The 559,179-nt window shown below is 45.9% G+C and overlaps 44 protein-coding genes, 1 long non-coding RNA gene and 2 pseudogenes across 89 annotated transcripts; 23 read left to right on the forward strand and 24 right to left on the reverse strand.

Moving 5' to 3' along the window:
* Positions 1-24,735: 24,735 nt before the first annotated feature.
* LOC118512751 (protein naked cuticle-like) lies at positions 24,736-79,679 on the forward strand. Of its 3 annotated transcripts, none has more exons than XM_036057638.1 (6): positions 24,736-24,881; positions 26,814-27,049; positions 71,558-71,984; positions 74,679-74,816; positions 75,106-75,291; positions 77,318-79,679. In XM_036057638.1, exons 3-6 carry the CDS (start codon positions 71,558-71,560, stop codon positions 77,338-77,340), a joined length of 774 nt encoding a protein of 257 aa, XP_035913531.1. In that variant the 5' UTR covers positions 24,736-24,881; positions 26,814-27,049; the 3' UTR covers positions 77,341-79,679. The 3 variants fall into 3 exon arrangements, with proteins under 3 accessions (XP_035913531.1, XP_035913532.1, XP_035913533.1); XM_036057639.1 differs by having other exon boundaries at positions 24,812-25,111; XM_036057640.1 differs by lacking the exon at positions 24,736-24,881 and adding an exon at positions 25,399-25,415.
* On the reverse strand, positions 78,766-82,257 carry LOC118512750. Its single transcript, XM_036057637.1, has 2 exons — positions 82,012-82,257; positions 78,766-81,924 (listed from the first exon to the last, which is right to left on the reverse strand). The coding sequence occupies exons 1-2, from the start codon at positions 82,130-82,132 to the stop codon at positions 81,092-81,094; spliced, it is 954 nt and encodes a 317-aa protein (XP_035913530.1). The 5' UTR covers positions 82,133-82,257; the 3' UTR covers positions 78,766-81,091.
* Positions 82,258-82,271: 14 nt separating this feature from the next.
* On the forward strand, positions 82,272-83,256 carry LOC118512752 (EEF1A lysine methyltransferase 2-like). Its single transcript, XM_036057641.1, has 2 exons — positions 82,272-82,603; positions 82,672-83,256. Exons 1-2 carry the CDS (start codon positions 82,396-82,398, stop codon positions 83,130-83,132), a joined length of 669 nt encoding a protein of 222 aa, XP_035913534.1. The 5' UTR covers positions 82,272-82,395; the 3' UTR covers positions 83,133-83,256.
* A 1,059-nt stretch (positions 83,257-84,315) lies between these two features.
* Positions 84,316-91,659, forward strand: LOC118512749 (staphylococcal nuclease domain-containing protein 1-like). 2 transcript variants are annotated; one of them, XM_036057636.1, is made up of 8 exons: positions 84,316-84,607; positions 84,895-85,050; positions 86,136-86,260; positions 86,356-87,483; positions 87,774-88,782; positions 89,278-89,459; positions 90,082-90,208; positions 90,288-91,659. In XM_036057636.1, exons 2-8 carry the CDS (start codon positions 84,973-84,975, stop codon positions 90,396-90,398), a joined length of 2,760 nt encoding a protein of 919 aa, XP_035913529.1. In that variant the 5' UTR covers positions 84,316-84,607; positions 84,895-84,972; the 3' UTR covers positions 90,399-91,659. The 2 variants fall into 2 exon arrangements, with proteins under 2 accessions (XP_035913529.1, XP_035913528.1); XM_036057635.1 differs by having other exon boundaries at positions 84,317-84,613.
* Positions 91,660-93,344: 1,685 nt separating this feature from the next.
* LOC118512755 (brachyurin-like) lies at positions 93,345-97,043 on the forward strand. Its single transcript, XM_036057645.1, has 2 exons — positions 93,345-94,232; positions 96,948-97,043. The coding sequence occupies exons 1-2, from the start codon at positions 93,375-93,377 to the stop codon at positions 96,990-96,992; spliced, it is 903 nt and encodes a 300-aa protein (XP_035913538.1). The 5' UTR covers positions 93,345-93,374; the 3' UTR covers positions 96,993-97,043.
* LOC118512753 (brachyurin-like) lies at positions 96,063-111,982 on the forward strand. The gene is made up of 2 exons (XM_036057643.1): positions 96,063-96,149; positions 111,106-111,982. Exons 1-2 carry the CDS (start codon positions 96,090-96,092, stop codon positions 111,943-111,945), a joined length of 900 nt encoding a protein of 299 aa, XP_035913536.1. The 5' UTR covers positions 96,063-96,089; the 3' UTR covers positions 111,946-111,982.
* On the reverse strand, positions 98,063-99,052 carry LOC118512756 (brachyurin-like). The gene has a single exon (XM_036057646.1). It carries the CDS (start codon positions 99,029-99,031, stop codon positions 98,132-98,134), a length of 900 nt encoding a protein of 299 aa, XP_035913539.1. The 5' UTR covers positions 99,032-99,052; the 3' UTR covers positions 98,063-98,131.
* Positions 104,367-105,290, reverse strand: LOC118512754 (brachyurin-like). Its single transcript, XM_036057644.1, has one exon. The coding sequence runs from the start codon at positions 105,288-105,290 to the stop codon at positions 104,367-104,369; it is 924 nt and encodes a 307-aa protein (XP_035913537.1).
* On the reverse strand, positions 106,497-107,463 carry LOC118512757 (brachyurin-like). The gene has a single exon (XM_036057647.1). It carries the CDS (start codon positions 107,435-107,437, stop codon positions 106,538-106,540), a length of 900 nt encoding a protein of 299 aa, XP_035913540.1. The 5' UTR covers positions 107,438-107,463; the 3' UTR covers positions 106,497-106,537.
* On the reverse strand, positions 108,852-109,823 carry LOC118512758 (brachyurin-like). Its single transcript, XM_036057648.1, has one exon. The coding sequence runs from the start codon at positions 109,790-109,792 to the stop codon at positions 108,896-108,898; it is 897 nt and encodes a 298-aa protein (XP_035913541.1). The 5' UTR covers positions 109,793-109,823; the 3' UTR covers positions 108,852-108,895.
* A 1,071-nt stretch (positions 111,983-113,053) lies between the features above and the next one.
* LOC118512759 (probable medium-chain specific acyl-CoA dehydrogenase, mitochondrial) lies at positions 113,054-115,684 on the forward strand. Its single transcript, XM_036057649.1, has 4 exons — positions 113,054-113,248; positions 114,076-114,334; positions 114,403-114,503; positions 114,569-115,684. Exons 1-4 carry the CDS (start codon positions 113,228-113,230, stop codon positions 115,451-115,453), a joined length of 1,266 nt encoding a protein of 421 aa, XP_035913542.1. The 5' UTR covers positions 113,054-113,227; the 3' UTR covers positions 115,454-115,684.
* Positions 115,685-118,799: 3,115 nt separating this feature from the next.
* LOC118512761 lies at positions 118,800-119,369 on the reverse strand. Its single transcript, XR_004906350.1, has 2 exons — positions 119,243-119,369; positions 118,800-119,171 (listed from the first exon to the last, which is right to left on the reverse strand). It is a non-coding gene; the product is annotated as an uncharacterized LOC118512761 (long non-coding RNA).
* LOC118512760 (nuclear hormone receptor FTZ-F1-like) lies at positions 119,195-243,764 on the forward strand. 8 transcript variants are annotated; one of them, XM_036057652.1, is made up of 10 exons: positions 119,195-119,495; positions 123,950-125,554; positions 193,982-194,179; positions 194,318-194,530; positions 225,665-225,912; positions 225,998-226,371; positions 227,094-227,292; positions 236,143-236,401; positions 236,481-236,581; positions 236,673-243,764. In XM_036057652.1, exons 2-10 carry the CDS (start codon positions 124,150-124,152, stop codon positions 236,817-236,819), a joined length of 3,144 nt encoding a protein of 1,047 aa, XP_035913545.1. In that variant the 5' UTR covers positions 119,195-119,495; positions 123,950-124,149; the 3' UTR covers positions 236,820-243,764. The 8 variants fall into 8 exon arrangements, with proteins under 8 accessions (XP_035913545.1, XP_035913546.1, XP_035913547.1 ...); XM_036057653.1 differs by having other exon boundaries at positions 119,195-119,358; XM_036057654.1 differs by having other exon boundaries at positions 119,215-119,299.
* Positions 243,765-247,828: 4,064 nt separating this feature from the next.
* Positions 247,829-250,346, reverse strand: LOC118512763 (probable cytochrome P450 305a1). Its single transcript, XM_036057660.1, has 3 exons — positions 249,536-250,346; positions 249,223-249,475; positions 247,829-249,154 (listed from the first exon to the last, which is right to left on the reverse strand). Exons 1-3 carry the CDS (start codon positions 249,624-249,626, stop codon positions 247,957-247,959), a joined length of 1,542 nt encoding a protein of 513 aa, XP_035913553.1. The 5' UTR covers positions 249,627-250,346; the 3' UTR covers positions 247,829-247,956.
* Positions 250,347-250,585: 239 nt separating this feature from the next.
* LOC118512765 (zinc finger protein 691-like) lies at positions 250,586-252,984 on the reverse strand. Of its 2 annotated transcripts, none has more exons than XM_036057663.1 (5): positions 252,854-252,984; positions 252,654-252,785; positions 252,398-252,581; positions 251,350-252,327; positions 250,586-251,277 (listed from the first exon to the last, which is right to left on the reverse strand). In XM_036057663.1, the coding sequence occupies exons 2-5, from the start codon at positions 252,672-252,674 to the stop codon at positions 251,168-251,170; spliced, it is 1,293 nt and encodes a 430-aa protein (XP_035913556.1). In that variant the 5' UTR covers positions 252,675-252,785; positions 252,854-252,984; the 3' UTR covers positions 250,586-251,167. The 2 variants fall into 2 exon arrangements, with proteins under 2 accessions (XP_035913556.1, XP_035913555.1); XM_036057662.1 differs by having other exon boundaries at positions 252,659-252,785; positions 252,854-252,978.
* A 424-nt stretch (positions 252,985-253,408) lies between these two features.
* Positions 253,409-255,453, reverse strand: LOC118512764 (methyl farnesoate epoxidase-like). The gene is made up of 3 exons (XM_036057661.1): positions 255,271-255,453; positions 254,524-255,188; positions 253,409-254,444 (listed from the first exon to the last, which is right to left on the reverse strand). The coding sequence occupies exons 1-3, from the start codon at positions 255,356-255,358 to the stop codon at positions 253,704-253,706; spliced, it is 1,494 nt and encodes a 497-aa protein (XP_035913554.1). The 5' UTR covers positions 255,359-255,453; the 3' UTR covers positions 253,409-253,703.
* Positions 255,454-257,845: 2,392 nt separating this feature from the next.
* LOC118512772 (probable cytochrome P450 305a1) lies at positions 257,846-259,711 on the forward strand. The gene is made up of 3 exons (XM_036057676.1): positions 257,846-257,946; positions 258,008-258,260; positions 258,334-259,711. Exons 1-3 carry the CDS (start codon positions 257,856-257,858, stop codon positions 259,502-259,504), a joined length of 1,515 nt encoding a protein of 504 aa, XP_035913569.1. The 5' UTR covers positions 257,846-257,855; the 3' UTR covers positions 259,505-259,711.
* Positions 259,712-259,848: 137 nt separating this feature from the next.
* LOC118512771 (probable cytochrome P450 305a1) lies at positions 259,849-264,123 on the forward strand. The gene is made up of 3 exons (XM_036057675.1): positions 259,849-260,288; positions 262,394-262,643; positions 262,703-264,123. The coding sequence occupies exons 1-3, from the start codon at positions 260,201-260,203 to the stop codon at positions 263,892-263,894; spliced, it is 1,530 nt and encodes a 509-aa protein (XP_035913568.1). The 5' UTR covers positions 259,849-260,200; the 3' UTR covers positions 263,895-264,123.
* A 1,075-nt stretch (positions 264,124-265,198) lies between these two features.
* On the reverse strand, positions 265,199-284,496 carry LOC118512767 (protein cycle-like). 7 transcript variants are annotated; one of them, XM_036057668.1, is made up of 11 exons: positions 284,340-284,496; positions 283,223-283,564; positions 271,113-271,331; positions 268,878-268,949; positions 268,466-268,796; positions 268,286-268,403; positions 267,950-268,135; positions 266,970-267,773; positions 266,766-266,882; positions 265,822-266,055; positions 265,199-265,741 (listed from the first exon to the last, which is right to left on the reverse strand). In XM_036057668.1, exons 3-11 carry the CDS (start codon positions 271,304-271,306, stop codon positions 265,605-265,607), a joined length of 2,193 nt encoding a protein of 730 aa, XP_035913561.1. In that variant the 5' UTR covers positions 271,307-271,331; positions 283,223-283,564; positions 284,340-284,496; the 3' UTR covers positions 265,199-265,604. The 7 variants fall into 7 exon arrangements, with proteins under 7 accessions (XP_035913561.1, XP_035913562.1, XP_035913560.1 ...); XM_036057669.1 differs by having other exon boundaries at positions 283,223-283,649; positions 284,340-284,494; XM_036057667.1 differs by having other exon boundaries at positions 283,223-283,689; positions 284,340-284,494.
* Positions 284,497-286,468: 1,972 nt separating this feature from the next.
* On the reverse strand, positions 286,469-290,812 carry LOC118512776 (nitric oxide synthase-interacting protein homolog). The gene is made up of 5 exons (XM_036057684.1): positions 287,477-290,812; positions 287,190-287,404; positions 286,807-287,116; positions 286,635-286,743; positions 286,469-286,562 (listed from the first exon to the last, which is right to left on the reverse strand). Exons 1-5 carry the CDS (start codon positions 287,650-287,652, stop codon positions 286,491-286,493), a joined length of 882 nt encoding a protein of 293 aa, XP_035913577.1. The 5' UTR covers positions 287,653-290,812; the 3' UTR covers positions 286,469-286,490.
* LOC118512773 (b(0,+)-type amino acid transporter 1-like) lies at positions 288,994-293,373 on the forward strand. Of its 5 annotated transcripts, none has more exons than XM_036057679.1 (5): positions 288,994-289,231; positions 291,435-292,133; positions 292,194-292,464; positions 292,542-293,185; positions 293,253-293,373. In XM_036057679.1, exons 2-5 carry the CDS (start codon positions 291,653-291,655, stop codon positions 293,315-293,317), a joined length of 1,461 nt encoding a protein of 486 aa, XP_035913572.1. In that variant the 5' UTR covers positions 288,994-289,231; positions 291,435-291,652; the 3' UTR covers positions 293,318-293,373. The 5 variants fall into 5 exon arrangements, with proteins under 5 accessions (XP_035913572.1, XP_035913571.1, XP_035913575.1 ...); XM_036057678.1 differs by having other exon boundaries at positions 289,028-289,231; positions 291,432-292,133; XM_036057682.1 differs by having other exon boundaries at positions 289,036-289,283.
* A 585-nt stretch (positions 293,374-293,958) lies between these two features.
* LOC118512768 (ATP-dependent RNA helicase dbp2-like) lies at positions 293,959-302,870 on the reverse strand. The gene is made up of 4 exons (XM_036057673.1): positions 302,721-302,870; positions 300,944-302,208; positions 296,636-296,814; positions 293,959-296,549 (listed from the first exon to the last, which is right to left on the reverse strand). Coding segments are annotated over exons 1-4 (2,214 nt in total). The 5' UTR covers positions 302,723-302,870; the 3' UTR covers positions 293,959-295,781.
* Positions 302,871-303,284: 414 nt separating this feature from the next.
* LOC118512774 lies at positions 303,285-304,794 on the reverse strand (annotated as a pseudogene).
* Positions 304,795-304,920: 126 nt separating this feature from the next.
* Positions 304,921-306,142, forward strand: LOC118512775 (probable malonyl-CoA-acyl carrier protein transacylase, mitochondrial). Its single transcript, XM_036057683.1, is given in 2 exon segments — positions 304,921-305,815; positions 305,817-306,142. Coding segments are annotated over 2 exon segments (1,188 nt in total). The 5' UTR covers positions 304,921-304,930; the 3' UTR covers positions 306,120-306,142.
* Positions 306,143-306,395: 253 nt separating this feature from the next.
* LOC118512780 lies at positions 306,396-309,475 on the reverse strand (annotated as a pseudogene).
* LOC118508800 (secreted protein C-like) lies at positions 308,767-312,636 on the reverse strand. The gene is made up of 4 exons (XM_036048519.1): positions 312,574-312,636; positions 310,005-310,116; positions 308,833-309,562; positions 308,767-308,788 (listed from the first exon to the last, which is right to left on the reverse strand). The coding sequence occupies exons 1-4, from the start codon at positions 312,634-312,636 to the stop codon at positions 308,767-308,769; spliced, it is 927 nt and encodes a 308-aa protein (XP_035904412.1).
* A 14,696-nt stretch (positions 312,637-327,332) lies between these two features.
* On the reverse strand, positions 327,333-345,116 carry LOC118512779 (ankyrin repeat domain-containing protein 12-like). 4 transcript variants are annotated; one of them, XM_036057689.1, is made up of 5 exons: positions 344,990-345,116; positions 344,291-344,441; positions 344,031-344,198; positions 343,073-343,330; positions 327,333-327,382 (listed from the first exon to the last, which is right to left on the reverse strand). In XM_036057689.1, the coding sequence occupies exons 1-5, from the start codon at positions 345,008-345,010 to the stop codon at positions 327,351-327,353; spliced, it is 630 nt and encodes a 209-aa protein (XP_035913582.1). In that variant the 5' UTR covers positions 345,011-345,116; the 3' UTR covers positions 327,333-327,350. The 4 variants fall into 4 exon arrangements, with proteins under 4 accessions (XP_035913582.1, XP_035913584.1, XP_035913581.1 ...); XM_036057691.1 differs by lacking the exon at positions 327,333-327,382 and adding an exon at positions 336,042-336,312; XM_036057688.1 differs by lacking the exon at positions 327,333-327,382 and adding an exon at positions 341,605-342,147.
* Positions 345,117-345,367: 251 nt separating this feature from the next.
* LOC118512770 (small RNA 2'-O-methyltransferase-like) lies at positions 345,368-355,299 on the forward strand. Its single transcript, XM_036057674.1, has 4 exons — positions 345,368-345,752; positions 345,830-345,907; positions 353,777-353,946; positions 354,017-355,299. The coding sequence occupies exons 1-4, from the start codon at positions 345,600-345,602 to the stop codon at positions 355,227-355,229; spliced, it is 1,614 nt and encodes a 537-aa protein (XP_035913567.1). The 5' UTR covers positions 345,368-345,599; the 3' UTR covers positions 355,230-355,299.
* LOC118512766 lies at positions 345,929-352,540 on the forward strand. The gene is made up of 2 exons (XM_036057665.1): positions 345,929-348,991; positions 349,330-352,540. Exons 1-2 carry the CDS (start codon positions 347,314-347,316, stop codon positions 352,065-352,067), a joined length of 4,416 nt encoding a protein of 1,471 aa, XP_035913558.1. The 5' UTR covers positions 345,929-347,313; the 3' UTR covers positions 352,068-352,540.
* A 537-nt stretch (positions 355,300-355,836) lies between the features above and the next one.
* LOC118512777 (farnesol dehydrogenase-like) lies at positions 355,837-357,397 on the forward strand. Its single transcript, XM_036057686.1, has 2 exons — positions 355,837-357,020; positions 357,093-357,397. The coding sequence occupies exons 1-2, from the start codon at positions 356,457-356,459 to the stop codon at positions 357,264-357,266; spliced, it is 738 nt and encodes a 245-aa protein (XP_035913579.1). The 5' UTR covers positions 355,837-356,456; the 3' UTR covers positions 357,267-357,397.
* Positions 357,398-358,628: 1,231 nt separating this feature from the next.
* On the forward strand, positions 358,629-359,881 carry LOC118512778 (farnesol dehydrogenase-like). The gene is made up of 3 exons (XM_036057687.1): positions 358,629-358,838; positions 358,893-359,571; positions 359,641-359,881. The coding sequence occupies exons 2-3, from the start codon at positions 359,008-359,010 to the stop codon at positions 359,812-359,814; spliced, it is 738 nt and encodes a 245-aa protein (XP_035913580.1). The 5' UTR covers positions 358,629-358,838; positions 358,893-359,007; the 3' UTR covers positions 359,815-359,881.
* Positions 359,882-366,360: 6,479 nt separating this feature from the next.
* On the forward strand, positions 366,361-402,172 carry LOC118512781 (neurotactin-like). 4 transcript variants are annotated; one of them, XM_036057692.1, is made up of 5 exons: positions 366,361-366,461; positions 367,637-367,832; positions 385,009-385,209; positions 397,053-398,240; positions 398,318-402,172. In XM_036057692.1, the coding sequence occupies exons 4-5, from the start codon at positions 397,127-397,129 to the stop codon at positions 399,880-399,882; spliced, it is 2,679 nt and encodes an 892-aa protein (XP_035913585.1). In that variant the 5' UTR covers positions 366,361-366,461; positions 367,637-367,832; positions 385,009-385,209; positions 397,053-397,126; the 3' UTR covers positions 399,883-402,172. The 4 variants fall into 4 exon arrangements, with proteins under 4 accessions (XP_035913585.1, XP_035913588.1, XP_035913586.1 ...); XM_036057693.1 differs by having other exon boundaries at positions 366,388-366,439; XM_036057694.1 differs by lacking the exon at positions 366,361-366,461 and adding an exon at positions 367,026-367,332.
* A 447-nt stretch (positions 402,173-402,619) lies between these two features.
* On the reverse strand, positions 402,620-405,561 carry LOC118512783 (E3 ubiquitin-protein ligase RFWD3-like). Its single transcript, XM_036057696.1, has 3 exons — positions 405,419-405,561; positions 404,444-405,334; positions 402,620-404,384 (listed from the first exon to the last, which is right to left on the reverse strand). The coding sequence occupies exons 2-3, from the start codon at positions 405,084-405,086 to the stop codon at positions 402,862-402,864; spliced, it is 2,166 nt and encodes a 721-aa protein (XP_035913589.1). The 5' UTR covers positions 405,087-405,334; positions 405,419-405,561; the 3' UTR covers positions 402,620-402,861.
* A 3,368-nt stretch (positions 405,562-408,929) lies between these two features.
* LOC118512785 (cold shock domain-containing protein CG9705-like) lies at positions 408,930-444,444 on the forward strand. 3 transcript variants are annotated; one of them, XM_036057700.1, is made up of 4 exons: positions 408,930-409,103; positions 409,222-409,686; positions 441,583-441,705; positions 441,792-444,444. In XM_036057700.1, exons 2-4 carry the CDS (start codon positions 409,526-409,528, stop codon positions 441,967-441,969), a joined length of 462 nt encoding a protein of 153 aa, XP_035913593.1. In that variant the 5' UTR covers positions 408,930-409,103; positions 409,222-409,525; the 3' UTR covers positions 441,970-444,444. The 3 variants fall into 3 exon arrangements, with proteins under 3 accessions (XP_035913593.1, XP_035913594.1, XP_035913592.1); XM_036057701.1 differs by having other exon boundaries at positions 409,225-409,686; XM_036057699.1 differs by having other exon boundaries at positions 408,930-409,686.
* Positions 431,570-432,922, reverse strand: LOC118512784 (brachyurin-like). The gene is made up of 2 exons (XM_036057698.1): positions 432,589-432,922; positions 431,570-432,520 (listed from the first exon to the last, which is right to left on the reverse strand). Exons 1-2 carry the CDS (start codon positions 432,847-432,849, stop codon positions 431,846-431,848), a joined length of 936 nt encoding a protein of 311 aa, XP_035913591.1. The 5' UTR covers positions 432,850-432,922; the 3' UTR covers positions 431,570-431,845.
* A 7,745-nt stretch (positions 444,445-452,189) lies between the features above and the next one.
* Positions 452,190-455,478, reverse strand: LOC118512786 (pre-mRNA-processing factor 6-like). Its single transcript, XM_036057702.1, has 5 exons — positions 455,275-455,478; positions 455,127-455,186; positions 452,754-455,055; positions 452,545-452,655; positions 452,190-452,478 (listed from the first exon to the last, which is right to left on the reverse strand). Exons 1-5 carry the CDS (start codon positions 455,370-455,372, stop codon positions 452,254-452,256), a joined length of 2,796 nt encoding a protein of 931 aa, XP_035913595.1. The 5' UTR covers positions 455,373-455,478; the 3' UTR covers positions 452,190-452,253.
* Positions 455,479-457,373: 1,895 nt separating this feature from the next.
* LOC118512787 (multidrug resistance protein homolog 49) lies at positions 457,374-476,214 on the forward strand. Of its 2 annotated transcripts, none has more exons than XM_036057704.1 (12): positions 457,374-457,508; positions 469,608-469,798; positions 469,874-469,934; positions 470,011-470,204; positions 470,522-470,767; positions 470,856-471,027; positions 471,479-472,138; positions 472,218-473,054; positions 473,120-473,832; positions 473,904-474,066; positions 474,135-474,329; positions 474,395-476,214. In XM_036057704.1, the coding sequence occupies exons 2-12, from the start codon at positions 469,677-469,679 to the stop codon at positions 474,944-474,946; spliced, it is 3,915 nt and encodes a 1,304-aa protein (XP_035913597.1). In that variant the 5' UTR covers positions 457,374-457,508; positions 469,608-469,676; the 3' UTR covers positions 474,947-476,214. The 2 variants fall into 2 exon arrangements, with proteins under 2 accessions (XP_035913597.1, XP_035913596.1); XM_036057703.1 differs by lacking the exon at positions 457,374-457,508 and adding an exon at positions 466,678-466,937.
* Positions 476,215-476,769: 555 nt separating this feature from the next.
* On the reverse strand, positions 476,770-481,810 carry LOC118512788 (xanthine dehydrogenase 1-like). Its single transcript, XM_036057706.1, has 6 exons — positions 481,688-481,810; positions 481,427-481,599; positions 480,482-481,358; positions 480,167-480,417; positions 477,141-479,592; positions 476,770-477,071 (listed from the first exon to the last, which is right to left on the reverse strand). The coding sequence occupies exons 1-6, from the start codon at positions 481,725-481,727 to the stop codon at positions 477,001-477,003; spliced, it is 3,864 nt and encodes a 1,287-aa protein (XP_035913599.1). The 5' UTR covers positions 481,728-481,810; the 3' UTR covers positions 476,770-477,000.
* LOC118512789 (xanthine dehydrogenase-like) lies at positions 481,765-487,151 on the forward strand. The gene is made up of 6 exons (XM_036057707.1): positions 481,765-482,219; positions 482,879-483,051; positions 483,117-483,957; positions 484,017-486,082; positions 486,148-486,736; positions 486,805-487,151. The coding sequence occupies exons 1-6, from the start codon at positions 482,156-482,158 to the stop codon at positions 486,873-486,875; spliced, it is 3,804 nt and encodes a 1,267-aa protein (XP_035913600.1). The 5' UTR covers positions 481,765-482,155; the 3' UTR covers positions 486,876-487,151.
* Positions 487,152-487,259: 108 nt separating this feature from the next.
* Positions 487,260-499,366, forward strand: LOC118512790. Of its 7 annotated transcripts, none has more exons than XR_004906352.1 (6): positions 487,260-487,782; positions 488,236-488,451; positions 493,206-494,913; positions 496,121-496,233; positions 496,390-496,829; positions 497,765-499,366. XR_004906352.1 is itself a non-coding variant. In XM_036057708.1 (5 exons), the coding sequence occupies exons 2-5, from the start codon at positions 488,238-488,240 to the stop codon at positions 497,965-497,967; spliced, it is 2,238 nt and encodes a 745-aa protein (XP_035913601.1). In that variant the 5' UTR covers positions 487,261-487,782; positions 488,236-488,237; the 3' UTR covers positions 497,968-499,366. The 7 variants fall into 7 exon arrangements, 3 of the variants coding, with proteins under 3 accessions (XP_035913601.1, XP_035913603.1, XP_035913602.1); XR_004906351.1 differs by having other exon boundaries at positions 496,390-496,804; positions 497,765-498,284; XM_036057708.1 differs by lacking the exon at positions 496,390-496,829 and having other exon boundaries at positions 487,261-487,782.
* A 2,239-nt stretch (positions 499,367-501,605) lies between these two features.
* On the forward strand, positions 501,606-506,951 carry LOC118512791 (probable chitinase 2). Its single transcript, XM_036057711.1, has 4 exons — positions 501,606-502,609; positions 505,325-505,489; positions 505,556-505,751; positions 505,836-506,951. The coding sequence occupies exons 1-4, from the start codon at positions 502,519-502,521 to the stop codon at positions 506,842-506,844; spliced, it is 1,461 nt and encodes a 486-aa protein (XP_035913604.1). The 5' UTR covers positions 501,606-502,518; the 3' UTR covers positions 506,845-506,951.
* Positions 506,952-514,210: 7,259 nt separating this feature from the next.
* Positions 514,211-531,192, reverse strand: LOC118512792 (AT-rich interactive domain-containing protein 1B). Of its 4 annotated transcripts, XM_036057713.1 has the most exons (7): positions 531,000-531,192; positions 522,838-523,295; positions 522,459-522,754; positions 519,156-519,322; positions 519,015-519,077; positions 516,510-518,921; positions 514,211-516,410 (listed from the first exon to the last, which is right to left on the reverse strand). In XM_036057713.1, exons 1-7 carry the CDS (start codon positions 531,159-531,161, stop codon positions 515,985-515,987), a joined length of 3,984 nt encoding a protein of 1,327 aa, XP_035913606.1. In that variant the 5' UTR covers positions 531,162-531,192; the 3' UTR covers positions 514,211-515,984. The 4 variants fall into 4 exon arrangements, with proteins under 4 accessions (XP_035913606.1, XP_035913605.1, XP_035913607.1 ...); XM_036057712.1 differs by having other exon boundaries at positions 514,211-518,921; XM_036057714.1 differs by lacking the exon at positions 531,000-531,192 and adding an exon at positions 529,825-529,955 and having other exon boundaries at positions 514,211-518,921; positions 522,838-523,293.
* Positions 531,193-535,493: 4,301 nt separating this feature from the next.
* On the reverse strand, positions 535,494-541,646 carry LOC118512796 (gamma-soluble NSF attachment protein). 2 transcript variants are annotated; one of them, XR_004906355.1, is made up of 7 exons: positions 541,018-541,496; positions 540,862-540,929; positions 540,463-540,773; positions 540,115-540,390; positions 539,683-539,877; positions 539,455-539,583; positions 535,494-539,379 (listed from the first exon to the last, which is right to left on the reverse strand). XR_004906355.1 is itself a non-coding variant. In XM_036057719.1 (6 exons), the coding sequence occupies exons 1-6, from the start codon at positions 541,068-541,070 to the stop codon at positions 539,521-539,523; spliced, it is 966 nt and encodes a 321-aa protein (XP_035913612.1). In that variant the 5' UTR covers positions 541,071-541,646; the 3' UTR covers positions 535,509-539,520. The 2 variants fall into 2 exon arrangements, 1 of the variants encoding a protein (XP_035913612.1); XM_036057719.1 differs by having other exon boundaries at positions 535,509-539,583; positions 541,018-541,646.
* A 165-nt stretch (positions 541,647-541,811) lies between these two features.
* On the forward strand, positions 541,812-543,593 carry LOC118512795 (pleiotropic regulator 1). The gene is made up of 3 exons (XM_036057718.1): positions 541,812-542,058; positions 542,136-542,272; positions 542,344-543,593. The coding sequence occupies exons 1-3, from the start codon at positions 541,946-541,948 to the stop codon at positions 543,474-543,476; spliced, it is 1,383 nt and encodes a 460-aa protein (XP_035913611.1). The 5' UTR covers positions 541,812-541,945; the 3' UTR covers positions 543,477-543,593.
* Positions 543,594-543,951: 358 nt separating this feature from the next.
* Positions 543,952-549,408, forward strand: LOC118512794 (transitional endoplasmic reticulum ATPase TER94). Its single transcript, XM_036057716.1, has 5 exons — positions 543,952-544,401; positions 545,454-545,556; positions 546,242-548,278; positions 548,388-548,542; positions 548,632-549,408. The coding sequence occupies exons 1-5, from the start codon at positions 544,385-544,387 to the stop codon at positions 548,732-548,734; spliced, it is 2,415 nt and encodes an 804-aa protein (XP_035913609.1). The 5' UTR covers positions 543,952-544,384; the 3' UTR covers positions 548,735-549,408.
* Positions 549,409-552,518: 3,110 nt separating this feature from the next.
* LOC118512797 (mucin-17-like) lies at positions 552,519-556,156 on the reverse strand. 3 transcript variants are annotated; one of them, XM_036057721.1, is made up of 3 exons: positions 555,831-556,156; positions 554,660-555,692; positions 552,519-554,541 (listed from the first exon to the last, which is right to left on the reverse strand). In XM_036057721.1, exons 2-3 carry the CDS (start codon positions 555,570-555,572, stop codon positions 553,184-553,186), a joined length of 2,271 nt encoding a protein of 756 aa, XP_035913614.1. In that variant the 5' UTR covers positions 555,573-555,692; positions 555,831-556,156; the 3' UTR covers positions 552,519-553,183. The 3 variants fall into 3 exon arrangements, with proteins under 3 accessions (XP_035913614.1, XP_035913615.1, XP_035913613.1); XM_036057722.1 differs by having other exon boundaries at positions 555,816-556,156; XM_036057720.1 differs by having other exon boundaries at positions 554,660-556,156.
* A 411-nt stretch (positions 556,157-556,567) lies between these two features.
* On the reverse strand, positions 556,568-558,238 carry LOC118512799 (alpha/beta-gliadin MM1-like). Of its 3 annotated transcripts, XM_036057737.1 has the most exons (6): positions 557,906-558,235; positions 557,777-557,827; positions 557,446-557,716; positions 557,309-557,364; positions 556,948-557,050; positions 556,568-556,867 (listed from the first exon to the last, which is right to left on the reverse strand). In XM_036057737.1, exons 1-6 carry the CDS (start codon positions 558,018-558,020, stop codon positions 556,858-556,860), a joined length of 606 nt encoding a protein of 201 aa, XP_035913630.1. In that variant the 5' UTR covers positions 558,021-558,235; the 3' UTR covers positions 556,568-556,857. The 3 variants fall into 3 exon arrangements, with proteins under 3 accessions (XP_035913630.1, XP_035913628.1, XP_035913627.1); XM_036057735.1 differs by having other exon boundaries at positions 557,309-557,704; positions 557,906-558,238; XM_036057734.1 differs by having other exon boundaries at positions 557,309-557,716; positions 557,906-558,227.
* Between the last annotated feature and the right edge of the window lie 941 nt (positions 558,239-559,179).

A 559,179-nucleotide genomic window follows, 5' to 3' on the forward strand; every position in this document is an offset into this window, starting at 1 on the left:
TAGTTACGAAAAGAGTGATCGATCCCGTGCACCGAACCTGCTGCTATTAATCCCAACTTTTACCGATTATTCCGAACGTTTCAATCCTTCCGCTCTTCAAATCTCGCTTTTATTGTTATACGGCTTACGACTCAGTGCAAGCAATAGTGCAGTGCCGGGTTTTATCGCTTCATAAATCCATCAATACGGAAAGGCCGGTTCCGTTGCTGGCGTCAAGAACATTAAGCGAAACAAGCAGACGAATGCCGACCGAATGGCACCCTGATGGCTGTCGATGCCATGCGATGGCCCACGGTTTATTGCACCGTGCTTATTGTATTGCTTATTGAGAGTAAGAAAAGTGCGCCCCGCGAGTTTCACTCCCTGCATTTGCAAAGGAACAATCATAGGACAGTTCCTATTTCTGTCAGAAGGGGAAAAAATGTCAGACAGTCCCCTCCGCCACCTTTTCTCCCTTAAGCCCGGGAAAAAAACCGTCCTATTGTTGTAATCGTGAGCTCTAAATAATCCATTCATAAGTGCAGTGAATATTATATTTTCTCACTCCACGGGCTGCCCAGTTTCTCCGTTCTGTGTGTGTGTGTGTGTGTGTGTGTGTGTGTGTGTGTGTGTGTGTGTGTGTGTGTGGGAGAGCAGGCGCGAGAAGCACGATGGAAACTAATGATCTCCCGGCGAGATGAATTATGCCGAGTCGAGTGCATGATGCAGTCGCCCATAGCATGGCGGGTCAAAGGTGCATAAATAGAATGCAGAAAGCATCGAGACGTGCCATAACGTGGGGAGGCAACAAACAACTCGACGGAGGGAAGGAAAAAAAGAAGCCCAACCTTAGCCTTAGTCACAGAGCGACTCCGGGTCATAAACCTTGCATGATCTCCCTCTCTCTCTCTTTCGCCGGCTCGCCTCCCGAGTAAGGTTTGCACGGAAATGCACTTACATTGTAGCATATTGTGTACAGCTTTTTCTTTCAATTCTACTTGCACTGGAGGTTGGGGGTTTTCTCTCTCTCTCTCTATTTCCCTCGGGACCCTCTGGTGGTGGCCTCTAGCTCAGAGCTAGCAGCGAAATAGCGCAGCAAGACACCGGGAACGATAATAATGCACTTAATGCCCTGTCTGTGTGTGTGTATGTGTGCTTCCCACGTTGCGGAGAGAGTTCCGGAGAAGTCTGGATGATACATGCATCCCAAAAATGCATCACCCACCAACCCACCAACGGTTGGGTCGGATGGGATTTGAACGTACCACAGTTTGGCGACAAATCGCACCAAGCACTTGGTTTTTCGGAATTGTTATTATTTTTTTCTGACGAGGAACTTTACCCCTAGACAACCACAAACGGGGATTTTACTTCTTCCCAACGCCCTCTCCCCCTCCTTCCCCTCCCCGTCCCCGTCCCCGTCTCCATCCCTTCCATCCTAATTTTCCCGTTCACCGAACAGAGGAATTTTGAGACGACTGTAACGGAGAGCACTTAAAAAGTTTACCAAACACAAACAAATCATTTTTCCCAGCTCCCACAGTTTCCTCGTGGCTCCTCTCACACTGCGCGAGGTGCAGTTATGTTGTGCTTTCTTTCTTCCGGGCCAGGCTATTGTGTGTGCTACTACAGTGCTTCTACAGTGTGCTGACTTTCATAATCTATGCATGTTTTCAATTTTTCCTCTTTTTTTGTGCTCAAATGTTGTTGCTGTACAGCAGATGCAAAACGGCGATGCAGCCTTCCATTTTTCCAAGCCCGTAGCATCCATTCGGTTGCATGCGTCTTCATTTTCTGGGGCACACACGTACCGTCGCTGCATCTGAATGCGATCCGATCACATTGAATGCATTTGATGTTATGCTTGTCCGACCGTGTGCTGCTGGTAGTTTATTTCTGCCTTGCTTTTTTTTTCTTGTTTCATTGCTGCTCTCCTTTCTGATGATCTTGCTAGGCTGCTGGGAATGCATCAAATGGGTTTGGAATGGTCAGGGTTTTTCCGCGCCAGTTGATTATGGGAAAGGGTTTATTTTAATTAGTTTTTGGCTATAAAGCTGAAAATTTAAATTGCATAGCAATTTTTGACAATTTAAAGAGGAAATGCAACAGAAATAATAATTTACAGGAATGAATTCGTAATAATAAATACTCTAATCGCATTAAAAGAAAAATATTTTTAAAAAATTGTTATATTAAAAATTATAAAATAATTATTTAGGAGCTATTCTTTTAAGCTTTTCAATATGTTTTCTTATAACAGCAATTATCAATCGCCTTGCAATCATTTAAAATTTTTTAATTACAAAATAAGCACATAAAAATATACAAATAATCAGCACCCGAGTATTGTTGGTTGCATACTTCACGGCGTCGCATCACAATCACCGTTTGCACCGTTGTATTCACACAGGACAGGACGCACCATATTCAAATGTAGCGTTCAACCGCTGAATAAAATACCCAACGCTTTCATTTTTCTCCACCCTACCCGTTGCTTTTCCTGCAGACAAAAGCAAAACGACGTCTGAGCGGTTTAGTTTTCTTTTGTTGCAAAAATGCTAGCTTTTATATCGCGCCGGTGCACAAACAGCGTCGAAGGGCTGCCCCCGATTTTCCCGCAGCCTAGTTGCATACCGGGGATCCAACCCGTATGGATGATGTTTGACGGTACGGTTAAACGGTTCCATTGTTTCGCTAATTGCGGGCGCCAAAACAGACAACAAAGGCGCATCAAAGATGAAACGATCGAGATAGGAAGATTGACGGTTTGCAGCGCGAAGTGGCATTGTGGAGAAAGCTCTTTTAATTCGGAATTGATAGGAGCAGCGCAAGAAAAGGGTACACGAGTTGATCTTGAAAACAGGTTAAAATATTTAGATAACGCAATAAATGGCTGGTAGCATCAAACATTTTACGAGTATATTCTTTCTCGCCCTCATGACGATGACGAGCACTGACTGAATTTACCCCGGGAAAGGACAAAGAAAATTGGAAAGCAATCGTTGATGGGCGAGTTAAACTCGTTGAAAAGCGATACAACCATCCCGAAGGGTCAATAGTCAACTGGTGCGAACTTTGCCACGGTTCGTTCTATGCCCGCTGGACTCAACACCCGCAGCAGCGGTCGTAACGCTGGTCTGACCAGCAATGTAGCTTTTTACGATTTGTAATAAAATTTTAATGTACTTGGCCGGTGCACTGGACACCAACCACACAAAGTATCGGTGTAGCAGTTTATGCACAAGCGCACCGAATGCATCTCCCCAAATGTAAACCGATTTAAAGTTAAACGGTTTCGGGGTAGCATGAGGATAAGCTTGATTGAGGTTTTTGATAGTTTTTGTTGTAAGGTTTGTGAGGGTTTATCGGACAAAGTTTTGTGAGCGTGTCATTAGATGGGTGTGGTTTTATCGGTGGACAACTGTGTGTTTGACACGTTTTGTTCTTTGAGTAAAGTTTTATGCTTCTGAGGGGACGATATGTTTGATTATATTCATTTCAGTAGGTCATAAAGTTAGATAAACATTTTTCTTGTTTTGGTAACAGATCGATATTGCTTTCTGTCGGGCTCTTTTACAGTGAGTAACATAATTATTGTTGCGAACGCGACAAAATAAAATTGAGCTAAACTGACAGGCATGCAAGAGTTAGATGAGAAACTTTAAATAACTAAATATCTTTGTTTAGGATAAATTCTCACCGGAAAATATTATCTCAGGAAAACAACCTTAAGTCACAGAGAGGCCTCATACCGTGAGGAAAACGAAAGTATGGTGCGTTATTGGAAATATCAGAAAGGGGACAATATCCAGACATATGGAAATTATAAATAAACTCAAGCCATGTAATAAAAACGAAAGTGAAGAACAAGGGCCGAAAAGGGTTAACACTAGAACACAATGCATACATTGTCATTGCGCGATTAAAAACGATCAACGCGAAGATCAAGGCACGGTCGTAGGGCAGTGAAGGAAAGACCAATTTGACGAATAGAATAAACGACGCGCAGGCAATAGGCAATACGAAAATAGGCATACGCATTTGAACCACAGATGCACGATGCATTACCCGTGGTCATAAAACGATAGGGTAACAATTGCCAGATATTGTTACATTACAGACCTCCTACACTAGCCGACGCCTGGCAGGGGTCAACGCATCAGCATACCGAATTAGGAAAAAGGAGATCGATGTAATGCTGTTTCATGTTCTTTTTCCCACGGAATTTTAGTATATAAGACAGGTTTTTTGAGAATAAAAATTGACTTGTAATCCAAACCTCAACGAAGAAACTTGTGTTTCATTGTTTGGGTATCCATACAGAATCGGGAAAGTTTCACCTTTGCCTTCCCTCCGGAAATTGGTTACGCACTTTGGTGTCTCCCCACTCCGTCGGAAGAATTAGGCGAAATTAAGCCAAGCAAGAACCACGGTTAGAAACTTCTCCTGATTATCCAGGAAAAAAGGCTAATCGTCTGATCGAGCTACGGCATTCCCGTTGTCCACGCCGAGTTAGTGTAGTGCGAGTCCGCCGCTAAAAACTTCTCCTGGTTTTCCAGGAAAAAAGGTTAGCCGCCTGATTCAAGCAACTCTGACAAGGCCAGGAATCTGCGCGGAGATCTCCGAATCGACCATTCCTTCGCGTGGTCGGTTCAGAAACGGTTCGTTATCGAACTAACAATTATGAAAACAGTATTTGCTATATAATAAAAAAGGAACGAGTAAAAAAGGTGCTGAGTAAAAAAAAATAAGTTGTTCTAGTATATATTCATATTTTTAAGAAAATTAAGAAAACATGTATTAGAATACTTCCACTGCATTGTGACTTATCTCAAATCCAATTAAACAATGTGTCGGAAGTCGATACTGAAAGGTGTTATTCCAACGAACATAACATCTGAAAACAATTCCCTCAATCAGCGGATCGTTTAAACCGTAAATTTCAATCCTAAATTTAATAACAAAAATAAGTGTTTGTACAGTTATGTCAGGCACTATGCATCGCCTTTCGGCAGCACCAGCAGCAGCACAAAATTCCATATCCCTGAACGTTTAACAAAGACGCACCTGCACCGAACCTACATTCCATTGCCAATATGCATTTCGTATGTGAATCCATTTGAAAACGATAAACCACAAACAGAGACACCTTACCAGCTCTCCGTACTCCCTAGGGCTGAATGTCTTTGAATAAATCTTAAGACAAACCTCATCCAATACCAGCTTAAAGACACGTCCGGACACATCTCAAATCCGCCACCCCTCCCCCGTGCTCCTTTAGCTTCTAGCCAGCTGACGTACTGACTTGATCGGCTCCCGTTAGTGTCTGAACATACCTTAAGTATAATAGCAGGAGCATCTCTATTTTTCCGACCGACCGACCGACCGACCGACCGACTCCATGTACAGGAAGCTTGAGCACGGAGATAATGCAACCCCGATTGCTTTCGCTTTATGCATCGAATCCTACCCCAGTCCCGCTTTTATTTCTCCCGGCGGTTTATGGGTTTTCAATAACGGTGCAGCATATACATTTCGGTGTACAGATGAGACTCGTAATGGGAACCATTCCCAAGCGAAAGCCACAAACCGAGTTAATGAAAATTCATACGCTAGTAAGCTTTTGCTGCTGCTGCTGCTGCTGCTGCTTTTAGTACAGGAGAGGACAAGGACCAAAGGATTCCATTGGCTGGTATCGGTGTGCGTTTACCGGTTGGATGGAAGCGTTTGAAGTCGTAAAATTAAATTTTAGACTCCAGTGTGTAGTTTTGAATTGAGTTCCATGTTTGCTTAAAGCGTATGGGATGGATTGTTGAGGATGGAGGAGGACGCTTGTAGACATCTGGCATTATTTAACTCACAGCTGTTAAAGCCGTATGATACATTGTCTGGTTGAGGCCTAAACGTAAAGGGAGGAATCGAAATATAAGGCGACGTGAGGCTCTTCGAGTTAGATCGAGGATTGATGAGAGAAGCACCAGGTCAGTTGACGGCAACGATAGCGAGGTTTCAGATTGCAATGTTAGCAGCAAAATGTAGAGAGGGAATCATTCTTACAAAGGTCTCCCCAAACGTATGTGATCCAGTAGACTCTAATAACACATGAGTCCTTGACTCCGAAGCCACCCGAAGAAAAAAAAAAACCAGCAAATATTCCAGAAAGTGATTCTTGAAGAATCTGTTTTGTGGTTTAAGGGTTTTCTGCTAAATTTGATATCTCGTTAGATGTCCTCAACTAGTCGAATTGCATTCTAGACAATACAGAGAATAGAAATTCCAGTATACAAATGGTTATCAGATCTTCCAAGAAGTCCCAATCCAGTCCAGAGGCACATTCTAGTTGGATTTAGGCCTAGTGAAAACAGGCGGAACATGATTGTTCCATGAAGTCACACCAGCAACAAACAATGTTCAACAGAATTGGTGATAGTTAAAATCATGCCAAGGAAGAGAATTTTGGGAGATCTAATTCTCAGAAGGTTCTTTATTTTTTATCAAAACTTTCTCAGGATCTAGTCTATTTAGGTTTAGGATTTTTGTTAAATAAATTAATAGATAAATTAAAGTAAATCTATGCCATGCTCTTAGCTCTAAAATTTAACAGATATCATCGCTATAAGTGCAAAACAATCAACAACAAAGAAGGTCACGAGGAAGTCCTCTCCTTTCGCCATAAGATAAGTTAAAAAAAGTTATCTCCACCAGGCAAGCATTCGCCCCTTTTAAAACTGTCCAGCCGTAGTTTGCGTTGTCGCTCACCAACTTGCGTAAAACATAATCATTAGCGGCACACTGCAGAACTTCTCATTTTCCATAAGAATTCATGTCCATTGCATGTTCGTGTGCCATTGTTTGAAATTTCTTAGGAATAAAATAAAGGAAGCGCAAAGAAAAGCACAGCAACAGACAAGAAGTGATAAAACTTAATTTTATGAAACTTTTGCGCTCAAGTGGAGCTCAAGGAAAAAAGCTTTTAGTTTTTAGCTGATAAGGTCGTAGGAAAACTTTCAACTCGGCCAGATTGTCCGGAAACGCATCCGCATTAGGAAAGGAAGACGAAATGGCATTCTGGTAGGATTTTGTAGTCCCGGATGACGCACCATTTGAAGTATGATAAGCAGGACAGTGAGAAGGGAGTCAGTGGGTGTTCCATTTTTTTCCGCGCACACAGCCCTCCATACCTGACAAAGGCCGGGTGCGGACATTGACAATGATCCTGTTAAGCACCGGATCGGATTAATTCCCATCGCTGTGGGTAGGCCCTGGTGGGGATTTTTTTTTTTTCTTTACCGTATTTCGTCACCCTGGTCACTCTCTGGCCAGCTGTTGCGGTTCTCTTCAGCTAGGTGCTAGGCTCGGTGAGCTGGTGAATAATCGAAACTGAAACCGGAAGCGACACCGGTGAATCTGCCTTGCAGTGTTCGGGCGAAATCCGGGCGAAATAGCGCACAGTTGAAAGGAAACGGAGCGTAAAGTAAATTTCAAGGATGAACAATTTTCTCATTTTTACCTTCGGTTTTGCTTAACTTTTTTTTTCTCGTATCGCATCGTGTCGCGACGCACGCCGGGGGCCGTCCGACAATCGTTATTATCTGTCTGGCGGTAAAGCTTTACGGCGAGAGTGGACATTTTATCCGTTGAATCCGAATGCGTTAATGCGCTATATTTTCTAACGTGAAAAATGACAATCGTTTAAGGGTGGTGCGTGAGTACAATAAAGCATCTGCGTAAATTTAAGAGGATGAAATTTAAAGAAATAAAGGGGTTTAAAGTTGAGCTTTTCAGAATCTTTTGATTTTTTTGGCATAAAGTTAACAATTTCTAGTACATACTGTAACACAATTATTAAAATTGAATTTGTTAAGAATTTTTCGACTTATCCTTTTTGTTATTAATCAAAACAAACAAAATAAATTTGATTACAACCAGCTCAACCCGCATAAAACATCATTCCCCCCGAAAAATGCCTTTTGCATACATTTAGGCGTATTATTCGCTAAATCTAGCAATCGCTCCTGAAAGTATGCAAACAATTTAAACAACCCGTTTCAATTATCAAATGCATTTCAATTACACCCAGCTACACAAGATACACAATCACAGTGTGTTAAAGTGAAAACAATTACTTTCACCGTGCCGACATCAGCAAAGACTAATTTTTAATTTATTTTAACATTAATTTCAGTGTATTTAATTTAATTTCAGCGGGATGGTGACGGTTGGTATGGAACAAATAAAGCCATTGCGGTACCACGACCCGTAACACACTGGGAAAGGGAAAGCATTGCATCGTTCGATTGGCTCGCGCTCGGGTCGGCTTGACACGGTGGAAAATGGTCAGTAGAAAGGAGAGCATTGACCGATGCAATCGTACCGCGCCCCGCCAGGTAACAGACTGGGTTTGGTTTACTTTTATCCACTTCGATTGCACAATACAATCGCGGGTTTTCGGTTTTCGTTGTTTGCCATTTTCCGTGCAAAATGCTTCAGAAAAATCGTCATACGCAATTGCAAAAGTTGACCACCTTTCGTATGTGTGTTAATTTCACCATTGCAGCATCACACACACACAAACTCGGGTTTTCTTTATCCTTTTTCTGATTCGTTCTTTGTTTCGTTTTCATTTGCACCACATTCGGGTACACTTGGTTTCCTTTTTTCCTTTTAGAGGCGTGAAATGGGGGTCCCATTTGCCTGTTCATCATTCGCAATCACTTTTCCTCGTTTTTTGTGCGAGTTTTTCCTCTGCACGACCACACGTGGCTCGTAGGAGTAGGATTTATGCGCTGTGGCAAGGCTTTCCGGCTGTGTACTGTACGCTGTGATGTACGGTGGCCATGGGTAGAAAAGCGCAAGCTTCACTTACCGTAAGATGGTAAATTTCAAATTTATTTACCGAGCACACGAAAGCTGAAAGCTTAGGTGGAGGCGTGTGTTTTTTTTTTTTGCTAGCCACATGGCTTTTGTCCTAGCTTCCCACACACGGTGAAGCGTTGGTTTGGCGAAATTGTTAAGTTATCACGCAAATTTGGCGCAAGCTTGCTCAACTGTGCACCGTACCCAACCGGACGCATCCGCCAGAAAAGTCATAATGTGTGTGTGTGTGTGTGTGTGTGTGTGTGTGTGTGTGTGTGTGTGTGTGTGTGTGTGTGTGAACCTTGACGTACGATTGTCTGAAGCGTGTCCGTCAGCACTGGCAGTATATCTCAATTTTCTGCGCCTGGATTTAATGTGTACGGTTCCGATTCCGGCCTGTATGCGAGCGTTGTTTCGGCTAGATTGAAAAACCCCGTACCGATAAAAACAAAAACTCCCCCCGAGCAAACAGTTAAAGTTATGGAAATGATCTTTCGCAGAACGCGGTCTATCTGTCTAGGTGAGGATGGAGAGGAAAAGGGATGGTGTGTGAAAAGCGTGCCTTTAATGCGAAGTTTTCAGCTGAATGCCCCGTTACTAGCCGCTTGTTTATGTGTGAAGAGAGAAAGAGCCGAAACCTGTTACGGTTTGTGGGGTTTTGTTTTGACAAAATTTAGGTTCCTTTGGAAAAGTGTTTTTTTTTCTATGAAAATTACATGTGAAGTTAGGCCGAATACTAAGAACTGGCGTAAAGTATGTTCGCAGCAGAATATGTGTGTGTGTACGTATGAATTCGCGCTTTAAATTTCTCGGTTACAGTTCCATTGGTTCCTGGAACTATTATTGAGCGTTTGAGCAGCTTCTATGTATCAAGCTCGCAAGGCTTTTTTTATGTAACTTTAAAAGCTCATCCTAATCGATTATGCTATAGAATTGAATTATTTATTTTCAAAGAATAAATATAATGTATTACAGGTTAATAAAAGCATCAACAAATTTGAATATGACAGGCCTCATGAATTGAACTCTAGAGAGCGCACCTTTATCCGGAGTTAAGTGTACGTGATTAATGGAATATGGAAGATGAAAGAATAGGAAGATGATTTTTTTGCTGTTGTGAATTTTACCATTGAACGCCGAATGTGTGTTAAAAACACTCAAACTTCTACGAAGAAGTGTTTTTTTTTCTTGAAGAGCTACCAAGTAAACAAAAATTTAATTATTTACTTAAACAGCTCTTAAACAGCGATAAAGTTCTCTTTATTTATTTGAGGCTTTTTGAGTATAGACTTGCACTAGAATTTTATTATCACGACACTATGTTTTCAATAAAAGCAGTTTCGCAAAGCAAACACACACACACACAAAACACATCTAATGGGCTTCCACAAATGTTATCTTCTACTAATGCTTGAGTTTTTTTTTATATTTTTTTCGCCAGCAACGGATCATGAATGTGCAGTGCAATTGTTTTCCTTTCATGTTTGCGGTCGCTTAGCTTAATTAGACGCGGTAAACTTCATGTGCTCAAATCACCCCGGCATACCGATCGCATTCAACAAACATTTCTGCCGTAAGGCAAACAAACGGTGAAGCACAGAGCAGCTTTAGCACTTATAGAGCAATGAATTGATTTCAATTTGTTGTCGAAATTTGTTTAACCCGAAATTTGTCCATGCACAAACACACACAAAGCGCAATAAGTGTTTGGCGAGTGATACACCTTCGAAGCAGGAGTAAAAAAAACCGAACAGAAGCCCAAAATAATAAAACAAACAACGAAACTGGCGCCCAGAAACAAAATGTAAATGTGATACGCAAATGAGTGCTTAATAGATGCAAATATTTGCACACGGTACATATTAGATTGATCCACACACACACACACGGATCGATGATGCACGCGCAAATCTCGGTTGACATTTTATCAGTTTCTGCAAATGCAAGCAAAGCCCAACACGCACACATTGCACAAAATTGAAAGCAACGGGCAGATGTTTGATTTTGTTTAGTTATTATGGCCGTGTGTGCGCGTGTGTGTGCGTGGTGGGTGGTGTGTTTGCATTTTATTTCCACCCATCACTCACCGTTCAATTGCAACAGAGTGTTTGCATTGCAATTTGTGTATTGCCGTCGGATAATCGTGTCGCAATCGTGTATATCTGCCTGTTTGCTGCTTCCACTAGCACGCAACATAATCCCTTTTCCTGTGCCGTGCGATAAGTGCGTGAATAATGAATCCAATTCGCAATTATGCTCGATTGGTGCTTGAGCTTGAGCGAGTGGATGAGGATTTTTTGTCTAGCGGTTTTTGCATACACTAGTTGATGGGTGATTTTGTTTTTTTACTTGCTTGCTGTATTCTCTTTCTCCGATTGCTGTATAATTTTCACCGTTTTGTTTGATGCTTGATGACAGCAAAGCGAGAAAAAGTGGGTGAAAAAAGCGAAATTGAAAGCAAGAAAATGAACCGAAAAAAAGGGGTCACTGCTCCCCGGTTGAATTTCCCCGCAGAGCCCGATAACTGGCAGTTTCAGCTGATTGATCTTTATTGATGGTTATGAAATTAAAATTAAATTTTATTAAAATACGCAACATACGCCCAACCACTCGCCAAAAGTGTACGAGAGAACCCAGCTCAACTTCAACGAGAGCATTAACGAGAGATAATCACCCGTGTGCGAACATTTTGGGGGAAGTGTTGGAAGATTGGTGTTATAGCAACACCCCTGCTCGGGTAGACGTCATCCGACCAGCAAATTATTGCTTAAAAGAAAAAATACGCTGAACTATAAATGCGTTGATTCCTTTTTTTTTTTTTTGGTGTTTGGTGTCCCATCTCATGCTCAGCTTAAAAGCTCCCCACAAAATGATAAGCGGGCGACAAATGAAAATAAAGCAATCAGCAGCAGCCAATGGCAGAACCAGGACGGAAACAATTCATTTGGAGGCGAGCCAAACTTTTCCAGCCCCGGGTGGGAAGGATTAATAATTTTCCGGTGTTTCTGTTGGCGGGAAATTAATGTGCTCTTAAATTTTTGCAGATGGTGATCTGTTATTTTTTTGTTTTGTCCCCATTTATTAGAGGAAAAATAGCTAGAAAGAGTGGGGTTTAATGTTTGTGGCAAATGTGTATTTTTTTGATGAATGTGACAGCAACCTTAAAATGGTTAAGTACTATATATTGATTTTGCTCAATACGTATGGAATCGAAATCGAACCTCGTGAAGGCTGTCTCCCCGTAAGTTAGACTGGCCAGTTAGCTGGCATTAAATTACCCACAGAAGGACATAAATTGCAGACCAAGGACTCTTGAGGTTGTAGTTCCAATGAAGCTTCTTTCAAGCTAAATCTGCATATCAATATTTAATGCCCTTTACTTGCCTCCACAGTCAAACAGTGCTGAAGTTGCACCGAAAGCCATTTTCTCAAGAAGTCTTAATCTTCACACAAAGCTGCTTGAACGTAGTATCCACAGCATCCAATTTACATGTCCGGTTCCGGGTCTCTATCATCACGATAAGCATGCATAAATCGAACCCTCACATCTATTTCCATCCCGAAGCGCATTGGACGTGTGCAGAATTCCTCTTGAGGGCTGTTGTTTTCATAATAAGCTGTCTGGTAACTACGAATGAAATCCGATCCGGTTTGATAGTGGTTGTAGGGAAGTACCTGTCACAGGCAAACCATTCTCACGATAGCCTATGCCACGCGTGAGAAAACATTGTAAGCTTCCATCAATTTGCATTGCTAATGCAGCGTTTAATTCGATTCACAAGAAATTCATTAAGAATTCTTACCTGAGAGCCAGTATCTACCCAAAGACCCACATGCTGTGAAGAATAATGTCATTAAGTAGCGTGAACATGAATAGAACGAATTATTAAGTTCGTATTAAGATCGTATTCCAGGAAAACATTTCCTTGAACACAAGCTTTTGGTTTTTGTTCATGAGAACCTGAAGCAGCTCTCATGAGAAGAAGCTTTCGAATTCATCTGCCAATGCAATATCTCGGCCTGGTGATGATGAATTCTGGTGGACCATGTAGATGACTTTAAAATAGTTTAGGAACTGGGTCGTCCGGTGTTATTTTCATAACTTGACCAACCTTTTGCAATATATCTTTCGGTTATGCGCTTATGAGAACCAGGAGAGCCCAAATATTGGCTACCTATTTCAAGTGCCACAACCACATCACCATCTTTACTTTCTGATTAAGCTCTCGATTTGCGGCCCACTATCTAGCAACATCATACGCTAATCGAATATGCCAGTCATTGAGATGAACTCCATCTCAACTACGACCTTCCACGTATCGTGCAACCATCTGGATGGCTTTTAAAAAATACTTTGAGAACTGGATCGTCCGGTGTCATTCTCGTGACGTGATCAACCTCATCTGCAATATCTGTTCTTTCCCGAGCATCGATTTGTTTTTCTAGGACTCTGCTTTACAAATCATTCCATAACTTGAAATTTTAAGTCAATAAATGTTTGGGATGAACATGAAGTAATAATTGAATTGTTCTCTGAAGTTCCTGGATATCGGACATCTTCGTCATCATAGACCGAGGTAGATGAATGTAGTTCTAAGTAGTCTCCAGTTTAAGTACTTATCCAGAGAACAAGAACTAGGTCGAGGTTGATTGCCACAAGCCGTCCCAAATGCTCCAGCATCAACAGTCTGGTTTGCTTAATCTGTGATCCGCCTCTCCGTTTCATCTTGAAATTGCAAGCATAATTTGAATCTAATTTTAACAATTCTTCTTCAGTTCCTAAATAAATACTCCAGCTATCCAGCCAAGCCCAGTGCAAGAAGTTCAAACTAAACGGTCATTAACTACATTTACTATGTTTATGCTCTTCTTCACCGCTTTGAATGAGAATTTAATTGTTCGTTGTTTCGCACAGCTTTACTACAACCATCCGGCAGCATACGGACTCCAGTGCAGAAACCCGCACCAACTTTGACTTCAAGTTAAAGTCTGCTAACTCTTCACCGCTTTTCTCCACTTTTCCGAAGAAGCCCCTCTATTTTTCCCGGTCACCAACCGATCCACGGTCACGGTACATTTGACCGAGAGAATCGTAAATTCGCTCGGGCTTTCGTCGAGTATCTTGCTTTGCATAAATTACCTGCTGCTGGTGCTGCTTTTGCGAATTTGCCCGAAGCCATTGCAGATCTGTCTGTCTGTCTGTCTCTCCTTTCCGTTACATACACACCCATACCATTGCACCACCATTTTCCCGCTAGCGTCCGAAGACGTTGGACAGATTGTGTGGACAGACGACGGTGTGCAGGACAGCAAAATCCCAGACAACTATCCAACGTTCCGATGGACCTGGGAAGAAACTGCCTGTTTGGTGCATAAGCACCCGGCGGCAACGAAAATGTTTAAGAAAGCATGCCCGAAACACGAGGTCCAAAGTCAACCTCCGCACTAGCTCCGTCCGATAAACGGTGTCATCCCCTCCCTAGGTTTTAAGGGACGGTTGTGTGGACGCTCGCAGATGCAACCCATCCTGGAGGGCATAAAACTGCCATCGTTAATAAAACAGATAGATAAGTTTATGCATAGTTTTGCCAATTTTACATCCAGTGCCGCCATTTAGACGGCAAACGAGCAGACACACACACGTAGCAAACGGTTTTTGGCACCGGACTCGGGTGCCTTCCTTGGTGTCCGTGGTGCCGATCGTCCCGGAAGCGCCCGGACCGTTTTGGGGCAAAAGGTAACCGTGGGGCCGTGTGGTCCATTGCCAAGAAAGTTTTTAATTAAGGCCAAAGTAGTTTCCTTTTTTATGGGGGGAAAATGCTTTCCTTTTCTTTCCCTTTTTTTGTTGGCTTGCTATTTTGGCGATCGATTTCGTATCACCAATGGTTACTTACGAGAAAACGGGCGCCCAACAGTCCTACCTTTACTGTCCATGTCCTCATGTCCTTTTGTGCCGGGGACACTTTTTTTGCAAACCAGAAAGCAATCGAGAAAATGAACTGCAGGATCTCGTTTACCGGGGCAAAGTTATTAATTTACGAGAGATGTGAGTCACATTATCGACCATAAAAAGGATTACTATATCCAGTTTGCTTTGGAGGGGGGTGTCGATCAATTCGATTGGATGAAGATTGTGTCTGCTCAGTTGAAATTTTTGAGGATAATGTTGGCATCAGTTCGGTGTTCAGGATAGATTGACATTGGAAACTCTTTCTGTCTTCTCATTGCACCCGATAAGTAAGAAGCTTATTGGTACAAAAGTGTTTTAAATACAGTTTGACTTATTAAATTTGATTCTTGTACAGATTATTCGGTTCTTTTTATATTGCATTGCTTAAGACTTTATAAACAAATAGTTCAACTTTCACTTTAGTTGGGAGACCTTCCTTCCTCCGAGCCATGAAAGGGTATATGCTTGGTGTTTCGTCATTCAAAGTGCTATTCCTAACGAGGTTCAATGTCGTGAGGAGATACGTTGTCCTCGAGAGTAGTACTATCCATGTTGAGGGTCTTATTCGTGGTTCATGTTCGTTGTGTCGGCGGATGGATCTCTAGGTATTCTTGCTGACTTGTCTGGCTCAAACTTCAAGTGGCACAACTTTCTCTATCTCTTTAACTTCTGCATTATAATAATTTATCAGTTTTATTGTAAACTCTGCATAATCTTAGCTCCTTGGACTTAGTGTATATGCGGCATGCAGCGAAGTCTGCTTCCAGAATATGTTCAACAAAGCGGAGCAGGAAACTTCCTCAGGATACACTAAGGCTAACTATAGGTAATATTGACAACATTGAAAGCCTTATGAGATATCGGTAATGTTGGTGTAGGGACATTGGTTAAATATTTTCTTCAGTTCTTTAAACTCTTCGAGCTTCATTAATGTTTATTGAAGATCAAATGAGGTCCAGTCAAACGATAATGCATCCTTTATTGTTATCCTATTGTTCTAGGCGTTAGGAAGATTTTTTAAATATCTATTGGATTACTCTAGGCTTAGCAACAGGCATCACGGCTTGAAAGGTGGGAGCATCAAATGAATTCTCCAAGGTTTCTCTTAACTCTCAATTCTGTCAAATCCTTTTATTTGTTACTAGCTTGGAGATTAAGATTCTGAAACATATTCAATGGATATTAAGATTCTGAATACTTGAACGAGCAAGACATTAAAAAAAAAATATAATAATAATGAAACATTTAGCTGGATTTTCTTCTTCGTCTTCTTTTTTGACCTAACGAGGTCATGTCTGTTATTTTTGACTTACTAGACTTATTGTTACCGCTTAATGGGATAGTCAGTCCACACTATGGAGGAACGGCCCAAATCAGACTTGAACGCCGGGACTACTGTGTGAAGAGAAGCACTGCTGTCTCATCTTCCACCGGGCCGCCTCTTGCTGGATCTGAACATCTTATCAATGCCTTGACAACTTGGGTAACTATAGCAACCACCAGTCGATCTAAACTAACAAGCATAATGCCTTGATTCCATGCTACTCATAGACCATGGACTATCGGAATTACAATCATATACAATTTCGTGCCTGACATAAGCAGATGTAAGTACTAAATTTAAAAAATACTGGTCCTTCGTTGTTGGCTCCAAAAAAAGGATGATTTCATTTCAGTAATTCAGTCACTCAACAAACTCCTACTAACACCTCCTAGTCATCCCTTAAACCCTTAACTGCATTGATTTATTTACCATGTAACTCTGTGAACGTACCAACGAAAACCGCAACAATTGTCCTCAACAGCATGTCCTCACTATCGACAGTATCACGTTCAGTTTGATCGGCTTTTTTGAGCTTAAATACAATGATCGGAATGGTTTTTGTGGTTGACGCTTTTTTAGAGCCTTTGCTTTCTTTTATTAAGTAACTAATGATTTGGAAACAATCATGGTCGAATCGATTAAACGCTTATTGGACGGTTGGTACTGTGTCGATAGATTGTAAAAAATTGTACCAAATCTATTAAATGTAACGATTTTTAATCAAAACTAAAAAAAATCTTATTTTTGTCACAACACAATACCAAAAACATCACTCTAAAGCTCACAATCGAACAAAGGGCATAGTCGCAGAATAGAGTAATCTTTCCCGAATTGCACTGCAAATCCTAAAGACTACTCACTCTTTTCCAATGCGCTTTTACTCTTTTCTGTGTGGTATTTCCTGTGAACGAATATCCTTCACCTTCTTCAGGACCCCGCTCGTACCCATTCCGCGTTGGCATTCGGTTCATTTGCTTTAGCCACAGCCCCACCATTCAGGCCAAGCTTCACACCATTTATCACCCGTTTTGCTGCCTCACCGTTTGCCGAAGAGTTTTCGGTGATTATATTCGAGAATTTATTGGCAGGCCTTCCGGAGTTTGGCAGTGCACCGGCAGCTGCCCAAAAACTTTCATCGCACAGACAATGCTCCGCACAATGTAATTGAATGTCGAATCGGAGGCCGGTCGGCCGCTGCACTCGATCGGAATTGCAATCGGGGTAGCGATTTGTATGGCGAGTTCGAATGCGCGGCTCGAGGTGGATGAGTAGGATGCTGAAGCATTAATCTTCGGCCCGGGTTCCCGGTTTTGTGCTGACGGTGGCCGGAATACAGCGCCGCGAACAATTCACCAAATGAAGATCTAATGGTTTGGATGGCGTTCGGCAGGAATGGAAGCTTTTCCAGGTTGGAGTACTTTTTTTGTAAAGCTTTCGGCTGACTGACTTCACTGACACAGGTGGGTAGTCGATGTGCTCGGGCAACAGTTTTGTGTGTGTTGTAGGGTGTAAAAGTTGGGAAAATTATTAGAAAAAAATCCCAACCGAATTATAACATTACAAGTACAATACAAAATTCTGAGAACAGCACAACAAAGCAGATATTTTCACTGAATTTAATTTTCACTGAGCTTTTCCCCAATTAGTTCAAACTATGTACAACTTTCAAGAAGAAAATATAATAAACTAATCATCATAACCTCATTTCATTGGCACAAAAAGATGGTAAAATGGCATTAATTTTTTTTTACTTAAACACGCTCATCCTCATCGATCTAAATAATTACAATGCGTTGGTTACATACCCGTAAATAGGCCAGACTGTAAAAAATCTGGGTTAGTACGAGGAAATGTTTTGCACCGAGCATATACGTGTAAACTGTATCGTAAGCCTTCGTTGCTTGGGGCGCTTTTCAAGGGAACTAATTTTTGCATCATTTTAATTAAATTGTGGCAAGCGTTCGCATTCTCATTACCGGGTTTGGGGGATCACCAGGCGCAGTGATCGAACGGTACGCCTTTTGATGTCCTGTTGTAAATTGAGGTCAAACGAGTTACAACCTATTTTTATCGGTAACTCTGTTTTGAAGTTTCATTGTTTTCACTTTGTAAAACTAGATGGTAATCTGCTGGATAGACATTTTTTAAATTTTATTTATAAGAAATAAATTACAATACGATGCTTGTTGTTTAAAGCGAATGTTTGTTCATACAGTGCGTAGAATAATTATGTGAAGGTTTCGCTTTTTAAAATTTTAATTTAAAAAATGTATTTGCTTAACTCCTATAAAAGCACCCGGAAAAGTTCGTTTTGGGTAAACTTACTCAAACATAAGTTGTATCCATCTTTTACATTTTTATTTTTAAACAAAAATTGTTTTTATAATTATGCCACGCACTGTATTGCTATCAACGATAATTTTGAGCAGCCATTTTTTTATTTTTCTACTAATTACTATAAATTTATTTACACAAACTTCATCATTTCATAAGACAAACGAAACATTGGGAAGAAAATTGCTCTAATGCAAAATGATCGTATGCATTTCACACGAAAAAAAATAGAAGAAGCCCGGTTTGAACCCTAATTAAGCGTCACTAAGCAAACACATCGTGACCGTGTGCTAGCAGTGTTAATCTTCTACCATTTAATCCTCTTTACCGAACGCACTCGATCGTTTGCGTTCGGTGTCATTCAAAACATCGTAATCGTATCAGCGGCTTGGTTGGTTTTCACCAACCATAAGTGGGCACCATTGGTGGGTTTAAGCTACGATGGGAAAGATTCGTGTCTCAATTTTGTGTCTTGCCAACGGTACAAGGTACGATGGAAAAAAGTGTCACAATCCCTGAATTCCTTGATAGGGTCCTGGTGTGAGTGTGGGAATGGTGATTTGAGTTGAAAGCTTTAAGGGATAAAGGTCGTGAATAAAAAAGTCTTCATTTTGACAGTTAGCATTGGATTGCGATTGAAGTAAGATTTTAGAATAGATATTGAAGAATTATTTTTTTAATTAATAAAATAAAAAAGCAATTGATTTACTCTTCTTTTAGTAAGACAATTCATTTTAGTAAGATGATTAATCGTTCTTGCTCAGTCAATCAATAAATTCCAAAAACTTTCAATTACCATTGCCGTTTTATTTACTATTAAATAATTAATTACAACATTTGGATTCATAAGTCATCCTTTAATTTCTTAATTAGACCAAGTTGTACTGAAAATACTAAGCTCCTAAGTATCCATCTGTCATATTCATCCAGCTTTACGTACGAACTGGTTTTTGATATACGCTCTGTTAAAAGTTGCAAAAGTTCAAGATCTTAATGACATCCCTTGATACTCAAGAAACCATAAGAGGTTGTACTAAAATGGAACGATAATCATATTTTATATTTCGATATGCCTATCAACTACGATACCCTTGTTGGGTGTACGAACATAACATTCACCCTAAACTGTACTTCTTTATCGAACTACTGACACAAATTTAAATACCTTGCCTGGGAAAAACCCTCCTACCACCTAGAAGCCCTTACCCCACGGCATACCATAGCGTTACTCATAACAAGGTGAAACTTTATGGTAACTGTGAGGACGCTTTTAATTGCTAAATAATCATCTCAAATTTATCCCGTACATGTGCGCCAGCCAGAGTAGCTCCAAGGGCAATGGAGGACCTGGTTGTGACAGAGTAGCAAGACCAACCAGGGGGTAGGGGTAACACGCTCGTACCGAATGTGTGACCGCACATTCGCTCTGCACATTCTTTAGGTATTAATGTTACAGTAATTTGTTTCCACTTCGCCGGCAACATTGGCGTCACGCTCGAAAGCGATCTAGCGAGCGTGGAGTCGCTGGAAAAGCCTCAGCAAAGCATCACTTTCGCCAAGTGCAAATAAGTGCGTTCCCCGGGATGGGTTTCACCGTGAAGCGACGCCAGCCAGCCACACTGGGCCACCGTACCGTGAAAGGATAATGTAAAGAGCTTGCATAAGGCTCAAGCTGGCAGCGGGTAAGTATGCAAGCATAATTTTCCTTTGCCTAGACAAGGCGACGGCAACGGAAACGCAACGACAGGAAAGCGTCGAGCGCACTTGGCTCCGTACAAGCTGATGGTGGTCCCACCAGCCCCAGTTTTTGGGCTTTGAATTTCGAATGCGAAGAATCCATTCAAGACGGCTCGCATTTTCGCAACAATGTGCAAAACTTTTTGTGTGCAAAAAGCTTTCCTCAGATCGTTTATCGTTCCAAGTCCGGTGGACGGGTGGACGACACTCGACCGACGGTTCCTTTCGGTTCATTTTCAGCAGCTGCTCGTTTCCGGCCAGTCAACCAGCGTTACAACAATGATTGTTCGAGTCGAGAAGATCTTTCTAGCGCTTGGCTACAATTTGCTTCGACCGTCCGGGAGCTTATGGGGCCCATGGGTGCACGACCAATTCGGATGGTTCCAGTGTCGATTATGTGATTCCAAGTACCGGGTGCTCTGCTTAATGCACTCTCGACCATGGGTGTCGAGCATCAAACGGTGCTCTCCCGTTTCTTTCGACTTTCTGTGAAACGGCCGCGAAGGCCTTTTGCGACTGATGTAGCCTGATGTTGAAGATGAAGTGTAAATTCAGGTTCAAAAAGTCAACCAAGGGCTTTCCGCTTTTCTGGGAAGATGTAAAGATGTGGAAGTTATTCTGGGGTAGTTTTGGTTGGTTGGCTAGTTTGGTAGTGTTTCGAACGCATGTAATGAACGGCATTTCTGTTTCAAATATTTCTTTTAATTGACGTGGAGTATAGTGAACTGAAATTCTTGTAAATGGCGAGAAGCTTTTTGCCTCGTGGACATATATTCTAGGAGCAACCAATGTGTTACTGGTACATCTTCAGGTTATGGTACAACCATCAGTAAGAGATATTTTTCTCGAGAGAAAAAAATATTTAGGGTTTAACTCAATAATCGTATAAATATATGTTTCTTTTTCTTATTAAGAAGCAAGGGCTTAAGTTTAAAGAAAAAATAGATTTTAAAAGTGGATTTTTTTTATTCTTAAAGAACGGCCTGGACGTATTGCTTAAAAGTGGATATTTGTCATAAATATAATGTCATTGGAAAGGAATTTATAGAAAAAGTAGAATAAAGGTTTATTTTTTGGTTTAACGGTCATCGTACAGAGCGCAGAACAGTCAGACACTAGTTATAGAAGGATTGCATTAAAAAGAGATTATATCAAAATTTCACTTAGCATCAGATAAAATTTATTGATGGCAAACTCTTCATGGCTTAAGTCGCATTAACTCTAAAGGACACAGTAGGTTCAGCAAGTTACATGGCTTAGATAATGAAATGAAATTTGGTGGTGTTCATCGACAAAATTCAATGTAAAGCCGACTAAACCCAGTAGTCTGCTTTTCTCGTATACGAGAGTCACTGAAAACTCTATTTCTTCTTAGATGAAGTCTTAAAGTTATGTTCGAGCTATTGCTTCAATTCCAGTCACAAGAGATGTTATGGCCATTTTATTGATAATTTTTTCGTGAAGTTAATCTCTCTCTCTATCTGTTTTCTTGGCCTAACGACCTCTAAGGCTATGTGCGATCCGGATGGGATATGAACCCCGGTTCGGTCGTATGAAGACCAGCGCCGCTCTCGCCTAGTGAAGTTAGTGGAATTGATGAATAAGCCAACACGATGTTCCAATTAAATACTATCATGAATATTTCAGTAAAAATCCTGTCAATTCTTAGCAGAAATTCAAACTAAAAAAATATGGAGGATTTATTACTATAATATTTAGTACGGAGCATTTAATGTATCTTCATTAGACGTATTGGTGATGTTTCGAGACGCTTCGAATTCGAATTTCTTGGTATCGTATTAAATATCCTATTAAAATCTTGACACCTTAAATTTACCCAAACATCTCCAATCTCCAAACAATCGGAACCTTAACTACCATCTACCATAAACCAAAGTCTGCAAACACTTAAATCGGCCCGTTAATTCTTACATTGTCTTTGCACTTGCGTACCAGCAAGACCCACTGGCGACGGTACATTCAATTGCAAATAAACCACCGAGCTACAGCATCGCCCTTCTTTTTTTGCAAATCTTTTCCCAGTCGCACCCACTTGCCATCAATCGGACGCACTTTTTGCTGATTTATTTACCGTTTACCACGGTACCCATACGATCGGTACGCGGGAGTTTCGATTTCGAGGTCCCATTCCCGAACTCTCGCAGTGCGAGTGCCAGATAGGGTAATACGGTTTTGTGTTTTTCTTTTCTTTAGTCTTCAAACCAATCTTCGGGCCCGGCTCACTGTACCCACCACGCATCTGCCACAAGATAAGAAAATCGGATTTATTTCTATTTTGGGACTGATCGCCTTCCTACACGCTGCTGCTGCTGCAGCTCTTAAAGACAAACGGTCCCACATGGCCCCCAATCGTATCGGATGTAGAACGGTTGACTTTTTTCCACTGTTGTTTTGTGCTAGTTGTTCTTTAGGTTCGTACGCTTCGGGTGGATCGTTCGTGAGCTGGTGAAAGGGAACGATTCAGTTCAGGAGGCTTGGTTGGTTTTAGTTGATGGGACGTATCCGAGTGATTTAAGGAATGTTTATCTTACTTGCTTCGTTTTTGTCTCAAGAATATTTAATTAAAATGTAAATTTTGTCAATAAACTCAACTTCAGGATTTATTCCCTACCAACTAAAAACAAAAGAAGGACAACATTTAAAGCCTTGAAAGGAAGCACTACCCAACCGTTGGCTCGTAAAAACATGTGGCACAAACATGTGTTAAGCAGCTTGTAACTTCAAACCGAACTTAAATAGTGGTGTGAAACGTAAACCAAACCAGAAAATAAAACCGAACAATCAGACGACACACACAGGCACACAAGAAACACCCTCCGGTGGGCGTACAATTTCTTCCGATTTGTCCACGGCAGAAACCAAACGCGAACGCGGACATAACCTTCGCACGCTCGAACCACGCCGGGAACAAGCGCTACAAAAATCAGACAACAACCACTCACCCTCAGAACCACCCACTTGACATCCCACCTCCCCCCGCTACTGCAGGTCTTAGCGGAGCGACCAAATCGCTAAATATTTAATGCTGCCAGCAACAAACGGCAACATAAGCGCTGTATATGTGCGGCCACCACACAAAGCCTCCGAGCGCTGCAGACACACTTACGTGTGAGCGAATTTTTCCTACGGGGGCGATACGACAAAAACCGCCTACACCTTGGCAAGTTTTGTGTCGTGTGTTGGTGACCCACCGGGGCGCAGCATAAGGTAACGATGGTGGTGGTGGACGCGGGTACGTCGAGGCGAACCGGTCGGGGTGTCAATTATGCTTTCGACGCTGTGCACCTTTCCAGGCCTGGCCTGGCCCGGCCCGGCCAGCCAGAGCACGCAACATGGGAGAGCATTTCTTTTTTGCTGGTGGGCTGGAGCCAGCAGCATAGATGATGCGCCTGTGAGGAATCTCACCGAGGGATGCTGCCGAGAGATAAAGCAGCATATCTCTCTCTCTCTCTCTCTCTCGCGGGCTCTCTTGCTCACCGGGTGTTTGGATCAGCTTTCTTCGTTCTCTTGCTCTCTTGTGTTTGCAAATGCACTATGGGTACTGCTGCAACATTAGAAGCATGTTTTTTATGAGTGAACTCAATTTAGTATCATAATTTTGTTTTAATTAAATAGTTCACCATTAATTATTTTTATTATTATTTTTATTATTAATTTTGTTATTATTATTTCTTATTGTTTTTTGCTTGTTTTCAATCCCATTTATCAGCTATTTCTCATTGTTGTCTGTAGGTTTTGCTGTGTGTTCAATTGACTCCTATCATTTTTTTTATTTTATCATTTTTATAATAAATAACCATATTTTATGCTACACATAGATGATCTAGTTGAATTCTTTTAAAGCTTGTTTGTTTTCAGAGTATGAGTTTAATAAATTTCTGAATAAATTTCTTTACAAAAAAAGGAATATCTTTCTTTTATGATTTTACTCTACACATCGGGCCATTGCATAAATATTTTTAACATTTTTTTGATTTTTTTCTATGTTCGTTCTACTTTTACAACGATGGAAAAAATCAATCAAAAGACAATTTTATTTCACTAATTGACATTCTGATAAAAACTTAACCAAAACACAAACAATGACACAATCAAAACTGTTTTTCTTAATTATTGTTTTGAGTATTTTATCTTTGAAACTAAAACACAAGCCCGGATGTTACAAAAGTTGATTTCAATATTTCACAAGTTTTTTTCATTTTTTTCAACTTTATATTTGTACACTATTATGTAGAGATTTCTGTTTAAAAATAGAATTGCTAAATAAAGTAAAATTGCTTCTGATAATGATGTAAAAATAGCTTAAGATTTGTTTTATCTTGTTTCAAAAAGGTACATTAGGTTGGACTTATTGTTTTGTTTATTGTTGTATTATTGTTTAAAATTTTAAAACTACAATTTTAATATATCATTTCATTTAACCATTTCTACACTACCGTTTCATAGTCACCCTGGCAGAGCTCACGAGAGAGCCGAGATTTCTCCCACAACCCAGCGCAAAACCCACCCGCAAGAGATGACGAAACAGAGAGCGAGAGAGAGAGAGAGAGCAACGCCAGCCAGCCAAAGGTGACGGTGGCGTGGCTCACCGCTTCGATCCGACTCAGTGAGTGAGTTTTCGTCCTGTCCGTTGGTTCGATTTGTGTATCGCTGCGTTGGAGGATTTGCCTTCTGGCTGCTGTAAGAATATTAAACCATCCCCTTTGGTTTCCTTTCCCATCTCCACCCTCTGTGTGTTCGGGTGGATACACCCTTTTCCTGCCATCGTGCACCGTGACACGCCATACAAACAATTCGTTCCACGTTCCATACGCCATTTAAGTGAATTTCGCTGTACAACGCACTGTGACAGATTTATGTTCCAGCATCCCTTCCAAAGTGTTTGTGTGTGTGTGCCTGCGTTTGAGTGTGTGTGTTTGTGTGTTGTGAAACAAAAGAAGAAGCGTTCGAAATGGGTTCGGTTTGTTTAAAGACGCATAAAAATTCAAACACACAGAACAACATTCGCCAAAGGGTGTTCCGACGGGGTCGGAAGAAACGGCAGGCGGGTGTGTGGAACACACAAAAGAAAGGGCCCGTTTAAATGCCGTTCGTGAAGGACCCGACGAAGGGTGTGTGGTTGGTTGAGGGTTGCAGAAACCAATCTTACGGTGATCGGCGTAGTTTCTTCTGCCGAGAGCCATCTTGCCAACCGTGGTTGTGTGTGAAGATGCTGTATGTGTGCTATCCAGATCTCTGTGCTTGTGTGGTTGTGTGCGTCTGTTTATGTGTCGCAGTTGTGTGTAAATAAAACGGAATGTGCCACAAAGCAGAATAGCCATCGAAGACGGGACGGGGACACAAAACAAAGAAGACTAGCCAAATAGCATAACAACCGATTGCTGGATAAAGCAAAGCAAAAGCAAAACATGATAAAACATGGCCATTCCATGTTCTTTGCATGTTCAGCTTAATCGATTACGATATTTCTTACGATTACGATTATTCTTCACCTTAAGAAAAAAAAGGCCAAAGTTGTTCCTCTTCAAAAAAAAATCGTCCCGGGTTTTGTTCGACGAATCACAAACAAGTTTCTAACCACCGAGAAGCAATCAGCGGTTGGATAATATCCAGCGGTCTGCGTATATGCATCCCCGTGCCTTTCCAGTGCCATTGACCGATGGACCGCGCTGATCAGCGCTGAGTTGCGTGCCCGTTGCGTCTTCCGCACGGGGTAAATAAACTCAATTGAGCGCCTGGCACTGCCCAAGACCGTTGAAGTTCGTCCATCGTGTCGCTCAAGATCGCTGAACCGTTCCCGCAACAGCGCAAGGTTGAAGATGAAGAAAATCGGAAAACTCTGCCCAGGCTCCCCTGTACATGGTGGGGTGACTCCCTATTTAATTGGATGTATTAATGTCAATAGAGAAAATTGAGTAGATTGCGGATCTCTAGGCAAACGAGCCGTGGCCAGTGTGCATGTGTATGTTAATGTGTGTGTGTGTGTGTGTATATCCGTATCAACTGTTAGTGTCCCCATCCCCATTCCGGGCTAACGGTTTCCCTCCCCCAGATGCATCCCGATAAGTGCCTCCGGGGTGGGCAATCGGTGTCGGTAGCAGTTGGACTGGTTCTGTCAGTTCGCTCGCCAAACATGTCCATAAACATAAGCAGAAGAAAGCAGGCCGAGAACGAACTAGGAAATAACTGTGAAGCCGGAATGCTGCAACGCTCCTAAAGACGAAGTACGATTAGGCGAAGAAAGTCTGCTGCTTAATCAGCATCCCTTCACGGTTGTTGGCAGTGACGCAGCGCATAGCCACACAGCGCGCTGTTCGCGACAGGCGCACAAGCGATAACGTGGTGACGATGATGAAGGGAATGCATTTCTCTATCCACGGGCAACTTAAAAGGGGGAACAAAACGGACACATTGAACAACGTAATAACTGTGGACGAAGCTTGAAAATACGCAGTTAAGTAGGCTGGATCCTGGATGCGCGTTCTGGAGATTCTAAGGGTGGATTAGTTGCGCCCATGTGTCCGAGACCAAGATTCTCGGAAGGACTTTCGAAGCCGATCATGAAGTGCTTAAAATATTAAATATTTCATTTATTTTTCATTAAATTCACAGCTTAAGAAAATAGAACTTCAAAGTGAGTGTGCGAGTGTGTTATAGTGCGTGTGAGTCCCGAACAAAAAGGGCAGAATAAATAACCGGGTGAACGGTAATAAAACTTCAAACGTGTTTTTCCAAGCAGCTCTCTGTGGTGGAGATTTTTTGACCTCCAAAGTCCGATATCTTATCGGTAGCATCTTTCGAATAAGGCAGCAGCAGAAGAATCATCCGTATCCAACCACCGTACGAAGGTAAGTTGAAAGGATAAGCGCTAAAAGGCGTCTCTCTTCTTCCTGCGCTTTTCAGGTTGAGATTTCTGCTACAAGAGTCCCCGTGTTTCGATGGTGGCTGATTTAGTGGCCGATTGTCACCGTGAACAGACATTTTAACCCGAAGGAACTTCGAGCCAGCCTCCGGCAAGAAGCCTACCGTTCCCTTTCGAATCTGTGCTCTGTGTTGGAGGTTGTTAATAAATATAAAACAGGACCGTAAAATGTTTTTACGCTCGCGGGCCCACATCTCCATCCTACGCCCAGGCACACGATGCCGTTGGTGGTTGGAGAAATGTCGATGCATGAAAAGGCCCCGTTTTATATCTTAACACCTACTTGCCAGGAAAGATTCTCCACTCAAAACACCCGAATTAATCGGTGGCTAATTTTATGGGCCCTGTTGCGGTGTGCCCATAAATCCCGATCACCGTTGACGCGCGACGGAGCAGGGTTATGAAGCCGAAGAACTGCAGCTCATGTCCCCATTTAAACCTCCAGGAACGAACTTTAAGGTCTCGCTGTTTTCAAATGTCACGGTGCTGTTGGCGTTGGCCGTCGGATTGGCTACATTGCGAGCCGCGGAACAGAAACCAGTCCACCAACTGGTCCATATTTGGGCAACCGACCTTCCAACCGGCCTGAACCAGTCCTCTGATCCTGATCTTGTCACCAAACAGGTCACAAATCCAAACACGACCGTCCTCCGTTCGCCCGTTCTAGTTAACAGTCAATATTTGTGGTGCCACCGGTAAACATGATGAATAGTTAATCGGATGCAGAATCTTTAATCAAAAAGTCGTTTCCGACCGAGAAACGCAGAACTTGCCCACGGGCAAAACTCTCGTCCAAACAACACTCGTCCAAGAATCGAACTCCCGAGAAGAATCCCCTCAATCTCCAGTCCGGTTGTTTCCGGAGTTTCCGATCAAGATTAGAATCTTTTGCGCTGACTTCCATGCTCAAGTGGACGCTCTCTCCAATCCGGCCAAAGTGTTGCATCGATTTCGGAACACCAAAGGACCAGGGGATCAATATTTCGTTTTTCAATTTCGTCCGTCTTGTCGGAAAGTTTGAGGGGCCCAAAGTGTGCGTTCAGCTCGCCTCTGCTTGACAGGAAAAGATTGTCCTGCACGTCTCGAGGGAAGCGAAAGGAAGCAATAAATCTGATTAGCTTTTGGAATCGAGTCACTTGAAGGAAAAAAAATCCTAAGGGGACTTTCACGGCAAAACCCTTTTCCGGTCCGGGATGGTGCTTATGAGCCTTCCGAGCGAAGAAGTGGCAAGAGTGTGGGGCAGATCCTTTTCGCTCTTCCGGGTTGCCCCGTTTCTGGAATAGCTTCTGAATAGCTGTGAAGCTACTTCGGAAAGACATCGGGGAAAAAGGGAGCTGCAATACGGGTGGGAAAATGCTATCGATTGTACACTTCTGATAAGACGCACTGAATGTATCGAAGTAGTACCGTAGCCATACTCGCACGCCAGTATGGTGGCCATTGTCCATAAAATCGATTCGAACGTGAGTGTACACGCTGCACTGAAGAGGTCCGCTTGTCGTTGATAGGAAAACTATCTCCGGAGACTTGTGTTTCGGACACGAGAAAATCCCGGGCACGAGAGCACTTCCAATCGGGACATTAAGTGTAGTTTATCTTTTCGCACACACGTCCTCCTTTCGGAAGCAATCCTTTTTGCTGTGTTCAGCTGTGAACCAAACCATCGTCTTGTGGAGAAACATTGTGGCAGATGGTGAGAAATCTGATCTGACACTCTATATTCTAGAACACGAACACCAGCCAGCCTCTCGGCACTCAGAATGACAAATAGACAGCAGGCACATCCTTGCCTCGAATCGCCTGTAGAAAGATTGCCAATGTGACCTTGCGCGGTAAGTGGCAACGGGGTCGACAGAGCAGAGTGACGGGAGAAATTAATCTTCGGCAAGCTATCGAAGCCGGCTTTGACTGACAGGCTCCGGACGGTTTAGGGGACGGTTCCGAGAAACACCAAAATACGGATAAGATTAAAAATCAAACAAACTGTGTTCAAACGGAGAGAACACAAACATTCTGAATGCCACACACACTTCAAGGATCGCCTAGTTTCTTTAGAAACCCTCTAGCTGTACGAAAAAAAAATTATCTCAGCTCGATTCGCTCGATGCGTTTTTAATATTTCACCAGACACACTCACACACCGAAAAGCGCTAACTTCAACTCCAAAGTTCAGCAGCTATTCTGAAAGTTTGCCCTTTGCGCTATCTTTCCCTATCGCGTTTGTGATATTTGCTTTAGCCTAGGAGGAATTTTCCGTTTTCCTTCTTGTTTGTTTGTGTAGCAGCCGTATCGGGCAAAAAAAAAACGGTTCAACCGGAAAAAAGAAACCCCCGTCTAGCTAAATTCGTTCAATTTTTTATCTGAGGCTTTCTGGCGCCCACTGGGATTTTTCGAGCTGGGCATGTTATTGCTTGTTTAAATTCTATAGGCTAAAAACTTTGGGCCCTTTAAAAAAACACACTCACACACACACAAACCTCCGGAGAATGGTTGTAAAAGGTTAGCGTTGGTAGGTACGGAGCTTTCGTTGAAGCCGGCTGAAACTTTCCAGCTTGGAACAGTGAGCGTGTGTTATCTTCATTTAATCTCAGTTAAAGAATGGGGCCGCTCATAGTACGTACCGAGGCCGTTAGAATTACTGTGCCAAAGTTAATTTAAAATCCATTTGGAAGATTATAAAATAAAGCTTAAGCTTCGCATGCCCGATTGATCCTGGCCATCCATTTTTCGCAGGAAAACCCGGCTAAGCTTCGCCTGCCGGCAACTTCCATCATTTTCCGTCACGCTCTCGCCAGTCGCCGGGAGGATTAGCAACAATTTTAAAACTGCCCCCCGCCAAAATTATTCTCATCCTCGCCGGGAAAACTCTCCCACCACGCAGAAGAGGAAAAATTACCATGATATTAATGCGTGTGGCAAGATGCCACATAAAACCGCACAGCTTATCATGTCGCCCGGCTGGGTCTCGCTCCACCATTAGCATATGTTCTGCGCATCAATGAAGCACAATAAGTCATCCTTTACTGTGTGTGCTCGTCTTTCGGCGGATGAAAGTTGGGACGAAGATTTTTCACGAGTCTTTTCTTTTTTGTCAGGGTTTTTTACTCGGGTCCTTCGTGGATAGTAATGACGCTTAAGACGACGACCCGGTTGGTGTGCTGGGAAAGTTAAGTTAAGCTATGGCCGTCTTCCCAGTCACTGGTGATGGTGGTGTAAGATCTGACAAATCTTTTTATCGTCCTTGAAGCCGGCCGTTGGTGGCCGGTACGCCATTTTGGTCTTCAGCACCGAGCAGTTTCACTCCGGCAGTCAGTCTTTAAGCTTGCGATGCGGAGAGTTTTTTTTCTTACGCCGTTGAGCCTGAGGCAAACTTTGTCCTGTCCTACCTTCCGATTTCATTTATACTCCACCATCACCGGAAGCTCACTCTCGCTCGCTTAGTCTCACTCGGTTGTTGAAGTATCTGAACGCCAGAATCTTCGCTCTTCGCCCTCCATTTTTATCCCACATCCCAGACGTTGGTTTTTGATTCACTGTCGGCTTTCTCGTTCGTGCCCGTGGCCATCACTGCTGCCACTGTGGCAGAAGCTTGGTTTGGCTCTTTGCGATTACTTTGATCTGACCGGTCTTAAACTTCTGCTCGTTCCATCCCTTCAGGCACACTGGCTGGGCGATTGACGCTCTCAACGAAGTTTGCCTCTGCAGAAGATATTGTCATGGTGGGCTGGAACATTTTTTCTTTGTTTGGATGGCTTTTCTCTTACTTCAAGTGCTCCGAAATTTGCTCCAGCTATGTTGGCTGTTAATTCAGCCATTTTTTGCTGGCCAGAACTCTCGCGCGGCTTTTGTTGGTTTGGGCGGGAACTCTAAAATTTTCGCCCCCGGAACACGTACGAGTGCACACTAAAAAGTTTAAGCCTTTTTTTCCTTTGACATGGTTTGATGTTGACAAAAGTGGGCCAAAAAACCATCCCACTGGCTTGGCGAAACAAGCGCATCGAAAGCTTGAGCTGCGGTGAAACTGTGAAGTGATACTTTAATTCCTCAAATTTCTCTCGAGCAGCAAACCCTGTCGGTTTATTGCATACTCTTAGGCGTTTGAAATTTTACTCGCCTTACCGTGAGAGGCCTAGAGTAGGCGTTGAGAGATTCGACCTAATCGAAATCGATAAATCGCTCGTGATGTTGTTCATCATCCCTAGGCATCGGGTGTTATCTTGGAAAATATTTTCAATCGTCTTCAGCACCACTCGCCCCATCACGCATAAATATTGTGATAACTGGCCAAGAATTGGGGGGGGGGGGGAGGGCTATTGTTTACACTCCTCTCCCCGGGTTATCGAAGCCAGATATCGAATGTCGCCAGAGTGAACTCTCTACCTTCGAGTCCATTCGGCCGGGGGTGCATACTAAATGAGTTGCTCAAGAGTGCTCCATCAAAAGGAAAAACGATCCCATCCTAGCCGGGCGTTAGGATGAAGTTTTCTCCCCACCGCTGTGTTGCCCCGCTTTACACCCATCCCAAACCTCACTCTCAGCCAAAGAAATGGAAGTGACAGATCATTTATTAAAATTCTACCATTAATTTCTTCCCCAGGTAAGGACGACTGCTTTCTTTTCGGACTGTGTGCCATCTCTGGTTGGGTGGCCGTACCTTTACTTCATTAGTGGAGTTTCCACCAACCGTGGCAAGATAAGAAACCCATCATCATCATCATCAACAGCATCCTTTTACTGCCTGTGTCCTAGACACTCGCGAAGAAGTAAAAGGTAGGAACAGGACGCCTTTGAAGTGAACAATAAATTTATTCACCTCTTCTATTAATCACCATTCGGTGTGGTGAACTTTACGCTGCTGCTGCTGATGCTGCTGGTCATGGTGGATGCGATTCGCAATCGCTTGCCAACAGGGGAAAATTTTATCAGATGAACTGCAGACGTCCCTGCTAGCCTGTGAAAGCGTGGCACCATTATTGGCAAGACCTTGTGGTGGTCTATATATATACTATCATTAAAAGCACTATCCTCCATGCTGTCGATGGGCGGAATTCATTACTTACGTAATGTGCCGGAACCGGCTCGAAAGTTTGGTGCTCCATTAAACGGGTCAATAGAAGAATTTTTACCAAGCACTGAACATCCTTTTCCGGAACGATGCCAGTTTGCCATTTCGTTTTGCTTTTTTGTGTGTGGGTGTGTGTGTGGGTTGGAACCCCAAATAGTATGGCTTCCCATATGACTTGGGACAATCATGTATGTGCCATCCGGTACGATCGTACTTGCAAATGGGTTACGCTCTAAATCACTTTAACCGACTTTCTCGTCCGGTCGGAGGCTTACGACGGTAGCTGCGTGGGTCTTTGTGTCTTTATCGCAGCCATCTTTACCAAGGCGATATCGTACGTGACCATGATTGTGCATCGTTCAAGATGCACAGTCACGCTGCGCATGGCGTCAAGGATGCTAACTGACACTTCTTAACGGCTCTTGTTAGCATGCATACGTGGGGGTGAAACTGGTCGGAAGCCGCCAGGATAATGGTCAATGGATGAGGTGGATGTGTGTTACATTAGCGCTCGGTGGAAGCATTGAGGCGGTAGGAATCTGGAAGGACAAAGACACCCTAAAAGCTTCAATGGAGCGTACACACTTAGGGGCGGAACTTGATGCTAACGAAATGGTATCTCCACTTCCTGGGCACCAAGAGCTTCGGTCGGTATGTGATGCAAGACTTGTTCTTGGAGAAAAACCTCCACCCCCTTACCAAGTATGCATTCCCTTGTCGAAGGCGAGATGTTTCCCGGTAAGTACGTCGGTATTTTTGTCGGGGAGAAAAACGATCTAAAATGCCAAAACAGACAACACTGGATGGTTGTTGCAAAAACTAACAAGCTTTTTGGGAGCCGAGTCTCCAAACTCGTTGGCTGTTGGTTCTGCGAGTTCTGAGGTCGCCACAAAAAAAAACAGAGCTCAGTAAAGAACCAATACTCATCTGCAAGCATCCGGTAACACCGGTTGGTGTTACCTTGTTTTTTTTTCGATCTTCAACTTCGTCACGGGACCAGACCGACGGACATGTTCTCTCCATTTGGTACGGGCAACGCTTCGATACGCACGAAAAGTCCTTTCTTCTTGACGACTACGACTACGACGTCGTCGGCGTCGACAACAACACCGGTGACCGAGATGGTGAAAAACTAAGAACACATACACACACTCACATATGAGTTTCCATTTCATTCTCAGCCGCAATGGGAGCGTTTTTCCTCTAGCGGATGTTGTTCATTTCGATCCATTTCATCACGTGGTCATTCCAACCCGGTGTGGCGCTTTATCAGGGAAAGCTCCTTGGAGCCAGACGAACAGCACCAGAATGTTTATCGGGTTCTTTGGCACTATACCGAGCAGAGCAGAGCAGCAAAAAGCATCCCGGCCAACTAAAATTGATGCTCGCTAAAGTTGCACATGCATGGAAGAAATTGATTTTTTGCTTCGTCTTTCTCGACAAAAAAAACAGGGCTCCTTCATTGTGGCTCTGGTCTGGCTCTGTGGTCCGCTCGTTCAAAGCCCAACTTTTGTGGTTGATGCCGGCTTGCACGTACCGCTGCCGGTGACAAGCGAACCGATAAGCAATGCCCCGGAACACTTAACTTGGGGAGCTCAGCGAAGGAACCGATGAAAATGGGATGAAAATAGGTTGTGCTGTGTGCCGGAACCGGAGCACACACACACGCACGCACGTACATTAGTATAATAACGATTACGTTATTAATGATGATAAATTATCTAATTTTCCACTGGGACATAATTTATGCTCGCCTCGGTCAGGTTGCCAATGAGCGAACCGTTCGGTCCGTTTTTCTTTTGCCTGTTGTGCCCTATGTGTATGTGCTGTGCTAGGTATTAGGGAGCTTCTCGCTTTAAATTTGAAGCGTCTTTAAGCGACTGCTTGCCTTGCCTTTTTGTGCTGATGTGCCGTTTGAAGTTATGGGCTGGTCGGTCGGTGTGGTCAACACGGTACGCAGGTCAACCATCTTTAGAAGATTGATTTTGATTATAGTTTTTTTTCTTTTTCGTTCGAAAGAGTATCTACGACCCTTTTTCCGAGAATAAATTCCAAACGCATGGGAGAGAAATTGTTTTTTGATAAGAGATTTAAGGTTTTGGTTACCTTCTTTGACTGGTTTTTCTAGTAGCTTATACAATACTTTCAGGGTTTTAATGTTATACAAACTTTTTTTTGTATTAAAGGTACTTCTATCGTCTACTTATTACGATCAAATGGCGCAGTCAGTTAGAGTGTAGATCATAAATATATAAAAGTCTAAAATTTGTGTCTAAAAAATCGAAAAATAACCCAGAAAAAGATTTAAAAAAGGACTTTCATTCGATGAAGGATGAATTGAAAATAAAATTCTCACAACTTTATTCAAAACATTTCAATATACTGATGCAAAAAGAAATAAAGAAAACCCGATAGATTTATAATAAATCACAAGCGATTACGATAAATTTTAAAAAGGCATCTCACCACTTATCAAATGTAGTACAATAAATTCACCCACGGTCCGTTATGCTTTCACTTTGCTCGCCGATCTTTCCTTCTGCACCACCCCCCCCCCCCCCCCTACTCTCATGGCGGGTAGGAGGAAAAATCAGTCAACTTTGTTGACTCCAACACATCATCATAAATTAAATTGCTTTCCGCAAGCACATCCTCATAAATTAAAACATTAAAACATGATTGCGCCTATATTTACGACGAACCGCCCCAGGCAACCGGCGGGCACAGTTCCAACTGCCATCGACCGGGAATGGTATTTCGATCGTGATAAATTGATCATTGACTACCCACACACACACACACACACACAACCCTTGGTAGGAAAAAAGAGAGTGTGGATCAAAATTCGCCACTCAGTCGGGTCCGATCCTTACCACTTCCGGCCAAGGAGCAAACAGCAAGTGGCGCATGAAAAATGGTTCATCTGTGAGCAATAATCCAGCTCGATAGGGAACGGATAATTCGATTGAGCCTGCCCGGGCTCGCAACCGGCACTGGCAATTGACGTCAGCAAGAACCAAGCGCTTACAGAAAAAAAAGCACCGCGAAAAATGGGTAACGGTCACAATTTGTTTCAGATAGTACCCGGAGAGAGAAAATTAAATTACATAAAAATATATTTTTTTCGGTTCGCTCCCGAGACCGCATCAGAAGATGTGAGTGATTGATTTTGGGAATAAATTGTAGCCCACCGGTGCCGAGCACCGTGCGGTCTAAATCCGTCAAAATCCTTTCCGTTGAGCAACTGCACCTACATCGAAATTTATTCCCATGGGGCCTGCTGCTGGTTGCTGCTGCTTTGCGGTTGCGAGCGGATGGTATATAAATAATAAAAATCTAATAATTATTCAAAAATTAAAATCACCCCTAGTGCTGGCCACGTTTACGTACCGCCATCTCACGTCCTCACTGCTAAACGGCAAAGAAAAGGGTATCGCATTACGTGACACCCGGTTAGGGCACGTTGCCAAATTGAAAAAGCGGCTCATTGTCGTGTCGCATCCCGATTATTATTACGACGACAGACGCCCCGAAATTCAATTTTCCAATCACCAGGGAGTCGCGGTTTTTATTTAAATGAGGGAGAAGAATAAGCAGTAGCTTCCACCAACTAGGACTAGGAATTCATCGGATGAATCATCATCGGTATTTGGGCGTGTGGACACGTGTATCGTGCGCCCCATTTTTAATAGCTGGACGTCAAACAACGGAAGCGAACGTTTTGCTCCAAAGTGTTCAAAAAATCAAAATTTCATTCCCAGGGCCTGTCAGTCTGCCGACCGAAAGGAAACGTATCCATTACACGCCGTCTGAAGGGAAAGGAAGTACGAGAGAGGGAGAGAGTGCGCGGTTTGCCAAACCCCTTTAATAACGCTCGTGTCATTCTGGCTAGCGGCCTAACTTGTACCCTTGTTTGGTGAAACTACCCAACGGCAGCTGTCTTGTGTGGCGATGAAGCGCGAAACTATTTTCCCGATTTTTTGAACCGGGTCCCAATCGGGTGGAAAAAGAGGAAAAGGTTTGAACGGCATCTGTCGCCCCCGGGGGAAAGAAACGGTGCATAGAGGCGGTGGACCAGTAATGCAGGAAAGTCAATATTAATATTAAAATAAATTTACTGCACGCGAATCCAACCTCTCACTCTCCTGGGGAGTCGAGGTAGAGTAGTTGCCGCTATAGCACACGATCGGTGGTGTCTGGTTACATGGGTTGTTGGCGGCCCACACGTTGGCGATTCGATTTAGCACCGACGTAAGAAAAGTATGCATTTTCTTCGCTGGCTGAAAATGAATCTGACTAACGTTTCAATTCTGTAGTGTCTTATGAAATCTTGTCTTGAAATATTTTAATCCATCATCATCACTATATTACTATATAATACTTCGAAAACCTTTTTCTTTTCTGGAGCTAGGCTAGTCTCCACTCCAGCTGGGATTTGATCCTATTAGCACTAGCGTAAGAGATCAATTACTCGTGCATGACGCTATTGGCCATTCCAAAGAAGAAGCGATTTAAGTCCAACGTAAATGATCGAGGATGATAATTTACTCTCTTCATCATTTATTTAGTACTTATTCAGAATAGAATTAGATTGAGCCACGAATTAGATTTAGAATATTTATTTCAATCAAGAGATATCCTGCCCCTTGAACACACGATACTCACTTTTAAATACGTCATGCACGTTCGGTTCTGCGTGTAACTGCCAACAGCGTACCACTGCTCGACCACGTCATCAGGCTGACAGATCGAATGACAATCGTAAACGGAGTGACTCTATCATCTCCTCTACATTTACTGCTCGCTCACTCACGCGTAAGTGTTTGATGTCTTCAAGTGAAACCACTTAAAGGAACGGGACAGAAAAAATACTAGCTTGACTGCGTTTTCTACCCTTGCCAACGCAGTGGAATTGCTTGTGAAAAGTTTGTAATTTTCTCGCTCCCCGATTCCGATTCCGGGACACGCTTCGAAGTAATGTGCTCACACGTGTACTTGCTTCAGTCTGCTTCAGCAATTTAACTTCTTTCTTTTTCTTTTAGCCCTCTATCTGTCTCGCTCGAAGTAAGATTGTAAGTGAAATGAAATGAAAAGTCAATTTCGGCACCGAAGTCCTCCGGTGCGGTGGAATTGGAAATGGTAACCGCCGCCCTTTCCGGGAAGGACAAGTTTGTTGAGGAAGCAATTAGTAACGGATACACGCGAATGTACGGCGTTGAGTGGTTGGTAGAAGCTCCCGGGGACAACATCCCCTGTAGAAGGAAAGTTGGAAGAATGCAGAGAGAGAGAGAGAGAGAGAGATAGAGGAAGAAAATTCTAGCAAGCAAAGGAATCGGAGGTACGGGAATGGGATAATTTGATTTGGAGAACTAAGAGCTTTCCGGTTTGTGTCTGTGTGAGTGTGTTTGTTTGTTTTGGCACGCTTTACTTTCCCGATAATATGCTAGTAATGGAATGGTATCGATCGGCGTCGTAAGTAAAGCGAGAGCAAAGTTAACCCAGTGTCTCCCGCATGTTACTTGATACCACTTTTATCTCGACGCGACAGTTACATTTAATTCTGCGTACGAATATGTGGGGCTCGTTTTCGGTAGGGAATTGTCGTCCCGATTGATTCAAATAAATTTCAATTGCTGCATGGGGGATTCTGTACGATCAGTTTAACAGGATAATTAACAGGGATATATAAAGTACAATCAGTTCCTAAGTTACGGGTTGTCGTTTTGTCCAGAAGATATCAGAGTGTGTATATCGGATTTAAACAGAAGACTGTCACCAGTCAGCTCTGTCAAACTTCAAAATCCAATATCTTCTACTCCATAGCTGTCATATACCGCATAACTCGGAAATTCACTAAACTCTTTCTTGATTAAGTCAAAAAAGACCTAGAATTCTCACACATTCATTTACGATTATCCGAGCAGCTATAAATTCTCCATCAGCTCAGGAAATCTGGCCCATCTTAAAGTATTCCCTTTGACACATCCAGCATCTCAGGCCTTCGCTCAATAAAACCAAACGAACACAAAAATAGGTTTGCAAGTAATGGTGAATGTATGCACCATTTTTATAGCTACTTTCACACTAGCCGAAGATCTGCCGGTGGGGGGACGACCGGGGAGAGGATCCCCCCGGATGATAAATCCCGACCGTTACTTTATGACTTAAAATCGCGCGACTGTTCGGCAACAAATTTTATTAGCCTCCTGCACGCCCATCACACCAACCCCCGGGGGAGTCATACGTGAAGCATCGTCAAATCAGAGTGTATTATCTTGGCGTCCAATTTATCACGCCATCCCAGCCAACTCCAGTCCCGGGGAAAAATATAGCCGTACGACAAATCAGTCAAACTGCTGCAGGCCAGTTCGTCGGAAACGCCCTGGAAACCAAATGCCCGTAAGGCGTTGCTGGAAGATGCTGCCAGAGCTAGCACGGGGCACATCCTTGTTAGTGAGACCATTTTTGGCTTCGGGAGTTCGGGAGCCCCCACCGGAAACGCACTCATTTTGCCGGAAACTGTGGTGGATCGTTGTTCCCTGGCAGAACCCTCCTTGCAAACTGGGTGGGGCCACTCGTGGTGATGTTTGTTGCTTTCTTTCCTGTGGCTCTTTTATGTTGTTTTGGGGCAAGTTTTTGTTCTGCCAACTTGGTGCTAGGGTTTTCATGCTGCTGCTGCTGCTGATGATGATGATGATAGAATGAGTTCAGCAGCTTCATAAAGCTTCTCCTTGAACCTTGGTGGTGGTGGTTGTTTCTAGGGTTCGCCTTCCAAAACCGGACCCCTTTTTTTCGGAGCCCGAATTGAGGCTTCATTCCCATCCGCGGGTGAAGCGGTTTGCTTTCGGACAGTGGGAACGGCGGCCCAGGAGGCGAGCTGATGATGTAATTTTCGGACCATTTTCACTCGCGTGAAAGTTTCGCTTTCTCACATTGCGCCGCCACGAGTGGTTCCGTGTTTCTTTCACCCAACCAACCCCCTGCTCCCTCGCCCTCCGTTTGCTTTTCCAATTCATTTCCAGAACGATACTTGGTGAACCGAGAAAAGTGCGAAAGAACTTCTCGAAAAGATTTCGGTTTTTATTTGCTCGTGCCCTGCGAAAGAGGTATAGACACGCACCCGCTACAACCAACCTACATGCAAAATTCCGATGCCACCAACGGATGAATGCCAGATGGGCAAAACCTCCAGCCATTCGCCGACGCCCACAGCCCAAGCCAAAATTGAACGAGGGTTGGGGGCAACAAAACTTAACGATCTGGGAAAATTCAGTTAATTACCAGCCTGTCAGGATCCGTGCACGAATCCTCTTCTTGGGCAACGTTGCCCGGTGTTTGTTATAATTTTTTTCCCCAAGCATTTCTTTCGCTAGTTCGCCCCCTCACTCGAGTGCTGTTTATCCTGTTTATTTACTCTAGCACGCTTTTCCCTGTCCGTCCGCCCTGCCGAGTTTTTCCGCACCTCGCGAACAGTGAAACCGATCAGTGAACGTTGATGAGACTGGAGCCCGGAAAGAATAATATTTAGCCAAAAAAAAAGGAAGACAGGGCGCAGTAAATTACTGTGAGTGCGCACTCGGCTCGCCCAGGCTTGGCTCGGCGTTGGTTGGGCAGATTCATTATCTACATCTCGAGCGTTAAGGATGATCTTCCCGTCGACCAATGCCGGAGGGTAAATTGGGTCAAACAGTTTGAAGTTCGCGTGGCCGAGATTTGTGTCGATGGTGGTGCTGCCCGATGTTTGATAGAAAATTGCTAAACCCCTCCATAGTTTATTCGAGGCCCGAGCCTGCGGAGAAAATTAACTAAAAAGTCCCCACCATTAGTCCATAGCCTGCGGTCGGTAGCCGAAACGGTTCCGTCTATCAACGCCTTACGGTTATGTTTTGCATCATAAATAGCTAATCAATCGATCCGAAAGTCATGGCGCTTCGGGTTAGATGACTGATAAACCTTAACCAGACCAGACCTTCTTCATCGACGTGTGCGGACCCCAGCTTTTTCCATCGGCACGGCCGTTTATCGATGGCTTGACAATAAAAATAAATGGTGAATATATGTTTCCTTAATCCCAGATCCCTCGAATCCTCGTCCGAACCGGGGTTTTTTTTGTTGCTCCATGTGCCCCGATGGATGACCGGGAAAGGTGCAGAACCTTTGTCGATTTTTTCGGGTGCGCTAGCATCCACAAGGCATCAATCAATAAGCAGAAATTGCTATCGACAGCGATCGGACCCTTTCAGCAGGTGGTCAATGCAATCAACGATAGACTACCGGCCTACCACTACCGGCTGTCCGTCGGTGGTGATTTAATAGCAAAAACCAGGGGCGGGGGGGAGTGCCAAAAGGGGATCACAACCTTAACCACTTCAATGATAGATGTGCACGGTAGGCCTCAAGGGAGCTACAGTAGCAGAGTTGAATAAATTTCACCATATTTGACTTCTTTTTCACCCGAGAAAAAATGTTGAGTGCTTTTCGTGGAAAAAAGGATCCCTTTAAGCATGCACGTTCGATACACAATGGCAACCTTGGAGGGTGGCAAAAATACGTATGATAACATCAACAGTTGGTCGGTAACAGCAGGTTAATACATGTACGCTGATGATGGTTTTTGGGAGTTTTCAGGTAATATTTTACACTCTAAAACGATGGCTTTTATGCGCTACCTACGATAAGAGGCTTCAGTGTTCTAGGAACAGTTTTGTAGCATCCTTTTAACATCTCCCAGGAAACCGATACAGCGAGCAAGACAACAATCAAATAAAACGAAACCGAGCACACAATCCAATTGTTCGTAGCGCCTAAATGTAGGCAACCAGCAATACGCACCACGCGCCCGAGAAGCTTTCGTGTGATCGAGCGCAATCAGTTGACAAAACGATTGAAACCATTCCAGTTTCACAGGCACTAGCACTTTCACAGACAGAAAATAGTCTTTAGTTTCTGAGACATCCTGAGACAGCGTGGCCACCCATCCATTCCACTGAGAAGTTAATTGTATCGGCAAATTGTGTCGATCCGGTTCGCTCAACCGAATGCTCTAACGCCCCGATCACACAACACGGAAAGCATCCCCGTGCCATTGTTGCCAGGTGAAGCCAAACGTTGGCGTACGCAGCTTCTCTTTTGTTGATGGGCGTCAGCCCGAAGAAAACAATGGAATTGCTTTAACGCTACAATCCAACGATGACAGCATCACCTTCTGTCCCGTGTGCCGAGCGGCCCGGGGCCCAGTTTATTTCCCCGTTTTTTCCCTTTTCCACAATCCCGACTCTAGTGCTCGATTTGTGCACTGATCCTTTTTCGCTGCATGATTCTGCGCTCATAAAACCCTCGTCAGTTACCGTAAATCTGCTGTCGACAGAATGTCTTAAAATTCCTCACAAAAACTGATGGGACCCATCACACGGGAAACCGGGCGGGCGATATACCGGGACGACCTTCCTCGAAGCATCCGAGCGGGTGCTCCACTGAGATGGGAGGGTGGGGTGCGTCCAAAAGCGGGGGAAGGAGGTTGGTTATTTGCCAATATTTCTATCCTGGTGACAATTTCCAAACCCCGGTTCGCTTTCCGCTCATCCGACGGTTCGGTTTCGGTTCGGAGATCTGCACGCGTCAAACTAGAGCTTCGGCCAAAAGTATTTGCAAATGGCAGAACCGTACCAGCACCGGGATATCTCTGTGTGTATGTGCTTGTGTGAGGCGGGATGAACCAATCTACAGCGGAAAGGAGCTGCCAGGAACACCGGCAAACATGTTTCATTTCCGCTCGAAACCCCCAACGGGGAATGTGGAAACAAAGAAGAAAATTAAGGGGAAAGGGGTGGGAGAGAAAGTAGAAGAAAGTGGAAGACAGACGAGATTAATAAACATCGTCTGCATTCAAAGGAACGGATGCTAAACTTGTGCCATTCGATGATGGAGAAAGGACAATGTGTCAGTGTCATCAATTTCACTATAATGGAAAATGGGTTTTCTCTATTCATTTAAGAGCAAAAATTGTTTTTTGATCGATTTTTCTTACGTCATTTTCCATCTCTGTTATCACTACTTTTTTTGACTGATTTTAGTCTTCTTTGTTGCTGATTTTATTAAGTATTTTATCAGTATTTTTATAATATATATATAAATTTCTTTTTTATGTATTTTTTCACTTTCAAGGATTTTTTAAATGTTTGCATTTGTTTGATGAGTCGTTTTGTTAATTTTTCTTTTACTTTTCTGTTTATTATTTTAATTGTTTTATCATTTTTCCCGTTCTCTCTGACTTTGTTTTGTTATTTTCAATACGGTTCTCATTTTCACGGTTCTTCTACTGTTTAATAAATATTTTTTAATTATTATTTATTTCCATGCATTTTATAGCTCATATTTTTATGATATTTTTTTCCATCAATATTTATGTTTGTATATCTTAATTTAGTAAGTTATTAAGTCTTCTTATTTTTTACACATTTTTAATCGAAGCATAGTTTTTAGACATTTGAAAATGAGTTTAATTAGTTTAATATGCTTTACACCCTTTCCTTCAACTTTTTCTGTTATTTTCTTGTCTGTATAAACAAACATTTTGATTTACTCCCCCATTTCTTCAAAAGTCCTAAAGAAAGTGCGAAAACAATTTCATCAACTTACCAGCAGAAAAGACACTTCTTATCCTCGACGGATGGATGATCCCTAACAACTCAACGCACAATAAACATGTTTTTGTAAAAACCAAAGACAATTGGCAACATATTTTTATCACACCAACATTCTGTCCCCTCCCTCCAAAGGTGGCACACCCGGGACGCAAACGTTCACAATTCAACTAGACAATTGACACTGTCGCTCACCTTTTACGATGCCAGAATTGCTTCCCGTGCAGACACGGCTAGCTCAACCTGCCGTCGCCGTCGTTGAGAGTTATTAAGCGGCACTTCTCCTACAGGCGGATTATTATTTTGTACCGTGTGCATCACCAACCCGGGACTGAGTGGTTGGAATCGCACAACATAAAACTCTTTTCACTTCCGTTCGCAAAAACAAAGAATGGGCCCAAAGACTCTGAAGTTAAGGCAGACGGAAGTTGACACATACAGGGAGAGAGAGAGAGAGACGGAGAGTGGTATAAAGCACCATTCTGTATTGTTGCGTGCTTACAAACAGCACCCCAGTCGGTACATCATTCATCATTTCCGCCATGGTCCACGTCCAAAAAGCTTTACCTGGCCCCAACTTTACCAAAAGCAGATGGCGTGTGTTTGTTTGTTGTCGAAATGTTGGGTGTGAAACAAAAAGTGGGATTCGAAATTCTGGTAAAGCCTTCATCTTTTCTCGCTTAGGGTGGTAAGGAACAGGAGGGGGAATCGAAGGGGGGTTAAACTTTTCCACCCTTCTGAACCAACAACAACAACAACTGAAGCAAAGCCCCGATTTTAATGCTTCACCGCACAACAAGACACTCGAAACAGCTCGGAGTTCGTGGGCCAGGAAAAACAATGCTCCAAATCCTTCCACGGGGCCTGTTGCCCGCACGGAACGCACCTGCCACCACCGATCATCAGCTTACCACTCACACTTGAAGGATGCGTATTGTTAGCATCGGTGTTTTGCCGTTGCGATTCACTGCATCGCTCGTTCCGTAGAGTTCCAGAGCAATGTTACAGATGAATTGATGGCGTAAGTGGGAACCTCTGTGTGAAAAGCACCGAGCAGGAGGACGCACCGACTTAATGCGAATAGACGCGCGCGCCCGGGTTCATCGTTCGCTCAAGTGGTAATAAATTGAAATGCTTGTGCCGTCCCTGTAGGAAGAATTTCCGGAAAAAAACATACCATGACGCAAGGATGTCTCCACTAAAAAGGAATTGATTCTAGCTGGTATCCTCGAGGGAACTCTCGAACTATCTGCGAAATGTCACTTCATCCCGGCAGAAATTGCAGAAAAATAAGGCAACATGCAAATTGAGCCTTTGACAGACTATCCGGGATTCATTAAAAGTTTCCGGCTCGTTTGCTGCGTTCAAAGCCTGCCGGGGACCTACGACGACTACGGCGACGAGATGGCTTTTAATAAGATGTTTCTAAGTGCGCTGGAATATTTGCCATTTGCTGAGTGCAAATAGCATTGCAGTGAGACTAGTTCCATCGTTCAACTCTCCTTGATCCGATTCATCGCGTGCGGTTGGAGTCATGATAGAATGATGTTGATGGTATTGCATTCCAGTTGGATGAAATTTAGCCAACAGGCAAGGCATGTAATTATTCCCTTCATCTGTAGACACATTTAAATTAAATCAATCCACAATTTATGCTGTCCAGTGTTGTTGTTTGCTGGCTCGTAAAACACTTCCTAACGATGTCTGGAGAAGCTTTTATACAGTTTGCGCCCTTGTATAACACATTTAAAGCAGCGCCAATTAATTGCTGTTTGGCTGCTCAATCCATGTGTCTTTCATTGCATAAGTTCGTTACCTCGTGTGAAATCATCTCGCTAATCGAACACACATTTCGATGGGGATTACACAACACGCTACAACAAAGCTGATTGGAAAACGATGGGCACAACAATTGCCTTAACGATGATGATGATGCTGCTTTGTTATTCTTCCCTCTATGCCTTATCGACCTGTGAGACTCCCAATCAAACTCGAAGTCCCTGTGGTCCTGTCCGAATCGAACCATAAAATCGTTGACCATTTGTCTTGCGTTGACTTTTCGGACAGCCCAAAAACCGGTGGAAGAATGATTTCGTCGATAGCACTCGATATCTGGCCGCTCGATGCTGATGTAAGAAACAAGGCTCCACTTGTCGGTGGTCTTGTTGCTGTGGCTTGCACGGTACACGGCAGCAGAATATCTCCAAACAAGCTACTATCTTAAGATACAAGCAACACGAAAACCTCCGCCAGTGTACCATAAATCATTTCTGCTACTAAATAAATCTCTGCCAGGGACACGCTACACACGCTCGGGAGGGCTGTAAGTTCTACCGGAGGCAGATACCTCAACTACTATGGCCAGGGAATGGGATGAAATGAAACTGAACACCCAAAAAAAAAACAAAACTAAGCTGGCAACATAAACTCGTGTGCCAGTTTGACAATTCTCGCCCATTGCTGCTCACATATACCGAGGGTAAGCAGTGGTAGTCGTAGTTTTGAGCCGGCGGAAGAAAAAAGAATAATACCCCGCGCCTTCTTATATAAGATCATACGACTCGACATTTACGCTTTACGCTGAACTGTGATTTCTCGGTACTGGAGGCCTCACCAATTCCCAGAAAACAAGTAACTTGATTGCCCACGTATGTGTCTGATTCTGAGCAATACAATCCCAAGTCTGAAATTTTTCCCTTTTTTTTTTTTTTGGCATGTCAGTTTAAAAAAAACTGGATGCTTCATCAAGCGTGATGCGCTTCCTTGTATTGTTTGACAGAAATATGGCCGACAGTTCGTTCGTTTGTAGTCCCGCAGTGTGTTTGCTGCGAAGCTACGCTGTCGAATAGAAAAACTGAAAAGGGCCGTGTCCTTAATCTTGCCTTTTTTTTGCTCTCCAAGAAAACACACTCAAGGCGCAGAGCAGAAGAAAGCGTGCGAGCGATCAAGATGGCGGAAACAAACACAAACTCTGGAAACTGGAGCAAACCCCGTTAGACGACCGTGCGACGATGTCAAGATCTGTGCGAGGAGAGTTGTTGGAAAACTAATGAACCGTTACGCCGGTATTTGCGCCACTTTTCACTGCTAGGCTCGCTGGATGATGGGACTGTTTATTGGGACTTGTTCGTATCTAGCGCACCGTAATCTGGAAAATGGCACCACGCTTTAGGGCCACTTTTCACCATGAAAATATGGCGCCCGGCCGACACTTCCCTAAGGTCTTACGCACCCCGAATTTGCGTTCCACGATGGGTACACACAATCTGCGTGTATCCATTAGCCCCGGATGGGATCGAAAATGACGATTTTTATGACCGACGACAATAATAAAACCGTCTGGCACCGGTCTCAGGGCCGGGTGTGTGTGCTGGACGCCTTGGAAACCGCGTCCCCGAAATGCCAATGGATCATGAACGTGCAAAACATGATGTGTATTTATGATCGGCATGCTGGAGCGATGCTTCTTTTTCCCTTCCAGGGTAACATTAACACGCAAGGGAAATGTGTTGACAAAAGGTTTTATGTGTTAACACCTTTTATGTATGTGAGTAAACGCATCGAGGGGGGGGGGGAAATGATCGGAAACGGAAGATTGTGTGGTGATGTCGCGTCGCGAAGGAAAGGCATCGGATGATTCGTGTAAATTAGGTATGCAAAACACACACACCAAGCAGCGTGAGCGATGTATGCGAAATTGTACAAATCGGTGGATGGCTGGGATTGAATTTTAATGCTTGATTTAATGCTCGAGGTGACTGTTTCTCCTGGAGACCTTGGCCTTCGTAAGTCTATGAACGCTTGACTAAGATAGTTTTTGCACATGCAGAGCTGGTGCCTGAGTTACAGGATTTGTCACTTCCTAGACCGATTCCAACAAACGCGTCTCTACGTTCACAATAATCCTAGCTGTCCACTCAGAACGGTTATAAGTATAGCATGAATAAGAGAAATAGCTTACCAATTTACATTAAACTCAGCGCGTTGTTTATTTTTATTTATTTTTAATTATGACGGCTTGAAGCTGTAAAACTCGGCGCGTTGTATAGTTTTCGGAATCGGGTAAAACCGCTTAGCACATACAATCTGTTCTGGAACAAAATAATACTAATCGGAAATGGATTACGGCTAGGTGTTATCTACAAAGTTCTCATTTGAAACTCTGCGTTCTATCAGGGTAGAATAAATACAAAATAAATAAATTTACATATTGTAAACCTTCAGCCGCGGACGAATGCTTCATATAGCATATTGCATACATTCAGGCGTTTATATTTTTATTTAAAAAAATACAGTAAAAATGGATGATTATAGCGCTATTAATTTCTAAGCCTTGTTAGAACATATAAGACTAGTAGAAAACCCCGGTGCGTCCATTTTACCGTAGTGGCAAAATTCAATCAGGTCTTTCGTCAAAACCCGCAGCTCCAAACCCTGATCTCTTTCAACGCGTCCACTCGTAAAAATCTCTAGGAAATCTTTTTAAAGAAAAAGCAACAAACAATCCCTCTCCAAAAACCTGCATTATGCTTTTGCAGAGGGAAAAGATTACTGTCCTACGTAAATGTCGTTTCGATGTGATGACGTTTTGGTAAGCTCCCACATTCCCATATAAGTAGTATCCCCATCCGTAGGCCGAACCGATTGTCAAGCTAATGGAGGTAAACAATTTAAAGAATAATCTATCATCGTCCACTTGACAGCTGCGACATCATGCACCATCACACCCTTATCAGCGTTGGTGATCGACTATCGTTCGTACCTTTCGGTTCGTTCGATCGGCATTTTATTCCACTCGCATAGGTGGGCGATTTTAAGTGTATTTTATTCCTCCCAGGCTGAAAAAGACTCCATCTCTAAAAAAAACAGCACACATGCGTAAATTCGTTCGGGTTTTTTTTTTTTTTGTACCAAACAGCCTCTCAAACCTCCTCAACCAACCGTCAGCCTTAATCGTCTCTCGGGACGAAAGGTTCTTTTTCGACGTCATTTCGTGGCCCAGGGTTTTCAGCTCCACCCGTACCACATCCGGCCAGACCCGGAAGTGCGCATTGAATGTGCGATTTGTGGATGCTCTCTAACTCGCCCTGGTATAAAGCGGCGCAAAAAAACAAGAACTTTACAACTGCTAACCAAAGTTCCAGCTTTGGCATCCGGTTTTGTTTCGGATCCGCCGTTTGGACATCCGCTACACCACTGAGCTCGCTTCGTTACCTAATATTTTTTTTTTGTTGTGCGTTTGTGCTTTTGGCGTAATTAAACGGCTCGTCACCGTTCAGTTGGCATGCAAAACACGTACGCGCCGCAAGCCAATCATAAAAATGATGCACAACCGAATGATAAACAATTTTGCGTTTTATCGACCTTCATCCGCCGGCGTCGGAAACGGTGCAAGACCGGACACCAGAATTAGTGGCAAATTGGCGTCCATCAAGCGAGAATATTTGGCCAACGCTTCGTCCCTTCTTGCGCTATTCCTTGTCCTGCGGTGCATTGTGAGAAGAAACGGTTCGTTACCGTGTTGGCTTTGGGAGTTTGGGTTGCCGCCTACCGACCGAGCACATGCCATGAAAGCATAATGAGCAGGAGACCGATCGAACCGTTGCCGAACCGCAGCACTCGATTATTGATTATGTGTCTCCAGCCATTGGCATCCAGACACCACCAACGGAAGCACTCTGATCGATCAATGTGTGGCCAATTGACGGCCGATCGTTTCTCGGCGGGCTCCATTCCGATGGTTGGTGCTCCAAAGCAACAGGAGAACGTCTCTCGCCCATTTTTTCTCCCATTCAAAAAAAACCCTCTTCGGCACGTTTGTTGTGGTTTTTCCGCAGGGTGGGCGAGAAATTGCTTCGCCAACCGGGCCCAAACCTTTTAGGACGCGGGCGTAATAAAATAAATACAATTAAGGCGGGTCCCTCCACAAAAGATTCCACAAGATTTCACCGGGCTCGAAGGTTGATTTGATGCAGTGTTTTCCCATTATGTTGCCGCTATGCTTTTGTGTGTGTATGGGTTGCCTTCGTAGACACACACACAAAAAGGACCCCAAAATAGGGTTCGTTAGGGCGTGCGTGCGGGCTTTTACTAAGAAGCAGCCGAGTTGTGGAAAATTGCCGACCAAACCTGAAAATAGACCCTTCTGTCCGCTATCGCTAGCCCACCATCTCGGTTGGAGTATGTGTTAATTGGATTTAAGACTCACTTCAGCCACACATACACATCTTAAGAATGGTGGTTAGGACCAACCTCACCAAAAAGTGGTCCCCAGTGTCAGTTGTTCACAGGAAGCGTCCGCGGTAGCGAAAGATGCTAAGGATGTTCTCAAACTTACGCCTCGGGGATGCGTCCTAGCGAGCTTGATTTATGTCGGGCTGGCTGAAAGATGATTTGAGATTACCGCAAAAAAGGGGCGACAACAGCAACACCGCCTGCCCGGTCACCTCAGCCTACGTAATCCGCCCCATCGGTGGCAGTGATTCCCGGAAACTGGATACGGGATACCTTTTGAAGTGTGATTTATGCGATTCATTAGAACCTCGAACGGCGACGATTATTGTTTATTGCTGGAAATTAATTAAAAATCCCCTTTCGAAATGAGCGCGTGGAATTTCCGTGAAAATCCGGCGATATTCAGGACCTCTTTAGATGTCGGACCGGCCGAACCACCGAAACCACCGGCCGTTTGATAAATCAACATGGATTGATTAAACAAACGTAAACCAATATTAAATAGTGCAATAAATATTGCCAATTATTGGACAGTTTTCCTTTAGAGGGTGGGGTTGGTGCGAGCAGGACGCAAACCACCAATGGGGATCGGGAACGGGTACGATCAAAATTTAAATTTCATCCGATAAAACACGGCGGCGGGTGATTTATTGGAAGACAATATAAATTATTGCTCCGGTGGCAAAGTTTCAATTTAATTATTGCCAACCATTTCCCACACGCTGCCACAGCTGTGCTGAGCTGGGTGCGTGGGGTTGCTCTTTGGAGTGTAGATGGTTGGTTTATCATTTTTAGTGTACGTGTGTGTTTTTTTTTTCTCTATTGAATAATACAGTTTCACTACACTTTACTTTACAATTTGCTCGTGTTGCTATCTACCTGGGTGCAAATGTTTGAATTTTCACAGTGTGTAGCGCAGGAACCAACTTTTCTCCGGCGCATAATCCTGACCGACCTACGGGTAAAAAGTTTGTCGTACGAGCCAAACCGAGCGTGTGGAGTCCTTGGTGAAACTGATGACATTGCACACTGGGAATGTGATGGTGTGATGGAGAACTCTAATAATGTATGGAATACTTGTAACTAAAAAATTGAATATTATTTCTGAGAATAAATAAATTGGATGAGTGCTTTTTCTTATCCTGCACGCCGGACTGACTATCGAGCTAGAAGCAGGTATTGATAAGCCAAATCCTCTTTAAGTTGTAGAGCTAAAAGAAGACTAACTTTCCTTAGAATATTCTTTATGTTCTGGTATCGACTTCTAATGTCCACAACACCTTCAGTTTCTCACTAATTTCGATTCTCTGCTCAAAATGTAATGTAAGTTCTTGGTGTTTTTGTTGATATAAATTGATTGATATAAATATTTGTTCAATTTTAACTAAATTTTAAAGATGTACAAAATCATTAATTTGCTTGCAAGCAGCAGGAAGCGTCATCTCTTGCTTCATTTGAACATGTATTTAACATGGATCGCCAGTTGATAACACGAAGAAACCGGTATCAAATCTCATCTAGGCTCTGGTTTTATAGAAGTCTACTCAACTATTATAAAATATTAAGTCTAGGAAGCTCGATAATGTAACCAAGATTACTGGAGACTGCAGTGCCGAAGGAAATTGATGAAGGAGTGGAAGGAAGGCATTCGTTTTTATTATCGCTCTTTGTATGAAAAAAAAAACCATCAAATAGATTTCTCATTTTTTCTGGAACGAATTTTCAAGAATCTTCAAAGAATTTATTTGTTTATTTATTTAGAATCATACGCAAGCGTTACGTTTATCCCGAACTGTTGCCCTCAAATGCCCACTGTGCATTGGGTTGTGCGAAGTTACGGATTCCCGGGTGGTAGAACTTTGCTTTTCCTGTCATCCTAGGAATTAAGACGATGGCAACTGTACAGGTTGTTCCTGAAGCTGCTGCTTTCACACAAACATGCACATCATCGGCTTCCCGTTTTCCACAGTTTCTCTCTCTCTCTCTCACACACACACATACACAAGTGTGCATATGTAATTTGCTTATTCGAAGAAGTTATTAAGGCGTAGCGCGTGGTACAACATTTTCATGAATAATTCCCCCACCACCACCACCACCACCATCATTCATTTTCCACCCCTGTGACGCAATTCCAACCCACCGTCGCCGTGTTCCAACCTGCACGGCGACGCAAAAGTTTAATAGTTATTAAAATGAGCTCTTTCATCTTTCTCTCCATTCTCCATCCAGGTAAGGCACAAAATCTGGCCAACTTCCCTAGCCGAAGACGACACGTCCCAGCGGGTGACGGTAATTTCAATGTAAGACACCCGGAAAATTCATCCCCTGCGGTTGAGCTACTCACTTACCCGCCAAGCGGGAAGGAAGAAGCCATCTCTTCCAACAAGGAAGAAGCATCTCTCACCACCCCCCCCCCCCCTCCCAACCCCATCGTCACCCATCGTGGTTGACATTTGCCGGGTGAAAGTGCACCATTGCGCAATTTACAAGTCTAATATATGTACTACCTTGATTAAAGCGTACCAGCGCAAATATTTAATCACTCTTAACCGTCTCGCGTGCACAAACAGTGCCCAACCATTTGCTCATCTCATGGGGGGGAAGGGAAACGGCAAGCTGTTTTCTTTGTCGACGTCGTCGTCTTCGCTCCCGGCTGCTTAGCTTCGCCCTGCCACCGAACCGGGTGATTTCAATTTGCGGCCCAGTGTCTCGGGACTGTACGCGGCCTCTAAAAATGCCCGCCGGCCACAAAAAAGCCCCAACCTCTGCACGTGTATTGAGATAATGACGCATTAGCTACGCAACGTCACCATTGCAAACGCGCGTAGCATTAGATGGTGTTTCGGTTTTATTAGTTGCGTTGGGTGTTGTCTTCTGGAGCTTCCTCGCGAGGTTAGTGAAAACGAACGAGAAGGCTCAACACTGAACAGTAGTTGCGCGTTGTCTGCAGAAACGCGACAAGTGGAAGAAAATTCGTTATTATTCTAGTCTGTGTTGCCGGTGGCTGCCGAGCGGAAGGAGCGTTTGGGGGACGATACGAAGGATTGGGATGGGTACTTGGTACCTGGTGCACTTGCTGTCGACGACAGCGGCCCCATCTTGGTGAATGTGAAAATGGGGAAGGCTTGAATGGTGAGAGCTGTTGAAGCGCGTGCCAATGCTCCCCGTTGGATAGTGGGCGATTCTAATCAAATATTCGGACAAAACTATCGCCTGTGGTAATGTTTTCCTATTGGACTTCAATTAATTTTTTCTATGGCGAGGTCTATATTTTTAAGCTCTTACTGAAATGCGCTTTTAGGAGCGACTTTAGGATTAAATAAGCTTGGATAACTGTTACAACATTTTATTATGCAAATAACGACCAGTAGCTCGGACTGTCTAAGACTTGAACCCTTATCTGACGCCTAATGTGCACAGGCGTAACCTTCAGACAAAATGGAGATCCCCTGTTTCCATCCCATTCAACTCGCGATTTTTGTCTCCCTTTCTATATGTCTCGTCTCTAATGGCTACCACCACGGGAAGCAAAACTCAAACTCTCCAAAACAAATGAAAACTCCCCGAGTTTTTTTTTTTTTTTGTTTTGTTCGCTTGTACAGCCGTCCTCAAGTGTGGTACGAGATGGTACACTCATGTTCCACTCTCGCTTCACCATTATCGCCAGCGGTTACACCTGACAATATCGCCCCTCGGCTTCCGTTTGAAGTGGTGTCACTAACCTCACACTAGACCTTAACAGGGTAAAACAAAACAAAAATCATCAGCACAAACTCTAGGCTGGCCGGCGTGTGTGTGAGTGTGAGGATGTCCTGTCGAGAATCCTGAGAGCACATAAATAGCGTCACCGAGTGGGCCGAACCACTCGAGAGAACATTTTTATGCTTCGACGTGCACGGAGAGCATCCTCGGGAATCCTTCAGAGCTCGATGTGAATATCCTAGCACACACACACGAAATAGGGAAAAACAACCATACATGAGATCGCTTTGTTCTGTATTTGGAAGCATTTTTTGTTTTGCTTTTTGGACGGTGCTGTTTCCCCAATCTACATAACAGAGCTTAAAAATCTGGTCGTTTTATGGTTGCAACACGGGACGCAATTATGCTGCGCACGTTCAACGTAGGGCTCGAATTTTTCGATCACCATACGCGCGAGGGTTTTGGGTGTTGTGTGCCTCATTTACATAGAGCTGTATCATTTGGTCCCGAAAAAACCCGCTCTTTGCAGCTTCGGTGAAGATGAAACGAGATCCAAGGAAGGTTAATGTTCACCATGCATGTACCGTGCGGAAGTCGCTAAATTGGCTTGGCGAAGGCGAAGAAAACCCCATCATCACCTTGTTTTTGAATAAAAATACCCTATGAGTTAGAAATCCTGCAGGAACGGAGATGCTAAAATTCTATCCCATTTCACGCAAGAGAGCACGCGCTGTGTACGGATTTTCGTCATGCAAAGGGAAAACAGCTTCCCATTTAGCCCGGAGGCAGTTGTGTATTGATAATGAACCACGCACTCAATTATGTGCTTGTTAAGGTGTGGTGGGGGGGGGGGGGTCGTGCGCGATACTAATTAGTACCAAGTAACGAGTTATCTGGTACAAATTACGGATAAAGAAAGCTGTCCTCGGATGAAGAAATTAAAACTGAAAAAAGGAGCAAAACAAGCGACTAGAACGATACGTGATACGTGTTTTCGCTAAATGATTCCCAGTCACGGCACCAGGCTCACACTTCATTCAAATAAATCATCCCTCTCTTATTTACTGATTTGATTAAGAATTGTTTTGGATTACAAAGTTCGGCATTAATTACTTCTGCGGAAAGCTCTTTTGACACAAAAAAAATCCATCCTTATGTCACTAGCAACACTCCTTCTACATCTGACTCGTTATTGAGCACTTCACCTAGACCTTTGGGACACTTCACTCGATTGCCAAGGACGCATTAACGGAGCACGAAGCTCCAACACCGAATCCATCGGAGCAAATCTGTCTCATTAAAAGGAGAAAAGTATCGACCGAAACTCCACCGGTGCTTTCCACTACTTTTCCGCCCCTTCCACAGCTAGTAGTTTTACCCATTCGAGATCGAATCTATCTCAGTTTAATATTCATCGCTCCATCGTTTCCCCGATGGGCCGGGTGTCAAAGATAAACAAAGCCGTGATTATGGTAAACAGCGTGGCCAGCATGGTATTTCCGGTCCCGAATGCGCTCGCTTCATCCTTCGCTCGCGGCCACCACACATCGCCAGGGGCAAGACTTTTTTTCCCGGACAGGACGGCAAGCGCAAAGGAAGCGAAAGATAAACGCTATAGTTTTAATGCGCGCCTGGGTACCGTGCCGGGGCTAGCTCATAAATATTTACGTTCTCCCGGAGGTGCTATTTTCTTTTGCCGGATGGTGTGTTGTGCTCGGGCGAAAGTGGTACAAAAGCTCACCGCTCGAGTGGCGCGTTAGCTTCGGGCGAATAGTGAAAGGTTTTAAGATGTTGCAATTCCAAGTTTGCCGATTCGAAGTTATAACCATAACTATTTGGTAGATGGTGGTAGCTGATGGGTTCGCTGTTACATCGCTGTCTAAAGCTATGAAGAATCTTCAGAAACTTAAATACGATTGATAAAATTGATTAGAGAATGACTGTAGTAAGAAAAAGTATCTAAACGAGTTAAGATTAAGGAGGACCTGAATATCGTTCAAGGCCGAGCATCGTCCCCCGTCATTCTTTTACTTCCCCTATTCATCTGTCCAAAGAAAGCAGCCACCAGAACTCCTTCGTAGCTCGGTTCTAAACTCCTTGTTTATCCATGTGAAAGTTTCAAACATACGCTTCCAACTGAGATGCTTGGTGTCTTTCTAATGACATGACCTTAGCCAACTAATAGTGAGGATAATGTACACAACTCCCATCTGCATCGTTGTACTGAGCCAAAACGTAATTCTGAAGATTATAGTGAGTATCATTCGACCGCAACTCAGAGGCTTTCTTCAGTTCTAAACAGAATCTATGTCCAACTAGTGAATATGAGTACTGAGACCATGCATGTATTGTACAGTCCTACAGAAGAAGTTTTCTTGGCGAAATTTCCACACAAAATAGGTGAAGTTTTAGAAGACTTCAAAGGTGCTATCGCCTCTCTTTTTCAAACGCGAGGCTTAGGACTATCTCCTTGATGACTGTGTTATCAGCTTATACAAAAATCTCGACTGATTAAGTGAATACGATCCGTGAAGTTACTATTCCGAAGTCTTGGAAGACTCTCATGAGCAGACAACGCTGGATCTTCTATAGACATCCCCATGCAGCAAATATTCATAAATACAAAACTGTAGGCAGTTCAGAATACGGGGAACAAATATTTCTAATTACTCCTACTCTTGCTCTTACTGTAAAAGACGCCTTCAGTATTTGTTTTCTTCTTCCAACAATAAATCTACTCATCTACACCTCTTAATGCGTAGCGTTTCCACTAATGCGTTTCACCATTCATCGCATCCCAAGGACTTTGGCCATTCGGGTGGATAGCTTCACAGCAACAGGCCACCGCTACCCACCATTAGTCAATGTCTCGAAAGCTTCTCGCGCACACTTGAGAACGATCTCCGGATGCCCCAGCAGGCACTCCCGGTACTCCCGGTCCCGGTATTAACACCTATTTCTAACGCCACCAACCACCATTAAGCGGGGCCTGTGTATCGAAACAAAAAAGCCATCATCATCATCATCGTCGTCGTCCTCATCCTGCACTCCGGGCAAATGACGCACGAGTGGATGAGAACAAAAACCGTCCCTTCTAAATGCTTCCCTCCCTTTTAGTCGAGATGAATGGTTGTTGCACAGTTGGGAAGCGGCGTGTAAAACTGGCAAAACAAAATATAAATTTACTACCACGTTAAGCAGTACGGGTAACTGTTGAGCGGGTAACCAGGCCGAGAGAAAGCTTGCTCCCCGGGTGCCGTCGTATTAGGGATAAGTCGAGGCAATAAAAGCGTTAGCGTACAAGTGAGGTGTATCGATTCTGAACAAGTACATGGTTTTTCTTGAGCGCAGATATGGGACACTTTTTTGGTGGTTTTCCCAAGTATCACTTGAGCTAGAAAATCTCCATGGAGGCTGAAAAAATTATCATACATTGATTTTTTTACCAGTAGGCAAGAGCAGCAAAATTACATTGAGCTTACTCACACACGAGCATGATATCTGCTATGTATCCTATGTACACAGTCAACTCAAGTCAAAATTATCAACCTTCCAGGTACTTCAAGGAACGTTCGATTTACCGATAAAAAAGATCCCCCTTCATAAAAGAAAAGCTGCAAAAATCCAAACCAAATCGAACCATTGCTTCAAACGATTAGACATTCAGCTCTGATTTGGTGTGCTTTTACCTCATGTTCGCGCGTTGCAAAATTTGGGCCTTTGTTGGTCCGAACGAAACGTTTATCGCCGAACCGTTTCATGCCCAATTTGCGTTCAATGCTTGCCACTTCCGGGGATAGAGGGGAGCGTGGAAATCATTTCTTCCATCACGAATTGTCAAACAAAAGTAAGAAGTCAAATAATGGGGGAAGAAAAACAAACGAAAAAACCTGCAACCCAAGGGAAAAGAAATGTTAATAAATGCTACTTTTCAAATTTCGGCTCAAACCGAAACCGACGGTGCCAGAGCGGAGGGATGATGCGAGTATGATGATTGAGTTAATCGAGCAGCATTTGCCAGTTTTGCCACCGACACACACACACACACACACACATATAATATGCTTGGAAAGCATTTTTCAATTCGCTCACGCTCGCTTCGTTTCTTAATAATAATGATGATGATGCTGGCGATGCGAGAGCGGTACGGCAGAAAAGCAAGATTCATACGATTCCATTTGTTTTCCCACATTTTCCTTCTGCGCTCTTCCCCTTTTTTTTGGCAATTCTTGTAGCAATTTTGGTTTCGGCAAACAAATGTGCTGGCAAATGTATGTTGGCTCGAGGAATGCCACATCTGAGGGCATTGGAGGGTTTTATGAACGTTGGAAGAGACAAACAAAGCAGATAACTCTATGCCACAGATTCGGCAAGGAATGGATATGATATACTTACTCGCACTCAACCCGCGCTCGAGCATCACCCGCGCTCTTGTTCATAAATATTTATAGATATGTGAAACGTGCATAAAATTTTCTTCCCAGCTTCACTTTTGAATATCAGATACCACAAGCGAAGCTTCCCTTTTGTTTTTACCCTTGCAGGTACTCACACACACACAACAAAGCGATATGTCTGTGTTAGTTAAATTATATTTGGTTGGGCGACGGAGCGAAACTTTCCCGTTCGGCTTCAAGACGTCTTATAAATTGGATTAAAGCATCTCAACTCAGTAAAATGGGACAGTTTTGTAAGGTTCTGCATTGGTACAACTTGGAGTTTCCCACACGAACAATAAGCATTCGGCCAATGAGGCTCTCTCAACAGAGAAAGGACCCGCCTGTCTAACGACCTTGAAGAAAGCTTCCGATTAATCCAACACTAACAGTTGACAATTACAGCTAGTTTTCGGAAGTTTATTTTACGTCCTCAACCCAAACATCCTCAAGAATAGCCCAATTTCTCAACCAACCTTTTCGGCTGGATTGTCGCTGATTTCATCCCCATTTTGGTAGTTGGCACCACCATTCCGGCTCCATTTTATGCCAACAATCCGCAAAACGATGTTGTGACACCACAATTACCCCTAGATAGGCACCACACCACCCATTGTTCTCCCCGTTCGGTTGAATCTCGATCGATGGCGTCACGTTTCCAGGTGACGAACAAAATGGCGTGCCAGGCGCAGAAATAGCACGCACCAATTTCTCGAACTTCGAAATTGCTTTCCCGATTCCGGGTTCTCGCGCCATCATCGTCACCGTGTTTTTTTTTTCTTGTGCTTCCTCACAACTCGATTGTTCTTGCCGCGAATTCATCTTCCAATTTGTCTATTGGCTGCCATTGTTGTGGTGGTGTGCGTCGCCGAGCTAGATATTGAATATTTATGAGCCTCAAGTTAACTCCTATTGGAGGCCAACCAAATTCACGCACACACACGCGCATGTTCAATCGGGATAAGCCCCCGGCAAGCCCGGGACCTGGCGAACCGAACTCGGGGTGAACACGATGCCGATAAGCATAAATGGTACACGCGTTTTTGCGCCCTGCCTAGATCGGCAAGCGGCAAACCGAGATCTACTCAGCGTGTAAAATACCCGTTTAACGTTTGCCAATCGACACATCGCTTTGCGGAGATGTGCGCAGTTTTCCTTCCCGAGGACGAATGATGATGACGAGATCGAGCCATGTGACGCCACAAACCTCCGATACGGCTCGATTGAGCCAATTCGGAACGGGATAGGAAATTATCAAACGCTTCAATCGTAGTCACGTACGCAGCGGAAGTCTATATGCCTTTTGCTGTTGGCAGAAGTTGTTGGTGTCCTGGGATATTCGAACTATTTCATAGAAAGACGCTAGCTGTAGCGATTGCTTTTGCTTTTTGATCTCAAAACCGTGTCGGATGGATGAGCTATAACAGTTCTAGTCGATTCTGATGTAGTATTCTTGTGCTGGACCATGAAAAGAATGGACTAGTCCGCAAATCCCACAGTTTGAGGTTTCATATGAGATCTGAGCTAATCCTCCCCGAACAATGACATCAGTAACGTGACATGGCATATGAGAGATGAGATTATACAGCAATCCATAATTCTAAGGAAAAAAGGATTTAAAGGCAACTATTTATATTCTTAACCTTTATCGAAATCATGTCTCGCTAGGTCAAATTCATATATAAATATATGAAAAGCATTCGGAAAACTTTCCACCATAAATCACCTAGTCGCAGCCTCTAAATTATCCGTCCAACCTACCACCTCCCATCCTCATCCGCATCAAACGCATCTATTTGAAATATGCAATATTAATCCTATCCAAAATCTCCCTTCGCATCTCACTCTCGATTGCACCAGAACGAACACTCGCAACTCGGCTGACGCGCATCAAACGGGCTGGCCGAAATCATTCAGGCTCATCCCAAAACGAAGCCGAGCCGCATCGCTTCACATGTCAATTTATTTCCGCCTCATAAAAGAGATAAACGAACCCAATTACACAACAAAAAGCCATCCATAAAATGTTCCTCCCCCTCCCCAGATGGTGCGCCATCGTGCCCATGCTCCTCCATTCCGGTGCCAAAAATATGTTCCGAAATCGAATGGAGGCGCCCAGTCGCTCACAGTAATTTTTATTGCTTCAAACAAATAAAAGAGTACGCACGCACAAATCAAAACAAATGATAGTTGAATTTTGCATTCCACACGCAAACCGACGACGCACAAACAGAGACACACACTTCACATTCATTTTGTTTGGTCCCCCATCCCGCCATTCAGATTCGATGTTTGCAGATTCGTATGGATGTCACTGGTGTGATTTTTTGCTTCTTCCTTACCTACCCCAGCGCCATTTGATTGAATGATGGGAATTATGTCCATCCTTAACAGGGTGACTTTTCCTTCCCCTGAAGCAGAAAGGCGGAGGGGACATGTGTGCACGTGAGATGGATTTGTATGAGTGTGTGCATGTATTCAAAATGTGTGACTGCAGATGTACATATATGTATATATATGGCCGGTCCGACTTCGAAATGGCTGTAATAATCCGTGCCTATAACTGACATACGGTTCATTTTTCATCCCACCACTGATTGCACCCAGCCCAGGCAGATAGTTCACAGCACATCTCATACGCCCGTCGGATATGTCCCTGTTTTTTCCCCGGACTTTGGATCGTGCTGGCTAGTTCCATCAACCATACGGGGTCTTCCCGACCATTGCTCGAGGCTCTTTGTGCCGGTCGGGTCTGGGCTCTCCGTTGGACGATGGACAACGTGCGATATGACAACTGTGAAACCCGTACCGTATTTGCCGAGACCATTTGTCCCACACTGAATGAAATCATAACCGTCAAGAACATTATCTCACACCAATGAAGCGGTCCGTGTGCGGGTCTGTCTGTATGCGCATCTTGTTTGTGAACGGTAAACGAAGAGGGGTGGTTTTTTGTGTGCAGCCTTTTCCGCAGTTTCTGAACAGGAGCGATTCCGGGGTTCTGTTTGACGTTTTCGTTTGGTTGTAATTTTTGTGATGTAATTGTAGCGTCCTGTTTGATTTTCTTCGGGGCAAGGAGGTGGTGCTTGGACCTCTATTTCTTTTTCATAATATTTTGTTTAAATATATTAGGGGCAGGGAAAATAAAATAGAGCTAGAAATAATTTGAAGAAAAATCAGTGCATTTGCTGTGATATGTTAGGTTTGTTTTCGATCGTTCCGGGTACGATTAAGAAAGATCGGTTTTATGGATCGAAACCCTGTTGAAACTATCCCCTAAGTGGTTCAACGATCCCATTTATATGGTTGGAAACCCTGCAATAAATTCAATAAGTCTCATTCAAATCAATTCAATCAATTTAAAAGAAGAAAACTCTTCTAAATAACATGTCTTTGTTTCAGATCCCATTTCCGTAGCACTATCCTGGAAAACATTTTAAAACTTTCCCGACCCATTTATTTGCCCATAAAGCGCGAGTGCCGAATCGTGCACTGACCCACAACTTTCAAACTATGATGGTTGGATTCGTCAATTCGCTTTCTACGGGTGGAAACTCTTTTTTACCAGTACAAACCGAAACCGTGCCATCACAAAAACCTTCCACCAACACTGCAAACGAAGCTCAACATATCTATCGGCACCATTGTGTCGTTGCGATGCGAAACCAATCGGCAACAGCCACCGCAGCAACAGTGCGCACCCGATCGACGAGCTAGACGTGTATTGCCACATATCTAAATCGGTTCAAAATAAATTGAATTTCAAATGAAGCTTCTTCGCACTGTGCTGGAGCTGGAGCTGTGATGAGCCGTGTAACGAAAGCGAACGAATTGAAACTTTTCACTGTTCCGAAACATCTATCCCTCCTCGTTTGAAGGGGAGAGGTAGGAGACGGGAAGGAGAGAGGTGGAAAGCATTTTATTTAAATGGAAAACTCTTCCCAAAAAATCCTCCCCCACCAACACCTGGCACCGCAAAATACCACCCTGCGGCTACAGGCCGAGCGAGCGGAAAAACCCGGGGAAAACCGTCACATAATAAAAGAAACATCATTTTTCATCCCACTTGAAGTGTTAGAAAAGAAAAGCAAAAACCTTACAATCGAGATAACGAATGAAAGGTGAGGGGGGTGTGGGGCATCGTTTCCACCCCTCTCACCCTACCTACCTCCCATCAGAAAATTGACACCATGGCAGGGCGAAATAGCAATCAATTGGACCTCGGAACCCTTTTCTTTAAATCTTCTTCGTCATTTCGATCGGTTTTTGGAGGGGAGGCAGGATGTTTTCCCAGCAGTGGGCCACTTTGGTTGCTTGGAAGGAAGGATCATTCCTTCTACACCAGGGCAATGTGCTCCCGCTTTGCAGGACTACACACGATAAAAAAGCTTTTCTTCCCTTCGCACGGGCAATGCTCAATCGCCCGAGGCGATTGGTGCTTCGGTATGGGGATTTATGAAAAATTCAAATCCAATAATATCAAATTTTGAATCCGAACCCCGTCTTACCCCTCCCCATCACTCCTCTTCCTCCTGACAACACCAAATCGTGGTCTGTGTTGGGTGTTGTTGTCCTCCCTGCCCTAAAAAGCTCCCTTTCTCTCTTTGTCTCTCCCTCTATCTCTCTGTGGATTACTGATGTGCCCTGTGTGTGCGTGTGTGTCCTGTTGGGGCGATGAGCGAAATGAAGCCGTCCTTCATTCGAAACACCCGACCAGCAAGATGCAATTTCAACAAGGTGCATCCCTTGCGGGTGGGATTTGCACATTGCAACCAGGTAGCTTCAGTTTTCCCCCGCTGTCTGTGAAGGTCTGTGTTTTCCCTCGAGGGAAAATGTGCTATCTGTTTCTATCCGGTGCAGTAGCAGTGGTTGCTGGTTGCTTGTGTTCCTGCAAATTCCGTCTGTCAACGGGATCCCCGGTATCAGAAATTGCTTTTCGGTGCCCAGGGTGCGATTGGCTGCATCGACTGCCTCCACGGACACCGGTTCGATTACCCGCTGCATGGCTGGATGGTTCCCGCTGTGACACATGGTTTAATGGTAACCGTGGCGTGTGTGGAAAATTTCCACAAGGTGACCACAGTCACACCGTGTTACACACACACACAAACCCACACACAGCTCGGTTGAATTGTGTAATACATTTCCTATTAGCAAACATGTCACCAGCAATACGGAGCGATGCATCGCACACGGTGAAATATTACAACAAACTGCTGCTGCTTTTAAGCGATTTTTATTGTTCCTTTCTTTTCCTTCCCACCCAACGATATGTTTGCGCGCATATTGGAACGGGGCATACGGGGCAGTGTGGGCCAATCGGCTTGTAACATTCAATAGGGGGAGTGGTGTTGGAGATGGTGCATTTTTCATTTTAACGTGATATTTTCTTTGCAACATCGTTGGGGCACAGTCACATGGATGATGGCAAGACATGACAGCTATGAAATGGATATTGCTACTACGAAATTTACTTATTGGAATTTCTCGTAATGCAGCACAAACATTATGGCTCATCGCACTGGAATGAAGCAATATTACGGCAAAAGTCGCATGTCACTTGCAAAATCGTGAAAACGGCAAACATACTCGTATTCACTCATCCACAAAAGTATATTTCTATAATATAAATAACACCTTAATCGGTTTTCAATATCATTTAAGCCTTGAAAAATCATAAAGTGTCAAGTGAATTAATATTAAAGAAATAGCAAATTATCAGTTCTAATTATATTCGCCTCTCTCTGCAGTAGTCATTTGATAAAAAAGTCAGTGGAAGAAAGTATTCACAAGATACAACTGTTTTGATCGCTTAGGCATCACTGCAATCTATGGAAATTAATAATTCACACTAATGTTGACAATGTAGTGACAAGCCGTTATACTTTATTAATAATAAACTCTCCATCATGTGTCATATGTTGCAACATCAACTACAACTACAGCTCCGTGACAATCAAATAGAACACAATTAAACTCCACTGCTTGCTGCTTTATGCTTTAATTAAGGCGGATGAATAATTTACTTTGCTGCGAACTAACGTTGGGTTTAGTAAATATTTTATATTAATTTTAGAGAACATAGTGCACACGGCCGATCTCTGTATTACTCTTGTAATACGACTTGTGCTCAGTTCAGTGGTTTTAGGCACCATTTATTCCCTGTTCAAAGTAAAATTTTATTTTAGTAAATTATTTAGTAGCTTATATAATATAAGGTTCTACAAGATCATCTGTTTACTCCAGCGTACATCGTCTTTTAATCATTTTAGTTTTCTTCCGAATAAAATCTAAATTTTTCGTATCATACTACGCATTTTTCGAACTATCAAAAGTTATCCTAATACTATTGAGTTTTTCTTTTCATAAAATATCATAAAATATGATTTACCTTCTAAGTTAATCCATAGTCAAACAGCAATATTTTTCTGATATTAAAATTTATTATTTATTGCTATTTTATTTTGAAAAAAACTCAACTTCTCGCATCTCCCTCTCCCTCTCTCTCTCTCTCTCTCTCTCTCTCTCTCTCTCTCTACAAAGTTACAATCTCTTTGTTTCCCTTGTTTTAAGTACAGCTGCAAACAATTGCTATTTACCTTTCCATCAGCCAATTGCGTAGCTCGGCCCCACCTCGTACAACACATTCAATAAACAAACAACACTTTAAATGCTTCGCAATTTAGATCCCCACCACGCTAATGAATAGAGCGCCACTTTCCCAAACTGGTGGGCGAATGAGTAATAGGCTAGGCAGACGTCCGACAGGAACTAACGTCACATTTTTCACTCCCGCTTTTCCATTCCTTGCTCTTTGTTGCTCCATCCTGTTACCGAGACAACCCGGCAAAGGGTTTAGTGTTCTTTTACTTTCTCTCGCCTGTGCATCACAAGATAAATGATATCCGAGAACCACACTGTATATCCGGCAAAGAAAACTGTGAAACAAACCACCACCAGTAGTGCAGCAGTGGAGGATGGCCCTGGCAGGCGCGTGTGAGTGAGAGTGCAGGAAATAGCAAATACCTATTTATGTTCTCTCCCGTTAAAACGGATTAGTTTGTTGTTCCGGTTGCGATAACTGCCCGGTGCCGGTGCACAAGGCACACTTTGTGTGGATTCTGCAGCTGCCCGTTGCACTGCTCTCCATCCGTTTTCCGCAGTCATTTATTTGCTTTCCCCTACTGCACTCAGTGGATTGTTGTTGTTTCCCCTTTTTCTGAACACTTTCATATTTTATTCCGTTCTGTGTCAGCTCATGCTGAAAAAGATGCAGTGAGCCATCATAATAAACACGGGCGAAACACGTACACGGTGGTATGGTGCAGTACAGAGCGTGTCGCACGCCAAGGATAATAATGACAAAATGCTTCCCAGCCAGAAGCGGCCACGTGCGGCAGCGTGTTTAGCAGGATGCCTGTGATGTTTCCTGTGATTCTTTGTTCCAGTAGTCTAAGCAAAGAGAACTGGGATGGTTTTTAATCGGCTCATCGCATAATGCATCCACACCGGTGTGGTGTGTTGCATGGCCACGTATACACCCTCTTTAGCCAGAGCGACCCGTCTGGGTGGGATTGGAAAAGATTTCAATTCACCATATGCTTCCGCTGCGATGGAACTTTAGCAACACGAACCGTGAGCCAGAGAGGCATCGTTACATTAGCCAATCGATGTACAGAAGGCTCCGGTGTGTTTACATTTTCCGGATTTCGATAGATTTTCCAGCTTGTGGAACGAAGTGCAAGTGAACTAGACTAGATTAAAAATAACAAAACGTCCAATCATCATCATCGGCACCACCAGCTCGAGGATCGTCAGGAATGGGGGAAAAATAGAAAACATCCCATCCCCGTGCTTGGTGGATTAGCGGCCAAACTGGACCGGAGTTTACCCGAAACGCATTTCCATTCGTTCTCGGTGGTCTCGGTGGCCGGTTCGTTTGGAACGATTTTGCCCTGCCCGTTGTGTTTGCGTTAAAATTCAATCAAGCAAAAGTAAACAAATCCGACCAAGTTTCCACGAAAGGAGCGTTCCAGACCGAAATGGGATAGTATTTTTTTTCTTTTTCAGGAAGAATAAAATGTTCTCTCCACCACCCAGTGTCTGTTATGGAATGTGTGCCAGTAGGATGGGGAAGAATTTAACAACCAAAACTCAATTAGGCAGTGCATTTGTGGTACGGTTTTGGGGGCGCTAGTTTTTTAAATAAGATCTTTTTCACACAAAAAAATAAAGTTACACTAAGCGATTCAGTTAAAACTGTAAAAGTAACATTCTTGGAACAATTTAGAACAATTTAAACAATTTAGAACAAGAGGCAATTTAAATTGACTATTTTATACTAACCTTCCTAGAACTAGCTTCGTTTACCGTCCTAACAAATACCGTCTAATCGAACCACAACCAGTCGATTTAATTCTAGTTAATGGGGTTCAGCTTTCATGAAAAAAAGTAATAAAACTTTCTGTAATGAAAAATTATGAAATGTTTGTCCAGTGCATCATATTTCATTTTGCTCCCACCGATGGCATCATAACCAAGCTTCCCCACAAACCAACAAAGTAGTGCAACGTGGTTTTATCTGGGCAAAGTGCACCTAAGTCACGTGACTGCAACCTTTCCTATTCGAACTGCAATAGCAAAAAAAAAATCCGGAGATATCTAACGTTCAGTCACGTCCCACATCGGATGGGACCATCCGGTCAAGGTAAAACGTGCCGGAACGGACGGACGGTGCGTCCGTTTCTGTTCTGGTAAACCGGTAAACTTTCTAATATGAAAACGATTACTCTTGCTGCTTGCCACTGCGCAAAGAAATGCGCTATCAAAACTGCATTCCACTCACAAGGTGTGCGGACCTAAATTCGGGGAAATACATATATATTTCCTCCCCTAGTCACGTGGAGCACCAGGCGTCTCCATTAGGGATGACATTCCGTTCGATCTTCTGTAAGGAGCATTACAAAATGGAAGAAAAAAAGCAGCTGCCCAGCTGGCAGATTTTTTTTTTACTTTTTTTTCAGCCCACAAGCCACATGTGCTTTAATCGTTGAGAATCCATTCCCAGTGCGCGTCTATTTTCGGGTGCATTCACGCCCGTAAGAATCATCGGTGGGAACCGTTTATGCTGCATAAATCTGTTCCGATTTCTTCCTACCGCCTTTTAAGCTTCCTGCCACTGTAGGGAGCAAAGCTATCTTCTACGAGCTTCCCGAAGCTATCCCCATTGAAGGAATCCCAATTTATATGAGTCTGTGTGTGTCACCACACGTTTTTCCTCTGGTCCGATAACCTTCGTTCGGACCTTCTTCCCTTTTTTTATTTCCCACATTCATTTTATTGAAGCTGGAAAGCAGAGCAGAGCTTTCAATTCACTCCAACGACTGGAAGCTAGAAATGGGCCGGAAATACGCGAGCACCTTCGTACCATCCGTTCATTCGACCGGAAACGGATAAGAACCCCGGCTAGCCCTTTTTTTTTGTCGATGTTCCTTCCAAAAGGTTATCGTCTTGCCGAAATAGCTCTTTCATTCGGCCCACAACCCGCGCCGAATAGCCGTACCGGATGTCGGGACTCTGTAACCGACAAAAAAAAGAACCTGGAAAAGTGGTCACGGGAACACCAAACGGATGCATGCTCCCTGACTCGTTCTTCCATTTTGCTGGAAAAGCTCCGGCACCGAAATTCATTCAAGCTAAAAATCTGTACCAACAGAAAGCGAGCGGCCAAAATGTAAGGGTTCAGATTTTGTGACCGGGTTTTAGAATTCTTTTTTTTTTCTACGGCAGCCCCAACCGGGCCCCGGTAGGTTAAACCGGTGGTCCTGCAGACCGTAACCGGCTGCAGCATGTTCTTTTCTACCATTGGAACAATATCGACCATAGAAAGGAAGCCGGGTTGTGAAGTGCAAAAAGTGCTATGATTTATAAGGGATTTATTAATTAAACGCTTCCGGTACCCAGCACGGTGTGCCATGGCTGGGCGAGAACCTTTTCTTATCGTTTGACCAGCGCCACCGGACCGGGAATCGGTGATTTCTGATGCTTTTTATGTTATCTGCCAAAATGCACAATGGTGGTAAAGGCGCTTTCCCATTCGTTTCAGAATTATTTTCGGAAACGTGTTTTTAGGTAACGTGTGGTACGGGAAGAGTTTCGTGATAAAAATAATCCCAACGATCATGAGTGTATCAAGTTAGATATGAAGTTTATTGCTAATAAAAAAGGAGTTTAAGGATAATAAAATTCAATTTAATGTTTTACTACCATCAACCTTGAACTTATTAATATCAAAATCAAAATCCGCTCTAAAACTACTAAAAATAACAAATAAACTTATATTGTCCTACATCGATGGAGACGCCCAGTCGCTCACACCAAGCAACTGGCTGCGTACGGACATTGCATTTAAATTTTACACAAATCAATTAGGCAAATGATACGACCGTCAAAACAAAAATCACATCGCACGTAATAAATGGACATTCGTTTCCCCCGTCTCGCCGAACAGCACAGAGTGCATTCATCGTACAACTGTCCGTCCGCCCGTCCTATGATAGCAATTTAGAGCCAGGCGAACGACAGCCTGCACACAAATAATCACGCCAGTGCAAGTGGTGATTATCATGATAGCTAACGAGTCGGAACAAATCGGACGCCATCGGGCGCGGGTGCGATTCGCCCGTACCAAAATCTTCCGGCGAGTCGATTACCGTACGCTGTCCGAGTGGCGCCTGTTGAAATTTAATTAAGGACGTGACCAAGTGATATCTCCGCGACCGGCCTAACTCCTCCTTTATGTAGAGGCGATTGTGCGTGTGTGTGTGTGTATTTCCGACTACTCCGAGGCGACCAATCGACCGACCAATGACCGAATTGAAGATAGACAGACAGACGCTCGCACAAAACCCTGCAAACCATGGTCATGGTTGATCGTGCCGTAATGCGCACTGTTACCGATAGATGGCAGCAGTCAGGATGAGGATGATAAATCCAGCGAGTTACGTGGTCGTAAAATTGGTTTCTACGATTTGGTGCGCTTGATTAGATGAAGCAACTTTATTTGCTGCTTGATTTGCTGGTCTGCGTTGTACTGGACCCGTGGCTCTAAATTAAGTTTGCCAAGAGTTTAATCTGACGATGCACAAACATTTTTCGTTGTGGTGATATAAAAACCTCGAAGGCGTGAAAAGCCTTTACCTAATCAAGACATCAAAGATACTAATTTAGGCAGACGCAATCAAGATGCTGTTTGCGAAGTGTAATACGACCGGAGTACTTACAAGGATGATTATCGCGGATTGGTAACAGGGGTTACAAGGAAAATTTTGAATTTGCTCCTGGTTCACATTCAATCGACCAAAACCAACAATAAAGGCCTGGAAAATCGTTCCCTAAATATAGACACTTTAAAAGCTTCCCACAGCATCATAAATCCTCCAGACAAACCACCATCATCTTTACCGGTACCGGTATGGTATGCCAAACCAAATGCCAATGAAAAATACACTCGCACAACCGTTTGCATAAGAAAAGCAATTATTCTTTGCCCGTTTCCAGTACCAGTACCTAACTACCGGTCTGCCATTTATTATAAAACACATCTCCTTCTTGGGATTGGTATCTGTGCTGACCCACGGCCCATTGCCACGCGCCGGTGGTAGCAAATACTTTAATGCTGCTGCTCTGGTTTTTCTCAGCGCTCCGGTGAACTACTTCCAGCGGCATTATTTACCATTTGCGTCGTGGCCGTAGTCGTCGTCAATCGGATGGGCAAAACGTAAGCCGGGCCCCCGAGTAAGCGTGACCAAGGCCAGCACGTACCGGATTGGTTTTGCTGTTTGCTCCATTATAAATCACAATAAATTGCTGCAGAACAATGTTTGCTTTTAACTTCGGCGCTTTTTTGCGCTTCTACTGCATTTCAGTGAAAGGAAATAATATTTTTGGATACTTCGCTAAAACTTTACTGAAATATATAATAATTAAAGAAGATATAATTAAAATAACTAAAGTAAAACATCAGAATAAAAATGAAATAGGGCAATTAGTAAAAGAAATGAAAAGAACATTAAGAAAAATAATAAATTAATTTAAAAACTTATAAAACAAAGTAAAACAAAAAAATATAAAAATATAATAAATTTTTGAATAGCTACACTTCACCAAACCGCCATTGCTGTGATGCTTTTGTGCTTTTTAACGTTTGTTATGATTTTGTTTTTTTTTTGTTAGCCCCTGAAATTGCTGCTGGCTCCGGCCTCAGCAATCAAAATACCGAATCAAATAAATCCATCAGCACGAACTTGAATTACTCGCCCACCGGCCGTAGGTAAACAACCGAACGGCAAACGAACTACGGACCAGGTTTTCCACTACGCCACCATCCACGGCAATGGCAGCTGAACGAAAAAAAAACTGACCGAAATAAAAGCATCTCCCGAGAGCGCACCGGTCCAGGAGTTTCGTAAATTGCGTCTGCTTTTTTTCTGTTGTTGCTTGCCCTCATTCAGATGGTAATAAAATTCGACCACTTGATCGTACGGCACAGCGAAATGGTTATTTGGTGAAGCGTGAAGTACGTACCACACCCGGACACCATATGCGAATTGTTGTTCCGATCGATACCATTCGGAGCGCAAGGCTAAAAGTTTTCAGTTCCATTGCAAATTATTTCTTTTATCTCGAGCTGCTAGCAGTTCCACAACAGCAACCAAAAAGGGCACGCTCTATATATAGCAAGCTTTACATGCACTGTAATGAGATGCAGATGCAGAGAATTCCTGGCAAAGCTTTGGTTTCTCGGGGTGGCCACGGTTCGCTGGAGTGCAGAGCGCAGTGAAGAATTAAAATTTAATTGACATTTCCTGCCCGAGGCTTTCACCGCTAACGAAACGTGTGATGTAAAGTATTTTATAGTGCACGGTTGGGTTTGTCCTTACATTTACATCCGTTTTTTTTGTGCTCAGCTTGGCTGCGGATCCGGTAACTGACAGGTTAGCACTACTTTCATAAAAATTTCCCCACTCAAGAACCGATCGAAAAACCGTGCTATGTTACATATCCCCAAGCAACTTGAGTCGTCTTTTGTGCCAAGCGAAAGAGAGAGAGCGATAGAGAAGCTTATCTCCCCACTGGCTCCGGCTCGAGTGGACGATGTAGGCAATCAGTTTTAATTATTCACCAGCCCCAGCTTCAAGAACTTATCATGACCCTCACGGTCACGGAGACACGGAAATTACACCCATCCCCTGGCTCGGTCTCGGACCGCATCGGCACAAGAAGAGCGAAAATGCTAATAAAGTATAACCGGTGGGCCCGTCCGGCGCACGGATATGTGCCGGACCATATCGCTTTTTGTTCCACACGGGGAAGCGTCAGGCACAAAGGTGACTGGAAAAATAATTAGAATTTATTATTACATCGTCCGCCGAACCGTCGATGAGCGTTGTGTGCGTATTCTTTGCCCAGGACTTGCGGCCCCGTACCGGTCGCGACCATTGGCCATTTTCATTCGTACCGTACCATCCATCACCGTTTGCGCCCAGGCAAACCATCATCGCTCATAAGCTAAACGCGGGCTTTCATCCTTCCCGCTGGGAGATTGTGGCGCAGGACACGTTTTGCGAACTCACCGAAGGGTCAACAACGGTGTTGAAGATGAATTGGATGTGGTTGTGCGTTATGGTGCGTTACAGCCCGGCCCGGATCGGATCATCTGTGGGCTGCTGTAGGCCGCTGTGCCGTACGAGGCCATTGTGAGTTCGAGTGCGGAAAGTTGCACCGTGTGTAGGGGGGGGGGAGGCTTCACGTGGAATTAGATCGAACGGCAGTTCCCTTTTGCATAGCCGCGTCTTGCGAACCGTCCATCATGCTTACGATGATTAGTGGTGTGGTCTATTGCTTTCTGCCTCCGGGGCGTCGTTTTCGACTCGTGGCGTGGATGTAAAGCAACTGCCAATATTGACCGATCTATCTAGCTAAACTATCAGGGAAATGGTCCCATTTAAAGACAGGTTCAAGTGAAGGTTTTGCCGCACGATCGATTTTATAGTTGCATCAGTCAAAATTATTCTGATAAGGGTTAGATCGGTATTGTGAAAACTGAACGATAATCTCTCGAACAAATGTAATCATGTCAGAGCCACAGATTTAATTACTACACTATGACAATTGAAATTTTAAATTGCTGGTATTTAAATTGCTGAACAACCGATTTGATATTTTCGAGGAATTTTCTCTCTAACAATTAAGCTCGACAATAGACCACAATATATGACACATGAGTATATTTTAAGCAACAATTTTTCTAATCAAACCCATTCTCTTCCCTCCACTTCTTTCCCACACAGATGAACATTCTCGTAATATCGTTTCTGGCCGTGGTGTCACTGACAACCTTCCCGACCCAAACCTACTGTACGCCGGCCGCATCCAGCAGTGGTGCGCACGATCCGAAGAAGTCGGTCGCCGCCGCCGAAGCCACCCAGCCGGTCAACGACAATGGGCTGAAGGAGATCTGGCAGGAGGACGACCGGGAGGTGCTGATCCGTAACGAGCGGGGCACCAAGAACGGAGGCAGCGCGGCCGCCGGTAAGAAGAACCACAAGAAAGAGAAACTTTCCCCTTACAGCACGCACCAGCGCCATCAAGATCAGCAACAGCAACAGCAACAGCAACAATTCCAGCAACCGAAACAGGAACAGCAACAGCTCGGTCGCAAGGGCCAGAAAAAGGTGAAACCGACTGACACGACCCGTTCCGAACCGGCGGCAGCGAGTAAGTGCATTTTGGAGTTTCTGTACTACGGCGTGGCTCGCTTGACTACTAACTTACGGGAGTGGAATTGACCGAACGTTGCCCCGTGCAGCTAACCTGGAGTGATATACTAAGCTACTAACAACCTGCTTACGGAGTGATTCGTGTAGTATAGTGCATCAGAGTTTGTATGACTTTGGGTTTCCTTTCATTCGCTCGTATTACAATATTATTTAAGAAAAAATCACTCAAATGCTTTTGATATGTCGAATGTATTTAAAAGGTTAAGAAATGTTTTAGAACTAAAAAAAATCAAAACTTGTACTAAAGGTGTTCGATTCAAAAGAACTAATTTTGTTTTTAGTACAACTGTCATTTTTGTACTAAAACTTTTGATTCGAACTTTATTATTTTTACTATTGCAACAGCTTTCGAGAGGATTTTCTTCCAAAGCCCTAGAACATTTGTGCTCTATTTATACTTCTTCCCGATAATTTATCAGCCTGTTTGTTGGACCGCGCAGAAATTCAATGTTTGAAGTGAACCCATGTTTCGGTGTTAATTTATTACCTACTAATTCGACAGTACACAGGAGCAAGGGGTTTGGCCGAAAGGGGTTTGTCCTACAACATTCGGCCACGGCCAGTGACCTAATGCGGTAGATCAGCGTTTGCTACTACAAACAGCTGAACAAGCGAACTCGGACCGCACCAAACCACAATGCTATGCTTGATCCGCACAGGGTTGCCCTCGACCCATCAGCAAACGACTGTGGCTGCGCTGTGGAAGGATTGAATTGCCTACACACACACGCACACCGACACGCGCCACAAGGATCAGACACTAATTAGAGAGACGGACGCCAATTCCGCCGCACAGCATTACTAAGAATCAGTTAGTGGACGTCGATGCCCTAACCTCAAACAATTGCCCGGAGCGTGTGATGTGTGCCCGGCCGGTTCTTCTTCTTCGTTGCCCGTGTTTGTGATGCGTCCGTGTACGTTTGTGTTTTGCGGTACCAGGACACACAGTCCCTTTCCCCTCGCTCTCCCCCCCCCCCCCTCCTTGCCTTAGCTCCCTGGGACGTTCCCGAAGGCTTATCGCCCAACAGAAAGGGCATCCTAGTGGAATGAATTTAATCAAAATTAAGTTTACCTCACAAACATTACCGAACGCTTTGTCCTTCCCTGGCATGTGCGTGCGTGTGTGTGTGTGTGTGTGTGAATGTGTGGTCATGGTCATTTATGTGTGTGTGTGGGGGGAGATATTCAGCATGCCACAACAGTATCCTTCATCCCCTGATCTCCCTTTCCCATGGTCTCATGTGTCTGTGTGTAGTAAACTGTAGTCCCAAAGCTAGAAATTGAGGACGAAACACTAAACCAGCTCACTGCAGCACTGCAGCACGCTGCATCCAAAGCGGGGATAGAAATGGCTTTCGCAAATCGTCCCCAAGCTGAGCACCGTTCACTGAGCACCATGATTACCATTTTCATTTTTCATGTCCCACACAGCACCGGGAGCGCCAGCAGCAACTCTGGTGACACATTCACTAGTACCAGTAGCCGAGGTGGCCGAGTTTCTTCTTTGATTCGCACAAAATGGCCGTCCATTTGGCGGCAGCAGTAGCATGGGGCCATTCCTGTGACGGTGGTGTGTTTTTGCCTTACAATGTGCAAATAATTCATAAAATGTGCTACAAATGGCATATTGCTTCAGGTGCCGCTGCTGCTGCCAGCAATCCGTTGCCAGCTTTGTTGTTTGGCCAGAGTGCCGCTAAATTCATTACCCGGTGGAGAAACTTTTACATCCCCCAACTCCCCCCTATTTTTTGCAGTACATTGCACAAGTGACGGTAAATTGTACTGCATGTTAGGGGTTGTGGCAGCACCGTATTAAGGTGCAAACTCCACTGGATTGGATTAGATTACGATATGAATAAACATGTCAGTGCAATTTGCATATGAAGTTTTAATTATTTTACCACCACCATGATAACGGTATGAGATATTAAATTTTAAGCTTAAAGGGTTTAGTTTTTTATACTACTGGCAGATGGCAGAAATGGGAGTTGGTCTTAAATCCCGTGGTGGGTATAATCAAGTAAAGGAAGCCTGAAAATGACATGTCAAGATCTCCTAAGAGTTGCAGTGTCAAAGGAGTACTAGAGGTATCATTGGATTAAGAGAATATTCTTCTTTATTGGCCTAACGACATCTTAACGTCATGCCTGCCATTTCTGGCTAACTAGACGTCTTGATACCGCATATTTGGATACTCAGTCCTCACTATGGGGGAACTGCCCAGATGAGACTTGAACCCCGATCCTGGCGTGTAAAGAGCAGGACCCGTTTATCACCATGGGTTTAGTTCTTTATCGCCCATACTAAATCTTCATAGCCATGATGGATACGTTCGACATAAAATAATGCATCTAAGCTCATTACTTTGCTTTTTAATTTGTGTGAGTGTGGTTTTAAATTTTTTTTATCAATTGCCATTTTATAATTCACTTTTTATTAGCTCCATTATTATAATTTTCATCGTTTAGCATGTAGATTTTTTTCACATTTTACCCAACTAACTTTACTAACAAACATTTCTAGTGACGACGGTAATGTCCATCTAGAGCACTATTAACATTATTAGCTAACGATTTTCTTCTCTTCCCCTTCTCTCCATTTTTGTTTGTTCTCATTTATCCACACTGCGTAGACTCCCAGTGCCGCTACACCAAGGGACCGTGGACCGAATGTGACGCTACCACCAACAAACGTTCCCGAACCCTTTCGCTGAAAAAGGGCGAATCGTCCTGCGTCCAGACCCGTACCATTGAGAAGAAATGCAAAAAAGGTTAGTGTGTGTGTGGATGGATTGGGGGGAGTGTTTCCCTGTAAAAAGGGTCGCATGTTTAAATCACCACCCCTTCGCTACTTAATGTTACCTGAATATGATCCCTCTCCATGCTGTTTTCGGCAGGTAGAACCATATGCTTTTTTTGGGTCCTCGCTAACATATTTCAGAACTTTGGAGTGCTGACGAGAACGATCTTATCGGTCAGCGTTTAGCTTTAAATGCAACCGGAGATAATGTACGATTGTTATTTTTAATATCTGTTTTCTCACCCCTTTTTTTCCCGTAGCCTGCCGTTACGACAAGGGTGCCTGGTCGGACTGTGACAGCAATGGACAGATGTCCCGCACGGATAGCCTGAAGCAGTCGAGCGATACCACCTGCCAGACGACGAGAGTGGTCAACAAAAACTGCAACCAGGGCAAGTCCAAAGACAAACAGAACAAACCACCGAAGGCTGAGAAGAAGGAGAAAGGTAAATGTCCGTGCATTGGCACACACGGTTTAGCCCTTTCATTAACAGGTTTTTAACAGTCCTATAAAGGATGGAAATAAGAGGGGGGGGGGGGGGAGCTAACAGATGAAAAATGGATCCCGGTCAAAAAAAGCTTCGTACGCAAGGAAATGTTGGTAAAAGAACAAACAAACAAAACAACAGCCAGCCAGCCAAACCCTTTTGCTTGCTTATTTTTAAAACAAACGGCCATTACGTACCCCGGACTTTGCTCCTCAATCTTATCATTTTGTTTTTTATTTTCGATCTCTTTCTCTCTCCTCTCAAACATCAAACGCCATGTTGTACCCGTGCGATCAGTGCGAAAGCTTAAACGATTCCTAAAGCTCCACAACAAGCAGAAGCAACCGAATCCAGCATCCTAGTGCTAGTGCGCTACTTGCCATCCCCAGCTCACGGGTTCGGTGACCCATCTCGTAACTTAGTGTCTTCGAGCTCAGTGGTTCGTTTAGTTTTCCGTTTTGTGGTACGATTCCACACACTGATGTGCGAGTGTTTTGCTTGTGTGGTTTTGTTTCGCACTAGGCTTCCCTTCCCACGGCACTTTTGTTACCCACTCCACAGTACTATAATTAAATTGAGAAGAACTGCCTTTATAAGTACTACGGAAGATACATAGTACTGGAAAGAGTTTGCTCTGCACTTAGGTAATTTGTTGTTTGACACTAGTATAACATGATTTTAATAGGGCACTGTATTTACAAAATCATTTGAAGGCATTTGGAGCATCGGAAGTTCATTACATATTCTTAAAGAGTACTTATCATTTACCTAGAACAGACTATCTAACTACGAATATAATCATGTCCAGGAAGTCAGAAATAGTCGCTCAAAAACTCTTCAGGGTTTAGAGAGCTAGGAAAGAGGAGCAAAGAATTATTTATTCCTGCAATACCAAGTATACTTCCGCTTGAGAAGTGAATTTACTACTTAAAGCTCTTTTATCAGTAGATTTGCTATAATTTTTTACCATAAAATTTATGAATTTGGTGAATTTGGTGGCCAAGTGCTCGCTGTCTCCCAGTACACAGGACTGACTCTCTAACCGCATTCCTGGATGGTGGTCACATGGATGTTAGACCTACGAAATAAAAATTTCTAATATGAACGAGGTCTTAAAGTATACTTGTAAAAAAAAAGTTATGTATTTGAGCGTTAACGAATTCCACTAAGTATGTTGGATTACTAAAGTAAAGTGTGTTTCCTACTCGAACTCAGAGCTAACGGTGAGCTAGTTCCCGGATTTGAAAGGATCTGGAGCGATTTGTGTAGACTCCAGACTTAGCGACTTCAGGTACAAGAAGTAAATTTATTAAACTTGCCGAAGCTGCCAGTACAATTTTAACTTGATGCAGTTGGAAATCCGAAAAATGATACTGACACTCACACAATCTATAACTTAGAAACACATTGAGAATGGAATTCGGTTGAATTGATGATTGATGCAGTTATGAACAAATAGCAGAAAAAAATGTAGATGGATTCTAAGTATCTCAATTTCATAAGTATCTCAATTTTGATAAGAAGCTTTATAAATTCCCGTTTTTATTCGCGTAAGAAAATTCTAAAACCTAATTACATTCAGTAATTAGAAGCACAGTAATTGTCTCGTTATAAGTAACCAAGCAAGAGGTGAGATGAGCAACAGTTCGCAGGGTTTATCGAAGACTTCAGATAAATAAGTAGTGTGATATGTTAACACCTAAGTACACACTTCTGCACAGGGCGGTTGTCTCCTCGCTTCTTATAAGACACTCTCTCAGACCTTCTTTAACATCATTTTACCTGAATACTAAGTTACACACATTGGATGATAAATTAAGCAAATTAGTATTCAAAACATCCACTAAGCCTTCGAATCGTAATGATATCACGCAACATTGAACTTGGGTGCAGCACTGTTTTCAATTAATAAACCAACGCAATATTTACTTGTTTTCCATTTACTCAAACACTCTTTCACTTTCCTTCTTCCTCGTCGGTCCAGGTGTCCGTAAAAACCGTCAGTAAATGCATCACCCCTCAGGCATGCCATCGACGCATTCTACTTCCTAGTTTCTGATCGACGCAACAGCAGCTGGTACATACAATGCTGACTCCCGACTATCCCGCGGCTTTCAGCATCACTACATCACATCGGCTGCCTATTTCTTGAATTAATTTTATAAAAATACGAGCGAATGGAGCGTAAGGAAAAAAAACAACAACAGCCATCTTCTTAACAGAAGATTCGTTCACTTACTTCTGCGTACGATGCAAAAGAAAAATGTTTTCGTTTTCTTCTTAAGATGCAACAACTAGACTTGCTCCCACCCCTTCCTAAGGCGGGAGGTCGCATCATGTTTTTCCACGCCACCGTACCACGGCGGCCCCTCTCCCCACTTTCTTCATGTGGACGGTGCTGGATATCGGGGGAGCGTTATTTATTAAGCAGAGATAAGAGCAGCAGCATTATCATTCATACAAAACGTGAAAGAAAATCACACACCAGACATGATGCATACACACACACACACACCTAGCATTAGTATGGCCACCAGTAATGAAGTAATTGCAAACTATACCTTTACCGGGGTACGATTCTCAGTGCCAACAGGCAGCACTTTTCTCGACGGCTCTCTACTTGCGCACTCGATCGCATGTTTGAAGCGTGCGCGAAACGGAACTGGCGTACCGAATGGTGGTCAAGTGCGAGAAAATTTTAAAAACTATACATATAAAAAAAGAGAGAGAAATAAATAAATCCTCAAAGTGGTACACGTTCGACACCGTTGGAAAGACTCTAGCCCTAAAAGCATCCGATTGAACGAGCTACCCGAGATAGGTAGGGTTGGGAACTCGGTTTCGGAAACAGTTCACACGTGATCGGTATCGGTTTGTATGTGTGTGTGTGTTAACTAACAAACATGAAAGTTACAGAAAAAGAAGCAGTATTCAACAGGAAAGCTAAACAACACTATAGAACCGCTAAAAAAAAATCAAATAAAAGTGTAACATAGAACAAGCAAATGGAGGAAAAAAAGAGGAGAAAAGGTGAAAAATCACAGCCATACCATGCATACAAACAGACTAGCGATAAATGCGACACTTTCCCCGGGCTCCTTCACGTAGTTCCTTGTAGTGAAGTTTCTAACAAACATTTAATGGAACATTCGTTCTTATTTAGTTTACCCACCCTGCGAAAGGAAAGCGTTCCAACCGTTGCGTTCAGACAAAATTCAGTCGACTACAATAAAAAAAGTAAAATAAATTAAAAAATACTGCATTTCAAATGAATTGCAAACTAACATCAGCGAAACAGTTCATGCAGTTTTAACTAACCGAATTCTTACCCCATTTTTCTACGTAGAACGCTATCCACTCTCCATTGGACGCGGGTGCGTGCGGGCGTTCAGTTCCGTTCTTCCGTTTGTTCTGCTGTTTGTTGAAGCTAGATTTGCATAAATTTTAACAACACATAAACACACACACAAACGCACATAAAACGTCGGTGCGCCAGATAATGATAGCAATGGGCGCCACATGAGTCCGTAAGGCCGCCGTATGCTGCTGGTTGGTCTTGTGTACACACTATCTTGTATGTTTGATGTTCTCATCTCGAAGGTAAACCGATTATTAGATTAGCAAGTTAAGGAAACTATTGAACGTGTATGCGAAAGCTCGAAAGCCCAGAAAAACAACAGAGTTTTGTGTGTCTGACGACGGCCCATCACAGTCATTGGCATATGAAACCGAAGAAGAGAAAAAAGCATACAAAAATGCGTAGTTGCTGGCTGTTACTGTTTTGAACGAGGATAATAAAAGGGAAACATTTCAAAACATAAGTAAAATAGTAAAAACGGAACACAGAAACAGTAGTAAATGTTTAAACAAAAAGCAAAAACAGTTGTAGAAGAAGAACAACAACAAAGCAAATGGCTCCTCAATTAAAATCAATAACAAAAGAAGGAAAAAGAAAAGAAAAAGGAACAAGTATAAAAAAATACACAGTTTCAACTAGTAATGAAAATAGAAAAAGAGAAAGAGACAAAAATTAAAACAAACAAAACAGAACAACAAAAAAAACAGAAGATGCAACAACATTGGAAAACCAAAACTCCGCAGAATGTAAAGGCCAATATAAATTAGATAATTATATATATACACACAGAAACACACACACGAAGAAGTGATGAGAGAGAGGGAAAGAGAGAGAAAAGAGTTGGCAAAAAATAAGGCGAACGGTAACAAACACACACACTTAACTTGGAAGAGAGAAAGAAAAGAAAGGAAAATGGGAAGGAGAAAACTTATACAGATATTCTTAGTATTTAACAATTAAACAGTAAAACAAAAACGAAAAATAAGCAGAAGAAGAGGAAGAAGAAAAACAGTTCAAAAGTAAGTGAAAGGAACTCTACCTTTTATCACTAATTGATTGGCTTTTCTCTTTTCTCCCCTTTTTTTTTACTTTTGGGTGAGTGTTTCTCTTTTAATTTAATACAGTTTAAAGTTTATAAATGTTTCTTTTTGCGATACGGACTACGGAATAAGTTTATTTCGGATACGTTTTTTTTTCCTCCATTAAGTCAGATATAAATTGTGTGTTTGATCCGTTCGGCGGGTTATTGCATTTTCGGTTATTAATATTCGAATCAATTGAGTATAAATTACATATAGAAGCAAACAAACAAAAAACGCAAAAATACAATAACTGTAGCATAAACAATAGTACCATAATGCGGACAACGTACACATAACACACAAACACACACACACACAGATCGAGCGAGTCGGCCATGCAGCATCAGCAGCAGCAACAGCAGCAGCAGAAACATGAAAATTCAAATATCAAATTTCTTAATAAAACATATTCTTTTGTGATATGTTGTACAATTGTGTGTGGGTATATGTTTACTTAGTTTAAATCGTATACGCTCCGAAAGATGAAGGTCTTGGACTGTTACAGAAGCTCTCGATAATGTAGTATCGAATCGAGATCCTATCAACTTCTTTTCACGATAAATTCATCTCAAATTGAACCTAGCTTGTCTCTGCTCTCCTAGTGGTTGTGTATACCACGTACGAAAGGGCTGGTTCGGATCTTGAAGTAACTAATGAACTTGATAACGTGTACTCCGGTCGCTTGTTCGATTTCAACTCTAACTATCCCTTTGAGTGTTGAGTGCACTCAACTACTCTCACACCCCAAGCAACAGACACTCACGTTGCCAACCACATAGCCTACTTATAGGCGCAACAGTGGTTTTAAGCGATTTTAGGGTTTGGGTTGTCCGGTATCATTCTCCTGACATGATCAGCCCACCGGAGCCTGGGAAGTATTATCGCTGCACAACAATCAGGACATTTCGACGATTTCGTCAGTTTTGTGCAGAGTCCTTGTCTCTATGTCCTATGTCCCAGATTCGTCTCAGATTTCTTTAGGCTCGACCTTTTATTCGACCGTTTGGCAGCCGTCGCTCTTGCATGTATCTCAACACGTATGTAGCTGGTAATATTGACTTACGACCCGAGATAGAGAGCGAGATAGGGGAAGATTTGATCGACTTCAAGGGCACTTTCTCACCACTCTTCTTCTTTGGCGCTTTAACCACGAGAGGTCTCAGTCCGTCGTTTCTGGCTTCGTTTGTTTTGATTTTACACGTAGAGTCCTGGCGGACCAGAAGCTGAAGAGTTCTGGCACGTTGGATGGGAGCTGTTTGACCTACACCTGCCGGAATGTCAGTCAATCGAGCAATCAACCTGTCCTACTATTACTCATCTACACTTGCTCACCAGAGCTTACGCCTAGCAGGTAGCGCCTTCGTTTTTTGCTTGTACTTTTTCGCAGGTCTTTCAAAAACACCCTGGACTTAGCATTCCGCAACTTCAGTATCAGGAACTCTTTGACGGTCTTTTCAGTCAGCGTCACAAACGCATTGCTACCGATATCTTTAAACAGTCTATGCACGTATTTCCGATCGGAAAAGCATACCTTCAGCGTGCCTCTACCGCCCCAGGTGCATTCGGCGAAAAACTTTCGATCGAACAGCAAATCGATCGTATCGTGCATTCGGCTGTGCGGATCATTTTTTTTCAACTGCGATGTGATCCACGTTTTAACAATGGAGTAAAATTCTTCATCCTCCCCGAGCTGCTGTTCAAACTTCGTGAGCTCGTCTGCGTTGCTGATTCGAATGAAATCCAAACCAAGCGGATTATCGATTACCACCTGGTCCGTGTTCAGGACCACCGTATCCTTCACCTGATCCAGCGTCACCAACGCAACGCCTACCTTTTTCTCGACTCGTCCCAATCGGTCCATTACGTTCGCTACCTGCTGATGGAGACGGTCCGATTTTTTGTCAATCGTGGCTATTTGTTTCGATAACTGCCGGAACATGTTCAAAATCGGTGCCATCGTCAGTTCGCTCGGTGCGCTATCGTTCCCCAATCCAAACACCGTTGACATTACGGGATCCTCGAAGTGGTCCGGCTGCTGGGAAGTGGAACCAACGGGCGCTGAATCTTCGCTGTCGGAGCAGGTCATCTTGAGGCTGGGCAGTAGGAATGGGTCGGCGTTGGTGACACTATCCAGCTCATCGTCGGAATCGGCTAAAAAAATAAAAACCAATCATCATTGCTTGCCTCACCAACCATCTCGCTTTTGTGTAGTGGAGAAAGAACACTACCGACGCTTACATTCGATTTTGATCGGCATTTGAGCTTTTTCAGCTTCGTATTCTCGGTCCAGTTGGCTTTCAATTCTTTGGCGAATTCTGTAAATATTGCCCGATTGCCTATCTCGCTTTGAAGGTAACATTTCGGCACGGTAAGTTGGAAAAGCGCCGTGCAGGAAAATCGCATTTGCCGATCACAAGCAAAAAACACCGAAGCGGAATCTGCGCCTGATAGGCTTGTCATGTGTGACGTTTGAATGTTTGTAAACAAACCAAGACCTGTAAAACGCGCGTTGTTCCGATTCCGATCGGCAAAGGCTTGTGGGGCGACCATTCGTTTGTGGAATCGTTGTTTTCTGTTCCAAAATTTCCGTTCTTTCGGTCGGAAAAGGCTTCTCGGAGGAGGATGGAGGGAGAGATTGAGGAACTGGGCGGTTCGGAGCTGGGAACGAAAGATTTCTGGGAGAAAAGCTACGACCTGGAGTTGAAAAACTTTCACGACCATGGTGATTGCGGTGATATTTGGTTCGACGAGGATTGCCAGCATCGCATCGTAACCTGGATCGGCAGGCAGGAGGATAAGATCAAAGTGGACGATTCGATTATTGATTTGGGTAGCTATAAAACTAACTCGTTATTCCATTGCGCATTTATTATTCGGCCTTTTTGTCCGTCTGTTTAGGCTGCGGCAATGGTATGATGTTGATCGAACTTGCCCAGGAAGGGTTCAAAAATCTGACCGGCATCGACTACTCTCCGAAAGCTATTGAACTGGCCAAAGCGATTTGTGCCGATCAGAAGTACCCAGACATCAAATACCAGGTGGCGGACCTGATGTCGGAACCGGAGGTGACGGCATTAGGCAAATTTAAGGTGGTGCATGATAAAGGTACGTACGACGCGATCAGCATACATCCGGAGGATTCGAAAACGATGCGCACGAGTTACATCGCAAACGTGCATCGGATGCTGGAGGACGATGGTCTGTTCATCCTTACCTCATGCAACTGGACCGAGTGTGAGCTGGTGAAGAGCTTCGGCGAACTGTTTGAGCTACGAACGGTCATACCGTCGCCCAAGTTTAAGTTTGGCAACAAAGAGGGTAGCGTGGTGACGTCGATTGTGTTCGGGAAAAAGCTATGATAATTATGTGTAATACAGCGTAATTTGAAGCCTTACGGTCTCCTGAAAATTGTGTTTGAATGGAGCAACCGATTAACCGGTTTAAGTTGTGGAAATAAAATGAATCCTCTGAATTAGAGAGCATGCAAATTTCCAACGTATTGACTGCAATAATTTTTTAACAGAAGAAGTGTTGCCAACTAATAACACCGCTTCCATGCGGTGTTACCACCTAATAACCACAATTGTTTACATGCAGTTCGGTCCCAGAGTTTTGTTCAAATCTGACGAATTAGATCAATCATGAGTTGAAAATAGTAAAAACAAGCTTTTTTCTAAAATAAGCGATAAGTTCATAAAAGAATTAATTCATCAAATTCAAACTCAAAACAAAATAATTGACAAAAATTTGCACCAACGGGCATTCCACCGTGCCACGTTGTGATCGGTCCTGTCAATTTTCGGCGGAATGTCAAACTTCGGCAAACGCCGACTTTTTTTTTGCTTCGAATCCATGTGTTTTTATTCTTCCCAAGTAGCAGGATAGAAAAGCAACGTTCAAAAAATTAAATTATGATCCTTTGGTCCTGTTCGTTCCATGTTCTTTCTTAGCTCAGCAAATTAAAAAAGGTCTTGGACTGCCATTTCTGGATGTGATTTGGTTCGTTTATCTGCAGTAAAATTAATATTGTAATGGTAACAATTATTCTATCGACTAATCTGCACCATTGCTGACGCTCTTGACTTCCCCGGTTTCAAAATCATCATCCTTTCTCGCTTTGGTAGGCCTACTTGTTGCTTAGATAGAGCGAGAAAGCATTACGATTTTATTACCAGGGTTGGTTTTACATACAGGTCGTCCGATAGTAGAGACGATCTTGTTAAAGGTCAATATCGATCTTATAAATGGAAAGTTGTTTTGAAATGCTACACGAACCTTCCTCTAGCGAATTTGCATTGTCGTGCATTGCAAACGCACCGTAAGTTAGTTCAATTTGTCCTTTTCTTCCTATTCTTATCAATTCTACCTCAATTCATTCTGACCCTTCATCGAAAATTTCATCGCTTGCTGCAATGCTCCGAATTCTAAGCATATTTAAACACACGCAGCCCTTTTTTGTTGCTTGGGCGATCGGTTCGCCAACGTGCATACTTGGGCTATGCCACCGCTTCACGAACCCGCTATTAATTGTTGCTTGGGTCTAGACGGGGCAGATATTTTCTCTCATGCTGTAGTGGCGTTTGGTCACAGAAAGTTTCTAAGTTTTCGGCCGTTTTCTGAATCGTGGTGCCGTCCGGTGCAAATGTGGTGACCTGGTTACCCCCCCGCTGCACCCTGATTCCCGGTGGTTTCGTTTGCCGCTGTGCTGAGCTGTCGCGTAGACCGTCGCTGGTAGACCTCGCGGTGTCATCGTAGCCGTCGTCGTGGTTCTTGGCGTGTGATCAGTAGTTCCGAAAGGCTGCATCTCACGTACGCACACCGTACCGCCTGATCGGTAAAGGTATTTTGGGCCAATTTCATCACTCTCTCCCTCATTCCCTCTCGCTCTTACACTCCCCTGGATCCATCTGGCCCTTCGGGATCACCGTCCTCCCTCCCTAGGGACTGGGTGAAAATGTGTTGTGTGATTGTGTGGCCGACGTTGTCGACCGTCGTTCCAGATTTCGGTCGGTGGGACACGTTCACCTTCCGCGACACCACAGTGCTTCTGGAGAAGAGTTGTGAATCTGGTTTTCACGAGGAGTTTTCTTCTGCTTTTCTTCTCATCCTTCGACGAAATAGTGTTTTCAGTGTAGAATCCCCCAGTAGTGACAAAGAAAGTTTCGCTGAGCAACAACGGTACAGTAGCAGGAGCGCAAAATGAGTGCCGCCAATGTCCCCGCCGCCGCCGCCAATCCTGCCCCACCGCCCGTGCTGAAGAAAGGCATCGTGAAGCAGGTATCGTACCACTTTCAACCATCACTGCACGGTTCCACGTTGGCCGTACGGTTTCGTGTGCCTATTGGTGATAAAGGGGGGAAATGGAGCCGAAAGACAAAGTGGGTAGCGACGTTAACTATCTTGTCGCAAGAAGAAACCTAAGAAGAAATGCAGGGAAAGCCATTTCGACCCAGCGGTTTGTGGTGTGTCTTTGTTGGGCAATCTTAATCCATCGTGGTGGGCAGCTACGGTGATGATGATACCACGCTTGACACCGCTGCGATGTGGCATGCCAAGTTGGCATTATTTTATGTAGCGCTCCTTCTCCTCCACCTGCCTCAACCACCCACCATCCCTTCTCCGGTTTCGTGCGATTGCGGTGGTGGTGGTGGTCACCTGTGGTGCCACGATGGAACATTATGCTGCACTGCACCGGATCGAGCTTTTGGGGGCGAATTTCGGACCCTTTTTTTGCCGAGTGAAAGGTGTTTTTTGTTTCGCGCGAAGATCAGTCAAAAGAAAAGTAATACAAACAGGGAAATATCGATGCTCGTTGAATGGTGAAGGTATTTTCTTTTGCATGTTTTTTTTTTTAGTAGCCCTCGGCTCATTCCATTTTCCCAATGCTTCCTTTGATGTGCAAAGTGTACCGGTGCTGCATTTGCTCCGTTCCATATGTTTTGCAAACAAGTTGACATTTGTCGTTTTATTTGTGTATTTATCGGATGCGCAGAGGAAGCCATCGTAATGGACACCATACCGATCAGAAAATCTTTTAATACAGCTAATTGATCATAATAATCAGCAATAGTGGGACAGCATTTTAGCCCAATTATGCTTAGGATATACCTGCCCGTGTGTATTTATATTGTGGGATTTAAAACTTTCAACGTGGCCGCTCGTTGCTGCGCTGCGTGTGCGTGTGTGTGTATTGGTGCTGTCAGTTGGATTTACACAGGCGCAGGAATGTCAAAGCGTGTGTCTCTTTCTTTTGCGGCTTCACGCCGAGTCGGAAGTGCGTGCGAACCGTGCCTGTCCACGAGGTTTTCGGGCTACCGAACATATTCTTACCCCGTTTCCCTTGTGTGCCCTGTTCCATCTAGATTCTCTCCGGTGATTCGTTGATCCTGCGCGATAAACCCGTAAATGGACCGCCGCGAGAGAAGCAGCTTAACTTTGCTGGCGTTGTCGCACCGAAGCTCGCCCGCCGACCAACCACCGGATCGAAGTAAGTCCATCGGCCATTTTATCCAATCCGGAAACAATCGCTTTATAGCGAAAGTGAGGTTATATGCTTATGCACTATGTTTTCCCTTACCACAGTGACGGTTCGAAGGATCAACCCTACGCGTGGGAAGCGCGCGAGTACCTGCGCCAACGGTTGATCGGCCAGGAGGTGTGGTTCTACTCGGAGAAGCCCCCGAACGCGAACCGCGAGTACGGGTACGTGAAGCTTGGCAAGGACCTCAACTCGGAGAACATCGTCGAGTCGATCGTGTCCGAAGGGTTGGTAACGGTGCGACGGGACAGTGTCCGCCAAACGCCCGAACATGCCCGCCTAATCGAGCTGGAAGATGCAGCGCGCCGGGCCCGCAAGGGCCTCTGGAGCGACGCGCCCGAGGGCGAACACGTGCGCAACATTGTGTGGAACATCGACAACCCGAAGCAGTTCGTCGATCAGCACGGTGGCCAGCTGATCAAGGCGATCATCGAGCACGTGCGCGACGGATCGACGGTGCGTGCCTTCCTCATGCCGAACCCGCGCGTCTTCCAGCACATCACGCTCATGATGTCCGGTATCCGCTGTCCCGGGTTTAAGCTAGACGCGGAAGGTAAGCCGGACAACACGACGGACGTGCCGTACGCGGAGGAGGCTCGCTTCCACGTGGAAAGCCGGTTGCTGCAGCGCGAGGTGAAGATTCGGCTCGAGTCGAACAGCAACACGAACTTCCTCGGTACGATTCTCTGCCCGGAGGGTAACATTGCCGAATCCCTGCTGCGGAACGGGTTTGCCAAGTGTGTCGAGTGGAGCATACCGTACGTGAAGGAGGGTATCGACCGGTTGCGCGCCTCCGAGCGGGAAGCCAAGATGGGTCGGTTGCGCCTGTGGAAGGATTATAAGCCGCCGGCAGCGTTGGCCAACACCAAGGACAAGGAGCTGATCGGTACGGTGATGGAGGTGTACAATGGGGACGCGATCTCGGTGAAGGTGGGCAACGTCACGAAGAAGGTGTTCTTCTCGTCGATTCGTCCGCCGCGCCCGAAGGAGGAGGATGGTCCGCGGGCGAAGAACTCGCGCCCCCTGTACGACATTCCCTACATGTTCGAGGCACGCGAATTCCTGCGCAAGAAGCTGATCGGCAAGCGTGTCACGTGTACGCTGGACTACGTTGCACCGGCGCGCGATAACTACCCGGAGAAGTACTGCTACACCGTGCGGCTGGATGACCAGTAAGTAGAGCAAGAGGAATATACATATATTAAGTACTCAAAATACCACCATATATAGGTTGAAAAGTTGCCTTTCTAAACCTGTGGCAAGATTTTCGATTAAGTGGTGGCAGATGATCGTACGCAATCATATAGTGGTATGTGTTTAAGCCTTCGGGTTTTACTGCAACATGCCTCTAAGCAATTTGCGATACAAGTTTTTTGCGGATCGTTTCGAATGTTCGATCGTGTGAGATGATCAGAATTAACAGTAACGCCAACCAACTAAATTAAATCTCCGCTCTTTACAGGAACGTCGCGGAAGCAATGCTAGAGAAGGGTCTCGCCACGGTGATCAACTACCGCCAGGACGATGAGCAGCGTTCGCCCGAGTACGACAAACTGCGCGCCGCCCAGGAGCAAGCGATCAAGGGCCAGAAGGGTATGCACGCGAAAAAGCAAACCCCGTCCCATCGCATCAACGATCTGACCACGGATCACTCCCGCATCAAGCATCACTATCTGCCATCGTGGCAGCGAGCCCTCCGCACCGAAGCGCTCGTCGAGTTTGTTGCGAGCGGCTCGCGCCTTCGTATCTACTGCCCGAAGGAAAGCTGCCTCGTTACGTTCCTGCTCGCCGGCATTAGCTGTCGCCGCTCGTCCCGCCCGGCGATCGGTGGTGCCCCGGCCCAGGAAGCGGAACCGTACGGCGACGAAGCGTTGCAGTTCACCCGCGAACGGGTGCTGCAGCGGGACGTGAGCGTCAAGATCGAAACGACCGACAAGCAAGCGACCAGCGTGATCGGTTGGCTGTTCACCGAGCATAACGTCAATCTGTCGGTGGCGCTCGTCGAAGAAGGTCTGGCGGAGGTTCACTTTACCGCGGAAAAGTCCGACTACTACCGTGTGCTGCGTGATGCGGAAACGCGCGCCAAGGCGCAGCGTAAGAACATCTGGAAGGATTACGTCGAGAAGGTGGCGGCGGAGGAGGAGAAGGATGAGATTGAGGATACGCCGGACGTGAACACACCGGCCGAGCGGAAGGTGAAGTACGAAAGCGTGGTCGTGACGGAGGTAACGCCCGAGCTGCAGTTCTACGCCCAGCACACGGACCAGGGCGCCAAGCTCGAGGAGCTGATGACGAAGCTGCGCCAGGACTTTAAGGCGATGCCACCGGTAACGGGCTCGTACGCACCGCGACGCGGCGACATGTGTGCGGCCAAGTTCTCCGAGGACGACGAGTGGTACCGTGCGAAGGTGGAGAAGGTCGAGAAGGGTGGAAACGTGTCGATTCTCTACATCGATTACGGCAACCGTGAGGTAAGTTTGTGTTTGCTGTCCCGCATCTGACTGATGCTGACCTTCCCGCAAGCTCCTTAGATCCATTTCTACCGTTACGAAAGAAATGCTTGAGTCATAAGCTTGCAATAGCAACCCGGGAGCGGAACTCTGGATTGAAGATCGTTTGTCGCACGCCAAATCTCCTCCTAGGTGGTTGCTGAAGTCGGTGACGCGTAGCGCGGATCGTATCCTCTGGAGCGTTGGAGTAGGACCGCGGCGGTAACATTCTGTTACCAGGTCCGCCATTACTGCCCCCTCGTTTCAACCACGATTCGCGCATGGTGTCGCAATGACGGAAGGAACCTCAAGCTTAGGATGCGAGAGTGCATTACAAATGCATCGCACGATCACAGCACTTAGTGACGTTCTGCTCGGACAGTATTAACAATTCCATCCGACTTTTCCAGATGGAAATGTGGTGTGCGTGTGTGTGTTTTATGATTTTGCTCTATCTTCCCTGTTCTCTTCCGCCAGACTGTCCCTTCGACCCGCCTTGCAATGATCCCGCCTACCTTCATCTCGGAGAAACCGTTCGCGCATCTGTATGTGCCGGCCTTGCTGCTGCTACCGACCGATCCCGATGATCGTACCGAAGCCGTGAAAGCGTTCTCGCAGGACGTGCTGAACCGAACGCTCAACATGAACGTCGAGTATCGGTAAGTTGTTGGGGGCGCAGCTGGAACAAAACATCCCCGGGGGGCAATGGTATGCCAAAGATGTGGTGTGTAACAGCTAACGCTGTGTTCTAGCCAGATCTTCTAGACCATTGCCAATAGAAACGACAGGATCGGGCACTGCTTGTATCCGTACCGACTTTCGGAAGCGCGCGCAGCGAATTTGGCGTACTGCGTGCAGCCTTAAATAGGTTTTACATTTACTACCTTTAAGTTGCTGAGGGTCTCTAAAATTATCAGCATATCGCCTATCTTCTTTGGCGCTGCAAGCCTAACAGATCTTGTACTTCTCTTGACTTGACTTGAGCCGGGTAGAGTAGGTCCTGCGTGTACGTGTAGGTGATCTGGATGGGATTTGAACCCCGATCCTGCCATGTGGAAGACGGGCGCCTCTATCGCCTCTGCCACCGTACCGTCTTATTGTTACTATTGCCGGTTTACAAAGCAATGAAAAGGTCCTGATTTTTGTAGAGGATCCCTATTCGAGCTTGAATGCAAATTTGGCTGCTACGCCATACACCATCAACAACAAAAAGTCTTGAGGCCCAAAGATGCTGAACACCAGAAAGCTTACTCTCTCTTCTCCATTTCGTCTTACCTTCAGCATCTCCGGAACCGAGTACGTAACGCTGGTTGATCCCAGCACGAAGGCCGACATCGCCGAAGACCTAATCGCTGACGGTTACTTGATCGCGGACAAGAACAAGAAGGATCGCAGATTGACCAAGCTGGTAAGTATAGAACAGCAGAAACGAATCGGCTGAGGGTGTTAGTTGACGAACCTGTAACACCATGCGCATCTCGCCACAGATTGCGGACTACAAGGATGCAGAGCAGAAGGCCCGCAAGCAGCACAAGGGCATCTGGCAGTACGGTGACAGCACCGAAGACCAGGCCGGAGAGTTTGGCCTCAGCCGTTAATGGGCCGGCCATCGCTCTCCCATGCCGTTCACCCCAGACAGTTTCGTCACGTCACGACACGCGCCCTCTGCTCTAAGCCACACGTACACGCGTTTACATCCGACTGGTATACGCCCACACGTCTTACTATCTGTAGCTGTGATTGATCCTCACCGTATCTGTGTGTGTGGGTCGCTGCGCTACAAGGACTGGTTAAACTGTTTTTCACCTCAACTCGTACGACTATAATTGGTGCAAGGATCACGAGAGCGATCATCGATTCGTTGTTGTGTAGCACGTGTGTGAGTGTGTGGTGTGAGCAGCGAGCATCCGGACGGTTGAACCGTTTTGATTTCGGAACTTAACACGCACACACACACACTTGCACTTGCACTCAGAATCGACAAGAAGCGGACGGAAACAAAACGGGTTGAACGCATGCAAATGAATCATTACACACCTGCCTATCAATATATAACAGTAAAACAAAAAAACAAAAGTACACTATATAATGTGAGACAAAAAAAAAGAAGTGAAAAAGTAAAAAAAAAGGGAGCGAACATATGAAGCGAAACCTACATTTGCTGTGCTTGCTCTGGCGCCTAAAGGAGGACACACCAACACCACTACTACTGCCCGGTATATCTTCCTCCGTATGCTGCTCGAACACACGTGTATCATCGTCGACAACCACTATCCACTCCAGTGTTCGAGTACGTACAACGAAATCGGAATGCTGCGCCACTAATACTCCGCCACTGGACGCTTGCCGAGTCCTTTGACTTGACGCTGCGAGTTGGCAACCAGTACGTAATACAGCCGCTATGATGGGTGTGGGTGTGTGTGTGTGTGTAGCGTTAAAAGCTACACCACTTACGCGGTGTCTGAAGAAGCAGCAGTAAGGGCCGAGACAACGGAGCTATAGCTACAAAGCACATATATGAGACTGGAGCGCGAGCGCCAGAGCAATGGTTTGCGCATTTTTTGTTGTCAAACGTTCACATTTAGCCATTAGTTTTTGTATGTTTTTTTTTTGTTTGTTTTCCTTCTTTAACGCTCTCCTGTTCCAAGTATGTGTTTTTATTTCTACAATTTACGCCCGCGTATCGCATTATATACATCTTCCATCTGCCGTCTGTCTGATTTAATCGTAAAGAATCTTTTTATTTGTTTGTTTGCTTCACGCTACCTACCATTTGCTACTTCTTTTGTCTTGGTTCCAATACATGGTGAAAATAAAGAGAGAAAAAAAAAAACTATCCTGACATTATAAAACTGTAAAGCAGCGGTGTCAAGTGAGAGTTAGTATCATCCGATGTGAACGAGAGATGTTAAGTGTTAAGATGAATGTTGTTGGATGGTATTTAGCGTCTGCTGCAGAAATACAGCTTTGCTGGTCCATGTGACATGGACATGGACATCTTGGAGAATTTTAAATCTGGGTCGTCTGGTACCGTTCTCGTGACATGACCCTCCTGGTACAACCTAGAGATCATTCCACGAAACTCCGGTCCATCAAGTATACCACCGCACTATGGGACGATCTCAACCAACGAATCCTTTCCCGCCATCGAATCCACCACAATGCAGCTTCCCTGGCGTCGATATCACGGTCTGTGACATCTGCCAACCATCGCATCACCTGACAAACGGTGCCAGAAGAACCTCATCCATTTACTACCTATCATCAGTAAACTGTCGGGAGACAGTTACGATTATCGCATACCAAATATTGCAATCCATAGTTAAGCCATGTCCGTAATGGTGGTTGAAAGACCGAAAACCTCTAGAATATAGATTTAGATGAAAAAATGGCTTGGGAGAGAGCCCTTCAACAACTTCGCTTCGAACGAGAAGCTAAGAAGTGTCATCAGTTCCAGCCTTAATATCCAGGGGTTGTAACGTCTGAAAGCAAGCTGTTGTATTGCGCTCAACGCACGATCTCGTCTACTTCAATCCATCGGCGACTTTGAATTGCATAAATTTAGGCGCAGCTTTAAAATTCAACGCGCTACGAGTTAGCTTCCCTGAGTAATTCATAGTACTTTGATGGTACTGAGTACTACTATCTTCCTCCAGAACTGCCTGAATAAGAAGCTGGAAGATTTCGAGAGGAAGGATTTAGTTAAACCCACGGAAAAAACGACCTACACGACGTCTACGACGAACCCACTAACGTCCATCTAAGGAAGTCTGATGCGACGTTATCGTTAGCAGTTCCGAACGACCTAGTCCGTAAATTCCTCACACACCGTTAATGAGAATACAATGAACCGAACGGTAGGACGGTAGACGTCGATCGAACGCGTGCGCTTCACAGGACGTCGGCCACTAGTCGATAAGGCCGGGAAGCAATTACACACTGCGGGCTGATAATTTCGTAACCGACTGAAATTACGCTTCAACAGCCCCAGCACAAACACGGGGTACAATTAAAACTGAAGTATCCCCTAAAATAGGTAGATTTAGCGGCTAATCCCCCCATTTCTATGATTTTTTTGATGATATGGAATCAAAACAAAAAGGGCTACGATAAGGCAGGCGTTCTCTCACGATATTAGTCTTATCAATGTGGCAGCAAGCGTGGGATTGTTTAATGGCTGCAGTTTATTGTAGTACAAGCGTTGCGAATTGTTATCGACCGGCCGGCCTAAATCTACGCTAATGAGTAATTTTGGCAAGGTATCTGCGGGTAAAGCAGATTAGACCAGACGTTGATAGAAAGTGTAAGCTTTTTGGCAAGGCGGCTTATCGCCGGAGCCCTTACCGCTTGGTATGCATTTTGCAAATTGGTAGCGCATGCAGCCGTGCTGGGGATTTCCTTCTTTACACCGACCTGTTTTCTTGCGCTATTCCCCGCTTATCGTGACGCGTTTTGTAAGCGCAAACTTTGTGTCCTTTCCTGATTATCGGATGATTTTTGCACGTTCCCAGTGCCCAGGTTTTTGGTATAAAAAGTAGCGACGCGTGCCTTGTGGTACATCATTGTGCGTCAAGATGAAAACCTTCGTGCTACTAGTAGGTCTGTTGGCCGTTGCCAGCGCCGAATGGATCGATATCGATTGGTCCACGGTGCGCCCGATCGAGGAGTTCGATCACTACTGGGCCCGTCTGCCGGCGGATATGCAGAAGTACCGTCAGATGCTGCCGTCCCACCGCATCGTCAACGGCCAGGAGGCGACGCCCGGTCAGTTCCCGTACCAGATCGCTCTGCTGAGCGAGTTCTTGACCGGAACCGGTCTGTGCGGAGGTACCGTCTTGACCAACAACTTTATCCTGACTGCTGCTCACTGCGTCGTGTCCGGTACCACGACTCTGGCCCGCGGTGGTACTGCCATCATGGGTGCCCACAACCGTGCCGTCCAGGAGACTACCCAGCAGCGCATCCGCTTCTCGACCGGAGGCATCGTCCGCCATCCGCAGTACAGTCCGACCAACATCCGTAACGATATTGCCGTCGTGCGTCTGGATGGTACGATCACCTTCAACACCCGCGTGCAGCCGGCTCGTCTGCCAGCTCGCTCGGACTCGCGCCAGTTCGGTGGATTCACCGGCACTGTGTCCGGATTCGGACGTACGTCCGACGGCAGCCAGGCTACCTCCAATGTGGTCAGGTTCGCCAGAAATCCGGTCATGACCAACGCTGACTGTATCGCTCGCTGGAACACTGCCCTGATTCAGCCCCAGAACGTGTGCCTGAGCGGTGAGGGAGGTCGCTCGTCGTGCAACGGTGACTCGGGTGGCCCACTCACCGTCCAGGACGGTGGAAGCCTTCAGATCGGTGTTGTGTCGTTCGGATCTGCTGCCGGTTGCTCGATCGGTATGCCGTCGGTGTACGCCCGCGTATCGTTCTTCCTGGGATGGATCGAGGCCAACTCGGACTTCACTGCTCGCCCTTAATTTCGTAGAAAGTATTATGTGTTACAATAAAACGGACTAAATCAAATGCATTATTTGCTCCAAAAGAGTTGTGTCAAGTGCTTGGTAACAACTGTGGTACAAGGTAAACGTGTCAAACAAGCGTCAGAGCTTTAAAACCGCTCTGGACAACTTAACAGCCGGCTGTAGCCGTACTTACAGTGCGATGGCACTGTGGTACAGATGAGAGCGGTGTCGGTCGTCACATGACATGACCCGGTGTTCAAATCCCGTAGAGATGACTGACTATCTAACTTCTTGGTACCAATAGGTCTAGAAATCCAGAAATAGCAGACATAACCTAAGTGGCGTCAGGTTAAGTCACGAAGAAGAAGTCGATGCTGCACTCACATGTGCTCTGTCTTCTGCAGACAGATGAGAGTCAGATTTTACGACCGGGGTTCAAATCCCATCCAGACCGCCTCCCCGTACGTAAGGCTGACTAATTTGCTACGGGTGTAATCAAGTCACAGAGAGCCAAAAAATGGCAGGCCGAGACCTCTCCGGGTTTTAGGGCCAAGGAAGAAGAAGAATGATTTTTAGAAGCTTTGAGACCTCATTCGTTTCTTCGAGAGTCTCAGTAGAGACTGCCCATGTCGAAGCAAGTTGTACATAAACCTTTTCTCCAAGCGAAGATTTTCAAGAGGGTCCTTTACTGATGTGATTTTTTGACATAAAAAGCAGCAGGAAGTTGCGGTTTCTTCAAGTAATATCATGCAAAGAAGGATGTGGTTTATGGTATTCTGTGTCAAGAGATCAGCTCCGAAAAACCAATTTTCGAAACATACATTATTAGCGCCAACCGATAAGTTCTTTTCAAATGGTATTCACAGTCGCTAAGATATGCTAAACTAGCTTCGTTTTGTTAAGAAAAAAGTTCAATAACCTACCTCAATTATCACGTTCCACACAATGCTTGACCGAGTCGACTCGATCTGCACCTCAGCGCCATCTCTCGGTGTTCGTGCGTGTACTAATAACTTCGGAGAAGCGCAAACTGAGCCTGAAACATAGCCATCCCCGACTGTGTTATCTACAGTGTGGAATATTTCTATCCCACTACATGCTTAACGCTTAGCTTAAGCCAATTAATCCAGGCCGCCGTTAAAAAGCTACGATAACAGCAAATGTCTGTCCCCGCTTTTGCTTTGCTTTTTGGCGGAAAAAGTTTATTGCCATCGTAAACCAAAAAATAAAATAACAAACGATCCGCTAAAAAGTGGTAGCGTGATAAGGAAACTACTTGAAAACCTTACCTTCCTGGTGGCCACCGGTTTCTCACCGGCCCGGTGGGAAGAATTCCAATCTACACGCAATAAATCCTCCAATATCTCGAAGGTCCCTCAGGATCGTGAGACTGTGCGTAGGACGTGCGTGCACCAATACAACACTAGCTATGTAAAGCGATAACGTTATATTCTAGCACCATTATGTACTTCCAATTTGTGTAGGAAAATAGTCTAATCCAGGTGACGAAATTCGGACACCCGTTCGGGAGAAGGTAATCCAAGGCTCTGTCCAATAATGGACGGCAATAAAATGGTGATTTGGTCGGCGCGCTTGCCAATTCCCACACAACAACTTTTCTTCTCTTCGCCTAAGATAAGTCCATATCTTATCGATGCTGTGGGAAGTAATCGATCCGCCACGCACTTTTTCCCGTAACTCGATGGCTTAGGTCGCGATTGCAGGAAGTAACTATCGGTGTTAATTGGATAAGAATTGTATAGCAATTGAAGGTATATAAGCACCATGCCGTGCCCAATAGTTCACTTAACGTTGTGGTGTGTCAAGATGAAAACCTTCGCGCTTCTTGTGGGACTTCTGGCCGTTGCCAGCGCCGAATGGATCGATATCGATTGGTCGAAGGTTCGACCGATCGAGGAGTTCGATCACTACTGGGAGCGTCTGCCGGCGGAGATGCAGATCTACCGTAAGATGCTGCCGTCCCACCGTATCGTCAACGGCCAGGAGGCAACGCCCGGTCAGTTCCCGTACCAGATCGCTCTGCTGAGCGAGTTCTTGACCGGAACCGGTCTGTGCGGAGGATCCGTCTTGACCAACAACTACATCCTGACTGCTGCTCACTGCGTCGTGTCCGGTACGACGACTCTGGCCCGCGGTGGTACTGCCATCATGGGTGCCCACAACCGTAACGTCCAGGAGACTACCCAGCAGCGCATCCGTTTCTCGACTGGAGGCATCGTCCGCCATCCGCAGTACACGACCACCAACATCCGCAACGATATTGCTGTGGTGCGTCTGGATGCTCCGATCGTCTTCAACGCCCGCGTGCAGCCGGCTCGTCTGCCAGCTCGTTCGGACTCGCGCCAGTTCGGTGGATTCACCGGCACTGTGTCCGGATTTGGACGTACGTCGGACGGCAGCCAGGCTACCTCTGCTGTGGTCAGGTTCACCAGCAACCCGGTCATGACCAACGCTGACTGTATTGCTCGCTGGAACACTGCCCTGATCCAGCCACAGAACGTGTGCCTGAGCGGAGAGGGCGGTCGCTCGGCCTGCAACGGTGACTCCGGTGGTCCGCTGGCCGTCCAGGACGGTGGAAGCCTCCAGATCGGTGTTGTGTCGTTCGGATCTGCTGGCGGTTGCTCGATCGGTATGCCGTCAGTGTACGCCCGTGTGTCGTTCTTCCTGGGATGGATCGAGGCCAACTCGGACTTCGTTGCTCGTGCATAAATCGCTTCGCAAAAGGATAATGAATAAAAGTGACTAAAATTTACAATGTAATATTTTCTGGGTTCTTTGTTTGGTTTGTAGCTAGTTTAGACATACTTTAATAACAGTCTTCAAACTTTATTGGTTCCTTTAGCCTCGAAACAGTCAGGCGGAACAATCGATAGGGAGCTTAAAAGTTCTGACGGAATAAGTTTGCATTTAAAAATGTATTGCATACTTTTAGGCGTGCTTTAGTAAGATTTCGACAAGGTGGGACCTTCTCTAGGTCACTTGCCTATTCCGAGGGACCTAGTCCGAGGGGTCTAGCCCTTGGGTCCTAGTGCAAAGAGGCTAATCGAAGGGTTCTATTCAAAGGGGCCTAGTCCAAGGGCCCTATTCCAAAGGTCTATACCAAGGGATGTATCTCAAGAGGCCTAATCGAAGGGACCTAGTCCAAGGATCCTAGTCCAAGGGGCCTCCTCGAAAGGGCCTATTCCAAGGAGCCTCGTTCAAGGGACATATTCCAACGGACTATATCAAGTGGTCTTACCAAGGTCGCAAGCTACCTAGTCCAAGCAGCTGCTCGCTTACATTTAAGAGACGAGGCCTTCCGATAGCTCCGCGCTCGCTGCTAGCGAAGAGCTTCAAGAGGTCAAAGAGCTACCTCGTGAGGATGAAGAGCTCGAAGAGTGCGAAGAGCTACTTTGTGAGGTCAGTGCTTCATGGTGGGGGCAGAGTGATAAAATCTTCCTTCTCTCTTTCTCGCTCTCTCTCATTGACATGAGCCTTTGCTTCTCCGCCTCACTCATTTTGAAAAAGCCGTTAAAGATGGCGAATCCGTTCTGCTAGTGAAAAACTACTCTTTGCAATAGAAGAGCACATATCTTTCAATTCATCAAAGTAAGGCCACCTGGTAGCTCTCAAGCTCCCAACAACCCAACACGAAATACAACCAAATTCCCATCGGTTTAACTGACCTGCTCATAGCTTTAGATTGTAACAGCTATTGCATACTTTTCGGTATTTTGAATCCAGGAGGAAAATTGTTCCATTCAACATCACAATAGAATGAGCAGCACAATTTTAGACAATTCCATTTAGAGGCTAAGCTTTTATTTACATGTTACCCTTAAGCAACTCATATCGCAGATCATTCAGATTTAAGCAGTCGCGACAAAGTCCGAGTTGGCCTCAATCCATCCCAGGAAGAACGACACACGGGCGTACACCGACGGCATACCGACGGCACAACCAGCAGCAGATCCGAACGACACAACACCGATCTGGAGGCTTCCACCTTCCTGAACGGCCAGCGGACCACCGGAGTCACCGTTGCAGGCCGAGCGACCACCCTCTCCGCTCAGGCACACGTTCTGAGGTTCGATCAGCACAGCGTTCCAGCTGGCAATACAGTCTGCGTTGGTCATGATCGGGTTGGTCGTGAACATCACGACATTCGAGGTGGCCTGGCTAGCATCGGACGTACGTCCGAATCCGGACACGGTTCCAAGGAATCCTCCGAACTGGCGAGAGTCCGAACGGGCGGGCAGACGCACTGGCTGCACGCGGGCGTTGAAGACGATTGGAGCATCCAGACGCACCAAGGCAATATCGTTACGGATGTTGGCTGAGGTGTAGAAGGGGTGGGGAATGACTCCCGGGCCCGAGAACCGGATGCGCTGCTGGGTTGGTTCTACGGTGCTGCGATCATGGGCACCGATGATGGCAGTACCACCGGACGCCAGAATACCGGCCGTTCCGACAACGCAGTGAGCAGCAGTCAGGATGAAGTTGTTGGTGAGGACCGAACCTCCGCACAGGCCGCTCGTGATCACGAACTCACTCAGCAGAGCGATCTGGTACGGGAACTGACCGGGTGTCGCCTCCTGGCCGTTGACGATACGGTGCGACGGAAGCATCTTACGGTAGATCTGCATCTCCGCCGGCAGACGCTCCCAGTAGTGATCGAACTCCTCGATCGGTCGAACCTTCGACCAGTCGATGTCGATGTTGGCGCTGGCCGCGGCAAACAGAGCTACTAGAAGCACGAACGATTTCATCTTGACACTGGATACGGTACGTTCTGGCCTGACCTTCTTATATACTAAACGTCGCAGCCCAACGGATGTTGGCTGGTTGTGTGATAGCTCCTTATCACACAAGCGTAATCTCGGATCGGTCTTTCCAATGACAATTATCGGCGGTAAATCCAATCGGGTGTGCAGCATTTCGTTACCTGCAGTCGCATCCAACGTGCTAACTCAATGACGTTACCTTATTATACTTAACTCACCTCTCGGTCCAGGGTCAGGACTTGAATCCCATCGGGACCGACGGACTATCCAACTACGTGGTATAAATGAGTTTGGGAAACCATAAGATGGCCGTCATGACGTAGCCGGGCGTGAAGCCAGGAATAAGCAACTAATCGATTCTTCTTCTCAGCAATATCCTACCATTCAAGGGTACCCGCTAGGTCATCGCCTGCTCATGACCTACAGCCCAAAATCAACAACACTTAGCATAATACGTATTGATGAAGCAATCCTGCAGTTTGCATCATCATGATTTACTGGCCCTCATAATCTAATTATCAATGCTTCCGATTAGATACAAAGCCTGTAGAGCCGCCGACCCACTCTTTCGCAGAACGCGCCGTTAGGGCTGCGAACGAACAAACCTATCTCAAAAATAACCCGACACACGTAAAAATAAGCTTAGCCATAGACGGGAAACCCCTGATTGCGTTCTGGCTGATCGGGTGCGGTAGCAAAGCGACACACAACAAGGAACGATGATAAAAATATGCTTACCGAATCCAGCTGATTAGCCGTCCGCCACCATATCGGCGGTCTTGAATGGATACTGGTGGTTCATTGACGCACCATCGTGATGGTTTTATTGGAGGTAGTAACATGATGCAGCACTGATTTGGGAACACCGATAATTGCTACTAATACGTCGATAGGTGTACTTGGTGTTTTTTTTCTCTTTTGGGGAAGGTCTCGCCTTAATCTGGTGAGCAGCTGTTGATAGTATGCCGCTGCTGACAGTCCCCATGCGTATGGCGAAAATATATGGGTTTTTCTTGTTTGTTTACGTTGACTTCTGGAGAGTGTTTAAAGTTGTTACAACCTCCTAGAATACAGAAGGTCATCCAAATTCTTTAAAAAAATATCTCACAATGCACCCTCGGCCAATCAATCGTACGCAGAACTCTGCTTTAACCTTTCTTTTAGATTTCACGACCTAGCTTCAGGCCTTGCCTGATAATAGTAATGAAATAGCCTACTAGACTTAGGTTTATCGCGTAGCCTGTTTATCAGACCTTGCTACCGGGGGCTGGTCCCCGGTGATGAGATTCGATCTACGACCTTCACAATATTGGATATAACGACGCTGTTCAGCTCATGATCAAGGACATTAGGAGCTCTTGAGAGTTGGAGTTGTTGAGCAATAGTTACTTACTTATCGGGCGCTACAACTGCTTCGTGGTCTTGGCCTGCTGCCTTGAATCTTCGATACCGTTCACGGTCCAGCGCCTTCGTCTGCCATTCGATTATCCCGGCCGTTCTGGCGAACGCAGCAACGTCATCACTCCATCTCAATTTGGGTCCCTTAGTCCGAGTGGCCGGTCTAAAACGGACCTTACCGGCTGAGTTGTCCGGTATCATTCTGCTGACATGATCAGACCACCGGAACTGCACGATGGTGAGATCACCGTTCAGCTCGAAAGACTCGTCATAATAGCGGCTCCACACTCAACCACACAATATTTAGAACTACACTCGATAGTTGATGGATGCCTCCAGCTTCTTCTTGTCAAAAACCCGAACACACTGGGGTGAATCAAGCCCCTTGGGGGATGAAAGCACCTAAGCAGACGAGGCCCTTCAAGGAATTTGGGTACTTCTAAATTGTCCAAGCTCCCAGGATTGACCCTCCCGAGCAGTTCACAGGAAGATATCCCTTAGGGCCACATGAAACCTCGAACTCCCCAGCATATGTTTAGAATGCTTATACTATAATATTATTAAAACACAGTATTTTAATACGAAAGTTAAAACGTAAATGTCAACCAACTTATCTAATCAGTACACTTAGGACACTTAGCACGTGACGTCGTGCTCAAAACGATAGTGCCAAGATCCTTATTAATAAACTTTGTGTGATAATTACTTGGTTCGATTTACGTGACAGATTACTAATCGAACCCCTTTTGCTACCTACAAGACATGGTATGCGGCAGAAGTCTTCTACTAAACCACTCACGATCGACTGTCGTCATCACAAAATCGTTAATGTTTCTGCCGGACACCGTAACGCTATCACTCCATATCATTTTGGGCCTGATCTTTCCAACTAGACCTTAGACTCTCTCTCTTTCTTCTCGGCCTAACGACCTTTTACTCGTAGGTCATGGCAGCCATTTCTGGCTTACTAGACTTAAAGATACCACTTAGTTGGATAGGCAGTCATCAATATAGGGGAACGGTTCGGATGGGATTTGAACCACGGTCCTACCTTATGAAGCCCGGCGCCGTTGTCGCCTGTATAAACAAGTAGACCCGAAACTTAGTATCTTTAAAAAAAAATTACTCAAGGTTGTCCGGCACCATTCTTATGACATACCTGTACTGCTGGAGCTCAAGTCAGCACAATGGCAAAGTCATACAGCTCGTCATCGTATCAGCTTCTTCAATGTCCTTCCACACACACACACACGCAGGAAAAAATCCTGCCGAGTATATCCTCGAAGGCGTTCACGCTCCATCGCCGTCTTCTGCCAATCCATTATCCCGGCCATTCTAGCGGACGCATCAACGCCATCGCTCCATCTCAATTTGAGCCTACCACGCCCCCTCAGTCCATGTTGACAACCTAAAAGGACTTTACGAGCTGAGTTGTCCGGTCATGAGAATGAGACATGATCAGCCCACCGGAGCTTGGCAGGTCTAATTCGCAGCATTGCCCTGCATGTTACTGTGGTACCAACTGGTCAACTATAGCTCTCATAGTGACTTGCGATCGTGAGTAAAGCACCAGGATAACTGCTGTCATCACATTACTTTAAACCGTATCAACAAAAAAAAAGCTAGATTACGCTTATCAAGCGATCGATGACCCCGTACTTCTTAATTACCTTATATTTCACTCCGTATTCCGCACACACTGGACGTGCGCTCGTTCGTGCGGTGTATACCACGAACAGTCAATCGGATTGCCCTGCATTACCAGACGCGATACATTAGCTGACGTACCGTTCACATCGAATTCGGCAATGCGGTTAGCTGTGGCATCGATCTGGACCGACTGTACCGGTATGGACGGCAAGTTTAACGCTGTTAGATTGTTATGGTCTAGATCAATGATTTGTAGATTTGCTGGAAAGCGTTCGGTGGTCATCGTTACCGATGTAAGGCTATTGTATGAGAGCGTTAAACTAATAAGGCTGTCCATGCCCGCTAGGGCTTCGATGGTAAAGTTGTTCAACTCATTTTTAACTGCCGTTATGACCGTTAGGTTCGTAAAGTGATTCATACAGTTTGGAAACATTGCCAGGCGGTTACTGCTGATCCAAAGTATGGATAGAAGCGGCAGATGCCAATCGCAGAAGCTTAGATGACTTAGCCGGTTGCTGTTTAGGTCAAGCTTGTACAGCGCTTGCTGAACCATTGGACCGGTAACCGATGTTAGCCTATTGCTGGCAAGATACAGATGTTCCAGCCTGACGAAGCTGCGAAACAGTGTCAGGTCGATCGTAACTATCCGATTCCGTGACAGCAACAGCGAGGTAAGGGAATCGTACACGCTGCATTGCCTGGTGGCACTATTGACAACGTACCGTATTTCGTTCTCCTTCAAAATGAGCAAATCCAAGCGCCCGTTATCGCACACAGCGGCCAAATCTAGTTCGCGCAATTTGCACTTCCATATTTTTAACAGCGCTAATGATCGGGCCTGCTTCACGGTGCGCGGAACATGCACTAGATCGCATTGTGTAATTACCAGCTGTCTAATGGTGCTGCTCGGCTCGATATCCATCCGGCTCAGGCTGGATGAATCGACCGACAGGCACCGAAGCGACCGTGGTACACTGATCCAGCTGATGCTGGCCGATTCTTTGATGTGTAAGCAACTGATCTGGTTGGGGACTTTCTGCAGCACCGAACGGTCCATGTGCTCCATCGGGATGTGTTTGAGCACCAGTTTACCGGGAAAGTTCGCAATGTACTGAAACGCGAAACTATCTTCGGGCGCCAGGTGTTCAATTTCACACAATACCTCCGTACAATACATTTTCATCGTGTCGATTCGATGTCCGGCATTCAACAGCATCAGCCACCTGCACGTAGAACGTTTGGTAATAATTTCACTTTAATTAATGATCCCTTTTTTAAGCGAGCACAGCAACACAATTCTCCTGGGAAGGGGGAATTCATATAACCCTACCATATCATCCAACGGCCCATGCCAGACGTCCGTTACAGTAGCGTTCCAATGTGTTACTGCCTACGTTCCTACTGATTACTACACTGTCACATTTTTGTGTCGATTTTTTTGTGCCTCGCTTTCTTTTTGCGATAATCAAGCCTTAATTTTCTCGATTTCGAAAATAAAGTTAGAATCAAAGCCCCAAACGAGCGGGTAAAGCATAAAGCGATAATAATAAGCGCGAGCTGCTTTCTTTCGGTGCGTTAGCTGGTGCTGCGGTGGTTGGTTTAGAATGCCATTAGCTGAAAATATGCGAAGCAACATTAAGTGCGGTTTTGTTTAGTTGATTTGTGCAGAATTTTTCCAGCACAATAGATGGTTTCACAGGTCGAACATCGAGCACGCGAAAAAATGCATTGCAACAGTCATACGCCTAAAGGTATGCAATCATTTGTACTAACTCACTTTTGTTTAAAGACAGTTCAGATTGGGTTTGAAAGGGGAACCAGCGTCAGTATGCTTAGAAGGTACTGCGTCTTCCTCTGGCAAGAAGATGCAGATGCCATCTATCGAACCCAGGAAAAGCCTCCTATTACTTAGCAACCTGAGGTCTGACTTTAATCAGAAAACAGAACCTTGTTGTAATGTTTTCATGAATTATTTTCTCACATTTATTTCCAACTATTTAAGGCGCAGCAGTAAAGTCCGAGTTGGCCTCTATGAAGTCCAGGAAGAACGACACACGGGCGTACACCGACGGCATACCGATGGCGCAACCGGCAGCAGATCCGAACGACACAATACCGATCTGGAGGCTTCCACCGTCCTGAACGGATGCCATCTATCGAACCCAGGAAAAGCCTCCTATTACTTAGCAACCTGAGGTCTGACTTTAATCAGAAAACAGAACCTTGTTGTAATGTTTTCATGAATTATTTTCTCACATTTATTTCCAACTATTTAAGGCGCAGCAGTAAAGTCCGAGTTGGCCTCTATGAAGTCCAGGAAGAACGACACACGGGCGTACACCGACGGCATACCGATGGCGCAACCGGCAGCAGATCCGAACGACACAATACCGATCTGGAGGCTTCCACCGTCCTGAACGGCCAGCGGACCACCGGAGTCACCGTTGCAGGCCGAGCGACCACCCTCACCATTCATGCACACGTTCTGGGGCTCGATCAGCACAGCGTTCCAGCTGGCAATACAGTCAGCGTTGGTCATGACCGGATTGCTGGTGAACATCACGACATTCGAGGTGGCCTGGCTAGCATCCGACGTACGTCCGAATCCGGACACGGTTCCGGTGAATCCTCCGAACTGGCGCGAGTCCGAGCGAGCTGGCAGACGAACCGGCTGAACACGGTCGTTGAAGACGATCGGGGAGTTCAGACGAACAACAGCGACGTCATTGCGGATGTTGGTCGGAGTGTATCCCGGGTGGGCAATGATTCCGGCGGTCGAGAAAGCAATGCGCTGCTGGGATGGCTCCACAACGCTGCGATCATGGGCACCGATGATGGCAGTACCTCCAAGGGCCGGAGTCGAAACACCGGTGATGACACAATGGGCAGCAGTCAGGATGTAGTTGTTGGTGAGGACCGATCCTCCGCACAGACCAGTACCGCCGGCAAAGTTACTCAACAGAGCGATCTGGTACGGGAACTGACCGGGCGTCGCCTCCTGGCCGTTGACGATACGGTGCGACGGTCTGGCATAGCGGTAGATCTGCAGCTCCGCCGGCAGACGGGCCCAGTAGTGATCGAACTCCTCGATCGGTCGAACCTTCGACCAGTCGATGTCGATGTTGGCGCTGACCGCCGCAAACAGGGCAACTAGAAGCACGAACGATTTCATCCTGACAACTGTGAGTGAAGCCATCGATGCAGAGGTTCGTTCTTTTATAGGCACTCGAGGAAGTAGCGTGATAGATTAGAAATATTTTGCCTGTTCATCAGTATTTGCAATGTTTGGCATATATCTATCTGCTGGGTAATTCCCGACGGGCTTCATCGCTCATCGCACCGGTACGCATTACGAGCCAAAATTCACCTTCCGATAGCGTCACGAAAAAGGTGAGCTGGAAATACCGACGGCAGGTAAGTGCCGGGTGTTTAAGGATAAGCTTAAATTAGATTTAAACTATTATACACGCGCTGTGGAGATGGTGGAATGATTGGGAGTGTACAAAGTCATCGGATTAAGTCATAAACACACATAATGGAAGCGCAATCGTAAGCTGTTGTGTCCTTCTTGGAGAGACATCGTCGCCATCAATGTATGCCAGTTAAGATGAGCTATTTTTCCGACCCGTTTCTGCATTATAACACAGTTCGTATTACTTTCCGTCCAAGCATTCCCCTGCGCATGCATGTCTCAGCTATTTAGAAGTATTCTCAGGGACAATCAAGCAGTCCATTAAGAATTCACCGACATAGGCTGTGAGGCATGCGCATCACAGGTCTGGGTTCTGACGTACAGATGGCGCTGTTGTATTATGATGACAAATTTCACCAAAACTTCAGACATCGTAGTCACAGGAGTCTAACTCGATGAAATGCATTTCCTGAAACTGCCAACTCCATCACAGTTCAGCTAGACAAAAGAGGGATAAGACAGTAGGGCTGAACGACGAACAATTTACGAGTCCGAGTTGAGGACAAATTTCAACACACCATGTCCATTTTTGTCGATCATAGACCACGACCAACTGGAGGTAGATCGCGCTAAAGAATATTTCATTTAGACGCATGTCTATTTAATACAACCAAAAGAGAGTTTAGGCGATAGAACTTAAAGTACTTCAGGATGCAGTCAGCAGCATTAGTGGGGCATCTATAATCATCATCAGTATAATAGAAGTGTCAGAAAAAAGTACAACTGTTGTTAGGTTCTCTCTCTCTCTCTCTCTCTCTTTCTCTCTCTCTCATTTATGACTTCCTTAACATACATTATGCTTAGCTGCATAATCCCGTACCTCGCATTAACTAATCCTTCGGAGGAGATTTGTTGAGACTGGTTCTTTCATGTGGACCCGAATGGTTCGTACTATAAGAGCTCAAGGCAAATAATTCCCAATACACAATGTTTTTGCATACATTAAATCCAGTGCTTATATTTGCAACATCTTAAGGGGCGGCAGTGAAGTCCGAGTTGGCCTCGATCCAGTCCAGGAAGAACGACACACGGGCGTACACCGACGGCATACCGACGGCACAACCAGCAGCAGATCCGAACGACACAACACCGATCTGGAGGCTTCCACCTTCCTGAACAGCCAGCGGGCCACCGGAGTCACCGTTGCACGACGAGCGACCACCGGCCGCGCTCAGGCACACATTCTGGGGCTCGATCAGCACAGCGTTCCAGCTAGCAATACAGTCAGCGTTGGTCATGACCGGGTTGCTGGTGTACATCACGACATTCGAGGTAGCCTGGCTAGCATCCGACGTACGTCCGAATCCGGACACGGTTCCGGTGAAGCCTCCGAACTGACGAGAGTCCGAGCGAGCTGGCAGACGGATAGGCTGAACACGGTCGTTGAAGACGATCGGGGAGTTCAGGCGAACCACGGCAATATCGTTACGGATGTTGGTCGGAGTGTATCCCGGGTGGGCAATGATACCGGCGGTCGAGAAAGCAATGCGCTGCTGGGATGGCTCCACAACGGCACGGTTGTGAGCACCGATGATGGCAGTACCTCCAAGAGCCGGAGTCGAAACACCGGTGATGACACAATGTGCAGCAGTCAGGATGTAGTTGTTGGTGAGGACCGAACCTCCGCACAGACCAGTACCGCCGGCAAAGTTACTCAGCAGAGCGATCTGGTACGGGAACTGACCGGGCGTCGCTTCCTGGCCGTTGACGATGCGGTGGGAAGGAAGCAACTGGCGGTACTTCTGCATCGCCGCCGGCAGACGGGCCCAGTAGTGATCGAACTCCTCGATCGGTCGAACCTTCGACCAGTCGATGTCGATGTTGGCGCTGACCGCCGCAAACAGGGCTACTAGACGCACGAACGATTTCATCCTGGCAAACACTGACTGAACGCATCGGTAAAGAAACGACGCTTTTATAGGACCACGGAAAAGAGTCGCTCCAGATTAGAAACCCTTTCTGTCCATAACACGCAATGTATCGAAAAGAGTTTTCTTCTGGGAAATTCCGTTTACCTGTGGGTAACGCTACTCATCGTTACGCACAGCTATCATTTCCTGATAAGGGAAGGAAAAAATTGACCTGGAAATACCGCCAGTTGTTGATACTGGCGCTGTGAGTAATCGCGATCATTTTAGAGAAGATAAAAATAGATTAAAACTGTTATACACTCGCACGATGATTGTTGCAAGCAAGAGGTACGTGTCCTACGGAAGCAACTTACCGACGCGTAAACATTTGATATAAATAGCAGCAGCAGTTACATCAGCTAGCGATGGTAGCCCTGTCGCACCTATCAAGCTTGTAGGGCCAATCGAGCCACGTTTTGTTGCAGGCTTATCACTCACCAACTTTAACATCGCTCAGCGCTCTATCAGGTGAAGAATAAGCCTTATGGATGCTATTTTTAACATTTTAGCACACATCAAGACTAACACACCAACAAGGACTACAGTCCCCGGCAAGTTAGGAATTTTCTACTCAGAGATCAAACGATTAAGTGTACTGTCATTGTTCAACAAGTCGTCGCCATCATCGTCCTTACTACAATCCACTTATCCACTCAAGTTATAACGGCTGTAACGCTTTGTAACGCCTTTCAACACTGTTATCTGCTCATTTTTGTTCGTGTACCTTTCAGTGTGAACATGTGTTTGTAAACGCGTAAGCTTAAGCGTAGGTATGTCTTGTTTCAATGCATGATAGAACTCTGGGTCTGTCTGTTACTACCACGCCCACTACATTCAGATGGAAAACTTAATCATACCACCTCCTCCACCACGATTAGCCATCTTTTTAACCGAGCGATTGTGCTACTGAGATCGTTAGACGTGCGGTATAGCTGTTCATGTTTTTCCAGCTCAATTAATAGAACATCGGACCGCATGGTTTTCTGCACAGTTCTGTCATTTATTTTTTCAACAATACTTAAAGTATAATGATAATAAGTCGATAATTTGTCAATACGGCGTCAAGCCGTCCAACTAGAAATATAAATAAATAATAAGTCGATAATAGTTTTTGCCAAAAAATAGTTCCATAATTTATGCACCACATTCAATGCCATTTAAAAACTCCCAACACCCTGAAGATAATGTAACAAGGAGTCAGATGACAAAGAAATTGATATCAAAAAGATTGACCACTCAGTGAGATCAGCTCTCATCACCGGTAGTAATGCTATTACATTAGGTGTCTGAAAAGTTTCCAAACCATTGTGACACGTTTTTGTGAGATCACTACTGTCTTTCTTCCTTGATAAATCAACTATAATACACAGTGAAATTTTTGTTTCAAAAAAAAAATTTTTTGTCTATATTGTTCACATCTTAAGGGGCAGCAGTGAAGTCCGAGTTGGCCTCGATCCAGTCCAGGAAGAACGACACACGGGCGTACACCGACGGCATACCGATCGAGCAACCGGCAGCAGATCCGAACGACACAACACCGATCTGGAGGCTTCCACCGTCCTGGACGGCCAGCGGACCACCGGAGTCACCGTTGCACGACGAGCGACCACCATCTCCGCTCAGGCACACGTTCTGGGGCTGGATCAGGGCAGTGTTCCAGCGAGCGATACAGTCAGCGTTGGTCATGACCGGGTTGCTGGTGAACATCACGACGTTCGAAGTAGAACCGGTATCGGTGGTACGACCGAATCCGGACACGGTTCCGGTGAATCCTCCGAACTGACGAGAGTCCGAGCGAGCTGGCAGACGGATAGGCTGAACACGATCGTTGAAGACGATAGGGGAGTTCAGACGCACCACGGCAATATCGTTACGGATGTTGGTCGGATTGTATCCCGGGTGGGCAATGATTCCGGCGGTCGAGAAAGAAATGCGCTGCTGGGATGGCTCCACAACGACACGGTTGTGAGCACCGATGATGGCAGTACCTCCAAGAGCCGGAGTCGAAACACCGGTGATGACACAATGGGCAGCAGTCAGGATGTAGTTGTTGGTGAGGACCGAACCTCCGCACAGACCAGTACCGCCGGCAAAGTTACTCAGCAGAGCGATCTGGTACGGGAACTGACCGGGCGTCGCTTCCTGGCCGTTGACGATACGGTGCGACGGAAGCATCTTACGGTAGATCTGCAGCTCCGCCGGCAGACGGGCCCAGTAGTGATCGAACTCCTCGATCGGTCGAACCTTCGACCAGTCGATGTCGATGTTGGCGCTGACCGCCGCAAACAGGGCAACAAGAAGCACGACCGATTTCATCCTGACAGCTTTACTTTCGACTAACGCACTCTTGCGCACCCTTTTATACCAGCCTACGGAATCGTCTTATCGATCGCCAGATAATCCTGCCTGTGCATATCTGTCGATGGAACTGGCGGGCTGGATTAGGCAGGCGATATTCATCATGTTAAACCACTTTCCAGCACATGATAAGTTATTATCATGAAATAGGATGGGAAAAAACATACTGACGCAACGATGACTTGAACTTGGTCGGAGAATAATAACGCACACGCAATGATGCTTACTAAGCTGCGTATTGAGTGAATCCAGTATCGATATAGTGCTCGAATTTTCAAGACAAACGAAACTTATTTTCTTTTTTTTACTGCTACTACTACTACTACTGGAAATGGTCTGTGCTGCTGTAAAAGTAATCTCCATCAGCATTGTACTCAACAATGATCATATGAAGCTACAAGTTCCAAAAGCTCCCTAACGTCGCTCTTTTGCCAATTTCGGCGTTTATCGATCGCTGCTGGATGCTGGTAAGATGCCTTTGCCTGTAGCTTATATGGAGAGTGTCATGGAAAAGGAATTGTAAACTCTCTTAAAAAGATGATTGCGACAAGAATTTTCCATTCTCTTCTATGCAGCAGATAAGCAGCATCAAAGTGCTTGGAACTTTTAAAGAGCTTCTAAGCAGCTTCTTTAATGTGTTACAGAAATTGATAAAATTCATTAGAAAAAAAAACAGGAGCGATAGATGAACGAAGCAAAATAGTACAATTTCAAGGTGTTTCACGTGTGTTTTAGATGTTGTTTAGCCATCCATCTTCCGCTAGACCCTTTCCATGGTAAGGATATTCACGGCATTAGCTAAAGCACTTTTCGGGAATTTCACACGCTCGATCATCTGTTTCCCACCACACAGACGAGAAATCCAATGCTCCACTTAATTTATCACCCCATCCATTCGACCATTTATTATCGGGCCCGTTTATTTGGGCTTTAATCTAGGTTTAATCTTCCCCACCAAATATCATGCTTACTCATCAGCCCCGGTATTGATAGCCGGTATTTTCCGTATCAGTTTTCCCAAGCATTTTCAGAAAATTTTAAGTTCGAACGTAGCACAGTCCTACCGACTAAATCAGTTTGGAAATACCCAGCGGGGAGATGTTTTGAAGCAGCTCTTATCTAACCTGAAAGGTTTGTTATCTATCGCTGCACTTCTTGGGGTGCCTATAAAAGCGAAGCCTCTGCATCGTTGCCTTCACTCAGTGTTTGCCAGGATGAAATCGTTCGTGCTTCTAGTTGCCCTGTTTGCGGCGGTCAGCGCCAACATCGACATCGATTGGTCGAAGGTTCGACCGATCGAGGAGTTCGATCACTACTGGGCCCGTCTGCCGGCGGAGCTGCAGATCTACCGTAAGATGCTTCCGTCGCACCGTATCGTCAACGGCCAGGAAGCGACGCCCGGTCAGTTCCCGTACCAGATCGCTCTGCTGAGTAACTTTGCCGGCGGTACTGGTCTGTGCGGAGGTTCGGTCCTCACCAACAACTACATCCTGACTGCTGCCCATTGTGTCATCACCGGTGTTTCGACTCCGGCTCTTGGAGGTACTGCCATCATCGGTGCTCACAACCGTGTCGTTGTGGAGCCATCCCAGCAGCGCATTTCTTTCTCGACCGCCGGAATCATTGCCCACCCGGGATACAATCCGACCAACATCCGTAACGATATTGCCGTGGTGCGTCTGAACTCCCCTATCGTCTTCAACGATCGTGTTCAGCCTATCCGTCTGCCAGCTCGCTCGGACTCTCGTCAGTTCGGAGGATTCACCGGAACCGTGTCCGGATTCGGTCGTACCACCGATACCGGTTCTACTTCGAACGTCGTGATGTTCACCAGCAACCCGGTCATGACCAACGCTGACTGTATCGCTCGCTGGAACACTGCCCTGATTCAGCCCCAGAACGTGTGCCTGAGCGGAGATGGTGGTCGCTCGTCGTGCAACGGTGACTCCGGTGGCCCGCTCGCCGTCCAGGACGGTGGAAGCCTCCAGATTGGTGTTGTGTCGTTCGGATCTGCTGCCGGTTGCTCGATCGGTATGCCGTCGGTGTACGCCCGTGTGTCGTTCTTCCTGGACTGGATCGAGGCCAACTCGGACTTCACTGCTGCCCCTTAAGATATTTCAAATATAAGCAAAAATCTCTCTAAAAACAGTGCAATTTCTTATATTTATTTAGAGCATAAGGGGAAGGTTTAATTATAACGAGCTTATGATTCAAAAGTTGTATCGTTACTTCAATCAACTGCTCCATTACAACTTTGAAACCCCTGCATATAAGAATTGATTTGTAACTTTGCATAACGTTGGGCGTAAGCGGTTGATTTGCTGTTCAGACTGTTATAAACCATTACCAATTATGTTTCGATAAGCTTGTGATACTGATAAGGGTATGTGCTAAGGAAACTCATCTGATTTATACCTAGCACGTCATCCTAGATGTACATACGTCTGATGTCGTTCATCATACCTGCAATGCCAAGAAATTGGGAAGGTTAGGTGGATATCGGATTCCAGCTGCTATAAAACGTTCAACAACGCGAAGAGTTCGTTTCTCGCCTCCGTCCACTGTTTCAACAAAGGTTCGTATGAGCATTTTATCGTAAATTCGATTTAAGAATTTCAATTTCAAGATAAAAAGTAGAAGGTGGAACTTTTAGATAGTTACTTTATTATTCAATGCATGTGCATGGTACTTGGAGGATCTTTAATGCTGAGTTCCGCAATTTCATAATATTTTAGCACATTTGCTATATGTTTTCTATATGAAATATTTCAAACTCGACAATTTTGCATGACGTAGAAACAGTTCGAGAGAAATGCCACTTGATACTGTCTGACAGGAGGTACACGCAAAAGAGAAAGGAATAATAATTTTATCATAAAACCATAAACCGCTGTTAGATTTTTTTTGTTTATTTATAAGATTTGAACGGCCTGGCCTTATTGCTACCAACCAATTGATGTCACATTTATTCTATTGATTAATTTTTTCTTAAATAACAATCCTACAAGCAATAGATGACATAAAATACTTAACAAAAAGGAATTAGAAAAAACTCCTGTTTGCGATGTCAAAATTTTCCATTTCAAATTGAAACCGCTGAAAAGTTTCACATTCGCGCGTGTGTTCATGCCACGAATGAACCGTACCGCGTGCCCGGATAAACCGAACCCCAGCATAACGTTGCTAGGGTACACCACCACCACCACACCACACCGATTACGCATCTATCTGTCATACGTTTCAGCACAACCGCTGCGACGACTGGTGCTGTTGTTCTGTCGCGCTGTTTAAGTTATTAAATAAAAGTGAACAGGAACGGTTTAGTGGCCGGAGCCGTGCTGCACAGTTGACACAACTTTTACAGATTGTAACGCTATACATAGTACCCACAAGATGGCAATGGCACTGTCCCAGGTAAGTGCGCACGAAACGAGTTAATAGCGGTGCTGCTGCTGCTGCTGCTCCACGTACTAGTTTTCGCATACGTACGGCCTTCCTTCACAAACCCGCTTTCGCGACCTTTGATCACTGCGAGCGATATAGTGGCGAAATTCAGACGTGCGGCTCGCGGTGGACTTTGGAATGGCAGGCCGCGCACCACGCGCCCTGCTGGCGCGTCCCATCCATCTCTTTCATCTCATAATCGCGAGTCATCATTGTTGGTGCAGCGCGAACCTCTTATCGGAAATACGGTTCCGGGCCAAAGGTTTCTCTGGATGGAATGGGATTGGATGGGTTGGGAAGCAAACCCCTTTCTTCGGCAACCTTGGCGAAAGGTGTAAGTGGGTTAAAGGGAGGCTTTGGAAATTAAAATTTAAGCCCGTTTATAGGATGAACGAGCTGGTTAAGGGATTTTACGCTAAGCCAGCATTGATGTGCTTGAACATTTTGATAAAAACCGGTTAAATGGCTAGTCTTATCTATCAGCAGGGGTCTGTGTTCTGTAGTCTTGTGACCAACAAGGTACGCTTCCTTCCCGTCGTACTGTAGATAGGGAGCCGCCAATGTATAAGAAACGTACGAAAACGTTGATAAGGAAAAATAAGCCGCACTGTACCGAAGTAGGTGGACCTGCTCCTGTCCACGGCATCAAGTGTGCCAATTCTTTCGAGTTTGCAAAATCAAAACAAATGCGCTTCATGTTTTTGTTTACCCTTTTGCCGAAGCGAAACCCCAACCACCGTTGATTCTCCTATCAAGATGTGTCTAACGAAACGGGCATCATTTCCATTTTGTTGCAGTTTATGAAGTTGGCCGTCCGTCCGGCATGCCGCGCGCTGTCCTCGAAGGCTGCCCCCGAGCTAGACATCTCCCCGACCGGACCGTCCTTTGCGCTGAGCGACGAACAGCGCGAAATTGTCGATCTGACGAAGAAGTTTGTCCGGGAGGAGATCATTCCGGTGGCGGCGCATCATGACAAGACCGGCGAATACCCGTGGGCCATTATCAAGAAGGCGTGGGAGCTTGGGCTAACCAACAGCCACATCCCGGCCGAAATTGGTAAGGGTTTTGTTCGTCGTGATCTACTTCGAACACTCAAAAACCTGTTGCTTTTCTCATCCTTTCAGGCGGAACGGAAATGTCTATCGTGACGAGCTGCCTGGTTGCGGAACAGTTTGCGTACGGTTGTACCGGCATCATGACCGCAATCGAGGCTAGCGGTTTGGGAGTAGGTTTTCTTTATGTCTTTTTCCATGTTAGAGTTGCTTCTCATTATCTTTTTTTAAATTTTAGCAAACACCCGTCATCATTGCCGGCAACAAGGAGCAGCAGAAAAAATACCTCGGACGTCTGCTGGAGGAACCGCTGGTCGCCGCCTACTGCGTAACGGAACCGGGTGCCGGATCGGACGTGAATGGCGTTAAAACGCGTGCCGAAAAGAAGGGCGACGAGTACATCCTGAACGGACAGAAGATGTGGATCACGAACGGTGGCGTCGCGAACTGGTATTTCGTGCTGGCCCGTACCAATCCCGACCCCAAATGCCCGGCCTCGAAAGCTTTCACCGGATTCATTGTCGAACGGGACACACCTGGACTGACGCCGGGCCGCAAAGAGCAGAACATGGGCCAGCGTGCATCGGATACGCGTGGCATCACGTTCGAGGATGTGCGCGTACCGAAGGAGAACGTGCTCGTAGGGGAAGGAGCCGGTTTTAAGATTGCGATGGGAACGTTCGACAAGACGCGCCCACCAGTAGCGGCCGGTGCCGTCGGTTTGGCCCAGCGTTGTCTGGACGAGGCGCTCAAGTATGCGCTCGAGCGCAAAACGTTCGGTGTGCCGATTGCTGCCCATCAGGCCGTCTCCTTCATGCTGGCCGATATGGCGATCGGCGTCGAGACGGCACGACTCATCACGATGAAGTCCGCCTGGGAGGTCGATCAGGGACGCCGGAATAGTTATTACGCGTCGATTGCGAAGTGCTATGCGTCGGATATTGCGAACAAGATCGCAACCGACGCGGTACAGGTGTTCGGTGGCAATGGGTTCAACAGCGAGTACCCGGTCGAGAAGCTGATGCGCGATGCGAAGATTTACCAGATCTACGAAGGTACGTCGCAGATCCAGCGGTTGATCATTTCGCGCAACATGATTGAAGCTGCCAAGCAGCAGGCGTAAAGCTAGGGTAAAGGACGGTTCGTATAACTTACCTTTGTTAACCCGTGTGCTACTCCCGTGGGGCTCGACCGATAATCCGTTCTGTCGTAACAAGTACGTGCATTATTTGTTTTATTTTTATCGTTTTGTTTCCGTTTTCCGCCGTAAAACATTATACAATACATCACTGCAAAAGTTTTGCCAACATATAGACTGGGTGTAATAAAATTTATATTTTCTTAAGAAAAAAGTGAAGCAAATGGGTAGAATTTTCACACCAAGTGAGAAAAGAAATGGATTATTTTAAAGGAAACTTTATACTAAAACTCAGCTTGGATCATGAACCGTGAAGGAAAAATATAAAAATATACATCGTGTCCGATGGACTTCCCACCGTGCAGACTTTGTTCGGTGCACAGTGGTCGAGCACAATGGACATTTTTTTTACATGTAAGATCTTCCAGTTAAAGGCCGGTTCTTCTCAAGGTTGTGGAACCACAGGTAAGCTAAGAAGAAGTAGATGAATTGATGTTCAAGTAATATATTTTTCTAATTTTCTTACAGGCCACACAGATGGGGGAACTGTTGCAGAAGTGTTCATTGAGCACAACAGAGTCTCCGCTTCCAGGAGACAGATAGTCTGGTGTCATTCTTATTACATTCCCTTATTGGGCTTACTACACCAACTGTAAGTAACTTATTCTTCTTGCTCTTGGTTTAGTGTCGTGATGTTCTGGCGAATAAAGCTAGCATCCACAGCTCGATTGTTGTAAACAAGTAGACACTTGTTATAATGATGGTGTTATGCACTGTAACTGGGTGAACAATGGCGCCAAAGGAATGCCAGAATTGATAGCGCCTATTTGATCTTTCCCGATTGTACACGCGCTAGTGGAGCACACAGACACATTCACATCTCAAGCGAACGAGGAATAATAAATACACATTTCGGTGAGTGTTTTTCGCAAATTTTTGAATGCCCCATTAATTCCAGCAGCCACAAAAAATATGGCGATCTCGATTCGCTTCACATTCTAGACACTTTTCTAGCAGTGAATAAATAAACAGGCACAGCCAGCCGTAGCAGAGATCGCCTGTAGGAGCGGGAAACGTTCTAAGCACCCCACTCCCCTCGTTCTCTCTCTTTCTCCCTCTCAACCTCACTCTTCTCCCTTTTGTTCCAGACGCAGCGTACCACCCCATTGACAGTGACAGTGAACACAGTGAACCATTCGCGGGGCCCAAGATCAAGATTATGTGTGTCAGTATGTTTCGGTGGAGCAACAGCAGGCAGGGCTCGCGTGTGCTCTTTCTCGCACGCGATTGCTTCTCACTCTCACTCTCTTTCGCTTTTTTTTCTCACTCAACCATTCTCCTTCTCGCTATTACTTTTATCCCCTCACTCTCGCCACTCCACGTGAGTATGGCTTTTTTATCACTACAAACAAAGAAAATTATTCAACACAATAAAAAAGCGCACAAGAACGCACCGATTTGACCACACCACCACATCGTAAAAATCAGAGCAAATGAAAGTGAGAGAGGGTATAGTGTTTGCCCTTTTTTTGGGGTGCGAACGTGTAAAGTACAATAAAAACATCCCTCCTCTGCTCTTCTCTTACCTCACCTTCTCATCTTTCCCAAGGGAACATGCTGATAGCCAGGCGCCAGCAACGCGGGTCGCGAAATGATTCTTCCTTCTCCTTCTGCCCTTCGCTTCCCTGCCCCACATTTTGCTACAGTAATTTGGTGCTCTCGTTCACTCGCCGCTTGCTTTGATATTAGGCTGCTTTAACCGACGCACGCACTTATACACAAAGAGCCAAAAGTGTGTATGTGCCTTCTTTTTGCAATATGATTTCTGCCCGACAATGTGTGCGATTCTTTCGCGATTCTGCCCCCACTCAGGAGGTTCCTTAGTTTTCACCCGGTTGGCAGTGAGGTTTACTTCTAAAACATGTACCTCTCCAATACCAAAGTGCGTGCCCGTGTGTGTATGAGTGCGTGAGTCTGTTTGCCCGATTTACGTTATCGCGCTCAACTTGCCCAAACTCGCTGGGGTAGGCTTTGTGGGGCGTGCATTTCAAATGTTGGTCAAATGCAGTTTCACCCCTTACGTTTTTTTTTATCGCAATATGTGTCGGCTTCGTTTTTTTTCTATGGGGGATGTCTCCGGTATACTCTGATTAGAAACGACTACGTTTGCGCAGAGTGATAAGCAGCTCAATCCAGCGTTAGTCATCAGATCGGTGTCTCCAAAGTCACAAAATCGCAACTTGTAAAAACACTCATGATCATGTAATAACAATTGATCATAGCAACCGAGGAGAGTAATAGAGCAAACGCCGGAGAAAGGAAAGGGGGAAGGGAAATGGGAGGGGGGGGGGGGGGAGATTCGCCTTTACCTAATTTTCAAAAAACTTGCGTTTGTGCCGCTCATTCATTCAACTAGCCAACCCCCCTCTCCCCTTATATACCCTTCCTTCCCGTGCTACCAACACATCGACAAGATTAGTTCCTTGTATTGAAAAGGAAAAACGTTCTTAGGCGTTTTGCGTTTCGCACTAGGCGCGCACCTTATTTTCCAGCCGTCCGGCCCACCCCTCTGGGGTGGTTGTGGATGAGTCTGTGTGTGTGTGTGTCAGTAACAAATGGAGCAGGGGAATGGAGAAAAGGGAAAAACGCTTCGCGCACCAACACTGTGGTAACACGTGCGTCTAGTAGCCTCCGCATAGCCGACAGCAAATAGAACGAGATAGCAGCACAGTACGGAACGGGTGAGCGAGATATATCTTTTGTGCAACGACGATGATGATACGCAAGTGTGTGAGCGCGTGTTTTGTTGCGTTTTAGCTTTTTTTTATTCTGTTGGTATTGCCTTGGAAGATTTGTTGTTATTTTTTGTGTTTTGCGTATTCGTATGCGACACATCGCTTCCCGTTTCGCATTTTGCGTGTAGCTGTATGTGCGCTTGTGTGTGGAGCTACAGTGATGAACACGTGGTCGGTATCGTGATGGGGAATAAGGTGGTGGGATGAATTTATTTTGGTATTTTTATTTTCAATTTTTGATACTCGATTGTGCTAATAATAAAAGTAGAACAAACTTTTAAACAATTGTAAAGAGCAATTATATGTCCTTAATTTCAGTAGGAAGAGTTCTCCTTTCCTCTCATTACGAGTTCAAGTGGAGTCCTTCGTTGTAAATTTACAAGTAACATAATCTTAAAATAATATTCATAAAATGTTTAAATAATTTATATATGCCTAGAAAAGTAATAAGCAAAATAAAGAATTAAATAAAAAAATCTATTAAATCTACGTTTTATTGCTTTTCGTCTCAAACAGAAAACACGCATAGCAAAATATCAAAAAGGAACATTAAAAATATAAGCTTCACACTTTGTTAATAAATTTTAATCACTCTCGATCGTCCCGGCTGCTGCCTTTTTCTGTCCGTCACTGTAAACCGCCACCAGTCTCAATGCGAATATCTCCCCCTTGCGAAAACAGTAGTATGAGAAACGAACCGGCACGGTTCTGTGTGCGCCAGTATGGGTTGGCCGGCAAAATGTGTGGCGATCTTTCTGTGCGTCGCTGCCCGCGCTCCCTTGCCCCTTTCCTTTGTTCCCCTTCTTAGACTGCTGGACCCGGTACGACCCCTATACGTATACAGGCAACGGGCTGACAGTGTGTGTGTGTGCGGGGGGAGAGCGGTGGTAACCGGTAGTTCGCGCGTTCTAAAAAATATCTAAATATTTTAGAATCCATCGTCAGTATGTGTCAGTGCGCGACCGTGAAACATACGTACCATCCGTACCTTTGCCTGCCGCTTCGGGGCACTCCGTGTGGAGTGCGGACTGTGTGTGTGTGTGCTAGTTTTTTTTATTCACTTCTTCCTTACCTCGGTCGGGTCGTGGCATAGCGGTGGGATAAATCATTAGCTTTATGGAGGCTTAGAATGCGTTCGCGAAGAAAGTGAGAATATTGGTCGTGTGGGGCGTGCGTGCCCCAGTGTACGTGTGTACATCATCATGTGCAAGGCAAGAAAGGAAAGCACAAAGGTATCGCGAAAAAAGCAACAACAACAACAGCACACACGCAAACACAAAGTAGCCACAGCAGCGGCAGCAGCAACACGTATACCCGTCGGCGAACACAAAAGAGAGCGAAAGTTCGGCGCTCGAAACTCGATTCGATGAAAGAAAAAGTTATGCATCATCGGCCGCCCGCATCATATTTGGCAGATTCTTTTGTCTTCTCGCTTCAGTGTGTGGGAGGATGCAAAATTTGGTGCAGTAAAAAGGCGGAATTCAACTTCCGTATCTTGACCGTAGTACCATTCTACTACCACTACTGGTGGCAGTGTTTACTTATCCTTTCGGTGACATTTGTTTTTGATCGATTTGACATTTTCTCATCGAAGAAGCATAAAAAAGCGCGGTAAACAAAGCGACAGACAGTACCAAACCGGCGTGGCCTGATCAGCACACCGTGCAGAAAATCTATGTTTAGATGTTGTTTTATTGCAAATTTTAATTTACCGCTGGCATTAGCGGACGACAGCAGTGTGGATGTTCCCGAACTCGAATCATCGATGGGGTGTCCATTGGGGGATCGCGACAAGTGAGTAGTGAGAAGCTGTGTGAAGAAAAAAAAAACGGCTCGTCTCGGTTTAGTCTCGTTAGCTCGCTCTCACTCTCGCTCGCTAGCCTCGCTCTGTCAACAAAACTGTGTGGAACGATGGCGCAGCAACAGGCGACACCGGGAAGAAGATTTGGCACAAAAACGTGGGACCTTTTCGCAATCATCATCGAAACCAACAGCACAGTCAAGATGGGAAAAGAGGAAAGAACGCACACACACCCTAAACTAGAGCGCGGTTTAGTGATGCTGTAAGAAACATACAACGATTGCTACGATTCAACCACCGATATTCCTTCTGCTGTGTTGTTCTGGCGCGCGACTTTTTGTGTTTAGCGCCGCCGTACGCATACAATTGCACGGCGGTTGTGTGTGTATACGGGGTTTCTACAGATGCGGAAATCACGGCACCACCGCACACGGCAAACCCCAACGTTGTTTATATTATGGGAGGTCCCCCCACCACCCCTTACCCGCTCACACCCTCCCCCCCCCCCTCTGTGTCCGTCTTGCGTTACACGGTTCAAGTGTGAAGTTCAATAACGAATGCGTAATAATGTAGGATGATGGTGATGACGGGGTTGCCTGTCGCTTTGGTGGTTGTGTGTGTGTGTGTGTGTTGCGCTCTGCTACACCAGAAAATACTTCCTCGTGTTGCACAGCAGCAAATGATGCTGGCTGGTATAGGCAGCCCCAATGATGAATGAGTAGTCTATTGAGAAGAATTTTATTCACATTCACGAAAAATTGTGATTAGATTGTGTGTGTGTGTGTATGTGTGTTTGTGAATGATATTTCCTTTCTAATTCGCAACCACTCTGTGTGCAGTAATTAGCGCTCGCACACACAAATAGAACGGTGCAGCTCCAAGTGCAGTGTGGTGTTGTCACCTTCTATTACAATTAACACACACATCTCAGTAGCAGCAGCAGCCGAAGAAGAAAGTGAAACATAACGGGTGAGAATGAAAACCCAGTCGAGAGTGGTTCCCAGGTTCTTCTCACTACGGGTTCGGTGGGGTCCAGAATCCGGTTTTCGGTGTATTTTTATTTTCCATCTAGTATTGCCCCGTAATACCCACCACGGCGAAGCGCGTGAAAATGCAAGTGTTTGTGTGCGTGCCTGGTGATTACGACACATACAGCTGCGCGAGAATGCGAAATATGCTGGCCTGGCCTAAAGACCTACATATTCCCGATGCTGAGATCCCGAAACGCCCGAAACGCACGGACAACCGCGTGCGTGAGTGTGTGTGTGGGTATGTGCGCCTGTATGTAAATCGCAGTATACAATGGGCTGTAGTGTGTACTGAGTGTGTTTGCCCCCGCTGGCAATGATCCACTGCTATGAAATGAGTGTTTTATAGTGCACAAGTGTGAGAAAGGGACGGTGATGAGCCAGATAAGTGTGTGAGTGGGGCGCACGCGCTAAACGTTGTACTGTACCCAATTTTTTGGTGGAGAAGATGTTGTTGCTGTTGGTGTACGACACACTTTTTTTGTTCGTTGTTACACCGTCTGGCTACATAACATTCTGCAGATTCGATCCAATTCCTGGAACGTTTTGAAGCTAACTTGAGTGGATTACGTATCGGTGTATGTGTGTGTGTGTCGAGCAAAGCATGTGCTTTTTCGGTGTTGATGTTGTTGCGGATGGCCCCAACCTTGCACGGGTGGGAAAATGGGCAGGACAACCTTCGCCTTCGCGCGCGCGACCCTTCTTCGTGTTTTCCTTTCGGGTTTTTTTCCCCCGAGGTGATCCTGTCGCTGTGTTCCAGGCTGTGCTGGGGAACACCGAATCAAAACAGCGCCAGACGAATTTGTGCCGACGTTCCTGCTGGGTGGTGTTGCTACGTTTGCGTGCGTCCATGGTGTCACGGTGTGCGGTAACACAGAAACAAGCCTTTTAAATGTTCAACTCACCGAAAAAAGGTGTCTGTGAAGAGCAAGATTCGATCTAGTAAGTGTTTATAGTGCGAATGGTCAAATGCTATCGTAGTAGGCACGTCCGGGTAACGCATGTAACGCGTGCGTGTTTGCGCGTGTGTGCGAATGTGTGTAAATAGTAAGGTGACAGATTTTGACCAGTGAGATACAAGCGGAGCTATTTGTTGGCCGTTTTGTTACCGTTTATCAGTCGGTTTTTATCACAAAAATACACACGCAGGCGTGCATAAGTGTGTGCGTGTGCAGTGAAGCGCGTGTGCGTTTACATGTATCGCAGCCAGTGTTTAGATTTCCCACGCGCCTGCACGGTGTAGTAGTAGCATTAGCCGGGATGCTTCGTGTTGTAGGTCACTGTTTCAATGTGTCACTTTTCGGGAGCTATGCAGAAGCAAGTGAGCCGCACTGAAGTGAGCCATCAGTGAGAAAAGAGTTTTATCGTCCGGTGTGTTTTTGTTATCAGTGACCAACAAAAGTTTCGATGGAGTATCTTTCAGTTATGCTGCGGGAGGTTTAGAAGTGGCAGAATATAACGTAAATTGTGTTACCCTTGAGTTGTTGTTTTGTAAAAAAAAAAATAGGAAAACTGGTTTACTGTTTTGTGGGTGTTAACTAATCTTCTTCTGATTAAAATATTTGTGTGTAATTTTTCTTTAATTTTCTTTTTATTTTATCCAGTATAGAAGTGTAAAAACGTGTACAATTTTGCTTATTTTGTGTGGAAAAGAAAATGCAACAATGTGTGAAAACCTACCTGTATGTTGCGGTCGCTCTCTTCCCAGTGTGAAAGCTTTTTCCGAGTGAAAATACGTAAAAATGGTATGAAAAAGATAGTTCTAGTGTGTATACATAGTGTGTGTGTGTGTTGGGTGGTTACACTGGCTTTTTATGCGTTATCTGTAACGGCACGTGTTACGCATTCGTTTTCCTGTTACATTTACAGAGCGAGATAGAGAGCGAGAGCGAGTGAGCGTGAGAAAGCGTTACTATGCGTGTAACGCGTGCGATCGTTACACCTGTCACGGTGTGTTCTATTTTTCGGTGCATTCGGTTTCTCTCCCCAAGTAACAGTCGTGGTGGTGGTGGTGGTGGATGGTGGATGCAACAATGCATCCAGGAGGAGGCGTTGATCGCTTACGACCTTGAACTATATACTTGCGCAGTATGGTGTGCCACGCGTCCTTTCCATCGCCCATTGCCATCGTGCGTGTGTTTGTGTGATCTGGTGCAGTAAAGTGCACATCACTACACACCGGGTGTGCAACTGCTGCACGCTGACCGTGGCCCAATTGGAGCCCCCCCAGATCCCAAAAAAGGATCCCTGCTCCAACGTACAGCATCCAGCGGGAGAGCGAGAGTTGTGGATGAGTGTGTGTGCTTGTAACGAGTCTATCGACGATCTAGTTCTGGCTGTTCCCCATTTTCTAGGTCCCCGGGTTGTTGTAAACGAGGCTTGTTGCGTGTGTGTATGTGTGTGGTTGCACTGGAAGTGGCCAATGGAGATGGCTTTGTAAATCAGGTCCCAACGCGATGTAGAAGTGCAGTGAGCAAAAGGAAGTACTAGCGACAGGGTTGGCATATTGGTTGGCCTTTGTCCTGATGTCCGTGAAAGGATTCAGTTACAGAGAGTGTGAGTTAGCAATGTAAACGTGTCCCGGGGGTGGCCTGGGGAAGCAACGAATGCAAAACCGTTCGGAATCTGTTTGGTACAACACACGAGTGTCCTAATTATTGGCCCTCCAATTCGCCAATTTCCCAGGTGTGCTCCGCCATTCGAACGCCAAGTGCAGTCAAGGGCGGTTGATACGAAACGTACGGCTTTCGAAGGAAGAATTAGTGATGCGCTAGTGATGAAGTTCTGCGATTTTGTTACTAAATGTGATTTTGCATGCAACATCCTAATGTTCTATTTCATTATTCTATCCCAAAAGTCCTAGTCCAAGTGCTCGTGAGTTGTTCCTGCGGGAAGAAGAAGAAGAAGTGTACAAAAATCGTCTCACTTATATCGCAAAAGTTGGTGTAAAGTGTGTGTGCTTGTGTTAGATGTGCATGTAAACGAAAACAGAGAAGAAAATCAAACAAATCAATAGTTGAAACGTCAACTAATCCCCGGGTAAAGCCGCCTCGAGAGATGCACGAGGAAGCGACCTCAACGGCTAGTTCGTCCTCGCCCAAAACGGCCTCGAACATTGTGTACGCAAACGGTGTTGGTATGTTGCTTTCCACCTCACCGACACCCGGTCCGGGCGTGACCTCTTCCTCCACCACGACCTCGTCCACATCCTCGTCGGCTACGTCATCGACATCCGCGGTCAATCTGTACGATGTGGTTGTGCAGCAGCAAGACCTGCTGCTCCCGAGCAGTCATCACAGTGCGACCTTCCACAGTCATCAGCACCATCTGCAGCAGCAGCAGCAGCAGCAGCTACACCATCAGCAACATTCCCAGCAAGCGTTACAGCACGTAACGTCCAACTTGACGTCAGTGGCTACCAAAATAATAACTGTCACCGGGACCGGAATGGGCGGCACTGGGTTGCATCAGGCGATGCAGCAACACCACCATCTGCAGCATGACCATAGCCATGCTCACCAGTCACAGCACCATCACAACCATCTGCATCATCATCAGCAGCAACAGCAGCAGCAGCAGCACCATCAACATCATCAGGTGCATCACGTACAGACGCAACACCATCAGCCAAGTTCCTCCACGAACGTGATCGTGCCTGGCGCGAGTCACGGTTCCACCCTGCTGGTGCAGGCTAGCTCTAGCGGTGTTTCCGACCTTCTGCTCGGTCAAGATCCTATAACTACCACCACGTCGACAGTGGCCACGACGGCCACACTGATCGCACTCACGCCCGACGATGTGGTAGAGTCCGTGATCGATGGTCGCGTTGTAACGGCAACGGAAAAGGACACACTGCTCAGCAGTCTGGCCGGCGCCTCGACCACCTCCTGCACTGCCGACGGTGGCGGTGTGGTGGACGAGGTGGACGAGCATGTCGTCACGATGGTTAATGCCGATGGGACGCTACTCGGCTGCGTTGAGCCGTTACACCCGTCGACACATCAGCATCAACATCATCAGCAGCCAAGCTCCTCGTCGTCTAGTATTACGATCGTTTCGGAGGAATCCATACTACCGCTAGGCGTTGTTGCTCCGGCGTCCTGCGTGCTAGCGGTAACGACACGATCACCCGCCTCGTCCACATCTTGCTCCTCCAATTCGACACCCTCGTCATCGTCGACATCTGCAGCAGCAGCAGCAGCATCGTCTTCGTCGTCCTCGTCCGGCGTATCTACGGTTCCTCTGTCCTCGTGCTCGATCGGTAGTACCTCCACTACGGCGACGACGGCCGTTGCGGTTGCGACCGTCGGCAGTAGCGGAGGCCATACCGGCGCCGGGTCCGGTGCGGCCGGCGTCGTTATGTCCGCCCTGTCGGTAAATAACGACGCGGCACACCTCACCGAGGAGATCGAGATCAAGATCCCGGAGGAGGACGGTGCCAGCTTTGAGGAGGATTCGGACGGTAAGTGGAAAGCATTTTCTTATCTTATTATTCTTCAATGCGTTATATGAACCTTCCTAATAGCCGTTTCTCAGTATCGATTGCGAATGCGACTGTCTGCCGTGTCAAACAAAAATTGATATAATTATTTCAGAATATAGTTTAAGCTAGTTTTAAGAGTGGAACTATTTTACGAAATAAAGCCATTACTTCAAGCTGTCATATTACTGGATCTTTGTCCAAACGGTTCTGTCAAAGTCTTTCAAGATGTCTTTCTTTCTGGACGAAACGAAGAAGAATTGTTCAGTTGCACAGCAAATTGCTATTACAATATTTGAGTTTTTGTCCAAGCAGTTATGAAGATCGAAGTCTCTGAGGATGAATCTCTATTCCATCATAAGATTTCTGTAATGGTCTTGTCTCACCCATTACTGTAATGGTGGGGATAACAAGGGAAGCGAAGATTCAGACATCTCCGTCTCGATTATAACGCTTGGTAACGCTTGTTTCCGTATGGTTTCGTTCTTAATAATAATGCTGAGTGCTTTTCCATAGTAAGTGTTTTTGTTCTTATACTCAGTTCACGGGCATCATTGATTGTTACCAGAATCCTTGTTTTTCGATTCTACACAAAATATCGATTCGAAACGATATTACATTCGTCCTCAAGCATTGTCAGCAAGCTAGTTTGGCTGGGTCAAATGAAAATAAAACAATTTACAACCAACTCGCAAGACACAAATTGCGTCAAACACGAAATCTACATAAACGGGACCCACTGAAAATCAATTCACGGCAGTAGCAACTGGGAGCACCATTGGCTGTTGTGAGCACCAATTCCTCGCATGAAACCTTTCAAACCCGCCCCGTAGGCAACGCGAATTTTACCCATATTTATTGTGATAAAACTTCCGGTCACTGGCGATGGGTTCAGTTTTCCATAAATAGAACTTGCTCCAGCAACATTTTGGGCCAACAGCTGCTGCCCCCAGCGTGAGTTGGGCCAGAATCGCGTCCAGTATGCGTACGCATACAGGCACACACTATGTAACGTGTGCTCACACCTACACCCGGCCAGTACGGTGGACACAGATCGATACCGAGCCGCGGAAAAAGCAATTCCTTCGGAAAAAGCTGGTGGCCTGCTGTCCGGTTTTTCCCGAGAACGGGGCGAACCGTTGGTGAGGAAGTTGTGCCATGCCCTAGCAAACAAACCTTGCCCTAGTGGCAGTGTACCCAAAACCCTAACCTCAATACACCAACGTTGAACTTGACACCGTACGATCCTTGAGCGACTCCCCCTCCACTGGTGGGAAGGGTGGGATTTCGGTACACGCACGGCACACTCTTGCTCCTGACCTCCGGAATGGTTCTATGTTGTGCCTACCGGCCCAAAAAGAGTGTGTACGTGTGTGTGAGAGACATCCTCCACTATAACAAACACATCCACAATTCCGGCCATTACTAAATACTCCGATGGTCCGACGGTTGTATGGCTTGAGCTCCCCGTTTGGCTACCATGGAAATGGTCCTGCGTGGAAGCCACACACTGTGCCGAGTGTATATAGCATTCCTTCCCTGTCACACCCATTGCCATTGTTGGAAAAGCGTGGAAAAGAGAGTTTTCTCTCTCCCCCACACTCCCACTTCTCCGAAAGTACGGTACCGAACAGACCAGATTGTGTCTCTTTGTTGCTAACCGAAACTGCTGTCGAAAGTAGGTCAGCGACGCTTCCTCTGGGCGGGCCGGTCTTCCCACGTGCGTTCTTCGTCTGGTCGGGGGGGTGTTCATGCTCCTTTGTGGTTCGATCACACCGAGCGTCCACGTGTAGTAGGGATGGATTTGGTGCCTTTGCTGAGGTTGTGTGGCACAGCTATCCATCCTTTCGCTGTTCCGAATTTTTACGTTGACCTAGTAGAAGGTTTTGTGCGTCATCAGAGCTTGAGAGTTGTGCCTCGCTGTTGTTGGTGGCTACATCAACTACCCTTATAGTGAAAGTATCGATTCTGAGGTGTTCTGTGGGACTATGGAAATTAGTACAGAATATTTATTTTAGATATTAGGAATTTTTATCTAGTTTAATTTGGACCTTAAATACGTTCTATATTAAACCCGAAGAATGCAGATATCCATCTTAGCATACTAAGACTAGCGTTACTGGTGTAACGCTTTGCTTGACAGCTCGCACACTGTACGCGCTAGTGAGCGTTAGCAGCTGTGAGCGGTCACCAACTCACCAACAACAGCTCACAACAGCGTTCACGTTGAGGAAGTAAATAACCCACTACTAAGCCCGGTGCCCTAGACCCGAGCGCATAAAGGGCACTTACTTGACCTTAACCAATATCCTTGCCACGGGTGCGGCGTTACCTTTTTTGCTTTCCATCCAACATCCTTCACAGTGACCCGAAAAATTGGATGCCTCCTGTGCATCGGTGTGAGTGTGTTGAATCTGTTCGTTGTGCCAGTGTGCCAGGATCATCCCGGTGGTGCGCATGTCCACAGTGTCATGTAGTGAAAACCCCCGCCGTGTCGGTGGAACTTAAAGCGTGTATAAATAACGTTCCGGGTTGCTGCTGCTACTGGGAAAGCGATAAACAGCGATCTAACACAAGGACCTTTTGCATGCGGGAGGGCTCGCTGTGGGCCCCATCCAACCCTCTTATCAGACACCGGTGGGGTTGAAGTTCTTTCTCGGTCTCACTCTCTCTCTCTCGCACTCTCTCTATCTGTACAGCGGCGGTTTTTTTCTCCGCCAAACACACAGAACAGACTCCGCCCTATTTGATGCGCGCGTGGCACTAATCAGTGTGTGTGTGCGGGCGGATGATGCAATCAAGGGGGAGGAGGGGAGTCTGGTGTGTATGTGCGTCCTCCACCTGCTCGTGACCTACTTTTCGCGTATCACAAAATGCAATCGTGTGTCTCGATTTCCGGCCAGAACCAGAAGCGGGTTGTTGGATGGTGGGGCAGCCAGCAGCTTGGCGTTCGGTTCACCGTTTTGGGGCAAATTTCTCGTTTATCTCGCGTGCATTTTGTTTTTTTTTTCGTTGTTTCCTGGCAAAGGATTCACAAAACGTGAATGTGTAATCATTCAGCGTTCCGGGTGCATGATGACGCAAAATTCGTTTGCGCCTCAGCTCACCCCCATTTTGACCCAGTTTGCTTTTACTCTCGGTGTGTGGGCTGTAGTAGTAGGTGATTGAATTTTAATTTAAATTTCCGATCGTGATGGATGTTAAAAATCAGATTGCAAAACTACCGAGAGACCGATTTGATAGTGCAGGAGGAAAGCCGAACGGAATGCGGGTTCTCGCAGGCGCAGAGTACAGCATGAAGGGCTTCAAGCTCAATATTGTAGCCCACCTGTTGATTGTGCAATGATGATTGATAGCGGACATATTTAAAGCTTCCTTTGCTGAACTTGCGATCATCTTGATTATGTACCTTGATAAGAGAGGATGCTCAGACGAACTTAAAGCTATCAATTTTATCTCCATTTTTATGGATTCATTTAATAGAAACTGTTATCTTTGTAATGAGTGCGTAAGACTTAATTGTTTGCAGTAACGATTTTAATTAAATTTGTGACATCTAGGAATAAGACTGGACTTGACGCCTGCCAATAATTCTTCATTCTTACTTTAGAATATTATTACTTACTCTCTAGAATTTATAATGAGTAGTTTACTATTTAATTACATTTCATTGGAAGATAATGAATAGAAATAATTATTTTTTACACGACTCTGATAGCTTGGTGAATTCAAATTTATGAAATAATTCAAGCTAAGAATGTGTGTTGAAATTGTTTGCTTCATTTTTCAAACTCTTCAATTTTGACGAAAAGCAAAAGCCGCCTTTCGAAATACAGCTTCAAATAATCTTCCAATAAAATGTTACATGAGAATCGTCAGTAGTAGCTGTAGTGTAGTGTAGCTAAGTGAATCTTATGAAATTGATCCAAATTTGTCTAGCTGTTTTAGAAGGAATTAAGTTGGAGCACCAGAGACACTTCTTCTTCTTTGGCACTACAACTCCCAGAGGTCTTGGACAGCCATGTCTGGCTTTCTTGACTTGACTTTGCCGGAGAGTAGGGATGTTTCTCAGCTGATGTTTGCTAACCATCATCACCTAAAATCTATCCCATGTTGAGTGTGTGCTTGTTGGAAGAAATACTGATTCTGTGTTATTAATAGTTCTTAACTTGCTGGTAGATACCGTTAAAGAGAAGTACGAAAATTTTAGTTTAATAGAAGGATGGCAAACAAAAATCTTCACGAAGAATCTGGGTTCAGAAGAAATCGGGAATGGACTTACTGTTATTTGCCAATCGAACAATCTTTGCCTGAACTTGGGTCTTTGGGTCTAATAAGGCCCTTTGGGAGGTACATTAATATTTTTGATGCCTATATTTTGTGTTAAAAGACTACCAAGTTAGGGCTCTTCAGTTATACATTCCGCCCTCACCATGATTAAGACGAGCTGGACTCTTTTTAATCTGGACCTCCTCCATTAGGAAGGAAATCAATCTAAACCATTCTCCATGGTATGTCAGACGAATTCTGTCATCTACTTCTGAGAGTAGCTAATGGAGCATAGCAACCCACCCAATAGAAGCTCAAACGAGGAACAAATGAATAATAAAAAAAATGTTTTTGCAACCCAAATTTATATTCCCTTCTTTTTCACCTTTTATATATTTTCAAAACATCTCCAAAACGAACATTCTAGATCCGAATCGATACGTAGTTTGTAAATAGCATCGTTCCACTTCCTGCCATAATGTTCGAACTAATTGCTAGGAAGACTCGCGCTCCGTTTCCTTTTCCGGACCCTCTCAAGCAGCCTCACTACCGCGGGGTGGTTATAAACCGGGAATCACGTGCTTGGATTCCTTTATGTGTGCGCGCGCGCGGTCGGTCCTGCTTCGGGGTTCTGCTTTCCCGGCTTAGACCCGGCCGTCTTTGTTCGTGCGAGCACCACCACTTCCTTGTTTTCGGCTTGCCGTGGCATGGCAGGAATTCACTTTCGTCCAGCCGGTTCTCAAGAACCGGAACCGGTTTTTACCCCTTTTTTTGAATGGCGTGAAGTGGTGATAGCGGTTGGGCGGGAGGGTGGTAGCGTCCGGGGTGGGTTTGGATGGTTTCGCGATCCGCTATATTCTGCGGATGATTTCGGTGCGAGGTGTGGAGATAGGAATGGAGACACCCGGGGTGGGCTTTGAATCTTCTTCCTTTTGTTTCACCCATACCTTTGGATGGTTTTCCTACCGTGGAAGGAAGATCTAGCATCACTATTCTTCTTGCACACTGGTGTGTGTGTGTGTGAGTGGTGAACGAATAAGAAGGCTGTAAACACACATACACAAACAGAGAAACGGTGGCAGAAACATGGTGTAAGCAACCACCAGAGCAGCAATAAAACGAACTTAGAGGGTGAATTGTGCGAACTTCCGGCTGGTTTTGGGGGTAGGCGCGAAGCAAAAAAAAAGGGAGGGGAGGATGGGGAGGTGGGGTGAGAAAAACGCGAAGCATAAAATTAACGGCGCTCTGAAGGAATGGGAATCAAAACATAGGGCAAAAATGTACTCGCGCCTGTTTGCTGGCTGTGTTTGTGTTTATTCATCTGTTTTATCTGAGTTTCGTGTTCACAGATCGTTTACTTTCGTTACTTGACCATTTGCTTAAATTATTCTCCTTTTTGTATTGCATATGATCAAAGCGAAATTTATATTTATTATTATAAAAGTTTACATGTTTTAGCAGAGAAAAATCACTACTTTAATAATTTTTTTATTTAAATATTAAGTACAAAAGAAAAGGATAAAAAAGTCACAGCAGCTAAAACGAATGAATTTTCTTGTTTTTCGAAGGTGATAAATCGATATATACACAGTTTGACAAAAATAAATCACGGCCACGGCGGGGAACAGCTTTCCGATAATGCTATTCAAAGCTCACCCGATCCAGCACGGGATCCAGCACGAAGGAGAAAATGTCGTGCCAAGGGGACATAAACGAATGCAACGTTATGTAAAGCTTGGGTGTACCTTTCGAAGCTCCAGAATTCGATTGCTGTTTCTGCAAAATATTTGGCTTTTGAAGTGTCTAGATTCCAATTTTACAAGAATGGGTGCCTAGACGAGATTCAGCGTATCAGAATTCGACTGATTTTTCTACAAAAGATAAAATTTTTGAAATATTTAACCTCAATTTTACTGGTATTTCTCTCCTAATCCTTAGTTGTAACAGTAAGATTGTGACCATAATATTTTTCACAGGTCTTTAATTTGATCCCTTTTATTATATCTTTTTGCATCTCGCCTCACTGTTGAGATCTTTATTGTCTTAAGTCGCTACCACCTACCGTTACGACTCGTTTTGCATACGTTACACCGAACGTTTCCCCCCCCCCCCCCCTAGCGCCCGTTAAGGCTCGAAACCACTGCACCAAGCACGTCTGCTGATCCTGCTGCAGGCTCCCGCATCCCGCATTTCGTATGCATACACAACGCCCCAGACACGGACCGACGACGGTGGCCCCTGCATTGACAATAAGGGCGTCCGAAGATGCATTTTCCAATTCCAATGTATATGCAAGTGTAGCGAATGTCCGGGACGCTCGCTCGCTTTCTGAGCGTTCTCCCTTGGAAAACGCCTTCAGACAGCTTTGGAAAAGAAAAGATCTGGCTTTAGAGATAAACCAGATTAAACGCTTATATAATGCCATAAATGTGAATCATGGTTTATAGTGCCATTTATTGGGTATTTTCTGTTTGCGGAAGCAGCAGCGCAAGCGAGTTTCTCCACAAATGGGAAACACCGTTCTGTTAGAGCACGGCTCCTTACGGTGCCTGCGTGCTTCCAATCACCCTTTTACCCCCTTTGCGTTGGCCGTTCAAAATCCGGACGCACACTCGAAACGCGCTTTCAAGGTGAACCGGTAGCTGTTTGCCGGTTCGGTCCATTGCTTCTTTGCCGCGGCCGAGTCTAGCTCTCTTCCTTGTTTCGATGGGTTGAAGGAGGAAAACAAAAAAAAAAAAAACTACAGACACATGTACCACTCTCACATCTGTGCGGCACGACGCGTTTACTCGATGTGTATGGCCAAAAATGGCTTTTGATGTTTGTATGCTAAATGGCCGAGCAGCGTTAAATGGGTGTTCGAGAAACAAAAACAACAAAGGGTGTAACATTTTACACAATGTCGCGATCAGCGAGCACTGGATGTAAACAGTGTCGAGCGCCATCAGTCCGTTACTTGGGCCGATAGGGAAATGTGGTGTCTGGGAAGAGTTGCTGTCCAGGTTTTCCTGAACAATTCGTTAGGTTAACTTATAACAATTTTGGTCTAGATATTCTAGTGCCATGAAGAGGAATCTGTGTCAGAGTTCTTCAATGTGTCAACCAAAGCTGGAAGTACACTCGACCTCGGAAATTTACCTCAGAACAATCTTGCCATGTTTATGACTCATAAGCGTGACGTTGTACTACCTGAGTACCTGAAGTTTCGTGGGCTAAAAGGGGATGTAACTTGATAAACAACTCTGTGAGAAATAGTTTCTCATTAGTTTCCTACTGATGCTCTCCACTACCTATAAATCGTATCCGAATCGCCTCCAACGAAAATGATATAAAGAACGATTTGATTTCTAGCGTTCTGTTCACCCTCACTGCAGCTTATAGCTAATGGATAATGCATGTACAGAAATAAACGTGTAAGGTAGCGAGGAGCTCTACGAACAGAGCCAAACACCCCTCCGGAACAACCGGCATTAGTTGCTACTACCCAACTTTTGAGAGCCAGCTTTTCGATCGATGCTGAGTAGACGACGACCACCATCAACAAGAGTCACAGTTACTACGCACCCATACAAGCGTGTACCCTTGCATCTGTTGGACACTATTCGCTCGGCTCTCGGTTAAGAGATCCGGCCAGAAACCGACTCGCCTATAGTTCCGGGAGGTATTCGGGGGTGAATTTTTATCCCCCCCCTTCTCAACTCGAGGTTTACTGTCGCTGTCGTTGTAACACCAGACTGACCATAGTGTGATAGTGTAGTGCGTCCCAGGTCGGAGAGCGGGAGAGAATATGAGAGCTCTGGCGTTCATCGGGGGGTTCTTAGAGATCCACCCTGTGTACGCGTGACATCCCAACCGAATGATGCAAACTCTTGGGAGGTAGAGCTTGTTGTAGAATTTGTTGATGGGGCGGCTGTGAGTTTGATTTTATTTATTTGCTATGAGCCGTGGCGTGAATGGGCAAGGAATTTTCGTGACCAGACGCAGGTGAATCGGATATTACGTTCTAGGAAACAACAGAGAAGAATGTTGCTTTTTTGGGGAGTAACGGTCTTATTTTTTTAATTAAATTTTATAGTCTTTTTATGATGCTTTTACAGTCCATATTTTGAATCTCAATAAATTAATTAATTGCTCAGATTTCACTGGAGATTCTTATTTTAAATGAGCAACCGAATAGAACATCCGTTAGAATTTTGCACCATGTTTCTCGGTAATTTTTTATCTGAAATTAGTTTAATTTAAATTAAATTTAAATGAAAATATGACTGAAAGTGGAGTAAATAAATTGAAAGGCCAAAAATAACCAAGAAACGAGAGTCAACTATTGTTTGAAGCATCAACTGTAACATGCAGTTCTGCCGTTGTGCATGACGCTTACCGCGTGGTTCGTGCATCCGATAAGCAAGTTCCAGCTGTTTCGGATAGATGGCGCTGAAACGAAGCGTTACGTGTGGTTGGTTTAAGCGTTCCATGGTTGACTGATGGTTGTTTGCTTTCAACTTGCTCGTGTTCGATTGGTTCAATTTGAATTGATACTTAGAATTGTTTTCATTATTTCAATATAAAATAATTATTTTTATATTATCGTGAAATATCACATGTCTATTTTTGATTGGGTCAAACCCACAGACTGGCACATTTTTAGAGCAAATATTTTTAAAGTTAATTTCTACTATGGATTAATTTGAATCAACACAACTTTCTGTAGGAAAAACATCGAGAGCTTTGATTTATTTTATTGGAATTGTTTCATTAAATTATCTTCTTTTGGCAGTGCACAAGTGCCTTTAGAATCTTAAAGGAAGGCTAATCCTATTCCTACTTCCTTGACGATAGCGAAATTTTTGACGATTCCAAAAATTCTTAAATATTTTCCAGAGTCATTGCTTTTATTGCTGTAAAGAAAGCTCAATACTTCATAGAACAAAAGAAATAATGTATACCCCTTCTGCATTGTGCTTCAGAACGATTTCTGTTATACTTTTTCCATCGCATAAATATTCACTTAATCCGGTCCCACGCCGGTAATGAATTCTATCAGGTGTGAAACAAATCAGCACGTTTTATGCAAATGTAATCATCTGCGATCATTTAGCGACCGTACCGGTTCACGAATTATGCTGCTTTCGGTCGAGCCCAAACGAATGAGGCTCGAAAGCCCGTTCTTCTAAAGTTAAGGTAAAATCTACGCACAGGGTCACCCGGCATTAAAGCATCACGCTCTCCATGTGTGTGTGTGTGTGTTTCGGTAACGGACAATCGGTGTTAGTGGGTCACCTCGTAACCGTGAACTAGTAACAAATCTGCCAGATGTAAACCGTCATGCCGGCATGCCACCGCAGGCCAGGACATTTCGTCCAGTCTTTTCGGACGGATATCCGAGAGTGAGTGCCGGGCCGATATGTGTGTGTGTGTGTGTGTTTTACAAGATACAAGATGTCTCTATTTATCACCCTCTCTTTGCTCTACAGGGCAAAGTTCGTCAGGATTTGGAGGTTGGTTCCTGGCCACCATTCTGGCAGGAATGGAGGCACGGCAGGTAGCAATACATCATGTTAAATTTTAATGATAATGGACGGTTTCGAACCGTATGTGGTGCCGTGAGAGCAAACGTGGGGATTTGTGTGGTTTTTCCACACACACACACATATATCGTGCTCAAGGGACGAATTCTATTCCGGTGACCTAAATTGGACTGCGTGATGTATGGTATTATGCTGCTCCAACTATTGATACAGCGATGGTACGGCATCAATTACTGTAAGCTATCCAGTGTTATTGGTACATTGTTAAAGAAGAAAGGTTTTTTTTTCAAATAATAACCTTTCTTTCTGTTTGGGTTTTTTTTCGGGCCAAGTACAAATTATTACGAATCGATGGAGACGCATGGTGGATCATAATGGGAATTTATTGAATCCTCTCGATTTTTTTAGTAGCAGTGCAAAATAATGGAATAAAGTGAATGGATTTAATTCCTTTTTCTCTTCTGAAGTTAAAAAAGGATTAAAGGTAGGTTAAGCCAAATTTTAGTCCATAGCTCACATCCAACTCGATACCCTTTAAAATTTTTTGTTTTTGGAGCTTAACTTCTCCACCGTCAGGACTCTCCACGACAAATTCCCCAATCCACCAAACGAATGTTTACTCTCGGAAAATGAGCACCATCTCGAGTGGAAGAAAATTTCCCCTTTTAGGAACTCAGTCCCTCTTGTGAATATTGTTGTGCTTTGCGTGGGGAAAAACACAACCGGACGAGAACTCTCTTGGCTGCACGTCAAACCACGCCAACGAGAGGTACAGTCGTACGACGCTGTAGCCTCGTTTTTTTCCTCCTTTCGGGTGTGTATTGGTGAGTTGCATCGGCAAGTATGCATCGCGATACTTACAACTGCCGCGCATCACACCGTTTTTCTAGAACTAGGTCATGGTTGCAGTAGTGGCAGCAGAAGCAGCAACCGCACCAACTCGTCGTTCTATTTTGAACTAAGTTTATCAACTAGCACGGTACGGTACACGCACACGCACACTTACCAGCTTAGGAGTGCGCGCACACTCAAGTGCACGGGCGCCATATATACCGTGGGTACCGGTGTGAAGATTTGGAGCAAACTGTTTTTGCCTGCCCATATGTCAATAGGCGAGAAGCGCCAATGTGGTGCATTTGTGCATCCAAATTGGAGTGTCTCTCTGCATGTATTTATGTGTGTGTGTGTGTGTGTGTGTTTGAAAAAGGACAGGTAAGCGAGAAGTCGAGCCCTGAAACGAAGGGGGGCTATATGGTTTGCAGAGACGCCAAAACCGTCGTTCGTAATGCACTTTTATTGATCGTGCTCTACATTTGCTGCTGTACGCTATTTGCTTTGGGTGTATTGGTGTGCGGTAGGTTTGATGCAGCAATTCGTGTTGTTGTTGTGTGCTGTTACAAACGGCCAGGTAGAACCATTTGATGGTGGATATGTTGGTAGGCTGCAACACGGTTGAAGGAAAAAAGGAGAACACCAACCAACGCGCATGTTAATTGATTGATAGTTAGCACTGTTAATGTTAATTGAATTATGGGGTAAAGAATAAAAGATTTGGAAGAAACATCTCCCGATTGGAAGAAGATGTAACAAACAATAATAAAAATGGTGGAAAGAAACACCAGGCTTCTCCATTTTTATGCCACAGGTCGAAAAAAGTATTTAAATGCTCTTAATAATTTTTTTTTTCAGCATAAAATTCATGTCATATTGCCTTTCGTTTGACCTTATTTTGTTGAAAAAAAAAACTTAGAATTATTGGCAGGATGTATTGAGGCTCCTTATTTATTATTATCCTAGAACACTTGTGTTCCGCTTTCGGAGTTTCCCAGACATTTTTTTTTCATTTGGCTATCGTTCACTTTTCAATTGTGCTGTGATATTATTATTGTTGTGATATTATTTTACTGATATCCAATAAGTCAACAAATTGTTAAAATGTAGCCAAGCTATACTGAAGTTTATTTAAATACATTCGTGTCCCAAGGGAGTTTCATATTTGTTTTAAAGCAAACTTGACTAAAAAATAGATTTAGGTGTTGTATGTAGACTTTATTAAAGAATTAAACAGTTCAACAATTTTTAACAAAACTAAAATACAAGAATATTATACTTGCTAGGCATGATGGGCTTGATTGATCCAATGCTATCGCTTTTCCAAAAAAGAAGCAAATCAATTCGTTAAAAATCGACATCACATTACGGCACATGTCACTGTTTATGGTCCATTCTTTATGTGCCTTGGCAGTATTATCTCATGTAGATGATACCAGCTGAGAAGGCATATAAGCAAGGTTATCAGGAAAACAAATTTTCAACCCAGGCTCAAACTGATAACTGAGTTACACAATATTCACTATTTTTAAATGACATTGAAAACAATGTTGGAAATTTATTTGGTTTCTAATAATGACTATAACATTTTTTCTACAATTTATTTTTATCGAGTGATCATAAACTAACCAATGTTTTATATATAAGATATTTTTAGTGATAAATTTAGCTCTTAAATTTTTATAAATATTAATTTATTAGTCTTGTGTTCTTAAATATGTGTAAATAATTTTTTAATAAATAAATATTTATTCTTTAGGTTAGAAAAATCTAACAACCAAAACATCAAACCACTTGAGAATGTGCGTAAGCAATTGCGAGCGCTCTCCCCAGCATAAGAGCGAAAAAGATGGAGCTAGAATCTCACATTTGAGTGCTAAGTTGACCACCCTCAGCACTCCTTCACCCCAAACCCAACCCACCCACCACGAACGAGCTGACCAACGGTAAATCGATTTCGTGGTGTGGTGTCTGGTTTTGGTTGCGACTGTTTCCGAACGGTGGCGCGTCGTCCTTGGCCTACTAACACGCATTCCAACCCGAGCACGGGTGCGTAAGCGAGAGGATGCCCCCAGCGTGAAGGGAGCGAACGAGCGAGAGAGAGAGAAATCTGTAAAAGCGCGTATGCAAAAGGGGAGAGTGACATACGCACGAGACAAGGAAGGCGAGAACGCACGCACAACCGGCCACATCCACAGCCGCCTGATGGAGGAGAGTCCGTTTGTGTAGAACAACATGTGTTACGGACATGATTTTGGTGTGTGCGTAGCGAGTGAGAGAAACCGAATTTGTTGAAAGCGAAGGCGAAAAAAAACATTTACATTTTGGGGAACAGTGCGTGGCCAGAAGGGATGACGACGCGAAAGAACGAATGAGTGGGAGAGAGCGACAGAAGACGAGTGAGATGGGTGATTCGAGACTTCTCTCATCTACTCAGCCACCCACCCCTTTCTTCAACCCCATCTGCTCACCCTTAAATGCTACGGTGCCATTTACGCATTTTTCTTTCGTCTACCACACAGACACCGATCGCTTGGACCGGTTTTTTTTATTGTAGGCTGTTGGTGTGTATAGTGTGCGTCTTTCACTCTCGATTTTTCTTCTTTCGAGGATCGAGCCGAAAAGTGGTGATCGCGTTTCGAAACGTGGTCGGGTAGCTAGAATGTCTGTGCTGTGCTTCGAACGAAGCAGAAGAAGTGGATGGATGCGAGACGGGGATGATCGCGGATTACAAAGAAGATCGCAAGAAGATCGCTTTGTGTACGACTCTCGCACTCCTGCGTACAATCTTGCCAGCAAAATTCTCAAGAACCTACTTCGTTCCAACGGAACTAGAATAATCTTTGCGCCCTGTATTCCTCCGAAGATGATGTCGCAGCATCGTTAGCACTGTGACGCTTCCAGCGTGGTCGGTCACAAAGAAAGTTATTCTTTGTGACAATTTTGCACTGGGATCCCATCTGGATGGATGGATGCGTGCCTGCCTGTGTGTATTTTGCACTCGATCGCGCCATTTGTTTTGCGACTTCATACGGTGACTGTTGAAGTGATTGTAGACAATTAAAAATAAATGGGCCATTTATGGGCGGAGGGAAGGATTTTATTCTTCGTTCTTCCCTCGACCCCTATAGCTCACGATGATCGACGACACTCCTTCTCCCTGGAGACTAGCAGGGTTTGGCAGACAGTTCGGGGTTTGACCGTTTTGATTGACGAAGTGCAGTGTCAATCACGGGTGGAGGACACTCATGGGAAACGATTTCGGGGCGTTTAAAAGTTAAATGTTGGTCAGCGATTAACGTAACGGTTGAGAATTTTAATCACTGATTGGTAATCCTTACGACTTGGTTAAAATACACCAATATATGGGTTTAATATGGCGCACTAAAGATAGTGGATAGAATTCTATTTGGACCCTCACCCCAGTAGCAGAGTTCGCTTTTTGCACTATGTCTAATGCATCGAAGTCTCTAAGGATCGATATTGGGTAATATGTTAATTAATCTGTATTTTGTTATAAAGATAAGTAACTATATTTAGAGTAAGATAGTTAATAAGTTAAAGTCTAGAATTAAACTAGTATTATGGTTTCCTACCTTAACTTCAAAGATATCACTGTTCAATGTTCCATTTTGATCAGGATTTCAAGTAAATTGTGATCCTGATGTAAAAGCTTCGTACCGTAGCACGATCTAGCTGTCAAATTCTAAACAGCTCTAAAAAGTTCATATTCCGAATATTTGAAACGTCCTACAGTCATACAGTGTTCCAGTCAACCTAGTTCTCTTGTATCTTAAATCCCAGCTCTTTCAACTAACAGGAAAAGAGCTTTACATTAAAGGGCCTTCTTTTTTTATTTGTGATAAGGCTTTTGTGATCTTCCTATAGATCTTGTAATATTTCAGGACGTTGCTACATACTCCAAAATCGAAAAAGAACGTCGGTTATCAAATATTTGTCAAATATTTACCAGTCCTCTCAATACTTTCTTCTTCTACTTCTTCCTTGGTAGTACAACCATGAAAGGTCTCTGCCTACCATTTCTGATTTTACCCGCAGCAACGTAGTCAGCCGCATTGGGAGGCGGCGCATGGGGTGGCGGTCCAAATGGGATTTGAACCCCGGTCCTGGCGCGTCTAAGATCGGCGCCGCTGTTGCCTCGGCCACTGGACTCAGTACTTTATTTGAGTTAAATGTTGTTTAACTGTATAATTTGCGTAATACGAGATGTATAATGCTTCTTCTCCATCTTTCCCGAATGTTGGCCTATATTCACTACGCCTGGAAACAGAAGCGTTACTAAGCGTTACAATAAAGACTGTCAAAGGCCTTTCGTTTGACCTGATTTTTTAAACATGGGATTGTAATATCTAGAGTTTGTATAAGACTTTTAGGGAAGTTATCACAACTATTTTAAATCAACAACACCATCTGTTATTCCCACCTCTCGCTTCGTTTCGGGGAGTATCCCACCTCTCGCTTCGTTTCACTTATCAGCGCTGATATTTTATCATTTTTTTTTGGGGCAATTGAATTGTTGTTTCAACCGAAGAACCACCCCGTACCAGATGTGACCGGTTGGCTTGTTTAATTACCTGCCGTAAAAATACCTCACTTTATTATGGTACATTACTCCCTTCTCTTTCTTTCTCTTCATTCATGCGTCGAAATGAATGATTGAAATCGTACGCTAAGGCCCTTGATCTGGTTTTCTTGCTGTTGAATGGGTAGAAACAATCAGTTTACCAACCAAAAAAAAAACACCCTCCAAATAGCTCCGTTAATTGAGGGCACACAGGATGTGTAAAGAATAATCCTTTAACCGACTTAATTCCTGCCAAAAATGGAGTAGTGTGCTTGCCATGTTGTACTGGCGTAGCTAATCGGCACTGGGGTATAGAGAGTGAGAGAGTCCTTGCTCGTACGAACGAAGTAATCTGATTCACTGTTGGAACTGGCAATACATAATTCCACGCACCACCGACAAAAAAAAGTAATACCCGCTCCGTTCGGATTTACGTTCACGAAATCGTGTTTTTTCATCACTTAACTTCTTCGCCTCCACTTCGCTGCCCTTCCTTCTCGACTGTGCGTCGTGTGGTCCATGGTAAACATTGACACCAAAACCGACTAACCTTGACAGACTTTTCGAGCAGCCGACTGTTACGGCACCCAGTAGTGTGCATGGCAGCGCTACGTCACTTTGACGTCGATGACGTTTACCGTCAGCATGACGTGTTACCGGTGGGAGGGTCTCTTGAGCGAGGGAGTTTCAAGAGGTGGGCATAATGAGTTAAAAAAATAGTTTAAATAAAGTAAACGTTTACAAATCAGCTCTATTGCGCATAGTTTGAAATTTTCTAAAAATACTACACAAAAGAAGGTACTGGACTCGTTTGACTGCCATCAAAACCATTATGCTGTTGAGAGACCTGATTAGATTAGATAATTGCTAAACGAAGAGATAACACCGTTCCACTATAATTATCTTTTTATAGTTCGCGTTTACGTTTTCTAGAGTAGATGCTTTAGGTCTCGGAGGGTTTTTTTTTACAAAATCTACTATAATATCTACCATTCGCCACTACTATTAAGGCAACGGTATGGATTCTCAAACCCAAAACGCACTGACGCAAATGATGCATTGTAAAAGGCAAGGCTTATAAGAAGAGCACAAAAAAAGCATGAACGGTAACGCAACAAAAACAAACAGAAACCAACGCCGAGTGAGTAAAATGTACTAGACAACGAAAACACACAACGAGAGAAAAAAAAAACAACTACACACAGGACAACAAAAAAAAAAGCCGAGCCATCGGAAAGAACATGGCAGACAGCAGCAGTGGGTAGAGCCCCGGCGTGCCATTAAATGCATTTTATTTACCGTCTGACCATGACATAAATTACATTGTTTTTTCTTGCTGCTGCTGTTGTTGTTTCTGTGCGCCTCACTCTCACTCACCTACTGCATCTTCGCTTCGCTTGACACATACGGTAACTGACGGTGGACACCCTTGCTGTAGTAGCACCACTACCAGAGCCCGCGCCACGCTAGTGACTCGACTCCACTTGTTACTAATACTGACGCAGAAAAATCGGTTCGGATGCAGTTTTAGAGACTTTAGCGGTGAAAGAAATCGATGCAAATGTAAGTCGGATGCGTTGGGCCATTTTTGCCCGCGTCCGTCTGGTTGGGTGCAACGATGACACCGGAGCTGACATTTACGGCTAAGATGCGCTCTCACGCAGGGCAAAAGCTGGCAGAAAGAAAGTGAACATCTGCATGAGATGGGATGTTTTTGGTCGGTAAAAACACATATTGGTCACCACCGAGGAAAGACCAGTTTAAAGAAGGCTGTGGATTCTAAGATATTGACTCGATTCTTGTGTGAAAGCAGCGCTGGATCGCGAAAGAATCCTTGTACCAGCAATGGTTGCATTCTTTTTGACTGCAACATCCGCGACGGATGCAGTAGAGATGCGTACGGTGTCAGTGACTAACGCCTGGTGGTGTTGCATACACAGTCATACGGTTGTGTGGGATTTTCCCAACGGCGGTCGCGAAGGTTTGAAGTCGAATATGAGAAGAGTGTAAAAAAGGTGAAGTTATGTTTCCAGACATCCGGTTTTGAAAGATACGCATGGGTGGGAACTCGGAGTTGATCATGCTTCGGTTGTGATGCTTCTTTTGCTTCGGTTGGTGTTTTTTGCAATTTCTGCGATAGTTTTTTTAAAGATGTGATATTCGAACTCTAATAATGATAAATACAAACGAAAAATAATGATAAATAATTAAAACAAAAGCAAAGCTCTCTATACCTATTTTAATAGGCAAAACTGGAAGATTTTTTTTGTAAAAAGAATGAGTTTTCAATGCTTAAGACCGATTTCGAAATTGACTTCTTTACCAATTCGTTTATTATTCTGCTTTAATTTTATGCTTTCTTTTCTTTTTCTATTTGTTCTTTTTAACTTTCAATTGTGTTTTAATTTATATTTACTTTGTGTTTCACTTTTCTTATTTATGTTCTATTATTTTATTTTATCCTTCATTTGTTAAAGATTAGAGGATACGTTTTAGTAACTTAAAATTAATAAACATGTGCTCATATACTTATTTTAGTATTTTCTAAAAGTCCCTCAGCCTCACATCCCCGTAAAAATACATCAGAAAAGGGCTAATAAGATTAGCAAAGAATAATTAGCATCGGATTAGGTATATTGACTCAACACCATTCGCCCGGTTCTCTTCATTTAGTGCTAAATCATTGCCGCGTGTGCTTCAAATAAAACGTGTTTCCCCATTCGGTTGCTCCACCCGCCTAAATCACCCCCCCTCCCTCCTCCCTAATAACATACTTTCCTCTAAACCACCCCCCCCCCCCACCCCGAAGAGACGCCCCGTATCGACACCACCACGCAAGGTTTGAAAAGAAAGTGAAAACGGTGTCACTGCCAACAGGTTAGTAGGCCAGTCCTCAATAGTGTTGGGGTGATGAGGCTTACGCTTCACGGCAGGCGGTGTGTAGGTAACGAACGCGGGGGATCCGTGTTTCTTTTTCGGGGGGGCGGGGGAGTGGATCGATGGCGTGATGACGGTTAGGCGGAAGTGGGTAGCAAAGAAAGGGTGCTTCCCCAATGCCACGCGGTGTTGGAAGGAAAGTGAAACTATTATTCATCACTCTCGAGTGGTTACAAACCCTTGCGGTGGTGATAATCGATCGATGTGGTGGTGGATTTTTTTATAGTAAAAAATAGATTAAACTTAAAATAAAAAAATGTTTTCTAATCTTAATAACATAATAAAAAAATTTGTATCTAATTTTCTTAGTGACCATGCCTGAAAGAGTTCATCATAGTTTCCAAACTGTTTAATTGATAAAGAAAACCACTCCAAACGCCTATAATTTTTGCCTCTCACCTGACTGTTCGAGAGGGGCATGGTGTGGAAAAACGGGGTAGGTAATCAAGCTTTTATGATGCTCTTCCACCCACTGTTCCAACTACGTAATAGAAGCATAGAAAGAGCGAGGGAGAGACTGTGCGATAGGAAACTCTTACTCTCGATTGCACCGAACGGAGCGTATCGGTGTTTCGGAAAAATGACTCAAAACGGAAGTGGAAATGATTAGTGTACGCGGCCCGAAGGAAGGAAGGCATAATCGGCGGGAGGCGGGTTGAGTGCGTAACAATACACGTGGCCACCGCAGGTTTGATGTTGCGGTAGGGTTGACTCTCAGTATTAGCTACCCTCGCGTCTCGCCTTTACTGTATTGCCCCGTTCCATGTCGATATGATGGTTCTTCGGTGTTTGCATTGCGCAATATGCGTGTTGTGCGTTTGTTCTTACTACCATTGTTTTCCTCCGGCATCCGGCATACTTTGTCTGCTGCCCGTCGATGTTGAACTACTTTTCCCCTTTGCTGGCGCCAAAACAGTCTGTGTTGTACAACTATGTTGGCCCTAGCTGGGAAATTCCAGCCAAGAGCCTAGTTGTTTCGGTGCGTGAGAATTTAGTGTTGTTCTGTAGTTGCCTCTCGTTGCTAACGATTTTAAAGGTCGCCCCGCTTAATGCTGGTTCCGTTCTGATTTCTGATTTGAACGAATTTAGATTCATTGGGTCCGGTCGAGCTTTTAGCGGTGTCGGCGGGTTGAAGGCACAGAACAAAACAATCTGTGCGGCGTAGCGTGATGCAATTTTTGCCGGTACACAATAATGCGCGTGTTCCATTGTTTCTGTGATGTGCAGCGAAATATATCGTTTGGCCCGGTGCAAGGTGTGCAGCATTGCAGGGGAAGGAACAATGGTTATTTAAAAGTATCGGAAAGAAGAACAGGTTTTACGATAAGTTTAAGATGTTTTATACATTTAGTATTGTTTGTTGGAGATTGGAGCTCAATGGGAAATGCAATTAGGAGCGAGGTAATTTAAATTAGTATTTTGATATGAGAAGAATCTTCTCATTGTCGTTTAATAAGTTTTAATTAAGTTAAAATTAAATCGATACTAATTACCGATGAAGGTAAATCTGTTCAGTTATTTTAATCGCCTATGTATCACTTTAGACAGATCGGAAGAGCGAGAGCACGATAGTAACGTTTGTAGAAACGGGGATGTTTCACACGTCAACGCTCGGATTCAAATCCCATACCGGACTTTTCTTCAGTATGCAGTTTGCAGAATAGTTTAAGATCAGGGAGCCATAAATGGATGGATATTGGAGAATTAGCATACGTTTTTTGAGGTTATCCCAATAGAAATAGGAAGAAGAATTTTGTCGAATACTATGTAAATAGTATAGAATAAATATTACATAATATAAATAGAATAAAAATACTATGTAAAATCATCAAATATTTCGGGCAAGTATGTTTCATACATCCTTTGGAAATTAGTCGAACTGTTGTAAGTAGTAAATTTTATAATAATGTCTTATATAGTTTTAATATAATTGCTATGCTTTTGGGGAAGTATTCTTGTCTTATTTGAATGGTTAAAATTCCCTTGAGTCGTCCTGATGTTCCTGACGAAAAAAACTATCTCTTATATTTCAACTTTCCGTCGTCTCAGTCTCTTCATGATACGATTCGGTCCCAGTGAACTGAAAATAGCCATACAAGACAATCTAAGGTTAAACATATAAAGAAACACTTAACAACCCGACGAAATGGTTGATGCTTATTACATAAACTGGCCCTTTCTGTGAACTGATACGCCGAACAACAACAACAACAACACGCTCTGTATCCAGCTGCCGAAAAAACGGAGAACCGATCCACCGAAAATTGGATCACTGTGGGTGAAAAGAAAACCACAAGATTTGATTAATGTAGTACTAATTTGACTATCGGGCGGCGGTGATCGGTTTCAGACAGTAGTCAGTCTGAGTGGAGAAGGGTGCGTTTTGTTCGGGAGGCTGGCGACACTTTACACGATCCCGTATCGTATCGATGCATAACCGTGATCGCGCAACTCGCAACGTTTTTGGGAGTCGCCCCAGTTGGGAAACAGCGAGTTAAAACAATACGAAGATCGGCTCAAGCGGTCCTCGTAGATGGTGCGAGTTAAGATAAGCTGACGGGGATCGTTTTCTTGCCTAGTGTGCGGGGCTGCGTTGTTTTTTTCTTTTGCTGTCCATTTTTATCTTCTAAAGGTCTAAACGTTACGCAAAACGGGCTGACCCTTTATTGGATGCACATATGAGTGTTACAGAATTGGGGAAGAAGAAACCGGCCACATTTGTCAAATGTGGATGGCCGTGCGTGCAGCTTAGACAGGCAGCCAGGGAGCATTCGGCAGCCAAGCGAAAAGACACCCGAACTTGGTGCGATGCGCGCAGTTGATCGTAATGGGCACCTGCGAACGATACGCTCTGTTTGCTGTGCGGATGCTATTTAGCATGATTATGGACACGCAGTAAATCAACGCCTAGTGTGTGTGTGTGTGTGTGCTGGTTAGGTTGAGGACTCCTAAATTGTCTTGTCTGTTGGTGAGAAAAATGAATTGATTTATAACGATGAGCGATTGAAGAGCAGATAATTATTTTATTGGATGCTTGCGTAATGCGATGCTCGTTGAGTTGAAGTGGACAAGCTAAACACTCTCTTCATTTGGTTAAATATTATATAAATGGTGATACTAATATTAAAAATAATATTTATAAGAATGGTAAGTGTGTAGTTAATATTGTTTTATAAATCAAACTTTAACAGGAATAACTACACCGTATTCGAGATCATCATACAAATCACATAAATTTCGAGACGTAGAAATAAAAAAGATAAAGAAATTTAGAAGATAGAATATAGGCTTGAAGCAGAAAATCCAATGAGAGAGGTGTAAAACAATGTGGCAAACAAACGGAAAAATATAAATAGAAAAATTGAAATGAAAAAAATAGAACATTTAAAACATGTAATATCAAACAAAAAAATTAATAATTAAACCTCGAACAGAAACTGACGATAACGAAGAAGAGTTGAAAAATAAATCATCATGAAATCAAATAAATACGTGAAACAACTCAGACAACATGAAAGATAACAGAACTTCACATAATAGCTTCACAAATCAAATTTGAATTCAAAGAAGAGTCCACAACAAGAGAAAGTAAGTGTAATCCATAGAAGAACAAAACTAAACAATGAAGATGATAGGTGTGAAGAACTGTCCTAGTGTAGGAATGTGTTGTGAAATTGTTTATCCTTTTTTATCCTTTTTTGTGTCCTTCCAATTACTCTTTCATATTTATTTGTTTAACTTTATTGTCTTTGCTTGTTTTTTTTTACTTTGAGGTTTTGTTTAATTTATTGTTGATTTGTTATATTTCTTTATAAATTTTCATTGTTTTTTTCTGCCAATTTTTTTGTTGATCTTTTTTATTTTAGTTTTTTTTTCAAAAAGTAATGAATTTATTTACTTTGAGCTTATTTAACAGACTTTTTAATGCCTTTGTAAACTTTATTTAAAATTTACCAGCTCCACCAAACCAAAACCCCCTATCAGAACGAAGAATAGAAAACAAACTTCACAACAGAAACCTTGCAGCTGCTTAGAACAGCGGCTTAGCAACATCAGCAAAGCAATCAGAAGAAAATAAAAATGATTGCTGCACGAAAGCACAATGCTTATTCTGCCATATAGCAAAAACACCATAACGAAACACAAACTGCTACACTAGTTTCGGAACCGGTGCAAAAAGGCATGGCTGGCGAAAGGCGGCAAACCTTTTCTTCTGGGGTAGTCTGTGCGAAGTGCACCGCCCTTTGATGGTCAACTTGCTTTCCAAGTGCTGCAACACACAACAAAAACAAAACCCCCAGTAAAACAATCAACGCTGCACAGCGCAGTGTAATTTTGCCCTGAAGAACGGCGAAAGTAGCGGCACTTCACTTAAGATGACCAAGCCCCATCACTCTGCGGCCACAATGGCACTTTTTCCAGCGAAGTTCTTAAGACAGCTGAAGCATCGAGTTCCCGGAAACTCCCAGCGCGCGGGGTTCTTGTTTTCGGTTCAGTGGGCTTTCGTTTTCTGTAAGATATATACAACCCCAGTCTAGCGTTTTTGGGTGAAATGGCAATGTTTTCCCAAACACTTGCCACTACCGGGCTTTTCGGACCCTCTCGGAGTGAGCATTTGTTTGGACACGCTTCCGGGTAGCATCAAGAACAGCTAACTCGCTCGAACGCTCGTTTGCAGCAAAAGAAAGCGTCAGTAACTTTCGTTTCGTTGCTTTCTTCCCTGCTGTTGGCCGATGTTTTGAAAGCTTTTGTCCGGTGCTCCGGTTGGCTGTGTTGTGAAAAAAACACTGCACCCAACAAAATACGGTCCGGGGAAGAAGCAGTTCTTGAGCTCTGAGTCACACCTTTTTCGAGCTCCACTAGGTGGAGGTATGATGATTAAGCGCGGCTGCAACTTTGCCTCCTGTACACGTGTTTGTGTTATGATTTTGGATCCCCGTTTTGTTTTGTGTGTTGCTGTTTTTTTTTATTGTTAGCTAAATAAGTGGAGCTTTCTTTCTTGGTGAGCCAGTGTCAGGAAGTTCTTTGATATTGCTTGCATCCATTCCTACTGTGCAGGCAGTTAGAAAAGAAAGTGATACTTTCGCGCAGAAGCGAAACAAGAACCCGTTTTTAATTATGCTTTTGATGCGAAATGCATCGCGGAGGAAGGGCTTTTGTGTTGTTTTAATAAGCAAAAAAGTGCCCCGAACATGCTTCCTTGTTTGGGGAACGCTTTCTCTGTTCTGGAGAAAGCTTTCAAACAAGAATTTCTTCTATTTCCTGTATGAAGCTAACTGTCCCTTCTAGTGTACTAGTAGAACAAAATGAGTCAGGTTTAGAAAGCTTAACAGAATTTTAAATTTCTCATTACCAAGTGACTGATCGCATCGCTGATCGCCCAACAGTACAAGACCCCACATCGTGCATCGAAAACTGTTTTACTTGATCGTTAAAGCTCTAGCGTCTAGACCTTTGTCCGTGTGTCTGTCTGTTTTTTTTTCGGCATACTCTCAGCTACAACCGCCTAAGGTACCTAAGGGTGGGGGACGCTGGACTTTGAACTTCACGTGCTGCGAAACACTGGCTGCCACCGTGAACTGAGGTTTCAGTTTTTCGGCGTCGATTTCGGCAGGACTTTGCGAAATTCGACCCCGTCGCTAGTGCGCTACAAGGGCACCTACCTGAGTGTACCGTGGTTGGATAGTTTGTTTGAAAATTGAGAAAAAGCTGAGGATTAATAAAGCAGCACGGCAACCTCTCTTTCTCAACCTCGGTGAGATGCTAAACGGTTTTTGCTGCAATAATGTATGTTTGCTTGTGACGAGAAAATCGGTTTTCGATTATTAATTATTAACCGTGAAGCAATCACATTACAATTGTGGAGATATCTTCTGCATATTGCAAACATGATGACGTTTACGTAGATATGCAGTGACGGACAAAAGAGTAAGACTATACCAATGTTCAGTATTGCTACTATTACTATCGATGCTTCGATGCTTCAGCAACATCTCAACTCAATGTCGCAATTTTGTGTGTTCCTTTCGTAATTACCGAATTACTCTGAGAAAGTCGAAAAATGTTCGCTAAAAATGCAAGCTCTACAGGAGCTGTACGGTGATTTCACCATCATACAGCGAATTAGACTCACCAGGTTGGTCATGTCATGAGAATGACACCGGACGACTCAGCCCGTTAAGTCCACATGGAGAGAAGAGGCATGGTAGATCCATATTAGGATAGATTGATGACATGGTAATGCGTCCGCCAGTTTAAATGTTGTTTAAAAAAATAAATCGTTATAAATTTTAAATCTCATCAAAATCAATCAATCTAAGAAATATCGCCAAATATTGGAGGTTTTTAGGTACGGTTATCGAGAAAAATTTTTTTTTCTGAAAGGTACAAAGTGGTTCAGATTCGATTTCTTGATTGAACCAATCATATTCTCGTGTTTCAAATATCTCCAACTAAATTATACTAAAAAAAAACTGTTTGTTTATTTTATCTATTTCAATAGCATTTCAATTTCAATACCATCTTATCCATACTCTTTCGCTTAAAAAATCTTGTTCGTCTTTTCCTTCTTGTTTCTGGCTTTTTGCTCTACAATCTCGAAAGGTCTTGCCCTGGCCATAGCTGGTTCTCCATGGCTTGGTTTTATCCGAAAGTTAGTTTTCCTCACGGGAAGGCGCGGTCTGGATGGGATTTGAACTCCGGTACTGCCGTTTCATGAACTGCGCTTTTATCCGCTTGGCCACTTAAAATTGGATGCTCTTATATTATTGTCCGGCACTGTAAACTATAAGGTTTGGTAATTCAGTCTCCTGTTTAATTATTTATCATAAAAAGTTTTCTTTTTTTTTGTTTAAGATTATTTTTTTTTATTGTTTCCATATGCTCTGGCTCGGTTGAAGAATGATTAGGAAAAAAAACCAACAGGAAAGTATTACTTATACTTCATCATATTATTTCACCTATCGCTGGACAACGTTATCCAAGCGGATATCATTTTTCACCAGCTCTCAAACGTTTGCGGACATTGCCGTTTTCTTCTTCTCGATTGAGAAATATGAAAAAGCTCCCACCGAATGGACAAAGAGAAAAAAAAATGAATCGCACACAGACAGCCACCACTGCATCCATTTCTCATCTATAGCCACCCCATCGTCGCAAAAATGAAGAAAAAAAAAACGACGGAGGGTGGAAATGAAGCTTTTACGCACCGGTGTGTGTAGCAAAACATAAAACAAACAGAAAAAAAGGAAAAAGAAAAAACATTTGCAAATAGCAATAAAAAACAAGCACACTCAACCATGCCATTAAACAATAGGCCCCAACCGACCCAGACGGATCGACCGACCGACCGACCGACCGAACCCTCCACCCCTGGGAGGGTAGTTCACCCCTCCCGCCCGGCCCCATCGCTGCTTCTGCTGCTCAATTGTGCTCGCCCATTTCGGATGTATTGCGTGCGTGCGTGTGTGTATTTGTTTGGAGTTGGCGCTCAGTCAGACAGACACCGTTGCATAAGGTGTCGGTGGCGAATTCAGCCATCATCGCCGAGCTTTAATGTTTTAATTGAGCTTGACCTCATTCGCTTTTCACCCTGCTCCTCTCCCAATCATATCTTTCTGTCTCTCTCCCCTTTTCCTCTGCAGATTTCCCCGTTGTCTGTTGGATTTCCCTTCTTCTTCGCGATTCGTGATTATTCTTTTGCGTGCGTACGTTTAAAATGCATCACCGGCATCATACGGGTCGGTCGGTGGGGAGGGTGATGTTTTAATATTTCTCGTGCGACGTTCACGTGTGCGACGCAGAATTGCAGAATCTAATCGACACCACTGGCTACCACCACCACCGCTGCTTTAAACGATTCGCGCCAGCTATACCCAGTCACAGCTGACAGGCCGTGTTCGGTTTTCTTCGGGCGGACCTTTGGAAAGTTGAAAGGATTTTCTAATGATCCGTAACCGAAACCGAAGGGTGGAGTGGATCTGATGGTTTGGTTTTATGCTAGCTACCTTATTTCAACGCTATTTAGCCGTTTTGTTTTGCACCAGTCAATCTCGTCCAGTGCTTGGCAACGATAGCTAGGGCTCGATGAGGGATTGACGCAGGATGTCAATAACACGTGTACGATGGCTCGATGGTGATCGAAGATTAATAGCTCAATCACAATTCACCTGCCAATGGTTTTGTGCGCTGTGTCTCGTGAAAGCGAGTATTGGTACGTGCAGGAGGATCTATCAAGGGATTTTTTTGGTTCCTTTGTGTGTGGATTGCATTAGACCTACCTCTATATTGATTGGATTGGATTCAAAGCGATAAGCAAAATACGAAATTGTTAATGTTTCCCTTTAAAACAAAGAGATTCGGTTTAAAATTATTAATTCAATCTTTTAACTAGTTGTCCCTGAAGCTGTTTATTCCTCGTTATTCTATAAAATTAATACATATATTGTACTTTTTCTATGACTTAAGCCAAGGAAAAAGTGAGGTCTATCAGTGGCGCAGTCTTATAGAATTTTCGACCCAAATCGGACTTATTATTTAATCGTGAGTTGAGAACTATTTTATGTGACGGATTTTATCCCTAGAATGATTTATCATTCGTCCTCTTACATGGTACTACAACCTCTTAAGATCTCGGCCTACGATTAGTGGTTTTCAGTGATTGATTGTACCCGTAGTTGGATAGACTCTGGTCTGCGTACGGGGTGGCGGTCTAGATGGGATTTGAACCCCGGTGCTGCTGTGTGAAGATCGGCGTCGCTATCGCCTCGACCACCATTCTGTGATTCTTTTTCGTTTAATTGAAGATGACGGGTCTTTCATGTGTCTGGACGTGATATCAAATTGTATCAATCCCAATCAGACCGATGCTCTTAATCTAATCCTGTCTATCCTGCTGCTGCCTTTTTGGAACACCTAAGGAGGCGTTAGTCTTAAATATTTAAATTCCTTTACTTTACTTTAGCTGTTGCAGAATAGCCAGCCCATTGTAATGGGGGACGGCCCGGATGGAATAGGGAAGCCGTCGTCGAATACTGACGTTGCTACCACCGTAGCTTCCCGATCACCTCAATAGTTTACTTAATTCCGAATACAGAATTGCAATAAAAAAAAATTTGGCCATACGAGTTTGGTCATTCCCAACAAATAACTTAGTTTAAGCCTGCCCTAATAGGTGTCCATGTGTAAGTCACATAAATCAGTATTTTTCAGTGACTAAGAGGAGCCTATCTTCATGGAGTGAGAGATTGGTTCCCTTCATGGAGGCTCAAACCTTGAATTAGAGACTATTGTATGTGTCAGATATAATCGCTAGCATTATAGATCTAAACCTACCTTGAACATAAATTAGAAGAACAACAGAAGCATTCTTTAGTTACGAATGCGAAAGATATTTCGTGTGAGAATTCGAGTTCATATTTTCGTAGCTCATGGATCTACTGCATCAGGATAGCATCGCAGGTCTTTCACATTATCCGTATCAAGGGATGTCTATCTAGCTATGAATAACTATAGGAAGCGATTGAACAGAAGCCTTTATGAATGAAATGTTAATGGTTAGTTCAAGAAATAATAGCACTGGAATGTGTGGAAAATAACTGATTCTATTCACTCTATCGAATCACAGATTCCAAAAAAGAATTTCTTTTTCTGTTGAAGACTGACCTAAAACGTCTAGTATCACGAGTAGTATACGAGAGAAACTCAAAGTTATTACTTCTTCCACCTTACGTTAACTTACTTATTGGTACACAGTCCGCGTAGTACATGAGTTATGTAGTTGTTTAACCCATTGTGAAAATTTTGTAATTGCAGTTCAAATAATGTTCTTCACACATATCGTATACCCCCAGCGCATCACTAACGTCGACCAAATCCAACAGCGACCGGCAGCAACCCCAGAAGTATTGCAAAACACAACAGATTCGAACAAGTCGTCTTCAGCTAGATGGTCTGTTTATTTTGCCTGCGTTTCAAGATTCGCCATTCCTACTCCCTACGTTGGGGACAAGTGCGTCCCGTCGGTGCGCTATCAGCCTGTTTGCTTGTTTTTGCAGCACCAAGATGCATGTAATGTTTGGTTAAGTGCGTTTCGCCAATGCAAAACAACGACCACGAGTGTGTACAAGCGACAGTCCGCGCACACACACAAAACAAGACAACAACAAAAAAGCTAACAGGGAAAACATACCGAAAAACAAACAAATAGCCTCTTTTCTTGTCCTGTAGCACAACACAATCGCCCGCTCGCTCGCAGATGTGCGTTATGACACAATAGAGGTTGACAGAGTAAAACATAACTTCACACCCGCCGCCCGCCCGGAGCAGCAAGAGCATCAAGCATCTCAAGTCGCGTAGTTGAAGAGTTGCTGCTCTTCTAAGTGCTGTCTGTGTGGCGGTGGGTTTTTTCCTCCAATTTTCACTTCAACCGTCCACCAAAGAAGTTGTAGCTTTGTTGTTGCCTGATTTTACGCTTCGGCATGTCGCTCTGGCGCTGCGAGTCCACAAGGTGTCCTTGTATGGACTACTTCTTCACTCAAAAGCCGTAGCTTTCGTCTACGGCTGCGAGTGTGATCTGCGCTCCCCGCCGATCTGGCTGCTGTCGATGCCTTTCGCTTGATCCACTCACGTTTAAGTCGCCTGCCGTTTCGACGCGCACATCTCAGTAGAGACGCACGGCCCAGACAGGTGGTTGCTTTAGGGGGAGAGGAGCAGCAGCAGCGGGGGGCGAAGGGAAAGGTTCGAGCTCGAGAACCTGTCCGACGGGTGTTTGGGGGCTTTGGGTAATAAAAATAGTGTCGTATTTAAAGAGAAGAAATGTGTTGCAACCCCCTTCTCGCCAAGCCAAGATATCGGTATCAACTTGCTCGGTGTGTTGGAATCGTTGATTAAGACAAACCGAACCGAGGTGGGTTGATTAACAAGCGAGCGCGGGTCGTAAGATTGTCTTCTATAACATCTCCAAAAATTAGTTTTAAGAGTAATAACATTATTTTCCTAATTTAGTTTGACATTTGCGAACGATTTTTGGGATAATATATTCAACGACGTTTTCATAAACAAAAGAAGATAATGAAGACGGTTAAACAGAAACCAACGACAAACCATCTACAAAATGAAACGAAGAAGAATAGTAGATGAAATCGCTTGGGAAAGAATGGAAACCTAAATGTGGTTCGAAACAACAAAACTGAAAAAGCTACTCATAAAAAAGCCAAACTCGAGCTAATAGCGCATCGCGCACAGTACACCCAGCAGTAGTGCGTCCACTGGTTCCGACCGGACAGCGGCTGCGATGCGAAGCGAAGCGAACCGAGATTGAGAAAATGTCCTTGGCACACTTAGCACCTGAGTGCACCACTGCCAGCGTCACCCCAACCATCCACTTCCCCCGTCCCCGTCTCTCTCTCGTCTCCTGGTCCAATCCAAGCACACCACCAACCGTTGAGTGTGTGTGTACTGGAGCTGGTGCAGTTTAGTGGAGCCTGCAAACGGGGCACGATCGGTGTAGGCTTGCTAGCCAGCAAAACACGACCGCTGTCCGATTCGCGGTTCGGGGCTGTTCGACAGGGGGTAAAGATCACCGTCAAGGGGGAGAGGTTTACTTCCACCGAGCCACATTTCCATCGCCACTAGCAGTGGTGGTTGTTGAGGTGTAAAATTGATTGCCTTATGGATAAAAACCCGTAAACCGGGTGGGCTATCGAAAAATTTACAACGATGAACCACAAAACTACAGAAAATGAGGTTTTGGAATGGAAAATTTGAGGTACGAGGGTGAAGCGTTTTGCGGTGCGAAATTGTGGAGGTTTCCCGCCGATGCTCTCTTGAAGTCACTGATGGAAATATTGCAAATGGGGTGGCATTTGAGGCGAATATCAATAGATGGCGTACTTGGTAATGAATTACGAGCTGATCTCACTTTGCATTACCGATAAATTTCCATGTTGTTACTAAAACGCTTCATTTAAACGCTTAAACTGTTACCAACTTATCGAATTTCCAAAGCAGAAAATTAAACTATTTTGAAAAAATAAAACGCTTCACTTAAACGTTTCACTCAAACGCTTATACCGCCATCAAAGGAATCCACGTGCAATGTTCATAGTGAAAAAAATAATTTGTAAAGCCAAAACGCTTCAATTAAACATTTTTAATCTTTAAGCATCTGTCATTCGTACGTTTTGTTGTGCTGTCAAATAAACATTTTCTATTTTCTTCAATCTACATTTTCGAGCCTTCGCTTAAATGAAATACTTTAATGGTAAGCCGAATGACGTTTCACTTATCAGAATACTGTGTGCGGTCACTATGCTGAAAATGTGAAACTAATCAAAAAACCATAATTTTTGGTGCTATAACCCCAGAATTTTTCGTCTTGTGATTTTAGGCTATTTTGACTGGACATAGCTGGATATTTTGACTAACATACTGAAGTGTTAATATACTACACGACAATGAACTTCATAATAACTTAAAAGTTTGTTTATACTGATTCTTTCAATATATTTACTTCTCTTTTAACGCTTCGTAAAAAAACTTCTCATTTAAAAGAAAACGCTTCAACTGTCACCCGTTTGACAGTTCTGTCTGTCAAAATGCTACACCTACTATTATTAAAATGTGAAACGAGGTTTAATCCCTAAATGTACTACCAAAATTAAACCTGCTTCATAGTAACTTAAAAATATACTTGTGTATACTGATTTCGTTGTTAATCCTGAAACACAGTGCAGCATGTATCCGTACCGTAGCCCTCCACGTAGTCTGCGACCTATTCCATCGTTCCGATATATAGTGCGGCACCCCGCTTCCTTCCCTACTCACCGACCGTTCGAGAGACTTGATCCGTTCGATCCGAAACGGCGCGGGCTGTCATATTCTGAGCGTCCTTGACACAAATAGCCCAGCTTGGGGGCCCAGCATGATGTTGCTTTATATTCATATTAACGAACGTTTTTTTTTTCTTCTCTCTGTTGCTTTTTCACTCTCTCGAGCCAGAGTCTCAGTGGACTGACTCAGGCAGTCCATCGGCAGAAACCTGCGCTTTTCCCTTCTTCGTTCGATCGATGCGTGCGGTTTTACTAAAATGAATGTATTTCTTTTGTTGGTGCTCAGTGGTCCCTTAATCCTTTTGTTTTTTTTATTGTAGCTGCTGTTGAGCGGCCACTTCAATCAAACCACCACCAATTTAGCGTAGAACCATCGTCTGATGAAGGGTTTGCGTCTGATTGTGTTCATATTTTTGGACGCCAGCAGCAGCTTGAAGGGATTTTCTCGCTTTCGTTGTGCGCTTCTTCGTACTCTACTCCGCGTTTTGCTACTTGATTTCAAGCCAGCTGACCGCTGGCTTGAAATAAACATACCGTTTTAAAGGCGGCGAGGTGGGGTTTTCGGTTTCTCCAAAACAGGAGAAACCACACTGCTGGGGATGAAATATTTATAGACTTCTTCTCGATCCGGTGTACCGGTTTATCGGTTACTGCTAATTATGCGTGGTCAAAGCGGACTAGCCGCCGTGAAACTCCTTTAGTGTCAACTGTAGTGGCCTTGTCTGCAGTCTGGGTTTTGGTTTTGTTGTTTCCCGTTCGAAAACGAAATTAATAGTGTGATGCACAGTAAATTAATTTAAGTTCCCCTGTTTGAAGCCTTTCTCCTGTAAGTGCTTACGATATGCTAGCTCAACAGAGGGCAAGCTTTCCTTCATAAAGCATTTTTTTTGTCTAAATCGCCATAAATCGGCTTCAACCTCAAGCGTAACGTCCGGAACGTAGCTACCAGCACTAGCTACGGTTAGACACCGTGAATGATGATGGTAGTTAGAACGGTGAAAAATGTAACAAACAAACAAAACACACAGGGCCACCGGTCGCGGCACGACCAGCCGGCGCGACCTAGGTGGAAAACAGGCGGTATCAATGCATCACACACTGCACCAGTAGCAAATAGTTGACAACATTGACCTGAAAACACACTGCACTTGAGCTCGATTTGTTTTCCTGCGCTGCGTGTTGTGCGTTAGTGTGGTGTTTGTGCGCAACTACGACTACTACTGCTGCTGCTGCTGCTGCTGCTACTGCCCTATTGCTCCCGGTGTGCCGGTTTGTTTTTTTGCGATGCCTCTACGGTCTGTACGCCGTTGCAGTTGCACTCGACCCCGCTTGCGTTTACACTACGTTTTTCGTATATTTTATTCGTAGATGTGTGTGTGTGTGTGTCTAATACATACATCGTGACCTGGACGGCATTGGTTGGTGTGTTGGCAAATGGAAATAAATCCTCCCGGTCGGGCATAACAAACGATGCACTTGGACTAGATTTATTGACCATAGAGGAGTTTTTCACCGGAGGTGGAGGGGTCAGTATTTGCACAGAGGTAAACTAACCTCCATCGGGTGGAAATTTGGGAGAAAAGTAACTTAATAGAGTAGACGGGGCTGCAGAGCAACATCGAGAGGCAAACGGAAAGCAAAATTTTCTTCTTATGTAATGCCTTAAGTGCAATTAAATGGGTTTTAAAATGGTTTTTATAAAAGTTATGTATGAACAAAGTATATTGTAATGAGACTATTAAGATAAACAAAAATTTTAAAGAAAAGTTAATTGAAGGAATTGGGAGTTGAAGCTACAGTGTGTCTCAAATTATTTCAAAATTGCGAATTACTTTAAACATGAAGATATTTCGCTTGATTTTAGTAATTTAGTATTTTATTAGTACGACGGCTTAATATCAGATTGTCATAATATGAAATTGTGTTTTCAAGTTGTCAAGTATTGTTCCTAGCCGACTTGGGCATTGTGATTAATTTAACTATGTTTTTTTTACATTCTGGTACATTTTACCTTTCTGAAAAACAGACTGCCTTACTTTTACACTACGTTTAGGATTTTTTGTACCCCGGTATAGCTATACATGTCCGATATTTATCATTTTTTCGTTTCGTTTTTAAATTGCTAGCACTGCTTATGCGTATCATTTCTTCAATACAAATACGTTGTTTGAAAGGATAACAAAAAAGACTCATTTCATAAAAATTTTGAATAAATATATGCGATATCAAAGTACAAAAACTCAAAATATGAAGTAAAAAAATCGTCTCTTTCCCCTTAAAACTGTATGACCGAGAGCGAAAACCGTTTGATTCATTACTTCAAAAATGTATTTACGTCAAAAAAGATTGTCTCAAGCTACTTGAGATTTTGAACGATTTTTAAAACCATTACAATAGCGGTGAAAACGGTTTTTCGTAGGTGTGTTCGTATAGTTATTGTGATTCTCTACAACTTGCTAGAACATCACCTCAAGTTCTTCTTTCATTCTTAAAAAAACAGGTGTTTGTATTGTTGTGTTAAGGACTGTACACCAACTCTGCACTCTGTATTTAGCTGAAGCATTCAAATCCTTGTTTTTAGTGAATTCTTTTATAATTGATTCTTAATCCCTTTTTTTGTACATAAATTTGCTTATTTTATTTTACATTTACTTTCTTATAAGTCTAATAGTATTTTAACTAATAAAGTTTCGATTTTTTAAAATAAGTTTTCTTAACAAATATGTGAAGGCGCTATGGAAGATATTTTCACTCTCACTTTCATATTCCATTTCCCGCCGGAAATGCAGATTAATACCCCAATCTGAACGAGCAATTTTCTACTTGTTACGCAAGAATAGCAAGAAAATGAAAGGAGAAAACAACACTACTCGCGAATCGAGCTCACCCGCGATAGTTCCACGGGCTGCAATGCCATTCCTTGTCGGGGCTATTTTAACGCCACACCACCACCATGGCTGCATTATTATGCAGTTCGAGCCCCGGCGTTAGCGTGCTGGAAGAGCAATCGAAACGCGGTCAATGTCAGGCTCTCGTCATATGGCGCCACCGTTCCGTGGCTTAGAAAAGATGGCTTCGGCAGGCATGGAGTCGTGTGGAGTGGTGCATGCGTGCGTACGAATATGTTCACGGCGTGGTGAGTGCGCTGAGTTGGTACGGATACTAGAACTACTACGGCGTGCTTTGTGCCCTTTTCTCTGTGTGTTTTGGCTGGTGCTCTCTTCTGCTGTGTGTGTGGAAAGTAGTTTGTGTTTGCCCTGCACACAAAACCAACCGATCGTATTTTCCTTCAATGCCACTTGAAACATGCGTAATAGTCGTCGTTTGTTGTAATTGAATTTTAGGTCAAGTTCTGTATGATCATTTATTTCCCTTTCTCGCTGCTGCTTTGATCGCGTCTCTTCGCTCGTGTTTGACTAGCTGATGCTGCTGCTGCTGCTGCATTCTCCGAAGTTCATCTGATTGCAGCCAGATCGGTGTGTCTGCCGGATGCGGTCGGTCGGTTGTTTTCGTCTAGTAGCTCCAACTATTCCGAATGGTAATGCATAACCTTGCGGCTGGTGAAACAATGCCATCAATGGACGATCTGTTTGAGAAGAGCAACAACACGTGCACGAACAACGCACATCGTGTGATATTCTCGTTTCACATTCATCTATTGCCGTGTTCGTAGGGGTTGGATGCCATTACTAGTTTTTTTTTGCTGTTGTGAAGGTCATCACAAGAGAGGTGCTCTGCTAACACAATTTACATTGGTTTGGTTGGTGTGCCACCGAAAGGCAGCGGATTAATTTGAAGATAGATAGGGAGCATCTTTTCGTGCGTCACTGTGGGAGCTAACGTTCTCATCGTTTAAGTCGCGCTGGGAACTAATTTAAAGTTGGTTTGATGGTGGTATAGTAAATTGATGCGTTACAATTAGAACGGTTAGAGCGAGGTGTGGATGTTTCGCTGGACGAAAACTTTCAGTTTCTTCTCGCATAAATTTCTTTACCTTTTATTTGTGTTTTTTCCCACATTACTTTCAGAATTTTGGATTATGTTGTTTGACTTATGAATTACTGATTATGATGAATCTGACCTATGATTTAGCTGGTTTTCTTCATTCTTTGAAATGCTATTTTCTTGATTGCTTTATTTGTCTAAAATTTCATTTTGTATATTGTATTTGATGTTTTCAATTCATTTTTAATATTGTGGGATGGTTTAAAGGCTTTTGGTTGTCAATATTTACTTTCAATTTTCTTAACGATAAAGTGATTTTCAACTGCTTTTTTACTACTTTAATAGAGTATTTTTTTGATTTACTACACATTTTCCGATGTTCTGTTTAAGTATATTTTCTTCTCTTTTTTTGTGATGCTTTCAACCATTCTTAACTTTTCTTTTTGCGTTTGTATTGCTTATTTGTTATTGTAGTTATTATAGTTTGTTTTATGCTTTGTGGCTTAAGTATACTTATATCATGTTTCTATTTTATCTTTGTTAACAGTTTGTATTATCGTGTTTGTTCGATGGGGTTTTTTTATAATTTTTACTATTTATCAATTTGTTTTTTGCATTTTAGCATTTTTTGTTTTTTTTTCCGGTGTTTTGTTATACAACTTCTATTTTTTATTCAATTTATCAGCTTTCTCATGTATTATCAAATTTTATAAATATTGTATTGTATTTCTCTAATTCACTTTTATATTATAGTATTTTTGTTCATCTCTTCGTCATTATTCTACGATGATCGTCTGTTATTCAATAAACAAAAAGGAAGGCTTTTTAAAGGGAAATAAATCAAACTCTACTGGCAGTAGGGGTTTTAACTGCTGCCAATTAGCATTCGCAATGTAAAACGCTTGTTAAGCCACGAAAGCGCAGTAAAGCTAGAATAGGTTAATAAATTAAATTAAGGCCAAGAAAGCGTTCTACCCGACGGTGCCCCACGCATCAAATCCCGGATGCAGCAGCAGCAGCAGCAGGCGTATTTGTTTATTTCTCACACGCAAATCACTTCGTGTCATTGACGAACCACCCAGTCGCGGTGCATTCCCTAGTGACACTCACTATCCGCGTTTTTGGTGTGCATCGGTTCGGTTCGTCCGGTGCACCACCAAACGCCAGACTCTCGGCGATCGGGCCGGGATTAGATCAGAGGGCAAAACGGGGGGAGACGGGAGGGGAGAGAAAAGTGGCTGCCCTCGTACACTAGACCTAGTTTTAGAAAATGGGCCCGAGGTTAAGTCGTCCCTCCGCCGTCGTTAAGAATGTATCACCGCACCGCCCCCCACATGCGGGCCTGTGTGCCTGTGAGTCCATGTCTGTGGAGATTGATTTTCTTGCACTCGATGCTCGTTAAAGCGCGCGTGAGTGTTGGTGTGTGCTGAGTAGTTCTGCTAGTTAGTTAGTCGAATCACGCTTTATTAGAGTGTGATTCGTGCTTTTTTTTGTCTATTTTATGTCAGTTAAAAGGGGCAGGGGAAATGTAAAGTGGTGCGGCGTAAACTATTTTTGGGCCTCGCACAGTCATGCGTACCGGGTACAACCTGTGTGAGTGATTAAGAGGACGACGACGACGACGACGACGGGCCCTTGAGATGGAACACACGCACTTCAGTTTGGTCGCAGTCGCTAATGGGGCGAATGAGTGTTTTGTATCGTTGACAGATACTGTAGCGTGTGTATTGCTTTAATTATTATTAATAATGCGATAATTGGACGGTTTGTTCAATGACGGGAGGTTAGGTAGAAAATAAATGTTTCCTCTAATTTGAGGATCTTGAGCCCTTCGGCTACTACTATTGATGTACACAATAAACCATAACTCTATCTTCAGGTGCCTTAAGCTATCTAAGGGGTTCTAGCGATAGTATAAAGCTTCGCGGGGTGGTCCGGTGGTCAAGGCGATAGCGGCACCGGCCTTCACTCGGAAGGACCGTTGTTCAAAGCCCATCCAGACCCCGCCACCCCTTACGTAGGGCTGACTACTTTACTACGGGTGTAAAATTAAGTCACAGAAAGCCAGAAACGGCAAGTCGAGACCTCTCGAGGTTTTTGTGCCATCAAAGAAGAAGAAAAAGATTATCTTCTTCGCATGCAAAGTTTCCATCCAAATAATGGGATTTTTCGAATCACTCAGGCACCTATCATGCAGTTAAGGAAGATTTGCGCCGCAACTATGAAACTTTGCAATAAGTTGAACAAAATTTGCTGCCTTGTTTGTTAGTTCAAACTTTTTAACAGACAAGCTGTGAAACGTCATGTTGCAGGGTTTGCTTCCATTTGTTTTTCCGAATCTTTCAACTTTTTGATCACTCAGGGGAATGTTTCTACTGGATAGTGGAATTTTGGCAATCCCGTAGCGAACAGTTGCAACCATATAATGGAATGTAGCATTCAGTTAGGGAAAATTTGCAACTCAGCTTTGGAACATTGCAATCCCCTTTTGGTTTTTTTTGCCTAGTGTTTGGTCCAACTCTGTTACCAAAAAATTCTAAGTTCGATTAGATTTTTTCAAAACCCTGAATCGACTGATCCCATGACCACGGATTTAACGAAAAATGAAGTCGAAAATATTGTTTTAATTATCACATCCTTAATCACACAGCCCAATTACAAAATTCCACAGTGCGCATTGAAAATTTACCCCTAGCTGCTTACAATATTCCATTATATGATTGCAAAGGTTCCATCGCATGGATGAAAACCCTGTAACTTGAACAAACTTTTATTTTTAAGCTTTAAAACAATCTCTCATTTGTAAATAACCCTCCCGAGCGCGCAGACGATACGTACAACCGCGTTGGAGTAAAACATTTTATGATCCCCAAAAAAGCGTGTCCAAATCATAATTGCAAAACCGACCGGGGGACAAACCGTTCGCGAGCGACATGCCACACCGGCCCGTTTCAATGCAAAAGTCGTTCGATTATGAACACCGCATCGCACTACACACGGGACCGAGCAATAAATGTCAACAGGTATAGTTTTGGAGGCATCGAGCAATGGTGAACTAAAAAAGCACGCCTGGACCGGCCAGAAACGCATAAATAAGTACTGCATAAATCGGTTTCTGTGGTGGGTGCGCGCGTGTGTGTATGGGGGGGGGGGGGGGGGGGGACACATATTACTTCGCATCATTTGGAAATGATGAGTTTACAGTCCCGGGATGCATCGGAGGAGGACACAAGCCCACCGGCGCGACATGATGCGACTACAGCCGAATGTCAAACTTGAACCCCCCCAAAAAAAAAAAGTGATAAAACCAAGCAAAAAGGAACAAAACAAAACTAGCAAAAACAAATGCAACAAAATATGAAACTCCAGCACACCAGAACACAGGAGGAAAACGCAGATTCGTAACACACACACAATGGCTATAAAATTTATACCACTGACCTACTTTAATTTTAGGGTTTCTGCCAGCCCCGAAACGAACGAGTCGGGGGTGCTTGGGGTGGCATTTTTCCTTCCCATCCACCCTCGCAACAACCAACTGACGCGACCAACTGATTATGGTTTCATGTTATTTTTTCCACCCCAGGTTTTTGGTTTGTTGCAGTCCGCCAAGCCTCTGCGGGAAAAAAAAGGTGGCATGAATATTCAAGCATCCGAAAATGCAACTTATTATTATTCCATTGCTGCAATCGTGCATGAGGGGGGTGTGTGGGGGTGGGGGGACTTCTTAAAGGGATCCCATCCGCAAAAGGGTCCCATCCTCCCACTTCCCACCCCCCTGAGTGGTGACTTATGGAATGGTTCGGTTGGTGGTGTATTGTGTCGGTTCGGTTCGTTTCATATATTAATGTTTGTGTGTGTGCTCTTTTTGGGGTCTGTATTATTTCTTTAAACATGCACGAAATTTGGTTGCAACCGGGGTCTGGCAGTTATTACTTATTACTGGCACGGCGGACGTGGCCCGGTACGGCACGGCACAAAAAACGGCTCGATGAGCGAATCGATCAGCATAATTCGTTATGATGATGATGATGATGCCTCGGGGGGTTCGTACGGTGTGTGTTTCGCGTAGCTTATGCGGCGATTTTTTTTTTTTGAGTCCATTCATTCCAGTTCCAGTTGTTTGATGTGACTTTGTATCAACGGTGGAGAATGTGATTGCATTTCTTTTGCAATCGACAGTGGAACAAACGGTGGTAATGAGTTTTCCTATGAGCTGTGCAAATTGTGAACGAAACAGCAAACGGCATGCAATGTTTTTGATTCATTTTTATCTTAGCATGTTGCAACAGTTAGTTCACTGTTCAATTTTAACGTATTATCGTTTTTAACTAATTTTGGCTTTTATGTTTAAAGTTTTGTCCTTCTTTTGACATTTATTTTGCAGTAATTACTTTCATATTTAATTTTAGACATTATAAAGTTTTTTTTCGATTGTTTAATAACCAAAACAATAATTAGTCGAATCATTTCAGTCTGCTTTGTTGCCCTGTTGTTTTCTAATCGTTCAAAGACACTTTTCGACTGATAGGTGTTTATTAATATATTTTTTACTTTTATATTATTCTGTTTTCCTATTTTCTTATATTTTTTCATATTTTCCAGTTATTTTACTTGTTTTCATTTATTATTGTTTTGTTGTCGTCTTTTTGCTTCATGCCTTTTATATTATTATTTTACTTTCTACATTTTATTATTCAATTTTACTTACTTCATTTTTTATCATTGTTTTACCTTTATGTTCTGTAGAATTCTGTTTTTAATTCATTTTTTTTTCGCCATTTGCTTTACTTTTTAATTATTTACCTATTTTAAAATCACCTGAAGACTGAACTTTAAAACTTTACACCATTTCCCTCTAGGCTACAATTATCTTCTGAACAATCTTTCTTCCCCAAAGCCTTATTGTCTTGCTTGTTTTTCTCGTTGCCCACAAGCAATGGGAGAACCTTTTCGAAACTCGCAACAGCAAAACGACGAATACACTTTCATTTTTATGATTCCTTTCCACCCGCAATTCAGTCGGCTCGTTGCCGGTAGACAGAAGACGCACGGTGGTTGAAGCTCGAAGGATTCGGTCTTGTGACCACCGGCATGGATGGATTCCAAAAAAAAACCTTAAACTCCACCCCCTCTGGGCGATGGGACAACGAGATGTGTTGGCAAAAACATTAAACACTACATTCCGCCATCCGGTCCTCTGGGATGTTACGGTTACGGTCTGGTACACTTTCCTGGTCCCGGTCCCGCTCGAAGCACGTTCACACGTTGCACAGGTTAGCTCTGCACTCCGGGCTGGGTGAAAGTTTTATTCTTCATCCGTACGGTCGTCTCCGTTTCGGTTCTTTCGGTTGGATGAAAATCAATTCCAGACGGACTACAGAAAAAAACTGTTGGGAGAATCAGTTCCGGACCGAGTAATTTCGCAACTGGTTGGATGGCGAACTGTAGATAAAAACGGATGGGAAGTAGATAGCAGTGTCGCCGGCACTATTATGCTATGGAGAGCTCCAGCAAGAGCTGGTGACTAATTGTGGGAGAACTCTTTTCTTTGGTGGATAAATTAACGCCGGCCACAAAATGGTGAAGAAAAGTCAGTTTTTTCTCTCATGCACAAAGCGGTTGTAAATCACATCGTATTATAAGTGAGATTCTTGAAGATGGGAAATAGATAACCATTCTAGAACGAAAGTTACGTAAAGTTAAAGAAAAAGAGATCTTATGCTAAGAGATCTTGGGCCTTCCATTTATGATTTCTCTGAGATAGTAAGTAGAGCATTGAAGGAGGCAATCCTGATAGAATTTGATTTCAATTCAGGCTCTTAAAATAGTATACTTCCTACTTTTAATGAAGTTAGTGAGTGCTTTTAGTCAAAACAAATAGGAGAGCCTTAAACTGTTAGCGTAAGCTGATGCAAGCTTGAAAGCGTATCAGCTGCAATGCACGAACCATTTAACATATCCTCAATGTTTTGACTTTGTTGTTGTCAGGGTGTTGAGTAATCATGTACGCATTTTGACAGAAATGAATGTCAAATTGCTTATAAAGTTTTATAATCTGATTTGACAGTTAGCTGAGCTGATTCGTAACTCAGGACTTATCCAAGCTTGCACAAGTAATTCGGCAATACTTCGTGAGCAATCGATTGTCAGTATTGGTTAAGCCATGTGAGATCTCTTGCCATGTGAGATCTCTTTCTGGTGGAGAAAAGCTATATGGAAAATAAAACGCGAGAAGAGGTCGTATACTTTCTTGACTATACTTCTTCAAGAGGTCTTGTCATTATTGCCTAATATTAATTTATACAGCTTAATCATTCATTTGTGTCATTCAATATTTATCAAAGTTAAATTTACTTCTTACTTGGTTGACACACTCAACAGATCTCAACAGCTATCTATGACTTGGAAAAGTCCTTAGTCGATCCTGGATATAGCTCGTATAACATAACCCGAGGCTTGAACTCTGATCAGACAGGGTGTTGGGCTGTACAATGCCGATCCGGTGATTGTAAAATGAGGATTGATCGAAATTGCCTTAATAGCTACTAAAGGTTTATGTACAATATAGAAAATTTATATTATAAAATATTATTATTATGTGTTTTATTTAACAACGGATGCCCAAAACTTTATTCACAAAGAGTTTTTAGTTTTTCTAGAACCAGAACGTAGCTATTCCCATCTGATTACTTCTCACGTCACTTAACTTAACTGCCACCGATGTTGAAAAAGCCCGTTAACAACATGTTTTAAGATAACAATTTTTACGGCGATAATTTTACGGCCACGCATCGACAGCGCTATACTCTCCGCACATGATAACCTAAACAACCCCTGACCCAACCCCACAGGAACACATCCACCCGGGATGGTTCTTTTTTAAAGAGATGTATTACCTTCCTACAGCGACAATGTGTTGGTCGATATCGGGTTTGGGACAGACACGCTATACACTACCACTCTATGCCGCCGCATGTATATGTGAGCTTCTCCTCCCGTATGTTTGCTTGCCTGGCCCGTTTTTTTCTTACGGGTGTTTTCTTTTCCCGGCTTTCCCCACGTATTGCGCTGATGCGCGGCTTGTTCCTGTCCCGACGACGACAACGACGAAGCCCGCTTTACGCAATCAAATCCCCGACCTCGGACAATCACGGGATGATGCAGATGATGATGATGATGATGAAGCGCCGTCGAGTTGTGCGAACAAAAAGAGAGATCGAAGATATAGAGGGGGCTTTTTAATCGGATTCGATGTACACAAAGGGGTTTAAGTCGTAGTATTAATTTAGTTTGGTGGATATCACTTACGAGTTTCATGACTATACTTTTGAAAAATTCCGTTAAGCCACTCGTACTCTAACACACCCTTCCGTACATATGGGGCGGTGTGGTGTATAATTTGAATGGTGAGAAAATCAACAAATGTGACCAAACCATACTAACGATTTACGTAAAGTAAACTACTCAACCCAAAAAAAAAAGAAATCCCCAAAAACTCGGACATCCGTTTGCAACTGGTTGGAAACAACGGGAAGTTACAGTTTTCGTTACCACAGTCTAAACGCGTGCCACCCCCTTCTTCACCACCTCCCCTTGCCCTCAAGTACTTTAATCTCGTGTGGCTACGCAGTCCGATTCGGGGCGGTTTTGACTGTTCGGTGGTGAATTGCTTCGAAACTAATGCTCTCTCTAGCGCATATAGTGCTCGTCGTGGTGGTGCGGTGGTCCAGCAGAGGCCGGGCCGGGAGGGAAGTACACCACCACCTCCGTGTACAGGCAGCAGGCGCGCGTCACTGTGTGCGACCCACTTTCCGTCGATGGCCTACTGCACTTGGCCAATTTTCACTCTCGATGGAGATTGCGCAATCGGGGCCCGGTCCGACGCGTAGTCAAGCGTTTCTATTCATAGACAAAGTAGGCGAAGGCAAACTGAGCAGCAGCAGTCAGACTGAGTAGCACGCGGGTTACGGTACGGGCGTACTGCGCGAGAGGTTGCGCAGGGGTTGCCAGCGTGAGACACACACACACACACACACTCCCATTTGCGTGCCTGAGTGCTGATGGAGAAACGAGCGCACGACGGGTGGGGGTGATGCTGAAAAGGCCGTGAGTTTGTGCACGATGTTGGGGATGTTGGTGTGTGTGTGTGTGTGTGCGTTTGAGGCGTTTGGGGGATGGTTTCTGTACTACACTCTCCCTCTCGATTCACTAGCGCTTGCGTTGGTTTTTTGTTAGTCTCCATCACGAGTCGTGAGTTGAGAGCCACTCATCTCTGGCCACTCATCTCACGGCTCACTTCGACCGCACGCACGCACTCCTAATGGGTGATTTCAAAAGCGAGAGAGAGAGAGAGATTTAAGGGTAGCTATGGTGTTTTTTACTTTGGGAGGCTTTTTTTGGTACATTTTTAAGTTTCTTCTTTTTTCTGTGTTTCGGGAGAGCCAACGTTTAACAGCTGTGGATTGGTAGTGGGCTGAAAAACTGAGAGTGAAATCGACACTTGTGGAATCGGAACTCTTCTTTCTTTCGCTGGGCTCCGTGTACTACCCTGACTACTACAATCTACTACCATCCCGTACTAGTACTAGAAGCCCGTCTCTCCCCCATCACCGGACGATGTTTGGAAATTGGGCACTTTCGGAAAACGGTAACGAAGTGAGAAGCCGCAGGAAGTAGAGAAAGGCAGAGGGAGAGGGATGGAGGGCGGCAGAATGGACCTTCAAACTGTTTGGTAGTTTGTTTTTTTTTTTTCGGCGGTTTGTTCCGAAATAGAAAACTAAGCTTATAGTAGTTTTCAGTCAGGCCGCTACGGGGGCCTTCTTAACCTTATGCGCGGTACGGTATGGTAGGGATTGTAGTAGTTGAGCGAGGTTTGGAGGAACGAACCGAAGGGACGGAGAGAGAGAGATTAGCGGATTATTTACTGCCGAAATAAAGCTGTCCGTGAGCTGCGGAGGGAGTGTTGCAAGAGATAGAGAGACCGTAGTAATAGTAAGTCTTTACCAGAGCAGCTGACAGAAATGTTTTTTTTTTTGCGGAGCAAGGTGAGTTACGGCTTGAGATTAGTTGTCGATCATTGGGAAGGGCGAATAAATAGAGGTCGAGTGCTCTTATGGGTTAATTAGCTAGATTTTGGATAAGGAACAAGGAACCTCATAATGTCGGAAGTCGCTTCCAACAAGCGTATAGAGATCTGAGACTTACAATAGATTTCCTTTTTGAAGGGATCCTCCTGGAATAGGACAATCTGGTAGGAGGGTATTTCGTTCCGAGTTGTCGCTATCTACTGATCTATCGGAGATCATAGTTAACTTATCAGAAGAAATTGGAACTTTTTGAACAGGTGGTCTATGGAATGTGGTACCATTGAAAGGTTTAAAGAGCGAGAATGCTGAGCTATACTAGAACGCCTAACCGAAAACTATAACGCACGGGTGATCGTCTGTCATCCTCTTAGAGTTATTTTCCTGAGATATACTTAGCTGGATACTTGGGAAGACGCATCTGGGAATTCTATTATTATAACTGTCCGTACCCTTACCTGTTCTCCAAAGGGTCAGCTAAATTTTTAGACTGTGTCACTACGTCTTCAATATTATCATGTCACTGACAGGACCCCAAAATGATTGTGAAAGTTACATTTCTCCCATGGCTTTTCTCGGTAATGGATCTGCTTTCGAGAGCAAATGATTATCCAATCCAGTTTGCTTCTCCAAAAAGAATGAAATAATGCGTAACTTCAGTACTCTACTACACCTCGATTGTTTGCTCAACCGTCACACCGTGTTTGCCTATTCTCTGGCTCAGAGTCTCCGAGATGTTCGTTGTAATCGCTGCTTTAGCAGATGGCTTCATATGCCCGTCATCCGTTCAGCTGTTGTATTTCCGCCCCATTAAAAAAACCCACTTTTTCCTCCATTTACTACCCTCCAAAAAAACAAAAAGAAACTTCACAATTTTCAAGTTCACGCCAAATCCTCGTGGTTGACGCGCTAAACGAACATTGCGCAAAAATGTGTGCTATCAGTGAAAATTAACCAAACTCGTTTCGTTTTTCTGGATATTTTCGCTTTGTTTTTTTTTTCGAAGCGTGATTGCGTTACGGTTTTTTCTAAAATCCAGGCGTCAACCTTCGTGACGTGGGGGGGTGGTGAGTTTGGAACTGGAGCGGTGGCAGACGCAGCCGGGCAAATATTACGCAACGCAAATCACCTATATCGGTGTGCGGGCTGTGTGTGTGTGACACATGACAGCAAAACGGATGGAGGATGGAGCAAAGTCTCCAAAAAATTTACACCTTTTCGGACGGATTAGTGGTTTAGAGAGCTCGATGGGCTGTAGTGACTTAGTTTTGATCGTGTCGATTTTTGCTGTGGGTTGGGGGGTTTTGCTGCTCCACTGATGATCGGATCGATTGAGACAATTTTATGCTCGACCAGTTTTTGTCGAGTTGAAGCGTGTGTGTGTGTGAGCGAGAGTGTAAGCCGCTTAGTCTAGTACTCTCGGCAGACTTGTCCACCTGCCTGGTGGAGTTCGAGTTTCGAATTTCGAACCAAACAAAATGCGAGTGGTCGTGTGACCGTGAATCAAGCAGCAAGTGATTAGAATGAGCTCCGAATCCGTGTCGTGCCGTGTGGAACAGGTTCACATTTGGAAAAAGGGTTGGTTGAGTTAAGGTGGATTTAAGGTACTAGAAGTCAACTGAAAGTTTTCAATCTTGAAGCCTTATTAGACGGCGAGAGAGGAGCTTGAGCAGCGTTACAAATGGATATGAAACTATTTAATAAAATCTGAACTCCTGTGAAGTAACTTAGGAATACTTACAAATTTGACTCACTTCAAAGATGAAGCATCGCAATATATTAAAAAAAGGGAACAATCGCGTTCGCGTGCCGCACTGTGGTTTCGAAACAAGGCACACGACTCCGAAATTGATTCAGTTAGCCAAATTTGGAACACACATTTGTCATTTGGCTGGTCTGGGCAACATGGCGCACTTGACATTAACGCCATGTGGTGTGTTATGGATTAAAAAAAAGAGCGAAGTAATAATACAACAGTCACACTAACATCATAACAAAAAGTACCGTCCGCAGGAAAGAAAACCCTCATCAACTTCGACGATCACGTCCGATGTTGAAATTGCGTGCGTAGTACTTCACATGCGCGCCCGGGCTATGTGTCAGATGCGTATTACGCGTGTTAGGAAAACAAAAAATGAAACGAGCTCGTTGTTGTTCGCGAGGACTCCACTGCAACGAAAAGCGAGAAACACTTACGTTGATGCACAACAAAAGACTCCACCCCTTCGCGACTTCCTCCGTTCCGTCCACAAAACAGGCCTCCCAGTCAGCCAGTCTTGTGCCATCCAAATTGATGTGTTATTGTCATTGCAATTGGGTTTTTAGCGGTGGAAATTACTTTACATCTCACCAGGTGTAGCAAAAGATCAAGCCCCAGCCAGCCAACCAAACAGCTCTTCTTCTGCTCGTCTATTACCTTCGCCATTGCTCTGTGGGGCTGCTGAGGCTGTTTTTCTTAGGCAACCAATTTCCACCACGTTTTGGGCGTGTGTGTGTGTTATGTTTCGGCACATCCAGCAAAATTTCTCGCTGCATTACCAACAACGAGCGGGCTGGGCTGCGTTGGTGCATCGTTTTGTCGTCACCTTCGCACGGTGACACATATGTACGGTAATATCGCCACCGACCGGTGAACACCGGTAACCTTTTCACTTTTGCCGAGTATCGGATCGTCGTCTTGCACCGTCTGGCGGGGGGGTCATTTGGGTTGTTGTCTCGCCTCGGCTTCTCAATCCGCGCGAGCGCTACCAACACACAATTGTAGCAAACGTGTTGAATGGTGCCGTGTTGTTACTGTGCTCCGGTTGATGTTGGATCAGGAGGTCTGGAAGGAAGGGAGGGAGGGTGTGCGAAGGGATGAAGGGGATCGCGAGCATAATGCAGAATGATGGTAGCTCATTAAGTGTTGCTGCAATCGGCCAATGTGCGTCCACGAATGTGCGTTTGTGCGAGAGATGAGTTTCTAAACGAGGTTGAGCTCGGCAGCGTGTCGTCGAGTCTCTGAAAGACAAAGAAGACGGGTGTTTTTTCTGCTTTTTTTTGGTTGGAGATGATCACGAACCGAAAAGGGTTCGATTGGTTAATGGGTTTGTAATGTGTAGTACTTGGTGGCTTAAATGACTGTTTTCGTTCGAAGGGAACGTTTGAGCGTTATTAGCGAACTTTGGTAATTTGGAATAGAATTCTAAGATTCAAATTATAACAACAGTATAGTTTGTTCAATATTTAAATCCAAAACTTCACTTCCGAATATATCAACCCTGGGAGGCAATGGCCTTTACGTACTCCGAACGAAACCACTGGAACTATCTACTGTAACGATCGATCATGAAAGACTTTTTGCGATCGTAGAGTAGGCTGTTGTCTTACAAGATATTAGCTTACGGTTCTCCGTAAGGCTTAAAAAAAGGATCGGTTAGATAGAAGAAATCAAACGAAGCATTAACTAAAATTATTGCGGCTCTATCAGCTAACCTGCAAATACATCCTGAGTGACGCAGGAGATATGAATAGAAAGGTACTCGTTTGGAATCGTCCAAGACACGCTCGATCTCGGACTGAAAGTCAACACTGGCAACAATTTGGATGTAAAATCAGGGGAGGATCTCAGTATAAAAAAAAACTAAGCAGATGTTCAAGACCCCGAGGTTCCAAGAGGTCCAGTTCATATCGACAGAAGCGTATCTTCCTTTAAGATGACTGTGGGGTAGTAGGAGCCTGGATCATTCAGTGTGATTCTTTAAGGAGCTTCGTATAATATAGCTGATTGGTCTCACACTGAGCCCCAGTCAGTAGATTCATTTTGTTAGATGCCTCCAACTTTAATTCTTCTTGGGGCCACCAAGAGGCCTCTGTGTAAGATACATGCAAGGATTAAGCCAGCTGATTTCTCTAATCAAATATCTGCCGAGAAGGGTACGTTTTGAATTATTTAGAAATTTTATAATTATAGGGCTCATAAACGCATTTTAAACAAGGACGCTCACTGGATTTTTAGCAGCTTATTTACATTAATAATTTGTCCGAAACCGAGAAAATTAGATGTTCATAAAAAAATGAACAACTCTATGAACTGAATACTGCACATCAAATTTGACTTGTTACTTGTCGGTAGGCTGGTCAGGTTGGGATAATGACACCGGAAAACCTAGCCCGTAAAGTTTTTTGAGGGCATGCTGATGGACAGTTGATTGCTTCTAAAAATTGCGAAATCTAAGATGCGTTCACCAGAAAGCCCAGGATAATCGATTGATGTCACTCAATCGAGAACAATTTAAGGGCTCTAAACAGCAGGCCAGGACAAAGTGTCTATTATGGCAGAGAAGTATGCAAGTCAATAGCGCAGTATAATAGCATTTTCTTGTTACAGAATAACCCCACTTTTAGTGACTGTATTAGCGGCAAAGCAGAGGCGGATGGTGCCCATTGGAAGCCCTGAGCATAATTAAATATAGGAGCCCCTGTCACATCAATTCTGCTCGGATCGGAGGGTGACGCCTTTGTGCATTTGGGGTGCTTAAAGAGATTCAAGCCCTCGCGTTCATTTAGTCCAGGGGTAGACATGTCATGAAAAAGACACCATAAAAGCTATTTCTCATTCTGATTCTTGAATCTTCGATGCATCAGACATACGAAAGTGTTTACTCTTACCTGTAGGCCTCCTTGTACTCTTCCAAATAGGCTTAATATTAGATTTAAAGGGCTCCGCAACCGATCAATGCATCCAAATGGATTGTCGCTTGAAATAGAAATCGCATACACCACACCCTGCGGCCACATTGCATTCGGTGTGTAGACTTTTAGTGGAACATTATTTTTAGCCTGATCCACAATGCCTTACGGCACGGCAGACTCGCTGTCTGGTGTGGTCGCAAAATTGGTTCCCGATCGGGTTTTAAAATAAACCACCGGAAATTCTTCAAATACCCCGCTACGTTCCGTCACAGAAAAGATCTTCCTGGCATCCTTCCGGTTTCAACTGTTTGAAGCAGATCTTACTGTCCATTAAGCTTATATCCAACACTCGTTCATCAGTTGCAGTGTTTTAAAATATATTCCTGTACATATATCTTCGTGATCTTCGCGATGCATCGATACTCGGTACTCGATCGTCTGGGACAACCTTGTTATATATTTTTCAAAACAAAGTTTCACGTTCGCACAAGAATCGTGACCAGGATTCAGTCTGGACGAGTAACAAAAAACTGTGTTTATAGTATTACCATACGGTACTCGTTTTATTGCCATACGATCGTCTGAAACTAGTGTTTGTTATTTTCTCTCGATTGTTCACAGTTTTGTGTTATTTTGGGATTACTTTTCCCTTTTTTCCCTTTCTACGCAACGGAAAGGTTACAGGCAAAGGTGATCGACGGAGCTGGCGATCGAACGGTGCAATAATAATTTTATGAGGAACGAAACTGTTTATTGCTGTGTGGTGCACTGTCGGAAGATGGTGGAATATGAGGAATTGCATCGGGACACAGTGCTGCACCTTTGCGCGTTGCATGCTATTTCGATGCAGTTCGCTGCCTAGCAGCTGTAGCTCTCCTGCTCGTCCGTCCTGCGACATTTCCTTTCCATGTTCCATTATTCTTTCCTTCGGGCACTACTGGCTCCTTTCCCTGCACTTGGCACTTCTTTTTTCCTTCATTCTCTGCTGCCTGTGCCACTTGGTTTCCGAATGCAAAAAGGAATGCTCACGTTTGCTGATGAGCTGTACCGTCGTGCTTACTTCTTTCTTAATTCTACTCTTCGGGCTGCGTTCGATCGCCGCCCCACATCGCTTTTCACTCTCGATTTTTGGCGGCTGCTGCTGCTGTGGCAGGTTTGCAATTTAAGAGTGTGTGTGTGTTTTTTGTTTTCCTTTCCATCTTTTTGAGGTTTTTCTTGTTCTTCGTTCACGTGCGTCGCGTCTGCCTTTCTGGGTCATACCATAATTGAATGTAAGTTGCAATTCGTGCGTGCACCCACGGGAGGGGGGGGGGACAAAAAGGGTAGTGGTAAAATTTTACAAAAGGCAATACCACGCGGCGAGCTGCTCGTTGCTGCACAATATGATTCGAATTATGCACTTTTTGTCCTGTTGTAACAAAGGAGGACCGCGAACGCAGGCAAGCAATGGGAAAGGAAGGAATGAATGAGGTATCGAAAAGAAAACAGCTCCGATCGATCGAGACGAGTCCTTGGGTTGGGTGGATCGCTGCATTGGGGAGATATGGGTTGATAAGTGTTTAGAAAGGCTGCACGGAGAATTGAAATGATGGGAGGATGTACAACTGGCTAAGCTATCTGCTAGGAATAAGTAACGAAATAGTAAATTAAGCATCTGTAATTTTTAGTTATCAATTAAAAAAAAATTAATTTGCTGCGCGTACTTTCGCTTACATTTTAAATTAGTTTCGTTTCTTTTTGTCTAATATTTCATTTAGTTTTTAATATTTCATATTTTTATCAACTTTTTTAATGATTTTTTTCGTTTGCTTTCTTCTATTAACTTTGTAAAAATTTCTTTTCTTTTATTTGTTTGATTGTTTGTTCATATTTCAATATCTTCTTATTTTTGTTAGCTGTTCTAATTATTTTCTTTCATCTAATTACTTATTTTATATTTAATTTTGACGTCACAACACCTTATTTAGTGATTATCTTTTCCTTTTTTAATTTTATATTTATTTAAAATTTCTAAGCTTTGAATTGATTGTTTGCTTTCTAATATTTAAAGTTATATTCTTATCTTTTTATCGTCTGTTTTGATGAATATCATGTTTTGTCTGTTTATCTGCTTTTCTTTATTTTATTCATGAAATTTATTTGAATTTCTCAGTTTTGGCTGCCTTGTTGGTTGGCGAATATCGAATGTTATCGTCCTTTATTTTTGTCAGCGTTGTAGGAACATCTTATGTTTTTATATATTTTTCCTTATATATCGTCAAACAATCATCATCTTTTTTGTATCTTATTTTTTCTACAAAATTTATTTAAAATTCTCAATTTTGAATAGAGTTTCTATGCCATCAAACCTTGTACTGAAACATATGGACAACCTATCAGAATTATTTTTTTTGCTTCTCTTTCTTGTTCCTATTCGAAGTAGTTAGTTAAGAACTTGATCAAGAATATACATTGAACAAAGTCAATATAATTTTTTTCTTAGTATTATCGATTCTTTTTAGCAAGAGGGATAATCCTATCTCAAAGAAGTACAAATTTCCTAAAATGTATAGAAAATTCATGAAAGAAACTTATCAAGTTCCACATTTTCCAGGACCCAAGCACGCCTGACGTAAACTGTGTAGCCCTAAAAGACACAACTAGTTTTGTAAAATCAACCACCGAAAACCGTTCGCCCCATCCCGGCTGAGTTACAGAAAGTGCAAGTGCAATTCGTGTCGGGCAGCAGCACAGGATACTGCCACCAAACGTGCGCGAATGTCCGTGGGAAGGGGTTTTTCCTTTTAATGGACATTCGTTTTTCGGGGTCCTGCCCGCTTTCGAGATGGTTGCTTCCATCCTGTTTCTTTACCGGTTCTTTTCTTCCTTCTTTCACCGTCTGGTGTCTTGCGGCACGGTACGGTCTGCCGGGATGATTGCGCAATTCTCGATCATGTTCAGCCGATCCTCGTCTCCGTCGGCCCGGTCTGCTCGGATCGCAACATGGGAGCTTTTGGAAAGTTTTCTGAACGTCTCAGATCTTTCTTTGCGAGTGTGTCCTTCAGCCGTAGCAGATATCTTGCGCTCGGTTCTCGTAGTGGCTATGTATAATTTTCTGAACATGAACCGAGCCTTCCTCTTTTTCCACGAATCAGCCATTCTGTTGCGGTGCGATCACCTAGCATCACCGCGGTCTGTCTGTCGCTTTATCAGATTGTTTGGTGCTGCCCGTGTCCTTACCGTTCGATTACCATTCTCGCGTGGTCAGGAAAAGTGAAACCGTGAACCTATAGACGACTGCACACTGCCGAAAAAGCTATCCCAGATCCGACGATCTAGTGGATCAGACGGTCCATGGTGACGAACGAATGGCCGGAGCAAAGGATACACGATCCATAGATCGGTCACGTTTCTTTATTATTAGTCTTGTAGTGGAGGCGAAAGGTCCTGCATGCATCCATTGTGCCACAGTGCCGGTCGAGCAGTAATTTCTAGACGTGATTACGCGCGATCGAAGCAGCGGGATGAAAGTAGTTTCCGCCTACGATTTACTTTTTTGATTCGCTCTCACTTTGGTGGACTCCTGTTTACCGTCCGAAAAATTGGAAACAAAGAAACAGATTCGTGAGAAGCATAAATCAAACAGAAAAGTGGGTTGACTTTCTCCTGCGGTGTAGATTTTGGTAATTGAATTACAGCTTCCTTTATGGCGTTTAAGTATGACATTTACTAGTAAAGCTATGGGGAAGATACGATTTCTAAAACAAATTTAAGGAGGGTTGCATGCGAGGATTATTTTGGCGGTTCGATGGCCGAAGCGACAGCGTGGCCAGTCTTTACACGGCTGGACCCGGGGTTCAAATCCCATCCAGGTCGCCTCCTCGTCCGCAGGAATGACTATTCAGCTGTGGGTAAAATCAAGTCACAGAATGGGTTCAAATCCATTTCCATTAAACACGATCCATGGTTGCACTCCTCCATCCCCGGCTGCATCCGATCTCTCTCAGTTCTGACTCCACTTGATCCAGCCAATGAGCTCGCTGTGGTCCTCTAGCCCTCGTGCCGAACGGGTCGCTGTCGAGCACCTTCCTGGTAGGGCTTGAGTCCAAAATTCCTCATCACGTCAGGATCGTCAGGATGTCTACATCATCAAACAGCTCAGCTAGCTCGTGGTTCATTCTCCTTCTCCACACGCAGTGCTCGCGCACACCGCCAAAGATAGTCCGTAACACACAGTTTAAGACTCGTGCCCGTAGAGGACTACCGGCCGCATCAGTGTAAGAATCTTCTGGATCTCAGGTGTTTGTGGAGCTCGTATTGGGTGATTATTTCGCTGCTTACGCCGTTGTCCGAAGTTGCGATAGTGCCAAGGTAGCTAAACTCCTCTACTACCTCAAGATCGTCGCCGTCAACTAATACTCTGCTTCGGAGTCGTGCTCTATCACGGTCAGAGCCTCCGAAAGTAGATATTTTGACTAAAATACATTATCTGAGGATTTAAATGTTGGATGATCGCTAAGCTCAGTTGAAGGGATTCCTAACGAACTGATGTCATGGAACATAAATTCTCCGAAGGGCATCAGTAAAATACTGGATTCAACTTTTATAGGATTACATTCCAGATTTGTAAGATATCTTGTGTATAGTCAAGCCTAAGCCCAATCATTATTCAAAAAATACTATATCGGGTGGGACCTCCTCAAAATCCTATACTATGAGCTGTATCCTTTGCTCAGAAAAATAAATACTAAGTGCTGCGTTGTCCTAGCAACTTTAAGAGTAGAGCAGATAAATAATACCTATTGCTTTCACTTGAAGATCATTTACCTTCCAACTCTTATCTTTAATTCTAGCACCTTCAGAATCTGCCATATGACTTTGACCTTTCGCTTTTGCCGCTACACCCTACATACCTGCACTCACCCCCGAGCATCCCGAGCATTCTCAGCCTGCAATAGGCCGGCTTGTTTATTTGTTTGTTTTGATCGCAAGGCTTAGCCGCGCCTGCCATTTCCCGATCCTTTTGTTGGGGGAAAATATTTGCTCTTACACCTCTATCGGTACGGTCCTGTTTGATGTGAGGACAGTTTCCAAAAGAATTAATGCTCACAACCATGTCAAACGGTACACCACGACATGGGTAGTCAAATTTTTCGCTCTTTGGAAAAACAGTTTATTGTTGCTAAAATTATGCTACCCCGGGCGGATCATTCGAGAAGGTATATGGGAAAGGATCGCTATGAGCCGGCCCCTAACAGTCGGGGTAGAATATTTACATAATATTTACGCTAATTGGTAGTCAATTGCTTAACCCCCGGGTCGGTAAAGCTGGCCGTATATACCGAGGATGAAGTGTGTGCGTGTTATTTCCCAGCATGAAAATACCGACACACACCACCACCGGATAAAACACGGCACAACGGACAGAAGGAAGAATAATTACCACCTTTTTATGGTTGCGCCCGTAAGTTCCTCTCAGGCGGCTGTGCTGGGTTTGGGTTGGGTTTTTATGTTTCCCATCATTCCATCAGCAGTGTTCTATCACTGCCAGGATATGAATTTCGATAGAGTCATCGGGGGATCTAGGTTTGGGAGCTGTGTATCGCTTACTGTACTGGAGGTTTGAGATCTGTATCTCTCTGTCTCGTTCGGCTGATAATTAGAGGGAAAGCAAGCGCCCCGAACGAGCCTTCCTTTCAGGATGATTGCCCAATTGCAGTCAGGAAAGCATTTCTCCACGAAGATTGGAGGAAGATGAAGAGAAGGAATGGAAGGTTTTGAGGGCAGTAAAAACAAAACCTACTCACATATGATGGACAGGATTTGAATCGTTCGATGAATAGAAGCTCAGTAATGGGGGCCTGGTGATCGGAACGATCATAAAGCAATAAAATTTGAAAATTTTTGGAAGGAAGAGAAGGATAGTGCCCGATTCCAATTGTACGTTGTACAGTGGAAGTAATTCGTGTGCAAGTTAACTTATTAAAGAATTGAGAGATGTAAAAGTCCTACGGAAAATATTCTCAAGTTGACTATCGAACCATTTTTAGAGATTCTTTTGCATGTGAGTAATGCAACAAGACTCACTGTTCAACATTGAATCGTTCCTTCTTCTACACGTTGACATTCATTTCCTATCCCCGGCCCGGTACAGCTGCAAACTGACTTGTTGAATATTTCACCTTCACGTAGGGATTCACGAGGGACAGGCGCGATTTTACAGCTCATCTCCCAATTTTACGACCCGATTCCTGATTCAGATCCAATATGCATATACCCTTGTGAAAGGGCCGATGTGCCGATTTATAGCACCAAAGTAAATCACAAGCTAAAGATACACCAAGTTACGGTCGTCTGAAACCGCTCCATTGTATTCGGTGTGTGTGTGTGTGCCAAAAGGTGAATGTTTGCATTTTTAAGCATAATGATCCTCCTCGGAACTTCCTTTCTGCTGCGGCCATTTGCATTTTTATGCACATGAACTAACTCCATCTTGCTACGTGAATTTTGGACACAGCCATGGCATTGTGGGTTTTACATATCTTTTGTGCTGGTTTCTGTTTTAGTTTATGAAAAGTTTGTTAGTATTTTTATAATACTGTTGACTTACATGTTTTATTTGGTAAATTTTCTGACTTATGATTTTTTAAGAAATTTTTTAATAATCTTTTTACTTTTCTTTAACTTTTGAAATATATTTTTTTAATATTAATCAAACATTTTTTTATAATTTTTACTCTTCTTGGAGACAAGCACTCTCTCTAGTCTCTAACTAAAGTGTTAAAAAGAAGCTCCAATGGTAGCGTTCGAAGATCGGATCACTCGTTGGAAGCCTATAGTTTCAAACTTTGTCTGGGCCCAACCGGATTAAACGTGTCGCAATTTTCCCGCCACCTTCGAAAAATCGTAAATGAATTAGAAGGGAGGCGAAGGGATGTAAGATAGAGGTAACCACTGGCGGTGGTGGAGTGTGCCAAACAATCCGGGTGTCCTCGACGCTCGTAGTTGAGTTTTTCTCCCCCAGAGGTTTTTGTTTAGCTACTGTTTAACGGTCCGCTGGGTTTTTGATCCGATCGTCGTACCGGGTTAGCTTCACCCGTTTGTTAGGTGTTGATTATTTGTGCTTACGCATTTTTTTTGGGGCTTGTGTCGAAAAGTGGTGGCCATCCTGCTCTCGCTCTCGCTGTCGTCGTGGCCGGGGAATAATTATTTTGGGGTGTCAAAACAAACAATGTTTCAGAGTCGGTCACACGGAGGGGTATGTCACTAGGCTTGAACGGTTCTTCTTTGTTGTGTGAACTTTTTGTGTTTTGTTGGGTGATGTTTGCATTTGAAAGGGTAGCAGTCGTATCTATAACAGTCAAAGAGCTGCTATTATGTCAGGTTCTTTGTTTTGGGAGGAGGAAACTCTGTCATCAATGTCAACGCTGGGGGGTTTTTGTGTGATGTAAAGTACGCACTTATGAATGTGATCTCAATTTCATCGCTGTTAAATAGGTTATTGTTCAATAAATGCTGTTAAACGTTGCAATGTGGAGCAAAGATGCAAAGGCATGTTCAACGGTTTCGGAGCCTCTCACACCTCAGTCATCAGTCAAACCTTTAGCCTTCAATTATTTATGACAAATTTTGGATCTTCTATCGGTAGGATAGTGTTGCTAGTCAGCTGTCAAATTAATGCTCTTTCCTGAATATTCTGATCGATCAGGACTCTGGTTCTTGAATCGAAAGAGATATATACTGTCGATAGATTTCTTCTTGGAAAGGGTTTCCATGTTCCTGATATGTTTGGAATGAAAATTCACCAGCTCGAACTACCTTTTGCTGTCTAATACGCATTAATCGCTAGAGAAACGCTAGAGCCTTCTTAGCAAAATAAACGCCTCAAGCTAGTCTCACAACTTTGTTAATCGCCTAGGAACTTCGACGACCTCCAAGTTTTCTTGGATGCCTAAAATCCAGCGATCGCTATTTAACTCTCTCGATTGTCTCTTAAAACTCCAACAAGTTATATTTTTATTGCGTGCAAATTGACATTAAATGGCCACATCAAGCGCATCCCAACGCCGTATGAGATAACCCCAACCAGAGCACGATTTAGAGGCTTTAGATTACTCTCAAAAAGGTTGTGTGATGCGCCATCCCGAACCCAAACCGATGACACTAAACCGATAAATCCCTCCTAAGAAAAGCCAATTCCCCACGCACGCCATCGACGCAATGCATTGCAACGACGGCGAGAGAGAGAGAGAGAGAGAGAGAGAGAGAGAAAGAGAGACACCGAGCGCATATCGCTACAGCTATCTCGACGGCTCACCACATCCAGGTGCCCTCACCCACGGGATCCATTTTGTCTGGGTGGTTTACATCACTGCCCTGGCACAATATCTTTTGTGATAAACCTAAACTATACTCCCCGCAGCGAACCCACGCATCATCGTCCGGTCGTTTTTTTCTTGGGAGGGCTAGTTGGTGGAGGACGGTGTGACAGAGGGAACCAGAAGTGTCCGAAACACTCCCGAAAAAAAAGCCCCGGTCTGACCGTGTGTTGCGGCACCCAGGTGCAGGGTGTGTGTGTTGCGAGACGAACACACGACACGCACCGTAAGTTGATTGGGAAATTGTGCTGTGCGTGTGTCGCTTTTTTTTTTGGGTCTGTTGTTTGTCGTGCGTGAAACGTGTTGTGACAAGAAGGAGGTGGAAGAGGAGGGTGGAAGGTATAATTTAAACGCACCCACCCACATTTCCAGATTCGGTGTGGGTGACATATTCCCTCACCGCAATCCGAAAGGATCGTAACAATGGTCGTCCCCATGGACAGAAACCCATCTGTCAGCAGGATGAAATTAAATCGATTCCTGGCTTCTTTACTGGTACGATTGGTTGGGTTATTTCTTATTTATCAATTAAATGTCAAGCAGCAGCGCTTGTCCAGCTCCTCGGCTGCGGCGGCGGCACTCACTATCGCGAGCCTTTGCTCATCGCGCGCGCGATAAATCGATGGATTTCACAAGCGAGGGAGTTGGATGACGGGTTGGAGATGGGTGCGACAACATCATCACCGCCACCACCATCATCATCATCTCACCGCGCTTGGGCCACATGCCCATCGGACTTCGTGTTTCTACTGCTACCACGATGACGGCGAACTCGTCGTCGTCGTCGTCGTACCCCCCGTTTACGGAAAGTAGGTCAGTAGGACACCCGTGTCGAGTAGTGGAGTAGAGCGTATGTACACGATGCTGCCCGCGGTTCGCTCTCACTCTCAACGCACGGTCGCGAAGCGAAGCTCACGCTGGGCGACTGCTGCCGCGCAACGATTGCGTTCGCGTCAGTTCGCTTCACCTTCTCCCTTTCCCTGATGCTGCTGCTGCTGCTGCTGCGCGTACTTCCACATCCGAATGGCTGGTCATCTGTTGTGGCATACTGAGCGACCCGGCACGAAGGCACGATTAGGCGATGCTCCATTCGAGATGTTAGGAGATGTCTACGATATCTACGCCTTTATCTAGATCTCTTAGATGCTGAGATTGCATATTTCAGGATAAGTTTGAAGTTTGAAGGTTGAGGTAAAGCCTACACAACATGCAGCACTATCAATCTTGATAACCGATCGATTCCTCTGTCAAAAGGGCTAGTTAGCTCAATAGTTGTGGCTCAAAGAATTTAACTTATTTTAAGAATTTTAATCATTTTTTGCGTTAAAATTAATCCCTTTTCCAGGTTTTGATATCAAAAACATGAATATTGTTTGTTTTTTTTGTCTTAATACCTCAAGAGGCCTTGGGGGTCCTGCCATTACTGTGTTCCTTGACTTGATTATCGTCGCGGGATAGTCTGTGCTGTGTTCCGGGAGACGGTCCGAACAGGAATCGATATTTCTGGTTCTGATGTATTGAGACCCATGGTATTTACTTTTTTTACTTTGCAATTCATAATGAGGTATCATAATCCTGAACCAATATGCTATTATCCAAATTGTTATTAACTTAAGCAATAATGTTCTCAATTATTCTCAATATTTTTAAAGAAATGCTTAGCATTCTATTGAATTATAATAGTATTAAAATATATAGTAATTATGATTTCGAGTTGAACACCAAAAATGAGAAAATAGCTCTACTAGACCACCGCCTCATCCGTTTAGAGTCTAATTCATCTCTCGTAGTGGTCATGCCTAGTATGTTTAGGTGGGTTTATTTTTTCTTTGCTTCCATCACCACCGACCGGATCTATTCAGTGATCACCACCTCACCCGCCTACTCCCTCCTCTTCCCATCCTCAACCACCCCACCCTTCTCTCACTAAACTTCCCACCTCCCCTGCTGGGCCGCGTGATGTGGTGCGGCTTCTGTTTCGGAGTGTGTTGTAATCGGCCGCCGTTCGCGATTCAAACTCGCACTTGCCCTCTTTCCCTTCCCTTCCCTTCCCTTTCCTTCCAGCATTGATCATTCGCAACATGACATGGTGGAGGTTTCCGTTCTGCTCACAGCAGGGTGAAAACGGGCTCGCTCTCACCATAGTGAGTGGACGGATCGCAAATGGATGGAAGTCAGTCAGTCAGTCAGTCAGTAGTGCAGCATCTGTTGGAGGGTTGGAGTTGGAGGGGGGAGTTGCTTGGGGATGTATTAGCTTGTTATCGTTGTTTTTGCTTTCATTTCGCGCGTTCCCGTGACGCGCGAGATGTGCCCGGCAGTGAAATGAAACCGAAAGTGAAGTCGCGCTCAGTGCGATCGGCTGCAAGTGAATGAGCAAACACATGAATTGCTCCGTTTGCGCGACTTCTTTCCGTCCCCCCGTCCCCTCTTTTGGTGTTGCGATTTCGGGGGGATGAAAACGAAAGCGAAAGCGAAATCGCGGGATTATGTGTGGGTTGTGGCCGTGGAGTACGGATAAAGATTGTTGGAACGAGTGGGGAGTTGAGGAATGAGATCGGAAATGAAATTTTGACGCTTTAGGATTTGCAACAGCGAGCAGTAATAGTATTTGCGGGTAGTTCTATTCTGTTTTTAGGGACATGGGATACCTTCTTTGAAAATTGGAGCTGGAATAATAAGAATTTTCGTAAAGAAATGGAACGCTATAATGACGACCAAACTGTCTATGTAAGCCACTTAGCAACATGTGCCAAATCTTGTACTGTTACTTCTTCAGAATTTCTTCGTCTAATTTTAGAAACTCCCTCAAATATTGGGTCATGGTTGCACTTTTTACGTGATTGTGTGCGATTTCTCCCCAGAAATTAAATGCTAAAACAATGCATCCATCCATTTCTCCAATCCTTCCCAGAAATCTGGTCCCCGTATATTCTGGCCCTAACAACCACCAACGCCCCAAGCATTGCCGGGTGATATCATCTTCAAAAGCATTCCGTCCCTTTGGTTTCGCGAGTTTGCAGCCGACGGGTTTCAATTTCGGAGCAGCACTTTTGATTGGTGGTGATTTATGTGTCATAGCGTTGGAAATCTTTACCGAACTATGATGTTCAGTGAGTTTTATTAGTGTTAGCAAAAAAAAAATGAGGTTAGGTTTAAAAACATTAAGCGCTCAAGACGCCAGGGGACGACACTGCAGTTGGGGATTCCTACCTGGCGGTTCTGTCTCGTCGTTTGCCACCCTTTTCCAGTGAAGTCCAAATTTACAGTTACGTTAAACGTTTCATCAACCAAAAAAAAGCAAGCAAGACGTGTCCTTCCGCGAGGGAAAGGGTTTGCGTATTTTTTTGTTTGGCTGAAGGAAGCAGTGTAAAGCAAAATACAGGATAAAACTGTTTCTCGATCACTTTCGGGAAACGGTTCCTTTCGCCCGAACGACATTTCGGGCGATACAACCCCGTGAACGCGCGCCTAATTGGCAACGGAAGAGCCCTTTGCCGTGCGGAGAATCGCGATCATCCCCCGAGCAACAAAAAAACCGTCTCGATGACGAGTCTGTGAGAAAACCGCCCAATGTGTTTGAGAGTTCCCGAGCTTTTTTTTTGTTTGCTCGGCGATCTTCAAACTTCGCAAGATCTCCATCGTGTCTCCTTCCAGCCATTGTTTTGAGCGTTTCTATCCTATCCTCCTACCCAGCGCAATCGCTCAAGCGCGAATAAAAGGGTGCAACAAAAAATTGCGTCGATCAAAATATAAATCAAGCTGTGGGACCCAGGAGCCGGTCGTCCCTTTAGATTTCTGACGAAAATCCGAGCCCGTTATATCTCGGCGAAACCGAATACGAGGATTTCGAATTTTTCTGCGCGTGAATTTCTTCGAGCTCGGTTGCATAAAGCGTCGCTGGGATAACAAGAACCATCCGACGACAAGAAAACCAGGAAAACGGTGCTTTTCTCTGCCCTGCTACTACTACGGGCGTGAAAGTGATTTTGTTCCTACAATATCCACAAAAGGAGAACTTGGAGAAAGGGCCGGGGGTGGGCGAAGAGCATCAGATTTGGATGAAAAAAAAAAATTCGACTCCCCTAGAAAGGACGAGCGTAGCAACGTCGAGCAAAAGGTCCCACGAAGGGTGCCACGCCAAAGGGACTCTTTAGCTCTTTCACCGAAGGAAGTGTCTGGCGATTCACTGAAAACCGATCAGCCAGCGTTACGTCACATACCGAGAGCCTGGTGGAATTATTGGACGCCGGTCTGGTCCGGTCCCCTGTCTGCCTGCTGCTGCTACTACCTACCAGTGGGAAGTTTTTGGCGAGTGGCTCGAATGGAAGAAGAAATTGTCTGTGATTTTCGGTTTTTTTGTTTCGTTGTGCAACATTTGCTTCTCGATCGATTATCGTGTGCAGTTTTGTGTTGGGTTGATCATGAAGCTTAATGTTTTGTCTGTGTTTTTTTGTGTATATCTACTGCTTGTTTTCGTATTTCTTTAACTTTTTTGTGTTTATTAACATTATCTATTATTGTTTTAGATTTACCTTTTTGTTAATGTGTTTTGCATTTTTGTTAAATATTATTTCGCTATTCAACTTATGTTTTTTCTTCTTTGTCTTTTATTTATTATTTTTCTTAAGCATTGTTTTACGTTTTATGTGTGTTTTTTATGTGTTTTGCGTTAGAGTTTTTAATTTTTTCATTGAATGTTCTCAATCGTACTTTTTTATTTATGCTTTGATGTTTAGTTGTTTGATTATGTTTCTTACATTTGCGTAAACCACTTTTCTAAATTTCTTGTTCAATTTTCAATCCATTTTTGGTGTTAATTGTTTAATTTGTTTTGCATTTTCTTTTGTTTTTTGCATTTTTTAAATGAGTGTTAACTGCGTTTTTTAATGTATTATTTGATTTATGTTCTATAGACTTTAGTTAATTTTTATTTCAAATCGTAACACTTTGTGCTTATAATTGGTTTCGTAAGTTTTTTTTTAATTTGTCAAGTGATTTAACAATGCTGTAAAAGTAAAGCTAAAATTAAAACAAACATTAAATAAAGTCTTTGCTGAAGGTGTCAAAAATGAATTTAAAATTAAAATAAGCGTAACACTTAGCTTCTTGGCGAATACAAATCCCTTTGGTACGCTTGAAAAACCACCACCACTACCAGGCTTGAAATTGATTTCTCATCGATCGCCGAATTGCTTCCATAAATAAACTCCCTGCCATCCTCCTAATCGTCAAACATTAGCTTCCTCGTTACCTATTAGCACTTTGCGCCATCACAGCGCATCACCATTACACATCGACGGGTAGGAAACGAAATGTCCCCGTAACGCGAACGTGTATTGGGTGCGCGGAACACAATTATGCAACGGCCCGGCACCTGGAACTCCATCGTCGAGCCAGGGAGGGCCCGCCGCAGAGTGTGTGCGTGTGTGCGTATGTATGCGCTATCTATCTGCACCAATTCATTTCGCTTTTTCGGGAGTTTTTCTCTCAACCCGATTTTGCATCACGCAAACAGACCACGCGTAAGCCGGGCGAATACGACCGTTTGTTTGTTTCTTTGCCCTGCTCGTCACACTTTCTCGCAAAACCCTGGTCCTCGGGTTGGTTTCGGTGTGCGTAGGTATCGGGTTGGTTCCGTAGCGTTACTTTCTCTCGATTCGCGCGAGATTTTGGTTTTTGCCCAATTTTCGATCTTTGATGTCATGCTTCACTTAAGATAGAAGATTTCGCAATTTATTGTAGAGAGAATATGATGTAAAAATTGAGCTATATTCTTTTCAACGATGATTATTGGGATTCATGGGTATTACATTCTATCGGGACCTAACTATCCAGAATATGATGTCCAGACATCGGCAGATATCCACAGATATTATGTCCAGATATCTACAGATCCATTCAAATCTCTTCCGGATCGTCCTCTCGTAGTGGGGACTGACTACCTCACTGCGTGTCAACAAGCCTAAAATATTTAAGCTTATCTTGAAATAGAAGCGCATCACAACTTACCACTCGCCACCAAAAATCGAACCCAACGATTCCTAACGTACGTTAGGTCAGTTCCTCAGTTCCGGTTAGAAGCCCACCTTCCCGACATCCATTCCCTCAGTCGAGATGAGGGCTTTTCCTGCCACTCACTTACAGCGCGCTATTAATGTTAATTTTCTCCCAACCATCTGTGAGGCTGGGAGGGAACATAAAGAAAGAGACAGAGAAGCAAATGCAGGCCCTTTTGCTTCGGGGAGCATGACTTGCCCAAACCGATAAGCCCTCGTACGGAGGTGCGAGGCACAAAGTGCTCGGTGTTTTAATAGCTGGTCCGGAAAAAAGGGCTACAAAGATGGATAATATTCATCTCGCTGAGTAAGAACCTGCTCGAACCTTTGAGTGATTGTTCCTCGAGAAAGAAAAAGACGAAAGAACGAGTAGAATGGAACAATCATACACCCTCACTTTCGTCTAATTGTCAAACGTTTTGGGGCGCTGGTGGCGTTCGATACTAATAGACCATACTTCCAAAAAGCGCGATTCGATGCGGTTTTCGGTGGTTGGCAGTTGGTGTGTTCGTTCACAGTGCCACGGTTTAACATAGACCTGAATCGGGGGGAGGTCCCATGGCTCGGGGTGAGAAAGCCAGCGGTAAAGCGAACGAAGCGGTGTAGAGGAGACAGGCCCGAAAAGTAGGTCGCCGTCATCGCTATCACCAAAGGCAGCAGCAGCAGCAGTACCGCGCGGTGACAACGTCGACGATGACGATGACGACCACCGGCAGCAATACCAACACAACCACCACCAGGTCTACCCATTTGTCATTTCGCGTTACCTTTTCCGATGATTATTACCACCGAACGGTCTCGCTAAACGAGACGAGCGCGCCACTTTCACTTATTACATGAGCGTACGCCGCAGAGTGGCGTACGCGCGGTGTACGTCACCTTCGTCCGTCGGTCCCGATTTCTTCACGCGGTCAGGTTCAATTCTTTCGTCTTTTCCACCCTGATCCGGTTGCATTCCGGACGCGCGCTCGCAGGGAAGGAAGTTTGAATAGGGAAGTGGTGGTGTGAGTGGTGGTGTTTGAATGCAATTTTTTTGACCGCTCAAAAAAACGGAAGCTGAACATTGGATCGAGCCAGATGATCGTATGGATGCAGATCAAGCTATTGTTATAATTATTTTAGAGCTTATTTGCTATCGAAAATTTAAAATTAAATACGAAATTGCATTTTTACTCCATATTTAAAAATTAAAAATTTATTCTCGAATGTTCGATATCATAAACTCGATCGTTCAATTTCTTTCTTTCAAGAACTCAAGTTTTAATAGTTTTATCTAATTATTTCCATTACCTGAGGATTCCAGAAATTAAAGTGAATTTATTTACTGTAAATACGGAATCTATTCTACCTTTAATATAATTTACAATTACTATTTTCTATACTCAAAGCATTATAAAAATATTAAACAGCAAAAAAAAAACCCGCGCACCGGGTCAGGTATTACTTCATAATTTCCATCTCTTTCAACCTTCCTCACAGTCGGGTGGCCACATCGTGTTCCGAGCGTGAAACCGAAAGTGAACCCCCTGAAACCGGTACGATCTCACATACCCTCACTCTCTTTCTCTCTCTTTCTCACTCTTGCTCACACACTCACAAACCATGTGCGTTTTCGTTGTCGATGAGTGCCGTGTGAGGTTCGCGTGCGTGAGTGAACGGTGAGTGAAACCGAAAAGTGGGCCAAGCGAGAGTGAGAGTTTTTAAAAATAGGGGATGATGAGAACTCAATTCTCCACCACCACGTTCGGTGTGTGTGTGTGTATCGAACAAGCTGTGACACGTTTTTTCACGTTTTTTTTGTTTCTCCACCATACCCCATTCTCACTCACTTTCCCCCTTTTTTCCTAAGGGGGGGTCTTTACAAACCCTTTTATTTGCTCCTCACTCACAACTCACGGAACTGTGAGTCACTCACGACGGTACGCACTCATTCGTGCCGATTACAAACAGAGCGAGCGAGAACGTGAGATAGGGCGGCCAGTAGAGTGCGTTTCTTTACCGAACTTCGGGAAATTTCGGAACTGAACTCTCTGAGCTGAGTTTGGTTTTCCAAAACACAACACTCCCTGCCCCCCCCCCCCCCTCCCCTCTTTTGAAGGGGTGGCTTTTTTGTGTGAGAAATAAAATGGGGGGTTTCTTTTCGCTCGTTACTCGGCATCTCCGGTGAGTGAGTGGTGTGCGGCGCCCCCAAAACACTCGTGAGCAAAAAAATGTGCGCCTGTATCCAACCGAGTGTGTGTGTGCATAGTACATAGTACATAATTAGGGGATGCTTTCAATACACACACATACAGAAACAATTCACTCGAACCTACCGTGTCCTAAACGCGCCCGCTCCAAAAACACGGCAGAGCGCGTCGTCATCGTCGACATTCGGAAAGAGTGGCCCAGTGACCGAGCCCCGCGGAGGGTTACGAAGCGAACAGACAACAACGCGGCACTCTTTTGTGATCGGACGCTCGAGCCGGGCACTTGGCGTTATCCGAAATAAAGACTTGAACTTGTAATTATATACACACACACATCAAGCGTTATAGTAGGGCGTGTAGTATATAGTGCTACCACCCATCCGTCCGTCCGCCGTAAGTCGTAGTTCTCGCTCGATCGTGTGCGCGCCTCACGAGCCTCCTGAGCACTCGGGAGTGTTCCGAAACTCAGCAACCGAAAAAAAAAACGCTCGTCATATCGTCATCGTCGTGTCTCTCGGGTCACCCACCACCACCACCAAACGCCAGGCAACAGCATCGTCTCGGTTGCAACGGCAGCAGCGGTCTTGCCGCGATCTGACTGCAGTCATTTTGACAGCAACCGGAGCAGTTTGCGCACGACGAACATCGTCCTCCCGGTGTTTTGTACCCCGTGCGGAGTTTTTGTTTGTACTTTGTCGGTTTCGGTCCCGGTGCGTTCTCGGTGTGTTTAGTATAGCCGGGTGCTGCTGCCCCGTTTTTGGTTTTTCTCCTGCGGACGTGAGGACACCACGGTTGCGGTTTTTTTTTGTGTTTGGTGTTTTGTTCGGTCTGGTGCGTGAATATTTCGACCGTTGAATTTTCCCTTCATCCAACGACGGCGCGCGGATACCAAACTCAATCGATCGGTGGTGGTGTGCGAGTTTGTGACAAGTGGAATACGCGAATCGATACCATCGTAATATGCACCACCCGCACACACACACACACATGCGCGAAGGTGAAGAAAAACGGTGTCAGTGAAGGCGAAAATCCGTGACCTACTGTCCTGGAAACGGTCCCCGAAACCGTCTCGCTTGTACACACACACAGCTGTTCCGATGGTCGCAGCGGAATGAAGGATTACGCCAGTCTCGCTAGTTAGTGTGACAGTGTACAGTTTAAAAGTTGGAAGTTGATATACTATTAAAACGTTTTTCGGAAGTGATCGTGATAAGTCACCCTGTTAAGTGTTTTACACTTGTGAGAAAAAGTTTGATTACGAGTGTGAAGGCACGCAATGTGTTCGGCAGCACGGTGGCATCCTTTCTCAAGAAGGACGAACCACAGTCACCCGAAGGTTCGTGATCATTCGTGGGCACTGATAAGAGCGATCGGATAGTAAGATCGGATCCGGAGTGTCTCGGAATAAGAATTCCGAAGTTGTACTGCAAAGGTGACAATCAGTTGACAAATTCTTGATCCTGGTCCTTAACATGTGTTAACAGAGCTCAGTTTGATGAAGTTTCTTCGTGAAGTGAGTACACCAATATCGACCACGTAAAGTTTAAAAATGCGGATATAGGTTGGTGTTCTATATAATTGTTTTTTTTCGGTGCTCTGTGCTCGACCGATCGCTTCTTTCCGGTAGTTGTGGTGGTGGTGGTGGTATAACTTTGCATCCACTTAGTGAATCCAGCGGTGGAATGTATCAAGTGACCTGCTACAGTGGCAAGTACACTTCTTCACAAGTGTTCGGCGAGGATTATGGTGTGTATCGGAATGAGGTTAAAAGCTAGCAGCGGATCTTCTCTCTACCGTGTGATACCGATCAGGTGTGTAGTGTGATCTTGGTGATGCGTTTAAATACGTCAAGGAATAAGTGTTTGAAAGCCACATCCAGCCCTCTGACTAGAGCGACCGTCGTGTGAGAGTTGTATTGTTTGAATGTCCAATTGAGCAAACCGTGTGGAAAGAGTGTGATCGAAACCATCTTGCAACTGAGCCTCATCCAAGTGTGTTCAAGGATAACAATCCGCCGAGCTAGTGTGATCTGTGCTCAAAAAATCCGTCCGTGTTTAAAAATATTTATTTATGTTTTCCTTCCTCCAATTGTTACAGAGAATTATACTTGCGCGTTCAAAACGTGCTCGAGCCGTTTCGAAGAGTCTGTGTGTGTGTGTACCGAGTGTGAGAGCCTTCCGAAAGTCTCGTTTAATCAATGGTGAACCCCAAGGGTACAAAAGTGATCGTTAGTGCGTAGTAAAGGAGTAAACATCCTTGTATATAAGGAGCTAATCACAGTCAGATGTGTCCGGCGTGAAGTTAAAAACAAAAGCGTGGCCACGCTTTATTTTTTGTAAAATAATTATATCTCGATTTAACGCCCAACAAAAGGGGTAATACAACGAACCTGTCCCCCTCCGCGGGATATAAAGCGTAATACCGAGAACCGAGACCTGCTAAAACTGTGTTCGTAGTGAGATATTTGTTTGAGTTTTAAATCGTCCCCGGAACTGCCGTACCGAAGCGGCAGCAACAAATAGCGTGGTACAAAATGTTACTGGACATGGATCAGCAGCATTCGACCGTGTTTATGTCGCTGAATATGTCGCAGTACTCGATGCTCAGCGAGTCCGGCAGTCCACCGCCGGGCGGTGGTGGAGCAGGCGGCAATACGCAGCTCCTCTCGCTAGCGGCAGCCGCCTCGGCGGCTAACTCTGGCGGTGCCGGCCAAAACACCGGCATGCCACCACCTCAGTACGGTAGTGGTGGCGGCGGCGGCGGCGGCGGAGGAGGTACTCCCGGAGGTGGTTATCCTGGAGCCACCGGATTGCTGTTGGGCTCAAGCAATAACAACAACAACAACAATAGTACCAGCAACAACAATCTTCCGTCCCATCACAACAACAACAACAATGGCGGCGGCGGCAACAACGCCACCGGTCAGAGCAACAACGGTGGAAACAATCATCACCACCATCATCATCACAGCCATCACGGCACTGCCCAGCACACTATGGGTGGCAACGGGCAGTCGCATTCGCAATCGAACGGAACCGGCGGCTACGGTTCACTTTACGGCGGCTTCCACGAAAGTTCAGCCGCACCCCCGTCCGCCTACTCAATGTTTTCCCACGTTCCCACAGGCGGCGGCGGCGGCAGTGTCGGTGGAGCCGGCGGTCCCTACCATCATGGGGATGGGAGCGGCGGCGGTGGCGGCGGCGGCGGCAGCAACAGCAACGGCAGCAACGGTGGCCCGGCGGCCGGCGGCCAAACGGCGGCGGGCGGCACATCCTCGGCAGCGGCGGCAGCGGCGGCAGCCTATCTGGCGATACCGGCCTCAGGTACTAGCGGTGGTAGTTGTAGTAGTGGCGGGGGCGCGTCCGGCGGCAGCCTCATTGAGCACCAAACCGCACTCAATAGTCTGAGCGTCGTGTCCGCCATCCAATGCGATCAAACTGATTTGAAATATTTCATTGAAGAGCTGTGCCCGGTGTGCGGCGACAAGGTGTCCGGCTACCACTACGGGCTGCTAACGTGCGAATCGTGCAAGGGCTTCTTCAAGCGCACCGTCCAGAACAAGAAGGTCTACACGTGCGTCGCCGAGCGCCAGTGCCACATCGACAAGACGCAGCGGAAGCGCTGCCCGTACTGCCGCTTCCAGAAGTGTCTCGAGGTCGGCATGAAGCTAGAAGGTAAGTGACGCAAGAGCGGGGGGCTGTTTCTTTTTATTTCATTGCAGGATCCATCTTCCTTTTCAACAGCGAACCCATCTCATCTCATCTTATACGTACTATCATTTTTAATCTTAATGATTTGACCTTAATCTAGATCTTAAGCATCTAGAGCTCTCGATTATCTGAAGATCACGAAGGTCTAGAAATCTTAAGGATCTGATGATCTCGAGGCTCTGAAGATCTCGAGGATCTGAAGATCTCAAATATATAAAAATGTCAAGGATATGACGATCTGAAGGGTATAGAGATCTCAAGGTTGATCTGAAGATCGCGAGAATCTAAAGATCGGGACGATCTGCAGTTCAGAATAGAGAATTAGAATATTTTGAAGATCCTTAGATATCGAAGATCTATACGATCACTAGAGAATACCGAGTAGTCTTTGACACTTAAGCTTCTGGAGATCTTATCTTGCCCTTTGAGGTTATAATAGACCTTCGTTTCATACTGCTAGAGAATCAAGTCCTTGCTGTTGATCGATAGTCCTGATCAGATTTTTGATTGAAGACTTGTCCACACTAGAGCAAGCAGCTTTAAACCGTAAAAGAAGTGAAAGCCGCCAAAAATTGACAAATGTTTTTGTTATGTTCTTTGTCCCAACTTTCCCATATTGTACCTTGAAACCTTTTTCCCCACGCCGTTTTATTGAACCCAGCAAAAAGTTTATTGATGATCGGCAAACGATCTTCAACAAACACAAATATGGCTTCTATAATTGGAGACACGGTTTTGGGAAAGTTTTACCCCTGAATCCTTTTTCCTACGGAGGGCGTACAGTGTTTACAGTCCGTTCGGCGGGCACCTCTCTGCTTGTTACCTTCCCAGGTAACTAAATCTGTTTATCATTAAAGGGTGTATCCCAAAGGGGGTAGAGCGTACACAGCTATTGAGGTTATAAACCATGCTCTAACGGGACCCAGCAGCACTAAGGATAGGGAGAAAGAGTTATGTGTCAACCTTATGACAGCATGTGCCAACCTTATGACAGCATCTCGAATCGACGAACCGAACACCTGATCGCCGTTCGTCGTGATCGTCGTTCGAGCGACAGTTTCCAAATCGCACCCCAAATTTCGGTCCGCGTGTGTGTGTGTGTGTGTGGCTTCAGGTAAGCGCACAGAAGCGAAGGCAAAACCTTACCACACGCGTAAAGGCGCAAAACGAGTGCCGAAAAGTGGTTCCTTCTGCTTGAAGAAAGGTAACGGGTCTCTACCTGTGTTGCCTGTGTGTCCACACACCACCACCGCGCTAGCCTCGGCAAAAGAGGGGTGTGTAAAGCGTGATTGCCGAAATCGAAAGTGAAATTTCGGCAACTCCACCAACTCCAGCGGTGGTGGTAGCTTGCAGCCAAAAATCCCCTCTCGTCGTCGGACATAAGGTTGTCGGTTATAAGATGTGCGTAAGACCCAAACGCGCCAAACGAGTCTGGGTGAGAGTGCGTGAGTGGTGAGCGATCGTTTGCTCTCCTGGCTCACGCTCACGCAGGTGCCGCAGGTTGGCTTAACAAGATGTGATTTGTGATAGTTTACGTAGGACCCTCCCTCGGAGGTCGGAGATGGGCAGAAGATCGAAGGGGGCCGAATTTTTTGATGAACAGGTTTGGTGGCGTAATAATATGTATCGGCGGGCGGTATGAGAGTGAGAGTGAGCGAAGCTGTTTTTTTTTGTTGTTGTTGGGGGGAGGCTTTCTCATCACCAACCCCGTTATTAGGGCCCCAAACTGGTTGGAGGTCCCGTAAGCAGGCAGAGCGACCTGTCGGAGTGGACGCCCGGGGAAGGGAAGCGGGCCAGAGAATTCAACTTTTGGGGCTGATTTTTGTCATCCGTTGTCACTGGGGACGGTCTTCTTTTTTTTTTTTGGTTGGCAGTTCTCCTCTCTTGTGTTTCACGGTTTTTCTTGTGTTTTCTTCACTGTTGTTTCTTTTCTTCTCGCTCCCTTCCCAAGTGTTATGTTTTTCGGCTTTGTTTTCTCCACCATTTAACTCCTTGAACGATGTATTATCTTCGTTCGGTTGGCTTTGTTCTTCATGCGTGCGGGCTTTCGTTTTCTGTTTCACTTTTTTTCGACAGTTTGTCTGTTTTTCGGTACCGGGTTGCTTCATTTCAGGTCGCGACTAGCCTCCTCTTCCACTACCACCACCTTTCGACGGTTGCAGCTAGTGAGCGCTGTACGATTGCACCATACCCGAGACTCGAGACTTTGGAGGCCATTATGACAGCATTCGGCAGTGTGTCAGAGCGGGTTTGGTGGTAGCCAAGATTTTGCACCACCATTTGTAACTTTGAACGCAAAGCACTGTGGCTACCAAATCTATAACAACTGTTGAGGTTTAATTTCGCACCAGACCACCTGTGTCTGTTCTTGCGATTCCCCACCTTTACCGTCAGGAACAGGTTATTGTGGATGTGTGTTACATGTTACATAAGTACCAGAAATAATCTGACCACACTCTGACCATTTTGGGGATATGAAGGTGTTACGATGACAGTAGTTCGAACGATCGGTTGGAGTTTTTCGGATGTCTTGGGCGAAATTGAAATGTCAGAATGAACTTCCCTTTTTTCCGTTTACACCAAAGCCACACACTCGGATTCTCCACGCATCCAGAAGGGTACGCCAGTCGAACGACGAGCCGATTGGATGCAATTATTGTAATTGTGTGAGAGGCCTCCTATTGGGGTCATAAGCGTGGCGGAGAGTGCGTAGCAGCAGCAGCAAGGGCAGCAGAACGGAGCAAGTTGCTGTCTGGACGAAAGAGAACCAGAGCAGAAGAACTGGAAGTAGGAAAGGATACACAGATATTGAGTTAAGTTGGTTCGTGGAAAGTAAAGCAAAGCGGGCCAATGTTTTTCTTTTTTTTTTTTGGTGCCGTTCTTCAATTTTAAAAGGGATTTAATTTCATTGGCTGAGGCTGCTTCTACAGTTCTGGAGATGGAGTTCCATGGGAACATGGGGTCTGACCTCGTTTCCGAGGGTTCTTGGCAATTCGTAGGACTTGTATCGAAGAAAAATACTAGAGTCCTTATAAGGAGTACTAATGTCTGGAGAAACTTCGAAGGACTTATATCCGGTTCTTCCAACGTTAAGGAGGTTCTAATTGTTTGATAAAAATTTCAATCAAAATTTCATCTCACTATAGCGTTTTAAAAATTGCACACCATTTAAAAGGCTGCTCTGGTTCTTCACTCTCTTGAAAAACCTCCTCCAAAACCAGCCTCACTGATAAGTATACAGCATATGCAAATTTTTGCAACTCCAAGAAAAGAACGCTTTCGCTCAACGGCAGGCGAGGATTGTGCTTGGTGCATTCTTTCGGCATCATCGTCTCGTCCTCGGCTTTATGAGATGCACCGGAATGCATCATCGGTCCCGTTTCCCTCCGTTTTTTTTCTTTCTATCTCTCTCTCTCTCTCTCTCTCTCCCACCATATTTACCGTTTACATACGCAGAGAAAAATTTCAATATGCACACACAAGAACGCTCACTCGGCGTTGCTTCCTTTACTCCATCCACTTCACTCTTCCTGCACCGAGGATGCAACGGATGCGACGGACCCACTTGAAGCTGGGTGCATCCGCCACGACACGACCTACCCCAAACCGGACCAGATTGTGTGCGGTTGTGTCCTGCGGCACCGCCGGCTACGAATGCGGAGACGCCGGTAACGAGGAGGTGGCAGCATTTTTTATTCATGCTTGCCGTTCTGGGCCTGCCGGAGGAGCACTGCTGTGGTGGTGGTGGTGGTCGCGCTAATGACCTAGTTTTACGTTGTTCTCGCGAATGATATCATTCTGCTGCTGCTGCTGTTGATGATCACGCTGATGCGCGGTACTCGTTGGTGGGGGATTGTTTTTTTTTATTGCCTCTGCTTTTTGGGGGGTTTTGTTTTGTACTGAGAGAGTGTGTGTGTGTGTGTGTGCATGTGATGGAAGCATTGCAGCTCTCGCCACCGTTTTATTCTTTCGTTCGTATCCTATTCGTGTGCGGTTGCTGGCAGCGCGTGTGCGCGTCTGTGTGTTTCTGTTGACCAATGGATTCAACCCTTCATTTTGTGGCATTGGGAAGCTTGATGTTCTGGTTTAGGGATCTTTTAAAAAAAAATTAAAAGATGGTAGCTCAAAGATGTAAAAAATTTAGCATCAAATGCTCTATGAGATGGTCAGAAATTGTTATGATTTTCATTTTGCATTCCTTGGAAAAGATGTGAATCAAGGAATACCGAGCATTTTGATAAAGCTCGTTGGTATGCTAGCAATTTCAAACGGAGTTTGCATCTTCTTTCATATAAGAAATGCTTGATAATATTTATTTATCTATTAAAAACGGTCTAGCCTTTTTTGTTGGTCACTCATAACATTTATGGTGGAAAATTACATCCTCCTTAAGTCCTTTCATTTTCAGAAGTTTAAGTTTGCAGAATTTTCTTATAAAAAAGAGGTTAAAACTAATGTTAAAAAATTGACAAATCGCGATTTTATTAAAATCCACTGGCTTTTTATTTTTTTACTCTAATAATCCGGAAGGCCCTGGGCCTTCAACAAAGTTGGTCCTAGCTTCATTGACTCAATTGATCCATAGCTCTTTTTTTTAGTCAGCCAAACGGTCCCATTTCTCTGAAGGAATGCTTCGGGATGTGATTTGATACCTGGACCTGTTGTGTACAAGTCAGACGCTCTTAGCACTCTGCTATCGGGCCGTCCTTAAGCTGAGGCTTTTATATTGGGTTTTAAATCTGGTGGATAGACGGGACTTGAAGACTACGGCAGGCAAATTAATCATTATCAGCCTGACTTGGTTTAAGAAATTTGTTGAAAAGCTTAGACTAAGAATTCCAACGATGAGCTAAAATCAATGCTGTACTTCAGTTTTGTAAATATCTTTAATCCTGATTCTTCTATCACACCACCATAATCTAATTAAGCTTGAATCTCTTTTTTAAAACCGTACCACAGAGAAATTTCCACTGCACAAAAGCTTCTTCACGACAAACAAACACGTCTGCAGAACTTCCTAATTGTTACCACCGAACGCTTACGAGCTCACAAAAACTTCCACCTCGACCTTGAAACTGCGTTAATAAATCCCAACAGGTCCGGTGTTGCCTTTGTAGCAAATTCATCATTAGCTTGCGCCCGTGCTTTTGTACGCCTTTGTGCCGGAAAGTTTTCTTCATGCTTACAACAGTACGTACTGGCGAGGCGGGAGGGAGTACGGTGGTTCTGACATGTTTTATTGGACCCACAAGCTGGAAAATGATGATCACGATCCCGACAAACAAATGCCACAGGAAAACTAGACCAAGGTCGTCGTGCACAAGGAACCGGGAGCACATCACTTGCATTCCGGAATTGCTCAGTTGCCTTTGTGTACAATCGTGTGGTACTGCGATGTCGTCCGGGAGTCTGGCCGGGAGGATAAACCGGGTTTTCTGCCCCTCCCCTCCCCCTCCCCACCACCCTTTCCGGACAGGAAGCTGGAACCAAAATTTATCGATCTGTTTGCTCCAACGTGCTGTAATTTTTCACCACTTCCTGTGTGCTGCTGATGCACAGCTTCGCTTTAAGCGGAAACTGTTCCACACCAGACCAGGAAAGGAAACACAAAAAAACGGGCAGGAAACACCGACAATCGTCTTCGTTATATCCTCTTCTTGACCTTGAATGTGTAGCCGGCCCCCCCACCTCGGCATGACAAATTTTTGCACCGAACGTTGTCTGGTCGCGGTCCTCCGATTTTCCTCCACTGGGTGATTCGGGTTTTGTGCGATTTTTCTTCAGTGCTTTTTTTTGCTGTTGTTGAATGCGGCGTCGCGTTCCGTTTTCTTGTGCGAAAATGTTTTTCGAGGGCAATCGTTTGTTGCATCGTTTATCGATTTTTCCCACCAAATGGTTGGCTACCGGTGCTCTGCTGCTGCTCAGGACGTGGCACGCGCGCGCGGCACCAAGTATCTGTGTCGGCGAATTCGCTCGGTGCTGGGTTGGTTCGTTCTTATTTCATCCATGCCAAACAATGGCGGAATGGTGTGGTTCTTGCTACCAGCAGACCGTGTGTACTGCGCTTTGCGGCGTGGAGCACACTCGGAAGTGCAATCCTTCACTCTGCTGGCTCTGTGGTTGTCCTAGTTTTTGCAAATGCTTATCCGTCGCTGTGTTGCTGTGCACGGCTCCGGCTTTGTGCAAAATTATAATCGTTAGAAGAGAAGAGCACCGACAATGGAGAAGCAGCATGGCGTTGAATGATGGCGGGGAAGATTTGTGTTTTTCCTGTTGTTGTCGCTAGGATGGTTTTCCATGGTTTTTCCTACCGGAAGTTAGGGGGGTCTTTTTTTTGTTCTTGTTTCACTACCATGAATCCTTTTGAACAATTAAATGAATATCCTTCCATTTTTACAAGTTAAATGTAATAACTCCACCATCTTAACCATGTTAAGGTGTAACGATTTTATTACTGTCTGGTTTACATGCCCTTTTGCATGGAAAACTAATCCCTAGTCTTCGTAATCGATTCCGGAAAATCTTGCCGGTCGGGGGAAAAAGACACCCTCCCGGAAAGCGCAGAGAAGCGAAGGCGCCTCCGACATCCGGTGGCGCCTTCCGACAGCGACCGACCGTTCCCTCGAGTTTTCCGTTCCCCTGTACCGAATCTAGCCCAAGGTCACAGCGATGAGAGGAAAACCAGCTTTTCCAACGCTGTTGTACCGCTGTTGCCGTTACGCTCGTGCGGAGTTTTCCCTGCTGTGTGTTTTTGTGTGCTCTCTCTCTCTCGCTCAATTTCGAGGGGACGGTTTACCCGATGGGTGATGGTGATGGTGGTAGACTAGGTTAATAGAAAATTATGCTTCGAGTGGTGTGGACGGTGGAAGGAGACAGTTGAAACGACGTAGAAAATTTCATCGAGACATCTCATAGGAAGCAAACCTTCAAGCAAATCGTTTCAGACGAACGCTGTGGGTATGTTGGCGACGTACCGCGGGGTACGTTTTTTTTCTGCTGTTGCTGCTGCTGCTGCTGAGTCTCTGAGCTCACAATGACACATAAAGAAGGAGAATAATATTTACTTCCGAGTTTGTGGTTTCGGTTGTTTTGTGTATCCTTGAGCTAAAGGTTTTTTTCCGGAAAATTTTCTCGTCATGTTGTCTCTGTTGCTTGAGAAGATCAGTAGTTTTGGGAGGGGATTTTCGGCGACAAAGCAGTATCGGCTGGATTGAAAAAACAAAGGAGATACACATCAGGCGAAAGAATGGTTAAAATTGTTATTTAAGTTTAAATTTTGAAGTCGCATTTAAATTGAGCCTTGTCATGATGTGAAGCCTTTTAACGATTTAAAATTAAATTTTTCTCAAGCTTATTATTCAATAATATCTTATTTTTAAAAGCCATCTGGCAGAAGATAGCATCTGCAAGTCCAATTCTACTGTCTACGCCGTTCTCCTGGGTACGCCATTGGAGACCGTAATTTCGTAAAACTGTCTACACCGTCCCACTGCAACCACGGTTCTAGAATGTTGGAAGGATGGGAGATAATTTCTTCATGCCTTGGTTGTTTGCTCCACGGCCCATTCTTTTTCAGTGCTAGAATGTAGAATGGAGTTTTGCACTGCATTCTGTGCCTTATGGTGAGCTCACCAACACACATTGGCGAAGCGTCAATTCGAGACGGGCAATCCGTTGTAGCGTTAAGAGCGTTGAATTAATCCGCTCTCGGTACAGATAAATTCAAATGGAGTACACAAACAAGGTATTTATTTCGTCTAATTCTTCAGAGCCTTTAGGAATTAGACCATTTACTTTAATCCATGTTTTATGATGAAAAAAAGAATTGCTCTACCCTCAAAACCATGCTCATTTTTTTGGACCAACACCCCCATTCCAAACACAAAAATAGACTGTAGATCCCTTCGGTCGCCAAAAACCGACACGCACTGTACTGAGTCTCGGTCGGCTTGTCCCGAAAAAACTGCCCCCCCCCCCCCCCCCCCCCTAAATTCACGACTATCCCATTCTCGATCAACCCTTAAGAATGCGCTCTTTCTCACCGTGTTACAGAGCGGAGTTGTGTTTGTGCATGTCGTTTGTTTTGAGCGGAGAGTTCCTCGACTGCATCAGAATGCACCGGTTTGTATGGAACCATTTGGAAAGAGAGACAGCGGATGAGAGAGAGAGAGAGAGAGAGAATGGTGTAAAGAGTACTTTTGCGAAAAAGGATATCTCGTTTTTTGAGCGAGCCGTAAGCGGGCAAGCATCAATAGTGTGAGTGACCTAGATTCGCTTCTGACCTCATCCACTCAACCCCCTCATCATCGCAAATGGTCACCATGTTGGCCACAACCATCCACAACATTCCGGCAATTGTGGCGTGAAGGAATGGGGGGGTGGTGGCGTTGTATAGATTTTATGAACTCGTTTTCCCTGGTGGACTCGTTTTTTTTTCGACTCAGAACCTCAGAAAACTGGGGATTGATTATTGAAATTAGGTCTGCCAGCCAGATCGAGAGATCCACAGAAGAGAGGGAAATGAGAGAGAGATACTTGAGGATAGCTTCAAATTTTTGACTTCAATTGGTCCTCGGTAAGCTGCACTAAATATGCATGATTTGGCACTGCATATAATAAAACGCAACAGGTTCTCCAACTCCAACTCATACTGGCGCACCACTTTTTCGTAAGGTGCTCCACTATGTTTTTGGTGAGTATGCGCCTTTTTTTGTTGTGTGTTCCACTGCGGGAAAGAATTTTAATTGCCTTTTCATCAAATCCATCACGTGTCGCGCGGCATGTCCAAGGTAGCAGTGTCCATCTACCAGCTGACAGTTGCGTTGTTTTGGAAGACAGACCAACGACAGCGCACGGGAGCGCTTGGATGGAACGCGCCAACGGTGGCAGTAGAGCCGGTTGTTGTATATCCCACAACTCCAAATGAAGGGTTCATATTGTCATGCCAGTCACGGGGCACCGTTGACGCTGCTGATTGCCGTTATGCGGTGACATAACACCACACCTTTCGGCTTCGCAACGCACCAACACCAGCCAAAAACATGTAAAAAAAAAGATTTTAAAAAATTGAAGAAGTTGATCAAAGGGAATTCAAAAAACCCGATCGCAAAAATCAACCAGTCATCTGAAACTGTGTCTGTAGGATATCCGGGACGTTTAAATAAGGCAAGCAGTTATTTAAAATAAATGCCCCGAAAGGGTAAAACAGGGGGTAAAAAGAATTAAAAAGCAAAACAAACCGAAAAATTCAGCAAAAAGTGAATCATAACAATAAATAAAATCAATGAAACCGCTACATACACAAAGGGAAATGAGAGCAAAAAAAGCAAAAACTCGCCGTAGTGACACGTAAAGGGCACCTACCAAAGTGGCGCGCACAGTGAGCGCGCGTCCCCGTTCGCGGACGACAATGCGCATGACGTCGACGCAAACACATACGGCGCGGCTGCTGCTGCTGCTGATGTTGTGGGGCGCATCGCGTAGGAGCTGCGCGAGCTGCTGTTGTGCGGTCGCGACTTACTTACGCTTACCAACACACACACACACACACACACAAAGCAACACACTTTCGATTTCGTTTCATTACAATCGGGCCACCATCGATGGGCGGAGGAGAAGAATGGGGGTGGGTACAGGGAAAGGGTGGAAGGGTGAGTCAATGAAGAAAAAAAAAAAACGGTTGCAATTACCACCGCGTGGGATTGATAGGAGCGTGTGTTTTGTTTTCCGTTTACTTTTTTTTATTGTTGCTTTCCCCGTTTGTTTTGTGTTGTTGTCTCGATTGGGAATGATTTGTTTATTTATTTTGTTTACAACAAATCGTTTGCTTACATACAACCAAGGCTTATTCTAAAGCGAACGGTTTTCATTCATTATCTAATGGAGAAGGTGAATGGAATATGCAGTTGGGCATGCAGTTTTTTGTAGTAAATGTAGGCTTTTTTGTTTTATTTTTTATTTTTGAACCGAGTAATTTTAATTCCAAAAATCCCTTTTTTTTAACCGATAAATAAAAAAAAATTATGAAACATAGTCAAAATAAATAGAATTAAAAATTTAAACAATTTTTTTTAACAATTTTAGCCATATTCTGTACACATTGTTTAATATTGAGATGGGTTCATTCGTTCACAAAAATAAATTAAATATTTTATTATGTTACAAAGTTTTATGGATTTTTTTTATTCTTTGTTTGCTCGATAAAATTGGCAAATTGCTGATACACAGCAAGGTAATGTTCCTGACGATTTTTTATCCTTATTTTTGTATAATTATACCAAATTTTATTTAAAAATAATAACACTTGTTTTATGTCCCGATAAACACAGAACGTATCGACAGCAGTAGTGTAAAAAAATTATATAAAAGGTGATATTATACTTTTGGCCGTCACTGTTTGTCAATATTTAAAGTATGCAAAATTTGTCTGAATGTAGTTCAGAATCAAAACGCTTCAATCACATCCAATGCCCAGCGTGAGCTAATAAAAGAAGCCAATTTTTACTGTGCGCGTTCATGGCTGCGAGAAGGATGGCATTAAGTAGGTCATGTATTTTAATCCTTTTTTAATTAAGCAAACTATGACGCCATTTAACAGCAGCGTGAGATGAGCCAACGCTCCTGATCGAACGCGGTTGCTCACTGCTTGCTCACCGACGGGCTTTATCACGAATCCTGACAGAAGGAGTGAGAGATACTACCCAAGGGAAAAGCATCCTTCCTTGGGTGATGCGCGCGTTTGTGTGTGTGTTTTTGAAGATGCATTTCATCATTATCCGGCCATCATCGTCATCATCATCGATCGGGTTGCAATTACTCACCCTCGCTCGGGCGCATGATGATGAAATCTCACTTCTCACTGCGCACCGAACCGGCCGCGATGAGGTAATGCTCATTTCGCTCTCACTCTCGTTCGGTACACACGACGGGCCAAGGGTGGTTGTGTTGTTTTCTCGGTCGATCGAGTGCGGTGGAGGAGTGGGGGTGTAGTACAGGGGGGGAGGGTCGGTACGGTGTTTCCTCACTTTCCTCATGGAAGTGCAACAGAACCGGTTGCTGTTTTTAACGACGACGAACGCAGCCAAAACGATGGTGGTGAATGGAACCGTGCGCGCGTCGTCTGAGGCACACCGTCGCACGTGATGAGCGAAAGCGAGAGAGTGAGACACGAAAGGGTAGGAGGGAGGGTGGGGTGTTTTTTCGGGGTGGGGTGGACCTCCTAAAAAACGCTCACACTCTCGCAAACGACGTGTACAACTTCCAAAGCGATTGTGTTTCGCTGTATGCGTGTCCGTTTTTTTTTTTTTTGTTCGTTGTGTGTTCACTTCGCGCCGTATTTCGCTTTCAAAGTTATGCATTGATTAATCGTGACGGCGCGCAAGTAGGTCATGCGAGAGCGAGACACCCTTCGTTCTTCTCTCTTTGCTCACCATCACCCCTCCCTCTCTTTCCAGCAGCCCGTAAAACTGGCTCGCGATTGTGAACGGAAGGAACAAGCCGAGCGAGATGGCGCTAGTGTAGCAGCGACGACCCCTCCCCCCCCCCCTTTTTCTCGATCGTTCTCCTTTCAACCCTTTCGGCACGGGGGCCGGCCGTTGTTGTGTGTGGAGGAATATTCTCGCCCTCCCCCATGACAACATCTCCTCCAACAAATGGGCTGGGGGGGTGGTAGCTCACAACCAAGCGAGAAAAAAAGCGAAAAGAATAATAAATGCACTAAAACAGAAAACTGCACGCCAAAGTGCAGGAAAACGGAACCCCCGGGGTGGTAGAGATTCAGAGGGTGTGAAGTTCACTATCTTGGGTTTGCTTTCGGAGTTTGATTATTTTGGCTTCACTGCCAAACAGTCCCTCACTACATTGGGGTCGTTTCGGGCCTGAGAATGGCTGTAACGACTTGCAACGGTGCAGTGTGTACCGTGAGTGTGTTTATGTTTTTACTTCTTGTTTGTTTGTTGTTTGTACTGTTAAACATAAACATTACGTCAGTTGTAGAGACATTCTTTTCATTTCTATGTTCTTCTTTTATTTCTCTTTTATGTTGAGTCTCTTCTTTAATTCTTATGGTGAATTATTATTCTTTTTGCATCTTATTATACTTTCCTGCATATCTTTTGCATTTCTGAATCGAACATTATAAGGTACAAATGCAACAACCATTTAAGATGATTGTTGAAATGGATAGTGGACTTCAACAATCGCGTATAATTTCATTATATGATTGCAAAGTTCGCTAATCCATTTGAAACATTCCCGTAAATGATTCATGGATCGAATCCCTGTATTTTTTATCAAAAATAAATTATTTTAATTTTTCTATAGTTTACAAACTTTTTATCCAAATACTGGTGCCCCTTACACGGTATTAAAATGGGCGTGTCAAAATAGAGAACCTTTTGTTGCGAACTTTTTTGCACCTTCAAAAGCACACCGATAAACTTGAAACCATTGCCGCCGACAGTAGTTTGGCACACAAATTGAGCCGTCCATCGGTGCGGGGTCCTTTCTTTTGCACGTCACGCACGCCCAACGCGTCAATCAAACCGTCACCTGCGAGTGTTACCTGCACCGGCGGCAAAGGCTTACCGATTTTAATGGTGTTAAATCGAATACACTAAATCTATGCACTGGGGTGCAACATATTAGAAAATTGACATCCTTTCATAGGTTAGCACTCTATCGAATAGCAAGAATCGATGGCAGAAAGAAAACTGAAAGTAACATGTAGACTGGTGCCGTGACCAGGATCATATGATGGCTTTGGGGTTGCTAGGCAATTTTGAGTAGCCTGCTTTTGACTTTAAAATTTAGAGTAGAGGACCAAGGATTCTCAAACCTTCTAGCAGTTTTCCCCCTTCAGAACCTTCTCGGTTCTCCTTCCTTCGCAACCTACAACGCGCTTTTCCTTACTGTTGCGCGTACTATTATCGAAACACAACCAAGATGACGCACACTAGACAACACAAGAAAAGGGGCGCGTGAATGAGTGTGTGATGCGGTGAAGATTTTTGTTTGTTACCGCAGCAATAACTCAACCACACACACACAGGGGTCCACATTGTTGGCGCTTGCTACTTCAAACTGCTACGCCCGCTAACCACAACGGGGTAAGCCCTTGCATACGCGGCTTCTACCCTCTGCTCTGCACCCACAAGGAAGGAAATGAAACTAATGCCGAGTTCTTGCATCCTTCGGCGATTGTTTTGCGGTTGTTGTTTTTTTTTTCCTCTCCATGTGTGTGTGTGTGTGTGCTTGCACCAGCGGATGTCAGACTGCAAGACTTGCTTTGCCCATGCTGCTGTGCAATCTCGTGCACCTTCCACTTCCTTCCTTCGGGTGGTTCCGATTGGAAAAAACTTGGCCGAGTGGTTTGGTGTGCATGCGTACGGTTCTTGTGCTTTTGACGAAATCGGAGCAAAATTGTCTATGCGTGTGTTTGTGTGTGTTTCGGGTAGCAAAATTTGCCCAATCCTATATTGAGTCGATGGAAACCGCATCGCCGTGCCAATTGCAATCGTGATCGGTGTCTAGTATGTGTAGGGTTTTGTTGGACCCCTGTCAAGCAGAAACGCACGCCGAGAGGTTTTTTGTTTGTTTGTGCGTTTTGTTTCGGATCGAAAACACGTGGTGCAATGGCATGGAAAACAAGGGTGGAAATGCGTTATGAATGATGAAAGCAGCGGAAACTGTGTATGATTGGGTTTGTGTTTTTTTTTTTTTATTTCGTAGGGAAAACGATTTCACGTGAAGATTGTTGAAGCTTTCTGAATCAAAATGGAAATTTTTGAAATATATTGACCTGGAAAAAGCACATTTGCGTCACTATTTAACGTACAATTTCCCTGTCAGCTAAAATTATGCCAGAATCTTTTAAATTCAACTTTTACAATTAATTCGTAGAAAAAAAATGTACCACGACAGCGTGAGAGAGTGGGGAGTTTTGCTGGTCTTCGATCGATCTTACTGTCTGATCGCTTCGAAAATTCGTGGCCAAATGAACTGCATAATTTGCCTAAAATGGTGATATAATATAAAAATCTTATTTTCTAGTATAACGCGCCGGCAAAACCACTAAAGAATGAGGCTTTTTTGTTTAATTTTATTTATTTTTTAGAATGTTTGTCATCATTATGTATGTGGAGTTGTTTGTATGTAATTATTTTGGGCAAACTCAGCAGATGATAACATAATTTTGCACTCACAGAATTGATTGTCATATCAACTGCATGCGATGCTTCAAATTTAAAAGAATATACATATAAATCGCCCCATCAAACAGCAATAACAGACTATGCTTGTGTGTGTCATAATATTTCGTAAACGAAGCAGATGATAGTAGAATTTTTGAATTTGATATTATTGCCTGTTGAGCTGTTTTTTTTTTTGACACACAATTTCCCAATTGTCTGTGTGTGTTCCACATATTGAACGATTGTCATATCAGAAGGTTACATTTGTTAAAAATACTGATTCACTGATATTTCTATCAAAAACACTCCTCAATCCGTTTCAAATTCTATTGTACCCGGGGTAATTATAAACATCAACTATTTGTGTTCAATTATCATAACAGTCTGCAATTACAAACGCTCCCCGATGTATCGATCTGTTCTCTCCATCTATCTCTCTCGCTCTCTCTCTCTCTCTCGCTCTATGTTGTGTTGTCCAATGTTTCTTGTTCACTTTATCGCTATCCAATCTGAGACAAATCGGGCCCGATCGTGTCGATCGCAGCAGAACAAGTGGCAAAAACAAATGCACCCTGTCATGGGTTGGCAGAAATCGGTGACACGATCACACGACGCACTCACACAGACACACACCCCGTGTTTGCCAAACCCTCTGTGGCTGCTGCTGCGGCGCTGTGACTCCGTTGGTTTAAGCCGGGCATCGATTTAAGGAGGGAAAACAGAACCCACCGTGGCTGTGCGGCTGGAATGTCAATCCGGTCTTTTAAAGGGAAAATGCCTTCTATTCGTGCTTGTAACCGCGCACCACCCATTCCCATTAGTGGTTGGTTTCGGTGGCTTTCGATGTGATCAATTCCGAGGGTTCGTGCTGCGATCGTTCGTTCTGTTCGAACCGTTCTCTCGATCGATCGACTACGACTCAGTAGTCTGTGTGTTTCTGAGTTTTCTTTAACGCTTTCTATCCTTTTTTCTGTATGCTTTAGAAGACGGTTCCAATGCTGCGATTACACAAAAACAAAAAACAAAACACCGTCCGGGTTTTTTTTTCGTGTGTGTTGCGTTCTGCATCGAATTTACTACCCGAGCACCTCGGTTCCTTCCCCACTTCCCCTGTTCTCCGTACACCGGTTTGCATCCGGATTGGATCTGTGCAGCTTGAAATTGCAAACTCGGTGGTGGTGTTGGCGGCAGTGTGTGTGTGTGTGCGCGCGCCTATACACCGCTACGGTGCAACACGTTGCAATTGTGCAATTGATGGCAGCAGCAGCAACACACTTGCCGCGCACCAAACTCACGCTACTCTGGGGGTGCAGTTCTAGTGTGCAATTGTGTGGCTCTCGTGTTTGTACGCATTCACGATTGAAAGGCAGGGAGGGAGGGCGGGATGGGGTGTGCTTTTTATGGCCGTTTTCAATTTTCCTAGCACCGGTTCAATCTCTCTCGCTCTCTGTCTCTCCGAAGCCGAAGTGAAGTTGTTTTTTTTTTGAGGTCACAGAATTTTATGACCATTTTGGGGCCACGGGTGAAGCAAACGGGGTGCTCTCGGGCGGTGTGGTTTTGGTGACCCGAGAGAGAGAGAGAGGGGGCCGTTCCGACTGCATTCCGCACTCTCCGTGATGTGCATCGTGATTCGAGCTATCGAAAACGGGCGCTTAAGATAACGATGTTTTGCAAAAAAAAGAGGAAAAACTGGAAACACCGACCCAGCCGAAGAAAAGGTGAACCCTCCCCAGTGCAAGGGTGGTTGGTGGGTGAGTGGGAGTTGATGCCGTGGCCAATTGAATTCTTAACGGCTAAGCGGCGGCGTTGGTGAGAATTCTGCCGAGAAGGGTTGCAAGTTGCGAAAGTGACTTGTTGTGGTTTTTTTGCCCCTTCTCGGGTGTGTGTGTGTGCCTGCTAATGCAATGTAATGGGGTCACTGTGCGCTCTCTCGACGACGACTTCTCGGCTAGGGTGAATTCGTTCGATTTTTTTCATAGTAATAGTAATAGTACATAGTAGCAATAATAATGTAAAGGAATATTTTCATTCCCTCCTAGCGGGCAGAACATTCTAACAACGCATTCCACCGGGTTGCATCATCGCACTGCTCTTGTACTGCACTTCTGGTTCCTCGGTGGTTGAAAACTTTCGATCAGAACTCATTAGTGGTTTATTGATTTAACATGAAACATGGCTTCTCGGTTACTACCGTCCTGCTTGGAGTCGTGCTCTCCCGCTTTTCCTGACCTGCTTTTACGTGGACCACGTTTTAATGAGCACCCCGGAACAATAGCAACACCATTATGATGCATCCCTCCATCCACCGCCAGCAAGTGATCCTGGGTGATTTTTTGTGTGGTTCACCTTTAAGAGGAAGAAAAGTAGTTCTCGCGCGGGAACCATTTTTTTTCTCTTTCATAGCATCCAACATGGATGTCGGAAATGACGCCATGTTGTTTTTGTGTATCGCCGCTATACGATTAACGGGTACCTGGTATCGGTTTGTGGTGTGATGAGAGGAGGTGAGAATTTTAATTATCGCTTTATGGATGAACGGATCAAAAGATGACCTGAATATTTGTCAAGTCTTGCCTGTCAAGTATCTCTGGTTTAATGGTGGTGATCGTTAAAGGGTGGAATATTTTTTCCCCCGGAAAAGTAATATTCTTTATGCTTTGTGTTTTGATTTTACATTTGTTAAGGAAGATGCTTGATTTTAAATGCATCTGAGATTTTTTGAAATTATTTTTAATCCAATTAAAGATCGCTTCTGCAAGGTGGAAGCGGTTGATGTGAAAAACACCAGGCGACTCCATTCGAATTGTACGGTGTTTCGAAACATTATTATTAAAGCAATCTTTTCATACTATGATATTTATTTTTATTCAATGTTTAAAAGAAATACGTTTTTCATAAAATAAATTAATTGTTTTAATACATTCTGTATTCAATAGCACACTCTAAAGAAATGGTGCTTCATCAACGAATTATACTAGATATTATACTAGAAGACTGCATTTATGTATTAAAAAATCGATCTGGTATATTATACTAGAAGACTGCATTTATGTATTAAAAAATCGATCTGAATTTTTTTTAACCTTTTTAAACCTTTTTAAGAATTGAAGGTATTTCTAAGCAGCTGTATATCACTGCATTCCCTTCGAAAACTCCTTTCGATTCCCAATAATTGCTTCACTCGTTTTGTCGATTCATGTCACTCGCTCCTCATCACCATCACCCATCCAATGGCTTCAGGGGACGACACAACGCTATCATTACGTCCCAAAGTTTCAAATCGAAGCATACTAATGATGGTTTATTATCTTCCCGTTTCTCTCTCTCTTTGTTTCCAGGTATGTACGATCGCATATCCTGTTGTACGGTTTGCTGGTAGTGGTGGTAGTGATTACTCATTTTCTACCTCGAAAATCCCCCCGCCCCCAACTTCCGGTATGAAATGCACATATCCCTTTGTTTGTTCTTGTTGCCGCTGTGTGCATCGAATTCGATCGATCGGTGGTGGAATTTAACCATTGACTCATATCGCGTCGAAGATGAGTCCAGCCGACGGGGACAGCGCAGACAGAAAAGAATGCCCCCCGACCCATTCCAGACAAGTTAAATCTCCCCCTGGTTTCGGTTTTCTTCGTCTGATGGCAATGAGGTCGCAGTCGTCTGCAGGGTTGATTCGGTTGCAGCTGTAGCACGATGACGCTTCGGCGTCCCAGATTTGTGTGGTCTACTTGTTGCTCGCGTTCTTGTACGCGTGCGACGTTGGTCGCGCGTCAACAACAGGGGAGAGGGAACGAGCATGTGACGTGATCTTTCTTCCCTCGGGAGAATTCATGTGTATGGTGTGTCCCATTTCTACCGGGCAGACACACACACACACGCACACTCACATATTCTACAAACCTATACCGCACAATGCGACCTTGACCTACTGTTTGTTTGGTGTCTGTGTGGATGGTTTGTGCTCTTTTTAAATATTAGATTAACGAAGCGAGCGAACCAAAATCTTTCCAACTCACCCCTCCCGAAATGTGACTGTGTCTGTGTTATCTGTTGTGTTGTGATAGCGCATACACGCTCACCGCGATTGACAAGCTGGACGGACAAGCTGGTGAAGGAAAGACGTTAGACGGTGACGGCGAGACATTATTGCGACGAAGGGATGAAGAATTCTTTTTATAGCCCACGAAGGTGAGGTGAACTTTTCGGGGAAGGCATTATTAGGCGCAGCTGAGTCAAGACTAATTAGCGAACTCGAAGTCTGATTTTAGGTCACGACTGGTTGCAGTTTTGCGCTGCATTCTGGTCCGACTCGGTTGATTAGAACTGTCTAGAACCGAACTACTGGCATGCTGTTTGTGTGTGGGCTCTTAGAATGGTGTATGCTCCCCCGTCATCCCCACCCATCGTTCCCACCACCTCCACCCGCATCAGAGAGGGCGTGAGAACTACACAGATCCAGCAGCAAAATCTAGAGCACCCGGCACATGTACACAAATCTGCACGCCGCCGTCCCATTCATTTTGCCCGACCCGAACACCCCCCCTAGCCTAGGCTGTTTTGGCCCCGTTCTTCTGTACACTTCTGCCACCGCGGACTTGATTTTGTTTACATTGCGTAGCGTTATTAGGTGATAAGATTAGCGTTTGTGCCAGTTTTGCGCGTTTACGTTCCCTTTTCGGTGACTTGTCTCTGCGTGTGTGTTTGTGTATTGTTAGAGGGACTTTTTTGTTGTTGTTGTTGCTGCTGGTTTTCAATTTTGGTCTACACGCCATCGGTGGGAGCCAGCTTGGGTTGGCTTGTTTATTCGTGTGTTTTGTGTTGTTATTTCGATTTGTGAACAAATGCTACCGTTGGTACGCGGAGAGGGAGGTTTCTCGTTTTTTGGCAGAGGCGTTGTTGTTGTTGTGCTCGGCGGAGCCTCTTAAGGTTCCACGTAATTTTCCATGCATCAGTTTTGCGCGACGATACGCGTGACAAGTAAACACCAGCGCCCGGTGAAGCGTGTTTCAATGAATCGGTTTGTTATCGTTTGCGACCGGTGTGAAATATTAGTGCGTATTAATTATTTACTTTATGCACGGGATTCGATGCTTTTTTTTCGATGCTAAAATGCTAAATTCTACAAACCACTGGGCTGCTCCATTGACTTTTACATCCTTTAGTTTGGAATATGCTTTCTCCTTTTAATTTTCATTTTTAAATATTTTCTTCGTCTCCATCTTCATCCATTTCGTTGGTTAAAATATTTCGAGAAGCCTTCCTACCACGTATGGCTTAAAAAATAAAAGAATAAAGCATTTATTAGTGATGAGAAAGTACCGCTTTTGACCTGATCCGGTTCCTAAATGACATAAGTGTAAAAGTGAGGTAACGAATTTGCTTAGTTTACTTTATAAATTTAATTAAAGTTCTTAGGGAATCTAGTATATCATTGAACCAATCAAGGAGCGATTCTGAATTTCCTTTCACCGTTCTGATGAATGGCCATCAGATAATAAACAACACCTTTTTATCCAATTTAGAGATCAAAACATTTTTTTTATTATTTTAGAGATCAATTTCTTACATTTTAAAAGGGAATATCTCGTGTAATATATAGGATTGAATATTTTATACTACAAACAGAGAACAGATGCAATCAAAGAAAATCAAATAATGGATATACCAGTAGTCCTATGGTTTCATCCCTCACTGTAAGTGATATTCCATTGAAAAATATTGGTAATGTGCATGATTCATCCCCGAAGCTTCGATCAAAAAGGTAAAGAAGAACTTAATTTCACCCTTCGAAACCCAAACATCTTCATTTGCGACTTTCCGCTTCATCTCGCCGAGAATGAGCAATCCGGTGAGGTGTGAACTGTGCTTGCATCGGTGCTGCTGCCGTCGGTGTGTGCTAACCGTCGCATCATATCTTGAGCAATAATAATTGACAGCTCGGCACCCGCTTCAGCAACGTCGTGTTCGATCGCTGGCACACATTATACAATACGGTGTGTTTTAACATAAAGCTGATGGGCTGCAGTTGCGTCGAACGGAACTGCCGAGCATCCCTTCATCAATGTGCCCTTTTTGTGTGCTGCTGCTTTCCATGTCGATGCCTTTTTAATGAGCATTGAAAACAAGCAAAAAGTCGCAAACGGGTGCGAAGAAGCAAAAATTCACACACCACACGTTGCACAATGCGGTACTGATGGGTCGTAAGCGGCAGGCTCTTTGCTGCGGCGAGGAAGAAGATCCGTCGTGCGTGCGCTTGTGTGTGCGAGAGTGTGTCACCTTCACCGGTGAGTTTGGTCGGGCTGATGGATTACCGTTTTGCAACTGGCATGGGTTGTTGCATATGTTTGCTTTTCTCGCGATCGCGACTTAGCATGTGGCGGCCTATGTCCACTGAGCTCTACTTTCGATGATGGATGTCATCGAGACTCTCCAGTATGCAGTCAAGTCAAGTGGAGATCAAAGGAGATTTTTTTTTTTTTGGAAAGCTCTCTAATCTTCTAATAAAAGGGATAATATAATGTCCTATTGCACAACCGGTGCTCTATTTGTTACCGGTTCAATTGTATTAATCAGTTCAAAAGTCCCCAAAAAAGAATCAAGCATCTCTCAGCATATATCCCACAGGTCGTCGTCGTTTCGACTGTTTGTTGATTCAGTAAACGGGGCTGACCATCGTAATCGGTAAACGGTCACGTTCGGACCGTCCGACCGGTGTGTGTCATTTGCTAATGACATTAGCGAACCGCACGGCGAGAGCTGTCATTTTGGAAGGGCGCGAAACAAGTGAGTGAATGCGTATGTGTGTGAGTGGGCCATCATGACTAATGGTGGTAGTGGTAGTCCCCACACACACACACACACGGTGTGAGCCTACAGTGCGGTTCATCCGATTACATAAGCGAACCGAACCGTTTTGTTTGACTTTGAGGCCAACTTCGCCAGCCAAACACAGTTTTCCACAGTGGCACAGTTCTTCTTAATTTTGGTCTACGATCGTGCTTGCTCAACGGATGGAGGTTTCTTTTTTCGGGGCGGTTATTGCTGCAAGCTCTGACTCGAGCTTCCCTCGGCCGGTAAGGCCAAATTAATTTAGACGCTTCTCATCACCTCACCAAGCTCATCATCATCATCATCATCATTGGCGGACAGCGTCGATCGATCGATCAATAACTGCGGGGCTTGTTGTATGATCGACAAATTGGGAAATTGCGAGAGTGGTGGGCTTGCAAGTTTTCCTCCCAGCTTTTCTTCCAACCCGATTGGCATTGAGCAGCACTCGATTAACCTGATGATCGCGATCGGTGGTGAAGAAATTATTCACGCACGACTCCGCCGCACGGGGGTCGAATTAGGCGAATCAAACGTCGTGCAGATTGAGCGACGACACACAGACACTGTGTTTGCTTGGTGGAGAAGCGATCATTATTGGCGCAATCCTAGGAAAGCGATTTGAAATGGCCGTTGGGCAACGGTTTTTTTGCTGGTGGAAAGAAGTATTCTCCTCAATAGTTCGCCGTTTCCCCACGCAGAAGAAAAGAACGGAAAATTAGATTCCGATTCGAGGTTGATTTCGTTACTTGCCTGCTGGGGGGATGCGTTTGTGAAGTTGGTGCCCAAGAATTATGGCATTTGGAAATCATTGTTTCAATGATCGTACGTCTTCAAGATGTTCTTTCAACATTCTTTTCTAGCTCTTGGGAGCGATTTCTTTACGATCGAGAGAATATTTTTTATTTAACTTTCAAACAACAAAAGCCATCAGTTTTCTATCTTCCCGCAAACGTTCCAAAGCTTTGCGTGACCACCACCATCCGAGACGAAACCACTTGGGCCAGGTTGAAAATGTCATGCCGATAATAATGATTGTGCCGTGAAATGGAAGCGTGATGAGTAAAACGGCTACAGCCATGGGGTGTTGTCTACCACTTGGGTGTTAGACAGCAATAGGGGTTGGGTGAGAAACAACACAAACAAATGTAAAACAAAAAAACCCTCAAACAGCAAGAAGTAAAACCAAAACCAGAGAGAGAGAGAGAGAGAGAGAGAGGAGAGAGAGAAAGAAAAATATATTTACACAGACACGGTATTGATTTCAGCCACCTTGACCCAAATTTGGCCGCATGATGGCTCGCGTGTGGCTTTCATTAGGAGCGGCGTTCAGTGCTGGCGTGAATTTCTTGCTTTCGGTTGTGTTTTGGAGTTTTCGTAACATGGTTCGATTAGACCGAGCATGTTATAAGAGATGATTTAAGTGTTCTCTTCAAGGTTTTGAATGAATGAAGAAAATAGCCAAATTCTAGTCTTTTCGAGCTGAAAAAAGGTATACTATGTCACGTGTATTTCTAGCTCAACCTGTTGCATCGTTGGTCCTTCTCTCTTGACACCGTTTTTTGTTATTACGTCAGCAGCAATGCAAGTGCAGCACAAGTGCATCTGATGGCATTGAAAATGCCAAAGGCTTTCCTCCAGGAACTAGTCACTCCGGAATAAGGCCCAAGAAATGGGGAAGAAAAAAACATTAAAGGCTACCTCTATTTTATTTTCTATCGCACATATGCTGTCCCTATGCATAAGCCCCTTCTCTCTGTAGTGAAAAGAGCGCAAAAAAAAAACGCGTTCCACGATCTTGTCGAGCTTTCCACCCCTTAACCCACCGACGCGGGGAGGGAGTGTGTGCAGCCAGTGTGACTATGTCGCCAATGAGAATTGCGAAACATAATCTGTCATGTGGACGGGCGAGGAGAGCCGGACAGCGAGCGAGGGTGAGATGGTGGACAAGCGAAAAGGGGCAACTGGTCTGGGTACCACGATCCAAGCAAGATGCTGCAGAGACATGCGATTGCATGTGGTAGCAAAACTGGCAACTAAATAAATAACATGTGTTCAGCAGGCAAGCATTACGGGAGGGTCGAAAGAAGCGCAGACTCAGAAGGTGAAGATTGCTTATATGTCTCGCTTATCGAAAGTGATAAAGTTTTGTTTGGGAATGATATAAAAAAAAACTCTTAGGAATAAAGAAAAGAAGATTTTAGGAATTTATCTAACGATTTCGATCTAAACATTTAAAGAGATAAAAACTTTTCACGTTGGACTGTTGACAGTTATTTTTTATCTTTTGATTTTATTTTTTCTTTTAACTCTTTTATTGTATTGTATCACTTTTCGCTTATTTTTGCTTAGTTTTATTTTAGTTGTTGTTTGAATAACTTAGGAAATTAGACAAAGAATGTTTTAAAACTTTACTAATTATTCTTACGTATTTAATTCCTCTATTTTCCCTTTTTGTCTACTCTATTTTATTGTCTTGAATTTTGGTTGTTGCATTCTTCCTTCCTTCATTTATATTTTTTTGAAAGTAAAGTTTTACATATAACATTTCTTCTAACTTTTATACTGCACAAAGCAAATCATATTGTTTGAAGGAATCGAATTTTTTCAAATTAATTTTTATAACAATAACATATCATAAACGATTCTTGCGGTTTACAAGCTCTAGTGGTCTTAGAAAAATTAGGTAAAGATTTCATTAAAATTGCAGATAAAATTGTTCTAATTATTTACTGTCAAGCTGGCGTGTTGATAGTTAATATATGTTTATCTTATATTTTAATACAAAAATTATTCTTATATTAATTTTAAAAAAATTGAGTTAATTTTATTATTTTATTTTTGTACTGTTTTTGAAATCTTCTTCTTTTTTTTGTCTTATACTTCTTTATATACGATTCAATTTATTCTTTAATAATCAATCGTTTCCATATGCTCTCGATTCCCAATATTTTCTCTATCCCCACTAAAGTGGGTCGATAATCCTTAATATCGTTTGTTATGCAGCTACTCCTTTTTACACACACACAGAAGCCTCGCTTAAGCAGGCTGCTGTAATAAACGGGCTGCCAACATCGTTCGAAATAAATAACACCTAATTATATTTCCCATCCCTGGAGTCGAGTGTCGTGCGCGTCGTCTACAATACAGCATCCAACCGGCAGACGCGAACGAGGCGCGAGAAAATTCCCTCAAGACATCTCTTTGCTCCATTGCAACAACAACAACAACAAAAAAGCCACCCCTAACCAAGCCTAGACCGCCTTGACATTGGCCCAGATCCGCAACACGGTACACAGCAAGCCACGCAATTTCTCTTCTATTACTCCCGCGTTACTGGCACCGTAATAGTCCCAGTGCGCGCGACCGTCCCAGACTTTCCCGTTCCTCCGGCGGGTACGACGGTCCGCGTGCGGCGAAGGGAAAATCGTGACGCTAGGGAAGTACCCACTCCTACCTCCCTCCGGTTTGACATTGGACTCTTTTTTCTGTTTGCTCGTTGCTTCGCTACATGTGCTCGGAGCGAAATGCTGGAGCGGCGTGCTCGGGAGTGTATGGAGTAATAGAGTTAACTATTAATCATCGTTAGTTTTCCTTTTCGCCGGTTTCGCTTTTCGCTGCCCGCTGACGGTGGTGGGCCACGGAGAAGTTGGGCGAGGAACGGTCTTTCTCTCTCGATTGGCGTCTCTAACGCGCAACCTCCCCACGGGATGTGACTTGCTCTAGGCCACCACCAACCGCCCGCGAGAGGCGAGGATGGTAATGAAAGTGAAAATTCCTCCACTATTATGCAGTTGGTGTGGTCTGGGCCGGATTGCAAGTTATGCAGCTCTGTACCGTACGTACGGGTTGTGAGCGGGTCCAGCTGTTGCAGTATATGGCCGCGTGTGTAACCTTGTGATCTATTTTAGCGGTCGGATTATATCATCCGTTCGCTACTCTTTCTCATTGATATTATTTAGATTTTAAAAGAAAACCCTTCACAAACATTGTTTTATCTCCAGTAATTTATTCCATCAAGCTCGTTTCGAATGCATTATGCACGATTTATGCATTTCCATTAGCAGCAGCAGCAACAGCGACGTTGGATTAATTTTCTTGCGTGTGCAACATTTTATGTCTCTCAATTCCATAGCAAATGTTTATGCTTGTGTCCCCACTTTTTAACTGCGGGCGCCTTTTAATGAACTCGGACCCCCGTTCGTCCATTAGTGTTCGTCGTCTAAAACGTCTAAATGCAAAGCGGCGCATTTGAGATCCGGATGGGGGTTAACACGTCTCGCACACTAGCTGCAGTATTGCTTCCATTGCTGGGCACTGCAATTCCTTCGCTAGCTTCAATCAATTTGCTATCCACCCCGTTAGGACCATTGTTGGCAAGAAACCGTGGACACTTGCAGGGTTTCTCAGGTTCCGAGAGACTAAGCGATATAGGACCTAAGCGACTAATATAGGACAGTGGATATAGGACCTAGGACTAAGCGAGGTATAGGACAGTGTAAGATTTGTCACACCATTCTTACAACACTGTCCCCTTAATTTAAACAGTTTTTTAGTTTTTTTAAACAATTTTTATATTCGCCAGTTTGACAGCTATATCTGCACTATGCATCTGATCGATACACATTTCTGATGTATATCGGAGATATTCATCTCCAGTTTAGTGCGATTATTAAGACAGTTTTATCATCATCATGCCCATCAAATATAACAAAAATTTAAAAAGAGGCCGAACCACTTGAGGTTCGCTTCTTCTTCTTTCTTGGCCTAGCGACCTCTTTGATCTTATGGCTTACTAGACGTATTGAAAGCGCGTAGTTGAATAGTCAGTCCTCACTATGGGGGAACAGCCTAGATGGAATTTGAACCCAGGTCCTGCCGTTTGAAGATCAATGCAGCTGTCGCATCTGCCGCCGGGACGCCCTTTCCAGAGGTTGTGTAAGCCAAATCAGAATTAATAAGAAGAAGCAGTACAAGAAACAGGAAGAGAAAGAATTAGAAAAAACAGGAAGAAGAAGAAGAAGAAAAAACAGGAAGAAGAAGAAAAGGAAAAAACAGGAAGAAGAAGAAAAGGAAAAAACAGGAAGAAGAAGAAAAGGAAAAAACAGGAAAAAGAAGAAGAAAAAAAAGAAGATGATGATGATGATGATGATGATGATGATGATGATGATGATGATGATGATGATGATGATGATGATGATGATGATGATGATGATGATGATGATGATGATGATGATGACTAGCTCGATGATGATGATGATGATGATGATGATGATGATGATGATGATGATGATGATGATGACGATGATGATGATGATGATGATGATGATGATGATGATGATGATGATGATGATGATGATGATGATGATGATGATGATGATGATGATGATGATGATGATGACTAGCTCGATGATGATGATGATGATGATGATGATGATGAATAGGGTGATGATGATGAGGAATAGGATGATGATGATGAAGAATAGGATGATAATGATGAAGAAGAATAGGAAGTAGACAATACGATCAAATGCTCCGTAAAGATAGAACAGTCGAACTGCTCCACAATCTGACAAAAGTTCAATCAAAAGTCATAATTGTGTTACTCATGTGGACAGTGTTGCTAGAATGTTGTGATTTGTGATCTCGCACTCCACATTGGTTAAAACCCGTTGACGCTTTTTCAAGACCTGCTAACCACTGTACTTTTTGTCCCGTCTCGCCAACACCAGACGAGTGGCTCACTGGTTCTTTAACAAACGGTCACGTATGTTTGTGTGCAATTTATTTTAGTGTCGTTGCAACAAGAGATCTCACCCCCGCTCTCGCTTTCTTGTGGACGGGCGAACACTCCAACGCTGGACGGACACTTTTGCTCCGCGAACCATTTTCGCTTTCCTTGTGGTTGAGATGGCAATTTTTAAGGACCATACGCTATGGGCTAATTCAATTACGCGGTTACACCACCATACACACGGGCTGAGGTTTTAATACTCGAGCCCCAAGGGGAACCGTGGGGGCTTACGGTTGTTAAGATTTAAAGAAGGCATAAGGGAGGGACCCGTTGGGAACCGACCCAACCCGGCCCGAAAACAATTGCCAAGAGTGTTGTTGTGCGGTTCGCCCTCACGATTGGTCATTGTTTACTGGGCCGACTGGGTCATATTTAATTCAAGCGTTGTGGCTGCTGCTTTTTTTTTGCGCTGGCTCTTACTCTCCGAGGGGTGTGGGTCATTTTGTGCTCGCTGGGCTCATAAACAATAACTGTCCACCGGGGAGCTAAAGCAGGCGCGGACTCGAACATGCGTCGTGTGACGAAAAATTGCATTCTCCCCTCCGAATGGATAGCGAATGAATTACCGCGGCTTGCAAAATCTAGCAAATCGTAAGCAAAAAAAAGTTAGCTATTCTTTCGTGCTCGGTTAGCTACACTTTTGATGTCTCTTTTTTTTCGTAAATTTATTTCCCATTGCGAGCTTCATTTTTTTCCCAATTGCATAAGAACTGCATGCAGGCAAAGATAATGGTTGCAATTTGGTGGTGCACTTTTTGAAGGCCTCAACCGGAAACCTGCCCTCTTCGATTGCGTGTATCTGTCTGCCGGGAATGATGACGGCTTTCTCATTTTACCATCATTTCCTGTTGTGCACTCGGGAGAATGTGTATGTCTGGATGCAGCAGCAGCACAAAAAAAAACAACAAAAATTGGGGAAGCAAAATTAGCACGCGCTGAACCGAAACATAAAACAAACCGGTGGAGAGAAGAAAAAAAACACACACAGAACCCCAAAGCGTAAAAGATCTCTTTAGCATTATTCGAGGGGGGGCATATTATGCTTGAAGCACGCCATCACCGGGGCGACATTCGCACATAATGGTGTGTGTCTTCTTTTTCCCGGTGCATTTTTTTTTTTTTTTTTGGGGAGAATGAGTTAAAGCCGCTTCGCATTAATTTTTGTTTTTCGATGTGTTGCATGTGCAACAAGTACGGCACTGCGACACGGCAGTGCATCCGCCGTTCCAGGCTGGTTAACACCCACCACGCGATTGGTTCTTGCTGGGAGGGATGTACGCGGCACACACACACGCCTAAGCTCATCCATCCCTGACACATCCCGGATGGAAGTGTGGCTGTTTTCGGGTGAAATATTTTTGCAGCATAAAATTTAATGATTTCAAGACCCGTTACATGCTGCACCGATGCGGTTGGCGGCACAACTGGGCCACAGTGCGAAGAAGTGCAGACACGTGCAGGATACTTTTTGCAACAAAAACAACCAGAACACGAAGGGGATGTAGGCGAATTTTGAAAATCGAGCAATCTTTCAGTGTGAACAATGTGGTTTGGACTGTGGCAAATAATTATAAGGTTGGTTCGGAAAACTATGGAAACTGTGTCACATGTCACAAGAGAACTGTCTATCACATGCTCAAAGTGCTTGTGTTATTTTCGGGAGAGATATCAGAAGAGGTAATTCAGATTAATATTTAAAAAAAGTTTGAAAAAATCTTAAAATAATTCTAAACATCGTTCTAGATGAGGGTACGAATAGCATTCATTTTACTAATGGCCTTAATGTTCACCTGAGTTTTTGGTAAATTTTTAAGCTTTGTTTCTACTACTCATAGCGTTTCTTTGCCAGAAGTCATTGTTTTTTACAGTAAACGTTCGACACCTTTTTTTAAATTAAAATGTTTTTGATGCGGAAATTTTAACAATTGAAGTACAAATGTTGACAGCTCGTTTAAATAGGCCCTTTTTGATTAGTTTTATTTTTGTTTTGCATTACTTAGTTTAAGTTCTACTTATTTTCTACTCTTTCTCTGCTTCTTCTTGTTTCTTCTTCTTCTTCTTCTTTTCTTCCTTTTCTTGGTTTATTTGATCTATGTGTAACAACCCAAGAGAGTTTAGCTTTAGCACTCATTTTCCGATTAGATTCCGATTTGCTTTCAAGTTGTGTTATTTATAAACAATTTGTCAATTAATTGTCGAAATTGAAAGCTAAAATTACTCTCCTAATCCCTAATTGCCGCTTATATGGGGGAAAATATGGGTCACACTGGAGGATTATTTAAGAAAGAAAAGAAACCGATCAAACCTGTTCCTATCAGCCGGCCCCGAACGGTAACCAAACTCCTTACTTTCGCTCTCGTTTGACCCGAAACCCGCTTCGCACAGCCCGGTGTACCGGTGCCCCCCCCCCCCCCCCCCCCCCCTCCCGGTTAAGAATTTAGGCAACACCGTCTGCTTTCTTTCGGTCGATTAAATGAATAACAAAGTGGTATACCGTACATGCCGGGAAAAAACAGGTACCAAACCAAACGAAGAAAATAAATACGCTGACATAGTCACCTTTTTCTCCACCGCGGCACCGTCTTCCGTGTTTCCGACTCTAACTGTCTTTTAACCTTTCCTGATAAAACTAAAATAAATAGCAATTCAGGTGACGCACATGTAACGATTCAGCAAGAAAAAAAAACAGCCCTATAACGGTTTCAATTTTGGAATTTGGAAAAAAAACCTACATTGTACCGGAGGCACGGCAGCGGCACTGATGTTATTAAAACACACGTCAAACATGTTGGCGAAAAGGCTTCGGCGGGGTAACGGTTAAAACGTGAAACGTAAATACGTTACTGTTTACGCTAAACGACAAACAGAACGGCTGCGCCCGGAAGCAAACTTTTGCGGAAAGAGCAAAAGCAAACGCTGCTGGAAGAGCAGCATACACCGGTGGAAAGTGTTACCATAAGTAGCAGCGCGTTTAAATGATGTCTAATTGGCAGTTGGCAGTCGAAATTAATTTCACCAGGATGATGCGTCCGAACAAGAAAAAGTGCAAAAACACACGCACGGCAAACAGATCACCAGAATGCGATCGGAAACGATGGAAGGAAGTTGATTAATGGATCAGGAAAGCGCCGATCTCGCACAGCCTGGCACTGCCCTGCTGCGTGTGTAAATTGTTTTTTTTATTCGTTCACTTGTCTTTTCGATTTTGAGGAGTGTCCTACTTTTTTCCCGTCTTCCCAGGTTTTTTTTTCTTCTTCACAACACAAAAAGCGTTCCAGGGTGTCATTAAATAGGCACCTCGCGATCGCGTTAATCGCGAACGATAGTGGCGTGTTGCGAAACGGCTGCTCCCGGACTATTATTAAGGTGCGCGCGTATGTCACCTGCCAGTCGCAGGTCTCGTTGCGTAATCGAACGATCGAGCAGGACAACGAATTTTTCATAAAATAGTTACCGGAGTTTTGAAGTTGCTTTATCGATTATAATACCCCAAGTCTGAAGCGAGTTCAGAGGATTCTCAACTCATAGATAAGATCTTGCTCTAACGCCTAACGGTCACTGGCGTCCGATTGGCGGCTGTCCCGTTTTTGATGGCCAAAACTGCATCGCGCTCGATCGTGAGAACGGTAAAATCCTGATAGTCCATGATCACGAAGAAAAAGGAGCCCTAAGAAGGGATGCGAATTTAATAATAAGCCCTTTCGCGGGAGGATGGCCGTTATAAAATGGAAGCGAAGTTTATAGCACAAAATCCGTCACTGTGAAGGGACTATGTGACCCTAAGGTGTCCAGGCGTCTGAACCTCGCTGCAACAGCAGAGTACATTCCGGGAAGGTAACGGGTTTTGCGCTGGGTGATGCATCCTTAAAGTTTACGATTTCTGGAACAGCATATCCGCGTATGGGATCCATTTGTTTCGAAATCAAACAGACCAACCATCACACACAGTTAGAATGACGGTAGCAAAAGGAATCGCCCCAAAAAAAGGGGACACTTCCAAGAATAAAAGCCAAAAAAATAAAAAGGGCAAAAAGATCATCTTTCAGGCGTGTTCAAAGGGGATGCCGTTAGGAATATTCGGGGGCTCTCTCTCTCTCTCTCTCTCTCTCTCTCTCTCTCTCTCTCGCTCTCGCTCTCTCTCCTATTCATCCTTTGGATGACCTACTTTAACTTTAACTCAACCCGCATTTCATACATTCTCGACACTCGAACCACGTACAGTCCAAATAGCTCCAAACCTTCTTTGTGTAACGCATCTAATAACGCTTCTCACCTCGCCCATTGCAGCGGTACGAGCCGACAGGATGCGCGGTGGACGAAACAAATTCGGACCCATGTACAAACGGGATCGGGCGCGAAAGCTGCAGATCATGCGCCAGCGGCAGCTCGCCCTCCAAGCGCTGCGGGGCTCGATCGGTGGCGGTGTCGGCATCGGGACGCTCGGTTCGGACGGCGTGTCGCCACAGCTGCAGGGCCTAGACTATCACCAACCGTACTCGAGCATGCACATCAAACAGGAAATTCAGATACCACAGGTATGGCGTACGCTTGAAATCGCACATTAAGGACAATTCTTACTAATTCTATCTCTCTCTCTCTCTCTCTTCCATCTGCTAACAGGTCTCATCCCTAACGTCATCGCCGGATAGTTCACCGAGCCCGATCGCGATCGCCCTCGGACAGGTTAACCCACAGACGACGATATCGCTCAGTAGCAGCGGTGTCGGTGGCAACGGTGGTGGTGGTGGCGGCGGCGGCGGAGGTGGCGGCGGCGGTGGCGGTGGTGGTGGCGGCGGTAGTAATGGGTCCGGTGCCGGCACCGGCAGCTCCAACTCTAGCGCGACCAGCATCCAGAATCCGCTGTCCGACTCGAAGCTGTGGATGAGCGCCAACTCGACGACCGCCTCGCCCCACTCGCTCAGCCCGAAGGCGTTCAGCTTCGACTCGAATCCCACCAGCACGGCCGACTCCGGCAATCCGGCCGACACCCTAAGGCTAGTGTCATTTTGCTTCCCCTCACTTAAGGTTAAGGCTGAGCGCGACCTTTCGGCCAGACACAACTGTCCACTGTTTTAGTACCTACTTCGGGAGAAAGTGGAACAGGAGAAGACAAAATTGCACTAATTTGTCATCCTGACATTTGACATAATTGTTCAACTCTGCTTTATTGAACAGTCAGTTGTTCTTATTAATTCTTATTGGTTCAATTTTTTCAAGAGTTTTCTTTTGTCTTATTTTAGTTATGAGGTTTTTCTTAAATTTATTATTATTTTTCAATATCTATTATCAACTTCCTTATTTGTAATTAATTGCTTAAATTTACACATTTGTCTAAATTTTATATGAAATATTTGAATTTGAATATTTTTTCTTTATGATTTTTTTATTATAGTATTTATTATTATTACATGACATTTAGTGTCAAACAGCCTTAATTAATAGTTTTTTCTCTCTCTCCTTCTCTCTCTTTTCATGTTTCTTTCCCCCCTCGTTTTTCTTCATCCTTTCATCCCGCTCCTTTGCTTCCCTCTACAATCTGGCATTAACCAACCGACACTCACATTCACCATTTCTTAACGCCAATTCACCATTTCTTTCGCCAAAACATTTCCCGTACTTCTTCTTCTGTCTGGCTGGCTGGCTGTTCCAAACAACAAACCACACAAACACCAAAATTACGCGTTCCGGTCCCCCTCTGAAATTTCGCCATCTCCAGGGTATCGCCGATGATCCGCGAGTTCGTCCAGTCGATCGACGATCGCGAATGGCAGACGTCACTGTTTTCGCTGCTCCAGAGCCAGTCCTACAATCAGTGCGAGGTCGACCTGTTCGAGCTTATGTGTAAGGTGTTGGACCAAAATCTGTTCTCCCAGGTCGATTGGGCGCGGAATACGATATTCTTCAAGGATTTGAAGGTAAGTGGTGAATAACAAGATTTTAAAATTTTGAAAGGAAATCAACTGTGATCTTTTTAGATCCGATTTGCACACACATATAACTATAATTTCACAAATCTTACTTTGTTGAGGGCGACCCTAGAGCATGAGGGCTGCAAAAAGTATTAAAAAAAACACACACAAATTCAAGCCCCACCCTCCCCAAGCGACAAGCTCACTCTCAATTTCAACCGCGCCTGACCTACTTGTGAAGCTGAGCCGAACATGTGTGCATTAAAAATGAATGAATAAAAACAAGGGGCACCACCAGAAAACAGTGGCACCCTCCCGCGATCCAATGTTTGTTCTTTAGCTGTTTGCCTGCCCGTCCATCCAAACCGAACCAACCCTCTCGCGGTCATGTTTTATGCTCTTTCTATATGTGTGCGAAACACACACACACACACGCACTCTTGTACAAGATCCGGGAGGGAGGTGCACCGCTAATGCACCACAAACCATTACAAGGGACGGACGGATCGTAGTGTCTATGTTCGCCCCGATGGTGGACACAATGTTGTTCGCCACTTATGAGCTTTTGCGTTGTAAATTTTGCCGCGGTTCGGGTTGGGTTTTCCTAAGAGCAACCGCTGCGGTGTGTGAAAAGTGCGAAGCACTGGGTGGGTTGCAGAAACCACAGCCAATAGGCTACAAGTTTACCAGCCAGGAAAGTCGATTCGTGGGAGCGTCGATTAAGAGACATCAGCAAGCAAAAGATCGGATCTAAGCCCCTTCCTAACCTGTTTCAGGGGTTTAGTTGGTATGTAAAAATGTGTCCGAAACAAGTGGCTCAGTACATTGCGAGGTACATTTATTTGGGAAGCCAGAATGTGGATCAGGTTCCGCTTTTTGTGAGGACCTGGATGGGCTATTTGGGTCACTGTTAGATGTCTCTCTCAAAGAGTTCTACCGTTGTCATCGTAATTTTTTCTACCGGAGCTCGCCATGGGAGGGCCTCTAATCAGGTCTTGATTTAAGCTCCGTTTCCATGGCATTCTGAAGACATGTGGTTCTGCATCCCATTCGTAATGAATAAAAGGATAAGCGAATCCTGGCACATGGTCGACTTCAAGCTCCTGCTAGCAATAGAGTTAATACGTTAATACGACGATGTTCTTAGTAGCTGTTGTTGAGTTTGACATCTAGATGGCGCTTTTGCTCAGAATTCCTATATGCTGAGTACATTTAATATATCCCCAAGTTGAGATCGAATTTTTTATTTGAATCCTGTTTATTACAATGAACAAAAGCTGCTTAAGTTAAGGGAAGTCCAAAAAATACGGATTGAGCAAATTTGAAAGCTCAACATCCAATGTACATAACTTCTAGCGTGTTGCCTAGGCCTTAAATTCGCTCTAGAATTATTTGCAAAACTACATACAATTTCTGCAGTATGCTATTTTCAAACGATCTAAACCAAACTTCTTGCCAAATAGTTATTTTAATGTACCAAGAATGTGAGGTCAGATAGATCAGACCCCGAAAAAACCAACAGTAACACAACACTTTTTGCAAACCGTTTAGCGCAACATCGATACATCGTTAAGCTGCCAGCAGCGAACTTCATTAGCCTCACCCGAATGCTTCCAAATTCCATTCCGGTCTCGGAATAGCTCGGAGGAAAACTGTGCACCCGAGCGTTGGTGGGAAACTCGAACGCATTGTAGCAACCGATTTCGCGCTGCCTCTTTGCCTTTTTACCACATGAGGTGATCGCAACCGGCACAACAAGCTAGAAATGCGTTCAAGTGCAATATCAAGCTTCTAGTTGGTTTTATTTGTAAGACCAGGTACACCGTCAGGTATCGCTCTCATTCTCTCTCTCGGCTGCGCTCAACCAGGTGGCGTGCCGTTTCGCGTTTCTAATGTGTTAAGGTGGCGACCCTATGAGAAGCATTCAGCAAAAAAAAGGGTGGGTTAAGAAGAGGTATATTAAGTCGGTGCATAACTCTCCTACACACACACAGGCTGCAACACAACAACAACAACAAAGGCAAGCAAAAGTGGCAACAAAATCAAAGCAAGAACCAACCACTTCCTTAGCGACCCTTAGCTGCCCTCCCCTTCCTTCCCCGGTTGCATCTATGTAGTAGGTGCCTTCCGCAACAATCTAATAGGCTTCGGTGTTTAGAGGTTTAGACCACCATCACTACCACCACTACTACTGTTGCAGCTCGGTCGGCATAAATCGTTGCTTCCTTCACCAACCGCTCACCCTACCGCTGGCTTTATCATAGGCATGTGGCATTGCGAGTGTGACTCCAGGTCCAGGACGGGGATGCGGGGAGTGGGGCCGTGAAGAAGCAGGGAGGGGCAAAATGCATTTCTTGTACCGTGCTTGCACCATCGCGTAAATTTACTCGCGTGCCTACGGAATTACATGATTCGTACGGCTGCCCCCGGCTGCAGGTTCCATTACAACCTAGCGAATTGGCCGGAACATCGGAAGTGGAGTTAAAAGTATAACAACAAAAATCGCACTACCAGTACGCCGAGGGTTGAAGAAGTGAAGGATGGGATCAAGAGGAGGGCCGAATAGTTAAATCCTCCAACACCGCACTAGCGAATGCTCTCGCGTGTGGGTGCGTTAGTTGGGAATGTTGTGTGTGAGTATGGGACGAGGTACGTGGACGTTGCGTTCTACATTATGTAATTGAATCGATTGAAGGTATTTAACCTAATTTCTGGACGCATGCTTCGCATGCTCATGCTACTACGAACGTCTCTGTGTGTGAGTGAGTGTATGTGCTCTGTGTCCTTGTTTCCGGCTATCCGGAACAAGACGATTAGGTAGGCAATTACTTCTAACAAAAAAGGGAGGCAAAACAACCAAAGCGGCTCGCTCCTTCCTGTTGAGCGTTACCGGACAGAATGGTCATTTGAACTTAACCTCATTTTGGTAAATGATTTGCATGTTTGAGGAGTTCTTTGGTTTTTGTTGACGAATTGTTTTTTTTTTTTTTCAAATGGTCTTAGCACTAGTGATTATGTTTGTTTCGTTCTCTTCTATTTTCCTTTTCTTTAAGAGACTCCATTAGTTTCATTTGCTTAATTACAGGGTTTTTCAGTTGATAAGACAATAGTATCCATTTTTATGGCAGGTTTGTTAGGTGAAATGGCAAACAAAGCTAGTTGATATGGAAACGACTTCAGATGACAGGGGAAACAAATACCTTTAATTGTGATGTCCTCAGATGCTATTGCCTTATCAACTGGAAAACCCTGTGTTTTTCAACAATTTTTATTTTTTCCTTGAAGTCATCTTATTGCTTTGGTTTCTTTGGTTTTTGGATTTGTAATTTTTCTTTACATTTACTACATATTTATGTTTCTTTTTTTCTAAAAATCTATTTTTCTTTCTATTTAATGTTTGATACTTTTCGAAGAAATTTTCAAAAATTTCCATTATAAACCTCATTATAAATTCAGTTATGTTTCAATTCGTTACCGAACCTCTCTTCGACATCATGTGTCTCGTTTACGATCGTGGATTGTCCGCTCGAACGTTTAGCTCTCTAAGTACACAATCATAAAGTTCTCTATAGTACATCAAGACTTTAATTTTTTATTCAACGTTTTGAATAGTATTTATGCAAATTTGGGTGACTTTAAGCCTTCCCGTAGATATCAGTATCCTTTATCGATTTTGTTTCCTAAACAAATTTTGCATGGGAAACATTTAAATCTTGAATCCTGGTCACGGCACCAAAATATAGTGTCAGCGACAGAAATTAGGCAATTCAGCATTAAAGCCAGCCATTAAGTGTGGATCTTTTTATCGTTAAAAGCATAGCTTTCAACATACAACACTATCATACATCATCCAGACCCTAATCGATCGATCGTCCGGTGATCGTCGACATTGCGGTGCGAGGCTGTCTCCAGCGACAGGTCCCATCCATTTGCCCTCGATGCGCGGGGGCCTCAATATATTCCCGATTAATAATTCATCGAGCGTTCGGTTCAGTCGCGAGCCACTACCAAGGGCCTCCCCCGCCCAACCCGCGCGTCTATTTTATATACTAACTTATTTAATTTCATTTTCATTTCTTTATCATCTGGCGCACAATCAAAATAAATTCATCGCACGCACACACGTACACTAGATGAACACACACCGTCTGGACTTTCGCAGCCCGAGCAGATGCGTAAAGCACACGCAGCGCTGGCGCTGAATCTTGTTGCGCTGTTGCGTCTTGTAGATGCCGCTTTCCTCGCTCGTTTTCATTTTCGTTGGCCGACCCACCGTGTGCAACGGACACAAATATCCGTGTCAAGGTTACGGTGGGTTTCACCACCACCCAACCACATGCTCGCAGCAGGGTTTTTGTGTTGTTGCTTTAGCTCTCTCTCTCTCTTCTTAGTAGTAATATATTTATTTATTTTTTTGCTGCTGTTGGTAACTTCTTCTCTTGAGACGTTGCGTTATGTGAAAAATGGTGGTGGCGCAAACGCACGTAAAGGAAGCGCATCATCGCCTGCCTGACCTGCCTGCCTGCTTCTTCGCGGTCGGTTGCGAACGTGTTGCAATCGGCGGCACGCTGACGGTGCTAAGCGATCAGACAAAGTCGAACTAATTTTAAAACCCCTTCTCCGCGGGCAGCGTTGTGCCTGGGGGCGTAAAAATTTAAATAAAACAAACAAACACACACACACGCACCGATCGTGCGCGAAAGAATTTAGCAAAGACGCACAACAAAGAAAAAGCAAGATCTGAACAAAATTTTGGAAAGATGCCTAATAAATGCCAAAACATGATGGCATCGCCACCCAGATTTGTATGCATCGGTTGGTGGCAGTAACGCAACTTTCCAGCGAGAAGATGCGAAACCATAAATCAAAACCATTCGTACCATTCGGTGGGGTGATTTATGCACTCAAGCACAGCACTCCCACAGGCGCGGATGTGAAAATAATATGGCTCGGTGAGCTCTCAGTTGCCTCAAAAAAAAACCGCACAACGCTGCTGTTGAACATAGTCGCCGCGTTTCGCAATTCTTTAATTTGTGTCTTTAGGTTCCGAAAAAACAGGACCATTTATGGACATTCAGAAAAAAAATGCTGCTTTGCGATACTCTTTACTGGAACCCCCTTCAGTGTAGGTCTAAAATTAGACCAATCCCAATCGAGGATTCTTCCTTATTAAGGGATAACCGATCGACAGCGATTAGTTCGATCGACTCGTACAAATTCCACAACCAACACTCTGATCAGCGTTTATCGACCGCCATCGAGCCAACCTAGAGCAACGTTCGACAGCATAATTACAGGCACATTACGGTACAATCTTCACGACAGCCGAAGGCCATCCGGTCGCCCTTATGGGAAGGACCTCCACCATCCGCGCGACGTAATGACATTGTCCCGTTTTCGCCAGCCGAAATGGGAAGTCTACAAGCCATCGCTAGCTAGACCCACTCCCTGAGGTTGATGAGAGGGTTGAAAGCAACACGGGACGAAGGGACGGCCATTTGTTTACTAACACCGCTCTAGACGGAGCTGGTGGTAAATGTCTCACGTTCACGGATCCGGTACGAACCAGTTGTGAGCGACGGTTGTTGTTGTTGTTCTCACCGCGGTCTGCGATTGCTTCCGTCTGTCTCGATCGACAGGAGATCGAGCGCTGGGTGTAGCGACCGTACGTTGTCGATGATTCATGTTCTGAGACAGGGAACGGTTTTGGGTCGGAGTTTCCCCGAAAATGGTCTGTCTGCCGGTAGCACCCGGGGCATGTAAACAGGATGTTACAAAAGCGTGACTTAGTGTGTGACGTTTTTGGGTTTGTTTTTGTTTTCGATATTTTTTTTTTTGCAAAACAAACAAAGAATCTAGAAAGATCAAGAAATAGGGAAAACAAAGTTTAAGCGAACTGAGGTTTGATAAAAATTGTTGTATGTCTAGCTGAAACATCACAAGTTTTTAATGCTAGCTTGATAAACTCTGAACCCCAAAAGCAGAGGAAATAATAACTGTTAAACTATGGAGAATATTAAAGCAAAAAGATAAGGGTTAAAACAGATCGTTTCCGTTTAATATTTTTAATTACAAAAATATATATATTTTAGCTTAGCTTACTTTACCTTTTTTTCAATCTTTCTTTTATTAACCATTTTAACTTTTTCGAATTTAAAATAGTACTAGTTTATTTATTTATCTTACTGCTTTATTCCTAGCGTCATTTGAATTTGAATGTTTGTGTTATTTTTAAACTTAAATAATTCATTTTTATTGATATTTACAAGATGCTAATTTTTTTTCCTCTGCTATGACACAACAGCCTCAAAAGGCGTTAAACTGCCATTTTAGGCATTCGTTGATGCAATTTTTAAATATAATGTAAATAGCATTTATCTTATGTCCCTTTGCTATTTTCTTTTGCATAATCTTTTGTTATTTGCTCATGTTAATTGTTCTTATTTTAATTTTTCTTTATCATTTGTTTGACTTTGTAATTGATTTTTTTGTTCAATTGAATGAATCAATCAGTTATTTTTTTTTTTCTTTACTTCTAAAATAATCGTTAATTTGTCTATTGTTTTAATTTCTTTCTATTTGTTTTTCGTTTTATATTTAAAGGTTTTATGTTTTTTTATGTTTTCCTATCTATTTTCATCATTCTTACTTACAAGATTCAAACTTCTACATTTGTGATTTTAAATCAAAATCAAGATGAACGGATTTTATAATTCTTTCACTGATTTAGAATTGCTAGCTTAAAAAATCAGGTTAAACCCAAAAGAAGGCCAATAAGGACCCCGCAGCCTGCGAAACCGAAACTAGAACACACTACTTATTGTAAAGGGAACTCCTTAAGTAAACCGACTGTTCCTACTGATTACCCTCGTTCCTGCAAGAACCTACATTGCGTAACGAAGTAGCGGCAGTGCGTTCTACTTTCCCATTTCCTCAGCGTCTTGCTACCAATTCGTTGTTTTGGTGTTGCTGTTACTGTTGCCATTTTATTCTTCTCACTGCACGATATACCACAGGGCAGATTTGTTTTGCCTGCTGGTGGCCCCATTTTCAACATGGAGCCCGTGTCTGGGTTGGTATGGATCCTTCCATTCCATTCCATTTTTTTTCCTATATTCAAGGGGGTTCCTTTGGCTTCCCTGGTGGTAAAGAAGTAGCACAGAGTTGCATACCAGCAGAACTAGAAGCGTGAGAGAGTGTTCCTCTATTTTGTGTGTTTCCTTAGCGCTTAGCGAGCGCTTATTCATACCTTTCACTACGAGATGATGTACCGTTCCCTTGTTTAGGATATTATGTTACAACAAAAATGGGAGCATAAAAAAATAATAAGCAGCATGCTAATAGCCACACTTCCATCATTACGCTCTACACATCATCTCAAGCCCGCTTGCAAAAATGGAATCCATAAGGTGTGAAATAAGAAGGTACAGAATTTGAAGAAAAAAAAACAACCCTTAAGGCAACGAGATAAAAAGAGACGGTGTTGAATGGGAAGGACATGCTCGAGACTCATTGCTTCTTACTGGACTTCCTCTCCGTAATGCTTTCACTTTTTTGCTACACCCTGACGTAGCGCACAAGAGCAAAGCGACTGCATAAAGCCGTGCAGTGGAAAGTGGTTCTATGCAGAGGACGTTCTATATATGCTGCCTGCTCCTTTTGTAAACTCGGGCAGGTTCGAAGCGTTAGCGGCACACATATCACTTTCATCGAAGCTAATGTACAGCAGCAAAGCCGCGTACAGTGTTGTCAGGAGCGGCTGAAAATAAATTTTCTTTTTCTTCCTACCTACTATCTAAACTGGGTCATTGGGTCAAACGGGGACGCGGATGGGATGGCTGTATGGCTGCGGGGCATGGTAATTGAAAGGATGTATGAAGTAAAAAGCGGCTTGTGCAACTCGGCAACTGTGTTTCCCCGTGGCGGGACGGGATTAGTAGTTCGAAGGATTGTGGATACCCCGGCAATGGATTTAATCTGCTCCATTTCAATCTTGCTGAGTGTACGGATTCGTCGAGTGTCCTGGTGATGCTTTTAATGTGCCGAGAAGATGCCCGGACACTAGGCTAGGAAGAAATCGGGGCGTTGGGGATTCCATTCTAAAGGGCCGTTTGTTCTAAGCAATCTGTAGTTTATTATGAATATTTATGCTTTCACTGTGAACGTCAAGATATTCCAAAATACACTAGACATTGGGCTTGGTAGAAGCTATGTTTATGCTACTATATTTGGAAAGTGCTAGGTATTAAAGAACTGAAATTATTAAATCCAATAAGCAGATATCCCTGAAGGCAACTAAAGTCACAAGACTTAAAAAATTTAATCGAATAGATGAAGTTGTGTAACCTTATGATTTTCCCAGTCAACCGAAATGAAAATGACAGTCGACCGAGTAAAACCACTAAAGAATTACAATCAACCAACATCTACAGTGGAGCGACATGAAACAGCAAACTCCATTTAATGAGTAATTGACGGTGACGTGGAACTGAATTAACCGCGAGGTGCAAAACAGAACCCCTCGCTGTTGATGAGCAGTTGAAATTGACTTAGACTTCAAGCGGTGACTTCGAGTTGCAAGACAAGGCTTGAGGCGTGAGTGGGGTGAAGTTTCACAAAGATTGGTGAAAATCTGGGCCATGGTCAAGTGATTGTTGTGAACACCGCTTGAACCTAGCGTTGATGCCAGTGAACACTAGTTTCGATTTGGGGTAGACACACTTTTGGGGTTTTCGTAGAGTTTCATTTTTCAACAACTTCCACTTCTTTATCAAGGACATCCCGACCACCGCAGAAACTGAAACTAACCTCTCTGTTTTTTTCTCTCTATCTCTCTCTCTTCCAAATTGTTCCCAGGTGGACGATCAGATGAAGCTGCTCCAGAACAGCTGGTCGGATATGCTGGTGCTCGATCACATACACCAGCGCCTGCACAACGGGCTACCGGACGAAACCACCCTGCACAATGGGCAGAAGTTTGATCTCTTAGGTTTAGGGCTGCTGGGCGTACCGAGCCTGGCCGAGCACTTTAACGAGCTGCAGAACAAGCTGCAGGAGCTCAAGTTTGACGTCGGAGACTACATCTGCATGAAGTTTTTGCTGCTACTAAATCCCGGTAAGTATAGTCGACGCGACCGACTGTTGTTGGTGTAGTTGGGGCAGGGGTTCTAATGTCTGCCTCTTGCATTGAACAGATGTCCGGGGGATCACCAACCGCAAAACGGTCGTCGAGGGCTACGAGAACGTGCAGGCGGCCCTGCTGGACTACACGCTTACCTGCTACCCGTCGGTGCCTGTAAGTATCCGCCAGCGTCAGCGAGTATCGTCGTGGTCCGCTACTAATTCGGGGTACCGCTCTTGTTGCTGGCCATCCCATTCCATTGCAGGATAAGTTCAGTAAGTTGCTCAGTATTATTCCGGAGATCCACGGAATGGCAGCTCGGGGTGAGGAGCATCTGTACATCAAACACTGTGCCGGCAGTGCACCGTCCCAGACGCTGCTGATGGAGATGCTGCATGCCAAGCGAAAATGAAGCTGGCCGGTCGACCCTACTCCACCGCCGACCACAGCAACGGTCCCGCAACAACGCCAGCCGGCCAGCAGCAACCCGGTGCGCATGAGCACTACGGCCGAGGAATAAGAACATCCGTTTAGTCCGTCGTGCCGCCGATGATCAATCAGAGTCAGCTGACCGATTAGCAGAGCTAGAGAGAGAGAGAGAGAGACCGCTTGTTGTGGCCGGGCCGCCGTGTGTGCCGTGTTCTATAGTGAGGGGTGTATTTTGTTTTTGTTTTGTACATTGCCAACCCACCACTACTAGTTACTTGCTGTTGAGGGACACACTCACACGCGCACACATACACACATACACACAGGATCACAGGCGCGTGTCCAGGATAGTGGAGAGATCGCGCGCGGATTATTTAACAGTTTCACTACTTTCCCTTCCATCAACGCCCCCCCCCCCCCTCCCTTTACTTCCCCCCCTCCTTCTTCTCGTGTATACTTAAGACCGTGTTTTTTTTTGTTTGTTTCGCTCGTTAGATTTAAGCTGGCAAGATCAGCGCATCCTCTATCCAATGCCGCCTAAGGGGAGTGCGTGCGTGGATTTTGTTTTATTAATGTGTGTACCGCATCATCCTTTTAGGGACGATTTTCTCGATTTTTTTTTATACTTACCCACCCTGCCCTCTCTTTATACTCCCTCCGTCTTTCCTCCCCCTCCGTCTATCTCGCGTTACTATCTCGTGCGTAGTTAGGTTTAACGTTGGCCCCGCTTTAAAGACCGAAGAGCAAAACGACAGCAAAAGCAAAGTTCACGAATCGCGTCGCGACAGGTAATTAATTGTTTGGTTATTGTTTAAGCTTATCGTTTAAGTAATTGTGGTATTAGGGGTTAGTAGTGTCGTTTTTATTTTCTCTCTCTCTCTCCCGCGTAGAGCTGTATGTTGTGTCCGGTGGGGTTGTCTGGCTCGATTACGATACAGAACCGTTCTTCAAGTGCGTGCGTGGTTGTGTACGTGTGTGTGTGTGCGTGTGTCCACGATCGAATGTATATAAAAGAAAGGTGGGGAAAACCAGATCGGTAAACGATGCTAGTGGCAGGACGAAAATTAGGTGATTAACAAATTTTACACAAACAAAACACAAAACAAAATGGTGTGATCAGAACCACAGGAAGGAAGACAAAGAATTGTGCAATGCTAGAGAGTCCTGTTCTTTCTTCTGCAAAGAGGCGATAACACACACACACAGCGCACACATACACTTAGAAAACAAGCTGCAAAACCACTTGTCGTTACCATTTGCATCTCAGCAAAACAACACGTTATCAGAATCAGTTTTATTCTATTTATTTTGCTTTCCTATCGTTTTGTTTGCTGTTGGGCGCGTGCGCTGGAAGAGGGCAACGCGCGGATAGGGAGAGAGACCAGCGCAACCGGAAGTGGTCACCAGTATGTACAGCCATAAACAGGGAAATCGTTCAGTTCAAATTCACCACCACCAAATCGAAACAGCTCAACATTGTTCGAATTATCAAGTCAAAGAATCCTCTCACGCACGTGGTTGCCTCTTGCGCGACTAATGCACTTGGTGCACCATTGATGCATGCACGTGCGCATCGATCAGTTATTTTTTTCTGTTCTCTTACGGACACCGGATTTACCGTGATCCTTAAATAAATGTACAGTTTGGTTAGGTAAGTTACGCACACACGCACCCAGCAGTGCGCGTGCGCGTTTAAGCCGGTGGGGTGGGAAATGCTTGTAAATTTTTTGGTTAATATATTTTAATGCTAAACTACCACTCTGCTCCCCACTGCATTACCGTGAGGAAAAATTGCCGGGAGGACAGGCGCGCACACACATACACACACACGGAATGTGTTAATAGTGATCTAGGGAGAGCGAGTGTTAAGTGCGATGTTAAGGGGGATGTTTTTAGTAGTGATAGTAAACTAGCGGTAGGAAACTAAAAACGAAGAAGCCGAAGAGAGGGTGAACAAAAAAGAGGGAAAAGCGTGGGGGGGAGAGGGGAGGAAATACACACAAGCACACACACACACACACAGCAAAATGGAAACAAAGGATCTAAAACTAAGTGTTCACTAAATGTTAAAGCAAAAATCATGATTCATACAGCAAACAAAAGAAGGTTAAAACACAAGAAGGAAAAAGGTAGATAAGGATTGTGAAAATAGTAAGCAGAGTGCAAGATCGTTTAGGCTCGTATATAAATGTATAGATATACACATAGATAGATAGGCGGGAGCGAATAGATGTGGGGGCCACCATCAGGTTCTTTGGTTCTCCCTTGTTCAGCCAGCCCACCGGCTCAAAGTGAAATGGCACTTCGGTTTTAAAGAGAATTCTTTTCTCGCTTCTTGTTGAGTTTGTGGTTATATTTCGCTAGCCTTTTCGGCAAGGCCAACCAGCCAGCCACACAAACGTCCTAACTGTCGAACGCGAGCGCAACCCTTTTTTAGAGCTGGAACCCATGATTTGGCAACAACAAAAACAAAAATGGAAAACGGTTTCAAACCATACGGACATACAATACTGCAACAGAAACTTGTAACAAAAAGCTCCCATATACATACACACTCATAAAAAAAAACGAATGATGGTTTGGAAACATACTAAGTGAAGTAAAAAAGTAAAAATCAACAAGTTATAAACTACAAATAGCAACAAACAGCAAGCAAACACACATCAACCTACAAACAAAGAAACAAAAAAAAAGAAACCAATGTTCTAACTGTTCTAACTAACTAATGTGCTGTGTCCACACGTAAATACTGTTACAAAAAAAAAACACAAACAAAAACACAAAACTGCTGATATTAAGCGTTTCCTCACCAAAATCACCATCTTGAAAAAGCTTCTAACAACAAAAGAATCACACAAACCAACCCTATATAGCGCTATATCCATATATATATGTATCTGAAGATTCGCTAAAAGGATCGACGAACGACGGCCACAATGAGAGAGCGAGAGAGAGAGAAAGTGTGTACGGTCCATAGTTTACAAACCAACAGAAAATACCCACAAATGGTGCGCAAATCGATGGATTTAAATGAAACAAAACCTACACAACAACAAAACAAGAAAAATCAAACCTGAATAGTCAGCAAAAGTTACCGATAGAAGATACAAAACACCGATGTAATTAAATGCCCACTGTTAATCGCCTTTGTAAATGTAAACACATAAACACACAACGCAGAAAATACCCAAACCGTACTTCCCGGTATGCAATAGCCGGTGCCGAATTTTAAGAAGAAGAAAAAAACACACACATCAACGCTTTTGTCGTCGTATTAGGGCAAACTGCTAGCGCTATGAGTGTGTTGCAATTGCAATAGTAAAAGAGAAAAACACACACACAAACGCACGCAAAATGGCCGCATATGAATCCGTCTATTTACAAAGCAGAACAAAAAACACAAAATAGTAAAACAACTGAAAATGGTAGCAAAAACAGTAAACAAGCAACATAGAACAGATCAAAACAGAAGTGTCAAACACAGCACTCTCAATCTCTCGAAAGTGAAAAGATGAAAGTAAGAAAGTAGATAAAAATCACATTACCAGCAAAAAAACGAATGATCCAAGAACGATTGGAACTGGTGCGGATGCCAAAGCGAAATTGAAAAGGGGCAAGCAACAAGCAAAACAAAACCTGGCAAACACAGCGGTACAATGCAAAAAGTTTTTTTTAGCTCGTTTTTGGTTAGGAAGGAGAGTTGTAAATAGTAGTTTGTACGATTTTGCTTTTTTCGTTTTCGTTTTTGTGTGTTAAGCAGGGCATTCTTACATTCCATCCTTATAACATTGTACTGCTACCGGTGCACATCACTTATCAACTTTAGTTTTTTCCCCCTTTTTTGTTTTCTGTTTCTTCTTCTTACGCTACTTCTGCTGCTACTTCTACTGCACTTTACTTACTTTACTTACTTGCTACATTTTTTTCTGTTTATAGAATATACACTGTTCATAATATATTATTTGTCCTATAGTTAAACTGTTTTTATTTTCTCTTTTCTGTTTCTGTTTCTGTTTTTCCTCCTTCTCCTCTTACTTTATCTTTCTTTCTTTGTCGGTTATATTTTTCCCTCTGTTTTATTTTTCTTTATTCTTGAATCTCCGCTCACTGCTATTAGTTGTAGGCATCAATTTCCTCTGTCGAAAGCTCTATTCTTTACTGTTATTTATTCTACTCGTACTTGTAACCTTTTTCAATCTTCTTTCCTCCTTCCTATTCTGTCCATCCTTTTGTATTTTTTCAATCTTCTTATTTATTTTTCTATACTTTATATTTTATTTAATCTTCCCTTTTCTTATCTTATTTTTGTTACACTTTTTTTTATTTCACATTTTTATCTCCAACAACCTCCATCAAACTAGCTTTCAAATGTGTGTGTTGTTCGATCCCGACAAACCAAACGAATATCGAATGTGTTCCAATGCATCATCTTATACAAGCAGACTTCAGGCGCGCCTACCCAATGTTCAATGTTAATAGTATAATCGTTGCAGTACACAAACTCACTCACTCACCCGTCACTGTGCTCAAGCTTGACTAGCGAATGGTGGACAGAATACCCGCTTTAACGTTACCAGAGAGGGGGGGAAGACTCGTTTGACGGTTGGTTGATACTGTTTAGGAGCGCCTTCGATCAATGTTTTAGCTTTGAAGTAGGCCGGGGAAAAATGATCCAGCACCGAGAAAAGGGGGCTAGTGTTGCTCCCGCTGCGAGGGGAAAGGGGATGAACAAAAAATGGTAGAAAACTATATATTTTTCGATGTTAACTTTTATGTCCTATATTTAGCTATCGGATTGTGGTAGAGTACGAAGGAGAGCATGGAAAACGACAAACATACAAACAAAAAAAGCAAACCACTAAACATACAATACTAAATGAAATGCCTTTTCAAAGTACAAAACGTGTGTTGTATTGCGGAGCCAAGGGTGCAAAGTACTTTTTCAACCAACAGCGTTCAGCCGAGTCGGGAATAGTTGGTTAGGAATGGCTCCAAGAGTGTTGCAGTAGTACATTATGCGCTGAACGGTGCTTTTGAATCTGATTTGCCTAGGTACAACCCGAAACGTGTGCGTGAAAGTGTATTTAATGTAAAAAAAAGAACATGTTAAACTTTCTCAAACCATGTAAATATGATTTAGTGTTGTGTGGAGGCAGCGTTAATAGTGACGAAAAATACTTTTCTCGCGTTACCTTTATTAATTAGAAGAAAAAAACGTCACTATAAAGGAGGAAGGTTGAAAAAGGAAAAACAAATACACAAAAAAACACACGCACACACTTAAAAAAAAAGTAGTAAAAACATAAAACTCGCTCATATAAAATGAAAAAAGGAAAAGTAAAGAAATAATGATCAAAAAAAGAAGATAAAAGAACGGGAAAAACGCCAAACAACACACATTTGAAAGCTAGAAAAGCAAAGTAAAGCCATCCCCCCTTTTTAGAACAACGCTTTGGCATTCGGGAACAGATAGAAAAAAAGGAAAAAGTGAATGGGAAAAAATGCCTCTTCAATCTAAGAAAGCTGTGAAATAAAAATAAAAGGAAGATTGGAATAAGAACGGTAGTAGTAGTAGTGGTAGTGGTAGAAGAAAGGATGATGTAGAAGCAACACACACACACACACACGCACCAGGTTGAACGAAATGCTGTGACAGATTATAAGTGAAACGATTGGTTAACGCTTTGTTGCTATCTCTTTCTAATGGCATGACATCCTTTGCGCCGAAAAGCAAAAAGGATACGATTGTCGAGTATAAACGAGCGAGATTTTTTTTTTTTTTAATATGGCGGGCGACCTGTAGTTGGCCTTGGATGGCATACAGTACATTGTCGCTTGTTGGAACTTGCCACCGCCAGCGGACCGATTAAGGTTGCCAGCAGAATACGTAGCTAGTTGTTAAGTGTAAAACAAAACATTCCAAAAATCAGAGTGTGTAGTACACAGTAGAGCGGGACTTTTTTTCTGTTAGAAAAATCTAAGTGAAATAATCAAAATACACCGAACACCGGAATCAATCGTGATGGGAACAACATACAGAAAACACAACAACACAAAAAGGAGCAAGAAAAACCGTGGAAATATTATTAGATTGAAAATCATAATTTGCCACAGTGATATAGTAGGTATATTGGGGAGGGGAGTAGATAGTAGGAATGCTGGTAGACGTTCAGTTGCGTCAGTGTGAAGTATGAAAAACAAGGCAAAAGGTAACAAAATCACAGTATGGTACACTTAATTCGCTTCCTTTGATTACTATTCGCACCACAAGCTTACAGAGAATGTGTTGGTAAATTACACACCAATACAGGCGCCGATCCGATCGTTCCTGGATCATTCGTTCCGATTCATAACAGAGGGAGAGAGTGAGAGAGAGAGAGAGAGAGAGAGAGTGTGTGTGTTTGTGTGCGTGAGTATGTGTTAATATGCCGTGTTTGACGTGTTAGGATAGGATGTGAAATTTAAAAACAAAAACCTATACAACAAGAAGCAAGGAGAAGCTCTGCACCACTTAACACAAAATCTGGTTTCCACTCACTATAATCACCGAAGAAGACAACAACAACAAAAAATTAGAAGAAAACAATGTAAAGCAACTAGTAAAACAAAACTATAAGCACAGCCTCCATCGCGAAATTACAAAACAAACAATACAACACACACACACTTAACATCCTTATTGCAAAACACAAACAAACAAAAAACGTGGAGAAGAAAAAAGGGAAGAAGAAAAAAAAACATGTGTAATGTGTGTGCGCGCGAGTGTACTAAACTAAGTGTTAAGAGCGCAACAAAGCCCACTACCAGCATACATCACAGATTAGAAAAGGGAAGGAAAAACAAAAAAGGAAACAAAAACATAAAGCAACAACAATGCTTGCTGTAAAAGATACGATATTAAGAGAAGAAAATAGAGAAGCAAAGAAGAGAGAAGAAAAAAAACAAGGAAAGCAAAGAACGAAAGCGAAACAAGCGTAATGAAAAAAAAAAGGATAGAAAGGGAAAGAAGAAAACAAAAACAAAAGAAACAAACAAAAAAAATTGGGTACCTTACCTTAATGTGTTTTCCAGAAGAGTGTTCTTCTGTCTAGTGTTTACGTTTTTTACGATTATGGTTTCTCTCTCTCTCACACACACACACACACCCTCTTTCTATCTCTATTTTTCCTTTCCCCACTGTTGACGTTTCGGATGAGCTAGATGTTTAAGAGAATTTAGTACGCATATAAGTTTAGTACGCACTAACTGTCCTGCCCTTCTTCTTTCTTTTCCTTCGTTTTCTATTCTTCTCTTTCTCTGTTTTCCTTTTCTTTTATTTTCTCCTTCTTTCCTTTTCTTTTTCTATGTGTTTTCCCCCTTTTTCTTTTCCTTCTTTTTCTTTCTCCAAGCATAACCTACTTAATAGCGTTGGTTTTGTTTTAATTACGATTACTACTACTATTACTTTTACCATTATTATTATTATTATTATTATTATTATTTCTCTTTCTATCGCCCTTCTCCTTCTTTATGTGTTTCTTTTTTGTTTTATATTTTGTAATAAAGTCGTTAGTAATATGTAAGCTGTAATAATTAATAAAAATGAAACAAACACACAAAAAAACTCGATTAAACAAAAACAAACCTTTTTCTGTTAGTGTTGTGAGGGGGGGGGTGGGGGAATGTGCGTGGAGGTGGGAGGGGGGAGGGGGAATTAAAGGGAAAAATTGTTAAAGATGTTGCACGAATGTACCTTTGGTTAGAGTTAGGCGAAGCAGATGGAAAGTTGAGACAAACAAAGATGGATAATAAAATAGCTTTATGGTTTTTAAGGGGGCGAGATAAAAGGGGTGTGCACCCTGTTGTGTGCATCAAATGCAGAAATTTATGCATACAAAAAACAAACACACACACAAAAGAAGAGAAAACAAAACAAAGAGAACAATTTACAAAACTATACAGCAAAAAAGGGAAAAAAGAAAGCTCTACTTATATACTTATAGAGAGAAGCTAAATGTTATGAAACGAGAGAGAGAGAGAGAGAAAAACAAGAAAACAAAACAAAACTAGAGAAAATATATTCCTAAAAGGAATGGATGTTTAAAACAAAAAGAAAAACACACCGGGAGGAAAACGATTACAAAAATCCGTCACAAATGAATTGTAGCAGAAAGCAAGTGCGACAGAACAAAAAAACTTGCTATAAAAGAGATGATAAAAGTAGAAAGAAATGAACGAAAGAGATCGAGCGAGCGTGCAAGCGAAACATGATTACCAATTACTTTCAAAAAGTACATCATCCTAGAATAGTGCGGGGAGCACGAAGGAAGAGGGCTCGCGTTGTTAAGGTGATGTGATGATGATGATGATGATGATGATGCTTTTAAACACAAAAGAAGAAAAACGACCGAAAAATGCGCATACTATATACAACCTCTGTACATTGTTTCACTTCTCCTTGTGTAAGCCTTTGTTTCGTGTTTTTCGTTTTGGTCGAGTTTAAGAAGCTGTAACTGTTAAGTTTTTTTGTGGTAATGTTGGCAGAGTATATATATATACATACATGTACGATTATAGTGTAACAAATCAGAATGTAGAAATCATGTGAAGATGAAAAATATATATATACATATAGTTGTTAAGCTATATTGAAACACATGATACAAAACTCACAAGGACGATGGAGCAAATATTCCACCAGAAGAAGAAGAAGAAGAAGAAGAAGAAAAAAACACTGATGGAAAAAAATAACAAAAGTGAAGGAAAATGGCAAAGAAAAAAAACCAACCGACATGTACTAAGAGAAGCAAGCAAGGTAAACAAAGAGGCAAATCCTTATTACCTTCTCAGCCCTCGAGCGCTGCTGTTGGATGATTATGTTGAGGATGAGGGGTGGTGTGTGTGCGTGTGGAGGTTTACCAGCCGTTTTTCCCCACACCATGAAAGAAAAGGAAAACGCGGGACTTGCAAAAAAAAGCGGAAAAACAAACGAAGAACAACAAATCAGTTCGTCCAGTTCAACGCTTTAAAGAGACGGGGGTTGGTGGTGACCTGCACAACGGAGCTCTTGTAATGTATAGTTGTGTGAAAGAAGGAAAGAAAACAAAACACACCAGTGCACACACACACATACACCCAACAAAACAAAAATACACAGAAAAGAGATACCATCAAAATAGTTATTTTTAATTCATGTATTTAAAATACAAAAACGAAACAAAACCGGACAAACCAACCAGACAAGAACGGTAATAAAGAGGAAAAAATAAGTAAAAAAAACGGGCTTGTTTTATTTTGAAATTCGCTTAAATCTGCTTAAATTCGCTTAAAAGCTGATTTTACTTCCTTTTTTTGGATGGTATCCTACTTCTCATGGTATCCTAATTTTTATCATAGCGCTTCTCCCGTAGTCGATCGCGGTAAAAATTTCTTTCCAAAACGACCAGCTCGAGCAAATCTGATAACAGGAGAGCATCCAATGCAGAAGGTTACACTAAACCTCATCGGTCGTCCCGGTTTGTTTACATTGCTATCCCTTTTCCGCTTGATATCAAAATAGGCGATCTTCTCCTCTGATCAACTGTGCTAACAACGGTGGCCAGTGATAGCGATCAATAAGAGCGAATAATCCGAACGAGAGAGAGAGAGAGAGAGACAGTTTGATATTTGGATGATCCACGGCGAGATTAGTGCAGCTTCTTCGTTTGGATACTCTCCTGGTATTCTAATTTTTATTTTACCGCTTCTCCCGTAGTCGATCGGGAGCAAAACGACCAGCTGGAGCAAATCGGATACCAGGAGAGCATGCAACACAGCAGGTAGCGCCTAACGCTAACATCTCTATCTACTACCGAAAAAGACCGGTTTTACTAGTTCGGATACCAGGGCAGCATCCGACTGAGCAGGTTTCTCTCATCCGGATTGGCCGTACGGTTGATTCGGATAGTCATCTCTTTCCCACATTCCGATTACTATCCGAGATCTTCCTTGTTATCACGATACGGCGATCTTCTCCTGCTCTCTCTCTCTCTCTCTTAGTATCGATCGAGTTTCAAACACATGCGAACGGCGGTCGGTGATAACGATCGATAAGAGCGAAGAGTAAGAGAGCGAATAGTGCAAAAGAGAGTTTTATATTTGGATGATCAACGGCGAGATTAGTGCAGCCTCTCATTTTGGATGCTCTCCTGGTATCCTAATTTTTATTAAACCGCTTCTCCCGTAGTCGAACGGGAGTTAAATTTCTTCCCAAAACTACCAGCTCGAGCAAATCGGATACCAGGAGAGCATGCAACACAGCAGGTAGCACCTAACGCTAACATGCCATCTCTTTTTCTCGATCTACTACCGATAAAGACCGGTTTTACTATTTCGGATACCAGGGCAGCATCCGACTGAGCAGGTTTCTCTCATCCGGATTGGCCGTACGGTTGATTCGAATAGTTATCCCTGTCCCACATTTATTGCGATCAGATATCTTCCTTGTTATCCTCTCTCTCGCTCTCTTAGTATCGATCGGGTTTCAAACACATACGAACAGCGGTCGGTGATAACGATCGATAAGAGCGAATAGCGCAGAGAGAGAGAGTTTTATATTTATTAGTGCAGCCTCTCTTTTTGGATGCTCTCCTGATATCCCAGTTCGCTAAAACCGGTTTTCCCCCGTTGTCGTTCGTGGTGGTAAAAATTCTCGCAAAACGACCAGCTTCTCTGCAAATCGGATACCAGGGCAGCATGCAACGGGGAAGAACACTATCGTTCCGTCCGCTTGTATATGAACGGTACGCAACACTACTAAGACAGTACGCTAGTAGGAAACAGCATGCGAAAAAGGAGCAACTATATGCACAATAGGAACGGCCAATGAGAATTGATGATACCTCTTCTGTTGGATGCTCTCCTGGCATTCGAGTTTCCGACTCGGTTTGGTCGCTTGGAAGCGAAGAAGCGAAAATTGTTTTCTTAACACAAAAATAAAAATCAATTAAAATCAACTAAATTTTATTGTTGAAATTACTTTTCAAACTAAATAATTTCCGTTTTTATTATGACTTTTAATTACGCTTGTCAGATTTATTTAAAATAATTAACCTTCCCACCTTTGTTCGCTTTCCTCATACAAACATTCCACATTGTCTTAATCACTTTTGCTGTGAGTTCTTCTCGTTGCGCTTTCTCGGTTGAAACACCACATTGTACGGTTTCGCCGAGAGCGTTATTCCCGGCCTGAGTGTCATGGATGGTGCCATATCGGCGTCCTCCCCGTCATCGCTCGGTCCGACGAGACAGAACCGCTGCATAATCCCCACAAAGAACGTAAACAGACAGGACCGGGCCAATGTTTCACCGAGACATCTACGCTTGCCCTGGCCAAACGCTAGCACCCGTTCCGTGTTGACGATCTGCCGTTCCTCGCCGAGGAACCGTTCCGGACGAAACACTTCCGGATCGCCCCAATGCGCCGGGTCCATGTGCACGTTGCGCAGTCCCATTAAAACGGTCGTATTCTTCGGCACACGATAGCCCCCGAGCGTACAATCGGTAATCGCACGCCGCGGTCCATTCACCGGCGCAATGCTAAAGAAACGATGCACTTCGAGCAGGAACGCCTCCACGTACGGAAGCTTCACACGATCCTCATAGTGGGGCATCGTGCCGAAGGTTAGTTGAGCATCGAGCTCTTCGTGCACCTTTTCCTGCACATCCGGACGGACGAGCATCATCATGAGGGCAAGATCGAGCGTCGTGCTCGTAGTTTGCCCACCGGCGATAAAGATGTCCAGTATGATCATCGTCAGCTGCACGTCGGTAAAGTTGGACTCGGGGTTGAAATCTTTGCGATCGCGCATCTCCTTAATGTACGCGTAGATCAGATCGTCCGCCGCTTTATCGTCGGAGAAGTTCTCGTGATGCTGCTCGATCGTTGGAGTGAAGAATTCCGTCAGCTGTTTGTTGAAGCGACGCACCAGATTGTATCCACTCCATTCGGGTGCGATAAACCGTAGCCAGGGCAGTTGGTTCAGGGTGCCACCGGACATGTCGAAAGCTTTCGAACGTTCCCGAAGCAGCTGGAGTAGGCGCTGCAAACGATCATCCTCTCGCGGAACGCGGGAACCGGTTACGATCGTCCAGAGCACATTGATCACGCTGATCGCGAGGATCGATCCAGGCCAGATTGGTTGTTCCATACGATTTTCGAGCACATCCAGCAGTTCGTTTAGCTCCGTTTGAATCTGAGCGTGCATTGCCTGCCGTCCATAGCCGACGTTACGCAGATGCCGAGTGACGAAGCTTCTCTGCTCGTTCCAGAATGCGCCATCCGTACAAGTGATGCCCAATCTGAACGGGGAAACAAGGCACAATTAATCCACAAAGAGCATCAAAAAAGCTGGACATGGACATCTTACCTCGTTCCCAACGTGCGCAGTCGGATGAAGAAATTGTCCGGGCGGCCCTGAAACGCTTCATTGCACAGAATGTCCTTCACCTCATCGTATCCCAGCCCAACGACAACGCGTTCCCGACCAAGCTTCAGTCCTATGACGCTGCTTCGATACGATTCCGACAGTTTATCGAACACGTTCGCCAATAGTCCACCATACTTGGCCGCCATCTTGCGCACTAGCGGAGTGTTGCCGACGATCGGTAGCCATCGGGGTCCTACAGGAAAGAGAAGTCACATTAGGACGCAACGAATGGAAAAGGGGAAGAGGCTCTTACCAGGAGGATAGTTCGCTGGGCGCCATACTTCCTTCAGCAGAAATGCTACCAGCAGGATCAGTGCCAGTGCTGCCAGCGTTAGTGTGATCATTGTGTTCAGGTGTTCTCGTACTTCGGGGATGTGTTTGGAAGAACTGCTTTGAGCTGTGGATCAACTCGAAGTGTGATGTAAAAGCTAGAACTCGCGAGAGTCTTTAAATATAGCCCTATCTATCTTTGTTCAACCACACACTCGTTGGAGCTTTCGTGTTCGAACAGCAGCTCAGGTTCGCTGACCGCTCGGAGGAAGACGCGTGCAGACTACTGTGGCACGCAATGTGCTTGCTTCCCTGTTTGCTGTTGTTGCACAGCGCTATCGTTTAGCTTGGCCACGTTGTGACTTAATTTTATCCGTATTCTTAACATGCGATGCACGACTGGCGCTGCATCTCGCCATACAGGCGCTTTGTTTCTCGCCATCCATCCAACTCTAACACCTGTACATATTTCAGCTAGGGTTTCGCTTCGGGTATTCATTGTCCCAGATGTACATCCTTTTTGGTCGATGTCATCGATGCAGCCAAGCATTTGGAGGGATGCCTAGCTACTAGTTTGAAGACCTTGGAGAGAATAGCGCACAAGAGGACTTCCGGACCTATCAGTTGCTTGCGTTGTTACTCGAAGCTACGAGCAATACCAAGGAAGCACAACTCTTCTGCCACTTCGAGATCTTTGCCCAGCTTTCCGAATAAATACTACCGATTTCGGCAGCATGTTATAGTCCCAGTACTCACATACGCCTCTGAGACATGGACTCTGTCCAAAACTGACGAAGCCCTCTTAGCCGCGTTCGAGAGGAAGATGCTCAGAAGGATTTGTGGAAGGACAATGAAGAGCTCTACGAACTATCGAAGGATCTCACCATCGTGCAGCGAATTAGACTCACCAGGCGGCCGGTGGGCTGGTCACGTCATGAGAATGACACCGGACGACCCAGCCCGTAAGTCCTTTTAGGTCGTCCACACGGACAAAGAGGAGGCGTGGTAGGCCCAAATTGAGATGGAGTGATGGCGTTGTTGCGTCCGCCAGAACGGCCGGGATAACGGATTGGCAGTCGACGGCGTTAAACCGTGAGCGATATCGACCGCCAAGCGGTTGTAGCGCCTGATAAGTAAGTAAGTAAGTATCTGCAGCATGATCAACGCTCTCAACCTTATACTGATGGTGCGTGACGATCTACTGCTTCCGGAGGTTCTACCGTAGAGTGAGACTTCATCCAACAAACCCACAACTAGCATCCACAAGATTATTCGAGAAAGGATCATCCGTTGTCAGTTGATTTGTTGCACTTTTGCTGCTTGCTGCTGTTGCTGCTTCCATCCTCCTACTTCTGCTCGTGTGTCTGCTCTAGGTTTAGGTGTTTAATGAGGTAGCGAAGCAGCGTCACACAGCAGGATCACCTCCTACTGATCCAGCTGTCATCTTGGAAGTTTCCCTATTAATCCGACTATTGAAAGTTTTTGCTATCCGCATTCATCAGATATTCCTGAGGTGTGTTTCTTCATCACCTAAATATTGGCACATTCCCCCGATGAATCGCGCTACACGTTCTACCAAACGTGATCAAAGCAAGCTGCAATTGATTCTCTTTAGCTAATCTAGCTTGAAAGACTTTTTCTCGATGTGCGTCTTCAGGTGGTCCATCAGACCGGTCTGGCAGTAGTAGGCTTGGAAACACACATGGCAAATGTACGGTCTTTCTCCTGCACAAAAAAACAAGGGAGAAGCAAGAAAATTACTTCCACACATCAACCTGATGCCCTGAACAATCTTACCCGTATGCACCCGTATATGTCGCTGCAGATGATGCACATCGACGAAGCTTTTCGAACAGTGATCACACGTCAGCGGCCGCTCGTCCGAATGCAATCGTGCGTGATTCCTCAAATTGGAAGTGCTGTTAAACCGCTTCCCACACTTGTCACACACGTACGGCTTCTCGCCCGTATGCACCCGCAGATGCTTCTTCAGATTACACTCCTGGTTGAAGCTTTTCGGGCACATGGTACACTGAAACAGCCCTTGCGGCCCGTGCACTCGCATGTGCGACTTGAGGTGTGCCTCACAGTAAAACTGCTTCTTGCACTGCTTGCAGGCGAACGGCTTTTCGCCCAAATGTTTCCTTATGTGGTACTTTAGATTGTTTGCCTGCACAAACGTTCGATCACAGTGCGGGCACGGGTGCTGCGACTCTATCCGGTGCAGGCGCATATGCTCCCGCATATACTGCACCTGCTTGCCGCACACTTCACATTGCTTCGGAGATTCTGCACGTTTCGGTTTTTTCCTGTTCGCCCCCGTTTGACCACGCCTAGGACGTCCCCGTTTTTTGGGCTCTTCCTCGGAAAGGCTTGCGTGGTCGGTTTCTTCCTCCAGGCCGGACTCATTGCCATCCTCAAACTCTGGCTCCTCGCCGAGCTCTGATTCGCTGTCGCTGGATTTAGGCTTTTCCTCTTCCGGAGAGGATATGCGTGAGGATCTTACAGGCCGCCGTGGTTCGCTGGAATGTTCCGACAGATTGTCTTCTTCTTCCTCTTCCTCTCCTTCATTTGAACTTCTATCATCGGAGGAAGACCCTTTTTCGCTGGCTTTGCTATTGCCTCGCTGTAGCTTTATGGAGCCGGAATTCAACCTCCGGGGTCTGCGTGTCGTTCTACTGCGGGGTGGACTTTTGATCACTATTCTTGTTCCCCGTCGTTGTATGCATTTTTCCCTGTAGTCACTTTCCTCTTCCGAATCATGTTCAGATTTTACTTTAAAATTCGAAATAAAAACAAATTAACGATCAATACAGCACACAAAAATGGACGACGATTGCCTTACCATCAATAGCCATCGGATCGATCAGGTTGCCAACGTTGAGCGGATCATAATCGAGTGGTTCGGGTTCCAGCTCTGTCTTGATCACAAACTCAACCACCTTCGGCTGTGCATTCTCGTCGAACTGATCGATCCGCCGGTGGCAGTACTCGCAGATGGGTGAAATCAATCCACACACCGGCGTCACCTGCGGGAGGGAACGCAGTGAAATTGTTGCTATTCTGACATTATTCCACTAGCTTCCGATACCACGAGACACCTTACCTCTACCCGGGTACATTTGTAGATTTTGTTCAGCAGCGCTTTGTCGTCTGCATTGCAAAAGATGGACTCCATCGGTCCTTCATTTTCACCACAAATTTTGCAGCTGTTTTCTTTCTTCACGAAGGGACTGGAAAGATGCAAAGATTCCAAAGTAAAACCGGGACCATGATCAATGTTTCTCACAATCACATTTACCTATCGATGTCTAGTTCGTTGTCAGTATCCATGAAAAATGTGATTTTAACAGAGGCAAACGTAAAAAAGTAAGGTAAATTAAGCACAACAAAACATTCACTGCACAAAGCACAACAAACCACAACCGGCACGTTTGACGTTTATCACCGACCAAGGTACGCATTTGACAGGTGGCTCGGGTGCAAAATTTGTAATTCTTCTAATATTTTATTTTGAAAGGGTTTTATTTGTGGTTTTACTATTTTAAGAACATAAATTATTGTCAAGACACTTCATTCAAGCGGTTTGACTGGTTGTTTTAAGGTGCTTTTGAATTGCGACGTTTCTGCAATAGTTGCTCTTAACCTTGGTCTCCAAACTGAAGCTGTCAAATTGTTCTTTTCGGAGCATTTCGTGGCTTTTTGGCGGGAATTGGGCATCGCCAATTTATAAGCTGTAGACACCACGTGGAGTATTTGTTCCAACACGTAAAAACCCAGATCTTGCATTAAAATGTCATCAAAATAGCAGGGAGATGGAAAAGACGTTGATCATCAAACAGAACTTCAACAAAAATGCCTCACTTGCACCAATGAATTTACAGAATTGCACATTTGTTTGTAACAGTTAACAACGACAAGAGCTCTGAGCAAAAGTAAGCGGCCTCTAAACCTTCCTGCGACACATGCTAAAGATGTAATAGCTTGGAACCATACGTCATGCGATGTTTCCTCACCTGAGCCTGAAGGTATGCAATACTTGATTTTGGCTTTATTTTTAACAGCATTGTCTCACGAGGATAGGCTTCAATTTCATCTACTGCTGCTTTAATGTAATGCTTAAACACTATTCCTTCGACCGTCGGCCACCTCTACCTACTCAACCGATCCAGCAACCGGAGCGTGTACGGCTGTGGTGATAGCGTTATACCGTCCACGCCCCTCAACGAGGGTAGCTCCTTGTCTGCACACTCGATCGTAAAGCTGTGCAGAATGGCACTAAAGAACAGAAACACGGCCGGTTTGGCAAGTGCTTCCCCGAGACAGCGTCGCCGGCCCGCACCGAACGGTATGAAAAGATCGTGCTGCACCACTCGATCACCTTCCGCGGTGAGAAATCGGTCCGGCCGAAATACGCCCGGATCGGTCCAATACTTTGCATCCATCTGCAGCGAGTACAGCAGCGGCAGTACGATGGCATCTTTTGGAATTTGATATCCACACAGCTCCACATCTTCCATTGCTCGATGAACGAGCCCACCCGGGACGATAGTCGCTATACGTTCTACCTCCAGGATGACCGCTTCAGTGTACGGTAGCTGCGGTCTATCGTTAGCCGTTGGAAGTCGTTCGGGTCCAACGACGGCCGCCAGCTCCTGCTGTACCCTGCGCATCACATCCGGATAGTGGAGCATGTACAGGAACGCGAATCCAAGCACACTGCTGATCGTCTCAATACTGGCCTGAAACAGATCCAGACACAGGCTGACGAGCTGCGAATCGGTGAACGAAACGTGATGCTCCGCACGGGACATTTCCACCAGGAAGGCCGAGATGAGACTGTCGCGTCGATTGGGACAGTGCGGGTTCTTCCTGATTGCTTCAATCGTTTCCTGAGAGAGAGAGAGAGCAGCGGTCATTAGGTGAATTATTAGAACATCTTCAAGAATTGCTAGTGTGCTTAACCGTTACCTCAAGAAACCCCCAGAGGGGCTTCAGTAACCTCAGCATCGGGCCGTACCCGGAGCTTTCCGGGCAGACAAATCGCAACCAAGGAAACCTGTTTAACGTTCCACCCGATACGTCGATCACGTGGAACGTCTGATGAATCGTGTCAGCTAGCCAACCCAACCGTTCGTTCTCCAGCTCGAACCGTTGGCCCGCCAGCAACACCCACAGCACATTCAGTAACGCCACATCCATGGAGCTGCTCATCGGAAACGTTTCGCCGGCGGCCGCCCGTCTCCGGAAAGCCTCAACCAACTCCACCACTTCCCGCTCGATCACTCGCTGAAACTCGTTCCGTCCCATGCCGAGCTGTTTCATGGTACGCACGGCAAACTTACGCTGTACCTCCCAGCTTGGACCATCGGTAAGGGCCACCCCAAGCCGCTGGCCGAACGAACGCATCCGAAAGAAGTAACCATCCGGGCGGCCGTCAAACTGTTCCTTTGCGTACATCGCACGGATTGCTTCCCGTCCCGACACAACAACGATACGATCCTGTCCGAACCGAACGCCAACAATCGGGCCGTACCGCTGGCAGAGTGCTATACACATCAGGTGAAAGTATTGCAGGGAACGGACCAGCTGCAACACCACCAAACCACTCCCGATCAATGGAAGCCAGATGGGTCCTAATGGAGTGGATGCGGAGTGGCACATTAATATGGTTGAGCTCGTCCTCCTCCTTGGCGTGCCCGATCCCCGAACACTTACCGGGTGGGAATCGCTTAGGCTTTCGGGCGTCCCAAATGCAGTACAGTATCGCCAACACCACGATCGCGATCAGTGCACCGTTCCACATGGCTCATCGACCAAATAACTGACCTTCTCAAACACCACACACCGTGTCCAACGGGAACCGTGACGTGACTGACGCCAGCTCCCGAGCGCCCCAAGCGCTTTATACTCCGACGCTTAGTAGTGGCCATCGGACGACACCGACAGCCGTGCCCAGGTTCCTGCATTGTAATGTAAATGCTGATCCACACACACACACACTGCAGCGGTGAAGAAAAAAAAACGATAAAACATCCAAAGATGGGATCTATTTTTAAGGCGACATCTTAATCTAAACACTGGCAAGCATCTTCCAGCACAACCCAGTCCAGGTTGGAGCAGCCGGACGCACTGGTCCAGGTCCAGGCGGGCGGTGTTGTTTGGCTCCATGCTGGTGGGTCTATTTAGAACGGCACGTCTGCTAGAGCTGGTAGCTGGTGGCCATCGGTGCAGGAAGTGATGCCACAAGTTTAGATTGACCCAGGTTCCGGGTTTTTAGCTGGCAGTGAGCGGGATGCAACAAACAAATCGGTGTTCCAAACAACAAACATTCGAGTTTTCTCTTCTAAAGAGTCTGCTGATCTTGAGAGTGATCCGATCGAAGCAGTACCGACGGACGACCCACCGTTACGAAGGTTATCAAGATAGCGCAGGCGCTTTTCAGTGTTTCGTCCCGCGTACTCCGGGGCGGTGCGAAAGGGGGAACTGTTCAAGTTCATTCACAAAACCCGTACGCGGAAGCTTTTGTCATGGTTCGGTGTGCAAATGCTGTTTTCCAAATGGCAAGTAGCTCAACAAAAAGGTGTCCCAGACATTGGTTAAACTAAGCAACTCTTTCAAGCGTTTGGTTGGATGGATGAACTCAGCATTGGGGTTTGCTGGAGCAAGTTGCGAGAGTGACCTTCAAGAGGTTAAGTTAGACAGAAATGCAGTTTCTTAATCATTGAACTGAAGACTAAACTCTATAAATACAAAAAAATGGAAGCAATTCCATCTTCTTTGGATCTATGTGGCCTCAAGGGGGTTTGGTCTGCATTTGGTAGCATTTCCTCCAGTGGTCCTCCAGATCAGTCATGCGAACGGGATTGATTACACATTTTAGACTACGATATGATACGATCGCTAGCGCTATACTATCCTGCTCGATACTCTTGTCAGTACTTACGGACTATTTGAGTCTTAAAATCCTTACATGAACACAAGGACAACCGTCAAAGCTCCAGACCAACAGCCAGTGGACGGCCAGGTAGTAGATTCGACAACGGCGCCAGTCTTCACACGGCAGGGTCGGAGTTCCATTCCCATCTGAACTGTTCTCCCATATTGAGGACTGACTATTCAACTATGCGGTATCCAATAAGTCGAGTAAGCCAGAAATGGCAGCCATGACCTAAGAGCTTTTTCGACCAAGAAAGAAGAAGGAACGTCCAGGTGATTAAGATACGCCGGCAGTCACCTGGAAAGTCACAAAGTCCTCAAACGCATGAACCAGTCAGATACGTCTGGATGCAGTCACCCCAAACCGTACGCGGGATGTGTATGTCTGGGGAGCCTGGGGGAATACTGACCAACGTTCGCTTGACACCAGCAATCAGCACCATTGTACATGGCGAGCACGAAATGCGCCATATATCGCACACTGATACGGCCGGCAGTCCTCTAGCAGACACCTGAGATGTACTTGCCATCATCGAGCGGAGGATGCTACGGATTATCTTTCGCGGTGTGTGCATGTGGAGAAGGAGAATGAACCTTCTCTGAGCTGTTGCCAAAGCTGGAAGGATACGCTGGTTAGGGCATGCACTACCAGGAAGGCGCTCGTCAGCACGAGACCTAGAAGAGCACAACGAGCTGTTTGGCCGGATCAAGTGGAGTCAGACCTGAGGGAGATAGGACGCAGCCTGGGATGGGCCGTGTTTCCTGGAAACGGATTGAACTCCAGGCAATGTCTTTAAAACGTGCTCCATTGGAGCAGGCCAAGAAAGAAGAAGAAGGCATGGCGCGCACTGCACATCGAGTTGAAAAGTACGATCGTATTGAACACCGTGTCAGTACAGCCATACCGATGCACCGATCGACGTAATTTACATACGTAGCCCCATGGCATGTACTGCGATCAGTATGCAAAACACCAAGGCTACACCAATTTACAGCGTGTAAGGCAGCATTTTTGGTCCTTCCAACTCGGCCCTCGCCAAGTTTTACACAGCAGCAGTTAGACGGTTGTTACGCCTAGCAACTTTGCCTTTTTTGGGTATTAAAACCCGAGAGAGGTCTGCCGTTTGCCGGCTTGAATGGGCCAATGGTCCAAGCCTAGCTGCAACCATGCTAATCAATCTCTAAAGGAGAACTATAACAATCTGGAGGCTTTACAGTTTGCACGCTTCGTTCAACAAGCAAACATCGAACAAGCCAACAAGCCTAGTCGCACAAAGATAGGGGGGCCTATACTTAAAGCCTGTTGGTTGGTTGCCTTTGCATCATACTTCGAGTTGATCCACAGCTCAAAGCACCTAATCACAATGATCACACTAACGCTGGCAGCACTGGCACTGATCTTGCTGGTAGCATTTCTGCTGAAGGAACTGTGGCGCCCAGCGAACTATCCTCCTGGTAAGATCCTCTTCCCCTTTTCTCAGTCGTTATGTCCTAATGTGGCTTCTCTTTCCTGTAGGACCCCGATGGCTACCGATCGTCGGCAACACTCCGCTAGTGCGCAAGATGGCGGCCAAGCATGGTGGACTATTGGCGAACGTGTTCGATGAACTGTCGGAATCGTATCGAAGCAGCGTGATTGGACTGAAGCTTGGTCGGGAACGCGTTGTCGTTGGGCTGGGATACGATGAGGTGAAGGACATTTTCTTCAACGAAGCGTTCCAGAGTAGACCCGATAATTTATTCGTCCGATTACGGACGCTTGGGACGAGGTAAGTGCTCAATCAACAATTTTATAGGAGTAAAATTCTGATACGATTTTTAAAATGTCCTTTGAACGTACAGACTTGGCATCACCTTTACGGATGGCGAATTCTGGAACGAGCAGAGAAGCTTCGTCACACGCCATCTCCGACAGGCTGGCTATGGACGGCAGAAAATGCACGCTCAGATTCAAACGGAGCTAAACGAACTGCTGGATGTGCTCGAAAATCGTATGGAACAACCAATCTGGCCTGGATCGATCCTCGCGATCAGCGTGATTAATGTGCTCTGGACGATCGTAACCGGTTCCCGCGTTCCGCGAGAAGACGATCGTCTCCAAAGACTTTTGCTGCTGCTTCACGAACGTACCAAAGCCTTCGACATGTCCGGTGGCACCCTGAACCAACTGCCCTGGCTACGGTTTATCGCACCGGAATGGAGTGGCTACAACTTGCTGCGTCGCTTCAACAAACAACTGACGGAATTCTTCACTCCAACGATCGAGCAGCATCACGAGAACTTCTCCGACGATAAAGCGGTGGACGATCTCATCTACGCGTACATTAAGGAGATGCGCGATCGCAAGGATTCCAACTTTACCGACGTGCAGCTGACGATGATCATACTGGATCTGTTCATAGCGGGAGGCCATACGACAAGCACCACGATCGATCTTGCCCTCATGATGATGCTCGTCCGTCCTGATTTGCAGACGAAAATCCACTCGGAAATCGATACTGAACTGAGGCACGATGCCGTTCCTCACTATGACGATCATCACAAGCTTCCGTACGTGGAGGCGTTCCTGTTGGAAGTGCATCGTTTCTTTAGCATTGCGCCGGTGAGTGGACCGAGGCGAGCGCTTGCGGATTGTACGCTGGGAGGCTACCGGGTACCCAAGAACACTACGGTTCTCTACGGACTGCGCAACGTACACATGGACCCGGAGCACTGGGGCGATCCGGAAGTGTTTCGTCCGGAACGGTTCCTCGGCGAGGAACGGCAGATCGTCAACACGGAACGGCTGTTCGCGTTTGGCCAGGGCAAGCGTAGATGTCTCGGTGAAACATTGGCCCGGTCCAGTCTGTTTACGATCTTCGTTGGAGTTATGCAGCGTTACAGTCTGCTCAAACCGGAGGATGAAGGGCACGAGTCGGATATGGCGCCATCGTTGACACTCAGGCCAGGAATTACGCTCTCGGCGAAACCGTACAACGTGGTGTTCAAACGGCGAAAGCAAGCGGGTTTTTAAACTCTTATCAAGCTACAACCCTGACCATCGAATGGTGCTCGCGGTTCCCTAACTATGGGTGTGAGAGTGGACATAAGCAGTGGGTAGAATTTATTCTCCATCCTGATCTGAGTCTCTGAGAAGCTTTAAGAAGTTCTTCTGGGTACAATGTCTTGAACGGGCTTGTTTCCTAAGCAATCTTTAATGTCACACAATATCTGAAACAGGTTCAGTCAAGTTGCCGAGAGCCGTTCTGCCACTGTCGATCAGATAAGATTACGCTCAGAATGGGGCATGGGCCCATCGTGCCGGATCGGAATCGCTTCCCAGCACGATCGATTCACCGACAGATCCCTCAGTCAGACAGTCAGTCCGTCAAGTGCTCTCGGGAAGTGCGGTTCGCTCGTCGGCTCGTCTCGTCAGCGTATCGGTAGTCCCCCGGCGACTCAATTGCGTCAAGTTTTGCAATACACGCGTGGTGGCGTGGCGGACGGTTCAATCCGGAAGGTGCTCGAAGACATGTGTGCCCACCACCAGGCTGGTTCTAGTTCTGGTGCATAACGACGGCGTTTGAATCAATTAATAGTCAGTTTGGACTCGACTCGCTCGAGTGCTTTCGGCCGCACAGTCTTGCATCGCGTTATGCAATCGTCGCCCGAGCCGCAGTGATCAACGTGCGTGCCGTCGCTATCGCTGTATAGTGTCCCCGTGCTCAGAATGTTCGCCATCCTGCTCGGCCTGGCGGTGGCATTGTTGTTCGCTTATCTCATCAATGAATTTCGACGACCAGCCAACTATCCACCGGGTAAGTAACCGGGTGCGGACGGCTTAACGACCAAAGCGTGCGATTCTCACGCTGCTCGCTGCTTCGTACTTCCGCCATCTCAACACACACACACACACACACACAAATGCCCCATCTATCACGGGCTGTCAACGGCGACGCCACGAGCCTGTTTCAGCTGTTCCGTGAGGCGAGACCTGCTCATACGCACTGATAAGGGACTAGTTTCGGACGGTCTTATCTGGCGACGGAAGGGCTTCGCTTCTTCCGGAGTCGTCTGCGGAGTGCACTTGCATTATTTTTAGCTGGGCGGACGCACGAATGCGTGCGAGCCAGAGAAAGGCAAAACAAAAACATGCCACATTCCGGCATGGTTGGTAGAGGTGTGAGTCTTGGGCGAGTCTGCCTTCCCCGCAAAACAGCTGATGCAGCAGTAATGTGATCGTGGCGAATGGGAGAATCATTGAGGGTGTGAGTGGAGCTATGCAGTATGACACCGCACGCGTGGTCGGGGGGTATGTGAGAAGGAGAATTGCTAATGCCTAGCCGGGTTAGCTAGCAAAACTACGTGCCACAGCTAAACGATATTCAACCGTGACTTGAATTGGAAGAGAATTAGTTGGGAATAGGACTGGTAGCTGGAATAGCCATTCCTCCTATTGGTCTGTCGATATTATCATTTGTACTTAGTCAACAAGTCTCACAAGAGTTGAGTTCGTCACGTAGTGAATAGTAAGTCCTTGGCAATTTGAATATTCTACACAACGGAGTCACTTACAACTATGAGCCAAAAGAACTTGTCGTTGACGTGACGGATTCTACACTTCATCCCGAGTGTATTTTGCTCCAGGTCCGAATGAAAAGTGAAGGAATGAGCCCTTACGATCCCTTGTCACTAGCTAGATTGGAGCTGATGATCTCTCTTCACCCAACTTTTTGTATACTGTTCTTAATTAGTATACAAATGAATTAGAGCGATTTGAAAACAGAGGGTTAATTAAGGCTAGACCAGTGAGTGAGATGACAGACTCAAAGATGGACCTACGATCACTACAAACTCTTTGGTGGGGACTGAGTTCAGTTCAGTGAGTTCAAAGCTTCATGGTTCAGTATATTCTGCATTGCCTTTGCATGAGTAATGCTCCAACAAGATGAAGTTTCTATGATATCCTAGAGAATCAGTTCAGCTGTTAGGAGGCCCCAAGCGGAATGGCAGTTGAGACTCTCTCTTAATTGTGACTCGTTTGTGAGTAAGACCAACAGGATTACCCTCGTCGATGAGGCTCCCCTAACCGAAGAGGCCCCGAGCGGTCGCTCCTTCCGCTCCTAGGTTGATCCGCCACTGGATGTGATCTGGGCCTGTAACGACTACAATTCTCTCTAAAGGGAAGTTAGGTGCTTTACGATGGTCAACTACTGTACAACTGTCTTTGTACTACTGTAGAAAAACGAATTTATCGGTCATAGGTCTGTTCTCCTAGTTAACTGCGGGCTGGCCAGCGACTGACCCAGGTGTCGATTTAAGGGGTTTAGTCTGACGGTTCTAGGCGGTCTGGTGGCCGAGGCGATAATTGCACCGGTATTCACACGGCAGGACTGAGGTACAAATCCCATCCGGATCGTCTCCACGTACGCTGGACAAAATAAAGCAACAGATAGTCAGGAATGACTGGCCAAAACCATTCTAGGTTCTAGTGCCAAAGGAGAAGCCTGAAGGTTTGGGCTCTGGTGTTTGGCTTGGTTTCTTGGTAGGGAGGACTGACTACCTAACCAACAAGTCTAGTAAGCCTTTGGATGGCCAGCATGACAGAGAGCTGGTCGTTAAGCCAGGAAGAAGTTTGAGGTAACCAACAACTGACCAAGGTGTCTGGATCCTTCTTTGCTGTTTGCTGAGCCAGAATCGTTTCAGATGCTTGAGGAAGCTAAGTTCTGTTCTACTAAAGGACACCAACATTTTTTTTAATTAAATTTGAGGAAACTTTAAAGGAAAGTTAATAAGGCATTAATTAAGCCATCCATCTATCCTGTAAGCCATATAAGGCTGAACTGTTCACACAATATTGAAGCTTTTAACCACAAAACTATTCTCGACTTACCTTGTTTCCTTCTCTCATGCTCGCCTTCAGGTCCACCATGGCTCCCGGTGGTAGGAAACACACCCTACATTCGAAAACTTGCCCGCCAATACGGTGGCCAGCATAAGGTGTTCGAGCTGTTGGGCAAAATCTACCGCTCCAATGTGATCGGACTAAAGCTGGGCCGTGAGTATGTGGTCGTCGCCCTCAACTATCCCGCCGTCAATGAGGTACACCGGAACGATGTGTTTGCCGGGCGACCGAACAACTTCTTCATTCGCTTGCGGACCATGGGAACAAGGTGAGATGCTGCACGGTGTTAAGGCCACACTTATTATATCTCTCTCTCTTCTTCGGTAGACTCGGCGTTACCTGCACGGATGGACCGTTCTGGGTGGAGCATCGCAGCTTCGTTACACGTCACCTGCGCCAGGTCGGCTATGGCCGGCAGCCGATGCAACTGCAGATACAGAACGAGCTGAACGAGCTGGTCGATGTGATCCGCGAGCGGGAAGCGCAACCGATCTGGCCCGGCAGTATCCTCTCGACCAGTGTCATCAACGTGCTGTGGACGTTTGTGACCGGAACGCGCATACCACGGGACGATGATCGGCTGCAGCGATTGCTTCGTCTGCTGCAGGACCGTTCGAAAGCGTTCGACATGTCCGGTGGTGTGTTGAGTCAGTTGCCATGGCTACGCTTCATCGCGCCCGAGTGGAGCGGCTACAATCTGCTGCGACGGTTCAATCTGGAGCTGAACGAATTCTTTGCACCAACCATCGCGGCCCACCATCGGGACTTTAGCGAAGAGAAAGCGAACGACGATCTGATCTACGGCTACATCAAGGAGATGCGTGATCGTCGCGAAGACCCCGACACGACCTTCACCGATCGGCAGCTGACGATGATCATTCTGGACATATTTATCGCTGGTGGACAAACTACGAGCACTACGCTCGATCTAGCGTTCATGATGATGATCGTTCGGCCCGATATTCAGGCCCGCATTCGCAAGGAAATCGACGAAACGCTTCGTCCCGACGAGCTACCGAACCAGCAAACCGATCGAACGCAGCTTCCGTACACCGATGCGTTCCTGCTGGAAGTTCAGCGGTTCTTCCACATCGTCCCGGTTAGTGGGCCACGTCGCACACTGTCCGACTGTACGCTGGGCGGCTACCGGCTACCGAAGAACACTACCGTGCTAATAGGCCTTCGAACCGTCCACATGGATCCGGACTATTGGGGTGATCCGGAGGTGTTTCGTCCGGAACGATTCCTCGAGTCCGGGAAGGGCGATGCGTCGTCTGCGGGTAAGGTACATCTGCACACCGATCGGTTAATGTTTTTCGGAATTGGGAAGCGTCGATGTTTGGGTGAGGTGCTGGCCCGAGCCTGTTTGTTTACGTTTTTTGTTGGCGTGATGCAAAAGTTTGAGCTACTTAAGCCGACGGAAGCGTCGGATCCGGAGGCGGAACCATCGATCGTGCTGCGGCCGGGTATTACGCTCTCGCCGAAACCGTACACAGTGGTGTTTCGTCCACGGTTGTAGAGGGGGTGTGGTGGCGAGCAGGCGGGGGGAATAGATTTTAGTTTGTTTTAGGGAACATCGGAACACAGATGGAGCGGAAAGGATTAGTCAACTTGTTTCTAAAATTCGAAGACGACGTTCAACTGTTAGTGCCATACTTTTACAAGCGGAAATAGAGGTATTAAGATCAGCAACGAGCACCGGGGTTTGTGTCTTATAATTGCAATAAATATCACTTCAGCAACAGCAACAACATGTTTGACAAGGTCTACCCGTGATAGAGTCAGAGTCAGAGTATTATCACATTTAAGATAATATTCTCAGATGATATTACAATTGTAGTACATAATTTCACACAGTCAAACGCTTCAGGAACCCATGGATGTACGCAATGTTCTTTCACTAGTTCAAATATCGTCGGGCTATAAGATGAAAGAGTGAAGCAATACGGATCGGGCGTTCTATATTAATAAAGGAAGCTAAATAAATGAATAATTTCAAACAATTGAGCTATTTATTGCTTACCCCTGAATCTGCAAAACAGAACATGTGAAAGTATGTGCTGAGATTGTGATATCCTCAGATAACTTAGCAGATCTTTGCTGAAAAGAACATTTCTGCAAACGTTAACAGGAATTTACTATCAAATAACGCTACTTAAACAATGCATACTTTCAGGCGCAATTTTCGTGATGAATGTATGCTAGCTGATTGTTGGCCGAGGCAATAACGGTGCCGATCTTCACAGCGCTGGAGCGTGTTTCGATTCCCATACAGATCCGGCTCCCCGTACGCAGAGCTGCCTACTTTGCTACGGTTAAAATCAAGTCACAGAAAGCCAGAAATGGCAGGCCGAGACCTCTCGAGGTTGTAGGGTCAAGGAAAAAAAATCCTATAACAGGCAACCGAGCTACCCGTGTAGCCTCCCCCAACAGTGGAGGCTTATAACTTTTGAATACGTTATCCACTTTGGTAACCTGGTAACCGTGGTAACCAGGATGATGGTACCAGGTAACGATGGTAACCAAATTAAGTCTTCTTCATTCCATTGGTGTAAATATGTCATCTCAACTCGTCTGTGGGAATATTGGAGAACAAAATATTTAAAAACAAGTTTAATCAATGAAGAAAGTTTTAAACAAAATCCAGATAGAGACAATCGTTATTTACTTATATGAAATAAATTTCAAACCGGTTTACCGATTTCCTAGAATTTAAGAAATATTCTATTAAAGCTGTGGAGGTGGAAATATGATTAATTGAATTCAGAAGGAACTAGATTCTTTCCATTCAAAATGAAACCAGATAAAATACCGCGATCGTGGTACTCTTTGTACATACATCCGTTGTTGCTCCTTTTCGCTATACCATACGTTCATATACACCTCATTGTAACGCCCATCACAGTGCACCTTAGGAATCAGTTTCCGGCTTAAGTCTACTACGCTACACCTTACACTGTCAGCATCTTCATTAGCTTATTTAGATTTATACGGCATAGTTCCATGTAGGAGCTCGATTGTTCCACCTATATCTCCCTCTCCCTCTCTCTCTTCGATGCATGTAAATGCAGTTGCAGTAACAGTTTTGTACAGTTTTTATGAAGGCGCCCGCTTTGGCCGCCCCTAATTTTGGTAACTTTCGGTTTCCATCAACGTACGCTACGCGGTACGTTTTCGGGTTGATCACGATCATAGCCTTGATGATAGAATGTACATCGCCCTAACACACTCACGGCAGTGGCCAGGGAAGGCCGGAAAAATCTACCGGACCACCGAGCCCGGCATCCGCCTCCAGCAGACTCATGATCACCGCCATCGCCGCCTCATCGTTGCCGTCCGTGCTGCTGGCTTGCGTTTGTGAGACGTCTAAAATTAAAATAAACCCATTGCCGAGTTAAGCTTGTTCGGGGTGTGTGTGTGTGTGTGTGGTTCGTCGCCCAACTCACCATGCTCCGGACTGATGATGGCGTTCGTCTGCACATGGCTGTAGCCGGGCAGCGTTCCATTGATGCGTGTCGTTACGGCAGGTGGTACGACGGCAATCGAGGAAGGCGATACACCGGTGGAGGTGACCATGCTGTGCTCGCCGGACGTGAGCGCATCGTTCGAATGGTTCGTCTCGGACAGGGCCGAGCTGAAGGTGGGCTGCATCGTCGGTTCGTTCGGATTGGGGCTGCTTTCTGTACCGGGGAACCAGCAAACAAACAATGAAATGTGATGAGAAACGATTCTAAGTTCTGGCGCTAGTTGAGATAGCCGGAGGCCAACAATTGTAATGATTGATCAATTATTACAACGATTTTTTTGGAGAGGTGCAGAAAATGGAGAAACACTTCCTGGTCCCTAGTGGAACACAGAAGAAGGGCAATGTTTCCCTCGCCGGAAGTCTCAATTACCCTAGACCATGTCCGAGCTGAAGGCAAGAATTTAGAGAATCACTAGAATGAACATGGAAAAGCCTGACAGATGATGAGCACTTGCTCACTTACATATACAGTTAGACTTCCAACAGACAAGTGATCGTGTCAAGAAATCACTGAAGCAATTGTAGCTCAGTTCAGGAGAATAGCTTGTGCTAAAAAGTGTTAGGCTTTCCAACGTCTCTCAGATCTATAGGCAACCCATAATCTTTAGTTCTTTTTCCGTTCGGTCAAAGCGGAGCAGCAGTTGCTAAAACATCCATACATTGGTCCCAACTGTATCCTTAGAGGACTTTAGAACAACAGTACATTAGTATCCTTTTTAGTACACTTTAGTACAAAGAAGCGCTGTCTTCATGGGGAAAGAACCGAGAGTTGAGATAGCAGAAGTTAACTTCATAATTCTGCACGAAGCCTCCTTCTAACATCCTTTCAAAGCCTACAAACGATCGTTTCCTCCCTTGCCTTACCTGAGGAAGAATCTCCCACCCGTCGCTGATGGTCCAACACCTGTTCCGCTATCTGGCGCCCGATTTTGCCCGCCTCGACGTGCGAGTTGATCATGCGCTGTATCTCACGTCCATTCGCTAGATAGTACGGAGTTGGGGAACAAACAAAGCCACAAATTTAAAATACGCCCCTCATCGTAACACCGCCACACCCACCAAACTTACTGTGATTGAAGAACTCGTACCCTACGCCGGGTTGACCGGAAGCTCCCGACCCCGTCTCACCCGTCCCATCACCGAGCTCTCCCATGCCATACCCACCGGCACGTGCCGCCCCAGCATCGCCCAACTCCGACAGGATCACGTTGTTCTTCGCGATCAGATACTCGATCTCCTTCGTCCACGGATTTCGGAACGATTTCCACTCACTCTGAAGCCTCACAAACCCGGTCTCCTTCGTGCGCAACCGATACACGGATGTGGTGACGCACTGTGTCGCTTGCAGAGCGGCCTTATGCGATTCTGCCAGCGCCGGAATGTCCTCGTGATGGTAGTACTCGTACATACTCGTCCCGAGCAGTTCCTGGGGCAAAAAGCCAAGCACGAGCGTTGCCCGCTGATCAACGAACAGGAACTTGCCGTCCATTGCGTGTCGTGAGATGAACTGGACATTGCGCAGGTTTGGAATGTTGTTGCGGTTCAGGGACTTCCCGCTCCCGTTGCTTGGTGTCGCTGCTGGATTTCCGTTGCTGGACGATCCCGTGTTACCACCGCTCGTACATGCTCCCGTGCCAGCATTTGAATTCTGCCCGTTGCGTGACCGTCCGTTGGCACCGCTCGGTGTGTGCAGACCGTTCGCGGTCAGACTGCAGCTTTGGTTGAGGTTCGGTTGTACCCGGCCGACCGCCACCAGACAGGACAGATTGCACGAATCACCCTCGCCGTCCGTCTCGTTCTCCTCCAGCCCAATCTTGGCCGGGGCCCACGATTTCAGGTACCCGGTGCACTGTATCACGGAATACTTCTTATCTGAAATAGCGACGAAACATCGACACGGGTCAGACGATCGTACTTCGTGGGGATGAATCTAGAAGGTCCACCACCACCACTAACACCACCACCACGACAGCCACCATCATCATGCCACACTCACACTCTCGAGGAATCCTTTTTGTACCATGGAACCGTTTACGGGCGAAACTCACCGGAATTTACTTGCTTTTTGCGCCGATGGCACACATTGTTCACGCTGGACACACTGTTCGGTTGGTCCGCTTCCTCCTTTACCTGCACGTTCGCTTTACACTTCATACGGCAAAAGAACGAACGGCGGGCGCCGGGACAGAGCCGTGTTACGCCTTGCGGCACGTCCGTCTTGACCGGAAGCATCGCTGTTTTAATGAAGACACAACAGAAGTTAGGAGGTCCAGAAGTTGAGTAGTGTTAACACAAGCGCCTGAATGTATGCAATCGTCGGTTCGATTTGTACTAATATTGCATACTTTTAGGCGCACAATTTTATAACCTCTCTTTTCGCTTACTTTTGGCATCGATTAAACGTTCCCGGGGACTCAGATCGGATGATGATAGCTGCTCTTTCACTTTGGCCACATCCTTCGGATGCAGTATGTCGAACCAGCTTTGTCCTAACAGATCACCCTGAAATTTAAAAATAACGTTCAACGCCTCGTGTAACTCTACCGAAACCCGTCTTACCGCACCTGGGAATAGTTCAGTATGTGCGAAACCGACTCCGACACGTAAAGTATCCGGCCCCGGTCACAGCCGACCACAAACAGAAACCCTTCGGCCGCCTGCAGTATCAACATCTTCAGCTCCTGGTCGGACAGAAAGGCCGGCTTGTAGTGACCCTCCGTGTACGAATGTACGGCGCCCCGGATCGTTTTCAGATGCTGCACGGCCATCCGCAGGACCGTGAGCTTATCCAGCTTGCGGGACATCGCATGGCACATCGGTATCATCGCGGACAGCTCCGTAATGTAGGTGTTCATCTTGTCCCGCCGCCGCTTCTCGATCTCGCTGTGGTTTTGCCTGGACGCAGGAAGACGAAGCAATGTGGATGATTAATATATGATAGCCAAAAAAGTCGAACTGGGTTGGTTGAGTTCTTACTTTTTGCTCTCATCGGTCGTCCTGACGGATTTGGAGTCATCACAGGTGTCATCTTCAATGTCGCTCGTGTCACTATGGTAATAGAGAAAGAAGAATGGAAAAATCATCTTAGAAATTAATTAATGTAATTTGAATTCTTCTTTAAATTTTAACCTCAATGTTTGCGTTTTAGAACCAATAAAAAAAGTTATTTTAGCTAGTGTAAAGACTGGTGTTTTGTGAATAATTTATTCATATAATTTAATGCTTGAAATCTTAAGTACACTGACCTAAGAGGTCGTAAGAATAAGAAAGAAGAAAAAGGAAGAAGAAGACCTTAAGTGGAATTCCAGCGCAGCTTGCTGATGCTGGTCATTTATTATGTTAATTATTTCCAATTCCAAGTACAAGTCAACCAAACTGCTGGCCAATGCTGGGAATCACTAGCCATCATCAAAAATCATAGTAATAGCCCTTTATTGAGAGATTTTTAAATTATCTAGCAAATAATTGTAATTCCCTTCAAAGCAACTAAAAATTGATTTGTGCGCGCCTGAAAGTATGCAATCAGTACGTCAACTTTTGTTATAATGGGTATACGCCTATTAAGATACAGCGATTGCATACTTTTAGGCGATACCATTGAAGTATAATTTCCATGAAAGCAATTATGCTTCTATTTGAAGTATTTTAAAGTATTTTAGATAAGAGCTTTTCTATTGAAGATACAAGACTTTATTCGAGACTGGTCAGAATCGTTGTGAGATTCTTCTGCAGGATAAATAAATGCAAAAAATAGTATATTTAAATGGACAAAAGCTTCACCGAACGCATGAGCTCTAAAACTAAGCTCTAAAAATGGATTTACACGATTGACGTCAGAGTATTCAAAATCCGACAGAGCTCTGGCATTGCTTTAAAGAAGCGGTGAATCCACCTAACACTTTTTATTGTATTTGGGCAAAATAAAGAAGTTTGAACAAGAATTGTGTAGGTGAAATTAATGCTTTAAAAATATATTCCCTCATACGAAGTAATTAGTTTTCCGCAGAACTGATTCTTCTACCCCTTTTTAAAGACTAAACCGTGTGGATGTAGAGTAAGCATCAATTTAGCAGCCCTTTGATCTTGTAAATTTAAAAACGATGGTGATAAAAATACCCCTTTTTCGCTAAGATTAACACATCTAAAGCAAAACGTGCCCCAATTTAGATGAGGCGCACTCGAATCACCTGATGTGGAATCGATTCGGTCCACCCATTACAGCGCCACGTCGAACGATGATTATTGCTCGGTTTGATTTTTTGTTGCGCCCATGCTACTACGATGGGCCACCAAAAACAACCACCAAGACGCTACAAGCATATCACACGACCGGGCGAATCCTTACGACCGTCACCCGGTATCGTAAATTACATTACGTCAGCACACCAGCCACACAAAACAAAGGCCATCACAACGCCATTCTTCATTCCCCCCCCCCCCCCCTAGGCGCAGAATTCCTACTACTTCCGTGGCTTCCCGTGAACCCGCGGGCCTGGGGCTGGGTGAGGTTTCCGTGAAAAATTAACGCCCAAAAAGTGTTTTGCCCTTGTCAGGCAGGTGAGAAGTAAATCCTAAGCAAACACCTACCACAAGCTTGGTTGGTGGTGGATGATTTTACATAATTATTAAATTAACTTGCAGCAAGTCTTGGGCATCGATGGCATCATAATGGGGCGTCTTGAGCATCACCCCACCCAGGCGGACGATCCTTCAACGGATGATTGTGTAATGTGCCTGTGTGTTTTTCGTCGTTTTCCCAAGAACAAAACTCAACTGTTCCGGCGAAGAAACTGCAAACGAAAGCGGGATTCCTTTACCCATTCGCGTAGCTCACTTAAGTGTTTCTGTTTCTGGAGGCAAATATTAACATCAAACGAACTTCACTTGGACGGCGTCACTTAAATTTGCAAAACCCCTTACAACGGTCCGCGCGCCCGATTTCTTGAGAAAAACTTACGGCCAGAACTTCTTGCCATTCTTCACCAAACGGCACCGTTCGTGTTTGAAGATGCAGTCGTAAGATTTCATCTCCCGGTCGACGGGATATCGGGACGTTTTCCTTTCTCTACCATCTGATGTAACTGTACAGGGGCGTTCGGCGTACGGAGCACCGGTTCGGAACTCGGCTGACGCACACGTACTGACCACCAGCAGGGGGAAAAGGTTAACAACACGCATCGCCCTTACACAACGCCCCAACGGAACACTTACTTGAAGGAAAACTTTCGCTTCCGTGCGCCACCGGAAGCGTGCTGGTGATCATGGTGCGAGTGGCCGTGGTCGGAAAGATGCAGATGATGGTTGCCGCTTCCGGCTGCCGAAAGCGTGCTCAGGTTGCTCACCGCAGACATTGTGCCGGCCAGCGACGGATCCACCAGGAGGGACGCATCCGGGCCACCGGTCATGTGCTCGGTCGGCACCGCACTGGCACTGGGGAAGGTAAGGAAGGAAAGCATAGAATTAATATTGGGAAAGTCATTTGAAGTACGCTACAAACATTAAGAAATACAAGGCAGGTGCGATAAACAAAACACATCACAAGCATACAGATAACCATTCAACGTAAAGTGGCTAATAAGGAGTTTAGAAGTTTGAAAATGAACTATATTTTGCACATTTAATGATCCTTCTTTACGTTTTTCATATAACAGGAAACAGCTCTTAAAGCTCACATTATGAGTAAATTATTATCTACTATTATCAATTCGAAGGATTAATTCTAGCTCATGCTTAACAGTTATGTTTTATCGGAATATTCAAGTAATCCTTTTAAAACATATGGAATAATCAAATTGATCGTAATGGATTTATTGGAGCCATCAACAAATTATAGAAATTTCCAAGAACACCAAATCCAAGGGTATTTACTTGAAGTAAACGGCGCCTGAAAGTATGCAATCATAATTTTAAAATAAATGTGTAGTAGTCGCACGACGAAGAAGATTGCATACTTTCAGGCGAGAGCTCCGTCGGTAAAGGTGAGCCTTCGGGGAAAACAATTGATCAGTTTACTAAGTAATGCGTTATTAAACTCTCCAGCATTTATATAAATCTTTTCATAGTAAAAAGCTTTATACAAAGATATCTTTCTAATTTATCTATCTAAATTAGGTGTGCGCAACAGGAGGCCTATAAGCTTAGCTCTAACTTTGAAATATCCTTCAACAGTGCCAATCAGGCAGACGCAAAAAATAATTTGGAGTCTTTAGGAGAACAATACCTATAACTAGCGTAGGCTCGATGTTTTAATGCCCATAGTACTCTCAAATGATAATAAGCATGCCATGGGATTTAGACTAAAATATTGTCACATTTTCCAGGTCGGCTCTTCGGAAGTTATACTAGGGTCCCCTAGCTTGACTATCATAAAAACTAAAGCTTCTCCAAATTGGATAGATGGAGATAGAGATTTGGCCAAAATATACTACAGACTGTTACCGAGGCCATTTAGCCGTCAACGGCTTTGATCGACGACCCAGCAACAAGGTCAAGTGATAAACAGCTATTTATCTCTTATCCAGAATATTTTTCACCACTTCGACGAGTGCTCTGACGCTTGGATCAGAGTGTTATAAGGATTAAGATAAATCTTCAAACCAGTTAATATCGCTACAATATTTTCTCTGTACATGGAACAGGTGATACAAGCGACGATAAACCGTTGGATTGAGCGCTGATCAGAGCCACATATGATCCTTCTCTTTGGATTTTGCTAACTGAGGAATAATATATCTTCAATAAAAGACAATGGTTACTGCTTGCACTTGAACGGTTGTATCACATACAATCTGCTAAAAATAATTGCAAACATTTCCAAATGAAACTACAAAACATCCAGGATAGGGTTGTCCACTAACATCACAAACTGTACACTTGCTTTAGCTGAAAATCCATGCCCGTCGAACGAACGCTACCAGAACGGAAACTAGCACAAACACTCAACAACGAGCTACGGTAGCGACAACGATCATATATTTACTTGGACGGCGAATGTGTTGCTGCTCCAAGCTCATAGAAAACGTTATGATGGTGATAGTTCTGCAGCAGTCCACCGGTGGTGATGACCGGATTTGGCACCTGGTCAACCTGGTCCGCCGGTGGTCTGTGCTGTGGTTGCTGTTGAGCGGACGAAGAGTTCGTGACCGTTACGCCCAGCTCAGTCAGCTGGTGTGGTTTCAGCTCGTCCAGTGCCAGAAACTCACGTTCCTCGTCCGGCACTTGCAGGACACGATTGTACGGTAGATCCTGGAGCGAGAAGTTGCGCGCAACCATGATGCTGCTGCCGGCCAAAACTCTCACATCGTCGCAATGCCGTCGCTAAACATGGATTGGCTCACGAACCGCGTCGGGTGGTGGTTGCCCGCATAACAGCTCGTAACGCTCACAGAAGATCAAACGTGTCACAAGAACACTACCTATCGTCCTATTAGGAGATGGTTAAGAGGTAGAACCCTTCACAATCACTGTAAACTACACTAACCGATCTAAATCACTTGCACCTTTTGAAAAAATATAAGAAAACGACATTAAAGCCACTTCAAAGCTGATTAGCAATCCAGAAACACTAGCAGGCAGCTTCAAATCCTCATTTACGCTGTTTATCGGTTCCTTTTTCACTCCTAACACAATTTGCTCTATTTCGCACACGCTTTTTCAGTGAATAATCTATTCAAACAATCATCGTACGACGACGATGATTATTGGCATCAGTAATAGCCCTTCAAGCTAGTTCAAATGACAACACCGTTTAGGAAACAAACAATCACAATTTAATTACAGTACGAGGTGGCACGGTGTAGAATGAATCAATTCCAACATCCAACAATATTGCACAACAATCGTAACGTGGTTCTCCGGTCTAGTTTTTCTCCGTTCGTCCTTAAAGCTGCAAAGAAGCTACACCGTGACGTAATCACCTTCGGTCACCGATCGGCTAAACCCCGTCGCACTGGCCACTGCGGCCATTCACCAACACCAAGCACCAGCCAAACACCATTCGTTCTAATGGTATTATTCCGGGAAACGATCTGCGTCCAGCGGCTTCTAATTAGATTATGCAACGGTGTGACACATAGCCATCGGGGGCCGATGATTCGCTTTTCTGTGCCACCACGGCCACTTAAAACCGCAATTTGAGCATCTTCTCAGTATACAGCCCAGGAAAAAGAAACCACAATTTCACTTATTTCTTATGCGATTCCACTAAAGCCCATTTGTTGCTACTCCGTACCCTTTGGTTTTGAACAACACACGCCCGCGTGGTGACTTCAACCGAAATTTGGCAACGAACCCGGCCAAATTTTCTTCCTGCCAGCCAACCGACGGGCAACACACAAACACAACGGCTCCTTCCGACGCGGACTGTCAGCGTACGATTGGGGCGGACCGAAGACCGTCGCAGCCATTTATAAGCTCCCGGAAAGTTCCTGGCTCGGGACGGATCCACGAGCCGAGTGCGCGTTCGGGTGCAGTTCGGTTTGGGATGGTTTTTTTCTTGCTTTGTGAATTAAATCCTGGCGTTTGCTCCCGTTGGGGCAGCACTGGAAGAGACCAGAATACGGATGGATGGAGCCGGGCAGCTGTCACTGTTGCTTACAGGTAAATACAGAAAATCCCATCAAGTTACCATAGACGAGAAGCAATGGCGTTTCGGGAGGGAGTTTCCTACTGATGACGTTACTGAAGGGAGTAATTTTAAAATTCTTCTTAAACGAGAATTTGGTTCGATATTTAAAATGTTTTTCTAAGCTTTTTTTATAAAAAGAATCGCATAACCGTAACAGTGTAAATGGTTCATTAAAACGAATCAACAGTGCCATCGCTTCGGGTTTGAAATCGCTCCCTTCGTTCGTGAGGCGCATGGTCAAAGCGAGTGGAAACTCTTCCCGAAGCTCCAACAATTTTTCAGTTCCTTTTTCACCCCTCCCACACATACACACACACACACAATCAACAGGTGTGGTAAAATGATCCTGCCCCTTTTTGGGGCTTTATGTATGCAAAGCAAAGGCTCCATGCCCTAATCGAACCGTTTAAACGGACCAGTTACGCAATCTGGTCGCCGGCCATACTTCGGAGATCCGGCTTACCGTGCCACCCGGACGTACCTTCCACGGACGTCGGATGGGAATGATGGGCTATGATGTAACCGGTCGGGGTTTAAAATGAATCCATTGCACATGACAGTCGCATGTCCGCTGCAAGTGGTGCGGTTCGCCACAGCCAGGCGGATTGTATTTTTAATCGTCATTAAGAGGAAAAAGTCTTCTTCATCCCGCCACCCGTGGGGCGTGCAGCTGAAGGCGTGCTGTGTGTGGAGATTTAGCTATTTGATCGATAAAATGTACAAGAATTTGAAACGAATCGAAGCAAGCTGTGCCACTTTCTGCATATTGCCTAACTTTAGGCGCTTTTCACAAAAACCTAACGCTTATGAAGGGGAATAAGGCGTTATTGTTTAATTTTCGCACTCCAAAATTGTTGCACTCTTGAACGTAATCGTGATGAAGCAATCGGTGTTTTGCATTTGTTACATGCGAAGTACGGCCCTTTCCGAAAACAGCTTCCAACCAGCCCTTGCTTGCTTGCGTTGCAAACGACCCTTGCCCACAAACGCCCCAACTTAATCTGTTTGATCATCTGTATAACCGATTGTCCGGCTTTGCCGTGATGCGATTACGATTACGGCCGACGGTAAACATTAACCCATGCCAACCCATGGGGAAAAACATACACCCCTTAACACCCCGTCAACGCATCAACGTTACCTGGTGGGGCATTATTATTTTGGAATTAAAATCAACCTCAAAACGTTGAACGCTACCCGGCGCTGTCCCATTCGATTGACGATTCCGCGCGAATCGACCAGCCATCGTCAGTGCAGACAACAGCTCTTAAAACTTCCCGCTGACCATGTTTAATGGATGAGGCTGGCCGTATGTGGACAGCTTAAGTGGAGCGGGACACAGTTTCGGGCGCGGACCGATGCTAATCCGGCATGAATCGTCCTGATGTCCGGTCGTTAAACTTCGCTGCCCCTGGCGGTCTTACAGCCATAAAGGGTGAGGTTTGAAGAAATGAAAACAAAAAGCTAACCATCCGTCTGCAATCCTCCGGTTTGTCTGCTTTAATTCTTGGCATGCTCAATGTATGTAAAGCAGAATATTATACAGGCGGGCTGGGAAGCTGCCGTGCCGCTTCCCATATCGAACAATCAGCGCGTTGAGCAATCGGAGGGATAAATCTTTCGTCCACCTTTCCACATTGGTTAGGCGTCACACGGCTGAGGATGGTTTTGATGCTGCGAAAGCCGGAACAACCTCGAACCTCGTTGATGGTGGTTGTGTCAACGATGATGGCCCCGGCGCACATCCGATAGCGATCGTTTGGTTTCAGGTTACGCGCACCTTTGGCGAATTACGTACACGCCTTTTACCTTTTGCGCCAGCCGGAAAGGTAAGTCGGGGGGCGCGATGCGTTAATTAGGTGGCGGAATCCTTGCAGGGATCGATTTTCATTTCAATTACATATCTTCTTCGCGTCCCAGAACTAGCTACGGTTGGTAGTAATCTCGTGGGAGAGATGAAATGAGCTGTGATGTGGCTTAATCATATGGGGATTGATTTTTATGTTGCTTCTGTAGTTATTTAGTTGGATAGATTTAGGTTTTGTTTTAGTGATTTTAAGCTTTAGCGAAGGATTCTTAACATTATTATTTAAAAGGCGTTAAGATATGAGATCAAAAGAAAAGGAAAACAATCGAGAAAATAAATCTTCAAACATTATTTTGCATTATGTATATTGAGTTTGAAAAGCCTAAAAGTATGCAATCAATATTCGTCAGAACATTTTGAACGATATTCTGATTGTTGATAAACTAATTCGACTCTTCAAAGCACTTTTCCATTATGAAAAGAGGAAACTCCCAGCTAACCGCCTTTTTAAACCAATGACGAAGGGGCATTGCATACATTTAGGGGCACTTTTTTTAAAACGTTTTTAGTACATGTACTATTTTTGTTCTCATAAAATCTGTAAAAAATACAAAGCTTGTAAGAAAGTTCCAGTAATAGAAGACTTAAATTATTATTTAAAAATATTGTTTAATAAATGATTAGAATCTCTTCACGACAGCCTTAAAAATAGAATGTGTATAAAAAATTATAAAACATAATATTTCACAGAAAGCCATTACAATTTCACAATGCTAATATAAATAATATTACCCCGTTTTGCTTCACTTGAACTACTTTTCCCAACAGCAAGAGCACTCATTCAATGATATCGACGAAAGAATCGAAAGCAAATCATCCCTGCGGTGTGTACCCTTTCTTCGGTTTCCCAATCGCACATTGTCTCGTCTCGTCAAATATTTGTCAAATCCAGATCCCTCCTCAACCCTCTTCGTCTGCCGTCCAACTCGTACAGCTGTTCATCGCCTTTTTCCCCGTAAACGTAATCCACCGCTCGATACGACGATTACCCAATTTCTCGCACTCGACTTTAAGCGTACAAGGCTGTCCTTTTTGTGACGGTGGATCAGGCCAATTCATGCCCAGACGTACCTGTGTTGCTGAATGAAAGCGGCACACCAACAACAGGTAGCCGGATCCGATTTCTGGACCTTTCAGCAGCAGAAACACAGAACAGATTACATAACCACGGCCAGGATCCATCGGTCGCTTTGTCCTATCCGCGGGCCCTATCTGGAGCAACCGTACAGTTTGCTCTACACTCGAAGGACCGATTTTGATGGTAATAAGACAACCGACCGAACGAAACCGGGCAGGGAAATAATGAAAACACAGTTATACTTTTCCCCTTCAATTGGCATCGGTACAACGTGCCATCCAACACTGTTAACGATGAATGCATCTGCTCGAACGCGAATAAGATAAGGGAGAAACGATTTTTCCCGATTTTCATCTCCTTACACAAATAATTGGCTCACAATGGAGCAGACCTTTGTTCCTCGTTTCCAGTATCTGTCTGTGTATCTGTGTGTGAAGAGTGGATCGGTTTTCTTCCCCAATAACTTCCCCCGGTCGATGGATCAGGTGGTGGATAAGTGTGAAGGACTGTTCGTCCCTTTTTTTGTCCCATGTTTTTTGCTGTATTTTACACCACCATTTGACTGCAGTTACATCATTATATTTGCTCGGCGTGCTAATGGCGACGCTTTGGATGCTATTCAAATTGCAGCTACTAGTGTGATGCAGATGCTATTCATCGGAGCGGAAAGCACGAAATGCATCATCGAGTGCATGATAATGGAAGAAAATGCCGTTACTGACATTCATGTTTACCGGGTCCGGTAAAGTTGAGAAGAAAGTGAACTTAAAATTGTTAGCTCAGTGAATCGATTCATCGAAATGAATGGTGTTACAAACTGGATAAAGGTCAAATAAGTAAAGAATTGAAAAAAAAAAACAAACAAAAAACACAGCAATGAGAGATCCCGGAACTATGTCTCTTTCTCCCTCACTCATTTTGGCCTAACGACCACTCTCTTGTCGGTCATGCCTGCCATTTGTGGCCTAATAGACTTAACGATACCACGTTGTTGGATAGTCAGTCCAGATAGGATTTGAACTCCGGCACTGCCGTATGAAGACCGGCGCTGTTGTCGCCACCACTACCGGACCGACCATTAAACCGGGGAATGGAATGGTTCGTAACTCAAGCAACTTTCTTATGATGCCTTCCATACTTTTCTGTCAGGTTTTCTACAAAACGACAATATTTTTAGCAGAGTTAATAGTTTGAAAAACAATCTATAGAACTAGTCCCGATAGGATGTAATGATGTAAACCGTAGCGAGGACTGACTAACCAAATTTAGTAAGCTAGAAATGGAAGGCATGACCTAAGAGGCCGTTAAGCTAAAGAAGTAGAAGTAGATGATGTAGTGTTTCATAAGAAAAAGATAGATTCTTCTAGAAGAGCAATTTTTTAAATACTTTTTTTCTTTTCTCTAATCTTTAACCAGCAAAATCTACCATTTCTCACTGTCTTATAGATGAAGAGGCATTTACATGTCAACGGAGGAATAATTCCGAGACCTTTGCATACCTCTAGGCGTTTTAGATTCTAGGAAAGTCTCCGTGATGAGCTTCTTTTTTTAACGTATTTCGGTTAAAATATAGATTTTTTTTAAATAATTCCTTACGTGGAAGTAGCTTGTTTGTATTATTTTCTATCACCAATTATCTAGCAATTCTATTATTCAAGACAGAACTCTGAAGTTTATTTGTAAAACTTCGTCGACATCAGGTCCTTGCTTATAAAGGTCATATACTATAAATTGGAACTTCAACTACATCTTTATGTTGTTCTCTGGATAGTCTAGAATGCCTTTGTTCATCGTACGATTGAGCTCTACTCAATCGTTTGATGAGGTTTGATGATTTACTCAAAGAACCCTTACCACAAAAGCATTCAACGTTTTATTTAGCTGCCAGAAATGCAAATAGATCTGCTTGCAAATGTTCCATACGATGGACCATAACTTGAGCCTAAACAACCCAAGGATTACTTCATTTAATCCAATATGTCTGCTCCAGCCATATAGTCTACGAATTTAAAGAAAAGACATCATTTCTATAAAGTATTTCAGGATTTTTAATCTGAGTTTTACATCATCTTTAGACCAGAATCACTTCGCTTATGGCTCTTGTACCAAGTACGAATCCGCATACCGAACTTCATCTTCTAACTCGATGAAATATTTCCTATGGCAAATTTCTAAGTATGGACATTAAAAATAGTTCTCCAAGAACATCATTACTATCATTTACTTTTCTGTGATAGTGTCCAATGTCCAATAGGCATAGAATAGAATTCCTACTAAACCCTTGTCTTCCACAACACTATTAATCAGCAATTGCCAACCACAGCAAGCAACAACAACAGTTCCACTAGCATCGTCACAGCTACTACGCCCTCGCGTACTATCTGTCACCCAGTTGGTCACCTGATGTCATAACAATCAACAACAAACAGCCCATCACAAAACCATTCTAAACATCATTCATTCCAGCTGTATATGAATCTATGACTAGGCAGAAAGAAAATAACACAAAAACAACACCCAATTCGTGTTTGTGTGTGTGTGTATGTAACGGCACGGCGTATCTCAAGTGGAAAACTGCAGCAAAACTTCTTGTCGCCCAACACTGGCGAAAGGCCCTTCATAAGGCACCGTTTTCTGAACTGCCGCGCGTAATGTAATCGCGTTGACGTTGGGAAGTCACACGAGCACACCTCGCCGCCGCCAGCCACACGCCGGGCCTTGACTGTGGCCCTCGTGCCGCAAGTTCAAAGTTACGGTCACACAAACAGTTTACCAGCCACCTCCTGCACCAGTGTAAACCCCTTTCCGGTTTCCCGAGTGGATACCGTAGCGAATGCGCGAGCCCTTCCAAGTGCAACGGCATCTTGGTGCGCGTGTTTAGCGCGGTACGCGGACGGTAAATGTAAAGCATGATTTATAGGTATCATCCGCGAGGGCACTGCGGACGTTTCGAGACAGACCCCGCGATCACGTAATAGATCGATCGAGGTGGGCGGCATGGAGTGGCCAGGTGGACAAGCGAACTGCAACTGCAACACTAAGCTGACGCACACGCGCCATCATCGCCACGCTGTAAACCCCTTTCCCGCGTGTGTGTGTGTTTTGTTTGTACACAAACCACAAACCTTTTCTCGTCTTGTTGATTTTCCACCACACAATCCCACACACACACACACACAGACACACGTGCTAAAGTTCTAACCAGTCCGGTCGGATGCGGTTCGAACCGGGAGGCTTACTACGTTGTTTCGCGTAACGCTACCGTAACGCCACCGGTAACGCTACCGCTATCCCATCCACCAACCAGGCGTCTCCATCCGCCACCGCGATACAATAACAAACAAACAAACGGCGGGGGCTGGAAGCTTCCAAACACGAACCAACCCGACACGGGCGTCCCTTAGGGCGTCCTTCGCTCTGGTCGCACTGATAATACGCTACACGGGAACATCTTTTTGCGCGGTGAATATTAGATGCGCACCCGCGGCTTCCGAGCGGGCTGCTGACGGTAGGTGGTCGTGGCGGAAGGGTTGGGTAGAGTGGATGCCACTTTAGCTTTATGAGACTAATTGCTTTGATTCGATTGCGCACGATTGTGTAATATATGCGCGCGTGTGTGTGTGTGTGTGTTTAGAGAAAGGTGTAAATGTGTAGAAACGGTTGCACACTGCTGCACACGGCTGCTAGTGCAGTGGCGATGGAATGCATCAACGTGGCAATACGTTCGTGCAGTATTTCGGACGAATGATGCTTTTTTGAATGAGTGAGAGTACTTATGAGAACAGAAACAATTTACGATTTAAAACAGACTTATTGTCAGTAATTAACGGCTGTACAACGCTGTTTAAATGCAAATGAAGGCTCTTCGATTATCATTTCTGTTTTGGTTTAATAATGTATTGGGAATGCCTTCATTTTAAAGTTAAAGAGTAGCAACTCCTGATCCTTGTCTCGCCAAAATTATTGAAGCACTCCGTACGATTTGACCATAAAGCCTTTTCGACCGGATCATAACAATAATGAAGCCAAAAAGGGCGACTACCATTATAGTAGTTGGGCTAAAGATGCATTTTATAAATCAGCACCCTGCACAATCGATATTTTTTGGCAAATGCAACCTTAAGAGGTCTCAGCCTGCGATTCCTGGCTTCCTTAACTAAATTATACCCATAGCTGGATAGTCAGTCTTGTGTACGGGGAGCCGATCCGAACGGGACTCGATACTAGGTCCTGTCGTGCAAATAAGGATCTAAAGTGAAATGGCCGCTACTTCTTCAACCATTTAATTGATGTTCTATTCCTGGATTTATCCACTCCTTCTTCAAGAATTAATAAGGCAGATTTGCTCTACTTTCCTGTACTTCCCAAAATTATTCTCCTATAGTCACGCAAAAAAGCAATTAAATTTACTATCGAGAGCAAAATGATCTCTGGATGAGATTTGATTCCCTCGCCGAGTGAAGACCAGCGCTGATCTCGCCTCTGCCACCGAACAAAGCATTTATAATCCCAACACTCACATACGCCACAGAGGAAGGACTCAGCCCAAAGCTGACGAAAGCCTCTTAGCCGTGTGCGAGAGGAAGATGCTCAGACGGATTTGTGGAAGGACAATGAAGAGCTCTACGAACTATCGGATGATCTCACCATCGGTGTAGCGAATTAGACTCTCCAGGCTCAGATTGGCTGTTTATGTCATGAGAATGACACTGGACGACTCATCCCGTAAAGTCCTTTTATGCCGTCCACACGGACACAGAGGAGCCGTGGTAGGCCCAAACTGAGATATTGTAGCTCCGGATAAGTATAGGGGAGGTTTGCAACGCTAGACTATGGAACTTTGCAATCAGCTATGGATTTTCTGCCTAGCCTTTGGTGCAACCCCATAAAAACTATAGAATTGCAAAATCTGCACATACAATATTCCTTTAGATGATTGCAGACCAAAATTTTTCTCGTACAGTTGAAGATACTTTACAGTAGTTTCTTAAAGCGTAAAAACCTCCAGAGTGAGCTTTATCTTAACCAACTACACTTCTAAAACACTCTAAAGGCCCCATTTAAGAGCATATTTTAAATATTGCTCTCTAATAGGTACACTAAAACGAACAACACACAGATAGACAAAATTGCTCAATTAGTGTGCATGTGTCTGTGCGTCACTTGATGGAAAAGCGAACCATTAGCGTGCACACAGAACAATAACAACAGCACGCTGAGAATGGTCAATTCATCACGATCGGATGAATGAATTGATGAATAAATCCCAACTGAAACCGGTGCATCGAAGCATCCGGAATGCATCATCCACACACACACACATTCTCACATGCCCACTAAACAGACGCCAGGCTATATAATTCTATATGTAAAAAAGCGTGTTTCGTGTGTGATAACATTCATGTAAAAAAAAAGAGTCAGCATTAATTACCAAACTGACTCCCAGATTAAATCATGATCGCCCCGAGGTCGGTTGTTTGTATCGTGTGCTTCCGAAGTTCCTAGGGCTTTTTTCCAACACACTCACACACACACTCGTCTACAACTAGTCATCCCCACCCCCTCTCCCCCTCCCATCTCATCTCATTGGATCATCAATTGTCTTAGCTTGAGGTGCAATTGCGTAACTTCAGACGTCACGACACACAACGAACCGAAGCGCGGAGTGAACAGTCCGGGGTTCATCCACTCAATCCCCGTTTTTCCCCTCGCCTAATCGAGATGAAAATAATGAAGCAAATTTTTCTTACCTTCAATGTTGATTCGCTCGCTCGCACGGCTTTCCACCACAAATACCGATTTGTATTACTTGTAGTACTAAATCCCCTTTTTGTACTAAATCCGTTTAGTATAGCAGCGCACACGTGTTTTCGGTGACGCAGATTTCGGTCAATCGATCGTACAGCTGTTGGAGTGGGTTTTCGACGGAAAATGTATCTCACTGCACTGCACCAGCCTGCCGTTCATGGCCTTTCGGGGTTGGCCGACGGGTTGACTCGATGATGCGAACTGACTCGATGGTGCTGTAGACACTTGGCTAGACTTTTTTCCACGAACGAACGGCTGTTTTTGCAGCAAAAACACTTGGAGCACTTTGCATTAGGAAGAAAAATAAAGACAATTGTAAATTTTCCAACCATAAAATAATTTTCTTCTTTGTTTACACTTTTCACACCACTGATAAGACACCGGTAGAGAAATCAGAAAAACTTTTTCACTTCAACAGCAAACGGAAAGGGAAAAACAGGCCAATCACTAATAAAAAACACACACAATTATCAACCGTCCCCCCCCCCCCTTCTCCCCCTTGTTTTATGCATCACTGATAAATTTTCCACTCAAAAACTTTTCCGACATTTTCTCTGCCCAACCGTACTACTAATCGCCGCGAATCAGCGACCCAAGAAAACTGATAAGCGTGTCAGCCGACGATGCACCAACACTATCTATTTCAAAAAAAGGTTCGCGCCACTTTTTCACTTTTCTTTTCTTTGTTTGCTGCTTTTTTTTCGCCAACACAATCAATTAATTAAACACCACGTGTTCGGTGACACGGAAATCTGGGGACGCGCTAGGGCCAAACCAGCGTTCCGCATACCGAAGCGTTATTCTAAACCCGTCCCCCGGTTAAACAGAAGCAGGACACAGGAAGCTACTTTTCGCCACCAACGTGTGTGTGTGTGTGTGAAAAGTCTGCTGGCCCGCGCCACGGCACAGAATGTGCGGAATGTACCGATGTCTCAAGTTCAAGTTCCGAGTCCGATTGCTCTGGCGGGTTTGGATTCAGGTTAATGTCAAGCGCGCGCACACCCTTCGCAGGCCGACTAGAGAGTGTTGGTGGGACGCGAACCACGCGCACACACTTACACGCAATGCACTCTAATCCAGCATCGCAGCAACGCAGCACAGTTTCGCGTTTCGCCGCGTTAGCACCGCGCCACGGTGGAACTGAGCAGGGGCTTTTATCATCCGAAGCCGTGGAGGTGCCCACCGAACTGAGCGAGGGCTTTGCGCACACACTATCAATCTAAGCGAGCCAGCCAGCCAGCCAGCCGGTTGCACACGAGCCTCCCTTGATCGTGCTGGGTGAGGCTGGGGCCAAATGAGCCCGCGTGTGTGCGCGCGACGTCGAACAACGGAGTGCACGATACCAGATGCTCGCAAATCACACGTTTCGTTGGATAAGGTGGAGTCCATTTTAAAATGGCGTTTTATTTGTGGAGAAACAATAGAATGGTGCAGCATTAGTGGTGTGCTGCTAGGGTCCGGGCGCCTGATAGTAGGCAATGTTGGACTCTCACTTAGAATCCCCGAACAGTACGAGCTTCAACAAACTCTAGGACCTTACTTATCAAAAGCATTAAAAAGTGGAATTGAACAACGGGCTTCTGTTTTAAAAAGATTTAAAAAAATACTGCGAAATAATTCATAGCTATCCTCCTCTAAATTTAAGCAAAATATGGGTTATATTTCTATTTTCCTTTTTGCCTAGTTTCAGGATGTAAAATAAGGTTAGATACGTTAATGATTTTATTTAAATTTTTAACACGGCAAATTTTAAAAGGCAAAAGAATAACGAATAATGCAATAAGCTCTTCGTTACATGGTGTATCAGAAGTATAATTAACATGATAATGACGAATTTTCTGTTACTTTTTTTAAGACACTTTCTAGGGATTGCATACTTTCAACCGTTTAAAACAAAGGCCCGAAACCAGAGAGCATTTCGTGGAAAAAAAATAATAAAATATTTCAGCTAAACAACTTGCTTACTACGACTCATCTCAGCCCCTTTCTCTCGCTTTGATGCAGCTGCAGTTGCAATAGTGCAATCGTGGTTGTGGTATTAGAAAACGCACCACAACTACACTCATCCCCGTCGTACCCGCATACCGCTCGGTACAAAACCTCATAAGCCACCATAGAACACCCTGAGCTTACCCTTCCACGACCACTATCAAACCGGTCATAGATCGACGGGGAACTGACGGCTGCTGCTGTACCCGGCATCGTCACCAGCAACTAGAAACGTTAACTATCGTCGAAGGTCGTCCACACGTCCCGGCCCTCTTCTCTCTTTTCCCCCCTCGGCTCAATCCACTCACGGCCGATTGCTTGGTAGGCCACGGGCAGTTGCAGCAGGAAGTGTGTGTGTGCAAAACTTTAAAAGCATACAAGCATTACGCGGGCAAGGAGGATCAGATCGTGTAGTATGACGCGCGAATAAAGCCCTTTTTCTGTTATTCTCATCGGCATCGTTTTGTTTCGCCCCAAAATGGGCGCCTCCTGCAAAGTGTTTTCCCCGCGGTTGAAATGAACCGCAAAAAAACATTCGTACAAACTACGAGCAATTCATTTCCTGTTTTGATAGTAGTTTTCTCCCCCACCCCCACGCCCGTATGCAACTCTCGAACTGCAACTGTGCTGATCGTTCGCCGCGCAAGGTCATCGCTTCAATGGCTGTCGCGCGTGTGCCGTTAGAAGCGGTTATGGATAGATAAAAATGGCAAACATTCCTGTCCCGTGTCCCTGTCCCGTCCCGTACGTGAAAGGGTGGAGTGATTGTGACCGGTACGGGGATGACAATTATCGGCAACCAGCAGCAGGCTGCAACACACTGTGATATGAGGCATGAGGCTATTACGGGGGCCACTTATAACCGTATGACGCATTGCTGCCTTTGCTTTTGCTGTGATGGCCACACTGCAATGCCTCTTGACCGTGGCCTTTTCTCCGAAATTTGTGTCCAGTTGTGTTCCGGAGGTCGGGGTGTTTGACCTGTCCATTACAGTGACCTCGATATCGCTCCTGGGTACTCTCTTTTACTGTAATTTGCCATGATTGACCACTCCCCGGTCATTTCTTTTGCATTGGAACGTTTGAACTAAGCTTATAAATTGCATTTATTATGTTAAAGGGAGGTGGCTGATTTGAGGTAAAAATCTCGTCGGAACTGAATTAAAACGAAAGATTAAAATTAAAAAGGTATTTTTTCGTACACAAAACATTTACACTAGCTTAAACTTGCAGACAAGGCTTTTGCTCTTTGGCCTCCAGTTTCTCGTTGGTCGTTGCAAAACCAGTTCCACCCTGCCGGATACACGGAAAGGAGTACGTTATTAAATCGTTACAAAGAGCACCCGCCGGTTTTAGGAAACGTACCCGTTGCAGTGGAATAATGTCCGAGTCGGAGAGCTTTTCATTCGTCAGCGGGTGTATCATGTCCTTTTTGATAATTTTTTCAATACACTCGATTGTGACCACGTCTCCCCTTAAAAAGTGCAAGCAATCAATTAAAGAATACTCATCTCTCACTAAAGTTTCGTCTACTTACGTCGGTTTCAGCACCGCACACGGTACGGAATTGTTCAGGATATCGTGCGTCACCGCACACATGTATCGGTTTTCCTTCGCAATCAGTGATTTCTTATCGGCGGGATCCTTTACCAGGGTAAACTTTACCTCAATCAAATCCTTTGCCTTCAGGGGTTTGTTCGACACGGGACAGTAGATTTTGCTGTCCGGTTTCTCGATGCGCGATACCTTAGCTGCCGGTGTTTGTGATGGTACCCAAAAGCTGGGTAGTTCCTTTCGCTTGCCCAGTGACACGTTCGAAATCGCTCCGCTGGAGCTAGGTTTTTCAACTAAAGAAAGAGTCCAAAGTGAACGGTAAGTCACTAAATCGTTCATTGTAACAGGTAGCCACGATGTACGAACCGCTCGGCAGGACAGCCTTATTGCTCACGATATTCTTCTCCGTCGAGATGAACCGGTCCAGCTTCTTTTGCTGTTCCGCGTTCGCTTTGGCCGCTTCCTCTTCCTCGTCCTGTTTGACCTGCTTCTCGTACTCCTTCATCTTGCGGCTGTACTCGTTCTTTTTCGCGATGATGTACGTGAGGATCGCTTCCTTATCGAACAGGTAACCATCTTTGCTGTAATAGAAGGTGGACTTTGTTATTGATTTGTAATTTACTACCTCTTTTTTCCTTCTACGCTATACATACGTTATTACGGGATTTCGACAGGGCTGCAAGGTTAGCGAACAGCAGTCGAAACTTTTCACCGAATCCTTCCCGATGCGGCGCGATGTCGTGCCGAAGCCAGAATTTGCTGCATCCTTTTTCTTCTCGTGGTACGTATAAACAGCACCGGCCGTACAATTTCTAGCGTGGCGAGTCATATTTTAGCTGTTTTTCAGGCTTTCCCACAATTCACAATCTTCCAATGGGTACCAACAGACGCGTTTGTTTACGCTTTCGCACAACAACACAACGAGCTGTCAAAAACGGAGCGAAGCGGCAGTGTTGCCATGCAACGGTTTAGCTCGGTTTGAAATTTCAAAAGGGAGCTCTCTACTTGTGTCGGTTATATTCGAATGTACAGTTTTTTCTAAATCATTCTAAATTTTCTTCGAGTCTAAATCAAAGGAATTAGGTAACAAATTTTAAAAAATCAAGGAATAAAACATATTTTTCATTGAAACATGAAATTTTCGGTTTAATTTTCTTTATAATAGAATTATGATCCAATTTTGAAGCAAAAAAAACCCGTAAAAAAACTTTTTAAATTATTGTTTTGTCTAATTTAGACAACAACTAATGTTTTACACATAACTAAATCTTTAAAATATTTTTTAAAGCACGAATAAGGAATAAGAAACATACACTGGTCGCTAAGACGTTTCATTCCTTTTCTCGATTAGAAAAAAATAACACCCCTCTATAAAACATAAGAAGTACCTTCTTCACATCAACTTCGCATCCTGAAAGAATGCGTATCCTGAAGAAAAGGAATCGCAAGACCCCTTTTGGCAAACAATCTGCTCGAACTACTTCTTCTCCTTCTTCCGCCTGTATTCTGCAGACAACAGCAAGAGCAGAAGGGGTTCCATTCTTCCCTTTTTTTTTGTTGCAAATTCTTTACGTCCTGCTGCGCCATTTTTTGTTGCCTCCTTTTGCTCCTGATTTCTTTGCACACTTCACACGCAGCGCAAATCGTTCTTAAACTGCGTGATCCTATTCCTGTTTTTGTGTGTATTCTAATCAGTTTCTGTGCAGCTAAAGTGCGACCAATAGCTCAATAATAGGTACAGGGAAGGGTAAAGAAGGTTACTCTCGGAAACTCAGTCAGCAATACGTTTCCCCAAGTTAGTAACATCAGCCAATCGGGAGTGTCACTTAAAAGATTACTTCCGAATCCAATTGGTAGCACAATAGCGTAGCACAACGATAAGAAATTAGCCGAACCGAGGCCGAGATTCACACGGAGCAGATTCGTCCTCGCTCACCGAGGGAGCTTGTTCGCCCGCACCGGGCATTAATCGGTAGGCAGCATAACTCATTCAACCTTAACCAATTCACCCGGCCTTTTCAAGGCAAAGCGGGCGCGTGTGGAGATGTGCTTAAAGAGAGTGTGTAATGAACCAACAACTCTGGAGGCACATTCTATCCTCCTCAACATTCATGCTCACCAGCCAGCCGACGACAATGGCGCAGCGAGCGAGAAAATATCGCACCACAAGCGTTGCGATCCTCCTGCAACTGTGTGAAGACATCGGCGCAGTATCACGCTGTCGCTTCCCAGCAGCGGATCGTCGGGATCTCTCGAGTCGGTGGCGTTTGCAACTAAGTTCAGGGCTACAGTCGTACCAAACCTCCAGTTCCCTTATCAATGGTGCATTGTATTGCCGGACTGTAGTGACTTGACCGTTTCACATCATTAACGGTCAATCAACAGAATCGTGCAGGTGATCTGAAACGGTACGACTATTATTATTCCATTACTGGAGCTCGTAGAAATCGGAACCAAGAAGTACGTACAGTGCATGCGAGTGGTTAGGTTTGGTGGCAATTACCTTGGACATGTTTTTTTTTTCGTCGGTATTCATCCGTAGTGCTTCGTTAATGAAACTGTTATCAGTGGTCAATTTTCGGAGGGAGGAAACAAACACCCCAAAAGCGAATGACGATGATAACTTGCCCAGTTCAATAGTTCAAGATGTGCGTAGTAGCGGTTACTGATTACGGGCAGAGCTCACTGTGATCTAGGAACGCGCATCTTCGAAATACTTCCAGCATACAAGAGGTACGCCTTACGCCTACTTCGATGCAAGTGTCAATAGCAAACGGAAGTGTCAATTGTTAGTGATAATAAGGTGCAGTTTATGGGGACAAAAGCTCCGACCAACCTTACCAAGATTAATGCCAATTTAATCCCATTCATTACCTCGATGCTTCCTCCGGCGCAACGTGGATACTGTCCCACGTTTTAGCACGTGGTCGTGGTGGACTTGGCGACTAGCTCCCCCTCCCCTCGGAACGCTTAAACGATTCCAACTCTGTAACCCCGCGGCTGTCAATTATATTCGATTTTTCGCCTCTCCCTCTTCACTTCCCTGAGAATTATCGTCCGGTGCGTGCGTGTGGCTCTCCCAACCTCCCCGGGACCAATCGTACGCACATGATTTTTGTTGATTGTCGTCATCGAACGGCAGCACATGGCCCATTCAAACGACACAACTGTTATCGTGCTAATGGGGCTTCGTCACCGACCCACTAGTTCTCCTCGTAACACCAACCACACCCGGGAGTTGACACGGTCCGTCTACTAGCCGGCCTCATTGATCCATCATTCCCGGTGGTTTGACAAGTTTTCGCACGCCTATTCTCATAGCCCGTACGATATACACGCCCAATCGATAGATGGTATAGTGTCAATTTGGACAAATTAATGATGATGACCGGCTTCTTCGCTTCCCAACCACTTCCTACACCTACAGTGACTTGCGACACACTTCAATAAGCTAACCGCACGAGCCACAGCGCGCCAACCAGGTCGTCGTGGCTTCACGGATACTCATCAGCACCTTTTCCGCTGCATGTTTGCAAACACCTTGGTAATAGACAAGTTTACGACAAACATTAACGAGGCTCTTTTTTGGCGTGTGTGTACACAGTATCGGGCCTATTTATAAATGGCCATCCGCTTGCGTGACAACGGAACATCCTCAACGGTTCTGAAGTTTTCTTGCCATCCAGCCATATCTCCCGGGGAGCATCAAAATTGGCAACATCCGCAAGACGGCACAATTAAGATCATCCTGCGTGATCACTAGCGTGATCTTCTATCGCTGGTACACGGGGGGGCGAGACATTCCCTCAAGAACTCTCTCCTACTGTCGGGGTTGCTTTGGACCCGGTTTGGAGTGACAAATCATGCTGAAAATTGCGACATTAGGCAGCTTAAGTGCAGGCAAACATGACGCGTGGTCGATAATGGTTAGGGTAAACAGGGCGCTCCTTTAAAGAAATTCGTTGTGCTTGGGCATCGTTCCGAGACGTGACCCATAAACTCGTTACCCTCTGAGTTTCGCTATTCGCAGAGACTCAAACACGAAGTCACGTGTCCTGACAGCTCGCTTGCGTACATAGAACACCGACGCCTGTAGATATAATGGTTCTCATAAATCTTCTCTCAATCGACCACCGATAACCACAATCGAATGTGCAGCAATGACCTCCAGCTGGACAGATAATCTTCCCTTCGAAGAATGTGCGTGATAAGGTGAACCTTGATGGATTAGTTTCGGTGTGATAAGTGTGGGTCCATGGGCAGTGTGTGAGTGAGGGCTTCTGCTGCATCCACCAAACCCGAGAGCGTACCATCAGGGTGCGCGCCTTATCGATTGAACGATTAGCTATTGGCAAAATGGAGCCACCTCCGGCCAGTGACAGATGCAGTAGTTTCCCGTACCTGAGACTTGGACTGGAGTGATAAGATAATTCCATGTGCTCATCATTTGCCGTCTCTGTTGTCAACGTGCTGTTGCTGTCATCGGCCGTGATCGACGTTTTCGGACATCATTTGCCGTTCTGAGACCACTTGTGGAACAATGCTTTCTCCGCCCAATATCCCAACAGTGATAACAGCCGTTACAGCATTGTTTGTGCTCTCTTCCAGCAGATCTACATACACGCCACAGCCAACGGGAAATGTCAAGTGAATCCCACCGAACCCCGCTCCTTAGCATACGACTGAACTTCTACTTCGTGTACTCTCCCGTGCCGCAGCAGTAGCAGTAAGGGAGGATCGTGTGTGCGTTCTTATCGCCCCGGGGACAGTGAAAGTGGTCCTGCACTGGTGAGCGGCTGCGTGTCAGGAAGCTCTCGAAACGCAACATCATGACGGCCGCTGCAGAACCTAAGGCCGCCGCCGGCCTGAAGCGCGAGATGGGTCTCATGTCGGCGATTAACGTGATCATCAGCGTGATGATCGGGTCCGGCATCTTCGTGTCGCCAACGGCCGCCCTGCGCTATTCCGGCAGCGTAGGGTTCTGTCTAGTCGTGTGGACCGTTTGCGGTGGAATCTCGCTACTGGGAGCGCTCTGTTTCGCCGAACTGGGCACGGTGGTGCCCCGGTCCGGTGCAGAGTACGCTTATCTTATCGAGGCGTTTAAGAAATCGCACTCCTTCTGGGGTCCACTGCCATCGTTCATATGCGCCTGGGTGTATGTGATGATTCTGCGGCCGGCAGAAATAGCCGTCATCATACTGACCTTTGCCGAGTACTCGATACTGCCGTTCCGCCATCTGCTCGGGCTGGAACATATGCCGGCAGCGGATCTTCATCTGCTGATCAAGCTGATAGGCATCTTAGGATTAGGTAAGTAGGTGGCGCCCGTTCGGTTCAACCGATTGACAATAATGTTCGCAATCTTCGCAGGAATTATCACCTACATCAATCTCAGCAGCGTGAAGCTGTACGTCACCATCAACAACGTGTTCGGGTTTTGCAAGGTGTTCGCCTGTCTGGTGGTGATCTTCGGCGGCATCTATCAGTTGGCGATTGGTAACACGGAGAATCTAGCTGGTGGCTTTCAGGGGACAAACACCAGCCCGGGACACATTGCGCTTGCGTTCTACAATGGACTGTGGGCGTACGATGGTTGGTCGAGCGTTACGACCATCACGGAGGAGATCAAGAAACCGGAGGTGTAAGTTCAAACCACTGACATTCACACCCTGCAGAACCTTCTCTCTAATGTATAAATTCTTCCTTCTTCCATCGCAGAAACATTCCACGCTCGATCATGATCGCCGTACCGATCATTACCGGTCTGTACGTCTTCATGAACCTGGCCTACATGACCGTTCTGTCGATGGGTGAGATGATCGCCTCGGAAGCAGTTGGTATCGATTTCGGTGATCGTGCGCTCGGCTCGTTTTCCTTTCTCATTCCACTTGGAGTCGCACTCGCCACGTTCGGATGCGCACTCAGCATTCAGTTTGGCGTAACGCGACTCTGCTACGTTGCCAGCCAGGAAGGTCAAATGCTGGAACCACTCTCCTACATTCACGTACGCCGTGCAACCCCTGCACCGGCCGTCGCCATGCAGGGTATCCTAGCCCTTGCCTTCATCCTGGTCGGTAACATTGAAACGCTGATCGAGTTTGCATCATTCCTGATCTGGTTCTTCTACGGTGCGGCGGTTGTGGCCCTGCTGGCTCTACGCCGGAGCCAACCGAATGTGCATCGGCCGTACAAGGTGCCATTGATCGTGCCATACATTACGCTGGCCGTGTCCGTCTTCCTCTCGATCGTGCCCGTTATAAGCGATCCTTCGCCGAAATATCTGTTCGCCGTAGGGTTCATCCTGAGCGGTGTGTTGGTGTACACACCGTTCGTGTATTACAAAGTTCGGCCACGATGGATTAGTAAGTTGCAGTAGCGATATTGGATGAACTAGAACTAATTTTGCTTTCCCTTCGCTTCTCGTTACAGATAAGCTCACCTTTATGATTCAAGTGCTCTTCGAAGTTGTTCCATCGTCCAGTAAATTAGATTAGAACCGGGCTGGAATTGGTTTATGTTAGATAAAACAGTTACTATTTTTTTAACGAAATGACGTTACGAGCCAATTATATCCTCTGTTGAATATGATGACAAGAAATACGTTAGGTAAAGAGCTTTCATTTAAACTGAACGTTGCGGATTTCAGAGCGACGATTAGTTAATCCTCAAGAACATTTGATTGGCAAAGGTATTCCGATTGAGATATGGCTCAATAAATTCTATTGGACGCTGTCGAGGAAAATTGGTAGTCTTTTCCTTCCTTCACCAACCACCAGAGAGAGATTATCCACCGTTCAGACATGGTCGGTTTCGACGGGAAATTTTGTATAACAATGTCAATCTTCCAGGATCTTCCCAGTCCAGGATCTGCCAATATTTGGATGGTTGATTTGACCCCTGTGTCCAAGGACCTCAGGATCCCTATGTAGCATCAGATACATTTTGATGGTCCATGGTCAGGACAGGCTACACGATATCTTGGCTCAGATATAGCCCAAATAATGGGAAGCACTCTTCCAATCCTATACTTCAACTGTTGAGACCATAACTACTCCCAATCAAGAGCTCTTCTTACCATTGTTGAACTTTCTTCGGATGTGATCTACACACTGCAAAAAAACAACCACCCACAACCTACCATTATGAATTAATTCTTTATTGTGCATTCAAAATAAAAACATGACTCCTGCAATCGCAACCTCCCTTTTAATTACTTTCGGGACACGGTTGTTTGGACCTGCGCGTTACACGGACCCATTTACGGGAGTTACAGTATTATTTCGATTTCGACAATGTGCCAATTAATTCATTAAGATTTGTTTTTGTTTTTTGCTATAGGTTTTTTTTTCTTTGCTTTGCTTTGCATTACTCTTATTATTCAATGTATTAGTTTGAATAATTCACAGTTAAGGGTGTGTGTGTTTTACCGTGTTGTTATATATAGAAAAAAAAAAGTTTGAAGGGAGGAAATACCATATTTCCTTTACGTCGAGAGAAACAATACACACCGCTGATGCACGAAAAATGCACTATAATCTACCCAACACACACATCCATACATGCATATATATATAGATACGCACGACTACATCATTTTTGTTGCACTTTTTTGTTTTGTTGTTGTTTTTGTCACTTATATTGTTTGCACCACCACCACTACTAACACACCTTGGTTGGTGCTAAAGTAGTGGTGTGCTAAATTGTTGTTAAAAGTCTCTTATCAGACGGGGCTTAAGAAGAGATAATAAATCGTTGACATTTTTTAAATTTCAACATGTGATTTCTGTTGTTTTTGCTACTCTCTCTCTCTCTCTTCATTTTTTAAATTTGGCTTTTTCTTTTTTGCTTGAACCGCTCGAACCTACCACACACAAACAGAAGGATGCTCTCTTCGCGGTTGTGTGCGATGGTTATGGCGATCCTTCCTTTCCTGTTGCTGCTACATCATTATTTACATTTAAAAATTTGTCACTTGTTTTGTTGTGTTGGTATTGTAGAGCTGCAATAGCAATGTGTGGAAAACCCACCACTGCTGATGACGGTACGTTCGTACACTACTGTTTGCTGCTATTGTTTGATGTGTATTTCAATCAAAGTACAATTCTTAAGGTTTTTTTTCTCAAAACGATACGCGGAAAATTAACATAAGTTTCATAAAATTCACTTTCACAAACCATTCCTTGACATACAACCGGAGAGAAAATGGAGGTACCAATAAATCTCTGGGTACCAGGTAGATGTCAGAGAGTGTGTAAAATGATGTCGACATTTATAGGGGTTTACAATTTCCTTCCTCTTTTTCTTCGTGTATAAAGTTGTGGAATCATCTAAGTATATAGTGGAGGAAGTTGTTCAGTGGAAACTATAGCAGAAAGCGGCTTACAATCTGGTTTTTTGGACGTTGGACCAAAAATTGAGCATTCCAAACACTTCTGGATCAAATACAATTCTGACCACAGATCTCACTGAAAACTTCCAGGCGGAAAAGTTGATGGTTTTTCTTTGCGTCCGAGTTTTGTAACGTATCGCGCGCGCCCATTAGACCACTCGGTTTGTGGCAAAAACTTAAACATTACCTATAGACAATACTTCACACCGTACAAAACTAAAGGATAAGCAGAAATATATCACCCCGAACCATTATATTCTCGCTTCTAGGGTGTAATGTCATTTCTTGGATGAAAGTATATATTCCTGGCGCAGTTGCGCACCCCTCGTCCACTACAACTCTTTCACTTCACGGCGAGTAGTAACACGCATTTTGAACTATGGGACTGATGGGATATGCGATTAGGTCAAAACTAATTCCGCCCATTTAACCGAACGTAAAATAGTAGTGAATTCAAGCATAAATGTGTTTTTACGAACTAACTCTGCATAGTTAAATTAAATACATTAAATTATATCGCATTAGTTTAGTGGGATGAAAATGTGTGTGTGTGTATGCGCTGAAGCGCTTTAGTTCAGTACCACCTGCGGTGGCGGATACGCAAATGCGGGTGTCGCTCCGTTTGCCGCGTACTGGTACGCAGCGGCCGCTACTGCAGCGGCTGCCGCCGACGGTAGCGCGGATGCTGCTGGCTGTGGCCGGGCACTGTACCCACCACTGCTGCTACCGTACATGTGGGCGGTTTCGCTACCGGACTGCTGCTGTGCTTTGTACGAAGAGGCGGAACTGCCGTAGGCGGCCGCACCGGCCGCTGGATGCGCTCCGGCTAGGCCAGCACCCCCCACCGACGGTGCACCACCACCCGCTGCTGCATACTTGCTCTGCTGGTGGTAGCTGGAAGCGAAGACGGCAGCAGCAGCGGCGGCGACTGCAGCGCTAGCCGATTGTGGTGGTGCCGAGAAGCGGCTCTGACGCTGGCCTACCCCCCCACCAACGCCGGGCGGTTTGGCCAGGGCCGTGCTGGCCGCCAGCCCACCAAGCGTCTGTGGCGGTAGGCCCGCACCGACACCGTACATCGACAGCCGATTGTCGCGCGGTGGACCGTACTTGTCGGCCCCCTCGTTACGACCACCACCAATACCGCCGCCGTACTTTGGTGCGCCGCCATCCCGTTGGCCGAACCGTCCGGCACCGCCACCGTCATGGCGTGGACCGCCACCGTACGGACCGTCCCGTGGTGGACGGTTCTGCTGTCCGCCGAAGCGATGATTATTGTACCGCTGACGACCCTTGCCCATGTTCGGTTTGGCCAGCTCTACCAGCCGTGGATTGATCACCTACAAATCGGAGAGAGCGAGGGAACTGTTAGTGGTGCTGTCCGATGGGCCCGATGTGCGGTGTTCCGCTCCCCCCCCCCCCTTACCTGATTCGCTTCACGCAGCACGTTGATCAGGTCGTTCGCTTTGTTGGCATTCGAGTTGGTGAACAGGGTGTAGGCGGTGCCGGTATTGTTCGAGCGTCCCGTTCGACCAATCCGATGCACGTAATCTTCAGAGTTCGACGGATAGTCGTAATTGATAACGAACTTTACGTCTTCCACATCTGGAGGCATGTGACACACGAGGGGAAGGGGCTTGTGTTATTCGCTTATTGTAATTAGAGCAATGCAATATTCGGTACACACATACAACACAGACGGTAGAATTGGAAAAAAAAGGGGAGAGCATGATTGGCATGACCCTTTCCGGATCGATCGAGAGTGGTGATGGTGGTGGTACACACACAAATCGTAGCAAGAAAGGGTTTGTTGGGGAAAGTAAGAGACGGCTGTTGGTGGTTCCAACATAAAAGAAATGGAAGTTGTTGTGTTTGCCATCGGACAGGAATACATAGGAAATATTATGTAGAGTCAGAAATAGAAAAGCAACATGATAGGATAGAGATATCGTGTACGGGGTGTGAATCCGTACCCGGGTGTTGTTGTGGGGGAAACAAACAGAAATTTAATTTAACTCTAGCCACACGGCAATCTGTACCGTGGGACACACAAAATATGTAGACATTTTGTTCCGAATGGCCGATTTAATATATATAGTGTGCAACAACGAGAACAACCGGAAGTTCGAACCGAAAGTGAACGTTAACGCAGCGTGGGATAACATTATTCTTCAATTCTTTAACCAAATCTCACAAATCATCCATTGCAACACAGTTTTGCACATCCCCGTTTTCGCGGGTGTGCCCAGGAAGAAGACAACCGGGGGTGGGTGTGTCCTATATTAGTAAATTACCGGTTTGCTACAATGTTCTACTGCTGGTACAGCAAAAATCTAACTCGAAAGCTTTTTAAACCAATTTGAAAGACTTCTTCCTTCCGTACAGTGTCATGCTTAACATTATTTCGCTTTTTATAGTCTTTTACATCAGGTAAATACAAAAAACCGATTTCATCCTTTGTACAGTCAAACCAATGGCCGGGAGAGATCACCACATTACACAATTTGGCATAAGTTTCTTTCCAGATTCTTATATCTGGGTTTTTTTTTGTGGAACGGGGGGGATGTTTTTTTATAAAACGTTTCACTCACTCGTAAGGAACTTTATCGCTCTTCTGTGCGAACGCGCCATCCTAACTAGCACACGCCCGTAAAGCAACGATCAATTCACACACACCTTTTTTGTTGAAAGCGCAAACATAACCCGAACAACCCGTGGTTATTCCACGAGATTGAATATGAATGAATATGTTGTACGAAGTGAAAAATAAAGGAGATTGTGTGTTGAACAGGATTATCACCTTACCGAAACAGAACACACAAAATTCAAAGAGAAATGGATAAAGTACTGTAATAAACATTTCGATTCGAGCGTGTGCAGAGTTTGCAACCTCCGACTTGCTTTACGTTCACATATAGCAAGGAGACGAGAATTGCTGCTGCAGAATGCCTGTTTGTAAGAATGAAGGGAAAATAAAATAGAAAACGGAGAGCCGATGTTTCCAGCTGTCCCATCTATGTGTAGATAATGAAAGCTTCAAACAAAACACAAAAAATCACACACAAAACTAATACAAAATCATCCTCGATTTGCATATGGGTATGCCCCTTCGGGACATATTCGCACAGAGGTACAACAGAGCGAGCAAAACTTTGCTCTGCGATAAGATAGGTGGTGGCGGTGGTGAATTCAAGTCCTTATGCGTGGGTGAAGAGAAACATTACCAGCAATTGCAGAGAAACGACCATAAGTGTGCGTGTGTGTGTTTCGTCACTAAAACGAAACGTTAGCTGGCAGAGTAGTGGTGTTTAGGTTAGTTTCTTATAATGGAGAGTCACATCTCTTTCCCTGGTAACCCCATCAACATCGCACTACACGGTTCGGCTGTATAGTGACACAAACGGTGACGACGACACAGGGTATATGCAAGAAAACGATGAAACTTAACAATGAAGGAACCAAAAACAAACATCTTTCTTATACTATATGAGCAGGAGCGCCAAGACTTTAAACCAGAGGGTTTTCTTTTCCAATCTGGAAGCTTTTCCGACAGAACGTGATAGCGCCCCGTTCAGATTATACTTAAATACACTAGGGATTTAGCTTGATTCCGTGGCGTTGCATAGGTTTTTCAGGCAAGATTTTACACTACATTTATGCGCGACATCCAAAATAGTGAACCAGAATCACCTCTGATCTCTAGCGAAAGAAAATCGAATTATGAAAAGCAAACCACACCGTATCAAGCTAAATGCCCTAAATACTACTTTCGTACTGAATTTACTCAACCCGACCCCCTTTTCCTTTTTTTTTTAAATTGCATCGTGCTTTCCAGCACACTAAACAATTGTCCACATGCTTGAGAAAGCAATGCGCGGACGTTTGCTTGCGTGTGCGGAACAGAAACACCTGCAAAACACTCCTTAATTGCCTAATAAATGGTTTGAAGTAGCGCCAAGCAAAGCACACTGCCTTGTTCAACTGCCTCCATATTTGTTTTCTGTGCGTGTTTCAGCAGCTGCGAGTAAGAGAAACGTTATTCACCATAATCATACATGGAGGGGAAAGGTGGTTAGCGCATCCTTCATGCCATACCCACACAAAACCCGAATATCGCCCGGCCCGCCCGCCCGTTGTGACAGGAAAATGGGCGCAATCGCGTGGCGGTTACGACGCAGATGGATGCTAACCAACGATCCGAGCCCATCATGCAATTTATAGCTAGTGTAATTTTATATTTTTCCTGATATTCACGATATGTTTGGAGAAAAAGATTTGTTTAAATTTACCCAACACACACACACGCCCGTACAGTTTTCCCCCGTTCGTCGTTGCTCTTCGTGTGGATGCGCTGAAAGAAATAAGTAAGCAACAGCATAACGAGCTGCTTCCCCTGCATACTTACCTGCAGGCTGCGAAAGAAAGCTGCTACTCATAAGCTCCTCCGAAAGCCGCGTGTGTACTCGCGGCTTCTCATTTTGCTGTAAATTTGTTAACGTTATTTTTTTTTTATCGTGGTTGTGAATACAGGAAATACATAAAACCCGTCAACAATTTAACATTATTGCACTTGCACTTTTCTCCCGTTCTCGCGTGCTTTCGCGGCTCTCCAGCACGGGGTCTCTATTTATATAGACACAGCGCAATAGAAACCACACAGTAGCTCCAAACAAATACAGAAGAATATCCCTTTAAGCAGGTGTTGTGTCTTGCCGCTTGATCGCTCGATCGGGCTCAACAGCTAAGGTGGAAAAGCTAGTAAAACTTGGGGTGTAATCATTGCAACCGATTTTGCTTCGATGCAATGTTTTTGTTTCTTTTTGCTACACGGTATACATATGTCTGTTTTGGCTCCACACATTATTATCTAACCCATTGGCACACTCTTGTTACTCGCACTCTCTCTCTCTCTCGGTGTCTCTTATGCTTATGTTCATTCTATACCGCTTGATAAATCAAGATCTCGGCCAGTAATCAAATGACTGACAAAGTTTTGCATTCGCTTTTTCGTTCAACCAACGAACGCCGCCATCAACAAATCAGCAGTAATGTGTGGCGCGTGGCGTTTCATCGATTTGGTTGGAGGTTTTTGGTTGTTGGTCTGTATGTCTCTATGAAGTCGGTCGGTCGGTTTAGATAGGAAGTTTGGTCAATGTTAAAGGGGGTTTTTCTCGGGTTTTGTCTTGCAGATGATGTAAGATTGCTAGAGAAAGTTCATTGCCTCCAAGGAGCGCATGAACGCACAGAATAACTATCCCAACAATGAATTGAAAGAACAAGTCCGGAACATGAATCGTGTGAGGCGTGTGTGGAATATTACAAGAGACTGGTACGCTTGCTAGCAGGATTAACATGGTTTTTCTTCTTTTTTTTCTGTTTGATGGTAATCTAATGGTAAACATGCAGACAGACATCTCTGCAACCCCACAGTACGCGATATTGGCGTTGTTGTCCTTGGGACGAAATTTGTTAATCAGATTTTGTTTCGTTTTGCTAAATATGCTAGACCAAATTATCATTTTCCACAAGTACTGGGTGAGGGTGGGATGAGCGGTCAGGAGGTTTGCGAACCGAGAAGTCAGTCTCTACGTTTACCGTTCGTAGGTTAAGATTGTTTTTTAGTCTAAAAACTCATGTTGTTTTTTTTTTTTTTTTGGTATACTTCATGGAGGATATGAATGTACTGTTTTGCTAGATAGAGAATGCCAGCAACTGGCGGAACGTAAACACTTACCCAAACCGCGAGCAGCTACATCCGTGGCCACCAGTATGCCCTGGCGCCCGTTACGGAATGTGCTGAGCACGTAGTCACGCTCCTGCTGCGACTTATCGCCATGGATAGCCACAGCGCGCCATCCATTGCGGTTCACGATGCGCGTAATATCATCGACACGGCGCTTCGTCTCCACGAAGATGATGGTCTTCGTGTCCGGTTCGGCCGATATCTCCGTCAGCAGCTTCATCAGCTTCTGATCCTTCTCGTAATCTTCACACACATCCACAATCTGCAGGATGTTGTGGTTCGCGGACAGATTCAGCGATCCAATATTGATCTGGATGTAGTCGGCCAAAAATTCTTCCGCCAGATTGCGCACCTCCTTCGGCCAGGTAGCCGACCACATCAGCACCTGCCGGTCGGGACGAATCTGGCCCATAATTTTGCGTATCTGTGGCTCGAAGCCCATGTCCAGCATACGGTCGGCTTCGTCCAGCACCAGGTAGGTGCAGCGGCGCAAATTTGTTATGCCGCGCTCGAGAAAATCGATCAACCGACCGGGGGTAGCGATCACTATTTCGGCACCCCGCTCGAGATCACGGATCTGCGGTCCCTTGGGAGCGCCACCGAACACGCACGTATTGTTCGCACTAACGCGCGAACCAAAGTCCGTCGCTACCTGCTGAATCTGTTGGGCCAGCTCACGGGTCGGGGCCAGAATCAGCGCAATCGGGCCATCGCCCCGCCGAATGCTGGCCTGGTGCTGGATGTGCACCAGCGACGGTACCACGTAAGCGAGCGTCTTGCCGGATCCGGTCTGTGCAATACCCACCATGTCGCGACCGCTCAGCGCGATCGGCATGCCCTGGGCCTGTATGGCCGTTGGCTTGCTGAAGCCTTGACGCTTCAGCTCCTCCATAATGTACACCGGCAGACCACCGTCCTCGAACTCCATGCTCGGACGCGGCACGTCACGACCCTTCAGCGTAATCTGATGCTTGTTCAGATAGCCTTCAATGTCCGTCACGGTCAGGTTCAGCAGTCCGGCGGATGGTTGATAAAAATTCTTCTCGAATGGCGTCAGATCCTCCGGTTCCCACTTGACGTTCCGGAGATTCTTGCCATTGTTGGACTGACGGTCGAACGAGCCTCCGTTACCGCCCCCGTAGCCTCCAGCTCCACCTTCACGACGGAATCCACCACCCATCGGGCCACCCGGGCGACCACCCTGCATTCCACCGCGGTTAAAACCACCGTTACCAAGCTGTGGCCGATTTCCGTACCTGTGGAAGAAACAAATAAAAAAATGTTTTTAAAAATGCCACTGCAGCCGCACTGCGCCGACTCATTAATGAAAAATCAATCATCCTAAGCACTCGGAGGAGGGGAAGGGGGGGGGGGGGGACGCACGGGAGAAGACGCTGCAATACCCATGACCCGTAGAAAATCAATAATTGTCTGCATAAATGAGCCCCCACACTGCTGTATTATTCTTCATACACGATGAGCAATTCTACCTTCATAAATCCTGCTTGTTATATAAAATATTCATTTCGTTTCGTAACAAGCTCCAGCAGCGGCCCTAATGCAGTGCTGCATAGCAACCATAGCCAGAAAACTAGGCCAGGTAATGGAAGGAGAAACATTTCTATTCAATTTTCTATGGCCGCCATCTTGAAATGGGCCCTTTCGGAGCGCTAGCTGATGATGAAATTTTCAATCGCAATTTACGACCGGAAAAACGTTTTCCCCCACAAACTTCCACTTTTTTCTTAAAGCCAGTCCCTTTACTTACATTTTTATCGTGTTTTGTGAAGGTTTCTTGCTGATAGCGAGGCAAATTCGGGATAATAAAGTTCACGGTGTGATTTGCACGACCTTCTCCGTTTCTGCTCACTAACACTTTGACACCGTGTTGACAGAGGCAGTGCACAGTGCGGTGCAAAAGTTTCCGCACACTTTCCAAAATAGAAATGCTGTCATTGCTCTGGCGAAAATAATGAAAAGAAATAAAATCTGTTTTAAATGCAACAAGTATCGCAAATTTGTATGGAATTGTTCGAGCATGATTTTAACATAAAAGCGTTTTGTTTTCTTTAAGATGTTTCATTAATTTATGATTAAAAATACAATTTATTCCATGGCTCCCACTGTTCCCACTGTCGGGCGAAAATGTAGCGAATTCGTTTGACAGCAGTATTGGTTTCGAATATATTCTGCTTGTTTACTTTTATTTTTGAATTCCTATGCTCCAGATGTTTAGAGAATAATTCACATTTTATGCTACTACTTTGTCACTTTTTTATGCTACGATTGTCTACTGACTTCTAAGACTGCTCCTTGTATTACAAAAACAATGTCCCGTTGCAAGTGTTCCAACAATGAATTGTTTTATTTAAAACAGCTTGTTCCATTTCCCTTCCCTGCTACTCATTTATATCTTCAAATATGTTTCTACACCCGTGACAAAGACGCTTCAATAGTTCCCGACGCTCATCATCGTCTTCTCCATTCACCGCTCGCTCCGCGTCCTGCTCCATTTGCTTCGATTTCTGCAAAATGTCCTCATGACTACAGGCGGCATTAATTCGGGACGAAACGAGCCTCGAATATTCGGTGGCAAACAGCGTTTTTGATCCTCGATAATCCAAAGCAGCGCCACAAAATCGACAGCATTCTGCCGCCGTAGGCTGCTCCTTTAGCGTGAGTTTCTTATCGAACAGTGCAAGAAAATCCGTTCCATCAACGGAAGAACTGGATGGTGCCGTCTTTTGCACCACTTTCGGTGCATCAAGTTTATCGCCCGTACGAAAAACGGTCGACACCGTGGAAGGGAAGCTTTGCTGCAGGTTGTCGATGAATTTGGCCGTCAAATTTTGTAAGCTTGGCTTATCGTCGAAGTGTTTCGCGAGTGGCAAGTGGAGTAGCTGTGCTTCGCTGTACTGCAGGTAATTGCTAATCTCATCCGGATTCAGATCACGTATGGGTCGTATAAGCTTCACTGCATCGTCACGATCATCGCAGAACGCTACATCCTGTGCTAGGGAACAACCGCGACCCAGTGCTACGTTGGACAGAAGAGTTTTTGCCAGATCGATCCCAATGTCCGAAAGGAAGACGTAGTTGCAGTTGAGTGCTTTCGCAATGCTTCGATACGTTTGTTTGTGCACCTGCTCCAGGAGGTCCTGTTTAGATGATACCGATCGGACGGCTTCCAGTACATGGATTAGTCGCTTTTCATCCTCCTCAAATCCGGTAGGCGAAAATTCTTCTTCGAAGGTTACTTTCACATACTTCGAAGAGCCGCATACGGTGTAGTACGATGGAAAGTTGCTAAACTGTTTAAGAACATTTATCCGCTTCGCTAAACGTTGCATTCGGAACTCATCTGCCCGGTTCACGAATTCATCATCCACGTAAAGCAGCACGGGCACTATTCGCAGCTGCTTAAACGAGTCCTGCTCCAACCCGAAGCGTATCATATCGAGCAGCGTTACATTTTCCGGCCCACCGGTAAAGATGATAAGAACACGCGAGCCTCGGCGTACAATTTTCGTCGATCCCAACGATGCACGGAACTTGTGCCGTACGTAGTTCAAAAAGCAACTCCGACACTGAGGCTCCTTCAGGTTCAGTTTCAGCACAGCCAGTTCCGTGTTACACTTCCGACACAGCTCGTTTTGCCGCGAGTTCCGGTTGTGGGGTGTCCTCCTTCATACCGTGCGCTGCTCCATCGTCACCAAAATCATCCTCCGCAATACTGCACATGGTGTTAGATAGTCACTAAAATATAATAAAGTAGTAAAATCCACTGCACGTTGCCGGGCTTGCTGCCGACCACGAAGGTAAACAATAACAATCAGCACGCTGTTTGCAGCGCTCCTGTCACTTTGACAGCATACCGGCTGTCAAAAGGGGCAACAAATGTAAACAACACGTTCAAAAAACCGTGCCGGCAGAAAGCATTTTCTCGTTTAATTTCCATTTTAAAACACACCTTCCGTAATGTTATTTCGTGCATTTCATCGCAAACTACACCGTACGCTCCGACAGCTCGGAACCGATGCCAAAGTCCCACCCGTTGGTACGGAGAAGGTGAAGGAACTGCTGGAAAATGCGGCCACCTTCGAGGACATACAATCGGCAGAAGGAACGGATGGCGAGTGGGCCACACTTCCGTACGTGGCCGGCACCTACATAAACCGCGACCAGTCCAAAAAAGCCGTTCGACCAAAGATAGATCCACGCGAAACGAACGTGATTCTGTTTCCCGGCCAGGGCACACAGTACGTGGGGATGGGCTCGAAGTTGCTAAAGTTCCCGGGCGCTCGTGACATTTTTGCCCTAGCGAACGAGGTGCTAGGATACGATCTGCTTAAAATCTGCATCGAAGGACCGAAAAGTAAGCTCGATCAAACGAAATACTGCCAGCCGGCCGTGATGGTAACATCGCTGGCCGCTCTCGAACAGCTGCGCGAGGAACGCCCGAACGCGATTGAAAATTGCTTCGCAACGGCTGGCTTCAGTTTGGGCGAACTGACCGCACTCGTGTTCGCCGGTGCGATACCCTTCGACAAGGGGCTTCGGTTGGTGCAGATCCGGGCGGAAGCCATGCAACTTGCCAGCCAGCAGGCGAAGGGTGGCATGGCAACGGTACTGTTCGGAGCGGATGGACGCATTGGGGAGGCATGCAAGGAGGCACAAAACTGGTGCATCGAGAAGGGTATCGAAAGTCCGGACTGCCGGGTCGCGAACTATCTCTATCCCGGCTGCAAGGTGCTGGCCGGCAATGAGGAAGCACTACAATTCCTCGAAGCGAATGCGAAACGGTTCAACATACGCCGGATAAAGCGGCTTCCGGTAAGCGGCGCATTCCACACCGAGCTGATGGCAATCGGCCGTGGAACCGTTTGCTGCGGCGTTGCGGAAAATTCGCGTCGAAGAGCCACTCATCAATGTGCACTCGAACGTGGACGGGAAGTGTTACAAGAGTGCGGGCCACATTGTGGGCCAGCTGCCGAAGCAGATTGTACGGCCAGTTAAGTGGGAGCAAACGCTGCACATCATGTACGAACGGAAGCAGGGCGAACATTTTCCGCGCACGTTCGAGTGTGGACCCGGGCGAGGGTTGAAGGCGATCCTGAAGCAGGTGAATGCGAAGGCATGGGACACGACGCTGAATGTGGAAGCGTAGTGCGGGGTAGAACCGAGATCCAAACTAGGGTTTAGTTAATAGAGGAATAAAAAGTGTAATCAAGTAAATAAATCATGATCCGTTTTTTGCATTTGTTTTTTGGGTTGGGTTGTCCGGTATCATTCTCATGGCATGATCCTTTAAAGCATTTGTCTCTCGAGCAGTGCCAATATCTCAACGGAGAAGACAGGCAAGCTCATCTCCATCTTTAGAGGAAGTGAAGAGCCCTGAGTGCTGTCCATGATTGCGATCTCATCAACAAAAAACGCAGAAAGCTACTAAATGTTAATACTTTTATTTGTATCCGATTAAAACTACTTATATTTACATCAACAATCCATTGTCCATTCGGTTTGCGTCTTTCTGCGTCTTCCGTACCCTATCGTTGTTCAAAGCAACTCATCTGCTTACCTAACCCTAATCATTCCGAGTTGGAATTTGTTAGAAAATAATGTCTCTCTGTGTTGGCGGTGGCGGTCAACCCTTCTTTCTTCTCGCTTCGCATATACCCCAATGGCATACACCCGAGACAACTGCCTAAGCCGGTAGCAGATCGAAGTCATCGTTCACGTTCACCATCGGCACGTACGTATCGTCGATGATCGGTTTCGCCTTAAACTCGCACAGCAAATGCTCCTTCATCTTCCACTCCCAGTCCATCTTCTGGACCGCGTGCAAGCTTTCCGCCTCGTTGTGGTGGCGCAACAGCATCGCTTCCTTGATCTTTTCCCACTTGTCGTCCACATCCTGCAGCCAGCTCAGAAACAGCCGCCATTGTACCGGCTGCGGGCGTTCCGGTCCTTTTCCTCCTGCTCGGGCGTTATGATGTTGTACACCTCTTCATCCTTCAGGATCGTACAGACGGAGAATGGGAGCGATTGGTTGGCGAGGGCCCGTGCCGCACGGCCGTGCACGCGCAGTATCTCCTGCTCGACCGCCAGCACAAGCTTCTCCTTCTCGACGATGTGCTGCATGCGGAGCTTGTGCCGTTCCTTCTCCTGCGCCTGGAACATTTCCTTGAGCGAGGCGGGCAGTGTGGCCGGCACCTGGACGTTCGGCTCGGTCGGTGTTTTACCGGCCAGCGCGTACGTGCAGCGGTTCATCAGATAGTCCTTGAAGCCTTGCGGCGGCTTCGGTTGCACCGGGAACAGACTCTTCTGACGGCGCTCGATCTGCTTGCGGATGTTCAGATACATCTGGTAACAGTTCGTGATCGGTTGATCGTGCGGATGAACGTCGGGCGTTCCTTCGCGCGGTTCCTTCTTCTCGTCGGCTGCGGCCGCACCGGTGCCGGACGTTGCCGACGAGGAAGTAGTGGCGCTGGACGGTGCCGTCGTGCCGGAGGCTGCACCGGATCCGGCCGCACCGGCAGCACCGGCCGAAGCAGAGGACGACGACGAGGTGGAAGATTGTTCTTTGCTCGTTTTAATCTTACGCTTGCGTGGATGGACGGAAGATTCCGATGTGGAGGATGACGAGGACGAGGAAGAGGAGGAGGAAGTGGAGGACGATGAGTTGGTGCTTTGGGCCGTACCCGTGCCAGTGGTTTGCGATTGTGTTGATCCACTGCCGGTGCCGGTTGTTGCCGACTGTCCACCGGTTGATGGTGTCCCATTGCCGGAAGATCCGGAACTGTTGGCATTGGATGCATTCGGTCCGTTGCCGGAAGTGGACGGGGGACCGACACCGGCACCGGTGCTAGCTGTACCGGTGGTGCTTCCCGTCCCAGCGCCATTATTATCACCCGATCCACCGCCGGTGGAACTTCCAGTCAATGAACCACTCGGACCACTACCTCCTCCTGTTGATCCTCCTCCGCCAGTTGCTCCACTCACACCACCGGAAGGACTTTTCGGGTTACCATTCGAACCCGGCCCAGAGGCACCCCCACTACCAGCCACCGTTCCGTTATCACCATCTCCCACAGCTCCTGCTGCAGACCCACTACCGCTCCCGGGACTGTTTGTTGTGTCGAACCGGATCGACCGCCATCCGCTGCGTTCGTGCCGGCCGTTCCACCGATGCCCCTTTCCGCCGTATCACATCCACTGGCGTTGGACAGCGGCGAGGGTGAACCACTGTTGCCCTGCTGCTGCATCTGGGGCGAGGAATTGTTCGAACGGTCGACGCCGGACGTGTTGCCATCCTTGGTGGAGCTGTTGCTATTGCCACCGTTGCCACCGCGGTGCGAGCTGCGCAGGACACGTTGCTGGGTGCGTTCGTCCTTGGTGCTGCCGCCCTGCGATGGGTTTTTTCTCGTCCGAGCTTTTCGAGTCGGCGGGCTGGCACTGCGCGACGAGGTGCTTTCCTTGTCCGCCGTGGAATCGTTGCTGAAACGGGGGAGGAAAATGTAGTTTATTAGGACCCGGTGAAGATAACCCATCTAACCCCCGTGTACACATACCTATTGGAGGACGCCACCACGTACGGTAGTGCGGCATGATTTCTCGTTGACGCATTCTTTCCATTCCTCGTATTCCCACCGACCTCCGTATCACCGGTTGTACTCTGCTGCGGGATGACAATCTTCAGCGGTGGAACTTTCGGACCCCCGCCGGAACTGCCACCAAATCCAGCCTCCCCACCATTCTTCCCCCCGACGCCATCCTCCGTCCCCATCGTGGCATTGCTACCACTCTCGCCGTCACTATCGTTGCTGCTGCTCGTACCTGATGATCCACCCTTTCCCGCCGCTGAAGAAGCTCCAGCGGACGACACACCACTACTACCACTGCTACCAGCGCCAGCTCCGGTGGACGATGAGGATGCATTTGCACCGCTCGCACTGCTGCCACCCGACCCAGCCACACCACCACCCTGCGAAGGTTTCGGGCTAGCGCAAGGACTTTTCCGATCCAACGCACTCTTGCCGGACAGTCCGAGCGTTTTGGCCGATGGTACGCCGGTCGATTTGTGCCCTTCTCCTGGCGGGGTGTTTGAGCCCCGATTTCCACCCGTACTACTGCCGCCGCTCGCTTTACCCGACGAAGTGGACGAAGCGGATCCACCTCCACTGCCGGACGTAGCACCAGAAGCGGAAGACGTGGAAGAGGTATCCTTGCCGGCACCACTACCAACACCGCCCAGCCCGCCGAGCGGATCGATTTCCTTACGTTTCTTACGCTTCGTTTCGTCCTCGTTCGTAGTTCCGCCAGAGCTTTCGTCTGCCCCATCGTTTAGCTCAGCAAAGGGACGCTTCGGAACGCCGGAGGAGGAGGACGAGGAAGAGGGTGTTGTGGTTGATAAGCCGCCGGATGATCCAACGGTAGCACTGGAACGCTCGGCACCCGTACCGTTACCACCGGTTGTATTGCCACCGCTGGCGGAACCAGCAGCGGCACCCGCTCCATGATCGGACGACCGATCGCGCCAGCACCGGAAGCAACCGCGGACGATGACGACGAGCCGGCGGATGTCCCGTTCGATTGTCCGTCCTTTTGCGCCTGCTTTTCACCTGCATCCGATCCGGATTGTTGCAGTGTCGAGCGTTGCGCTTGCGAATCGTCCCGGGACGGTCCAGACGCGCCAGACGATCCATCGCGTCCGTGGTCCTGTTGTGATTCATTGTCATGGTGCGACGAGCCCGCCGATGCTTATCATTCTCGCCAGCCGATTTTTCCCCCGCCGATGATGGTCCCTTCTTGTTGGACGTACCGCCACCACTTTCCTTTTCGTCGCTCGAGCTCGAGCTAGAATCTTTCGGCGTGGATTTAAAACTCGTAAATATCGTCCTCGTCTTTATCCTTGCTCGAGGTAGAAGTGCCGGAACTGCTCAGACCGCCGGCAACGGTACCATTGTCGCCCGGATGATGATCCCGTGTCCTGGTGGGTGTTGCCCATCGTGCTGCTGCCCGTGCCGTGCGTTCGTTTGCTACTGCTGCCAACCGGATCCGGGCCCACCGACGGACGCCGATCCACCGCTTGCACCGGTAGCGGCGTTGCTGCCCGCGTTACTGCCCCCACCGGTATCGGAGGAAGATGATGATTTCTTCAAATGCTGTCACCGTGCCGGGAGAAACGGCATTGTCTGCGAAGGATAAAACCGGGGAGGGGGGAGAATAAATTTAATACCACCGCACTTAAAATGGCCAGCCAAGCAGTTGGTGTGTGTTTAAGGTGAGCGAACAGAGGTTGAAGTTATTGGACGGTTTTTACGACGATCATAAGCGACGAACGAAATGAGGTGGTTCAAACTAAACGATACAGATACATTCGCAGTTCCAGTTCCGTCGAGGAGCTGCTGGCTTAAGAAAGGCCACAGCAAACCCAGCAAAACCCAGCGAAACGTGTGCAAATCTTTATCACAGTATTTATTTGCCATCCTAAAATGGAGACCTTCCCCAACCGATAAGTAGACTCCGTCTCCGTATTATCACACACACACACACACACGCCTCATCTTAAGTCATCGGACCGTCGTCATCGAGCAGCAGCGCAATATTCGCCCCATGAATGTAATGAGGGCAAGCAAGCAACACGCACGCAGAGCAACAACGGCGGAACCGATTCCCACGTGACGAACGCCCCGGCATTTGGTTGAAGAAACCGCCAACTTCTTATACGCGCGGCGCTTGCTCGCTCGCTCGCGCTCCGTCTCGATATAATATACACAAGACCCACCGACGACGACCCGACGAAGCGATAATATTTGTTCTATTTTAGCGTTTTTCTTTTCTTCTCAATGCAGCACCCGCCCCCCCCCCCCCCTGCTCGACCCACGGAAAAAGTTCGATGGCCTCGTGATCGAGTAGGGAAAATATTTAATGTGCCTTCATCAGGGGCTCGGGCGGCAGGAAAGGCACGCGTCGGTGGTACGCGTATGCATTTATTCGCGCTTGCGAGATGGCACAAAGATGGCACCACCATGACCACGCTTTGAAGAGGACGTACCGGAGAGGATGTGTACGGTTGCGTCTGTTCGTTGTCTGCCACCGATTCTTAGCCAATATTATCTTCGTGGAGGTTGAAGTTCTGTTTTACGATATCGCCCCAGTATCGATGGATTGGCCTTGACACCGTTCGTGGTTTATGTGTTGGGCCTCCGATATGCGTTCCAGTCTGGGTGTCAATCTCGTCACCGAGATCTAGGAGAGATTGAGTTTATTGAGACCGGACGGGGTTAGTGCCTTCATTAAATTCATCATAAACCGATGCTCTTCACCATGATGAGATTCAGTTATAAACACACACTTAAATACAACGACGGTGCCTTCTCCAGCGTGGCCCTCTAATAAACGGTTCAGGCAACGGTTCTTGTCAACCTAAAACTAATCAATCCGAATTGCGGGTTTGCTGAATGGGAATTAAATTTTCTAATATTTTGCCGCCCAAATCTCTCTCTCCCTCTCGCGACTCAGCGAAGTTGTCCGTTTAGTTGGGCGATCCGGTGGTGGTCCGTGTTTATTATCAAAAATATATTGCCCCCGCTGATTTAAAAAAAAAGAAGTTCTTTTCAAGTCAACTAAACAGCACGCATCCATAAATCAATGCAGTTTTATGTTTTCTTGACGTTGGATTTTAAAATCGTCGGCGATTCTGTCGGCACGCTAACGCAGTGCACATTATTCGCGATCGAGCAGAGAACCCCCCCCCCCCCCCCCCCCTGGGAACGTGATCTTTGAAGTGGTCGTTTTCAAAAAACGGGTTCATGCTTTTATCTGTACCTTAGATATATTTTTGAAGACCTCCCCTGAAGGGGAGCAAAACGTTATGGGCTAGAAGCCCTGCGCTATTGCTATTAACCCTGTGCTAGCTTCTGCTGGCACAGCCGCGTTCACCCCAGCGAACAGTCCAACCCTGAAAGGGTTCGAAGTAAATGCATGCACCCTTTTCTTGCTTTCCGGTCCAAGCGCTTCCAACGATCATCTTTAGCTCATCGGACGTTCCGGGAGCAAAGTTTTACGACTGCGAAACCGTTTCGCAGCGCCAAACGTTCGTTTCGTCTCTCGAACTATTCGAGATGCGCTTTTTTGAAAACCGAACCATTTTATTACCCTCACCGGTAAAACTGGCGACGCATTGTCGTGGAGGAAACAGTAAAAAACAGTGCTGGGGCGCGTAAAAAAGGCGCTGACGAACCACCACACCAGCGGCGACCAGTTTAAAGCTTTGAAAGGTTACGCTGTGACGCTCCCTGACGACGCCACGAAGGAACTATCGCGAGGAGCTATAGTTTAAAAGCCCGCAAAAAAAAGCAAGGATACAAGGAACAGGAATAGGTTGGCCTTTCAGTCACGGAGAAACGTTTCACAACCGGCGGCGAGTAGCAATAATACTATATATGCTCTCCAAGGACATGCGCGTTTTTTTAATGATCTCCAAAACGATCTCCTGTACGCTGTCCCGCCAACTAAAAATAATAATTTCCTGGTGTGTATGCGCAATCAAACGAATGAGATTTAAATTAGTGTTTTCAAGAAAGGTCTGCAGCCAATATACATTCCAACCATTTTACCGTCACCACTTTTAACGATTCTTTCTGCAGCTCGAAAGAATCCTTCAGCCGTTCGCTTCCCATTATCCACGGACCAGTGTCCAGACCAGTGGGATTAGGCACGATCAGCTTCTTTTACAGCCCGCTGGCTGGACTTGCAAGCATCATAAAACCACATCTGCAAAGTTTTACTACACCGCTCAAACGTTCGATTCCATCCGAAGATGCAATATCTTCACGTCCCGACACCTTGGCGCTCTTATCGTTGCAGCGTTGCGAGCTACGAGCTTGGGAAGCAACCTTCTTCCAGACTTCTTCAGCTCCAGCGCTTTGCACTTTTTATTGCACCTCAACGAAAACCCCCGTGTTTCGCGGTGTGACTGATGAGGATCGGTGTTCGGTTCGCTTCCGCCATATATTGCCCACCTTTCCCCTTTTTTCTACACCCCTTTCCCTATTACTAAGCGAAGCGAACGCGCGGACGCAATGCTTTCGGCGCACATTGGGAACAATGCAATGGTGGAAAATTTTACGACATCATTTTGCACAAATTAACCGCGGAACCTTCCACAACGGTGGATGGACGGGTTCTTCTGGGGGAAGGGGGGAAAGGGCCTGGACACTAACCAGTGCAAAATGAATTATACTGCAGAATGAAGTACTGTCGGTGGTGGGAACGGGCGGCGGCCGGTGTGCAGTAAAACTGGAGACTGACGTGAGGATCAGGAGTCCGGATTTATGATGGCATGACCATGACGACCACTTCGCTTCACCCCAAAACCGTGAACGGGCACACATATACACACACACACCACCCGTCCGTGCTGCAGTCGGGGCAGCCGAAATAATAATTTAATTTCATTTTATGGACGCGTCTACGGCGCGCGAGACGGCTCACATTTGCATAGCATTCGAATGGGATGGGATGGCTTACTTTTGGCGTACTGTTCAACTGTGTGTGTGTGTGTGTGTGTGTGTGTGTTTGTGCCTTTGAAATTTCGTGAAATGTTAAATACTTTAATATGCTTTGGGGCGGCCTAGTGGTGGAGGCAACAACGGCGCCGGTCTTCACACGGCAGGACCGGGGTTCAAATCTCATCTGGGCCGTTCCCCATAGTGTGGACTGACTATCCAACTATGCGGTATCAATAAGCCAGAAATGGCAGGCATGACCGAAGAGGTCATTAGCAAAGAAGAGAAGAAGTTATCATAATTGGAACAGCGATATAAAAAAAAATGTATCAAAGTTCTAGTTAAATGAAGCTAATCTAGACAAGGTAATCGCATCGTTCTGAGAGCTCATTAGCAATCAATATCGCTTCTTAGTCAAGGCATTAGAATGTCCTTCATTTTCCACTGCATTTGCCTAATGGGCGTTGTCCAATGTAGGATGTGGTGTCCTTCGTGAAGCAGCAATTTTCCGTTGACATTTCAATTATCAAACAGCGCAGTAAGTAACGGCCACCAACAGCAAATTAATTTGAAGACCCATATCGACAGCACTATTCATACACTAACGCTCTCACTCACAACCTTACTTGCCTCGGGCCCCAACTATTACATCGCGCGAATGCAATACACACCCGGATTGCTGGTTACCAAGGGTTTTTGTTCCTAGCGCCCTAGCGCGCCATAACAACAATTAGAATTTCCTTGGAAAAGCTGGGCGCCAGTGCGTCGTGTATCCGATTGCATCGAATCATACACCCTCACACGGCCGATGAATCCGAGCAGCAAGTTGTGGCAGTGTTTTGTGCTATAGCCATTTCCAATGCCGCGAGCGGCGACCATTGTTTGTCATTAGCCGGCCGGCCGGTCGAGGAGGCTCGAGGGGCAGGATCGCGGTGCTGTGCCCAAACACTGCTTCGAAATGTAACAACGATGAATTAAACATAAATATCATGCTCGAGATATCTCGAACTCGCCCCTCAAGAAGACGCAGCAGCAAATCGAGCAAAAAGAAGATTGAAAATGATCACTAAGCACATAATCATTAGAGCAAACCCACCCAGTCAGCTAGCTAGAGTGGTGGTGACGGTCTTTCTCTCTATCGTGCCATGGAGACGTTGGAGTTGTTTTGTTTTTCTGCCCGGCGAGGAAAAAGAGCGAAAAACACTAAACACCAGTGCAGTGCAGAAGTTCCATTTCCGAGCAGTGTACAAAATGTAACAGACCAACCCTTTGCTGGAGACCGACTAGCGAGCCATGGCAGGGCAGGGCTCATTGGCAAGAGTGGAGCGAAAGCTAGCCCGAACTGCCGTAGTCCGTGTCGTCGTGTGAGGTGCACTTGTCGCGTGTGTTTGGTGACCATCGATGGCAGAGAGCGTTCACTCTGCTAATTCCATATACCAACCCGAGCCCTCTATGTGTGTGGCCCTCGCTGGTTTAGGAGGGGTATTTTTTTTTACAACCGACACTGTCTCTAGTGGAGTTTGCGCTTAATCTGTCGGTCGTTCGGTAGATTTTTGTTCTGTCGTCAAGGGGAGCCACCACACCGTGGAGCCATTGGAGCTCGCGATAGGAGGTCTGGCTGGCTTTTTTTTTAAGAGTAGAATTATTTTTACATTACTTAATGCATGTTTTCCAGTAATCAAAATGAAGGATTTTACAACGATGTTACTGCTTTTTCGTGATCTATCTTTGTAAAGTGTAAGGATTCGCAGGAGGTTATTTAGGATCTTGTGCGTTATCACGAAACAAGCAGACTTAAGAGATGATACATCCAGCATTGTATTGGTCCTTGTGTCCTCTTTCGATCATTAAATCCACCTTTGGTGGGTCGATAACACCACAGAAATAGTATCACATTGAAATAAAAGACCCTCTTTCGTGTATTTATAAGCTTCGAACTATAGCTTTCCTCATGCAATTTCATTCGACTTCCCATTTTTGCTGTGCCGCTTGCGTTACAAAAAGCGTTACAATGCGTTATTAGGACCTTTCCGTCATGAAACGTTTGAAAAATATTTTTCGCTTTCCCGTCTTTATCATTTGGAAATATTTTTCAAATCACAAGTCTCTAGAAATATCTAATTTCGTAAGGGTTTCGTTCATATAAAGGTACTTTTCTAATTTCTTAGGAAATGTTACAAAAAGTGAGGAGAGCATTGCATCATGGCTATATGGAAGTTTGCAGACAGCTGTGGATTTTTTTGTCGAATCGTTATTATAATTGGATCGTTTCTTTCATCATCATCTAATCGTAACCATTCGAATGGGTAGAACACAAAAATTGAGCGGAAACGCTTCTTAATCTACAGCTTATTTCAAGCTCGCAATTAAATTAAATATGACCTCGATTGACTTGCAATAAGTAGCGGATCAACCTATGAGCGGAAGGAGCGGCTGCTCGGGGCCTCATCGGTGAGGAGTTCCTGTTGTTTCCCTCTAATATCAATAAGACGGGCCAACTGCCAGTTCGCTCGGGGCCTCTACATATGACCTCTCTGAGTGATTGATCTCTGAGTGACTCAAAAGCTCTATTATATGGATCCTCTATAAAAAAGTCAAACCTTTTGTACGCAATTGGTTCACTTCAACACGGGAGTCTTTTTTGAATATATCTTGAAAAATACTGTCACGTTTTAAGAGCGGAAATTATTTTCGCTATCAAGTAATTAAAATCTACGCTTCCCGACCATTCTTCGGTAAAGCTTGGACCCAAAATTATTCCACATTAAATAGCGAATAAAATAAACAGAAATTCGTCCTTCCGCGGCCGACCTTTACATAAACAATCAAACAGCTACAGCTTCTTCTTCCGTCGCCATCATGTTAACCCTATTAAAACCTGGGGCTGGCTGGTTGTACGCGGGGCTACCATTTGTTTTCTCTCTTTTAAATATCTCCAGTACTTTTAAATGGCAAAAAACAGAAAACATGAAGGTGAAAGCGCTGTTTCGCGAAAGCTACTATCACCATCATGGACTGCAAAGTTTCACCTTGTTATTTTATCACACCTGATCCATAATACTACCACCAGCTACTACTACTACTACTACTCTACTACTACTGCTGCTATTACTCCATGACCAATAGAGGAGAACAACACTGCCTTTTCACCTTTTCTTTCGCTATTCTTCAGCCACTCCTGAATGCCACCACCACCGGGCATAAAACATGCAAATTTAAAGCAGAAAACTTTACCAATAAAACAAAAGTATAGCAACCGAAGTTTCCGAGCGTGTACAACATACTCGCGCGTGTCCTTTCTTCGCAAAATCAAACAACCCCTGCCACGATCTACCACCCGGAGGAGCAGCAGTCGAAGCAGTTGTGCAAATCCTCCGATTGAGACTCGATAGATTGGCGCGTTCTTTGTGTGCGTGCGTGTGGTGGTGTCCCGTCAGGTTTTGGGGGACTCCTTTCGCTCTTTATCAGCAATAAATCATACTCTCGACTCGACAAGCACTTGCCCCGGACTCTCACCGCGAGGGAATTGTGCAATCTCGCTGTACACATACACGGCATAATGTGCCCATGATGTACCCCACAGTTGCAAGGACACGGCAAATGCTGAGAGAACAGCAAGACACGATTGTCGGGTCTGTGAGTCTGGGTGGGCAAATTTTATGCCACGACCGTAACGGGCGAACTGCCGGCGACGGCGGCTGCCCATTCGCAATAAATCACACTTCATTATTATGACGCGCCTCGTTCATACATTTATAGCTGCCATCGGCACAGCGTTTACACTCGATTTTCCGGAGAGGTTCCGCACCATTGTTCATTGCTTTTTTTCGGGGTGGTCGCTTTTCCTTGGCAGCTAATTTTCCACTCTCGGTGGTCTTATATTTAGGCTTTTACACACCAAATTAGTGCTCAATGGTCCGGATCGGTAGGTTTTAATTTTTGTTTGAACAGTTAACTGTACTCTTGGTAGAAGACAGTGCATATGATGCTAAATGGCGTTGGCAGATAGATGGGTGAATCGAGGACGTGTATGATTTCGTGAGAAAATTTCCGCACCACGTTTGGTATGTAAATCTTCGAGCAGGAACTTATGTTTAATACTAAAAAGTGTCCGTTAGCAATAGGAAAAATCCGGAGGCTCGACTAGTATGTTAGACTTTGATCTGCTGAGGTCCTGTCCATTCTCTGACAGTTGAGATTGATATAATAATTTCTGTCGAAGGTGCATTCAAAGTCCAATTAACGTCCAAGATTTAAGATATCCATGTTATTTGATGGCGACAGCAGCGGTGGTCTTCACTCGGTAGGAACCGTGATTCAAATCTCATCCATACCGCCTACGCAGGACTTCACTATCCAGCTACGGAAAATCAAGTCGCAGAAAGCCAGAAATAGAGACCTGTCGTGGTTGTAGTGCCAAGGAACAAGAATAAGCAGCTATGTGAACTATATGTGAGCTCGAGTTCTAGCGATAATCTCGAAGTTATGTATCGTCAGCGAACTTCAAGAATTCTCTGGCAGCCAAGAGCCTCTGTTCGGCAAAGGTTAAATAACAAAACAAACATATCGTTAGAGCAAAGACCTCCCCGCTTATGCTTGATATGATTCATTCATTCATCCGTGGCGTAAAACACTTAAATCTCACAATAAACAGTTACCAGATGCCACCAGACGTCGCTCTAGCAGTAGGTGTGTGTGTGTGTGTGCCATGTCCCCAGAGGTTTTAGTACCACCGGAGAAGCGAAGGGCCGTAGCAGCGTTTATATACATACCCCTTAGCGGCGGACTAATTTATCGAACCCTATGAGATCCCTCGTATGGTCTTCTGCATCGACATCGGAAATGGCATGTAAAGTATAAAGCAGTGGCCACAACATTTCGACCTCTCAGAAACTCGTCTACACACCCTGCGAAGCTAATCGAAAAGTGAAACATGCGGGGCTGTAATAAAAACAAACACAGCCTTTCTCGGAGCACCAACAGACGGAGTGGGTGACGGAGTATATAACTTCAAGTCATCGTTCAGTCAGCGCAGCGCATTCTTTCTCCCCATTTTTTTCCCCATGGGTGATTTGTCTTGTTATCCCAACAGGAGTGAACGCGACGACGAAATCACAAACCACACCACTTCACTCGACTGTGTCAGGTCCGAGAGTGTTGTGTTTTCGATCAATGGTCGCCAAAAGCTCCGTAACTGCTCCGTATCTTTGCGGAAATGTTTGAAATGTGTAATACGCCGGGTTCTTTTTTTTTGGTTTTGATTTTATAGCTTCGCAACAAAGACCACCGCCGACACTCGCGCGTCATACTCGCTTTGAGAAGCAAGCACATCAGGAAGTCGATCTCAACCTGCGCTCCCTTAGAGTAACGGATGGAATGGAAAAGAATGCAACCCACCCGGTGCACCACAAGTGCAGCACACCGACTCGTGGCGGCAGAACTGTAGGAACCCCCACATCATGTAGGAAACAGACCATAAACTTACGCTGCAAGAAAATCTGGAAACCGCAACGGGAGGCAAGTGGTCGCGAACAGATCCCGTGCAGTAGTAGTTGCTCTACTTCGTATGCTTCTTTTGTGGCGATAATAAAATGGAATTAAATGAAATCGAGACCGGAATAAATTGGCACAACCACCGCGGAGAGCACGCTGGGGGAAGGGAGCACACGCCCAGTGCCAAGTGACGGACGGCGAAACGGTTCCCCTCTACACCTAGCCCTCTTTCGGTGGCTTCGGTACCGTGGTCAAATGCTCCAAAGAGTTGCGCGGAAAGCGAGCAAAAGTCACATATGAGAAACGTGTACACTTCTCTACCATGCCCAGGGGTCTCGCGAGACCAAATGGTGGTCGTCGCCACGGTGTTTGGGTGGAGTTGTCCCTGACATGGGGGGCGCAGTGCAAAAAAAGAAAAATACATTTGACCAACCGAAACTATCAAAAAGTCAGCGGTACGAAAGTTTGCATTTATTTTATTTCTACTTTTTGTTGGACCATAACTCTCTTTTCGAAGGTTAAATTTAATTTAAAAAAACTAAAGCGAGCGCAGTTTTACGCTATTGGTGGAGGGGAAAATGGAAACTTTCTAGTGCAAAATTAAATTATCAAAAACCATAAACGCAAAAGTGTTTTAACGGTCGGTTGCAAACTCGTGTGCCTAACTCGTTCGTGTGCTAACTTTTTTTTTCTATTGCTAATTGTATTACAGATTATAAATTGAAGAGAAAATTGCAAATTGATACGCATGAGCGGGGATTGCTTTCGACATAAAACCTTATCAGGGTGGACAGTTTTAGCTGCTAGGAAGGCACCGATTGTGACCGATTGCAGAGGAAATAGAAGTCGCAGGATTCGTTAGCTTCAGGAAAGTTTGAGATAGCTTTGCAGCTTGACAGTTAAGCAGTTTTTATGGTCTCGCATATACAACAGCGAAACAACTGCGACTAAATGCTAAGCGAATGACAGCTAAAAGTAACGCTTCGTAACGCTTCACTAGCTTTCGCTTGTGAGTGGCCGGTCTCATATATTATCCCTTTAATTGTAGAACTCTTAAACTTTACATCTATGACCAATGGCAGTCAACCTTCAATGCTAGGTGTTTTGGCTGCAGATTATCCTTCCTTTAAGAGACAAATAATTTATTGTAAAATAGGGTTTAAATTCGTTTAAAGTTTCTCCTCATCCTCGCCCCGTATGCGTGGAAGGATCATGGGGGAACCGCTTCAATGACGAGCTGTAGGAGCTGTACGGTGATCTCACAATCCTGTCAGCTCTGGTGGGCTGACCACGTCATGCGAATGGCACAGGACGATCAAGCCCGCAAAGTCCTCTTATTGTTGCATCAGTCCAATACCGCAAAGCGTTGTAGCTAAGTTAGTTAGTAAATAAGTCTCCGCAAGAAGATTTCACCATATTATATTGAGATTGTGATAACAACACAAAATTTGTGATACTAAAACGAAGGACTGCTTAACCAACTATGGGTAAATTAAGTCCAGAAAGCCATCAATTGCAGACCCCAGATATCTTGAGCTCCAGCAAGCCTTAGAAGCGAACAAACATTGCAGACGTCAACACAACCCGCTACCGTCAAATTAAACTCGAACAAACGAAACATTTGAGCGGAGGTTAGGCAACAAAAGAAATAAAATGTAACTGCAGTAGGAAGTGAGAGAACAAACAACCGTTTTCACTTTAGCTCTATTAGAAAGCGCGCAAAACAAAAACAACACTATTGCTGCTATAAACGACCTAAAAAACGGTTACATAGCGCCGAGAAGAAAAAAAATGTCTAGAAATGAAGAAACAAATGGCTTCCGTCTCCGGACTGGACCGAATGGACGTAACCATCATTACAACCCGTGGTGGCTGGAGCCACACGACCTTACAACCACCATCGAGAGACACACGAGCCAGGGGTGGGGTGAGGGTACGTCGGCTGGGAAATCGGATGGTGGACGGACGTGTGTACTATTTATCGCACTTGCATGTGACTTCAACTAACCCCTAATGCTTACCTCCTATCCCTGTCTCTCGCTTTCTACGGTATGTTCGCCTGCCGCTCAACTAACACCGATTGCCCTCGCGCTGGTGACCCTTTAGCAGTGCAGTTTTGCGCCCTTGATTAAACAAATAAGCACACTACTAGGCACCGTGCATGCATAGGTAGGTACAAAGTGAGTGCCCAGCGTGCCTTTTGAACGATAGAACGAGAGACAACAGCACAAACGAAGCGAGTCGAAAGACCTGTCACCAGGGCTAATCCACACCGTCTCACGGTGCTGTAACTCGTGCGTCTCGTGTCTAAATGTCCTCGCGCGAGCGGAATTGCATCTAGCCCCTCTGTGGTCCCAGTACGAGCAAGCTGTTCCCGGTGGCTGGGGGTTGCTTGGTCATTGTGTGACCGTTGGGTTGGAGTCTTGGGAATCCACTAAAGCTACTAGGCACCCCTCCCATTGATAATGTCACTGGATTACAGAATTTAGAATTATTAGGGATTGTTGGGTAATATTATTGCATGCGGAGTTTCCAGTGCATTATATACGTTGAGTAGTGTCTCCAGATGGATACGAACTAATGCGAGAACTCTTGTGGCAACAATATTCGTCATCGTCAACTAGAAATATAAATTATTATTAATGTGAGTATCTGATTAGATTTTGAGTTGCGCTCACAGAAATCGATACTAATTTAAATCACCCGGTTTTCCAATTACTAATCAACAGTGCCATACGAAGCGCAAACTGAAGCCGCGTTTGGTGTATTACTTTTATGATGTAACATCGAACAACATCAAAACTGAATATTCATTCGAAATTTTATCTCTGCAATGACCACATGGGGGTTCTCTCAATTTTGTATGTTTATTAAGTACTTTCACGTACGTCGTTGGATCAGTTGTGCTACGTGGCGAGGTCGATCCAGATTACATTAAACCCACAACCGACCGATACTGTGCTGCGACTGCTTGCGACAAGTACGGTCACGCACGCCGCGACAAACAAGTGAAACGAAAATTTTGGCAACTCTCCACTGTGGTAATGCCATCTGTAATGCCATTTTATATTGCAGATCAACTGAAATTCATTCATTCATATTAGGTCAGTTTTGGTGAAACTAATTGTTCCATTTCCTATTTTTGATTGATAACCAAGAAAAGAGTTAGTTTTATTTTCTGTTCTTGTTTTCACCCTGTGTCACGAACGCCGTTCAACATCATGAAAGATCTGTTTAATCTGCTTTATGGTGGAAGCGGCTCGGAAGACATATGCTAACATGTGCATGTCATGAGATAGCTACTGGACAAACCTGCCAGTAACTGGACTGGAATTTCTGCTTCTTTTTGGCCTAACGATCTCTTAGGTCGTGTTTGTCATTTGTGGCCTTAGATTAGACTTGTTGAAAGCGTAGTTGGATTGTCAGTTCTCACTACGGGGGAACGGTCCGGATGGGATTTGAACCCCGGCCCTGACCCCGGTATGAATTTGAAGACCGGTGCTGTTGTCGTTTCTACCACCAGGAGATTAATATTGTTCCAATAATTAATTTTAAACACCTGCTAGAGCTTTTAGGGTCATAAGTAGGGCTTGGCAATCTTCAGCAGGCATCCTACGCTGATAAGAAACTGACCGCATTTTAGGAAGGAAAAAACCAATATTTTATAAAATTTCTTTCGCTGCTCAATTAACAAGTAAGAAAGAAAGAGAGTAAGCAATTACGTACTTTGACTCACATTAATATACGTCTAATTGTTTACTTTTTCGCCAAGCTTCGGTATGCTAAACATGTCGTGAGAATGACACCTGGACTATAAGGTTTGCTCAATCAAGCACTTTTTTGAAGAAACAGCAGTGGATTACAACCACTTAACGGCTGTATCATCGTCTGCCAGGTAAGAAAGTATTCTATAAATGTACAACAAAATCACCTTTCACATGTATCACCTATCATCTGTCGATCACGATCAACTGATCCACAAATCAATCTGAGTTAATCGGCGAGCAATGTTTCAAAGAGTGCAATGTAAAATCGAAAGCACACAATTGTGACCAGCAGTATTTAGAAATCGATGGGGAAAAACCCACCCAGCCATCCCGATTCGAGGAGATGACTTATGATGGGTGGTCGTCGATGCTGCTTATAGTACCAACACGCCACCGCAGCCGTTTTGTTGACAGTTGGGTGAACGGCGCGCGGCGACGGCGGAAGTGTGTTTGCAAACACGCTTCAAAGTCCGCACAGTAATTAGATGATAATAAAGTGAAGCTGTGCAAACACAGTGTTGTCCCTTGCTACCGTTACACTGGCCCGGTGATGCATTGCCCGTAATCAGCGAAGCTTTTTGCCACACAGGGGGGCGGGCTTATCGTCTGCTAGCCAGTTCTAACCGAGTGTGGTGGAGGAATCTTGCCCGGCGGTGTGGAGGCTTATTTATTTACCTTTGCTTTGCGATGCCGCAACTGTGGTGGGCTGGTTCGCTTCTTTGGCGGGTGGATGATGTGGTTGCTGCTGCTGCTGCTGCTGCTGAGGCTGCTGCGGCTGCTGTTGCGATAAAACTGCAGCCGGTGCTAGCCCGCCACGACGCTGCATCATCTTGACGGCGGTTTGTTGGTGGCTTGGAGGAGGTGTAAGGATTTTCCGTACCGTATCGCGGTATCGCAATAAAACAGGGACGAAACGGATCACTTCCTCGCTGATGGTTACTTGTCAGGGCCAGCGCAGCGAGCGACCGAACACAGCACACACCACACTAAATCCATTCGACTTTGGAGTGAGCCAGTTACGCGCGCCCGACTTAACACTTAAGGAACATCAGCACCGTGTGTCACGCCGCCGGTTTGATAATGGGAGGAGTGTAGTGGCCGCGACCACCAATCAGTCCACCAGCGGAAGCAATGTTTCATATGCTGTAACACCGTGACACAACAACGTCGCCGGTGCCATTGCCACCTGTGTCACACTCAGGCCTGGTGTGCGGCTGGTGAAACGATACCTCCTCTATTAAACACACATTAGCACTACACTGTTTGCTGGCTAATGGAGTAAAGGATACGGGGAAACGTAAGAAACGGCACAGTTTTCTATAGCAAATTTGAAGCACACAAAAGATATTATAAGATGCAACCGGTTTGAGCCAATAAGTCTTAAAACCATTCGCCCATAGAGCTATTTTTGGATTCGATCGTTCCAGGGACGATTAACGCTGGTGGGTAATCAAGGGTGGTCATTTTCAAATTTGAGTTCTCTCTGGCATAATAATGAACACAAATGAACATCGTTGCAGATTGCTTCCGCTCGCTTCCGGAAGCGATCGATCTCAAGCATTGCTCTCATTGTCATCAATATACAACTTTTTAAAACGATTTTTAAGTTTAAAATATTGAAGTGAAATGGGGAAAAACCCATTTAAACGTAAAGTATTTTAAACAACATCCGATATGGTAAGAAATCATCCTAATTTTCGCTCGATTGCATTCCACCACAACGTGATGAAGTGAGTTGTTTTAGAAAAGCTCCACTTGAAATGGGGAGGCATATCAACGCGGTAAGCTAATTACAATTTATAAATAACTATCATTAAACATCTCTCTTAACAATAAAGAACCCCCCCCCAATCCTCGCACCGCAAACGGCGACGCTCTGTACACGTCGTCGTTAACTGCATTATATTTTTAGCATTTCAGCCGTTTCCAATTTTAGTACGATTGCTATTTTCGGGGTGTGGGCCTTTTCCCATCTTACATCGATCTCCGTGCAAAGTGGCAAAACATCTCGTTGGCCAAACCCAACCACACGTGTAGCTTAAAAAAAAAACACGTCGATCGGAAATGCTGCGATGCGTTGGTGAAAATCAATGGAATTTCAGCCCCGTGCTACTATTTGCCGGCGAGATAACTTTTAACCTTTTACCCACAACACAACGGACGTCATGCGACACAGGCTGCTGCTCATCCTCGTCCTCTATTCTGCCAACACCAAACAACGCGCACGCATTGCTGCTATCCTTCGTTAATAATTCCATTTATTTACCAGCGCCACGAGACCCCACCGATATAGCATTCGCGGACAAGGACGAGCGAGCAACAAGTACCACCACCGGGCGAGCATCGCCTGCCATCATTCGATCAAGCTTTTTATCGGTTTTCTATTTCTGTTCTCGGAAGCATCGCCGTAGGACCACCATCGACACCTATCACCCGCCTACACTGGAGTGGGAGAGGTATCAGTCGACGATATTACATCACGAGCCAGCCAGCATCTCCAGCATTAAAGGTAAGGCTCGGCCGGAGGCAATCCGGAGTACGAAATGAATCGTGGCAATTCTGGCGGGTGAGACCGCACCCCAATCGGAGGACGCGACCCGTCGATTTCGGAAGCCATCACCAACCTGAAATTGCACTACGCTGCTGCTGGACGCCCGTTGGCTAACAATAGTGCGCTACCTGTCAGGTATATCATCCCGCGGTAATGATGTGTTTGGAAAGTTGAAAGTTGGGTGGGTGATACGGTAGAGAGGTGTCGCGACTTGCTGGATAAACGCCATACAGCCGACAGCTGGAGATCGATCTACAGCAAGCGCCCGTTGCCAGCCGGTTAGTTTGCGTTACCTTCACGCTCTCATGGCAGAAAACTGATGGAAAGTTTGACGAGTAAAATCATATTCTTCGTACCATATGAGTAAACGAAGTAGTGACGGAATGGGACGTTATTGTTGTCGGAACGGAACAGAACTCGTGGGTTAATGTTTGAAAGGTGGAATTGTTGCTTTGTTTTTAAACTTCTATAGTGCTACAGACGTATTCAGGAAGAAATTTCATTCGCATCAGACCGAAAGCCAGCCAATAAGCCGAAAAGCCTCTATAGAAGAAATAAAAAAGCAAATCGATCCAGACCGTAAAGAAAAGGTTCTTTAGCTTAGTTTATGAATAATTTCCGATCCTAAAATCTATCTTGATCTAGATTTAGATATCTTTTAAAGCCAAGGACCACACTTCCAACAACAAGGTCGTCTTAAGCCAGTTACACAGAGTTAAGATTTGCATACAAACTGACAGTTGAAAGCTAGCTAGGATTTGGAAGTTAGATTTTATACACGACAAAAGCCAACCTTTAAATTCGAAATCTTTCGAAATGTCATTGATTAGAGAATTATTGTATTACAGTTCTTAAAACTAAAAGAGTCTCTCAAAGGTAAGATTGAGCTTGACCAAATTGTGTTTTAAAATACGTAATCCTCTATTCTATACTAAATTGCTTGTGGCTTTGTAATAATCACCTCAGACAATTTTCATAACTACAACCAAACCTAGCAGCTCTCTTATCACACTCTATAACCCACACACATTCGAACCGAGTGAATCCATCACACGTGGTGCAGTAACAAAAAAAAAAGAACAAGCGTCATGCAGTGACCTCGGCTGAAATCGCCGCACCTCTCCACTCCGCGATGGGCGATTGGCAATAAACATGCCACTCTATCACTATCAATTAGTCAAGATTATGTAAACAACTACCCCGCCGCAGTCGGTCGGATGCAATCGGATGCAACTGCGGTGCAGTCATGACCGATTCGAGTGCGAGTCCGATTGTCGTCAGCTCGTACTGCATGCTAGTTTTCTCACTCTCTCTCTCTGTCTCTCCCTCTCTCTAGATGGATGGTTGGGCGCGAAACACTTCGAGGACCGTTATCAGGGGCGCAAAATGCAAAGAAGCGCATCGAACAAAATAAATAAACGCGCCTCATGAGGTGAGAATGTGGCGCACATCTGGAATGCAAATGAAGGATCACCCCGGTCGGAAGGGAACTAATCGTAGGAAACGGTTTCAATTTATCGCACTTGCTGTACATGAAGGTTTCCAGGTGATTTTATCGATAGGATTTGTTACAGACAAATCTGTTGCCCACGGGGCAAACCAACTATATTTTTGCTGTCCCAAAGGGAAGTTTCCTGTCGCGTTCGTGATGATTCATGTAATATCATTTTCGTTCTTTTGCTGATCGGTTTTTATGCATTCGTATGATCGAATGCGGTGCATTCCGGAGAGCAGCAAAACAGTACCACCAGTGTACGCCTCTTCTTCTTCCAACGGAAACCCCTCACATCACATCAATGCGCTCGCGGCCACAACTTCCAACAGAATTTGAGCCCGATCGTAAACATTAAACGTTCGGGACGAAAATAAACAGATAAACAAACACAAACAAATAAACTTCCTGTTCCGTGCGGTGCGGCGGTACTGTCGTGCGGCATGCAGAGGTAACGAAACTCCACTTTAGAAGAACCTAGCACAAATAAGCACAAAACAAAAGGAAGATAAAAAAGAAAATGCCATTCTAACCTGGCAACAACTGCATTCGCGCGCCGCGCGCCTTCCTGTGCAATGTGTCTTCAAGCGAGAACCAGGGCGAAGCTAAGAGTCGCTATTGCGAAACACAACTGTTTGAGAAAAGTTGTCTAATTTAAAATATTTTTTTGGAATTTTATGTTTATTTCTTCCCTGTTTAGCTTGAGAGAATGTCGAGAGCATTAATGTTAACGTATGCTCGATTTTATAAATAATCTTCGACCAGCCCAGAGTTATGAAAAATTTGGTTTAACAGATATTCTTGCAGGTGGCTGTGCACTTTTAGCACTAAAACAGCTGTTGAAACAGAGCTGTAACAACAAAGTACTTCCCTAAAAGCTGTTATACAACTTAATGTGCATAACATACCGTATAGAATTTTTTTTGGCAAACTTTTACATATTATTATTAAATGGGGGCGGTCCAGTGGCATCCGGGCCGCCTTCGGGTAAAATCAAGTCACAGAAAGCCAAAAAATGGCAGGCCGAGACCTTTCGAGGTTGTAGTGCCAAGGAGAAGAAGAAGATATTAAATGCGAAAATGCGTTTTTAATAAAGAATGATTAAGTAAAAATTCAGGAATAAATAAGCAAATTTAATGTGGAGAATAAACAAACAATCTCAAATAATAAACAAAAAATGAATAATTGATAAAAATAATTGGATAAATATCTTATCAATAAAAACGGCTATATGATTAAATTGATTGATTGTGTTGACCATTTCTATTGAATAACGAAGAAACTGCTCCAACCATCTAACAAATTCAAACTTATTTTTTAAATTTTTATGATGCAAAATAAAATTTACCAGTTTATTGCTAGTTATACACTCGCTAGCATGAACCTCATATCAAAATAAAATATGACGAACAAAACCATAATACAAATTTCTTATCCCCATGATTAGAGACCTTTCCCGTTAGAGAATGGCAATACCGCACGAATGTAAGGCGTCGGAACCAAACAAGCGCTCGCTCCGTGGTTCGTCACACCGCGCAACAGCGTCTACTTTTCGCAAAGATCGCGCACACACGATAACATTGCTGATGAAAATTCGATAAAAATGCACGGCCAAAACGTGTGCAAGCATGCGAACGCAATAAAGAAAATAGTCTCCCACATTTTCCTGGCCCCAAACACCCAACACCTCCCCCCTCCCCCCCAACCAATGGGTGCACTTTCTCGTTTGTGGAACGATTTGCAAGCACCGTCACCACCACCACACCCAAATCGAACCACCACCATTAATTCCGCTGTAATTGAATCGAAATAAACAAAATCCCGTAGAATGGAAGTGCAAGGGCGAGCGTCTACCATACCAACTGCTGCTGGTTGGTTAGTGCGCCGTGAAAATACGTTTTCCTCTCATTCTTTGTTCGTTGGCATGTGGGATTGAAGGGAAACAGGTACTGCACCGACGGTGGTGGTGCTTCAAGGTGTTGTTGCACATCTGCAGCAGCGGACGTGAGATGCATACTGTGCGAGAATTTTCACCAACCTGGCCAACGTGAGTGGCGTTTTGCGTTGTGTCGGGGAGAGAATAAAAAAAAGGGAAACTCAATCTCGCTCTGAATTGTTTGTGCCTTTTTTCCACGCAGGATGTGGAAGAGTGGGTCGATGTCGCTCTGGTTGGCATGGCACGGAAAGCACACCACACCAGCACCAGCCTCCCACGACGCACAAGTACCGGAAGCGGAAGTAATCCAACGACGAGCGCATCGTTCACGGGGCTGAAGAAGCAACAGATTACACTTTCATCCCATTCGGAACTGCTTGAGAATTTAAACAGGTTAGCAGGAGTTTTTTATTATTAGACTTACTTCAACCGACAGGTAATAAATTGATTGAATGTACTTCAAAAAATAAAATATTCTAATTAAGTTGCTTTGCTCGAACTGGAACTTCAAAAAGACACAGAAAAACACACACTTTCCATCCAAAACAAAACAACAAACAGTGCCGTGCTTCCACGATCGGAAAACCACATCCCGCACACCCACAACAATGCCTTCGGCCTCGGCGGTGACTATTTGTTCAGCTGGTTCGACTCAATGTTTTAATGCCCGAGACCTAATACCCCGACCACCGTACCGATCAGCTCCTTCCATCAAGCTGTGCGACCGACATAAAGGGACACTTGACAAACATATGCTCGGTTTTTTTTTTTTGAGGGCAGACCAAAGAAGAAGCCGCACAAACACACACGCTCGCACAGATGTTAACACAACATGTACAACACGGCCGTGCAGTGCAAGGAATGTGGGAATATCGAACGAATCGAAACCGACGATAAACGGGGGCCGTGGTAGTACGTCAATTTTACATCAACACACAGCGCAGGTAGAGCTGCTGCTTACGGATTGTCTTTTGATAATCAGACGAAAAAGATTGCGAGTAGATTGTTGGGGTAGGTGCACAAGGTCTGGAGGCACAAAACAACACGACATTAAAGCGAACCGATCCTTTCAGACCTTTCTTGAAGTACGATGAGGAGTGTAAGCATAAGGTTTCCTTTCGATGGTGGTAATTCGTTTCCTTTCCACGACACATTAGTTGCTTCTTATCCGGGTGGATGAAGCACAGCTGACAGTAAGTGTAATACACCCCTCCGTTCTAGGGAGTTCAATTTCAATAAAATGAAATTACGGGAGTAACATTTTGTACGGCTGATCAATATTTTGTGAGTTAGTGGAACGCTTGCTATCTTCGCTCATCTAGCTGCCGATTCAAAATGATTTGGATAAGGTTCTACGATGCAGGGCTTGCCAAAATTCAATCTGTGTGTCCCTGCTGAGGTCACTCAGAAGGCTATTCGATCGACAATAAGGTTAGCGTCAAAAATATATATTTCACAAGCGTCTTCAATCGCTAATTCTAAGTGATACCCTGTCATCTGAAGCCATTTCCATATCAACTAGCTTTGTTTGCCATTTCATTTAAGAAGCCTGCCATAAAAATGGATCCTATTGCCTTATCAACTGAAAACCCCTGTAAATAAAGGACGGCAGTGGGTTGAGTGATTAGCCAAATTGCAGGGTAATTAGATCTTCAAAAATCTTCAAATCTGTCAACTGTTGTTTTTATACGTTAAGAACAAAAAAAAATGTACCAACCTAGAGCCTCTCCCAAACTTTAAGCTCTGATCTGATCTTTCTTTGAGCTCCTTACCCTAATTGCCAAACCCGTTTATCTATCAAAATGAAATAAAGATAATAATTACTGTCACTTCACGTTTCCGTTAAATTTTTTCCATTAAGACGTTTATTCCGTTTAAACGAAAAAAAGGAATCCTTCCGTTTTTCCCTACCCCTAATTGTTGTCCTCATGAAATGGTCAATACTAATTAACACCCTATCCTATCCTCCCAAAAAAAGCGAGAACAAAAGAGCTCGTGAACACATTGGAAACCAACACATTTTTTATTTCTTCGATCGGAAGAATTACTGCAGAGATGATTGTGTGTGTGTGTGTGTCGACTGCTTCTGCTCCATTCATTATTTGCAACTTTGCAGATGTGCAAAAAAGCTACAATTGAAACAAACAAAAAAACTGTGACACTAAAAGTGTCATCGCGTGACTTTCTGGTACCTCGTCTACCGTCCCATGTCATTAATGGTGGTGATAAGAGCGAAAACCAATGATTAATTAGCTTAATCAAGATGACTTTTTTGCTGCAAACCATAAGCTATTAGCGACGCACGACCTTGCTTTATTTTTACAGCAAAACCAAACTCTTAGTAGTGCTACACATATAAGGAATGTGTACAAAATAGGTTACATTTATTATTTCAATTAGTATTTCTTTGTAGTGAGGTAGGTAGGTAAGCAACATCACTTCTTGCCAGCACTTGGATAAAAATGCAAAATTTCGAATAAAATTTTAAACAAAGAAGTCTACGTTAAATGATCTTCTTATTTAGTATTTTCTGTAACTATACAGCAGCTTTGTATTAACACAATCTGCTAACAATAATACAATTTTCGACCCATTCGCTCACTCGCCCTGCACCTTCAACACTCTCGTGAACGTGAGGCTGATGAAGGTGAGCCGAATTTTCTCTTCTCACGCGCACACAATTCATTCACACTCGCTCTCATTTCATCTGTTGAGAGATGAACCCATTCGCCATTACTCATTCAAGATTTTTTGTTTTAATTTACGACCATTCCAACACCCAACAACTGCCAATTGCCGCTCTTTTTGAAGTTAAACTTTGCTGTTTTATTTTCAGGTTAGAAGACCAAAGGTTAAATATATAAAATATATTTTGTGTTGGTGTGTATGCTACTGTAGTGCTCTTCTACAACATTTACTCAAGCACTCCGTAATGGAAATCTTCTTCATCATCAACCGAGGTTAATCGTGAGAAATGTGAGAAATAGTGAGACACATACTAGTTGAAGTTTAACCAAACAAAAAAAGGATAAACAAAAACATCAACTGAACCGAAGCCGCAAGCATTTGTTTCCGCGCTCGCTCGGTGAGAAAGTAGCAAATGTGTATAAATGAATGAATCTATCTCACACACAGAGAGATAGAGATAGAGAGAGAGAGGGCCGTTTGTCGTTCGTGCGTGCCAAGTGTAAAGCAGTTCGTGATACGTGCGAGAGCGAGAGTGCGTGCAAACAAAACCATCCCCTATTTCGCTTCCACAAAACCAACATTTGCTGCTACTCTACTTTTCCTTTTATCAAAGGCTTTTATTATCAAAAAAAACACACACACACAGGATTGTTCAAAGAGTGTATGTGGTGATGGTGGTGTACCTAACATCGTAAACGAACGCAGGCATGCACGCACGCACAGGGGAATTAAAGTTTGGGGAGATGCCATAAAAGGCCCCGGGGTTAATAATTCATCCGGGGTGTCACATTCGCCACTTGAAAATGGGATGTCGAATAGCTGCGCCCAAACAAAGGGGACGAAATCTGATGGGCTGGTGCCTGGCGTTCGGTAAGTGAGTTCAAACTAGATTTTCGAGGCTCTTATCTACCTTCACCTCTGTATAAGCCTTGATACCTACAATAGGTAATGGATGAATCAACCGTGGACTTATTCTCTCTCTCTCTCTCTCTCTCTCTCTCTCTCTCTCCCTTCTTCTCTTGCTCACTGTCTAACAATATTGATAAACACATTATACAAATAGAGGAAGTAAACGACATTAACCCGACACCACAATTTATCGCGCAACAGACGTGCGCTTGCAGCAGCTCGGAGCAAGCAAGTGGATGCTATCAAGCCTTTGCCGATACGCTTTTCCCACCCCGTTGTTTACCGGTTCCGGTTCCCGGCGCGTGATAGCGATGGCCACCCTGTGCACTACTAACCTACACCACGCACACACTCTACTAGCGAGAACGAGTGGCTCTCAGCTGTCGTCGATGGCGGCGAACTACGAAAACCGCCCCTTCTAAATGATGGTTGCTGCCTTAGTAGTGGTAGTGGCGCACTTTTGCATTCGATACACTACACCGCACTACTATTCGCCATTATCGCGCGTCATTGGTGGTGGACATTGCGTGACAGCCCATTTCACTGTGTGTGAGTGTTGCTACGTTCTATCTCTCTCTCACTCTCGTTTAAACCCTACATCAATCGTTTGTTTTCAGGCTCTTCACATCACAGTAGGTCGACTGTGAGTAGTGAATCAGACACACCACACCAACACACACATGCTCATTAGCTCACCATGTGAGAGAACACATCAACCAGATCTCTCTCACATACTTATGCCACCCGACGCAAGAAAACAATTTCGAAGGTGTTTAGATTACACAAATCAGACTCGGGGGGGGGGGGGGGGGGGGGGGGGTTTTGATCGGGGGTTTGTCGCCCGCCATTCCGGTGGTGCGAACGGAGCTAGAGGACGTGATCCTTCTCCGAAACGATAAAAACGCAGCCGAAATGAGGAACTGTTCTTTTTTTGACGTTTCGTGACGAGTGTGAGATAGAGCGAGAGAGCATCCGGATGGATTAGATTAGAAGATGGGTCTTGCAAAAATGTAGCACAATTATTAAGGACTTGTTTTCAGTTTTGCACTTCAGTTCAAATACAGAATCTATTTTGATCATGGAAAAAATGCTTATGTGCGGACGTCATATCTACAGGCTCTTGAACAAGAGAGACAACTGGGATAAATTATTACACAATGTGGGGGCTCACATACCACCATTATTCGCGAATTGCAACGGAATCAAAAACACACACCCCTATCTCGTTCAATCCCTTTTCTCACGCTCCCTGTCTTTCTTCTGCAGATGTGAATGCAGTTTACCGGAGGCAGGTCTGCCTTGCCGTTTGTTACGACATGACCACAGGAGCGATCCATCCTTGAATCATAAATTTTAAGGTCCTCCGAGAAGAAGCGTTTCTTCTTTGGCCTCACTAATTTCAGAGGTCATGAGCCTGTCATTTATTGGTACAACCTTGACTTAGTTTATGGGCAGCTCGAAAGGTTTCCCCTAAGTTCGTGAAAATGATCCGGACGAGCGATTCGATACCAAATTCTACCCCGTGAGAATACTGGACATCTCTCCAAAAAAAAAAAAACAAACAAACTTTCCTATAGTTTATCAATTTGTGTCCAGAGGCCAGTTTGAGACGTCTTTATTTGAGTCCCTAAACATAATTGTAAGCAAGACATCCCACAGTCATTTAACTGTACTGCCTTCTCTAAAGATGACTTCAAAACCCTCTCCACCAACAGTGGACGAAAATTCATTGATCGTCTTGAGGAAAATAGAAACAATGCGCAATGGCACGAAAAGGTGGTAGAGCAGGAGGCGTGTTACCGTGGCGAAAGAGTCCCCCTCCGGAGACGCTCCGTACAGTTTTATCCATTCTGTTGTGGTTCTTCTTTTTAGGTGAATGAACCCCATTCCCTTACCCTTTGCTCCCCTGCTCCCTCCCCCACACACACGGCCAGAGCAGGCGTAAACCACCCAGATTCCCATCCCACCATTCCTTTTGGGGTGGTTATCGTCATTAAAGACGACTGTTGCTATTGTTGGCTGTACGGAGGCCGCCGCCGCCGCCGCTGGGAGCGCGCTCGAGGAGCAATAGACAAGGACAAGGTGAGTAAACTAGAGTAAGAAGAGCAACCGAGAGCCCTTACAGCCCCCGATGGTACAACAATAATAAAAACCAGCGTATCGCTACACACACACACACAATAAACTAGCAGGAACAAATAAAAACATACAATAAGAACACTTGTTACAAATGAGAACACTTCTTTCGCTCTCTCTCTCGCACTTACTAGTGTCGGTAGGAACACTAGAGAACTACAACAAGACGATCAAGCTTCATACACACGTACATCAACACACAAACACAGACTCCTGAGTAGATGGCCGAAAGCAGACCCTACTAGTAGGTGATAGTAAATAGGATCCGACGTTTTTTTTTTTGCATTGGTAGTGGACAACACAACTGACCGTGTGGCACTATGATCTGTCAGGTTAGCACACACTTCCTGAGATGTCACTTGCCACAAGCACACAAGAGGATCATCTCTCAATCTTATGATCTTGGCCGTACGCAAACTACGGACGGGATCGGTCCGCTGTTGAATGATGCTGTGAATGTGAGTGATGATGCTGATGATGGGAGTATCACAACATCTCGCAGCAGCAGCAGCAACAGAAGAAAAAGACACACAGACACACTAGATGAACTAGATGAAATAACGGAAGCAACATCGACGACGACGGCAAACGATGAAATTGAATCTGGTGCGCGCCCGGAAGTGAAACGGAAGACGGACCCACAAGCAACAGCGGAACTACCGACACAACACGGACGGCCGGACGGACGCGCGCACCGAAAGACGAAGCCGGCAGCCCGCACAGCGCGCCCTTGCGGCCGGGAAGTCGTCACAGCACGCGAGACAGAACCAACCCGATACGCCGGCGTGAGAGACGAACAAAGAACGGATGACGAGCAGATGACGCTGATGCCGACGACGGCGACACGCACGCACGCAGAGAGAAGCCAGACGACGACGCGTGCAAAATGCGCGAGAAAGCAGAAGCGCGGACGCGAAACTTTGCTACTCGACCGGCCGCGCGATACGTACCCGGGCGTACCCACACGTACGGTTGGCGAATGAATGCCGTGCCGAAGTCGGTGTCGGTTGGTTTAAAAGGCTGGTGGTGGACCCTTTTTCGGTGAGCGAACGGTCGAACGGCGACTCACTCACGGGGTGAGAGAAAGAAAAGTTCACCCCGCTGGTGAGGGGTGGCTCACTGCCGTGTGAGTGAACGTGAGCAGGGCGGGTTTTTTTTTCTTCAAGCTCTTCCAGAACATATATCGCACTCAGTAGGTACACCGTTTGGATGGGAAAATGTAGTCGATCAGTGCAGTCTGGTCTGCCTTAGAGAGTTGCGATTGCTATAATAAAACATTTGAATTTACTCAGGGGAATGTTTCACTTAAATAATGAAATAATGCAGGACGACTGTGGCACATTGCAATCATATAAGGGAATCTTGCTAGCGTTAAATTAGGGCACATTTGTAACGTGATGACTCTGTTTGGGAATTTTGCAATTTTATCGATTTAAAGAGTTGTTTAAAGTCACGTTACGCATATCCTCTAACTCGATCCAAGATTCCATTATATGGCTACAATTTTATATTTGTTTTTATTTTAGCATTTTGTTATTATTTAAAAAAAATTATTTGAATTTACTCAGGGGAATGTTTCACTTAAATAATGAAATAATGCAGGACGACTGTGGCACATTGCAATCATATAAGGGAATCTTGCAAGCGTAAAATTAGGGCACATTTGGAACGTGATGACTGTTTGGGAATTTTGCAATTTTATCGATATAAATAATTGTTTAAAATCACGTCACGCATATCCTCTAACTCGATCCAAGATTCCATTATATGGCTACAATTTTATTAATTTATTTTGTGTATCATTTTTTTATTACATAAAAAAAACTATTCTGCAATTCCTGGATAAAAATGGTTTAAAAAGTTATTGCACCTTTAGCTGCAATGAAATATGTTTATATTATTAAATACGTTTTAATGCCCGTTTCATATATAAACTTACAGCTAACGTTTGTCAAGGGATTGCAAAGCTTTAGGCGTTTCGTAGCCAACAATACGTTATTATAAAATGTCGGGATGCCATTAATTTTAAGCTAAAATTTCTTGCTAGAAACATGTCGAAAGAAACAGAACGTAATCTTCATACTTGTGTCTCTTATAAAATAAGAAACATACACATTTTTTAAACCAATAAAATATAACAAATGCTGGCAAAATCCCTAAAGAATTATTTCACTCCACTCCACTAATAGGTAAGCTGATGTAGCAAACCAAAACATTATTTTAATAGTTTTATACACTATAAACTCAAGCGGAAAAGTCTTGTCTTGTTCAAAATTGTGTCCCCACAAGCAGGACGCATTCATTCGCGTTTTCCACAAATGTTCATCCACATTCATGCACCCAGCAAAGAGAAGAGCGTGAGCGAAATCTGCTTCCCTGCCGTCCGTGTACAACACCACCACACCGGGGTCACATCATCTCATTCGACTTCAACAGCAGCAGCTTCATCGATGCAATTGGCCCACATCGTTCCAGCACGGATGGGATGGGGTGGCTTGCACAGGGGGTGGGTGCCGCGAGCGCGAGCGCGTTTGTTAAATGATTTGATTAACACCCGCCATAGCTGCTGATGCACCCGAAGGTTGCTCTCATCCGCCGCCATCCATCTGAGCGCTCGAAAACCTTCCTCGAAAAAGGTAAATCCTTTTTGGTGCTACGACGAATCGTAAGGAGACAAACAAAAAAACCCCCGTTATGTGTGTGTGTGTTTTATTTGCCGGAAGTATTGATAAAACAAATAATACCCCAACAGAATGAACCATTTTTGACACGAGTTTTAGATCATCGCTGGTTGATAAAGATTTGAAGGACGACCGGACGGGACGGGGTTTGTTGGCTGAAGGTCGGGGTTAACAACGGCTACTGATGTATACAGGCCAGCAAGCCGTACACACCCCCACACGCAATCGTGTCCCGGGCTAATGAGTGAAAGAATACAACCGTTTTGCACCTTCACAAACCCATCGCGCCCCATCCCTTCTGACCGCAAATTTATTTGCCCTCGCTGCTCCCCCAATATGCGGAAAACCGCCTCCTCTCTCCATCGCTCCCCCAGCTGCGCTCCCATGATGGAAAGGCAACGCAACAACAACACATTTATATTGCCAAGGTTAAGGAAGGAAAAATTATGCGATTACCCATTAAATTTAGTCCAACTTCTCCTTCTAACGTACACTCGGATTCTCTCTCGCTCTCTCTCCAACTGTTCGGTTAGAGGAGGAAATTTACTAGCACCAAACGACGGCCAACGCAACAGGAAAAAGCCCGGCCTCGCTCTCTCGCACCGCACCACACGCACGCAGGAAAAACTCAGCGTGAAACTGACGGGTTCGATGGGAGGCGTTCGAGAACCAGCGAAGAAAGCGCTGGTGCACGGTAGATGATGGATCATCATTTTCTTCCCCCCCCCCCCCATTGCGCGATTGACAAACATGATGGCGGGCTCCAGTGTGTCGTGTCGACGAGATACACACAATAGTATAGAGTTTTGCAAAACCGAGCTCCATTGGTTTCTACATTCCTTCCACAGAAAAAGCCACATGCCAATAAGGTGATTGGCAGGCATTGCTGGTGCTGCTTGCAAACGATATGCCGTTTTGGGAAGGATTGTGGTGCGATTTATGCGATGCCTGGTCGTTTTGGCCAAAAATTTGGCATATCATCATAATCAATGGGATACACGTAGGCGAGCTATTGCGATGCGCGTTGCTGCTTAAAGGATTTCAATATCTTCTATTTTTAAGATCAGACTGTACAGTCAATTTCCTCCAAGAACGAATTAAATCCGTGGTCGACCGAGAAGGATTGCAAACTAGAGGAGCTGGACTTGAAAACCTAAGAGTCCCGCGACGGGGAGAGCAAGATCTCTTGCCTTAAATGACGAGGTCTCTAGAACCATTTCTTGGTCAAGGCTCTGCAGACGACGATGATGCTTGGTAGACAGATACTTTTTGGTCGAGGAGTGTCAACCGGTGACAAATCTAAACCTTAAGAGACCAAAGGCGGATTGACTCCGACAGTGAATTTGGAAGCTTAAGAGTCCTGTCGGGGTCAACAAGATTTTTTTCTCTTGGCCTCAGAATCCCTTGGACATCTGCTGCTGCTGGTACTAAGCAGCCCTTGCAATCTGCTGGTACTTAGCAGCCTTAATACCTAACTTGAAGAGACCAGTGACGGAATTGATTCTTAGAGTGAACTTAGTAGCTTTAGAGTGCCCATCTTGGACGACAAAAATCCTTGCAGGAAAAGACCTTTTGGAAGAAGAGATCTCTTCGCCTACATGGTTTTTGCTTTGGCTGACGGGACGGGATTAACTAAAGAGGTCTTTTGGTACACGAAGGTGAGACCTACTAAACTACTAAATCTCTTGATAGATTCCGGCCTAGAACTTTCAGTCGACGAGGACGTATATTAGATAAGGTCCTTCGTACGACGAAGCCTTGCCTGATGTCGAACCCAGACCTGATAAGGCTAATTGTGGTGGAATTAGACACAAATTCTTTAAATATGTCAAAAGAATTTCTGTTTTATCGTTTTTTCAACTGTACTGTTAACATAACTAAATATCTAAAGTAATATAACTTCTACAATATAAAAAAATATCAACTCAACCTACTTGCCCGGACTTTTATGCACCAGTGCACAAAAAGCAACAAAATTGCAGCTACTTAAAAGTGAACACCCTTGAAAAGCTGTGCACTCCAAAAACCATAAAGAAAAATGAAGTTAATTTATTACATGCAAACTGGAATGTGCCCGGTATGCATGTGTGTGCGCACCTCGGCGACATTTATCGGCGTCCCGAACAAAAACCCGGTCCCCGATAGTAAAAGCAAAAAAAATGGGGAGTTGAACGAAACCTATCGAGTGGATTGTGATTTACTACCGCCCAAGCCCACGTACACACACACACACAACCAATCACAATCCAATCAGTCGTCTGGGTATCGCCAACCAAACCAAACAGTTGGGTTGGGGCAGGATCATCGGCAGCAGAAGGCCGAACGGCACATGTAAATATAATGATAAAATAAAAATGGATTAAAACTGGCCCCGGCCCTGATATTGGCACGGAGTTTCCGGAGGCTGAAGGTGGTGGTGCACCCGTGGGGGGGTTAGACCTATCGTAGCGAGTGTTCTGCGCGGTCGTCTTGATGTGGGACGGGCCGGGACGGGAATACATTTTCTTCATGCACGATTTGCCGCATGCAAATGATATGCATTCACCACCATTCACCATTACCCTCCGTGTCTTACCACACTCTTGCCGGCTCTCTTTCTCTCTCGTTGGAAGACGTTAAAGCGGACGTATGGATGGATGCCTGATGCAGCAGCAGCAGCAGCAACAGAGTGTAACGAGAAAGAAAATGTTTCCTCCTTGCGATGCTTCTGCTCCACCTCCTCTAGCAACACCACCGCTCTTGTCTCTTGCCCTGTGATGTTCCCAGAGTTCATTCTATCTCCCGTACTGCAACTCTCTTTCGCACCCGGTCGTAGTTGCTAGGGTACAAATGTGCATCGATGCACATGCACAAAATTGCATCGATAGCGTCAAGCAGAAAGAGCGCACCCACCCATGTGTGTGGGAGAGATTCAACTATGAGAAAAATTGGATACGCTACACGCTCATGGACGTGAGAGATGAGTGAGAGACCGAGCGCTAGAAGCTGACGGGAAGTGAATCTCTCGTAAGTGTTCATTTCGCGTACGAAGCAACACCATGGCAACGTACAGATCATGCTGATGATCAAGCCGAGATATGTACGTGGCTGGTAGGTGGGTGATCAACCTTCCCGAAGGCGTTTTACAGACCCCAGTCTCCACATTTTTGTGTATCCCCACCCCCAATCCAAAAATGCAGCGAGAATAGATGAGAAGCGAGAGCAGCACATCCAAACGAGAAGCTTAATGATGGAGATTTAAAGCTTTAACAGGGTCAAGCTCCAGCTGGAGCCCAGCGGCGGAGGGAGAATACGTACTTTCCCGGTACGGAATGGGCATCGGAATTTTCACCGATTTTCACAAACTTCATTAAAAAGTTGCAAAACACACCACCTGGCATGGCTGTTGTACACCGTACCAGCAGCGAACATCGGTAATTGGACTAATTCCGCTTCGATTTGATTATGCAAATGCAGCGTCACCCGACGGTCGGATCAATTCGCCCGCAAACGCTGATGATGCGGTGTAATAAAAGCATCCGAATAAAATTTTGTTCGCCAACGACACGCATGTGGAAGATACACTAATTTGATTAGCCAGTCATGCCCCACGTACGCGCAGAAACCACACTGGTCACCATGGTGAGCGGAAATCGATCTCCCTAGAGAGGCGTCGCGGTTTGCAGGAAGGTCGCATCAAGTAAAATGCTGTTGTAAAAAGCATACGCCCGACGCATCATAGTAGGCAGCCGCGTCCATCCGAGCAAACAGGAACTGTTGTAACTGTGCAAAGCGGGAAAACCAACCAAGAGCAGTGAGTAGGTCGGTCCCTGGCGCGAAGAAGGTGATGCGAATAATTATGAAACGAAAAGGCGAAAAGTGGGAAACATGGGAGGTGGAAACCGTCCTCTCTGTTGCCCGTGCGCCAGCGCCCATTAATCTTTGCCGATAACCTTTACATTGAGTCATTTAAATTATTCATCTTCCCCTCGATGGGTTTACGCCAACGGATAAACGAGGCGAAAGGAAACGAGAGATAGAAAATCCACCTCGGCCGCTCGTCTCAAGGAAAAGCGGGGTTGGGATTTGGTGGTCCCGCAAGGGCTCCACATTACCTCCACAAGCCATCGGCGGCAGTTTTTCGGCAGCAGCTAACAACTAGGCGGAGACGGAATTGAAGATCACAGTGAGGGAATCGCGCTGCCATGTTTGTGGCGAAGGTTGGAAAACGGGAGCTGGGGGTTTGTGAACTCCCGCTGGTCAGTGTGAGTATGTGCGTGTGTGAGACGTGCGTGCATCATTTCAATTAGACTTAATTATCGTCCGGGAGTGTTGTGAACACTTCTTCCTTTCCTTCCTCTTAGCAGAGAGCTGGTAGGTGCGGTCCGTTCTGTAAGTCTGATTTATATCGAACAGACGTTAGCGTTACAAGGTGTGGGTAGGGTTAGCACCCTTCCGAAGGGTTCATGGTGATGGTCTACCCAAGGCTGGGCAAAAAAAGGAGACCAACAAAATATTGTATTTCAATGTGTGATGTTGCTACTGCTAGCTTAGGTACTGTTCGCTTAAAGTGCCAAGCTGCCATTCGCTCTTTTGAGGTTATGCAGCGAGCTAAGATCCACTGCCCAGCTTGACTTGAAGTACTTATTAGTATTAGATAAACCAAAGTGCTAGAGGCAAGGCACTAAAGGCAGCAAGGCAAATTTATTCATAAAGATTTCGACCACATACACAGGTATGTACCTAGGTAACGAAATACGCAGAACGCACTAGGAACCCAATAGTACGCACTAGGACAATTTATTTAAGTAACAACTTAAAATTATTTGCAGTAAATTGCTATTTGTTTTTCTTAAAATTATAGTGTTGTACTTTAAGAATCTTTATATCATTTCGTAGTAACAGTTTCTCATCCCATAATCTCATAATCTCATCTCATCCTCATGTTTTATGGTGCCCACTTGAAGAGAACGATTCCTAGCATCATCATGTCCAAGAAATTGATGCTTTGCGCAGTACCTACAACGATTCCTTGTCCTTTTCGCTTCCCTCTATTCCAAAAGGATGAATTGATAAAAAAGATAACCGATCGGAGAGGGCAAACGGGTAGGTTATTTAGATTATTAGGCAACAATCATTGAAGATGGCGCGGGCAGTGATTAATATTGATGAGCAGATAGATGCACAGATACGGGCGGGCTCACGTTTGTGGGGAACGTGCCTTCAGTTTTACCTCGATTAAGGCGGTTTACCAACCTTCCGTGGATCGCTTGTATCATGATGGAAATGGTTGATTTTCTCCAGAATAAATGTTCCATAGTGGGCGCACCCAGAGAGCCCTAGAGCTACATTGGGGTTTGTGTTGTGTTGAAAGTTTTGAAACGACTTTTTCCAAATGAGAATATTAGCAAAATGTATCAATAAAAAGATGCGTTATTAATATAAGTTTATAACACAATCCTTTTTAAAAGCGAACCACTAACCAGTTCTTCCCAACCCATACAAATCGCTACGTAGACCATTAGTAAATCAACAAGCCAAAAACCCCCCTGGGGAATTCCTAAGCGAAGCAGGCACCCAGTTAACACAGTTCGTTGACCAAACGTGGGCTAAAAAGATGACGCAAAACGGTGCCATTTAAAATTGGCAGACAGAGCAGCGTAGGCACCACAGCACACTTTTACAGCAGCGGATGGCAAATCTGGATCAATTTGTGGTCTGCCAGACGGATGCTGCGATAAACCAATTACATTGTTTTCAATTATTATTCTTCGCTCGTGAGGAGATGGCAAAACTCTTCACTTGATTCTTCACCATCAACGATTAGTGTCATTTTCGTGAGTTTGTTTCCTACCGTATTTAATATTTTTCAGATAAATTATCAGACGTATAGTTTTGAGGTGAAAATAGTATAATTGTTCAATCGAAATTGAGTGCGAAGTGCACCGGCAGCAGCGAATTTTGAAATCCACTTACCTCTTGCCTGCGTCAGATAGTTGTACACAGCCGGAGCCGCAACGTCGCATGGCGTTTTGCCTTTCTGATTTTTGAACGATGGATCGGCCCCACGCTCGACAAGCATCTTTACCAGCTTCAGCTGCCCGGTAATGGCCGCATCGTGGAGCGGCGTATCGTTTTCCAGCCCGGTTGCATTAATGTTTGCTCCCGCTTTCACCAAAGCCAATGCCACATTGTAATGGCCGTGGTTGCAGGCCTCGTGTAAGGGTGTCCATCCTGGGAAAAGGGTCCGCGTCACAGCAGAAAAATAAAAATGGAATGGAGATGAAACTGATGTAAACTGAGGTATTAGGTTTGAGGCCAACTAGTGACGACTCTTTTCTCGGATCTACTCGAAAGCGACCCGAACTTTTCTGGGTCGCTACCGGTTGGCTCCGACCCGGAAGTTTCGACCTGCCCATCACTGCCCATAGCAGTTGCGTGCATCGATGATGCGCTAACCGTCAAAAAGATACTTGTCTTCTTCTCCTTCTTGTTTTGCCTAACGGCCTACCTTATCTAGCTTATTTGACTAAATGATATCAGTTAGTTGGTTAGTCAGTCCTCACTACGGGGGAACAGCCCAGCAGGGATTTGAAGCCCGGTTCTGCCGTATGGAGACCGGCGCCGTTGTCGCTTCATAACCGGGCTGCTCAAAAGATACTTGCAAGTTTGTATACTAATGTCCATCTATGTAAAAGATTCCCTTCGCCGTTTCGATAGCTCCTCTCACGCCTAAACCTTAGTCTAAACCCACAGATTTCCATCGTAGCTTTCTGCTATATTTGAATACATAAGTTAGGGTGGCCTAAATCTGTCTCCTTTTAGATGTTCTCGTCGAAGCGTCAAAACGTCTATCCCGACCGTGGACCGACCGTCCGACAAGCGCTAACTATCGCCCGCAAGCACTAACAACTAGAGATAGTGTTTTTCTTACCCGCAAAATCGGTCACGTTTGGATTGGCTCCCTGCTCGAGCAACTTTTTAACCGAATCCTGATCACCCTTTTTGGACGCTATATGAAGCGCCGTTTCGCCTCGCTCATTAATACGATCCCGCGATCGGGAGTGAGCCGAGTTGCTACCTCCACCTCCGGGGCTCATTTCTGAAAACGTACCAGAAAAGAAAAAACCAAATCATTTAGCGTTCAACTAATCTTTCGGGAAGTTGGGGCAAACAGGGTTTAACCATTCGTACCCGCATCGTTGGAACCAGAGGTCATCTGCATTAGCAGTGCCATCTGCTGACGTTCAGACATTGGCGTCGTAACAGCTGGTCGGCCAGATCCACCCGATCCAGCCCCAGACATTCCTCGTGGTCTTGATGATGAAGGCATACCGCTTACATCCTGCAATCAAACGGAAAGACATTTTATTAGCCAACACTGTTGCAGCACACTCGCAAGAATGATAACCCGTGGATAAGATTGGTTGGAACGGAATATGTTGTGTTTCGTCAACAGCGGGCCTCGATACCGCCGCACGTCATGATGGATCGATACGAAAACAAACCAATCCGACCATCCGGATCCGGAATGCGTACAACTCCAGATGCCCTTCAGCGAATGCATCTTGCACGCGTGCCTACGAGCTGCATTCATCGGCAAATGAAACAACGATGCCGCACCATAACAAAAATATACACAAATCCAAGAATACGAAACATATTGACGTTCCCGGTCAAATGCATCATTCGGTAGCGAAGCGTACCACCAAGCGGGCGAATCGCCCAGATACCCAGCGGCCCACTTTGCGGTGCAAATTATGAATCACAACCGATCGCTGTGCACCGTCCCGCACGGGAAGACCGTAGCAAAGATGTTCATGCACGATAATAACCCATCGATGGCACACTGGAATGAAGAAAACACGGGAAATTGTGCGAAAATCAACTCACTTTCTTTTGGAAGTTGCTCATTTCAAAGTGACAAATGCTTTCATCTTCTTGCTGTTTTTAGCTGCGACATTTACTTTGACAGCTCCCACTGACGTTTGCGGATCTAGAACGTTTGGCAATTCAGCGCACAGTGGATGACTGTTCACAGTTCAGAGCCTCAAATTTTTTGATGCCAAACTGCGCATTTGTTTATAATAACGATTCATAAGAAAGTTACACTGCTAGAAAAAAACTCAAAATTAATACAAGCTACTTTTCAAAACATTGCCTTCGCTATCGCATACGTGGATGAAACAAAATGGAAATTATAATTTTTTATAACTTTTGAGCGAAATGTACGCATCTTCCGACAAGTGTGCCGGTTTCATTGTTTTGTTTTACCACACACACACACACACTTGTCAGCACGACTTTCCGAAAATCAGCCGTTTCGCATTGTTTACAATTACGCTAAATAAGCAAACATCCATCCACGGAATATTATCACAGTTTTCCTTCTTTTTCACAACATATTTTTCAACATAATTTAAGTGGGGCGATATAGAAAACACCGTTCACCTTTCGTTTGAATGGCTGGTGCATTTATATCACCAGTGAGTTGAAAACCAAGATGGAACATATAAAAGTTACGGCAAACTTTTCCAACAGTTGTTTCTACGATGAAAACCACAAGATACGCTTTGATCCTCCAGTGTACGAGCAGCGATACGGGACCATTCTACGGCTGCTCGAGCTGGATTATTGGAAAGATTCGTTCAAGAAGGTATGCTTCGTGCGGGCAAATGTGCGCCGAACACAATACAGACACGATTGTTTCAAACGCTTCCGCTATTGTTGCAGATCGTCGAGTTTGGCTGCGCGGAAATGAAATTCTTTCGACTGTTACGTTCACTGCCAGCGGTCGAGAAAATCCTAGAGGTATTTACAATCTAGACCAAACTGTTTCGATATCTGTTGCTGTTTTGAGCAAGCAATCGTCTTGTAGTGAAAGCTTTAATGGTGAAACAACTCGCTCGTGGAAACGCGTGTTTTCATTGAACAGGATTGAGGTATAGGAAACGAGCTGAGTGGGAAGTAAATATTTTGCATAATCGTATTTCTCTTAAAAAGACTGAAATCCGAGTACTCAGAATACCTTTTGAAGGAACACTCGCTTTGAGGGCATTGTAGATAGAAGCCAGCCATGGTTTGCCCAGGCCGAGTTTCTTGCAAAGTCATACACGACGTAATTTCACCATTGCACGAACCAATTCCGGATTGAATGCAGTACATTTTCTGCTTGTAATATGATATGCTGCGATTTGCAACCCATCGTAAGTTTGAGCTTGTGGAAGGCTGCGGTAATCAACGCTCATGTTATTTATACCTCTAATAACTTGCAATATCTATGCTAATGGTGAAACCCAATTATGCTACAGAATAGCTTTTAATACAAAAATATGCTCCCATTTTGGTTTTCACTTCAGCATAAGTATAACTTTCGGTGAATGTTACCAAAACTGTTGGGGTGGCCCTACCGCAAGTATCCGTTTTCGAAGGGATAGCCACTGTTTGGTGTCCCTACCGAAAGCATCCGTTTCCGAAGGGATAGCCAAACGTCACTTTGACATACCGCTAGCTGTCAAAACAAGTGAAGAACGGAAAAAAATTAACCACACTACGGGCTATTTGCTTTCACCGTATTCACAACTACGGACTTTTGGAATGGCGCTTTCGATCAAAACGTGCGGCAGAAATAGTTTGCGTGCGATTGTAGCCATCCCCGCCGGTAGGCTTTCCTAGTGGTACGGCGCCAGAACAGCGGACTTTCGGTGTGTCCGCCTAGGACGAAGTGTGCGAGTTCGCAGAAAGCCCCCCCTCCCATTTCTCCCACACACGCACACACGCACGTGCGTGCCACAATCACACACCAACAGAAGTCACTGCACTGCTCCTCACCTGTACGCGCGTGTGAAACTAAAAGTGAATTGAACGTGAACTTGGTTGTGTGTACCGGACGGACACAGAAAAAGGACACCTTCCCAGCCAGAGCAGCAGCAATGTTATCCTCGTACCTCGCCGCACCGTTTACCGTCCAATAGCGGCTACTGCTGCTGGTGTGTGTATGTGTGTGTTGTTGCCTTATCCTGTCCAGGATCCGGCTTCATTATCCGTCGCGCAAACTGAGGAATTGGCGTCAACGCAACGATAACTTCCTGATTGCCGGACGCAACTCGCTGTTAGCGGTGTTTACTTACGAGTGCTTTCCGACCAATCTTCCTCCGGCATACTGACACACGCGACGCAACGACCGGGCCAGTTCCAGCCGGCTTGTCACACAAACGATGAGCCAGGCTGGTTTTATTTATAACGCATGTAACAATATCATTCGGAACGGTAACATGAACGAGCTAGACCTGAGCGTAATCGCCTCCACCATCGCCAGTACGGACAAGCTGGTCCGGCAGAACAAGCAGCAGAAGGAGGAGATCGATCTGCTGCGGGAAAAGATCGCGTCTCTGAACGATTCGGCCCTGCAGATAAAGACGCTGTACGAGCAGGCGGAAGCGAAAGCGGCACGGGCCAAGGAAGAGCTTGCCACCTGCGCGAGCAAATGTAGCCAGCTGGAAGAAGAGTGCCGGGAAGCGGAGAGTGACAAGATCAATGCCAACCTGATACTCCAGGAACGGTTGGCGGAAAACGAGCGGCAGCATGAGAAAACGGTGCAACGGTATCAATCGCTCATTACCGACCTGACACACTACCTTTCCACGCCGGGACCGGATCCGGTCGACTGTGGCAAGAAGCGTGATCTAAAGCATCTGCTATCAGTGCTGGATGCGCTGAACCTTCCGGCTGATGTGAAAGCGTTTTTCCAGCAGGCGCCGCTTTATCGCAGCAAGCGAAGGAAAGAGCGCACCAAGTCGGCTGTGTTGCAGGACCAGGGGTGCCAAACGTCGGAGGTGGAGCTGCGAAACCATCCGCCCTTACCGGCAAAGCCGACCGTAAGGGACAGTGGAACGGATGCGATGCCGGAAGCAGTGGTGCAGCAGGCACCGCCGCCACCGCCTCCTAAAACGTTCTGCGATAAAGCCACCATGCCCAGCATGTCAACGATCACCAGGGCAACGTGCACATCCGCGTTTATCAAGCGCGTGGATGTTGGGGTAAACTTTCCCGAGGAATTGCCCAAATCCGTGCAGGACATTCTGCGCGAATGTGCCCGCCATCCGCCAATGCTTCTATCGCCCATCACCGGTAGTGTGCCACTGTACGCGTCCGCTTGCACGCAGACGGACCAACCCGTTCCGGAAAAGCCGGAACTTGTCACCAGCAGCACGATGACGAATTTGAAAAACATTCGCAAACGCATCAATTACCGCAAGGTGGAGCAGCAGCAGCAGCAGCAGCAGCAGCAGCAGCAGCAGCAGCAAACAGCATCCATGGCAGAGCAACTGGTCGGGAAGATCAAGCGGGAAGATGTCGCTGCTGCTGCTGCTTCTTCCGCTAGTTTCGCGTTTGTTGAATCGCACGATACTTTCGGCAGCACCAGTATGCGTTCAAGCTTTACCATCATCTGGCGGTTGCTGGGCGAACTCGTGTTTGCGCTCGTAAGCAATAGCCGACGGTTTGACAGTCAGTGCTGCAGCATGCTCAACCAACAAATCACCAACATTCGCGAAATGCTCGAAGCGGACGGGCGTCGCGAGTCGGAACTGATGAGCACCTTTTTTTCCAACGTACGGGCCACGGTTGAAGCTGCGACGGGATATGGGGTGAAAGAGCGGGGGACGACACCACCGGTTGTGCAGACGAAACGTGGGCCAGCTTCGGTGCCGGACGAGTGTGACGATGCGATGATGGAGGTGGAGAAGGAGATTGAGACGGTGTGTGCTGCACCAGCGACCAAAGAGATAAGCAATAGTGGTGATGAACCGGGAGCCGCCCAGCTGGAGCCGGATTCCTTTTCTCCGGGGTGGCAAATTATTGCTTCAAACGTAAGCAGCGGCTCGAAAGACGTTGGTAAGTGTTTGAATGTGATACGAAATGGTGCAAACGGTAAAGGGAATTGCTTTGCTAACTGCTGGTGAAATTGAACCAAGCAATTTGTTGCATTCTATCGATATTGATGGAAATGATTACTTTAGTCTAAATTTTATCGGAATCGGCAAACTAATAGCGAAGTCTGGGCTCTACTCCTTGCCTTAGTTTCGGACGAGATGCGTCCAATGACTTCGGATAGTTATGTCCGATCTATGGTATCGTAGAGCGCCCCCTAACCATTTGCACTATTCCATCAAATGATTGCACCTTTAGACTGGTCCCCCTTTAACCCGATTTCTTGCCATCCGCTCTTCTAGCGTTAGCTCAAAGCGAAGACACCAATGGTACCGAAACGGTATCGAAGGCCGATGGCAACGAGACAGAACAGACTGGCACCATCTCACCTGTAAAATCATCAGCTTATGCACCTGTGGAGCAGCCTCCCACGGTTCTAGACGCACCAGTCGATCGGATAGAGCAGCAGTTGCAAATGATGGAGGAAGCCGACCAAGAGCTTCCAACGCGCGTAGAAACAAATCATCAAGCCATCGAAACAGTGGCGACTGTAGCAAATGTGCCTAAACCGCTAACATCCGCACCAGATGAACGGTGTCCACCACCAGCAGCTGGTACTGCACCTTGCAGCTCCACACCACCGCCAGTGCCGTGCGTATCGAGCTGCTACCCACCCGTATCAACTACCGCCACATTCGTATCCCCGATCAAGGTAAAGGAAACGAATCAGCTGGTCAAGGATCAGTTCAAGACGCCCACTCAACCGCCAATCGGCAAGCGAAAGCTGCGCGCTCATCGTCGCACGCCCGACGAACCACCACAACTACCTCACGCCTCGAAACGGATGCGTTTCGATGGGCAATCGAACGGCGGGTTCCTATCAGAGGCAGAACGGCCCACCTCGCCCACGATCGAGTGTTCGCACGAATGGGACGAATGGGAAGAAAAGTTTTCCTCCATCATGGCGCACATTAATGGGCCACTGAAGGCCAGCGCTGACATTAGGCCACTTTCACCGATTAACGATCCGTGGGCTGAAGCGGAGACGCCCGGTACAGCCGATTCTAGCGCCACCGAGCCGCCAACAGATGGGACGGTTTGTGAGGAAAGCGCACCATCACAGATGGACGAGACGAAATTGGCTGAAGCGTCTAAAAGCGAGGATAATTCGCCGGGGCATAGTTTACCGCTTGAGAGGAGATTATCCGGAGCAGACAGCATCGGCGAGCAGGAAAGTCCTGTGCTTCCACCGGGTGTCGAATCGGTCGTTGAAACTCGGGCACCATCCGATAAGGATGAGTGTCCAGCGGAACAGTCTGCTACAGTCTTGCCAACGGCGCTCGAGGACGGAGAGATCGGCGAAGAGCTGAATCAAAGTTTCTCCAGCATGGGCGAGCTGGTGATCGATATCGATCCTGTCCCGAACGATGGCAAAGAATCGACCACCGAGTGGGATTCGCCAATGTCACCACCGGCCCACGAAACCGGCTGTCTATCGGTTGTGGCACCGTCATCACCTACCCGTCCCATCGCTTGCCCTACGGACTCTCCGCTTTCGCCACCGCTGGCTAGTGATCGTGGCACATCGGCCACCGTAGTACCGCCGCCACAGCGAATACCACTGTTCCACGTCGCGCTCCATTCACATCTCCGCCAACAGGTTCAGGACCGCAAGGAACCAATCTTCACCTTTATTGAGCTGCACAAAGCCAAGGGCGGACAAGAATCGACCCACCAGCGGCATACGGGCCGGTTCAACGCACAGGACAAGCAAAAGCTGCAACAATTGTCCGACATTCTGACGCGGTATCTGCAGTGTCCCGATTGGACGGAGCAGGTCGTAAACGAAACGATAACGGCTGTGCTGAACTGCACCCAGGACGTTCACCTGATGTCCGCGGCCCTGCTCGAGCTGGTCGTATCCTGTGGCGATATCATGGTGAATGTTCTCTGTTCCCCGCCGGCACCACCGTTGCCGCTAGTGCAGCAAAAGCTTATCCTTATCGTACGCCACCTAGGGTACGGGCTGGAGGCGCTCGAGCAAGTCCTGTTGCGTGACCTCGACCGGCGGATGTTCCAGCTTAAGGGTGATCCACTGCCACTGACCGGTCTGATTGCGCTCACCTTCCTGTACATTGGGCTCGAGGACAGCAAACCTTCCGAAACGCCCTGGAAGCGCGAGTACAGCGTGCGGTTGTACATGTTCAAGTGTTTGTACTACTTCGGCTACAAGGGCTTGCCGCTGGTGTACTATCTGCTGCGCGCGTTCCCATTTGCCCTGCCGAAGAAGGGTAGCGCACACTACGACAATTCGGACGCGATGATCGCCACGCTGCGCACGATCCTGATGAACGTGAACTATGCGGAGAACATTCCCAGCTCGCCTGAATCGGCGCTGTTCCGGAAGCGTGAACTGCTCTGGCTGTTGCGGAACACTTACGGGTATCAGCAGGGTAGTCCCACGTACGACGAGCTGGTGGTAAATCTGGTCGAAAAGATCCGTGCCAACAAGCTGCGCAATGTGGCCCACGCGCTCATACTGGTCGCCAAACGGAACGGGTTCGATTGGGCCCGGTTGCACATCATCCAGAAGCGCATCTATCCGCTGCTGAACGACTACCTCAAGCAGTTTGAGCTGCTGCGGGCGACAGGTGCCGGTTCGTCGATGGTCGGTGCGCGCGATGCAGCAACAGGTGGCGGCGTCGGCGGCGATCGCACCCTGGATGAGCGGATCGTTGCGTGCATCTTTACGATTGCATCGATCATGAAAACGCAACCATCGAACGAGGATGCGTCGCGCGTGATGCAGATCTTCACCACGATCGTGCAGCTGGCGGAAGGGAACCGCGCGATACAGGAGGAAGCGATTGCGGGGCTGATCAAGTTCAGCCGGTTCGGGTTCGTGGACATTTTCCAGCGGCTGAGCAGCTGGAACCCGGACTATCCGATCAGCGATCGGATCAAGCTGATGCTAACGACGATGGTGCATCGCAAACCGCCCCACTTTTGGAAACAGTTGCTACAAAATCGAATCGTGTGAAGAGACCGAGCCAGGGACCTGCCAGCGGCACCAGTTCGATCGGGCTAAGGTCAAAAAGGAATCTTAGTCCGCGGGATGCAAACTGTTGCTTGCCCGTAGTCTGTAACCGCAACCTTCAATTCACGCTACTCTCGAAGAGCGGATAACGCGAATGTTCTTTTGGCTTTTTACTTTTCTGTGATGAGGGTCCACAAAGAAATAGTTGCCGTTTTAATTTCGGTTTTTTTTTTAACTCAATCAATCCCTCTCTGTGTACAGGCTTTTTCTTCTCCTTTTCATTGTATGTGTGTGTGTGTTATAGTAACACTATACACATTTTACGCGAGAGTGTGCTGCTTTGATCAGGATTGTGCAAAGCAATTAATAAGCAAGGTACATAATTAAACTAAATTATAATTAGTTTTTATACTTGAACGTGGTAGCAAAAAATAATAATAAAAGAAATTGTATTTGTTGCGTATTGTATTTATAAATTGGGTATTGCAGCCTTTTTTTTTATTTTGGATAAATCGTTGAGGTGCTCTGAGTAACGAGTGTGTTAACTGATGGCATCCGATCATTTTTACTCTCATGAAAGAATGAAAATGGTCGCCAACATCCATCACATGCCAGGTGGTGAAGGTGGATGAAAAACTTCTTTCTTCTTTTCAATCTGATGCTAGAGAGAGCCACCCGTGACATTCGGAGGTGGAAACTTCGGGGACCATCTTCTATAGGTTAATCCAGATCCTGACATACGCTGATGACATATCTCTTCCTTCGGTGGCACTACAACCTCGAGAGGTCTAGGCCTGCCATTTCTGGCTTTTTGTGACTTTATTTTACCCATAGTAAAGTAGTCAGCAATTCGCAATACGGCCAGGCCGTTCTTTATGAATAAAAAAAAAGTAGTCAGCCTTGCGTACGGGGAGGCGCAGTCTGGATGGGATTTGAACCCCGGTCCTGCCGTGTGAAGATCGGCGCCGGTGTCGCTTCGGCCACCGGCCACCCATGATGACATATTCATCATTGATTTGAGACTCTTCCTTGTAGCAGAAAAAATCCTTCCTTTCCTTCGGTAAAAAAAGGATCGAGCGTGCGGCACTAAATCTTGGGTTTTAGAATGACCCTGCTAACAAACACTGATTTACGCAGCAGAGTTGTACTGATAGGTGACCGCACTTTTGAAGCTTGAAGTCCCAACCTTCACCTATCTTTGGTCAATAGTGATCACCGACAACAACATGGATATTGAGTAGTTACTAGCCGGTTGGCCACGTCATGAGAATGACACCGAACAACCCAGCCCTTAAAATCTTTGTAGGCCGTCCAAACGGTCAGAGGAGGCGTGGTAGGCCCAAACTAAGATGGAGTGATGGCGGTGATGTGTCCACCAGAATGGCCGGGATAATGGATTGGCAGACGAGTATAGCTGCTCCCAAGTCCTTTCTTGACGCTGTCATTATCTAAGTAGCTGTCGGAGTTGACTTCCTATCCAATATAGGGGAAGTGTAGAATGACGCTGCTAGATAGAAGATCCACAACCCGAAGACGGATCTATATACAGAATGACTTATAAAAAAAAGGTTTCGCAAGGTATATTCACGATTTCCGTGGGGCCATTTCATTATGTCTGACAAGCTCCTGCATAACACAAAGTGAAGGGTCCTTCAAACGGCCGAACGAAATCTATATCACTAACCTTCGCTGCTTCAACCATTTCTTTCCAGGTTGATATAGACGAAAAGATTTTACACCAAAGTCGAAACCTGGTGCGGCCACTGCTTAGCGACTACCTGTCACCACCGGTCAAGCCGCTCACGGTGGAAGTATGGCGCGGAAACATTGCCGAACCTCACGAATGTCTCGCTGGGACGGACGTAGTAATAGGAATCGAAATGTAAGCAAGACATCGTTCGTCCACGAAATCAACGTCCCCTTAACAACCGTCCCAATGCCCGAAATTTCAGTATCGAACATCTGCATCAACCGGTCCTGGACAGGGTGCCCGAGAATGTGTTCGGTTTCATCAAACCCAAGGTGGCACTGTTCTCCACACCGAATTCCGAATACAACGTACTGTTTGACGGGTTGCTCGCAAACGGGTTCCGCCATCCTGACCACAAGTTCGAGTGGAGTCGGGGTCAGTTTGAGGAATGGGGCGAATCGATCTGTCAACGGTATCCCGAGTACGGGGTGAAGTACATTGGCATTGGGCCTGCTCCGGTCGGTTCCGAGACGGTTGGCTGTGTGAGCCAGATGGCGGTCTTTGTGCGGCGCGACTTTCTCGACAGTCTTCCACAGCCAGCTGAATCGAGAACAGGTGCGGAGGAGGTGGAGATATCCGATCCGAACGAGGTTGATCAACGGCCGGGAGGTGGTGTGGCGCCGACGCGTTCCAATGCGATGTACTTAGAAGAAAATGGAGAAATTGTTCTAGTTCAACCACTATCGGAGGAGGCCGCTTCAGAGGCACAGGCAGGTGCAGAACCTGCCGGTCACCGTTGTGACGCTGACGATATCGTGGCTGAGGAGCGATACAGAGAATTCAACGAAGTCCTTGATGATCTCGGCGATAAGGATGATGAGTGTGGAGGGTATGGCGACGAAGGTGACGACGAGCACGATGGCGGCGAGGATGGCGTCATGTTCGATATGTACATCCCGGAGGAGGAAGCCCGTGCAATGCGCACCCGCAACGATAGCGGTAACTTCGAGGAGGAAGAACTGGCCGAACCGGGCCGTGAGTATTGGTTGATTTTGAGCGAAGTGTACCCGGTGGCGGCACCTGACAATCGTACGCGCGAACAACACATTCAAGATGCGGCCGAGTATCAGCTCCGCCGGATGCGTAACTTTGGGGAAGATTTCCTAGCACCGGAGCAGGATCGCTACCTCATACCGGTGCGCACCGTACTGGACTGTATGAACATGGAGCTGGCAAGCATCGAGGAGGTACGGCAAGCGTTGCTGCGAGCGGGTTATAATATCGGTGCGGACGATACGGTCGTATTGCCGCTAGAGGATGAGGATGGCGAGTACGATTCGGACGAGGATCGGTTCGGCGATCACGATGCGGATTACGATGACCGGTATCCAACGTGGGATGAGACGGAGGAGGCGACGGCTAGCAAAGGAGTTGTGGCCATGACGCTGGAAGATTGTGACGAGACCTGGGACTGAAGGGATCGTAAAGGGACTTTCAGGTCGTGAAAACTGATCACTCGATCGAATACAATGCAATGAGAGGAAAGTTGTGTAAGGAAAAGCTTTCTGCAGCTTCAGCTTCATGATGACGTTGGCTGACCTTTGAACGTAGAATGCGTAGGACCTGCTAACATATTGCATTACTCACATACACCTTTGCTACATAGGCGGAGAAGAAGGTGTGAAAGCTGTATAATAACCGAAATACTGTGCCAGCGTACTATACTCAGCTGGGCCTGCTGACTTGGTCGGGACATAAGAATGACACTGGATAACTCCATTCTGTATAGTTTTTTTTTAGCTCGATCGCGAGAGGCCACATGGATTCCTGGAGTAAGTCAACATCTCAGAAAGGCTTGAAATGCCGGAAAAGTAAGTAAGTTTAAGTAATTCAACACAGTTCGATAAACAAATCGTGTAGAAGTGATTCATGTGCCAACCTGTCCATTGTTGATCAAAAGTGTTGGACAAATAAATTTCTTTCGGACTGGACGGGAGACTCCACTTCCAGTTCCGGAAAACGCAGACACGTGCGCCGGAACGCCAAGTAGCGTAACGTAACGATGATTTATTATCGCATTGTTCTCGAGACTCGCTGCCGAGTTGCGGCTGTAAACTGCACGAGAGCATGACTGGTGCTGATCTTGCCACGGTCATCGTGACGTCGATTGTTGGTAAACTTAAGCGCACAACCCCCGACTTACAAGAGCCAACGGTTTACTATCGTGACCGATGGAGTAATTGCTTTGGCGGCGTGTTCTAGTGTAGTGGCTTCAGGCTTGAAGTGTGTATTAGATAACCGACAATTGTTTTATATTTTCTAATAATTATAAACGAAATTAAGAAAATTGTAGAAACTGATTTTACAAAAATTGCAATAGATCTCTTCTCTAGGGTGCAAGAAAGATCGGATTGCCAAACACTGATCTTATCAAGCTCAAGTCTAATCTAGCGTAAAGGTATTGTTGATTGAAGGAAAGTGCTGGACAACACACGCAAACACACACACCCACTCGACCATTCGCGTGCTCAGGTCCTCATCGGGTGGACCGGCTAGCGTCGCCAATATCTGCAAGTCATTGCAAGCCGCAATGATGCTATTTCTGGACAAAAAGCGCATAGCTAGACCGTCATTCATTTAGTGCTGCGATAGCCATCCATCCTTCCTGAGGTGCGAGTTTGTGTGGAACTGATAGCGAGACGATGGAACGTTGGAATGGTAAGGTGGCCGTTGTGACCGGTGCTAGCTCCGGTATTGGGGCGGCCATTGTGAAGGATCTCGCCAAAGCTGGCATGATAACGATCGGGCTAGCCCGGCGCGTTGAACGTGTGGAGCAGCTCAAGAAGGACCTATCAAAGGAGGCCGCCGCACGGTTACATGCGATGAAGTGTGACGTTTCCGTGGAGACCGACATCGAGCGAACGTTCCAGCGCATTCACGATACGCACGGTGGTGTGGACGTGCTGGTGAATAATGCTGGAATCGTTCGATCGAACAATCTGCTCGATGTTGGCACGGCGGCAGATCTACGGGCCGTACTGGACACGAACGTAACTGGCCTAGTTCTGTGTAGTCAGTGGGCGTTCAAATCGATGGTGGAGCGGAAAGTCGCCGGCCACATTGTGCACATCAACAGTATCGCGGGACACATTGTACCGTTCCTGCCGAAGCTGAACATCTACCCCGGCACGAAGCATGCGGTTACGGCTCTGACGGAAGTTATGCGGCAGGAGATGCGAGAAGCCGGAACGAAGATCAAAGTGACGGTAAGTAGGCTTCGATTGAAGTTCCAGAGCATGGGTTTCTACCATTCAAACCATTTTTTTCTCCCCCCGTAGAGTGTCAGCCCCGGTGGTGTGAAGACAGAAATTCTGAATTCGGCAGAAATCCCCGAGGGTATGCCGCTGCTCGAAGCGGAAGACATCTCAGCAGCGGTACTGTACGCGATCGGTACACCGCCCCATGTGCAGGTGCACGAGCTTATCATCAAACCGATGGGGGAAGCTTTCTAGCTACTGGATTAAAGCTGTATTAAATGGAGTATGGAGGACTCAAAGTGAGAAGCTCTTGGCCCAACATAGTAAGGGAAGAATTGAATCATAATTTGGCATATTAAAAAAAAATCTTACATCTCACAATCCGATATACCGCCATTGAGTTGTATCTATCAAGAAGGGTTCCGAACCGTGAAATTACTCACCGACCAATACCGGCCAAGTGGCGGCTCCTGAGGAAGATGACAGAAGAGTGATTGCAGACCTATCATGCCTTCCATTGGCAGAATGCACCATATGACATCCTTTTTTCAGTGGAAACCAACGACATTAGAATGATACCAGACTACCCTGGTCCGTGAAGCCGGTTCAGTTCGTCTACAGGAACAGAGAAGGTGAAGTAGACTCAGTGTATGCATACTAAGCAAATGCTTGGGGTCCTGAGCATTCAAGGGTCCTCAACTGGTAGGCTAAGTCGTGAAAGCCTCGATCATTTAGAAGACTCACACTACATTGGCATCTGACTCTGGCGCAAAATAGAAGAAGGGCCACTAACTTCAATTCTGCTAAGGGCCTCCAAGGGTTTGATACACCACAGACAAGACTTGAATTGAGACGAAGAGATGGCACGGATGTTTTCAACCACTGCCGGAGGACTGCGACCTCCTATTGAGTGGTTCTAGCGCCTTTTTACTCATCAGCCAGTGAAGTGAGTTTTCCCTAACCCTTCACTATCCGAAGAAGTTCCCTTCGTATCATTTGTTTCACGTTATGTGATAAACTGTTACGATACGATACCGTATCACGTCCATTGCCGAGCGCTTTAAATATCTAAACATATTTACGCATTCTGAACACACGCACCTAACTGTGCGCCCATCATCCGCACTGGCCACTGTCGATCGACGACAAATCTTGAATACGCAGCACCTCGATAAGATAAATCGATAATCATCTACAACGATAGGAACGTGCGCCGCGTACCTTAAGTGCTGTCCAAACATCAACATACTACGGTCCAGCAAAGCGGCATATTTTGTGTTCCGGTCCCGTGTGTTTTGGGAGTTCCCTTCGAGCCAACAGAAAAGGAACTCACACGTGCACACATTCGGAATTCTAAGGTATAATGTAATGATTATTCATTAACGGGTAGGAGTGAGAGCATGATTGAGCATCTCGGTCCTCACCGGGGAATGGCCGACGTCACGCTGATGGGGATGAATTGTTGGTAAACTTAAAGGTGTAGGCCCCCCCCCTTATAGAAGCTATCTTGGAGAGCAGTGTGTCGGTGTGTTGGTATGTGGATAAGATAAGTATTGTATTTATTTTACAATAATAATACTACTTTGCTAGAGAGAGAGAGAGATGCACTAGATCATCAAGTTACAGAGCCAACACTGATCACTCTGATGATCAACCACAACCAGGTTAAGAAACACTGACACTCAATGCTCAGAAAGCTACCGCAACAGGTAATGTCGACTGCCTAAAACGTGGTGGACAACCCACGGCTCAACCAATCAGTCGATAGCTGATCCCCCTCCCTGAGTCGTCGTTTCACCAAGGGCCACCTGCTTCCCTTCGTCCCAGGTAATTTCGGTGCTAATCTGCAAGTCATCCTAAAACACAATGATCATTCTCTAGACAAAAAGCGGTATCGCTCGACCACCATCGATTCAGTTGCGTATGACTATCGGTGCTGCTCGGTGTTGTGAATTTGACGTGAAATCTACTATTGAGTGCGTGCACCCCATTCGCCATGGAACGTTGGAATGGTAAGGTGGCCGTTGTGACCGGTGCTAGCTCCGGTATTGGGGCGGCCATTGTGAAGGATCTTGCCAAAGCTGGCATGATAACGATCGGACTAGCCCGGCGCGTTGAACGTGTGGAGCAGCTCAAGAAGGACCTACCGAAGGAGGCGGCCGCACGGCTATATGCGATGAAGTGTGACGTTTCCGTGGAGACCGACATCGAGCGAACGTTCCAGCGCATCCACGATACGCACGGTGGTGTGGACGTGCTGGTGAATAATGCTGGCATACTGCGGACAAACAATCTGCTCGATGTTGGCACGACGCCTGATCTGCGGGCGGTGTTAGATACGAACGTAACCGGGCTGGTGCTTTGCAGCCAGTGGGCCTACAAATCGATGGTGGAACGAAAAGTTGCGGGCCACATCGTACACATCAACAGTATCGCCGGCCATACTGTGCCAAACTATCCGAAGATGAACATCTACCCTGCCACGAAGCATGCGGTTACGGCCCTGACGGAAGTTATGCGGCAGGAGTTGCGAGAAGCCGGAACGAAGATTAAAGTGACGGTTAGTAGCGGTTCATGGTGGGATGGTGGGATGCATCACCAATTAAATTCATCTCCTTCTCCGTTGCAGAGCATTAGCCCCGGTGGAGTGCGGACAGAAATTTTCGACGGCATGGAGATTCCGGAAGATATGCCACTGCTCGCGTCGGAAGACATCTCGGAAGCCGTGCTGTACGTACTCGGTACGCCACCCCACGTACAGGTGCACGAACTTATCATCAAACCCAACGGGGAAGTTTTCTAAACAGCCAATGTCACAATCGGCAAGGTGTGAAAATAAAGTAGGCTTTGTATGTTATAATCGGAACGCACACGCATGCATATCCTCTGAAGGGATCATGTTTCGCGTCGATTTGTTTGGGGACTGGTTCCCGCAGGTTTAGCTGACAAAGCTGGAACGGGACACGGGTTCGACGGAATCGTGCTTTCCGTCAAATTCCGATTCCGTGATCCGAGGTTTCCGATTAATGTCGAGAATTTGAAAGGTAGGTATTTCTATCGCTATCAATGATTGATATTTAAATTAAATACTGATATTCCGGATTAGATCTATTAAATACCAATCCCGCGCTTGCAACCTTCAACGCGATCTTTCTTATAAAGCATGCTGAAATGTTTCACATTTAAATTCCAAATATTCAAAGCTGCATGAAATATTTCAAGAATGAGCATGAAAGTTTTCGTGCGAAAGGCGCATGAAAAGGCCTTTATGTTTTCGCGCGAAAAATCAGTTGCTAAAGGGATGAAAGAGGAATGCTTTATTTCCAGATTTAAAATAATAGACAAACTGCTTGAATTGATGAAAATGTAACAACAAAAAACTCCCTGCCATCCATTTTGCACCTCCAATGCACGCGACAAATCGTACCAAGCGTACCATAGGTGACGCTTCAGACACTGAGATTGATCAGACACCATGGACCCTCACCACATCACACGGTGTGGAATATGTGTGTAGGTATGGCCTTGAATGATCTTGCAACCGGAACCAATACGCTGCCGGGACCGGAAAGCGTCAAACGTGGCCACTTTACCGAGCCAGCGAAGCGTTACACGATTATGTTGGAGCAAACGATCGATCGATTAGGGGAGATTAAAGAAAAAAAATGTTACATGAAACATTAGAATTTTGTGTAAAACGTGGTTCGAAAATTTGTTTACAAGTAATATGAACCAATGATTAATCGATTGACTTCGTGGAATAAATTGCTGAGACCCTACATAACAACCCTTGTGAGTCATCAATGAGGAACAGGAAACACCCCACTAAAGGTTGATCTTTACTAATTTAATCAACCAGATCAGTGCGTCAGATTTGATGTGTCATATGGGTGAATCATTCGATGGAAGCTATTTATGCTCGTATGCTTCTCCTAGTCATGCTGGCACGTGGTGTCATTACAATTTGTACTTTTGTAACCAAAATCCATCAGAAATCCGGTGGCATACAAATATTGATGGCACAATAAAAATGGCCCCTTTTTTCACCGCAACAAACACCCGATCACCGATTATGATGATCCGTGGCACCCAAAAACATCTGCTGGTATCGGGGCGGGCCATCAGCATCATAATTCCTTCAGCGACAGCAACTGTGCAACGGGCGTCTGTCTCGTGTGACGAGCCCATCGTGGCAAGCAAAATTTTGTGAATGGTTTGTGACAAAGCGGCAGCAGTAGGGACCCGAAAAATCTAAGCACACCTGGAGCTGGGTGCTTCCGTCCCGAAACAGGACGACGGGACAGACACGTTGTGTATCAAACTGTGGCGCACGCGAGACAAGCGGTTGCGCAATTCACAGCAGGAGAAAAACGGAACGTAAGGGCAAACGGATGGTCGATGACGGTCGGGCTTTAAAAGTGCTCAGGTATGGTTGTGTAGAATTCAATGCTCGAGAGATTTAATCGGGGGTTTGGAGTAGTGAAAGTAATGACAGCTTAAAACAAGTCTCTAGCTCCTTATTCTACCCACCGTGTTTCGGGATCGTCTGAATCGAACGCATGTTAAACAAATTGGCAAATCAAAAGCATGAAAATTCAAACCTGTGCGAGTCTGCGAGTCCCCTTGCCAAATAAATTTCGAAGGACATTCTAGGGAGTGAGAATAGCAATTCTCGCAACTTGCTGCATGCGCTTCTTCTGTGTTGTGCACGGTAGCGAATGCAATTTGCCACAATGCCCGACCACCTTATCGTATCATCATCATCATAGCCGGAAACGGTAGCTGCGATTCGGTTGCCCTGCACCAGCCCACAAACTCCTACATGGCGCATCGAACGGGAACGATGGTTGTTGTACAAAAGGCACCCTGTGTCAACAGATGTACGCTGTCATGTACGTCGACCACCAACACTTGCAACCCGGGTGCCCGTGCCGGTCGTTCACGGATGATTAATTGATTGGGTGAGATAAAAGGGCCTTGAAGCTGGCTCGTTATCGAACGGAGGGTGTCGCCAAGCGAAATGAGAATTTTATTTTAATTTTACCTTCGCAATTTTGCCCCTTGGCACAATGGACTGGGATGGAAATTGTTTGGAGTATGACTTGTGAGTTGTGGAAAGAGATATTCTGGAATATCTATATATATAGTGGAAGAGTATGCTTTAAACTCACATCGCAGCATGATCCTCTCACAGAATTTAATCGATCGTTGACTTACACAAACTCTCTTCATGTCCAGTTCAAATTCAACAAAACAGCTCCACATTTAAACGTCGCCCGTTTTTAATGTCACAACGTCACTGTCACAAAAAAAGAAGAAGGTGTAAATGGGGCTGGTCGATAGAAAACTCGTCCGGCACGCATCATTGGTCAAGAACAAACGGGCAAACATCCGGACCGGTGAACCGATCAATTTCGATCGAATCGAAAGCTTTCCCGACACTCGTGCACGGGTACTCTGGCTGGCATGCTGACCGAGGTCAAGTACTCGGTGCCAGTAGTCTCGCGCAGACGAGGTTGGAAAGCACGCGAAAGCATTTACGGCTGAGCAAGCTAACCGAGTTCCAGTGCATATTGTTGGCGTCGTCGGCGAACCGGACCGGGCCAGGAACGTTATCCCGGTAAGTTGCACGTGTAAATATGTCGCGCTGCTAGCCTGGCTAGCCTCTCTCTCTCTCCCGGCGGATCGGCTGGGCCTAGCGTTCAATTGCGACCATTTCAATTAATGTGCTGCAGGAAATACGTCACCTGCATGATGAGCATTGGCTGTAAAACATGGTGCACATAAAGGGCTGCAGTTTGTGCCTGTGATTGATCTCGATGCTAGACGCGTGCGTGGAGTTTTCGAATATTTTTCTTAATACCCACTGATCGCAGAGCAATTAAAGTTAAGTGTCCTCATCTGTGGATTCGACCGTATTCTATTGCGTTTATGTATTTGTCTTTATACTTTGATAAATTATAGGAAACTTTGAAATTTATTTTAGTATCTTCGGAAGTATTATTTGAAATTTATTAGGAATGCTACTCAACGCTAGATGGCGCTAAAGTAGGCGGATAGTGAGAGTTGTTCATATTGCAGAGTGAATAGTGTTGGGTGGTGAACACGAGAGCTACCGGAAGGCCTAACCTCTCACATGTTCCCTTGGTATAGCACCCTAGGACTAGACCCTTTGGATTAGGCCCCTTGGACAATCCCTGTCAGACTTTGCCCATTTTACTAGGCATACTCTTGGGCCAGGGATGATGTGATCTAGTCTAAGGGTCCTAGTTCAAGGGTCTTCCTAGAGGCCAATTCCAAGGAGCCTAATTCCAGAGGCGTAGTCCAAGTGACCTCTCTAAAGAGCCTAGCCTAAGGAGCTTAGCCCAAGGGCCTAGTTCAAAGCGTTTTGCGAAGGGACCTCATCTAAGGGGCCTTGTCCAGCCCTGCAGGCCTAGTCCAAAGGGCCACAAGGGACCAAACCTAAGGGGTTTGGTCCTAAGGCCAAGCCCAAGGGGCCACGTCCAAGGGGCCAAGTCCAAGGGGCCTATTCCAAGGAGCCTCATCAAAAGGGGTCTGGAAAAAAGAGCTTAGTCCAAGGGGTCTAGTCCATAGGGTCTAGCCCATGGGGCCTAGTCCAAGAGGCCTAGCCCAAGGAGCCTAGTCCAAGGGGCCTAATCAAAAGAGCCTATTCTAAAGACAGAATCCAAGTGACCTGCCTCAAAGAGCCTATTCTAAGGAGTTTAGTCCAAGGTACCTAGTTCAAAGCGTTTAGCCCAAGGAACCTATACCAAGCGGCTTATAGAAGGAGCCTCGTATAAGGGGTCTAGTTTAAGTGGCCTGTCCCAAGGAAATTAGTCCAGAGAGCCTAGTCCAACGGGTCTAGTCCTAATCTAATGGATCTAGAACAAGAGGCCTAGTCCAATGTGGGCCTAATCCAGAGAGCCTACTCCAAAGACCTAGTCCAAGAGGCCTAGAACAAGGGGCCAAATCCAAGGGGCCTATTTCAAAGAGTCTATTCCAATGGGACTAGTCCAAGGGGCCTGGTCCAAGGGGCCTGGTCCAAGGGGCCTGGTCCAAGGGGCCTGGTCCAAGGGGCCTGGTCCAAGGGGCCTAGTCTAAGCGGTCTGGTCCAAGAGCCTGGTCCAATGGGCTTAGAACAAGGGACCCATTCCAAGAGGCCTAGTCCTATGGACCTAGTTCAAAAGGCCAAATCCAAAGAGCCTATTCCAAAAACCTAGTCCAAGAGGCTTGCTCCAATAACTTTTTTTTATTAGCTATGAGCAGTTGTCTCATAAATCTAAGCAACGTTTTTCCCTTTCATGTTTAGAGCTTCAAGTGTATCTTGCAAGACATCCTGAAGACATCTCCCGAACCAAAAAAGACTAATTTAAGCCACAACAAATACAAATGGAAATCGTGTGCAAGGTGTGCTGTCTGTCGGTGCGATAAACATGCAAATGAGCAACCCAGGTAAAGGTGTGAAAAATTCTAAAACGTGCCTGATTTTCCATCCTTTTGCACGGATTTGGTTTCCCCGTTGGCGTCTCACACAGGGAAGAACTGCTCCGTTCAAACAAAAACGGTACCGGCGAACCAAGAGACAGATTATACCACGGGAAGAATGTTGAGATATGTAAAGCATTTCGGGTGGGGTTTTAATTCCACTCATTCCCAGGGTAGGACTTTGGCTTACTGTTGCCCTGAGTGAAGATCCTTTTCGTTTCTGTGTGTTTGTTGGGATGCTCTTTCACCGTCGACTCTCTTTTGCTACCTGTGTGTGTTGGTTAAGGGCGGCTGTCGAGGAAGCCTTTGCCAGCCAGCACGGAATTCTAGGCAAGGGTCCTAGCTATCGAAGGGCCCCATTAGCTGACAGCGTGTGTGTGTGTGAGTGTGTGTGGTTGATTTCCCCCTACAGATCGGACGCTTTACTGCTAACCGTTTTACACACCAAAAAAAACCCGGACCGTCGAGGAAATGATGTGAGGTTTGGTTTGGTGCCTGCGTTCGTGTGTGTGTTGAATTATGTTTCACCGTGAGCATCGAAGGTACTCGGCTCGATACATACCTTTTTTTTCTATTGTGTGATCTCCTGCTAGATCCCGATCATGCAGCAGCAGATCGTTGAAGAAGAATAAAGGAAGGGAGAAAAAAACGGTATAGTTTCCAGCATTACGCGAATGCATGCCGGATGGTATCAGTTATGGTATTTAATGGATTGGGTAAACGTGATATATGAATCGACCGAGTTGTGTGATGAAAGCACACACACTGGACGTACGCAGAAGCACGAATGTAGGCAAATTCTCAAACCGTAGGGTAAATGTAACCGAGCCCGAGATATTTTAATTGGAATCGAATTGATTCTTCTGATTCTATCGCTTTTTGGCAGAGAGCAATTGCAATCAGCCAGCTGGTTGGGAAGAAAGAATTTTCGATTTATAATTTAAAGTATACAGATTATTGTTAGAGAAGTTGTAAATCAAATAGAAAATAATCGAGATAAACAGAAGTGTAAAGAAGATAGCTGGATTTTTTTAATAAATCTCTAAATTCTATGATATCTATGAATTTACAGGAATGTTAGTTAAATCTAAAAAAATAAAATGTTTAAGGAAATTTAAGTTAAAATTCTATAGATAATAAAGAAATAAATAAAAAAGTCATTAACACACAAAATAAATAAACAAATTCTTCGGAGAACAGAAAAGATATTTTAAAAACATATATATAACATAAAGATATAAAAAAGCAAAATCTATAAAAAAATTACTAAATTAAAAATTGCTGATTATTTTATGGTTAAACATGAAAAAAATGCTGAAATTATTAAAAAAAATTATTATTTTTTTATAATTTTTAAATTGTATTTTTAAGAGATAATTATACACACAATTCCATATTATTAACTAACACAAAGCAGGTAACTTTTCGATTCACCGCTGATGGAAACGGAAAAATATTATGCTCTCGGTTCGCTACATAAATGCATAGCATAAAAACCTTACCACCACACAGCATAACCGTTGGAAACTGCGCTCGCTCTCTCTCACTCTCTCCGTCTTAATTCAAAATCATTTTCTCAACGGTTATTTCTCGCGAGAAAGAGCGAGAGAAGCAACAGGAGAAAAGGAGACAAACTGAGAGCAGAAAAGAGAAGCCAAACGCAAGCCTGGTTCTCGTACTCTTTCGTAGCGAGTTCGCGTTCTCCCTCACTCTTCCGCTCAACGGTTGCGTCGCTGCATCTCTCTCTCTCTCACACTCTCTCGCGCGTGCACAAAGCCACGCACACAGCGTTACCCGGCGCATCTCGCTTGGGTAAAAAGGTAGCAACAGCAGCATAGCCGCGCGGCGTCATGTTTTATGTTTTTCCCCCCTTAGTTTATTATGTTTGAACGCGCGAGCCAAACGGTTGTGTGCTGGCTGGGCTGTTGCTGACTGACTGACACGTCCGTGCCGCTTCTTACTGCAGTAAGTGTGTGTGTGTGTTTGTGGGGACGCATAACCAACGGTCGATAGTTGAACGACGGTGTAGAAACGCGCGTTACTACGAGATTACGATTCAGGATAAGAGTTTTGGCGTAGAAAAAGGATGCATCCTTTGTCGGCTTGGATGAAAACGCGTGTGCGTGTGTGTGTGGATGTGTGTGAGAGACGGGCGTGTAACTAAGGCAACCGCCGCCAACACGCGCGCGCGTCAGTGAAGCCTCGCAGGAAAACAGGGAAAAGAAAATCCAGTCCCGAGAAAAAAAAGAAAAGGATCGTCCGGTTGCTTCGATACGGGATTTTTGGAGCTTTCTTCTTCTTATTGAGTGCCGTCGAATTTTTTTTCTTCATACAATACGAAAGGATATGTTGAAGAAGAAAGCCGAATGAAGTGTACAGCAAGAGAAGAGAAAAACACAAGCAAGGATACCTCTAGTGTGTGTTTGTGTGTGTGTGTGTTTCAGAGTGTGTGTGTGTGTGAAGACAGCAAACAAGAGAAAGAAACGAATGGAAAAAGGAATTAAGGTGCTTAGTAACGAAATGGAACGACCGAAAAGGGAAACAAACAACCCCTAATAACAACCCAACAATTGCCTAACGGTGCTCGTGTGTGCGAGCGTTCCCATATGCGTCTGTGTGTGTGTTTGTTTGAATGGCGAGTGTAGAAAAAGGAATACACATTTTCCTCTAGCCCGGTGTGCCTTTCCACACTTTTTGTTTGGTTAGGGAAAACTAAGCTAACAAACAGTACCAACAGCTTACCGGGCTAGTGCTTTTGATGGAAATGTTAATGAATTTTCCACCTTTTCCCGTTGCGGTTCTGCTGCTGTAAATGCCGCATTTTCCTGGATGCACGGTAACGCCGGAACCGGAAAATTTACGTGATTCATCGTGCAGCAAAAGCCGCAACGCGCGATGCGCGTGTACGCAGAGAAACGCGCGCGCCAAGGAAAAATAGTTTTTCCCCGTGTGTAGAATATCTGGTGTGCCTGTGTGTGTGTGCTGCTGTGTTTAAGATTAGATAGATAAAAATGTTCAAAGTGGGGTTTTATTAGAAAAAAAGGATCCTGAAACTCTGTCCTTACTTTGTTAATATTGCTACTAGGTTTTGTGATTTAAATTTAAATTTTAATTGTTGTTATCTTTACCTTATTTTACAGTATTAGACCAAAAGCAAAAATCCATAACCAATCAGTGAGTGAGAACAGAAAAGTGCAAAATATTTTTGTGCTACAAAAAGTGCTCAAAAACATCTCCATAGAGTAAGGGAAAACTATTGGAAGGATAATAATAAAAAAAAAAACTATTTCCCAATAAATCACCGAAGAAACCGGAAACCGACCCAGCATTGAATTGGTAAGTAGATGAACGCATTTAAACACAAAAAAAAACCCCTCGGCTACAATCGTTTTTCTTTCCCCCTATAATATTATTCCGGGCAGTGGGGAATATTCAACAGATTTTTCCGAAGCCGTGTAATGGTCGCTTTTGCCGACTTTTCGCTCCGTTCGTACGGAGGGAATGGCTGTACCTCGGCACAGGAAAATTGCATTTATCGATCGATGGAACTGCTTCGACTGTGTACAGTCTGTTCTCGAGTTACGCGGATTCGGAGTTTTGAGAATTTATTTTATTCTGCAGTTTAAAATGACAGTTAAAAGGCGCGTGGCACGTAGATAAAAAATATGCTTTTCGAAATAAGTGGGATTTATCATACAAAAAGTTGAAAAGCTTTACAGATTGTCTATGGTGTAGATCCCCATAGTGGAGATCCCTCTTCTACACGAGCAGGGCTAGGTATCGAATCTCACCCGGAACGTCTCCCTGTCTGTCGGATTGACTTTCCAGCTACAGATAGCTAAACTCAGTGCAGGAAGCCAGGTCTCCTCAGGATTTAGAGACAAACAAGAAGAAAAGGGAGAAGATGTGTAAATTCTTCCATTTTCACAGATACTCTAGATACGCGCATTTCTCTGGTCCGCAGTATCCGCGAATGTCGAGAATTGTCTGTATGTATACACGATCATACACGAGGCAGTGTACTGGGCCTAAGGCTAAACACCACCCTCTCAAAATTTGCCCGGGAAAACGTGTTAACAGATTTTCTATATTTAATGATGCATCATCAAACTGCACTTTCGATGATTGACCCAACCGCCCGAGTCACTTTATTGAAAATAGGCAATTTTCCCGCGTTCGAAACGAAAGGCTGCCAACAAAAGCTGGCTGTGCATCGAATATCGCTCTGCCGCATATCGATTGAAACTATCGTGAAATATTGCAGCATGTGGATTATCCTCACAAATGTTGGGTAAACAGATTTCCCCCAGTGTGTCGGTGTGGAAAATGGGACGGCTCAATTCCAACACCCCGACGACGGCGACGCAGTAGTTTCGAGGGGTTTTTCGTCCTCATTTCCGTGCAATAAACATTGGAGAAGTATTGTAGCGTGGTGATGCTGCTCAGGCCGAACGAAATGGGACAGTTTTATTGCGAGCCCGACAGTGCCAGTAAATGGTGGTTTGGGTGGTTTTTAGGGCCGCTTCGTCACACATTATTTGGAGTTCTTTTCTCTTGGCTGAGTTTTTCCCTTTAAAAATTCATCCAAAAATAAAAACAGAGCAAGCGTTCCAAAACTAGGATGCAAAGCAATCATATATCTGGTTTGAAACACGCACACCAACACACTGGTAGCCGGTCACTTACACAACCGAAACTCGATGCGTGTGGAAGAAAGCATGAAAGGACATCTCATTTCACCACGACAGAGCCAATGAAGGAAAAAGCATCATCTTCTCGCATCTCATCTGTCACTCACTGATGCGCATCTCATCTCATTCCGCATTTCGAAAGCCTATCGCGAATTGTCGAAAGACGCGTTCAATTAAACTTTTTTACATAATCACCATATTTTCAAGATGTCCTCTGACTACCACAGTGCAATAGATAGGATGAAAAGCCCCCGAAGAGTGCTCTCGGATTCAAAGATACAATCGGAAGAAAAAAAGGAATGATACAATGAGAATGTGTGCGTGAATGCTTACATTCATTTGACAGCGGCAGCGATTGCTTGTTTTCTTCTGTTTGTTTCAAGGCTTGCTTCCAAATGCAATATTCATGCGTTGCGGATATTGTTTTGGAGCCACGAAACGGAAACGTATGGCGCCTGGATGTCCCCAGAAACGTTGGTCTTTTTGCTCGGTCTGGGATCCCTGTGTATGCCAATAGTTACTGAAGATTCGTAACCTTTTTTTATTTTTAAAAATTATGGACACGGTTGTTGACATTCCACTATTAAGCATAAGTAGTTCAAGTCAAGTTCAGTTATTGTTTTAATTCCACATGTTTAAAACAAGCGTCTACTTGTTTGACACAATGCTACGGATCGAACTAATCTTCACTATATAATTCTTATCTCAAATTCGAATCTTAAATATTTTTAAAAACATGTGGACACTATGCGTTTTTGTCATTGACATATTTATAAAACTGTTAAAACACCCCAGGAACCTCACGCTCTCGTCCTTGACACGGTCACCATTTTGTGAAAGTTATTAATTATGAACGATTCTGGATGCCCTAGAATTTGTCCTCAACCAGCAAGCTTGAAACTTCTGTCTACCATATCTTGAACAAATACGACGTAATCGGGCCGTGTGACATACACACACACACGCACTTTTTCCTTAACCCCTTCTTTCTCATAATTTCTCATAATTCAATTTCTTACCTTTACCTGGCGAGAAAAGATGGTCCCAAGGATTCCAAGGTTCCAAACCGTCAAGATAGACCTTCGATACGCGTCGACGGCAATTTTTCATGTCAGATCAACTACCTGGCGTCTTTTCTGGTCGAATCTTTTATTTAAAGCTAGCTTATTTTACGGAATTTATTGTACCTGGATGTCCTCAGCACATAAAGTGGTTTTGAGGAGAATTGTTGTTTCTAAACAGCCGCATTGCATTCGTTCCCATACTTCTTCGCCGGGGTATGCGGGAATGTACGTGAATAATTAAAAAGCTAGTAGAAGTAGTACTTTGTACCCGGCGAGTTCGTAAGGAGTTTCTACCGTTGGAGGACACAAGGATTTATTGGCATTTTGTAGCATAATTTAAATGACAGAATGGAAGTTACATATTCCAGGAGATGTCGTTACATACTGCTTTACCTTTACACCCTAGTAACATTTCAATTACAATGACATGAATCCATTGTCCATTTCGTCCACCCGTTCCACACGCTCTCTGTGGCGGTAGTTGATGGGAAAATAATTTACCTTGACATGCAGGTTTTGCAGGACGCGTGAGTGCAGCATTACCTTAAGCTGAAAGATGCTTCATCATGCTCTCGGTGCGCTCTTATCGTGATTATTTCAATATTCACACCTACCCGGCAAACTGGAAAGGGTGGAATTATTCGTGCCTTCCGCTGTCGTTTCAATGGCGTCCTTATACCCTTGTACCCTGGTAGAGGTGTACCTCAGTACTAGATTCCTTAAGGGGAAATTTATAGGAACCCCGACTTAACTATTTAATAAAAAAAATCTCCGGAAGGAAATGGTGGAAAAACGAATTTTCTATTCCAAGTTTGCGTGCTCGATCGTGACCGACTACAGTAGTATTAATTGCAATAGTACGGCAAAGCTTGTCTCCTCTTTTGGTTAGGTGGTCCTCTATTGACAGTTCGGCTAGGGAAAAGGATGTTCCACAAGCATGCAATAATCGACACCCGGTTGGTGCATAGAGTACACCACGCGCAGAACAACGCGAACAAGGTCCTGGCTGTATTGAGTAGAGTCCGTCACCGCCGTACAAACTACCAACACCGTACAGAGCGTTCGGTAGTTCGTGTATGGGAACGATTCTCCCCTTCTCGATTATGTTGCAACTACAACAATCGGAAAACCCTCCGTAAAGTTCCGCATGTCCTGTACATTGGTGTGTGCGTTCATGGTTCATTGGTCCGCCAGCGATTCTAGATTTCGGTCCCCTCGTCCTATAGCGAATCAAACGAGATGCAAACCAACGCTCAATGCGTTCTTGTAGTTTCCACCGTCCTGTGGACCCTGGGACCGTGGGTAATTGTACGTTGCAATGAACGGTCGGACAGGCACCCCTTTTTTGATCGAGCTTTCATCATTACCCGTAATCCCTACCCCTTGGTGAACGAAGCGGCCGAATAAATGGCCGCCGCATTCGTATTCGATATTTGAAGGGGGACGAAGGAATCGGATTGCTTGTACGGATTGTTGTGGATGGCGCCACCGACACCGACAGTATGAGTGTTCGATTTCGTGTGCTTAGCGGACTTCAAGCGGAGGACGATAGTTTGTCCAGGATGTTATTTTAAAATAAAATGCAGGCTCTATGCTTCGTGAAGTCCTGTTAGAGTGCTAACTATCTTCAAAGTTCAGGAACTTCCGTTCAGAACTTTGTTACATTAAGTGACGACAAATTTTCTATTTAAACAGTATAAATCTTATGTATAAAGCTCTTTGGTGTGGACTCTTTGTGAAGTTCTTTTAGAATCCTCACTATCTCCAGAGTATAGAAACTATTTTTTTGAAGTTCGTTAGGTTAAGACGAACACGGACCAATTGGCTGCGTACTACGGGTTGTTTCTGGCTCTCTGGTACTTCGTCAGGATCTGCTGGGACTTTGGCTGATGAGCAGAAACAGTTCGCAGACGCCATGAATCCCCTGGCAGCTCTATACTCACAGAGAAATCCTTCTTAGGATGTCCTCCCTATCTCCCTTTAGTGCTCCTAATAATCATCATAGTTCCAATAGCACAGATCTCCTTCTGAAACTCCAAAAACTTCCAGCTTCGCATCACCCTCTTCAGATTCGATTACACCAACAATTAGTGGATGTAATACTACGTGCGTAAATCGGAACCCGAGAACTCTCTCCCCACCCCCGAAAAAGACCACATCCGTCCCACAGTTCGTTGAACCATCGATGGCTGTGTGAAAGCCACCACCAAAGGGAAGCGAACTAATTTCTTCCCATCTTCGACAGCGAAACGTTCTCGGTCTCTACCACACGGGACGAAACGTGCCGGGGCACGGTTGATTAGCTACCTGCCGTCTTGTAGGACTGTGTGTAGTCGGTGTGGAGATTTCTGCCAGGGAACAAACATTTCGGTACGCACGAGCAGACGAAACACACCCATCCCAAGCCCATCAAACCTTGATGCTGTAGGGCAACTCATTTTTCATCTGTAGCTAAATATTTAACGAGATACATCTCCTCGTGGCAGCGGTAGAAGAAGGAGGAGGAGGTCGACCGCTTCAGGGCATGAGTTAGTCTACCTGCAGAATCTCTGGAACTGAAGTGGAGATAGAGAGAGAGAGAGAGCGAAAGAAGAGCGAAGAGTGGCAGTTTGGTTGATCTACATTCTGGGTCGTCCCTTATTTCGCCGATTCCTCGCTACAATGTAGCGAAACGGACAAATTATGCAATGATGGATAGCGTTGGTCAAACACGGTGTTCGGTGAAATTTTTAGAGGTGGCGCCCACTCTTAAGCAGGGTAGCCAAAAGCTGTTGGAATTCAATTTTCGAACCCATTAAATGGCCATCGTGAAGCATTTTACGACCAGCCGCTTTTAACGATTAAACGTAACAGAAAGTTCTAGCACGAGGATCACCATTTCCATCTTGATCTTGGGTCAAGAATTAAAGAATGCTCCATAATAGATCGATAATGGTGTGTAGTGGCACACATCAACACTTGACCCCAATGCTGGCAAGTGACATTTTGTTGGCAGTTTGACGCTGGAAGCTACGTTGATGCCCATTAGTGTTAAATCTGGACGACTTCCAGGAACGGGTAGAACAACTCACCAATTATAATGCCACTTTTCCCGAACGTCCCAAGAATGAGCACCATTTGGACGATCTTTACGAGTTCGGAGTTTGGACGATCTCTTTCTCTCCCTTCCGTTGCCCTTTTTGGCGTTTCGGTCGATAAAGATCATTAAAAGCAATAATCGTAAAATCGTTGTGCTATGGCCCCAGAAGAGGGCCCACTTGTCCTGCGTGGAGCACCGAAATCGATAAACTGTCATCGGGTGAGCTCATAATCTCGTAAAATTAATCATCAACCATCTTGCTGGCATCTGTCCAACGGATTTTCCATAACCTCAACCCCCGTTGGCATGCTGCCGGGCTTGGGTCAGCTCTGCGTTTTTCTGCTTCCAACATATTACTCGATGCAAGGGGGTTTCGATTTGTATCAGCATAAGTTCCGCTTTTGGAGTCAGGAAAACTGGAGCGAAAGAGAGTCGGAGAGGCCATGTACCGCACCAGCAAAGCATCACCAATAATTGGACCAAGCTTACTTCGACTCTTGGGTTCCGTGCATTCCGTACCGAAACCACCACCAGCACCAGCAACCGTGAGTCAATGCTGTTGAACTCGATCTTTACCCCGCCGTGTGCACTTGATTGGTTTGGATCGATTCCGAGAAGAAAGAAGACGATTTGTTGTGCTGTGGAGGCTGGTCACCGACCGACCGTGCACACCAATCCGAGCAATAATCCACCCGTTGCGAACCAGCTGTCAGCTGTGGAGCTACATAGATCGATGCTCTGCCGATACACATCTCGGATGGTGCGGCATCTCACCGACCCCAACGAAGCGATCGCCCACCAGCATAATCGGTCCCGATCGGTTGGATGCCCGCGCAAGGGTCGCGGCATTACAGAATTCAATTCGAACGCAGCGTTCGAAATGGCCCACCATCCGTTAGGGGTCAGGCTGTGTTGGGGGTTGATTAGATTGGAAGCGATATTTATACGTGTGTATATTGAATTCTACTGGTTGCTCCTCTGGCTTCTCATGATCCGACAAAACACAATAAGGGCTTTCAGATCGTGTGTATGTTCGCTTCCCTTCTGTTTAGCTCTAAACCTAAATCCGATCGAACGGATGTGCAGATAGCAACGACGGACGGAACGAGAGACCTAAAAGTGTCGATCTTCCGTCCAAGTTACTGCTGGCGGAATGGGCGATTGTTTTGCTACGACTACCGCCCGATCTTAGCAACAGTTGCACTAGATCTAAGCAAGCGGTGGCGGCATTTTCTCCCCATACCAGAGATGTCAAACGCGTTTGATGAGACGGCAGGTCTTCCGAGCTGCATAAGTACACTAGCAGAACAATAGTATTATTATTTTTAATCAACCGTTTTAACCAAGAAACAAAATTGTTCTTAAAGTTAACTTTATTTTGAATAGAACAAAAATTAGTTCAAAAGCAATAGGGCCAGGCCGTCCTACATGTATAAAAAAAAATGGTTGAAAGGATACATTTTGGAGATGAGATTTGCAGGACTTCGCACTTTATATTGGGAAAATTAAAATGGAATCGGAATGTTAAAATCGATTCATATGCCCTTTTCGACTAAAGAACTCGTCACTCTACAATTTATTACTTAACAAACTATCACATCAAAACAGTTGTGTTGTTTGCTGTGTGTAGTCAAACAGAACACACCAGTTCCACTTGTTCTACCACTGGCCCCAGAATCAAAATGGCTGCAACTAAATCGCTAGTAATGGTTTTTTTTTGTCGATGGACAACAGCTCTACCCCAGTTGCTAGTATCTGATCGTTCCCGTGGAACAACAATAATTGACAGCAAATTGTCATTCAATCATGGAATGTAAAAGAGAATACCAGCATTATGGTGTGTGGGGTCAATTTGGTCTGATGGGCACACAATTAAAATTAACTTTTTTTCTGTGGAACTCTGACCGTTAATCGAGTAGACGAAGCTGAGATCAAAGCTATTAAGAGACTTATTTGGCTTAGAGCACTTTTGTGTCTCTCTGAAGTTCTTCTCAGTATGTTTCAGTGCGAGTTTGACACCACTGTCTAGCAACTATCTTTCTCGTACAGCCCGATTTTGTACCTTTTTCCCTTAGATCCTTCCGCCCAAAAAATCATGCCTGGATAGTAGAACTCACCCAACCAAACCGCTGTGCACAAAACAGTTTCGGTGTTCGCTACACTTCCATTTGTGTGGAATATCGCCCACCCAACCGTCAACCGTGCGGGAGTTAAGTGGAGCGCACACGGTTATGCCCTAGACCTCGTCGAACTCATCGAACCGTACCGGTGCTACTACGAAACATAGCGGAGGGAGAAATAAAGAGAAGTGGCTGTGGAGGGGTTTCGAAGGGAGGGAAAAGCTCGGTGCACCCACCATTAGCATTGTAGTGAAACGAACTACACACACACGTAGCGTAATCGCGTCCCAAACGGGAAGTGCTGTTCACCCTCCGAACGGCGTCGTCCCGCAAGGTTGATGATCATGATCGGTCTAAGTCGGCGTCGGTCCCAATCGCGGTCCGGCAGTGTGTCCTCGTCCATTCTAGAGCAGATCGTAAAAACTTCACCCATACTGTACAAGCTGGGTGATCGCGGGAGAAGATCACTGGTGGATCGTGGAAGGCAGTGGGGGGGGGGATCGATTGTTCCGTCTTCATTCGAGTGGCACTAAAGGCACATTTTAGTTTTGGACAGAGTGCAGTGCACTGTATATCAGAACGCTTGGTTGTCCCTCTCCCCCTCCGGCAGACCACCACTGTCCCCCCCCCCCCCCCGTTCCATGCGGCTCACCACGATAATTACGTAACGAGCAAATATTGCCCTTTTTCGGGATTCTCAGGGGGGAGCGTTTTTCCGGCGAGCCGGGAAGGTTGAACTAGGGAGAGAGAGAGAGGTCATTTTTCGTGTGCCGGTTGGTTTTCTAGCTTTGCGAGAGATCGGCACGTACCCTGTGCGGTACGTTCTCGGGCCGTAATTATCCATTGTAAGAGCCTTCGATAGAGCAGCAGATCGCCACGATGTTATGTCATGTTTTCCTATTTTTGGCAGGCAGGAGGCCTCGAGGAAATTGGGAAAAAAAACACGACACGATCCGGGCGCGCGCATTGTTTGTGAACAAACAGTGTGCAATTTGGGTGCCATTTGGGTGGGAAGCAAAGCCCGGGGGGTGTTTCGATTTCCTTTTCCTAGTGTCTAGGTGACCTACCGCGCTAGGCATGGAACGATCACCAGCTATGTGGTGGTTGCAGCATAATACGTGTGTGTGTGTGTGGTTAGCAAAACAAGAGCAAGGAACACACAGCGAGTAGCATAAACATCCCAACAAAAAAAATAGTTCAACAACAACGTGTTGTTGTGAGGTTCTAAAGCGTGAGGATCGTCGAGAAGAGAGATCTTAGGAACGCGAATGAGCCCACCGTTTCGCAACGCACGATGATATGGTGAAATCCTGCTCGTTGCTCTCTTATCTCGATAGCCGCATACGAAACAGAATCTCATTTCTAGTTCCATTTGCCGGTTGATGAAGGAACCTGTTGGGGATCGCCCAACTTCTTGGGGAGGGAAAGATCGTGCCAACCAACTGATCGGCCAAAGTACAGTTGCGCCTGCCATTGGGAGCTTGCTCCCGTGGCTCTCGGGTCGGGTCTCGCTGATAGCACTTCGATAGATTTGTGTGCCCCAAGCTCCAATGGGTAATGCTTTTGCAGAACATTTTAAACTAATTACCCGCCGCCACCGGCAGCGGCATCTAGCGGGAAATCGATGATTGATGAGAGCTTACAGGCCGGACACACGGGGTTTGGAAGAAGACGGGTGTGTGTGTGTCCATCATTACGTGATCACCTTCGGGATTTATTCTTAACGTATGTTTTGCTTCGTCCACCAACATCTTCTGCCCAACATCCTCCTCCACGCGAGTTAATTCCCTCCTCGAGCGTTCTATCTACGCACGAATAATTTTCTACATTTCGCACTTTACTGTTGTTCGGTTGGAGAAGCGGAGGCATACACTGAGAGGTGGAGTTTGTGTTGAAAATACTTTCCGGTTCTATTTCATCTAACGCCACTCACGAATGTTTGGGTTCGGTTGCGCAAACGTGTGCGTACCAATCTCGTGGGCTTCCGTAATGGCGCAATTTTCAACATATGTTACTTCGTGCCTCGCGGGTGGCATGGAGCAGAGTATTTTTTTTTTTGGTTGGTATTTTCTCTCTATTCCCTACTTTTAAATCGAGACAACATCGCCTCCTTCGGCTTCGAGCATGGTTTGGTGCTTTAGAGACGCAAGTCAGACAAGAATAAAAAAAGGGCACAGGAAGTAACCGTTTGGTTTCGAGCCAGAATTCATTCGATTCGCAGAGTTTGGGTGTTGGTGATTTTTGTTGGAAACTGTTTCTTACTCTGCTTGGTCTTTGTTAGAAGAGGACTTATTGGTTCAAGTAAGTCCAGTCCTCGTCACTCTTGTGATTGATAAGGTCCCATCGAGTCGAATTTCAAAATTATTTGTATTGTAAGCAACGACTCGCTACAAAGATCATAACATTAAGTAGAATACGATGGTATAATACAAGCAGCTCATAGTAAACAATCTAATATTGGTCCCACCAAACTTATCTGATTGTCTTCTAATACCTTCCGCAGTAGGGAGGACGTTAATTAGAAGTTCAATAAGCTTCGTTCCAAGTCGTCTGGCTCTTTTCTTTCAGTGAAATCTTTTACTTTTACTTTTTTTTTATTTGAAGCTTTTGTCCAATAAACTAGGGTCCTTAAGATAACATTTTCTATTCGAATGCGACTTCTGGTGATCTGCGTCTTCTTGACTACTTCTGGTGATAGAATGAATAGGCAAGGACAAGAGTTATTATTCCTGAACTCTCGTTACTTTTAAAGACGCTGATTCTTCACATCTCTTTGACAGTTGACGAATCAGTTCGGATCTTTAAACTTTCACAGTAAAATAATTCATTCAACCTATAAAACTCACTACAGTACCTGGGATATATGGCTCTATCACAATCTCTTTAACCAGACATCACTTTAAAGTCTTCACCTAGAATGATTGCTACACATCCCATTTCCTACTGTTATTCCCTAAGCTCGTAAGACGAAACGGAACACCGGTACCGATGAGAAATGATGATCCGTTGATTCAACCGAAATGTCACGCATATCACGCTTTACGACCGTTCGCAAACAGCCGCGCGCGAATATCTTGTTGATCTTTCAGTTCAAAGTACAGCCAACCAAGACGCTGTGTGTTACAGAAAAAGTGTTAAGCGTAGACAAGCCAAGATTCTGATGACTTCCTTTTCATCCCCCGTATGAGGAAAAAAAGCCGGTGTTGAACAACACCGACTGGCCTACATAAAACCCGCACGAGAATGAGTCTGGGGGGTTGTTTTAAAAATTTAAAATGTACGTCACTCCTTGTAGAGTGGCGAGAGCGAGAACGAGAGAGGAAGAGTGTCTGCCGCGGATCCTTTTAAAACCGGGTGCTCGTACGATCGATCGTCGCGAAACAAGCAAGCAAGCAAAAAAGCAAAAGAAAATCGGAACACGCGTCTGCCGAATTTCGCCTTCCTGCTGTCGATTGCTTCTGGGAGTTGCGCCCACCATCTACGGGCAGGAGGCTCCCAGGCGTACCTAGCAGCAGGCAGAGCCCTCGCAGTCGGGAGATGTTGTTGTTCGGAGTTCTCGCTTCTTGTTTATACGGCTGTCGTAAAGATTGTAGAACTCTTCTTGTTGTACCGCTCGTTCCGTTGGGACCTCTATCCCCAAGTAGATTGAACTCCGTATGCCAAATAACTGCCCTTTCATCCATTCAACGCTTAGCTGGTGCTATCTTAATGTTGGCTTGTGAGCAAAGGTTTAAACCGAAACCTTGTGCTACAATGTGAGCACAGGGTGTGTTTTTTTCTGTTGGTTTCCTTGTTGGTAAGTTTACGCGCAGCTTGATACGACCGACAAAAAAAAACACACACGGGAAACGAAAGCAAACTCCCCGAAGCTCTCTCAACATGGTCGGCTTCATGTTCTTTGGGTCTTCTTTTGGAGAAGGTTGTTTCCTGTGTTCCTGTGCTCATATAAGGGTGGAATGAAATTAAAGATTGTAGTTCAAGGCACAACAGTGCCACAACACTTTGAGGCTTTGTTTTGACCGATTCCTTTCTTTCGTTGCTTAGGGGGAGAGGAATTGATCGAGAGTTCGATTTCGTGTTTGCATTATAGCCCGCGGCTGCAACACTTCCGTCTCGGATGGAATCGTGAAATTGGAATCTAAATATGTGACAAATGAGGCTTTAATCAAAAAACGAGGTTCATTTAACGCTTTGTTGTTCGTTTTGAAGTTAAAACAAATACGAATCGCGTTTGGAAACTGATTTTCCCAGACTCGTACACACTTTCTCACTGCTCGGGGTGAGTTCACAGGGATTGACATGTGTTTGACCCGATTTTCCCGAAGACACTGAGTGATGACACTGTATTTTTTTGTGCTTCGTGTTACCCTTAGCGATTGCCCAAGAAGAATGGAAGCAAATGCTAAAAGCAATCGCAACCCCTTTTGGAAGAGACGCGGGCTAGAGACCGGGAACCAGATTGACCCGGATTGCGACATCGCTCGGCCCGAGTGCACTCCCATGTGGTCCCCGGTGGCCTGCAATCAGTGTTTATTATTGCAATCGTGAGCTACTGCCGTGGTTCGCAAGGGGCGCGCTAGGAATGCTAATAACGAATCCTTCTCGCCCTACAAGCACCACCGCCACACGATCATCATCATCAGCGTGGTGTGAAGAGGTGTGAAAGTAAAGCCATCTAACCCCGTGCTTGTGCATTGCACCGTACCATAACATATGCTAACGAGTGTTAACAACAGCACGCCAACATCGGCCATTGGAATAGGGGCTCGAAGGAAGGATGAAGGATGTTTTCATAAATACTACACACACACGCATCTCGTGTACATCATCGGGAAAAAGTGCATCGCCGAGCGAGGCGTCTGACTGAGAGCGCAAATGTTTATGTTTGTTGCTTTTTTTTCCACCGATTGTTTTGTTTTTTGTTCTCGATTGCAGCCGATTTCTAGATTTTTTTCCGGTCTTGCTGTTACCTTCATTTATCATAGCGATGTTTTGGGGGTTTTTGGAAGCAAACTGCTGGTTTATCATTCGTTTCGACGGTTGTCAGACGGTTGTTTCGGGGAGCGGCTGCTTTTAATTAATCGTTAGTAGCTTACGATGCTTCATCATAGGGAGGATTTAATTTTGCCTGTTTAGTAAACATCGGGCTTTTCTCTTTTGATTGTAATTAATTCTGTTTGAACTGTCATTTTTATTGGGCAAGGGAAGTCTTTTTTGTCTATCCGTTAGGATCTTTTGACATTTGGAGGCTTAAGTATGCTTAGCAGCTAAATTTCCTCAGGACCGGGGTTCACTTCCCATCCAGACCGCCTCACCGTACGTAAGGTTGACTACCTTACTATGGGTAAAATCGAATCATAGAAAGCCAGAAATGGCAGACCGAGACCTCTCGAGGTTGCAGTTGCCAAAGAAGAAGTATCAAAGAGCTGTACTAAGTCTGTTAAAACTTTACTTCTAAAAAAAAATATTACTATTTTTCCAACAATTCTTAATTTTTTCCCGAATTTTTAAAGCTTACTTGAAAATTTTTCTGGGCATTGAATGTATGCCTATTGGCGCTGCTTTCACCTTAGCCTCCGAAATTCCTCGTAATTCTTAGTATTATCGTAGCAGACGCTTCTTAATTTGACATCTAGAGGGCTAGCTGTACAGCTGTCAGTTTTATATGCATATATTTTTCACTGGGTAAAGCGTTAGTGTTCAAATATTCAAATAAAACCGTTGAAGATAGTATTTATTCTTAAAAAAATTTCACACGTAAATATGATGGAGTTTTATCTATCAAAACATCAGTAATTTAAAAAGTAATTAAATATTCTCATCACCTTAAACTAGAACGATATGCTTTGTCATTTCTCTTCATTTACCTTAAAAAAATCGCCACATCACTGTGAAACATAATTTGATAAAATGCATCCCATGCCAAGTTTTAATGAGCACGTACAGCACGACCAAATCATGATAAAATCAATCAAGCCAGCACCGGTGCTTTCTTTTGCGCTTCGGAGTCCAAAAATAGCCCACTCATCAGAATAAATGCACTTCCGTGTGCGGTACACGTGCGCCCCGCGATAATAATACAATCAATTTGCAATCACTTTCCCTTCGCTTCAAAGATTTCATTCAGCTACACGACGAGCAAGCAAGAAAGTAATGGGAATAGCTATTTTTTTAATATAATCCTTCTCACACATTGTGCGCTCTTATCGCGTGCATCGTGTAAAGTTAAAGCTGCAGAAAAAAAGTCACCCCACGTAGGGAGGTAAGCGTGCAGACAGTTTGTTCTTACCCGTTACTAAACGAACCGGAAGTTGGACACCCGGGGAGAAAACAACCATGATACTTAGCGACGAACGCACCCACTGCAAGTTTAGTGCATTTTCGCGCGTGCAACCGAAACCCGGGTCTGGATTTCCGGCCCGGCAATCAGCCGTCCAACGGGGTTAAAAGGAAAAACAATGCAAACAAACCCTTCCGTTTTTTTGCCATCATGGCGTTCTTATTTTATCACCGTTACCTCAGTAAGGGGGTTTCCCTCCCCCCCCCCCCCCCCCCCTCCCCATTACAATGTCGTTCTGGGCCCAAACAAGGGAGGACATCGTAATGGCGTGTTTGCTGTAATTACAAGCACCTACACCGTACGGGTAAGTGCGCGTGCTGCAAGCGAACTGCATCGATGCGCACCCGAAACGCACTCGTTCGCCCATTCCCCCCATGTATTCCACGTTCCGGGGTTGCGTTTAATGTCCGTGAAAATCGGGTCCGATCGATAGCGTACGACCGCGTTTGTTGTCGTTGTCGACCGGAAGGGTGCACATTGAACTTGGCCCCTGTTTTTATGCAAAGTGGTGTTGTTTCGCGAGACTGGTGGCTTCCAATTTCGCCGTAGACTTGAACCGGTTTTGAGGGTTCGTTTTTGTTTATTTTCCACCTAGAAACCGACGGGCAGCGGCGATACGCACAAAAGGACAAAAACTTGACATTGGCACACGCTACTTACTTGCACACGGAATGGCGCGAACGGGTGCGAATTTCTTAGCCCTTTAAAAAAGCGGGTCGCAAAGGGAACCGGGAAAGCAAAATATAAAGGTACACTCTAAGGTTTCCTTCCCTTCTTTTTTCGAGTGCTAGTCTGTTATCCGGAAGTTATCGTATCGGAAAAACAGGCGACCAGTGAGAGAAGCCTTAAGAAGCGTACACAAACCAAAACTAGCTAGGCACACAGGGAAAATCTCGCAACTCGCCTATATTTGTGTGCCTTCTGTGTTCGTAGACTTTGTAGACACAAAGAAAAACGAACAAAATAATGGCGTCTGATTGTGGTGCTGCTGCTGCTACTGGTGGTGCATCCTTTATTCCCGATGCACCCAGACTAGACCAGACTCTTTTGGGTCGTGATTGGAAAAAAATGGAAAACTTGTAAGTGCATTTTATCGTTCTTACTTTGTCTTTTGCTCCTCATTTAGCTGGAGAGAGAGAGAGAGAGAGAGAGAGATTATCCAACCCAAGGCGTGCATAATGCAAGCGCGGAAGAAGCGTTAAATGCTAAGCTACCCAGAGAACCCCGTAACGCTTCTCGGCAACGGGCCCTTGCTTGCTGTCTTGCTGTTCGTAGTTTGGTTCGGATAGATAAACATTACTTAATTGCAGCACAGAACAATGGGACCTAAATTGGTGCCCCTTGGAAGCGCATGGAAGAGACTTTTGCAATGTGCAACGACAAAGCAGATTTAAGATTGACGCTAGTGCTCCGTTTTGGGCTAGCGAGCATGAAGACAAGTTAAGCCATTTTTGCTGCAGATTGTTATCAGTTTGAAGTGAAAAAGAATAAAAATTTCGAACCTTTTACTATAACAGTTAAAATGCCACTAGCGATAGAACGCCGGATAGAAGCTTCTCATGCATGCACGAGGGTAGAAGTTAGGGTTGAGGGCGAGCTTCGTTTAGGGTTGAGTTAGTTCAGCAACCTTTCGCGTGTGCGGAAATCGTCGTCACCATTACTAACCGGGTAGGAAACAGTTTTGTTTCGCTCGCCCTGTCCGCCCGAAGCACAGCCAAGTTAACTCGTATAAATCCCCCACAACAACTACCGGATACAGGGCTAGGGGGGTTTCTGCTAAAGTTCCTTCTACACCAACCATTCGCCAATTGCGTGCTGATGTGCAATTTTCCTATCCAACCGAAGCGGACAGTCCTGTGGCGTTTGGTGCAATATATACTGCTATAGTTCTCAACCGTTTCTTGAATGGAGAAGCGCGTAAAAGGTTTTACATGATGAGAAGAGGGTTTCGTTTTTGTTTCGTTGAAGGAAGTTTTATACAAACAAATTAGACAATATCGTTTAGTTTTGATTGCCGGGAGCTCGCCGGGTGGGGTAGATTGTTTTTTATGTGTTGTTTTTGTTATTTGTTTTGCATCTTTATTGCTTGATGCATGCAATCGCATTTTGAACATATAATCGTCGTGATTAGAATGTTTGATACTATTTAGGGGTTTTTTGATTGCCATCTTTAATTTTTTACAATTTTGTAGAGAAAACTGATTAAAAAAACAAAATCGGTTACCAAAGGAGAATGCAAAAGGAAAAAAAGAGAACAGACATGTCTTTTATGTCAAACTGAATAAGTGTCATCAATGTCAAATGTTTGTTTGACGTCTATCAAAGCATGCTCTAGGCGCCTACACTAGGCTGTATATATACACCTTGTTCGTATGATTGAGCTGATGATAGTTACTTCATTGTTTTGGCGATTATTTAACAGATCTTTGCCACCAGTATTACAAATTAAATTAAATTTAAAAATTATTACAAAATATTATCAAGGTTTCGTCCGCGGGCATACTGTGCTAGGTGCGTAAGAGAAGCGTTTGATTGGTGAGCCCTATCTTCTCATCTACAATACTCTAACCAATATACTATTCTTAATCAGTGGGATAACTTTGAAAGGCAGGACCGGGGCTCAAATCTCATCTGGGTCGTTCCCTCACAGTGTGGACTGGCTATCCAACTATGTAGCATAACTAAGTCTAGTAGGCCAGAAATGACAGGTGACCTAAAGAGGCCGTTAGGCAAAGCAAGCAGAAGAAGTCTACAAAAAATAATGCTTTTAAACGTCAAAAATAGATTGATGTTTTTTTTAAACGTATCGATGCAGCATAGTGTCTATACACCTTGGCTGGCGGCTGATACTAATGACAGATACTAAGCGTCTAGATAAAAAAAATCATCAAAATCTTAATGAAAAATGTACTGAAACGGAAAAGAAATCGTTAAATATAAAATAAAAGTCGTTAATGAAACAAAATTAAATATACAATCAAAAAGCTTAATCTGATTCAATTTCATCTTAACAAAAGCGAATCAATTAGCAGTTACCATTTCCCTGTGCAACGAGCAACTCGTTAATTTCTCATAATGCACATACGATTAATGTTTGAATGAAATTTGCATTAACAACAAAAATCACATCCCATTCCTATGTACATCAATTCAACAACAACAAAAAAAAACATTTATTTACCCTTTGTTCTCTCTCCATTTTTGTATTTTTTTAACAGATCAGCTCCCTCACACGCTTGATGAGTCGGTTGAAGGCAAGACTTTCAACAGACCACCATCATCCAACGAACCAACGCTAGCCGCAAAGCCGTGGAGACCATTTTTAACGTCCCCAGAACATACTCCGGGCAAGTGTGAATCCGGGTGGTTTTCAAGCCCGAACTCTTCTAGCAGTACAAACGACATAGAAACACGACCAGGTAAGCCGGCCGGTTTTGCTTTTATGTAATTTAAACGGAAAAACAATTATTACGGGCGCTGGTTGCTTCACGAGAGCACTGCAGCGGACTCAGCGTAAACCAACCGGCAAACTCGGGCCCGTGCTATGCCCATGTTTTCGGGGTTCAAACTCATTTTTACTACACACTCGTTTCCCATACGATCACGTGCGTTTGGTTCGGTGTTAAACGCCCGAAATTCCTGTGTTGAGGAAGGCTTTTCTCGGGAAAAGATTATGAAACACAACCGTGTCATTATGAAAAACACGTTGTAGTTCTGTTCAATTGTACAAACTCCGCGCGTCCGTTCCCGGTCTCTCGCTCCTCCGTACTCTGTCTCTCATCCGCTTCGCTTGCGTTTATCGCCGGGTTCTTTGATGAAGATCCCCGTTGGGCCATGATTATAGGCTTTCCACCATAGGTTTCGGCTCCCCCCACCGATTCTGGATGTCTTTCTCCTCAATTATGTACACGACAATTTAAACGCAATACCACAAGGCAGAACGGGTAGACCGTGAGCCCAAACATGAGAAGCATGCCGCCCGCGAGAACTTGTACACGTGTACCACACGACCGTTACATTTTTTGGTGGAGTAAAAGCTGGTCGGGTGGACCACGAGAATAATTACGCGGTGCTCCAAATATACTTTTTCCTGTTAGCGTGGCCATAATTACCTTTGTTTCTTTCCAAAACAATGGCTCGTAACAGTCCTCAAGGAAGGTAGAGCGAACCACGAATTCTAGAAAATCTAGCAGGACTTTTTTTCGGGAATCCTTTGGCACATTCGATGCGTGTCCTTGATGGGTCGAAATCCGGTAAAACGAGCACCGGGGGTGAAAGTGTGAAACAAAATTAATATTTTATCTCGTATGTTAATTGTATCCAATCTGCAAGCGAAAATCTAGCGAGGGTGAGCGGTTAGATAGAATGAAGGCGGGAACCCCTTTTTGGTTTGCTTTATCCAGATGTGTTTGTTAAAGAAAAGGCCCGCAAGAGCGAGAGCACGACCGAAACAATCGTCGAGCAAATACGTATGTGTGCATCGCTCATAAATCTCGAGTTAAATCGTACGTTCGTGGGGGCAGAAAAACCCTCGTAGGACGATCAAAACGCATAATTATAATGATTTACTTCGACCGCACGTTTGTTCCGTCCGGTTGGGGTCGGAGCAGCCAGAAAACTACGTACGAACTCTTCCCGACGATGACGATGTAAACCGAGCCGGGAAAACCTTTTTTCCTCCACACGAAATGGGGAACGTGTAGAGCCAGGCCGCCGATTTAATCGGCATTGCCTCGCTTCCGCAACGTAGAATTTTCTCCGCTTGTTTTTAATTTTTATTTTGTGCTTGAGTATGTAGAGTGAAGTAGCAGAGAGAGAGAGGGAGAGAGTGAGATAGAGGGACAGTTCCGTTTTTAAGTGCCATTTGTGTTGGTTTGTGGCATTTAAACACATTTTGTATGTGTCTTCGACAAAAAAGTCGCTCGTGTTGGGTTCTTCGAATTTGTGGATTAATTTAAACGAAAACACATGTTTCTTCTTGTATGATGTATTGAGTATGTGGTTGATAGGTCATGTTGGTAGAATCATAACACGGTAATGGATTATGTTTATTGGGCAATGAAGGCTAATAGAGCGAAGAGTTAAATATTTAAAATATTATGAACACGAACGATTGATTTTAGTTGTACTAGATTGCAGAAGAAACTGTCATACTCTGATAAACGGTTAATGGGTTTTTAATTTATAGAGGAGACGCCCAAATGTATACTATTTTCATTTTTATGTGACAGGACAGCTAATACAAGCTTCTAGGCATCTATATGATCTCTATATGAAGCGATTTTTTTTTTATTATTTACCTCGATGATCAACTAAATTTCCGTTTGCTGTTTGGATTATCTAAATTCAGTCAGAAAATATCGAAACAACTCCCCTAATCTTCAAGAATTACTTAAAATAGGCAAAAACATGGCAATGGCATACATTTAGGCGTTGTGCAATCCGTTCGAAGGAATGACTATCCAGCTACGGATTAATTAATGGCCATATAAATCAGAAATAGCTGCCCAAGGCTATACGAGGTTTAAGAACCATTGAGCATTAGAAAAAGGGATATAAAACGGCTTATTAAATGTCTTATTAAGGAATAGTACAGCTGCTCATTGCGATGCAAAAACCTTAAAAATGTTTTTTTTACTATAGCTCTCGTTTCTTTCATAAAAAGTCATCAGCCCTTCATCACCGTATTGTCACGTGAGCATCTTTTTGCCTCGTTGTTTACTCACCCAACCCCCCCTCCCAAACGGCGAATCCTCCTTTGCCAACCTTAACCGCGCAAGAAAGCATCCCGTCCACATTTGATGAACCGTCTCCACGCGGCATTAATGCTTGCCGGAGGGCCTGCGGTCTGGCCATTGAGCTCCATTCAGCTTCCCCCGTCATCCATTGTCATCCACCGTGGTGGGCTGACGGAGGGCGCGACGCATTCTCTCTTTTGTTGTCGATCACACTCGAGACGGATGCAAATCCCTTTTTGCTGCCAACATAAGAAGACATCCTCATGCTCGTGGACAGGAAATGAATGAATGATCCCGTTTCCATTGCGCAGTGTATATTTGCAACAAAAGAATGAGTACCGGACCGGAGGAGGGAGAAGTGATGTGATGGGGGAAAAGGGGAGTATCTGAAGATGATGGGATGCCGTTGATGCTAATAAAATTCAATTTACGAATCTTGCTGCTGCTTGAACTTGTGCCATTGACCGTTGCCGCATTGGGTCGGGTTTGACTGGGCTCGTCTCCAGCTCCAAGCGTCATTAGCCTTTCACACCCGGGCTTCTTCACCGTCCGAGAGCCGATAAAGCCGTGTGGATCTTAAGCAATGACAATTGCTTTGGGGACGCCTTGGCAGTCCCAACCGTCAAGAGCCTCCGGTCCGGCAAGCTGCATGCTCTGACGATGGGGACGAATCCAATTACCAACGTGTACACCAGCATCCACGTAAACACGCACATGACAGCATTAATCCCTGCGCGGACAGGCTTCGGCTTCAACCCGATGGCAAAACTGACCGACAGGCAATAAATTACAATATTTTTTCTCATTCCCTTCCTTCACTCGCTGCACTTGATTGCACTTGCTGTGGTCCAGCAGCAGAAATTAAAGCCTCCCCGATGAAGCTGCCTTGGGTTCCACTGCTGCACTTCTTCGCTGGATGGAATCGGATGTAACCGAACGGACGGTGTTCCAGCTCGAGCAACATTATTCTGGCGCTTCCTTTGACCGTGAGCTGCATCGCGGACGATATTTACCCAGTTGATTTATTTTACGACGCCTCCGGGTTTTTGATCTTCTCGGGTGGATCAGGGATGGAATCAAGCTACAGCCCAAGTGCTGGAGGAAGAACAGTAAAAAAACACACACACACTGGAGGAGAGACTCGATGCGGGTCAGAAACTATACTGCTGGAGATAAATTTGACGCTTCAGGTTCAAAACTCGGCTACCGGCGACGATCGTGGTGGCGTCACGGGAGCTACAAGTACGGCATGAATCATTGTCGTACAATTCCGTTGAAAATCTTGCGGTGCGTTACGATGCTGCAGCTTGATAGGTTGATTGCACTCAGCGCTCAGGCATTGGGGAAAGTAAACATATGGATTTAGTCTGCCAGGGGGCACGACGGTCCGGGCAATCCGAGCTTGCAATGCGTGCCGGGACCGGCTGGCGAGTGTGGAAAGACACAAGCCAGACACTGGCACGGTTTGAAGGTGAGGGTTATTAAGAATTTTTGAGCAGAGAGTCTGGAAACGATCTTCCCTGCAATGTCACTGCTAACCGTGGGCGGCTTGGTTAACTGGTAAGACGATACTCCTTGCCGTCGATAACGTTTGTTTGTGCTTTGTGTTCAACGATGTTTTGATTTGGGGCTCCGATCCGATTACTACACCTTTGCCTGTGGGCCCATTGGTGAAGAGATGCTTCGCCCATTTATGCTTACGATCAGAAGATCGCGTAGATCAGAAGATACTCAATGCTAGACCAGTGATTGCTGTAAAATCATTGCTTTCCTGCTATAAAACAACCATAAGGCCACCGTTATTTCGTTTGAATTATTAATTACATTTTAAATGATCGACAAAATAAGAACCACTTAACAAGGGCCCTAATCGTGAGTACAACATCCCCTTTTTTAACCCTCTAACTCTTAGCAACAAAAAACGGGCTACCACTTAATTGCTTCAAATTAACAGCTGAAGCTCGAACGTGAACAAAATAAATTAACTGTCAGGCGGATTTCACTCAACGGCAGTTGGGCGGTCTCGTCGTCGTGGCCAGGCGGCGTGGAAAGTCGTCAGCTGTGGTGTCGCTACCGACGGTACAAAAATAACGTTTTTTTTTGTTGGTTCCTTTGGTTCCAAGTTGGGGTGATGTTCCTGCGTTTGTCGTTTGTTCTTTGGGTTGATAAATCGGGTTCACACTTTCGCCCACACGGTGCAGTGTACCGGCTTAGCGCTGACATTCAGATCTAGCCCTCCGATAAGCTAGCCCAACTCCACTCGCCGATGAGTGATAAAGTGACAAAGCTTTCGCTGTCAGCACACGTCACTGTGCGCTGCACAACAAAACGAGTCCTCTAATGAGATCTAATTTGTTGACAAGTGTACGAAAGAACGCACCAAAACTTTCACGCCGACAGTGTCCCTAAAATACGCCACCAGTGTGTGCACACTCAGCTGCATCGAAGTATCGAAATGGCGGGAAAAACCTTACAAACGCAACTCTCCCCTCCGCATGGTCCCGCAACGACTATTACCTTTACGGCTACCAGCTCGGTACGCTTCTCCTTTTGCGAAGTGATCATATTTCACCGTCTCCACATACTTCACTTTATGAAGTTTCACTTAAAAACAGCCGACTTATTAGCCGCTCGCCCCCACTACAAGGCGCACGCAAACCGATCGGAAGTGGGATTGCATTACCAAACAAAATACGGGTCTCCGGCCGCCCCCCTTTCGTTCTACTCCATCGGCTCGTTTGTGGTAAGTCAGCTATTTCCCCCGTCGGTTGTAATCGCTTATCGCGAGGGTTTGGCGTGCTGAAACTTGATACCTGCACTACCTACTGCTTTGAGTATGGATCAATTACAGGCGCTGGATGGTTAAGGATGCCCTAGCAGGTTCCTGCCGCTGGGACGTGCCAGAACGCCGCCCAGAAAATTGGTGCACAGGTGAGCACCAGGATGGGACGCTTCTTACGTTACGCTGCACCTGACATAATTCCCTCCGTTAGTGAACCGAACGGTACGGGGGTAGCTATTGAACGTTGAATCATCAGCTTATGTCTCGGGTGGGTTTAATGTAGTTGAAGTGTTCTTTAGACGATCGTTAGGGCTCAATGTTCTTCTCGATGTTCTCTACAACTCTTCAGTTCAAGCTCTGGTTGAGATTGGCCATTTAATGGAGTAGAAGGAAGAGTCATTCTCAAATTCTTGGGATTTATTGGGAATAGCCGGGAATTGGGATTTACTTTGGAAGACATCTTGAACTTGGAAGCACTAAATGTGATGTCTAAAACCTTACAGCTTTCAGTATTGCATAGGTTGTACACGATATAGCTTCTCTTCATTAGTCAACAAATCTTATTCTTCCTCCAACAAAATCTATCTTAACGATCGCCGTCTCAACCACCAACGGCCCACCAACTTCAAATCACACCACAACAGTGCCGTTAAAGTCTCATTTAGATAATGCCACTCGTTCGGGTGGCACTAGTTTACAGAGCCATTTAATCCATCAGAGGAAGGAAGAAGTCATTGTCAAATTCTTGGCATACTTACCGCGAAGGGTACACTGTTACCACTCCAACACCCACCACAGCTCAGCTTCGATGGTCTGCCAAGTCGCTCCATTTGCTGGGCAAAGGAAGTACATCACGGCCAACTATGCTCCGTTAAGTGCATTCCAAGAAGGGTTTTTGTTCCCGAATGACACGCATCCGCCGACTATGCGTGTGTTGCGCGTGGATAGAGTTGTCTTGTTGGGGTGCATTATTTACGAGTGTTGCTAGCCCCACTTGTGAAGTGAATTGTTCTCGACTCGTGTGTTAAGTATCGGTTCGCACCTCGCCGGAGACACGTCGGCCACTATTTACAGTGGTGAACTAATGAAAATAAACAGCTCACCAAGCTGTACCGAGTTCCTCTCTCTCTCTCTCTCGCTCTCTCTCTCTCTCTCTCTCTCAATATAACGTAGCGTGATAGCTAATGATTGGGTGGTGATCTAGTTGATCGCTCGGCGCGATCTGGAAGTGACAAGCTATCCGGTGTACCGGGTAGCATATGGATGGATGTGTCAACACGCAAACGTCATTCAACGGCTCGGTACAACTCGGCCGGTAATTGTTGGGAAAGTGCATAGGAACACCCGCAACTTCCGCTAGCTGCCGTACGGCGGGCGGGTAATTAAGGGCGAATGCCACTACCAACACGCATCCCCCGGCTGTCACTTTGTTGACGAGGGATACGGAGCACACGAATGGCACGCGTGCCATCCTCCCGGCTTGCAAGATAACATCTAGCCTGCGAAGGTCCCCGGGACACATAAATTATGTGGCCGAGCGAGCTTCTGCCCACCAGCTAACGAACTGCACGAGGTTGGTTCCCCTTGTTGTGGATTTTTTCTTTTCTCCCGGGCTCTATCCAGATATCGCTTGCTGGGGGAGAGGAAAAACTGTGGATTTATGATTCCTCGCTCGTTTAGATGGTGGAAAGTGATTGTGCAGCAAACGGTCGCTTTGACGGTTGCGCGATTTGATCGATGACAACATTAATCCGCATCGAGATAGGTAGCGCAGTCCCCACCGAGTGTGGCCTCACGTTGCTCATTAGAATAAGCTTAACTTCCTGGATTGGTTATTTTTAGCGTATTTTTTCCATCAGCTTTTTTTTTACCGGCTGGTGCCAGATATGGTGATGTGGTTAGCCACCGATCGATTGTTTGATTGCTTCACCTGTGCCTCGTGTTTCGGAAGGGGCAAACAATCGGGCGTCGGCGAATCAAACCAACCCCGGCCGAGTGTTCCCAACTCAATTAACTTTCATTTCCGTCTGCAGCGTCGGTTTTTGTTTTAAAGCCGTACGAATCGATACCATTCGAGAACGGATCGGTCGGAAGTCGGAAGAGTGCACCGTCTGTGTGTGTGTGTGTGTGTGCAAGGTAGCAGTTCCGGTTTCCGGTGACTAAAAAAAAGTCCCTCCCTCCCAAAAAAGCGATACAATCGGCTGCGTTTTGTTTCGGACCGGGGTCGTGGTAACGTGTAACTTTTATGACACATTAAAGGGTGTTTAAAAAATGACGGTTGTACTGCAGTGTGGTGGGTCGCAACGGCTTTTACTCCAGCGTTTAATTGCTGGATCGATTCCGGGACAATTTTAACACCGAATTTAATGCCTGACTGGTTTTTTATTTGGTTCGATTAAACTAAAAAATACAATGGAGTAAAAAAAACCCCGTCTTGAAGGTACGAACGCAAACCACAATCAGGAGATGAAGAAGACGTCTGCAAGGACCGCTGGAACCCATTCGCTCAGGAGATGAAGAAGACGTCCCGAATGCGCTCGTCTACCGACCAAAAGCCAGCGCTTTGCGTTGGTGTCATGTAGACCGATAAATTTCCAATGTTTGTTTATGTAGTTCACACCCAAACAAGAGTGACTAACAATCTTCTTCTTTTTACCGCATATATTGCCTTCCCGTACTTGGTTTGAGCCACGCCACTGTCAGAGGAAAGAGCACCCAAAAAGAACACAGCCTCAACACTCGATCTTGCGGATACGATCGTGTTCTTCGTTGCTCTCGTTTGCGTCCACTTCCCGTTTCTTTTTTTCGTTCTTGAGGTTTCGTCCATGTTAGGAACGTTCTTGGAGGTTTACTTTCGAAGGGTTTGGTTCGGTCGTTTAGTACCGAAAAACCCTTCAAGAAGAGACCTAGAGAGAGAGAGGGACAAAAAAAGGATCATAAATTGTGGAAACATCCCTCCTACACACGAAAGCATGCGTGGCCCAACCACGCAATCGCTTACATCCTTTTTGGGTTGTGATTCGTTGTGACTGCATTCCTGGCTGTCGGCTTCCCATTCCCCTTCGATCGTACAGTTGATCATCGATCGATCCGTGGGCACGGTACGATTGTGGAGACCCAACACAGCTTCCTTAAATCATAAATTGTAGCCCAGAGAAAACTAAATGTGTGGGTAGCTTAACGCACAATCTTCATCATCTTTACTGGGAGAAGTTAAAGAATATTTCGATCGGAACTTTCTCCCGCACGCTGTGGACAATCAAATATTCTCCCAAATTAAGCATCAGAATTATAGTCGGACTCTAAACGACCACCCCTATGTCCACTACGCGGGAAGTTTTTTTTTCGGGGGGAGAAGTTCCTCAAGACCTCGAGCAACTTGATCTTCGGGAATAAGTGTAGCCGTATCCGGATGTTGCTCATTTTAATGTATCTTGATGTGCACCCTACCCTCGCTTATATGACAACCAAGAACCAACCTTTGTGTCCTCTCCTCTGTGTGGAAGGATTAATTAATTGATTTCTTATGCTGATGGCCGTACGTCGATCGGTCCCTCCAGAGATAGATATCACCGTCATTCCAGCACCTTTTAAAAGGCCTAGAACCTGGTGTTTGCTTGTAGATTGAAATCTTTCCCACCAATTTCTCGCCGTGCTGCAGTGCCTACTGGCCAGTTTCCCTGATGTAGACCCACAAGGAAACAATTTAGGTATCATAAAAGCAGATGAGAACCTCCCGAAAGGGTATCTTGCATACACGGAGGCCCTTTGCTTTTCTAGTCTGGTTTCAATCTTCAAGAACACAGACCACATTAACCCTTTTCCATGAGGTTAAACCATGTGGTGAAGTTCCGGCCGGGCTGGACTTTGCAATGGGAAACGTGCTGGGTACTTTAGTATGTGTTGTTTACTTTGGTCAACGCCATTATCGTCGTCGTCGAATAACCACGCCTGACGGGGTGGTTCGGTTTCGGCCTTTCTTTTATGGAACTCAACTCAACTTTATTACTTCTGGCAGAACGGCGGGGAGGTGAGTTTTCGGAAAGAAAACAAAGGGTTAGAAAAGTCGGCACTTTCGGAGTTCGGTCTCGAAGAAGTACCGAGCGTTATGACAATAAGCCCGAACCGAGCACTAAACCACAAAATTTGACGGCTATGACTGTTGTGGGACATTCGGGGTTATGCTTTCGGGGGAATTGTTTTCCCTGTGAGTTGCTTGCTGCCGGGGATGGGATATTATCTCACCAGATTGTGGACAGGAATTGAAGGGAAGATGGGGGACATTTGCATGAGTCACTCGATGGTGGACTATTATATTTTTTTGCATCTGAAGTCTGAGTCATAAGGCTAGCTTTATGAGCAATACAAATCTTGGCATTGCTTAGAAATGTCCCTTAATGTCTCATAGGAAGCCACCTCAGTATAATGAGCGTGTCATTATCATTATAAACATCCAATATCCCGTACGAATATCATGTCAACACTACATCTCTTCTTGCATTTAAATTGAATCGAAATAGAGTCCCTGTCTGAGTCGGTCCGGAACTACAAATTCTCATTCGACGGTGCGCCACGAATAGCCCCGTGAGAATTATGCACTTCGCCTTCGAACCGCTCGTGATTGTGTTCTAATTGAACAATCGCCTGCCTCGACCAGGTTTCGCTGCTCCATCGGCACCCCGAGTAATTGAACATCACCGCCATTGTTGCAGCATCCAATGGCCGGCATGACCCAGCATTCCCATCCCCATTCAACAAGATCACACTTTGGGGCGTGACACACACACACTGGACACTGCGTTTTCACTACTGCTGATGGAGGTTTGGACAGTTTAATTAAAACATAATAGCATTTCGGTGAGTTCGGGCGGGGAGCCATGCTGTGGCACTGGCCTGTGAAAATGTCAGAAATTCCACCTCGAAGTTCGTCCGGTCAAAGGAGGGAAGGCCAAGAATTCTATGTCCAGGAGAAATGATTTTTTTTTTCGGATGCTACTGATGGACATGGTCGATACAATGGTTCCTGGGCTATCGTAAATAAATCTGAACGTGATATGAGCCATCAGTAAGGGAATTAGTTGGATCAACCGTATGAAGATACCGGCATATGAAGAATGCTCGCGGCTCGAATATTTATTTATGAGGGCGTGAAGCAGCGGGCCTTGATTTGTTTCAATTAAAGCGCCCTTTTGTCATGGCTGATCACGAGTGCAAGTGTGAGATTTTTTTTCTCCTTTCGATCAATTAACACACAGATCGAGCCCCGTGATTTGTGAGTAACAAATTGGGATGTGAGCCTTTCTCCTCTGTTCAGATGTTGTGAGGTACAAATTACTCAATCGCTTCCTCTTTAGACTTTAGAAAGTCTCTCGAGCGTTCGAAGTTGAGGTGGAAAATTTCTTAATTTTCCATCGCATTTCGGGAGGCCTAACTCTGTCTGTGGTGGCTGCTAAACGCACGATAAAGCTTGAGCCAGTAATTGAGTTGCCATATTAACCGAATGACCGGAATTGGATGCGCAAAAGCTGGCGGTGCTCCATTCGCCGCAGCAGCGAAACCTAATCGCGCTCGGAAAGCAACAGCAATAAAAAAAAATATGCCCGTGAGCAGCATATTTTATAATCTCCGCGCACCATAAGTGGTCTGTAAAAGCCCGGCCAAAACCGATCGAACGAAACGAAGGAAAATCGCTGCGCACGATTGAGAGATCAGATGGATCGTGGCGCACTAGTTTCATCCGCCGTTGTTTTGCTTTTCTGGCGAATGATCTGGCCGATCAGGTGTTACGACGGTGCCCGCGTGATGGTACACTCGGTAAAGAATCCGGACATCAGCGCACGGTATCTCGCCGTCAGCGGGGGAAAACCGGCTTCCCGAATCGGGGCCACATGCTGCGAGTAATGGCGAAGTTGAACAATTATGATCTTCCATTACCTACTTTCGATACAGGCACCTCTTCCTATGGGTTCCACTTTGCGAACGAAGCCTTGGACCACCCCACCACCACTGCATCAGCCGGTCAAGAACCGTCGATCGGTGTTGGGATGGTTTGCTGGCCACATCTGGAGCAAGCTCTCGCGAGGGCATCGAGAATTTAAATTGCGATTGCTGGGAAGGTTTAGCGGGAGCTTCCCTGCGACCAGAATAGCCCGAAGCGGGAACTCGTTCGTTTTGCTGCTTCCTGATGCTGGAGGGAGAGGCTTTAAAATCGATCGAGGTCAGCTGTTTCTGCTCTACACTGAAACGGACCGTAAAAGGCTATAAAATGTGGGGAAGGAAAGTCGGCTGGACACACACACACACACGCGCACCACCTGTTGTTGGGGAGGCCAGTTTAATCGCGTAAAAAGGTTATGACTGCCTCAATCTCTGCTGGCGTATGGAGCGGAGTTCTAGTTTTATAGCCGGGCAGTTTAAAAGCCTTAAGGATCTTAACCTTGTTTTTTTTGCAGATCGGAGGCGAAACATTTGAATGACCGATCCATGAAATCTGAGCAATTTATAACCTTTATTGAGCGTTAAAGTCATAAAGCTCTCTCGCTCCCTCAGGCTCTGACAGTGGCTGGATAGGTGTCCTAATCTTTGACCGAGATTGCAAGCTCAGCAATTGAGGACACGCTGGACATTAATAAGATTTTACCGCCAGCCCTACTTGTGAAGGGGGCGCTCTTGGCTTTGTTGAGCCGCCCATTGTCAGAGTGTCAATATACTAATGAGATTACTTCTTCTTCTTCCATTGCAGGTGCTGCTAACGCTTTACACTACCAGCAAACAAAGGAGCGAAACGCCCGGGGTAGACTAAGCGCGCCAAACAAAATGGGTGAAACCGACGAGAAGGAAACTGTACCGTCCGCGGCAACAACAAACGATACGCAAAAACCGGAAACACCTCAACCGAACATGGACGGAGCGGAGGTAGAGCCGAAGGAGACGGAGAAACTGCTCGGCAACACGGGCACCACCGATGAGGAGGAGCGTCCGGCCGTCCCGACACCAACCACCGACGATAAGCCACAAACGAAGGTGAGCAGCGAAAATGTCGCAAACGGGGAGGAAATCATCAACATACCGGAGGAGGCGGTGAACGGGGAGGAGGGCAAGAAGGATGCGGCCGAGGAACCGGGCAAACCGGACAAACCGAACAAGGTGCAGGCGGAGGAGCGCGAGGTAAAGCCGAAGAAGGTGCCGGCCGGTGCGTTCAAGCTGCCCGGCTTCTTCAACAAGAACAAGGACAAACCGAAGGAAGCGGACGGGGCGGATAATGAGCTGCTGGAGAAGAATGGTGGGGCAGAGAATGGTGGTGGTGGTGAGGGTAAGGAGGGTACCAAGCCGGAGGATGGTAAGACGGGTGCGGAGGACAAACCGAAGCGAACGGCGGGCGGGTTCTTTGCCAATCTGAAGCTAAGGAATCCGTTCGCCAAGAAGCCGGCGACGGAGGCTGCTGGCGGGGAGGGCGCTGACAAGGGTGCCGAAGAGGAGGAGAAGGATGAGGTGACGGCCGAGGCCACGGATAAACCGAGCGTCGGGGAGGAGGCGGGCGTTGACGGTACCGAGGAGAAGAAGCCGGTGGAAGAGGAGCCGGAAGTGCAGGCACCGAGGAAAGGATTGCTGGAGGCGCTACGTGTTCCGCTGGCTTCCATTATCCCGAAACGGTTCAAACCGGTGGCGAGCGGTGATCCGGACGATGACATTGAGCTTGGAAAGACACCGAAAAACAGGGCCGGACTAGCGTCGATGGAAACGTTGGACGATTCGCTGAAGGATGCGGACACGAAGGATACGGTCGATAAGCCTGGTGCGAATGGGACGGATGGGGAGGCGTTGGTGAAGCCGAACGATAAGGAGGCAAAGGATAAGGCGGCCGAAGCGGAAGAGGATGCCCAGGAGCGTAGTTTGCTGCAGCGGGTGCAATCCTACCGTTGTTCAGTTGGTAAGTACTTTAACACCTCAAGAGTCCTCCCGGGGAACTCGTCTATAATGTGCTCTTTTTTGCGTTCCCTTCTTCAGATGACATCGCCATCATTGCTGGTGTGGTGATCTTCCTGATCCTAGTCGCGCTGATCATCGCCTTCACGTTCGTGGGCAAAAGCGAACCGATCACGGCTCCGGTCCGCGATGGAAAGTACATCGAGACGGTAACGAACTGTGGACGCGTCGAGGGCATCCTCGAGGATGGTTCGTTCGCTTTCCGTGGCATCCCGTACGCTGTCCCTCCGGTCGGTCCGAATCGCTGGAAGGCGGCACAACCGATCGAGAACATTGAACATTGCTGGAACGGAACGCTTAAGGCACACAACTCGACGCCCGTCTGCTGGCAGATCTATGCCGACGGGAAGGTTGATGGTGCGGAGGACTGTCTCACGCTGGACGTTATTACCCCGCACGTACGCTACGACAATCCTCTGCCCGTGGTTGTCCTCGTCGGTGCCGAATCCTTCACCGGGGACTCACCCGGCAAGCTGCGTCCCTCTACCCGTTACGCTCGCGCACGTGACGTTATCTTCGTGCGACCAAACTTCCGGCTGAATGTGTTCGGTTTCCTCGCACTGGAGCAGCTTACCAAGAGCACTCACCCACCGACCTCCGGCAACTACGGCCTTACCGACCTAATCGTCGCCCTCAAGTGGATCCAGCTAAACATCCCTCACTTCGGCGGTGATCCAAAGTCAGTGACGCTGTTTGGACACCGGGCCGGCGGTACGATCGTAACTGCGCTCGCATCCTCCAACAAGACAACGAAACTGTTCGCCCGCACCTGGATCTCATCCAGTGCGTCCATCTTCCCGGGCAAACCGCTTGCCGATTCGGAGAAGGAAAACGCACTGTACATGAGCAAGGTCCGCTGCGAGGACACCAACTGTCTGATGGAGAAGGAAGACGAAGACATTCTGGACGCGGTACCGGATGTGTGGCGCCGTACCTTCCCGGACCTACCGGCAGCGGACGAAAACGCAACCGCACGGCACGAATGGCTGGTGCTGGACGGTAACATCATGCAGCAGCATCCGGCCGACGTGTGGAGTGCGGACGTCTCCAACAGCGTACGGTACGTGATCGGGTCGACGACGCACGAAGCGCACAACACCAAGCTTCACCTGAAGTACACCGATTGGACACCGGAGCTGGTAACGCGTCACGTCAACGAAAGTGTCGTCGGCAAGCTTGGACTTACCGAAGAAGCGCTGCGCCGATATAACGCCACCTACCAGGGACTCGTTGCGATGGTATCGGACATTCGTACCATCTGTCCGCTGTTGACGATCACGCAGAAACTGCAAAGCTCTCAGTTCTACGTCGTATCACAAACGGGCGGCGAGCTGGCGATCGCCGATGTCGATTCCGATGTGCAAGCCATCCTGGGCCGTTACGAACCGAAAACGCCCGAACAGCGACGGTACGTTTCGGCGATCCAGCAGCTGTTCTACCATTACGTGTCGCACGGCGAAATTAAGCACGAGCTGCGGAAAAAGCTGCTCGACATTGGGCAGGATGCGCTGCCGACGTACAACACCGACAACTGCCTGTTCTGGATCAAGAACGACGTGGTGCCGCGTTACGCACGGTTAGATTAAGGTGTCCGTGTGTGCCAGAAACGATGGAGCGACGGGAGCTAACCAAAAACTTTCAACGACAGCCACGTGGACGCGAAAAGTTCCGGAGATCCTCACCAATTTTTGGGGGGGGGGGGAATAGGTTGGGATTTAGGTGAGATGATATTCGCCGTAGTCCATCAAGAGGGAACAAGGACGATACGGACGTTCTTCTTAGCAGCTAAGTGTCATCTTTACGACCATGACCAGTTATATACACTTATATACAGTTATACACGATACTCCTCTAAAATGCATAATGGAGCAGCAGCAGCAGCCAGGTACGACACCGTAACTTGCCAAAATCCCGGAATCCGATAGCTCAAACAAAAAACAAAAAAAAAACACGATCGCGTACGGGAAGTTTTTTTGGAACCATGTTTTAACTAGCGCTTTTTAGCAGTGACCACAAACGGTAGGGGATGGTCCACGTTTTTTACTGAGCGCAAGTTTTTGCGATTAGCCACCGGAGGCGCTGTGTGAGAGTCTTTTGATAAGAAAAAAATACACACACACACACACACACACTTTTCCCATTGGATAGTGCTGTTGTTCTAGTGGGATCATGATTAGAACATAATACTAATAGCTGCTAGCAGTGTTCAACGTAAGGACAGTACAGTATTCTAACGGTGGCCCAACCTGCCGTCTTCAGCATCATCTTCATCTCCCTTTCATGCGCATCAGATTTCAACCGATTCCGTTCCGCTCGATCTAGGGTTTGACACGCCTGCCACGGGTTCACTCCAGCTCCAGCTTTTTGAATATACTATAATTTATTTTGTTCCGCGTAAAATCGCTATCGCTTCTGCTAGTTCTAGGAGCTAGAGCTGAAAACCCTTCTTTGCTCGCTTCTAATCGGCTTTTTGATAATAATTAAACGAACCTTTTACACAGAAACAAAGGCTGTTACTGTACTGCTACCGTATTTGACAGCGAGGTAACTCTGTCCCCAGAAACCCCAGTAGGCGGGGATTTTTCAATTTTTTTAAAGCATAAATCATACAACTGACATAACTTTGTACACACTTGAAGAGAGAGAGAGAGAGAGAGAAGGGCATAGTAGCAAAATGAATGAAAGTGCAGGATGGACGATGAAGGAAAAAATAAGACCTTAAAACAAATATAAAGACGAGAGAGAGAGAGCGAGAGTTAGTGAAGACGCTAGTGAAAGCCTCTAATCTGATATCTATATGTAAGCATAAAGCAAACTGTACACTACCTAAAACAAAGCCGAAAGAGAAGCATAAGGTGGAATGATCGGAGCAGGATCAGCATATGATATGATAGCTCCGGAACCGGATGTGATTAGCTGTCTAGGGAAAGGATAAAAAGATGCGGAGGAGGAAGCGAAACACATCCAAACGATAATACATACATCCTGCAGACGAGATCCACACATACATACACACATCATCCTACGTGTATTTGTTGTAATTTATATTCTATTTGGTAGTTTTTAATTACGATATAATGCTATTTTATGTCCCAGCCGCATAATACAGCGGACCCGCAAGTATTGTGTAAAACCCACAGTTTCCCCAGTCCCATATATGGCTTGTGCGTGTATTTTTATGCCTCCAAACAAACAAACAAAAATCCTTTTAGCGTTTAGTTTTATTTTCCCTCTTTTTTTTATTTTGTTTTCTGTACCATTTCGTCCATTCGTCTATTTACTGAGCGATAATTTAAAAGAAAAAGTAAAGATGTCTGATCGTGTCTCCCTGCTCGGCGATCAGATGTGTCTTGTGTAAGTGTTGCACTAAGAATCCTAGAAGTATAACTATATTAGCGAGGGCTCTATATACACGAGGAAGGAGGGAGAGGGAGAGAGAGAGAGAGTTCACAGCAAAAACACAATACTCAACCAACAATCCCCGGCTGCATTTACTTGAGTGATCCTCGTACGATCACTCAAGCTGTGCCGTTCTTCTGCTATTTTTTTAACCATCGTACTACATAATCTCGCTCTTTCCTTCCTTGTGTGTTCCGTTTTGTGGAAAATACAAATACAACCTTTTTTCCGTTCACTTTCCTCCATACAGTAAATCCCATCAGCGCGATACTAAGTGCGCGGATAGTAGTACAAGAGCGTACAAGAAAACAAGAGAAGCAAATGCAGAGCGTGCAGTAGAATAATGAAGCAACGTGAAACAGAAGAAAGCTAGCCGAGGGTAGAGGAAAACGAGGCCTGCAAATGTGTAAAGTCTTAGGGAGCATGCAAACTAAAGCAAATGAAATGAAAGTAAAAATATACACCCTTGTTTGGAAATGGTTTGTGCAGTTATTGTGCCTGTAAGTGGATCCGAAAATATGCATTTATTGTAGTTGTAGAAATTGTTCTGTAATGTTTTTCAGACTATCCACTTGCTTAAAACAATATGGCGACTCGAAATACACAAAAATCGAAGCAATCGTTGACTTTTGTTTATTTAGTGTGGACGATTGTTAAAAACATGTGAACGCTGGTTTTATGAGATTTGAACTAATGGGTAGCTTCACAGTAGGTCATATTGCATAACCGAACCGATAGGTCTCAGTCCAAGTGTGGCATGAAGCATTGGTCTAAAAATTAGTATTCATGTCCGCTCATTCGGCCAGTCCGCTTCTTTCTGTACGCTGAACAGCCATGGTTTGACAGCCCTGGATGTCAGTGCTCCGTTCAACGCCTGCTACGCGCCATCTTTCTTTCAAACGGGGTTTAAAACAGCGGGGGTCGTTTGTTGTTCTTCGTTTTCCTTATCCTTAAACTAACACATGGTTCCATTTTATTGAGAGGTAAAATCGTAAATCAATCGCGCCTAGCTTCAAACAATCAAAATGTTGTCCCCCAAAATACAAAATGGCAGTTGCCGGCGCCGGATGACACCGTTTCGGAATTTCTGTCCACCCGTTTTCGTTCCCTATTCAAATGTACATACATACACACACACGCACGCACGCTCGCGCACTGCCTCAGTCTCACTCACTATTCAGACGGTAAATGCGGCACCGACATTCGCTTAGTGCGGCCAGATACGTCCGTCCCGGGGTGGCCGTCAGTATCGGGCAGATATCGAGGATACCTTCGCTCATCGGTAACTGCTGCAACCATCGGCGGCCACTGTTGGTGCACCAGGTGGAAAGCATTTTCGCGTCCTCCAGGTACGACGCCACCAGCGTGTCCGCATCGTTCAGGTACACCTGGGCACTCCGGTACATGACCGTTTGGACGCGCGATCCTTCGAACGTGTGCTGCGTCTTGAGTGCGAACACACCGTCCAGCTTCTCGAGCGAGGCCAGCACCATCGTGGTTGGTTTGTCGACCGTTGGCCGTACGCTGATCAGGATGAGTCCGCTGGCCGGGTTGTAGCTCATGGCGGTAAACGCACCGGTGATGTTAAGCAAATGGCTTTCCACCTGCTGGGTGGGCGTGTACTCGTAGAACCAGACGGATTTCAGTTTGCACACGAGAAACCCACCGCACGGGATCGTTGACGTGGGTTCTACGGGGCAGATTTTCACAACCGCCGTAAAGTCCTGCTGCACGTGCCCGACACGGAACTCTTCCAGCAGCTGATCCGGCTGCCGAATGTCGTACACGTACACCGAACCACGCTGCGACCCGAGGTAGAGAAACTTCGACCGTTCCTTGTCGAACGCACAGGACCACAGCGGACCTTCCTGGTTCGGCGTGATCGTGCACTGTACGGTACGGTTCTGGATGGAAAACACCTTCACGCTCTTCTCCATCGTTGCACACGCGAACAGATCGCCCGATGCGTCGATCGCTATGTCACGCACGGAACGGGACGATACCAGCATGGAAGCGGCACCGGCACTAGCCGTAAATTCGGGCACCTGCACCATCCGGATGGAATAGCCGGGAAACAGTGGCTGGGTGGATTTCTGCGATATGAGCAACATCTGATGTTTGTCCGAGTAGGCCAACGCTCGGCAGCCCGGTTCGCGCGTAATCTCCATGTTCTTCTCCAAAAACAGTTTGTAACTAACGCGCCGTTCGGCCTGCGAATCGAGCCGCTTATCACCGTACGGATCGGCACGACTGTTGGCATCGATCTTTAGCTTCAGAATTTGAACCATCTGGCGCTGCTGTGCCAGTTCCGCGTTTACCATCGAAAGTTTTATGTTGAGGTCGATCACTTTCAGCTTTTCGCGGCTCAGCTCCTGCAGCAACTCTTCCTCGCGCGTATTGTCCACCGCCTTGACGCAGCGCGCGTAGATGAAGCGTATGTCACGCATCGTGGCGCGAGCTTTGCACGTGGCGCAGCTGCGACTAGCGGCCGGTTTGTCCTGCATCCAGCGCTTGATACACGACATACCGAAGAGGTGGCCACACTTTAGCGACACCACCCGATGTTCGCCCGTTAGCGTCCATTCGTCCAGGCAGATCGAACACAGGAGTCCTTCCTCGTCTTCCTCCTTCTTGTGGGCTGGCGTGCTGGCGATCTGTACCGGTGAGGTTGCATTTCTTTTCCGTTTTTCTAAAAAGGAAGAGAGGATAATTAAATGCACTCTGTGAGGGGTCGTCTAAAGAACTAACTTCGCCGTGGTGTAAACATATCGCCGGAACGGTTTGGTGAACTGTCCGATAGAACAACGGGTTGATCCGCATCCGCACCGGATGGTCGTTGCACGATCACTTCCACTTCTTCCACGTCCTGCCCTTCGTTTATACGGTCACCACCGAGCGTAGCTTGGCTCGAACCTCCGCTCGGAGCAGATCCCAACGGGATCGGTTCCGTGTCCTCATCATCATTGCCATCCTCTGTTCGGACTTCGATGGTCGCCTGCACTTCCGGCACGTTGTTCGATGGCTGTCGATCCACCTCCGCACCCGGGTTCGATCCGAGTGGGATGGATTCCGTATCCTCCTCCTCCTCCTCCTCGTCGCCATTCCCACCGTCCTCCGTGCGGATCTCAACCGTGGCCTGCACTTCCGGTAGGTTGTTTACGTTGTTAAGCAATATGACCGGCGATAGCATGCCCTGCTGTATGCGCCCCAACTCCACCTCCATATGTACCACCGGGTTATCGAGCACATTTACCGATCGTTGGCTGGAAGCATCGTCAAAATTGAACTCTGCCGATTGCTCTGCGAATTCCGTCGGGGATAGCGAACGGCCCGAATCTTCGTTGAGCGTTTCGTCCGATTCTTCCGTCAGCTCATCGTTTGATTCCTCCATGCTGGGCGGGAAAAGTAAGTGAAAACAGTGTGCTAGTGCTTCATTTGTGGTCCGAAATTTGATCGAGATGGACGCACTGCTACGCGGAAGAGGCGCACACAAACGGTCTAATGAAAAAAGCGTAAACAAAGAACAGTGACAGCTGCTTTTTGCGAGCCAAAATAACGGACTCGTTGACGTTTGTGCGCGTGCTGGTTGTCTGCGGGAGGGGTGTGCTTATGTTTTGCTTTTAGCTAGCAGTATTTTAGCTAGAGTCGTGATATTTCAATGAAATACGTACGGTTTTAGGAAGTAGAACATAATCCCTAGCACAAAGAGCTTAGTTTACTTACAATGTTCCAACGTATTTCGTCAACAAAGCTAGTCATCCACGCTATCGTGTGTGAGTATCAGGCAAAATGATGTGGAAAGAATTTAAATTAATTCCGTTGAAGAATATTTTATTTTACCATACAAAACGACCAATTGTTTTTATTTTACCTAAAACAGAAAGAAAAGGTTTCAAAAGCAGTAGGTTTTTTTGTTTTGCATTAATTTACATACTTTCTGCATCTTCCCAACTGCTGAAACAAAACACACAGTGCAAGCTTGACAACTCGTTTAGACAGTTCGGTACAATGCGAAAATGTTTGGTAAAAAATGAGCTGTTTACGTTTAGATGTTTTGTTTACGCTTAGACGTCACACCATACTTGACGAAAGCTAGTTTCGTCAAGTTTTTGATAAACGAAATATTTCAAGTATACAGTGAGTAAGGATGAGTGTCGCTCGCGTGGGGGGCACTCAGAAAGTTTATAAATAGGGCAGAAAACACAATTATATCCCTCTTCGAATTTGGAATCTGAACACGACGCTTGGTAAATATTGCAACACACATCGATCCGAAACTCCGCGAATTCTTCATGGTGCCGTGACCAGGATACATAGCTCGAATTTCTGGTGCTTTCGCGAGTTTGATCGACCCATCGTTCACCGTTTTCTGTGTCGTACCACATTTCGTTTGGATTTTCGTGCACCGTACAGCTGTTTTTTGCCGCATCACGCATTACACTGCAGGTCACTCACTCACACGCACATACACACACACGATTGCACAATGCCCGTACCACCCGTTGTTTTGGCGTCCCGTCGGACAATTTTGTTGGCGTCCCTTACTCGGTACGAGAAATTTTTGGATAGTTTCGTTCACGCACGGGATCAAGTACAAGTGGAGGTTCGCCTAAGAAAATTCGAAACATTATGCAAGGACCTAGAGAGTGTTCAACAAGAATTAGAGGATTCCGCTTCCACGCTGGAAGAAACAACGCAGAATGCTGCATTTCGAGAGAATTTCGAGAATAGATTGATTCGTGTCCAATCTCAACTGCAGGCAAAGCTAGCTCCTACCGCGCACCCGAGCACTGGATCGAACACACTCAAGGGCATCAAGCTTCCCACCATCGCGCATCATACGTCACAGGGTCACGAACTGAGTCACTCGCGGCGAATAACCTTTCCGCGTCAAACTTGTTTTGGTACCACGTCACATGAAACGCCAAATTGCATTTTATGCAATTCCTCGCATTCATTGCTAAAATGCCCACGATTTGAAGGAATGGAGCCTAAGGATCGCTATCGTTTCGCGATGACCGCGCGTTTATGCACAAATTGCTTACGCGAGAATCATGCGGCTCGTGATTGTCCGGCGCACTACAAATGCCGGTATTGTAATTTGGCACATCACACAAAACTGCACTTCACACCGAATAGCCCTAGTTACACAGCTCCGCCACATCACACACACAACACCGCTAACGATCACACAGCCACCGATAACACACAACCCCCATTTGCAGCAGCACTACAGCAAGCACCCGAGCAGGTATTGCTCCAAACTGCTTTCGTGAATATTATTGATAATTTCGGAATTGCTCATCCTGCGCGCGCGCTATTGGACAGCGCATCGCTGCCGAATCTAACTAGCGATCGACTCGCTAAACGGCTAAGTTTGAAGACGAGTAACGTACACGTTACCACGCTAAATTGGATTTTGTCACCACCCAACACCTGGAAACCCGTTGTGGCTAATCGTGTTGCTGAGATCCAGAACTATTCACGTCCTCGTCAGTGGAAACACATTCCCGGCTCAACAAATCTCGCCGGCCTGGTATCTCGTGGGATGTCAGCAGTGGACATGCTGAAAAGGTCGATATGGACTTGTGGTCCCGAGTGGTTGGGGCTACCTGCTTTTGATTGGCCAATATCGAATTCATTGCTGGCGGCCCAAGCTGATATTGAAATTCGTCGGACACGCACACAACAATCGTCACAAGTTACTTCATCCGCGATCACACCTAAATTCCTGGAAGCAGCTAAACTCGCATTATGCATCCTGGCGCAACAAGACGAGTTTTTATCGGAGATCCGGTTGCTGAAAAAGGGAGAAACTATAGGGCGGCGCTCACCTCTACGGCGCTTGAATCCATTCCTCGATGAGGAAGGAATAGTGCGAGTGGGTGGCCGATTGAAGCTTGCACAGCTTCCCTACCAGTTCAAACACCCTATCCTACTTCCCAAGAAACATCCGTTTGCTCGTCTCATCGCATACCACTTTCATAAAAAGCTGATGCATGGCGGGGGAAGACTATTACTTTCCCAGATTCGAGAAGAATATTGGCCGCTCGACGGACGGAGATTAGTGAAAGGAGTAGTCCGTAATTGTTTTCGTTGCATACGACAGGATCCCGCCCTAGTGCAACAACAAACCGGCCAACTTCCGTATCAACGCATCACTCCGAGCCGGCCGTTTTCTGTTACTGGAGTGGATTACGCCGGCCCAATTTGTCTTAAGCCGACGTACAAGAGAGCTGCCGCTGCCAAGTGTTATTTGTTTTTGTTCTTTTGTTTTGCAACCAAGGCGGTTCACCTGGAGCTGGTCAGCGATCTCACCACTGCAGGGTTCTTGGCCGCTTTACACCGTTCCACAGCCCGGCGCGGGCTACCGTCGGATATACACTCCGACAACGTAAACAACTTGAAGGTTCGTCACACGCGCTAAAAGAATTTTTTGAGTTATTTCAGAGTGAGCAACAGCAAAACATCATCGCAACCAACTGCTCTGACATGGGGATTACCTGGCAATTATTCGTGCAACGTTTCTGGAAGCATTGGGCCACTGAGTATCTGCAGGAAATGCAGAAGGACAATAAGGTTGCGGTTCGGTGCGAAATCGTTCCCGGCAGACTGGTCATCCTTGTGGACGATTCCCTCCCCATCACCCGATGGCCACTGGCGCGCATCATTGTTGTACACCCTGGAGAGGATCAGCTTACAGTAGTGAAGCTGAAAACGGCAAAAGGATTAGTCTCTCGTCCTGTTACGAAAATTTGCGTTTTACCTGTTGCGAAACCGTTCTGTTAGTACCGCGTGTTAGTTATTTTGTTATGACATTCTGTCATGGGGGGGAGTATGTTTACGTTTAGATGTTTTGTTTACGCTTAGACGTCACACCATACTTGACGAAAGCTAGTTTCGTCAAGTTTTTGATAAACGAAATATTTCAAGTATACAGTGAGTAAGGATGAGTGTCGCTCGCGTGGGGGGCACTCAGAAAGTTTATAAATAGGGCAGAAAACACAATTATATCCCTCTTCGAATTTGGAATCTGAACACGACGCTTGGTAAATATTGCAACACACATCGATCCGAAACTCCGCGAATTCTTCATGAGCTTAATTTAAAAAAATACCTCAACTAAAAGTGCTTTATTTGTTTAAAGCTTTCAATAATTTTCCTAGCTAAGAGAAAAAATACATTCACATTAATTTGCACTACGTTTTCGACACCCATTTCTGTTGCGTTTCGGTATGCAAACCGCGTTCCACCAGCGTGCATCGACGCACGCACGAAGCATCGCTCAGCATAGCACTGCGCCACCGTGATCACGAGCACGCGAAAGCATAGCGCCGTTTCAGTTGCGTTCGGAAAGTTGTTGAGCTTAGCACGCGTGTATTGTGGTCCAACGAGTCTGTCTCTTCTGGTGCGTAGTGTTGTATGGTCGAAGCCGTTTCCTCGCGTATCATAGTGTGTGGCAACATACACATACGGTGCTGTATCGGTGTGTTAATCAGGTGGTCACCATCTTGCATTGTTTTCAGAAGCGTAGCGCATCAAAGCAACCCGCATTTTCAGTGCCGAAGGTTGGTGCTCCATTTGTTCCTAGCGGTCGCGCTTGGTTTTTGTGGTGAAAAGTTATATCGAAAGCTTGCAACATCATTGTGCGTTTGTGTGTGTGTCTGAAGAGTGCAACCATATTCGTATAAGTCTTCGTGCCCACAAAGGAGGCTGCTGCAGCAGTTGACGCCACAGAAAGGCTAGACGAAGAAAGCGCATCCAATTCCGGACGGGAGCATAGTAACGCAGCAGGAACGCATCCATCCATTCCGGCCAACAGTATCCATCATGTCCAGCAGTATTCAGATTACGGCCGACGACAAACCGGCAACCGGCTTGATCACACCGACCAAGACACCGGCACCGCCGGTGTCCAGCATTCCCTCCAGCCCGTCGCATCTGCAGCTGCCGTCGCCGATTATAACACGCCGCACCAGAACCGCTTCAACGTGAGTAAACATCCTAACCCTCTAATCGTTCAACCGACCATTCTCAAGGCACGATGCGTGCGTTCGTGCGTGCGCCAACAGCAGCAGGGTTGGTTGGTTATCGCTCGGTTTGCCCTTGGTCAAGCTGCTGGTTTGTGTCGGTTGTTCGCCTTATGAAGCACAGATTGGAGACCAAACAAAAAACCACCGGCCGGCCCTCCCCTACTCGATAACGCACGATGGCGTACACGGGGTCGTCGAAGGTCAGCCGGCCATCTTCTCGCCCTCCCCTTTGCTACAAAGGGTTTAAAAATAAACGAGAAAAATCCTTGAAGAAGATATTTGATTAGTTTCTTGGTTTTTTGGGTCAACCGATTGCTGGAACTGGTTGTTTACACGAAAACTGCCCCGTCACTCGTCAGCTCGCTTATTTACACGACGCCAAAACAAAAAAATGTCTAGGTGGATTAACTTTTAACTTTTATTATCTTCTCGTACGTCAAACCTTAGGGGCGTGCGTAGCAAAACATCAAAGAACGCCCCAAACGGGAAGATTGTTCTGTGGCAGAGGTTCGACTGCCACGGGGAAGAACAATCAAAGTAGTATCTTGATGCATTAAACCACCGAATCACATTCTTTAGGCGCAATAAAAGCACACAATTTATGCGTTGAACGTGCTTGATGGCAACCCGGAGAAGAAGAGAAGGTTAAAATAAACGGAACCGGAACAGGCGCCGGAAACGTGCCGGCCAGACGTGGGTATCGTTCAGAGAAGTGAAGATTAACGAAGCAGCACGTTTTTCGGGGTATTTCTCTGGTCAACCATAGCGTGGTGGGTCTTGCTTTTCACACAAAGTTATCTCCGACGTTTTTGGAGATTTTGGACGTCCACCAAACGATGAAGGTGTATGCGTTATTAATTGTATGCTGTTGATAGCTCTGGTCGCTGATAGCCACTGTGACGAGATACCTGTGACGAGGTCCTTGCTACGATGCCCCTTTGACGAACCTCTGGGCAAGACTCATGAGGATGAATTATCAGGTACTTGATCTGGAAAATCTATTTTTTTATTTTATGGTCTTGATTTGCGGCAGACCATTTCCATTTAAGCCTACCAAACCTCCTATGATCTTGAAATCTAAAAGAAAAGCGCTCTTCATTATAGTGAGTCCTTCTCCATTGGCCCTTCAGACATACGGAGCCAAAAACACTTCCAAGAATCTGCCTCTCGAACGCAGATAAGCGGTTTTCCCTCATCGCCCAGGATATAATCCATGCATCTTAGGGCGTGAGAGGTGAGTACTGAGACTATAAATGGGCCAACCGTCTAGCGGGCACTTCCTCCCGCCCTCTATCATTTCCAAGAGCGATCGGTTGTTTGATCCCCGGGGCAAAGAATGTGAATCAATTACGTTACGCTGATTCCGCCGCTATCGTTGGAGGGTGTAACTACACATCTTGCCACTTTTATTCCCACCTTCCGCCTTCCCATCGTCGTCAGCTTCATCCCGACTGCGGCTAGCAAAATGAGGAAACGATTTATTAATCACTGCCCACTACAACTCCCCCACCTCTTCAAGTACACTGCTCGCTACTCGCTCTGAATCACGGAGACATCATAACTTAATTTTTTGCATGCTTTGTAGGCTCCCGACGAACGACGATTCGGAACGTGGCGAACGCGCACTTTGTGGGTACATTCCGCAGATCATTAGACGAGAGGCAGAGAACAAAGCGGAATGAAAACGGGACTTTAATGCGATGGGAAAATGGTATGCGCCCTACGGAAGCACCGAGACTAGCGTTGCGATAAAGCGATTAAAGGGGATGTATTCCCTATCGGCACCGGAGTTTCTTCGAGGCAGGCAGGACATTTTATGACTTACTACTGCTGCCTTCACGTTGGCTACGCTATTTCTCAGGAGATTTTTATAAGTGGTCTATTAGGATCTCCCGTCCCAACATCTACGGCTCTTCTGGACGAGGACACACATTGCTTAATTAAAACAAATCGTATCGTATCAAGGGAAAGAGAGCGCTACGTTAAAGTGATGCTATGTGAGCTGATAATTGGAACCCGGTATAGTCGATTGCTCGCTAAACCAATTAGCAAAGGGACGGACTCGTCGTCTAAGGTCATGTCCGGACCACACGAAAGGTGGTAATTTGTTGGAAGCGACAACTGTCCGGACGCGTCTTGTTCGTCTGACTTGGTCAGTGTGTTCCACTGGAAGCTGCTGACAGTTGGTAGATTTGTTAATTTACGCCTATTGATTTTGTAACGAGCTGAATAACAGCCATTGTTTTCTATTGGAAAATTAGCACCCTTCCAAGTAACTGTCCGTGCGCGACGACGAAAATCCCTCACGAAACGGGTTTAATTGCACGCGATAGCAGGTCTATGGGGTTTTACCCTTTAGACAACCTTATTCCCCCCTTCAACTACAATTCAATTTGTCATTTATACTGCGTTCTCAAGAACGATACAACCTCCATCCTTCTGTTGTAACCACCCTTTCGTGTTGGCATGTGCAGTTGCTCCCCTCTGACCCTCGTAAGTGTATCAATATTTATAAGGGTTTGCTTGCTTGTAAGCTTGTCCGAAATGGAGCAGGAGGAGCAGTTAGAGGAGCAGTTGCCGTGCGTTTCCTGCAAGCCGGATTTACGACCGAAGGAATTAATAATGTTATGCAACACGACAATGATGGCCGTTCCGGTCGGGTGCTCGATTTGCTAATTTAAACCATCGACAAACATCAAAGGGAGTGCAGGTGCGCTTGGCTGCGTTCGGCTTATTCGATGTGGAATTAGATTTGATTTTACGTTCCACTCTTGGTTTGATTGTACCGACAGAATACCATCAATCAAGGGGGTTTACAGTTACGAATTTTAACTTTTTGTGGTAGCAAAGTGTAAGACGGTGATGCTTTCTCCTGAGGACATGATATAATTGCCAATTAAAGAAAAAAACAACTGACTGTTAGGAATTTCCATGTGGTGACCCTGAGTTCTAGCGATTCACATAACTTACGATGGTCTTTTATTTAAGGTCAGTTATGGCCAGACAAAATAAGACTGAGTTATCTGTTGACATGGAACACTTACAGCCAAAATAGTCGATAAACTCCGTTTGATGATTTGTTCGAAGTATTATCAGCACTATCCCTAAGCTACGACGTCGGAGACGATGAGCTGCACTGACAGATCACTAAAAAAAGGATTGGCTGACAGATCCTTAACGCCCGACTCTCTGATAGGATCATACAATCCTCCAGAACCTGAAAAGAACTCCAGAGAAAACATGGAACCCTTTATGACTTTATCATACTGATCTTTAGGCCTAGGAGTCTCTTTTGGAAAAAAATCTTTAATAAGATCGGTTGGATGTTCCATGTTTGAGGGTTCGTTGGTAAAAAAGGCGACTAAGAGACTTCCAAATTTGTGTGGTCAAAACCCCAAAAATTCTGTGAATTAAGTTGAGGCCTCGAAACATGCGAGAAACATGCGGTTGTACGCCGGTCTTCACACCGGCAGAACCGGGGATAAATCCGATCTGGATCGCCTCCCCGTATGCAGGACTGACTATCCTTCTCTTCTTCTTCTTCTTCTTCTTCCTTGACACTACAACCTCGAGAGGTCTCGGCCTGCCATTTCTGGCTTTCTGTGATTTACTTATACCCATAGCAAAGTAGTCAGCCCTGCGTACGGGGAGGCGGTCTGGATGGAATTTGAACCCTGGTCCTGCCGTGTGAAGACCATCGCCGTTATCGCTTCTTAGTCTTACTCATGGACTTAGTCATGGAGCCTTAGTTAGTTGGAAACTTAGTCATGGAGAGCCAGCAATGGCAAGCCAAGACATTTCGAGGTTGTAGAAAACAAAATAGGAAGTAGAAGATACCTTAAATGCCAGCTATCTTTAGAAGGTTTATATTTAATCACGGAGCAACATTCGCCGTTGATTATTCCTATTGTGATACCTATAAACTAAAACACTGATAATTCGATAAAGATTTGCCCCTTCAACGTTCCTAGCTATTTCGACCGATCCACCGTGTAACGGGCTGCTGAATAATCTTTTTACCCCAAATGTGAAATATCATTCGCCCGTTCGCCACTCCTCCATAAATCCACTTAAATAGGTGCAAAACTTTTGATGGAGCCCTGCGTGTGCCCAAAAAAGGCCGGAATCGGCTTACACCGGCAAATTGGCTCCACGAAATTCGCGCAAAACACATCTCTACCAGTGTCGAACGTTCCGACAGATGGTACATCGCCTGGTGCGTGTGTGTGTGTTCGATTCTGGGCTTTCGATAGTGGTGGAAACTTTTGGTTCTGTTCGATGCCAAAAAAAAGATAGAATAAGGCCAACTGTTGGGGGCAGTGTACGAACATAAAAAGTAGCTCCATCCACAACAATGCACTCACAACCCACTGACTGACGGAAGTGCTAATTGCTATTACATATACTCTTGACTCTCGGGGTAGTTTTCCATTGGAGCAAAGCTATCGGAGGAGGCCTCGTGAACGATGGAACGGTTCCAGCGCTAGGTGAGCGATATTTTTCGGATGGTCGTTCCTCGGTTCGGTTTAGTTTCGCTGGTGTCTAAACTCAGGCACCATTAGCCATTGGACGACAGTCTTAATAGGAAGTACGTGGAGTTCACTCGGTCGTACACTAGGCGCAGTGTATTATAAACCGAATGAACTTACGGGCAAGGTATGGGATGATATACGATCGAGGAGGGTAATAAAATGAAGTTGGCCTAAATTTTCCCATTTGCAGTCAGTTTTTTTTTCTCTGTGTGTGTTGGGTGTGAGAGTAAGTTGTGGCGATTTTTGGCTGATAATGGATATTTTTCGCAGAATGCAATATTTCTCTTCCTGCAACTTCTGCATATGTGATGGGAAATTATTAAAAGTGTCTTCAGGGGCTTTATATACTTAGCTATAAGATCGTATAATTTAAACCTTTTTAATATTTTTCAAAACTGGTAGAAGCACGGGTATCGAAGGCACAAATTAAAATTATGTGACTTTACTGCGACTCTAAATTAAAACAATTTGAATTTTTCAAAAATTTTCTCAAATAAAAATTGGGGCGATTCGATGGCAGAGGAAACAGCGGCACCGGTCTTCACACGACAGGCCCGGGGTTCAAATCCCATCCAGCCCGCCTCACGGTACGCAGGGCTGACTTCTGTGCTATGGGTAAAACCAGTCACAGAAAGCCAGAAATGGCAGGCCGAGACCTCTCGAGGTTGTAGAGCCGCGTAAGAAGAAGAAACATTTATTTTAATTAAAGGTTTATATATTTTTGAACCGATCATACTACTTTGAAGACTTTTGCTAACACCCAAACGATACATACAAGCACTCAGGCATGTTTACCTTGCAGCTAGTGTAGTGTAGGCTTCCTCGATCTCGTTGATATTGATGTGGAAAATTGTCATCACATTTTGCCCGCTTTCCCCGTTCCTTTCTCCCGTTCGCCGGCAACGAATAAAAAGGTAATAAAAGTCTCGTAAATTGAAAATGGCTTGCCAAACGTTGCCGCATCGCTCTGCAGTATCGGCCCGATTGGACCCGGTCCCGGAAAGCAGCTCCCGTTGCTGCAAGAACCGATTGCACTCGATGCGCAGATACCGAGTGGGCACCAACCTGGTCTCAACGTTCTCCATCATTCACAGAGGCATCGACACATTTCATCTCTACCGACAGCCGACACTGTACGCGATGCTGCATACACTGGAAGATGATGTGTTTTTCCGATTCCGATCGTTATGTCGCATAGCAGCCAGTCGCGTTCTTGCAGCCAGTTTCTTAAAGAAAAACCATCTCGACCGACCGTATTCGTACGTGTGTGGGTTTCTTGTTTTTCTCCATCTTGTCTCCCGATCGACATTTATTTCCCCATTGCTCAATGTATGGAGCATTTCTTACGCAGTCCGCAGCAAGAAAGATGCCGTTTGTTTGGGTTGGGTAAAGCGGACATGTATGTTCTGTTTTTTTTTTTACATCCCGTTCAGTTGCTCGTGTTCGGTGGGACACCTCCGGAAAAAGAAAAAGGTACACAGACAGGTCCGTTGTTGGACGATTCGTTTGTGGAAACTAACGACCAAGACTGGTTTAAAATTAAAAAAAAACGAGTACGACTGCTCTAGTTAGTGGCGGTGTAGAAGAATTTGTCATGACGCAATTTAAATACACGCCCCGTGAACCGGTGTATTTTAAGCTTGTGGAGTCACAGTAAAGGTGTGATGCAACATACGGTCGAAGACGTTCATTGACCTCAAGTGTATTATCAGGGAAATTTTTAAGATGGATCGGGGGTCTGTACTTAGATGCCATTTTCTGTGCATCATTCTTTATCTGTTAATTGAGAATTGTTGGAATATGTTGCGTTGGTATTTTGGGTATTTTGATTTTATCTTGGATCCTCTGATATGAATCTCCCATATAATCGTAAAAGGATTTAACGAAAACCAAGCTTTGACAGGTCTTAACCATCTGAAAGCTTCGAGGTACACAGCAATCTAATGAAAAATGAAATATAACTTTCGATTTCATCAGCTTTGACAACACAACACAAAAACAATTTCAATAAAAAATGCCCTAAAAATATTTAATCAAAGTCCTCTATCTAATGCAAAAAATTTCAGTTAGTCGCTTACATGGTTACAATCAGGACCTAGCAGGTACCCAGGACAGAACGACAAATTGTGCTATTCAAATTGATCGTTGCATGTGAGATAATTGAAGTGCAAAGAGAATTAAACCTCCGTCTGATGCAATTGGGTCTGCTTCATTACAGTTGATTACAACTCACAGGCTAGCAGAGGTGACAAACAGTTTCTGGTAATCGTTATCTGCCCCATAGGACAGTGGGAGGAGATTGCGTGTGATAACTCCTTCCCCTGTGCCCTGTCTGGTCCCTTCGAAAAGGTGGTTCTTTGAAACCACGGTGAACAAATGTCCGCTTATCGGCCACTATTTCGCGTCGCTCGGTCATTTACGATGAGCAACATACAAGCTTTACGTGGTTCGTGACTTTTTGTTTTTGGTAGCTGTCTGTTCAATTTTCCAATCGATAAATGACCTTTTCCACCTACCCGAATACCGCCCTCCAACCTGACACTTTCAAAATCATTCAGGCAGAGCCAAAACTGGCGATGATAATCCAATTGCTGTTATTTCGAAGCAGAAACTACGTGGGACAAAAAAGCGTTTTCCCGGTCCCCCCCCCCCCCCCCCCCCCAAAGTTGGTCCTTTTTGCCGTCAGGTTCGATACACTCGGTCGCAAGCTTATTACAGGACGATGGAGGCTAAATTTATGTTCATGATGTTGCCGTTCCCTTCCACCTGTTACGCGCCAGCACTTGGGAAACGGTTTTTTGACACCGGATGTACAACTTGCCACGTGGCACTCAATTATGGCCGCAAGCTCCGGACAATGCACAGTACCCCATCATAGTTTGTTGCACGCACAGAGACCCTGTTCGATGGTTGGCAGTTGTGAAATCAGAATATTATGACCATCCGGACAAACTTTGATTATCAATGGTTCCCCACCAAATTATGGCCGGACGGACAGTACACATCCATTCCGGTGAAACAGTTTGCTGCCACCGCGGACAAATATTGCATCGAGTAAAATATTGATCCGCGGCACGCTGGACCCGGCTTCTTCTAGCAACCGTGTCATCCGGCTGGTTATTAATCCATATGTCCGGCTGCATTTTACATCAGTGATTCGTGTACTGCGTGTACGCTGGAAATGGTTGCAATTTTCCAATTCCTTGGTGTATGACCAATGTGGCGGTTTGAGCATTGTTCGAGCTTGTGTGCGAAACAACCAGCGTCACAAATTATTCAAATGTATTCTGATTTATACTGTCGGGCTGGCGTTTCATGGCGCGCGTTACACACTTGACAAGGGTCGAGAATGGAATTCATATGCATAATAGAGAGAGAGAGAGAGCACGTGTTTTTGGAGATGAATTTATTATTTAATCCCTTATAGAATGGCTTGCTGCAGCTTACCTGTAAATGGTGTGTCTTGTTTCACTGTAGCAATAGAGATATATTGATAGAATGTTCGAATAATTTATAGAAATATTTGGCATGTCTTCAAAAAAAGTTGTGGCAGCAATTATGATAGTCGATTCTTGTAGTTTAATTGTTAAAGCTACAATTAAAATGCATAGAGAAGAACTGATGTAGAAAATGTACTGAACAAAATATTTTACCTAAACAACCGTAGAGGAAACTATCTCCGACGAATTCCCCGCAGAGTTCTTTGGGTGGCGATACAGCGCCTAGATGTATGCAATATTTTTTAAGGCAGTAAGACAAGCACATACAAGTATTGACAGCATCAACGACTCTTTCTATTGTCACATATAACACATAAAAATGAGCTTTTCTAGTCTTGTTTGAACTGTATGTATGTATAAGAAGTAAATAATTATAACCGAAAATCATTAGAAACGAATATATCCAAAGGTGTTGCCCATCGTGCTCGTTGGTGCGGAAGCGCCTGGAAGTATGCAATTTTTTTTAATGTCCACAGCCACCCGACAAGGACTTGTGGACTTCTGAGAATGTAAGCCTGACATTTAAACACTATCATACTATTTTATTACTATCATAGAGGTTGCATACTTTCAGGCGCTGCAGACTGCAAGCACAACCGAATGGTAACACAATTAAAATTTTTAAATCATGCTTCAAGCTAGGCAAAATGCACCGAAGCCCTTCTGAAATTGTGATTCAAGTTCAAGTTATAATTTAATTTTTCATCATTATATGACCCTTTTCTTCGTGTGCCGTGTGCATGTGATGCTGTAAGCTAGCTTATCCTCGTTTCCTCTTTTTCTCTCTCTTCGGTTTTCCCTTATCCTTCCCGAGGTTAATAGGTTGCACAACACAATAGGTTTAATGTTGCATTCTGTGCTTGTGATCCATCGGATTACGCTTTTCCCCGAGAGTTCGATCGTTGGTAGTAAAAAAAACACACACACATCACGTCCATGTGGAATTAAATCCAATTTAACATGAATCGTTACACGTGTAACAAAAGGAAAAGGGGTACAATCATAAACGCATAAAACTGACGCAACAAAATCGGACATTTTTCTCGCTCCCGCTGCCGTGTAGATTCCATTCCAGCACAATTAGTGCGTGCGTGTGATGGACGGTTTGGATGGACGATCTCGGCTTCTCCAGCTATGTCAGTGATGATGATAGCACGTACAGTGAAACGCGAAAAATGTAAAAGCAGTAGGATTAAAAATCCCAAATGTAAATGACACAGCAACAATTCCCCCATTTTTTTTTTGAGGCGGAATATGACAGGACAGGTGCAGGAATAACACGAAGAAAAAAAACGGTGCAGCAAGGCTTCAGGACATTCCGTTCCAATTTGTCTCTCGACTGTCGACCACACCCGCACAGCCGTTGAATTGTCAATTTTATTTATTTTAGCCTCACCGCGGGAGTTCCGTTTCACTTTTTTGGGCCCGTTCATCTATTCCCGGTGCCAAATGTGCGGCTGCTCCCCAAAGGAAAACGCTTAAGGGTAGGTTCGCGAACGACACTGCGCGCACCGCAGAGTTGAAGGCTTCCCTCGATGTGGTGTGTGGTGCCTTCCGTCAAGAAGAGTCGACACAAATTCCACACACCTTCTCCCCGGTGGATTGTTGTGGTTGTTGCGCTTGCAAGGATGGAAAATTGGATCCACCTGAGGTGATGTGGTCGTCTATATGGTGCACGACGAGAACCACACCACGGTCAGGACAGAAAAACCACGCAAGTTATTATGATAAAAAATGGGATATAAAGCACCCAAGACCCCAAGGTGGACGACCTGCAGAGTTGGGGCGTATTTTTGTTCCTTCTGGTTTCCACCACGACTACCAACCCATTCCCCACTGTTGGGAAGTGCGCTTTGTCGTAGCACCTTTCGCCAGCTCCATGCCATCCACGTTTGGAGCGAGGAAAAAGCGAAATAGGGAAAAGTCCCATACTCCCGGAGGGCACAAAACCATGTGCATCATGCATATGCATGATGCGCATTGCATTGTCTGGTCTCGTTTCCTTCCATGGTTCCGTGTCGGTCACCGCGTACTACAAACGGACAGTTAGTCCTGAGCCGTAGTGGTTGTTCAGCAGTTTAAAAGAGAAATGATACTAAACAACTACTAGAGCTTCATCTCCGTCTCACTCGCTCTGTCAGGCCTTACAGGTCGCAGCGACTGTACAGAAAAAGTCCAGAATAAATATCATTAGTTCCTTCAACATTTTCCACCTCCGAGGGTGTTTGTTCGTGTATATGAATTTTGCCCCGCCGGTAGGCAAAGCGTTGCGGAAGGATTCGCGTTACTCCCTGACTGACAGATAACGGCCAACTGACGTTGTTGCGGCTGTGTACGCACCCCATCAGGCCACGAGGCCATTTGTGGAGGAAGGTGGCGTGCCACCAATATGCCAACCGCAGGCCAACGTCATGTGCAACGTCCTCCGAACTTACAGGCACGAACTTCCGGCAACTTAACCGTTCCCCGGAAGAACCCGTTGGCTGTGGAGTTCCCGGTGAAGTTTTTGGAACGAATAAATTTGACCGGCAACTACCGGGCTTCCCTCTAGAACACCCTTCGTTTGAATTTCCCACACGAGAAAGCACTCCAACCGTGGGACGTCAGCAAAAGTTGTCTTTCGACTCCACCAGGCAAAAAGTTCCTTTTTTCCCAGGTGTCTCGCTTTGATGGGAGCAGCAGCCGATCGGTAGATCTAGCACGATACGCGTGTGTATGAAGATGAATGGATACAAATTTACCAGCTCAGGGAGACTGTCACTTCCGGTATTAGTCGTACGAAGCCCGGTCCAGTTGCGGTCGGGAGTATATTTTTGTAGCTCTCGCTTCCCTGCAGCGATGATACGAAAATATATACATTGCCAAGCGACAGACGGCAAAGGATTCAAAGATATCTATCTCGCCGGTTTGGTGCTTTAGGACGGTAGACGCACGGTAAGGGGAGAGGCTCTGAAGTGTTATGACGCACCGACGATGAACATATGCGATAAACCCACTGGCAGCACAAAACAGTCGTGTGTTGATCGATTGGAATAGAGAAACGACCGATGTGGGGAGGGGCGAGCGTCTGTTTTTAGACCATCCCTCTTAATCTTTAATTAGTAACTTCGAGGATATACATTCACTAATAACACTATTCATTTGCTGATGAAAATTGGAGAGAAAAAAAAGCTCGCTGGACAAGTTTCTCGCAACTTTGCGCAATTCTACCCTCACACAATATCGTTGATTATCGCCGAAAGATCGTAGTCCTGCTGCCGGTTGGGCATACAGGATGTGGGGTTACGACCTCATGGCAATCCTTCAAGGAAGAGCAAAGATATGCTTAACTTAAAAAAAACACACACACAATTCGTCCCACTTTCTCCGGGAGTTTTATTGCTGGCGTTTCCTTCCCGTGAATTTTGGTTGCTCGCTCTCGTCCGTCCTGACTTTACCAGAAGCACGTGGTTGTTGGACGTGGAACGCCGTTGCGTAGGACGCCGTCCCGCAACATCAATTGATTTACGAGGGAAAGAAGCTTTAGCTGCTATACACACCACGCTTTGGTGCGTCGGCAACTTGGCGGAAACTTTGCTTCTGTTGGCTACATTTAGCAATACCATATTCCAAGGTGACATTAATGTTTAGCAATACATTTGTGGAGTCAAAAGAGTCCGAAAAAAGGAGGTCCAAGATTCGGTGTCGTGGTGATGGTGATTCATTATGTATGCTACTAGACCTTTTATAATGTACACGTGGTTTATTCCTTGCTGTGGGAGAATGGGTACCCCGCCGGGAAGAATTGGCTATAAATTACTCTCCCTAATGTGCGATGTTTTATTACATTTATTCCATGGTTTAAATCAACATATTTATGTTGTGTTGTTATGCTCGCGAGATGTGTCGACATGCTTCTTGTGCAATTAAGATTTCGGGCATGTTGCTTAAGCTTTTATGGAGATTAATTGATGTAACTTCCTGTTGAATGTCATTTAGTTATTTTTAATATAAGTTGGTTCATTAGGAAATCTGTCAAAAAATTGGATGGAGATAATAACTACTTAATACTCATTTAGTTTGCTGTATTGTCGAGCGAGAAACACTCAAGCCTTCAAACCAATCTTGAAAACGCACGCTAAATTAAATGGCTAAATTCATCAAGGCCTCAGAACTCGCCGGTCGTCCGTCCGTGTGCAAATGTGTTTCGTTTTTACTTTTTGAAATTATTGATTTGTTCTCAAAATTTCTCCCGAACGTTGCCTAATTCTCAGCAAAAATTCACGCCACATTCCATTTCGATTCGTGTCGATATCACCAGTTTGGCTTCTGTTTTGGTTGTTGATGACCACAAAGTCAACAACAGAAGCTGCGCCATCCTGCTTCGTTTGTTTTCCACCCGTTCGAATTCTTGGGACGGGGTCGGTCTGGTGGGAAAATTTCATCTCATACAATGTGCCCCAATGGCAGCAGCCAAACTCATTCGACCGAACGCGCGCCCAACCGAAGGTGCAAAAATCGATACAAACTGTAAAGCCCCGCGAGGGTCGCCCGAGATCGGTTTAATCACCGCCCGCCCATCGGAAAACGGTGTTACGAGCGTGCTCCTAAAAATAGTGGCCCTGCTTCTACCGGGTTTTACACATACCCAACCGGGTGACCGCAGTGCAAACGGAGGCGCAGTTATATGGTAATTTGTCTCCTTTGGCACCGTTTGGCAAAAGCTGCTCGGGAAAATAAAAACGAAACCCCCGGTGGGCAAAGAAATAGCGAAACAGTGTGGCACAATGTTGTGTTGTGAAAACAAAATCGACCATGAAAATGAGAGTGGACGGAGAAAAGTAGATGAAAATGAGAGAGAGAGAGTGCGAAGGAAAGCGAGAAAATGTGAGATGCTGGACGGTTAATGGTAAATGTTGAGGCAGACGTGATGTGCCCTGTGGCTTTATAGGGCTACGCGTAGAAGAACACACTTGGAAGTACTTGCGCGGGGCGCATTAAGCTCTTGAGGCGGAATCCGATTGGCGCGAGACTCGATCGTATCTTGGCCTCTCGAGACTCTCGGGATGAAAAGCACTTCCCTTGGGTGGTACAAGTCTATGCGATTAACCAGGTACTTAGGCCTACGCTGGGAGTAGCAGTAGTAGCTACGGCGAGAGGGGTCGTCAGTCGAGATGGAGTCTTTTTTTAGTTGTTTGGAAAAGCTTCACAATTACAAGGTTTTTTAGATGATTTTACAAGAATAAAATCAGGTTAGGCTACGACAACATTAGTTGTGTTCTGGAAGTTATGATATTTAGAGTAAATTTCGCAGCGTTCGCAGATGATATCACAATTGCAGCATACAATTTCCCACAGAAGTACACAACAGGCATTTAAAAATAACCTGAGGTGTTCTAGGCCTATCATCACTGGCTTTCTTGACTTGATACTATCCGTAGCAAGATTATCAACTATAAACCGAAGAAGACTAGTGTCAACTCTACGGCCGGTCCGGTCATTGAGAATTAGGCTTTTGTCTCTCTCTTCTTGGCCTAACGACCTCTTAGGTCATGCCTTCCATTTCTGGCTTACTAGACTTAATGATACCTCGCAGTTGGACAGTCAGTTTTGTCCCTACGGGGGAACGATCCGGATAGGATTTGAACCTCGGTCCAGCCGTATGAAGACCGGTGGCACTGTCGTCTCAACCATTGATATCATCTGAAGTAACATTTTCAGAGCTTTCTGAAACGAACGCCGTCATTGGTCTCACCATGTGCTGCAGTTACCGAAAATACTGTTTTTCTGGTGAAATTATTGGAAAACCCCTTTAAAGGGGCCTAAATACACAAGCCTCCCTTTCGAGCGAGCCGGTTACCTATTAGCGCACTATTGATACCCAGTTCGGATGGCGCTGATTTGAATTTTAAGTGTATCCAAGTGTATCTCACTTTGAACTTATTCCTTTCAGAGAGAAGGAAAACAAAACCACCGTCTACTAAAGAGACGGCGTGAAATTGCGTACAGCCACTTTCTGTTCAGCCCCTTCCCTCCCATTATTGTCGCATTTGACGGGCTTCCTTGTGTCGGATTGCTAAAAACAAAGTCAAGAAAAGGCTTTATTTAGAGGGGATGGTTGAGTTGCTTGCTGCGTTCGTCCTGGTGATAGGTGGGTGGTGTAATTTTCCCGATTGCCGTTGTTTCCCGACTGCGCTGTTCACTGTGGATGACGCACGGCGCCACGATGAAAACAACCTTGCGTGGCTTTTCGTCGGTGTGATGCAGATGGGTTTCTAGCCGCCGCAATTGATGGCAATGATTTACCATTTTCTCGTTCGTCACCAACAACATCGCTGATAGATATAGATGGATAGAGCGACGTTTGGAGGTTATTATGCTTTCGCTGTCGCCGTGCCTTGTTTGATGCGAGTGAAATTTCAGACAGCAATTGAGGCAGGGTTTTTTTTACTTCCTAGCGGGTTATACACGCTAGACTTTCCTCATCTTACCCATCACCGTTTTTTGGTTTTTTCAACAAGTTTTTTTTTTGTTTGGCGTTATGATTATTGGCTCCTTCTCAGATCCTATCCTGAGACTTCCTCAGACTTTGTTGTTGTCCTTGGCGTGCTGGATTTTTTAGTGTGGCGTGTTTTTTAATGGAATAAGTACAACGAGCTCGTCGGAAGTGATTTGACGAATACAAATGGTTTCAGAAAAGACTGGGCGTCTCCACATCCTTAATAAAATTAAGAACGTTTCTTGCGATCAGGTTTCCCTTGATTTTATTCCATTTCATTCATGATTTAGCAGAGAAAAATATACATTTTAGCTACCAAATGCCGCTTTATTTCGTTTAAATTCAACGTAAAACAAAATCCCTAGTAAGACGCCTGAAAGTATGCAATTAGTCAACACGATTAAAGTATAGTGAGAAAAAAAAACAGTTTGCGAGCTCTTTAAACAAAATCTTATCTTTGCCTGAGTTTTTCCTTTTGGAAAATTGTAGAAAATTATTCAAAATATACTTAAATATGAAGAAAAAAAAAACAAATTGATATGATATTGACATCATCGCCGATTTCTTAACCCACTCCACGTACAGCAAGTTTGGGTTTGTGCTGATTGAAAAATGTCATTCGATGCTACATTTTCAATACGATTCCCTCGGTCACGTTTTTTTTTGCCCATCTTCAAGTTCGATCGATACTCCACATAATCGAATGCAGTTGCGGGAAGTTATTTAAAAGTCAATGTTTACATTTATTATGGACAAATCACTCAAGCAAGCAACGAGCGAGGTGCCCATCAAAACTTGTGCCCTTCGAAAACTGGAAGCACTTTTTGCGCACGATATCATTTTGAGACGAAATTTGATTGATTCCGGTCATCTGCTCGGTTTCGATAGCGGTGCTGCCCGTTTCCATCACTGCGTGGTTGATGATTTAATCCAGCGGTATGTGTGTGTGTGCCTACTCGTTCTTTGTTTTATGTACAATATTACACTTTATCGCTTTCTAAAAATAAAATTTAATATTTATTGTCAATTTCACTTTTCCAACCAAAATTGTCCAAATTTGTACTACAACTTCCGGCGTCACGACATCATTTCCGACCGTACTGGGCTGGATGTTTCATTCATTCTGAGAAACGGTCCGAGAAACGTTTCCCCTCGTAAGCTGGAGTGTGATTAAGAGACCCCATTGATAGAGTGTCACTTGACGCTATTATTGTCGGTTGGGTTCGGGATTTTGCGGATGAATGGATTGAGGGTTTCAGCAATTGAACCTACGGCTGACTCCTTCCGATAAATCCTCTATCCGTATTTCGCCGTATCCTTTCGTTTCTTTGGCTGAGAGAGAGAGAGAGGGGTTTGTGAAAAAGGAAAGAGAGCGATGTGGGTTCGGGAAAGCTGTCAAAATCGAATTCAATCAAATGTGTGCTTCACGTGTTTATCGTTTGCCGTCGTACGTTTTGTAAGAGTGTTTTTGACGCATGGCTCAATTGAAAGCAACCCTTTTGGCTGATAACGTTCAAACACGGGAAGGGTTTTTTTTATTGAGTAAGAAACCTCGCAGAAGGGAAGTTAAGGGTGTGTCAGGATATTGTGCCAGTATTGTAGGAAGAAGGAGATTTAATTTTGCATCGGTTGATACAAGGTGTCGATTTGTTTTTGTTAGAGTTTCCAGGCTGATCGATTCAATGACGTTGGGTTGGGTAAACAGTTCAGATTCAATTACGATGTGGCTAGACGGTTAATGTCCTTTGTCGTTGAGTTTTGCTGCGTATTTTAATCAGCAAACAGTGTCACGCTGTTTGGTAACAATTTCATTAAACAAGTGTAGGTAAAGTTATGTCAGGCACTGTATAAAACAGTGCACACTTTGCACGGCTCATAGTAAACAACATTTTGCTGATCCCACCAAATGTGGAACACCAGTAGCTAATCCTTATTAATATTCCTTTTTTTTTTTGGGTTACTCCTTTAGGTTTAGTCCTTTTCTAGAAGCTCTTTAAAGCCTCCTATCCCTTGGATTATCATAGCTAATCCAGCATTTCCATCACTTTCTAACAATGCATCGTAAAAATGCCTTCCGGTCCGGGTTGACATTTAAGCCTGCATTGGTCAATCGAGCATGGGATTAACGAACGTTACTTCGTTAGATTTTAATGATCTGGAAAATGCTGTCCAACTCGGTGAACTTTAAGCGTGTCCTACTCCGATTGGCTGATGTTAAATTTAATTGCATTTCCTGGAATTTCCGCCTATCGGTCACGCTGGGCACAGGATAAATAGATCACAGGAAAAAAACAATCAAAACTTTCTTTTGCTAGCCTCACAATCCCTTCCTAATAAAGCCCAGTGCCAAGAGGAATTGGTTTGCGAAGAGATTGGAACCTGGCCTCGAACCGGGGGCCAGTTTATTAGCTGTCTGTGTCTGCCAGCGAGTCCAGCGAACCATATTGGCAGCGTGTTGGATAACAACGTATTGGCACACCGCTCGTCGGTAGCTGGTGGTGGTAGAATCCGGCACAGGAGCGGTGTCCGATCTAATAGGAATCTATTTTTATCTATAACGATTGGTTTTCGAGTACCAATGGAGAGCTTGCTTTGGGCTGCTGGTAGTTTTTATTTCCGCGCGCCACAGCACGGTATCGCGAGGAAAACTTCACGGTCGAGAAGGTAAGATACAGCAGCAGCAGCACGCTCAGCATTCCGCTCCGTCGGTGTCGGTGAGCAGGTGTGGAAATATTTCACACGTTCCAATAGAGTTCTTACACCAATCGATCGAACGTTCGTTTGCTCTGGAGGAATGCTTTCTACCGATGGTCATGTTTCGCTCGCGTTCGCTTCTACTCTGCGGTGTGTGTGTGTGTGCGGAATGGTTGTTTTGTATTTGTTTAGTGTTGTTTTTTGTTCGGTTTGTTCCGAGCCTGTCAACTTTGCCCGTTTCCGTTTCCGGTATCGAACCCCCACGGGGTACAAATAAGCGTGGCCGTAGAGGATATTGAATTTTGTCTGGAGTCTCGTTTGTTTTTCCTCCGTTGGCCGGCCGGCTGTGTATGTGTCCATCAAATGGAAACGACATGCTGTATGAAATTATAAATTTATGTCTTCATAAACAGCACATCGGCTGTTTTTCGTATGGTTGAGGCGAATGGTTTTGTGTTGTCCGTCTTGCTTAAGCGTTTATATCATTGCACCTTGGTGGATCGAGGCCAGTCGTTTGATGGAAAATTTACTCTTTTATGTCAGGTTTCAGTTTTGTGACAGATGGTTGAGATGAGTGTCATTGAGAAGGTGGTTGGTGGTCGCTCACATTAGAATAGGCATCTTTGACAAGGTGTCTGCTGAAGGAACTCCACAATGGGTCGAATGCACTGTATTTAGAGATCCGCACTTTTCTAAGAGTCTTATGAGCAGCTGAATTTGAATCATGAAATCTAAATTGTCTAATGAGGAAAGGAACTCATTTTCTTACGTTGAATACCTTCAGTAGATTTAATGCCTAATAGGTACAATCGATTTAATGGAACTTTTTAAATACTCCGGGAAATATTGCAAATGGTGAACGGGATATTGGAAGCTCGTTGTGCAACTTGCAATCATACAATGGAATAGGGCATACAGGTAGGGGATAGTTTATATGGATAAGTCTTGGAACCTATTCTTGTGAAGAAACCTTCCTACACCAACATCTTTCGGCACGGACAATACAAAATGTGTACAGTGGTGTTATCTAGTTGTGCAACTGCTTGGGAAATATCTTCCTTATATTCTTAGGCACTATAAGCTCAGGAGATATTAGGCTACCATATTTCTCTCTGCCTTGACTTAATTAAATCCATGACACAAAGGTGGAAACTTTGGGGACTATCTTCTTTTAGTCAATCCAAATCCAGATATAAATGGTGAGCTATGCGCAAGAGTGCTGGAAGAATATTGGAGGAACCGCTTGTATGCTGTTCCTCACCTCACCAACTTTTTCTTTGCTAGGCCTAACGACTCTCTCTCTTTTCTTGGCCTAACTATCTCACAGGTCTCTCTATTTCTCTCCTATTCGCGGCCAAACGACTCCTTAAGGCCATGCCTGCCATTTCTGGCCAGACATAATGTCACCACGTAGTTCAGTAGTAGGTCAGTCCCCATTACGATGGAACGGATCCGGATGGGTGTTGAACCCCGGTCCTGTCGTATGAAGACCGATGCCATTGTCGCGTCTACCATCAGGTCGCCCCTCATTGGTCATATCGGCTATCTAATGGCTTACTAGACTTTTTAATATCACATAGTTGTAATAGTCAGTTCGAGCTCTGTGGGAATAGTCCGGTTAGGATGTGCTCCTCGGTCCTGCTGTTTGAAAAACGACGTCGTTATCGCCTCGGCCATCGAGTCTCGCGAGTCTCCGTTGGGCTGGTCACGTCATGAGAATAAGATCCAGCTCTCAAAGGTTTAGGCGGTCCACATGGACAGAGGAGGCGTTGTAGGCCAAAATTGAGATAGAGTGATGGCGTTTTCCGCTAGAATGACCAGGCTAATAGACTGGCAGACAACCGTATGGAGGATTGTGGTAGCAGGGCATGGTTGTAGAGCCTGATTTTGAGGTAAGGATAATCTGTTCTTGCTAGTGATCAATTTCTTGCGTATGGATAGTGCATTCGAATAAGATTTGATGCCAGTCTCGCTTTTTTAGAAGCTGACTCCTTTAGCATTATATTACCCCGAGTTTTCCCGATCCTAGGGCATACTTATGTCAATCTCGCTAAACGCTAAAATTTTCACTTTAACATTGGATTCGACTAACGCCCGTTCGTAGGTCGAAACTGGACTGGTCTGCGCCTTCTATTCTCGGAGCAGGTGTGAGGATAAAAGCATCGCACACAAAAATAAGATGAATACTTGTGTACCAAAAGAAAATGTTTGGCAACGGCGGTACGAAGACAAACACGGTTTCTGAGACCACAGATTATGGACGTGGAAGAATGATGTTTGAATAAACATCATCGTGAAAAATGTAAATCCATCAGACGGTGAGCAGCAGCATTGTGCAGTTTGAGAGCAGCCCGGCAGTTTGAGAGCAGGAAAAACAAACACGACCATGAATAACCAAATAACCTCTCGAACAAACCCTCAAGCACAACCTAAACATCCAATGCAAAAAAAGAACTTCCAAACCGCTGTCTAAAGGTGTCTTGTAAGGGAGAACGGGAAAAATCGCTCCTCATCACTTAGCGTTTTCCAATGAGTGTCAATTGGGGTTGTTGTATATCGTGCTCGATTTTAACGATCGGCCCAGCAGTGTTTGTGTAATTTTCCTTTCAAAAAAAAAAGCGCTTGTGGCGTGCTATTAATAAAATCGGTTGAAAGTTGAATTATTAATGCGAAAGCCTCATTTGCTCCGAACAGTTTTCGCCCTCGCTGTCTGGTTTGACGTCGTTGAAAGGCTTTCCATGCATGCTGCCTTCCCAATTCCGCCGGAAAATGGGGGGCTCAATTATTTGATCGAATTTATAATACATCTTCATCAAATCGTGTTGTTTCCAATGGATGGAAGGGGGCCGTCACGTTTAAGTTCTTTTCCATTTGCCGACTGGTATTTGCTGGCCGCCTCTTTTATACTTTGTGATCATCAAAAATTCATCATCCGTTTTTACCGGAAAAGCGACCGGTGTGAGTGTACACACTTTCTGTCGAATCGCAAATCCTCGCTCGTGTAATGTGGTTTTATCAAATCAAATTTAGCTCCCCCGGTAGCGTGAAGGCCTTTTTTTGTCTCTTTTTTGTTTTGGACTACAGTGTTACACCTTCGCCATTTATTTAGCCATCTAACCACTTTGCTGCTGCCCACCTATACCAGTGTAAGGGAGAACGGACGGTCACGACTTCGAGAAGCAGGCGAGTTCAGAAAACCTCCATCAAAACAAGAGTAAATATGATAGAAATCATTGCGCGCGCTCTGGAGACAGACAGACGGCCCGACTCAGAAGAGGGTCCTTAAATTCCCATAAAAGGATCCCGAACCGTTGTTCGTTTTGATGATATCTTTTTTTTTTGGAAATTGTCCTTCCATTTTCATCTTCCACCTCCAGACACAACATCTTTAAGAAGAATCACTCGGTCTGCGTCTTGGGCGGGTGGCTCTCGGTGCGAATGTCGCTTTGCTGGGCCGGGTAAGATGTTTGCCAAGGAAAAACACACCAACGCACACGCACCCAATCGAGGTTGCAAGCTAAGCTTTGCCCTCCGGAACTGGACCTCCGGAACTGCGCTCGTCCAGAACAAATCTCGGTTGCTTATCGTCAGCAGTTGGTTCAGCAGCCAGGACTATAGCACAAAAGCCAGGCCCCATACGCTTACGTATTTAGTAGATAAAGTTGACCTTTTTTTTCGATGAAGGATGAAGGATAAATCGCTCGTACCGCTCGGTGTTTCATATAAGATTAGATGAGACTGACTGTCTGTCACGGAACCGTCAACGAAGAAGCAAGCCACATAACCACATCTGGTTGGTGGCTCAATTTACCTCTCACGTCTTTTTAGCTCGATGTGTAGCTACGAGATTTTTCCTTGCTTTTTTCTTCCCGACCACGAAAGTAGAAGCAATGCTAACGAATATCAGCTATCCAGGTCTCGAAACGCGGGGGGGAAATATGGCGTCTTCCCTTAAGCACCGCCGGCAAAATCAGTGTTCAGTGTAAGGAGCAACAAAATTGTGGTTTATTCCCCGACAAAGCAGGAACGGGATAAAAACGTACGGCGTGTATATTATAAGTGTGTTTATGCCGGTAGAGTGGATATGAATGAATTGCGTGGGGACGACAGAGTTGATGGATTGACGGAGTGTGTATGGTGGTGATTTACACCTTTTCTCTACTGCGTATCGGAACTCTTACATTTAACCAGATGTTAGAGAATGATGTCGAGAATACTGATTCATTTTTGGTCCTGACTACTGAATTTTTCTTCAGAACAAAGATGTCTAAGGCAACCTTATACCATTGTCTCCAAAGCTGTCTAAGGCATCTTGGAGTTGACCCCTGCGTTGTCTTGTTGAAGAACTTCTGTCTCTTATAGCATGCGTATTAAGTTATGATAGACTTTTTGTAGTTATACCGGATCAGACCATCACCCCGTAGGCAGGATATACTGGCTATACTAATCTAAAGGATAACATCAAGTAAAGAAAGTGAGATATGGCAGACCAAGCCCTCAGGAGACAGAAGGCAGAAGGGAAATCAATTGATACAACTGCCAAACGTCCCTCACCGTCACCGCTCTACTCTAACCAAATATTTAAACAATGTTACGAAATTTAAAGATTAAAATCAAAACACCGACTCACACAGGTGTTGGCGATCAACTCGTTAGTTTATTTCATCTCGCATACGTTCTATCTTATCAGGTCCGCGCTTACCGTTGTTTATAGCCACGATGATTGTTCAGCTTGCCTCTGACCGGGTGTTTTGGTTTATTGCCGGTGACTTAATTGACGCTTCCACCGCTCGGCGGTAGTAAAACCTTTCGGTAACCTTCGCACCAACTTCCTACACCACATGCCCACAGAGTGGTGTTACGCGGAGCCTTAACATGGGACGATAGGGACGTCTTTACATCGCCCGCACTCTTTACACATCCGTGTTGGCGACGATCCACTGACGGTAGAAGGTAAGCCGCACGAACACTGCTGGCCAATCACTTTCACAACCCAACACCGAACCGAACGAGTACAGTCCAACCAGCAGCGTACTGCCACCATCAACCACCGTCATCGGGCCACCGACATCCCCATCGCACGGGGCACGAGCTTCCATGTAGTGCAGGCACATCTTCTGTCCATCGATCAGTCCACCCCAGGCCGTATCGTGACAGTCGGCATTGGTCATGATGGGATTGCGCACGTACCGCAGCACATCCGAGAAGGAGGTGCTCGAGTCAGACGTACGGCCGAACCCGCTCACCGTCGCCAACATACCGGCAAAGGTACGGCTTTCGGTAGCTGCCGGTATGCGCACCGGTTGAATGCGATCACTGAACGTAACCGACTCGGACAACCGAATGACGGCGATATTGTTGCGGAAGATTACACCCAAGAATTCTTCGTGCAGCCGAACGTCACCGGCAGCGTACGTGATCCGGACCTGGCCCGCTTCTGCCTCGTTCTGCAGATTGAGTGCACCGAGCACGATCACACCACCGGACGTATTCTCGACACAGACACCGGCCGTTAGGACGTAGTTGTTGGACAGCAGGACACCTCCGCACAGGGCCTGTCCCGATTCTAAATCGGAGAGTACGGCAACCTGAAATATCCGGAGATCTGGATTAACATCTCCCGAGCAATAGAGTTGAACGTCCACCATCACATTACCTGGTAAGGGATCTGTCCAGCAGTCGCAATCGATCCACCAACGATGCGCGCCGAAGGTCCTTTGAATCCACCATCCCGGAGCGGTGCTTGCTTCAGCTGGCTCACGCGTGCCGCAATGTGAGGAAATTCATTCAAAGGTCTCACACGGCTCCAATCGATCGTTCCCTTGAAGCGCGCTCCTTCAACAGCCAGCCCTCCAACAGCAAGCAAAGCAGCCGCCGTTGCCACTATCAGCGTCAATGTACTCGACCCTGCCATCATCTCTTCACTCACTCTCGGAAGAAAAACGCGTTCGCTTCGTACGGCGTCCCAATGCAAACTGCATTCGGAAATCGATCCATCTGGACTGGACTAGCTGCGATAGGGGCAGGGGGGGCTTTCGGAATCGATGCGCAGGGACAGAGGATCATAAAGATTGTGTCCCGGGTGGGCTGTATGGGGTATGACTTGTTGTCAGCGAAGCTTATCGGGATTCGCACACTGTGGTCTAAAATTGGATTTTAATCTATAACTTAGTAGCGCTTATCCGACGTTTAGCGTGTGGCTGTATTTATATCTGGCGTGGGCTAGATGGAAAGTAACCTGTTGATTTTAGCGTTTTTTATGAGCTTTCATGTGGTCGAAGATCGGGGAAGTTATTATCATTTCTAGAAACTATTGCATAAATGTTTTGCGAATTAAATTTATTAACTCATTAGTTATCCTTGAGATTTTTTAGCTTACCCTAGTGGGGCTTATACTATATCATGATCTTTCTAGTTAAAAAATTGAAGTGAATTTCCAGGAAGAATTAATATGATTCATTTGATATTGTACTCTCCGTAACACTAATTAAGAGTGAGTTTAATCATACTGAGTGAGGGGCGGCTCGGTGCTAGATGCGACAGCGATGCCGGTCTTCACACGGCAGGAAAAAAAGTCACATTTGGAGAACGGACTTTCCAACTATGCGGTAACAAGTCTAGTTAGCCAAAAATGGCAGGCATGACCTAAGAGGTCGTAAGGCCAAGAAAGAAGAAGAAGAATTAATCATACTCGCCTTAAAACACTTATAACACATTTTTGAATTATGTTGACTCGATAAAGTGTTAACAAAACTTATTATCATCATATTGTTCATAGTCCTATTTGGCTCATCAATCTCAAGCGGTCTCGGCCTGCCATTTCTGGCTTCCTCCTTGTATGACTAAGTTCTACACGTTACTGAATAGTAAGTGCTACGTACTTGGATGTCTCCAAGTCCGGGCGGGATCCGACTACCGTACCTGCCGTGTGAAGGCTGGCTCTATCCTCGGCCATTATTCCTTGGCACTACAACTTTCAAATGTCTCGGCCTGCCATTTCTGGCTTCCTATGAATTCGTTTTACCCATAGCTGAACAGTAAGCGCTGCTTACTTAGAGACGCTTCGGACGGGATACGATATCCCTGCCGTGAGAAGACCGACGCCGCTCTAGCCAATGCCATTAGACCACTCCTTAGCTCACAGTATCTACTAGATGGAACTAGCAAAAGAATATGTACCTTTTTATAACCTAACATTATATAATTAGATATTAATATTAATATATTATATAACCTAACTTTGAACTGCCATAATGCAATGTGCGCTGAATGAATATTAAAAAAAATCTTTAAATATTTCAGTGAAAATAATTTGACTTTTACTGGTCAACCCACCCTATGGCGACAATCCATCTACTGAAAATGTTGAACCTCCATCCCAAAAAAAAACCTCCTTAATGTATGCAAAGCAAACGTCTGAAACGCAACAAATTGCTAAGCCTTTTCTAAATTCATGACATGCCCTGACATTACACACCCTTCCTTTGCTTAGTTCCTTGGTGGTTGGAAATATGGCATTTTTAGACACAAAATAGCCTGTTGTATAGCCTTTCATCAACCGAAAAACGAAGTAAAAAAAATCATCGCTCCGTTAGTGTTAGTTACTGACGGATATTTCCCACCGCCCCAGTACACACATACACTCATAACGCATTCCGGTCATATTACACCGGCGTACATCCGCCGGATGATAACTCAGCATAAATTTGCATATTCAATAGGTTTCGCTCAAGCGTCCTCGGTCGTGAAGTGTAATTAATTTACTCCCGATACGACGGCACGACTGCCAGCGAAAGTATGGCAACCGAAAGGCTTCCATCGTTTGCCCTTAGCCGCCCGCCTTTTTCGCAGTACTGCCACCCGTTCTACGGCGGAACGTGATCGAGGTGGGGGGTTAATATTTCACCAAAATGGCGTGTTAATTAGTGTTGCGAACAGCTATACTGTTAACCCGAGTTCTCCGGAAGCCCCTTGGAGCCGTGTCCTGTCGGGGGAGGGAATTAGATTTTTGCTACACAAAAGTCCTTCGTTAGTTGTGTGTAGCAGAGACTCAGGCTTTTTTGTTTTTTTCAACAGTTCTCAGTCCTTTCGGAGTGAATGTGAGTGTTTATGACCTGGCTTTAGGTGTTTTTCTTGCTGCATCGGCATCACATGGCTCCGTGCATTGGTTGAATTGGCTTTGAATGTTGAAACAAAACAAAACATAAACTGTATGTGCCCTGCACTTAAGGGTGAGATATCTGCAGGGTGTCCTGCAGTACGAGATAATGCCACTGACACAGAGCTGCATACCTACTGGGCCCACTGCAGGGTTTATTATTCATGATTCGCACAGCCACACACACACAGCCTTCCTTTCGTATGGTTTTTCGTGCCAGCAAGAGACACTGTGCATGCCTGTACAATCACGCTTCCCGAGACCACCGTGTCCCGGGTGAATTGTCGTCGTTTGTGTTCACACTTGACCGACCGTGCGCTTTGCTGCAAAATGCAAAACGGGTGCACTTCAAGAATTTTGCTCCCCGAAAGCACGCCCCACTTCCTTCTTGTGCAAAGCAAATGGAGCTTGGATATCAATACAGTCCGGGTTGCGCAAAACCAGCCACCGGCCATCATAATTTTGCGCAATAGAGCAGCAGCATATTATCGACAAATTGCTCCTAATGCTGCAAGGGTAGGTGGCAAAGGTAGAGGTGTCAGCCAAGGGAGAGAGAGAGCCTCAAAGGACAACGTGTCGGGGTGGGTTTGCTGATCTTCGAGCGGGGAATGATAGCTCGTCTGAAATATTGATTCGAAGCTTTTAAAAGCTTTCAAAACCATTCCAAGTGAATGTGCACAAATTGATTGAACTTGACTGTGGGTTTTGCCCTAGATTCATGCGAACGATAAAAGGTGGCTGGTGGGTGACTGGAAAAATAAACATAGAATTAAAACCCGCATTTGTAATGTATAATAATCAATAATTGAGTTTTTTCTTACGGTCCAGATTCGTGCGCCTGGATGTATGCAATTTATATTTTGAAATCTTCATGTTAGCGTCTGACGGACGCTAGGAAACAAACAAACCTTTACCTTTTGTTGTTGTTAAGCTCTCAATATAAGAAATTGAGGTGAAATTTTATTCCTTCAATATTTTAAGTAGCAAAAATCCAACTTTGTTTATTACATGTACTTCAAGCCTAAAAGATGCAATTAATTTTTCAATTCTTACTTTCAACAGCATACCAGGGAACCAGGAAACAAATAAAAACTTTAAAATGATTAATGCTATGCGCAAAAGATCAATTGTTTTCTTTAAGAAGGAGCAAAATGAAGTCAGAAATTTATAAATCCAACTCTATTAGTATAAAATCGTCTACTTAACATCCCAATAAGTGAAACATCGTCTGAAAAATAGTTTTCATAGATCTTTTGTTTATTTCACTAAAATTCAACTCCAGTAAATTCAGGACTGAATTCAAAAACTATCTTTAAGTTTAGCTTTAATTATTTTTTTACGGATGCTTATTTCCAGTTAGCAAGTGATCAAACAAAGTTTAAAATAATGAAACAAACACGTAGCGACGGCAAGTAATAGTAAGAATGTTCCCGTTTATTGTGTCGCACCATCGATCAAGGTGTTGCAAAAAGGTGGCAAATACTTCCTGCTGCTGTGTGTTGTACGCCAACTAGCAGCTCATGGTATTTCAATGGAGAGAAGCCAAAAAAAAAAAACACGGAACAAAACGCTTCCTGTTTGCTGGAAAACGATGAAAAATGTCGCCTTTGCTGCACAGTTTCAAAAGCACCAAGACACAACCATGCCGTGCTCCTGTTCGCATGGCTCGCAACGTCTAGGAATGCTTTCAGCTCCACTTTGTGCTGGTTGGAACCATGAAGGAAAGTATACTTTCAACCGAGTGAAGATTGCTGTATGTGTGTGTGTGTGTTAGGGACGGCAAGACACTCGGCAAAGAGTCAATGATCCTAGCCATGGGGCAACCACACGCTGGGTGATGCATACACTCACAAACCCACAGCTGACTTTAAGGGCGTGGAACGATGGAAAGTGTTTACGACCGATCGGTTAAAATGGAATTCTTATCCGGGTGGGAAACGGCAAACAGCGTAGACGTATCGAGTAATAGTGACACTTTGTTATCCATTTAACACCTGTCACACATACTCGCTTTTCTCTAGCAAAGCAAAAGAGCTGCTAATCTCGTTGGCACAGGTTGGTTGGAAAAAAGCGATTTTATATCGAGGCGCTTGTTAGGGGGAAAAACCAGCATCACAGGATCGGTGTATTAATCGGCAACAGGCTGAGATTCATTGTTAAGCGGAGAATTTATAAATTCCTCTTATCAGTTTTTAGTAACAAAAACACATAAAACATACGCTTACCCATGCATATCTGCTCTGTTTGCTCAAGTTCTAGTGTAGTGGCCAGTTGTTCGGGTGGGAAGACACGTCGTCGACGTCAACTAGATGCAAACAGAGCAGGTGCCTAACAAAGGTGCAGCATGTAGAAGTTATGCATCATTCATGAGGCTTGTCAGAAAGTCACTCAACTTTGAAAGAGATGAATTTTTGTACTCCTCCACGGCATCCGCAGGACTCGACTACTACTGGTTGGCTCTTACGAAGAGATGGAGAGATTTGCACTTCGCTAATCCCGTGTTGTGTACCTTTCCCGCTCTAGTTGGTGCACGGGAAGAGAACACCAAGGTTCGGTGAGGTTTTTTTTGCTTTCTTCGTCCTTTTAAATCCTTTTAAACACTGTCGTCTGTTCGGTAGGAAGGTAGCTTGTTGCCTTTGCAGGTTTACACGAATACCTTGCATCTAGCTATTTGTATGCTGCACGCTTAAAATTGCTATAGTGCAACGAGAAGGACGGGTTGTTTTAGTGAGTAGAATTTGGAGGAATTTATCGGTGAGATCGTTTTGCTTGTAGTGAAATGGGTTTAAAAGCACTTTAGTAATAGTTGTTTTTATGTTTTCTTTAACAGAATTAGACATGGATCAGACAGCTTTCGACAAGGCTTATGAAAGAATTATTTAATAATGCTTCATTCCCATGCTATTCATTGTAAATGGCCGAAATCAATCAGATTGTTACGAAGCGTTACTTTGCTATTGTTTAAGGTTTCTTCCCATGTATTCTCGCTTGTGTGAGAGTTTCAAGGGGCCGAAAAGTCAGGTGGTGGAAGCTATATCGGCGCCGGTTTTCACACGACTGGACCAGGGATCAAATACCATCCCGTACACAAAACTAACTTGACTATACAACTACTAAGCCAGAAATGGTGGCAGGCCAAAACCTCTTGAGGTTTGTAGTGCAAAATAAGAAGAGTAAGCGCGACTTTCAAGCCACTGCAATTGCATTCTTATTTACTTATTTATCAGGTGCTAAAGTCACTTCACGGTCTCCTGAAAAAGTTCAAGATGCTGGGTAGTATTTTCAGGTCTTTCTGGCTTCATCATTACTTCTGAACTTGAGCCTTGATGAAGACTGTCTTAAAAGATTCTACGGGCTAGGCCGTCCGATGCCATTCTCATGACGTGACAAGCCCTCCGGAGTTTGGCAAGTATAATTTTCTGCACGATAGTAAGTTCACCGTACATCTCATAGAGCTCGTCATTGTAACGGCTCCTGGAAGGGCAACATAAGGGATAATCTTTGTTTCGAATGCGGCTAACAGGGTTGTCGTCAGTTTTGGACAGAAGCGTATGTGAGTATTAGAGATTATAAACGTTCTATACAGTCCCAGCTTCGACCATCGTGACCAGTATTTAGGACGCTATAAAAAGAATAACAAAACACAGTCGGAAATGCTGTTTTGTTACCATTATAATCGCTCGTTCCTGCACTGTCACTCTGGGATGGGCAATCATGAAACCGAAAAACTCGCTCATAATCAAAATGATATTCCTGTTTGTAAATTATGCTAACTTAATCACGGCACCCCTGCCTGCCATCGCACTGATTGATGTGGCAACGCATCTAACGATCGCCCAACTTTTCACCTGAGCCTGAGATGTTTTCGGCGAGTGCTTGCGTGGGTGCCGCTATAAATCTTGTTTGTTTCGCGATGAGCAGATAACGTAATTAGCGAACGTGCGTGTGTGTGTGTCCGCTGCCTAATCGCCTCCCACCTACGTTGGATATTGGGGACCATATTTTGCTGCGGCCCTTGTGTGTGCTGAATGGTGAAGCATTAAATGGGAACAGCTTTTGTGCTGATCGTGCCGGAAGCTTTAAGCGATTTCCATTTTCATATAGGCGAATTATAGCGTAAAATCAACCTGGTGTAAACAATTTCGGGGAAAGCACTTATGCTCCTGCACTTCAATCATTGGTGTTAAAGCCGGGCAAGCGTGAGGTTAAGAGCCCTTTACTGCCTATAGTTAAGAGGCAGGAGTAAACGGTGCAACACATAAAATGGTGGGAGAAAGTTGAACAGTAAATATACTGAACCTTCCCCGAAATAAGATCCCGGAATAGTACATCAAATAGGCCACACAAAGTTAGTGTCACACACTGATGGATAAAACTCAACGCTAGGCACTAATTAGACAACCGCTACTGATGGCAGATGTTTACGCGTTTGTCTCCAAATCGATATAGAAGAACGTGTGGCTGTTGTCGCTTCTCTGTCCGAACTGTCTTTTTGGTTTCGGTATGTTTGGCTTCCTTCCTTCCAACAAAAAGAAAAACAAACCTATCAATTACCACTGTTCGGCAAACATGTTGCTCGTCGCCATTTGATACGTGTTGGTTGTTTGTCATCCAAATACGACAAGCATTGCGCGCCATCATTTTATTGTGCTTAATTAGTTGAATTCTGCGGAAGGGGAGTGTAGTCTGCGGCGCCATTGTACAGTCGTTTCTTCAAGAGATCCTTCCTTAAGGGCAGACAGTTGTTTGCACATAAAATGGAACGTCTTAAGGTTGTACAAAGGTAACGTTAGCAAGTGGCAATAATCAGGATGCTCTCAGTTTCAGCTTTTGAATTCTTTCGCTTGAAAAAAACAAAAATATCGAAACACCTTCCATACATTCAACAGCAAGGAGCATGCCTTAATTTGGGCTGGTTCACACAAGAAGTTGAGAGCCTCTTCGAGGAGTGCCTTCTAAGTGCTGAAAGGACCCTGGCTCCTTACAGCCTGCGTATAAGAAGATCGGCTTCTGTCGATATGTATCGGCCTTCTTCACAGCCCCAACTCCCAAGGATCTGCTTAGTCTGTTTATTATCCACTTAAGACCTACAACTCACCATTCTTCTAGAATGTATTCAACGTAAGAATTCTAAGGTTTTGTGTCTCCGTGGCTTCCAATTGCTCTAAAACCCTTCTTTACTACAACAAAAATGACGGCATGATGTTTATTTATAAATTTCTATATAATTAGTCTATTGTCTATCTGGGTGTCAAAGAAGAATTTTAAGACCTTGGGGTTCTTCTTAGCGGTGAACATGTCATGAAAAGGTCACCTGACGACCAAATCCATAAAGCCGTTTTTAGCCGTCCTCATCGACTGAGGAGGCGTAGATAGCGTTGATGCGTCTGCTAGAAATACTGAATAATTTGTAGATGTCTTCAGCCGTCCCAGACACTCTAAGCACACAGTCTTTAACCAAAAAAAAAAAAGAATAGATAAAGATGTTAACATCAAACCAAGTTGAAATAGCCTTGAAAAGACCTCTTTCAATTTTAATCACAATTTTGCAAGGAATGCCATTTATTTCCTTGCGACATTAGGACTCCTCTTGATTCATATATTATCTTCCTTCAAGTTCATCTATTTTGATAAGTTATAATAAATAAATAATAACAGCATTACTGGTTCAATCACCGAGGAGAGCACCTCGCGTCGCCCAAATTCCACGATGTCCCATTTTCGAAGGCAGCAACTGTTTGTACATTGTGACAAAATTTTCAGCAATAATTATTGTTTGCCTACGGTGACTGGCGCTACCGGGTATTGCCACCGTCGCATATCGTCAACGGTAGATTGCCAGCAAGCCACTTCAGGGGCGCAGTGAAGTGAAGATGCACTCGCGCGTACAAAACACCGGGCGTCTCCATCACAACTGGATGATGGAGAGCATGCTGGTGACAGGAATAAAAGTTTTCCCACATACACATGCTCCCGTGTGCTGCAACTCTGCAAGAAGCTATGAAAACTTAATGCTACCTAAAGCAGGGGAGCGGAAGGATGCAGATTGCTTGTACGCATATCCATCAAACTTGCTGGGCGAAAAGCCCGGTGGTACGATGCTTCCCTTTTAGCAGTAGTTTACCGCCATCAAATCAAATCATGCCAAGAAGAATGGAGTAGATTTTGCTTTCGCCTAATGAAGTTTAAGTTTATGACGGCTGCCTGGGAGGCGGAAAAACAGAAGCTTTTGCGAGATGTATTTGAAGTGGCGCGCATCCACTGCATCATCCGTGTGTACTTTCGCTAGAAACCATTTGTTGCTCTCGTAGAAGAAAAAAGGACTGATCTCATGTTTCCTGTGTTGTTTTGTGTCAATATTGAACAGAACGACAGGTAGTGTTTGGATAAGCTTTACCTTTTATTCTTCCTTTGTAAATTTTGAAATGTCCACCAGACTTTTGATTTTAAACTGACGATTTCTTCTTCTCTATTTCTTCTTCTTTCCAACAGATCTGACCGTGCGATGCGTAACCCGATCGAGGAGGGCAAGGTTAAGTCGTTCAGCAGAAGCAAAGGCCACGGTTTCATCACGCCGAATGCCGGCGGTGACGACATCTTTGTGCACATTTCCGAGTAAGTATCGCCTGCCTGTCTGTGTGTGTATGTGTTTTTTTTTTGGTAACCTTGATGCAATAATCCGACCTTCCCGTTCGATTCAGCATCGAGGGTGAGTACGTGCCGCTGCCCGGGGACGAGGTTAGCTATCGGCTCTGCTCGATACCGCCCAAGTACGAGAAGGTGCAGGCCATCCACGTGCAGATAACGCACCTAACGCCGGAAAAGCATTCGCGCTGGGAAACGTGCATGAGCCACGACGATGGCCATCGGCTCCATTAGGGTCGGTGGAACGAGCCGGCGCCGGATCAGCTTCATCAGCAGCAACAGCACCAGTATGCGGCTGCCGCGAAAGGGAAGCACGATTCACGCCGGTGGCCCGATATATCGTTCGATTTTGCGTAGGATGATGATGAGTGCAAGCGCGTCAACAGCAGCAGAGTAGTGTCGACAGAGGAAGGACAGGCGATCGCAAGAGTGCAGCAGGGTACGGAAAACCCGGAGTGGGGACTTTATTAACCGGTCGGTAATATGTTCAGTATTTTTGTTTATTAGATAGAGGTCGAACAGCGATCAATGCGGGTGAAGATCATTGGGAAAGAGGAGAAGGAACGGCCTCGTTCCTCTGTTTAGTTTCAGCGCGCACGCAAGTGCTCCATTTAAATGCACAAACACGGATAAATAATCGATTATCAGCTTCATGCGGTGCTGCAGGTCTGGGTTTGGCGCAATTGGCAAAAATAACATCCCCAATAGCGAAGCGAGAGTAAAAAAAAAAACAAGAAGGCGAAATAGGGAGGAGTTGCAAGACTATCTTAAAGCGAGATTTTGCTGACCCAACTTAAGCACTGGCGAGCGAAATGCGAAACTGCTAGGATGGGAGACGGGACAGGAAACGGTTTTAATTAATATGTGAAAACGTTGACCCACAAATGGTGTGCACACAAGCCGTGGTTGGACAAAGCAAAGCCAGAAGAGATAGATTAGCCGCAAGGAATAAACCGTTGCAGCAGCTGTGGTGCGCAGCCAGCCTGTGTGTCAGCGTGCAGCAAAAGCAGACCCATAAAATTGTATCCTTCGCTCGTGTGCTGGTGTGCTCTAATTTGTGCTAACCCTCCACCGTGGAACAATGAATCTGGGAAGAGGAGCGTTTCATGGTGGTGGGGATGCTAAAGGAGAAAAAAACTTTGCCACCGGGCAGAAACACAGGGACGTGCCACAACTACTCGAATGCCCCTGGCTTAGTAGCTCGCTTCTTATCGCCTAATTGCTATCGTTTTTAGTTTCATCGTTTTTTCGTTTTGCTCTCCCCATCACACGTGTTTCGGTGCTGAAGAAGCTGAAGAAGGGAAGACAGAATGATATATAAATTCAGGTCGCTGTCGCCATCGTCAACGTGGGGTGGCAAATAAAGCGAAGCACCACACATACATCCCTTTTACGATTAGAGGAATAAGCTCTTCCTGCCGTGTGTTGGTGGGCGCTTTGTATTAAATCTTGGGTGGCTGACGGTATCCGAATCTATTGTACAACGAAAATTAGAGCGGAAGCAACGGGAAGCATAGAAGCGTTAATACGCATACAAAGAGAGCTGGTGCAAAAAGTGATGAGGCTAATTGACATTTATTCAATTTGCAATCAGGACAATGATAATAGAAGCGCGCGCTCTTAATTGTGCTTAAATCTTTCAACGAGTGGGAAACGCATTGCAAAAAATTCGGAACAATGGGTCGATGCAGGTTGAACGGGCAAGCTTCTAAACTGCAAAGCCATCCCAAAGCAGCGGAAAAGTGGTGGAAAACCATTTGAATACATTTTGTAAGAATTTAGAGCGAGCGAAACATGTCCCAAGGGGCAACATATAACGCTAGATTTGTAACAGATTTAATGAACTAAAGAAAAGGTTAATCGAGAAAACAAAAACAGGAAAAAGGCGCACATAGATACAAAACAGAAAGCAAGAATTATCCAAGCGATGCGTGTGTGTGTGTGTGCCTGTACATCTTTTTTGGAGTAATTTTTCCCGTGTGTTCTCCGGGTTAGCAAAACAACAACAAAAACACGTGCTCGATGCGGTTCCGTAACGGCTTTGACAGAAGAAAAAAAAACCGCCTGAAAGTATGCAATCGGCAGTTGTCCGTTCAAACTAAAGCCCGGTATGTTGTGTGTGTGTGTTGCTTTACGATAAGAAACAGAAATGCAAGCTCATCCCTCCATCAACGGAAAGATTAATATTTAGAAGGAGACAGAGAGAGGGAGAGAAAAACTACGTAAAAAATAACATCAGGTAAAGAAAACAGGAAAACAACGGCCACTAAACAAAGGGCAAGATTTAAAATTTATACCCCATCTCAAGCGTACATAATCACCTCTTTGGGGCATTTTTGCGCGTGCAAAGGAAGCGGATTATTAATCGGATTATCCGCGGAGGAGTGGTTATTCCGCTCGCGGTTTATAAAAGCCATAACCACCACAGCAAATCTTACTCAATAATGAGGCGACGCACACAATGTTTGAGGGCTGGCGACAAAACAAGCACAAGGCACAAGCTGTTAAGAATTTATACGTTTACCTCATCGATAGCAAAAAGGGGAAGCTGCTAGGAATTTGGACAAGAAATCCGTTATTATAAAACAAACAAACAAAAAACCCCTCCCTATATTAGAAATCATACCAAGCCAGCACGCAACGCTCCACGCCAGTGATTGCAACAGCAAAATAAAAAAAAAAACATAACGAAGGAAAGTAAATACCTTACACCTTACCTATACATATATACCTATATACATATACAAGCATCCTTAAACTATAGGAGTAAACTGCCGTAATGCGCCTCACACGTCCACTGTTTCACCTGCCCCAGATCAGGCATATAAATGTAGTGCCATTTTTAAATGGAAAGACCACGCTGTTTGGCACGTTATCCGTACCTTATCGGGTATTGGAGTATTGCCTCCAAAAAACTGCTTCTACTCTCCACCCGGTCGTTTTTTTTTTTTTGTTTGAGGATTGCATACCGATGTGGACCAACGAAATGAAACGCGGCAAAACAGCAGCTGAGGCGCGATGGCGCCAGGGGCAAAAAAAAAACAAGACCAATTCTAATTACATTAGAGCGAGCTGAGTTTGGAATAGAAAAATCCCTTCACGTACAGCATCCGTTGCGATTCATCCTTGTTTTTTCGGGAGGCATGAATTGAATTTTATCTACGAAATTCGATAACTTTTCCTTACGCCTGTTCTCTCCCAAGCTTCAGCAGCAAATCAGCTCGACACGAGAATCGTCTGAAGTAAGCAAATGAAATAATGTTATAATCCTTCCCCTTCCTGGTGGGTCCTTTTCGCACACACACACACAAACTTTATTTTATGTCTTGCACGTTGTAGAAGAATTCACAAGAACGGCAGATTGTTCTTCGTGTGGAAAATTTGATCTGGGTAATTATATTTTCCGGAAATGATACCAAAAAACGCACGCACACGCTGAGGAATCGATTTCCCTCTAGGGGGTCACCCGCCTGCCTGTCGGTGTGTGTGTGTGTGTGTGGTACCCTTGAAGGTGTTAACTCTATCTTGGAAAATTGGACTTTTTCTAACTTTTTTGTTTTCTCTCTCCTTTTGCTAGATTGGGAACGATCGTGCTCGTTCGATCTTTATGGATTTTTTTTTGCTTCCGTTTTTGGTTAATTTTCTTTCGCGAGGTCCGATGCACGGAAATAAAGGATGGAAAAGGGATTTTTTTTCTCGGTTTTGTTTCCCCAAACCTTCCAATCATATATCTGGGCCAAACAGCAGCAATCGAACAAGGGGGAAAGAAAGAACACAGAAGCACCCCTAGGGAAACCCAAAATGAATGTTTGCTGTTATACTCTATAGTAGTGTTTTGCATTAGATGTACTGAATGTTGGAAACCTCACCCCAACCCAAAAACCCCTCGTATTTGTACCATTTTGTAAGTTTCGTCGTAAGCAAAGACTGCGTAAATTGCGTGCGAGAAAAAGAGAGAAAGAGATGGGGAAGGATATGGAAAATAAGGAGAGAAAAGGTACCGTTACTGTGTGTGTGTGTGTGGGATAGTAAAAACAAATAATTGGGGGGAAAAAACCTACTTCGAACCACAGGAAAAGGGAGTAAGAATACGCGCTCCAAACATGCATAAGGCGCGCATGAATGATATGGGTTTAAATAAACGTGCGCTGAACGGTACGGGCAAGGATGATTCGTTAAATGTTTTAAACGGTTTGAGTTGTGGTTGACTTTACAAAAGAAATATACGCGAAAAATATCCGAACGAGTCATACGGTGTGTTTCAGATTTAATTTCGACTGGTTGCGCTCACATTTTTTGACGCACTGCACTCAATTTCTTGTTAGCAGCGATAAGCGATACGAATTTTTGATAGAGCGCACTTAATTTCAACACCCATCAAAGCTACCATCAGTGGATTCTATTGCAATCTATTGCTTGCATCTCGCAAATCGAGTGAGGTGCGTAAAAAAATGTGTGTGCAGCCAGTCGAAAGCAAATCGAAAAACCCTGCAATGGTTGAGTATCCTGGTCACGGCACCATCTATCCAAAGGGAAGCTATTCTTCTGCTTGATTACTACTTCGTATTTCCTTATTTTACTTTAAATCTTCATATATGGCATTTAATTATTTTTTTTGATAATAATAAAATTGTATAATCATTTTCTGGTTTGTATACACCTTCACGGCACAAGAAGATAATATCCGATCTACTTATACTAGCATCAGTATCCTGGTCACGCCACCAAATCGGCAAGAATAATTTCATGCGGAAAAGAATTTCGCTACTTTGCTATCATGTTTGCTTTTTATCATTGTTTAGAATTTTTCATTTTCTTGTATTACAGGGTTTTTCAGTTGATAATGCAAACGCGCCGCTCCTCCCCCGTACTCTCGCTTCTGAGTTACCTTAAATTTAGGTAATAGCAAAAATGTGAAAAATTGTTGTAATAATTATTTACAATAAATATAAATAATAAGTAAAAAAAAATATTATAGTAAAAAGTCTGAAAAAGATACCCCTTTGCGTAATTCAGTTGCAAAAATGAGTGTCCGTGAGTGGGTTGGGGCATCTATTCAGACTTCAGCCAAATGGTAAACAATGCTAGTTGACATGGCAACGGCTCCAGGTGAAGGGAAAATTAATTTCCTTTTATTGTGAAGCTACCAGATATTATTGTAATCGAGGCCGATGGTATTGTACACGTCGGCACATCTTATTATATCTCACAGCTGCGTTTACACCTATAAGTTACGCACTTAGCCGAGCACTGACAGGCCGTGTACAATATCATTTGCTTCGATTACAATATCATCTGCTAATTTTACACTATTTAGGCCAAATACTCGTGGTAACTTTGGTTGATATAATTCCGGAACTTCTTCTAATGGCTTTTACATTATCAACTGAAAAGCCCTGTATCATGAAGATTTGTTTTTCCTTCCAACAATTTTTTGAGTAAGTTATAGTTTTCATAGATACATTATGAAACACATTTTATTGCATCACCCTCGTTACTCACCTTCCTAAAATATATGGTACGGGGAGAGTGTATACACAGCACGATTATGAGAAACGATGCTCAATTAATCCTGTGGCTGGGCTGGGTTTGGTTGAGGTGGGAGGTTTGGGTGAAAATTGATCAAATATTTACCTTCGCCCCGGTTCCAAACTTTATAATCTCGTTTCCGACCCAACAAATTTTGCGGAGGAGTACAAGCAAACAAACAAGCTGCTGCACAACGTGATCGTTGGCTTTCCCGCTTCACCGAGCGACGGCACAGCGCGACAGCAAAATAATTTTTTTAGATAAGTTAATATTTTACTATAAAAAAAGTTCGAAGCTTCCATCGTTTAAGAAAACCTGTCTGTTTAACATCATCGTCCAGCACATAGAGGCAACAGTGTTTGTACTACACCGAGTAAACTAATATATCTCGTGAACCTCAAATATTTGTACCGCCAACAAGGACGACGGCGGGGTCTAGCCAGCCGACCAGCCTGCCAGCTCGAAGACCATGTTCCCGGCCACCCGGGTGTAGGATGGTGTTGTGCTAGGCAAGCAAAATGGCGCCCGCGGCTAAATACCAAAACAAAAACAGCAGCCCAAGAACGGACTGGGGGGGGAAAGAAATGTTCCGCGTTGGACGCGTTACAATGTACCGGAGCTGCCGAGGCGAGTCGAGTCGAGCCGGGGACACAATACAATAATTTTATTGTATGATGATGGGAAGAATGGAAGAATGTAGCTAAAAATAATAGCAAAACCGTTGTAACACCGTTAATAGAGTGGACGAGTGTGTTGTCCTAGAGTCCTGGTTGGTTGTTTGGTTCTTGCTGCCGAGCATTCCACGAAACTCGGCCTGGCGTGGCAACGATGGTACCATGTTTGAGAGGAACAATGTATATAAAAATGGCGCAGGGCAAAGGTTTATACTACAGCTCTTGTTATTATTTTTAACCTCGCCAGCAGCGACCAGATTTTTGTTCATTGTAAGTCTGGTGCTATGTTCTATGAAAAGCCCTACCGTTGATGATTGCATGGAATTGATGTCATTTATTTTGCTTCGCACGGCCCATTTTAAACAAAAATGGTCATTTATTGCTCGCAAAAGCCTGGCCGATCAGGCCTTCTACTAGAGTACATGGAAATTCAAACCTGACTAGCCCTACAGCAGTTGACAGCGATCAATAACGACGATCGATGTAGCGATCTTAATCATATTTAGGTTGAGTGAGGAGTGAGGGTGATGTCGGTCTTCACACGGCAGTACCGAAGCTCAGATCTCATCCCGACCGCCTCCTCGTACGTAGGAGGACTGACTATCCAGCTATCCAGCAATCAAGACTGACTGTAATAGCTAAGGATAAAATCAAGTAACGGGTCGCCTGAAATGGCAGGACAAGACCTCTCGCGGTTGTAGAGCCACATAGGGAACAAGAGAATATTGGAGCAGAATCTATGTTTGCTCACGGACCTTCTATCTGTCTCTGTGATCTCTTAAAGAAACACATGAGTTGATGCTAGATCTGGTTTCCTTCTGCTTCGTGCAAGGCATTTGGCGAGCAAATGGACCTACCAACATTGGTAGAGCCTCTTATGGAACTTGGTGTGAGATTAGTGGAACTCGGTACTGAAAGAAGAGGAGTACACTCAACCACAGCTGGCCGTTATCGTCCACCTTTAATCCAAAATATTCAAATCTTCCGACCACTTTGACATCTGCGTTTGAAGGACCTTTTCCGATTCAGGATGTTACTTAGTCGATCGTTCTGGATGATTTTTACTACTACTCAGACATAGACTTAATTGAAGCGTTGCCCATCACGTCGAGAATTCACTTCAACGTTTGGTGGATTGTACTTAACCCACAGGACCGAGAGATCCTGTGGTAGCTCATCACCACGTTTTGCCCTTTCCCTTTTCTTCAACAGAGAGCGAGAGACGATATCCATCATCTCCGTAGCCAGAGGTTCACTGTCGAGTTCTTGGAGTTCACTGTCGAGAGGGTAGCTCCTCGTTTGATTCCTCGTTCTTAAGCTGCCAGAAATTAACGGACAACGTAGTCAATTAGTATCAACATACGAGAGAATTGATAAATATTACGGCTACGAGATTTAAATGCATAACTTAAGCCAGATAAGTTTCAAGCTTAAATACGCAATGCAGCAACAGGTGGCAGAGTGTAAGAATGCAGAATCGTTGCAATCTGTTGCTTGGTTCCAGGACACGTCACATCTTTTTCGGGAGTTTCATACACCCTAATACAATGTAACTTCTTCAAATTCAAAGCCAAAAGCCAGATATCAGATATTAAGTACATAAAGCAATCATTTAATTATCCTCAAACAAAGTTTAATGTTGCTTCATTGTAAGCGGGCAGTCTCGCAGCAGCAGCAGCAGCAGCAGCAGCAACAAGCTAAAGATATGCTGCAAGTGCAGTTCCACATTCAATTACGCTTTACACTAGCCACCCCCAAAGCCGGTGCGGCAACCATTTCGTTATAAATATTTACCATCGGTAACTATTTCCGTGACGTGACCAGACGAAAACAGACTACCGACGTCTTCCGAGATCTCTCTGTTGGGATGCTGCTGAAAACCACAAACCCCCTATGGACAGGGGACAGTTTGTCCGCCTGTCACTGGGCAGGAGAGCATGTGCATGGTCATGCTGTTGTTTCGCTTGGGAGAACCAAGCCAACGGCGCGCGTGTATAAACCGAAGAATCACGTTCCGCTTCGGTTAGTGTCCTGTGGTGTCCTCGATTGCCTCCACACTGTGTTTGCGCTTCTGCAGTGACCGAGAGGCTCGTCCCATCGTCGGGAAGATGAAGCAAACCGCAATAACCCACAAAATGGGAATGCGATGCCTGCGATGATTGAAAGGAATGCTGGTACGGATTCGATTGGCTGAGCAAATAAGTGGTGGTGATTGAATAACAATCGTCCCAGAACACGGACGTGCATCCCGGGGGTGTCCGGGTGAGCCAGCAAGTACACGGTGTTCGTGTGCTGTTTTTGATACTTTCCCACCGGGAATCACTACCCGTCGTTGGCGGATGCTTTTAAATTAAGGTAAAGCGTACATATAGCTGGTAATTAAATTGGAAAGGGGACTTAAATATTGTTTTTCGGTCTAGACTTTAGAATACAAAACTCTGGATGATGTGAAAGAAAAAGAGGGTAATTACCAATAAGCATAAGTATGATTAATACAGTATAAGTTCTTAATAGTACTTACTCCAATTTTTTATCTTGGTGGACAGCTCCAAAAGGATACGGGTATTATCATCTCAGAGTTCTCCAAATTTTTTACACGAGTTTTCTAAGTTTGACACTTACGTTGAATTAATCAAGATAATTTCAGGATTTATGCATTAGCTCAAGCATCCATTCTGTGGTCATAGCTCGGGTGTTACGTGGAAACTTGTGGAGTACTGTTTTCTAGAAGTGATTCCATGTCCAGGGAGCAGAAGCCATAACGGTGCCAGTCTACATACGGCGGGGTTCATATCCCATTCAGACTGCCTTCTGGTACGCAGGGTTTGACAACCATGCTTTTTGTAAAAGTCACAGCAAGCCAGAAATGACCATCTGCGGGCTTTGGAGATTGAAGTGCCAAAGGAAAAAGAGAATCTATGTCCAGGAATACCCTAGACAAGATCGTTCAAAGGACAACTTCAGCATGAAATTGGCCAAGGTAACGAACAAAATTATGGAGAAACTCTTTAACGGTCATTATGCTGATGAATAAGACATAAGATCTACCCTATAGTAGCGAATTAGAGTCGGTTCCCTACCACTCTGGTCACGTCATGAGACAGGAACCTAACAACCCAACCTGCCAGCTCATTTTAGGATAGTAGGCTTGCTTGGGCTCGCTACAAAGGATCAATAATTGGCAGACGACAGTGCTCGACTGTGGGTGACTGTGAGAGAACTCCAAGGCCGCTAAATTAAAAAAAAAATCTACTTATTTGGTAGCTTTCTCATGACGTGATCAACCCGTACAGGGAGGCCGAAGATTCTAGTGTGCTTTAAGAAGTATGGAAAAATATGGCTGGGGAAGATGACACCTCCAGAATTTCTTCTTCTTCCTTGGCACTATAACCGCGAGGGGTCTCGGCCTGCCATTTCTGGCTTTCTGTGATTTGATTTTACCCGTAGCAAAGCAGTCAGTGAACCCTGCGTACGGAGAGCAAGCGATCTGGATGGGATTTGAACCCCGGTCCTGCCGTGTGAAGACCCGCGCCGCTGTCGTCTCGGCCCCGACATAAATAGATTGATTATTTAGATTATTCAACAACTAACTCTTAAAATAACTAACCAATGAAGGGTTAAGTAAAACACAAAACCCTCACACGAACGAAAGCACAATGATGTCCAATATACAATGAACGGCAGTTGAGGGAAGACTTCCTACACCAAGCGGGCAAGCATGTCACCAACACTCAATCGCGCCTCACCCGATGGTGGATGAGGTGGCCGGTGGAAGTAGAGGGATGATTAATTTTCCTACCACCCGTCAACATGTCAAAAAACGAACGACTACAGCTAACCTCTGCTCCGGAACTACGGAACTAGTTCGTACTTGGCGTCCAAAACTTTTCCGGATCCATTCGCCGTCCATCCCATCGGCCTATTGACCGGCTAGGCGGGTGTTGTGCTAGACCGGTAACCCGGATGATTTGTCATGGAGCGAACGGATTAATTGGAAAGTCAAACTCTGCTGTAGCCAAAAGGATATCAAGGGGTTGATGGATGTAACTTTTCTGTGTGTCATATAAAGGGGGAAGAAGTTCTTTTGATCTTGAAATCGTCACCAAGTTTTTTTTAACACAGTTGGTGTGTGTTAAGGAACCGAATTGGTAATTGTAATTGTGATATTCTGCTTCCGGTCAGTAATAACTACGTTTTGTTTTAGTTGGACTTTAATACCACTTCGTATTCAGAGCCATCGGGTGGGCGAAATACAAGAGAAAGTTTAAATAGCTTTGTTGAAAGAATGGATTGGCGCTATGTTCCCGGCCAAACCTTAGATCGGTGTGGGCAGATTGCGTACGACCGCCTTCAGTACGTCCTCCGTCTTGAAGCACCAGTTGGCAATGTTTTTGCTCACCTTGCACCACTCCTCGCCATGCTTCGGTTCGGCCGCATTGCAACGGTCGATTAGCTCCTGCTGCTGCTGCTCCGTACCGTGCTGCAGCTCAAATTTGTAAAAGTATGCCCACGCGTCACCGAAATCGGGATCGATTTTGATCTGTTGCGGAATGGTAGAAAAATGGGAATTATTTAAGGGTTCTGTGTTTGTCCTGAGTAAACTCACCGTTCGATTAAACCAATCGCGACATTTCTGTAGCTTCCGCTCGCTCCAGAACAGCTTCGATACGGCCAGCAGGACGTGCGGGTCGTGCTCACATTTCTTCAGCGCATCCACCTAAACAAACAGAAGAAAAAGGAAGGGATTCATCAATTGTTTGCATCACTTCTTCGCTAACCTAAAAAACCAGGCGGCCGGTTGTCTTTCGTACGTACCGATTTGGTTTTCCTCTGTGGCCTGGCCTCGAGAAAGATTGATTCCGCCCACAGTTCGCCCGCATTTGGGCAGTCCTGCAGCGCGCGGGCCATCAGCGTGTTGGCCATATCCTTCATCCCGGCCCGTATCTCGATGCGTATCGCTGCCAACCAGAGCAGTGCGTTCTTCGCATTCTTCAACCGGCCACGCTCCAGCACGGACCGTGCCTTCGTCAGTAGGTTCCGCTTCTCTTCCAGCGCAGCCAACAGCAGCCACAGTGGGATCGAGTTCGGGCAACGTTTCAACCCAGCATTGTACGATTCGGCCGCCCGTTCCAGCAGCTCCTTCTGCTCCTCGATCTGTCCCTTCATCATCCACAGCTTGGCAAACTCGGGGAAAACTTTAACCGCATCCTCGAGCAAGCTAAGCGCCTCGTCCAGATTGTCCAGCGCCCACTCCAGCTTGGCCGATTTCATCATAACGCGCGGCGTCGGTGCGGATGCGCGTGCCTTCGCCAGCAACCGGCGCGCACGTTCGTATTCGGCATTTTCCGACTCCAGCTTAACGGCCGCCAGCCAAATGTCTTCCGAGTTCGGGTTCGCCTGGAAAGCGAGCGACAGAATCCCACGGGCCGCCGGTACATCGCCGGCCAACCATTTCGACTTCGCGCCCATCAACCACAGCACCTCCGACTGGGGACAGTGGGCGACCGCTTTCTGCAGCAACGCTTCCAGACTTTCGCGCGTGCCGTGATTCTTTTCGAAGTAAGCCGCCCGCAGCCAGATGCTCTTCTTCGACGGGAACTCGGTCAGCGCGTAGCTATACACGGCCCGCGCACACTCGAACGCACCTTCCTTGGCGCAATTTTCCGCATCATCGATCCACGTTTGCTTGCGATCCTCCTCGTCGATGCCGGTCGCTATGACGGCCCGCACGATCGCCTGACAACACTTGATGGCGCCCGATTTTTCTGCCTCGATCGCTTCCTGCAACCATTGGTCACGATTGATTTCGACCCCGTTCGCACTGAGCGATGACAGGGCACGATCGATAATCTTTTCCACCATGTGAATGTTGCCGTTCGCTTCCTCGAGCTTGGCCGCCGTCGTCCAGATCTGTCGATCGGTTGGAATCTTTTCGCGCGCCTTATTCAACACCTTCCGGGCGTTTTCGTACGTTTCCAGCCGGGCCAACGCTAACCACAGCTCCACGCTCGTGCCGCAACATTCGACCGCACGGGACAGCAGAATCTTGGCATCCTCCGGGTTCTCCATCTCGACCGCGGCCTTCCACAGCCGCACCGAGTTCGGGATGTGTTCGAGCGCTTTCCGGAACACGCGCCGCTTTGCCTTCGGTTCCGTTTCCAGATCGGCCGCCTTTATCCAGATGCGCACCGAGGTCGGGATGCGCCGGGCCGCCTGTGCAATCACGCCCTTGGCCGTGTCCGGCGGCTGGAGCCGGGCGGCTTCCAACCACAGGTCTTCACTCTGTGGGTTTTGTTCGCAGCCGCGCATAATTAGATTGCGTGCCATCTGCAGCTTGCCCGTGACCTCTTCCAGTCGGGCGGAAGCGATCCAGGCCGGTGGGTGGTATGGGTTCGTTTCGCGCACACTTTTTAGCAGCATGCGTGCTTTCTTGATGTCGTTAATGTCACCGCCGTACGTCGGGATCATGCTCTGCAGATCGGTCAGGTAGCCTTTCGGATCGACCACCGTCTGACCGGCCACGGAATCCGATACCTGCGACAGTTTCACGTTCATGAGCGTATTTCGCGCCTGACCGATTTTGCGCAGATCAAGATCTCCGCTTGGGGTTAGCATGCCCGGTGTGGCCACCCCCGGTATCATTGAAGCCAGTCCCGATCGACCGTCGATCGCCGTGGCCGATTCACCGCCCAGATTGCGCGACAGCACACTGTCCGGCAGGGGTGTAAACTTTTCCGCCCGCGGATTACGTTGCTTCTTGTTGCGGCTATCGCCCACCTCGGGCAGATTGGCCCATTCGTCCTCCGACACGGCAATCAGGTTGCGCTTCAGGTCGGAAAATTGTTGCTGAATTTTGGGCCGCTCCTGACGGTACCGCTCCAGGTCTTCCTTCAGCCGCTTCTCACGGTACTCTTTGCGCTTTTCGTCCATCCGCTTGTCGATGCTTTCGTAGATGGCGTCCGCCTCGGCATCGTCCTTATCGTACGGATCCTTCGAGAAGAGGGACCCACTGTACCCGCTGAACTCGTCGTAATTGGAATCGTTCAAATCTTCGTCGTCTTCCTCCTCTTCCTCCTTCTTTTTGCGCTTCGCTGCTGGTGGTGCGTGCCGGTCGTCTCTGTAAACAAAAGGGGGGAAAAGAAGGAGATTAGATCATGGGAAAATATTTATTAGCGGTTTCATACTTACGACACATCGTTGGCATCACGGGCGGGACCAATATCGGACCGTGTGGTGAATCCGGTAGCACTGGAAAGATACAAAAACATACATTCATTAGCAATTTGGTTTTCCGCTTTGGGAATTCGGTGGTCAGTACAAGCGGCTTGATACTTACCCTCTGCCCACACCAGCCACATAGCCGAGCGGTGCCGGAACGCCAAGGAAATGCTTCTTATTCTTGTTGCCCAACGTTGCTGCCGGAATGTGCGCCATATTGTGCAATATTTATTCACTTTTTAACGTAAAAACACCAAAATTTATGCCACTGTTTGGTGCGTGTTCTCTTGCTTTACTCGCAGGGTTTTGTTTATATGCGTGAAACGTTTCAGCGAATGTGACAGCTCTACCGGTTGGATGAAATATTTCGAACCGGTTATTTCACGCCGGTTTCGTTTGAAATATTGCGTCGATACACTGTGCGTTGCATTTTCGGAACAGTAGGACAAATGAAATTGTTTTTCATTTTGAATAAGTTTACAGTATTTTCAATAAAAAAATTAATTACAGCATTTTTGTACTAAATTGCAATACAATATCGTAATATAATCTCCTTTTGGTAGTTGTTTCGTTATTTAATTTTTTCTACAATATATTAAAATGATTAAAATTAAGTTTTTTCCATTCGGTTGTTCAAAGTTTTCATTTGTAACTTCAACCCCGGAAGGTATTAGCCTGCTATGTTGAATAATTATGACTTCATAGACTTAAATTAACTGTCCTGTGCTCGGAAAAAAAAACTCTGGTCGGGATTTGAGGTCTAAACCAGCGAGCCACCTCGGTTCTCTATTTTTCTTTTTCTATAAATTTCAATGAAGAAATCAAAACTTAAAATTTGTTAACTTAAAAGCAAATTGCTCTTGTATTATATGACCATGCAAATAGGAAAAAAAATCGCCATATTCTTCGCATGATAGAACTCAAACCATTAATCCGTATCGAACGACCGCACCGACCTACCGCACATGGACACAATTAGTATTTAATCATGCCCCATTGGCTTCCACCCTCATCACACTCCACACAAGATCAGCCAGAACTTTTAATAGCTCTCCGACGAAAACCCGAAAACGCCACCCGTAATAATCCGCACCACAATATAAAGTAAGCGCAGTTCCCTTCACCTTCACAGAACGATTCGACAGCTGATTCATTGACCTTGCCACCTTTGCAATCCGCGGATCCGCGGTGACACTGTCCCCCGGTAGAACTCAAGCTAGACAAAGGCACCCCATAACCCCGCAGGAGACAGAACGCAGCTGAGCACGTGTAAAGCAGCACTGCCCGCGAAAATTCTGCATCTTGTCCGATTGTCACTCACTCGCCGAAGAATGTGTTTACATCGCCGTTGTCCGAGAAACGCTCAGCAACCATTGGCTTTCACGAAGTTTCCGTACAACCAAAAACAAAACCACGCGGATCTGTGGACCATCTTCTTCCTCTACTAAACAAACATTTTCTCTCGCTAGGTCTTTCGCTCTCTCTCTCTCGGTTCGGTAGGTCGGGAAAATTCGCCGTGGAAACTCATCGTTTTTCCTTGTATTGAGGTGGAGATGGTCTCACAATTGTGCACGAGTTGTCGCGTTACCGTCGCGTAGTGTTCGTGCCCCCAGGAACTCATTTTCCTGGCGAAGCAGCCGTTCCGCATACGTCCCTAGAGAGTTGACTTTCGTTGGCGTTGGTCTGGCTGGCCCGGTGAGTATCGTACCGATGCACTCGTGCATCGGTATGGAACGTCGCGCTGCTCGGTGTCGGCATGACAGCAGACAGCCAGTTCAATGCGGCATTTCGCGGGATTCACAAATCCTTCTTCTGGTCCACGGTAGCACCCGTCGGTGGGTTTTGAAATGTCGCGACACGTCGTTTCCGTCGTTTGCTTCGCGTCACTATTTACAGTTCTTTGCCCTCCGAAAGATTGCACGTAATTTTAGTCAAAAGTGATATTTAAGGCAGTTTGTACCAGCGAAATGTTCTCTCGATTGTTCTAAGAAGCGTTACTTACCTTTTGCTCGTTTTTTTTAATGGTGGCATGACGAAGACCTTAACCGCAGGGCCTTGAACTTGACCCTCAACCCGAACGTCCTAGAGCAGTGTACGAAAGCAAAAAAAAATACAAGTGCCGGAAACACACGTTGCCTGCTTGCGTGTCGTGTTACGAACCTGCTGGATGCATTTCACCAGTGACCCAACGAACCCAGCGAAGTTTAACCCAACCTTACCTCGCGGTGCAAACCTATCCTTCAACCAGCAAAGCAGCAAGGTAGAATTAAAATTGATTCCCGTCCCGAGCAGTTTTGGAGTTGGAGTTGACCGTGAAAAAACCTAGCCATCCAACTACACATATCCCGATAGGTAAGCTGTTGTAAAGTATAGACATTTTCCCTCATGCTCTTTCAAGCTTTGCACCCTGGCCACAGGGCGGAACAATTACCGAACGTCATGCAAGAACCGTGCGAGTACCGGGCCTGCCGCTACTTAATCAACATTTTTGGCAGGGTTAGAGGGTTCTATTTTTAATCCACACGTCACCCTCTAACCGTCCCTCGGACTCGATCAGTTTTTGAGATCCCGGACTCGGATCGGAGGTTTTGTATGTGCTTCCTGCTGTCAGCGATAGCATCCACATCCAAAAACAACACATCAACAGCAGCGGTAGTAGGCATTGACTCTACCTACTTGGATTAGGTTGTGTATCACTGCGATAATGGTACGATATTGACACACTTTTTTTTGGCCAAAGAGAAATTAAAGCCCCTTCAAAGAAATTTTTGGGAGTAAATTAATTGACTTCAATTGCTCAAACTTTTAAAGATACACCAAGAATAAAGTGCGCCAATATTTTTTTATGGATATCTTGATTTCTTCATTTATCCCAACACTTTTTATATGTCAAGTTATCAGTGTGATCCTCCTAAAAATAATAATGGTTTAATTAAAAGAACCATGCCAGTAAACCGGTAATTAAATTAAATTATATCAAGTTTTTATTCATATTCTGGCAGACGGGTAGAATTTGGGAGCTCAATAAATATTTACTGTTTGAGTCCAGGCTTTCATACAGTACAGTACAGTACGGTACAGTTGATAAAAAAGTTGTTAAAAGTTAATTACAATTTTAAAGTTTGAGATTTTGCTTCATATATACTGAGGAAAAAATTTAGCAAAAAAAATAGAAGCGCTTTGCCTAAAATTAAAACAATTTTAAATTTGTTAAAATAAATTTGAAAATCTAAAAAAGTCAGCAAAAAATATAAGAAAAAAATAAAATAAATTGTACAAAATGATATGGAATAAAACATAGAAATTTAATTAAAAAAAGATAAAAATACAACATTTTTAGTGCTGAAAGCAATGAAATCAACAACGGATTCAAAAAACAACAAGAAAAAATAGAAACGTAGAAGAAATGTAAAAAAGCAAAGCAAAATAAGTAAACAAAACAAAACTGAAATAAATTGGAAATAAATTGGATAAATACAGTAACTTATAAAAGAATAGAGTAAAAAATGATTAAATTAAAAAAAATAATTAGTTGAGAGCAAGTATTACATCTGTAAGGAACTATTTGATCTGAAAACTAGTTGAAAACTTAAGTCTTGACTGGGCTGATTTATCCCATAATAATAATCAGATCTCTTACATGTACCTTTAATTGTTTGAGCAACTGTACCTTGTAGATTCAAATTAACTCCTCCGCGCTTGTCTTATCTACCTGGTACGGTGCTGTTTTCCTTCTTCTTTCATCAGGGGCAAACCCTTGATGAGAAGGGAATTTCGACTTATCCTGTATTTATGAAAGGTTCATAAATCTTTCTCAACTGCCAACTGCTTCCCTACCATTAAGAATGCCCTCTAGACTGCGCTAGACACAATTAAGATTGGGGGCTGGAATATACTCTAAGCCTGTGGTCACCGCTGCTCACCAGCCCGTTGTGGCTGTTTGGCAGGCTAGTGAAGCGTGAAATGAGTGACTGGGCACGATCGATGAAGATTTGTCGTCGTTCTTCCCGCTTATTACAGCACCATTCCGTGCGGTACAATGCGGTTTGAAAATGTAGATACATTCTAAATCACTTCTGTTGTCCGCTAATGATCGATTGGGTTTTGAAGCTTTCACTATCGAGACGTCTCACCAACCTCTCTTCAGGAAAGATCTTCGTAATAGGTAGAATGTGTGTGTGTTTTTTTTTGCAAAGTTAAAGTACTCTCGCAACCAATTTCGTACGCCGTTCGCTGACTAATTGTTGTGCAACTCATTCATCTGCCAAATGGTCAATCAATACGAAAGCTCGTTCCACAACACTCGCAAAGGGTGGCAAAGTCGTCACGCTAGCCCTTCATTCATACACTTTTGACTGTTTACTGCCACATGCTGCCGTACGGTACCGGGGTACTGTCTATGAATGAACCTCCTGGTGTTGGTGGGGCGACTGGGTTCTAAAGCTTTCAGTAATCACTTTCAATTCCGCAACCGGGCACACGCTGCTACTGCCAGTGCAGTCAGTATAATGATAATAACCAACAGCTCCCACGATTAGATGCAGCTGCCGCGCAAATCTTGTGCATATCATCGCGGGAACCAATTGTCGAGGTGCATCGGATCCCCCAGTGCGCGAGCATCGAGAGAGCAGCAGCTGTCGATCGTAAATCGCGTTTAACGCTCGTCATCATAAAGTTAGGTTAATTGCATCAAAACCCGATCGGGAGATGTCATCGGAACATCAGGACGCTTCAAAGCGCGCGTCTCATTATGGCGAATCACGATCGCGACATGCTGGTACAGGCGGCGTTGTACATTTTGACATCGATTTAATGAGATAAATTAGAATTCATAATATCGGGTTTTTTGGTTCATGTGCTATTTGTAGGCAGCAACATGCAAGCAACCCAACAGCAACCAGCATCCACAATGAGCGATCGTCACAAAGAGATAAAACGCGTGACTGCCGAGTGTGCTTTGTTTGTGATAAGATAGGGAAGTTGTGATGATGGTTTGACATTCATTTGTCCAGCAAATGTGATGCACTTTGATAAGCACCTTTCCATTCAACACCTGCCTGCCTGCCTGCCACGCTAATGCCCGGAATTTGTCAGAATTCTTCCGCCATTAACCCTTTTTTTTCTCTGCTTTCGCTCTCTTTCGCTTATCTGCCTCAGCAACACTTCCATTTGCTATATGATGCTTGCTGTGGGTTTTTGTGTGCGTATACTGTTAATCGTTAGCAACAAATCGAATCTTATAGCAATCAGATCCGTATCGTCCCGATCTCTTATCCAGGCTCGTGAGATCAAACCCCCGGGCGCCATTGTGATGCGGTGTCGCTGGGGCATCGTACATCGCGGTGTGTTTATATCACTTATAGGAAGCAAAGCCCAGAGGTTAAAGATGTTGCAAGGTGTCAAGTGTGCCTAGGTGTGTGTGTGGGAGAATGTTGTGATTTGCATAATTGAAGTGGCATTTGTGTGAACACAAGCGCACAATATGGCGGCCTTCCTACTCTGATACGTACGAACGTATCAGGAGAGATGTGGATCATATCGACAGACCAGCCAACTTTGCTCACTTTCGATGGATGGAAAGTGAGAAAAAAATCCGGTTGTTTACGGGTTTTCGCGCGGCGGGAAATCATATCGAAGTAAAAGCCAAACTGAAGGTGAATGGGATAGCAAATGGCGGACGGGAGTTTACACGCGCTTGGAAGGAATCTTCCGCTGGGAAATGTTTTGTCCGCCTAGCATAAATGAATGGGGTGCGCACTGGTGCTAGTGCAAATGTGTTTGTTATTGATTTCGAAGTGGAGATGGAAGAACAATACTCACCGGCATACATTACTGACCGCCGGCGTAGTTAGAATGGTTCGATTCGGGCGGTAAAAAAATACAACTGAGAAGGTTTTGTTTTCCATTTTTCGGAGCAATGTAAACAAGCATTCACATCTGCATTTTAAAATTTGCTCGAAAACAGCAATACGTATTGCGTCCCTGACGCCTTCAAGTATGCAATTAATATTTTTAAGTCTTTTATAAGCTAAATAATAATCAATCTAGGATAACAATTTGGGGTGTTGTACAGCTACTTCCATCGAGGAGCTTCATTAACTTCTTCCTTATAAACATAAAAAAAACCTCGAAAGGTATTGGCCTGTCGTTTCTGGCTTCCTGTGAATTGATTTTACCCGTAGTAAAGTATTCAGATCTTGGTACGGAGAAGCGGTCTGGATGGGATTTGAACCATCCCCGTCGCTGTCGCCTCAGCCACCGGACCGCTCCTCAGAAAGCCATAAATGGCAGGTATGAGGTTAAGTCAAGAAGAATAAGAAGAAGAAGAACAAGAACATGGGAAGCTCATGACCTCTGAAACCCTTTTTACCTCTTTATCTTAATTTGACCATAGTTAATTTAGGCCCAATGAGTATTAATTTGCCCATAGGTAGGGCTAAGGAGTAACGAATTCCGATGGAAACTGATACACATTTATAAAGGCCTAGCTCTACTATCACTATGTCCCAGAATCGCCCAAATTCTTAATATTTCCCTAGATCTCTAATTTCTTGGGCCATGGGTATGAGTACATGAAGCCTGAAGTTATGCAATTTATATTTTTGGAATCTTTTGTCAAGCAATACTCAGGCTCAAGGTATGAAGACTATCCTCTGATGTTCAAATCCCAGAGTTTTAGCGAGAGTATCCAGAACAGAACTCGATTAATAAGTTAAGGAGACGACACACTTTGTTCATCAAACGTTTAATCCTTCGCTCTATCCCAAAAAAAGAGCTCAACTTTTAAATCTTGTTTGATGCGCATAGCAAGAAGATCTGGCCGTCATAAAAAAAAACTTGATCATTTCTAGGCTACAACGATAATTATGGGACACTTCTCCCGTAACTGGATTCTCCGAATATCCGACCAAAAGCCCTCAAAAATCCTTCATTAGTTGTTCAATAATGTCCTCCTAACGCAACAACGCCCTTCCTGTCATAATTATTACAAAGCGAGATGAAACAATTATCACACCCATTGGCGCGTGCCTTCACGTTGCATCACAACTTTAAACGTACGTTAGTAACACGGTGGATGCAATTTTTTCCACCTCGGAAACTTACCCTATGCAAATGAGGTGTGTATATTCCGATGGCAGAAACCGGCGGAAAGTTTGGGCGACGTCAAAAAGGTAGTTCTTCGGCGCGACAAACCCGCCCTGGAAGTGGCGGAACGGGAATCCCCCGTTTCAGTGCGACTCGTTGGAATTCGAAGCAGCATGTGCTCTGGGGACGGCAGCGCCAGTATATTGGGGATTGGAATTGAGTCACACCGCAAACACACAAACCGTTGTCGTGTGCGATGATGTGTGGCGGGAAGCTAATCCAAACCCGGTGCACCACCTTACCCGCCGATCGACGACGCGTCCAAACCGCAATGACTCGTACGACGACTACGGACACCTGGTAACGGGTTGCGGAGTTTCTCCTTACCATTCGAATTCCACCAAGCGTGATCTTTCCCATTGCAGTGCAGGCGTTGGCTCGAAAGGTTGCGATTAATTGTTTCCACAAGTTCCATTACAGGCGGACACATAGTTCGTTGTTCACGGTATGCAAGGTTTGTGTTTGTATAGTTTCTACCAGCAACTACATGACGTTCGATCGAATGTTTCTCCTATCGATGTTCCACTGTCTCCGGGAAGACTTCCGGTGCGTGAGGCAATGTGTAGTTCCTTGGGGAAGGCCACACCGATCTCTTGTAGCAACTCTCCCCCCAGAACGCTTCCTAATCGACGTTCTGGTCCCTGGTAGCGTTGGTACGTACAAAGTCGGAAGTGTTCTCGGCGTACAACCGAACAAAGACCGTCTGATAGTTCGATAGTCTGCGATCGATACACGCCGGCGAGCACTGGAGTTTGCATAATGATTGCGAGTGGGAAAGTGTCTGGCTGGGCGCGCGCTTGACCCTCGCTAAAGTTTTGCAACAGTCGACGTCCGGGAAACGTGGAGGGAGAAAATGTTAACGTACTCTCGCGCATATACTTCCGCTAGCTGTACGGAAGCTGCGTCAGCGGTGTTGGACCATGTTGACTTTGGAGTGAGATGCGCCCATTTCCGAAGCGCAAGCATTCTTAGCATCGGTGCACGCATTTTGCGGGATCGGAGATGCGTGTTGTTGAAGTCGTTCGGCGCGAACGGTGTTCGAGACCGTGGCAACCTTCGAACGCTGTTTGCTTACCTGAACTGCTATTTCGCAACCCCGCAAGGGTTGGGCTCGCGAAGTTCACGGAGCCAACCGTTGATCGTTCAGTGACCGCCGCCGGCCTCTGGTGACTTGACTAAATGGGTCCAATTAATGTCACTGTCTGTTTAAGCTTTTCCCAAAAGGTGCGTGAGATAAGGCGCATTAGCTTGCCGTGGAAGCTTGCCTTTAACCCCGAAAGTCTGAGGGATTATGAGAAGGTCTCGGATGGAGCGCTAACCACACCAAAAGCTGCTGCGAGTTTGGGGCACGCTGAGCTACGTACATCGTTAGACACTAGACATCAGAAAATTGACACATCGACCTGATCCGGTGGATCGATAAGCGTAATTGAATTAGTGTTGCTTAATTGCTTTGGCGAGGTTATTCCAGCGTCTAATCATTTGCTCTCGTGATGGGAGAAGCGATGAATATCAGCCGATCGTTACGTTGGTTAGTTCGATGTGATCTTGCGTGGAGTGGTTTTCTATCCATTTCCGGTCTAGATGTTGACAAAAGGGGCAGATGCGACTTCCACTTGGAAGCAAGTGCTTTGTAAGCCAATAGTCTAGGGCCGGTGGCATTACATTGTAATGGTTGCTGTGTCAGACAACGCTAGAGCGAATCGCGAAGAAGGTTTTGTGGAGCTTTCCGAGCGTTAATAGAATTGTAATCTTGGCCGTCAATATTATTGACATGAACATCATCACCAAGCGCTCTCTCACACAGTACACTGATAGTAAGGATCAATTAAACGAAGCGCAAACAAAGACACAATAAACCGGAAGATAACTTTTGACCTAAGAAGCATTCGCAACGGCTCTTTTCTAGCATCGTTCTTATCGTCTGCGGTGCGATGAACAGACATTGCATCACACGTAGCAGCATGGCCGGCTTAATATCGATCCTCTCCGTGGTGTTTCATTGTCAGTTACTGCCAGTGCAAGTGTCGGACTAATCGATGCCAAATGATGTTCATATTACAGCAAATTCTTATCATGGCGGAGTATCAAAATTCGCCATCTTGACTCGCTCGACACCTGGCTATCTTATAATCTAACCAAAACCAAAGCCTGCGCTTCCTTTTCACATCTTATCAGGCCATTGATTGGAGGGGGGGAGGCAATCAGTTTTCCGTTGCCCTAATCCGTTTGCCCTCTTGGAACAATTATTTAACAACTCCCCACAAGGTAGGGATGCGCAAGGCGATGTCAGGCCTATCGTTGTCGGTCCCGGCATTACAAAACAGGTGCGCAACAGCGCCAAGGTGGTTAAGTAACTCCGTTCTCACCATTGTGCGCGCGTTGCGATGGACGTATGTGTTAGTCGTCAGGATTCCATAATTCGCTCGCGTTTCGTCAGCGATATGGCGGCCGCGAAAGGTACGTTCCAGAATAATCCAGACTGGGTGAGAACTCGAGAATTGGTGCATTCTATAGAGAATAGGAGAATAGGTGCGGTGGTGGTAGTGGTCGATCGATCTGGACTGCTCCACTGCTCCAAAACGGTGACTGCTGGGAGGTGAATGATTTAATTTAAGCAAATTATTAATTTCTTTACGATTAAAAGGCACACGATCGTGCCTGAGCCGATCGTATAACGCATTAGCGTTGCCGTTTAATTCAATTTTGAGAATCCTTTCACTGCAGCGGGGGCTTTGTGCTCGGATGACCCATGAAGTGCACACCTGGTTTATTACTTGGTGGGTTGATCGTTTATGTATGAAATTTTTCTAAAAATTGATTAATTTGTATTTTGAATATTTTTTTTTGAAGCTTGTAAAGTCGTAAAAATGGCAACAGCTTGAACTATTAAGTTAAAGAGCCTGTTATATCACGCGAGCCTTCAAGATGCCAGAGTTTCCACCTCACCCACCATCGACAGAATCGATGTAATCAGGGGGCCCCCGCTTCTAATCCCCATAGGACTTCTAATCATCCCAATAGACAAGGAGCATGGCATGATAGTCTTCGCAGCTCGCAGATAACCAAACGTGGGCAAGATCAGCTATGAACTTTAGAATGACAGGACTTCTAAAAAGACATTGCTCGGACCAGCAAAAATTACAGTTGAAAATTCTGCCTATCTATACTCAAGATACCTCGGAAGGCAGCCCTGGGTAAACCGATCTGAGTTTCTGATTTTTCGTGTTCTTCTTTGGAACTACAATCCCTGGAGATCTTGGGATGCAATTTCTTGCTATTCCTTGACCTCTATTCCTATGCTTATGAGGTCAACAAATCTTTATCTATCATCCTTGTTTAATTGACTATGGGCGGGCAGTCTGTCACAAACTAATAAGTTTAAAGCTATCTCTATCACGTTCATATGAACTCTAGAACCTACAAAACGGTCTAGCTCAATATTGTACATCGATTAAGCTTGAAAAAATTCCATTAATAAAAGTATCCATCGACGGTGAAACAAAGCATCTCCAGAGCATTGAATATCCCTCGCGAAATATGTAAATAAGTCCCAACTGCATTAAGATGTTACGATGCAGCCAGTTGTCTCTCTCGCTCGCCGGTCGGTTGTCAACGAAAGACAAATTGACTTGTGTACCCTCTTTTACACTCAGCCACGGTCGGAGGATTTCCCCCGACATCAGCAACAAACGCTTCCGATCGGTTAGCGAATTCTTCACGCGTCTCCAGGAAACCATGCGCTCATGGACCCGCAACCGTGTCTTTCCCCGGGGAAACAAAAAATCCCCACAGACATTTTATGACCCCGGTGGTCTAGAATATTGAACCGAATCACCTCGCGCTGCCCGGTGGAAGTAAAGCTAGAATGTTACTGTAACAAGTACAGCAACAGCAACAAAAAAAAACCCACCTTAAAACAAATAAATCATACAACAAAAAGAAGAAATGATCGCATCATGATCGTACGCGCTCTTCCTCTTCACCTTGAGCCGCATAGTACACACAGGTGTTGTTCTCGGTGGGGCGATCTCTCACACACTCTCTTTAGACTCTCAGCATGCTTGTTCGACCCCCAGTTGGGGAGGAACTAAAACCCCGGAAGGGTGCGTATTCCTCGACGCAAACCAGCCCCAAACTGCATCTCATTTGCCGGGGGTAGTTTGCGCGCGCGCGCGCACGCCAATCGAAAAATTGGAGGAAAGTTAGGGTAGAAGGGATGCCCTAACCAGCAACAGGGTGGAACAGATAAGGAGTGCGGCGGGGGAGGAAGGTGTTGCGGGGAAGCATCACACACACACACAGACGGGTCGGGTGGGAGTGTGATTTAAGATGATAGCGATCGTAAGCGAAACGGTGAAACCACAGCACCGACCGGGTACTCCTGATACTAGTGACTCGTCACTGCCCGGAGACGCTCAGTCGTTGGCAGATCGCGGCTTCGATCGGATGTACACAACAGGCACCGGCAACAGCACCGGACGGTCCCGAACGGTATCTTATCTCCCGCGTGCCAGAGGAGCAAACGACGACAACGCCGCATCCCAGGCAGGTTCGCGAATTGTTGTGCTGTGAAGTGCGTGCCGCACACTTGTGTTAGCAACGCGCGGTGATTTGGAAGAACTTGCCAAAAAGGTATACTACAATTTTCAAAGAATCGGTTCCCCAAAAATGTGTTTACACACGTGGTGCGTTAATCGAATTGAGTGCTCAGAAGACATACACTCCGGGAGTTAATCTTGTTTTATCAAGTGCCTTAATGAATGGAACGCCCAGCTAATGAAGGCGTCGGCGATGATTGTGATTCCATGAAAGGAAGGAAGTGCCTGCTCTCCTCATGTGCGTTCCAGTTCCTGGTGCTGCGGGCAACAACGCAAGGAGAACATTTTTCCTAATGCTAACGAGTGAAATGCTACCGTGGCAGTAATTAGTGCACGCATTACAAATTGTGACTGCCGTCGATCGGCCGACGATTTACTTTGGCATTTGGTGCGTTACTTAGTGCGTGTCTATACGCGGGCTTCGAATTCTTGAACCTCATTACGGTGTGGGCGCTCCTCACTAACAATCGAGCCTTGAAGTGTGTGTGTGTGTGTGTGTGTGAAAAACTCCCAAGCCCCCGTGTGCGCAAGTGCGTTTGATGCAAGTAAAAAAAGGGGGGGCCAACTAACAGTGTAGCCGTAATGAGTGATCTATCAGAAACTTCGTTCCAAACGCAGAACGACTTCCCGATGGCGTTTCGCTGATAGTGGTGCTTGATCAATCAACACACCGTTTTCTGATCGCGGGGGAATAACAGGGAATCGATTTGCGCGCAACATCAATTTTTATGGGAATTAAATTGATAAAAATTGATCTTTTCTAACGCACACTCAAGCTTCTTCGGTGGTTTCAATTGACCACTATTAGTGGGGTAAAGAGAATTCCGCTGTGTGTGGATTTTTATCTGACCGGTGGCTGCGTTATCATCGGATAACGTCACCGATCGACGACTATCGATAGGTGTAATTAATATTCATTCTGTGTGTCCGGTGACGTCGTCGTGATGGGTGTCCAAAATTTGTATTTTTTGAACTCGAATACTTACTCGATAGCCTCACCCACACACATTAATATTCATTTCGCGTGCCGTTAAACGGCTGTCAAAAAGCCATGTTTGTAGATCAATATTTGCACGCACGTGTGTTTGAGGTGGATGTTTCGTTTTGGCGGGCGCACATGGGCGAAGATATAAGGCGGCAGCAAATGAATCTGGGCGCATTTGTTTATTGACACCAGCGGTGTGATGAATGGTGTTTGCGTTAAGGGAATTCTCAGTTTGAATTAGGTTGCAGATTTTTAAATCCCTTTTTGATTTTCGACTAGCTATCCAGCTGCTTCTTCATTATTGGCCTGCCATTTTTTGAATTATTAGACTTATTGTACCCCGGATCAGTCAGTCCTCACTATGGGGGAACGGCCGAGATGAAACTTGAACCCCCGGTCCTGACGTGTGAAGACTATCGAGCTATGGGTAATAGAAAATCAAGGATAGCCAGAAATATATAGAGTAGAATATGATGTGGATAGAATAGAGATTCTGTAGATAGAATGAGCTCCAAAGCCGCACACAAAAACCTAACTACTCCACAGTTTGTGTATCCGGTGGAACATTTGCTTTGGCATGTTCCCAATATGTAGTACTGTTTGTGTTTTTCGCTTAAGTTACTAGCGCCTGTAAGTATGCAATCACTTTTGGAGAGTTTATTTTTGTAACAAATTGAGACAGTTTGAGATCAAAGCTAGAGTTGCAGAACTGGTTTAATATTGGATTTAACTAAGGTTGACTTGACAAGGAAGCCAGTAATGGCAGGATAAGATCTCTCGATGCTTCAGAGGTAAATTAGAAAGAGATTATTGTTACCAAATTCATCTACTAAATGTAGATTAAAAATGCCACGAGGCTACTGCCAGGCACGTGCACAAAACTCAAGGACACTGAAATGAATTCCTGAGAAAGCAGGAAGGCCAGGAAATAAAATGACATCACTGAAATCCGTAATTCTGACTGCATTCCCGATTAACCGAGCGACCATTAATTACATACAGTAGCATCGTCTCCCTTTCAAGGGCTGAGAGCTGGTGCTGGTAGGGACCGCCGATCGTGCCCGATTCAATTAATGTAAATTGATTTGCATTACAATTGGCAGCATCCCGGTCGGTGATGCATTTTGGAAGCAGTACTTGCAAATGACGCTGAAGAGTAGTAAACACTCTTCTACTGGCCAAACCCTTGTTAGCTTTAATCTCTGCGTCGACCGCCCCATGCAAACATCACTTCAAACCTCTTTCTTGTGTATGTAACAGACAAACGAGCAGCAGGTAGCATCAGCAAACACATTGCCGGCCAAGCGGAATCGCTTGAAGATTATGATCTTCAGCGATTCGTGTGCATCTTCCACCACTAGCTCCTGCTGCTGCTGCTTCTATATCGATCTATTTATTGTTTGTTTGCCAGGGAACAGGGAGAGACCGCTTGCGACTCCTCCGGGTATGGTTTTGACGCGTGTTCGCGTGACGATCGCGATGGCGTTGATTGCCCTCGGAGTCCTCCGTTCTCCGTGCCGGCGTGATGAAGTTCAAGTGCACTTGATACGTTCGACGCCCAGCCACCGGCGGCACGAGCTGGTGTAATAATTTATAATTAATATAACGCAACTTGGACCATGTAGTAGCAGTAGTAGTCGCCGGGAACACACATACACACTATTCGTGGGGAGTATAGCTCTATGATTAATTTGGTTTTGGGTTTGATTTTCTCCCCAGAACGCGTGCTCTCTCTCTCGCTCAAACACTTTACAACGTACAAACAAACATCACTAGCCCAGCGCCATCATGACGCCCAAAGAGTATCCTCAAGGTAACGGATCGCTCCAGACGATGAATCTCAAGAATAGTGCCAGTGCCGACAACATGTCGGTGGCAAGCCACAAAAGTACCAAGGATATTTTGGATGTGTAAGTATACTCCAACACCAAGAGACTATGGAAGACCCATTGGGATGCTAACACACGTGATTGATCTTCTTGCAGGAAATTCAGCAAAGCACCTACCAAAGAACCAATCTCACAATCCGTCTCGTACTTTAAGCTGGTAAGTTCACGCCGCAACAATGTCCCGCTTCGATGGCAATTTAACATTCCCCCCCTCCGGTTCGTTCCGCTTACAGTTCCGGTTTGCCACGTGGGGCGAAGTGTTTGCCACGCTGCTAGGCATCCTGCTCGCGTCGATGGCATCGCTCGGCCTACCGTACGGTGTCATTCTGTACGGCGAGTTTACCACGCTGCTCGTCGATCGTACCATCGGCATCGGCAAATCGACCGACACGGCCATCCTCTCGATATTCGGTGGCGGCAAAGTGCTGTAAGTATATCCGGTGGTTGCGACAATCTCACGTGAATGGGCACGTGTGAGCTCTGCAACTGCCTCGTTGACCTCGCTGGTTTGCACCGTTTGACACCTGAACAGATCGGAATCGAATCAATTAACCAAGCGGCACGGCACTTGGTGTGAAGCAATTGGCGTACCAAATAAACAAATCAATAAAAGCGCTCTTTATCGCTTTTCGGTTTTTCGGGGCGGTTTTTTGCGCTGTTTGTCTCCAGCAATGACTTTTCACGATCCACACATGTCTGCACATGTTTTGCTAACTTCCCAAATCTTATCTCGGATTATCGTAGAGTGAACGCAACCGAGCAGGAGAACGCAGCCGCCATTATGGAGGACGCGAAAGCGTTCGGGCTCGGTGTGGTAGCGGTCACGATACTGCAGTTCATCTTCGCCACCCTCAGCGTCGACATTATCAACCGTTCGGCACAGAAGCAGATCAGCCGGATACGGCAACTGTTTCTGAAGGCCGTCCTGCGCCAAGACATGACCTGGTACGATCTCAACAGCGACGACAGCTTTGCGGTGCGCATTACGGAGTAAGTAGTGCATAGTGCGGTCGAGTGTAGTGACGCGGTACTATATGTGTTGCATCTTGCTCCATTTTCCCTTCCCCCCCACCGATAGCGATCTGGACAAGCTGAAGGAAGGTATTGGCGAGAAGCTGTCCATCTTCACGTACCTGGTGATGTCATTCGTAATATCTGTGATATTTTCGTTCTTCTACGGTTGGAAGCTGACGCTCGTGATACTCAGCTGCGCACCGATCATCATACTGGCGACCGCATTCGTTGCCAAGGTGGGTACTATTTTCGGCGGGAATCTCTCGCTCCGTCCGTTTGCCAAGCACGGTCGTTTTGAGGAATTTGCTGCGATTGTATTACGACGAGCTCGATCGCTGGAGATCAGATTTTGTCTTAAATCAATACGCGCTGTAGACTACGAGTTGAAGGTGTAGCTTTTGGAATAGAATTCCATAATGTCGGAAGTAGTCCTTCAAAAGTAGACGTTGCTGTTGAATAACTCGTAGGACCTGTCGAACTTCTATGAAGTTGTTAGACCCTGGGAGTCTTGACTAGGTCTCCTATAGCTCCGTTAACGCTTAAAGTCGTGATCTGGCTAGCTTCCCGGAAAAGAATTGGAGCTCCAAGCCACTAAGAAATATCCCCAACTGCTATCAATTTTACCTTGCATCTGTATAATCCACAAGACTTTCTCTAACGTATCCCGCAAACGCTTTACCTTCCCAGATGCAAAGTACGCTCACGGAGAAGGAACTAAAGTCCTACTCGTCGGCCGGTGCTGTAGCTGAAGAGGTACTCGGCAGCATCCGTACCGTGGTTGCGTTCGGTGGCGAAAAGAAGGAGCTCGATCGATACCGGGAACGGCTGGCCGGCGCGGAACTGAACGGTCGCCGCAAGGGTCTATTCTCCGGCATCGGTGGTGGCATCATGTGGTTCATCATCTACTGCTGTTACGCCCTTGCCTTCTGGTACGGCATTAGCCTCATCCTGGAGGATCGTGATAAAGATCTGAAAGACTACACGCCCGCCGTGCTGATCATAGTGCTGTTCGGTGTGTTGGCTGGGGCACAAAATCTTGGCCTATCCTCGCCGCATCTGGAAGCGTTCTCGACGGCCAAAGGTTCGGCGGCAACCATCTTTTCCGTGATCGATCGTAAGCCGGAAATTGATTCGCTTGGTGATGCGGGACTGCGACCGAAATCGATGCAGGGTAATATAAAGTTTACCAACGTATGCTTCCGCTATCCGGCCCGGAATGATGTGCAGGTGTTGCAGGGCTTAAATTTGGAGATCAAAACTGGCCAAACCGTTGCGCTGGTCGGTCCGTCCGGGTGCGGTAAATCGACCTGTCTGCAGCTGATCCAACGGTTGTACGATCCGCTGAGTGTAAGTGTTGGAGGAGGCGGGCGTGTTACTGTCCCCCATATTTACAAGGTCTGTTCTTGTTTTTTTTCCCCCTCTCCAGGGTACGGTCACCATCGATGGTACGAAGGTGAGCGAGCTAAACATTGGCTGGTTGCGTTCGTTTATCGGGCTCGTCGGTCAGGAGCCCGTCCTGTTTGCGACCACGATTGCCGAGAACATACGGTACGGTAACCCGGACGCTACGCAGAGTGAGATTGAATGTGCGGCCAAAATTGCCAACTGTCACAGCTTCATCATGAAGCTGCCGAACGCGTACGGTACGATGATTGGTGAGCGTGGTGCTCAGCTGTCCGGTGGCCAGAAGCAGCGCATCGCGATCGCTCGTGCCCTGGTACGCAATCCCAAAATTCTGCTACTCGACGAGGCTACGTCCGCACTCGATCCCAACTCGGAAAAGCGTGTGCAGGATGCGTTGGAGCGGGCCAGCAAGGGACGCACGACGCTCGTCGTGTCACACCGTCTGTCAACCATTACGAACGCGGACAAGATCGTGTACATCGACAAGGGTGTGGTGATGGAGCAGGGCACTCACGAAGCGCTGATGGCTGCCCGCGGTCTGTACTATGAGCTGGTGGTCGCTAGTGGGTCTCAGAAATCGGCAGATGATGACGAGAGCGTCCCGTTGGCACCGAGCGCCTTCTCCATGCGTCAGGAATCGGTTGAAGATGGTGCGGATGGATCGGACGATGAGTCGGACAGTGGAAAATCGGACGAAAAGAACGAGGAAGAGCAGGAGGAGGTGTACCACGTGTCGGTGCTACGATTGCTGAAGCTCAACTCGCCCGAGTGGCATTACATCCTGTTCGGGTGTGCTGCTGCAATCGTTGTCGGCGCCTCGTTCCCAGCGTTTGCTGTCCTGTTTGGCGAGATGTACGGTGTAAGTAGAGGGCAGCTGATCTTCAATAGCTCGGATCGCCTCAATAACTCTCATTATCGTTCCAGATTCTTTCGGTCGCTGATCCAGCATTCGTAAAGCAGGAATCAAACTTCTACTCCCTACTGTTCCTGGCACTCGGGCTCATCACCGGCCTGGGAACGTTCTTCCAGACCTATCTGTTCAACATTGCCGGCGTGCGGCTCACGTCCCGCCTGCGACAAAAGTCGTTCAAGGCGATCGTCACGCAAGATATGGCTTGGTTCGATGAAAGCCGAAACGCGGTTGGTGCTCTCTGCGCCCGTCTGTCGGGCGATTGTGCCAGTGTGCAGGGTGCCACGGGTACTCGGATCGGATCGCTACTGCAAGCCGCCTCTACCATTTGCATCGGTGTGGGAATTTCTTTCTTCTACTCCTGGAACCTAACGCTCGTGTCGATCGTCGCCATCCCCGTCACGCTAGCTTCGATCACACTCGAGTCACGCTACACCCAGATGAGCAGCTTGAAGGAAAAGCAATCGCTCGAAGGTGCTACCAAGCTGGCGGTGGAAGCCATCTCGAACATCCGTACGGTGGCTAGCCTGGGACAGGAGCAGCATGTGCTGCACCGGTACAGTCAGGAGACGGTTAAGATCGATGATGCCTGCCGGCGTAAGACACGGCTGCGGGGCACGGTGTTTGCCCTGGGCCAGGTGATGCCCTTCGCCGGGTACGGGTTGGCTCTGTTCTACGGTGGAAAGCTGGTATCGGAGAAGGAACTCGAATACAAGGACGTTATCAAGTGAGTGTGGCTTTATTTTTTTTGCGGCGGTTTGTTCGCTTCGTTTTCACTAAACCGAGTCGTGTTTGCAGAGTCTCGGAAGCCCTTATCTTCGGCGCCTGGATGTTGGGACAAGCGTTGGCGTACGCACCGAACGTAAACTCGGCCATCCTTTCGGCGGGACGTTTGATGAAGCTGCTCGACCGTACACCGAGAATGCATAATCCTTTCAGCTCGTACCACTCGCTTTCGCAGGTACGATGCTAGGTTCAGCAATAGCGGATCTAAGTACAAGTAGTAATGCTCTTGCCATCTGTTTGCAGCGTACGGAGGGCGATATCAAGTTCACGGATGTAGAGTTCCGGTATCCGACGCGTCCGTCCGTGCCCGTGTTGCAAGGCTTAAACCTGGACATTGGTAAAGGGCAAACGGTAGCATTGGTTGGGCCGTCCGGCTGTGGCAAGTCTACCTGCATCCAGCTGCTTCTCCGATACTACGACCCCGACAGTGGCAAGGTGGTAAGTACTTTGGGCGTGATGCGAGTTCCTTTTTGGCATTTGCTGATGGGCTCCTCCAATTTCAGGATATTGACGGTACAACCACGACCGAGTTCTCGCTCAACCGTATACGCGCCCAGATGGGTCTGGTATCGCAGGAACCGATCCTGTTCGACCGTACCATTACGGAAAACATTGCCTACGGAGACAACACGCGCGATATTGCAATGCCGGAGATTATCGAAGCGGCCAAGATGGCAAACATACACGAGTTCATCGTCAACCTGCCGAAAGGCTACGACACCAGCCTCGGCAGTAAGGGCGCTCAGCTGTCCGGCGGCCAGAAGCAACGGATTGCGATCGCCCGCGCATTGGTGCGCAATCCGCGCGTGTTGCTGCTGGACGAAGCGACCTCGGCGCTGGACAACCAGAGCGAAAAGATTGTGCAGAATGCGCTAGATCATGCACGAACCGGACGTACGTGCATTATCATTGCCCACCGATTGACCACGATCCAGAACGCGAACCTCATCTGCGTCATCCAGAACGGGGTGGTGGTGGAGGCCGGAACGCACGATGAGCTGATGGCGAAGAACAGAATCTACGCGAAGCTGTACCAGATGCAGCAGGTGGCGTAAGTAGGCGTGCAAATAACCGAGATAAGAACCGTTGTTCCTATACCCCTCCTGTCACCGTACGCACGTTGACTGCCTTTCCCGACGATGGCGAGCGCAACGGGCGGGGGACCCACTGGAACTGGCCATATCCAGCTTAACATGCAGCAGTATTTATGTTCGTCGCACAAGCCAACACAAGACCAATTAGTGGATTAGTAGAAAGGAGCGCTTAAGAAGCTTGCTTATGACGCGCCATTTTGTTTGGTGCGGAAAGATGTCCAAAGATGGCGGTGCAGAGAGAGAGGTAAACCGCCCCGTACAAGACAAAATCAAAGACTTATCAAACAATCAAAAAGAGTCCTGTGTGTGTGTGTGATTGTGGTGTAAGCCGGGGATTTGGAAGAGATGTATGTTTCAGTACAGCTTTACGGGGTCCATTTTGCCCGGCGTCCGTTTGCCGCTGGAAGAAGAAAAACGAAACGAAAGCCCCAAAAAAAATCGATATTGCATTGTGATCGATGCCCACCGTTCTTTCGCAGCCATGGCTAAAACCCTTACGCCTTACGCCCCGAGCGGGGGGGGGACACTCTGTCTGAACGTACGTGATAATCGAAGCGCCTCCGTAGGACGTAGTGTCTACTCTTAGTGATAAAACGTTATTAATTAGGCTAGGCGAGCGTAACACAATACAGCAAGGATGTGCCCGGAAGGTGTTCGGGTGATCTGATCTGGAAGGATGGAATGGTTTGCATTGCACAAATTGCTACATATTGCGCAGCCCGATTGCAGCTAGGGTAGAAGCTTTTGGTAGATAAGTAAGGGCAGATCCAAACAACACCTATCCCAGCACAGTGTCACGCGTTCCACATTTTATCGCTCTTCCTAAGCACACAGCTACAGATAGGTTAGCAGAGTTAGCAAACTTGCTTGTAAACCAATCTCTGCGCTAGATAGCCGAATGGAAAATCGGCTCGATCGATCATTGGGTGTTGGTTGGACGAAGGAAGTAAGAAAGTGTCAAGCAAGAAGCGCATCAATGAGATGCGATTGCTATTTATCAAACTTGTAGATAAGAGAGGCTCGAATGATCGGATCGAATCGACAGAAAGCGCATTGACATAATCGGATGTGGGAAGCGGATTTGTTCCAACTTTGCTACAACACAAACCCCCGTTTAGGCTCAATACCACTCGCTCAATCTCTTTATCGCTGGATTAATTATTGATCTGATCACTATCAATCCCGTTTTCTATTTAATATTAAATAAATAAATTATATTATTATTAATACACGGTGTTCGTACTATACAGAGCTGTTAGAGCATAGTTGTCCGAGAAAGCTTTGTGGTAAAGATCCGAGTAAAGATCGTAGTGAAGACTGACTATCCAACTACGTGGCATCAGTAAGTCTAGTAAGCCTGAAATTATCTTAAGGCAGGCATTATCTTAAGAGGTAGGTTGTTAAACCAACATGCAGGTTCTAAATTTTCAAACCTCTGCGCGAGGCCATTTCTGGCCTACTAGACTTAACGATACCGCATGATTGCATAGTCAGTCCTCACTACTGGGGAACGGTCCGGATAGGAGTTGAACTCCGGTCCTGTCGGTGCCCTTGTCGCCTCACCACCAGACCGCCCCAACTAGAACTTGTCTTTATATCCTGCTAGACCAAAAAAGAAATCTTGATCGAAATTCCTTAATCGCGACCTTAAAATTGGACAAATACTGCTCCGCTCCAAAAGCTTTCACTTTTATCGTGCTGAACCTTTAAAGCGGACAGATATCGGTAGCTTTCGGATGTGCTGGACAACATCATGAAAATGACACCAGACGATCAAACTGTTCATGGTCGACATTGTACTTGGATATTAAGTTTCGTTACTGTCCTCAAGAAGACATTTGACATGATGATAAAGAAGAGTTGAGTTATATTACACTGTCTATTACTGGATGGACGGGAACTAGTGAATGCTTTACTGCAACGAACTATCTTAATTCGATCTCCTCTGAGATTATTCAATAGATTGTTGTAATATTCGGAAGCGGCTACAGCTAGCTTACCTCTTCATCGCCACTTCAATGCAGCACAAACTGATCAATTGTGGTACCGGTTAGTGCGAGTAACTTGTCGGGCGTCAACGAAGTTGCTGTGAAATTGAAATATTACAACAACAAAAATCTTCATTATGTTTAACACCATCCCACGTCCTACTTACCAAGCTCAAGCCATTCGCTGGGCAGCCCGGCATCACGGCGCGCCGCAGCAATCGCGTAGCGTAGTGCAATTTGCACCGTAATTCCCAAATTGTACGCCGGTTCGCCCGTTGCCTTGGACCGCAGGACACCCGCCGGGTTGGAACTTTTCTGCAGCAACCGTACGCGCATGTCCTGCGGTATATCGCGCGCACTCGGTGGCTTATAGTTCCACGTGCGGAAGTTGGCAAGCGCACCGGTAGTACGGTCGTACCGAAGCTCCTCCAGCAGGTGGTATCCCAGTGCCATCACGAAAGCACCCTCGATCTGGCCAATGTCTAGCAGTGGGTTCATGCTTTCTCCCGTATCTTCCAGTATGTCCACACGGATCAGTTGCACCTGCCCGGTAAGTACATCGAGCTCCAGCTCGACGGCACACAACGCCCACACGGTGTAGCCCCGCAGATCCGACCGTTTGGCGTTGTACGAGGCGGACAGATCGATACGGCGCTGATAACACGTCTGCACGATCGCTTCCCACGGTGCTGTGCGATTGTCCTCTCGTACGGGCCGGATTCGCTCGAGCAGTGTTTCACAGGCCCGGCGGGCCGAGTACGCGACCAGGTCCGTACTGATGGAGCCACCCTCGATGAACGCGTTCGGCGAACCGTTGGACGTGTGCGGTTTCACCCTAACCAGTGCCAACGGGATGCCGAGTGTGTGGGCCACAACCTGCGCCACCTTCGTGTTGACACCCTGCCCAATCTCGGGCGCTCCGATCGTTACGGCCACACTACCGTCCACATGATAGATCGAGACCCACGCATTCATGCCACCGAAGTAACGGATGGGATGTCCCATGGGAATGATCGCGAGTCCTCGCTTTTTCCAACGGTTCGTTTCGTTGTACCGATCGACCGCTGCCTTCCGGACCTTGAAATCAACCTGCTCGTAGAAGGCTGGCATCAGGGTGGCCATACTGCTGCCCGGTTCCATGTTGGCGAGCCGTACCGCTTGGGGCGAGAGCCCGGTCACATGCGCCACATGTTCCATGATCGTTTCGATCGTTGCGATCGATTCCGCCGTTCCGGGCGATCGAAGCCAGGTGGTGCTGGGTGAGTCGGAAAGCACGCCACGCAACCGAAGCCTCCAGCTGTCGTCGCTGTAGCAGTTGCGGAACGCTTCCCGGAACAGCATCGTCATCGCTTCGTACTGGGACGCACCGAGATCTTCGTGGTACGTGTTGGACAGCCGTACGATACGACCGTCGGCCGGGCGAACATCAACCTCGTACTCACAGTGGCCCCCGATACGTTTGCCGATCGCTTGCATCGTTGTCTCGAACGGCAGCACCATACGCACCGGGCGGCGGCTCAGATACGCCGCCAGTGCACAGGCACTCGCCACCCATGCACCACGGGACAGTTTCGCTCCGTACGACCCACCGACGGGACGTACCACGACGTGGACGCTGCTCTGGCGTAGCTGGAGCGCCTTTGCGATAGCTATCTGCACCATACTGCTGGACTGGGTGGCACTGTACACCTCCATACCGGTGCCGTCCTCCGACGGGATGCACAGACACGTCTGGGGTTCGAGTGTGAAGTGAGCCTGACTGCGAAAGTGACATCGGCCGGTTAACTTCACCGTACCCGTCGTACTTCCGGGTCGATTGTACGATCGTCCAACTACATCTGGTTCAAGGGTGAGGAACCGGTGGTTCGTTGCTTTGCCGTGAGCAAACACATCCTCAATTGTGGGAAGAATCGGTTCCCCATCGGACTCTCCATAGGATACGTTCACCAGCGTGGCTGCCTCCGTTGCCAGCTCGTAGGTATCCGCCACCACAACACCAATCGGTTGCCCATGGTACAGAACTTTCCCACTGCACAGGATCTCCTCAGGTACGTTCCGGAACGGGAAGACGGTGTTGATGCCACCCTTCAGCGATGCAAAATCATTCTGGCCGGGTATATCTTCGGCGGAGTAGAACGCTACCACACCGGGAAGGGCAAGCGCTGCAGAAGGGTCAATCGATTGAATAGGACGGTGTGCTACGGTTGCCAAAACGAATGCGGCATGCAACTCATCCGGTCGGGCTGGAAGATCATTCACGTAGATTGCTTCACCGGACGTCTGTTGGAAGGCTTCCAGCTTGGGTAGTGCTTGCGTCAGTGGCCAGTTGGCGGGATACGTATCGAACGACTGTGCACCGGTTGAGAGTGGGCGCGGTATGGCTGATCCTCCGGAGCGTACTATCGGATTGGCTACACGACGATCACGGGGAGCTATGTGTAGCACAAAGCGGTACAGCAGCCCAACCGCTACCTGACGGCGGTAGGATGCATCGGCCGTTGGTTCCGGTTGACCACCGGCTAGTTCGGCATTAAGTACGGCAAGCGTTTCCTGCAGCATCACGTTGTTGAATGGGTTCTTTCCTTCCAGGAATTGCTCTGTCCGGTGAGCACGAGAGAACTGTGTACGAAGGCTTATTAATGAAGTCTTAAATGGTCATCTCTGCAGTCATGTATCTATCAAAAACACCTGTCCCTGATGAAGGATGCTGGAACCTCTGAGACCTGGGGACCTGTTCAAAGCATACGAAAGCCTCTTGAACAAATACTTATCCAATTGCTTATTCTGAGGCATGAACATGTCATTAGAATGACACCGGACAATCCAATCGGGAAAGATTTTGTAAGCTATCCACATGGACGCACGCGATCGACAGCGACTTACAGATCTTCTGCTCCAGACCAACCACTATTACTACCGTGGATTAAGGTTCGTCGCTTGGCAAAACGAAGTCTTTTGTTCTGCTTCAAAAAAACACTTCCAAAGGTGGAATTCAACTCTACGAATTGTGGGCATTTAATCTCTTCTATAAATAAATTAAAAATGCCACGAATAAAGTTATGTTCCTTCTACTTTCAACTTACGACTCGAAAAACATAGCAACCCTCGCCCCTCAAGTCGCGTTACCATTCAATCCGTTATTGGAAAAGCAATCGATGGAAATTTTCTCACTCACACACACGCACACACCTACCTTCGGTCCGATACCACCAAAGCACAGGTGGGCCTGCTCCACGTTGATTTTGCGTGCGCACAGCCGCAACAGAAAGGCGCCGTTGACATGGGCGGCAGCGTTCTGCGCCCTTGCCGCCACCTTGTACGTACGAAACACGCAACGGTCCGAATCGAGCGGTGGAAGCGTAACGTTCAGCAGCACGCGTCTGTGCATGTTGAAGCTGAGAAACTGGGCGGGCAGCAGCTTTTCCATCGCACCACTCGGTGAGGCTAAGGCGAAGCAACAGCGTCGTGAAAGTAAGGGTGATTCCGATGATGCTCCTCCTTCACTTACCAATCGTCATCTCAACACCGATCGCCTCGAACAGTACGTACAGATCGGACGGGAAGTCGGGATGGCGATGCTTCAGCGTTAGATTGCCGGCTACGGTCCCGACATGCCGGACCGCCGGATGTGCCAGCTCTTCGACGTGCCGTGCCAGCTCCACACAGTACGCAAACCGCCGATCGGTGCGTGCCGCTTCGCGAAGTATATCGATCAGCTCGCTCAGCGTCACATTAGCACCGACGATGACGGAGCTACCGATCCAATAGTTGCGCAGCTCCTCCACATTGCGCACGTCGATAAACAGGCGCAGCTCCTTCCGGCGCCTGTAAACACCGTGCCCCGTATTACCGGCCACCAGTATGTACTCACCAACGCCCGCATTCTCCTCACGCAGGATGTCAAAAATTTCATCCACAGTACGCACACGAAACCACCGCCGGTCGGATGGGACAAACTGTAGCTCCAGCGTGTCATCGAAACAACTCTTGGCCGAACAGTCCCGCTCGCACCCGACACAGCTCGCACGGGGCAGATCTTCAATGTCCGGTTGGCAGACGATACCGAGCGCACGCCTGGCCAGCTGATCTTCCGGCGGAGCATCGATGGCGAACGATTTGAACGCATCCAGTATGGGTCGGTAGCCGGTGCAGCGACAAATATTCCCCGCCAAACCCTTCTCAACGTCCTCCATCGTAACGTTCCCGCTGTTAGCTTCCAGCAGACTGTACATGCTCATCACCATGCCGGGCGAGCAGTATCCGCACTGTGTCCCGTTAAACTGGGCCAACCGTTCCTGCACCGAATGATATCCGGTCGCTTTCGACCCGATACCCTCGACCGTAAGGATGTCCATGCCATGGCAGGAGAACACCGAAAACAGACACTAACGAAATCGGAAGAGGATAGCTAGGATAAGCAACACACTAGTAACGAGCGAGCCACTTCACGTACCGAGTTCACGGAGAAGGTGATGCGTTGCTTGGTAACTGGGTGCGTGTCGACGACGTTCACGATGCACACTCCACAGCCACCTTCGCGACACATAAACTTGGTACCGGTCAGATGTGCCTTGGTGCGTATGAAGGTGTTCAGCGTTGCATCGATCGGTAGCTGATCCGGCGAAACTGGTGTTGCACGGGAGGAAAAACAGAGAGGAGTTATGAATGCGTAACAGTGCAAGGTAGGTGCGTGCGTGCGTGCATGCGTATATACCCTGGTAGAGCTTCCCGTTGATCGTAAACTTGACGTGCATGACGACACCGAGCGCGCAATTCAAGCGCAAATCCAAGACTGATGTTTGCAGACCAACTGACCAGCTCAGCGGTGTTCCCAGCGGTGAAGACCCACTCCATCGCTATTGTCCACGCCTCACCGAGCATCATCAGCACCCGTCTGGGGGCTCGTGTTGTGTTTGGGAAATATGAAAAACCAAATCGTCCTTTCACGTCTACTGTGGAACCCTGGGAGAGAGCCGGGTACGATCGTGAGGTACGCCACGCGCAACCACGCACTCGGTTAGGTTCCCGTTCGATGATTTCGAAAAATCGCCACCAGTTCCCCAGTAGCCTCGATCGAGTGCGCATCGTAGAGTGCGGTTGTCTGGACGCGTAGTGTTTCGCGTTGCCCTAGAGCTCACTCGTTTCGCCCAGTTCGTTTGCTTCGGTTAAGGGGAGTGTACGTATGGCGGGAAACATCAGTATGGCGGCCGAGGTACGCCTCACGATCAACGGCCAGCTGTACAAGGGTAAGCGAGGCACCAACTGAAGCGAATCTGTGATCGTGTTTCATATGCGTGAATTGATCTGCAGCCGATGGAATGTGGCGTTGGCAGTTGGGCGAAACATCTTAATGTCTTAAACCCCCCGCGGGGGAAGACTAGCGAGTTTTGCTGAAGTCAGTGAAGGTTGAAAAGTGGCATTCGAAAACATCCGAAGTATGTGGCATTAGTTGGTTGGGATCATCATCTACCATCTTTCATAATTCATTAGTGGTTTGAGTGGTACTTTGAAGGTACTTTGAGGCAATTACTTACGCATATTGAGGTGTTGTCCATAACGGCCCGTAATTCCATCCTTTGAATTCTTCATTCTTCAATGCACGCCAGTTTTCACTTTCACACTGGAAAAACTCACAATCTTCTTGTTTGAAGTTACAGTCTTCAAGTCCAATCTAAATCCAATTTACATTCCTGAAGGTGACCCACGGTTTAGGTTCTACAGTAAACTAACAATTACCGTTCTCGAACCGCAATCGACCGTAACGATCGTAACCCCATCTAAACAGCCGAAAATGAGGATTACTCGGTTGTAAAAATCAATGCGAGCGAACGGAGGCTATAGTACTTTCACTTTTTCTTTCTGAGCATCATTAGCACCAATTGCCATACTGATTACCTCGTTCCAGTAAACGCGACCACCGTCCCGCTGGACACCTCGCTGAACACCTTCATCCGCAACCACGCACATCTGAAGGGTACCAAGTTTATGTGCCGGGAGGGTGGCTGTGGCGCGTGCGTTGTCACCGTGTCCGGACTTCATCCTGTCACGCGGGAACGTCGATCGTGGGCAGCCAATTCGGTAGGTAGTGGCGGAGAACGTCCTTAGTGTCCCTTGCAGTGTAGTGAACGTTCTTCTTTTACCAGTGTTTAGTATCGGTGTTCTCCTGCCACGAGCTGGACATACTCACGGTCGAAGGTATCGGTGGGCGGAAGCAAGAGCCTTATCATCCCATTCAACGGCGACTGGCAGAGTATGGTGGGTCCCAGTGCGGGTACTGCTCACCCGGCATGGTGATGAGTATGTACAGTTTGCTCGCGTCCCGCAAACGTGATCAGTCGTTGGACGAGGACCCTGCTGCTACATCGGAACCTGCGCTAACGGCCGCTCAGATAGAGCAGGCATTCGATGGGAATATCTGTCGCTGTACCGGGTACCGATCGATACTGGACGCGTTTAAATCGTTCGCTCAAGACCTGGAACCTCCGATTGTGGACATTGAAGATCTGGTCGCTCCAAAGACTGCTACCTCGCACTGTCTCACATTTGCGGATGGCCGAAAGTGGTATAAGGTGACGTCCGTTTCGGAAGCGTTCGATGTGCTGCAGACGATCACCAACAACGAGCTGTACACATTCGTCGGTGGAAACACTGGCCACGGAGTTTACAGGCGGTCGGATCGCTTAAAGTTTTTCATAGACATCAGCTCGATAGCGGAACTGCACCGTCACACGTTCGATCGCGAGCTAATAGTTGGGGTGGGCGTAAGTTTAACGGAGCTTATTGACCTGCTGGAGCAAACGGCGGAAGAGTATCTTAGCTTCGCGTACTGTATACCGATGGCGAAGCATGTCAGAAAGATGGCCAATCTACCGGTACGGAACATCGGTACGATTGCGGGAAATCTAATGCTCAAGCATCAGCATCCCGAATTTCCGTCCGATTTGTTTCTGCTGCTAGAAACCGTCGGAGCAAAGCTCACCGTTGGTAAGTGTTTTTCGTTGAGAATGGATTCTAATAGCCCGCTCTAATCGTCCCTTTTCTAGTGTGCTCCGCTGACGGTGACGTGCTCACCGTGTCACCGCTAGACTTTCTCAAGCTCAACATGCACAAGAAAATGCTAACTACGGTCCGACTGCCACCGTACGATCACGTCAGCACGACGCTTCGCTCCTACAAAATAATGCCCGTGGCACAGAACTCCCGGGCGTACGTTAATGGTGCTTTCCTGTTGCAGCTCTGTCCCGACCGGAAGCTCTGCACCTCCATCACCATCTGCTTCGGTGGCATTAATCCTTCCTTCGTGCATGCCCAGCAGACCGAGTCCTACCTGACCGGGAAGCCTCTGTTCGAGGAACTGATCCTCTCCCAAGCGTTAAGGATCCTCGAGCGTGAGCTAAAGCCGGACTGTGTACTGCCCGACGCATCTCCAGCGTACAGAAAACAGCTTGCGCTCGCTCTACTGTACCGGTTTGCGCTCAGTGTCCATCCTTCCATCGGTCGTACGCTTCGCAGCGGGACCGAACCGATCGAACGTCCGCTCGTGTCGTCCGGCCGGCAAACGTTCGACACGTACCAGAAGCGTTGGCCACTCACCCAAAGCATCCCGAAGCTCGAAGCCCTAGCACAGTGCTCCGGCCAGGCCGTGTTCATCAACGATATGCCCGTGCTGCCGAACGAGCTGCACGGTGCGCTAGTGCTCTCGAACGAAGTGCAGGGTCGCATCGTAACGATCGACGCGTCGGAAGCGCTAGCAGTGTCCGGTGTACGGGCGTTCTTCTGTGCCCAGGACATTCCCGGGTTCAACAACTTTATGCCACTGGAAATGGGGTTTGCCGAGGTGGAGGAGATATTCTGCAGCGGTGAGGTACAGTTCGCGGGCCAGGTCGTCGGTCTGATCTGTGCCGAAAGTTTCGAGCTGGCCAACCGGGCTGCGGCGATGGTGCGGGTCGACTACAAACGGGCCGGCAACAGGATCATTCTGCCGACGGTGCAGGATGTGGTGGATGCGCTAGACTATAGTCGCGTCAGTGATCAACCGTACGATCGGCACGGGATCAGATATCATTTGGCGAAGGAAGGCACACACACGGTCAGTGGACGGTTTGATCTTCGCGGACAGTATCATGGGCCGATGGAAACGCAAGTGTCCTTGTGCGTTCCGCACGCTGACTCGATGGACGTGTACTGTGCGACTCAATGGCTCGACCATGTACAGATCGCCGTTTCGCAGGCGCTGCAGGTTCGGGAAAGCAGCCTCAACCTCACCGTGCGGCGAATCGGTGGTGCGTACGGTGCGAAGCTGACCCGCGCGACCCAAATTGCGTGTGCCTGTGCGGTGGCAGCATTCCGTACTGGTGTGCCGGTTCGAATGATCCTGCCGCTCGAGACGGCAATGTCCGGTTCGGGGAAGCGCTGCGGAAGCGTCAGTGAGTATGAGGTTTCGTTTGACGGTGCCGGGCGTATTAGTCGCCTCTCGCACACCTTCATACACGATGCTGGAGCCACGCTGAACGTGATGCTCGGTGGCGTAACAAGCGATCTGTTCAAGAACTGCTACCGGACGGACTACTGGAAGTTGCGCACGAAGATTGCGCGCACGGACTGTCCGCCGAACACGTGGGCACGGGCACCGGGCACATCGGAGGGCATAGCGATGGTCGAGAACATTATGGAGCATATCGCGCACCGGACCGGGCTGGATCCGGTGGACGTGCGGATGGCAAACATTTCGCGGGAGAATAAGATGCACACGTTGCTTCCTCGCTTCCGGCGGCAGGTTGAGTACGACGAACGGAAGCGTCAGATTGGCCAGTTTAATGAGGAGAATCGGTGGCGGAAACGGGGCCTTGCGATTATGCCGATGCAGTACCCGCTGGAGCTGAACTCGATGAAAAATGCCGTCGTTTCGGTGTACAGTGACGATGGAAGTGTGTCGATCACACACGGTGGCATTGAGATGGGGCAGGGTATTAACACGAAGGTGGCCCAAGTGGCTGCCCATCTGTTGGGTGTACCGGTGGAGAAGATTGTCGTGCAGCCGTCCGATAGCTTGTTGAATGCTAACTCCAATGCATCCCAGCACACCCAGGCAACGGACGGTGTCGCGTTCGTAAGTATGCCCCTGGGGATATCCTGTTTTGAGTTCTGTCGCTAACGAATTTAGCATTCCGACAGGCCGTCAAACGATGCTGTGAGATTCTGCTCGAACGACTCCGACCCTATCGGACGCTACTGCGGCGCACCAGCTGGGAGGAAATGGTCCGTAATGCCAGCCTGGATGACGTGGATCTGCAGGTATCGTTCTTCGCTACACCGACTGACATGCGCACCTACACCATCTGGGGACTGGCGTGCGGTGAGATCGAGCTGGATGTCCTTACGGGGCAGGTGCTGGTGCGTCGCGTAGACATTCTGGAGGATGTGGGCGAAAGCCTTAATCCCGGCATTGATGTGGGACAGATCGAGGGTGCGTTCGTGATGGGCTTGGGATACTATCTGACGGAAGCGCTCGTGTACGCTCCTAAAAATGGTGCGCTCGTGAACAACCGTACCTGGAACTATAAGGTGCCGGGCCATCGGGATATCCCGGTCGACTTTCGGGTGTCGTTCTTGAGCAAGAGTTCCAATGCGGGTGGTGTGCTGCGTTCGAAGGCTACCGGTGAACCGGCCTTTTCACTCAGTCCCGTGATCGTGTACGCCGTCCGGAATGCGTTGCGTGCGGCACGGCGCGATGCCGGACTGCCGGACACGTGGTTGCACATGGGTAAGGAGTGCGAAAAGTGATGTTTAGGGGAGATCGCAATTGAAACACGTTTATCTTTTACGTTTTAGGTAGCGGCATGACACCGGAGAAAATATTTGCTCTGCTGGAGAGTTCCATTGAACAGTACAAATATGAATGAAGGGCCGATCATATTTACACTCTATTTATTTTGTATTTTTAACTTCTTGGGAAGTAGTGCTGGTTTGAATTAAAGTAAGAAACAGTTTTCCGGTTGCAAAACATGCACAAAATGTTGAGTTTTCAGTTCAATTGCAAATACAATGCACAAGCAAAGAAATTTTAAATACCTGAAGGTGGGTTTTAATAAATAGCCTAGAGATGACTGGAGATGCTACGTATTTAATAGAAGAAATTACACAAAATCTGTACACCTGGCTTGCGCACGTTGCGGAAAAACAAATAAAACAATAATACCTACAAAAATGCATCGGACTATCATGGCGAACGCCCACTGTGCCACGACCACAACACAAATCAGCTGACAGGCGTGCTGTCAAACGGAGCTGTCATGTGCAGGCTCGTTCCGCGAATCGCCAATGGTTGGTGGTGGTGTTGTTTGTGGATATATTTTATGGGTTTTTCGTAGGTGTTAATTTTCGTTCGTGTTGTTTTTCCTTTTGTTTGGACCCTTTCTGCAAAAGCGGAGGTGTAAATTTTATTGCGGCCAGTAGTCGTGAGCTGTGCGTTTGTTTGGACGGAAAGTTTTCGGTGATTAAAGATCGCAAAAACAGCAGCAGCAAAAAAGTGTTCCGCGGTGTCAACAACACAGACGAGACCCATCCAAGGCAATGGGAGCAGCATTTGGCGGAAGTAATCACAGCAGCAGCCTCGAGTACCTGTAACCAGCGCAACCCCGTTGGGGCTTTGTTTCGCGGTGATCAACTGCTCTACACGATCATCCAGCCGCTAAGCGCCCACACACGTCCTTGACTGGGGGTCGTGCAGTTGGGGAGAGAAAAATCATCCGTCCCAACCGTACCGCAGCAGTGCGTGCGCCAGCACAGCATCCCCAGTTTGTTCGTAAGGTAAGAACTTCAACCCCCTGCTTGTCTGTCCCGCGCAAAAAAAAACAAACGTGCTGTGCTGATTCATCGTCAGGAACGCTAGAGAAAAGCGCTGGTCTGTGTGTTCCTACCGTCCAAGGATATCCATGAGCGCGCGACAATTCATTAACATCAACCTGCCATATCCGCTGTGTCGTTGTGTCACCTGCGCGATTGGTTATGGTTTACAAAGCCTATAAGATGTTGATGATGATGTTTCCTCACTCTCGGGAAGGTCATGCACGGCGTACAAAACCTCATGACCTCGAAATAGAAAACGGTTTGGATCCTTCCAGTGTCCCATGGGGTACATCACTCTTATCCACAGTAGTAGCAGTATAGTAGCAGCAACCGAATCTGGCTGGCTAGTACACTCATCGTACAAATTTTCTCCATACTCGTTTCTCGCGCTACCTTGGCAACCAACGCAATAAGCGATGGACCGTCAAAACGAACAACGCCGGCAGTTTATCCGATCGCTAACGGAGCAGCAGCACAGCACGGAAGACCAACATCATCAGCGGGAGGAGTATGTGCTGGATGCAGAAACAGAACAGCGACCACCGTGCCAGAGCACGGCAGACCTGGCCGGGGAAGAAAACACGGAACCGGCTACTGCTGCGGAAAGCTCGGCTCGCGGAACCGCTAACGGTTTGTGTTCCCCTTAATAGCAGCACTGAATGTTTTTTAGCCGTACTCTGTGCCGGAATGAACAACGCTGGCATCTGCCGGACAAACGTAAACCTTAGCGGCAGATGTGTGTTTCTATCGTCTATCCAATGCTCTATCTCTGTCTTCACACGTTGAGTTCGTTGAAATATGGTTTTTATTTTCTCGTTTGATTTTACTCTTTTCCGATCTTTCCTCTGAATGTAGTGAAGTGTGCAAATGTTTATTATCACGCACTGCATGCCGGGAAAAAAAAATTACGGTCGAGTCCAAAAAGTATTCAGTATGTACCGAAGAGAAATATTCGGCCATAATAGTCGTTCGAGTACAGATCACTAAATGATCGCCTGTATATAGGAAATACAAGACACAATTCAATTTCAAATGGGTTTATTAACATTTCGACTACAGGAACTAATTTAATCAGGGTCCTTCCTCCACAGTAAGGACTCCTTATTCTACCGGACCATGCAGATCAAAATTGTACATCGATGTTTGAACCTTCCAAAACTTCTATATCTATTGCGCTTCATAATCTCTTTTAAAAGCAAAACAAGCTAGACAAATACTTTTTGGACTCTCCGAACATCTATCCGCGTTCGTCACGCTTACCCTCGATCGCTCAATATTGTTATGATCGGATGGGACATACTGCACCAAACCGTAAACCGAAAAGCACATGCAAGTGCGAGTCCCCTCCTACACCTCACTTTGACCCCGGTGGGTACGCGGTGGCAAATATTTTTCGTTCGCTTACCCTTCAAAACCTTTCCCGCACTCTGCAGCCCCCGTACAGCCACGTCTTGGGAACGGTGCGAATTGGTCCCGGGATTGTAGCAAAACACCACAAAATCGACATAGCAATGAATCAAACAAACTAAAGGCTAGGACAACACAACAAGAGAGAAAACAACATCCACCTCACGAAGCGACAAAGACGAAGAAGCAGAGTGATGGCCAAACCGGCCGGGCCGGGGAGTGCGTGTGAAGAAGGTGCTAGGATCACCCCGAAGCACATTGTGCAGGCTCGTGTTTCTGTGCACTTTTACTATTATCAGTTACGGCTCAGCCCGGCTGTGAGGGATCAGCTTACCGAACCTCCTTCTCATCCTCCTCCTCCTCCACCCACTGTTGTTGAACGATCTCATTCAAATGACGAATCGCGAATGTTTGTGGCACACACGCACAGGGGCACGCTAGGTGGCCCGGTTACATTAATCTCATGTGGAATGTGTGTGTGTGTGTTTTTTTTTCCTCTCTCCTTACAATTACACGCTGTCTGGTCGTGGCGCATTGTTTGTTACAGTTTTAATAATTTACAGTGTTTGTGTCTATATTGCTGAGAGCCTAGATCTCACTTTTTCCCAGAGGCTTAATCATACAAACCTCAGAATGTCTTTCTATTATCATAGTGTTGGTCGGTTGTACTGTAAGCCTCATATTTTAAAGCTAGACTGACGTTCCATGCGGTTGCCCTATGCTCTAGCGAATCTCTCCAAAAAGTCTTCCAAATACTCCACCGTTGTCAGCCGATTTCGGTGTCATAATAGAGTCGAAAAACTGCCTTTGAAGATTTTTTTTCCATCATGCGTATTTTTCCTAGTTTGCTAACATTAGGGTATTTTCTGACGGCTTGTTACAGCTGTTTCAAGTTTCAGAACACCTTCTTACTTCTGGAGAAGGATGGAAACGTCCTATAGCTACAAATTTTTCGGCTTCCCAACATGTATTGTAGTGGAATATCCTGGACAAAAGATCATGTTCCGATACTAAGCCGTCTTTGTGACAATTTTGTTAAATCCGTCCTAATTCTAGGGGACTCCCAACTGGCTTCAGCAGCGACCAATCGAAAATTTTCAGCAAATCTTAATCGTAGGACTTTACCCCAATCATGCTGCCAGGACCAACACGGACTAGCTGCTGATCTTCAAACCGATTGAACTTAAAAGCCTAAAAAGAGCTTTGTAACCCGGAGGTTCTCGGGATACAATATTTCTGTGGAATATTTATTGAGTGTAGAATTCTAGACCAACATTTAGCCCATTGAAGTATTGTAACGTAGTATCGAAGTATTGGAAAACGGATTGCCAGACGACGGCGCTAAACCGTGAGCGGTATCGAGGATTGTTACAGCAGGCCAAGACTGCAAAGCGGTTGTAGCGCCTGATAACTTCAACTTCAAGTATTGTCATAAATCTTTAGATACTTTAAGGAAATAACAAGCATCTATTTTTACGCCCAAAAATCCTCTGTCGGAGATCGAGTTCATTGGTTCATTTAGAAACCAAACACGGGCGCAATCTTCGCATTACTCATCGCCCTCCCGAACCACCAACACGTTTCTGATGACGTTTTCGTTTATGGCTTTTCTTTTTACGACCATCTGTAGTGTCTTTCCTTTTCGGTGCTTATGGATGCAATTTTAAGATATTTAATCACCACCCCAACCCCCGAAAGGCAATCGTAGAAACACGCGATACGCCAGTGCCAGCTAAATAGCGCGAGTGCAGCTTTCCGTTTCAATGATTACTGGCCGGCGCGACATTTGTTGACAAATGTCCCAAACCGAAACCTGGCCCCACTACTTACACCCTTTAGCTGTGTGCCAATGCTACTACGCACGCCATGATTCTATAAATGGTCCTGATAAGATCTACCATCCTCTCTCTCTCACTCTCTCTTCGCCACCCATAAAACCCACTAACCCACGACGACGAGGGAGGATGTGCTCCGGTACACGATGATCCATCGGCAAACATGTGGTGTTTGCGCCCCGTGTTCAAGGTATCGCTCCGATTCCACACGGTTTCCTCGTGCGAAACCACCACCATCCAGCAGCCCAGCCCGGTGAGTGAGTGAGTGTGTTTGGCAACTCAACGCACACAGCAGCACTGCTGGTAAACTGCTGCCACCAGTATCCGTTGTTGTCCGGCAGTACATGTTTGGCCGCGTTACAGAGTACAGCTCCAGTCGCGTGTTGCGCACTCGTTAGTACGAACTATGTTTGAAGTGATATTTTTGGAAAGAATGGAAATTGAACATCTGCTACGATATCTGGACGCTGGGAAAGGGGATGCGATGGAGGAACGAGCGTCCCAGCTGCATCGTATCCGTTCGAGACATATAAGTGAGTTGAGTGCGCAGGTCTACCGACTACGACCAAGTTTCGGAAGTTGTGAGAATAATTAGGATAAATCCCATGACGGGTGTCTATTGTGAGTAAAAGTGCAATAAGTGTGTGGCACGATGATCGGGAAATTGTGGAGAATTACAAACGCCTCTAGATCTGGGCCCACAGCATGTGACAGCTTACTGCTACCTGGATGGGAATAAAATGAATAAGACGATCGCTGTATCACAATCTCGGAGAGTTGCAACGAATCCAGCATATAGATTGGTTCTTGCCATGATAGTCAGTCCAGCGTACGAGGAGGTGGTCCAAGTGAGAGTTGGCAAGACTCATTTTTACCCACTTTTTTGTGATGGCTATGAGTCTGTGGGGCGGCCGAAGTGACAGCGACGCCGGTCTTCACACGGCAGGACCGGGTTTCAAATCCCATCCAAATCGCCTCCCTATACGTAAGGCTAACTACTTTACTACGGGTAAAATTTATTCACAGAAACCCACAAAAAATGGCAGGCCGCGAGACCTCTCGAGGTTGAAGTGCCAAGGAAGAAGAAGGAGATGAGTCTGAGTAAATAGTATGGGGACTAGGACTATATCTAGTAGCCTATATTCTCAACTATTCGTCGTCTTTTATCAAACTATACTGCGATATTGGTCGATACGGTGCAGACCGAGAAACATTGGATTTTTTTAAGCTTTGTTTATACTATCTGCGCGTTTCTTGAGAGAGTTTGACGCATTGGTTAGGTCCATACCCAATATGGGCTGTCCTTTATCTTCTCACTTCTGGAGAAAGTCAGGAACATCGATTCGGAGCCAGATCCATGCTCCAGAAGCTTATGAGTGACGATCCTGTCAAACAGTAAAGCAGATACTGGTGAAAAGGGGCGAAACCGTCCATATCTCAGCAGTGGACAATCGTTCAGACGATGGACAGCAAAAGTGAAAACTTATTACCAAACAATAAGTTATTTACTGACGTTTAATGTCCGCCATTACGCGTGTGGGTGCGAAGATAATATTAGTTTTACGTTTACGACGCACAGTGACGCATTAGCATTAAGTACAATTTTCTACCAATGATGTATTTGTTGTTTGGTGGCACGGAACGGCGTCTAAAACTCTGTAAAACAGAAAACTTGTTTTAAAAGATCCCGTGTATGTCTGTGCGCAGGGAACTGAACGTTTCGTTGTTCCAAAATTCCAAATTGCATTTGATACTGGATCCCCAATAGTATAAAGAAACACATTTGTTTTCATACCGATGTTATGTACCAGCAACCCCTTTTTTCTTCATTCATAGTGACACAAGTTTTGTTTTATAATAGTTCCCGTTTGTTCCTGCTAGAGGATCCTCCGGACAAGATGGACGGTCAGACATTTTGTTTTTCGCAACCTCCAACATGATCATGATCTACTCTCTTCCCTTTTTCTGTCCTCACTTTCCCTAGTGCGTGTTAGAGCCTTGCATCGATGTTTCAGCTTCTCCTTCTCACTCTATTGCCGTTGCACAAATAGTTTTTTTTGGGTCTAATTTCACTCGAAACACCTCGCTTTTTTAGTAACTCGCATACTAATCACACTTGTTCCGGTACCATTCCTCTTCCAGTTCGATCCCGTGTACGCTACTGGCTGAACGATATCGTCGATGAAATGCGAAAGAAAAGTCCCGCCTCGGTACAGAAATGGGTCGACTCGATACAGCTACCAACAGCCGGAAGTTCCGCCGGAGGAGGAGGATCGGCCGGCGCCGATACCGTCGCACCCGCCCAGGATGATCCGACGGCATACGAACCGGACTTTGCACGGTCCAATCAGCTAGCGGGCACCGTCTCACAGCAACCGGACGATGCTGACGCGCACGGTCGTTGGGAAGAAACGGTAGACCGGCACGATACGGAACCGGAGGAAGACGATCAGCAGCTTGCCTTTTCTTACGATGATACTCGAGAGGGTTCCGGTCCTCAGGAACGCGTACTTATCGACCCGAACCACACTAAGAACAACATTCCATCGGAACCGGCTTCTTGTACGCAACTTGCCACCAGCACACCGAAAGCAATCAAACCGGAAGAACCAGCAACGGACGCAACACCTGCAACCGCTGGGCTATCGATTCGCAACTTTTTGTCGAAAAAATCGCTTCTCGGAAAGTTTAGTCGAACGGGATCGAATCTCGTCGACCAGAGTCCAGCAATGACAGTGGCCGACAATGTCCTGTCCGCAGAACATCCGGATACGCCACAGGAGAAGAACGCCGAGGAACCCGTTCCCTCGCGCTTTGTGGCCGGTAAAAGCAAAATAAACGAATTCTACGACAAGCTCAACATGAACAAAGCCAAGTACGGCTTAATAAAGGCGAAAAAGCTCGACATTCGCCAGATGCTTGGTGGTGGTGGTGGTGGTGCGAGTGGAACTCGTGAAGATGGCCGGCACATGCATGAACCTGCACCGCAATCGCTACAGCCAGCCACCACTGCTGGGCCACATTTCCGTACGGATGGAGCGGTTGGAGAGGTGGAAGGACGGGCAAGCGAGCAGGACGAGGAACATGAGCGATCCGTTTCGCCGGTCCACCTGCACGAACCGCTGGAAGTGAGCGTGGTCGATGTGGATCCGTCCGATGCGTACGAGTTTTCGTTCGACGAATCGTTCCCCAAATCGGACGAACTGATCCCGGGCATGATCAGCGAGGAAGACGAGGAGGAGGAAAAGGAAAACATACTGGACGGTGGTGGTGCGTCCGGGGTGCCGGGCCACGCGTACGATGCGTACCTGAACCCACCGAAACCGAAAACGCACCGCATGGGCATCGGACGGATAGGGCGCAGCTCGAGCGAGAACCCGCGGGCCACCGCACGGCGCTACAATCTGATGGAAATTGGGCGCAGCTTTAGTGAGATGAACGATGATGACGATTCGTTTGCGATCGGCGAGTGTAACAATAGCTGCCCGAACCCTTCGTCGCTTAACACGAGCTCAAGCATCAACAATGGCAGCATCAACAACCTTACCCGCTCCGTTCCGGTTAGTCCGATTCCGCGCACGTCCAGCAAGCTTAGCATACAGCAGGACTCCCAGCAGCAGCAGCAGCATCAGGCACACCAGCAGCAGCACCAGCACCAGCAACCATCGTCTCAAAGGCGCCGGAGTACGATGCTGGTAAAGGATAGTTCGCTGCAGTCCGATTCCAGCCGCTGCTCGAGCGTGGAAAGTTTGCTGAATGCGCGCAAACCGGACCCGGAAAAGATACTGCTCAATCTGGGCTTCGGACCGGCACCGCACAGTACGGATGTGTTGGCCAAAATACCGAAACGGTACGTGCTGGTTAGAGTTGTGCGTTGTGAACGACGCACGGCTGAACCCGGCTTACAGTGAGTCAAACTCAAATCCGTACACCTTGAAATCTAACAGTTATTTTTTTACTTTGCGACCATTGGGCTGGCTCGTTCGACTCGTTGACGGATCGGTCAGATACGCCTGGGTGCAGTCGCACAGCTTACAGGGGTTTTCAGTTGATAATGTAAAAGCTAGTGATGTGCAAACTGAATCAGAATGAGTGAATGACTTAAATCTTAGCAATGAATTAGATGATTTAAATCATCACGAAGAGTTATTTTAACTCACCTATGATTTAACTCTCCGTGCCGACTAACCACTCACTCACTGCGTTTTAACTCACTCATGATTTAAATAACTCATTGGTGATTTTTTTCCTCGTTTTTACTCACTCGCCTCGTTTTTACTCACTCACCTCATTTTTACTCACTAACCTCGTTTTTACTCACTCACCTCGTTTTTACTCACTCACCTCGTTTTTACTCACTCATCTTGTTTTTAATCACTAGAGAGTTAAATATCGTATTGGCATATCGCATTGGTCACGATCACACGATGATTTAAGAAAATACAATACTATAACGAGCCGTAAAGATAAATTGTTCATAAATAAATTATTAAACAATCGATGCGTTATGCCAATACGATATTTAACTCTCTAGTGAGTAAAAACAAGATGAGTGAGTATAAACGAGGTGAGTGAGTTAAAACGAGGTGAGTGAGTTAAAATGAGGTGAGTGAGTAAAAACGAGGTGAGTGAGTTAAAACGCAATGAGTGAGTGGTTAGTCGCCACGGAGAGTTAAATCACCAATGAGTTATTTAACTCATGAGTGAGTTAAAACGCAGTGAGTGAGTGGTTAGTCGGCACGGAGAGTTAAATAATTATTCAAGAATAAACTCTTAATGAGTGAGTATAAGATGTAACTCACCCGTTAAACGGATTTTAGGCTACAGCAAGTTTCACTCATTGTTTAAAGTCTTTTGTACAACTGTTGAATGAGTCCTAGAAAGCCAGAGAACCTTTAAAAGATTTTTTTATGTCTCAGTTTGGATTTTTTTTTTAAATATTATTTTGTAGAATGTTTACTAATTATCACGATTTCAAGATGTCCGGATTTGTTGTCGAGGGCACTGTATCCAATCCTTATTAAACAACTCCCTTGGGTATTTTGTTCTTCCGCCAGGTTTCTTAAACCATCCCAAGTGCGTGGAGTCGATACGGAAGCTTTCCTGCGGCAGCAGCAACTGTCGATGCACATCCATGAGAATAGTGTTCTCGGTTATCGGGGACTAGTAGGTGAGTCATCCACAAAGAAAAACCGTGTCGATCAGCAGCAGCAGTTGGTGGTGGGTGGGGTTACATACGGAACCATTATCACACGGCGGCTGTGACGACTCTCATCGCGGTAATCACATCTGTTTTTTCCTCATTTCGATTCTTTCTTTCTCGAAGCCGATTACGAAAAGCTGCACATTTTGCAGCGCTTTCAGTCGCGACCCATGTAAAGCAAATAAAAACCCCTAACCTCATGATCGTGATCGGGTGGTGGTCGATTGGGCGTACCGTGTTAGCATAATTTCATCCTCATCAAGCACACAACCCCGGGTGGATCGTACCGGTACGAGGCGCGAATTATTTCGCTCGGATCGTTCTCTGTGTTCGTGTCACCGCACACACGCATCGCCGGTGTTTTCTAACATGCTAGCCCTAGTCTATTAGCACCTTTACTTAATGTACTCTACACGACCTACTGTGCATCATCTCATTAACAAACGCGTGGAGATGCTGTAGTTGCGAAGAGGATACCGAAACAGTTGTGGCTAGCAACAGGAACACAAAGAGAGAGAGAGAGAGAGAGAAAAACCGTGTAAGCTGTTAGAAGGAGAAAACAAGTACCATTTTTCACCTCTTCCCTGTATATTTGTTGTTGCTTGTTTTGATCTTGCCTGCTCTGTTGTACATTGGAACACTGTTGATTTTGTAATTTATTATCCATTTTCGATTAATCGCACGGTTTTGAATGACTTCCTATTTATTGTGGATATGTACCATGAATGCAGGGTTTTCCAGTTGATAATGTTAAGGCATCGATCGATCGATCAAATGGTTTATATCTCAAGGTTACGCACTTACCCCTGCACTGTGAACTGCAGGTGTGAACAATCAATATCATCAGCATCGCTTAGAATATCATCTGGTAACATCCGAATGAAAGGAAATAGATTCCCCTGTCATTTGTAGCCGTTCCCATGTCAACTAGCTTTGTTTACCATGTCATCTAAGGAGCCTACAAAACATTATCAACTGAAACACCCCGTATTATTTGACAAATCTGCACTTTTTAACTATCTCTTCCAGCATGAACAAAACACTTCGAGAAGCGTGGCAGGCAACATTCTACGACTTTCATACAAATCACACTGTCCACAAATTGGCTTGAGCAAATTTCTAAAGAATGCTGACGTTTGTTCAATCAAAATGGCTACGGTTGTGTATTTAAAGTGGACAGTGTAGTGAGATTGAAAGTTGCAGACATGTCCTGCTAATATCTGCATGGTTTGCTTAAGAACTCTAAATGTGCATACACATTAAAAAAAACCCCGTACCACTCCATTACTGTACATTTCATTTACGTTAGTATGCTTGTATATTATTATTTTTAAATCTGTACTTCATTATGCTCATTACTTTTATTATATCCTTGCCTCCGTGTTTTGAATGAAGCGTTTTTTTTGTTTGCTGTTCTTTTTTTCTTCGTGCTTAATTTTATTCCAACCACTGTTCGCAAGGTGTCAGCTAACGTTCGCAACCCTTTTTCCACCCCTAGGTAATCCGCACATTCCGCCGTCGATGATTGTGGCCAAAATTATGGAACGGTTTCAGGAGAACGACACCAAGACGCGGCTGACGGCCGCCGGTGTACCGCTGCTCCAGTCATCCGACAGCCGCAACTCGTCCGGACCACCGTCACCGATACCGATGACACGGCACGCCTCTCTAGCGACGGCCGACGGTCGTCTCAAATACTAGCTCCGATCCGATCCGACCATACCGGATCCCGGCCGTGGGTGGTTTACGGACACCCGAGCGGGACCGGATCGGGTGTGTGATCCTCAAGTGTGATACTTTTAAACCGTACGCCGCAGCACACGATTATTACGAGCTGAGATGAGATTTTAATGTATCCTTAACTTTTAAACTGGCAGCATGTGTGTGTGTGTGTGTGGTTGTGTACCTCAGTTTACTAATTCCCCATTTTTTTTCGGATCAGAATCAGCAAGCGCACACACACACACACACGCACAGCCTATTTCTATCTATCTACTACAACTCACCGTACTATTGTACCTATTTTATACTACCAACTTTCTCCAAGCGAGCTTTAACGAGACTTGTAGACTTTGTAGACCTTCCTACTACTATTCTCCTTCAAACCTCTTCTCACGACATCAGCATTATTTTGTATGGAGAAGCATACGCGTGAAAGGGAATCGAAGAACACACACACACACAGAGGATAAGCTAAAAGCAAAGGTGTTGTTAGTATCATTCGAGAATCATAATGAGCGACTAGAGAAGTGGCTAGAAGTAGAGAAGACTGGTTGGAACGCGTTGGGTGTTGTGGGATTCAATCTGCTTTGGTCCTTACTCTTTTTATCACCATTTTATCACCAATTGTGTAGCAATCCCTGCTCCTTCGGCCTTGTGATGATGATGATGATGATGTGTTGTGTAGGATTATTTACCTTAGGTAATAGGCTAGCCTCTACGAATGGTGTAAGATATTAGATATTCCACCGGTTTTTTGTTTGTTTGTTTAGTTTGTATGCACGGTGGCTAAAATAGGATACTCTCGAAGGCGTGGTTGAAAATACGGGGTGAAAGTAGACAACATAGCAAAAAGCGCAATCAAACGTAGCAGAGAATGGTAAAATGGCACGAGCTTACTGTACGGGACTGGTGCGGGAGTTCTAAAGAGCCCACCTTGTAACACGCGGGAACACAGCATTTCTAAAGGATTTTTAAAACCAATCAGAATCTCTCGCTCTATCTCCCTTTCCGAATGCATATCTCATCAACGTAATGATGTTTTTCCGCACTGTTAGTCGGTCCCTCGGTCGGACTCAAAATTTTTGTATTCACCTTAGAGAAGTATGCAGCAAATCGTTACTATTTCAAAAATCTGGAAATGGAAATTTTTAACTGATTCAATTCATAAAGAAATGGTCCGAGTTAGGGAGATCACCACTAGAACCGTTTTTATAAAGCAACACACCTACAACACTAGGACCGGGAAGGGAGTCGATCTGAGGGTCGGTAAGAGTTGTTCTCATTTCAAGTTGTTCCTGTTCTGAGTCTGACACACAACCGGCAAAGCCCCTTGAAGCACTTGTTAGCTGAATAAACGTTGTAACGTAAAACGAACAGCACAGGGGGGCAGGAACGACATTCGTCTGCTGCTGAAGCAGTACGTAAGAGTGAAAGAAATTATCGCCGTCAGGATGTCCGGTTCGCCGTGTATAGCTCAGCAAGCTCGTGGTTCATCCTTTTCCCCTCCACACTCCATGCTCGAACACACCGCCAAGGATGGTCCGGAGGATGCGTCGCTCGAACACGCCCAGAGCGTTTGCATCCTCCGCTCGAGAATGGTTCAAGACTCGTTGCCATATAGGACCACCGGGCGAATCAGTGTGCGATAGATCTCACATTTCGTGCGGTCTCGAAGTGTTCTGGATCTCAGCAGACGGTGAAGGCAGAACTCCTCTACCTCCTCGAGGTTGTCGCCGTCGGCTAACACGCTGCTGCCCCACTCGGGCTCCATCAAGATCAGAGCCTTCGGCAATCAGGTATTTCATCTTCGTCGCATTGATCATCAGTCCAATTCTTGCTGCTTCACGTTTCAGTCGGGTGTACGCCTCACACACACACCTTCGCTGCCGTCTTGCCAACGATATCTATGTCGTCCGCGAAGCCAAGAAATTGGAGAGACCGATAGAGAATCGTTGTCCAGCCCCGCGCCTCGTATGACACCTTCCAAGGCTATATTGAACAGTAGACAGGAGAGTCCGTCCCCTTGCCTCAGACTCCTGTGAGTTTCGAACGACACCGACAGCATGTTCGATACTCTCACTCTGCACTGCACCCCGTTCATGGTGGCCCTTAACAGCCGGATCTACTTTCCATGATGTTCCATAGCTCATTCTTATCCATGATATCGTAGGCTGCCTTGAAGGCGATAAAGAGGTGGTGCGTAGGGATCTGGCGCTCTCGGCACTTCTGGAGGATCTGCCGAAGAGTAAAGATTAGGTCGGCGGTGGATTTGCCTTCAACAAAACCAGCTTGGTAGCTTTCGACGACATTCGTAGCAAGAGGGGGCAAGTCTGCAGAACAAGATCAGGGACAGGATATTATAGGCGACATTGAGGACTTCAATAGCACGATAGTTCGAGCATTCCAATCTGTCGCCCTTTTTGTAGACTGGGTGAATGACGCCCAGCTTCCACTGCTCCGGTAATTCTTCCTGTTCCCAGATTCACGTGATCAGCTGGTGCATTTCGACGGTAAGCCTCTGACCTAGGCTGACTACTTTACTACGGGTAAAATTAAATCACAGAAAGTCAGAAATGGCAGGCCGCGAGACCTCTCGAGGTTGTAGTTGCCAAGGAAGAAGAAGAAGTACCTTTTTATTTTGCTTTGAAAATAGAGTCTGTAAATTCTTGATCCATTGATCAATTTCTATATCTGAATTCTCAGTAACTTCATCCGGTGACAATGCAACCATCTGCAGTAAGTCACTGTATGGTGTGCAATTCCTTGCAACGGTCTGACAGCGTCCGACGAAAACGATATGGAGGTATACAGAATGTGATTCCCAAACAGCTCCCCAAGCCAATCGATCGATATTCTGCATGAGCGAGTACCGATCAGGGTCGTTTGATGCCGAGTCGATGTAAGCTGGCCACCATGACCGTGACGTGTAACACTCCGCTAGACTTGTTCTTGTGGGCTTATGTTAAACCGCAGGTCAATGCCAATAAGCCGTTAAACTACAGCACATCAACTCAAACGATCTACAAATATTCAGCCCGATTGGTGTTGCCATAGATTAATGAATTTTAAGAAAGAAAAGTCCTTAACAGAAAACCCTAAAAAGCAGTCCCGACACTCCATCCCTCTGGAGCTATAGATCTGAAAATTTGTTGTACCAGTGACTACCAATGACTAGACAGCAGTCACGAGTATAACGACATGCAGACTGAGCGCCCACTATGACCTCGAACTTACAAAGAACCTCTACCGTGGGTCAGTAGCTTCGACACAGCAGAGGATTCCGCCATAAGACTTATCTCGCAACTGTTGGACGGGTAGTCCTGCAAACGGGGGAAACGGTTGAGGGCACGTCATTCAAATGCTACCAGACAACCGAGCTACCATATCACTTGCGCTCGAATGTGATTGAACCTTTCTACTGCAGAGGTATAAGCCTCATAAGTGAATTTATTTAGGTAGCGGTAGGTAATCTACGCAAAATTCTTCAAAAATTGTTAAAAAATTGTGTTTTTACAACTAATTACTTAAAATTTGTTTTAATTTTCAGCTCCTATATTCGCTCTAGAATTGAGCAACTTTCTAAAGCTACAATATCTAAAATCCATGAACGCACTTGCTCATCTAGAATAGCAGCCCGGGCAACCTCCCAAATGGGTCACGATCGCATAACTTATTCTTCGTACGTACGAACCGAACAATATTTGAAGCAAAAGCGAATCCATCGAAAGAGGGTTCGTAAAATAGGCAGCGAGAGAGAACTGAACCTGAATGCAGCACATCTACGCACACAAGAGACCGTTCTCTCGACAACCTTTTACCGTGTGGAAGAGATAATGTAGAAGAGAGCGGCACATCGCCGTACAGGACCAGACCCTACACCACCAAGCGATGCTACAACGGCGAAGCTACGCTGGCTCTGGTGGTATTGGTGGCCGCGAAGAAGTAGTCCACACACACGCGTAGTAGGTGGGGGCAACAAGCGCCACGGAAAAACACTTCGGACCCCATTTGTGTCCGCGAGTTCGTAGCCAGCGGTCGCCCCGTAACTCCGCGAGCCGACGCCGTTACACAAAGCGTCTTCCCCATCCCTTCCACCCCGGCGCAGATCGCTTCCCGTAGCGAGGAGGGTTCGTTTCTTCGTGCGCGTTGATGTCGTGGCGATTCTTTTGCAGCTGCATACACAACACTGGTCCGGTTTCCCTTCACTTGCCTGCTGCATCATCGGTGGTGATATTTTTGAGCTGTTTGAGGCGTGTGCGCGCACCGTACCGTCAACCCGCAAAAGGTTGAATGAATTTTGATTTGTGTTGAACGGGACGGCGTTATCTTGCTGGCTTTGGTACGCCGCAAACGGTTGGTGTGTGATAGTGATCGCTGTGTCGCAGTAGTGTGGCCGCAAACAGCGAACAAGTGTGCTGATATCGGGTTTCGGGATCGTTCGGAACAGAAAACCGCCAAAGAGCGTGCAGTGATAAAGCAGTGAACACCAGCGCCGACACCAGAGATCAGAAGCTGCAAAATAGCATCATTATGTTGTTGCCGATGAATCGATTGCCGCGGGTCGGTTGGCTGTCGCTGTCGGTGCTGTTGCTACACATCGGTTCTGGGAGCGGCGCCAAAGGTATGTAAGCGTAAGCCACGCGCGCCCGCTCACTAGAAAGTAAGAGCCGTAAAGGCCAACAGTCAAGACAAGCTGAAACTGGCCCTCACCACGACGGGCTCATCTTTCGTAACGGGCGTCATCGTAGAGAACAAGTTTATTTCCCCCATCAACACGGGTGGGCTCCATCATCCTGCATGATCTACCGGTCTTGATGTGGTCAGCGGGCGTGTGTGTGTGTGTGTGTAGAATCCCCACACACGCACCCGGTGTGATTGTGGCCTTGGAGCAGTTCGTTGAAACGATCGTTCAAACTCCGCCAGACTTCCTGATCGCGTCCAATTACGCGGACCGCTCTAGGGGCCCATGCACAACGGAGAACATTCTTGAGAAAGTGGTCCGGAACTTTAGATTCTAAGCGTGGATGTATGAAACAGAGCACAAGAACTTGGAGAGGTTCTTGTGATTCATCGTGGGGTTTTTCGAGCTATGTTTTGCTTTACTGCGCTCCCTCGTGGAACTTCTATCATTGTTTTAACCCTTAAGCTGTTATTAATCAAGCTTCTCTTTCCTTTAACACACCTGCACTCATTCTTAACACGATGAGTGCTCTGCTATGTTCGTTTCCGGGGGCGGGGGGTTCGTTCCATGACTCACTGCTGACAGAGACCTGGTCTTGCTAGCAATGAGTCCGCCGAATGTGTGCCGATTGCAATCGTTTTCCTTGTGAAAGTTACTCCACTACGGGGTTGCTGCTAGAATGTATCGGTAAACGCCAACACCCCCGTGTGTGTGTGTGTGCTGGTCAGATGCGAACGGTGCGATTGGGGCTGTCCGGGGAAGATCTGGGGAAGAGGATCGGTAGTTTGTTTTCTGTTCGTGGTACGTACAATGCTAGAGCCGAAAAACTCTGACAAGAGGTGTTAATTTACACGCTCATTCACAACGATACGGTTGGGGTGAGTTTTCGGTTTTGGGATGGGATTTTCCTTTACTGCCTGATCAAATTTTCTCAGATAGCTTCAAGATAGCTTCAAGACACTCCTTTGTGTCTACTTCTCGTGAAAATCACATAATATTGCAAGGGAGAAAAGAGTGAGAAGTTATGGTTGGACCAGCTAAGAATCGTGTACTAGACAAACTTCATACTCTGGACTAGACTTCATACTCGTAGTATGATCTTTCACTTGTGGAATCATTAAAAGGTTTATGAGCTGCCCGGTGGAAGAGGCGACGACGGCTCTGATCTTCATACGGCAGAATTGGGGTTCAAACCTCACCCGGACCGTGGTTTCCCCAACTGAGGACTCATTAAGCCTAGTAAGCCAGTAATTGCAAGCATAACCTAAAGGAGGGGTCTTTAGGCCAAAGAAGAAGCAATTGGTGAGCATTTAATGCAAACTTCTATTTTTCTGTAATATCTGTAGATAAAGAACCAAGGGAACATTTCTCCATATTATTAAGGAATTAGCGGCTCCTCATTACATTGGCCGTGAGGTACTCATATACATATAGAAAGTTCCAAAGATCGTATCGATCGAGCGAGTATTTTGTAAACGATGTCGTTCCATATCATTTAGGGAGAATTTTGCAACTGTATAGTGGAGTATTGCTGTATGCGCTCGTTTTGGGACTTTGCCATCAAATAATGGAAAAGTTAGAGCTTCTGTCCTTGATAATAAGCTCCCAAGCTGAACCCGATTCCTAAACCAGCGTATAACCAGCTTCAAAGCACCATGCTACGTTTAACAATCCTTTTAACCAGCGTATAGCCAGCTTCAAAGCTCCATGCTACGTTTAACAATCCTTTTAACCAGCGCACTGACAAATACGCCAGTCCGCCAGTCATTAGCTCAACACGTAGAAGCAACATTTCCAGGAATTGGAGAATACCTTGTACGACGATGAAATGCTTGTATTGTGCTGAAAAACCCCGTACCACACGGAACGATAATGAACGCTGCTTTTGCTGTTAAAATGGTGCGGCGGACATGTTAGTTGCGTTTGCAAACAAAAACCCGCTTGCGCACTCTCCCCGACGGACGGTTTCCACTCGGATTCGGTTACCGAATGCAACAGGAACGAAAGAAACCCCTTCCATTATGGCAGGCGGCTCGACAGTGCCGAATCGATGGGTCTGAAGGGGGTCCCCCGCCCCATTTCTTCCGGGGTAGTCTCGGAACTCAACAACAACAAAGGGGACGCATTATTACCTGGAAGCAATGTAGGCTTTCGGCGGCCCATTCCGAGAAGGCGTGGGTTTGAGCAACCTTGGCTCAAGACTATTTGCTTGTTGGAAGCTTAAAGTATGCTCTAACGATATCGCATACTAAGGCATTCTTCTTCAAATGGTGTAACCCAAAGAAATGTGTGAGTTCCTTCGCCTGGCGGACATTTGTGCCTCTGGTAGCATAAACATTCCGAGTCCAACCTTCCTCTCTCGAAGCTCAATGGCCGTTGGCCTTATCGAAGGGCCTTATCGAAGGTGCGTCCAAAGTGTTGGCGGGTCGTGAGGTAATATGAGGTAAACCATCCATTCCAAGCCCCCGGACGTGAAACCCACCGAAGCGTGACGCACGCGGTGAGTGGTTTTCGTAGTCAAACACGACTCCAACTCGCTTCCTATCGTCCACAACGCTTCCCGGTAGCGCGTTAAACCGTAAACGGCCACCCGGCTTTTTATTGACAATTTCCTGCTAGTCTAATCGAGTTGCAATTGCCCCGCTTACGCTGCAGTGACGGACCACGATCGGGTAGTGACGTGTTACATCTCCACCTGGGCGGTGTACCGTACCGGCAGTGCATCCTACCCGCTGGACTCGTTCGATCCGACCCTCTGCACCCACGCCATCTACGCCTTTGCCGGTTTGGATGAGGAGAAAAATGCCATCAAATCGCTCGGTAAGTTTTGCTCGGGTGCGATCATGCTGCGGGAAGGTAATAACCCGATCCTATCTCTTCTACCAGATGCGTGGCAAGACCTGAAGGACAACTACGGCAAGGGAGGCTACGAGAAGCTGACGGGGATGCGTGCCGCACATCCCCACCTGAAGGTGCTGCTTGCCATCGGTGGCTGGAACGAAGGGTCGGAGAAGTACTCTAACCTCGCGGCCAACCCCGAACGCAGACAGGCGTTCGTGAAGAATGCGCTCGATTTTATCAAGTAAGTGTTGCAAAAGCCTCCCGCGCCATTCTTCTTCAGTGGAGTTCTTATGCGCGCTCTCTCTCTCTCTCTCTCTCCCTTCAGGCAGTACGGTTTTGATGGGCTCGATCTGGACTGGGAGTACCCGACGCAGCGCGGCGGCAAGCCGGTGGATCGCGAAAACTTCGTAGCGCTCGTGCGCGAACTTAGCCAGGTGTTCCGGAAGAACAACTTGCTCCTGACGTCGGCGATCGGGGCGGGCAAGGACACGATCGATGCGGCGTACGACGTGAAGACCCTGTCCAAGTATCTCGACTTCCTGCACATCATGTGCTACGATTACAACGGCAGCTGGGATGGGCGGATCGGTGCGAACGCGCCCCTTACCAGCCGTGACTTCCTGAACGTGGAGTACTCGATCGAGCATCTGCTCGAGCTGGGCGCCCCGGCCAGCAAGCTCGTGCTCGGGCTGCCATTCTACGGGCGCACGTTCGTGAGCACGATGGCGAAGGCACGGCTGGGCGATACGGCCGACAAGGTTGGGTTCCCCGGACCGGCCACCAAGGAGAACGGGTTCATGGGCTACAATGAGGTGTGCGAGGAGCTGAAGCGTAACCCGACCGACTGGACGCTCGAGTGGGACGCGACCGCATCCGAGATGGTGGCCATCAAATCGAACGGTTCCGTGTCGCAGGTCGTCGTGTACGATAGTACGCGCTCGATCGCCAACAAGGTACGGTTTGCGGTCCGCCAAAAGCTGGCCGGGCTGATGGTGTGGTCCGTCGATACGGATGACTTCAACGGGCTGTGCGGTACCGAGGAGGACACGTACCGGGACTTTGGCGATCGGGACCGGGTGGCACTGGCGATACCGCCGCCCGTGAGCGGTAAGTATCCGCTGCTGAAAACGATCAGCAACGCCATCATCGTGGCGTCCGATGAGCTGACGCAGGAGAACGTCATCCCGCACGAACCGGATGAAGCGCCGGCGGCCGGTGGTTCCAGTACGGGCCAGTCATCCGGCGTCACATTGGTGTCCGTGTCGGTCAGCTGTTGGCTGTTCGGCGTGGTGTTTTGCCTGTTGGGCAGTGTAATCCCAGCCGCAAGGCCGTAAAGGCCGTAGCATTGCCGTCCGCTGCGGGCAATCGCTTCTGTAAGTTTACTTGTAATTAAATTCCCACGAAAAAGTTGCCAAAAAAAACATCAAAAACACTATTTTAACCGCCGTCTCGGTTGCGTTTGGTGGAAAGCGTTGCTCGTCCGATGACATTCGGGTGGGAACGGTTCGTCCGCACAAGCGGACGTAATATCACATACCCATTGTATCTTTAGGAAAGGCGAAGGATAGGGTCAATTTTATTTCTACGTTCTTCTTTTAAAACAAATCATCGTCAGGTTGTATGTGTGTGTGTGTGACACGAATTCGTCACCCGCAATCTGAGTGATTGATGTCCCGCTTACATGACTTGTGAGTAACCTCAGCTATGGCTTCCACTATGCCGGTATTCATCCTGCCACCTGGGTATACTTCGGACCTCCAGGACCTCAACAATTCCCATACCCAGCAGTGGCATGAATCTCCAGCAAGTGCCGTAAAAACGTGAGAAAGTTGTTCGATGCTTGGGGCATCATCCCGGTAGACGCCTTCAGTACGGTCTCAATCCTCGGTCGATCGTCTACCGTAATGTCCTCCAACCGGTGCCCCAGCTCATACTCCAACAGTGCCCGTGACAATGCAAAATCCTCACAGTGAAGCGACATAATCACCGGATCAGCTCCCTCATCCTGCGTCCATCTCGTCCCCTCCCGACCACCTTTACCGATCACGTGCTCCAGGAAGCGTTTGGCCCACCGGGCATGGTGCCGCTTAATCGCTTCGTACAGTGCGATCCGGTTCGCTTGCAGCGTTAGCTTAGGTTCGTACTCCATTATCAAGTCGAGCATTGCGATTGAATCAGCCTGTGCGGCCATCTGCAGCAAGGTAACACCCCTCACATCCTCCATATCAACCGGGGTACGATCATAGTCGAGCAATTGCTTCATCAGCGAAAGCGTGTTGATGTGCGGAACCGCTGCCGCAGTGTGTGCTGGTGTTTGACCGAACAGGTTCCTGCTCCTGGTGGTATTGGGCCGGCGGTCAGCAAGCTGTAGTTATCGACCCACAACTGCCTGATTGCCACCGATGACGGCTGTATGGAGTAGCGTGTTGTGTCCGACCCCATCGGTTAGATCCTCCAACCCGACTCCATCGGCATTGAGCAGCTGGCGTTCGAGACATTCGTCCATCAGGTACAGTGCCAGTGTACGGGCCGGATGGTCCAGAGCTGCGTGAAGCGGTGTATCGCCGTAGCTGTCTGCCAGCAAAGGATTTGCACCCATCCGTACCAAGCGCCGAACGAGTGTCTCCTCACACCCCGCTGCTATAGCAAGCTGCAGTACAGTTTTCCCATCGGCTTCGGCACTAGCATTGAGTGTGGTGGTTAGGTCGACGACTCCACTGCCCGCTGTGTGCACGACTGTGTACAGGCAACAGACGCGTCCAATCCGCAGGAAGTGTGCACTGCGGGTAGAACCTTCAGCGAACGTGGCGTACACCATTGTCTGAGGTGCGCTGGCGAACAACGAATCGGTGATGTTGCGCAAATCGTGCAAATTGTCAACCGATGAGGAACTGTCCCGAAAGCCAGTTACACCGGCATGCAAATCCTGTACCTTCACATCAGCTGGTACGATAAACTTCAGGGATATAGCTCCAACATCGACCGTGTGCTCCTTCAGTGGCATCTTCCCGTCAGCAGTCGAATGGATGATCCTACCGATCAAGTCATCACAGCACGACACTGCACTCCACTGATCGTTCTTCTTTGTTTGCCACGGTCCAACGATAGTGGAGTCGACCAGAAATGCAATATCATGCAGCACTCCAACGTCGTCGATCCGGCGCATACTGCAAGCCCGATCGAGCAGTGTGTCTAGCATCTGCGAGTCACCGGTTTGGGCGGCACAGCACAAAGCATTCGTGCCGTCCAGCACGGTACACTCCTCGACGAACGCGATCAGCTTCCAGCACTGAAGTACACTCACGTACCGCGAACTCGGATCGGAGCCAGCGGAGGAAGCTGCTGCTACTGCAAGCTGATCGTCCATAGCTTGCCACACCACATTCCAACCGAACTGTTCCTGGCCGTGGGCAATCGCTGCGAGGGAACGCATCGAGCAAATGCCGTAAAGCGCTACACCTGCCCAACGAGCTGGCTGTTTGGTAGCATTCGCGTAACGCATCCGACCTGTACCGCCGTTCGACGTGCCGGAGCAAATACACGAGAGCCGTATCATTGTTCGCCTTGATCGCTGCTAGCAGCAGCGACCGGTAAGCACGACCATCCTCGAGCTCAGTTTTGGCCGCAACGCCGCACAACAGGTCGTTCCAGTGCAGTAAAATCGTCCAGCCTAAAGCTGGCGCGCCTAGCTGGTGTGCCGTACGTACCGAAAGTGCAAAGCTGGAGCGTAACCCTCGTACGGCGGCTTTAAACACGACCGCTTGGAATTCTTCGGTCGCGACGAAGGCGACGTCCTCGCAAAGGCAAGCAAGCATTTGTGCGAAACATGTTTCATTACCACAGTCAAGCAACTGGTGTAACGTTTCCCTTCCGTTTAGCGCTGCTTGGGTGAGGATCGCTTTGGACGATGGATGGGACATAAGATCGGGCCACGAGTAGAACTCCTCCCGAGGGAACGGTTCCCGTACGTCCAGCAGCTTGACGGCAGCTTCAAAATCACGCCGCACCACGGTACCCTCGAGCAGGTACTTTGGATCGGACTGGAGCGCCTGGTAGTGCGCAATGTAAAGGCTAAGGTACGCCGAAATGGACGGATCAAGGGCGGCGATTCCTTGCGCGTGGTACACAATCGGCAGACAGCTGGCAGGCTGGTGGTTCACGTTTGGTGAGCTGCAGAACAAGCTTCTCAGCTCACTACCGCCCGTCGAACGTATCAGCCTTTCCCATTGCTTCCGATCGTTCGATTTGAAGGCTGCCAGTAGCTGCTGCTGCTCTTCAACCCAGCCGGCCGTATCCTTCAGGGACGGGAAGCGTAGAAACTCGACCGACCGTTCTTTCGTTCGTGCGCTGTCAAACAAACGGACCTCCGTGTTGGCGAATATGTACGCGTTCACGATTAGCGTGGCGTCACCACTGTCCGTCAGCAGATTGTACGACAGTGCGTCGTGCGCCAGCAGGTTCCGATAGTTTTTCCCCTGTATCATCGGTATGCAATGCTTGACGTAGTGAAAGCTATCACCAAAGTATCCGACCGCCGTCAGCATTTCGCACAGCTCGAGCTGCAAATGTTCGAGGGATGCGAGTATGGTCTCGTGCAAGACTGTCAGCCCCACGTGCAGCACATCCACCGTGCGTAGATCGTTGCGCTCGAGGATGGTGCGCAGCTTGGCGCGCCGCACGTCAAACAGCGTCTGCAGCCGTTGCTGGTCGGCCTGGCGAAGGGTGCGCACGTGTGCGGTGTCCCACGGAAGCTGCCACTGTCGCCAGAACGCTTCCAGCACCTTCCACTAGGTGTCGAGGAAGAAGATGTTCCCATAATACGGACGTAACGCTTCGTTCAGCTGATGGACTGCGTGCTCCTCTAGCTTGTGGGCCGAGTGGCGTGTGCCAGCTACTAGCTGCTCGATCAGTTCCCGTGTGTGGGCAAGATAGTGGCTTTCCGTCGCCGAAACTAGTGCCCCTTGCAGCACGGCAAGTTTAGACGCTACGGGCGTTGGATCGATCCACGTTAATCGTGGTTCTAGCCATCGAACGTGCGATAAGCTCGCTATGCACGGGTCCCACCGCGTGCAGATGGTTTCGAGCAGCCGGTTCGGACTGGGGCACGTATCAATCTTCCAGTGCAGCAATCTCCGGATCGTTGCCATGGAGTTGCAGGAAAAGCATGTCTTGCGTAGGCTCTCGAAATTCAGCCCCTCGACGGTTTCGGAAGCTACCATCACTTCCAGCTGCTTCACAATCGAACACTGCACTCGGAACTGTTGCTCACACACGGTGAATTGGGGACTCCGTCCAACCGATCCCTTGCGCAAATCGGCAAACAGTGCGCTGGCGTTGGCAAAATGCTTCCGCACCTCGAGCAACGCATTGTACTGCATTTCGGACACCACATCCTTCACACCGGCAAACATGAGCAGCGAGCGCAGCTGTTCCAGCGAACCACACCGCACCAACGCTCCGTAGAAGCTGCGCCGGGCCTCTGCCAACACGATCACCAGCAGCAGATTGATCGCCATCCTGATGACGGCCGTATGATGCGGAAGCACACTGTAAACGCTACGCTCCAGCTCCTGGTCCACCAGCAGCTTCGGAAGGGAAAACTCGTGCGCGTAGTGATTGCGGTGAAATATGACGGTGTCCGCCAGCCGCTCCGTTAGCATCTGCTCCATCGCTTCCTTTAACCGAGCGTTCGGCATGTTGGGCGTACTGTTCGTGCTCTTCATCGTCTCACCCAGCACGGTAACGACACGCTTCAGACAGTCGCGAAACACGTCCCGATCGGTCGGATCGACCGTTGCCACCCGTGCGAAGGTGGTGGCAATTTTGTCGAGCGAGTGCAGCTGCTTCGCCGCACCGTAACACTTGGTCAGCTTGCGCCGGATGCGGCGATCCTTGCCACGCATCAGATGCTCCAGGTCGAGCCGTTCGCTTGCCACAATGTCTGCCACGAACGCCGCATCGATGGTACCGGCTCGTTTCGCTCGCGCCAGCACACGATCGGCAACGTTTTGTGGATGCGGTACGTGCGCCAAGCGGGATTCTAGCAGCTCGATCAGCCGGTCGCGGTGCATTTTCCGGATGGCTTTCAGCTCACGCAGCTTTGCTTCCGCCCAACGGCTATCCACTTTGCTCAAGCGCTGTATCATGCTTGCCAGGACCGTGTCTTTGCTGCCGGATGGGCGCTGATCCGTCATACCGAACAGCTCGAACCGCTGCACCAGTTCCGCCGCCAAGCGGTTCTTCCGCTCGGCGACGAAACATTCGCCGGCCTGTATCAACGCCACCAGCTCCAGCTCGGTACTGGCGAGCCGCTGCTTGGCTAGTGCTAGCTGAAAGGAGAGCATACGCACCGCGTCCACCACAAGCCGCTTGTGCACCGTGAAGCGATAAACCTCGTACTTGGGATAGCATTCGTACAGGTTTATGAACAGGGCTAGACAAAATATTGCTTCCCGCAGGGGCAGATGCTCGAGAAACGGTTTGTGCTGCAGGAAGTAAAGATGATTGTGGGCGACGTGCAATCGGTCCAGCAATCGATCGTCCACATCGGCATACATACCGGTATCGTGCTTGGTGGCTATCACTCGCCAACAGTCGCCTACAGCCGCCGCATGATCCTTCCATACGTCGGCCCTTTTCCGAGGGCTACTCGAGCTGCTCGACAAACGTCTGTACCCGTAATCGGCCAACTTCCACATCACGAACGTGCGCAGGTCGTTCGATAGTTGAGCCCTTTTCACATTTAATTTCGTCACTGCCCAAGCGAGGCTTTCGAATAGCTGGGCCTCCGTGTACTGCTTGATGGTGAGAAACAGCTGGAACAGCGGTAGGGAGTTGTGTTTGAGCATCCTGTAGCAAGCGGTTGCACCGTCCGCTCCGTCAGTCACGATCTGCACGATGTGCTCTAGCAGAGCGAGTGCCGACCGATCGTGGTGCGCCCGTGCTGCCAAGCTTCCCAGCACTGTGTGGCCCGCGCCATCCTCAACGATCATCTCACTATCGCCCAGTCCGCCAGCACTTGTCAGCAGACAGCGCACCAAACCGAGCTGAGTCACGGCGACGCTCGGTGGTGTACAGCAGTAGGCTAGTGGGGTATGGCCGTACCGTAGCTTGAACTTCAGGATGGTTTCGATGGTTGAGTGCTGCAGGGCGCTGGCCAAAGCCTGCTCATCCTTGTTGGTGATCGCTTCGAACAGCTGCTCGACGTACAACGAATCTCCACGGTTTTCTGCACTTTCCGACATCGAACGACGCGATACGCAACAATGATTCGCCTCATCGCACGCATCTCACTGTCAAGAGTTTGCTGGTTCGCGGGTGGAGGTTGCTCCAACGTTATTCAGCATGCTCTTTTTCCTTCAATCGTTCTCTCTGTATTTAACGCTCTCGCAGTACTTGCCGTTGTTGGGGGTCTGATAGCGAAAGAGACGCACAAGAGCATTGGAGCCGAAGCGCGCTAATGCAGGGTTTGGCAAGCTTTGAACCGGTGAACGTCTCGTAAACAAAATCGGGTGGAAGTAGATATTGAAGCTATTGAGAAGATCCTTAATTCAGATTATTTTGACATCGATCTTTTCCACTGTGTCCACTGTGTGAATTACTGCACCGTATGTGAGATACAACCATCTTTCTTGAATTGTCTGTGAATCATACTTAGGAGTACTGATCGTGTGAAATCAGACGTCAGTTATTGAATTGCCAGTTACCTGTGGTGATTTTAAGTATTTGCGACCAGGAAGATCTACCGGACCGATAGTGCATTTAAGATCTTTTCATGATCTTAATCAGATTTTGAAGGAAGCTGTCAGGATAGGTTGTTTTTGAGGAAACGGCCAGTAGTTCAGAAATGCCGGGAGTACCAACAGATCATCACGAACACCACCTGTTCATTGTCTTTAAGCGGCCTACGATACCAGAGAACAGGACCGAACCGATGAAGGCCACAATAATGGTCGGTGTTCCAATCTCATCGGGGACTGAGGCGCCATTGCTCTGTAAGGTATCATGCGAAACGTGGACTTTGACTTCCAGGGCTCTATCTTTCCAATTTTCGTTTGGCTTTACGAATGACCACGACACCATCGGTTGGATATCTGCGGTGATATAGGATTGGTTTGAGGATTAATGAGACGAACACAGAGTGCCTGCTCACCAGGTGACCTGTCACCGTGATAGAGCACGCCTCACAAGTAGATTATCAGTTAACGGCGACAATCTCGACGGTGGTTGAGGAGTGCTCCTACGTTGGATGAACCACGAACTACTCTGAGTTTCTTGGTAAAGGATGTGTGACCACGCCATATCTTATCTACAAGATCTAACCTCAGCTACCTGATCTACGAGACGTTAGAATATTCGTTTGTAAGAGGCTGGTTGACTCAAAAGATTGAGCTGAACGTTGGGATAGCACAAAAATCCCTTTCAGTGCTCCTTGTCGAAATATAGAGAAAATCCAGCGAACCTAGTAGCGAACCGTTTAGTCCTCCGGGATCAGCTCACATATGGATACCAGCAACACAGAGATACAAAAAGAATATGAGGATCACGATAACTCCACGGTTGATAAACTATTAAGCATTTCTGGGATAAAACTCACAGTCGAGGGCGATACTTGAGAACTCTGGACAACTGCTTTATGGCACAAGGAAGCCATCGGTTTTCGTAAATGGTTTAACTAAGCACACATTAAAAACACATTCGTTTGCTTCCAATTCTCAATCAAACTTGTATCTTCGCATCCATTTTGTTTGATTGTTTTTTATTAATAGCCTTATTTCACGCATCACCAAAACGGTGTGTGCGATGATGCGTGCGTTTCTGTCTCTGTGTGTGTGTGGCAGGTTTTTGTTTGTTTTCCTTTAACAAATCAGTACATAATATTTAATTTTCCATTTTCCGCGTTTCCTACCGACAGACACTTAAACACAAAGCACTCACACACACTCACACACACACCATCCTGGATTGCTAGATGTGCACGATTTGTGTTCGAGTATTGTTTGTCTCACGCACTAGAAACCGCACCAAGCGCTCGTAAGCGTTACTTACACTATAGTTGTTGTACCTGTTTTGCTACCACTTCCACTACAACCCGTACCACCGTACAACTCGTGATTGTAGCATACAAACCAAATAAAAAAAAAACATGGCCGCCTCGTGCCGCGGAACCCACGATACCGTGAACGTCAAGGGAACATCGTCCTCCTTCCATCGCTACTAGCCGTAGTTTGAGCCTGATTAACTAACACTGTTTTGCTGTACTGTTAGAGTTGGGGCTAATTTGGGAACTACACTCTACGTTCTGTTTTTGCACTAAGGACTTACGCTTACTAAGGGTTAATGTTTTTTTTTTTTTTTCGCTGGACCAGCCGAGGATGGAACAAGTTGTCCCTTTTTTCCAAGAGATTTGACCGGACGAAAAGCTACCAGTTTACAAATGATTGAAACCCAACAAATTCGGACCACTCCTCAACAACAACAACAGTAATTGGCGATGTAAAGCTTTATCTAGATTAACAGAGGCGCCCGCAAGGAGAGGTACAAATTTTGCTACTTTGCTTTGTCTACACAAGTGATGCTGGCAGATATACGTGTATGTACACTAAACGCTAAGCTACTAATTACTGTCACTCGTGCGTGACACGCGACCTGACAACTAAACTGCGGAGGACACGCGCGGGAAGAGCCTTAAACTGGAAGATCCAACCGTGTAGACTGCTAACGAGTCGAGAATTGTATTAAAGCTACACAACAACAACGTACTGGAGATCATCAGTTAGCGAGCCGGCACCGGTGTGTCTGAGGTGTCAAAATTTATTCACGAGGAGAAAACATTAGAACATTTCCGGAACACATCGGAAGTGGGATTGAACGGCTAACGCAAAAGGTTTTTTGGACGCGATAGTTCCGGGTTGGATGGGTTCTGACGACGCCTAGCCCTTAAACCGTGTCTCTTTACTCGGCTAATGGATAGCTATCCTGGCTTTACTCATGCTAAGTAATGGTGGCACAGAAGAAAAAAAAGAACTATTCTCCTTTGCTGTTGAGTAATGATGTGACGGCCGGTTAACGTATGCATTAGCACACAACCTGACGTTCACCTGCACCTGTCAGCGGCGAGTACTGTGACTTTGTTCTTGATGGCAACTACCGACCTCCTGAAGGAGGTACTAACGATCGGTCGTTCAAAAATATGCGGTGAACACCCGAGGATGAGGATTTTGAACACGCGCCTTCGCCTTATCTGATAAAGCAGTTGTCCTCAGCCCTAGAATCTGAGTTAAATATCGATCAAAAGGATGGAACTCATTGTGTGCAATGCAATACGTTAACCAGCGTATATCATCAATTCTTCCCTTACAGAGATTCCATCGGCAAAATGCTACTAGCGTCGAGCTGTACTGCTAATGACACTCGAACCTTCCTCCTGGACACACAAAACCCTGTGAGGCTCGCCTCACACATACACTTCGTCTCACAAGCGGCGATCGCCGGTCAACCCCCGTCTCCGCTCACCATCGATCGGATGCTCTTCGTTATCCTCGTTGCTGCTCACACTATCGTTCACATCCCCGCCGGGTCTGCCGCTCCTGCCGCTGCCCTCCACCCCTCCACCGGACGAACCTTCCGATCCGATGACACTTTGGTGGTACGCTGATTGGGACGGCCCGTGGCTGCGACCCTCGGGATACAGCAGCCCCACATCGCTGCCGCTCAGGTTCTGGATGATCGAGCTAATGTTGGTGCCCAGGCTCTGCCGCTTGATGGGCGTAATGTTGAGATTCTTCGGTGACTTTGGTTTGGTGCTGCCGGTGGTCGCTGGCTGTCCCGCCCCGGTACGGTCGGTCCGATCGCTACCGACGACAGCCGCGGACGCGGAAGGAAACGGGCCGGCCATATCCTGACAGGACGATGATGATGAACGGCCACCGTGTTCCGGTGGTTCGAAGGGTGTTAGCGTTAGTGGGGTCGACTTAAATCTATGCAATTCCTTCATTACCTCGTACTGCGAGTCGGGCGCCAGGAAGATGTCGTGCAGGTTCTTGGTCGAGCGTCGGTGTGCCTCCTGGCTCTGCTCGTTCGAGGAGTACGGGTACGAGGCGATAAAGTTACAGCCACCACCGCCACCACCACCACCGACCACTACCGGACCGTGCTGTTCGCCGTGTTCCGCGGTCCGATGGAGAGCGTTGGTGCCATCGTTCGGTGAGGTTTGCTGAGGTGGCTTCCCGCTACCGGGGACACCACCACCGATCGACGGGAAGTTTGTACTGGGGGTGGCCGGCGACAGGTCGGTGTAGTCCGTCCGTTCGCCCGAATCCATCGAACACATGCTCTGGCGGGAGTGATCCTTCGGCAGCAGGGAGGACCGTGGCATTACCGGGGGCTTATCGCCGTGCACGGTCTGGGGAAAGGGTTGCCGGCTGCGGACCGATGACTCCCGCTTGCCAAACCGCTGCGCAATGTAGTCGTCCGCTTGGTCCTGCTGTTGCTGCTTCTCCTTCTTACGTCTTTGGTTCGCATCGTCGTAGTAGCTGTCGTTCTTCACGGACATGTTGCAGCAGCTGCTGACGTCCGCAAAGTACACCTCGGACTCGGTCGGTTCCAGCAGCTTGCCGGTGGCTGCTGACGCTGCTTCGGCTTCCAGTGCTTCCACCGTCTGGAATCCGCTGTTTTCGATGCCCAGCGTGCTCGGCAGCTTCTGGCGCCGGTTCCTTGGTGGATGGCCCGACGCTAGTGCTGCTGCTGCAGCGGTCGACATGCCGTGTAGAGCAGCGCCGGTGTGCGGTGATCCTCCGCGACCCGAACACTCATCGGGACCACCGGGGTTTGGAGATGGAAGGTTCGGCTCGTTATACTCGTTCTCGGACGTTTCGAGCGAACCGGGCCCACCTGCCGGAACCTGCTGGTTCGCTCCGAACACGTTTTGTACATTTACCCGGCCACCGCTCGTTGGTTGGCCGTTGTTGGACGCTGGACCGATGCTTTTCGCACCCGCCTCAACCCGTTTCTTCGCCTTGCGCAGTGGCAGCGTGTTGGAAAACCGATCCCGCCCCGGACCGTCACTGTCGGAGGGAGCGTTTTCGTAGCTCTCTTTCGCCGAAGGCTTACTGTACCCACCGGCTTGCTGCTGTCTGCTTTTACTACCAACATTGCTGCCACCACCACCACCACCAACATTGGAACCACCGGAAGATCCTCCCCCGTTGCCGGTTACACCGCCCCGACCATAGCTGGCAGGTAGGGCCGCCTGTCCCGAACCGTTCGTCAGGCTCGTCTGTCCACCGACGTACTGCTGCGGGATGCCGTGCACGTCCACACCCATCACCGAATGTTGATGGCACTCGAGTATGGCGATGCCGGGCCCGGCCGGTCCCGCAGCATTGGGCGCTAGCATCGAAGAGCCCGCCGGCCCCATACCGGTCGGATCGATCAGCGGTGGACCGCACTGGCCCGGATGCATGTACTGGTAGCGTCCGCGGCGGGCCGGACTGTTGGGATCGCTGTACGGTGGCGGTGGACCCCAGATACCGTACTGCTGGTCGATCACGTTGTACCGTGGCTGACCGACCGACGGATCACCGAGCAGCGTGCCAGCACCAGCGCCCGGCGGCATCATACCCGGCCCAACCACGCCCGCCCGATTCGAGAACCCGTACTGCGAGTCGGGACTGTGCGGTGAAAGCCGCTGGGAAGCATCGTTTCGCTGCCAGGGCATCCGGGGCCAGCTCCATCCCGGCATACGACGTCCGCTAGCGTTCAGCCGTCCCCCCGTTCCCGGCTCATCACCGCCCGGATTCGGTGAATAGAAGTTACCGGCCTGTCCCGGTGTCCAGAACCGCTGGTCACCTTCCCACGGGTAGGCCGACGGTAGCACGTTCCGGTGTGCATGGCACTGTTCGCAGCAGCGACAGTTAACAGCCCGGCCACTGGCACCTCCTAACCCACCGCTCGCACCACCTCCTAGCATGGCCGGTCCGGGCGGCTGTACGGAGGCTGGACCCTGGTGGCCGGAGTAAAGCGAACGGCACCGCAGCTCGAGCTGCTCCCAGTACATCTTTTTCCGCTCGTGGCTTAACAGCTGGTACACGAGCATGCAGCTGAATACGGCCACCAGTACACCGGCGACGGACAGACCGAACACGGCACGCAGACAGGAGTAGAGCGCGCCGTGCACCACACCGCAGTCCGCAGACGTGGAATCGAACACGAACCGCACACTGTCGTCCACACCGCCCGGTTCCGTCTGCTTGTCCGCCGTCACCGAGTAACAGGTGCAGGTACGTGTTTTCAGTGTGTACTCGCATTCTCGCAGCACCTGGAGACGGCTCATGTGGAGGACGGTCGTGGTTACCGTCACGAGGGCACAGGTCAGTGCCGATGCCAGCCCACAGGCTCCCGACAGTTTGATCTGCAGAGGAAATGAAACCGGAAAGGTTCACAACACTCGCTCCAAAAGTGCGGAGGACGAGAGGCGTTCGAATTCTCCAAACAGGCTACATACCAGATAGCTGTACCGGTTGCGACGCCTCGCCAGGCTCATTATACAGATACCCGTCAGCATGAGCTAAAATTGGGATAGAAAACAGTTAGTTGGGAACAACAACAAAAAAACCCCCCGGGACATCTCCCTCCAACATCTTACAAAGGTAGCAGGCACGAACGTGGGCACAGTTTCGAAGTACCCGACCGTGCTCGTATACGAGTGTAGCAGGAAGTAGATGCCGAGAAACAGCACACCGAGCAGACTGGAGATGCCGCCACATATCAAGCACCAGATGACGTACTTCCGGACGCCGGATGTTGAGGAAGCTGTCGAGAAATCGAAGGATAGCAAATGGTGAGGTTAGCTGTCGTCAGCGCACCACGTCACGTCATTAGAATATTAACCCGCTGTTGCCGATGGTGGACGCGGTGGTTCAACTGGCGGTGGTGCCCAGGTGCACGTGGGCACACTGTACTGGACAACCTGCATGAAGGGATACCCGTGCATGGTTGAGCCCTTTAGCACTTCAGACGTTAGAACTAACTGACGAAAGCGCACCACCAGCTCGGTCTTACGCGCTTGTTACGAGGTTGGATGGGTGAACGTCGGAACTTTAACCATCGGTTCCGGGTGCCAGGAGTCGACGAAAAACAAACGGACACAAAATACTATAAACTGCTACTATCCGGGGAGTAAAGATACTGCTAATATTGTTGCTGGATGTTGTACTATCGGTTATCGGCTATGGCGGGCAGCTATCACACTATGGGGACCACTTCGCCCTCCACTCCACTATCCTAAGCGAACGTCGTGGCGTCGGTTATTATTATTGTACTCTGATCTGGTGATGCGTGGCTACTACTGCTGCTGCTACACATTCTCGTATTATACAATCGTGCCCCGTTTTGTCCTATCCACACGACGGAGGGCCTAAAGTCCTTCCCTCCGGACAGGAGGTTCACAACATGTTACTTGCACACTACACACTGCTCCCATGTCCAATGATTCGATCTGGTCCGCACCCTCTGCTTGTGTGTTTGGTGTCTCTCCTTCCTAGCGGACACTGGGACAATCCCCACGCTTTAGCAAAGCATCGCGTGTGCGAAGGGTCCTTCCAGCGATTTGATCCGGGACGCATCAAAGGACTCTCCAACTATTGGGTCAATGTTCGACGGGAGCACCCCCCGCACATTTATGCGAAGCCTTAAACCCACTCAAAAAAGCGTCAAACTTTTGCTGCCTGTAGTTGCCAATAAAAACTGTTTACTTCCCTGTCCGCGCAAAGGCGCTAGAGATAAGCATACGCAAGCAAACACGCACGCACACACAGTTCACCAAACTTTTGACAGGCGAAATGAGTTTGCTCTCGTTGTTGCGCGCCACCAATACCACCAACACCACGTCGGATGCTGGTGGCATCCTTCAGCAGCGCATACCAATGCACGTACACGAGGATTGTTTTGGGGTGCGCGGGTTTTGGGGGTGGAGTTCTCGCTGCAGGAGGAACGTGAACCAGTGCGCAGGATCCGTCCCGTCACGTGCCACGAGACATGTCCTGGCGAATATAGAAGTCCCTGACGACATCGGGGCGTTTGCAGTGGTGCGGCATTCAAGGGTTCGACTGGTTCAAAATGGCCGTTAGGCACGTGTGGAGGATTATGTTCAGAAGAATTGTCGCTAGATGGATCCCGCAAGGCTTTCACGAGACCGATGGGCTAGAAATGTGCTTGAGAATGACACCGAGCAAGAGAGTCTTGGAAGCCATTTGAGACCACTCAAAAGAAAAAAAGGAGATATGGCCTTCACTCGGCATGACCGGGGTTCAAATCTCATCCATACCGCCTCTGCGTACGTGTAGGGCTGACTACTTTACTACGGGTCTCAGTCACAAATTAATTAAGTCACCAAAAGCCAGAAATGGCAGGCCGAGACCATTCGAAGTTGTAGTGTGCTAAGGAAGAAGAAGAGAGTGGAAATGGACACACCAAAAAGCCAAAAAAAAGTAAGGACGAGTAAGTTCAAGAAACCATTTTCCATTTATAAAGACCTCGAACTACCTCGTCGGCGCTTAACATGTCTGACTCAATAGAGGTAGACAGAGGTTATAGCTTGTCATGGACCTATAGTGTGAATGGTACCCCCTACGATACCATTTCCAAAGTTAGGCCACTTGAGCATCCTCGAATGGGACCAAAATTCCTTCTGATGACACTCCTGTCGTTTGCAGCAGTTTTGATCAGCAGTGGACAGAGTCCAGGTCTCAGAAACACGAAGTCTAAATGACATTCCTGTATAGCACCAGTCAATTGGACTTCCCATTATTTTCGTATGGTAAACCGGTCATGAACCAAGTCCTAGATTGACTCATCAAAAATTATTCTCCCAAGCGCTAGGTTGAAGAAGATACAACTAAGCCCTTAGTGGTAAATAGGACATTGTGTGGTAAAAGACTCGAGAAGGCCCCCCCTCACAAAATTTGTTAGGTACTGTAGGATTTACGCCTGAATGTATGCAACCCGCTGTACGCGTTGCGAAAGCTTCACAGTGTGCTTTCAGTGTGGTCAAAAATGGTTTAATAAAGTCGAATGAAATATTGCTTATTTTTCGATCAAATCCCCCTTTCTCTATCTTGACCATTGATATTGGCTTGCAGGAGCTACGTACTAATTTTTGGGCACGCTAGGAGTGACCAATCAGCAGGCTTACAACATACACGGTGTTCCCGGACTGTAACGGAACATTGGTTCGATGGATACTTGTTAACGGGCATAGATATTCAGAAAAGGAGGAAAAATAAGAATATCAACATTTCAAATCACTTCTTACAATGTATATAATCATGCTCTACTCGCTGTCCAGTAACAGTATTAAGGAACAATGCACAATGTTTATATAAAACGAGTTATGACCATACAAAAATCCCACTGTGCAATAAAAATGACAGGCCACAGTGCTGCACACAAAAGATTCTAGGGGGGGCCTTCTCGAGTCTTTTACCCATTGTGTGATGTCCAACAAGCCTAGTAAGTGATTCTAAAAGGGATCCTTGTGTCTTTTAAGCATAGTGTTCCAGAACCAATAGCTAGTTCCAGGATTCCTGAAATGTCCTATGGAACCTATTTGAACGGTCAACCCGTGTCAGCCAGGTTCCGTATGTCTTAGCTGTAAGTTTCAATTCCAGGTGTAGCTTAAAAACCCCTGGAACACTATTAGTTCAACACCTTCGCTTTCAATTTGACGTCGATTCGTTCTGCCCAACAACAGCTTGGCAAAACCCCATCCCCGACGCACGAATAACCAACCAAAAGGCAAAAGGGCAACCCAACCTTATCCTCCGGGTCCGATGGTGCTTCACAACGGTGGCAGCGGCAAACGGAGCCGGGTAAAATTGTTTCAAATTATCCTACTTCCTAGGCTACTGTCGAGTCATTCCTCGACTCCATTCCACCGTCCCATGCTTACCCGCTTCCAGCCGTTGCGCGGCACGGGTTCTCGGTGCGGGTCGTGGCGGTAACGGTGGCCCCCGGTCATCTTCGGATATTTCCTCCTCCAGTTTGCTGCTGTCCATTGCGGCCGTCCCGTCACTGTACACCTCGATGTGATGACTGTGATGGCCACCACCACCACCACCACCACCACCCGGATGCCCGTGGTGATGATGATGATGATGGTGATGATGAAGGTTGTGATTGTTGCCGTACTTCCGCTCGTCACCGAAGCGAACCGGTGAGTTCAGTCTTGAGCCATTGTGGTGAGCACTGCGGCGAAAGTGGGAACAGGGTAGCAAAGCCAAAAATCAATCAACGATCGCCGAGGTGCGCCGGCGTGCCGTGTGACTTACAGTGAAATCTTTTTGGAGTCCAGATTTACGTCCAGTACGTTGGACGTGTTCTCGTCGCAGGAACCGGCGGCACTGGAGGTGTTGGTGGTCCCACCGAGCCTGGCGGTCGGTTGTTTGGTATTATCACAGGAACTGGAGCTCGATGGCATATAGTGATGATGGTGTTGCTGCATCTGCATCTGCTGCTGCTGCTGATGATGGTGAGCGTGATGATGATGGACTGCTGATGGATGGTGTTGCTGCTGCTGCTGCTGCTGCTGCAGTATCGCTACACTGTTGTCGCTGGTGTAATCGAGATCGGCCTCGGCTGTGGTGATGTTGTACGCCGGATCATGATGCAGATGATAACGATGCGGTTGACCCTGCAGCGCGTGGTCGCCGCCATGATTGTTCGGCTGTACCGTCATCGTGCCGCTTGCAGTACGCGGCACATCGGGACAAAGACCCTTGCTAGACACCTAGAGGTAAGCAACAGGGAGCATAAAATGAAAATCTTAAATTAAGCTCACGGACCGACGATGGGTACAAACGGGTGTGTACCGGGAGCGGCAAGAGCTACGAATTATGCAACGCCATGGAGCAAATATTGAGTACGATCAGGTCGAGTTGACCAGTTTTAATGCTGGTGACCCATTTAATGCTTGCCATTCAATGCTGGGTTCAAAAGTGCATTGCCGCACTGCATTTTAAAATTGTCGTTAAGGTTTGGAATATTTATTGGTGAATGAGGCAAAACCTTTCCAAGCAGGAACGGAACGTGACGGAGGTTTTATTTCGCACCTTTTTCGGCATGTTCTTACTTATCTTTGCCGTTGTTAACAACATTGTTTGAGGTGGATTTTTTTTTTGGGAAGTAGCTAGGTTATAATAATTAGCTCAGGTAGAAGATCCCAAGCTACCTGAGACCTGTGAGACTGAGCAGCCTATTGCACAGGTAGTTCAGATCCCAGAATCCCAGAAATGTGTCCCTTTTTACAAACCGATCGCCTAATTCCCGACCGTCCCGTTTGCATTTTTCCGCTGCTTCTGATGTAAGATGTAATACTGCTGGTGATCGTGAGACCTTTACGGGCTGGTGAGCTCTTAACCAGCCAATCGTTTGGGTGTTATAGACGGCGTTAAAGACGCTTTTACTTTGCAAAGTTCGCCGAATGCGGTTCCAAACCCTCGTACACCTCTCGGATACGACAACGCTTCAATCAATAGCATGCCAATGCACCGTCCGCACAGGTACATAATTATACTCCAGTGTGTGTGTGTGTGTGTGTGTGTGTGTGTGTGCCCTTGCAGAGGGTGCACACAATCTTGGTGCCACTGGCACAGCAAAGAGGAAAAGCCTCTTGGAAAGCCGGTCAGGGTGCGAAGAAGCTGCGAACACTCGAATCGGTACGATGAAAATTGCCATCATCCGGCTCACGACGGCCATCGACAGCAATCGACGTTGATCCGGACGCACGCTGATGATGGCCGGTTGGGCGTGCGAACGATCGATCTTCTGAACCGATGATCGGGTAGAAATTGTGGAAAGAAGATGATTTAAGGGTTTTTTTTTTGCGTCTAGTGAAAGAAGTGTCGATGGAATTGGATGGAAAATTCTATTTCTTTTAGTAATTTTTTTTATAAAATCACATGAAATTTAATTTGGTAATTTAAATTCTTGATAAATTGCGTCTCTAACGCCCACTTTTACTCTCAAAAACGAAACTAAGCAGCTTAAGCCGGAGCATTATTCTGAACCAAGAACATTTTCCACTCCAGTTGCGATTTCCATATGGCATCAAAGACTCGTTTGTTCGGTGTCATGCTCATCACATTTCTAACCCATTGGACTCGTGAGAATCTACAGCCAAGCTTCACGCTAGAGAGCATCCACCAGAGAGAGAATTCTTCTGAGTATACTCGTCCATTGCTCATAATGGAGCGGTCCGGAGGCCGGGGCAACAGCGGTGCCAGGGGTTCAAATCCCATCAAGACCGCCTTCCCGTACGCAGGGCTTGACTACTTCACTAAGGGTAAAATCAAGTCACAGAGCACCAAAAACGGTAGTCCGAGACCTCTCGAGGTTGTAGTGCCAAGGAGGAAGAAGATCTGACTGACTCCATCCTATTGGAAAATTTCATCAGTTTATCACCATTTAAAGGTGAAAAAGTAGATGATAAAGATATAATTTGCTTGCAATCGAAACTGAAACCAAGCCTCCAGGGCCTCTTCCTTAAAAATGACACACACACAAGAAAAGGAAACCCATTATCATGTGTTGTTTTTATCTCTTGTGCAACACTTTACGGTGTGTTCCTTGCTACACTTACAAACACTTCATATAATTTCTTATTCCATTCTCTGTCCCTTTCTCTGTTTAATGTGGTTTTAATGTTCTTCAGCAGTTTTGTTTTATTTTTGTGCGACAGTTTTATGTCTTTCTTTTCTGGTTTCGGAACTGGACCGGCAAATCCACTCCATTGTTACGCGACCTGCGGCGTATTGTGTACTTTAGTGTCCAGTTCTTTTTCTCCATTTTTAACAGCATCTGCTTGGTGTCTGTTTAATGTTCGCTGTTTTGTTCTCCTCGCTACATAAAAACTGCCAATTAAAGCCAGTAATTTATTGTGCTGAATAATTAACAAAAACACACACACACACACACACACACACACCGAAAATGCATGCGAATGATGTTTGTCTTGCAAAGGGTTTTTTTGTTTCTGCTTTCGCTTTCTCCCTTTCTTTCTTGAGGAAAATGTAACACTTTTTGTCTAAGCCGCATTACTTTTTGTCGTTGCTCTGCCTTAAAAGACTATAAATTAGCAGCTGTTATCAGCTTGGTCGCTAAACGGTCTGTCAAACGTCGGATTTCGTTTCCAAAGGCGTTTCTGACAGGTTGATAAGCACAGCTTCCAACCTAAGCCGCGCCATTATGCCATCATCGCCGTTATACATTCGTAATTCGTACGTGGAAGACACGGACGGGACAGCTATCGGCGACAAATAAATCAACCAGCGATCCTGCTACGTGTGTATCGCTTGCAGAAAACATACTCATAACGGCGGCTGTCTTGTGCTGCCGAGCCTCCCAGGCCAGCTCGGAGCGATCGTAGCGACGATCATCATATAGGCAGGGTTGAGCAACCAGCTTTGCAGCACTGCAGTTTTATAGCTAGATAGTCTGGAGATATTGTGAGTGCTCTGACCGTCCAATGGCGTGGCATCAATAGGTCTAGTAACCCAAAAATGGTAGGCATGCCCTAAGAGCTCGTTAGGTCAAGAAGAATCGCCCGGATCTATCGGACTTTTGTTTAAGAACTTCGAGCTACATAATCGCGACAGGTTACACATCCCTGCACGCACATCAAGAATCGCCCCAGAGAGGGCCAACGAACGTACGCAGAACGTCGCATCTTGCGCACATGTCACTGCGTGCGTAATATTTGTTGCGGTACTGCGAGAAACCGGCTTCCTGTCGTCCATCAAAAAACATGACGGTGACTCGCACCGTTCCATATCCCGGAACATCAGGGAATGAAGAATCTTCCCGGTGTTGTTGGCTCGGTGTGATCCGATCTGAATGTTTGAGCGAAAGAAAATGGAGTAAGCAGACCTAACGGCCTGAGTAGAATAAAGTCCTCCAGGTGCTCCTTGCCAAACAACGCATCGACAGCACTAAAATGTGTTCTTCCACGTTGCGTTGGTTCCAAATTAGAATATAAAAACATAATATACTTTACTCTCCCCGCTCGAACTCTCATTCGAAAGAGATTCGCAGCGATTTGCTCCACTGCACCACAAGACCGATCCCCAACGCAGCTGGCCTGCTGCTTGATGCACCCGCACGATCATGTGCACGGCTTGGAATTATTTTCATATTTAAATGTGTGACGTTCCTGCACGTTCCACGGTGCGTCGGCTGCGTGTTGGCTCCGAAGTGCACCGACCATTCGTACAGAACCGGGCCAGCCAGACACCTCTACTGAAGAGTGTGATACAGAAGTGTAGTTGCTTGTTTTTTGCTTCCTGCTTTAAGTGTATCGCTCATTATCCGAGCAGGCAACAGCTTCAGACTATGATGATGATGATGATGACGATCGGGTCCGTCCGATCGTGGTAATTACGCTCCCGGGAATTCTCGACCTCGTTATGTAAGTCAGCTTCTAGGAGCTGGAAGCCTCCACACACGTCCCGAAAAAGGGAACACGGAGGTGCGATCGCTACTCGCAACAATGTGGCCCTTGGAGAATTCACTTAAAAGAAAAGACCAGCAGCAATTTCGCACAACAGTCGAAGAAGAATTCGAGAAAAAAAAACTGCAGCCACCACAATTGTTACGGTCATTAAATGCAATTCTTCCACTTACCGGGCTTGGGTGTATGGAGTCCAGTTCCAGCCCTCTTTTTTGTGCACAAACTACACAAAAATGATTGGCAAATAATAAACAACCTGTTGTGTGCTTGTTGGGGAAAGCAATGAAAAAGATCTTACGCCATTGAAGGACCTCAAGAACGGCAACGTGATCGTCCACCCCTTTTGATGGCTAATGATCATCATTAGAGAACGAAAGGTACATAACATAACTGAGCCACGCGTATCATCGCTCGGCCATCTCTCGCGCTATTTAGGGATTGTTTTCCACCTCCGGCTTATCCGTAATTGCATCAGGTAGCCAGTTAATTAAAGTTAGTCCCTATAGTCTGTTATCAAACCCCCCGACCAAAGACCGGCACGTCGCTCTACATTTTACGGTTAATTTTCCGACTCATTTAAGCGTGTGACCGAAAAAGGGGACCCCAGACTAAACCGAACCAGAGAACTGTGCACGTCTGCTGGTCCCTGCTGTTCCTGGTGCTATTTTAAAATGATGACTTCAAACGAGACACACATGCGTGGTTTTGATTTATTTCACGAAGGCAGGGCTGTTTTTTTTTTGTTTTTGGTGGTTCACAGTTAAGTGCAGTTTCCTTTGAAGGACGTGCATTATTATCCACGAATATGACGAGCTTTTATTCTTATCGTAACGCATTACCAGAACCGGGCGTTGAGCGTTAGAACCGGAGAAGTGCAAATGGATGTTAGCAGATGCCACTTTAACGGCAGTTCGATATCGGTCGAATGACAGGGAATCGTTAGGGAGGCTTTTAGTTTAGAAAAGGGTTCCAAAGGGATGGCATGTGATCGTGGCTTGCAGGGTTCTTCGTTGGGATAGGGCGGTTCCCACGAACGGAGGTCGGGACATTCCCGACATTCGGGAAATATTGTAACAGTCGACCTGTGGTTTAATTCTCAACTAAAAATCCAGCTGGGTAACGGTAGGCCCTATAGGGGTTTTAGTGCCCGAACAATCGATTGTGAATTTAAATAAATATTTCAAAATTCTCTTAGAACTTCCGCTGCAGATTCTGTGACAGGGATAGCTCTGTACAAAACTGTGGTGAAAGGCCTAGGCTCAGACTTCTTTGGACAAATTACGCATGGCAAATGGAGACATCGAAAGTCTGCTCATAACTTATATTTTGTTCTGTTTCTGATAAAACAGACACACAGGACTGTTCTCATGAGATAAATCTAGTCAAAAATGCCAGAAATTGAAGATAAAGGGCATTAGGGATTGTAGTTCTTTCTTATATTCCCTGGAGACTCAGTCTCTGCTATAAGGAAATAACCCGTATTTCCTGGAGGTAATACTCTGTCCTTCAGTGCCATACAATTTTGTAAGCATTATTAATAAAGATCCAGAGCTTTGCTATTTTTAACATACGCCAGCATGTCATTACAGTGCGACGATCTCCAAATATTTTATGAATTTAGATTTGCAAAAGAGGTCTTGGACCTATAGCCAACAATCCAAATTTTACTAAGAGGATTGTAGATCGTGTATCACAATGGCGGACTAGAGTAACGGAGGACCTGCCGCTGAAGCTAGACTCCCTTACTCTCTCCGTAATATATCCTCACCAAGAAAAGAACAGGAACTCTAAAATTTACTGCTGAATGATTTTCAAACAGAAAAGATTTGATGAATTATCTTTAAAAAAATTTCAATGATTTATACATGCTTTTCAAAAATCTAGCCTGCCTCATCTCTACCAGCGATCATGAACCACTTCAACCACTCGAAAACCATTTACGGCAAGGAGACGAATTTATCAAAAATTGATAACAAAAAACCCTCCGACGACTCCGCCATGAAAACCCCAGACACTCCTGCAAGTGATCGTTCCCACGATGTTTCCTATTGTACCAATTTGCTCTTCCACGTACGGGACAACGCCGTCAAACTTCACGGGTGTCCTTCCGGGATCGATGTACGTGATCGTCACAATAATAATGGCCAACGGCTTCACAACCGAAAAAAGCCAATATCCCGACGAAACCCAATCAATGTGCAAGGCAGCAAGCAAAAAAGGGGCTTCTCGGTCGCAGTAGAGATGTACCTGAGGATGACACACCCCCAGCACACCACCGAATGCAATAAATAACTGCACATTTTTCACCCGGACCCTCTCCACACGGCTCTGGACCGTCCAGATTCCGAAACAGCATGCACCGAAATTGTCAGGCACACAACAAAACTGGAATTCCTCTCCGAGGGTCCAACCTTCCTGCGAGATGTCCCAAATGCAATCGATTGACTTCTCGGGGTTCGGGTCATCATCCTTACGCGTGTTGTTCCTTTTTTGGGGGGTTTCTGGTGTAGCGTCGTATTTTATTTCCCACTTTCGTCAATTTTTGTTTCTTCGGAGTAACGGGTGGGTTTGCTTTCACCAGCAAGAGAAAAAAAACGGCACACAATGCAATACGCGCATACGTTGCATGATGCGAAGGAACCTGTTGCAGGCCTAATGCTCTGTAGGAAGGGATCGTTTCGAAGCAACCACACCACATGGCTGGACACAGTATGCGTAGGTTTATGGGTTGCTAGGATCACTAGTTTTGGGACTTGCTGAGATGACACTGTCCCTGTACATTCGCAACACAATAACAGCAAGTACGACTCACTTTACGATGTTTTCCTCGAACTTTGGAGGCGTTTGTTTGAGACTGGCTGGCAAGATACTGACCGTAGACGATCTGCAGACGCCTTCCTGCCTGCTGAATCTTCACTGATTGCACCCCTACACCTCTAAGCAAATGATGCTGCGTGTACGCTGAGTTAAGCAAGCAATCGTCAACGTCTCTTGAAAGGTTTCAGGTAGCCATGACAGCCATGATCTGCTTGGATGCCCAAAAAAGCTGATGCCGACACACGGGATGCTTGCTAGTGCTCGGGTGTTTCTCTATGTGTGTTTTATTGTGTGTGTGTGTGTTTTTTTATGCTTCCATCCTCCTTTTCTCATAGCTTCGAACCTACGCGGTTCACCATGATTGAGCGTTCTCTTCTATTCCGCACCAACCAAACATTCCTGACCAAACCCGTAAAGTAGGAAAGGATAAGAGAACGGAAAACGGACTGGATCGCTTTAATATGGGTGAGGCGCTGTACGGATGTTCGGACGAGCGAACGACATAGCCCAAACTGAAGCCATACGATCGTGTGAAAGATCGTGGAGGAATCGTTTCATTTAACATTCTACGACTTTCACTGAATGGGGCAGTAAAAACGATTCATGGATGGCGGAAAGGAAGAACGCATTGGTCCACCAAGAACTGGTCCAGCTAATGGTCGCACTGCTCCGGTCGGTAACGGTATCTTCGACGTGAATGCTCTGGACCGGTGTGCCAACTATTAGTTTATGGACATATGGACACATCACACTCGGGCTTAATTAGCTGCTTTAATTTAGATCTAGAACAATATACACAAATTCCACTGTGGTGACTGTGGGAAGACTATGGCACGGGTCGGTGTCGGCTGATTGAGCGTGAACTTCGAATGCTCGGGGAGCATCATTAAACTACACCGTCATTAAACTGTGCTTCCAAGTGGTCGAACCTGGACTGCACTTGGCCACCACTTAAGGAATCGCACAGCAGCACCCCACGCAAACTGCAGGCGAGTTTTGCGACCGATACACACAAGCTGCCATCGCTTCACAGCAGATGTTAGAATTGCGGGGGACACTTTAAGCAAACTGACTCACAATAATCACTCTACATAATATAGGAAAGCCACGGCACTGACGCACTAATTGAACCAGGGAGAAGGAGCTCACACAGGATATGGATTTTCTAACCTCTTTTCTTCTTGTTTTCTGGTATTTTGATTGAAACTTCACTTGCCACTTGCACAAAAACGCAACACGCACGCAAACTTTAGCGGCCCGATCGAAGCACGCGCCCTTGTTCAACTGAAAACTGGTTTTTTGAAGCAAAACTTCCTCCTCCCGATCAAACATTCCTGAACGCTCGTTCGATGCGTTGATTCTCTCCCTCTCTCTCTCTCACGCTTTCTTATGCTCATATGTTTTGTCGCACTTTATGCTCGTCATCCTTTTCCCGCATGCTGCTGCCGGATGTATGAACGCACTAACACACACATACACAGGTTTTACTCACCCCTAAACGTACGTACCCCTAATATTATGCTCCGAGAAGGAGACAGAGCAAATAAGAAAGAAAGAGAGCGAGATAACAAAGAGAGAGAGCGGGTGTGATCTTTCTCTTGCAAATTTGCAAATGATCCTCCGCATTCCAGGGCTAGGCAATCAAAGTAACGTTTGGTGATATTTGGCTTTCGTTTCGGATTATCCTTTTCTTCGGGGTCTGCAAACAAAAATTCTTTTTTGTTTTTTTTTTTTGTATTTAAGACTTGTAAATGCAATAGTTTATCGATTTCCCTGTGAAAACTCTACCGTGAAGCTGGAGCAATATTGGAGGATTTCGAGGACTATTAATTTTTTTTAATTGACTGTTTATGTATTTCCTTAGCTGAGTAGCCAGTCCAGAATTCTGGAGGACACTCTGGATGGGATTTGATATCGGAACTGTTGTGAGAAAGATTGCCTCTGATACAATTAATTCTATAAAAAGATGGAAATATTAACAATAATTTGGCTTTTGAAAATTCATTTGCGGGATAGCCGTTTAAGCGATTACGAGTACCGTTCAAAACTGCTGAGAAAAACATTTTTAATTCCATTTGCTTGTGGGATATTTGTCCTGCACTTGTACCGGTGGGACAGTTCTAAGCGCGTTTTCATACAATCACATCAATCTTTCACAACTATTTCACAGCTAGTTCAAAGCCTGCTCCTAGACATTCCAGACAAGACTTGATCGACAAAATTGTGACTAACTTGCATATTTGATCAGTAAAAAACTTTAGTTTTGTGTTCAAATCTCGTCTAGGCTTCGACCAGGCCTCTACTAGACACGGGACCCTATTTTGCAGATTCAAAGAAACGAATCTAAACTTTAAGGTTCAAAATCTCTAGAAACAATTTAATAATCTACAGATTGCTCGTTGTTATGCCCAGACAAAAAAAAAACAAACCGTTGTCAGGCTTTAGACCCAAACTAAAAGCGAAGATCGAAGTAACGATATCAATAAACCAGATTCGCGATCCCTGTTCGTTCTCCTCCTTCGCACACTCTCTATTCCTGCCATACATCAGGATCTACTTAAAACGAAACCACCACTCACTAAACCCCTACGATAGAAGTTGCCCAAAAATTATCCACCTCTTTGTGCACCCTTCGACAGCAAAAATCCACCGGAGAAAGAAGAAAAAAACAAACGCACCCGTCGGCAAACGTTTTTTGATCGTGCACGCGTTGTATTACCGGTTGTTAGCCGGATGATGGTGATGATGATGATCAATTTGGATATCTGACGAGTCGAGCGAATGGCGTTATAGCCGAATGAGAAGGATTACGTTGAGGATTTACGATACGAAGAAAAAAAATTATCGTTTAAATTACGAGAGTGACTAGCGATCATACGCGATCGTACGTAATTTACATCATAAGACGTTAAGATTACAAAACGATTGAAGTCGGCCGGGAAAGTGATCACCCAACCTCTAGGGAGATTGTCTAGCAGAACGTTTTACTTCAACGCGCGATCGCGGCTGCTGAAGTAGGTGGTGATTCCATATTTTGTGTTCTGTTTTTATTCACCTCTCTTTTCCATTTTGTATTATTCACAAATTCCCTTTCTTGCTTTGTTTTCTTTTCCCCTCTCATTCACTATCAACCATCCATCAGTTACCGTTCTTATCCTTTCACCAGTTGGGGAGAGCCCTTCTTTTCGGAAATCTACAGCCCGTTCGTAATCCATGCTGCTGTCTTCTCGATTTACGCACACACCGACGCACATCTGTCTCTCTCTCTCTGTTTTGCTCTTCAAGAAACCCTCGCAAAAACCATCCTCTGCTGCACAGCTTCATATTTTATTCTGCTGCCAAACGATCAATGAAAGCATAATTGGGAACACAGAACCCACACTCACTGTTGTCTGTCGCTGAGGTACCCGATTTTCCATCACAAGACCACCACCCGCGTGGATCAGCGGAGAGAATTGCATGTTGTGGGGTTTTTTTTTTATTGATGTCTTCTTTTCGTTGCCTCATCCCAGCTTCATTCAAAGCCTTACATCCGCTGGTACCGGTTAGGGGTTGTTGTTTATGAGCCCTTGCTACGGATGCAAAAGGTGTGGGATTCACTCCAGAAACAAAAAAAAATCTCCCTGCGAAGAACGAATCCCGACACTTGGTTAGCGAAAGTTTTAACACAGCTTTCCGCGATCGATTTAATCCCAACCTCTTCACCCTTTCCGTACACACTCCGATCTGATTAATGATCACATAATTAGATCGACAGGCCCTTCGAATCCGACCAGGCTGGCTGCCCATTAACCGTAGCTCCGAACTTGACAGCTAATTTCCTCTCGCTAAAAACGGAAAGCAGCAGCAGCACGGTACAACCCACCCCGAAAGGTCATCCCAATGGGAAGATTTTCTCTTCCCCCTTTTTTTTTCTTTCTTTGCCAAAGCTACTCGCGAACGATGGTCCCGTTTTTCTGCACCGATTGGGATTAGTGAGCTTTTTCCTCTGTTGCTTGTGGTAGGGCACCGCGCTCTTTATGGGTCTGTTGGTCAGTGTAGGTAATTCGATGCGATCATGCGTCTTACCTCGACCAGTGCAAGTCTCTTTTCGGTGACCTTTTCGCAACGGCCACACTGCCAACAGTGTTGCAGAGCGATGGATTAAACTCATCGTGGCCCCTGCTTATTGTGGAAAGCTTGACGACCACTGCTAGCTAGAGGCTGAATGGCACCCGGGGGAAGCACTCTCAGGTTCCGAACTCAGAAATGCTTTATCCGGATAATGGGATCTAGAAGTAATGATCCTCGGGAGGTATTCTGTACAGGCAGCAGCGTAATGAGTATGAGACAAGCACAAAAGCTGAGGTACAGAGTTCATAAGAACCCAAAATTCGAACAGACTATTAGCCTCACCATTTGTCTTCCGATGACCCAGTGCCCCGAGAGATCCTCAACTTTGTCCGATGGCTTATGTATATTTTTTATTATGTACAGCCAACATTTTAAAATCATGAATTGTCATGGACAATCCGAGGGAAGGCGCCCAACACTTCGATTGGCAACATCTTCTTCCTTCTTGGGCCCAACGATCAGAGTAGTCGTAGTCGTTCATGTTTAAGAAATGCACGATCGCGGAGAATGAAAGACTGAACGGCTCTGAAGAAAAATATTTCGTACAGTCAACGATCGAAGAGATTCCCAATTCCCTGCCAGATTACCAGTGACGAATATTTTATTCATTACTTATATTTCAACAATTGTCTGGTGCCATTTCTTTTGACATGACCACCTCGTAGAGCTCTACAACGCGGCTAGGAGGAATTCATCAGCTTTGGACAAACCCGCTGTCTCAGAGGGGTACTTTGGAGTACTGGGACTATCTGCTCTGTGCAGTACCAGCTTCGTCCGTCCCCACAGGTATTTTGGGGGTGAAAAGATTCTCCACATTTCCGTTGTTATCGGTGCTGACTTTTGACCCCAGGAAGGTGAAGTTTTGGACGACTATTTGTACAAAGTTGGCTAAGGTTTGTCGCCTCATTAATCTCCCAGCCGAAGTTTAGTGTCTCGATCCTGATGGGGAGCTTCTGCTACGTATAGGAGCCCCAAACCAGCGATGTCTATTTCTCCTTCGAGTCACGGACCTCTCTAGAACGCCAGATTATAGAGTAGACAAGCAAATCTATCTTCCTGGTCCTGATGAGGCCTTTGATGGTGGTCAAGGGAGTTTTCCATCCACCTTCACCTGACACGTTGATGTCTGGGGCTATGTTGTGTAAAATTCCTAATTAAACCAACTAACGCCCTAAGTGCGGTATGTGTCAGGACCAGGTATCAAATCCCTTCCGGACCGGCTCTCCGACCGCAGGACTAACTATCCGGCGAATTTTTCTGGGTAAAATCAAGTCAAGGGAAGGGAAAGGGGAGCCAGAAATGGCGGCAGGCCGAGACCTTTCGAAATTGTAGTACCAAAGAAGTTGTTAGAAATTCTAATTATATTTTCGCCGAGCCAAGGATCGTCTGTGTGTCCTGTTGCTGGATAAAGAACATAAGGTCTTGATAAAGCGAAATCAACAAGCTCATCCTACTACAACAATTCTCTATCGTAGTCCAAAAATTAAAACTGAATTTAAATATTAAGCAAAAAACAAGCAAGCACCCGAGAGTAAAACAACGAAGCCGCTGTTAGTCAACAATATATTACGCGCATAATGGTTTTGCCTTTTATTCATTCGATTTGACCCAGGAAGGGTGAGCGGATTGTTTCTATCTTCTTACACACTAAAAGGGGGTATGATTAAACGTGGGTTTTTGGGGTTTGCCTCTTGTTTGCTACTTTTTTTTCCTCCATTTGCCACTGTGCTCCCTCCTCCACCAAAACCAAATTCACTCCACTGCTTGAATGCCTCAATCGATGCGTGTGTCCGTACTGCTTTTAGGTTTGCTGTAGCCATTCTTTACAATCAATCGCATCGCTTCTCGCTTGACTTTTTTGTTAGCAAATTTAGGAATAAAATTCTCCCACTACTCAGCCCTTCCGACCCGACGAAAGCAGTGGGATTTGTGTACGGCGTCAAGTCGGATGATAATCGGTTCAATTGAACTCCCAAGCCCGCCACCATTGCTGGGCGAGTGTGCTTTACTGCTGCTTTTGATATAAGTTTTGTGGGTTGTGTTTTTTTGGTTTTTTTTTCCTCTAATTTTTACAACGCATCGATAAGCTGACAATCGTGCCAATGCATAACGAGAGAAAAAGAAAACGTTGCTTGAGCTACAGCGGCAACGTTCTAGCAAAGTTGAATCATTTTACAGTTTACAATGGTTAGCGGTGCAAAAGGACGCATTCATCATTCTCTCATCCTCATCAGTGTCTGATTATCGTTGTTTAACGCTGCAATCGTCTCTGTTTTTTTTATTTTCTCCATTTCTGTATTTTCCCTTTGTTTTTTTTTTAAATTATTATCGTCATTCGTTTGATTAACACCTCACACACACACACACCAGAGCGCAATACTGATGTAGTGATGTAACCTAAGCCGGAAGTGAATTATAATTTCAATTTTAAAAACAACAAAAAAACAAATCAACAACAAAAGGACTTAAACATGTGTCTAATACAATATGACAGTATAGCAAGCGTTAACAAAACAAAATAAAAATCTAAAATCGTTTAAAACGATACAGGGTTACGAATCATCGAAGGGGAAAAGTTTTAAATCACCCGATGAAATGTTTCAACTCTGGATAGTGGACCATTGCAGGCCCGCTGTGGCAAGTTGCAATCATACAATGGAATGTTGCTGTCGGTTGTAGGAGCTTGAAAGCTCTCTCTCTCTCTCTCTCTCTCTCTCTCTCTCACACTTCTTGGCCAAACGAACTCTTAAGATCATACCTGCCATTTTTGGCTTACCTCGTAGTTGGGGTCGCGGGTCCGGATGGGATTTGAACCGCGGTCCTGCCTGGAGAGTCCTTAATCCACAGCTAATTGCAAAAATTCACAACTTAATTGTAAAAGTTCCATTATATGACTCGCAGCGCTGCAAAAATGCCAACAGTCCATAACACACACTAGAACAGTAGCTTGATCTACTCTTTTCATTGCAGAACGTCTTTCGATATTACTATTTTCCTCTTTCGCTACTTAACACTCTTTTGTTGCCTTCTTTGCGTGTTGTGCTTGTACGAACGTTTTGTGATTCTTATATCTTTTCATCTTGCTTTTCCTCTTGTTTTTCACTAGCCCAGTGTTTTGTTTGTGTTTGTTTTAACTTTTCTTTTCGTTTCTCTTCTTTTTGTCCATCGCGGTAACGGCCTACTAAGACGAGTTAATATAATCCCCGAACGAAGGAACGATATCGATCGATTAAAAACATAGTTCTGTCTCTCTTTCTCTCCCTCTCTTTCTCTTTCTTTGTAGTGTTTTGCCTTGTGGGATTTGTTTCATCTCACTACATTTCATCTCTACAGCAAGATAACAGCCACACACACACACATTTTGGGAGGGGTGGTAGTCGGATCCGTCAGTGTCAACATCGTCGTCCATCAATTGCTCTATCTAGTAGTTAATATAATTGATGTAAACCTCATTTAATGAAGCAGGCCGGTAGATAGGTACACTACACCAGGCTCCGTTGGATGGGAAGAAGGAAACGCACGCTCTTGCCTTGTGTTTTGTTAAGCTTTTTATCCTTTTTTGTCTACTGTATGTGTGTGTGTTTTAATTTCTTGCTCTTTTGCTTTGATAATTTATATATGTATTAGCCCACACACACACAAAGTTTGGTTTTGCATTGTTTTGTTGTGTAGGCTTTCTACTGGCAAAAAACTGGAGTTGTGCCTCTCTGCACGCACTGTAGATTATGTGTTGTGTTGTTAATGCTTGATTTTAGTTTTAAGAAAAGTACCACATAGAATCGGTTGGTAAAATTGCTTATGACCCTGGCAAATGTGTGGCAAATTCTGCATGAGAAGCATAGTAATGTTGCTAGTAGCAAGCGGACTACCTAGGGTGGTGAGGAACAAGACCCTACAGCTATCAGTAAGGATCTTCCTCAACGAAGCAGAGTAGTAGAAGATGAAGGCTTTAGAAGACATCTTCTAAAAGTCAAATCAGATCCTGACACTGCAAGAGCGAATTGGTAAAAAATTTAGATCAAGAGAACGTTCTTCTACGGAGAGGACGGTTGGCCTCTAATGTACTTTTGGTTCTTGTTTTTTAAGCCAAATACTGGAAACTGGGCCGCCCCAGTGCTAGAGCTCAAATTCCATTCGGACCGTTTCCCAGTAGGTGGGTACGGACTATCCAACTGCGTGGCATCAAATGGCGGGCATGACCTAAGAGAGATCGTTAGACCAAGAAGAGAGAAGAAGACTGGAAACAATAGACGGGTTGTATGTCTTCGACTGCCTTCGACGCCTCTGAAGCATGGACTCCTTTTTCATGTCAACAAATTCCTCCTAACCGCCTTCAGTTACCTATAAATTTGTACCACAATATTATGCACCGAATAAGACTCACTAGGCCAGCCTGAGTGTGCTAGTCATGTCAGGAGAATGAAAACCGAACGACCAGCCAAAATTCGCCTAACGCGCTGTAGAATTTCTACCAAAAACCTTTCGAGTACTTAGCAGCCCGATTCTATGTGGTGCATTCTTTGGTTTGCCATGGTGTAGGGGTACCCTCGTGCGATCACCAACTACGTGCAGCCAGCATGTTTTCCTGTGGTTGGAATGTGGTTACTTCATCGCGGTTTAAACTTCTTTGTCCAGTGCAATTTCTACCTCGCTCGCACCGTGTTACTCCAACACGTGGTTAGACACACGAAGGGGGCCACACAAAATCGCTTTGCGGTAAATTGCGCCTTCAACAAATCGTCCGAATTGCGCGCGCCCAAGCATTACTTACTGACATAGATAGCTAATGAAAATGGGAGAGATAGATTTGGAAAGTTGTGTTCGTAACATTGTATTGTTGTTGTTGTATTTTTTTCGTCGTAATTTTTTTTTTTTGCTTTGTTTTATAATTGTTGTTAAGTAGTGTTTTATATAGTAATTTACTGCTGCTGCTGCCATTTTTCTTTTTCTTTTTGTTTTGTTCGGAACTACATACTATCGTCAACAGTAAGAGAGTATGGATAAACCAAGCGGAGACCTAACCGTAAATTAAAGAATAATTTAAGTTTCGAAATATAGGGTTTCAGAGAGTGATTGTTTTCACGGAAACTCGTACCCTGCCGCTCGTCAGAGTGTTACGTGGAGCACGGTTTTAGAATTACATACAGATTGTTTCCACTCGCACACAAACACACACAAGGACGTTATAGGATAGACTAGAAGACATTGAGGAGAAGTAAAATGCACAACATCCGATCTTGTGTTTGTTCTTTTTTTGTTTTTTGCAACCATTTCTCGTAACCATATATGCTAATTCATACGTTAACATTTTTGCCGCCTCAAATCGATTTGTGACTTAGTGGTTTTTGTGATTTTAGAATACTTGGAGGGCGGGGGAGGTGGGGGTGGGGAGAGCGCCAAGGATCGCAATCGCACTTCTAACCGCACCGCGGGCTCACTGTAACTCGTAAATGAGTAATCATAATGATAATAGTAATAAAAGCAATAGTATCACACAACTTTTAACGCTTACACGGGACAACACCGCGCGCCGGCTGGACAGGTGGTAACGGGTTGTGGTAGCAATGGGCACCCCACACTAACACAGGCCACCCTCGTCATCATCGTTTCCAGCACCCGGACCGGATGGTTTTGCCGCGGCCTGGTGCGTTGAGCGCCACCGCCACAAGGATAAGTGCAAAGTGCGCGTGTTAGAAAAAGGGAGAGAAAGCTACAAAAAAAGGGCAAGCTGTATACTTACATCACCCGCAGCCCCACTGTTGGGGGACACGTAGGAGGCGGCCGCATTTTCGATGACGTTCGCTTTCGGTGCGATCGAAACACCCTTCGGCAGGGGTAGATCGCGCGCCAACCGGGCATACTCCACGTCCATGTGCCGGATGAACGGTGACGAGAGTGCTCGCTGTGCCAGCTCCGGATCCTCGTCGTCGTATGCCTGTGGAGGATGAGGGTAAATCGTTTGAAAGCAGGTAGGTTTCCTCTTATTTTGCACAAGGATTATTGACGCGGGCATTGCAGGCATTGAAACCTATGGTTCAGGCCAATCAGTGTAACGGATCTCCTGGAGAAGACTCCACGCTGCGTTGGGGACACATGAGTTCAATCGAGAATAGACAATGCGCTCGCGACTACACGCGTTCTCGCTCAGCCTGCGCACACGAAGAATACTAACCTGCAGCAACGATTCCAGCGTTTGCACTTCGGCAGCATCGCAACAGTTGCCCCACTCCTTGAACGCTTTCTCCGCGGCCACGTAGTCACCGCGGGCAAGCTGTACCAGCACCAGGGCCACCGCTAGCCTCCCGATTGCACCTTCCGAACCGACCTGCTGATGCAGTCCGATCTCGCGCCGGATTGCGTCCGCTGCCTGATCGTACATACCGAGCTTCACCATAATGCGGGCCACTTTGCTAGCGTACTCTGCACCCTGGCGGGTCGAATCTTCAATCTGTGAGCAGGGATGAGCAAAAGGGGGTCGTTAGTTGAATCTGCCCGACGGTCCTACGGTCGTCATGCGCACCGTAACAACATCCACCGCCTGCTTGTACAGCTGCAGTGCATCTTCCGGGTGCGTCTGTTCCAGTATCTTTGCCGCCTTGTCCAGCACGGTCGCGCCCGACTCGGGTGAACCGTGCTGCTGGTACAGATTGCACGACCGTTCCGCCAGCTTACGTATATCGCCGAGATTGTTCATTTCCTTGCAAATCAGTATGGCCTGATCGAGACACTTGGCTGCGTGAAACAGGGCACGGTTCTGCCGATGGCAGTCGGACGATTTCATCAGACAGTCACGGCACTGGTCCAATGACTTTGCGTTCCGGAAGCAGGTGGCTACGGGGGTTTTTTCGAGGAAGGTGTACAGCAAAAACAACAAATGTTAGCAGCCCAATTGGTCCTCCCGAGCGAACAGCGCCCTTACCTGCTTTGTTATACTCTTCAGCTGCATTATCGAAATCTGGCCTCCATTTCAACAGCGATGTCTTCAAGCTAAGGGAAGGGTGGAAAAAAAAAACCGAAGAAAAAAAAACAATCAACATCCTTTCCTCCAACGCCTTCACCACTGTCGCCACTGTACCATTTCTCCGCCTGTCGGATATGTTCCTGTGCTTCCTCAATTTTGCTCGACATTGTTTGGTTCGAACGGGGGGGAACGATAATGGTGCGAACCACCAGAATGTACAGGATTACTTCAGCTGCTGCTACTTTTGGTATTGTTTTTCTCTTCGGAATCCACCCACCCCCTTGTATGCGTGCGTGCGTGTGTGTGTGTGTGTGTGCTCTAGGTACTTCCGGACAGTGGGGACGAGAAAATGCGATTCTGCACACGTAGAGCGACACAGGGCAACAAAAGCCCCAAACCGATCCCGGACTGGTAGGGGATTACTTTGCACACCAAGAAACACCCCTTCAATTGTAGCTGAGATCGCGACGTGCAAGTCCCACCGATGGAGCAGCAAAAAACAACGGGCAATCGAATTTATTGATATAAAATTTTTCTTCACTCGTCCCAACACTGGCTGACTGACAGCTCACACACCTTTGGTTTCCTTTGTGTCAAAAATGGGGCCGCCAATCCTCTCGTATGCCAGGATAACGGTGTAGAACAGCTGAGAGCTGCTCGGTAGGAGAGGATTGGCTATCCAGCCAGATGTAATTTAGCTCATTGAATCTCGAAATTTTAACACCCTAAACCTTCTCGATCTCGCATTGCCGAAGAAGGAAAATAGAAAAGTGTATTTATTACTCAGATAATGAGTCATTTGCAAAACTTTTTTTTATAGTTTAGCACCCCTGGCGGATGAAAATGCTGTCAGTTGAACAAAAACGATAACAAGCGTAGAACAGATACCTGGCTGTCATTTTTCCATTGCTGTCAAAGAATTGTTTACGCTTTGGAAGAAAAATACAACACGCCGCTGCCGCCACCGCCAATCTTGTCGCATTTAGGTCACCTGGTAAGGAAGCGGAATTGTGCTTTAAATTTGTAAAAAACAGCTCTTCACATGGAGGAAGTTCAGCGACATTCGGTGCACACGTTGGTGTTCCGTTCGCTAAAACGTACCCACGATTTCTTTGTGGCCAATCAATCGTTGCTGCCGGAGATTGACGATAAGCTGTAAGCATGCATACAACAACATGGCCAACAGCTGGACAAGCCATACTTTATCCTGCTCCCTGTTCCGTTTTTTCCAGCGAAAAGGTTAAGTTTAACATCAAGGCACGAGACACGTACGGGTTGGTGTTTGATCGTACGGCCAAAGCAAAGGCATTGGCTGCCAAGCGAGGTGACAGTGATCAAGCCGATGGGCAGAATGGTGTAAAGGATGGGGGTAAGATCGAGCGGTTGCTTATGGTGGACAGCTTTCCAACTTCTTGAAATCATTCTCCCATTTGTCCCCAGTTCTTGCTATAACGGCCGGGGAACAGGAAGGAATCGCCCCGGACAGTACCAATACGCAGACAGCACTCGTACCGGCATCGACACCGACCTCACAGAACACGTCCAGCGCGGTACAAATACTGCCGAAGAAAGCACCAACCATTCCGAAACCCAAATGGCACGCACCGTGGAAACTGTGCCGCGTCATTTCAGGGCATCTCGGTTGGGTGCGTTGCGTTGCAGTGGAACCGGGTAATGAATGGTTCGCGACCGGTGCCGCCGATCGGGTCATTAAAATTTGGGATCTAGCCAGTGGCAAGCTGAAGCTTTCCCTTACCGGACACGTTAGCACCGTGCGGGCGCTTGCCGTCAGCCCGCGCCATCCCTATCTGTTCAGCTGTGGCGAGGACCGGCAGGTGAAGTGCTGGGATTTGGAGTACAACAAGGTGATACGGCACTACCATGGGCATCTGTCGGCGGTGTACACGATGTCACTGCATCCGACGATCGACGTGCTCGTAACGGCGGGCCGCGATTCGACGGCACGCGTGTGGGATATGCGCACCAAGGCAAACATACACACGCTGACCGGGCACACGAATACGGTCGCGAGCGTTGTGACGCAGGCAGCCAATCCACAGATCATTACCGGCAGCCACGATTCGACCGTGCGGTTGTGGGATTTGGCCGCCGGAAAGAGTATGTGCACGCTGACCAATCACAAGAAAAGTGTGCGTGCGATCGTGCTGCATCCCTCGCTGTACATGTTTGCATCGGCATCGCCGGACAACATTAAGCAGTGGCGCTGTCCGGAAGGGAACTTTATACAGAATCTCAGCGGACACAACTCGATCGTGAACTGTATGGCGGTAAATCCGGAGGGTGTGCTAGTGTCCGGTGGGGACAATGGAACGATGTTCTTCTGGGATTGGCGCACCGGGTACAACTTTCAGCGCTTCCAGGCGGCGGTACAGCCGGGTTCGATGGACAGTGAGGCGGGCATCTTTTCCATGACGTTTGATCAGTCGGGTTCGAGACTGATAACGACCGAGGCGGACAAGACGATTAAAATTTACAAGGAGGACGATGAGGCGACGGAAGAATCGCATCCGATCAACTGGCGGCCGGAGATTATTAAGCGCAGGAAGTACTAGAGTGGCATTGCTGTACTACCGTGCAAAAAATACATTTAATACGGATTAATAATTATAATAAATGCTTGAAAATAAATGTCCAGAAAAATAAAATAAATGCAATTCTGATAAGACAAATTGGTTCGTAATTTTTTTTTTATTTGATGCTTAATACTGTAGAAGCGATGTAAAGTTCTTCAAACTTGTTGAAATATTTTTAAAAAAGTAGAATAAATTAATTTCTTATCAAAATCTTCTAAAAAATCGATTTAAAAGAGACTGCATCTTCGGGCCATGGTTTTCAACCCATCTCCAACTTTGAAGCTCTACCGTTTAAAAACTAATCGATAGATACTGTTAAGCTTACATTTTCTTGCATAAAATATTTTTTACATTTAAAATATTAAGCAACTATCCAAAATCGGCTTACTAAATGTCACCCGAATGTCCGGCGAACGACCGCCCGCCAAGCGTCATCCGGAAACGTCATCCAGATGGCAAGTCATCGTCATCGCTGCTTCGCCGTTTCGCCGTCCTTCGCTAGCGCTTGCGGTTTTAGCTCTGTGTAGCCAGTAGAGGCCTGTATAGTAAAGCGAGACTGAACTGAACTGATTTTCAACACCGATCCGACACGGCAGTAGGAACGCTCATCAACAAAGAAAGTTTACCACTCGCAGTAAGCTGCGATACAGATCGAAAACCCCCGGCATTTTAGCAGGAAGTGCAAGTGAAGCGAGAAGAAGGTGGCCCCATAGCGCGCATTACACACATTCGACGGCAATTGCACGTACCGTGTGAGTAGAAGTGAAGAAGCCTTCCCATTTCGCAACGAACCGGAGGTTCGAACGAATCGAGGAGCTTGAACAAGACTCTCCCTCCCATCGTTCAGCAAGCCAGCAAAAGGACACGGAAAAAAGCCCATTCTTTAAATGGCCGACAGCAAGAAGTGAGTAGAATATTCGCGTACTACTTCAACGATTGGTTGGGGGGTTGGTCGTTCTCGGGGAAGTATTTGACGGGGGTAGGCTCGTGTGGGATGGCAAACAGAAGTAAACCGGCAAAGCAGGAGGAACCGCACATGAAAGTCCATAGTTACAGCTTTCCAGGCTACTGTGCGGGGCACAAACAGCCATCGGAAGTTACACGGAACCGACCGATTCCGAGTGTGTGTGATTACACAAAGAAAAGAAAGCAGCAGCGAACACAACCGTCGCCTGCTTTGCCGTGTGTTTGCTAGTGTGTCATGTTTGTACGTAGAGGGTTTCTATTGGCTGAGCAGGCAGGCGAGTTGCTACCGCTGCCGTTGTGTGAGTGTCCCGGCTGTGCATGTGTGTATATGTGTGAGGAGCGGACTAGACGTCTCTTGCTTCAATTTTCGCTTGTCACGATATGCGTTACTTCGCGTAATCGTTGGTTAAAAATGTATCACACAAAAGTAAACCTACCGAACGGTGAATCCTTTTTTGATGAAACGGAAAAGGATATGCTTTTATCTTAAATACTCTTTTTGAGATTTTCTGTAACCGGTAAGCGGTTTGCAGTCCGCAAGAGACAGCGCCATGTCCGGCCTACATATCCGTGCTCTGTTACCAAAAGGTACATAAATATTGAACACCTGTCTGGAAGAGACATGTTGAAATCTTCTTTATTGAATGATCTTTTTTAAATTAAAGTAGTTTCATTGTACGGTGTTTAATTAAAAACAAACAAAATAAGAATTGATGTGGGCTAATGTTTTTTTTTTAAAAAGAGGGAACCCTTCCTGCATTTGTCTCAATGTGTGGTGTTGGTCTCTTTCTAACCTACGCACACCCGGGACACCCTCTTCCTACCAAAGGCTAATAACCTATGCGGCCGTTTGCGCTTGGTTACGAAAAGATGACGCCGTCCTCCTACTCGAACCGATTAGGCTCGTGTTATGTACTACGATTAAATAACTGCATTGCTTTTTTTTTTGTGTGTAAAATTTAACCTCTTTTCCCTCTAATTTACTTTTAGCGAGGATTTGGCAACAGCCATCCTGAAGCGCAAGGATCGCCCGAACCGTTTGATCGTCGATGAAGCCGGCAATGATGACAATTCGGTCATTTCGTTGTCTCAGGTGAGCATTTGGTTGTCTCTCGTGTATCAAAGTAGTCCACTCTTGTTCATGTGGGTCGGCTAGCAACTACCCGTGATAAGCAAACGGGGCATACTGAGATGGGGTTTTTCCTATTGTGATAGAGCTGCATTTAAAATATACAGCAAATCGTAACAGTGTTCGACCGGGCTGAATTTTTAATTCGGAAAAACGAGTTTGATTTAGGTTAAAATGAAAAAAACATGCTGATTTGAATCAATTGTCGATAATTTTTAGTTCAAGAAAACAAACGATGATCTGTTCGACTCATATCAGAATTCCCATATCGGAGAAGGGATCCGCAGTTGCTTATGGTTGTTTTGTACAAGTGCGAAAGCTTTAGATTACTGTGAGCTTTCATTATCTAGCCGATTTCATGACACTGGAACCCAAGTTTTCGTTCGGAAATTAGATTAGAAAATTTGTGATTCATAACACCTTCTCTGTTAAATAGAATTTTCTCGATCTATCTCAATTCTTGAACCCCACGGGAACCTCCACGGGCGTTGCTTTACATGCAAAAATGTAGAATTTGCTTTGCTCTTAAAAATTAACTCTATCTCAACAGTAATGCTTTATTGCTTGTTGTTCCTTATCATAATTGGGGCTTTTTTTTGGGAATTTCGAGCCACAAATTTAATGTGCATTTTCTTCCTCTTTTTTCCAGGCCAAAATGGATGAGCTGGAACTGTTCCGCGGTGATACGGTGCTGCTCAAGGGCAAGCGCCGAAAAGAAACCGTGTGCATCGTGCTGTCGGACGAAAACTGTCCGGACGAGAAGATTCGCATGAACCGTGTGGTGCGCAACAATTTGCGCGTGTGGCTCGGTGACGTGGTGATGATTCAATCCTGCCCGGACGTCAAGTACGGCAAGCGCGTCCACATACTGCCGATCGACGATACGGTCGAGGGGCTGACGGGCAATATGTTCGACGTGTACCTGAAGCCGTACTTCCTCGAGGCGTACCGACCGATCCACAAGGACGACACGTTCGTGGTGCGCGGTGGTATGCGTGCGGTCGAGTTTAAGGTGGTGGCGGCCGACCCGGAACCGTACTGTATCGTCGCACCGGAGACGGTAATACACTGCGAGGGCAATCCGATCAAGCGCGAGGAGGAGGAGGAAACGCTGAATGCGGTCGGGTACGACGATATCGGTGGCTGCCGGAAGCAGCTGGCGCAGATAAAGGAGATGGTCGAGCTGCCGCTGCGCCATCCGTCGCTGTTCAAGGCGATCGGTGTGAAGCCACCGCGCGGCATCCTGATGTACGGTCCACCCGGTACGGGCAAAACGCTCATTGCCCGCGCGGTCGCAAACGAAACCGGTGCGTTCTTCTTCCTGATCAATGGGCCGGAAATTATGTCCAAGCTGGCGGGCGAGTCGGAATCGAACCTGCGCAAAGCGTTCGAGGAGGCAGAGAAGAACTCGCCGGCGATCATCTTCATCGACGAAATCGATGCGATTGCGCCGAAGCGCGAGAAGACGCACGGTGAGGTCGAGCGGCGTATCGTGTCACAGCTGCTCACGCTGATGGACGGCATGAAGAAGAGCTCGCACGTGATCGTGATGGCCGCCACGAACCGGCCCAACTCGATCGATCCGGCCCTGCGACGCTTCGGGCGTTTCGATCGTGAGATCGACATTGGCATTCCGGACGCGACCGGCCGGCTGGAAGTGTTGCGCATTCACACGAAAAACATGAAGCTAGCGGACGACGTCGATCTGGAGCAGATAGCGGCCGAATCGCACGGTCACGTCGGTGCGGACCTGGCGTCGCTCTGTTCCGAGGCGGCGTTGCAGCAGATTCGCGAGAAGATGGATCTGATCGACCTGGAGGACGATCAGATCGATGCGGAGGTGCTGAACTCGCTGGCCGTGTCGATGGAAAATTTCCGCTACGCCATGACCAAATCGAGCCCGTCGGCGCTGCGCGAAACGGTGGTGGAGGTCCCGAACACCACCTGGACGGACATCGGTGGGCTGGAGAATGTGAAGCGCGAGCTGCAGGAGCTGGTACAGTACCCGGTCGAGCATCCGGACAAGTTCCTCAAGTTCGGCATGCAGCCGTCGCGCGGCGTACTGTTCTACGGGCCGCCCGGTTGCGGCAAGACGCTGCTCGCCAAAGCGATCGCCAACGAGTGCCAGGCCAACTTTATCTCCGTCAAGGGCCCGGAACTGTTGACCATGTGGTTCGGCGAGTCGGAAGCGAACGTGCGCGACATCTTCGACAAGGCACGGTCCGCTTCGCCCTGCGTGCTGTTCTTCGACGAGCTGGACAGCATTGCCAAGTCGCGCGGCGGCAACGTGGGCGATGCGGGCGGTGCGGCCGACCGCGTGATCAACCAGATTCTGACCGAGATGGATGGTATGGGGGCGAAGAAGAATGTGTTCATCATCGGCGCCACCAACCGGCCGGACATTATCGATCCGGCTATCCTGCGCCCGGGCCGTCTCGATCAGCTGATCTACATTCCGCTGCCGGACGAGAAGTCGCGCGAAGCCATTCTGCGCGCGAACCTGCGCAAGAGCCCGGTCGCGGAGGACGTCGATCTGAACTACGTGGCGAAGGTGACGCAAGGCTTTTCCGGCGCGGATCTGACCGAAATCTGCCAGCGCGCCTGTAAGCTGGCGATCCGGCAGGCGATCGAGGCGGAGATTCGGCGGGAGCGGGACCGTGCCGCTAACCAGAGCTCGGCCATGGATGTAAGTTTTTTCGGTGTTGGAGGCGGTGGTCGGCGAGTAGATCGTGAAGGGAAATATTCATTTGCGGTTTTTCTTTTGCTTGCTCGCTGCTCCCGGGGATCACACACAGATGGATGAGGAGGACCCGGTGCCGGAAATTACGCGCGACCATTTCGAGGAAGCGATGAAGTTTGCCCGCCGTTCCGTTTCCGACAACGACATCCGCAAGTACGAAATGTTTGCCCAAACGCTGCAGCAATCTCGTGGATTCGGCACTAACTTCCGGTAAGTGACGGTCGCGCGCGCGCTCGAATCGTTGTCGAATCGAATTGTTTTTAAACATGCTGCGTGCCCTTTTCACCTTTCCCTTTCAGATTCCCGTCGGGCCAGGGTAGCTCAAGCTCGCAGGGCCAGGGTTCGTCGCAACCGACGAGCCAAAATCCGGGCGACAACGGTGACGACGATCTCTACAGCTAGATTCCTTCCCGGCATTAGTACACACACACACACACACAACAGCAACAAACACATGCCCTCCTCCCTTCTTTGTTCCCCCCATTTTTACTGGACTAACCCGAGTCGGTCTCTCCATGTGACAGCTGCGCGTAGAGTGCGAGTGTGTGTGTGTGTGTGTGTGTGTACACACACATACATAATTTGCCTTCATCACCTACCACCACACCACCCTACACAATTTTGTCCTCCCACTCTCTCCCGCTCTCTCTCTCACCGTCTCCCCTTATACAACAGCAGGATTGAGGTTATGATGAGTAGTAGTAGCTTTCATTTAAGCCCCGGATAGTCGAGAAACGGAGCAGAGAGAAAAGTAAAGAAGAAGAAAGGACCGGTTAATAGTGTGTTTGTGTATGTGCGCGCGTGATGTGTGTAGACGCAGAAATGGTAGAGAAGAAGTAGTAATAGTACCTAGTAGTAGGGGGGGGGGGGAGGATGTGGCGGGGGATAAAAGGTGTGAGAAAAGAGAGGAGGAAGGGGGGGTATGGGACGGTGGGCGATAGGCAAACACGAGCGTAAACGAACTCTCTGGTAAACACAGCTACACCGCTCGTGGTCAGCCTCTTATTCATAATAATGATTTTGATGAAGCAAATAAGAAATGAGATACATTAATTGTAAGACCGCCCCGTACTCTAGAGTCCTTTGTTTTTTTTTTTACTTTCTATCACACACTCACACACCTTCAAATCTTACAGAATCAGGTACGGGCACCAGTCGGTGATGTGCTTGGTCTCTGGTCCGTTTTCTATCAACTGTGGCGTTTGAAAGAGAAAGATGACAACTACACACTCTTCTTCGTGCGATCGACTGCCGAACCGATGGCATGGTGTGGTAGCAAATAGTAGATTCAACACACACACATACTTACATGCTCTTGAGTATCGTGTTTTAGGGGTCGACAAACGACGGTTCCAATACATTTCGCCAGGTCCTTTACGCTGTAGGGAGCGAGCGCGCGCTCGTGTGTGTGTGTGGTACGGGCGCGCAATACGGTGGCTAGGTAAATTATCCTTACAATTCATTCACTCTCCAGGATACACAGGAAAGGCGTGGGACGTGGTATAATAATGTTCGCAAACTTCTACAATTGTATTTTTTACCTTCACACAGGCACCGTACAGGCATACACATCTGTGGTTGGGTGCGAAAATAAAACGCGAAGAGAGACGGTGTACGGTAGCAGCAGTAAATGCTAAGAACTGAGCGTCGGATGGAAATGTTGGAAATTGTGTTTGTTTCTACCCTTAGCTCAACAAAGGGGACGAGAATAAGGGGGGGGGGTCTTTGGTTGAAGAGATTAGTTTAGTCCGTTCTTCCTGAAGCGGGTGCTTGGCATCTTGGCGTCATCTTTCCCATATACAAGCAGGCAGATAGGCTAGAGTTTAGCAACTACCAGGGGGTATTACGGTGTTGAACACCGGCTACAGGATCTTCTCCCTCATACTACAAGATCCACTTGTCTCATTCGTTGAAGAGATGGCCACTGACCACTGACCAGATCTTGACGATGCGGCAAATGTTGTGAGAAGATGGCGGAGCAGCATCTCCACGCCTATCCATCTCTTCATTGGTTTTAAAGCCGAAAATGAGTTCTTTTGGAATCCCGGCCAAGCTTGCCATGCTTGTAAGAATTGACCATAGTCATTCTTCATCATATGCCAGGTAAAGGAAGCGCCAGGGAGATGGCGCTTGCCTGTCTTCCTTTCAATCTGACGGTCTAGAGAGAGAGCAATCCGTGACATCCGGAGGTGGAAACCTCGGGGACCATCTTCTATAAGTCAATCCAGATTCTGGCATATGCTGTGATGACCTAGGCATCATCGGGTTCAGTCTCTCATACGTTGGCAGGAGCTTAGCAAAGTATCAATCGAGCAGCACTTAACCTTGGGTTGTAGAGCGGCCCTACTAACAACCACTGATTTACGCAGGGGTGATGTACAGATGGGGCGGTCCGGTGGCCGAGGTGATAACGGCGCCGGTCTTCACACGGCAGGACTGGGGTTCAAATCCCATCCAGACCGCCTCCCCGTACGTAAGGCTGACTACTTTGCTACGGGTAAAGTTAAGTCACAGAAAGCCAGAAATGGCAGGCCGAGACCTCTCTCGAGGTTGTAGTGCCAAAGAAGAAGATGTACAGATAGGTGACCGCGCATTTGAAGTTCCCAAACTCCAAAACTTCTCCTCCATTTTGGGCCAAGTGTCAGCACCGATAACAACATTGATGTTTGAGTTACGCGCAAGGTTGCTGGTTGTCAACCGGTCATACTAAAGCCTGAGGATATAGAACCTTTATAGTCCCAGCTACTAGTGTGGGGTCAAGTAGCTCGTTTTAAAGAGCAAAGGGCAACTGCTCACTAACATTGGAGAGATGAACCCTTCCGGTAGCTCCGCACTCACTGAGGGCGTGAAGAGCAGCTACCTTTTTGAAACGGAAGAGCATGCTCAGAGCCCTCGTTTTATTGAGGCGAAACCTCCCGCTCAAGCTCACTGCCCAACAACTAGTCCCAGCACTCTCGCATACGCCCCAGAGACATGGGCTCTGCCGAAAACTGACGAAACCCTCTTTAGCCGCATTTGGGAGGCAGATGCTGGAGAAGGATTTTTGGCCCCGTATGTGTGGAAGGGCAGTAGACGGTAGCGGTTCACAATCATGTAGGGAATACGACTCCGGCTCCGGTGGGGCTAGTCTATGTCATGAGAATAACACCGGACGGTCCAACCATTAAAAGTAGTAGAGGCACGAACCCTGTTCACAACTTACGAATACTCGACAGACCAGCAGGATGAGAATATCATCGGAAAACCCCCATATCGAAAAGTTGCTGTTTGGATCGTTTTCATCTGGATGTCTTGCATCTGCCGCAATCCAAGTGTACGATCGGGGGCGTTAGTGCCGATTAAGTGAGTAAGTATTTGAATACTTCCCTTTTTAATTCGTCTCTGCAGTGTATGTGTATTTGCTCTGTTAATGGGGTAGGAACCGAGACTCCTTTCGGGGTTACACAGGCTCTCCAACCCAACTCCTATTCCGTCACGTCCTCGTCGTACAGAGTGTTAACGTTCCCCACCATATATCCAAGCTTGAAAACCTGACGACCGCACCTTCGAAGTCGTCCAAAGCTTCACCTATCCGGGGTCAAAAGTCAGCCCACCGACAACAACATTGATGTTTGAGTTACGCGCACGGGTGCGGGCTGCCAACCGGTCATACTACAGCCTGAGGATACTTCTCTAAATACCTGTCGCGACGGACGAAGCTGGGACTGTACAGAACAATTTATAGTCCCAGCATTCTCACATACGCCTCTGAGACATGGACTCTGTTCAAAACTGACGCCAAGCCCTCTTAACCGCGTTCGAGAGGAAGATGCTCAGAAGGACCTTTCGACACCCCGTGTATGTGTGGAAGGACAATGGAGGAGCCGCTACAATGACGAGCTCTACCGAGCTGTACGATGATCTCACTATCGTACAACGCATTAGACTCGCCAGGCTCCGGTGGGCTGGTCACGTCATGAGAATGACACTGGACAACTCAGCTCCTAAAGTCCTTCTAGGTTGTCAACATGGACTGAGGAGGCGTGGTAGGCCCAAACTGAGATGGAGTGATGGCGTTGATGCGTCTGCCAGAATTGTTGATGCGTTTCGAGGATTGTTGCAGCAGGCCACAAGACCGCAAAGCGATTGTAGCGCCTGGTAAGTCAGTAAGTAAGTAGTATATGTGTAATTAAACACGCTACTCCTCTTCTCATATCTCACTCTCCGCTCGCAGCATCAGCAGCGAAGGAAAACAGGTTGGCCGTTTATTCATCCAGACGTAGTGTTCAGTTTGTTATATGCACAATTACTTACAAACCTATTATGCCGCACGCCACACATAGTCAACTCACTACGAGGTATTGGACGATTGAGCTGATTATAACTTGAACACAAGTTAAGGACTGTACTGGTTGTATGAAGAAAAAAAAACAAAAACACTCAAAAAACGTTTCCTCAAAGACTTTAAGACCTACTTAGAAGAAAATTTGCATCACGATGTCAATGCTTTAAAATCCGTTCTGCTTAGAGACCGGAAGCTGCAAAGCAGTGCCTTCTCGCTTGAATGGTTAAGGACACTTTTTTTGTCCTTTTTCTGTACACTCTGGGTCCCTGGTTTTTTTTTGTTTTGCTTTGTCTCCTATTTACACCTATCCTTACACATCTAAATCCTTGGGACACCGTTGTCAAGGAAACGGGAGTTAACTTAAAAATAGGATTTCTTTTCGTAAGCTATTAGAATCTCAAACCGAAACGATTCTGATTTTTTTTTGTGTGTGCATTTTTAAAACAATTTAAAGCTCCAAACGATCGACATTATTAATATTATTCGAATTCTTCCGTGCGTGCGTGCGTGTGCTAGTGGTGTGGCCATTACTTTACCCTCGGGCTGGCAACGTTCTGCTTGACGATTGCACCGGTTGCGCTGCGTGTCGTGATGGTGCCACGCTGCGGGACCTTCGCTTCCGTGCCGGCAGTAGTGGTGGTGGTAGTAGTAGTAGCAGCAGCAGCACCGGCGGCCTGACGACGTGGTGGTACACTTTTCTCACTCTTTACTGCAGCAGCAGCCACAACCTTACCGATTGCAGCGGTCGGTTTTGCTGGCGCACCACCATTTTGACCGGTGGCCGCCGGTTTGCTGGTGGTGGTGTTGGTGCGACCGCTGCTAGTGCTGCTGCTGGTGGTGATGATCGGAGGACCGGTGGACTGTCTGTGGACCGATCGGGTGTTGCGCATCTGAATCTCCTTCATGCTGGTTGTGACCGTTGTGACCGGTAACGAACTCGCTGCTGGTGATGATGATGAAGGGGTGGATGATGGTGGGGTTGATGTTGCTGGCGCGGCCGCCGCCGTTGAGACGGGAGTTTGTTGTGGCGGTTCGATCGATCGGTTCCGATTCGTGCCCACCATCTCGATCGCAAGCAGATTCCATCGTTTGAGACGATCGATCAAAACGGCCGACTTTTCCTTCGGCAGCTCAAGCTCCCGCAGCAGCAGTATCAGCTCCGACTGTGTGATACGATGCGGGCCATCGTCCTGGTCGGTCGGTGGAGATTTGCTGCTGCTGCTGCTGCTGCTGCTTTCCTCGGTACTAGCGCCTGCCGTAGCAACCGCACTATCGGTCGACTGTTGCTGGCCGGTGACGAGGGATGGCGTAATTTTGACCGTCCGCTCAACACTGTTTGCCGAAACGGAGGGCATATCTTTCATGTTGATGAAGCAATACCTCGACGGTGCGGTTGGTGGCACTTTTTTTTTCGGCGAGGCGGCCACCTCCTCCTTTAGGACGGCAGTAGCGGCGGGCACCGCTTTCGGCGCGGAGGAAGCCGCTGCATCCGGGAAGGAGGACACTTTGATTTTGATCGTATTATTACCGGTGCCGGTCGGCGTTGCCATATCTTTCACATTGATGAAGCCCAGCTTTCCACGGACGACCAGCTGCGGTGTGCTGTCCTGCGCCTCAAGCTTTACGCCACTCGGCTTCGGTGCGGCGGTTGTTTCCGGTTCTTTCGGTTCGATTTTTGGTCTCACTTTGCGCAGCACACCCGTGGCAGGATCGAGCTGCATGGTGGATTCGTCCGGTGGCGTATCCGTTCCCTCCGCAACATCCTCATCCTCGTCGTCTTCAATTTCGATCTTAACGAATGCTTCCGGTGGCATGGGAGGCGTCACGAGTGGCGGGGTCGGTGGTGGTTTTGTGTCTGGTAGACGGACAGCGGGCAATTCGGAAGCTGTAAAGATTGTTAGCGATAAGCATTACATTTTTTACGGGACCGGGTACAACACATCTCATCCCGCGATCAATCCCAAGGTTCCAACCCCCCCCCCCCCCCCCCCCCACCCCCTTACCACAGTTGGCCGCATCCTTGTTGAGCGAGAACACGTTCAATATGCGCGGCGCATTCACGCTGTTCGGTGTCATCGGGCGGCGTATAATTGCGGACGAATTCGAGGGCAGCAGCTTTTTGCACTTTTCCAGCACAATCGTTGGTTCGGAGTTGCGCAGCCGAACCTTCGTCATGCCGTACGTCATGGGGAACGTACCGGGATCCGGTTCGATCTTACGCTTCAACGTGCCGACGGTGGTCGGCGGACACTTCGCGGCCGCAACAGCACCGGGAATCGTAATTTTCTGTGTCGGTAGAATGCGCACCCCTACCGGTTGCAGCACTCCATTCACGACCGGCGACGGTGGCTCGTTCGGCTTCACGGCCTGGCCGGGATAGGTGCGAATGTTAGCGGCCGATACACTGCTATGCTGTTCGTTATTCCCCGACGGTGGTGCACTGATCCGGCGCTGCACCGGCGCCACACTTTGCGGGACAAGGGTGGTGCGCGTTGCAAACAGCTTCGGCCGTATGGCGGATCGCAGTATGGGATACTCGACTGGGGCTGCCGGGTTGAGTGCGTTCCTCTTCCCGCCTGCCGGTGCGGTGCGTGTCAAGCAGAAGTAACAATCGGTGGCATGATCGGTCGGTTGGCTCCACAGCATCGGGATCGCGAACGGTAGCTCCGGCTTCGGGCACATGCCGTTCTTCCACCGCAGCAGCGCATTGTTGCACACGTTGCAGACGGACGGTGGTCCCTGCAGGTAATTCTCTCTACTGGTGCGCACCTTAAAATAGGATTCGTACGCTTCCAGCAGCGGACGCGTCATGATCGATCGCTTGTGGTGCGACAGTATATACAGACCGCACACGAAGCAGAACAGATTTTTGGGGTTTTTACAGGACGCCTTCGGCATCATGGTTGAGCTGTGCATGTTGAGTGCTGCAGAGGCTTCGCTGTTATCCGTTCAGGAGGACGGCGCCTGTCATCCGGGAATCCGGACGGTCCCAAAACCCCCCTGTCGGTCGTGCGATACGTGTGTGTGTGTGTGTGTCTGCTCCGTTGCGATATGGATCATTCGGGGTGGCGGTTAGTTTGCGAGGGAACGCATTGTGGAAACGAAAAACAAAACAGTGTCATTACAGTGCACACGAATGGTTTACTTAGCAATGATTACAGTTCCCAATAGTACCACTAAGTAAAACGACAACGACGACGGCGCACACACACACACCCTCCCTCTCTCGCTCTCTATTGCATTGCAGCTAGTCAAACATGGACGAAGCGTTTGCTCAGTAGTGTCGCATTTGTGTGTGGTTTTGGCAAGCCACTAAACGTTGGTCACATGCACTAGCTGTCGTTTGGCACGGGTAACGGAACGGTTCGCACGGAAATGATGGAAAACGGAACGGATTTCAGCAACCAAACGCGCTTCCATACACTAAGCAAACGATCTTCTTTGGGAGAAATGTCCGATGTTTGACGTTAGCGCCCGATTTGTTTACCCGCGCTGACGCTCTCAGCCGATCTGTCAAAGCGGCCGAATAGGTAGTGGTCTCATCCCGCAGCACTTTGACAGCCAGCATCGGAGAAAGGAAAAACATAAATAAGCCTTTTCACAGTTTTGAGCAGAGTTTTGGAATAGCGAAGCTATAAAGGTGTAAAAGGACTTTAAGTCATTAAATGGAATTTCGAGGAAGATTAGTATATCGCGTGCGATACCGTAGCGTGAAGGTGAAAAATTAAGCGATCAGTTAGTACCGTTCAATCAAGGCTTCAGTTGAAGTCTTCATCCACGCACACTAGCACGAAGTACATTTTCTGGCTAAAGTCTGAATAGATGCCAACGGGCACGCGAAACTGGCTTGTTGGCGAGTCGCTTCGTTAGTCCTTCCCAGTCTAGTCGTCAAAATCTCCTCCAAACTGCAATTTTTGGTAAGTAGTTTTTGTTCTTTATTTAAGTATCGCTAACAATTATGTCGACCAACAAAGGATTCATACGTATTCACTTTTCACTAGAATCCGAACAACCTAATACCCTCAACGAAATCTTAAGCGCATCGTAAAACAGATATGTTCGATGATAGCATAATGAACGATTTGCACTTTTGTTGGGCAGGTAGAAGACGAAGCGAAACAAGGAAGAGAATCCCTCTCATCACAGGCAGCATATACGCGTCGGGCCAATCCGGCTTCGGGTCCGGTATGGATAGCTCCTTCTATCCCAATCTGCAAGCATAAGCATGTGATTATATGGGGTCGATGTCAGATGCACAGGATTTCACGTAACAACACCGATCACCACTTACCCCAGGGCACTGCCCAAAAGTCCCAACGTACTGGAGGACGAAGAGCTTCGTGAGCTTGCTCCACTGTCGATACCGAACAGTCGTGCAAGCGAACCGAGGAAACCTGGTGGATAAGAGTAATTTTTAAATGGTCCGATCAAGATCGCGAGATGTCGTAAAACCTATATTCGCATAGCGGCATTCGCCCAATGCCAACCCGGTGCCCGTAACCCACTGAACCCGATTGTCTAAGGACGTGCGCCCGAACCAAACAAGTTTTGCGTGTTACGGCAGCGCGTGGGTTAAAATAGCGCATCTCGATGGACTTACGAAACGCCTCACAAATCACAAGAGGCGCGAATAAGGATGGATGGAAACTCACCGGTAGAGGAAGATTGCGACTCGGGTCGTGGATTAGCGCCGCGGACCGGCTGATTGCTGTAGGGTGAGTACGCAATTGATGATGGCTGTGAATACTGGACAGGTTGCGGCTGATAGTACGGTGTCGCCGGTACATACGCTGGCTGCTGTTGCTGGTACTGAACTGGTCGCGGTTGTTGATACTGGACCTGGGGTTGTTGGTACTGGACCTGGGGTTGTTGGTACTGAATCACTCGGGGCTGGGGTTGGGGCTGAGGCTGCGGTTGCTGGTACTGAACTTGGACCGGCTGAGGTTGGGGTTGGACCGGCTGCTGATACACAGCCGGTGCCAAGGTTCGCTGGGTTGTGGTCTCCTCCTGTTGTGACCTTAATAATACCGTTCGTACCGGTAGTGGTTCTGAAGACGTTCCTTAAAAAGCCACCAATTTTTAAATTACACCGTTCTACAATTTTACACACCCATACGTACTTTCATTATCATTCACCACCACATAACTTGGTTCATCTCCGCTCGAGAATGCTGTAGCAGTAAAATATTTTTTTTAAAAACCATTATCGTTACCATCGGAACAAGGACGTTGGGTGGTGAAGCATTTACCTGCCGGAAGAACTTCTATACCCGGTCCAAGCACAGGAGCACCTTGGCAGAACCACACGAGAGTCAAGGAAAGGATCGGCAAAAGGCAGACGCTACTGCTCACGGGGAAACACATGGCCGATCCACTAGCGCGCGCTCGTCTAACTGACTGGTCACGTTTTCATATGGATCGATATCGCCGATTTATCGCGGATAGCGTTAACTGGCCAGTGGAGAGGGAGACACTTGGAAACCGGTCCAGTATTTTGAATGGATTTGGGCACCAAAAACGAACCTGCGCGCACAAACACACAGAGTTGGGCCTGACTATCGTTTGTTTTAATCATGACGACTTAAAGTCTATCCATTCACTGCTACCGACCGTGCTACTCCGAACCACAGTTGCTGCCTGGTGGGGGGGGAGGGGGGGGGCTTTTACCGGTACCGTTGGGAAGTCCGTTATTTAGTAACCCGAAGCTGTGGTGTAGTAATACTTTTCGGAAAATCTACCTTTCCGTGTCGGCGTGTATTCATAATTTATGTTGCATCCTAGGCTCACAAACAAACTTGCTGACGCATTTAGTCTCGCGTACTATGAAGCAAAAATCTCCCGCTGCTGTAGTAAAATTAAACATCTTCTAGCTTGGGTAAACAATTAAGGCCTCCAATTAGCGGTAAAACCAGTTCGAAGAACTAAGCCTCCCGACTCGGGTTTTTGTGTGTATGCGTGATATGATTTACATTTGTTTTTGCAGAGGCGTGATATCCTCGCAGGCAATATGGATTTGCATTGGAATTGTGATATTCGCGGTCGACATGCTATGAACGTCTTTTTTATTATTTAATGAGATATTGTCTGAGAACCCGGAATGTACCATACAGCTAAAGACTAGCTTAAACCTTAGTTGGATCTCGAATGTCTCCTCTGTTTTCTAGAACTTTCTTCCCAAAACTTGATTTTAATTCTTCGTTTCGTTTGGTATGTCTTTCGGTAAGATATTTTGCTACGTTTTGATTGACTTGAACTTGATCAGTGTGGGCCACATGTGCTTGGCATCTTTGGAATGTTATTTTTCTCGTCCAGCTATTGACCAAATTGGCTGGTAGGTCCCTATGTCCCTACTGAGCAATCTATGCCACGTGCCACTGATGAGCCTCAAACTCTGCCGAACCGTGCGGGCTTATCTAGATTCATTTGTGCGCTGTTAGACTTAAGTCATCTACCGCTCGATCTTCCCTATGTTCGCTGTCGCTGTTACGCCCTATCTTGCCCTAGAGTCAAAGTATTCCATGAG

Source organism: Anopheles stephensi, chromosome 3 (genome assembly GCF_013141755.1).
Source record: "Anopheles stephensi strain Indian chromosome 3, UCI_ANSTEP_V1.0, whole genome shotgun sequence".
Classification (NCBI taxonomy): domain Eukaryota; kingdom Metazoa; phylum Arthropoda; class Insecta; order Diptera; family Culicidae; genus Anopheles; species Anopheles stephensi.

What these genes read in the sequence shown, in the direction of transcription:
- LOC118512789 (XM_036057707.1), top strand. Translation starts at nt 482,156, where the DNA reads ATGGCGGGAAACATCAGTATGGCGGCCGAGGTACGCCTCACGATCAAC. An exon ending in CAACGGCCAGCTGTACAAGG is followed by an intron (nt 482,220 to 482,878) that starts GTAAGCGAGGCA and finishes ACCTCGTTCCAG; the next exon opens with TAAACGCGACCACCGTCCCG. An exon ending in GGACACGTGGTTGCACATGG is followed by an intron (nt 486,737 to 486,804) that starts GTAAGGAGTGCG and finishes TTTACGTTTTAG; the next exon opens with GTAGCGGCATGACACCGGAG.
- LOC118512784 (XM_036057698.1), bottom strand. Translation starts at nt 432,849, where the DNA reads ATGATGGCAGGGTCGAGTACATTGACGCTGATAGTGGCAACGGCGGCT. An exon ending in CTGGACAGATCCCTTACCAG is followed by an intron (nt 432,521 to 432,588) that starts GTAATGTGATGG and finishes CGGATATTTCAG; the next exon opens with GTTGCCGTACTCTCCGATTT.
- LOC118512757 (XM_036057647.1), bottom strand. Translation starts at nt 107,437, where the DNA reads ATGAAATCGTTCGTGCGTCTAGTAGCCCTGTTTGCGGCGGTCAGCGCC.
- LOC118512749 (XM_036057636.1), top strand. Translation starts at nt 84,973, where the DNA reads ATGAGTGCCGCCAATGTCCCCGCCGCCGCCGCCAATCCTGCCCCACCG. An exon ending in CGACCAACCACCGGATCGAA is followed by an intron (nt 86,261 to 86,355) that starts GTAAGTCCATCG and finishes CCCTTACCACAG; the next exon opens with TGACGGTTCGAAGGATCAAC. An exon ending in AACATGAACGTCGAGTATCG is followed by an intron (nt 89,460 to 90,081) that starts GTAAGTTGTTGG and finishes TCTTACCTTCAG; the next exon opens with CATCTCCGGAACCGAGTACG.
- LOC118512797 (XM_036057721.1), bottom strand. Translation starts at nt 555,572, where the DNA reads ATGCACAGCTCAACCATGATGCCGAAGGCGTCCTGTAAAAACCCCAAA. An exon ending in CAAGGATGCGGCCAACTGTG is followed by an intron (nt 554,542 to 554,659) that starts GTAAGGGGGTGG and finishes CAATCTTTACAG; the next exon opens with CTTCCGAATTGCCCGCTGTC.
- LOC118512785 (XM_036057699.1), top strand. Translation starts at nt 409,526, where the DNA reads ATGTCCAGCAGTATTCAGATTACGGCCGACGACAAACCGGCAACCGGC. An exon ending in CGCACCAGAACCGCTTCAAC is followed by an intron (nt 409,687 to 441,582) that starts GTGAGTAAACAT and finishes TCTTTCCAACAG; the next exon opens with ATCTGACCGTGCGATGCGTA. An exon ending in ATCTTTGTGCACATTTCCGA is followed by an intron (nt 441,706 to 441,791) that starts GTAAGTATCGCC and finishes CGTTCGATTCAG; the next exon opens with CATCGAGGGTGAGTACGTGC.
- LOC118512766 (XM_036057665.1), top strand. Translation starts at nt 347,314, where the DNA reads ATGAGCCAGGCTGGTTTTATTTATAACGCATGTAACAATATCATTCGG. An exon ending in CAGCGGCTCGAAAGACGTTG is followed by an intron (nt 348,992 to 349,329) that starts GTAAGTGTTTGA and finishes CCGCTCTTCTAG; the next exon opens with CGTTAGCTCAAAGCGAAGAC.
- LOC118512760 (XM_036057652.1), top strand. Translation starts at nt 124,150, where the DNA reads ATGCACGAGGAAGCGACCTCAACGGCTAGTTCGTCCTCGCCCAAAACG. An exon ending in CTTTGAGGAGGATTCGGACG is followed by an intron (nt 125,555 to 193,981) that starts GTAAGTGGAAAG and finishes ACGTTCCCACAG; the next exon opens with GCGGCGGCGGCGGCAGTGTC. An exon ending in TATTCTTCAAGGATTTGAAG is followed by an intron (nt 227,293 to 236,142) that starts GTAAGTGGTGAA and finishes AATTGTTCCCAG; the next exon opens with GTGGACGATCAGATGAAGCT.
- LOC118512764 (XM_036057661.1), bottom strand. Translation starts at nt 255,358, where the DNA reads ATGTGGAACGGTGCACTGATCGCGATCGTGGTGTTGGCGATACTGTAC. An exon ending in GCCTAAGCGATTCCCACCCG is followed by an intron (nt 255,189 to 255,270) that starts GTAAGTGTTCGG and finishes CCACTCCATTAG; the next exon opens with GACCCATCTGGCTTCCATTG. An exon ending in CCCTCTGGGGGTTTCTTGAG is followed by an intron (nt 254,445 to 254,523) that starts GTAACGGTTAAG and finishes TCTCTCTCTCAG; the next exon opens with GAAACGATTGAAGCAATCAG.
- LOC118512791 (XM_036057711.1), top strand. Translation starts at nt 502,519, where the DNA reads ATGTTGTTGCCGATGAATCGATTGCCGCGGGTCGGTTGGCTGTCGCTG. An exon ending in AAATGCCATCAAATCGCTCG is followed by an intron (nt 505,490 to 505,555) that starts GTAAGTTTTGCT and finishes CTCTTCTACCAG; the next exon opens with ATGCGTGGCAAGACCTGAAG. An exon ending in AATGCGCTCGATTTTATCAA is followed by an intron (nt 505,752 to 505,835) that starts GTAAGTGTTGCA and finishes CTCTCCCTTCAG; the next exon opens with GCAGTACGGTTTTGATGGGC.
- LOC118508800 (XM_036048519.1), bottom strand. Translation starts at nt 312,636, where the DNA reads ATGGGAAGCGAACGGCTGAAGGATTCTTTCGAGCTGCAGAAAGAATCG. An exon ending in CGTCGGTGGGCCCGGATCCG is followed by an intron (nt 309,563 to 310,004) that starts GTTGGCAGCAGT and finishes GGTGAAAAGCAG; the next exon opens with GCGCAAAAGGACGGACAATC. An exon ending in AGTGGTAGTAGTGGTGTGTC is followed by an intron (nt 308,789 to 308,832) that starts GTCCGCTGGAGC and finishes GTGGATCATCAG; the next exon opens with GTACGAGCAGCAGCAACGAT.
- LOC118512754 (XM_036057644.1), bottom strand. Translation starts at nt 105,290, where the DNA reads ATGGCTTCACTCACAGTTGTCAGGATGAAATCGTTCGTGCTTCTAGTT.
- LOC118512758 (XM_036057648.1), bottom strand. Translation starts at nt 109,792, where the DNA reads ATGAAATCGGTCGTGCTTCTTGTTGCCCTGTTTGCGGCGGTCAGCGCC.
- LOC118512752 (XM_036057641.1), top strand. Translation starts at nt 82,396, where the DNA reads ATGGAGGGAGAGATTGAGGAACTGGGCGGTTCGGAGCTGGGAACGAAA. An exon ending in CGATTCGATTATTGATTTGG is followed by an intron (nt 82,604 to 82,671) that starts GTAGCTATAAAA and finishes CCGTCTGTTTAG; the next exon opens with GCTGCGGCAATGGTATGATG.
- LOC118512772 (XM_036057676.1), top strand. Translation starts at nt 257,856, where the DNA reads ATGATCACACTAACGCTGGCAGCACTGGCACTGATCTTGCTGGTAGCA. An exon ending in CCCAGCGAACTATCCTCCTG is followed by an intron (nt 257,947 to 258,007) that starts GTAAGATCCTCT and finishes TCTTTCCTGTAG; the next exon opens with GACCCCGATGGCTACCGATC. An exon ending in TTACGGACGCTTGGGACGAG is followed by an intron (nt 258,261 to 258,333) that starts GTAAGTGCTCAA and finishes TTGAACGTACAG; the next exon opens with ACTTGGCATCACCTTTACGG.
- LOC118512796 (XM_036057719.1), bottom strand. Translation starts at nt 541,070, where the DNA reads ATGTCGAGCAAAATTGAGGAAGCACAGGAACATATCCGACAGGCGGAG. An exon ending in TGAAGAGTATAACAAAGCAG is followed by an intron (nt 540,774 to 540,861) that starts GTAAGGGCGCTG and finishes AAACCCCCGTAG; the next exon opens with CCACCTGCTTCCGGAACGCA. An exon ending in ACAGTGGGGCTGCGGGTGAT is followed by an intron (nt 539,584 to 539,682) that starts GTAAGTATACAG and finishes TCAACGCACCAG; the next exon opens with GCCGCGGCAAAACCATCCGG.
- LOC118512755 (XM_036057645.1), top strand. Translation starts at nt 93,375, where the DNA reads ATGAAAACCTTCGTGCTACTAGTAGGTCTGTTGGCCGTTGCCAGCGCC. An exon ending in ACGCCCGCGTATCGTTCTTC is followed by an intron (nt 94,233 to 96,947) that starts CTGGGATGGATC and finishes GTGTCGTTCTTC; the next exon opens with CTGGGATGGATCGAGGCCAA.
- LOC118512773 (XM_036057679.1), top strand. Translation starts at nt 291,653, where the DNA reads ATGACGGCCGCTGCAGAACCTAAGGCCGCCGCCGGCCTGAAGCGCGAG. An exon ending in GATAGGCATCTTAGGATTAG is followed by an intron (nt 292,134 to 292,193) that starts GTAAGTAGGTGG and finishes CAATCTTCGCAG; the next exon opens with GAATTATCACCTACATCAAT. An exon ending in GAGATCAAGAAACCGGAGGT is followed by an intron (nt 292,465 to 292,541) that starts GTAAGTTCAAAC and finishes CTTCCATCGCAG; the next exon opens with AAACATTCCACGCTCGATCA.
- LOC118512767 (XM_036057666.1), bottom strand. Translation starts at nt 273,173, where the DNA reads ATGGTTGCGCGCAACTTCTCGCTCCAGGATCTACCGTACAATCGTGTC. An exon ending in GGTGGGAGATTCTTCCTCAG is followed by an intron (nt 266,056 to 266,765) that starts GTAAGGCAAGGG and finishes TCCCCGGTACAG; the next exon opens with AAAGCAGCCCCAATCCGAAC. An exon ending in CATCATCAGTCCGGAGCATG is followed by an intron (nt 265,742 to 265,821) that starts GTGAGTTGGGCG and finishes TTTTAATTTTAG; the next exon opens with ACGTCTCACAAACGCAAGCC.
- LOC118512795 (XM_036057718.1), top strand. Translation starts at nt 541,946, where the DNA reads ATGGAGGAAGTTCAGCGACATTCGGTGCACACGTTGGTGTTCCGTTCG. An exon ending in CCGGAGATTGACGATAAGCT is followed by an intron (nt 542,059 to 542,135) that starts GTAAGCATGCAT and finishes CGTTTTTTCCAG; the next exon opens with CGAAAAGGTTAAGTTTAACA. An exon ending in GAATGGTGTAAAGGATGGGG is followed by an intron (nt 542,273 to 542,343) that starts GTAAGATCGAGC and finishes ATTTGTCCCCAG; the next exon opens with TTCTTGCTATAACGGCCGGG.
- LOC118512768 (XM_036057673.1), bottom strand. An exon ending in TGTAGCTGCTCGCGGTTTGG is followed by an intron (nt 296,815 to 300,943) that starts GTAAGTGTTTAC and finishes ACATGCCTCCAG; the next exon opens with ATGTGGAAGACGTAAAGTTC. An exon ending in TGCTGCGTGAAGCGAATCAG is followed by an intron (nt 296,550 to 296,635) that starts GTAAGGGGGGGG and finishes TCCGATTTGTAG; the next exon opens with GTGATCAATCCACGGCTGGT.
- LOC118512799 (XM_036057734.1), bottom strand. Translation starts at nt 558,020, where the DNA reads ATGTGTTTCCCCGTGAGCAGTAGCGTCTGCCTTTTGCCGATCCTTTCC. An exon ending in TATAGAAGTTCTTCCGGCAG is followed by an intron (nt 557,828 to 557,905) that starts GTAAATGCTTCA and finishes TTACTGCTACAG; the next exon opens with CATTCTCGAGCGGAGATGAA. An exon ending in GGTGGTGAATGATAATGAAA is followed by an intron (nt 557,717 to 557,776) that starts GTACGTATGGGT and finishes TGGCTTTTTAAG; the next exon opens with GAACGTCTTCAGAACCACTA.
- LOC118512778 (XM_036057687.1), top strand. Translation starts at nt 359,008, where the DNA reads ATGGAACGTTGGAATGGTAAGGTGGCCGTTGTGACCGGTGCTAGCTCC. An exon ending in GAACGAAGATTAAAGTGACG is followed by an intron (nt 359,572 to 359,640) that starts GTTAGTAGCGGT and finishes TCTCCGTTGCAG; the next exon opens with AGCATTAGCCCCGGTGGAGT.
- LOC118512794 (XM_036057716.1), top strand. An exon ending in CGGTCATTTCGTTGTCTCAG is followed by an intron (nt 545,557 to 546,241) that starts GTGAGCATTTGG and finishes TCTTTTTTCCAG; the next exon opens with GCCAAAATGGATGAGCTGGA. An exon ending in ACCAGAGCTCGGCCATGGAT is followed by an intron (nt 548,279 to 548,387) that starts GTAAGTTTTTTC and finishes GATCACACACAG; the next exon opens with ATGGATGAGGAGGACCCGGT.
- LOC118512771 (XM_036057675.1), top strand. Translation starts at nt 260,201, where the DNA reads ATGTTCGCCATCCTGCTCGGCCTGGCGGTGGCATTGTTGTTCGCTTAT. An exon ending in ACCAGCCAACTATCCACCGG is followed by an intron (nt 260,289 to 262,393) that starts GTAAGTAACCGG and finishes GCTCGCCTTCAG; the next exon opens with GTCCACCATGGCTCCCGGTG. An exon ending in TTGCGGACCATGGGAACAAG is followed by an intron (nt 262,644 to 262,702) that starts GTGAGATGCTGC and finishes CTTCTTCGGTAG; the next exon opens with ACTCGGCGTTACCTGCACGG.
- LOC118512790 (XM_036057708.1), top strand. Translation starts at nt 488,238, where the DNA reads ATGGACCGTCAAAACGAACAACGCCGGCAGTTTATCCGATCGCTAACG. An exon ending in GGCTCGCGGAACCGCTAACG is followed by an intron (nt 488,452 to 493,205) that starts GTTTGTGTTCCC and finishes TTCCTCTTCCAG; the next exon opens with TTCGATCCCGTGTACGCTAC. An exon ending in CGGTTATCGGGGACTAGTAG is followed by an intron (nt 496,234 to 497,764) that starts GTGAGTCATCCA and finishes TTCCACCCCTAG; the next exon opens with GTAATCCGCACATTCCGCCG.
- LOC118512756 (XM_036057646.1), bottom strand. Translation starts at nt 99,031, where the DNA reads ATGAAATCGTTCGTGCTTCTAGTAGCTCTGTTTGCCGCGGCCAGCGCC.
- LOC118512783 (XM_036057696.1), bottom strand. Translation starts at nt 405,086, where the DNA reads ATGGAGGAATCAAACGATGAGCTGACGGAAGAATCGGACGAAACGCTC. An exon ending in TATGTTTACACCACGGCGAA is followed by an intron (nt 404,385 to 404,443) that starts GTTAGTTCTTTA and finishes CTTCCTTTTTAG; the next exon opens with AAAAACGGAAAAGAAATGCA.
- LOC118512753 (XM_036057643.1), top strand. Translation starts at nt 96,090, where the DNA reads ATGAAAACCTTCGCGCTTCTTGTGGGACTTCTGGCCGTTGCCAGCGCC. An exon ending in CCAGCGCCGAATGGATCGAT is followed by an intron (nt 96,150 to 111,105) that starts ATCGATTGGTCG and finishes GCCAACATCGAC; the next exon opens with ATCGATTGGTCGAAGGTTCG.
- LOC118512770 (XM_036057674.1), top strand. Translation starts at nt 345,600, where the DNA reads ATGGAACATATAAAAGTTACGGCAAACTTTTCCAACAGTTGTTTCTAC. An exon ending in GGAAAGATTCGTTCAAGAAG is followed by an intron (nt 345,753 to 345,829) that starts GTATGCTTCGTG and finishes CTATTGTTGCAG; the next exon opens with ATCGTCGAGTTTGGCTGCGC. An exon ending in CGGTCGAGAAAATCCTAGAG is followed by an intron (nt 345,908 to 353,776) that starts GTATTTACAATC and finishes ATTTCTTTCCAG; the next exon opens with GTTGATATAGACGAAAAGAT.
- LOC118512779 (XM_036057689.1), bottom strand. Translation starts at nt 345,010, where the DNA reads ATGAGCAACTTCCAAAAGAAA. An exon ending in CTCTGGTTCCAACGATGCGG is followed by an intron (nt 344,199 to 344,290) that starts GTACGAATGGTT and finishes GTACGTTTTCAG; the next exon opens with AAATGAGCCCCGGAGGTGGA. An exon ending in CTATCTGACGCAGGCAAGAG is followed by an intron (nt 327,383 to 343,072) that starts GTAAGTGGATTT and finishes GTTTCGCAATAG; the next exon opens with CGACTCTTAGCTTCGCCCTG.
- LOC118512777 (XM_036057686.1), top strand. Translation starts at nt 356,457, where the DNA reads ATGGAACGTTGGAATGGTAAGGTGGCCGTTGTGACCGGTGCTAGCTCC. An exon ending in GAACGAAGATCAAAGTGACG is followed by an intron (nt 357,021 to 357,092) that starts GTAAGTAGGCTT and finishes CTCCCCCCGTAG; the next exon opens with AGTGTCAGCCCCGGTGGTGT.
- LOC118512750 (XM_036057637.1), bottom strand. Translation starts at nt 82,132, where the DNA reads ATGTTACCTTCAAAGCGAGATAGGCAATCGGGCAATATTTACAGAATT. An exon ending in AATGCCGATCAAAATCGAAT is followed by an intron (nt 81,925 to 82,011) that starts GTAAGCGTCGGT and finishes TTATTTTTTTAG; the next exon opens with CCGATTCCGACGATGAGCTG.
- LOC118512776 (XM_036057684.1), bottom strand. Translation starts at nt 287,652, where the DNA reads ATGACTCGCCACGCTAGAAATTGTACGGCCGGTGCTGTTTATACGTAC. An exon ending in TGTCGAAATCCCGTAATAAC is followed by an intron (nt 287,405 to 287,476) that starts GTATGTATAGCG and finishes CTTCTATTACAG; the next exon opens with CAAAGATGGTTACCTGTTCG. An exon ending in TGTGCGGTGCTGAAACCGAC is followed by an intron (nt 286,744 to 286,806) that starts GTAAGTAGACGA and finishes GCACTTTTTAAG; the next exon opens with GGGAGACGTGGTCACAATCG.
- LOC118512792 (XM_036057712.1), bottom strand. Translation starts at nt 531,161, where the DNA reads ATGTTTGATCGGGAGGAGGAAGTTTTGCTTCAAAAAACCAGTTTTCAG. An exon ending in CGTTCGTGCCTGCTACCTTT is followed by an intron (nt 519,078 to 519,155) that starts GTAAGATGTTGG and finishes TCCCAATTTTAG; the next exon opens with CTCATGCTGACGGGTATCTG. An exon ending in GCAACCGGTACAGCTATCTG is followed by an intron (nt 518,922 to 519,014) that starts GTATGTAGCCTG and finishes TTTCCTCTGCAG; the next exon opens with ATCAAACTGTCGGGAGCCTG.
- LOC118512787 (XM_036057704.1), top strand. Translation starts at nt 469,677, where the DNA reads ATGACGCCCAAAGAGTATCCTCAAGGTAACGGATCGCTCCAGACGATG. An exon ending in CGACCGCATTCGTTGCCAAG is followed by an intron (nt 471,028 to 471,478) that starts GTGGGTACTATT and finishes TTACCTTCCCAG; the next exon opens with ATGCAAAGTACGCTCACGGA. An exon ending in CGTACCACTCGCTTTCGCAG is followed by an intron (nt 474,067 to 474,134) that starts GTACGATGCTAG and finishes ATCTGTTTGCAG; the next exon opens with CGTACGGAGGGCGATATCAA.
- LOC118512765 (XM_036057662.1), bottom strand. Translation starts at nt 252,885, where the DNA reads ATGGATACTGACAACGAACTAGACATCGATAG. An exon ending in AACGAACTAGACATCGATAG is followed by an intron (nt 252,786 to 252,853) that starts GTAAATGTGATT and finishes GCATCTTTCCAG; the next exon opens with TCCCTTCGTGAAGAAAGAAA. An exon ending in CGATCCGATGGCTATTGATG is followed by an intron (nt 252,328 to 252,397) that starts GTAAGGCAATCG and finishes CGAATTTTAAAG; the next exon opens with TAAAATCTGAACATGATTCG.
- LOC118512763 (XM_036057660.1), bottom strand. Translation starts at nt 249,626, where the DNA reads ATGATCACACTAACGCTGGCAGCACTGGCACTGATCCTGCTGGTAGCA. An exon ending in CCCAGCGAACTATCCTCCTG is followed by an intron (nt 249,476 to 249,535) that starts GTAAGAGCCTCT and finishes TCTTTCCTGTAG; the next exon opens with GACCCCGATGGCTACCGATC. An exon ending in CTGCGCACGTTGGGAACGAG is followed by an intron (nt 249,155 to 249,222) that starts GTAAGATGTCCA and finishes TTCCCCGTTCAG; the next exon opens with ATTGGGCATCACTTGTACGG.
- LOC118512788 (XM_036057706.1), bottom strand. Translation starts at nt 481,727, where the DNA reads ATGCACGTCAAGTTTACGATCAACGGGAAGCTCTACCAGG. An exon ending in TCACCTTCTCCGTGAACTCG is followed by an intron (nt 481,359 to 481,426) that starts GTACGTGAAGTG and finishes CGATTTCGTTAG; the next exon opens with TGTCTGTTTTCGGTGTTCTC. An exon ending in CGGTGTTGAGATGACGATTG is followed by an intron (nt 480,418 to 480,481) that starts GTAAGTGAAGGA and finishes GCTTCGCCTTAG; the next exon opens with CCTCACCGAGTGGTGCGATG.
- LOC118512786 (XM_036057702.1), bottom strand. Translation starts at nt 455,372, where the DNA reads ATGGCGCACATTCCGGCAGCAACGTTGGGCAACAAGAATAAGAAGCAT. An exon ending in GTGGCTGGTGTGGGCAGAGG is followed by an intron (nt 455,187 to 455,274) that starts GTAAGTATCAAG and finishes GTATCTTTCCAG; the next exon opens with TGCTACCGGATTCACCACAC. An exon ending in CGTGATGCCAACGATGTGTC is followed by an intron (nt 455,056 to 455,126) that starts GTAAGTATGAAA and finishes TTTTGTTTACAG; the next exon opens with AGACGACCGGCACGCACCAC.
- LOC118512781 (XM_036057692.1), top strand. Translation starts at nt 397,127, where the DNA reads ATGGGTGAAACCGACGAGAAGGAAACTGTACCGTCCGCGGCAACAACA. An exon ending in ATCCTACCGTTGTTCAGTTG is followed by an intron (nt 398,241 to 398,317) that starts GTAAGTACTTTA and finishes TCCCTTCTTCAG; the next exon opens with ATGACATCGCCATCATTGCT.
- LOC118512759 (XM_036057649.1), top strand. Translation starts at nt 113,228, where the DNA reads ATGGCAATGGCACTGTCCCAG. An exon ending in TGGCAATGGCACTGTCCCAG is followed by an intron (nt 113,249 to 114,075) that starts GTAAGTGCGCAC and finishes ATTTTGTTGCAG; the next exon opens with TTTATGAAGTTGGCCGTCCG. An exon ending in CCACATCCCGGCCGAAATTG is followed by an intron (nt 114,335 to 114,402) that starts GTAAGGGTTTTG and finishes TCATCCTTTCAG; the next exon opens with GCGGAACGGAAATGTCTATC.
- LOC118512751 (XM_036057638.1), top strand. Translation starts at nt 71,558, where the DNA reads ATGAACATTCTCGTAATATCGTTTCTGGCCGTGGTGTCACTGACAACC. An exon ending in TTCCGAACCGGCGGCAGCGA is followed by an intron (nt 71,985 to 74,678) that starts GTAAGTGCATTT and finishes CACACTGCGTAG; the next exon opens with ACTCCCAGTGCCGCTACACC. An exon ending in GGCTGAGAAGAAGGAGAAAG is followed by an intron (nt 75,292 to 77,317) that starts GTAAATGTCCGT and finishes TCGTCGGTCCAG; the next exon opens with GTGTCCGTAAAAACCGTCAG.